The sequence below is a fragment of the Cygnus olor genome, chromosome 1, assembly GCF_009769625.2.
Source record: "Cygnus olor isolate bCygOlo1 chromosome 1, bCygOlo1.pri.v2, whole genome shotgun sequence".
In the NCBI taxonomy this organism is placed as follows: domain Eukaryota; kingdom Metazoa; phylum Chordata; class Aves; order Anseriformes; family Anatidae; genus Cygnus; species Cygnus olor.
This window is the reverse complement of record NC_049169.1, coordinates 146,049,937-146,626,652: the sequence shown is the minus strand read 5'-3', so window position 1 is coordinate 146,626,652 and position 576,716 is coordinate 146,049,937. Positions and strand designations below refer to the sequence as shown.

The following is a 576,716-nucleotide window of genomic DNA, read 5'->3' as shown; positions in this document are numbered from 1 at the left end:
AACACACTTCAGTCAAAGACTTCTGTCTTTAACATCCCCCTGTGTGTACAGTCAGCACGTAAGTTCATTTATCAGTTGGAGGTCATGCACAACTCCAGCAGGGCCTGGGGCATCGTGTCCCAATTTAGACCTTGTGAATTGTCTATAAAAAAGTTCAAATGCTTCCAACGCATGCTACTGTACACCAGGTACAAAGGGCCTAATGTCCCGGGTAAATTATTAATCCTCATCTTTCATAAACAAAAATGTTCCGTATTTTTAGTGAACAGATCTGTAAAACTCAGGGGTAGTACAGTCAAAGGCTTATGAACCCTCCAAACTTTGTCATCCTTGGTGTGGTATTTCCTCTCTCTGTCCAATGTCCTCATGTGCAAACTGGAGGTAATAATACTTAACATAATTAGTTAATGCTTCCACACTGTTCTGAGCATGGTAATCTCTGTGTAAGTGCTTATCTGTTACTGATACATTGCAATTAAATAGCCCTTACAATGCAAAAGGTTTTTCTGTTTACTATGCATTTGATATCTGAAGAACAAAACCTGGCCCCCGAACATATCAGGCTACAGTTCCAGGGAGCAATCTTGGAAGCAGCGCAAAAAACTTTGAATTATTTGAACCAAATAGATCTGAAGGTGGACTTACAGTTAAGAAAATTCCTTGAAACTCGTCTTGAAACTCGCTGCTTCTTCTTCTTCTTTCCTTTCCTTTCCTTTCCTTTCCTTTCCTTTCCTTTCCTTTCCTTTCCTTTCCTTTCCTTTCCTTTCCTTTCCTTTCCTTTCCTTTTCTTTTCTTTTCTTTTCTTTTCTTTTCTTTTCTTTTCTTTTCTTTTCTTTTCTTTTCTTTTCTTTTCTTTTCTTTTCTTTTCTTTTCTTTTCTTTTCTTTTCTTTTCTTTTCTTTTCTTTTTTCTTTTTTTAACCTTTCAGAGTTTTAATTTCTTAAATAAAAACAGTCTCACCCCCGGCTCCCTTCTGTTCTTACACGGCCTGCTCATCTCCATATTCTGTTACCTTTCCACTTTTCTCGATTGCACATTTTACCACCCTTCCTTTTTTCCTTTATTTCTCTATCCTGTCTGGTCCCTTCAAGGAGGAGCTGCTGCTATTGTTCCTCAAGTACTGAGCATCATAGAATCATAGAATCATCGAATATCCCGAGTTGGAAGGGATCCATAAGGATCATCGAGTCCAACATCAGCGGATCATCAGCAGGTCACTTTTGGCAGCACTCGTGTGGCCTGTCTTTGTCTCTAGTCATCTTCTGACTCTCAATGTTGTCTCTTCCTGCTACTACAAGTACTCTAGGCCTGGACATCCCCCTGACATGTAATGTGGTATTCACAACAAATTCAGTGAAAGGTATTCTGCAGCTCAGCTGTGTGTTTGCTCTTTTGATTGATGATAAAGAGGTTTTCAGTGAACTGTTCATAGACATATCTAGGTCTCTTCCTAAAGTATTTCTGATTAATTTAGATTCAGGTGCAAATATGTGAAGTTTGGGATTTTTCACATTCAGAATTTCCATTTGTTTCTCTCCTGAGAAGCAATTCATAGACAAAGTCATGAAGTTAGTTTCTGCTGAATTATAACTTCACAGCAGTATTTTCTTTAACCTATTTGCTTTTCGTTCCATTTGCGAAGGTCTTGCAAAACTAGGCCAAACAAATCATTAATTAAGAGATTACTGGAAGAGAGAAAAAGCATGGAAAAGAATAAAAGCAGAGATCATTAAAACTGTCTCCTTGAAATTGTATAAAATATGATGGAGTTCAAAATCTTGTTTTTTCTTAAAAATGTGTCAAAAAAATTAAATCTAGTGCCAATGAAAACTGTTGCTTTGGCAATACAGTATGTCATTCAGTGACTAACAAGCCCAGCTAGGTATAAACCAGTAACCCAGCTGTCAAAGGATACATCTACCTCCCCCTTGCAATCATCTCTTCCAAACCTGTTTGTTGATTCTGGCGTAGGGTGTTTGCCTGGGAACTACTGAATAGATATTCCTTGCCAGGATAATATCTGCAAAGAGAGAGGTTTCAGTTTCATAATTAAATGAGAAAGCTGAAAAGACTCTACTGAAAGATAAATTACTTCACTTTTTGTGAAAAGAGGTTTCTAGAATGGATTAATCAATACTAACAATGTAGACTTTGAAAACAGAGCAATTTCCACAAAAGTCATACCTACCTGTACCTATCTCTACACATATGCACACACTGAAATACACTCTACATACCGATGCACGCACACATGTATATCTTTTGTACAGATATCTCACATATTATGTATTTTTTTCTCTCTACAAAATGAAGCAGTCATTTTCAAATGTATAACAAAAGGGAAAATCTCCAAAATACTCAGAGAAATTCTGTGTAATCTTTACACGGTTTAGTGTTTTCCTAAGTGTCCTAGGTTTTATAATTTGTAAGGATCAGTATGCAGGTAAACAGTAAATCTAAATGAATCTGCTTTGGCATTAAATATATAAATAAACTTGCATGAAAATGTTGTAAGGGCAAAATGATCTCCGATGGTTCTAAAGCAAAATGACATCGTATGCAAAGTCATGCTGCAGAGAAAGATATTATCAGTTTTAATTAAAAATGGGTCAAGATGGCCAAGTTTTTTCTTTTGGCTGACTTCACTTGCTCTTTCCCTGGCAAAATCAAAGAAACCCCAGTTTTTCCTAGGACACAGCATGGTCTGCTTTGTATTTCCCAACTTCCTCTTATGCATTCTAAACAGTATAAAACAAAATTAGCAATCCCTTGCCCCTTCTTTCCTCAGATAATCTGACCCTATTTGTAGGATTACAAGTGAAAAGAGATGCCAACAAGCAGGCAGACAAATGAGCAGAAAGACCGCAGGGACCCTCAGGTCATCAGTGTGTGCCCGTGCATTGTCAGGTGCTTGCAGAGGCAGCAGCAAGAGTGTGAGGTGTCTCTGCGGTGCTTCATGAAGGGAAAAAAGTGAAAGTTTTTCCCCGTGGAGAAGGGTGAGAGGAGGAACTTGATGCCTTTGAAGTCAGTTAAGCATGGCTTAAAGGAGATGGGTGACAGAGAAAGAGTTTCTTGGGGAAGGGAAAAGGTAGGTGACAGCCATTTTGAATATGGGAGTGAAAAACAGGGAGGGGGGTCAAAGGAGACCCGAGGAAAGAAGTAAAGGACAATGATGGTGGGTAGGACCTGGGGTGATAACCACTACAGGGATAGAATGAACAAATAGCGAGGTATTCGATGCTATTTCCTTACATTAATTCCTCAGTAAATTCTCACAACATCTTGCTATAAAATCAGCACAAGACATAAAGCTGAGCTGTATTGTTCTCTGTAATCTGGACTCAAACATTCCCTAATGTGAGGGCAAGAATCGCTCTCAAATTTGGAGATTTAATCTGATCCACAGCTTGTACTTCCCCTACTGCTTTAACTTTCCTACTTGCATTTAGCTGGGTAATTGAGAAAGGGCTTATGAAGCAGTTTGTCTGTTACATTACCAATTTGTCTGGCATCAGGTACTTCTTCTAGATTCAGATCCTGACTTACCTTCAGGATGTGGGCAAATGACTTATCCTTTTATGTTCTGGCTTCCACATCTTTTGAAATTATTAATTATGCTTGCCTACCTCATAGGAATGTTGCAAGGATTAGCTTGTACAGAGCTTTGAGAATGCTAAGTATGGTAGTTATATTCTTTTCATGGAATAAAAACAAAGCAAAAACAAAGAACTTTACTCGCTACAATCCCACACTCAAAACCACCACCCATCAACAAAAAGTGACTCACAAGCACAATGAGCCAAGGATACGGTGTTTACTCCTGCACGTTTGTTTGCACAGAAAGAACGAACTCTGCTTCCGAGTACGCCTTAACCACCTTCCCAGTACAGTTGAGTGAGAAATGGCAGAGTCCAGAGGTGTGGCCTACGGCTGATAGGCAACCCATATTGCACTGAGTCCTTTCACTAGGGAGCAGAGCTGAGCAGGAAACAGAATTGTGGCAAATCAAAGTAGGCAGCTGCAGCAGTGCTGTTTGGGAATCAACTTCAGTGACCTGTTCAAGAATATCATTATCTAGGTCTTGAAAGTAAAATAATTATTGCTGAGAGATGTATATAGAGTTGTATACACACCTATTGGTGGACTACAGAGGACATCAGAGATACCAGATTAATAAACATGAAGGGAAGTTTCCAAACATAGTAAAATGAAGTCCTGGTAACCATGGTCAGGGCAAGCCTCATGACTGGGGTGCCAGCAGGGTCAGACACCACCATGAGCAGTGGCAGTGGGGGCAGGTGCTGTTGTTAGGATGTCTGCTGGAGAACATGCTGCTGCCAGGGGTAGTGGCTCGGGGAAGGTGTCTGGTCACTGCAGCAGCCTTGTGTCTTTATATGGGCTGTGTGCACACCTAGTCTCCCACCAAGTCTCTCATCATGATCCCTCTTTTGTAGACTCTCATCCACAATCAGAACTTTGGCCTTGGGTCATCTGCCCTTCTGTACTTTCCTGCTCCTATCACTGAGACCTCAGCCTCCTAGTACTCTGCTCCATACTACTCATAACATCCAGCACCTCAACACAGCTTATTCACCCACCCAACACCTTTCTTTACCTCTCAGTGCTCCATTCCTCTCCTTCTTTTGCTCAATTTCTGAATCCTGAGCCAGTGTCAAAGTCTAGTGTGGTCTTGGCTCCAGCACGCACTGGGGAGCAAACACAGGACCTCACAAGATGACAGTTGTATGCAGCAAGAAGACATTGCTGTTCCATCTTCTCTGAACTCATACCGCTCAGATACAGTGGTGCTCACCTTGACTCAGGTCATCCTGCACACAGGCAATAACACAGCATATCTGGTACCCAAATTTTCCAGGCAGACTGAGGCCTCCCAGCAGCTGCCCACACAAGCAGAAGTGACAGCTGTCACTGCTTACTTCAGTGGTATACATACAGCCAGGTGTGTTTGAACTAGAGGTTTGCTCTAATGTCCTTGGTCAAATTATTCCTCCTATATTCACAATCACATTAGTTAAAGCTTAAAGAGGTCAGCAAAATCACCTATTATGGCTTCCTGCTTAATGCCAGTCACAGACATAGACTGTTGTTTGCTGATCCCTCAAAGAAGTGATATCTGCACGAGTCCTTCTTGTTTCAGTAGGTATATTCAAGACGCTCAAGACTGTTCATGTACCCATGAGGAGTACAATGATCTTGAGATTTAGCACCTTGAGAGTGTGCTAAAGGTACAACACTTCACAAGAATGACACCTCTCTTGTCTATATTACAACTCAGACATACCAATACCACAACAAATATTTGCTGCCAACAAGGCATAGGGGCTAAGCAAATTATTATTCTTTCTTTGCCAGCATATTGCTACCCACCATAGTAACAGTGATATTATTCCATTGGTATTTTACACATATGAGTGTATCTTTTAGTAACCTTGCATGTTAAAATAACTAAACAAATATAAATGATCAATAGTTATTTTTAATGAATGCTGTCTGTTCTTGCATATTTTTCAGTCAAGGCACCAGAGCCAGGAGTCAGTGCCCTCACCTTGCTCTGCTACTAACACAGTCCTTCAACACATTGCTTATTTTTTCTGATCCTATTACTTCTTAGTTGCCCCAGGCTCACAGACAGTAATACTTTACAAAGGTTCCCATTCATTTTTTGAACACATTAAGTCATGATGACAACCTCATCGTGCCTGTCCAAGTAAAGGTGGTCATGTAGTTTACATTATCTACATATGGTAACAGTAACATTTTGCTTTTTTGTAGTTCTTAATTTATAACAGAACAGAGTTTTATATTCCAGCTGGAGAATTATCCCATTATCTACATATATCTTTCCTTTTTCTCATTCAAAAACACTTTTTCACACTCTTTTTAGTTTTCCAGCAAAATATGGTTAAGTTATAAAATGGTCACTCTTGGGCTGGTCTTCATTAGGTCTAAAACAATCTGATTGCCTTGAAAAGCAAGGCTGTAATTACTGGCTGGAGCCTTTATACAGAGCTTGAACACCAGAATGTTTCCTTCAGTCTTGCTGTGTGCACATTTGCAGCATATGCATGTGTGAATAGAAAACTCAGCATGCAGATGTTTGAACTTAATACATATGTTTTGGTCCAAACCGCCTCTCCTTTTAAATGAAAAACTGGTAAGAATGACACATTCAGGTTTAATTGTCCAAAGGGGAAATAGTTTCTCAGCCAAAACAGAGTATTCTCAAGTCTTATTTAATTTGTATTATGCTAATTTCTAACAAACAACTCTTTATTATCTTGGTGTTTTTGTCTTTTTTTTTTTTTTTAGTTTAACTGCAGTGGTAATATCAGTCTATAATACTTTTACATTATTGAGAAACATAACATAAAAAATTTAAAAGCTGCAGTTTACAGTACAGTTCTCTTAATCAACAGACCAACAAAAAAAACTCTTTTAATGTAGACCAGAAAATGCAGCGCATCATAACAGAAAGCCACATTATTTTGCTAGGAAAGCCAAGGTGGGATAAGTGCTGGAATGGGTAGGGTTTGCAGCCTAAAATCCTACAGGAAGTCTATTTGGATGTTCTGTTTACATGCAAACATGGAAATATGCTCTCAAGGCCTCTGGTAACCTCGTCATAACATTATACTAGTTAATGTGACTCCTGTGTGAGTTCAACATCAGCATTGTCCTATACAAGCTGTATATTTATAAATAGGATTTAACTTCCAAATTAATCACAAGAATAGCTAATTATAGTTATTAAGAATCTGGGCCCTATAACCCCTAATACATTTATTCCTGAGAGAAACAAGTAGCCCTAGGGAAACTGGCAAATCTTGGAGTTCTAGGAAAAGCAATTGCTCTTCTGAGTACTCTTTCCTTGCTCCCTTCTGGGAACAAGAAGCAAAATGGGAGAACATTTTCATGCCGCTTAATGGACCATGCAGTGTCACTAGATAAACACTGGCTGATCTAAAAAGGGACGAGCTAGCGCACTGAAAATGGATTATCTTTCCCCCCTGCTATTTAAAAAAACAACGGTGCTTTCTAATTAAAGTTCGCACCATGAAACACATACAAACACACAAAGTTATAAATGAGTACTGAAAAGAAAGTCAAAGCAGTGCACTGCTTTGCAGTCCATGTGGAAAGCAAGGAAGAAGACAATCCAGGCAATCAATGCGATAGAAATTGTAAAGACAATGGCAAAAGTAGAAATAATAAGAGTGTTTCCCAAGCCTAAGGAAGAGGAAAGGGGCAAATAATAACAGGATCTTTATTATGCATGAGGATTTTGTGTAGGCTGCACAGCCTAAGGACATTTGGTCATGATTAGCTGTTGCTCACCATCAGCAGATGACTGTAGGTTTCATAAGACAGGATTTCAGCTTAACCTTTATTTTTTTATTTTTAATTTTTTCCATCAGTGTTGATCCCTGAAGTCTGCAAAAGCTAGTTGTCCTGAATTATATACTATAGGTCTCGAACTGGAGAAGAGGACCTTCATCGGGAATTGTCAAACCCTTTGTCATTCAGACCAACCTCACTTTCATTTTCAGCAATATTTTGATCATTTTCTCTCTTGTCACTATAACTGATGAGAAATATCCCATGGGGCAAGGGTAATTTGTGTTAATCCATTTACAAGAAGGACACTTTATCTTAGTATGTGAGGTAAAAAAAAAAAAAAGGCCCACTGAGAAGAAAAAATATAGAACCAGCCAACCCCCAAAAACTATACTGGTTATGCAGAGAACTTTAACTGAAGGACATCCTATGAGTTTTAATTCTACTAATACCATGCATGAGGATAAGGGTATTCATTAGTTAAATAAGGTGCTTTCCAATTTAAAAGCACATTCTCATTCAACGGGTGACCATCAATCTTCAACAAAGCAGAAAAAGTGACATCTCTGGTCTTCCAAAGAATAGTTGTTATCCATAAAGAATATATCATTTGCCAGGTGGTATTTTTTAGTGTTCTCTGTCTGGATACAGCTGTTCTATGTCGAGTTGGTGATGTGTAACACATTTTTTAAAAAGCCTATTAACACAGTTGTCAGTTGGGTGTAGATGGCTGTGTACTATTGTCTGCCAAGTCTCCCCCTCCTGCCCAATTAACTTTCTTATTGAGAAGACAGAAAGCAAAATGCAGAATCATTATGCAAAACATGCTTTACTATTTACCTGGAAATTTAGGGGCAGGTTATTCTCCAACATGGATGCAGTCCTAGAAACGAAACAAAATAGTTAAATTAGGCATTGTCTCTCTAACAGACATGACACAGAGGAAGACTAGTTTTACAGAGGAATTGTGTGCCCTGAAATTAAAGAAGTCTTTTGGAAAACAGGAGGAAGTAGGGTGTTATTTAGAGGTATTCTTCACAAGTTCTTGGGAACCAAATGTAAACAATATTAGCAACCTTCATTTGGAATAGCGTCAAACATGACAGGAAGCAGGAAGACGAAAAGGCTTTACATATTTAATGCTTATTGACTTTTTCATTGGGTTTAAGATGAATCACTTCAGGATGAACCTACAGATTTGAAAGGATTACCTGAGAACCTCACTTATGCCACTTCAGTCCCCCGCTTTTATCCATTAAATAGTGTATCCCCCTAATTTTAAACATGCAAATGCCTGAAGAGCAACTTCATCTGAAACCAAAATACTGTAATACAGCTAATGCAGTAATGAACAGATTTTTCATAAACAAACCTGTTTATCCACAAGTTACTCTGGAAGAGATCTGAGGATCCAAGTGAATATAAAAACAAACAGCTTAGCTGTTGCTTTCTTTGGGCAAGTCTTTGTTTTTATTTAACATGAAAATACAAGGAACTACATTTTATTGATTTGAAACGGCAACTGCCTCCTTTAGTTCAACATTATTATTTTTTCACAGAATTTGCTGTCTGATTATTTATTTGTTACTGGAAAATGACTGCAGATTTAGCAAATGTAATCACTGACAGCTTCTTGGAAAAGCATAATTTTTCCATGTACATTTAACACCTTCTTACATAACCGGGTTAGCTTTTGTCTGAACAGGAAGTTTCTGACAGACACCGGTTTTTAAATCTCACAGAGCCTTCTTGTAACACGAGCAGAACATGTTCTGAACACTAGGGTCCAGGCTGCCTATGCCAGCCTTTTGAGTGATGTTTAAGTGTATCCCCTTGACCCATTCTCCTAACCTGAAATGCACCTTAGTGCTAAAATGGTCCAAAATGGAAAGTGATTTCTCTATTATCACGCAGGAGCCTGTGGGACAGTCAGGCCTGGTGGATTTAAAAGGGGGCAGTGAGCCTTTTCAAGGCTCACAGGTGTGAGAGGAGACTGGACTTGCCAGCTTATCTCTCAGGAAGAGGAGCCAGGTCTGTTGTACAAAGGGATGTAGGCTGAAGATCACTCTTGATAGTGTTCAGAGAAACACCCAGACATTTGAATACATATCTAAATTGAATGCAAAGGCCAGAGAGAAGATAGTTTTGTGGTTAAATTTCAGAGTATGACTTAACAGATTTGCATACTGTCCCTGTTTTTTTTGCTGTAGAATTTCTATATGGTCACGTGTAAGTTACTTTCTGTTTGTATAGCTCAGTTTCCCATCTATCAAAGGGCAGTAATGAAGCCTTTGATTCATATCCTTTATCGCTCCTAGTGTATTTACTGTATCAAGCAATTACAGAAGTAAAAACAAGTCTTTTAGATTACCTCTTTGGAGGAGCAAATATCCAAACACTCACTGACAGATGTTTGTCTAATTGGTAGTTAAAATCTTGTAGTGGATAAGATTCAAAAACTTGTTTACTGATCCTTCAGAGTTGCAAACAATTTAATTTACACCATTTTTTTTACAGTAATTTAAGCTGATTTCTTCTTGTCTTGCCATCCTACGTATGGATTCATAGAGAGAACAATTGAGTGTCAGGGTCATTATTACTTTTTCATTATTTCTTGATCCCACTTGACATACCTGGGCAGAAAAAGTCAGCTCCTAGTATCACAGGAAAACGAGACAGCAAGTCACCTACTCCACTTCCTTCATTATCTCCTCTTCCTCTCTTTCAATAAAGTATATGCAGAGCCTCTTTTCCTTTAGCATTATGTTTTCCCTGCTGGACAACAACATTTGTACCCATTTTCCTTAAAGTATGGGGACAATGAGAATTATTCTAACCTAAATAGAGTAGATTTTTTAGAACCTAAATGATTCTATGATTCTAAAAGGTGTTGGACACAGACCTACATTAGCACAGTTTTCCCTCCTATTCACCATACATATTCGCATGTCCCAGGATAAGTGCTATCTTTTCTGCAAGTCAGATAACAGATTTATAAATCACTCCCCCCCCCCCCCCCCCTTTTTTTTGCATCATGGCAACTAAACAGGCTTCTTATTTTGTGTTGCAAAATGGAGTTATGTTTCCTCTGAGTATTCTGTACACTTGCATTTATTGAATTCCAGCTTGTGATTTGAAGTAATTTTTGTAAATAATTTAGATCATTCAACTTCTATTCCCCCAACTGCTTTGTAATTCTCACTTTTTGAGATATCTAAGAAAACTAGAAGCATACTTGATTTCATTATCGATGGATTGAATCCAGCTTTCTTCATTTAAACCTCCAGTTTATAAGCTTAGTAAATTGTCCTTCTAAAATAAGTGTCTGTATTTCTACTAGGCAATGAAGAAAAATAGCTACCTTTGAGAATATATGGAAGAAGATCCTCTCTGCCTAACTGCTCAAGGTCTTGTTCATGAGACAACAGGCAACTTACCTCTTTCTTTTTGGTGAGAGAGTTTACTTTAGAAGAACTACTTTACTAGACAATAAAAATGATGACACAAAAAACTTGGTCACCTGCCCCAAAAAGTAAATTAAAATACTGAATGTAACTAGGATCAGGAGAGCCCTATTTCAATGTCTTCCAGACAATTGTTTGTCTAGGAAGCAATTTGTAACTACCTGTAAGTCTTTTTTTTTTTTTTTTTTTTTTTTTTTTTTTTTCCCAAGCACTGTGCACTAGAACGGTGACATGGGTTTAATCAAAGACATACTTTACAGTTTTCTTCTGAGGATGCCATGTAGGGTAGTTTGAATTTAAAGACAAGATAAATAGCATAAAATGATAAAATGTCTTTTGTAATTAATTCTGAATTAATTCTTTATCCAATAGGCCAGCTGTCCTGGTAAAGGAGTAAAGTAGACTAATGTGTTACAATTTGTACTGACAAATTGATATTGGTTTATCACCTGATTGTTTTTCAATCTCTACAAATAAATTGACTTCTGGTATTTCAGAAGTAGGAAAGCAAATCGACTGGCCTGTTTTCTTTCTCTTTTCCTCAGAAGTTCATTCTCTGCTTGCCTTTCTTTAGTCCTTTGGTGCATCTCCTGCTGTTATTCTTGTTCTATCTACTCCTATCTCTTCATTAAAATTAAGTATTTTTAAAACTTGATAGCTCTTTTTTTTTTTTTTTTTTTGATAAGGAATGAAATAGAGACATTCTCTGTATCATTTTGCTCCATTAATGGAGTTACGTGTTCACTTGTCTAATGGAGACTGTAGACAATTGAACTTTTTGACAGTTGAACTGTATGACTGAACTGTGGAAAACTGAGCTTTTTTCTTTGCCTTTTATGTTTCCTACTACTTGCTGTGCCCTGAACTTTAGGACCTCTGTAAAAACTGTGTATTTATAACTCTACTATTCATTTAGACTGACCCTCAGTCATATCTTCTTCTTTCACATATATATTTGTATTTTATTTCTGTAAAAGTCCTTGAAGAGCTCTTAATGCATCTCTAACAGCATGCTGTGACTGTCTTTCATCTCAGATTATTGGTCTTTTAGGATGGGGAAAAAATATTTCTGTGAGTTGGAATTTCTGGATGTTACCATAATATAAATAACAAGAACCTTGTGAAGTTTACCCATCTGTACTTGAGCACATGCCAAGAGATATCAGTTGTTTTTTTTTCCTATCAGAATCCCTTTGACTTTACTGTAAGTATGATAAAAAAATTGCCGTTTGTCAGGGTTCGACCTCTCTGATTTCGAAATCTGTATTTCAGTCTTCTGTACATCTTCACTCACCTTTACCTGTACTCAGTCTCTTTGAGAGAGTGGATATTGCTCATTATATGGCAGTGAAGAGAATACAGACCCAAAGACATGGCAGAGGGAGAAGGAATATAATGAAAGACTAATCTGAACTAAAGAAGGGTATACAGATTAACAGGATACCTTGATGTGAACCTGAGACTTTATTTATTTATTTTTTTACACAGTAGGTAGGAAATGGGAGATAAACAGATATTAAAATTTCTTTTGAAACTTTGGTAAGCTCGACAGTCTCCTTAAACTAGAAACCATGAGGAAAAATAGTCTTAAATTCCTGGCTCTTCTTATTCTTTTCCTTAAACTAACTCAAAGCTGTAGTCATGATTTCAGTTCAGATTAGGCTTCAGGATTTAAAAATAAAAACAAATCTGAAAAACAAAAACAAAAAAAACACAACACTTCCCCTCTGTTACATAGCTTAATATTAAACTCAAATACTAAACTTTCATTTGTAGTAGACTGTGCTTCTTTACTGTAGAAGACGACTAACTTGAAAAGCCTCACTGAAAGTTTGCCTGACCCTTCCCTTACATATTTATGTGCGCATTTATTATATAGTTAAAAGGCATAAACAAGGACATGCTGTGTGTGCAAGTTTCTGGAATCTCTTGTTTTCCCTTCCATGGTGCACAAACAAGTCATTTAGGTGAACAAAGTCTGAAAGTGAATCATAAACTTATGTTGTTGTTGTTGTTTTTCTAAAAGAACTTTCTCTGGTGGCTTTGAGAACAGAGGTACCCTGTGTCAGGGCAAAGCACTGGATTAGCACCTAGAATTCAATGGTAGTGCAGACCTAATTTTTGTGGACAGGCTGACAACATTTTCTAGTAGTTCTGTGCCAAGGATAATGACATTATGGCTTGGAGTCTAGCAGAAAGCAACATTAGACTCTGTTTTGAGGGGGCACAAGTAAACAGCTCTGTTTATCACTATGTTAAGAAATTTGATATAAGCAAATACCTAGCTCTACGTAAAAGCCATACCAACGAAATCTTGGGTAAGATGGTGGTTTGACTTAACAGAAATGTACTATTATGTTTCAAAAAAGCATTTCTTCTTTAAAAAATGTTTTGGTCATATTTTGATGATTAGATTGACACAAATTCCTTGAGAACTTTGTACATTTCCACATCTTGATCTTTGATACTCACCCCTATGTGACTGCATCTATATTACACCCCTCAGCTCATGGGCCTGGATGTGTGCCTCTGCCATGTTGTAAGCAAGACCCAAGGAAAGAAAAGTCAGGCGTATGAGTCAGACAGGCACTGTGGCATGCTCCACCTAGGAAGTCTAGGCATGGCCCATGTGCCTAACAGTGCAAAGATGAAACTAGCAGATAAATACAGCCCTGTAACTGGAGCTGCTTTCATTGGACTCCAACTTTAAATCAATGTTTAAAATACATTCTTCAAATTAGACTTCTTTTATGGGTCTGTTGAGTCACAGAGACATGAAATTGATTTTACCTTTCTGCCACCAATATTCTGTGTGGCCTTGGGCAAATCACTTAATATCCCATCCTTATCTATAAATACTAAATGTTAAGCCGCCTTCTTGCTCAGCATTTTTAATGAAAATAAATAAGGAATGAAAGACCAGGTACAGAAGAAAGGAAGATGAAGCAGGGAAGCAAATGGAAGAGACAGAGGCATGTGTGGGAAATAAGAAGTGGACAAGGATGAAAACATAAAATAGGAAAAAGTGTACAGGCAGAGAGCTTTCAGAGGTGGCTAGTACATACTGAGAAGATGTGGACCTGCAAGTCATTTGATAAGGAAAGTGGCAGATGCAGTAGTTAACATCTGCTTGGAATAAACTGCATGTATGTGCAGGGGACTGTTGGTGGGGGAGGATAGCCAGTGCTGCCTGGAAAAAAAAAAAAAAAGAGAGAAAAAACAAGAAAAAAAACAGCTCTCAAGTGATCAAAGAGTGTTGACTTTCTCAGAGCACAATGACCCTTTGATCTGTGACTCTTTCTGTAGATAACTTCTGGAATAGAGAACTGAGGACTTAAAAGTGAATAAAGTGACAGAACAGCACAGAAGTGTCCTATGGCTTCAGATTAGTCCCAAGGATCTAGATACAAATCTCCTATGTAAATTAATAGCAAAAGGAGGAATTTTGCCAAGGTTACTCAGAGCCAAAAATCCAGTTGAGACCGTATGTGTAGAAATGTAGTGCCTAAGTTATTCTGATATTCAAAACTCTGGTTCTGAAAATAAGTGTTACTAATTGTGCAAGTTAAAAATCATGAGTCACTCTTGCAACAATAATAGGGAGGATTAAATACCTTAAGATTTAAACAAATGTATGCCTTATTCTTTGTATTTCTTTCTGATTCTGTAAATCCTGAGAAGTAGCATGGTTCCAGTTTCACCATTTTTCTGTAATCATGATTTCTAGGAAAAAGATTTCTTTTTATTTAAAATAAAAGGTGAGATTTTCATGCATTCGTATAATTCTCAATTCTAGCAGCTAAAGCTTTGGGGAAAAAAAAAAAAAAAAAAAAGAAAAAAAAAGTCACTTACTGTGAACCATGCAATAAAATGTCCTGGTAGTTAGTTAGCCTCGCTGGAAAATTCTACCCCAAATTTGTTGCTCTTTTCTGAGTGGCCCAGTCTAGATTCCTTACATAGTGTGAAAACTGTGGTGAAACTATGTCTTTAAAAAAGCAAGGAAAGGCTCTTTCCATGTAGATTCCTAAGCTGAATTGTTTATGGTCATAAAAATCCCATAATAGTCAGTAGAAGAGTTGAAAGTACACTAGACTATTTGATCACGTAAGAATTTTATTAAACTGATTCATGCATGGATTCTCACCCATATTTAGGTACAAGAATCACTTCTGCCTTGCAAATGGCCCGGAAACTGAAATACCAAACATTTTAATAAGATTTCCAGGACTTAGCTACATCTCCAGAGCACCATCAATTGGACCCTAAGTGCATTGTGCAAATTAAATGGTGACAGCAATAAAACCTGGAACTTTTTAGAAGAAACCAGTCTCTGTTGGCTCATAGAAGCTTCAATTCCGATAACTGAAATCAACAAACATTTAAACAAAAGTCACTATCATAAGATGTTGTCAAATAAACCTTTGCTGGAATGTCCTGTTCACTCTTCTGAGGATGGTGATGACAATCCAGAAGTCAGCTTCCATTTTCAAACAAGCAGTTCCTTGCCTCCAACCTCATCATTTTCCATAGCCATTATGTAAACTTTATAGTTCTTCAAAGAATTACACTTGTGCCTGGCTTCCTGGAATTGTCTCTTGCCCTTCCGAATTCCTCTTAGAATCCTTTGTTCTTTTTCTTAGAAGACATTTTACAAGTCTTCTGGTGTTTGTAAGTCCTCTAAATTCCTCATGTGGTAAAAAGGAGCATTTGTGTTAGAACTCGGGAGAATGGCATTGACTAGTATGCAAAATCCCACAGACATGGATTCTCTAGACTTCCATAAATCAAGTGCTGTTCCTCTTTCTCTATGGCCATGAAGTCCCCATTGAATTCAATAACGGCATCCCTTTTGAGGTAATATACAGAAAAGGTTAATAAAACTGAAACAAAAAGGCTCAGAAAAAGAGTTAATCAATCACATTCAAACTTATGTGGATTCAGGAAACATTCAGTTATTTTACTGGTAGAATTTACAAACTTGACAGCTCTATGGAATTTAATTTCTTACTTATCTGAACACAAGCTAATACTCTGGAGGAGTAAGTCAAATTTTCAGTGCTTCTATCTTATCAAGCTTGACTTGCAAATATCATCACCAGATGATGGGAGAGAGGATGTGAGTTACCGTATTCAAGACGTTCTTCATCTAAAAAGTCTAGACATTGCCACCAACAAACAGATTAAAGCACTGCTTGTTTTATTGCTTATTTCTTGTTGTGTACTCCAGGGATGCCTACAACAGTACAAAAACAACTGATGCCATTTGTTCTGAAAGTCAATGAGAGGATAATGGTAGACAAAGTTGTGGTCCCAAGGCAATCTGAAACTGTTCAAGAGAGAAACCTGACTAGCAAAGAAATCAAGTGATTTTACAACATGTGCACAACATGAGACAGTGTTCATGGAGGACCACAGGCCCCTTAATTCCCTTCTCCTGGTAAATGCACGTTTCGGATAATACACATAAAGTTGTTCGAGATGGCTGGGAACTACTTAATAGTTGCAATCTACTGGATGGTCCAACAATGTTCCAATCCACGGTATACAGAAATTAATGAACACCTTTAATATGGTCAAAATTATAAAGGTATTCCTTGTTCAGTTTCAAAACGTTGATCATATGGTAATTGTAAATGATAAAATAGAAATGCTATTAACTGCATGAATGTTCTGTTATCAGCTTTTCAAAAGTTTAGTTCATATTCTGTCTGAAAGATTTTGGTAACATCAGAGAAATATGTGATGCTTTTGAGTACTTGTAGAGAATGGGCCACTCTTTACATTTCATAGCTGAAATATTAACTTTGTGAAGTCATTTTACTTGTTTAGTGTGTGTGTCCTGGATTCAAATCATAGAATCATAGAATCATTTAGGCTGGAAAAGACCTCTAAGATCATCATGTCCAACCATTATCCTAGCACTGCCAAGTCTACCACTAAACCGTGTCCCTAAGAACCACATCTACATATCTTTTAAATACCTCCAGGGATGGTGATCAAACCTCTTCCCTGGGCAGCCTGTTCCAATGCCACACATTGAATTTTTTTGTCAGTGAATTTTTTTCCCTAATATCTATCCTGAACCTTCACTTGCACAACTTGAGACTGTTTCCTATTGCTTGTTGCTTCAGAGAAGAGAATGACCACCTCACTACAGCCTCTTTGAGGTAGTTGTAGAGCGTGATAAGGTCTTCCCTGAAACTCCTTTCTAGGAAAAATAACCCCAGTTCTCTCAGCTGCTCCTCATAAGACTTGTTCTCTAGACTCCTCACTAGCTTCGTTGCCCTTCTTTGGACATGGTCCAGCACCTCAATGTCTTTCTTGGAGTGAGGGGCCCCAAACTGAACACAGTATTCAAGGCATTGCCTCACCAGAGCTGAGTACAGAGGGAGGATCACTTCCCTAGTGCTGCTGGCCATTCTATTTCTGATACAAGCCAGGATGTTGTTGGCCTTCTTGGCCACCTGAGAACACTGCTGGCTCACATTCAACCAGCTGTCAACGAATACCCCCAGGTCCCTTTCTGCCAGGCAGCTTTCCAGCCACCCTTCCTCAAGCCTGTAGCGTTGCATGGGTTTGTTGTGCCCCAAGTGCAGGACCCAGCACTTAGCCTTGTTGAACCCCATACAGTTGGCTTTGGCCCATCTTTTGCTATACAAGCTGAGAGTAGGAAATAGGACATCAGTGGATTGGTGCATATGTCAAGTTGTCATGTTTGGGCTGGAGGGATGGAGCAATGACACCCACCAATATTTGAAAAAATTCATTCAGCAGCATAACAAATATTTTTAAAGTGTATATATTTTCTCATTTGTTTGTTTAAATGAGTTCTGGCAAGCATCCAGGTAACTTCTAGGGGGCTCACCTGGGAAAAGGCTTGATTCCATGAGGAAACTAACCAGAGATCTGCATGCCAAAAAGGGTCTGTAGGTGATACAGGAAGGTTTCCTCAGTAACTGTTTAAGAGAAGGAGGGAGAGACAAATAAAACTGCTTCCAGGGAGAATGAAAAACTTTTTGTTTGATCACAGATTTATTTCCAATGCCTGGAAGAGCAGTTATGTTCAGAAATGCCAGGAAAATGGAAACATTCTGGATCTTCCTTCAAATTCAGAGAAATGCAAACAGGTGTTTCCTAATTTACTTTAACATTCAATTCAAAATAAATGATCCTGGAGCTATCTAAAATCTGGGTAACTGTCTGCTTCTTGTTGCATTAGATCCAAGCAATAACTATTTAAAAGTTGAAGCTGTGAGAGAGAGACAAACCCATACAACACATCATGTTCAGAATGTCTATGTCCAAGAAGAGCAGTAGAGACTAGTCACAGAAATATTCACTTCACCCTACTGAAATACAGGGAAGCCTCCATTGGATTGATTCTATCGGTATCCAAATTTAAGAATGAGATATAGGAGTTCTACCATAGCTTTGTGACAGCATTAAAGATATTGTCATTTTGGAGGGAAGGTACAACAAATCAAATTTCCATGGTAGGATCCTCACCTTTCACATAAACTTGGCAAGTCATGCTCTGACCAATAACAGTACTGTCCTTTACCAGTTTTGAATTTATTTGGACTGGTTTGTCTAAGTCTCAGGTAAGCTTACAAAATGAACACATGTTCTGTATTTGCCTACGGCCTTAAATAACCAGTTTTGGTGATCTTTAAATAAACTTTTCCAGGTTCTAGAAGTGCTATAGAAATAACTAGATTCAGACCCTTTCTAGCAGACTATAATTTAATCATCTAAATAAGTGGTATGAACAAATAAAAATAAGGGATGGAGAGAAGAGAGAAAAAAAGACAAAAATGACAGTGGGTTACCCAGCTGGACTCAGCTGGAGGCATGCACTCCTCTAGAGACCAGTACTAATTTTACATCCATCCATCCTGTCCACACATCTTTTCTTGGTGATAAACCGTAAGTGATATTTGACAGCAGGTCTAAAAGAGGCAAGTGCAATTGATTACCAGCTCAGAAAAGCATTCTAAGTATAACAAGTAATGTGCAAGAAAGCACAGATTGTGTGGGAGGGTGGCACTGCTAACAGAGTGGAGCCTGGGTAGCAGGAGGAGAGAAGATCAAGGACGTACATAAAGTGATGCAGTGCCTTAGATACAAGAATCTTAAAGCCTGTATGCTCAGGCGATTAAATGATTTGTGTCATGTCTTGAGCATTGAGAGATCTGCTTAGCAAAACTCAGGGTTAAAACTCATCTTTACACATGTTCAGTATTTGGCATTATGACTATGCATTTTAGATATCCTTTTTATTTATAAAGAAAAGGTTGTTCCTGAAAGACAAAATACCAACTGCAAGTCAAAACCTATTTCTTCCAGACAGGGGCAATAAGTTCCAAACTTATCTAGAGAATGTGCCAAAACTAGAAAAATTTGTATGTTAATTTTCAAAGGTAAACTAGAAAAATTTGTATATTAATTTTCAAAGGTAACTCCTCAGGATCTTTTTATAAAAATTTTAAGGTTTTTTTGTTTGTTTGTTCTTGAAATTTTCTATCTGAATTAAAAAAAGAGTGCTCTGGGAAGAAGTACTTACGGTTTCTATGTATATGAAGGGAGCTCAACAAGAGTTTATAAGCCCACTCAAGCCATAAATGGATCATCACACTAAGCATTCTCCTCCCTCTAGGATATGGCTGTAGGACATTAGACAGGTGGTGTTTTCATGATACACTTACCAAATTAAACTTTATTCAAAGATAGAGGCTGGAAACAGCACCTTCATTGGATTCCCCATCCTGCAAGTTCCTTAGACCACTAGTTTAATGCTCCATACAGGGAGATGACTTTAAAATCTTCAGTGATACTGTCACAAGGTAAGTGTTGCGCCCAGGTAATCAGCTGTGAGAACCAGATGCATAGTTCATATATGAACTTAGTGTTGCTCTTAAAGTGTTTTCAGCACATGTGCTCCCATCACTCAGCTCTTGACAGAAATTCATGCTGTAAAGATATTGGCCATAGAAATACTGCCATATGTTCTTATCACCCCTGATTTTGTTTGCTTGCCTGTGAATTCTTTGTGGACTAGTTTATCCCCTCTGACCTTAAGTGGTACTTCAGTTATAGCAAGTCATTTATGTTAGAAAGATCCACCCTTTACTTTTTGTTTCCCATCCAGTTTTGAACTTTGCTTTAGCTTTCGTCTAGATCAGTGGATCTCTTAAATATCCTCATTTCAACATCTTGAGGCAAGAGCTTCCTTTTCCAAAGTTATTTCTCTCTCACTAGACCACCATTAAAGATTTAACATCCATCTGTCACTTCCAGCCTGTAGTGTATGTGCTGAGTCTCTGTCAACAAAGTGGAAAGCATGTTAAAAGAGGCATTCAGAACTGCAGCTCCACAACCCGTATTATCAGAGCCAATTCTGAAGTCACACTCACAGTTCCATCATTTGCCATATTTGATTCTTTTGCACTCCCTGCAAAAGCAACGCCCCTGCCATGATGTCTTGAAATACTAAGCCTAAGTCCTTTTTGTGGATTCAATGTTTGATGACTTTGTAAACCATGTATTTGTTATCAGAAATAATCAATTTATTTTATTTTTTTTAAGAAAAAAGTACTATAGAAAACTTGCAAAAATACAACAAACAGTATAAACAGATCTGGAAATAGGGAATCAATCTAAACTGACTTGTGTACAAACTGAAAATAAATTTGTCCTATAAAAGAGTACATTGATTTAAAATACTGAATTTCTTTCCCTAACATTTGTGTACACTCACATAATAAATTCCTGAACTGGTCTAAACTTCAGAAAGGTATATTTACAGAGTACTTTAGGAAAATAAATTACTCTGCAAAAACTGTTTAACTGAAGCACCACACATACAATGGTATGTAATATTTGGTATTCAGGCATAAGATTCAGTATTTCTGTTTTCTGTGTTCAAAGACAAGTTAATGAGGATTTCTCTTTATGAATGAGTGATTTCTTGAAGTTTAAATCTCCAGTAAAGCTAATGATAGAATCAAAGAATGGCTTGGGTTGGAAGGGACCTTAAATATTATCCAGTTGCAACCCCCTGCCATGGGCATGGACGCCTCCCACCAGACCAGGTTGCTCAAAGCCCCATCCAGCCTGGCCTTGAACACCTCCAGGGATGGGGCATCCACAGCTTCTCTGGGAAACCTGTTCTAGTGCCTCACCATCCTCACAGTAAAGAATTCCTTCCTTATATCTGATCTAAACCCACCCTCTTTTAGTTTGGTAGGACTCGTTCTAATACATCCATGTTCTTCTTGTGCTGGGGGCCCTAGAGCTGAACATGATGCTCCACATAGGGTCTCACAAGAGCAGGTCAGAGGGGGAGAATCACCTCCCTCGACCTACTGGGCACGTTTCTTTTGATGCAGCCCAGGATGCACATTGACAGCTCATGTTGAACTTCTTATCAACCAACACCCCTGGGTCCTTCTTGTCAGGGCTGCTCTCAATCCATTCTCCGCCCAGCCTGTATTTGTGCTTGGGATTGTCCCCACCCAGATGCAGGACCTTGCACTTGGCCTTGTTGGGAGCACTTCATGAGGTTTGCACAGGCCCACCTCTCAAACCTGTCCAGGTCCCTCTGCGTGGCATCCCTTCCCTCCAGTGCGTTGACTACACCAAACACCTTGGTGTCATCGGCAGACTTGCTGGGAGTGCAATCAATCCCACTGTCCATGTCACCGACAAAGATGTTAAAGAGCAATGTAGGGCCTGTCATCTCTGAATAACAGCAGTGCATTGCAATGGGAATAATTCTACTGAAGTAAATGGGCTTTGTCTCATCATCCATTCTTTTCATTCAGTTTATTTCTAGCATCATTAGAAACAGTCAGACTGGGATCTCCACCCAAACAAGGGTGAAGAACTTTTCAATTTGTTACTCAAAAGGGAATGAAAATTCAAGGAGTGGCGGGAGTTAAAGTGGAAAATTAAAAGATAACAGCCTAGCTGGGTGGGAGTATTATTACAGAAAAAACTTACTTTGAGACCTAGTGCAGGTGGTGATGAAGTGGATGGACCTTGACCTTACCTTGAGTAAGGGCGAAGAAGCACATTTAAGACTATATTCTTCCTTTATTGGCAATTTACTGCACACATGAATTTGTGTACACATGAATAGCATGGTGTACTGGGTCTGTCTGGGATGGAGTTGGTCTGGATGCAAACTATTGCTGAGAGATTGGCTGGGCATTGAACTACTTCTGAAGGCAGTGAGTGATTGCTTTTGCATCACTTGTCTTTTGCCTTCTCTTTCCTTCACTCATTAAATGGTCTTTATCTTGAACCAAGCTTTCTTGGTTTTGCTCTTCCCATTCTCCCCCCTGTCTCACTGAGGAAGAAGGGGAATTAAGGAGTGGCTGTATGGGGCTTCTTTGCCAGCTGGAGTCAACACACCACACAGACTTCAAGAATAATCTGGATCCTGTACAGAGAGAAATCTGCTGATTTCTGTAACAGTTTTGCATATGCAAACACTGAGGGTGCTGTTTGCATTGTATGGTGCATGCATAAATGAGGAGTGATTCTCCATCACAAGAAATTGTCATGTGTAGTCTGATCATACCATGTGTGTGTTGCATCTTCAGTTGCAGTGAGTGAGCTTGGGTGTTAGCTGAGTCCTTAAGTTGACTCTGTGAAGATGGCCAGACTAGGAATTGTGCTATAGCAATGATACAAGCTGAGTTGACTTGCCATCCTTTCCCTTGTTGAAGCAGTAGTCTTTTATGACATGGTGAATCTATTCATTTACAAAACACAGAGCTGTGAAGGAAATAGTATGGCATTCTCAAAAGCTGCTGGCTTTGACGTGTGCACCAGACCAGATGAAATCATTGTGCCTAAGGGAAACTTGTGTGGACTGTGCTCACAGTTGACAGATGATCCTTCCACAACTAATATTAGTGTGAACTTTGGTCCTGCACTTCTGCCACTGTCCATTTAATACAGACTTGTGACTAAGCTGAGTCACAGCCTCAGTGACAAACTAGTACATAATCCATAGGAGACCCTGGTTAGAAAATGACTCTGTCTTTGTGTCTTCAGGCTGACAGGGACTGTGATTTTTATGTAAATGTTGCTGTTGCTATCCAGAGAGAGGTCAAAGCCTTTTTCTGCTGTTAAGGCTTCTTTAGGTGCTGTGGAAACCATGTGGGACGTAACAGAAAAATAAGAGAAGAACACAGATGTCATGGGTAGACACAGTGGAAGTTAGGTGTAGAAGGAGTTTTAGAAGAAGAATTAAAAAAAAAAAAAAAAAAAAAAAAAAAAAACAAGTTCCTAAACTTTATTTCCCTGGGTCTGTTTCTCAGCTATTCATGTGTGATATTCTCCTGTGCACAGTAGGAGAGCACACTGCCAGTGCTTGTTGTTTAAATATAGAGTAGAGAAACATGAAAATTCAGAATGCCTTTTTACTGCTCCTTACACCACATCTACTGGCAACAAAGACACCCATCCCATTTCTGAACTCAAGAGAGAAAGCAATATATCACATCAATCAATAAAAACAAATCCACTGTAATCTTCGATAGATGGCAAATAACAGTAATCCTTGCTCTCTAGACCTGTTGTGAAATATCATCCATTAGTCTTCATAAAGTACATCGAGATACTCAAATTTAAAGGTACTATATGCAGTACAGGCAAAACATGATCAGTTTGAGTACAGCAGAAAAATGACCAATACAACTGACATCCCACATGTCTACAAGCACTGATCATGTATTGGTCTGATTTTCATTTAGCTTATATTGGTGTTAATAAAAAATGACCTGCATGGAGTCACAGAAGTTACAGTACTGTGATGTATGTGAAATAACAATTAAATGTGATACATTTCTTCATGTTTTAAATTTATAATACCTATTTCAAGATATTATAAATCTATAGCTAGTTTTTCTGTAGGACGTTTACAAATCTAATACAGACAGGTCTGGTCCTTCAACAGTATTATACCAACTGGTATAAGCTGAGGATCTGGCACGAAAGGAAATTGGGCATAGAGTATAATGAGATTATTCATTGTGATATAAATAGAGACTGTGATGAGATAAAATGACTGTAGTTTATTTTGTTGAGAAAAAAAAATTCTTATAGAAAAAAAATTATATTAGAAAATTACCGGAGTAATCGCAATCTGCTTACCTAAACCCCCTCCCTGACCCAAGCACTTTAAACCTGATTAAGAAAAAAAAAAAGAAAAAAAAAAGGAGGAAATACAACTAGGGCATGTCAGAAACCATTTCCAAAATGTTTTAAATATATTAGAAAGAAATATATATGTTCTGCCAATTGACAGCAATTTGAATGTACAATTAGCCAAATGAAAATCGCACATACTACTTTAAAATTACACGATTTTATTCTCTGTTTCTTTATTACTCCTCCGTATTATTTTGTCTTCCTCCATTCTCTTCTGATACCCCTTCTCCTTCATTCACAGCTTTCTCTCTTGCCCATTTTTTACCACTTCTCAACATCCGTAGTAAGAGCAAGAGAACATCCTAGGAAGCATAAGCGGGTTAGGGATTTTCTGAGTAAAGTGATCCTGAGCTTGAACCTGCAAAATGTTTCCACTGACTTGGAAAGAAGAAGCATCAGTCCTTGGAAAGATAGGCAGAACCTCTACTCCCATAACACTATTTATTAATCTTTTTCTGTTTTGAAAAAAAATAATGAATGCTGACGTGGCAAATCTAATGCGTCAAAGAGGACAGAAAATTTATCCTGTAGCTCTGAATGTCAAAGAATGCCCTGGCTTGAGAGGGTCCTGCAGGTGATGCTCGCTTACAGAGTTAAGCATCATTTACCATGGTCAAACTAAGCATTTTAATTTCAAAGTTGACTATCAAGCACTTGGCCAAATACATGTGTTTCATCAACTAGATGTTATTCTCTAAAACAATTTGTACAGACCTGTGAAACATTGTCGTTTTTTCTGCAAGTACAAATAATGAACAGATAGTAAGAAAACCCAGAAATGAACATGTGACAGCAATTTAATTAACAGACATATCTAAATCCTTGTGCTTTGAAAGACAAAAGAGGTGTTGGTAACGTTTTATTTTCTTTCCATATTTTTCTTCAGATATGACTGTCAATGTTAAATGATTTTTTTTCCTCAGTATGTAACTGAGAGGAGTCCAATCTGAACTTTTGGATTTCAGTGACTTTATAAGTAACCAAGCAATATAATTGTTTGAATCATGCTTCGTGCTTAACCTTTATTTACTATGTAGGTGTTGGTGCTCAAAATAGAAAGCTTTCTCCACATAGGAAAGAAAGAATACATTCCACTTAATTTGGTTTCTGTTTCACAGGCCAAAACACTTGAGTTCTTTCCTGTCTTATGGTCTTACTAATCAAAAGAAGACAGTGATTCCATGAGTAAATCTCTAATAGACCTGGGAAAATATGACTGTATTGATATTTAGTGATCTTTTGGGGTAATCTTGCATAAAACACTAGGAAAATATATTGAATTTTTACTTTGAAAACACATCAAAACTTTGATTGTTAAGGGAGAAAGAAAATGTGTATAAATTCTGGCCTTACATGCTCATCTTTACATACTGTTTTGTTTTGCAATGGAATTAGTTGACATAGTTTACATATCACACTAAATATCTAATTACATCCACGTATGTATAATAACTAATTACCTCCCCTTTAATTTCTTTTCCCTTGAGCAACTGAGATAATAATAGCAATTTTTTTGGTATATTTTTTCAAGCTTTGTTAAAAATTTAAAGGCCCTTGGGCTATGCAAAAATTAGAGAATTACATTCATTTATTTCTGTCGAATTAAGAGCATTTGAAAGGATGACACTTAAGATCACCCTCACTGTATCTTCATTTTAATAAATGAAGTCTTAGTTTTTTCTCCCTCATGAAATACATAAAAAGTTTACACTAGTGTCGTATATCTCCTGGGATACAACTGTGAAAGCCCATGCTTCTCAATTGAATTTTTGGCTGTAATATGGACAAGGTCTTCCTTACCAGTAGGTGAAGACAGGACCACAATAACATTCAACTTCTTTATGGAAGTAAGTGCGGTTGGCTCACTGCCCCATTTTTCCAGAAGCAAAAGAGAAATTGCTGGTTTGGAAAAACCTTTGGAGGAAAAGCCAGTGCCAAAAACCAGGGTGTGACTGTGTGACTGTGCTTCTGCTGTCTTTCTCTGATCTCTGTAATTTCTTATACAAATACACTGATTGGCCTGTACAGAGGTGAGAAAATAAAAATAAAATAAAATAAAATAAAATAAAATAAAATAAAATAAAATAATTAAAAAACATACAAACAAACAAAAAACACAACAAACTGTGCTCATATTTCTTCTTCTCTGCAGTCTGATTCACCTTATTACACACAAGATGCAAGATGAAGATGAACCAAGCAGGTCATTCACTAACACCTCAGCACTTTATCTGAAATTACAATTCTAAGTATCTTGTTCAAACCACACACTTCCAACGTGTCTTCCCATGTGGGAAAATGAGGTCCTCTCTGATGTCCTAAGTTAATCTTTATTCCTCAGAAGCTGATGAATTGTACCTCAAAATGGAGTTTTCCAGATGAAAATTAACATGACAGATTCATTTCGCTTGTAACTTTTGTCCTGCTTTCTGAGCATCTGTACCTGCCATTGTTATCACAGAATCATAGAATGTCCTGAGTTAGAAGGAATTCACAAGGATCACCAAGTCCAGCTGTTGGCTAGACACTACACCTTCAGAGCTTTGTCCAAAGGCTCCTTGAACTCTGGCAGGCTCAGTGCTGTGACCCCTGCCCTGGGGAGCCTGTCCCAGTGCCCGACCAACCTCTGGGTGCAGAACCTTTCCCTAACACCCAGCCTGACCCTCCCCTGTCCCAGCTCCATGCCCTTCCCTCGGGTCCTGTCGCTGTCCCCAGAGAGCAGAGCTCAGCGCCTGCCCCTCCGCTCCCCTCGTGAGGGAGCTGCAGGCCGCCATGAGGCCTCCCCTCAGCCTGCTCTGCTCTGGTCTGAACAAACTAAGGCCACACAGAGCAGAGCAGGACCATCCCTTCCCTTGACTGGCTAGTAGTGCTATGACTGATGCACCCCAGTATATAGTTGGCTCTTTTGGCTGCCAGGGTACATTTTTGAGTCATAGTCAACTTGTCGTCAACCAGAACCCCCAGTGTTTTGGGGCCAGGGAAAAAGAGCATGCCTGTGGCAAAGTGATCCTGACTGTGTGAGCCATACATGAAGAATAGTTTATTGTGTTAGTAGCTTATTTTCTAGGAGTACTAGGGAGTCCTGTACCACTTAGGGTGCTGATGGTGAGAAATATGTGTTACATTGCACAGACACATTCATACACATTCATATTTGTATGTAAGTCTTATAAAGTCAGGATCAGGTCTGTTTCCAAGGAAGCAGGTAGCAAAACACACAATGATTTCCATGAGCATGTGTTCATGTTCCATGTGATTTTTTACAAATCAGTTCGGCATGTTCAAACACATCTCACAATAATCTAATTGCACTGTAATTCCTTACAACCAAGTGTTACCTTAAGTGCATAACTCGTATTAACAGTATGTTACAGGGCCTTAATTTCCTTTAGATCTGTGACTTTCAGAGTGACAAGGTACACCTTGTTTTGGTACACTGGTACATCTGCCATGAGAGAAATGGCCCCTTGCATTTCTGGCAAAATGGCAATTTTTTACCAGACCAGCTATTCAGAAGAAAAATTGCAAGATGGCAGAAGAACTACTGGCATATATACTCATTGAAAGAAAATTAATTTTCCTTGTCTAATTTGGGAGATGTTTTAACAAACAGCTTTAAATAGCAAAAGTCCATTCACTGCTGATCCTAGCAGATGAAACAATAAAAATACTTAAAACAAACCAAGTATTCACTCTCTTGAAATAACCTTTTGCATTCAAAGATAAAAGAATAAGGAACTGGCTATTTGCCAAAGGGGAAAAAAAAAAAAAAAAGAAACAGAACCGCAGCTGAAAATGTATATACTCCTTTCAAGCTCTGTAGTCAGGGTCATACCATTAATTATAGATGACAGCATGAGGTTTAAAAACAAATGGTTTCAACCTCACCTTTAGGTTGAAGTGAAGCAAATGTTTCATTATCAGAGAGCACTACTCCAGCATGTTCTAGAAGGATTAAAACAATCAAAAACTGAAAGCTCTTTCAGGGAAAAAGTGGTTCTTGACACTCATTTTAGTAGTGACAGGAACAGTCTTCAGGCTTAAGGATACCCTACTGACAGCATTATTTATGTTGTTAACTGCTCTGTATTTAGTGGTAAGCAAGACTGATAGCAGCACTTTTTTTCTGAAATATTAAATATGACACAGATTCTGAATCTTCCTCCTCTACTCTGTTTCTTTATGTAGCCATTTACATTTACATTACAAATAGTGGACTAAATAAGCAGAGATTTTTTTTGTTTGTTTGTTTGTTTTTGTGTTACATACCTTCTTTTTCTAAACCTAGGATTCTGACTCAATTACCAAAACACAGGGCATAATAATGCCCTTTGAGATGCTCTGTGATCTATCTGCATTGGGCTGGAGGATACAGGTCCCATCCAATTCTGGTCTGGTAGACCATGCAGGAAGGTCTACCATGCAGGCAGGCTACCTTGGGTGTCTCAAGTGCCACTAGATACTTGTGTTTGGATCACTGAATCAAGGTCTAGAAGTCTACACAAGACACAAAGGAGTGGAAAATCACTCACCATGTTCCACTGTGGGTATACTCTAACAGCTATATGAATTTATTTGCAGTTGTAATCCAGATTCTATTCTCAAAATTGATGGCATAAAGAGATTTATGTCCTAAAAAGGTTAAAAGTAACAATTTTGAATAAATTGTCATGAAACAGTTATTTTACAGAAATACTTGCCTCTCATTCACTATAGTCCATTGCTTCCTCATGGTATGAATTCTTCCAAATTATGAATTCATCATTAGGAGTGGATATATTCTATATGTCTTGCCCTCTACCACATGGAATTATTCCTGAAGTACACAGTGTAATAACTTAGGGAAAACAGTCCAAAGGAGGAGAGCAAAACTGTCTAAAAGTCCCATAATTCTTCTCTCAGGCTCTCATGATTCACTTCTTTTTGGAACTCTTTATTACTATTTTTTATTATTATAATTTATTTTTATATCCCTAAACAGTCAACATTTGTGAGGAAACTGCGTTCTCAAACTTGTCGTCAGGTATACTAACTGCAGAATAGCTGTTCATTATTAAGAGATTTATGAATTCTCCATGTGGAAACTTGCAGCCTTAGATGCTAATCAAGGGCCTGTTCAGATGAGCATGTGCACCATTATTAAAGAGGATATGAAGTTTACCAGTCCTCAGGGAATTTTTGATGACTTTGCATGACTAGTCTTCCCTACTGTGTGGAAAGAAGAGAAAGGACCTAGCTTTTGCTTTCCATAGAGACTAGAAAAAAAGAATTTCTTCCCTGTTTTTGTGCAAGACCATATATCATTGTAGATTTATCAACATGAAGACAGGATGCACAAGAAAACTTCCTAATAGTAGGATAGTAGAATTTCTAGGACTCCAATGAAAATATGGTTATTTGACTTATGTGGTTAAAGATGTAAACATAATTGGCATCACAATTCTTTTCTTCCTTTATCTGGGAAACCTTCTTTACCATCTACCACTGTAGGTGAAGAACTTAATGAGGATGGTTTTCTTAGAAAATAATTATTTCCATCTACAATCTAGGCAGAGGTAGCATGAAAGTGTAGTGTACCTTTGAGAAATTAAGAAGTAGATGGCAGACATTAAGCCTTGATATAGCTGAATAGCACCAGCTTCAAATGATTACATTTTGTTTTCTACACAACAGCTGTGAGAATAAGGGAAGGAAGGGCTGCCAAAGATTTGTGAATAGGGAAATAGAAGCTATCAAGACATTTTGAGCAGTTTTTTGGTTGCCAGGACACATCATGAGGAACACCTTCTTCACCTGCTTCAAGGAAGGGTGGGAGTTTCAGTTTTTGCTGTGCTCAAGGGATATTTTTGGCTGTAGAAGAGGGTATCAGACTACAGGAGGCATTGTACATGGTCTGTGTGCTCTCATGAATTCTAAATGTTGTGGATCTTTGGACAGAAAGGCACAGACAATTTCAGCACCTGGGACTGCAGGAGCGAATGGTTTGTCTACTAGTGAGTAGGTATTTGCTATGCAGGGTTTGTTGATGCCACAGCAGGGCTATTGCTGACAGGCAAAAATTAAAGTGCTCTGTAATTTCACAAATCATGACTTTATTGTCCTTAAAGCGCAATCAGTACAAACAGTGCCAAAACTTCAAACACTGAGTACATCTAGAACACTGAGAACTGCAAACAATAGGAGTTTAAATTAAAGGATGAAGGAGATCTGACACAATAGCTTGTAGCCAAAAAATGGTTCAGAGCTGAAGTGAACAAACATATTTCCTCCTGGTAGGCCACTTGAGAAGCAGGATGGTAAAGCATAGTTTTGGCACTAAGGTGTGGGGGGTCCTTATCGGTGTGCCAAGGGTCTTACTGGGTAACATTTTGCCCTAGACAGGCAGTTTCTCCACTGTGTATAAAATGGAACCGGAGAAAATTGTGTTTGCCAAATCAGATTTAAAACATTTAGAAAAGGAGTGACAAATACAAGACAGCAATGTCTTATTTATTTATTTATTTATTTATTTTTGTCTTTATGTGCGGCAGCTCATTTTCATATCTCTTCTTATTTGCCCTCTTTCATTGAAAACATCTGTTAATCCCCTAACAGGAAGATTTTTGCCACTGAGCTACCCAGTCAAGTTTTGCAGAAAACTTTAGTCATTCCACAAACATTTCCTCTCTGTTCTTGTTTTTTATGTCTCATATTCACAGGTGCTAGACAAAGGCTGACACTGGTGTTTTGAATGGGCAGAACGTTTTACATACAGATCCTGCAAGACAGGAAAATCAATAGAAATTTACTCTTCTTTGAATGGTTTCCATGCCAGAAAATATAATATCTTCATTTGATAGTTCAGGAGTGTCTTTGGAGTCTCTTAGTCTAAGACCCTGAAGAAGATACCGTTTTATCCACCACTCATTCACCTTATATTCCTTATGTCTTCACATTGCATTCAGAGCTTGCTATTAGAGTATCAGAGTTACTAGCAGGTTGCTGCTGCATCCTGTTTCTTCCAGCGGGGTCTGAGGCCTGTAACTGCATGTCTATAAATAATGCCTTCCTTAAAGAGGTGAAGCTGTAGAGGGAGTTCTGATGAAACCAGGTGAAAGACTTCCCCAGGGAGTCCTGATATTTGAGAGTAACCTCTGTGATAATATAGAGAGATAATGGCTAGGGAAAATCCAGCAAGATATGCACCACTGCTATTCATTAAAGTAATCTGGAAGAATTTAACCACCTTTTTGGGAATCAAAAATATAGCAGTACCTCTATTTGCAGTAATGGAGTTCTACCAAGGTACTTTCTATGCGTCATTCTCTTCTGTGTCAACTGGTCTAAGTGCAGAGTTCATGGAGTCAATAATGCTACTTTGTAATTACTTTTAGCATCGTGCCCCTGTGTATGTGTGTGCATCCTTATGTGTGTGTGTAATTACATTTGTGCCTTGCAAATTGTGCTGGGCAATATGTTGCATAACTTCTGCTTAGCAAATTCCTACAAAACTTTTCTTTTTTTTTGAGAATGTGCAAATCATATTGACGTAGGTTTTACTGATAATAAAAAAGAACGTATCTAAGATTTATGTTAAGCATGCAAAGATCGACCGAATTTTACTGAAACACATATTAATGAGATTTGTACTGAAAACAAAATTCCAATCTAAAATCCATCCTGTTAGCAAGCTCATGCTGACTTTCTGAATTAATCCCCTTGGTGAGCAAACCACAGTGTGTATTTTGTACATAGTACAGAGTAAACCATTCTCAGATCACAAATGCTCTGTTCTGATAAGAGTGTTGAAACTTGTGCAATGTAGAGGTGAAAAAAATGGGATGGCTCCAGAGGGAGCAGGATACTCAGAGCTAGAGAAAAGGAGGCAAGGAACTGAATGGCAGGAACGAGCAGTCAGTAACATACAACTTGCACATTTTGCAATCATAGTGAAAAACTCCAAATCAACATGTATGGTCATTATGCCAAGAGTGTGATTTCCTCATGGAAAAACAGAGCAAACCTCAGAGGAATCCACATGAAAGAACAGCTATTAGGCTTACCCACACAGAAGAAAGAAACCATCGATGTCACCTCTTGTATGGCAACGTGTAGTCAAGTCTGAACTGTTGAACAAATAAAGTATTAGAGCAGATTATCACAACGGATGATGACTATGCCAAAAACAATCTGGGGAAATGCCTCAATGAAACAGCAAGGTATGTGAGGAGATGAGGAAAATAAGGTGAAACCAAAGAATCTAAGTTAGTGCTAACAGGGACTGTGCCTGTACTGAGGGACCAGGGAATGAGTCCCGGCTCCAAGGTCACTTTGGCTGCATCCCAAATTCCTGTCAGGATAAGATTTGAGTGCGTGTCATTTGCCCTACAGTGCTCTGGCTTCCCTGTGAAGGAAACACTGGTATGCAGGCAGCTAGGGAGACACAAAGCACAGTCAGAAGGAAAAGGAGAACTGGTGTGTGAGGACTACCTGACCTGCAGCTTTGGTCTGATCCAGTGGCATCTGAGATAAATGCTGCTAACTTTATGCAAATGGATTCACTTTATGGAAACCTCAATCTCTCTTTCAGCGGGAGTTATGAACAGAGTTATTAATAGCAAGTTATCAATAAAGGAATGATCTACTGCTGGCTGGCTTGATTACAATATTTCCATTGTATACTAATTATATTTATTACAGATATGTGATTTTTATGTGTTTATTGGGCTTGGAAGTTTAACCCATTGACAACAGTCTTGACAAATAAGATGAAGTAAATATGGACACCTAATAGTTTTGGGATAATCCTTAAATTATGACTGTCCAGGATAATATACTTACAAAATGGCCACTATGATGTCAACATGTGATATATCATCCCACAGAAGTGCGTATGTTTAATGCGCAAAATGGGTTGTTATATCTCACATTCACCCTCTATACCTTTTTGGCTCCAAACAGTATCTTTGTCTTTCTGAAGACTTCAAAATAATTGTGCAAAATTGGTCCATCCAGAAATATTGGGCCTGGTTCTTATTACATTGTAGTTTTGGTGTTGGATGATAGCTATCAAATTACTGGTGACATGTTCCTATTCTAAGTAACATTTTACATATTGAAGTCAACAAGAGTACATCTGAGCCCTGTACAAAGAAAGGCATCTAACTTCCTTCCTGATGCCAGCTGGGACTGTAGCATTACATTAGTTTTGCTAAAGATCAGAGTAATGAGCTATAAATAAGTAATTTAAGAATAATGGTTACATACTTCAGTAAAGTTACTTGATATGGAGACATGGCTACCTCTATTTGCTGGCAAAAATATAAATAAAAAATATTTATTGCACATATTGCAATAAATACAATTCCTTTAGAGATGTTTATTATTTAAGATCTGATTTTGAATAGAGAATTGAGAGTAGTGAAAACTGTAGGAAACTTTCAGTCAGTGATTCAAAGATCTTTTGTGCTGCAGTGATCTTTTACAGCAAAAAGAACACCATGAAGCAAAATCCACTGCAGTCACTGGCAACTAAGATTAACAGCTCAGGTGTCAATTGCACTGCAGACACATTTTCGCTTGGAGCTTGGCTGAATGCCCCAACTCATTTCACAAAACCTCTTGAACAGTAACATTCAGCTTGTAACAGCTTTCACCTTCTGTCCATCTGGACTGGATGATGAATAAGACCCCAGGAAGGAAAAAAAAAAAAAGTTTTAAAAACACTTCTGATCCTCTAAGCTGTTTGGCCCGCAAAGGGCCTCTTGCTGGATAAGTGAGGACATAACTGGTATGCACAGCCCATCTATTTTAAAAAAAGAGATTCATTTTTTCACGTGATGACTTTTGCCATCCAACCCCTGCACCTCTGTTGTAAGCAAGCCTGCTTACAGGTGCGTCAGATGGAAATAATGCTGGAGAGCACTCAAAAGAAGCCATGCATTAAATAAAATGAGGAAATGCTTCTAGAGGCATGCTCTAGACAACCTTATGTGATTCAGATATTGGTTGTTGAAACTCATGACAAAAGCCAAAATCCTTAGGCTGAGGCACAGCACACACTATCTGGCAAACCTTAAACGCTTGTAGTTTAGTCATTCAGCTTCTTTCTTCCACCTCCTCCCTGTGAATATTCATGTCTAGTCTTAGGCTTGCTTGCTGCCTTTTCACGTTCTTTCTGGTGGGTGCTGTGACTCACATTGCCTGCCTCAGACTCCTTTCTCCTTGTTCCCCCACAACTCCTCATGTAACCTCCCACATGTCAAACACACCTCCCTCCATTCATTTCCTATAGACTTCTGTGAGGAGTTGCTCCTGTTTTTTTTTTTTTTTTTTTTCTTTTGCAGAAGATACAACACCCCACAGAAACGTCAAAACTTGCTGTCCTCATTCTCTGCTGAGCCATCTGTGATGTAGTGCTCCTCCCCTACTCACTTTACTCATCCTCTGCTATGACACAGCTCTCTCTGACCTCACTCCTCTCTCTGTAACAGCACCTACGTACTGATGCTGACGCAGTGCTTCTGACTCTCCTTCCTGTGACACAATCAGTGACACAATCATCCAATGCTTAATCCCTTCTGAGTTAATTTTGTCATTCAGTGGTGCTGGCTCTGCTTAGCTGGAGAAGAAAGCACTCTTTTTTTCTCAGACAGTGATCTTGCTCCTTGCTTGCTCTTCATATCATCCAAACTGTGGGTGTCCCATCCCTGGAAGTGTTCAAGGCCAGGTTGGACAGGGCTTTGGGAAACCTGGTCTAATGGGAGGTGTCCCTGTCCATGGCAGGGGGCTTGGAACTGGGTCAACTTTTGGGGTCCCTTCCATCCCAAACCGCTCTATGACTTTGTGATATTGGAGGGTTTGCTAGGGACGTGAGTGGGACAGGTGTGCAGAGTGATTCTGAGCTTCTGACTGTGACCAGAATTCAGAAACAGTGTTGGAGCATCTGCTACCATATCCTTTGCAGACACTGTCGACATATGTCAGCAGCAATCTGGTCACTGATCAGAGGATTACATTATGACCCTAAACACATAATTTGTGCTGAAGTTCAGGATAGGAGATAGTTCAGGGGCAATCTTAAAAAAAAAAAAATGTAGTTACGAAAACATTCAGTTAGTGCAGTGTTGTGAGTACTTTCTACAATATATAAGAGGCTGAGCTCAAAGCTCCGTGAATCAAAAGTAACTTGCTGGAGAAAACTGAGCTATTCCAATGTCACTGAGGTCAAAAATAACCACCGGTCACTGTCTTAAGAGAAACAATCCAAGCTCATACAAAAAGAGACAAGCAGTTAAAAGATGACACTGGGAGAAAGCACAAAAAAAAAAAAAAAAGGTGTCTGATTGCATGGATTTAGAACAAATTATTGTTGCTATTACATTTTTGATTTATTTTTTTTAATAATCTATACTGATTTCAAGAACTTTGATTTGGTTAATAGTTTGTGTGTGGGACGTTCTTGATAGCTCAGTCCCATTCAGGAACTGAAATAAATAGTAAAAATAGTCATATTTCTGTGAGATTTACTTTATTACATCAGTGCAAAGGACACCATTTGGTAAAATTGTCAGCCCGCACCCTTGGTTTTCATGCTACATGTACATGTACCTGTAGCTAATTGTATTTATAACTAGTCAAGGCACAAACATTTTTTAAAGCATGACTTCTTGAAGCAATTTAATTCTGGTTAATTCCAAGCTGTATTGTAGAGTGCTTGTTCCTGGGAACAGGCTACTAAAAACATACATATTCCATAACTCCTACACTTCATGCTATAAAAAGCTGCAGAGCAGCATCCATGTGATTTTATCCATTGGGATACTACAAGTGCTTGCCGAAATCTTGTATTCTATTTTTATTTAGAAATCTCCATCAGGAAAGATTTGTATATTTTTTTTCTACAATGTGGTACAACTTCTGTTGACCTTACACTAACAAAAAATGCACCTCTTGTCCATGAGAAAGGAAACAGGAAGAGACAGTTGCATAATGAGACCATATTTCTTCTGATTAAGTCAGTAGACTTTTATAGTCTTTCTCATCTGAGACAGGTGACTCCAGCTGCTGCGTGATTAGAGAGCTATGCTCTGAATCCAGGGGTTCTGATAGATGCCTAAGGTTAGGCATGGAGGGTCGTGAGAAATTAAAACAACTAGTGCTTTGAACAGGTAACTGCTCTAAGTGAACACTACACTTCCATCAAAAGTTAAAAAGCATGTTAATATGAAAAGGCATGGAAAGTACTTAAATGCTTTAGCTGTCAGGACAACCATGAACATAGTTTAGAATTAGATAAAGTGAGACTCAAAAAAATCTATCAGATGAACAAGATTTAAATTGCTGAAGCAATCTAATCATTGAAGAAATGTTTGCAAAGCTACTAACTCCTGTAAGAGTTGCAAAAGAAGCTATTCCAGTCCTCTGAGTCCGTTTACAGTCAAAAACAATTACTTGACAATGTGTTCCCTTAAAAGGTTGGCTACCTTCCATGTTTCAGGTAAATTTGTGCTTTATTATAGCTGCTTGGCAAAGTTTGCCAGCACCAAGTCAGTTTATATGAAAGTTCTCAAACAGTAACATTTTCTAACCCCCTACAACTTTATTTTTAAATGCTTGGTGGAAAATTTATGTGTGAAAAAGGACTATACTTAAGCAATCCCTATCCCATGGATTGTATAAACCCAGTCAAGTCAAAATGTTCTTGTATTACTGCATTGTGTAGTTTTTCATTATAAGCTTGACAGGCAAGGGTGTGTCTGATGATTGTTTGGGCTGTCTATTAAGTTTATCCAATGTTCATCTGTTTAGGGGTGGTTGGTGCTCTTGGCTTGCCAATAGGCTATTATATGCATATATCTGAATGCCATTTATGGGAAGATGAACAGTGCAAAATATGAATAGTGTTTTTACAAAGAAAATATTTAATTTATTCCTATTCAGATATAGTTGTTCCCCTGAACAAAAATCCTTCACCTAACTTCTGTCATTATCATCCTACAGACTCAGCTAATGCAATCAAGGGGGTCAATGGAAACCACCTGTACCAGTTAGTTTGTGCTTTAAAAGCAGTATGATTCACTCCAATTTATCACCCAAATAGATGCACCAAGGCTTCAAGAAGATGCTTGTAAATTCAATAACTTTTCAGCCTGGAAGAAAAAATTTTAGGGAAAGAATCCATAAATGTTTAAAGTCTTCAATTTGGGGCAACAAAAAAAAGAAAAAAAAAAAAGTATTGTCTAAGAGAATGTTTCAGGGAGAGTTTGTGGAGTAATGAGGAGGTAAGGGCAGCTAACACTTAGAAAGCCCAGTAAGCACCACCCAGTAGGTCAGAAATGAGTTATAAATCCAATACTCTCCATCTCTGCACCTGAGATATGAGCTTCTCTTAGGACACACCTGACAAGGCAGTGAAGTGGCAGGAAAAATGGGTATCAATAACTGTTGGGACAGACAGAAAGTGCAGTAGAAAGTAGTGGCCACAGCCATCTATGGTGAAGGTCTGATGTACCTGGGGCTGTAGCAGACATGCTCCAAGACCTCTGCTGAGTCTATGCCCTCAAAGGAAGTGGGTAAACATGTAGCACGGAGTGGGCCAAGCCCTCAGATGCAGGATAGGATTGGACACTGTAGAGGTCAGCCAGGAATAGCAAATTAAAAACATATCCTTCAAGTGTTTCTTCCAGTTCCTCCAGACTGCCTCCAAAGGTCTCAACGCAGAGCAGGTATGTTTTGGGGTGTCACTTTAAATTAGAGTTAATAAGAAGTTACCTGAGTAAACAAGGTGTGTCTGTGTATGTGTGTGTAAGAGGGTGTTTAAACAAGATACCCTGTACTATAAGATACATTTGTACCAGGGGAAATGGTGAAGTTTTCACAGACAAGCTGTTTTTCTTGTTTTCTTAATTTTTTGAGTCTTGGCCATGCAACTGAAATGTTTCTTTAATTCAGCTTTTTATGGATTAGCAGGTGGTTTGTTATCCTACTGGCATATGCTTAGGTCAGCACTAGTAAGCAACATTTAAGAATATTGATCTAGCTTTATCTATTCTTCAGAGTCCATTTATATTACTTCTGGTCTTTAAAAATAAAGTATATCTGTATGAATCAATTACAGGAAAAGCTGAGGCTCTGTGCTTCTATCTGGACATCATGTGACCACATGAAAGAAATGATAATATTCCCTACTCACAGAATTAACTAGAAATGGCTCTGAGTCACACAGTCCTGGCACTTGCACAAATGTTCCCCAAATTAGGAAATATTCATACTCTGAATTTTTGTTCAGCCTGTTAGAAAGCTGTGAACTGGCTGTGAATCTCAGCTCTGGATCCAAATTTTACCAAGTTCCAGGAATGTTCAACCACGAGATATGGGGGTTGTGTTCAGGTTCACATCTAGCATTATTAAATGTCTAATCTGGTTTCCTAATGAAGCAGAATTTATGTGATCACACTACCTGTCAGTCCATACCTAACAAATTCTGAATGAATTGGCCTATTGGCAATCAATCTCGAAAGAGCAGTAGTTATCTCAGAAATAAGCATATATGTACCAGTGTTATGAGTGCTGGATGCTTCATAGAACATTTCCTACACTGCTTGGAAGTTAAGATGAAATAGGTACTTTATTCTCCTGGTTGAAACAAGAGACCTAGATGCTTAATTACAGACGTTAAGCAATCTGGGGAATTCAGCTGCCTAGACAAATTCTGTACTAAAAACCCTCCATGATTAGAGGTATGGGCGCATTCAGAGTAAGGTAGCAGCATAGGAAGAGCTAAAAGTATCTAAGTTTTGAATTCAGGTTGTTCTCAGGTGGGAATCTAATGTACTTTCAGTGGACATAGTCTGAAGTTTTGGAGCTAAGGTTTGAAAGAAACCCAGGAAATATTCTAAACAACTGGTTCTTACAGAAGAGGGAACAATTCCTATCTCACTATTGGTTGGTTTGTGCAGTTTCATATGTTACAAGTTGAATATAGGTGTTTTAAGAGATACAGGTATGAGTTTATGACATAGAAAAGAAGTCATTCCTCATAGAAAGCTGTGAAGAAGAACTCAAGAATTCAATGAGATCATCATTTCTGCCTCTGAACAGTCTGTACTCTCAACACATAAGTATTACAACTTACATGTTCCATGTACAGACAGACTTTCTTCAGTTACACAATTACCATTATCATTATTGCGCTTGAGAGCACAACAGCTTGTTCCAGGGGAATAAAACCCTGAAAAAATATATTAATCTCGGAGAAATGTAGAACTGGGAAAGGGAAAAGTCCTGTCAGTAGTAATATTTACAGAAGGAGCTTCATGAAGGCAAGAGTAAATATGGGGTGTTGACAGATGAAGATCTACTTATCAAAATAATACTGTTTGAAACAATAGCCAGTATGGGAACATTTTAGCATACCAGTGAATTTACTAAAGCTCCATCTTCACTTTCCTGGTTTATAGAACAGGTGACTAATCTATTGCCTGCAGACTGGTTTCTGCCTGCCCAAACAACTAATCCAGCCTTTAAGTAGTCATGCAGTTTACTGGGATGGATAGGTTAAGAACTGGCGTAGTAGACTATTTCTAGCCATTCTTTTTCTCAGGAGTCACTTAGCCTTATAGCTGTTCTGTGTCTAGATATGTTCACATGAAAGAACAAATTAGCTTGATATGTAACAGTATTTTTAGCCTGTATTTTTATATTAGGTAATACAGGCTCTGGGAGAATGTAGTGGGAGAAACTGTCTACCTAGAAAGAATTACCTCCTCGTATACTGAAGACTTTTGCATCAGGCTCATCAGTTCTCTGAAGGATTTCTGTATTAATCTTTTCAAATAGATCTGATTTTGGACACAGCACCAGCATCAATATTGGGTTTCTATAATTGTCTTCTCTGGAGCACTCAGTAATATCAGTGTTACAGCAGATTGTTGAAGTAGGTAGTTGAATAATTGTCTCTGAGGTGCCTCTACTACCAGAAATAAACAGAAGTACAAGGGGTTTCCAAAACATGTCAAAACCATTCTCATTCATGATTTATTCAAACCTTTGGCCCAGTCTTTCCAAAGCCCAGTAAAACATGAACATTGGTTTCTTTTCACTTTCTAGGGAGGCATAGTAGTGGCATAAAAAGTTGTTACCTCACACAGATGTGTTTCTAATAAGTTGTACTTGCTGACTGACAGAAAAGCCTTCAGGCAGGCAAACATTGTGAGCTGACTAACGCATCTGAGATTTGCTTGCCAAAACACAGGTATGTTGTGCCATTTGTGACATCTGAGGATATCCAAGGCAGCTGCATGGAATTAGAAGATATGATACAGGATATGAGGAAGACTAACACCCTTCAGAAGTGGATGGTTCCTATTAGACATCTGGACTGCATATAGGTAACCATGTATAGGTACCTGGGTGTAGACAAACACAGGAGTCTGAATATGGTGCTGAATCTCCATTGTGTAGGCCTATTGTAGATACCTTCACTGTAGCTATCCAGACACTCTTCATTTTAGCCTAAACATCTGCTTTCTGGAATCCTGTCTGGGCTCCAGTTGCCTGTTCATGAAGGCACAAGACTCCTTTGGGTCTTTTGTCATGCTTGCAGTCCCATATAGGTGTTTTGCATACTGCAGAGCATTTCAGGTGACATTGAACTTCAGTATTCATTTGACTGAACCAAATTCCTAAAACTAGGTAAGAAGAATCCCAACTATGATTTCATATTTGAAATTCATGGTTTTACAGAAAGGAAGTATAATTTCCTCTGAGACAGATTATATGTATAAATAAATAAATGTACTGCTAGTTATGTTTGTATTGAATGTCCTTCTGCCTTTGTGACAGCTTTTTCTTTTTCTTTTTTTCTTTTTCTTTTTTTCTTTTTCTTTTTCTTTTTCTTTTTCTTTTTCTTTTTCTTTTTCTTTTTCTTTTTCTTTTTCTTTTTCTTTTTCTTTTTCTTTTTCTTTTTCTTTTTCTTTTTCTTTTTCTTTTTCTTTTTCTTTTTCTTTTTCTTTTTCTTTTTCTTTTTCTTTTTCTTTTTCTTTTTCTTTTTCTTTTTCTTTTTCTTTTTCTTTTTTCCCAGTGGTAGCTTATGAAATAAAAACTCCAACAATGAACAATAGACTCAATTTTGCAATGATGGTCTCTTAACCACCAGAATTTCTGCCACACCATCCAACTTTACAGTGTACTGAGCATTGCCAAGAGAAGTCTTCTGATGATGGCATGAGAAGCCATCAACAGGTTCTCCAGAGCCATTCAGTGAAAGTCCATATAGCTTTTTAATGGAGAATGTTGTCAACGATTAGATTATCTTGCAAATACAAACCTGCAGAAGTTTCAACACCTTGTTTGTCTAAATGACAGATCGTTGTTGGTTTCGAGTTCAACAGTGGCACTTGACTAGTAGATGCCATAGAGGGCTGGGCCACAGAATCTTACTGAATGTACTTTTGAAACTGAAAGAGTCTAATTATACTTTCCAAATGGTTAGTGTTTTATGAGGATTTATCAAGATTAATTATTGTGATTGTAAACAATTTGTCTTTGAATAATGTGAATATAAAGTGACTTCTTGAAATTCACACACTCTAATAAATAGAGGGGGGTCAGTGCCAGTTTCTGTTTGTATATTTGGAGCATTCATCAGTCACGTTACTGACATATAGTCAGTCCTCTGAAACACAACACAGCAAGTTCAGTTAAATTCAGATTGACAGCGTGAAAAGAAAGTTGGCAGAACACAGGGTCCCGTTGCTAAGCGATGCTTGGCAATACAACACACGCACATTATGGTGCTTGTGATGACACCATGAGGAGAGGAGATGTTTTCAATATAATGAAAATCCATCATTTCAGAGGAGTTAGGGAGGAGCAGTAGCCAACAGGGTGAATGGATGGGAGACATGTCCATAGGGAACAACATTTTGCTGTTAGTTTCATTAGCATGAATACATTAACTTCGTGAAAGATACTCTGGATTAACTGAGGAATCACTGTAAAATGTTCCAGACGCTATGCTGAAACTGCCTGTAATGTTTTGTGAAAAAAAATAATCCACGTTTTTCACAATGCTTCCAGCTTGCTTCTATGTCACCCCGGGTCAGTGTGAAAATTACAGATAACTCCAACCGGTTGTGGATTTCACAGTTGCCATTGTGTGCCTTCAGGTGACTGCAGCCCTCAGCATGCCCTATTCTTGAGCTGGACTCAGAACAGCAACTCTGGGCTTTCCCTTCTCCATCATATTCACAAGCACGTATTGTGCTTTGGGCCCAAGAGGGGGACAGCTCACAAAGGATATCCTGAGGCTGAGGAGATGGGGCAGGAAGTAGAGGAGACCCTTCTACCTCGTGGTCCCCCCTGCAGTCTGAGTCTGTCATATGACTTCTGTCTGTTGTGTCCTTTATCCTCATCTTATGCTTGAATCTTGGTCAGTTATCTTCCAGGGGCTTCCAAAGCCAGTCAGTCTCACCTCTGTGCCTGGCAAGTTCACAGAGCAGATCCTCCTAGAACCTATGCTAAGGCACATGGAAAATAAGGAGGTGACTGGTGACAGCCAACGTAGCTTTACTAAGGGCAGATCGTGCCTGTCCTGCTTCCCCTCTCCTCTCTATCTTACTATTTCAGTGGGAGGTTTTCATTCAGTTTTTTTTTTTTTTTTTTTTGTAGGGCATCATTACTACTCTGAATCTGCTATTTCATATTTCATAACAAGGAATACAAATTTACTTCAGCTCTGCAACTTTCAGAGTTATCTGTAACCAGTCCCTGCTTAGTCAAACAGAAAAGAAACGGAGATAAATCTTGACTTTTATTAAATCAGTGACAAAAACTACATTGACTTTATGTCTATTGCTAAACAATATTAACCAGGAGTCCTTTCTACTTTTGGAGTCTTGCACATCTTATGGCTTTATCCTGACAAAAATACCTATTATATTATACTATATTCAGCCTTTCTTTGCTCTTGTTTTTACTGGGAGCAAAGTCAGATGTAAGAACAAGAAAGGGTCAGCAGTCTGGATGGTACAGGACTGCTCTACTGTTAAGCTATGACAATGAATGCCAGGTTTTCACCTATATTTCCCATATTATAGGATCACAAAAAGGGCAGGGAGGACAACCAGGAGGGAAAGGTCTGTCGGTCATCAAATCTGTGTCTCCAAATGTTAGAGTGCATGTCTATTGTGAAAACTTTTCTTGAAATATAGTAAAATCGGTATTTCAAAATCAGCTATTGTTCTGCATTTTGAATGGCTTTAGGAGGAGCCATTTTAAGTTCACTCAAGGTTTACTCTTCTAGGTGCTGAAACTTCTGACACCAATCAAACAAGTGTTGAAGAGTGTAACATAAGAATAAAAGAAAACCCAGTGAGTCCCAGGAATGAATGTGAGTGTTTTGATGGGTCAGACCAGCATGTCTGGAGTGTCACAAGACAGCCAGATGTCTCTGTGTCTGTATGAGAGGTGTCACTAAATGCAGAAATTAATTGGTATTAGAGAGAAAGGATTTTAGTCAGTGATTTTTGTCATCCTTACTTCACACTAATTTAATTTAAAGATACCTTCCAATCAAGCTATTACCTCTCTCCTTGGTATTCCTACCAAGATAGGATGTCCTTTCTGATATGGTATTCAACAAAATTTTAATATGCACCTAATTTAATGAGAAAACACAGACTTTCAGGCTGTGAGCTGGTTGTGTACATTGTGAAATTGCTTGCAGAGTGAGAGTGTTCTCTTACAGGGTTGAAGACAGGTGTGCATAGATGCATGTGTGCACACATACACACAAAATTCACTCCCTTTCAACTCATGGCTCTTCCCTACCTGCAGCAGGATAATCAAAGGAACTTGAGAGTCTATAAGCCTTTCTGTTGCATTTTTTAGTGAGCTAATAAAAGTCAGATCAGATCAAGGGGTAAGTATTCTTCCTATGGAACAAATATTTTTAAAAAGTGAGCGTGGCATGTGGCTTTTAGCTAAATAATTTGAAAAGCAACAAAGTTTGAAGTCCTTCTTTTAATACCAGATGTTTTATTATACTGTATTATCAAGAGTAATGGCAGTGATTTTTCACAACAAACTAAGAAAGTACTTACCTCAGACTTCATTTGAACTAGTTACGTAACAAAACTATTTTTGTCTGCATTTTTGTGGAGGAAGAACATACATCAAAAAATACAAATTCTATTCAAAGTTATCTTCAAAGAAATGAACAGGGAAATTTTCCCGTTATTTTGACAGCTAAATAAAGAATACAGGAAAATTAACCTGTTTTTCTTCCACTTTTTATGCCTATTTGTCTTGGTATAAAACAGAGGAAAGATGTTTGACCTGTTTATTTTATAATTAATTTTCTTGTTACTACCATCTTTCAAAAGCATCTGATGAGAATAATAGAAAACTTTTGTGTTTATACATTGTGCAATAAGATCTCATTTATTTTATCCAGCAAGTCATGTTTCAAAGATAGTAAGTTCCAACCTGAATAGTCAAATACTATTGTAGAGTTCTGTTTTCTTTTTCTTTCAGAGACAAACGTGCTATTTCTTCACTTCCCTTATCACTTTCAGTCTACTAACACACCATTCTGTTTCTTTTCTCTTATTAGAATCCTTTTGTGCCTTCTACCATAGTTTTCTTTTTTCCTTTTTTTTTCCTTTTTTTTTTTCTTTTTTTTCTCCTGAAATATTTCCCTTGACATACTGTACTGGTATCTTCTATTCATTCTTTTAAAATTTGGTACAGCTTGTACTCCATATCAGTGTTAAAATGAGACAGGAAAAAAAGAAGAGAAGAACAAGAGATTCATTCCTGAATAAAAACTGGAACAACTTTGGTAGTTATTTGCTAGCCTGTCCTAGTAGTAAACAAACTGAAGTTTCTTTTGTATCCTGGACAGTACTTCCCACATTGTAAGGGATGATCAAATGAATAGCTGCTATGTTGTCACAGAAATTAATGTTTTTTATTTGCTTGGGAAGCCTATCCACAAAACTTAAACTAAATGTAAAGTAATCCCCTGGTTTCATGGGAGCCCTTTGTTGGGGGGTGGGACAACCTGAGCCGAATCTACTTAGCTTAGTTGTCTGGTGAAACTGTGCCTAAAGGAATTGCCAAAGTTCACAGTACTGCTAGTAGGGATAGAAAGGTGCCCTTAACTGCTCGATTAAAATCAAAAATCAAAGGTGGGAGCTAGAGAGAGAGAGAGAGATCTACGTAAGATTAGACAAATATATTAGCTGAATAGGATATCCCTCAGGATGCATTTGAAGGTACTTCAATTGAAGTAAGCTGACACTTGTTGAGGAAAGTAATATGAATATTTTTAAAGGGAGGTGAGAGTGAAGAAGCATCTCAGTTAGGGGAGTTCGGTGTCCTTCTTTTTGCAGGACACAGATAAGTGCCATTTCATAAAGAAGTAGTACTAGAATTATGATGATTTTTCATGTGCATGTTGTTTGCTCCAGACTTATGGGAGACAGACAGAAATGGTCAAAAAAAAAAAAAAAAAAAGAATGATCTTTGATCTTCACTCACAGTCTGAGCTTCCTTATCACTGGAAAAGGCTTGTTTTCACTAGAGACGTGTTATATCCTTCTCTTCTGCTGCAAACTGCATCTGCATTGTCAGTATATAAAAACTGCATGACTGAAGCAGTAAATAGATATTGAGCAAGTTACAGCATTGCCTGAAAGAAAAAAAAATAAAAAGAAAGAAAAAGAAAAAAGACACTTTATAGCTATATTAAATCAAAATATTCCTCAAAAAAGACACTGACATTTGACAACAGTAGCAAGAAGACTTGCTAGATTTAGGCCTACTTCCATTTAAAGCAAGCAAATCCCTTAAACAAGCAACTAACTAACTAGAAAAAAAATCACAGAAAAGAAGTGAAATAGTTCAGGATCATGGTAACTCGTTCCACTGTCCTACATCAAATCAACATTTTGAGCCAAAGAACATCATCGCTAAACCATGAAGGACAAAATCAAAGATATTGTGAAAATGAAGGAACAGTCAGTCTCATAAACCAATTTATCAGCTTTGCACATAATTTCTGCAATTCTAAATCAGCTTTAGGTTGAATCTGACTTTTAGAACAAAGTGAAAAAATAAGGCCTCAAGCTTCTCTAAGACTGCCATCTCAAGAAAACCTTATATCACCTATTGAGTAATAAGGATACAGGTTCTCTAGTCAATTGATTTTGGTGGTTAATGAGTTTGACTTGAGGCATATAGATGGTGAACCAGGACATTGTCTGAATAAAACCAGTGAGTATTTCAGGCTTATTGCAACAGAAATTAAGCTTAGTAAAACACAAGCAAAACAACCTCCTGCTTCCCATATTCTGAAAATCTAGGCAGGATTACCAAAAGGTTATGTAAATGCCATAGCTTTTGTAATGCTTCCTTCAACTCTGAAGTAAAAGTGAAAAGAACAAGAAAGTGATCTGATAAACAGTTTTATTCTCTTACTATAAAGACAAGCTCTATTTGTCCTTTATCACATCCTATTCCAAATCAAGGCAAAGCTAAATTAATTTTCTGTATTTTGTTCCATTTAGTGAATGAAAATGCTAGTATTGTTATCTAGGCCCACTGTCTAGCAGACTAAGGATATTATGGACAATCCCAAACTTTAAGACAGGTGAGTTTTTCCTTACTATATTGAAGTTTTCAGGAGTACAAGTTGTGTCAATTGATGAAAAATAGAATCTCCTGTTATAAAAGGCAGACACTTCCACCCCACGCTTCCTCTGTGAGTGAAAGTGGCAGGAATCATGGTCATTGAACATTTCTTATGCTGAAGAATGACACTTCCTGGAATACATTAGAAGGGCCAGGATCAGTGGTGAGAAAGTGTCTACACACCTCGTTAGATCAATAACACACAAATAAGTAGGCATAAATCTATTTGAGAGATAAAAGTTAAGACCAGTAACAATGAAGAGAGATATTCAATAAATCACTAAATAGAAAGATCATAGTCAAGTATGACCATCATCCTAGTTAAATCAGCAAATCAAAAACCTATGTGGGACAAAACGTAACAACTATATCACTTCTGCACCTTTCTGGATGCTGATAGGAAGTTTCCTTGCTCCCACTTAGATTAGAAGATGAGAGGGACTGCCAAACAACCATAGTGAAGTTTAATAAATATATGCGTGTTATGTGATGAAGAACCTAAACTTAGCAATAGGATCAGATTTTTCATCTGATAAATTCACTGTCTTATGCTTTTACCATTATTTGGAGGGGTAAAGGGTGGGGGAGAGGGGGGAGGAGCAGGAGGTGCATGATATGTCTGTCTGGTAATGGTGTCTGGTGTCTAGTAATAATGCAGTGAAGCATCTGAGTAACAGATGTTTCATCATCAAACAGGGTACATGCAAGAGAGTTGCCAGGTAAGTCCAGGTGAAGAATCAAATCCCAATGTAATTGGGTTTTATGGGAGATGAAGTGGAAAGCCACATGAAAGCAGTAACTAGTTCAGCCTGCAGCAACTTGCCTCCTAAAAGTATTTAGATGGTAGACAGAACATCACACCAGACCTCTGCTCCTTTCCTTGGCTCCTGCTGGTAGCTCAAAATTACTTCAAGATGTTGGTTCTTCAGCTTTAACTAATGCTTTCCTGTGCACCTCAAGGCAGCTGAGATTAATGGGGATGCTGCAGCCTAGGAAGCCCCCAGCAGAAGATCTCTACCACACATGGCACAGCACCCTCTGCTGTGGCACTGCTTAATCCCAGAGTTCAGGGCACGTTTGTAGCTTGCCACCTTTCACATAAAATGTCACATTCCCTTCTTTGTGCAAGTGCCTTGTAATAGCTGTATTTGCTTACAGAAGGGCTTGGCACTATTTTGCCTAGAGGTAATCCAAGGCATAAACTGGCATAAACAAGTGAGGGAGTGGAAGGCACACTCACAGGCAGAAGTCACTGCCTGACTACTTATATACTGTTAACCCATCATGGAGAAACTTGTATGAAAGCCAAAGTGAAGTAGGTTAGCTAAACAAACAACTCCTGATTGCAAAAATGTAGAAACATCCTAGTCATACATGCATGTCAACTACAACAACAACAACAGCAACAGCAACAACAAAGGAAAAAAGTCACTACAAAGCTTGACTTTAGAGCTGATCTATGTCAAGGGAGGATGGACACCTACACTCTTTCACTCTCTCTAGGCTTGAGCTTCAAGAGAGGCAAGGCTATGTTTCTCTTGGTCAGCATGGAATGAATTGCAAAGGCTGTCTTCTCAGACTACTGGCACAGGCCAAGTGTTTGGAGGGTGAAATGAAAAAACAGTTTCTTTAGTATATTTCTCCAATATTGTAACAAAAACCCATACCGCCAGCAGGAAAGGATTAAAATTCTGTGTTAGTGCGGGTGGAATGGAATTTGGAAGGAATAAACAAAAATAATCCTGGGCATGTTTCCAAGGGAGTTCATAAGAAGAATGCCACAGGAATAGTGTCTGTCAAAAGACAAGAGTCTAAAAACAAATTGATTCAGCTTTCAGTGCCAAAAAGATTTGAATACAGGGAAGAGTCTCCATCTTCTTGAGTGAAGTTACGCACAAAGATTGTAAGCAGTGAACAGGACTTTCAAAGAGCCTTTCTGGTAATGAGAGAAGCGAGAGTATCTCTGAAGATAGCAGTCTATTTTAGGCTACATGAAAAGAATAAAAGGACTGAATTCCCTTCCCTATGACATTTTGAAGCCCCCAAAAGCAAAACCCTCAGCATTTGGAAGCTAAGCCTACTAGGCAAACATACTACAAAAATTAAAGATAAAAAAAAAAAAAAGAAGGAGACAGTATAACACCAAGGCAAGGGAAGCTGACACTGTCAAGCTGGCCAAAAGCTGGAGGAGGTCATTATGAATTAAGATTTCAAGGTTTAACATGCGTAAGTGGCTGTGAGGATTCAAACTCAGTGCTGGGATGATTTTTCATGTGGTCTTCCAGAAAGATGAGTTTCCTATAGAAATAAATAAATAAATAAAACAAAACAACCAAAATTCCCCAAAGAAAACAACAAAAAAAGTCAACATGTAAGTCATTACAGCTGAATAATAATAATAAAAAAGAAACAAATACAGTATGTGCTTCATTTTATTGGGGACTCAACAACTGTTACAATAAATTTTACAAACAGACAGATGTGGCAGCAATTAACAGATAAAAGCTTTCTATGAGAATTCACAAAAGTGTGGAATGGGTTGTGATCCAGTGAGCATGGATGAGGCCCCATATATCTGTAGGGACAAACATGAGAATTTTCCTCCTGCCCTGAAGGGCATCAAATGTTCTAAAGAGATTCCAGCAAAATGGGGGATAATGATAATATTAGTGAATTAATATTGAATGAAAGGAGTCTCAGCTCTTCAGAAAACACTTTCTGTAATCAATGTAAGACACCTAGGACATCTGATGTGGTCTACAGCCCTAGCTGTCACACTCTGGAGAAATAATAAGCAAGAGATGGAAAAGCAGCTCAGATCACTGCTAAATTTTGCATATGATGTTTTTTGTTGAAGTCTTCTTGAATGGCCAAGTAAACCAGTTATGTGCCTTGAAGTTAAAGCAGGATTAAAAAAATTGCTTGTTTCAATATGTCTGTGTTATGAAATGGAGAATTCTAGAGAATTGTGTCATTGGAGGGATGACCCAGGGTACCAGCTGGAGTTGGATTTAACAGTCATCTTTCTATATGATAATAAATGATATATAATCTTGTATATCTTCATTACTTACACATGTAAATCAGGGTTTTTTATACCACTGTAATGGAGAATTTTGGGGGGATAAAAATCGGGAATGATTATGAACTACTTCAGTACTGCCTTAGTGAAGAATATACAAGCATCAAAAGATCTTGGCAAAAATAGGTCAGGCCAAAAAATAGGTTGCTAGCTGATACCTGAAATTCAAAAGACAAAAATATTAAGAGTTTAGAGTCATCAGTGGGACAGTTCTAAACAGCAGAAGTGATGAGAGTTGTGGATAAAACAGCGCAGTCACAAGCAGCCCTTCTGTCACCTAGAAAATAACATTGTATTAAAAAAATAACAGATTTATTCCTTTATAGGCTGATTCTTAGGAGAGAACAAAGTGATAAAATGCAGAATGCAAGCAATTGTACAACATCAGAGACGCAGAAAACACAGATTACGTTTTAAATGAAACCTTGGGACATGTCAAAATCTTGGCCATCAGTCCAAACCTTAATGCAAGGGTTGAAGGCCCTCTGATTGCAGCATAGTGTTTCCTTCAGCTTATCCTTTTATCTTACTTCACTAGAGAATAAACATTCATAGATTAAAAGCCAAAGATCCTATTATGGCTCTTCAGTTTCTGTACCTCAAGCTGAGATGCTGATGTTTTTTAAGTACATATTTCATGGCAAATGACTGTAGAATTGCAGAGTGCTTCTGCATCATCCACAGCATATAAAACAAAGATGAAGAGTATCATGTGATTAGATCTCCAAAACAAGTTTGCAATCACTCATCTTATATTGTCTGGTTAAATTCATAGAAATTCTTTCTGGCAGTAGCACATTAATCCACAGAACCTCTTTTCATGGGATGCTTTCAGCATTAAAGATATGTTAAATGCAGCCTGTTCTTTTCACCTGCCCCCCAAATCATCTCAGTTTAGGCCACTTCTTGCCAGTGTGCAGAGGAGCCTGGGGAAGATCTCTCATCCTCAGTATTCACAGCCACCCCCACTCACAGCACCCACATTTCTGCTTTGCCACCGGTGCTGTGTGGGCAGGCAATTAGTATGTGGCTTGCAATCCCCATCTATGGAGTGGGTTTCTAAAGCTTCATGTGTCTCATCTACTTCATTCTGGAATCCACCCCAAACCTCCCACCAGCCAAAAATCAAACAGCTTTACTTAATTCTTTCCACACATACCTCCTTCAGGCAGACTAATGATCTGGGGCTGCTTGTTTCTTTATATTAGGAGGGTGCAGCTCCTCCAACACAGTAACCATCTGATGATATTCAGAGTAGTGTCTTTCAGATCCCAAACTTTTCACTATCCTGTCAGCAACTCCTTGTGAATTCCTCTCCATCGCTGGTAAGCAAGCCTAAAAAAAAAATAATAAAAAAATCCACAGAGCCTTCATTTTCTCTGGGCCTGATAATGTTAGATATCCTTTCCTTTCAGTGAGAAGACTATTTTGTTTTACAAAGGGTCTTTGGGTCAAGAGTGTTTTGGGTGTAAGCAGATAAGATATATTAAAATTGCCTCTCTGAGATTATAGGTGCCTTGTATATCAAGTTTAACCAAACTATGTTTTGAAATGTCCAGGACATTGCGTTCTGTAAAAAGTGATTGTGAGTGGAAACTTTGAGCAACTTGCAATAATAGTACTGCTGCTGAGCAGCAATATGTACTGGTATATTTTCAAAAACAATCCTTTATGTGTCTATTATTTTTATCACTTTGTTTCTTTGTTTTCCATTTCTTCAAGATCTTACAGTTTCTGAAATGATAGTATGAAACCAACGCAAACATTATTTTATAGGGAGTTGTTTCCAAGGACAACCATAAACAGTTTTAGCCACTCTGGGATTACTCCCTGGCTAAAACTGGAATGTTACCAAACCCAGTACATCTGTGTGGGCAAAGGCCACTCCTTTGCAGAGGTCTAGCATGGATCCTGACCACCATCTTGGTTGCCCTCATGCTGTTGGGGTGTGCAGCTCCAAGTCCCTGTTTCACACATGCACATGCACATATGGCCATAACAATGCTCAGCTGGAATCATGCACGACTGTGGGAAGGGGCACGGTATCAAACTAACAGGAAGCAGTGGAGGAGTAGCTGAAACCAGCCCAGCATAGGGGACACCCTTATTGAGAATGGAGGAGGAAAATATCTGAGCTGAACATGTTGGGAACAGTCCAGTAGACACAGCCCTAACACAAAAACATCTCCCTACAGCTCTGCATGTAAAAACACAAACAAATGCACATCTAAAACAGACTTGTATAGGCAGAAAGTTTCATAAACAAAAGAACAGTTGTAATATTTATAGATGTAAGCATTTTCAGGTACAGATTATGATGATGCACTGCAAACCATACCAGACCCACTCCCCTCTGCATCCTTTGTCATTACTCTATGAAAAGAAACTTCTTCCCAGCAACATACCTATTGGAAATACATGCAGGTCTAAACAGGATCAGTGTATTTTGTTGCTGGCTGTTCAAATATATATTCACTGGTATATTCTGTCCATGAGGATCCTGACAATCATCCAGAATTCTAAAAATGTAAATGGTAGGAAATACTGTGGTTTTCTACTGTGCTGTAACATTTTAAACTAAATATCGGTGTCTTACGATCCGTAAGACAGATAATTGTGTAAAGTAAATGATGACTGTACTTTAATGGCAGTTAAGATTAACTAATGGGCTTTGCATGTCTGGGCACTGTTGTGTGTGTGGGCTGCTTAACTGGGAAGATTCCTTCTCCATACAAAAAAATATAGATGTCAAAGGACCAGAGCGTGAAAATCCCACTCACACTCATGAACAATTTTTCACCTAAGCCCACCACTGCTGTTGTCCGATTGTGGGTGGACTAAGTGATTATTTAGTAATAGGATTACTAGGGTGAACAATTGCTCAATGATTACAGTAAAGAGTTCACTAATTGCCTAAAGGGATTGATGGGCCCACTCCTCTGGCTAAACAAAAGCTGAAGTCTTCTTTTGGAGGCAAATTTGAATACAATCATTTATTTAATTTGTTGCCTGATGTGTTGCTATTCTTTGGAAATGAATGTGTCTGTCTTTATTAAAAAGAAAATATTTGCTTATATTAACAAGTTTATTATTTTTATTTTTTAATTTTTTTTCAGCTAAAGAAATCTAGTCTGATGACTGATTTATTGAAGATTCAGAAGAGAGGGGTGGGGGGTTTGTATGAGTAGAATCCAAATGCAATAAAAAGTGCAATTAACAATATTTGATATTTGCTGTAAAGCTGAGAGCTTGGCTGTGTGGTCCACTCATGCTTTTGCAGAAGCAGGACTCATGGCCAAATTACAGGTAGGAGCTATTCAAATGGATTATAATATATTGCTATTTCAAATGTCCTCTGCAGTTTTAACTTATATATATATATATATACTTCCTGGATGGAACTGTTGGAGTGAGTTGCTGCGTACTGCTCTGCAGCTACTAGCTTTCATCTCTGCAAGAGATGAATTTGGGTCTCAGCCAAAAATTGTATGTATGAACATATGGCTAAATTCCAAGACTGTTATGCAGCCTTTTATAGTCCTTCCTTCTCAGACCTATAGATGGGCCTTATAGTGCCATCTTGTCCTGTATGGGTCAATGAAAATGCCCTCCTTTCTCCAACAGCTCACATAAAGCTCTAGCTGATGCAAAGCATCATCACAGCACGAAGAGAAAGCCTGAAGGAAGAGAGAGAGAGTCAGTTCCTGAAGACCCTTGTAGAATCAGAACAAGAAAGGAATAATGTTCAGAGCCCTAGAGAGTAGCATGTCCTGGAAAGGCAGCTGAAGGGTGGCACCTACATGAGCCCAGCCCAAGGGTAAGAGTTCTTGTAAAGCTGGTGCAGTCTTATTGGTGTGGTAGTCCCCTGGGGCAGCGGAGGCCACCTTCTGGTGGTTCTAGATAATTCCTGGTAGTCTGAGTGCAGGATTAGAAACAAAGGATGCTCAAATTCTATTTTTATTTTTTTTCGGTCACCTCTTGTATCTACAAAATGCCTAACTGCATCTTGGTTTTGCTGCCAGGTGAGGAGTGTGGGAAAAGGTAAGTAAAGGTAAGGCATTAATTAGTTACATTACATAGGTGCTTTGCAATTGGACAGCTTGTTGTAGTTGCTATACGTAACATTTGTATTTTTACAAGCAGGCAGTTTAACCCACATGACCTGGGACTCCCAAGCAAAAGTGACTTTCTCTTTCCAGAGGTTCAGAGAACTCTCCTCTTCTGACCAGCAGAAGATTTGGTTGTTGAACACAACTGAAAATCAGTCAAACATATAGGATATAGCTTAAAATTAATAATGGAAATATAGAAATCTAATTGCAATTTGAGAAAACATGGTCATCTAGTTTACACTGGATTAAGATGGTGTGTACTTTTTTGCTCTCCTTAGTTTGAAAGCAGTCGAATACCAATAGGACAACATTCATGACTGAGTTAAAAGGATAGACGATTCTTCAACAGCCAGCCTAAAAGATTTCTATGCCTGCATTCTTCCTGGTGTATGAACAGGAACCTTAGTTTGATTACACACATCACTGTCATGTCCCTATTGTATATTTTACCCCAGGCACAAACTGAGTTAATATTTTATTAGGCACTCATCAGTTTGAAGAAAAGTAATGGTGGAAGCAAAGTGATGGAACAGTTATTTGCATTCCTATGAGAATCTTACAAGTAAATAAAGTTGCTTTAAAAGAAAAAAAAAAAAAAAAAAAAAAAAAAGGAAAAAAAGAAAAAAGAAAAAAGAAGAAAGAAGAAAGAAGAAGAAGAAAGAAAAGGAAAGGAAAGAAGAAGAAGAAAGAAGAAAGAAGAAAGAAGAAAGAAGAAAGAAGAAAAAAGGTGAGAGTGAAACTACATTCCTGCAGTTATTCCCAGGACACACTATCTACCAAACCACATGTTATTAGTTAAATTTAATAGACATGTAGCTCATGGCCAGCAACTCAGTGCTCATTTCACAGAACAGAAAAATATACCTTTCATCTGGTCAAAAAAAGGGGTGGAGGGGTGGAGGCGAGGGGGGGGGGGTGGAGGGGGAATTTAGTGGAAGTTAAAATCATAGCCTTCAAATACACACAAAAAGAGATTAATACAATTAGCAAAATAAAGTGCATGTTTTCACTGAGGAAAATGTAAAATCTTTAAGACAGAGCTATTTGCCTAGCATGAATATTTTTTTTTGTTTTCAGATATTGAGTCTCATGTCATAGACTTCTACTTAGTTGTACTTTCAGGTGAATTTCTTTGGCAAATAAAGCTAGACAGCCAGCTACCTGGCTATAAACTTTAAGAGTTGGAAATTATTATTATTTATTATTAAATCTAGGAATTAGATCCCTTCTGATCCAATTTTGCATAGCATTTGCTTGAGCTGAAATTAGGGATGAAATACAATATTAACTTTCATTGTACCCATCTTAATTTCTCACACATCACATGCATTCCTTTACCTTCAGTATGCACAGCCTCATCTGTGATTTGTGTGAATTGGATGGCAGATCTGTTTGTGGGAAACTAAAGAAATCCATGTTGTCACAGCCATTGTATGGCCTTTTCAATGTCTGCAGCTTTATGACACAAATTTTAGCCCAAGTGGCTTTTTAGTCACAAGGCCTTAACAACCATAATCATTTTAAAATCAAATGCAGCAACAAAATGTCAGACTGCTCTGACAAAAATACAGGTAAATAATAGCAAAGAAACTTGTAGAAGGAATATGAGATTAAACCCAGGTGTAAGAGCCTAACTGCAAAAGGTAACATGCATTCCACTGTAACATTCAGTGTGAAAATTGTACAGGATTTATAGGCTTTTTAAAGCACTTTGAAGATCGTGGTCAACTTAACAGAGGAGTGATAATTTTTACTCTAGGGCATCCATTATATAATCACTGTGTTTGTCTAGCTTGGGATGTAAAAGGTAGCAGAAAAAGGGAAATAATTTTCTCTGTGATTTTTAGTGATCAGCTCAGTTTTTATGTTTCAGAGACAGGCAACCTTAGCTTTCCAGCTCAAACAGTCCCCAGCTGGGATTTGACTGGGTGGAAGTAACTGGTCAACCTGCTTATATCTCTTGGCCTCTTTATTATTTATATAAGAACAAGCCTTCTTCACATCTTGCAGTTGGGTTTTGGCACCTAACATGACAAAAGAAGCTCTTTGATGACCTGGTTTCTACTTATTTTCCTCTGTATCGTGTGATGACACCAGCATCAATTATCTTGACACCTTTCTTGGCCTCGACACAGATTTCACAGAGAAGTGGAGCTGCTGAACGACTGTGTTGACACTTGTGATTCATTCACAACCTCAACTGCCACAATTTTACCCTTTTCTCACAGTCCCTGTGTGCTTTAGTGGATGGCAGGAGACCTTTGATGCCATTTTTTTACAATTAAATGGCTTCCCACCTACAAAATTCCAGTAAGTGTTCCTGCACGTTCAAAGGCAGAGGCCATGACTGGTTCATGCACCATACACACAAATACAAACCTCAAATATATGACAAATTCTCATGCTCACTTTACATATGATTTGTTATAGGGTGAGAAGAAGAAAGAATAAAGTAAAACACCTTCTCACCTATTTGGATCTGCATTGATCTCAGATCTGAACCAAGCTCTCCAAGCCTGTCTTCCTTCTCATTTATATGTCTGATTCAGCTTCCACTGAAGTCAATGGAGGGACTCCCATTGAACTTGATGGAATGTAGATAAGCTCTTATGCTACCATAAATCAAAAGTGCAAGGCTTATTTATTGCTGTTGTGAGCATCATAGCAAAAGGCTGTGTCAGCAGACCTGCTAAAACCTAACATATTACATAGCTTATAAATTTGCCGTAAAGCTTGATTAGAGACTAAAGCTTGGCAACAAAGCATATGGCTTTGTTATGCATTCAAGTTTCCTTTATTTTTACAAAATACAAAATATTTTGGTGTGAGTACTAAAATAAAGAGTGGGTTTTGTTGAGTTCTTTTATTTTCCCATTTTCTCCTTTCTATGTCTATGAATCTGAATCAGGATGTTCTCTTAGATTTTAGCCCTGCAGACCTGTAGCAGTTTTTATCCTTCAAATGTCTAAAGAGAAATTAGATGACTGCAAGAAAATTTGCCTGCTAGAAGGATCCATGTTGTTGCCTCATGAAGAGGTTAGTGAGACTAGTTGACATGTAGTTATGTAAAAAAAAAATAAAAATCTTCCTGTATTATCAGCACTACTCCTATATTTGTGTGTGTGAATACATCCACACCATCTACACTCAGGTTTGCCTTGTTGTCCACAAAAATGTGATCATAACCTAACAGACTATGCCTAAGATGTTTCAACTATGGATGGGACTGTATAATTATGCCATGAGCACGTGCTCTGATCAGACATTTGGGAACACTAATAGCAATCTGTCAGTGCATTGGTTTGATATTCCCTTTCATTTTTAGAGAATACACTTAATTCCTTTCTTTCATAACATTTGCTTATATCTCAGTCTGAACTAACATTTTGACAGAACTTGGTTATTTTTCCTTTTGAGGTCCTCTGTGGAAGTTTTTGCCATTTTTGGTTTGTTTCTTGAACAGAAATTTGTGTCTCTTATAGTAAATGATTTGACAACATGCACAAAGAAAGGCAAAACAAGTCTTCTACCTAAGCTTATATAAAATTAGCTTGATTTTATATATTGTTTCATGTACTATTTTATGTATTCAGCACTTCACAACATACTCAGCTGCCTTTCAGACAGATGCCACCTGATTAGGAGGTGCTGAATGGGCCCTGTCCTTGAGGGATCACAGGGAGATGTTGCTGATGAGGGAAACTTCAGAAAAAAGGCCCCTTCAGATTTCTCGTATGTGCTGGTTGTTTCTTTTGTAAAGTCTCCCAATGAATGTGGCACACTCTCTTCTTCTCAGTAAACCAGGCACAGTGCCTGCCGAATGGCAGGCAGAAAAGAGCAATTGCTTTTCCTACTGCTCTCCCTCCCCACACCATTTTTCTAGTGAGGCACTCCACAGGGGAAACAATCTTTCCTCTCTTCAAGGTAAGGATTGTTCTCATTATCCCATTTTATGCTGACCATGTAATAGGGTGAAGAAGGGACTGTTTAGTTCTTCCTTCCCTGCATGTCCAGGGTGCTGGCCCTCAACCTACTTCTGCATAAAGTTATTTTCACTTAAATTGAAATGTGGTTGATCATCCATCTAAACACAAGCCAGACTTGCTGAAGGCCGTAAGAGGTCAGTTTTTTCCTGGCAGCTAAAACCAAAACAATAGTAAAAGCTCAGCTAGCACTGATTCTCTCCTCTGGTCACTATAAATACTATGGGAAAGAACACGAGCACCAGCAAAAATGAATGCTAAGAAATGTGGTATGCAACATAAAGGCAACATGCTTTCAATTTTCACTCTGCAACCACCTGAAAATCTAGTCATACAAGGTGGATATAACAGAGGTCCTTCATGATTGCAAAACTTGCAATATATTTTAGAGGATGTCAGACTTTCCCTCTGAATGCCCCTAAGAATGCTTTTCATGGTAATACATTCCTATTCTCTGACTTGTCTGTTTCCAAAGGTCTTTGTCCCCTTCCCTTTCCTTTTTCCCCATTCACTTTTTAAAAGCCTCAAATGAGTCAATTTCTTTTACTTTTACTTTTTTTTTTTTCTTTCCTGAAGATTGTTGCATGAACTTGTTTCATTCTGACATTTAAAATCAAATGATGAATGCTGACATTATTGTTACCAAGAATAACTGAGTGAGGAACTCTCCACTAGCTACCTAGTCTTTGTGTTCCTGGGCCTTTTTGTGCTATTCGATTAAAATATACCATTATGAATATGAATGCCATTATTCCTTTCTGAAAAGATTATTGTTGTGTCTATTTTTCATCTGGATTGACCTTGTCCTTTCTATGTGACAGTGACTTCATTCTTATAAAATCATACTAAGATACCAAAGTGGCCCATGAAATTAGGTCCAGAAAAAAAAGGAAAAAGAACGGTGACCCAGATGTTTATAAAAAGCAGTTTAGTTTGAAGGTTTTCTTGGGGTTCCATTTGTTTGTTTTTAATTACTGTAGCATAATGAACAGGCTGACAAAATTATCAGTCCATCCTGAAAATCTGGAAAAAAAAACACGGTGGGAAAGTTATTTGTAGCAATGGTTCAGACTTCCTCACTGTTCACATTTGCTTCTGATCTGCAAACAGTAAGGATCTATTTACCATATTTCAGAGTGCATTTTGTGCTAATTTGGTCTTCATCTCAACAGAAAACTCACCTGTAAAAACAGAGACTTTTATTTTCTCAGTGGACTCTGTACATACATCTTTTACAGTTTCTCCAGTGAGCTGTTTTTCTTTTCTCTCCTGAATCTCTGACTTGTTACAAACAATGCAAGGAGGCAATAGAATAGAAGTGATATAAAGGCAGAATTCTATTTGCTAAAACTTTTTAATAGCTTGATGACCAGAATAACCAAGGGAACTGCTGCTTGGGCTTTGAATTTCTACATTCATTCATAAATTTACAGTGACAGATTTTCTCAGCTGTTCTCATTACCATTGAACTGTGCATACACACGTCCTCCTACTAATTCATAACCTAGGTTTGCGAGCTAGTCAAAGCATGAACCAAGCTTATTGCAATTTTAGCAAGCCTGAAAACAGGGCAAAATTTTCTCCAAGCTGTTTTTATTCTGGGACAGACTTGCCTCACTGGATGTAGGATATTTTAAATAATAATCCAATATCAACTCTTCTTTCAAAACAGTTGAGAAAAGAGCTTTTGTTAGTGGAGATAGTAATTAACATAGTAATCCACGTAAAATGTTTCTAGTTTTATTTTATGTTTGTATAGGCTTACATGGCTAGACTAGAAGCTGTTTCTGGAAGAAAATCAAATATGGGTTTTCTATACTCGTGACTTATCAAGCCTCTGCTATCAGTTATTTTAAAAGTTATCTTTACATGCTTCAAGTGAAAAGGAAGGAAAGGAAGGAAAGGAAGGAAAGGAAGGAAAGAAGGAAGGAAGGAAGGAAGGAAGGAAGGAAGGAAGGCAGGCAGGCAGGCAGGCAGGCTACAAATGCCTAGAGGGACAATTAGTCTTTTTTTGCTTGGATGTTTTTCATTTCACTAGCCACCAGTAGGGTTTTGTACAAGAACTGACACAAATTCTTCTGTTCCACTCTGGAATGGATCATGTATTGAACTACTCCCATTCACCAAATTATGTAGTTATATGTCAGGAATATATCTTCTGTGCTGAATATATGAATATATGTCTGTATTCATAGTGGAGCACACAATTAACACACTGTAGATACTATGCAACCTATTAGACCTTCCTGGAATCTCAAGAAGGCTCTGTTATGTGGATGGGAGGACTACACTTTTGTATAGTTGAAAGTCAGGAAATGCCATAGAAAAGGCTTCTGGTACAATTATAGCTGAGTGAGAAAACGTGTAAAGCCTACTGTGCATGCCAGGTATGTTATTTTCAGAATATATTTGATCAATTTTTTATAACATCCAAAAAAACTATTCATTAAATGTCTTCAATATGAAAAAACTGAGCTCACAATGCTCCACAGCATTTTATTATATAGATCTGCTTGATTTTGTTTTTTCACTTTTCTTTCTCTTTCTTTTTCTTTTTTCTTTCTTTCTTTCTTTCTTTCTTTCTTTCTTTCTTTCTTTCTTTCTCTTTCTTTCTTCTTTCTTTCTTTTATTTTTCTTTTTCTGCCTTTCTGCCTTTTTTCCCTTTCTCTTTCTTTTTTCTTTTTTCTTCTTTCTTTTTTCTTTTCTTTTTTCTTTTTTTCCTTCCTTCTTTTTTCTTTTTCCTTCCTTCCTTCCTTCCTTCCTTCCTTCCTTCCTTCCTTCAGTCTATCTGCCTTTTTTGTCTTTCTGTCTTTCTTTCTCTCTGTCTCTCTGTCTTTCTATTAGGATAACCCAGATTTCTTTCTTACTTGTACAGTATGCAAGCTCTTTTTCTTTCTTGCAAAATAAACAAAAGTGAAATGATCTTCAAAGAGACAACAGGCCTGGAAGATACACCTTTCAAAAGACATAACTTCTGGAATGATATACATAGTTTATAATGGGGGGTTAGAATGGAAATAATTATGTAAACCTAAATACAACAAGCATAGATGTTTCTTTTATGTTACAGAAGATAGGTAGGTAGTTTGAAACTTCTTTTTATTTATTATACACATGAACTAATGGGTTGCTAATAGGCACTGTATATGATTAGTTGTTCAGATTCCACAGATAAATTGCATTGTTCATCCACTGTGTGTGGCATGGATGCATAGTTGAGTGTTCATATGCATCTTTTAGTTAATATAGAAACTCTATGAGCTTCAAAATCCTTTTTTTTTTTTTTTTTTACACCTGTAATTCTAATTCATGTTTTTAACATGCAAATGTAATACAACTTCATCTCACTCATCCAGTTTCACCACAACTGCATCTACACAAAGAAATTAAACAGTATCAGTGAATTTTGCTGGGCACTGAAATTCAATACTCTATACTGTGCAATTGCTTCAACAGCCCTTGGCATCATGTTTGTGTGAGCCAAGTAATATTCTTCCAAAAAATTTGTGGGAACAACTGAGTGTTATTATGGGCCTGGAACAATTACCAGGAGGCAGTCTGGTCATTGTTAGGTGTGCTAAATGTACTAGTAGAAATGTAAGCCATGGGGATGCTCTGTAGTGCAGTATTAAGAACTCAGAACTGGGATCTCAGAAAACACTCCTTCTCTAAAAGCAAAAGCAAAAATAGTCACTGCAACAGGCAGAAACAAAATTCAGCTATTGGTTACACTTGAGTATCCAAAAATTCCTTAAGAGCAATAGAGGTTATCCATCTAATACAGTACAGTAGAAAGGAATTTTATTTTATTTTGGTTATGGAAAGGATGATAATTTGACAAATATTACTTTTAAAATAACACAAATATTAAAGTAACTCTGATAACTGAGCCTTCTAAGTCTTAAACTCTTTTCATGAATTTAAATCAAGAGTTATAAAAATCAACCTAATGAGGTTACTCAGCTGTGAAAACAGCATGTGAGGATTTAGGTTGTTTGGGTGCATTTATATTGATAAATAGAAGTGGGTCTAAAAGTGAACACAGGTATTGGACCAGTGATTTTCTGCACAATATACTTGTTGTCTCTTTCCTCAGCTTTGATGTGCCCCCAAAGGCTCCCAGCCGCTGTTCACAACAGTGCCTGGCCATGGTCTTCAGTGACATTGATTTCTAATACTGTTCCTGGAAACAAATATGGACAAAACTGCCACAGGTTTATCCCCCTTGCCTAATGTCACCTACCAGTACTGTTGGGTCTTGTATCTTCCCATGTGCTCTCATGCATCCCAAAGCTGGAGCACATACCCTTGGTTTCATCCTATAAAAACACTGTTCCAGTGGTCTATAGTATAACCCTCAAATTATTTTACTGAATTTGAACAGAACCTCCTCATCCTTAACAATGAAGAATAATTGTATCCTGGGGGCAAGATAGGGTCAAGAGAAAAACGAGGGATAAGCCATGCATTGAAGATGTGACCATTCTCTCTGGACAGGATAACCCTAAGCATTAGGACAGTGAGACTGTCCATTTCAGTTAGCCATGGGTCTACGGACTAGAGCTCTGTAAATTAGTGACATGGGCAGTTCAGTCAGAAGAACAAACATTGAAGACACTAGCACTGGGACATATGAAATATGTCTGTGGTAGACTGAGAGCAAGAGAGATCAGGGATAAATAAGTGAAGAAAAGATTAATAAAAATAGAAGGGGTATGTTTATAGCAGAGGGATACTTTTTACATCAGATAAGGAGGAAGGAAACATTGCAAAGTGGAGGCAGATAGACACCATAATTAAAGAAAGGAGTCACAAAAAGGAAGAGGGATTATAAATTTCTGACTGAGAGCAGAATTTGCTTAAATTATTTTTAAGAATTCTGATGAAACTGGAATAAGGCTACATGCACATATTTTCTGCATTGTTAAATCAACATATTTCTTGTAATATCTTGATTAAAGACTTTGCTAAGTTAGATTTTGGGATCTCTGCATGTCTAGCAACTGTCTGAATCTGCTGCCACATTATCCTTGACCTTACAGGTATGGGGATGGGTGGACTTAAGCTACTTGTAAACCAGCCGCTCAAAACTATTGTGATGATGTAGGGCAACTGCGCTGTGGCATCCCATTTATGTGAAAGGCTAAAAAAAAAAAATTAAAAAAAAAAAAAGAGTACCAGAACATGTGCCAAAGAGACCAATGGGTCATAGAAATCTGCAGCCAAAGGAGTCTTCAGAGCACATAATTCAAAAGCAATAGAGGCAGAGAATTAGCATGAATGTACCTAATGAATGGTACTCTTATCAGGATTTTTAAAAAGAAAAGCTGTTTGTTATGAAGTTCTATTATTCATTATAATAACCTTGAAAGACTGGAAATATTTATTATTATAACCTACAGATAAAACAATGTGCAAATAAAGTATTAATATTCTTTTTCATTTCACAAGGAAATGAAGCTATAAGGAAGAACAATTTTAGATTAAGAGCTTTGTATACAGTCAAGTTCTTGAGATCCATATAGAAAGAGATAATCTTCAGTTTCTGTGTAGATCAAATACCAGATTCAATAGAAAAAAAAGTGTCCTGGAAATCTTGTAATGCAAATCTCTACATCCTTAGGAATATAAATAACTTGAAAATTTGATGCCTAGTAATCATAAATATGACAAAGAAGCCCAGTAGCAACAAAAGTATCTAAAACTCACTGTCTTTCATCTTTATCAGAAGGGTGCCAATAAATTAAGACTGGATTCTTAGTCTTGCAAGCAATGCAAAGGGCTTTTTTGTGTCTGCACAATTTCCTCTGAGTAAAAACACAGACACTTCTCAATGCCAACACAGCCTTACAAAAGTTGCCTTTACCTTGATACAATCAGAATTTACCAGAAGACACCAGAATATTCCCCATGGATTATTGTCAGCTATATTAATGCAATTAAAATGGCTTGAACACTTTGGTACTTTCCAAGGACCTATTTATACAGCAGTCTATTACTAAACTCTGACAACAGCAGCCCAAATTATGATGCACTTACTCACTCTGGAGAGTACTTTGTACCATGAACAGTCTCACTTTGAATAAGGCATTCACGATCTGGCCCATCACCCTTTAATTATAGATGTTTCAGAGAAGAGTGAACACCAGGGTTTACTGCACTATTTATAAAACAAGCTAACAGACAAACATTGCAGGGCTTCTACTGCTTCAAAAAACAACTTTCCTTCCGTTTATGAGCTCTTCCACTGTGTACTTTAAGCTAATTTGAATGTATCAATAACATCATTGTAGTAAAAGAGGCATCCACAGATGAGAAAAATCTCACTCTTGGAAAAATATAGCAGTTTACTTAAACAGCTGATTTACAGTGTCTGTTTTGGAAATTAAATGCAATGTATTTATTAATATTAACAACTACTCACACTGCAATCGTGGCATGTCACCCTACTGTAAAGCATTTCAGGTTACACTAAAATAGGTGTCCTTGAGTGAGCTGAATACCCTCTGAAACACAAAGAAATCTGTCTGCATTGTCCCTTATTCCAATATGACCATACCAAAACACTCATCTGCATAAACCAGCCTCTATCTGACAAAGCTTAAGAGGAAGCACTTTATCCCTGTCTTTCCATTAATGGAGTGTAAGGGCTTTCCTTTGTAGTCTCTGCTACTAAATATCGTTTGAAATAGGATACCAGCCTGAAAGAACTAGTGTATGGATTCAGTAGCATGGGTGGAATTTTCTTGGTGCATTAGGGAAAACGCACAGGGCATTCCCAAGCATCACTGGGAGGACACGGGAGGAGTTTTCATACCCATATTCAGGTGAAAGCAATGGAAAGGTGGTAGAGAAGGTCTCCGGCTTTCACTCAGGGGAGATTTGAACCCTATGTCTTTCTTTTCCTATACCACTCGTATGACCTTACTTAGCAGCCCTTGATTTTCTGCCACTATACCATAATATAAACGTTGCTAGTTTCCTCAGCTATGCATAATTACAGAGTTCACAGGGGATATGAATTCTCTGTCAAGCTCATTCTTTGTGTTTCAGAACTTATGTTGCTTTTGCTGGACTGTCAGTGCTTTTGTGCACTATACAGAGGTTGCAGATTATATATTTATCGAAGTATATACATTATATACTTCATGCCCAATGAAGTTTTGTCTCCAACAAAACTATTTTTGACTTTTATCCACCATTCTTTACCATGATAGTTCTTGCTCTCTCCAGATACTTACACAGCCCTTTACACTGTGGTTTGTGAGTGTTTCATTATCTAAAATGTACCCCTTATCTTTACCCAGCCTTACAATAGCCTATCAGGCTGAAAATGATTACCTCCCATCTAGCAGGGAAGACACCAGTGGACTTGCCAGTACTTCCTAAGGTTTGCGTGACATACCTCTCCTAACAATAACCTTCTTCCCCAACTCTCAGAGGAGGCTGTTCACAGAGGCAAAAGCTACCTATTCTGTGGAGGTAGCTTTAGCAGTTGTCTCCAAACGGAATAACCTGTCTTTGCTAAATGTATTTTTGCTGGTACATTTTTATTTTTATTATTATTATTTTTAATATAAGAGGATTTGACACTGTGGCCACATCAGTAAAGGACATTTTTTTTTGTTTTCCATGCTTCTAACCAATAGAATTAAGCTGTCAAAATTTCTACGTATACAAACAACAGTCAGAGAGATTTTTCTGTGGATGTAAAGAAAGGGCATGACTAAACAGAGGACTGTTCCTTTGCGTACAAAAAATGTTTGCTTTGTGTTCCAAAGCAAAGCACTGGATCAGCTCAGTAGTTGCTGGCAGCCTTTATCAGATGCTGCTGACAGGTTCTTGAGAGATGTGAGGATTTCTTGCAGAAACTGCAGGAGAACTCCATTGAAAAGGGCAAGGGGAGAATCACACTTGAATAGAATATGTTCCCGCTACCTATAAAGACAGGTGCATGAAAAAACTCTTCTCACTTGTGCCAAGGTTTCACCTTAAACAGAAACAGTCCTTTTGCTCCAGGTACTCATTGCAATGCGGCACAGACTTCTCTACAAGGTCAGAATAAAGGAATCAGAGATCCTGCAATAAATGATAAATATCCATTTACGTCAAAGACAAGTGTCCCAGACTTAGTGCAATGCTTTCTGGCCTCTGTACAGGAGGATACATTGCACCGTAGTATGAAGTGGAGTTCACAAAGCCTAAGTAAGGTACTGAATGAGTATCAGCCTAGTGTCATCTAACACAAAATATTAGGCACAGGGGCTTAGAGGAATTCAGGTCATCTGACTCAGACAGTCAGTTCACTGAGTCCGTCATAAATGCTGCCTTTTAAACACCCTGTTTTGGAGAACAGCTTAAAGTGTGTAATAGAAATGACTTGATTTCTAATAATAGTCAATTAGAAGTTCTCCTCTGTAATTGTATTTGGAAATGCAATGTAAGTGCTTCTGCTGGAAAAAGTTAATTTGTCTTCATTTTCCTATGATTTCTAAAAATAGGTTAGAATTAAATGTCATGTACCTTTGGAATGTGTATGTTTGGTAACTAACAAACTCACTTTGTCACTGTTTATGATCTCAGAATTCTTTCCATGGAAACTATTATAAGGTCACTATTATCATCAAGCAGCAATGAATGCTGTTCATATTTTAGAGAGTCATTAGGGAAAGGACAATCCTAAGGCCTTAAAACCCATTTGTTCATGAGGAAAGAAACATATAATACTTCTTTTGTGAATATATAGTTTTATGTGTGTATGGATAGGCATTTTTGATTTGAAGATTTAAAATCATACATACTGCCACTTGCAGGAAGTTCTCTGTCAGTCAGGTGATGCTTTTTTTTGGTTCTTATACTATATCTTCATAGATGGCACACATTCAAATGAAGACAAAATCTATCAGGTACTATACGGTCTCAGTTTCCATTAGCACCTTTTAAGGGCATCTATCACCTTGCAGAACTGAGGTGTTGGTTCATTCAAAACCAGATGCTGAACTCTTCCCTCTCAGAGTACATAGAGGTCTTAAAGTGAATATAGCTGCACTTTACTCCCACTGGATGATTTCATTCTAATTCCAGACTGGCGTAACAGAATCCTCAAACAAAAATGCAATTTAGGATTCATTTATTAATGTAAGCTGTGGGGAAAAACAAAACAAAAACAAAACAAACAAAAAATCTCTGATATTTACTAAAAAGCAAAATGAAGAAAATGTACAGTTTTTTTCAATATTTCAACATGTAAGGGACTCTGTTTATTATTTCAACATCTCTCATAGCCTTCATAGTACCACAACAGGTGACTGCACAGCATAAGACTGCACCAGTGTACTGGAAATGATTGAGTTTATGAGAATGATTTAAAAATTCCTATTGCATATGCATGATTATATGTATAATTCAGCTAATGAGTCTTACTTAGAGTCTCTCGGAAGAATTGCCATTGATTGATAGGAGTAGCTTTGGAAGTAAGTGAAGGAGAGAACATTATCTATAGAGAACCCTACTCACACATATGCACGCATATATATCTCATAGTCAGCAGAAGATGATTTCATCGACAAAGGCATTTGTTCACACTTTTCTACCATTAATCTGCTATCAGTTTTTCACATTAGTTCAAACTCTTCCTTAGCATTTGAGGAGGTTTAATTAGAATCAGGAAGCAAACTGTGAATTTCAAGATCTGGATTAAAACATAAAAATATAAACACAGGGACTGATTTGTGATGACAAGTTTAACATGGAGGTTTAAAATTGTTTTATTTGGAGAAGAAACAGAAAAATAATGGATCAACAAAGGTGCCTAAAACCTTGATTTGTTAATCTACTAGATAAAGATACAGATGTAAATACTTGCAGCTGTTTGCTAATACAGACTCTAGGTAATATTAGTTGGCAAAGATAATGGTTTATAAATAGGTATGAAATAATATTCACTCTAATGTGCCAGATTACCTCAGCTAGTCAGAGCAAGGAGCGCGCATAATCTCTCTCTTTTTTTTTTTCCCCCTTCTGCCTTTCCTTTTTTATTTTCCCAAGCATATTTCTCTAGTCTTAACAAACTTGTCTAATGACAATGAATTTTCTAATGGCTTATTTCTAAATAAAACTATCCTTTGACTATTTTCTTCTGCTATTAAGCTTCAGGGGCATACTGATTTTCAGTATGTAGCAGTTCATATTACAAATCTGGGTGTCTCTGGGGGATGGCTGGTTTACTGAAGACTAACTTATCTCAGAAATTTATCCCATTTAATGTTTCTTATGTACACCATCTTTTGATTAATTTGTATATCTTTATGCAAAAAAAAAAAAATCCCATTTTTTAGGTATGTGGCAATGAAAAATTTTACTTATGTGTCTCCAATTTCTGCAGACGTGTATATACAAGAAAGCTTTAGGGGAACATTATGATGTATTTTAAATGCTAGCCAAGAAGTTTAATCCACTCTGGTGCAGAAGTGAGCGGTGCTGTTTGTGAATAAAAGTGACTACCTGGACTACTTTCTGTACTAATTAGGAAATCTTCTGTCAGACAAAAATAGGAGGAGCTCCTTGTTTACCTGCAGCAATATTTCAGTATTTCTAGGGCTCTAATAACCGCTTCATTGTCAGTGTCTTGTCAGGCTCACGAAAATATTTCTTCCTTTTTTCGGTGTTGACTATGAACATACAGGCTGTTTATTATTAATATTATTTAGCCTGTTATTTACCTTTTCCAGGCTTGCAGACATCTTTGTGGCCATAGTAGTTGTGTCCTTGAGAAATTAATTGTTACCTGTATATTACTCAGGTAGAGATGGTCACCAGTTACATCTTTTTCCAGACATTTTGAGCATAGTCAGAAAGGGACAAGACATCTTGGATTTTGTAGAATGATTAAAAACTAGGTGATAATTCTCTGTGTGCTCTCTGTTGGGAGTTACTGTAAAACCTAGGAAATGCCCTATCCTGTCTATATTAATTTTAAGACCCATTGGCTGATTTCTATCAGATTTGGCACAGGGGTGAAGATCTCAAAGATAAATGTGTTTCTAGAAGTCTCAGAAAACAAGAAGAGACAGTTTGAAGAGAGATGTCCTAAACATGAATTCAGTTTCATTTCAGACACCTGCATTTAGGAGTTCGCAACATATGTTGTGTGCTGGTCCATCAGCCTCTGTCTCACGCTACAGTCAATGACAATCTGAAGTGGTAGTCACCTGTCTAAATATAGTCATCTAGTGCCACATGAGATGCCCTAATGTATTTTGCCTAGCCCCCAGCTGCCACTTCAGAAGACCATGCAGTTGGTCCTTATCATACCACACAGATGGCTCAAATACCTTACGAATTACAAAGGGCAACTAAATCAAGCTCTGAATCTCCACGGACTATAGAGGGCACTCAGATAGCCTGGATGTCTGAATCTGTATTAAATCCCAGCCCAGGGCAGGGAAGTAGTTGCCACATATCAGTGCCATTGTATACAGTCTCCTCCCTGGTGCTCCAGAAGGGTGTGGGTCCTATAAATCCTGTCTGCTGGTCCTGTTCCCTTTCATTCAGCTTCCTGACTGAATGAAAGCCACACCATAATTTCACAAGCATTGAAATTCATGAGTGAAGGAGGAATTGCAAATGTCCTAACCCTGACGAAAGTGCCCATAAAAGTTTTCAACCAACAGCAGGACCCCAATACTGGTGCTGGTATACCCCAATCCCAGAGCTCACCAAGCAGCTTCTCTCATGAAAGCCAAGACTCTGGAGCAGGAGCAAAGCCACAGCAGAAAGACACAACATCCCCCAAGTGACCCCTTTTTATATAAAACATGAGGAAAATAAGAAGGCAAAGAGTACCTTGGGAGTTAGCCAGCAAGAACAGACTCTTCTTTATAGTCTTGGCCATCAGCCTGTCTTCAGTCTTTATTTTTTTGGGTGTTAGTTTTGGATTTTCCTCCAATTTCCCTGGATAAACTAGACATTCAGACCATTCAGTCAGGATCATCAACATGTGAGGAATAATGACATTTTTCTGGACTAGGACTTTCCATTTAAATTTACCCCTCAGAGACTTGCCACTCCTCACAAACATGATTTCTCTTAAAAAGTCACTTCAGGAAGCGCCAGAGCTGTGCAGGAAGCTGCCTGCCCTAGTTAAGTTGAACTGGCCACTAGCAAGTACCATCCTCTGCCCTTCCTGAGAAGTTTATGAAGACTTGCCTCTAACAAGTACCAGCCCACTCCTGCCTGCCTTCACTTTGTCCTTCTCCTCCTCCTCCTCTCCAGGCCTGAGTCTCATTCAGGCCTTGAGCTGAAAGCCCTGCTTCAGATCTGCCTCCTCACAACCATTCCCTCAGACCTGGATGCTCTTTCTTGGTAGCACACCCATGGCAAGGGGGGTGGGTGATGGTGGGTATAATTTGCCTAACTGGCAAACAGATGAACTGTGTTACTGGCAATTACATTCATTTTCATTTCATAGTAACGGGCAACATGGATCTCATTGAAACCTCTCTGGTGTGCTTCTCCAGCTCTGCCAGAGCTGTTGATTGAACTTTGTATGACTCTGGCATTTCCCTTCAAGCCAATTTTCATCTGTAGCTCAAAAAAAAAAAAAATTGTCTCAACTGTTTTGTGGGGAAAGTAAGTACTGGTATATGACCTTTCTGCTTCCAGCCTGATTTCCCTTTGTTAGTGTCTCCTAAGTGACAGGCAGTGATAATTAAGTGGGTGTTTATGCTTCTGAGACAGACTGTAATTCCAAGGTGTGTACTCTGCTATGACCAGAGTAGTCTGCATATACAGGACTTGTCTACATATGGGTTAAATAAGGAACATCTAATTTGCGAGTCTTGCCAAATAGGACACAAAGTTAGGTTGCTTGTCTGTTTGACACTCCTGCTTTTTCACTTACCCCCATGACCTTGCCAAAGTACTTGTAGCCTTGAAAGTATACTAGACAGTGCTCCCATATATACATCTATGGCTACGAGAAGTCAGCTCAGACTTCTCCGAAAGTCAGTAGAGCTAGTGGGTGTTTTGAGGATGTGACTGACCTGACTTATTTTAGATGTCATTCTTAAAAACAACGAAATACCTATTTTTGTCTTTTAACTATAAAGGGTGTTGACTAGCTCAGATGTTAATGGCTCCACCATAGATGTCTCTGGCTAAATGAGTGACCTCTCCATTGGTTTTAAGGATGAGCTGAATTTGTTTTGTTTTGTTTTGAACGAGTCCTGGTGAGCACTGGAGTACGGGATAAGACAAGAGACAATGGGGACAAACTTAAATATGGGAGGTTCCCTCTGAACAGGAGGTTCCCTAGGAAGCACTTCGTTATTGTGTGGGTGACTGAGTGCAGACACAGGTTGCCCAGAGAGGCTGTGGGATCTCCTCCTTGGAGATCTTCAAAAGCCGCCTGGATATGGTCCTGGGCAGCCTGCTCTGAGTGGACCTGCTGGGGGAGGGGTTGGAGCAGGTGACCTCCAGGGGTGCCTTCTGAACTCAGCCATTCTGTGATGCCGTGATCCTGTGAAATATCCATTTGGGCATTTCAGTTCCCTTTATACATCTGGTATCAATTGTTGTCAGTTTTACTTGTGAGAAATTGCCCAAGACAAACTAGCACAAAATACCATTTTGCACCAATATAATTTCAAATAAGTGAGTAGCAAAAATTTGTGTTATTGTGTGGCCAATTTTTCATTATTTCTCCTCCAAAAAAACACAGAGCAGCTGAAAAGGTCAAGTCTTCTGATTTTACCATATTTCAGTGAATTAGTACCCCTGAGTGACCTTGATTGGCTCTTTATGAACATTAACAGCCTTGATAGTCTTAACTAATTGCCATGCTTCTCAACTCTGGGAATACTGGAAACCCATTTCTGCCTTTATTAATTTATATATTTATTATAGTGTTGTTTCCTACGCTATAATGTAGAACATTCATGAAACTGTCCTGTGGGATCATCTTCTGACAATAGTTTTTCTCACTGAGGAAAGACTATTCCCTACCACACATTGGATTTTCTGGCTTCACTGAGAAAATGCTGCAGGGGAAGTGGGGGTGGTGAGAGAAGGGGTACCTTGCATTCATGTAAGAGAAAGAAAACCCCAAACCAACAACCTTTGAAGATGTTTTGTTTTAATTTTTTATGTGAGTAAGGTTAGTTCAGTATGTAATAACAGGCTGTCTTGACAACAAAGGCTGAATCAACACAGAACATGATTGGAATTATGCATGTCAATTATAATGAATCTCATTATGCAACACGAAAGTCTAATTCTATTGTAAAGGCCTGTAGTCTGTAGTCTTAAGGCTGATGTCAATGCTGAACAATAACTGCCCTCTTCCTCACATCATAGACATAAAGAATAAATATAAACCTTATTTCGGCAGCTTTTTCATATGCAAATTTCATTGGGGTAGGGAAAAAGAGAGACTTATTTTTCTTAATTAAAAACAGACAACTGTCCTGGTCTTAAAGCAGTCATCGTGTCCATTGCTTCTTTAAATTTAACTTTTAACTTTCTACAGACAAAAAAAAATAAGTAGGATTTATTAAGTTCTTTCTTTGTATCAGAATAAAAGCCAAGAATGATAATTTCCCATACTGAACTGGCCAAATATTTTGTTTATCAAAACAAAATATAAAGTGCACACAGTTGTAGAGATTAGGTCATAATTTCTAACAAGAAAGTTACAGTAATAAATGTGATAGCAACACCTTTATGGAATTACAGGATAGTAGGAATGTTGCATGTGTTTTGTTAAAATTTGCTGTTTTTCCTTATTATTTATTGCAAGTTTTTTGACATTTGCAATTGAAATGTCTAGCTTCTGGAGTTTATTTCACAGCAATAAATAGATTTTTTTTTTTTTTTTGTGAGCATGGGATATGAATGCTGTTTGAACTCTTAAATTGTATTCCATAATTTGTTGTTAAATAGTTGATAATTGCAGCTGGAAGTAGGCATGTAGCAGGCATTTTTATTTGATGAAAGAAAACACTGTTGTGGCACTATGTGACTCTGGTAGATTCTTCAGACTGCCATGTAGCAGGATTAGGTGAGCACGTTACAGGGGTGAAGCAACATCTGCAGATGTTGCACTGAAACTGGCCCATGGCCATCAGACAATACTTTGCAGAATGTGGTAAGACTAGTCAGTAACCTCTTGTGTTACTGGTTATTTTCAATTGATGTTAGGAAGAGGTACTGCAGCTGACAGCAAAAAGCTTACAGGTGTGAATATGTCTTCTCCAGAAGACAGGACTTCAGAATGCAAAAGAGTTACAGGGTCTTCATTGTAGTTGTATATGAGAATTCATGTCTCTGGGCTAGTTTTCAAACAAACTTGTACTAAAATATCCGCTGCTGTAAACTGAGTTTTTAAAACCATAACTTAAAGCAAAATTGAAACAAGATATGTTGATTTTAAAACAATTGACCCAGAATTACTTTGAACTCCCACAGATCACAGTTATTTATTTTTCCAATCAAAAGACAAATGAAAAACAAATTTGCAGGATCCTGAAAGGAACTTGTAGTTATTAGACCTAGGACTGTTATTTAATATTCAATTAGAATAGCACTCTGAATTTTCCTTGTTTAGAATGTCTAGGAGCTTTCATGGGAAAACTCTTGACTTTGGCTGTTTAGAGAGAAAGAAGTTCATAAAGTTGGCCATGAAATTTGTTGTCCTTTCTGGCTATTTCTGAAAACCAACTTTACATTTGTACCATCAGAACATTACTATAACCATGAACAGCACAAGAAATAGTAAGATCAACTGGAGAAAGAATTAAAGATAGTAATTTGAGAATATGCAAATATTCTCTTTCAGGTAAAAGGAAGGTTATTCTAGTTCTTGTTATGCTATTATTGTTACCATCTTCCTCATTGGTGCATTTTTCCTGAGGTAAAAGTCAAAAAAGAAGAGAATAAACCAGCATCCAGGCCATTTCCTCAAAGACTGCAATTTCCTTTTAACTACTTGCAAAGATTTATGGGATCTTTGCCTACCACCAAGCTTTTTGAATTAGCTTTGTGCTGTTTTCTTCCAGGAAGAAGAGGATAGGGTCAGAAATGGCAGGAAAAGGACTAGATGCTTTGCAGGGTCAGGTGAAAGACCTTCCTATTACAGAAAGAAAAGGAAGGGGGAGGTTTTACAGTGCCAGAGGCACAAAAGGAAAGCAGACAGCTGGAATTCACTCCAGCCAACTCCAATATAAAATGAGGGTGCCTGGGATTGTTGTGGAGAGGGAAATAAGGGAATGGGAAGAAGGATTTGGAGTGTAGTATGCTTTAGGCCCACGTTACGCTGCATCCTCACAACTGTTTATACACTGCTATGGTGTGCAAAGAGTACATCAAAACTCAAGTAGACTCTGTTCACATAGGAATGTGCATAACTGTTGCACAATATATTGGTCAGGAGTCAAGAGTGCAATCACAACAGTAATATTTGGAAGCCAGTAATGAGAGGAGAACTCCAGGGGTCAATAGTGGGTCTAGTCCTGTTTAACATCTTCATTAATGGTCTTGACGGTGGGGCAGTGAACCTTCAGAAAATTCCCCGATAACACAAAGCTGGGGGGAGTGGTTGATTCACCAGAGGATTACGCAGCCATCCAGAGGAACCTCAACAGGCTGGAGAAATGGGCTGACAGGAACATCATGGAGTTCAAGAAGAAGTGCAAAGTCCTGCACCTGGGGAGAAACAACTCCAGGCACCAGGACATGGTGGGGGCCACCCAGGTGGAAAGCAGCTTTCCAGAAAAAGACCTGGGTGTTCATCCTTGCAGACACCAAGGTGAACATGAGCCAACAATGTGCCCTTGCTGTACAGAAGGTCAACAACCTCCAGGGCTACATTAGGAGGACTGTTGCCAGTAGGTCAAAGAAGGTGATCTTTCCCCTCTACTCAGCACTGGTGAAGCCACACCTGGAATACTGGGTCAGTTGGAAGGGAGCTTCAAATAGCATATGCAACTGCCTGACTACGTCAGGGCTAACCAAAAATTAAAGCATATAATTAAGGGCATTTTCCAAGTGCCTCTTGAATATTGACAGGCATGGGGCATCAACCACCTCTCTAGGAAGCCTGTTCTAGTGTTTGACTACCCTCACAGTAAAGAAATTTCTCCTAATATCTGGTCTGAACCACCCCTGGCACAACTTTATGCCATTCCTGTACATCCTGTCATCAGTTACCAGGGAGAAGAGAGTGGCACCTCCCTTTCCTCCTCAGGAAATTGGAGAGAGCAATGAGGTTGCCCCTTACCCTCCTTTTCTATACACTAGGCAAACAAAGAGTGTGGAGCTACTGGAGAGAGTCCAACAAGGGGCCATGAAGATGATGAAGGGATGGGAGCAACTCTCCTATAAGGAAAGGCTGAGACAGCTGGGACTGTTTAGCCTGGAGGAGAAGACTCAGGGAGAATCTCATCAGTGTCTATAAATACCTGAAGGGAGAGTGCAAAGAGGATGGAGCCAGGTTTATTTCAGTGGTGTCCAGTGACAGGATAAGAGGTAATGGGCACAAGATGAAACACAAGAAATGCCATTTGAATATCAGGAAACACTTTGTTACTGTGGAGGGTGACTGAGCACACAAACAGGTTGCCCAGAGAGGTTATGAGTATTGTCCAGAGAGGCTGTGGGGTCTCCCTCCATGGAGGTCTTCAAATGCCACCTGGACATAGTCCTGGGCAACCTGCTCTGGGTGGCCCTGCTTCAGCAGGGTTTGGACCAGATGGCCTCCAGAGGTACCTTCCAGCCTCAACCATTCTGTGGCTCTGTGATGTAAGTCAGCCAAAGAACTCTTCCTAACTCAGCTGATTCAGTTGTTTTCCTTTGTGACTATGGGGATCATGGTCGGCATCCCCCATGAAACCTAGAAGTTACAAGAATCACTAACAGATTTACTAGGGAAAGAGGGGACAGAGGTGGGTAACAGTACACTTTATCTGATGATATTACGAACTTTATTTCTGAAGAATCATTTGTGTATGTAGTAGTGCACATGCTTGATTTTCTAAACTCTATTTTACTTTTCCACTCTCTTCCCATGGGGAACTGCTGGACTACATGCTGCCTGTCTGTCCTGCATTTTACTCTCTGCACAACAAATCACTCTCATTGAACATGGAAAAAAAAAAAAAAAAAAAAAAAAAGAGCCACTCAGTTTACTGGTAATCTCATTAATAGATTTGTGGCACGGTGTGGGTGAGGACTTCACCTCACAGCTGGCAATGGTGCGTGATGCAGTTTATTGCAGACCATACCTGAGTGTGCATGGAGCCAGCAGTCAGTGCAACGAGGCAGTCAAGGACAGCAACAATCAATTTCCTGCACACAAGTTGTTAAAACAAGTCAAAGGCAGAACAGCATCTACAGTGACAAAGAGTGAAGAAAGGACAGGCTGCAACGAGGCACCACTGCAGACTATTATTCTTGGTGCTAAATCTTTAGGGTAAAATAAACTCATTGTCCCTGTGGAAAAGAGGGCTCCCCCATAATTAAGGTGTAGATCTTCACCTCTGAAGATCTATATGTCCCTAGTTATTCTGTCACAGACTGTCTCTGTGACTTCTGGCATGTCATTTAAGGCCAAGATCCTCACGGATTTTATACACTGCCTTCACTGAACTCCAGTGCTGGCTGGACCATCAGGTAAACAGTTGGTATTTTTGCAGCTTCCATGTGAAGTCTTAGCTCTAATAAAATGTGTTGGCCAGTCAGTAGGGAAGCAGAGGGTGTCTGAAAAGGCAGCACTTAAACAGAGAGCTGGGTGCAGCCTTGGATAGGAGGGACAGGTGGGATTGGACTGCAGGGCAGCTCCACTGCTTCCCTCCCCTAGGAGAGGGAAGAAGGGCCATGGGATACAGGACAACCACCTCCTGCTCCAAAAATGCCTAGCCCACTTTAATTAATAAAATACTGTCTGCATGAGGATGAAAAATATGTTTGCCTTCCTGACTATGCTTCTATAGTGAGCTAACTATGTTTATCAGCCACAGTTTTCTCTCAGATGTGTGGTGCATTGCATTGCTATTCAGAGAAACCTGTTACTTCTTTTATCATATATATATGTATATATATACACATACCAGTGGACTCTTCAATGTACAGCGATCTTTTTCAGTTTAATAAGTAGCAACACAAGAATTATCTGCTTTTTGGATTTTAGTCTTTGAAATGTGGTTGGCAGAAATGCTTAGCACAGGATTTATTTTTAGTTTTATGGATATTTGATTATAGGCAAATGAAGACCATGCAGTACGTCAAGGATATATGTATGATAATTATGGAGATTAAATGTTTTAATTCAAGAAATTAACCCTCCTTGGTTACAAAAAACTGCAACTTCAACATTTTGATTAAGCAAAATATCCATGTGATAAAGCTCTTAGAGTCCATTTTATATAGACAGAACAAGGTATAGGTGCTTAAGAAATAATAATAATTAAGACGCTGAGCTAGGACATCTGGATCCAGCCTTGCAAAAAAGCAGAGATTTTAAGGCAAGTTCTGTGTTAACCTCTTCTTCAGCAAACCACAAATTTCTAACCCACCTCTGGGTCTTGCTTTCCAGAAATTAGGGTACATACTTTGACAATTAGTTTTAACAAACAAGCTTCCTATAAAACAAAACTATTCTAGTGGAAATGGTCATAAAATAGCTGTAAAACTGCTGATGGGAATGTTCCTGGAGAAAAAGAACAGTGGATGAATAAAATGTACTTCTATATAGGTAAAACACACAGGCATTAATTCAATATATGAATAATTATTATTAACAACAGCTGTGCTGTTCATAATTCCTCAAAGCTGTTTCTCAAATCAATTTTGAGCAATTATTTTTAAGCAAAGTATTTTATTCTGATCTCTCCTCACAACCGTGGTGTTAGATTATTATTTGCAAGCAAATAGTACAGTGCAATATATGGAAGAAAAAAAAAAAACCTGTACAGAACTCATGTGTGAACATGAAGCTATTGAATGATGATTTACGTCTGGAATAATCGCTGCCACAAGCCCCTTTGGAGCATGCAGCTGGAATTAGAATTCCTGAGCAGGAATCCTAAGTGAAGGGCTGTATTAATTTTTTTTTTACTCTTTTTTTTTTCTTTTTTTTTTTCCTTTTTTTTTTTCTTTTTCTTTTTTTCTAGAGAACAAAAACCCCTGTCTCTCCCTGTCTGGACAGAATGGTACTGTCCCAGACAGAAAGGTCCCCATAGGCCAAGCTATTCATGTAGCACCAGGCTGCTGGGAGTACCAAGCTATGGCAGGGACAGGGAGGAAAAACAGGGAAGCGACTGCAGTGCCCGCATGACAATTAACACACTACAGATTGGGCTTGCTTGTCAGTTCTGGAGAAAGAGAGAATAGGAGAAAGAGAGAAAGGAAGACAGACAGAAAGACAGAGACAGAGATGGAGACAGTAAAAGACAGAAAAAGAAAGAAAGAAGTGGAGGAAGACAAAGAGAGACAAAAAAGCACGAAAGGGACAAAAAGAGAATGTAGAAAGAGGGAAAGAGAGGAAGAGAGAAAGAAAGAGAGAGAGAAAGAGAGATAAAGAGAGAAAGATAGAGAGAGAGAAAAAAAGGAAGGAAGGAAGGAAGAGAAAGAAAGAAAGAGAAAAAAAAGAGAAAGAAAGGAAGGAAGGAAGGAAGGAAGGATAGAGCTATGAGACTAGCACTGCAGGAGGCAATATTTCAAGAGTCCAAAATGGATAATGAGTGAAAAGGACAAGACAACAAATTAACCTCTTTCACTTTATTTTTTTTTTTGGTAAAATGATAAAAATGTTGTTTATTATTTTGCTTTAGAGAATATTCAAAACCATTTGTTAAATAAATGTATAAATAAATTCACTGAGCATATGCAAGGTTCCCAGACTGATTGTGTCTTTGAGTGCCTTTCTCTTTTTTCAGGCCTGTTTTTGCTGTTTGTCCAGACTGTTTATGAAGACCACAATTGCACTTGTTCTTTGACCAAAGGATTCATATTAACAGATTTTAAAATCCTTAAAATGATGGCAACACTGAAGAGAGCAGGTGTAAGCGAATTCACTGAATATTCTCCAGTGTGCCAGTAATAAAAACATTTTTCAGGGTAGCATATCTGGGTGGTGTATGGGGTTTTATGCACATCACTGCTAGTAAAACTAGCAGGAATAATCAATGTATATAACTGCATGCTGAAGGGGAACTGGAATGCTTACTAACCACCCTCATATTATTTTCCCTGAAAAAGCACATCATTTTCTCAACAAAAGAAAGAGGTTTTTTATCATCATGAGAAGTAGCTCCTAGATTCTAATTTGGATTATTTTACGGGTATTTAAGTAAGGAAAACAGACATCATTCCTCTGTTTCTCCCCACCCCCTCGCACTCTGCTATTCATGATTTTCCTGTCATGCAGACATCCCAACTGTGTTCTCTCCTTTATTATTTTCTTCCACATTTTATAGAGCACTGTATTTTCACTTTTGGTTAATGTAAATAAAGAGATCAGCTTAAATTTCCTGTGATCAACAATAATTTAAAGCATCCTTATGATGGGTTTCTTATCCCTTAAAAGCTTTCTCCTTTAATAATCTTTAAGACTCACTAACCATTATTATCCTGTGTATACTATCACAATAAAAGCTTTACAGAAAGAATACCAAAATACAAGGGAAACCAAACCAACCTAAGAAAATAGACCTACTAAATAATATATATGATAAATACATGCATACATATTTATATACATTCATATAGAGATGCATCTATACATGCATATATAGAAGTTTATAAACACATTTATGTGTAAAGGCTTTTCATTTCTTGTGATTGATACTTTAAACTACTGTCAGCTTCCCTGGATACTTGGCAGCTCTGACTGGATAGAAGCATGTATCAGTCCCACTTTCTCCTGTCTCTTGTAAATCTCAAAACTGTAGTAATCCTCTGCCTCCAAGGGAACCCAAATACTTTACACTGTGGCTCCTTATTTGAGATAAGGCACAGAGAGTCTGGGCTTCCCTGGGAAAGACTGGGTTTCCATACCCTGTTTCAAGGGATACTGAAGGTATTGTCTGAGCCAAAAGCAGAGGGAATCTCTACCCATTTTGGGGATAAACATCTCTATGTGGCTCCTTTATGTGAGATGGATCTGCTAAGGGAGAAGGGAAGGGTATAGGAAAATGTCTGTGTGTCTTTTCAAAGGGATGACCCCCTGAATGCAAAGAGGGATGACAAGGTGGAGCACAGAGCTGCGAACATGTATCTTGAATGCAGAAAAGCACACCTGTAACTATAACACTGTGATGCATATATGCAAATTTGTAAACAGGAAGATCATGAAAGACAGGTACACTTTTCCTAGGAAGACTCCATTACATCTGCCAAGTATCACCTAACATACAGTTCTTCCTATTGTAGGACTAAGAATAATGACTGAATCCTGGATTCCTTTCTAACTTTATAAGGGCAAAGAAGATGAAGATCTTAGCCCATTTGTCGTTCTATAGTCTTTGAAGAGTATTGAAGCCCTCACTGCTTTTCTGTGTCCACCTCATAAGCAATCCAGGTTGTTCTGTACCTGTATAACCTGTTGTAAGGTAGATTTAATCAGCCATTATTCCACCTTCTTTTTTCTTTTTTTTTTTTTCTTTTTTTTTTTCCTGCAGTTTGCCATTTAATTTTTTGATTCCAAGTCATTCATAAAATTTTTAACAGAGAATCTATGCTGAAAATTGACCAGCAAGAGATAAGCAATTCTCCTCATTAATGTTTTCTCCCAATGTCCTGTGATCCCAGCTGTTTCGTTCACTCATTTCATATATACATATTTTGCAAAGTGCTAATTTTTAATCAGAATATTGTGCATTACTAAATTGAACTCCCAAGAAACGAGATATATTATGACAATTCAGTTGTCTGTACCAGCTGGACTAGAAATTCTATCACAGAATATCATCTTGTCAATATCAGGCATATCATGTGTTAATGAGTATCACATACACTAATTCTTTTATTTTTAGGCTATACCTTTTCCCCCAAACTTCTGTGGACACAAAGAACAGATTTTTTCCTTCTTCACAACATCTACTCTGCATATTTGAATTCCTGTCCCTCTCTGAAAGGGTGAGGGATGGTTAACTCAACTGAGGACCTAATTGGAGGTTTTTGATCTATAAGACTGCCACAACAGCCTACTGACACTTCCACTACCAGTAAGTATTTCTTCACAAAAGCGTTTTCTTATATCTTAACATCTTTTAAGAAATTAAGTCAATTAGAGTAGCACAAAGAAATGGGTTATATGTTAAGCTTGTGGAGGAAATATTTTGATATGGTTCTTCTCTTCCAAATTACCTCTCATCTTCCTCTTTTCTTTTCATCCTCCTCCAAGCAATATGATACACAATAGATGAAATAGATGAGTAGGTTCTTTGTGACTCAGAACCTGCCTAAAAGAAAAATGAAAATGTCTGCTTTGATTTGCTCTGGGAATATACTGACTCAGCACAAACTCATACCTGTTCTCCTGACTGGCGTGACCGAGCATTGGCTCCTCACAAAGCCAATGCTACTATCCTACCTCCCAGACTGAGTTAGAAGTTGTTAGCACTGCACTGCATTTTCTAATTACAGGCTTTGTAACACAGCCTACAGTGACAGAAATTGGCTAATATTTAGTCATGCTGTATGTAACATGTCTGCAAAAGAACCTGAGGTACAATTTGTCATAGCCAGACTGATTAAACACGGGCACTTTCAGGGCAGCCTCATCCATCTTCTGTGGAGACTTGATGGTCATAAAACACATTGACAAGTGTGGGATACGATATATGTGAAGAAAGCTTTTCATTGCAACCAAATCACATACCTTTGGCTGAAAACAGAAATTCTGATATTTACAGTCAAAAGTCCATATGCACGTCTTCCATGTAACATCTGGAAATATCTGCATTGGAAAATGGCAAAGTGTAGGTTAGATTCAGTATCTGATATGATATTCTCACTGATGGTGAAGTTAAGGGTAAATAAAAATCTCTTTTTAAAATCGTTGAACTTTTCACTGCCCAGCTTGGAACAACAGGGATAGGATCACCCAGTAGTTTATTTACCACCATACCCCTAATCACCAGAGGCACCAATTAGTAGTAAGACAACTTTGGAAAACTAATTATGGGTGATGTGACAAGACTAACCTCTAGTGAGTTGTATGCATCCCCTAGGACATAATAATTTAGTACTATAGCAGACTATTCTGTACTAATTATCTTGAATCTAAGTACTATTAGGAGCAGCATGATGTCTGTCATCCCTGAAAAGAATATTCTCTACCTTCTTTCAGATTCTGCAGCAGGTTGGTCTGAGACTGCTGCCCCATGGCTGTGCAATGAAATCACTTGCTATTGTGGTATCAGTCCATCCATTAAAAACTTCTGCAGAATTTGCACTCCAGATGTTTTTAGATTCATGCAGCACCAACCACTTGAAAAATTCTCCTCTGAAGACTGCTATCAGCACAGAAACAACTGTAGCTTAATCACGGTTTTATTTGAAAAAGAAGAACACGTATTTACTTTGATAATATTTTTGAGTTCCTGAAGGCCAGATCCTGTTCCCGCTGGTATCTGTGGCAAAACTCCCATTAACTTCAATGGCAACAAAAGCAGCCACCTAGTTTGCATAATCTGCAGAAAGTAAATATTTTAACAATTGTTATCTGTGTTATTTAAGTAGCTAATAAAAATGTGCATTTAAAACTGTTTCATATTTATTTAAGCTGGTAAAAAAAAGTGACTTTCAAATAGGACAAAATATAGGACAAAAGCATTCTGTAAATGAAGACTCAATAAAGAAGGCTGATTTTTTTCTGGTTCTCCTTCCTCATAGTAAAGCACACACTTTTTATAATATCAGAGAAATATAGCTGTGAATACTGAAAGCAAATAAGATATTCTTATTATGGACATAAAAATGTACATAATAACTTCAAGCCCTAAAATCTTCCCCTACAACACATGCATATATGTTTATATACGGAAAAGGTAAATTGACAAACTATTCTACTTGAGCTTAGTTCTGCAAAAGCCATCTTAACCCAGTTGCAAATATGCTATTTATCCATTAAAGAATGTTGCTATAGTTACAATATCTATTGCAAAAATAGTCTGGTAATATGAGAGAGTAGATGAAGAATGCAGAACAAACAAGCTTTCATATTTCTAGTGCTTGTATTTTTATACTTGTACATGAAAGTTAAAAACATATAGTTAGAACCCCCTTTAATGCTGCCTCTGTTTTGAATTAAAGCCTTAGAACAGTACCTTTGTACTCAGTGGACCTATTTTCTTGTACCTCTAGTGTTACAGGACCTAACATCCATGGCTCAAATAGAGACTCTAGTATAAGAGTTTAACCAAAATTTTCACTGTAGGAATTTTATAAGTGATTACATAGATGAAATATAGAAACATCAAGATTTGACTTAAGTCATCGCAGTTCTCATTTGAAAAATCAAAATATTTGATGTACAAATGTACCAACATTTTTTTACTGATAAACAGCAAAATAGGTGATTCCACAATGTCATTTTTACAAGGCCAATTTTCAGCCCAGAACTACACTAAGCTTTGTTTTGCATGGAGACATACTAGAACTATTTGATCTCCCCACCTTAAATTAACTTTGAAGAAATCTTTTAACTATACAGAAGAGTACCTACACCACAACCCAACTGATTCGTCTTATGGTAGTTTTGCACTGGAAGTAAAATGCCTACTGTGGTTACATCTAAGCAATGTGTAGGTAGGTGCAGTGATTTGCCAAAATCCTGTCAACCTTTAAGACCTCTTGCATAAAGAGAAAATGCTGTGTTATTTTTGTTTTGCTTTTTTTTTTTTTAAGAAAGTAATCCAGAAGTAATAATTCCTATCTAAAAAATTGCATAATTGGACTCAGTTCCTTTTACAGCTTCTGGCATAGAATCTGCAGAGTCAACACCATTTAAAATAAAGCTATAACTTGGTTCTTCTTCCAAATAAAACACTCATGATATGAGAGTTATTGGGCTTAACTTAGAAGGTGCTTGGGCTAGCATTAAACTCTGGACTAACTCCAGAGAAGTCAGTGTTGTTAGATCAGTCTTAAAACCAGTTCAATATCAAAGGCATTTTTCTCTACATAGAGTTTTTTACAGTCATTCTGTTTATCAGCCAAAAAAAGTGATTAAGACCATGTTGCTCTCAAAGTTATCTTGAGTACTTAGCCCCTTACCAGCTGAAGAGAGAAAATAGAAGGCAGGAAGGTAACATTTCTCTTTTGGAGAAAAAAAAAACACTAAAATTTAATCCAGAAAAGGCTATGACACTCTCTACTGGAATGTCACCTGCATAAATAAGCATTGAGGGTATCTGATTTTCAAATACCATAGCTCTGAAATAAAAAAAGGAAAAAAGAAAAAAAACCCTAAAGTGAGGTTGTGTCCATATTATCAGATAATTTAGCACCTCAGTTCATCCCATGGTCCCTGACCATCACACTGCATAAATGTCAGTCCCTTTGTGGCCCCTGTCTTGGAGAGATCCAACTTAGTTCCCTCACACATAAAGTCCAGGCCGGGTTCTTGTTTTCCTCAAACTCTACTTCTGGTAGGTATTAGGGACAAGAGTGCACAGGAGGTGACACTTGGCAAATGCTAGGTAGTGAGAATGCAGCAGTCGGCTGTAGAAAAGGACAAGTTTGCAATACTGGGAATACATGCCTCTTTGCAGCCCTTGTTTTGGAGGTATGGCCATTTGCAGGAGCAAATGCAATTAACAGTACAAATGTAGGCTGCTGCTTAGACAGAATTTACTTTCTCAAGGCTGAGACTTATGCAGACTGCTACCTTAACCCCAGACGGCTCACATGCACCACCATTTTGCTAGCAGTTTTGTTTGAGTTCAGATGTTGTGACTATCCAAATTTGCTCAGATTCTGCCAAAGCCTGGCTGAAATTCACAGAAGTATGGTAAGATCTCAAGACATTCACTTGACTCACCCCAACATAATGTTATGCATTGTAGCCGTGGGTCGCATAATGAAAAATGCATAATCAGTCTTGAGGTCAAGGTCAAGAGGAAGAGTAAACCACTTTGGAGGCATTTTGTGTAGGAAATAACTTGTCTGCAGAATGGGACAGACGGATCTCACTAGTAAAGACATTGAAAGAAGAGTATTGTGTAGGATGGTGAGCCATTAGCCAAAGATGTTCAGTTCTTAAGTAAGTCTAAGTTTGGATTTGATTCTAGGGATTGGAAAAGTTTGTTAATATTTTATTTGAGGAAGACAGCATAGTCTATAAAGTCCTTGTCAACCAGTTAGCTTGATCTTACATTACCCTATCGCATTCACAGTTGGATCACATTATGGAGCGCTGTATGGAGATCCACCAACCAGCAGCAGTGGAACTAGGGGTGAGTTTGCTTAGCTCGAACATTCTATTCTGCCGATGTATCTCCAAAGCTTTTGGGAGCAACGCAGATGTCTCTCTTCATGGGCCTCCTCCAATGGCCATTTTCTCCATTATGTGTCCTCTTTGGTGTTCTGAAGTTGCTGGATAGAAGGAAAAAAATGTGAGATAAAGTGAAACTAGCTGTGAATGCTCTTAAATATTTGCTGCTGTTCCTGCTGTTGGACAGGCAGTGTGCTAGGTAAATTTGTCCTCACATAAGACAATCTTTTAGTTCTCTCCTTAAAGTCTGAATTCACCAAAGTCAAATCACCAACAAACCTGAATGATGGCACACGTTGTCAAGCTGTGCAGGATAAACTTCAAGGCTCCCGTCAGGCTTTGTCCCCAGTGTGATATAAACTAAATATGTATGAATATTCCCACACCACACACCTGTTGAGCGCTTCACCTCCTACTAATCCAGAAACTAGCCAAAGGACGCTTTATTTCATCTTGATGTATTCGTCATTTAGTATTGTTTTAACCTGCACTTACAACATTTCAACATATCCAGAATCCATATGCTAGAATTTTAAATTTCAATTTTATTTCAAATTTGAAATTCAATCATTTCAAATATTTTTTTAAAATAAAAGCTAATGTTAGACAATGTACTAATAATTCTGTCAACTTCATATACCATGTGTTCCTGCATTTAATGGTTGTTTATTTTGAATAAAGAGATAAATGTCAATAAAGTAGTCCTTCTCTAAACGGAACAGAAGAACAACTAACAGTGGTGCTCCTGTGCAAGCTAATTCATATTCCCTGCTCCTAGGAGGAAGACTGGCAGCAGTAGCAGCTAGCACTGACATTGGTGGGCTACTGTGTGGCCCAGCTTACCTCCAGTCCCCCTCCTTCAGCCTTCATCCTGGGATGTGACAACGGGATGGCTGGGGAGCTGGTGCTCTCTCTTACTTTCAACTATTTCCAGAACCCCTGTGTTTGGACATGTGTTTTTTGGCTTTTAGCCCTATGATGACTCTGGGATACTGCTAATAGTGTCAGAAAGTAGACTCACATGCTTCCCTTCTCTTCAGCTCAAGCAGCATTAAATCATTCCATTTGACAAGCTTGAACAAAAGTATTTAATAGCAGTCAAAAAAATTAAGCTTATATTGTAGAAAACAGGGGAAAATAAAAATGAATAGCTAACAGGTGAACCTTCAACTGGATGCTTGGAAGCTTCCTAAAAAAATAATAATAAATAATAATAATTTTTAAAAAGCTTCATAAAGTTTAGTTATCTATGATGTACTTTATTTCCATTTCTCTAAAGGAGATTAAAAGAAAAAGTTTTCCAATCCATGAAAAAGTAGTTTTCCATTCAAATGTTGTCATTAGTTTCCCACAGAATATCAATAAAGCCCTTACTTGGTTTACAGGAGCTAAGTAAAAATTAAAGCTATTTGAACACTGGCATATAAAAAGACTAACTATCTCTTCAGACAAGTGATCATGGTAACACCCTCTCTGCTAACCATTTACTACCAAAAATCTTTTCAAAGAAATCTGTTATTTAAACATACAGCAATTCCTCCTTTGGTGGTCAGATCCTTAAGGAACCTGCCTAGTGATTTTCATTAGATGGTCTCTTCTCTTTCCTTTATAAGCAAGCAGCCTTACTGGCATTCATTTTGGATTAGCTCCCTGATGCTAACTGTCCCTTCCAAGAGCCAGAGACTGCTGCAGAGGTATAAAGGTTTACCCCTATGCAGCAATGGTCAGTAACAGCATTGTTTTTGTTCCCTTCAGAAACTGGAACCAACACACACGGGCACCCGTTTCTACCTCAACCTCACTTTTATTTTTTTTCACGAATATTTTTCGTGAATTATTTTTCAGTTGTATCTAAAACACTTCACTATATAGCATTATTGCTAAGCTCTACTGGGTTAATCAGGCTTCTACGCCGCACTGCAGTTCTCTTTATATGGATACCGAAGGATGGAGAAAGCGGGTGATACTGGGCTTCTGCTTCTGAGTCAGACGAAAGGAGATTTTACTATCCATCCCCTCTTGGCTCTGTGGGCTCTTCACAGGGACCTATTGTCATACTAGTCTCTCTGATTATTCTAGCAAATGTTTTTCATGAGCTCAGAACGGCCATTGGTTTTCGAGTCATTGTGTTAGGACAGCACTGCAGTTTAGCAGGACTTTGTTATTGCCATGAAAGTGTGGGAACATCAGGAAGATCAGAACAAAGGCGGATTTAGAACAGACTGCGGATATAAAAATCTATTAAAGACTTTCTCTCTCTTTTTTCTTCAGAGTGAAAAATCAATAAAGTGGTATAAGCCAGATAGCATGAAATGTACAACTTCTAGACCACCGATTTATGCACAAAGTGACCTTGACCTGTATACATCTATTCTGCAATTTCCTATCATTAATTTATTATGTACCACTCCTAACCACACAGAAAACAAAACAAAACAAAAGCAAAACACACAAAACTTCAGGGCTGGACGTGTTTTCTTTTCCTTTCTTCTCCTTTCTTTTAAAGAAGCAGACTTAGCACCAAGTAAAAGAATGTAAGTTATTATTTACAACAAAGGGGGAAATAATTTTTTTCACAATTCAGACTCTGACTAAATAACAACAGTAATGATTTACTATCTAGGAGCTAGCTGCAGAATACATTTAGGAATCATATGAGTCTGTACTTTCTGAAAATGTTATTACTGTCTGTACTTTTCTACCTTTAGACTCACACTGTTTTCTCTAATATTTTCATGTGCATATGATCATAATGAGAACAGGAAAAAGGAAATGTGAAAATAGTTTCCCAACCACATTTAGTTATTTTGAAAGAACTAAACACATCACAGTCTCAATCATAGGTCAGTTTATCATATAAACTGCAATTGGAGGAAGATAATAACTTCATTCTACATGGTCCAGGTAAGAGAGAGAAACTAACTGTGTAATTCAGGTCATAATGGAGATGCAGCTGAGTCTGAGGTAGACCTTGATAAGCATTTCAGTGCCGGCAATAATGAGCAGACTTTTAATGAACTTATGGAAAGAAAAACTGGAAAATTCTCTTTCCCTTACTTCTGGTCAAGTCCTTTCTATGGCTCTAATGACATAGACAAGATCCAGTTTGTACAAATGCTGTCTAAAACTTATCTGATGCCCAGGCAGTATTCCAGTCCATTTCTTTCCAGGGTGGATCTAGCCCTGTGAGCACCTCATTTCATTAGGATCTACCTTATTTCGCCTGTTTTGGGCAGGTGAGTCCTGTCCTCTCAGTGATATGTCTGTTGTGGGACAGTTTTAGTCAGCCATTAGACTGTTTTTTCCCTGAAGAGACCTCCAGATGACTGAAATCATCTAATCTAAATCTTCCTAGGCGCAACTTGTGGTCATTTCCTCAAGTCCTATCGTTAGTTATCTGGCAGAAGAGGCCGACCCCATCCTCATCACAACCTCCCTTCAGGAAGGTGTAGAGTGGATATAGGTGATATTGATATGGATAGATGTTGAAGGTGAGGGCAGGATATCATGGCTTTCTGCAGCCAGCAGAGGTACCAGGACATGCTATACTGCATCCTGGGCAGCTCTTCATTAACCAAAGAGGTAGATGCCTAACAGTGGACTGAATCACCCTCTTGAGCTCTCCAAGTTCCTTGCACAAGTGGTATCAGAGAAATGTCCTGTCGAGGGACAAATTTGCACTTCTCCTTTTTGAGACACCAGAGGATACAAGCAATTCAGTTCTTCCATATCAGATGCTTCCTTGCCCTCCCCTCCACCATCCACCCTCTCCCAGGGACACCTGCCTGAGATAAGGCAATGCCTAAATGAGGTTGCCTGGATTATCACCCTGATCAGGTTATTCCGCTAAATACACTGCCATGATCTTACAAGAGCTCCAGTTCAATTTGAATATCAAAAAGTCTTGACATCATTAGGGTGACAGAAGCTGGTAATTATCAAAATCAAGTTTCTATTTCAAGCATGACAATTAAAAGTAACTGCTTTTTTTTTTTTTTTTTAACAGCATTTTAAGTTTTTCACCAAAGTGATCGAGCAGGTAGTATAAAACACAAGGAAAGACACTCTTATGTTACGACCAATTACTTCTCAGAACTAGTTTTCAAAGAGCACCTCCAAAAATAGTTGCCTGTTATTGATCCTCTGCTCTGCAGATGGGAGACTGACTGGGAAAATTTCCCCCTGCACAGGTGCTGCAGCACCTCAGATACTTGGGTGCAGAGTGTTGTGAACTACAGCCAGCCTCAAGTATATGTCAATTCTTAAAATCCCCAAATCTGCTTGGAGGTTTGCCCTCCACTTCCAGAGGAGCAGGATCATGCTCTCTGAGGGCAGCTGAGAGCTGCTCTGCACCTCGTGTACAAAGTGAGCACATTCACACAGAGCCCAGTCACTCCTATTCAGTGCCTAGCACCAAACCCCAGGGAAGTCGTTTCTAGGTCAGTTTCTTGTACCGTTGTTCCAAAGTCCTGGCCAGGAATACGGAGGGGACAAGACTCGAGATTTTCATATGTTTTCAGATTCTCCTCCACTCTTGCATGCAGGTTAAAATCTACAGGGTTTTACCCCATGAACCAGCCTTCTGCTGCAATTTTGATTGGTGCTCCCTTCGCTTTAGAAATATAAAATCGTGCACACTTTCTGCTTTTTTGATTCAAATGTAAGCAGCATGTAAAAAAGATGGTGCTTCTTTCTGCCTGACCCAAATGCAACTTTGCAGGAAGAGCAGCAGCATGCCCACACTGCTTATACTGTCATGCCAGAAGAATTAATGTCACAAACTAGTTTTCTTCAAAGCTAACCACATGCAAAAGCTGGGCTGCTTTGGCTGACTGAAGACAACAGGTATAAATAACCTCCTGTGCCCTAGAAAGCAAGAGCTGGGAAAGGATTCTTGAGTTGTTTTCTGCACATCAGCCTATGAGCTCGGGGTGTTTTAATGCTCTGTTGATGCCACAGGAGCCGACAGAAGCAGGGACAGATTACACTGAGAAGGAGGTAAACAAGTTGTTTACAACTCAGCGGGGCTGCAGTGTATCCTCCTTACATCGGCTGAAAGGCAATGAGAGCATTGGACACTGGGCGGCTGATGGGAAAGGATCCCCGGAGCTGCCAAGCTCTGGCTCCAGAAATGTCTGTGGGGCTTCAATAACAGGAAATCACGTGTGCTGTCATTATCAGCTGCTGAGCGAGACAGATGCACCCAGATCAATATCAGTGTCCGATATCAAAGAGCTATTGTGGCGGTACTGAGCGGTTTGAAATAAGGAGAACAACAAAACTATTTTAAATGATTAGGGCTGGCAAAAATCCCCAGACTTTCTCCTTTCTGTTTTGTTTTTGTTTATGTTTTCAGAGGCAGTGGATTCATCACCGTTAAAGGAACGGAAAGTCCTCTCTGCCCAAAGTAGTTTTGATCATTATTGATTTAATTAAACTCTGTTTGCTTAAGATTGCACTGGGAAAGGGCTGCAAATCAGCACTCTTCCTGATCTCTCCTAATACGAAAGAGTATCTGTTCACTCAGCTTGGGAATCGGCATGTCCTTTAGCACAGCTGAAAAGGACTAAGCTTCTCTTATTATGCTGTCTAAAAATACAATGTAGGAACAAAGCAAAACATCTTCAGGGCTTTTCTTCAAAGCTGGACCTGGTGAGCAGAGAAATCCTGCACATGGACATGTGTGCTCCCTGTGCTGACATCCCTGCGCTCCCCCCAAGCTGAGGGGGTCTTGGTTGCACTGGCATTATGTGACACGGCTGACTTCTGCAGTGGGCTTTCCGTTTCTCGTCATTTGTGTTGTCAAATGAAATATGTCTGTAAAGAAGCATGCTATCTTAGCTTTGTACAAATTATATACCAAGGGATGAATTCTGTCTTATGCAAAGATATCTCTCTGGATATTTCAACCTTTTTTAAATTATTATTATTTTTCACTTTTTTATTATTTTTAACAGCTGGTAGGTTAGGGTATATCTGAAGGATCATTTTCTCACGTGCCCTTAAAAACACTGCAAGCTGTTGCAGAGAATTCAGTAGTTTTCAGGCCAGGAACAGAAATCCACAGGTAGAAGTAGGGAGCTTATTTCGTAGCCCATACATAGATACTTTTGTTATGCAAGGACAGCCCTGGCAGAAGGATTCCTAGGAAGTTCTGGCCCCTCGTATTTCAGATAGGGAAGAATCTGTGACGTATGAGAAATGCACCAAGGTGAATCACATGTTTCTTTCCATTGCTTCAGCTGGGTGACTGCTGTGCTACTGGTACCTCAGAAAAGAGCCAGCAGTTAAAACAGGTATTTGTCTTCTGCCAGTTCTGCGGGTGGCTCATCTGTTTGCATTATGCACTCTAGCTTGTAATTGCATTGCTGTGTATTTGCATGCGTGTGTAAACCGCTCACATAATCCCGCATATCCCGATAAAAGCACTGTGTAAAGATGAGGTGGCACAGTCTGCACGCTACCCCACACATACATTTCTCTTAAGTGCAAGTCAGGTACTTGATAAGCAGATTTGCATCAGGAAAAGGTCCAGCTCTGGCATCATTCCGGGCTGGGGAGCGGCACTGAGGGCAGCGTGCAGGTTTCTTTCCCTTCGCCTTTGCGAAGGGGCAGGGGCAGGGGCAGGGGCTCACCTGCCTGCCGTCGCCCCTGTTCACCCCTCTTTAAAGCATCCCTGCCGGGTGTCCAAACACCGCACCGGAGCAGTGTTCAGCGGCCGCCGAGCAGCCCTCCGCAAGGAAATGGTTAAGGCGAGCTGTTTTCCTGCTGCCTGCGCTGCTCCTGCTCCGGGGGCCGGGCGGAGGCAGCCGCGGAGAACCGCTCGTGCCTCCCACGATAAGACAGCCGAGCCCTCACCGCGACCCCCCCGGATCCCCGGGGGGGACGGGCACAAGAGAGCAAACACCGCCAAGAACGAATGGGGGCAGAGGCGGCGGCTCGGGCAGCGCCTGGGCCCGTAGTAAACAAGGCGCCGCGCCGCCTCCCGCAGCCCCGCCGCCGGACCGCGGCCCGCCGGGCCCGAGGGGTGCCTGCCCACGGGCCGCGATGCGCCGGGCTATTTTTGCAACCGTCTGACAGACCTGCTTTCCTCCGGAAGATCCGCCCGTAATGCTATTAAGGCGACAGAGGGGAGAGAAACGAAGCTGCTGAAATAACGGCGCGGGGCAGAAGTAGGCGGAGGAGGTGGTTTAGCTCGTGCAGGCCGTGGCCCTGCCAGCAAAAGTTGCTCCCAGCAGGATGAACCTGAGTGCAGCGTGGATCAGCTTTGTATCCATGTCTTGGGCTCCCTGTTGGGGATAGTCCTTTTTCGGTGCAAGTTTGGCACTGCTTTTTGGTCACAGGAAACCTTGACCCAAAGTCGTTACAGTATAAACTGGCACAGCTTCCCTGCACTGTAGTAGCCATCTACCCCAGACAAAATGTAGTCCCCTCTCCTTTTCTGATTTCTTCTTAGGACATGAAGTCTTACGCTCTGCAATACAGAAATGTTCTACAAGGTCACTCACAAAATGTAATAAAGCAAGCTTCCTGTTTCCCAGAAGAAGATTATGTCGGAGTTTCTCTTTTTCCCTCTTTTTACTCAAATTGCTATGTGCAATGTGTTCACTTTGGCAGGGTTCAACTGTGAAAGTCACACCTGGGTCCTGGCTCCCTCTCATGATATCGGTTTTCAGACTATTACAGCATGTGTTTCTGTCTGTGAAGCTGATATTCCAGGGCTTCTGTGACCTTCCTAAATATTGTAATAGTTGCTGGCCACCAAGTGACCCTGTCATTCCCTGGGTGCTTAGATAGGTATATCCAGGCTGACCTTCAGCCTGCATCCTGTCTTGCTGACTACTCTCTTATGTCTTCATCTAGGAGGTCAGAGATCAGAAGGGAGGCAGCCAAACCGGCCAAGGGGCAACCCTCACCACGGTGCAGCATAGCTGGAATGCCCTGAGTGGGCCAAAGAAAGTTGGAGGGAGAGGTGGAAAGTAACAGCTGAAATCCTGGGGTTGCTGAGAGTCCCTGCACCTCAGCTGAGGCAATTTTTCATGGCTGTAGTTACACCTGCATTACCAGACCTCAGAGCGCTTCTGCATTGGTGAGCCAGCCTGTGTGCTTTGGCCATATCCTAACTCTGCATCAAAGCCAGGTCTGCACACCAGCCTTCTCCAGCCCACTCCTGCATGTCTGTGGAAATGAAACCTTTTGGGTGAGGGCTGGCCAGGAATGGCGGCAGTTTCCTGATGGCACTCATCCACCAGCACAGACCAAGTATTTGAATGAGTCTTTACTTTTGTCCCTTCTGATGCAGTGGAAAGGCAAATAGATTAGCATAGGTCATCGGCTGTTTAGGGCTGTTAGACTTCAAAGTGAAACAGAGAAAGAGTGCTTACAGACTCAGGAGCAGGTAGGAGGTAGTTTTAAGAATCTGCGTCTTAACAGCTTTCAGCTATTGGTTTCTGCCTTCCAGCTGAGATAGTGTCTGACTGTGTCCTAATTAATGTGGTAAGACTGGGCCAAACATGCAATCCAAACGTGCAAAAGCCATTGAGAGAGAATTATGCAAAACTTTTTTTTTTTTTTTTTTTTGTAGAAGGATTTAAAACCTGCATCTTCAGCAGAGGAGGGAGTTTTGAGGAGAAAGCAGGAATAGATTATAAAGAACATGCCTCTGTCATGTAAGATAAGATCAATACCTTTGCTGTTTGTACATTAACATTATAGTACCTATGGTAGTCAGCAGAACATTTATGATTTAATCCAAGTACAACAGTAAACATACTCTATAGGTAGTATGTTAGAGTATTCTACCTGTGTGATAAGTTTTGCACTTCTGGAACTAAATATAAGCTAAATATATGTTTTAATCTAATGTTTGCAAATGAGATAACCATATTGGGGATATTTTGCCATGGAGATTGAATATGAATTAAACAGTTAGGTAAGGAACAGTAGCCAACAGACTAACTGTAAATGATAGTTCATAGTATGAGATCTTTGGAGTACAAAGAGAAGGTGGGAGAGAAGCAAGAATATTTACAACGAGTAAAGCAAAGAACCAGGAGGAGATAGCACAGGAGTCCAGATTGCAAGAAGGCTATGATGAAGCAACTGCTCATAGCAGCAAGGTGTTTGAATATGCAGGCAATTTCTTCAACAAGAGACTTCTTGAGAAGAACAACTGGAAAGCAGGTAGAAGGCAGGAGCCAGGATGGTCTGAACCCTGTTAGAAGATGAAAAACAGAAAATTGAGGTAAGAACAGCAAACAGCAAGGGGAAGTCAGCACAGCAGAATATGCAAAGCAACACTAGAGTTAGAAGAGGAGCTGAAGGGCAGCTGAAGAGGAGGAAAGCTGTGAGAGCAGGTCTATGCTGAACTTCTCAGTGAGAAGTTACCAAGGTCCAACCAGAGAGAACAAGCTAAGAATGAGAAGGCTGAAGGCAAGGAAACAGAGAGGCTGGAACAAGGCAATGGGGATTAGATACTGTGGTTGTAGGTGAAGTGATAGTATAGATAAGATATATCTATAGTATAGATAGATAAGCAGAAGAGGAAGTGCAAAGGCATTTCTAGTGGAGGAAATTATCTCGTGTTGAACTTTACGATATTCTTCCAGTGGCTCAGCGTCTGGCAGAAGAGAAAATGGGTGTGCTGATATTTCCTATAAGTTTTGTTCTGGATGTCAATTTAACTTAAATAAAAGAAAGACTGGGACAGATAAATGTATTTGTGTCTTTTACAGCCATTTTGTCTATTAAAAGATTGACTTTAGCCCTTTAAATACCTGTTTGTAACAGCACTAATGAATCCCAGTGTCCTTCTAAGTAGCTGCTACTATGTAATGGCTCTTGCAGGCATCTGCTCAAACTGTATCCAATTAAAAAAACAAATCTAGGAACAAACTGCTCCCAGTTTCAGCTGGCTGAGAGGTATGAATTCTACTTTCATAAATGGCTTATTGCCCTTCTCAGTTCTGTTTAGGGCTATTGGGCCAGGAAAACTGCATCGCATAACTTTCAACTCATATAACCTTTAAATTTATCTAACCTTGTTATCTGCAAATAGAATTAGAACAACATCAAGACAGTAAAGAAAACAAGACAAAGCAGCTCAAAACCCTAAAATGTGGTAACAGACCTTATTTTGAAATACTACCAGTAGTTTTGGGGAGTTAAGTGTGTCAAATTTCATCTTTTTGGGGGATAAACCTTATTGACTTCTGCTAAGGTTAATAGATATCTTGTTTTCAGTAAGCGCAAAACAAATACTAAATCTCTGCTCGCAGTGATTTCTTCCACCTTGTGAGATCTGCAAAAAGAACTTACAAACTTCTCTCGCTTACAAGCCATTCAGTATGAGCGCTGTTAGCAGTAGTACAGGACGGTGTGAGGTGTGGAGCTCTAGTAGTGGCATTATGGTAGCATTTTTGGCACCAGGCGGAGTATCACTCAGAAACATGCTATGTCTCCTTTTTACCCTCCAACCTCCCTGTGCTTTACAGAAGTAAACACTGCTGTACAAGCGGCAGTGAGTGCTGGGTTTGCACTGGTGAATTTTGGGGGACCAGCTGGCTGTGCAGGTGTGCCACCCAGCAGGAGCCTGCACCCAGCCGCTGGATCCCAGCTGGAGCCCACTCTGGGGCGGCTGCGAGGGGCCTGGGCAGAGAGGGAGCGCTCCTGGCTCCTGCTGCAAAACACAGCCTTATACGGCAGCGAGCCTGGCTCTCAGGGATGTGGGTATCTCTAAACACTGCGCTTTCTTAAAAAGGTTAGCCGGGAAAAATGTTCCCGCTTGGAAAATGCGGGCATTTGAAATAGGGGCCCAATACTAGGGCTTTTGATAATGTGAATTGCAATGTAGAGTCAGACACTTTTATTGTGGTTGTCAGCCATAATCTCCAGCTCCATTTCTACTACCCGTCTGGTCAAGAGGTTGTAGCTGCTGCCAGATTCACAGGGGTAGAGGAACAGGGAGCAGCAGGAGCAGGAGCGGTGCTGTACGGAGATCGGAGTGGCCCCCATCACTCTACACCCCTTCCACTATTCGGGTCACAGGTGCACTGGAGTTTGGCTTCCCCTTTGAAAACCACAAGGCAAAACTTTAAAAATGAGATAGTGTGGTCCCTTATTATCTATCCTTCTCCTTTTAATATTCTCAGGCGCACAGGTGAGTAAATGAATGTATACGATAATCGATGCATTTCCATTTTTAATGCTGACTGCTGTTAAGCATGATGCAAACTGATAATTGATGTAACAGTATTCAAACATAGTGCTTTGTCAGAGTTTATCTGCTGGTGGCATTGTTTCTATGTTTGATATGCTTTCTTAGTAATTTTTATCCGTCCTAGGATGGATAAAGCACTTACTGATTCCCCCTTTCAAAGGGAATTAGTGAGCCTCGTTTCCTGTTAATAAATATATAGTTATAAAATACTTTATCAGTTGATTCTTAGAGCTGACCACATAAATTTCTTATTGTGTCCATCAATATCAAATAAACTACATGGCAATAATAGTCTTTAGGTATCAGAATTAAAGAATTTTGGTTGGCTGCATTTAATTTGATGGGCTATACCGTACTGTTTCTGATAAGCCATGGATCAGAAGTCAAACAGAGTAAGAATGAAGAAGGAAGAAGAGCAATTATTTTAGATAGTTTTTTTTTTGTGTGTGTGGGACTGAACACCTGAGAACACCAGCTATAACATTAATTCTAGCAGTTTTGCTTGAGAAAGGGCTACTTTAAGATCAGTTGGAACCAAGCCTCCACGTGGGTTATAGCCATGAATACACATCCACGACATACAAAACTTCCTGTGAGGAATTCTTTGTCACTTGAACCACCACATGCTATGGATCCCCTATGAAAGTAAAGGGGAGATATGAGTCTATTTATATTCTAGATAAGTATCGGGCCACTGGAAAGCAGGGCATAGTAACTCCTATAATCGGGCAAACCATTTTGTGGGGAAAGCCGTCCCGCTCTCTGCCTGCTCCAGCCGCCTGTCTCCCTGTGGATGGTGGCGGGGAGGCAGAGAGTGCACCACTGAGCCCTGGCTCCCCCGCACTGCCAGCCCTCCCTCCGTGTAAACATTACGGGGCCGGAATGCCGCTGGAATTCGGGGTCGGGAGCCAGCCGGCGAGGGGAGCAGGAGGAGCAGCTGCTTTGCGTGACGGGCTGTCACCCGCGGCTCACCCAGCTCCCTGGGAGCCAGAGAACCTTCTAAGGCCACGAGAGGCTCCCCTGGGCGCAGCAGCGGGTGCCACCTGCCCACAAGCAATGTGATGCCAGCACGTCTTGCCCTTGCTGCAGCACAGGGAACAGGAGGTTCGAAAGAAGTATGCCCTCTGTTCCTCTTCCTGACATAGCAATATGAATGCAGAAGCATCGTGTGCTGATAAGCTCATGTTTTTAAATTAATCCTAAACCCACTGTAAGCGTATGGTGGATGAAGTCCTGCTCCTTGCATTCGCACTGGACGTGAGACTGAGATCCAGGCTTTCATTCATACATTCAAGGCCAAGTCAGCCAGCTTCTAGTGCCCACATTGTGTTCAGGGGGTGTTCACACAACAGCAGCTCCCAGCTGAGTCCTGTGGACATCTTTATGCTGATATTCACTAAGAGGTAAGAACTGAAAATAACTTTCTAGCTGGGTGCCCATGAGGACAAGGTAGAAAGCTGGTCCATAAATCAAGTTAATACTTTCACCCTCTTTGCAGATTTATCTCATTTTAAGATATCCTGTACTGCACAGAGACTTCCTTAAATTGATCAGCAGGAACATCGTATTCCTCTGGGATAGGAGCAAGTGTCTAGTTGTTCCTTCGCTATTGGTCTGTGTCATTTTGTGAAAATGCAGTCTTGATTCTGAGCTTCTTGAAGCTCTATCACATACTGCTTGTCACATGTTCAAACTGTGCGCCCTGCAAATTCAGCGTAAAAGCAACAGAGTTTTCTTTGCTAGGGAAAGCACAAGGAAGCCTGTGTGACACGCAGGTTAACCTGGGAGGAAGAAATTTGGCTAAATTGCAGCAAACAGCCATACTTTTGTTACCAAATATATTTTGTGCCTGAAAACAGACCTAATTGTCAGGACTCCCTGAGCACACCAAGTAACTCTTTAAATAGCCACTGATCTTCATATCATTAGTTTCCCGTTCTGAAAACTGAAATGCCCTTTAATTATCCAGCTGTAGGAGCATATAAGATGGCACTAAATTTTGCTTAAGCACCGACCATTGCCAAAAAGGAAGCCAAAATACATAATTAAGCTGGCATTAGCATTCTATAGCTGTGCGGTATCAAACCGCGCAGTGGCTGGGACATTCTGTGAAGGGCAACGCTGTCTGGGTAATGTAGCAGAAACACTTATCTAATAGCGTGCCCTCCTGTGCCCTCTGTCAGGGCGCCAGCACATTAGTCCTATTATCAGCCAGCAAATACTGTCGGCTTCCACATTGTGGCTGCTGCCAAAAGAAACAGTCTTCCCTGTTACAGGAGCAAACGTCTGTGCACATAAATGAAACTGAAGAGTAATTAGATTACAGCATTTCCGACTGACCCCTCTGCAACAAAATATTTGGGCTTGCTAATTTACATTAATAAAGATCCCGCAATTTTTGCAGAATGCTTGGTTTAGTTCACAGGTCAGGCATTTTCCATAATATACTCTAAACAGACTACTTCAGTCAAGTAAAGTAGAAATGTCGAGATGACCTCTTCTAAAATTGTTTAAAAGCCCTGTTTGTCTTTTCCTTCTCCTATAATATGTATTTTTTTTTTCACATGGGATTATTATTTAGTAGATTATGGGGGTATTTTTCTTTCATTTTTGTTTTACTCAACTATTTGAACTGATTAAGTAAAAAAAAAAATAAGAAAAAAGAAAAAAATAACAAATACCTGTTCAAGCAATGAAAAAATAAAATCTGTCAGGAAGTTATTTAATGTATTTAGTTCCTTCATTACAAACATATTGCAATAGTCTGTCGTCATGTGACACATCTGAGACAATTTCATTTAATTCAAGACAAAGGGAACTAGACTTCCGTAAGGAATCTAATAATAATAATAATAATAATAATAATAATAATAATATTCTCACTTTATTTTTTTTAATAAAACAAATGCCAGAATGCACTTTTCAGGAATAAATCTATCCATTTATTGATGAGCATTCTCATCAACATTGCAGATTTAAAACATCTGTTCATTGGAGCCCACGTAGCAGAATTTATATTAGCTAGTGTAAACAACCTATATACTATTAAGCCCATCATGGTAAAAATAAATCAATCACCGATCAAAGCAGATAAGAGCTAAGGGGCTGAGTTTTATACGTAGCTTAGATTTTGGATTTATAAAGATCAGAAATGTTTTTTTCAAAACCTAAAATGATATTGATCCTTTCATTCTTTTACCTCAGGTTTAATGTCTCTTTATAACTCGTAGAGTTTACAGTTGAGGAAAAATGAAACAAAATCTTGATGTTTTACTCCTTTGAATTAAACACTGTTCATTTGTATAAGGTTTTTCTGTCCTGTGAACTCTTTCTGGAACTGCTCTCTGGAACTGCTTCTGGGAAAAGAGGATTGTCCTGTGAATAAAAGTTGTCTGGTATCAGTCTGTAAATTCCTGTCACTTGTCAGAGATGCTAAAGAGCACTCAGTTTGCGGTAAGAAGACTTCTTGGTGCATTTGATGGGTTTATTATAAATGAACCAGAGTTTCAATGATAAATTTATTTACATTTGTGAATTATGTTTCTGCAATTTTATGGAAAAAAATGAGTTCAAAAACAGCATAATATGTTATTGCTACATTTTACACACATAGTTATGTTGTGACTTTAATGACATTTCTTTTGTATGGTTCTGAGTGTGTCATTAATGACATTTCAGGTCACCACTGATGCCTTGCATACATGCAGCTTCAAACCTGCTATCACTTAAATAACTGAGAAACATATTTCTGATTTTTTGCCCTTATTTCCTTCTCTAGTGTGAGCAAGCTGTGGATATTGGAGAAAATTATCTCCTTCTTTTAAAATAAGTTTCATTGTTTTAGTCATATAGAAGACTAGTAAAATTTCAGAAGATAAAAAAAAAGTTAGTGGTAGCTATCAAACTTGCTATAATCCAGTGTTCTGGGAAAAAAAAAAAAAAAAAAAAAAAAAAAGTATGATGCAGTGAATTAGAGGTTCAGGGCAAAATAACCTACTGAATTGAAATCTCAGGACATCTTGCTTCCCTTTCAATACATACAACATCTTCCAATATTTTCTATGCACACTGCACTATCTGCATTTTCCCACTTGTTCCTTGTATTGCCTGGTACAATAACTCTGGCTTGCTGCCTCTGAAAAAAGACTGCTCAGCAGAAATCTGTAGAGATTGATAACTTTAGCTTTGTTAGTATAGCAGGCTGAAAACACACTTTATTTATTTTCCCTTGGCAGAACAAAGTGGCAGAGAAAAATCTGAGGTCTTGTTAAAGAAGATCCCAGACTCAATAAGAAATCAGTGGAGTTGACACTGGCAGGGGCAGTGGGAGATCTGAGTTAACTCCTTATTCTGCTCCAAACATTCAGAACATCCTTGGACAGGCCATTTAATGTCAGTTTCCTGTATGAAACATGATCATAAGAACAATTTTAGGCATGCCATACTGCCACTATAGCATGGAATAATGCACTGATGACCATGGTGATAGGGGACATGTCAGTGGAAATATATAGAGGGAATGTGAGATAAGCGGATTTATACTATAGGAGAGAGGAAAAGTGAGAGTGGTGATTTTATCGTCTCAAGAGAATCTGGGTTAATACTTAAGAAAATCTATTTGCAAACAAGAATGTGCAATCCTGTTATGTACAGACTAATGTTTTTTCCTTGCCTATGAATATTCATGCAATCAATTTTAATTCACCTGGAGAAGTGCTTTTATCGGAGCAGAGATGGAAATTCACGTGTGACAGTACTTCTAGGCAAAAAAACAAAAGCCACACTCAGGCTGTTCCCACCTGGCCACCTGGACACTTTGTACCAGCTGGGTGCATGATTCAAGGATGGGGATGTTCTGAGTTCAGGACAGAAAAAGAGCAAGTGTGAATGCCTGTGGCTTTCAAAGCACCTCAGATACATCACCCAGCACAGGCAGCTGGTGCAAGGAGAGGTCATGTAACATAAGGACAAAGCTGATCCAGTGGCAAAGTCCCTGTCCTAGTGACACATTTAGTGTGTTTCTGTCACAAAAGGCAGCACAGTCTGCCTGTGGAGTGGGACAAAACCTCAAGAGAGGGATCAGCCTCCGAGCACAGCTGAGGGGGAGGTTGTGTGCTGAGGTCTTGGCTGATCTTTGCGCTTCTGCGCCTCTCTGCCTGCAGGGTGAGATTGCGGCTACTGCTGCATTATTAAAAGGCACAAGGTCCTGAATTCATCTTGTGTAATTATGGGATTATCGAGGATGCCTAAATTAGGAATGTAGCCACTTCACACTCCCTCTATGGGCCTCTCTAACTATGAGATATAGGCACTGTCAGTAGGCAAGCTGTATACATAGCTTTCTTTGCTGTATATTGTGTAGTGCTTTTTATGGACAGGCTCTTTTCATCTTACCCTTGTAAAGTCCGCACTGAAGATGTGAGCTTTCATACAGTCTCTTTGTAGCTGTTTTGAAAATTATTTATATGTTTTCTTCCACACTCCCCAAATCACAGTGTCTTCTTTATGCTAATCTAAAACCTCTATTTTGAGTCTTACAAAACCTCCCTATCAGTAACTGAAACAGCCTCAGGTTCTCTATATCCCCTTTAATCTACCTACAGAAACAATCCATCACGCTGTGTCCTGTATTTGCTGGTCTTTCCTCTGGTCTATTGCTTTGTCATGCCCCACAGTTACATTCCTGTCAGAGACTTATTCATAAGCTCTTTGAGGCAGCAATTGCAGCTTTTATGCATGTCACATCTTTGTTAAAATAGCTAATAATGTCACCAATCACACTCAAAACATGGAGATGTTGCAACTGAATGGTGAAGTGAGGAAAAATTCTCTGAAGCCAGCATTTGCACAATAACATCCAGCTCAAATATGTCCAGGATTCTCATTCGTTAAGCAATTACTACAAATCCATAAAAATCAGGATCAATTCTCAAATATAAACAGTGAAAAGAGTCATATCTGATGACTGTTCAGAATGAATTGTCTGGCCAGCTGCAATCTCAAGTGTCTAGACTGGAAATCAAAGGTAATGTTGTGACCATGTATAATGTCTTCAGTTTAGTATTTAGAAGCTGAAATTATGCAAATTCAAGTTAATATACAGGTTATGGCAGCGTGGATAATCAGTCATGAGCACAACTTGACAATGGATACAGTTGCTTCTCCATCACTTGTTTTCAAATTGGCCACAGATCTCTTTTTTGAGCAATATATACTATAGTTTGATCAGAATTTATGATTAAGATAATTATGGATCATCCAATCTGTTTTATGCAGATGGTCAGCCTAAATTATCATAATGGATCTTTATAGTCTAAAAATCCATTTGGGGATTTTATTCTTGTCTTTTTTTTTTCCTTTTTTTTTTTTTTCTTTCCAAAAGACGGTGGTTTCTTGTCAAGTAGGTGAGCCTACTAGAAATGAGAACATGCGAAGGGGAGCCTCACATTCTCACTACTGAGTGGTGCTCCATGATAAAGATATATCCTCTGTGCTCTTCATGAATAAAAAGGTATTTTCAGCAAATGGTTATTATGGCCAAATACTTAAAAGAGGCTAATTAAAAAGTTTGCAAGGTTTTTTTTTTTTTCTTTGTCTGTTTGGTTGGTTGGTGGCTTCTCAAATATTTACAGTTTATGACTAAAGGTAATTCTCATTGCTTTGTTGCTGAATGAGTCTTATAAAGGCTCAATATTCCCTTCCAAGTCTTTTTCCAGGTTAACTGTGTTTGAGTCATAATGTGATAATGCTTTGATTTATACTGAAAATAGAGATTAACAGTACCACATACAAAAAGGACAGGGAAGGGAATGAAGAAAGTATCTCTAAAATATCCATCATTAACTTCCACTGTATAATTTTTTTTAAAAATTAAATTCATAATGTTTGGGCTAGTCGATCCTTGCACTTGGCAATAAGCAATAACAGAAATAACTAATTTTTTTTCAGGGATTTAAAATATTTCAACAAAACAAAGAAAAGAAAAAAACAGCAACAGAGGGAGGCATTTCAGTGCCTCCAGCCCTAGAACAGGAAGCTTTTAAAGGTTTAAATCAGGGGTGTTGTGTTTTTTTGTTATTATTGTTTTGTTTTGTTTTGCCTAATAACTAACATTATAATGTCTACCAATCACAGTTTCTAACAAGTTTTAATCAACCCTAAATTTGTACTGCTCCCTCTGTAAACATGGCACATGGAAGACAGATTCAAGTATATGTAGATTTTCAATGCAGTATACAAGATTACATTTTTTTTTTTTTTAATCAGAAGGACCACAATGGGTTCTTATCTGGAGCTGGTATTTGACATTTAAAGTAATTCCTAGTCTAAAATAATTCACATGGAAAAAAGATAGAGTTTCTAAATGTTTAAAGTTGATAAATGTTTAAAGTTTCTAAAGTACACCAATACCCAAAATGATCCAACGTGTTGTTGGCTGATCAAGGAGAGTTAATGGTGCTCAAACTGGCAGTGAAAAGTACAACAGCTTCACTTTTCATTCATTTCATTAGACTCTAAAAGCTGGCAAAATAGCTTGGGGTTCAAGCTAAGAGCAATTACCACTATATTCTGTTAAAACTATTCTATTCTCATTATCATCTAACCTAAAATGACAAACTACAGACAAATAAATAACATTTGAAATATCTATCTGTGTTCATCGTAGGGTTTCTCTTTCTAAGAAAATTACGGTAGAAACCCATGACTTCATTAGCCACATACCTGGAAGAACTTGCCAAAAGAGCATTTTTTTTAAAATTTCCTTTCTTTTATTTCATATGAAGAAGTTGAGAGGTGTATATAACCTATATAACCTACAGTTAAAGCCAAATTAATCTTCATTTCAACATAGGTACATTTTTAAAAGTTTTATTTTTACTGAATTTGTCCATTGAAAATCCATCACAAGAAAGAATACATCTTTCTTTGTTTAATGCAGAGAAATATTGCAGAAGTATCAAAACTTCTTACATAGCAATTAGACCTTTCTAATAAGACAGTTTTCCTCAGAGGTTGTTCCCCTTTTATGTTGCAAGACATTTCAAGCCTTTTGACACAATAGCCACTTTTCTTCTGAAAAGAAGACAGAAAAATATGTGCCTTCCTTAACATTTTTTTTAATGTGACTGGTTTTAAGATGAAAAACACAGCATTTGTATTAAAGTAATGTGAGTCTATTTTAAAGAAGTGGATTAATTATGTCACTTGCTCAAAGCTGTAAACTGTAGTGATAAAGTGTAGTGTAGGTCTAGTAAGAAATACCTGTAGAAGCATGTCCTAATGTCATGTACTTCCTTCCTGTATAAAGGTAAATAGTTCATCTTAGTTCAGCTGGACTGAAAATAGTGAACTGAACCCTGAAGCTTTTACTCTGTGTTTAATCAGTTGTCAGTCAGGCAAACCTCCTGGGAAGTCAGTGGGAGTTTGCCCAGGAAATGACAGGGCAGGAATTTATTAAAGCCCTTGGAACCGAAATGTATTCATAAGGTTTGCAGGATCAGGCCTATAAGTTAGCATGAACTAAAAACATGGATGGAAAGTTGGCCATTCAGAAAACTGTAGAAAGGCTGGGCAGGGGCAGGCACAACTCTAGGCAGTGTGCACCATGTCTTGGAGCAGCATAACAAGAGGTTACTGGTGCAGCTTGACAGAACACTTCAAAATGATGCATGGAGCTGGATTCAGTGAAAGGATAATGGACAGATGGCTTTCATTTTCAGAAATTTAGTGGTGACTTGGCATCTTTTGTCATTAGTTATCTTCTTTAAAACTTTATTGAATAGTGATATTTTGTTTCCCGTGTTTTAACAGAACAATCATCCTGCTGCGCTACAGCCAGCAAAGTATACCTATAAAACCACGTGCTCTTCAGCAGAATGACTGAAAGAATGAATAATTTCATTCAAAATGCTTATACTTATTTTTAACAAAGAAGTTGCATGAGGGGAGGGGAGGATTGTTCTTTTTTTTTTTTTTTAATTATTATTATTTTATTAACTATAAAAACAGGGAACGTACATCTCGAAACCCACATTTGATATGTCTACTCACCATTCTACAATAGTAAATTTGAATAGTTCTTCAAAGTGCTACTATAAAATTATTTTTAAAAGTGACAAGTAAATAAACATATTCTATTTTCTCCTGAAGCCTACTATTAAAATATTTAGCATATAAAAGTAACTCTGTTTTCAAATAGACCTCTGGAAATCATATGAAATGTTATGAAATGCATCCCATTTTTTCTAAAATGACACCTCCACTCAATACTAATCTAGTCATTCTTTTAATCAAAGATTCACAGCCAAATGTATCCAGCTTTCTGTCTGAAATTTTGACTTTACCACAAGGTTCAGGCCATTAGGTAGGAAAAATATTAATATTTACACATTTGTTATTATTTATTTTTATTTCAGCTGCTAAATAATCAGATAATGGCATACTCCCAAAGTACTTCTTATTTATATTTTTGGTCTTTGTATTTCATCTGCAGATTTCTGCTGCCCTTTGTGAGTGTCAGAATATCTTTGCACTCAGAACCATCAGATTCAGAAGACAGTGAATGAAGTGTCGTTCTTTCACGAAGACACAAAACCCCACTGCTTCTTTCATAAATCACATTCAGAAGGACATACGTACATGCCTTGAAGTCTGAAATTACAGTTTTAGTGAGCAACCTGAAGTCCTTTTTCAAATCATGAAAAGAAATATAGTTGTGTGGTTTATAATGACCTAGCAAAAATCCGGATATTAATTTTGTTTTTATATCACTCTCTGATTTATGCCTTATTTATTATTCCTCAGGAAAGCTCATGACTGCAGAAATACTAATATTGAATTTTCTTTTTTTCCTCACAAAACCAATGTTGCTTTATTTGCTACAGAAAGATAAGGTTTCTTCAAACACGTAAGTTAATATTTTGAGACCTACACACACTTACAAATGGGTAAGAATAAAGTTCATATTTGTGGCCTATTGACTGTGGCAGTGTCCTTTTAAAGCATTATTTTTTAACCAATGGATCCATGCTATCAGGCACATTCCACCTTCATTACTTATAAATGGTACAAGGCTTATTCCATGACTTATTTATTAAGAGCCCACGCTGTTTCCTAAATTAGTGAGTATTCAGGTAACTTCTGGAGCATCATGCAAAAGGGCAGATTATCAGCTCTACTTAGCTCCCCGACTTTCACTGAAATACATCAAAGCCTCCCTTGGTGATGGGGTTGCAGTCTGCTAGCAGGCAGGAAACCCTTGATGCTACAAAGCTTATTTCTGCCCCCCTGCACTGAATACCCACAAGTTAGGCAAGCAGAGGGGGAATACGCCTTCCAGGCAGTGCAGCAGATCCAGCATATTTGCACAGCTTCAGACTGGGAGGTGACAGCTGCACAAAACCTCTGTCCTTACCCACAGTACATTTTCCAGGAAGGAAACCCTTCCTCCCGACCGAGGCATTCCTTTTGCACCCAGGATGCTCGCAGCCAGCTCCCCAGGATCTCACTTGGGCAGAGGGCAGCGTGTGAGCCAGGTGCAGGAACTGGCCCCGGCTCAGCAAAGGCTTAGCATAGTGCAGGGAGGGCACCAGCGTGCCTGAGGGACGGGGTGGGTGGCCAGTGCCTGCTGTCCCCTTGTGCTGCCTGACATTGATGTCACCTTGGTGAAGAGGCTTGCACCACTCTGTTCCCACTACAAGGTGTACTCTGCACGCATAAGCCAGAAGTTAAAATATGCACTGGCAACACACATGTTAAAAAATATATTCAGGTCTCCAGGTCTAATCTGAGGTGTGAATCTGACAAAAAAAAAAAAAAAAAAAAAAGGCTTCCTGCTGCCTAGTGCTGTCAAGGCTAAAATGTATAAAGCTTGTCAGCATCTACTAACCCCATCACCTTCTTGATAGAAGTATAGAAGTTAGAGCCTGCTTAATGCTATGTGTGTTGGAACCAAAGGATCAGTGTAGAACAAAAATTTCATAAAGCAGGGAAGAAAACTTTAAAAGAGAGAAGGCCATTGCTAACTTAGAGGTCTTTAAGTGCTTTGTTTTAATTTCCAGTAGTTCTTATTTTCCTTAATGATTTGTTACAGCTGCAAAGTCACCATCTTTATTTACAAAATTTAACTTTAAAATGTATCTGTAAGCAAATACAAATTTAGAGTCATAATTGGTATGTAGCTTAGCTCTTTCACTTTTGGAGTGAAAGGTATGCTCTTCCCCGCCCCGCCCCCCCCCCCCCCCCCAGTAGTGTTTTCATGAAGGCATCGCCGTTCTCAGCCCTGACTTGCAGAAATCATTCTGTACACCTCTTCTGTAATGTCTCCAGTGAGACTGGTAGGAAAGATGCCAAAGGAACTGCTATTGTTTCCACGTAGCATGACAACCTCTTCAACAGGAATAATTGGCTCGGGCCAAGAACTCGTTTCATGTCTATGACAGAATCACTGACCCAAGCTGGATGGGAACCAGCAGACATATGATTTAAATAGGAGATGAACATTGATCTCAAAATAACTCCAGCAACCTAAGCCAAGGAAGCTACAAAAAGTTGAATGCTTAGCACTGCAGAAAAATAAATACCCCATTTTAGAAAACAGACTTTGCCACAAGAACCAAGCACTTGTGTATTACCTAGTGTCTTAAGCTGAAGAATATTCCTCTACTGGTAAATTCAAGGAAAACAATAAAATAAACCCTTTAATGAATCTTTGCTATAATAGTATGACCAGAACTACTTGAGTGAGAGCGTATCCCTTTTGTAGTTAGACTGATGAATACAGATTATGACAATGTCAAGGATATCAAGTGACTTATCATGTTACAGAGAAAGGCCAACTGAAAAGGAGTACCAGACTAACAGAGGTCCTTAGCACAGAGTCCTCTCTAGCTTATGTGTGCGTATATATATATATACATGTATGTATATATACATGTATACATACATACATACATAAAACACACATACATATATATGTATATATTGGAGATCTACATAAATATTTACATGAATATATACTTGGGAGGTGTGGCACACTGCCTGTATATATTTCCAATATCATATATGATGTATTACAGACCACATATCAGATGTATAATGTGTCACAACTCCCAAGATTTGCAGTCATTGTAATCTTTACTGAAGCCATAGTTTCCTGAAATCCTGAATTGTACTCTTTGTGGAAAGTTAGGGTCTTGAGCAAAATTTACTTAGCAGAGGGATTAAATTCAGTCTGAGGAATGGTTCCACTTTCCAGTTAGCAAGTAGACACAATGGGGGAAAACCATGTCAGCTTGTGACCTGCTTGTTTCCTTGCACTATATGGAGTGTGCTGCTGGACAAGGTGCACCAGCACCAGGTGTTCTAATAATCTGTTGCCAAAAATTCAGGGGAAAAGGGATTTTTCTCGGGTTCAAAAAGGCCTTTGAGAACAGGAGTGGTTTTTTGTTTTGTTTTGTTTTGTTTTTCAGAATATCTGTCCATGTGAGATTCTTTTTCTCTGTAGAAAAGGATATGTTCTGCTCCTCCAATCCAGTATATAAACTGCAAAGAAAATAATAACTTCAGCTAAATGTGAGTCCAAAGCACCATCCACTAATCTACTTGTTTATATCACAGGTAATGCGTAAGTGCTTTTCAGAGCTAATCCTGTCAGCCATACTACAAATATGAAGGCCAATAAGATTACTTGGAGATGAAGCATTTTAATAGCATCACTCAGTCAGGAAGTAACCAGATTATGAAAAGCAGCAACTGGCATTGATTTTATTTTGCAGCTTGGCCCAAATGTCCCAAACTTGATGCATCTTGTAATCAATCTTGTTTGAATTTCGCATAAGATTTGATCTCATCCAGAGGATAAGCAAGCGTGCAATTTCAAAAATCAGGACATTCAGAACACAAATGATGAGACGGAATGAAGCCACAGTGTAAAACTCAATAGCAAAATCACCTTTGCCAGTCCTCAGAGGTACTTGGCAGGGTTCAAAGAAAGAATCTGTGGAACAATTGTGCAGCAGACGACTGCAGCAGCGCCCACCTGGAAACAAACCCTCCAGAGAGGTTAGACTTGGCGGGTGTTTCGCTAGACACTCCCAGCTTCTCCATCGGTGGCTTGGTTTTCTCCCTGTCATTCTGGAACATTCCCAGTGTGGACTGCATTTTTCTGTCTCATTTGTAATATGAGCATCTAGAATAGAGATTCAAACTTTACATCTTCGGAAAGGAATCTCCCTCACGTGCAACAAAACCGCTTTGCAAATCAGGCTGATACGAGGAGGCAATTGAGGAAATAGTCCTTCAATATGTCACTATTGCTTCAAACCAAAACACTCATGTAGAAGGCAGGGATTAGGCCTAAATTACCAATTCAGTGAAATGAACACTCTGATTGCAGATCTATGAGACCTTTCTGACAACCATCACACTGTAAGAGCTGTATTTCCTTGCTATAATACTACTCTGAAAGCTCTCGACAACCTACGTAGAAACAGAGAAGTATTTATCTGCAAGCACGACTTGTTGGAGGGTGTGAGGGAAGTCTCGATCAACACACTGCATACCAGCTCTGATTTTCTGACACATACATCTTGAATACAGTGGAAGAAAGCACTGTGTTTGATGAAGCTGGCTAGTGGGGCTAAATTAACAAGAAAATCATATATGCTCTTTTCATTGAGCAGAAGCAGTTGATACATCTTTTGCCATGAGATTTTTCTCCACAGAATGTTCAATCATGTTCAACATTTTGTCAAAAAACATATAAAGTCTGTATCTGAGGTAATCCTGTGCCTTTCTTCTGGTATAGGTACAGCCTCAAATTTCCACTTGTATTTGCATATCCAGTGGATTTTAATACATTTTGAGTCTGTTCAATTTGAAATTCAACACTTCCACTCTGTCCCTGCAGCTAGATAATTTGTTTCAGTGGTAATCAGCTTTTACCTAGAATTCATGCCAAATCCACCACTGCACTCATTTTGTGTGGTTACACTTCCATTTCATACTTCCAGGCTGAATGAGAGGGCAATTACATTCCCCTTAGGTTAATAATAGCTGAAACAAAAGAAGCTACTGCGTAAGAGTGGGCAGGGACTAGGTAATACAATTGAACAAATACCCTTTGGAGCTGTGAAGTAGGAGGGATTGGTTGGATGTGAATGTGAAAGATAAACAGCAGAAACATGTTGAGTGCAGACAGAGAAATAGCAGCATGAGGAAAGCAAGAAGGACTGGATGTCAGTGAGACAGTCAGCACAGGCACCAGGAATGCAATTCTGAACAAAATAAGAGTCTTGTGGGAGAAGTGGAGAAAGACTTGCAACTGGCAACAAAGAAAATGCATCCTGCTGACCTTGCAATGAGGTTTAGGGGGATCTGTCCACATGATTTTTTTCTGACTACAAACAGAATTGCATAAAATGAGTATCTGACTCCACCATCAGCTTCTCCTAACATAGAGAGCCCTCAAACACCAGCCAATTGCTGGGGACAGACAGACATTACACACTCTGCCTCTTGGGCCACTCTCATGCAAGGGGGTGGCTCAGATTTGGCATCATCCAGATTTGTAAAAAATTTCGAAGCATAACTTCCACTTAAGCCCTAGCTCTTAATTTCATAAATGCCTTTGGGCTTTCAGCTTTCTCAGGTTTTTGAGTCAGAACATCGGTATTTTTTGTACTGTGCTACTTACCTTGAAAATTCTCCCAGAACTGGTGTATAAGTTATCATGCGCATCTCCCACAAATTATTCTCATTCTTTAATTTTCCAATAAATCTGTAAGAAGAAAATGAATTATATGTTAATTTTGTGGGGAAGAAGGGTGGAGCTTTACCACTACAAGGTAGAGCTTTGAGGAAAGGAGCGGAAACCCAGAGCTACATGAACAATTTTTGTTTATTATTTCCCCCCCCACCATGGATTTGAAGTAGGTATGTGCCACCTGAGAGTCTGAATTTGTGGAAAAGGAAAGAGTAAAGAAAAAAAGTATTCTCTATCTCTAGATTTTTGGAGAAGTGTTTCTCTTTTAAGGCTGCAGTGGAAAACAATTTCATGTCTGGCATGCAGTTTGGTTCCTAAAGATCATCTCATTCCTCCTGAGAATCCTCAGGCAGGGCACATATGGCATACAGTATAAAAATACATGAGAAAAAAATACTTTGACTATTGATTATTTAATAAAATGTTGCTTTCAACTGATCTTCCACTGCCTGTTACTTCTACTGGCTGTTGTATGATTTAGCCATGAGATTTTCTGGTTCTCTTTGTTGTTTTTGCCATCCCTGCATAGTCACCTCTCGCACAAATTTTCTGCCAAGTGTGTTGGTTTTTAGATTCATCCTTGTGACAATTTATCTGAGTCACTGACCAAGAATTGCTTTTCATGCAAAGAACAGCTGAGCATTCAAGGGTAAGACAGGGGTTTTCTTTCCTACTTCATCAGCTGCTCTGCAGACCAGTGGCCACGCCTGAGTGAACCAGTGCCTCTGTTGTAAACATCAGGGGGGGAAATATGGGACAGATTTGGCTTCTGGCTGCTCTAACTGTGATTGCCACCTTGACTGTGATGTTTTACCATTGCTCTGCAAGAGTTATGAGTTTCTCCCGTGGGAAAGGTCAATGCTGTAATTTTAGCTCCATAATATTATGGAAGCATTCCAGCATTGCTATTTGATTTTCAAAACTTGTTTTGAAAATGAAATAGAAAAAGAAAAATAGCCCAGAAAAATCAACCTTAAAATCCACTTTTTGTTTCTCTCCCCTTCCAATTCTGAAGAATCATTTCACCACCCGTTACACTCATTTAGGGAAGGAATCCTCCTTTAGAACCTTTTAGAGATTCTTCTCTCTGAATTTCCTCTTACTTCCTCCCAGCAGCTTGTCTCACCTACCATCTCTCTTCACCTTCTTGGAAACATTGTGGAAAAGCCTTTCCATCTGATGCTGACTTGTACACATCTGCATAGTCTAACAGGGCACCCAGCACTGTTCCTTCCCAAGACCGCATCATGGTATCTTGCCTGGGCTGGTGTCTTGACACCCAAAAAAGTGTTAGAGATTTTATGCATGTGCTGACCTGCTTAGCAATGTCACAGAAGCTCTCAGTGCTACCCCAGAAAACTCCTCCTGCTGTTTTCTGGTCCATAGTGGAAAGTGAGGTTAAGGTGGGAAACCTCAACCATAGCCTTCTGTTGCTGGCCAGTGGTGTGTTACCAGACTGGGCATCCAGTGTTATCCAGTGGCATCCACTGCCTGCTTTATTACAATTTATTCTGTTAAACCCCAATATGGGTCTGTCTACTCACCTGTTTTTCACTCAGTGATGAAGATAAATTTACCTCTTATCGTCTCCTCAAAACCTTCTTGCTTGTACAGCCCAGAGAGAGTCATTTAAGAGTTATGCATAGGAGGGACTGCATAGGGTAGCAAAGAAAAATATTTTTTTTCTGTATAGATCTCTCTCCTGAACAAATGCTCTTACTCTAAGCATAATAAGAGTAATATCTTCCTCCTGCTCCACCTAATTCTTGATCTAGCTGCAAGGACAAATCAGTGCAAATCCGGGAGGCCAGTTGCAAGACTGTAAATTCATCTTACAAAGCAAATAAAAACTGAAAACAAACATCTGCAAAAGAAATTCAAAGTTTTGATTTTGAGATATTTCAAATGGGTTGATTTTAGACTTTTTCATTTGCAAAATCAACATAAAAAACTCAGAAGCACTTCATGAATGTATACATTCTGGAGAAACATCATTGTTTTTAACAATTTTAGGTCAGTTGTGATCACTGTTCCTTTGCAAGTCCTCTTTTCTTTCTCCAGAGGTATAAAACTCCCTCCTAAAATATCATTATCACAGAATCAAAAAATGTCTGAGGTTGGAAGGCACCTCTGGAAGTCACCTACTCCAATCCCTCTGCTCAGAGCAGGGTCAGATAGAACAGTTTGCCCAGGCCTGGACCCAGTTAGGCTTTGGTTATCTCTAAGGTGTATCTCTCCAACTTTTCTGGGCAACATCTACCAGTGATTGGTCACCCACACAGTAAAGAAGTGTTTCAAGATGTTCAGAAGGAACTTCCTGTGTTTCAGTTTCTGTCCATTGTCTCTTGTCCTATCACTGGGCACCACTGAGAAGAGTCTGTCTCCCTCATCTTTATTACCTCTTTTAGATATCTATACGCATTGGTAAGAAGCCCCTGAGATCTCTCTTCTCCAGGTTGAACAATTTCATCTCTCTCAGCCTCTCCTTGACTGATGCTTCAGTCCTTTCACCATCTTTGTGGCCCTGTGGGCACACGGTCTTCTAGCCTGCAGGAGGTATACAATTGTCAAGAAGCTGTGTTGTAAGGTAAAAGAGCTGAAGGAGGAGGTCTTTTACCTCTCCTCATGGCTTACAGTTACAGGATAGGTTCACTGTCCTTGTAGCAAATGGAGCATCTCTGGTGGTTGAGCCTGTGTGACTTGTGACCATTAGGATACCGTGAGGAATGATAGTGAGTAGAAGACTCACTACAGTGAGGGACTAAGGCCCCATCTGCTGTTAAGACATGTTATCTAGGGAGGTTTACAGCTTGCCAGGGGTTCATATTTGGGATGTTGCAGAGAGGCTGCCAAGGCTTGTCTGGCCCTCTGACAACTACTACTCCCTGTTACTCTTCTGTGTGGGCCAGAGTTGACCTGGAAAATATCAAACATGGGTACAGGGGCAATAGTCAAGGGCATGAAGACCAAGGTGGTCTTCTCCTTGATCCTGCTGATGAGGGAGAAGGGTCTGAGGAGGACTCAATGGATCCTGTGGGTTAATACCTGCTCAGTGGGTGGTGGCAGCAGACTTTTGTTTTTTTATGACCATGGGACATTCTTTAAAGGTCCAAAGCTGCTTGGAAGGATGGGATCCATTTGACTAAATGGGAAAAAAAAATCTTCACCAGTAGGTTGGCCATCTGGTATGGAGAGTTTTAAATTAGAAACATGGGCAGGAAATAACTTGTTAACAAACAAGCAAGAACAAGGAAGGACTTCTCAGAGATAGGAAAGCTGAAGGCAGCTGTGGCCATGAGATGGTGGAGTTCAGGATCCTAAGAGAAGGGAGCAGAGCAAAAAGTAAGACCACAGCCCTGGACCTCAGGATGGCAGACTTCAACAGCTTCAGAAATCCATTTGGAAAAATTCCATGGCATACAGCCACAGAGAGAAGATGAGTCCGGGAAAGCTGACTGACATTCAAGGATAAACTCCTCCAAACTCAAGAAAGGGCCATTTCTACAGGTAGAAAATTCTGCAAAAGTGTCAGAAAGCCTGTATGGATGAGCAGGGAGCTCCTAACTGAACTCGGATATAAAAAGGGAGTATAGAAGAGCTAGAAGTAGGAGTAGGTGACACAAGAGGAGTATATAGTTGTTGTCAGACTTTGCAGGGATGGGGTTAGGAAAACTAACCTGGAGTTGAATCTGGCAAGGGACATGAAGGGTAACAAGACAGGATTCTAGTACATAGACAGCAAAAGGAAGAATAGGGAAAGCATGAGCTGAATACTGAATGGGGCAAGGGACCTGGTGACAATGGACATGGTACTAAATGCCATCTTTGCTTTATTGTTTACTATTAAAGCTGATCTTTAGGAATCAGCCCCCCAGACCAAAAGGACAGTCAGGAACAAGGAAGACTTGTTTGGTGGAGGAAGACCAGGTTAGGGAGCACTTAAAGAAATTGTACACAACTAAATTCATGGTGTGTGATAGACTGGACTAATTTCTCCTCTCACTTTATAGTACTCTATGCATCTGGACTATTGGTTTACTTTTGGACTACCAGGTGATTGGAGGGAATCAAGATCTCTTTCATCTAATGACTATTTGGTTACTAGTGTAAGATGGATTTTGAGACTTGCATTTCCTCCTGTAATGCATCTCTAATAATTACAATGAAAAAAAAAATCCAAAAGATTTTTTTGCAGCTGTGTATGTGATTTAATTACATTAGTCATACAAAAGAGATTCATATTGTCATAGTAACTAAACCAAGATTCTTTTCTCCCTTTTATACTGCTACAGTATATTGTATAAATATAATATTTCATCTTGGAGAGGCATGTCTGAACTCTTCTCAAGACATTTTTATCAGAACATATATTCTACGATTTGACATTCAGATCTAGCTCGTTTTCTCACAGATGCTGCTTCTTGAGTTTATCTTTAAGCAAATGAATATGCTGTGGGTGTATAAAACCCTACTCATCTGTGCAGCGTTAAGCATGAGCATAAAGATTCAGATCACTAGAGCACTTTACATTGGAAGTCAGGAATATGCTGGCATTAACTACATGATGGACTTCTTCACCTGAGTGAGGGCCTAAGTCTTTGCAAAGCTGGAGCCTTAATACTGGAGTTACAAACAAATCAACAGACCACCAGAAGATTTAAACTTACCATCAGTTTTCTGGGGAAACACCTTTGCTACAGAACAATACATTGATATTGCAGTGTGCTGCAATGTGCCTTTTATTTGAATACTTGATTTTTGTTCATCCTAAAGCTTATAAGGAATCACTCAGAAGTAACTCATTTTGCCAAGTGTTCCTTTATATTTACATTGTACCTGGTTCAGGAAAAAAAAAAAAAAAAAGTAAAAAAAAAGTTATAAAAGCTGATTACAAACTTAGCAGACCATGTCTTGGATTTTGATTAGGTAGAAAATCAGTCATTAACCCAGGAAAATCAGTCATTTTCCTGCACAGCTGCTCAAACATGCTGGGGCATATACTATGGAAAAAAAAAAAGGGTGTGTGTGTGGGGGAGGAACATTATCGCCATTGTAAAGCATTGATTAGAGTTTATTACAGAAATAATTACATTTAATCAATTCACAGTTAACAAGTGATTTCTTGGGGATTATTATTATCTAATTGTTATTAAAGATCTGACTACAGATGGCATATGCAATTCATTGCTTATTATTACTCTTACAAGCACAGATGGTAGAGTACAACCAGTAAGATGAGCAGACAGTGATCTTTTTTTTTTTTTTTAATATAATAACAGATGAATGTGCTGAGTGATTTTTGTAGTTTTGCTAAAGTAGTACAAAACAGCTAATGGACTCACCTCTTCAGATCATCTTGTCTCAATAGCAATTCCTACTGATTGCATGTAGAAGCATGCTGAAGACATTCCCCAGTTACAGACTCAAAATGTTACAGACTCAAAATATTTGCGTTATGATGTTCTTTCCAACTTGCCTGAAACTACCCTTTGCATAAGAATCAGTTTAGCTTGAACTCTGTGAACTCTACTGGCAAAACTTCTAAGGCATCAAACTATCAATAACATTCACACAAAGAAAGAAGTTAGTGGAAGAACATTTTATGGCTTTTTATTAAAAATAGAGTGGTAGCTCTTCAAAAACCAGAAGAAATAAAAAACATACGTATGCAAAAGCCAACAAAACAAAATCCTTTTAAATTAGCAAGAAACGATTGTTTCAGTGAAAGATCAAAAGTTTTTTTGGAAAGAGAAACACAGCATGCATTTGATACTTCAATACCTTCCTTTTTTGGGTCCTAAATGAGTGGGTGGGAGGATACATGTGTAATTTTACTGACTGTTTAGTTAGATTAAATTGATCCTAAAAACAAGACAAGTGCTGTGATAAGTACAACTTAATTCTTTTGGCCAAGTCTATCCAGCAATTATCTTTTGGAATTATAATCCCTCTCCAAATCTCCATCTCTAGTAAGTAAGCCAAACATGTCATTCATGGTTGAATGGAATTATCAAAATATCTAAAAAGTTACACTCCTAAAACATAATTATAGTACTCCTGTATGAGAGCTTTCACAGTCAGCAGTTGTACAAAGCTGGAACATGTTTTCACTATTCAGCATGGGTCATATTAAAAATGCATTGTTTGCTCTCCTTAAAAATATCCTGATCGCATCTCAGAAAACACAAACAAATTGCTAAGTGTTACTATTAAAGGATTGTTATTGGAATGCTTCAGTTTTGAAATAGAATGAAAAATATATCTCATGAGAAGGACAGCAAACGTTACATCATGGCAAGTATGGATAATACAAAAACAGAAAAAGAAAAAGCAGAAATTATTAAAAAAATATCAGCTGATAAATAGGTCAAACATGGGAATATGTAACTTTTTTTTTCTTTTTTTTTTTTTCCAGAGACATGTCACAACAGCTATATGCCTAAATATGTAGCAAATAAAAGGAGTGAAGGTAACTCTATTTATTATTAAAATACATGTATGTATGTCTTGATCTAAATCTGTAGAGTGTCTAACAGTTAAGCTGGTTATTAAAACCTCCAAGATAACATTCTCTACTTTCAGGCACTTCTAAGTCTGATTCAGCATACCAAGGCAACAACAATAAAAATTCGATCTGATCTTCTTAATAAAGTTTTTAATAATGAGGTAAAATTCTGTCCTTATATATGGTATTCTTACAAGGTCAAATATGATTTAATTACCTTGTGTTATTGAATTACTCCTCAACAGCTGAACTGTGGTAACTGGCAAAGTGCACACCTTAGTAGAATCCATTTGGTAAGTAAAAGCCATTAGCTTAAACCACTATGAAACAGTGCATAAGAAAATCACCATCAAGGAGTTGTGGTTGAACTAGTGGTTTGATCTAATGTGTTTCACTATGCAATTGCAGCAGGCTAAAAGCATATACACAGGTCTTATCACAGCGTGGCAGAGAAGTAGTAGCTTGTTTAGCCACAATAACGATTGCTTCCATTCTACCTCCATTTCCTTACACATTTTCCATTAACTTCAACAAAGGTCTGGTTCTGCCTGCCTTATGTTAAAAGGGTACTAAATGGAGTAGGCATGGCAGAAAAGCACCCACAAGTAATTTATTTCCCCGTCAACTTACTTTAATTGAGTAAAATAATCTTGCCTTTAAGTCTCTGAAGAATACAGAAAATAGTATGGACTCTTCGGTGAGTTGAAAATGGCAGATATATCAGGTTCAAAGTGTAATAGATGATGATTTGATGTCTGGTTGGTGGTCAGCAACTAGCAGAATACCTTAGAGTTGATAGTGGGGCCCTCACTGTTTAGCACAATGACCTGGATGACTTTGGAGTGTACACTCAGCAAATTTAAATCAGAGTATTACTACTGGAACAAAGAGCAGGCCCTTATAAGCTGGAGCACTGGACCACTGAAAACCTTATGAAATTCAATAAGGAGAAGCATCAAGTTTTGCATACGAGGTGCAGTGCTGTGGAACTGTCTGGCAACCAAGTGATTGAGAAGTAGTCCTGCTGAAAAGGACAATGAACAGAGTGTGAACCGATAGTTTACTTTCATCATGAATAAAGCAAATTACATGCTGATCATTGCCATGACTGATTTGACCCAGTGGCAATCCAGTTTGACTGTGAGTTTGGAGTCTGTTGGTCCCTCCAACCCATCATTTCTGCTGTGCTATAATTCTATGGCTTTTTGATAAGTCTAGCTGTAGGAACTGTGTACAATTCAGACAAATACTTTGGACTTAAATAGCCATTCAGTATTGGTAACACAACCTTTTTCAGTGCACAAAGCCCATGACAGCCAAACATGTCCAACACCAGGTGGTGGAACTAGAAGCGACTAGAGTAAACAATACATTCCATGGTCATGATTCAAATACAAGAATAACATTGTGTGTGTATATTTTTAAGAACTAAATATCAAAATTTAAAAAATAATTAAAAAAATCCTCAAAGTCTTGTGAAGTCTTTATTTATTTTATTTTATTTTATTTTATTTATTTTTATTTTATCTTACTCAACATTAAGCTCATTTTGTGATGACAAAACAAAGAAAGCAGGAAAGCAACCCTTCATGAGATTTTATGTTTTATGGGGTGTAAAGATATTCACTCCCTTTTCAGTATGGATTTCTTTGGATAGTAAAAATTCATCCCTGGAATTTCCAAGAAAAAGATGATAAATAATTGAACATGAAACACTTAAAAATCTCTCGCTTCCAAATAGGATGCAACTTTAGAAGAATTTTTAAATGCCATTTTGTTTTGTGCTGTATTTGCCTCAGTACAATATGCTTTTCTTGCCCAGTTCCTATTCTTTAGATTTAACTAAACTGTGCAGTGTGGGGGAAACAATTCTGAGTTGGTATCATGTCTCTTTTAATAAGTTTTGTAAAGTGCTTTATTTTTAACTTTTTCTAGTCTTTGTCATTTAATCGCTTCCCCGCTTGGGGAACTGCCTACTCTTCTCTGCACCTCGTTCAGAGAAATGTTGCATTCATGTAAGAGCCAAAACCTGGCAATAATCACTGAGAATGATCATGGGTATTATACCAACCTGTGGGAAGCAATGACAGAGAAGGGAGAAAGTGGATCTTCATGCTTTTCTTCAACATACTCCCTGTGGTGTGTCATGTTACATTATTCTCCACTGCTGATGTGAGGAAGATTTATTGCTCAGATGCCATGGATCCCCGTGGCACGGATCAATTTCCTGTCTCTCATTTTCACTAATCGGTTCAATGTCAAGTACCACCACCTACCCCCTAGCCTCTCTGTGTCCTTCCACCAACCTATTTGAAGCCTGCATACAAACATGTCCTCCCAAAACACAGAACAGGCAGAGGACATTGCATGTAATGACCATGGCTTTCAGTGACTGTGAATCAGAAGTGGTGCAACATCCCCACCTTTTCCTGAAACCATCAACCATCTGGATGATAGAATGAAACCAGTAAGTTTCTATAAATTTTTGGATAATGCTGCCCTTAGTCAAAACATCTGCCACAGAAAGCAATTGCTGAGCTAAACTTACAGGCAAAACTTCATTGCCATAATCTGGCAGTGAAAACTTCACTGGTGCCTCTGAGGAAAGTATTTTCATCTTCGGTGAGATCCTGCAAAGTATCTTTTTATTGTTACAGATGTCGTGGCTCAGGGACAAAACTAACCTTCATAAAAGTAATAAAGAAAATGTCGGCTTTTCAGAAAAACGTTTGTAAATTGTGAAGGACTAGAGACAAGCCAGTGTTTACTGGAAAGCAAGCACTCCTTATCAGAGCTAAGATGTAAACGTTTCAGTATTCAGATATGATTAGAAAGTAAGCCCATCTTTTTCTGTGGTTCAAGTATTTCTGGAATAAATGCAATACAAGTGCAATACAAGATTTCAGCACTTCAGGGAGAAGTGACCAGAATCCTGTTGTAAGTTTTTGGGTCTCCAAACCTGGTATAGATTTATAATCATTAAAGGAAAAAAAAAAAAAAAAAAAAAAAAGCAAACACAAAAGATCCCTTTGAAATACTTTCTCAAGAGTAGAAGTAATGACCTGGATGCCTAGCACATGTACATGTGTAACAAGAAACAGAAGAAAGCACATGTGTGTAGCTCCACAGGCAGGCATGGCAAGCAGTTTTATATGACTGCTCAGGATTTGTTTTCTTTTAATGAATTTGCTTCAGCTGTGCTTTTTCTCCCTTTGTATTCATTTTCAAAAAAAAAAAAAAAAAAAAAGTAGGGGTTGTTGTCATGCATCTTGGGCTTTAAGCTGCCAGAGTAAGTATTAGTGAAACTACTTGACACATGAGAATTTGTGCACTCCTTTAATCTGAGAACAGAAACAACACCATATGACTTGTCTGACCAGTCACAACTAATCAACACAACTAGAAAAACAAATATCAGACATTGCATAAATACAGAAAACTGTTCACAAGCAGTCTCAGCATTACTGTTGCATAACAAATACTTATGATCTGTTTGTACATTGATTATAAACATTAGGAAGAAGGAGGTTTAGGCTTGTGAGAAACATTGCTAGTTTCTTCCTGTTTTCTTTCATTTTCAGTATTTACACTTGGAGGAAAACTGACCCCTTCTTCAGATCTTCCCTATCTGCAAAATAATAATTCTAAAATACTAAGCTTTCCATTTCATTTTGCTTATTTCCAATACTCCTTGCATTGAAGATCACCTAGCCCTAATCCTAGTCCAAATTTTCCTCAAGTTCTGTTTTTATCTACATAACTGTGTGTACGCAGTGCATGTGAGTCAATGTACTAGTCTTGGTGTGATGTCCAGAATTATAACAGAGCTGCAGCTTTGCTACAGTCTACTTCAGGAATTCCCATTTGGAAAAAGTGGATGCTCCTAAGTATTCCAAAATCTGCATGCTTATTTGAGTCTTTCCCCTGAAAGGGGAAAGGTGGGAATAGAAAAATAAGGAAGAGAACATCTGAAAAAGAACAACAACATAGGGGAACTTTTTTTTTTTAATGCCTTGCAGATTTTCTTCTTTTTTCTTTGTTGTGCTTTCATTTGATTTTCTGTGTGGAAATTATGCTACTATACTGATTGTTCCTAAAATGGTCTCATTTGTTGAGTATTTACCTCATGCTTGGCATTAGTTGCTCCACTGAGGAAATCTACTAGAAAATTGTCTTCAGACATGTATTTTTTTCTACTAAAGGAAGTCTAAAACTAACCCTTACAAACTATATGCACACATAAATAAATAAAACTGGCCTTTTCTTGAGGTCTCCTTCCCTTTGAACCAGATACATCACCTATGGCTTGGGAACTGAGGACCTGCATGGTTGAAAGCAACAGGGAGAGACAGTCAGAAGGTCTAGGGACAGTCTCCCTCTGAGGGCTTTGCAGCATTAGAGATCACTGTTCAACAAAGAGAGACATTTGATATCTCCACCTTTCCTCAAGGTCTGTGTGAAGTATTTTTATAACACTCCTGATCTCTTCCAAGACAGGGTGAAAATACTAAGACAAAAAGTCAAGTGGCTGTTGCTTTCTACACATGTAAGAGAGGTGCAATTGCTGATTCAGAGATGTTTGCAGTCCAGGGAGCTGTCAGTACCCCATTATCATTAAACGCATTTCATATGACTTGTCGGTAACAGCATGCTGAATTTCCCCTTCAGAGGTACTTCTCTCAGATTCTGCTTCTTTATACGCTCAAAGCAAGTCAGACAACTTGCGATTTCTTGTTTTTCTGGAGCAAGTAGTTACAGCTTCTCAGTATCTCCAGCAGATGAAGGAAACTGACAACCAGCTCACGAGGACCAAAAAGTCAGGAGATGGGAACCAGAATGAAAAAGCTGGCCTTTTAGTACTTTTGTCCATCACCTTATTTCTGTGAGGACATATACCTAGACGCCTAAGATTTCAGCAAGGAGCTCACTTAAGTATTTGGCTTTTACAAGGCTACTATAGATGTCACCATCTAGACTAACTTTTCTTATCTGGTCACTTGGGATTCAAGGGATTCAAAATCTAGATGTTCCTGTGGGTGGGTTTCTTCATGTGCTTAATTCAGTAGACAAGCTCAGATTGTGCCTAATGACTAAAACAACTAATGAAAAACAGGTGCTTTGATTTGAAAGCAAGAATATTAATTGCCCACATTTTAAATAACACACTGATTAAAGCACACATAAATAGAAAACTCTCTGGACCGAGAAAACTAAAACCCGTGTTTCCTATTTACAATAATCAGCAACCTATGGAGCAGATGAGAAAACAAAATCTACGATAAGCAGCCAAACCCATGAAGGTAATAAGGTGATCTGGTAGAAACCTTCAGTGAGGCATGAAGCTAAAGGTCTGATGCTATATTCACACTTGCATATCTGGATCTGCTAACTGATTTAACTTAAAAAAAATAATACATGAAGACAAATTTATCTTGAATATTGCTATACTATCTGTTTTCTTCTAAAAATATTTTCATAGACCTTGAGACTTACCTAAAATATTTAAACTCTGGCAATTTTAATTTAGTAAGTACAAAATATATTGGATTTAGCTTGAGTGATTTGTGTAAAAAATTACTTTTAGTCATACATATGATATTGAATGCTGAAAAAAAAAGGTATCAAAACTGCATTTCGAATAAAGTAAAATATTTGATTTTGAGATAACTAGTAAAGCTTTCTTAAATTTAAATATAAGTTTGTTTCTAGTGTAAATCAACATACAAACAGTAATTTATCTTTTTCTAACTTTACTATATTGATTAGCATTTCCCTTGCCAGACCTGGTTCAAGATCTTTGCAGTTTCACATGTTTTATGGTTTTCAATGTAATAAAATATTTTGTTGGTAAATTCTATGTTGAAGATCTAAAAGAGTAAATCGAAATCATCTTAATCTCCCTGCCTGACCTGGGTCTACAATCTTAAAAGAGTAGAAAGCAGAAAAAGCATGGTCAATATTAATATTGTACTCCCAGTGACCTAGGGTAAACACAGTTAAAAGATCAGACATACAAGAAGGTGCTATTTTTGCATACTCACTGTTCAGAGCAAAACCACACTTCAGCAGCTTTAAAGAAAGCATTCACAACATCTTTGAAATGCAAGCTTGGATCACGGAACACACTGTACGTTGAAAGACATCCATCTAAAGAACAATGAGTAGGCATTCTATTTCTGAAAAATATGGCCAAATAAATGACACCATAATACGTTTATTTGTAACATGTAACAACTAGTTCTAGGGATAATTGCTAAGTGCTTGTTTGCAAAAATGAATTTGCTGAATATATTTTGAAACTGGCTATTAATGTCACTACATATGTGTCACCTATATAAAGCTGGTAATTGTGACTATGTTCGCTTATCATTGGAAAAAAAAAAGAAAGGCAAGTAAAAAAATAGAGCTATCTTTTATTCATTTGAATTTAAATGTTAAAAAATAAAAAAATAAAAAAAAATATGCTGACTATTCCTGTGATGAATTTAGTCCATTATTTTGGAGAACTTGGTTGCGCACTCAAAAACGTCTTGGATAAAACAAACAAACAAACAACAACAACAAAAAAAAACGTGTTACACAAAGTACTAGGAAGGAGCAGTTTCCAATGTCTACCCACTTCTTCATTGCTAATACACATTACTGCAGTTGTAATTGATGTCCCTTCAAACACCAGGCAGTTTTGCACTTCATTATGAAAGAAGGCATTGTTATCACTGAAAGCCAACATGCATTTTTTTAAACACACCCAAACCTACCAAAAACACAAGGGATAGCTTTCTAACATTAGTAAGCCTCTCCCATGCATTATAATGCAGACAGTACTATACAGCAAAGAATGGGATCTCTAATAGCCAGAGACCAGTGAAAACACGCAAATCCACCCTCCCAGGAGTACCTAGGACCAATTTCCCCAAGAACACTAGGGAGTGTGTATTTAGGCTTCAGAAGAGAGGGGGAAAAATACATTCACATTTTGAACTCCATTTTAAATAAATAACAGCAAGAGATGTTATTCATGTCTTCGTCAAATAGACATTTGATAAAGTACAGTGTTAACAAATTTGAGAAAGCAAGGAAGAAAGAGAATTCCCTTTTCCTCTCAGTCTCTTTTTCCACTCTCATTTCCATTGCTCCCTTCTGTCTTTCTGCATGACTGCTCTCTTCAGTTCTTGTCATTCCCTCCATACCTTTCTGGTTCAGTCATCCGCATTCCTAACCACCTAGATAGCACTGACATTTATGTGGGCGTAACCACCATTGCCTGCAAGATAATGCCTAGAAAACTTATAGCAGCCCTCTGATGTTGCAACCTAATTAGGTCCAAACAGAAAGATTTTGAGAACACCTGACAAGCTGCCATCTTTTATATTTACAGATGTGTCTAACTTAGTAGGTACCCACCTGCAGGCCTCACAACTCCCTACGGATTAACAGTGTTGCATTCTCCCACAGCCAGAAATGTTTAGTTCATATCTGTTAGGTATACTGCTTCATTTGCAGGTGCTGATCTGAGCCCTCTTTCAACTGTCATAAAGTCTTGGCAGTGAGCAGGATATGACCCCCTCCATCAGCCAGAAAGGAACTTCTCTCTATGGATGGCTCATAGGGTGCAGGAGCTGCCTACACATTTTTTTTTTTTCAGCTCCAGAATAAGGACCTTGTCCACTAAATATAAATATAGTAAAACTGGCTTACTGTATGTATACAAGTTGCTATACTGTTATCTCTTGATCTTTCTTTTCCTCCTGAGAATAGTTATACACCTTTATCTTGATATTTTCACTAGTGCCAGTAGCCCAATATATATTTAATTTAATTTGTTGGTTTGAACTGTAGCAAGCCTAGGGCAGTATTAATATGCTGCATGTATTAACATATGCAACATGATTCTGTGAAAAAAAAAAAAAAATGCCACCTTTGATGAGGTTAGGTATTAGCAGTGATACCACCACTCTGTGAAAAAGAAGAATATCCTTTCACTTTGAATAGTTTTTAATGCCTATTTTCTTTTACATTCTAAAATAGAATAACAAAAATGAAAACTGTTATGGAATCATTCACTGAAAATAGCTAGTGTAATAACATGGAGATGAATTCAAGCTCCATAGCAGAATAAACAAACAAAATCCCCAGGAAGCTAGACTTGACAAACACTAGTAACTTTATCATATTTATTATTAATATTAAAGCTTTCTTAATGTGTTATTACCTGAGCCATGGAATTCACAGTTTCATTAGAGAGGAAAACCGTGCAGCATAGCAAATTGTTTCTGACTCCCATGAAATCTTTGAAATTTCAAAATATTTTCCATTCCACGCCAGGATAAAAGCTATGACCTTTTGACAATTCTCATTTAGGAAACAACATACCACCTTCGAGAGCACTCTCACTCAGATGAAGGCACAAATCACTTCCTTTATTTGGGATGAATTATCAGCTTTCAGCTTAAAGACTGACAAAACTGCTCTGAGCACCAGGCTGTGCAACGTTTGGGTGTGGGAAGCCAGTAGATGTGATCTCTCCTTTTCACTGCCACCCCCAGTTTGGGCTTTCTCATTAAAATATTTATGTACATGTAAACACATATTTATGCATTTAAATGTTGACCAGCTGTAAGAAGAAATATTGTAAAATGTTTCTTTGGGCCATGTGATCTGTTCTTTCACTAGACTGTGTAAGGCAATGTTTGTTTGGGGGGATTTTTGCCACTGACTGTTGTAGAAGGCATTCTTCTTGCAGCAGTATGATTGTTATTGTTGCATTCATCTTTCTTACACTGTTATCCTGAAAGTTTTCTAGCTAAGGCTCTTGTGCATAAACATTTAGACTCAATAAGCCAAAAGAAGAAATTATTTGCAAGGGGTAATGATAAGGAGTAGCAGTTCCCTGCTGAAGAGTGGATTCATTTAGAGGAGAATAAATCTATTCCATTATGGAGGATTCTGAAAGTGATTATATTAGGTCACTGCACTCATGTTGTTCATCTGAACTGTTGTGTAATTACTATTTTCCAAAGTCTTTATTCAAGTCTTAATGCAAGCATTATAAGCAACAACAGAAATAAGCCTCACTCTTATCTAATACAAACCTATTTAGGATTCATGGCAATGAAGAAAAGGTATTGAAGACCTATTTTACTTTTGTACTTGTTTCTTTCCCACTTTTTTTACTACACTGAAATGAATGTTAACAGTGCAAGTGTGCACGCAGCTTGCAACAACTAAGGTTATTAAATGCGGGGGCTAATCCAGGGAGCCCATGCAGAATCAGTGGGTGTTATGCTGGATGCTTCCACATATTTTAGGCTCAGAACAGGTAAAGGTAAAATCTTACAGAAGCAAACAGTTTCTGATTTAAACATTAATAAACAAATAAACACTAATAAACTCTATGTCACTTCTCAACCTGGTGCAATACCATTCTACCTAGACCTCATTTTTTTTTTCTCCTGTGAAAACACTTCGCTCCCCCATCTCCCTGCTCTTCTGTTTCTCAGTACCATATTTATAATATTTTTATATTCTGTGATGTTTGGGGATAGGTTTTTTACTAAAGCAAATGTCCAAACATAGCTGTGTGATATGTTTAAAAATTCAGCGTGACATCTATTAATGGAACAGTAGTTAGGCAAATAAATCTTCCATGAACTGAGATTAGAAAATTATACCTCAAAGTATTCACCCACCAAAACAGGCCATGAGGAAAAGAGAGTTATAGATTATTGTCTTGCTTTTATTTAATATTTTAATCAAGCTGGCTGGAATCCCATAATTAAACAAACAACTCACTCCCAAGCGATTTCTCAGAGTGAACAAGCCGCTAATATTACAGTGATATCTCATACCATCAGATTTTAGGGTAATGACATGGTCACAGATTTTGCTTTCAGAAGAAGGGAGGGGAAAGGATGGGAAGGGAAGGAGAGGGAAAGGAAGGGAAGGCCATGGAAAAGGGTCTTGGTTTCACAGTACAAATACCTTTCCATCTTTGGATGTAAGCTGATAACAATAAGAATTCAAGTCAATAAAGAAATATCATTTCGAAAAAATGTTTTAAAATGGTTTCAGTTCCTCTTACTTCCCACATACATGAGTAACTGTGGGGTCATATGAATTCTTAATATCCTTCAAAATTCTTTTTTATATATAATTTTTTTCTTCCTTTTTTTTTTTTTTTTTTTTTTTTAAATTAAGAACTGACACATAGCTGTTTGTTTTTCAGTTAACAGCTAGCATCTGAGGTGAGCTAGATCCTAACGGTGTGTTGGATGGAAGATGTCACGCCACTGAGAATGACATGTTATATTGGACAACACTACAGCTACCTTATCTTCAGTGGAAATATAGAATATAAGAAGGGAAGCATTTTTTTAGTTATAAGCCACATCTTCAGGTGGAATGGTGGTTCCTGTACACCTAACATGCAATATGTCCTAAGATATCTGGAACACTACAGGGTTGATTTGGTCCAATCCATTCAACTGAAAACCTTTATCAGAATGGCAGGAGTTCTACAGATGTATCCCCTTATTTCAAGATGGATTCTGGATAATTTTTCTTTCCTAATTCATAAATCTTCATATTTTTTTCCACTTGGGAATATAGTTTAGCAAGTTTATTGATTGATTGATTGATTTTTGATTTTCTGGTGGTATGGCCTACATTTATATTACTTTGAGATTAACTACACAGTATTCTGGAAAATACCTTGTTTATTTACACAGTAAAAATACTTACTTTTTCAATTCCACCTATATTTGATGTTTCTCTCAATATGAACGTTAAGAAGTGCAGAAGAGTGATTTAGACAGGCATCTTAAGGAGAACAGATTAATGTTTCTGAAAGGGAACTCTTGAGTTTGGAAATTTTTCTGTTTAGCAGCTCTGCTGGCCCTGTGCCTTATTAAGACCCACACCACAAGAACTACACGCAAAGGGAATTAAATTACAGATCTATATCTACGAACAAAAAAAAAAAAAAATCACCTGCAGATACCTTGGATTCTCCATTTGCTACACAGAGGCAATAAAACAGGTGAGTATGGCTTCTTCTTGTATGCCTCACTTATCACAGAATTAATTTGTACTAATTGCAGGCAGTGGACAAGTCTCTCCCTATGTTTCCTATTTTTGTTCTTTGGTGCCATTTTCCAAGAAGGGAAGAAACATTTGTAGAGATTTGGGGAAGGGGAAACTTGAGGAATTTTTGTTTCATTAGCAATCACAAGAACTCAGGAAAAAATATGACAATAATTCCTGTTACATTGGTAAAGTACAATGTCTACCAGACCCATTTTACCAAAATAATCACTTTGCTTTATATGATTCAAAAAGTTGCTCACAAAGTCCAGTTTAGTAATCAGGATAGAACTGAATGACAGGTTTCTGTAAATATCAATGATATTAATGGCAGTATAATAATAAAAAGCAATTAATTAAAATATTCAAAACTGTGGTGAAATTAATCACATGGGTATGTTCAGAAGAACTCCTAAGCATGAAGAGTACAGACATGCTGAAAATGCACGAGGGCCCATCATTTGTTTACCATTACAGGTAGAATATCAATTCCATACTAAATGGAAAATTGTAAAAATTCACAATTTATTTTATTAATTTCATTCATTCCTGTTGCATAAAAAGGAGAAGGGAAGGGGACTGTTTTGAAGTCCTATCTGCTTTATTAAAACCTGTATTTTCATAGCTCTTTGGGCCTGAAAGATAGTCCTCAGGAGAATGTAGGTGTTACTGAGCCATCATTTATTTATTTACTTATTGGTTATCAAATATATATTTTTGAGCTAAAGAGTTTTTAAATATTTGAATTTATGAATCCAAGTCAGGCAAGTTAATTTTATCATTTAAAATAATAAATTAATAAAATTAGATCATTAAATTTATTTAACATTATAAATATTAATATTAGCATAACAATAGGATGAAATTAATAATTAATAAGCATTAGGTTTTCTTGAAAATTAGATTATTATTTACACAATTAGTTCTCCATGAAGTCCATAAGAAATTTACTTTGCATCTTTACAACAGTTCAGAGCATATTGTTCTGACACAAACATTGCCTATATAGAAAACTGTACATACATGTGCATAGAAAATATATGTATATGCAATATTACACACACAGATATACATGCATATCTGTATACTTATTCATACACAGACATGATCTATTTTTGTGAATGGTTTTCATCAAATTCTACTTTGTGGACTGGTAATATATGAAGAGACATTAGAATTCTGAAGAAAACATACTGACTGACTGCTAATTAGTAATTTTTCAAAAGATACAGATTTTCACACTTACACAAGAATTTTCATAAAGTAACACTAAAAAAAAAAAAGCCAAAAACATAATAATACTCAGTTTTCATCAAATACTACCTCGTGAAGTGGTAATATATGAAGACATTAGAATTATGAAGAAAAAGCACTGACTGCCTTCTAATTAGTACTTTTTCAGAAGATACAGATTTTCACACTTATACAAGAGTTTTCATGAAAGTTACACTTAAAAAAATGATAATACTCTGGGTTTCTGCATTTAGTGGGATATCTTTCAGGTACTTTACCACCCCTGTTCTGGAGTAGTCTGAGACACTTATCTAAGGGCCAGATTAATTTGGGATGAACTTTATTTAAATGAATACTGCAAATGCCATGAATTACTTCTTAAACCAAGCAATTCTCCCTTTATTTTATAGTTGTTTGTTTTCTCTCTCTCTGTAGTAGCATTATGGTCTCTTTCTTTCTGCATTTCCCATCCACATAAATAAATTCTCATGTTCTTCTACACAAAATCTATCCTCCACAATATCTTGATGCAGTCTTTAAACATTTTTTTTTTTCCCCCTAACTAATTCCCGTCATCTACATTCATTTTATCTCTGAATAAACAGAGTATAGTGCTACCAGCATTAACAGTTGTACTAGGTCTGGCTGGGATGGAGTTAGCTTTCTTCCTAGAAGCCCATATGCTGCTGTGCTTTGACTTTGAGGCTAAAACAGTGTTGGTAACACCAAAGTTTTGGCCATAGCTGAACAGTGCTTGCACAGCAGCAAGGCTTTTTCTCTTCCCCCACCTCTCTAAAAGTGAGTAGGCTAGGGCTAGGCAACAGGATGGGAGAGGATACACCTGGATGGTGGACTTAAACTGGCCACAGGGATGTTCCATACCATGTGGCAATGTGCTCAGCAAGAAAAGCTCAGGGAAAGGAGGAGGAAGGGGAGACGTTTGTGGTGATGGTATTTGTCTTCCCAAGCCTCTTTGACGTGTGCCAAGGCCTTGCTTTCCAGGGAGAGGCTTCTGATGGGCAGGAGTGAATGAATTCCTTCTTGTGCTTGGCTTGTGGGCACAGCTTTTGCTTTCCCTATCAAATTGTCACTGTCTCGATACACAAGTCTTCTTGTCATCCTTCTATTTTCTCCCTGTCATGTGGGAGAAGGGAGTGAGCAAGCGGCTGGGTGGGTGTGTGGCTGTTGGCTGGGGTCAACCCACCGCAAAACTATTTCCAGCTCTTTATATGGATTCGGAGGAAGTAGAAGTAAAGAACACAAGCATTTGAATCACCCTGTTCTTTAGCTGCAAGACAAACTTCAAGACATATTTTGATCTGAGGGAAATAAAAAGTATGTATTTTCTTAAGTCGTATTTTATGATACAAAAAGACCACAAGCTTAGTTTGATATCTCTCTTCTGAAACACCTTACAATAAAAAATGTGTATAGTTTCATTGGTCTTATTTTTTGCAGCTGATCCATGACTGAAACAGGGTTTATGACAACTGTGACTGTGGCACATCAAAGCTGGTTTTAAAGTTGGCAGTATGCCTACACAGTTGCAGTCCAAATCAGGAGTAGGCTGAGGGCAGGTTAACCTCCTGTCTCTTTCACTGACACCCCTGGGCCCATGGGCAGAGTTGGCATCCTGCCCTGAAGTTCTCACCAGCACAGTTTGTCTCTCCCTGTACCTAAACTACTCAGTTTAAAACTGGTTGTGGAATATTTATGCATAGGCATTCCCTATTCAGCACCAAATATACCATTGCTAAAATAAGAATTAAAAAATAGCAATGCTGACTCAAAGTAGACATGCTTAAAATGCTTCTCACATGAACAAAATGGTGTATTTAGATTCCACAAAAGATAATGGAATTTTCCTTTTGTTCTAAAAGGTAATGGCACACTGACTGACTTAGTGTTAATAATACGTATCCTCATAGTTAATAACTGACCACTGAGATGCAACAGAGAAAGTGGAAGCTGTCACATAAACAAGACTAGATTTTGCCATACATAGATGCCCAGTCACAAGACTCTCCTTTTCAAAAGTTAAAAGGATTTGGGGAGGCCCTCAACTTGAACTCAGTCAGAGCTCATCACCCGTTTGTTCTTTCATCACCAGCCCTTTCTTTCAGTTTTGCTGAAGAATTTTAGTGCTTATTGTCTGTGCATGCTGTACCTGTTTTCTTTGTGTGAATGAATTATACTCTCAGGAGGGGGGAATTAGGGATGTGCATTAAACTTTTCACATGTTGGTGTGGGGATTCTTTTGCTCAAGTCCCCAATCTCATAACTAATCCTTGTTTCTTGAGTAAAAAGCACGTGTGATTCCCTCTTCAAACCTTTTCATTAGGCTCTTTGGCTCTGAGAATGAAATCTAGACTTGACTAACCTGACAGTTTGCTTAGGATCCCTCAGTCTGCCAAAAAATAGTCAAATAAAGTTGATTGGTGAGGGGCTCTGAGATATATCATCTTGTTCCTTCTTTTAGCATTGCTCTGAACCTGATGGCACTGCTGAGAGAATCAACTCTTCCATTTGTTGTTATTTACTATGTTTTGGGATCCATGGCATTGTGAAAAATAAATGTTGAGTGTTTTTATAGATTATTATGCAGATCGAGAACTCTGAGGTCATTTAGAAAGCACAGATTTTTCTTTACCTTCCAGCGAACGTATCCAAACTGGATTTCATGTGTATGTTTATTTGACTTGTATTTCATTTGGCACAGTAATCATTATTCATCTGGAGGTTCTCTTCATCTTTTGTGAAACAAATGGACATTTAGTACCAGTATCAAAGATAAGATCAAATACACAGCTGGCATAAATCACCCTAACTCTACTGAGTTGCTCAATTACTACTGTCAAAGTTCAGAACTTAAACTCGTTGCCCGCTTCCTTCTGTACAATGTGAATAAAAACATAAAATAGCATATTTCCTTGTTGCTATTCCATGGAAGATGATATAGCTAACAACAATCCACTCTGAAGCAACAAACTATGATCACTTTTTGACTGTGTCATGGAGTCTTCCATTATTGGTGTCTAGATAGTACCATGGAAGAAAGATTGTTGGCCAATGGTCTCTGCTGTATGAATCATCAGTTATCAGTGAAGATTAGATTAGATAACCCTATTAACTTTGATATGTTTAACTAGAAGTTGCTGTTAACCTGCCCACAAGCTACAGAAAGTAGAGTTAGAGTCACTGCAAACCATATCAATTTCTTGTTGTTAAAGATAAGCTTGGGGTCAATTTCTTTTAGCTATTTTGAACCAAAATACATCCTTCCCTCCTTCCCTTCCCCTCCCCCCCCCATGTTTAAATGATCAACACTTGTAATATTTATATTCATACCTTATTTGCACATGCACACTGTAGTAATATCTTTAGGATCTTCAAAAGTTGGCAGTGACATGTATATAGAGAGTGTGTTTAAACCAGAAAAAAAAAATCAGAAATACTTGATAGCTGTAAGTGTTATTAAGGATATTATTAACTTCATAATTGCAACAGTCAGTGCTCATTGTGGGTTAACTGCCTGAACATTTACCCTACTTTTTGGCAGCTCCTGATGAACCTTGCATTGCTCTGACTGGAACATTTCTACCATGAGTAGCTAGTTTAAATGTAACTCCAGCACCTCTATGCTATGTTTCAATGACAGCACTGGCTGTACTACAGATGTGCATTAAACTTTATTCAATGGGTCCTCAGTGGCCCATTCATAACACTGAGGAGACAAATGAGCAGCTCATCACAACTTCTCTTCTGAAGAGGTTGTTTCTGTAGACAGAAAGTCACTTCTAGCAGAGTGAAAATACATAGTAGAAATAGATTATCTTCATTCCAGGTCCTATCTGTCGTGATCCTAACAGCTTTATATTCAAAGCCTTCTTAACAAAACCTCTAGGACACTGTAAAAACTACTACTCATGTTGTTTTCTCTTTCCATCAATAATTTCAGCCATTTGGAGTCACAGTACTGGAAGAGGCTCATCTTAGGTCCATGTATGCTCTACTTGATAGAGTGCTTTTCCTTGCCTATGTCTATCTGCATTCATGCTGGCTGGGGTTCTGGCTTACTGCATTTCCATATTTTTGGTCCAGCTTGCTGTGCTAACTGTGTACAGAGCCCTAGCAACTGCAACCAACATAAATGCTTCTTATCTTCTTGCCTGATAAATTCAAAACTGGGTTAGCAGAATGACAGATCTATGTTCTTTACTAACAACTGTTGACTTGCTTTGAGCATGCATTGTAACCTTATGGGCAAAAAATGCTGTCTACAGGCTTTCAACAGCAACAACAAGTGGTCCTAAGGGCACTAGCCACTTGAGGATGTTTGTAACAGACACTTTAATGTTGAATAAGGCACTAGTATTTGCTGCTTTCATTTAATTTTTCATGTCCCTTTATCCACCTCCAAAACAAGGCAGTGTGTCAAAACAGGCACAAGTTCTTAGGTTTTTGTGTGAAGAGTGCTGTGCTGCTTGAATGTGTCTTTTGTTTGGTTTTGTCCCCCCTGTCCCTCCCTCCAGGCAGGCCAGCCTGGGAGAGAACACCATTTCAGCTTCTTCTCTTCTTTAGCTGGGGTATTCAACATTCTCTTTTGCTCTTGGTAGAGGGGTGGCTTTTGAAGTGGAGTAATATTTAAGAATTAAACTATGTTTTCCTCCCTCCAATTATGTTTGTGCCCATGATGTAAGCATGCTTCCTGTGAATCTCAAACATGTTTATTAAATGGAAGTAGATGTTTTGATACCTCAAATCAAGCTTTTGGGGTTCAGTTATGTGTATTTATTTGATACATCTGTTACTGCTAGCACTGGGAGTCTACATAATTCTTTTACAGACTGTCACCTCTATGTAATTTGCGTAAGCCCTGTCAGGAATGCTGACCTTGTGCTGCCCTCGTGCATTTGTGCCTGGCCAGGTCCATGGTGACCTTTTACCTCAACATGAAGAGAAATGGAGTGGTAAGAGAATCTACAACATTTTCATCCTACTTACAAGTGGCCACAAATAAGAAGATGAATTTATTTAAGTAGGACAATTTTTTTTCCTAAGATGGAGCAAGGCATTTTTTGGTACTCATGCCAGGAAACTGCATGGAGAGTTTCATGGCCAAATTCTTTGAGCTGCACTGCTTTCAGATTCCTTCCTAATTATTGTGATGTCAGGAATGGCAAATCCAAAAGGTCACTTACATAGTCCTGGAAGCAATGCTTTCTCCCTGTCTGTCTTTCCCTGAGAAATTACAGTGAGATGATCGTGGTTCTATTCATATCTTTGCATCTCGTTTGAATACACTGAATACTTGATCCTCATTTACTGAGTGGTCCAATCACCGTAAATTAAAATAGACCAGAAACAAATGAACTAACACACTAATTATGAAAACAAAACCAAAAGTCAGAATGAACATCCCAAATAGTATCCTTGACAACTGGCAGAATATTCAGAAGTTTAATTCAGCGTCCTGCTATCTGCCCGTGGTAGGCCCCAGGAATGCAGAACCCTCTATTTTCTGTGCTCCCTTCCAGCACCAAATATGCTTCTCTGCTTCAGACAAAGCTATCTTGGAGCATCTTGCAAACCTATTAACACTTGAGGAGGTCTGCACAGGACTGTAACACAAGGTTTCTGAAAACCGTCTGAAAATGATTTTACGAAAAATTTAGCCAAGAGTGTCAAAATGGTTACTGCCTTTGTAGCTAGAGATGTCAAAGAAAATTAATATCTGAACATGAATGTTGTTTTTGTGTTTTCAGGTATTCTGGTATTCTGATATAACAAGAATAAGGGGGGGGGGGGGGAGGAGGAGAGGGAAGAAATGCCGTTTTTAGTGTATCTTTTTCATGCATTTCCTCATTTTGTGAAAAAAGACACTGTACCCTCGGGCTCCTTGGCTTGAACGGAGTCTGCTCTGAATGTATGTCTACAGTGCTGTAGAAATACCTAAGGAAGCTACAAGATAGCTTGCTCAGGTAGTGTCACTGGTCTAGCATAAGCACACAGGAACTTTATCTCCTGGGATGCGTTCAGATTCACCAACACAATGGTTTGGCACTGTTTTCCCTTCATTGCACCTCCCTGTGCTCCAAGGCCCTGGAGAAGAGCCTGGAGACGGCGCCACATGGCATGACTCAATGGTCCCATAGCAGGGCTGTATGGCTATGGGCACAGGACACTGCACTGCCTCTCCCTGCACAGCCTCGTCAGGGATAGCGACCTCAGATCCTGCCCTTATGAACAGCTATGCTGCTTCAGGACCCAGAGCAGAGCCTGTGTGAAGCTGTGCCTGAGATAACCAGCCCTGCTGGGGCAGAAGTGGCCCCATCTGTGACAGAGATGGCGAGAGTGAGCTTCTCATGGGCAGCTGAGAGAGGATAGACCACATGTGTGGGTGCTCTGGGATGCCAGGCAAGCCTCACAAGCTGCTGACTGTTGGTCGTGCTTGGCTCCAGGGTGTTGTACAGGAACGTAAGAGATGTGGGTCTGAGTCATTTCAAGCAGAGGAGAGGATGGAGAAAGTGTCTCCCATATGCTGGACCACTCTTAGATTTATAAGCTGTTGTGTGGGAAAGAGAGAGCACAACAACTTCTTATGGCTTTAAAAGAAAAGTGGTCTGACTCATACACCTTAGAGAAAGAGTGGTGCATTACTGATGCTTGCAGAGCAAGGATTTAGGGCTTCCTTCTAGCCTCAGTAATTCTCTGTTTCTCCTTGGCAGCCACACACAGGGAAAGCTGGCAGCTCTGGATCGTAGCTGTGAAGGGTGCTTGCCACTTCAGGTGATGCACAACATGTCCAGGTACCCAGACAGTGGCCTGGATGCCAGCTGGGCATTCATTGAATGTGGCATTTTGTCCCTGGCTTCCTCCTACTTATTCCATCAGATTTCAGGGGAAGAAGAAAATTTCAAGCAGTATGGCTCATGCAGTGCTTCCTAACAATTGCCTGTGCTTGAAAGTTGCTGCTCACCTGTACTGTGAAGAAGTGAGCCTTTCTCCTCATCCTTCTAGGCTCAGGTGCACCTAAGGATGGGCAATGCAGCCTGATGCAAAGGTCTCTGACTGGCCATTAAGGCCTTCACCACTCTGGCTGCACTGGGAAATTTCACCATACAAAAACTTCTGTACATAAAAATTTCACAAACAACAAAAAAATTATTTTGTACATGCATATTCTGCTTAATATTGTGGATAATTGTTTTCACTCTGTCCTAGTTTGCTTTTCTGTTTTTCTTTTACTTTCCATTCCCTCCTTCCCCCTCTTCCCCCCTTTTTTTTAAAGTGCACTAAAATAGCTAAAATAGCTCACACATTGTTTTGGAACTTGTAGTACTTCTGTTATGCTGTAACATGACTTTAAAAAAGGAAGCTTGATTGGTCCAGGCCTTCATGGAGCTGGAAAATAAGGACCTGTGCAGTGCAGCATACAAAAGAGATCCAGGCTTAGTCTCGTAAAGAAAAACATCTAAACATTTATGTGATTACTAGGAACAGCATATTCTCCTGCACCCATGTGCCTCTGGATGCATTCCAAGATATTAATAGCTGTAGTGGCAGGGCTGTACATTATATTGTTATTTCCTCCTTGGAGAGAACAGAATGTTAGACTGTGAGAATATGACATGGAAACTATGCGAGTTGGCTGCCCTGTTCTACTTTATTTACTCCTTCCTAGATCTTTCTGACTTTGGGGCTTTTGCAATCACTTTAAAAGGGATTCACTTTTTGCCCAGGAAGAGGAACACTGTAATTTCCACTCTGGATCAGTTTGTGGACATTAGTTCAGGCTTCTGTCTCATTCTGTCAGAAACACAACAGACCCGAGGAGTCAATAATGTGTTAGACAAAGGCTAAATCTTAAATTTACTTTTGTTTGAGTTACAATGCTGATCAGTATATGTCAGTAGGTATAGATATTGATAAGATTCATTATTTTTCATCTTACTCTTACAGAAATAGACGTTATACATTCAGATAAATGTTGTCCTTTCATTTCACTGTCTATACCATTGAACTAGTCAGCAACACCATGCCTTCCATTGGTTTGATCTAGGATTCAGCTACAAGCAGGTCAAATACTACCAACAGACAGGCCTAAGAAGCTAAGTGGAAAGCAATGATTCAGTTTTTTATTCCTCCTAGAGCAAGGGCTGGTTGCTTTCTGAAAAGCTCTTGTTCCACAGTTAAATGAGAACCCAGGTGCCTCTTAAACTGCCCTAGTCTGCACTGTGCCTAGTCGCATTTTCCAAGATTGAGGTTTTCAAAGATGTGGGCTTCTCATTGCTGTGATGAGAAGCAAGCTAGTAGGGCTGCTGAAACTGGCAGCTCCCTCTTTTCTGCATCTCCTTCCCTCCCTCTCCCACCCGCTCCTGCCCTTTGCACCACATTAGCTCCTGGGCTGAAACAACTATTCAAGAGGTGGCATGGAAAGTCAGACCAGGGAATTGATCCAGACTGAAACTGTGTTTTAAGCACTCAAGCCCGTTTCCCACTGCTGTTCACCATAGAATTGTAAACTCACAAAATATCCTGAGTTGGAAGGTACACACAAGAATCATCAAGTCCAACTCGTGGATCTGCAGAGGACCACTGAGAAATAAGACCGGGTGTCTGAAAATGTTGTTCTTGAACCCTGGCAGGCTCAGTGCCATGACCACTTCCTCCACACAGTGTGGAGGTGAGGAGGCAGAAAAAAGGCAGAATCTGCAGATCAAGACAGTGATGCCTGTTAAATGTTGAAATAATACTGCATTTCAGGGGACATGTAGTCATTAATCTAGATGGTACCTTTCCCTTCTACATGCAGTGTTATCTGTGTTAGTTGCCACATACGGCTTCTCACACCATCTGGCAGAAGCTCTCTCCCACAGAGGAATCTTGCTACAGATAAATTCAAATTGTGTATCTCACCCAGCAGAAACTCTAAGGCACCAAACCTGACGCAGTTGCGCTCACACTGCTTGTTGGATGTGGTGCTTTGCATAACCTAACCCCAGAGCTGTGGCTGCTTTTCTTTTTCAGAGCGAATGAGATGACTTGCTCCAGAAGAATGAACAGTATTTACTCAGTGTGGGTAATAAGGTTTGTGATCTGGGCAAGTTGAGTTACTTGGTAGTACAGATGTTGGCTACAGGCACTTCCGTGTTTGGTGTGTTTAAAGAGAACGTCCATGACGTGGGCTTCTCTGTTTGAAAACTGGTTATTTCCCAGATTTTTGAAAGTGATATCTACATGTACACAAATTGCCCAACCTTCTTTGCTGGGTCAGTCAATGTAAAGAAGTAAACATATAACTTGGGCATTGATCACTGAAGATTTCCTTTGCAGAGCTGCTGAGGTCCTTACCTGCCTACGGTGCCTGTACAGGGACTGCAGGTGCTTATTCTTGTGCTCACCTCCTACAGGCTCACCTCCTATCCTTTTTCCATCTGACCTCTCCTAATTCTACACCTAAAAGGCTAGTACCAATTGCTTAAGATAGTCTCAGTAAATCTGGAGGTAAGATACTTTTGTCTTAGATATAAAAGATACTAATTTTCTGTGCATAGCAGAAAGTACTACAAATACTAAGCTTCCACGTTCCAAAAGCAATCGAGTTTTTTATTATTATTTCATTTACTCACAGTGTGAAATCATCCTGAGAGTCCTACTCATGATTTATTTGATAAAACAGTGCTTCTGTTTCCTTGTAATTTTGTTCCACTATAAACACTGTATTTTTCTGCTTGAATGAGAGTTGGGCCCAGCTACGCAATTGGATCTGAATTCTCTGATAAAGTTTCTCTTCGGGATCCTGCTTCAAATTTCTTTGCAGAGATGTGTCAGAGCTGAGAAGCTGAGTTTTCCATTGTTGCTGGAAAGAAAGATTCAGAAGCCTGGTACCACAGGGTAGTTTTGAAAATAGCAACAGATGTGCAGGTTTAACACCATATTAGGTCTGTCTCGGGGTGTCAGGGGCTACAGAGCTGACGTGCACACCCTTGCCAGGGCAGCACAGAGCAGAGCAGCAGGGGCCTCCCTGGTGCTGAAGCTTTCCAAAACATGCTGACAAAGGTGCCCATTGAGAAGATTAACCTCCGAAGGCCACACTTTCATCGTAGCTATGAAAGGAACTTCATTTCCTCCTACATCTAGTATGTAGGCATCAAGATTTGTGAAATGCCGCTACAAGATTTAAAGTTTTGCATGGCATTGTGCAATAAAGTTCGTTGCCCTTTTTGCTTTCTTCCACCTTACTCATTGAACACAGCTATGAAAAGAAGGATGCATGTATATAGGACAGAAAAAATGACAAAATGACATGTTCAGATTTTTTGTTTGTTTGTTTTGAAGTCTTTTTGGATTTTTTTTTTTATTATTTTGAGTGTTGAACTCCAAATACGTCAATATTTTTTGATGCTATTGTTATTATATAACATCTGATTACTCTGTGAGTTTGCCATGGTACCTTCCAGAAGATAAATAAAGACACAATGTCTCAGCCTTATACAGTGAGCTCATCAGGAAGTTACTTGTGGAACAGCAGCTGCAGCAAGTATTAATCTAGAGAATTGATAAGGAAATAGGATGGACTAACTCACTTTCCTGGAGGGCTTATCTGTCATTTGGGCTTATGCAAAATATTCTAATAATGTGCAGACCCTGGTAGCCTGAAGCTGTCACTGGTGTATCGGAGGAACCAGGGTTTGCATAACAACGGGGGGGGGGGCGGGGGGGGGGGGGGGGGGGCGGTATCCTTGCTATGTTTCCTCCTCTTCTCTTGTTCCCAGCCCTCCCTGTGTCTGGAATGTAAACTCTAAACCACTGGACAAGGAAGCAAGTGAACTCGCATGAGGCAGCCAGCAGGTGGGCAGCAAGTGGTCAGGGCAGTAGCATGTCTTAACTCCATACTTCAGAGCATGCACAAGGTGTACTGGAAGACCACGGTGCAGACGTTTGGCTAGATGAAGACTGAACATGTAATCTAGTACCTGAGCATCACTCAAGTTTCCTGGAGAGGATCTGGTCCTGGGTACTTAAAAAAGTTACTGTTTAGTCAAGATAGACCTCAGCTGACAAGGTGTTTCTTTTTCATATAACCTGAGTGCTCATTAAAGGCTCTTTGATGATGGTGTTGATGGCTGAAGTGGCCTTCATCTGTACAATTCATGCATACAAATTCACCACATAGCCCTGTTTGACCCTGGAGGGTCTTTTTAAGGGGAGTAGGATAATACAAATCCAGTGACCATTCTGCTTGTTTGCAGAAGTAAGTGTGTTTATAAAATTAGATGAAATGTCTTGTCTGTAATTACTTTTTTATTAAAAAGAATTCAGAAGCAGCTAAATGGGAAGAAGCCAAAAAAACATATGGAGAAAATAATATCCAAAAAGCCTGGGATGTGCTAGAAAACCAGCAGTCAAATAGGAACAATAACAAAAAAAATCAATAGAAAAAAAAAAGGTTTATACTGAATCCAATTAAGTTTGCATTGATTATAGAGAGGAAAATAAAACCAATTTTGACTCATCTCTCTAATACTTAACCCTGAGAATGGTGTCCTTATTTAAAACATTCTTGATATGAGTTTCCATGATTTGCAGCTTTCTCCTCTGAGAATGTGCCATGCAGCACATCTATCATTTATGTCAGAATTAAATAAAAACAAGCAGAGAAGCCACTTAAAAAAAATTTAGTTCTGAGAGGTAAAACTATCAAAAGAACAATCAAATAACTGAAAGAATAATTAGCAATAATGAATATAAAAATCACTTTTTCAGGCCTGTTTCAAGTCTCTTTCACGTTTGGCCATATGTCAGAGTGGGGCTATGGAAGCATGAAAAAAGAGAAACACGTTTCTTCACAGCAGAGTGGAACTTAAATTCAGACCACACCTAGGGTCTACCCAAAAGCCCAGTTAAAATTCCTTAGGGTAGACACTAACACTTGGTGAGCAAATGCATTTTTATTTATTCACCTAACTCCTACTTTGATACCTAATATCTCCAGGTGATCAAATTGTTCTAACTGCTGTAACCCATTTTACATCAAGAACGTCTGTGTGCAAACCTGGATCAGACAAGTGAAAAAAAGTAGAAAATGAGGTAGTGTTCAGATATTTTTAGGAACTGGAGCTCCAAATTTCATAAGCAACATAATTAAAAACAATTTATAAGATAAAAACGACCCACTGGCATAATGAAAACATCTCTTCTTTCTTTGATATTATTTTATAGATTTTGAAGTTTCATTTACTTTATTGTCAAAGTCAGGATGATTTTAGAATTAGAAGTAAAAAATCAGAAATAATGAGTAAATTTAGAAGATATGATGGTACATCTCTCTACAATCTGGGGGGAGAGAGCACCGAGAATGCTGCCCTTTTGTTTCCCAATAACTGAGAAGTATCTATTCACAAAATATTTTGACTAACTTGCTTGGGCTGGGATTAGCCTCTCCTCACATCTAATATCTAAAAATTCAGTATCTAATCTAATCCAATTGACCAATCTCATTTTGATGTGGCCAGAAAACATTGGATGTCTAAGGCAGGTATCTAAGGAGGTAAAATTAATTTATTTCCAACTGTGCTTACCTCCCAGCCAATGCATCTAAGTGTTAGGCAGTTAAGTGAGAGGAATCATACTTGACATCAAGATCCACGAAGGTATCTGTTGATTTCAGTGGGAATATATTGAAAGGTGGCTTTAAAATGCTATAGTTTGTACATACAGTAGTTTTGGTCACTGTGATGAAACATGCAAATCATGAAAATTTCTTGCAAGATGCACCTGTGAAATATTCTTTCTTTCTGGTTTCTCTCTCTCTCTCCCTCTCTCTCTAATCCTATCACCACAGTAAGATCTCAACATGATAACATGATATATAAAACGCATTATGAAGTGGAAAATAAGCAGCCAACCTCTGCAACAACAAGGAAAGACAGTAGGAAATCAACTTCATTTTCAATACAAAATAATTATTTGGGCATCAGGAAAACACCCTTTTTAGAAGGGTGGAACAGTGGAAAGGGAAATTGGAGTTGTAGCAGAATTTCTTTTACTGGCAGTATGTGACAGCAGGTCACCTCATCTGTCAGTGATCATCTACAGATAGCAAATCCTACTGGTCTTGACTCGGTACAGGAAAGGAAGATCAGTCTTGCTGACCTCCAACCTCATACTTTACAACACTGTGAAAAGCCTTATCGCCTTTTCCCTTGCATTTGGGACATCGCTGAGTTTGCATTGGACATGTATACCAAGGTCCAGCTGTGTTTTGTAATTGCTGATGGAGAATATTGTTCCCCTCTGCCAAGACTTGAGCAGGGCTGTGCATGAACTGAGGTGTTACTCAATGTATTTGGGAAAGTTTAAGCTGAAATATTGAAGTGGAATTTAGCAAAATTCAAGCAGCTGAGCAGGATCACAGCTTTGGACTTGGTGCCCGTGTGTTCCGTGTAAATCCCATTTTTGTTAAATCCTTTTGCCCCTGCCCGTATTGTGGGATGTGAAAGTGCCTGCCAGCTTCTGCATCCGTGAAACTGAATCTGGGCACATACCATCTGCTTTTCCTGCCTAGGCTATGGTCTTCAGCCAAAGAATATTCAGGCACAGAAGACAGTGACAGAAAATTTCAACAATTTCCCTAAATGAATGAGGGTTAGGACTGGATGAAGGAGGGTGCCACTGAGGGGACACAGCACAGCATAAGTGACCCCTCAGGCCATACCCATAGAGCCAATATATTAATTTAGTGTGGTACTCTATTTCCTGCACAAGCCAGAAGAGGATGTCAAGGGAGGGGTATTCTGCCCTTCAATGTAGATATGGCCTCTCTGAATCTGGCCCAAAGTTAAACACGCAGATAAGTATAGCTTCTGAGGAGAAGAAATGTTTTAATCCATTTCCATTAGATAAAAAGGTGTTATGGGTAAGTAGCTGGTAAGCTTTGCTGCCAGTGAATTCATACATCTACTTTATGACCATCAATTGTCAGAAATATGTGCTGGTCTGGAAGCCCTTTTTACAAATTGACAGTGACTGGCCAGGCTGAAAGCAGGTGTATCCATTTAAATCTGTTCTGACCTTTGGTTCATGGCATATGCTCATGTCATGTCACATTACCTCATCATATCACAAAAGCTAAATGTCACACAGTGTCACAACTTGACCTAAGATGGCTCATCAGCCTCACTGTTTTCAGATTAGGTATTGCATGACAAGTGCACAAAAAATACATCTCATGAGTTATTTTAGCAGATAGCATTCATGTAAGAATTTGACGGTAATATTCATGCAAGTGAGCAGATATAGCACAATTTATTTGGAACCTCTCTGGGGCTTGTTTACTGATCACTGTTTTCCTAAATTCTACTTCTTAAGACTCTCTGAATTATCATCATGCTTGAGGTGAAAGAGCATGGCTCCTGAGGGCAGCTGGCTGATAAAATTGTCTTTGCCTTCTGTATGGCTGCGGAATTTCTCTGCCCATGCTCCTAGCTTTCTATCAGCGTATGAGTCAAAGCCTGTCAATGTAATCAAGCATGTGTCTGTTTGTAAAGCTTATGTCTTCTGAGTGGGAAACTGAAGCAATCCCTCATGACTTAGGGGACCAGACACAGAAGGCTAAGAATGACTGACCATGGAGCTTGACTGCCCCAGGATATAATTTGTTTAGATAAATCGCTAGCAAACAACTGCAAGTGATATACAGGTTTGGAGAAATTATCAACAATTCACAGAAAGATCACAGACTGGAAAAGAAGTCAAGCAAAGGGACCATTCATCATGTAAACTGATTAAGTGATCTCTCCAGGCCTATTCAGCCCACATCTTGCTGTCCTTTGGTAAGAACTACAGACAATCATAAGAGTAAAGGTTTAAATTGTAAGGGAAGGTAAGTTGCATGTAGCTGCAAAAATGACACCTGGTGGCCCTTTGGGAGAGTGGCTATCATGCTTTCTTGGGGAGGGGGGAATAAAGCTGTTTTCAGAAGATCTTTATGGTCAGGCAGACACAATCAACATGGGTTTATGAAAGGCAGGTCCTGACTGAATCTCCTTCTAAGAGAAGATGCCCTTCTTAGTGGACAAGGGAAAGACTATGGGTGTTTTTAACTTGGACTTTAGCAAGCCATTTGATACTGCTTCCCATGGCCTTCTCCTGGAGAAACTGGCTGCTCATTGCTTGGACAGATGTACTGCTTCCTGGGCAAAAAAAAAACCTGTCTGAATGGCTGAGCCCAAAGGGTTGTTGTGAATGTAGTTCAATCTGGTTGGCAGCCAGTCACAAGCGGTGTTCCCCAGGGCTCAGTACCAGGGCCAGTTCTGTTTAATATCTTTATCAGTGATACCGATGAGGGGAATGAGTGCACCCTCAGTAAGTCTGCAGATGACACCATGTCTGATGAGATCTGCTTGAGGGTAGGAGGGCCCTGTAGAGGGATCTGGATAGGCTGGATTGATGGGCCGTGTCCTATCACATGATATTCAATAAGGATAAATGCCGGGTGCTACATCTGGGTTGCAACAACCCAATGCAGTGATAAAAAGCACAGGGAAGAGTGGCTGGAAAGCTGCCCAACAGAAAAGGATCTGGGGGTACTGGTTGGCAGCCAGCTGAATGTGTGCCAGCAGTGTGCCCAGGTGGCTAAGAAGGCCAATGGCATCCTGGCCTGCATTACAAACGGTGTGGCCAGTAGGACTGGGGAACTTATTGTCCCCCTGTACTCAGCACTTGTGAGACTGCAACTCAAGTACTGTGTTCAGATTTGGGCCCATCTCTACAAGGACGACATTGAGTTGCTGGAATGTATTCAGAGAAGAGCAACAAAGCTGGTGAATGGACTGGAAAACAATACGAGAAGCAACTGAGGGAAATGAGGTTGTTTAGTCTTGAAAAGAGGGGACTGAGGGAGACCTCATCACTCCCTACAAATGCCTGAAAGGAGGCTGTAGCAAGGAGGGTGTTACTCTCTTTCTTCAGGTGGCAAGCAATAGGATGTGAGGCAATGGCCTCAAGTTGCTCCAGGGGAGGTTTAGATTGGATGTCAGGAAGAATTTCTTCATAGAAAAGGTAGTTAGGCATTGGAATAGGCAGCCCAGCAAGGTGGTGGAATTGCCATCCCTGGAAGTATTTGAGATGTGTGGATGTGGCACTGAGGGACATGGTTTAGCAGTGGACTTGTAGTGTTAGGTGAATGGTTAGGCTTGATGATCTTAAAGGTTTTTTCCAAACCAAATGACCCTGTGATTCTAAGTTGGGTAGATCTGCAAGTAAAAGGTTTCAAAGAAAATGCTTCTCATTGTTCTTCTGGATACATTTTTTTCCTTCTTCCTAATATAGGCAGATGCAATTCCAAGGAGTGTGGTTTTATCAGGCCACATGGCAGAAGCATCTTAACCTACTTCCTTTCTCCTCCTTCCGCTCCTCAGTGGTCATGTAGGTAGGGAAAGAAGGAACTTGCAGAGCTCTGCCATGCCATGCTGCATGCTGGGACACTCTTTTCTGATCCCTGCTACACATACCCCTTGCATACTTTTTCATGCATGTGATGGGGAACTAGGGACTTATGACATAGTGGGGAGTCTTAAGCTGCTTGCATGCAGCTTGCATGTTTTTAGTCTGAGTGCCATGTGGCATTTGGCAGCAAGGTGCCAAAGAGAAGTAGGAATACAGTGGGAGATGGGATTTAACAAGGCAATGAGGCTCCTGAGGTAACAGCCATAAGGACCAGCTCCACAGCATGCCAGAGCCTTGCATGTGAAATGCTGAGCACCCCCAAGCTCCTCTGTGATTAATAAAACCAAAAGGTTTTGAAAGTTTCCAAAGACTTCTTGAAGACATTTGGCTTCTTTCGAGACCAGATTCCCCTCATCACTCCCTCCTTCTGCCTCCTTCAAGTTGAAATACTTACTAGCTAAATCATTTACAGATTTAAGCATTTTAATAGGCTAAGTAATTATAGCCCATGGTCATAATAAATGATATACAGAGAGATTTTTTTTGATTAAGAAATGTTTTCCCACACCTGTATAGAAAATGACCTTCAATGTATAGGCCATATTTCTTGCTCACTCTGCCACCCTGAGGGCACCACTTCCCTTTATATATATATATATATATATATATATATATATAAAATGTTAATGATGTACTTATGATCACATGGCTACATCTAAACGAACCTCATTGCAGACTTTCCCCAAAGGGTTTAATTACACAGGTTTGTGCAGAATTACACCCAGTTGTAATCCTGGGGTCCGCTACTGTGGCTGGTGGTTAGTTTGAGCGTCTAGACTCCTGCCCAAGTGTGCACAAATAAATGTGATGCAAATTTCAAAAGAAAAGCTTCATTAATGTGACTGCAGATTGAACCTCTCAAACAGCAATGACCAGAACAAAGGATGTGCACCTTTCTACAGAATAGCTGAACGTAGTTCTGAGCTATCCCTTCCATGTGGGAAGAAAAGATGGTCTCAGTTAGATCTTTTCATTACGTATATTTAAATGTAAATGTATGTATTTTTTTTTCAATCACAGACATTTTAAAAAATAGCCAATTCAAAAGGGAGTCCTTCCCTGATATACTCATATTAAAGGTCTGGGTCAAAGTCTGACATCTGCTACCCTGGTATAAATCTAGAGATGATACCTGGATTCCAGTGGAGTAGCTCTGGATTTATACTGATGCCAATGAGAGCTCATTTGGCCTTCTAAATATGTAATTGTTCTTAGAGCAAAAAAATCTATTAATCCTTCACAGCAGTCACCAATTGTGGCATTTTAACAATAACAGCCAGCATGATTGAGTGTTTTCAGTGCTTACTGACAGATGGTCATTGTGTTACAAAACAGCCTCCAGTAAATAATGACCAAATCCACATGAGAGATGGAAAATAGTTCTCTATTGTACAATCCTTTCTTTCTTTTTTTTTCTTTTTTTCTGCACGTAATGAAGTAGAAATATGTCTTCAACTCCATTTTATACTGATACTAAAAGGCCAAAACTTCCATTTGAATGGGAAGTGATAAGAAAATGAAAGCAGAAAGGTTCCAAGATGCTTTTATTTGTTTGCTTGCCTATTTGTTTGCATCTAACAAACCATCGGGACTTTGTGGTTAATATTCTTCTATCCTTATTTCATAGTATACCGCTCCCTTAGGGCACTAATGGAGCTTCTTTTTAAAGATTGCAAGTAATCTAGAGGTGAAGATACATCTTAATAGTTAGAACTTGATTGGGCTAAAACTCTGCATCTTCTTAACATGATGAGTGTGAGAGTGCACAGAGGTCTGCATGGCTAGAAAAGAGATTTCATTCTAACCACACGGCTTAGGATCATGACGTGTTGCATTAACATTCACAGAGTTGTGAAATTACTAATGTTTGCTGCAGGAACTGTGTCTGTTATATTGAAAAAGAATCTGTGCCAAGCGTGTTCAATAGATGCCTCAAAAATGTTTGCAGTGGATGCTTTATTGTTACACTAGGAAATAGCATAGTCGAAGTAGGAGTGCTTCTACCTGAAAAGGAGATTGGATACAAAAGAGAGACAGAAGCTGTCTTGCATCAGATTATTGCTAAATAAAAGGAGTGTTTTACCCAAGCACAGAGCCTACCTTCATAAGCCTACCTTACTAAATGTATGTGGATTTAAGTTTTTGAAGAACAAATTGCTGTTCAGTAGCTGTCTTAATTTTCACTGCAGAAAGTCTCAATGATCCAACTGAGCTGAAGTGAAACAACAGTGAAGCACAACTAGAAAAATGAATACACAGCTTTTTTTTTTTTTTTTGTGTGTGTGTTGACTGTTTAGTAGTACAAAAAGTAGCTAAACTCTTTTTCGTCATTAAAAAGAGCAGGTATAATTAAATACATGGAATGAACAGATCTATCAAACAAGAATGTGCCTGTCACAGCCAAACTATCCTTCAGAGGTAATTTTTAGCCCTGCCTTACACATTCTACAGCAAAAAGACTTTCACTGAACCTTTATCTGTGCTGAAACTGATTGCTCAACGTTTCACATTTGCACTTCACTACCTTTTAATGTTTGATGTCTTAAACTGGATTATTTCATTGACTTTTACCTTTTAATCAGGGGAAAATGCAAAACATCCAAAACCACAAGCATCTTGTCTACAGAAGTTTTCAGGGCACATTTTGCACAAAGTTTGCTAATATTGAGGTCAATGATCAAACTGAAATCAGAAACTTCCATGTGTCTGAGTGACCCCTTCCTGTTGCAAGTGCTCCGGGGTCATAACTTGTGGGTTTTATATTCCTCTACGTGTTTACATGTGTTTAAATTAGGAATTGTTCTTTGGTTCTGTGATTAGAAACAAGAGCAGTTCTTTTATTAGAGTCCATAATGAGTTCTCAGAGCTAGTCACTTGACCCTGACAAGCTGTGGGAAAGATTTTCTGTGGTGGTTCCCACTTCTGTCTGATAGTGAAGTAGTCTCTTCAAGAAAAACTTATCTCAGTAAAGGTGAGAGGCATTCTCATATCTATTAAGTAACCATTTATCATTCAGATGAACATTTGTGAAAGCAGTAGCATGTCTTTTAACTTCTATATATGGGACAACATTAAATTCTTCATCTGTGAGCACTTTTGCTACAACTTGTTGGCCGTTTGAAATACTGTGCGGAAATGAGTGCATGGCTTCATCACCTGCTAGAGAGCTACCGAGGCTCACCCTTAGCTAGCAATCTCACAGACCTTAAAAGGTGAATTATTACAGAGGCTTACCTTATCATATTTTAAATGTGGTATCTTCATGTCAGAGTTGCACAACACAAAACAGATCTTTTAAAAGCAGTATCTGGAGTAAAAACATGACTCCTGGATCTGGGCAATTTCAAGACCTTTTTCCTTGTCATAATGTAATTTAAGTATCTCACTATTTGTAATTGAACTATATTAAAAGAAAGTTTTATTCCTCTAATCAAAGCAACACTGAAAGGTAGAGACAAAAATCACTCATTGCCTCATTTTCAGCTGACATGGTCTTGTGAAACTACTTGTACAATGGTACATTAAATACGTTCTCTGTACCAAAATGGAGCTAAATCTTGCTTTACCTCCTAACAGAACTTCCAACCATTTTTTATTTTCTTGTATGAAAAGCTGTGGGAGGTATTATTTCTCCAAGTAAAATCCATGCATGGAATTCCTCAAGTACATTCCATTCATGGGTTGTAGTGGGAAGGGAGGACATTTCTAACTTCATGAAGCCATATGGTGGAATAGCATTTGCAGACGCTTTGTCAAGGTTGAATGTCAGGTGATCCTGTACGAGATTTATTTATAGGCATATCTATTAAGGAGCACATGTTAAAGATGCAAACACAGATACTGAGAAAGACACATGCATGTGTACACAGATACATGTTCACAAATTACATACATGTGTGACGCCACAATTATGACAATGCAATAGCTTTCATGTTGTGTGCTCCGTAACACAGCTTATACCAGCTCAGCACCTTACATACGGATTGTCACAGTTGTTTAAGCATGGTTGTCTTGAAATGAAGTTTATCCTTCCTTTTTTAAGTGCTGTGAGTCTTTAAGCCTTACTGTCTCAGAGACTGTGGCCATGCTTCTTCTCCACCAAGGGAGAAGAGCACCACTTATTTTCTTGCACTGTGGAAGTCACTGCAAAGACAGTTGTTCTCTCTTTTGCAGTTGTGCACGTCTCCTTCCACAACTGATATATTTTTTTCATGGCTTTTAGCTCTTTTTAATGATTTCAGAACCTTTTGCAGTTTTTATATGATTACTTTGGATTCTGCTCCAGCATTCTTGCAAGTTTATTCAAGTCTAGTGCCATCCTTAATTTAATACAAGTCTTTTCTGCTCAGTCATCCATACTGGTAAGAAATATTTGGAGCAGAAGAGGGTCTCAGGTGCTTGCTAAGATGTGATCCTACATAGAATCTTTCTTTCCTTTCAGTCTTCCAGTGATTACTTTTTGAGAGCTAGTTTTCAACCATCTATTTGTCTACCACAGCGACCTATAGCCAAACTGATGAGATACAATTTGGATAGGTGAACTACAAAGCAGGTAAATAATTGGCTGGACTGTTGGTCTTAAAGCATGTGACAACAGCACACACACACACACACACACAAATAGTTGGCAGTCAAATAGCAGCATTCTTCCAAGATTAATACTGGAGCAAATACTGTCTTAATTAATGACAAGAAGAATAATGAAATTTGTGAATGACAGCAAATTCTACATACGTGCTGGGATGAGGGGGAGTCAGTACTCTGGAGTGAAGTGCTGGAGCATGGGGTTGCTGTTCAGTGGATGCTGACAGACCGGAGGAATGGGATGGCAGAAATTTAACGTAGTTCAAAAACAAACTTAAGTTCTGCATCTTTCATGGACAACCTCCATGCAGCAGTATGGACTGGAAGCAGACTGGAAAGGCAGTAGACTTGCAGAAAGGATGTGATGATGGTCCTTTGGGACAAGAAGTTGAACATGGTTCAGTAGCATGCCTTTGTGGCAAAGAAAGCCAACCCCACACTGGCTTCTACTAACAGAAGTGCAGCTGTCAGGCTTAGAGAACTGATCCTCCAGATGTCTTTTCCAAGCTAGATTACTGTATGACAGCCCTCATTTCCTCAGTTTGTTTAAAGGATGTGATTGGACAATAAATAAAGCAACCCAGTAGTCAAGCTCTCTTCTAATGTTAATAAGGCTTTTAATGTTATCTGCCGGGTTGGTTACCTTATTAAACAAGAAAATGTGCTGGACTGACACATAATGTATTTGGGAACCTCATATGAACTTTTCTTGTAGGTGCTTGTTATACATTTTTATATAGACTAGTATTAGAATAGATAAAAATAAAATATTAAAAAAAAAAGATATAAAATTGGCCTGACAAATCTGGTGGCCACCTACCACGGGGTTACAGCATTGGTAGATAGAGGAAGAGCAACTGACATCATCTACCAGGACTTGTGCAAAGCATTTGACACTGTCCTTCACGACATCCTTGTCTCTAAATTGGAGAGACATGGATTTGATGAATGGGCCGCTCAGTGGATAAGGAATTGGCTGGATGATTGCACTCAAAGAATTGCAGCCAACAGTTTAATGTCCAAGTGGAGATCAGTAACAAGTGGTGTTCCCCAGGAGTCAGTGTAGGGACTGGCACTGTTTAATATCTTTGTTGGTGACATGGACAGTGGGATGAAGTGCACCCTCAGCAAGTTTGCCAATGACACCAAGCTGTGTGGTGTGGTTGGCATGCTGGAGGGAAGGGATCCCATCCAGATGGACCTGGACAGGCGTGAGAGGTGGGCCTGCGCGAACCTCATGAGTTTCAACAAGGCCAAGTGCAAGGTCCTGCACCTGAGTTAAAGCAATCCCAAGCACAAATACAAGCTGGGCGGAGAATGGATTGACAGCAGTCCCGAGAACCTGGTGTTGGTTGATGAGAAGCTCAACATGAGCCAGCAATGTGCACTTGCAACCCAGAAAGCCAACCTCATCCTGGGTTGCATCCAAAGCAGTGTGGCCAGCAGGTCAAGGGAGGTGATTCTCCCCCTCTGCTCTGCCCTTGTGAAAACCCATCTGGAGCCCTGCATTCAACTCTGGGGCCCCCAGCACAAGAAGGACATGGACGTATAAGAATGAGTCCAGAGGAGAGCCACAAAGATGATCAGGGGCTGGAGCACCTCTCCTATGAAGACAGGCTGAGGGAGTTGGGGTTTTTCAGCCTGGAGAAGAGAAGGCTCCAGGGAGACCTTACAGCGGCCTTTCAGTAACTAACTGGGGCCTACAGGAAAGCTGGGGAGGGACTCCTTGTCAGGGAGTGCTGTGATAGGACAAGGGGGAATGGCTTTAAACTAAAAGAGGATAGGTTTAGATTAGATATAGGGAAGAAAGTCTTCACTCAGAGGGTGGTGAGGCACTGGCACAGGCTGCCCAGAGAAGCTGTGGATGCCTGGTCCCTGGAAGTGTTCAAGATCAGGCTGGATGGGACTTTGAGCAACCTGATCTGGTAGGAGGTGTCCCTGCTCATGGGGGGGGGGGGGGGGGTTGGAACTAGATGATCTTTAAGGTCCCTTCCAGCACAAACCATTCTTTGATACTACTATTCTATAAATAAAAACTTACTAGCTTTGTAGAAATCTGGCTTCTTTCTTCCCCCCTTTTCTAATATTTTCATCTTTTTCATCTTTATAATCTTTCACATCCTCCACAAGTTCTAGATGGTAATTGCTAACCTCAAGAAGTTATTTGTTCACCCCAAGGATTTATTTGTCCCTGCCTAGGACTTTACTTTTACTTCGGACTATTTTCAAGAATACTGGCCCTGAAACCTGTCTGTACTCTCAAAGGTTAGCTATTGCTTCTCTTAAACACAGTGTCCCAGTGATTTAGTAGATGAGGAGCATGGAGGTTTGGTAAACTCTGCAAAAATGTAGTGAAGTCTCAGAAATTTTCATACATCATGGGAAGATGAAGTCTCTCTTCCCTCCAGCTCCTCCTGTATGCAGTGATATGCCCATTATAATGCACAGGGATTCCACGATGCTGAGGTCCTCTGCTTTCCAGCCCAAACTACACTCCTTCTTCCTCCCTGAGAAATTTTAGATGGAGTCAGAAATGGAAGCCCAGAACAGGCATTACAGAAACCCAGCTCAGTCCTATACACCTTTACAGGGACAAGGCACTTAAAAGGGAGTACTTATCCTTTCAGGATCCAAATTCTCACCAGGATGTAGCCTTTTGATCCTATACAGGGATTAAATAAAGAACTAGATGTGAATATTTGCCATCTATTGTTGATTTTTTTAAAATTATTATTATTTTGTCTTGCCAAGTCTTATCTGGATATTCACTCATGACTTGTATATATAGATACACAGAAATAAGTAAATAATCTGTAGGCATTAAAAATCATCTGAGGACTAATCCTGAATTTAACTGAATATTTCCAGAAGTATGAATCTTAACATTTAGCCCCAGGTTCCCCAAGTACAAATCAGTGTCTCAAACAAATAAGCCTGCTGCAGAATATTTAAGGGAATTATAGCTGGTATAGAAAAGTAGGAACTTTTGTAGGAACTGATGTAAAACATCGATCACTGTGCTTTCTGGCAACTAAATAGAACCCCCTTCCAACCTCAGAGAAGCTGAGGTCTAGCTGTTATAAACTCAGGAGACAAGAGATGCATGTTTTTCAAGCTGCATGATGGCTGAACTTGGGAATTGCTCATGCTTAATAAGGACTCAGTAGTTATATAGAAGAGAGCTACTTTTGGGTGACTGCTTTAATCTTTAATGCTGTGATATCTAGCCATTTATTTATGGTAACTCTAAGGCTCCGGGAACCCAGATCCTAGCATGGACTTAGAAGACATTTCAAATGCATTTATTTTAATATTAACCTTTTTTTTTTTTTAAATTTTTTTTCTCCCCCTTTTAAAAATGTTATTTGAGTTTTTGTTCAGTGTCATTTTTTAACTATAAGTTCATATTACAGACTTGTGTGCTGTATCAGCAAACACTAGACTTCAGTAAATACAGACTTCCGGTTACTAAAATGTAATAAATGAAGATTATTAGAGAAGTAATTTTTATTCAAGGTAACTCTTCACTGCACAAACTGATGGGGGATTAGACTCATTAGATGGTCGAGAGAGTCCAGAGAAGGGTGACAAGGCTGGTGAGGGGTCTGGAGAACAAGTCTTATGAGAAGTGGCTGAGGGAGCTAGGATTGTTCAGCCTGGAGAAGAGGAGGCTCAGGGGCGACCTTATCGCTCTCTATAGGTACCTTAAAGGAGGCTGTAGTGAGGTGGGGGTTGGTCTATTCTCCCACGTGCCTGGTGACAGGACAAGGGGGAATGGGCTAAAGTTGTGCCAGGGGAGGTTTAGGTTGGATATTAGGAAGAACTTCTTTACTGAAAGGGTTGTTAGGCATTGGAATAGGCTGCCCAGGGAAGCAGTTGAGTCACCATCCCTGGAGGTCTTTAAGAGACGTTTAGAGGTTGAGCTTAGTGATATGGTTTAGTGGACGACTTGTTAGTGTTAGGTCAGAGGTTGGACTGGGTGATCTTGGAGGTCTCTTCCAACCTAGACGATTCTGTGATTCACAAAAGAGATATCAAGTCTTGTTGAAATCCAGCACTGTAATTTATAGCTTCAGGCTGCTGCTCAGAACCATGAGGAAGGTCACAATGCCTAGAGATTTCCAAGCATCTCAGACTGTCTTCCACAGAGCACAGATCTCCTACGCTATCCACATTTAAACACTAGACATCCCCTTGCCTGTCTGATTTGTGAGGCTCAAACCAATCTATTGGGGAGGGTCTGCACTAAAACCAGCTAAAAGTGGTTTTCATTCAGAAGATCTATGTGGAGGTGTCTTTCTGAAAGGATGCAAAAGAAGCTCCCCTACTTTTTGCAGTATTTTCCTGATCATGTTTTACTATGTTGTGAGACAGGAGCTATACATCCATAACCATTAATTTCAGATATTTCATTTTGCATGGACATTTATTTCAACCGCTTTCTAACTTATTGGTTTGTTCATATCTGTACAGTGAGCAAATTGCATTCTAATTCCTATTTTCAGAAACATTAAAGTAATTTATGTTACTTAATAATTAGAATGAGCCTGGAGAGCACTTCTCCCCCCTCTTTGGAAGAGGATGACAGACAGATTCAGCCCTCTTCTTTCTGGAGTCTAATGCATATCAGGAGACAGGTGAGTGCACATCCATGTAGATGGAGAAGGGCTTAAAGCCCTGATTAAAACAGTGGGGGCAAAGGATTTGTCTAATAGCTGTCACATTAACATTGCTATGATGGCAATATAGCTGTGCTTGTCAAGTTTTCCCCATTTACGCTCCTAAGCACCTCAGTTCTCTTGCATCTCAAAACAAATATACATTAGCGTGGTCTTTTCAGAGAGGAGTGGATTTATGAAGAACGATGTCTGGGAAAAATTACATGTAAAATCGGATTGCATTCAGCAAACAGTTTGAGCTGGAAGAGAAAAGGTGAAAAACATTTTGAAAATATTAAAATATTCTATTTTAGAATTTTAAAAATAATTTTTCATTAAAAAATAACCTTTTTTTTGCTGTAATTTCCTTTAACACCCTTTTTAAAACTTTTTTCTTTCCTTTTTTTTTTTATTATAAAATTCTATTTTAAAATTCATGTAAGAAGTTGACAGGAAAGGAAAGAAGAAAGGGCTAAGAGGGGTTTTTATATACATATATAAGAACCAAAACAAGCTATTTCAGATTGAATTAAATACTTCTAGCTAATTCAAAATGATGATTTTGTTTATCATAATGAATAAATAAATCCTCAAAAATCCTTTTTGACTTGACAAAATTTCACAGCAATGTCTATGATTCAGCATATATTCTTGCCATCAGAGAAAGGGTCAAACCACAGGTGAAAAGACAGACAGCCTTTGCTAATGATCTAGTTCTCACTGGCACAATATATATCAGCACAGGGATTTATATATTTCTTCTGAAAATGAAAATCCTGAGCACACAGAGAACAGCAAAAACTGGAAGAAAAGCACTTCTTTATATGCTCCTGTGTTCTGTTCAGATGTTGTGAAATAGTTATGCTCAGGTTATGCTTTCTTTTAAAAATATATATATTTAGAACACAAAGCCATGAAATGTTTAATACCATTCTGGAAAAATGACTTGTACAGAGTTTAATTACATTTATTATTTAACAAGCGAATGGCAAAACTTATTTTAGGTTCCTCAGAGCATTTCAGATATTAGCAGTCTTTATAGCAATAAGAATAATGTGATTACGAGGGATCTCAGTACTACAGAGCAGAATTAAAAACTACAATGAATATGGCTAATACTATCACTTTAGAACTATGCTACAATCTATTATGCTTTCTTAGCAAGTTAATGAAATTCTTTGTCCCACATACAAAGGACCTGCAATGTAATAAAGTTATTAATGAAAATAAATCAACCTTTTAGAAGGAATAAAAAGGATCACTGGCAAAAAAGGAGATTTAATTCACTTATTCAACAACCATACTATTGTTTTGTAAACAATATAAAGTTTTAAAAGGTTTATCACTTCATGCTGTACACAGGTCTTTCATAAAATATTGGTGCGTGTACTTCTCTGAATGTCTAAATCAAGTTTTAAAAAGTAAGGATCTGCTTATAATCTGCAATAGGAATGCAAGAACAACTAAAAAACACGAAGTGCTATTTCAGGAGTAACATGTAAGATTTATAAGCTTTAAAAAATTCCCATGCCAACAGCTGTTGTTTTTTGTTTTGTTTTGTTTTTCATTTTTATTTTATTGTGTCTTAATATGGTTTGAGAATTCCATTGGATTTTATAACGTAAAACATATCTGATTCTTCTTACCTTATACTGAGAGGCTGATTTGTTTTAAGTTTTGTTTGTTTCACATATTAAAAATTAAGCAATAAGGCACAATGTGGAGGAGTGATTATCTGATGATAACCCCAGCTTCCTGAAATTGCTTTATTGCAAATATAAATACATTTTAGATTGCTCATTGGATATTAAGGGCATTAGCATGTTCATAGAGTTTAATCTTTCCCTTTAGAATATTAATTCATAAGGCTTTTTTTTTTTTTCCTAAGCTATTTTTTAATGTGCAAGAGAGGACTTCGTATACTCAAGAAATACTGTAATTGGCTGGCACATACTCTACTGAGGAGATTAATTTACAAGCACTGTACAGTTTGCTAAAACTACTTCTCAACATTTCAAAATGTCAATAGTATATTTTCCCAGCCCTGTAAACACATTTTGATACACAATATAAACTTTAATGGTAGTTTTAAGACACCTCTGGGGGTACAGTTATTTAAGCAATAAGACACAGTAGGGTGTGAATTATGGTGTAATAATTCCCTACCAACTGCATTGTTAGGCGTGAGGCCAAAGGCCAAGGGACCAATGAACACACGAGGTGTGAGTTATGACATCATAAGTCACACTCTGGAGTGTCTTGCTGCCATTACAGAAATATTTTAAACATGTTTTAAACACAAATACTTTTCCTAAAGTACTATATTTTAATTGAATATCCTGAAAAATCCTCCCATGTAAAAAGTTGGCTATTACATATCCTGAAATTAATAACAAAACTGGAAAAAAAAAAGTCTCTCATCTTCTGCTGTTGAGTTTGTCATATTGCACTGTGATTATGTGCTGTAAGGAAAAGCCCCAGGAAAATGCATTCCTTACCCAAGTCTGCAAGAGAACAAAGGCCTTCTGCACATGGAGTCATGATGTGCTTTGCCCTTTGGAGAATCAAGGCTGCCTACATCAGGTTTGTAGCAGCTTCTCCTGTGTAACGGTACTGATGAAACCGCTAGCAAATCTAGCTACCTTTTTCCACACTTGGTTCACGCTGCTGTAACGAGATACAATGCAGACTTTGAAAGAGTAGCAGAGAGATTCCTTAAACCCCACCTGTGGTCCTGCAGCTGAAGCTGGTCCCCGTTGTAAGACAGCTTTTAGTAAGGATTGCAAGTAGCATGATGTGCACCATCCCATTTTAAACTCCATTTGACAAATGTATTCTCTGCCCCCTGGATACTCCCATGTTACAAATGCAGTAATGACAATAGCATAGTCTGGAGATACAAAAGCTTACCTTGCAAATAGCTGGCTCGGTGACTGGTGGCAAGCTCTTTGCAGCAGTAGGTATCTTGCCATGATCTAAACCGGCTTCTCGGTCAGTTTCTACCGTTTGTCCTAAACCTCCATGCTGCTCTGATTGATTGCCAGCAGTCACCAAGCCATCCAGTGGGGACATTAGAGTTAGCAGTGTGGTAGTAGAGCTTATGAAAGGGCTATTTGCCAGACCTGTCTGAGAAGCAATAATCCTGCGGGCACGTCTGCTTGTCCTAGTGCAGTGAGGTCAGGATTTCTGAGCTAGGTGGGTAGATGATGCTGTTTTGGCTACATATGGTGACGCTAGGCCACACAGAGATAGCAACTTGCATGCTGGAAGCCAATGTCAGGTTAATTAGCTTACTTGCATCCAATGCAAGCCTTCTCATTTTGCTTTTACACAGGGATTTCTGCATGTCCCTGGTTATCTGAGAAAAAAGGCAAAACCACAACTCTTCCAGGCTAAGGCCCATCGTGACATAATTTTTCAGCAGGTGAGAGCTGTTCCCTGCATCACCTCACAGCGGCCATTTGATCTGACCATTGATATCAGCTGAAGGCAGAATCCCTGCTTCTCCCTCCACCCGTAGTGGGTAGCCTTACAGAGAGGACTTCTGCCAACAGAGGAGTGGTAAAAAGGTAAAATTCTGTGCTGAGTGATAGCTGAGTGATATTTACCCCTAAGTATCAGAGACCAATCAGCACATCATTAATTTAAGAGTTAACCTGTTGTCTCCCTTCGTTGTCCACTCAAAATGTCTGTTTTAATCTCCACCAAGAGAAGGTGTTTAATTTTGCCTACATTACTCATGGGAATAATTTGAGTTTTGCTGCTTCCCCTGTAAAAACTAACAAACAAACAAGAACAGGATTGCTTTTTGCAGGTTGTTTTCCCTTCCCAACAACTTCTAACTAAGGGTGAGCTCACTTCTATAAACCTTGCTTACATTTTAAAATATTAGTTTTACATCCACTTGCAAAATTACAAGCACTTTTTCCTGAATCCAAATAGGAATGGGGCAAACAGCCAAGAAGAGTGTTTCACACTGGTTCTACATACTCCAAGAATTTAAGTGGCCTCTGACAAAATACCTGTGTATATATATATATAAATTACTCCTTTTAGTGGCAAAGCAGTATTTCAAAGACTGCTGAGCAGTAGCTAACAAGTTTCCAGCAGCATGTTTTTCATAAATTAACATTCCTGCTCAGAACTCATGTTCTCCAAGTAGAATGCTTCAATTTCTGAAACCATTTCATTACATGAAATTTGAGTTATAAATGCATCACTGTACCACTATAAGGACACAATCTTTTGATATACCCATCTCCATGAAGCATTCTGGCTTTTAAAAGTAAATCACAGTGCTATTTCCATACCTCATTACCATTATGTATCTTTCCACTGACACCTGACCTTATGCATAATCAGGTGTGAATTTCAAACCATACTTATAATTTAAATGAGTGCCTCATTATTTTACATAACCCAGAATGAAATAGGATTTGAGATGTAACTACAGAATTCACAGTCCACCCATTCAGAAACACAAGTCCACAGAAAGAAATTCATGCTCTCTAATTCTTGAGTGTGAAAACCTTTAAACAACACTTGCAAATACGGGCTTTGCAAGAATTTCAGACTGGACTTCAGAAAGGACTTTGCCAGTTCTGAACAAACAACACAGTGTTGAAACTGTCTGGGATGTTGTTAAAGATAAACTATGAAATAAAAATGTGAGTATTGAATTTATTACCTGTATTTTGAAGAAAGAACGACAGCACCAATTGCATAAAGTTATAAAACACCGGTAATAAACATGTAAATAAACTTCGGGTTTGCAACTCCAACAGAACACAGACATCTACAAAGAAATATATATATGTATACATGTAATATAATAAAACCATTCATTAGGGAACAAGGAACATCGTATTTTATACTATATAAAACAGCTGTACAGTGTGCACACAGACTTTCCTGATCTCTCTAAAATGCCTGTCAGTCACTTCTCCCTGTCATCATTTGCTTGACATAGTTTCTTCATTGTCCATGGGAGAGCTCTAAGTGGCTGTCTTGTACTTTTAAAGTAAGTACTTATAGTGCAGTTTGTCTCCATATATATATACACACACACATACATATATATACTCACAGATGCACACATATATATGTGTGTGTGTTTATATATCAAAAAGACAAACACACACATGTACACACACACATGACAGATCTAAATAGCTCCTCTATCCTGTGCTCTTGAATGAGTGCTTGTAAAAAATCCCTGCACACTCTGTGGAGGGAAGGAAACTTGCTGATTTTGCAGATTGAAGTCATTAGATGGTTTCACTCCTTGCTGTCTGCAAATACACACATCCAAATCACATGGTGGTGTCCCATATTCCTGAAGACAGTCTGTTGCAGGAGGTATCCTCCACCTTCTTCAGCAGCGTTGGTTTTTTACAAGGGGGTGGAGGTGGGGCTGTGATTCTTTGCTCGGTGTTGTGCAGGATTTGTGGCCAGTCTTCTCTCTCTTCACACAGCTTTCTCCTCCAATCCAGAAGCTCTTGCAGAGCCACACTCTCATTCTCTGAAAGTCTAAGCTGATGAATAACCTGTTAGTGAGAAGGAAATAACAAGGGTAGATAAAGTTAATTTTCTTGGCAGTGTAAAACTGCAACGTCCCTGTTGAATGATCCTCCACACAGGATCTTGTGCATGTTCTGTCATTGATGTAAAACTGCGATCGGGACAGATTCAGGTCCCATTTTCTTATCATCCTCTGTAAATAGCTCAGTGACATGTATAATGCTGTATAAACAATAATGACCTTCTGCAAAATAACCTTGCCTTGAACTCATGAGAGGTATTTTATATTGTGAAGCCCCATGCTAGGTGTGAACCACCTTCCACTCCACAGACTACATCTATTATTTGCAGAAGGACCCCATGGAGCAAGATAAGCTTATTCATTCTAGTAGGATGATGAACCAAAATCTTACGACTGCTAGAGTGTGCCCTGGCTTAGCCATGTTGGATGCTGAGTGCTCCCATTTTGACAGTCACAATTAAAGAAATAAAAAGATACATGTGGATAAACATTCAAGTTCTACACTTTTGCTGATGGAAAGCTACTATCATTTGTGCTACAACTGAATGAAAAGAGATCAAACAACTCTGTAAATAATCTGAAGCAGTCTTCTCCTCCAGAAGGATTTAAAACTTTGTGCTTAACATGCTGTACCCACACCCTCCATTATCACTGTTTACACACACAAAAAAAAATAAAAATTAATGAATTAGAATTGCCTTCCTTCACACTCATGTCTGGAAGTCACAGAACTGAAGTTGTATGAAGTAGATTCCAAAAATTAAATGGAAAAAACAGCCTTGTGTCAGCGAAGACTACATGAACACAGTCCTTTGAAACACACAAAACAGACTACCTACTGTGATGAGTAGTTTCTATTTCTAACAACCTGGTCTTAAAACTGTTGTCATATAATACCATTATATTCAGAAAATACTCTTACACAGAGCAAATAGCAGGTGCAGGAGCAGTAAGGATTTTCCCCTAAATGTAAATACCCGAATGACCACCACCAAGAAAGTATAACGTTTTTTTTGCTGTTTGGAATTAATAACGTTCTTGTTACAGATGTGTATTGTCCTTAGAATTGGGGGCTGGCATTTGTCTTCCTCCAGAGAATACATGATTGATTTAAAATATAGTTTCAGTCAGCCTGAAACTATTTATAAACTCAGTGAAGTAGCCAAACAGTTCTGAACCAAATTCATAATCCACCTAAAAGACAACTGTTCCCTTCCATTTAACTTTTCTGTTCCAATGATTATTTATTTTGTACAAGTCAGTTTGAAGCCCTCACATCAGCACAAGTCCAGTAAGCTACGAAGTCCATCTCGTTGTCCCTTAGGACTCAATATAGCAGCACCTAGACCAGGTACTGAGAGCTATTTGCTGGAGGATATTCTGTAGCAGATGGGGAATCTAGGGAATATGAACCAAACCCATCAAAACAGCTAATGGCCCACAGCCCTTACCCTGCTGCCTTCCTTCTTAAGAATCCCACAGGGACATCCAGGAGAGGCACCTGTACATGACTAAAATGTGCATAGCTTTCTTCACACAGCCACATCAATTGAGAAGTACGGCTATTCCTGGCAAGACAACAGCATGGCAAGGGGTGCCTGGCAAGGCATTCCAGACCACTATATACCACTACGAAATCAAAAACATTTTTTGTTTTTATGTTTATACAAAATGCACCAATGCATCCCAGCAAATCAAAGGTAAACAAAACATTCCACAGATACTGTTAGAGAGGTTTCAGAGACTTCTTGTGTAACAAAACATATTACTTTTCAGTGGGAGTAGGAAAGATTAGAAGACAAAAGACACTTTTTAACTTGGAAACAATTTATCAAGAAAGAGAGGCAAGGTAGTTTTATCCTGAGGAACAGGTTTGAGAAGCACCATAGCTTACTGTTGCTGATTTGTATAGATTTTTGTGGGTTTAGATTGTGGGCATAACGCAGTTCAGAAAACAGGTAGATTGTAATTCAGTCTTCCCTATTTAAACACCTTATTTGCATCTAAACATTAGGCATTTCATGAGCCTGTATTAGGCATGATTCTCGAGGTGCTGGAACATACAAAAAGAAAACTGTTAGACTGTTAAACAAGAGTTTCATATGAAGGAGTTTCAGAGATAATTAAACAAAGATGTGCTTAAACATTGGTAGATAAGCATACTTAAAACAGTTTGAAACTCTGTAAGGGTAATTGGTTGCATTCAGGTGACTAAAGCTTGATAGCACAATTCTAATGAACTACAGAGGCATTTTCAGTTCTGAAAGATGTATAAAGTATATGAATAGAGACAGCTCCACTACTATTCCAAGATCCATAAAAGCACACAGGTGCAGGGTGAAAAGCAAGTACAATTTGCCTGGACAAGGCATCCTATTTATAGCTTACAGGCACTTTACTTTCCTGACCCTGCTTATGCAAGCTGTAAATTAATGTTGTGCCAGCAGTTTCTCTATACAGCTCATTTTCCAGTGTATAGTGGACAAATCTTAGTCCAGTCTACAAATAAGTGTACATCTTTATTATATTTTTTAAACACGGATGGAAAAATATCTCAAATCATAATTCATTATGAAATTGATCTGGGAAATAGGCTGGAAAAAGTTTATATTTCAATTTGGATGAAGAATGTGCAATGGAAATGCTGTGGCAATGAAATGCGAGGAAATGCACAAGAAATGACAGAACTTTAAATGAATCAATTAATTTAGTTAGATTTATTGAACAAGATGATATCTTTTCTCTTTTCCATTCATGACTAGACCTGTGACAAGTTAAAGGTTTATTATACATATTCATTATAGAAAAAAAGATTTACTGAATTATTTTACATGAAGCACAATGTAAATCAGCAAGCCATGTTTCTTCATTATTATTCTCTACCCTGAACAGGTACTTTGTGAAGGGTGAATAAGGTGTGTAGGAAGTAAGTAATTTAAGAGTGCTAATCTTTTCAATGAACACTGAACAAACAACTTCAACCATTAAGGGGTAGAGATGGTACCAACTGTAGACCAGGATTTTCCTACTTAAAGTCAACAGTCAATCACACATGAGCAACACAGCATTTGGGCTAGACCCACAAAAACATATATCGTTTGAATAGCTAGCGTTTAACAGCCTGGCCATCTGGTGGAAACACCTACCCTGTGTTTGGTATCCAGAGTCCTACCTGAGAAGACAATAAAAGCAAAAGTGTCAAAGACAGTGATGCACAAGAGAAGAGCATGCAGAGTTGCCAATTCAATGGATTGCAGTGGAGTGAAGCAGTTAAACAAGGTCCCCCTTTTCAACTGTGAAGACAGACAGACGAACAAAATCAATTTCTAATGAGCAGCCCAGGGAAGAGAGCCCAGGAGCATTCCTCCCAGCTCATAGCCCAAATCTACACTGTGAAAGAAAGTGCTCTCCTCCTGGCACTATGGCTATTGGTTTGTGCTGGAGCACCAATGGCTTAGTTCCAACAGAACAAACATGGAGGGACTTTTCACCATTATCTAGTGGTTAAAGTACGTCTGGAAATCAGAAGATGTGGATTTGACTTATTTCAAGTTAAGGAGGGGACTGAGTTCCCACATCCTGAGGGTGAGCTTAGGACACTGCAACTGCAATAACTGGACTCTGAGCACTAGGAAAAGGACTTTGGTTCCTGTGCTATGTGCTAAGGTGTGCCATCCATGTGTGGTAAGTGTGCTAAAGCAAATCCTTCAGAGTGAACCCCTTGTGGTTTCAGAGCACAAGAGATAGGAAATTGGAGACAGATCACTTTGGGTGTATGCTGCAACTGTGAAAATTTTAGAGCATGATTGTGCCTACCAAGTAATATGCACTTAACTTTTACCCAGTCATTGGAGAATGAGTTCCTGAATAGTATTCCTGGATTCGAGCTTGTAAATTCTGCCTAAGTTCCTTTATAAGGGTCTAAAGCAGACACAGTGGCTTTAAAATCTGTCTTAGAATCAAGACGAGTAGCTATAAGTCCATAAATTATTTTAATTAGACTTAGTTCTTAGGCTGGTTAAAAAATAGAGCATTTTAATTATGAAAAGTTGAAAGTTTCACATTTTAAAATAATTTGTGACAAAAAGGTGTTCCAGATAAAAAGATTAACATGCCCATTTAAAATTAACTTCAGAATTATTTACGGATTTGGCTGTAGAAACTCTGGAAATTCATTCTGCATTAAAAGATCAAATTTTATAACATTACAGAGGATGTTTTATAAGAGTAAGAAGTAACAAAGAGCTTATATTCTCTGTGTGGCAAATGCAACACAATCTTACTCATTAAGCTAGGGCAAAAGGACTTATCTTAACATGTCTGTCAGAGATTTATAAATTTGCACTAGCATGTTCTTTTATTTATAAAATGTTTTCTTAATTTTTCTCTTTCTATGGCAAAATGCAGGGTTTATTTTTTTAAAAATATGCGTATTGCACTCGAGTCATTTTTTTGGTCACTTGCAACTGCAGTGATTTTTCTATCAGAAATTCACTAGACAATGAAAAGGAGCATTTAATTACATTCTTAGACGTTAAAACTTACAAATAAATATCTCTGCACAAAGCATAGCTCTGTGTGCTTTATTATAGTTTAGTTTTTAGTTGCTTCTGTAAGCTTTAGTAAAATTCCTTAATATAGACATCGAAGTAAAACAGAAAACAGATTTTTAATCACAATACAGTTTAAGGACAAGTACAGCATATAAACCTGTACTCCTGAGACATATGCAGGAGATAGCTAGTCCATATTTTCCCTTCAGAGACATATTACTAATTACGTTCTTTAATAGATTTTTCAATGCTGGTGCTTTAAAGTAACTGTCAGTAGATTCTCACAATTAATTATTGCAGTTTTATTATGTTTCTCTTCCATTAGTGTTTTAAACTGTTAGTAGAGTTGAAGTCCCACCATGAAATCCATGGGGAGACTGAGTATATAAGGGCAGTGATTTTACCTTTCTAACATCAGTTCAGGATCAATAGTAAATCATGCCATAAAGGTAAAATCTTGATGATAAATTATCATAATTATCTTAGAAATGTAACTACCTTAATAAATTCCACATTTTTAATCTTTTCCAGTTTGCAGACTGCCTAAAAATGTAAGCAGATCAAATTTGAGCCTGCAATCAATAGGTGACTCACAGTTATCTCTGTTATAACCCTTAAAAGTAGTTCACAAGTCCCAGTGGGTCTCCTGCAGATCATCAGTTTTAAAGACAGAAGTGATCAGGATGTTCTCACCTCTCATTTCACAATTAAAGACACAGTTTCATTCAGTAACTCTGGAAATAATTCTTAATCTACGTAATTATTATGGAGAGCAGCACATTTTGATTCAACCTGTGACAGGCATGCATCTCTCTCACACAAAATGTTTCTAACTCATTTTAATGGTTTCATCTTTTTTTTTGTTTTCCTTTTTTATCTTAGAAGCCCCTACACTGACTGCTTCCAAACATATAAGTCACATCTTTTTTCCTACCTATAGGACAAACACACCGCAACACCTCAAAAATCTTTTCGGTACCAAAACAGATATGTTTTGTTTTTATTTCTCTGTTACAAAAAGTCACAGATCAGGAAGGGATTGCATTTCCACCAACTCTTGAATCAAGAAAAAAAAATCTTGTCAGCCTACATGTTATTTAATAATAAAATATTCATTTGAAGATACAAGGGGAAAACACACAGTTAAACAAGAGTGCGTTAAGAAGCCTAGGCAAGCACTCAACAAAAATCAAATCAATATGTAAATCTGTGTTTGATTGGGAAACCTGCATTGGCCATGTAAGACCCCAGCAGGGATTAGAGAACGGCTGTGATAAATGAGTTTACATGCTTCTAAATTCCAATTAAAAACCTTCAAATACAAATGTACCACTGGGATCCAAGCTGATTCATCCAATTGTCTTGTGAATGCTGGGACATGCATTTTTTTTGTAAATGCAGACCCACTGGACATAATAACTTGATATATAATACGCAACTGTAAAGTGATTTTAGTTAATTGCTCTCTCAAACTGCTGATAATTTTCCTTTGTATTGGAGTAACCTTACAATCTCCAAAAATAATACTCTCCAAATGGATGGCAAATGGATTTATTGGAAAGGACAAAACGGCAAAGCAGATCAGTACTGTCTGGTACAAACTTGGAATTGGTCTGAAGAAGTTATGCCAATTTGAACAGCTAAATATGAGATCCATAACTGATATATATTGCATTTGCTTTGTTCTGAACAAGAAAATGTCTCATTTAATTCATGTGCTTCTTACATCAAAAGAATAAACTAGTTTTAGGTCAAGTGATACATAAATGACATACCAATGGAAGTCAGAACCTTGCTGATACTTAAAATCTGGGGGTAATCTTAAAACTAACAGAGTTGGTATTTAAAATAAAACAAATTACCACAGAAATCAGGAAGAAATCTTTTCCTTCCTGAGAAGCATTTTTCAGCTATCTTGATTTTTGGAGACAGATTTCATTTTCTTCCAAGCATAGTGTGATGCTGGAAGCAGGATATTCTGGGGGCAGAGATCACTTGGGTATAGGCATCTTTGATTCTATCCCTCTGCTATCACATGGCATTTGGAGAAGTATCAAACTTCATCCCCCCAGAAAATCAATTCTATGGTTTGCCGTGGGTTGGCTTGGCTTGGCTTTCTGAAAGGATTTTCCACAAAAGTTCATGGAAGAAAAGTCCACCAAGTATTGCTATGTATAAAATGAACTCTGCCTCCAGAAGGCTCTTTCTCACAGGCTGCTGGAAACTGGGAAGATGTACCCTGAGCCTCTGAAAGAGGCACCCTGAAATCCCTGTTTCCTGAGGCAGCAGTGTCTTGTTTTGCTCAGGAGAATCCTGGGCTACATGCATCTTTGGTGTGACTCAGATTTCATATTTTTAATCTGACCACAATTCTATTTCTGGTACAAATTGTCTGATTTTCTCTCAGGCTCTTGGATACTCTTGGTGGGTTTTCTCATTTGTTGATATTGTTGTTGTTTTGTTGTTTTGTTTTTGTTTGTTTGCTTGCTTCCCCAGGAACAAAATTTAGTTGCAAAAGCAATGGTTGATCTTCAGTTCTTTTTCACCTTTCCCTCAGTGAAGTAGTACCATGCCTGGGACCACAACATTCTAGATTAATTAGGCTTCTCACCTTCCAGGAGGTCTTTCAGCAATCAAACAATGGTACTATATCTTTGCAAAATAAAGTCACTGTACAAATCCTGAGCATAGCTCTAACACGTAATCTGGCAAAAAATATTGGAGGAAGGTAGGGAACGTTCAATAATGTATGACAGCACACATTTCAGGCTCTCTGATTACTTGAGCTGGGAATACAGTTGGACAAGTCCACACATTCAAAACAGGGCTGCACTTTATTTATTTATTTGGATTTTGTGGGCTTTTATTATTTATTTATTATTGTTTGGTTTGGCTGAGTTTATCTATACTCTACATTTCTGTTGTCAGCTACAAAATGACACCTTACCAGAGTGACTAAAACTTCACCTTGGTACTGAAATATATTGTTTGTTTATTATTTTTTTTTCTCTGAGGCAATATTTCTCTCTCCAGACATACTGACTACAAACTACTCCTTAAAAATTTCAGGAGCATCCACATAATTCACATCTGATGTGTCAGAAAAAAGATTATGTTCAGGATAGCAACTGTGCCTTTCTCAAGATGAGTTCTGAAAACAAATCATCCATTGTAGATGTCTCAGAACAGCTGACCCAACAATACTCATACCTCTTTGTACATAAACTAGAAAAACAAACAAACAAAAAAAAAAACAACAAACACAAATAAATACAAAAAAAACCACAAAAACAGAAAGCATGCTACTACTTAATTGAATGCTAGTACTCTGTGGTATTAATGGTGATATTTTACTTGATCAAATATCAATTAATTTGCCAATCATTTTTCCGTGAAGTTCTCAAAAATCTCCCTTGGCAATTGGAAGCTATGTTTGCCACTATGCTTTTGAGGCAATTACAGAAACCATCATCAACTCCTATTTTCTAATATTGTATCTATCACCCTTGTACAGAAGGCTACACTTATGGTCAAACAACACTAGAGGCAAACACCACTTAATTTATGGGCTGTTAGCCATCCAAATCCCAGCTGATCCACATGGATATGGCAGTATGTGAATGCAAAAGAGTGACAGGCACAGAGACCAATTTATTCTTTCTCATACCAGGCACTTACAACTGTGAACTCAGAAGTGAAGTCATGCTCCGCAGGTACTGTCCATGAGGTACGGGACAACCGTCCCATTGAACTAAAATTTAAAGCAGCCTTTTATGGTGACCCATTGGCCATTGTGGCAGCCCAAGGAGAATAACTACATACCTTAGCCAAGCTCCTGAGCTTAGAGAGGGCAGAGGGATGCTTGGGAGGTTTTGTTTCCTTCTCCTCAACAGTCACAGCAGGGAAAAATGCAATGAGGATGAAGAAGTGGAAAGACGGAAAAGGGACCTCAAACATACAGGGAGCTGATCATGGCATCTACTGGTTCAAAGGAGGAGATTCTGCACTTTCCCTTTTGGAGTTCACAATGTAGTTCCAGAAGTCAGAATTAGGACATACTTGCTGAGGAGGGAAGCATTTGGCCACCAAACACCGCTAACACAGCAATACAAGATATGTGTACCTACTATAGTACACATTACCTCATAGTATTTAATACATAAGGTACATATTTTTGGCTGTAAGTCTTCTAAAAATAAAGCCGCACTGTGTTATAAGTCCTGATTTTTGTCTGTATGTGACATTAAAAGAAGAATTCTTTGATATTACTGTCAAAACAATAAAACAAAACACAATTTAGGGGGAAGTACTGATTCAGGTCGACGATAAATATGAAACACTCTGTGTCCTCTCTTGGATGTTATGTGTTTACAACGGCATTGGTGATTTTATTGTTATACCAGACTTGGTTGATTGCTACATTTTTCTTCAAACTGTTCCAAGATTACTTCCAGCTAATAGCCAAACCGGACAGACATTAATAACGAATGCTAGAGCCCAGTGTTTAGAAGCGTGACAATAGGCTGGGGGGTAGCAACGCATCACATTCTTGAGTATTCTTTTTTTTAAACTTCTGAACAGTCAACAAAAGAAGTGATTGGCAACAAATATTAAATCAAGTAGGAACAAAGGCAGCCCTTGAAACTATAATGAATATGCAGCTTTTTCTGAAGGAAGAGACTGCTGAAAGCAATGAGATTTCATGAAATAAGAGCTATGGCTTAAGCTATAATGAAACAATAAATACATTCTTCATGAATATGAAAAGACATTTCCAATTCTTCATTGTCAGGTGTTGGCTCCTATATTACTGCAATCTGCCAACCAGCACTATGGGGTTTAAACAAAACAGAAGAGATAAGACTGCAGATTTTTTAATATAACAATATGTGAAAAAAACACATCACTTTTTTTATCTTCTCTCTTACCTTTTGAGCACGTGACAGATAAAACATGTTTCACAGAAGTAGGTAACCACTACTATTAGGATAGCAAGCTGCTTGCTTATTTAAGTCTTGTTCTGGGAGCATTTCCATAGGATGTTGAATGCATATGACTGATTTCAAATAAGCCGACATTCAGTCATGAGAAAACTAAACTGCACAGAGAGGCTTTGCATCTGTTAATCAGAAATTTTCGACCTTTTTCCTCTGATAGGTATGGACACTGTGGCTGTGAACTAACTTGCATAGTAACCACCCTATAGGTGAAGGTTTATTAAAATTATTTGTATTTGGCGGAATATAAATATCACACTGATACATGTATGAAGATGAATGTCTCATCTGGAACATCACTTATGACTTTCTACTTTTTTAACTCCTTAGTGCTGCTCTCTTTTCTCCCCACTATGCTGTAATCTGACATTGGTTCTTTCTCTCCTCTTTTTTCCATCTTTCTTTTAGTTGTTTTTTTCTTTCTGTGTGGCTCTTCCTTCTTTCCTCTTTCTAAATCCCCTATTCCTATTACAGTCACTTTATACTTCTTCCAGTCTGTCTTCTCTGAATCATCCCTTAACTGGTGCCTGTTTTTCTCCCCACTCCCACCCCACACACAAGCTTATTAACACTCCAGTCTTTAATCTGCCCCTCATTCCCATCTGTTCTTTATCTCCAGGTTGTCCATTTTATCCCTTTACAGACAGACCATGTTGCTTCTTGCTGCCCACATAAGAAACAAGGAGTCTTTTAGCTGGTCTGCTTTTCTTTATTACACAGTGTCTTTCTCACACCACATCCCACTTCATAGCGAATGTTAATAACAACTTTAAAATATTTTTATCAAAAATAAAAAATACGGTCCTAAATCTGTGGAAAAGAAGACAGGGCTGCTTAGCTTTTGTGCAAGGTGCCAAAGACACAGTCCTGCTTTTGTTGTCAGTATTTTGTCTTGCTGATGTTTCTAATATGCCAAAGAACTTACACATCTCAACAGTCTTTATGCTCACATCTTTCAAACATATATGCTCACAGGAGCCACTGAGAACAGAGGAAGCAATAAATACTGTCCAGAGAAGAGAGTCCATTGGACTGGCTAAGGAACTGAGAAATTTTTGGTGTAAAAGGAACAGAGCACAGAGGCAATATTTTCTAAAGCTTTTTTTTAGTTTAGATGAGGTTTTGGTTTTTAGATCTTGTTAATTGATTTCAACATTTGTGGAGCCTCCAATATGCTTTGGATCACTTCCTGGGGTATGACTAAACACAAATAACTCTTGGTCATAACAAAATCTTCTACCTAGGCAAGATTATGGCACAAATGACCAGAAGCAGCATATTCCCCATTTTGGTGTTTTCTTTGACTCTGGAAGAAAATTATGGGGTAAGAATTCAAGACCACAGGTCCAAGCACATTGGAAAGTCCCAAACTGTTTAAAAAAATCACTGAAGAAATTGACAAGAGTCAGCATTTCAGTAATTTAAAATCAGTTATTTTAAATCAAGTTTGGACGTGTCAGTTTCCCAGTTTTCTAATGTTCAGGGAGCAAGCAGGTGAGCTGAAAAAAGGCTTTCTGCAGTAGCTGAGTCTGACGGACTGCTTGCAGCTGATGTATTTGGGTTTAGATGCTAAGAGCAAAGTAGGCTTTCCTGTAAGGGTGGATCTGGATATTGTTTCTTGCAGTGTTGTTTTGCTGTATAATTCTAGTTTATGTTTGAAGATTTTCTTGACTAAAATGTTTTGTTTTACAAAGAAAACATAAAATACATGGAGCCTAGCATCCTGGGTTGCTGAGAAGAATACGTGTGTTTCTTTGCTAGTAAATAGTTTCTTAAGGACCTATTATCTGAACAAAATAAAATACATGAAACTTTTGGATAACTGGTTCTGAGAGCTTTGATCCCCAAATCCAAGGTTCAGTTTTTGATATTACAGATTTATATCTGATGTTAAGTTCTTTATGTTTTATGTTGTGCTTACTTGCAATTTATAGATATAATCACTTGGAAATCTACAACTATACAGCCACAATACAATATGAAGGAAAAGGCATTAGTTAAAAAAATCATACTTTGCTGTTCACACTTTTTCTGATGAGACAAAAATCAAACTTTATTTTTAATTCTTTTCTTTTTTTTTTTTGGTAGCAGAATAAAGTAGAATTTTATTGTGTACATTTCAAATAAGAAATATTTTGGTAATATTTTAACATTTTTTTTTCAATTGTCTTTTTTCATCCTGTTAAAATAGACCTTTAAGGAATAATAGCCCTAGAAAATCATCATTTGTGGTCAAGACTGAACTTATTTTGTTTTCAATAGATTTCACTTTAGAGATGATAAGTAAAGTTGCTGAGTTCAAATCTGCATGATATTTTATACTGGTAATTGCTTCCAGAAGTATTTGTTAAGATTGATCATTATGATGCATGTTGACAGATACTGAGCTAAAGAATTTGCTCTCTGAAATGTGTAGGTTTGCAGTGTGTGGAAAGTTTCAGGCAGTGGCACAGGTAATTATCACCTGATGTGACAATATGATGGTACTGCAAGCTACAATACCTAAACTTTAGTTGGTTGTATACGAGCCTTGAGATCCTGTGACAAAAATGAAATTAACTCCTGTCACTTCAGGAAGGAACTAGCAGGGAGATATTAAAAAATACATAAATATTAGAAGTCCCTGAAGGCTAATGAACCATTTTCCTTTAGCTGAAATGACAGTGTCAGCCAAGAAACACGAGGACCCAGTCTATGTTTCTCTCTCTAAAGCAATTAGTCAATCAGTACCTTCAAAGATCTGTGAAACAATCTGTCCTATTTCATATGTCTGTACAAGAATTACTTTAAAGTGATAAGGTTATTGTATCAAAGCCTGGAAAAGAGTTTTACAATAGGGTTGTATGCTGTTAAGACTCACCCGCAGCCTGCTAAGAAATGTCAACTGTAATTAAAACCAATCATTTTCAGATATACGGCAGGCTTTTGAAATAGTGAAGAATTATTTTTACAGTAAGAATTTTCAGCCCTGTGAGCACAGACTATTTTTTTTTGTGGGAGGAAGATTTTTCTTTTTCTTTCTGCAGTACCATTTTGGAAGATGTTTATTCATTAAGGGAATTGTATCAAAAATCACTGAACTGCATGTTCCTTCTCTAAACTTGTCACAGTTCTTATTAAGGCTGCATTTAGGGATCGTCCCTGCATGTAATTCTGAGTACATGGCATGGAATATATTTTAAAGATTTGTGAGACATTTTGCCAACCATCTATTTACTGAAAAGTGACATTTCAAAGTACTGAACTGAAATTGTGTTAAGCTTTTGGCAAGTAGTGTTGGAAGAATCAAATATAGAAGTTTGCAAATGGTTAAAGACTTTCTTCTAAAATAAAGCATTTAAATGTTGCAGACTAATTTCACATAAGGATACAGTTTCCACTTGTAAAGATAAGAAGAGGAAAATTACTTCTCTAGGTCCAGTTCATTTAGCTCTCCATGTACTGTACTGAGGTAGTAACTTAAACGTGAGCCCCCTTGATCCCAGGCAAGCCCTTTTGCAACAGAGGTGTAAGGTTCTCCACAATGACTGTGTCTCACTGTGTGAGGTTTATCACTGCAGCAATGTCTGAGATTTGGGATTTTCATTCACTGGAGAGTGCTCCTTGGCCACTCTCATGCCGGATAAGGATTTGGTTGTTTATCAGAAATGTATAAATATACCATCTCCAGTTGTCCTTATAATCCCATACCCTCTTACCCTCTTATGGTGACCTGGAGATAGTAGGCCTGTCAGAGGGGTGTAGTGATGGCAAAGATTTGTTCATTTGCACAAGGAAGGTATGTGCCTGTGTGTGCCAGTGCAGTTCTGGCAGGGCTGTCATATATCTGATGAGATCAGCAAAGTGTTGAGTACTGCCTTGGCACAATTCTTCAGTTCAGAGTTAAGTGATGCAGTTTTGTCTGTGCTTTGGGAAGTGGGGCATAGAAACAAAATGTGAAGACTTCTGTACTAGTTTGCTCACATATTTAATCAGTTGCAACATACTGTTTTTCAAAGTTATGTTAACACCTAATATGATGCTGAAGGTTGAATCCCTTTCCTGTTGGAGCCAATGGACAAGGATTCATTCACTTTGTTATGGCCAGATTTTCGTAATGAAATCTCATCCGTCCCCCACAGAGAAAAACAAATAAACAAACAACAAACAAACAAACAGAAAAAAACAGCTTTTAAGTGTGATAAAGCACTTCCCTTACCTTCTGGTAGAATATTTTGGAAACTGTAGCATTGGTTACTGAGAGGTTTCTGTTGAGGAAATTCCTCTCAGCTCCAAAATATTTTCTTTTTGGACAATATTTAGCTTTATGGTAAAATTCTTACAATCTCACATAAAAAAAAAAAAGAGTCAGAAACACCGTTTTAGGAAAAGAAGGCATTAAGATAACAAGAAAATACACTAATGCTATTTAAGTGAAATAAAATTAAATTGCTTCAATGCCTTAATGCCTCAATTGGGTACTTAGAAAGTAAAGTGTTTCTCTTTATATACAGAATGCTAAAGTAAAGAAATAAGAAAATGTATTATGAAAAATTTTGTTCATTTTTGTTCATTTTATGCACATCAAAAAATTCTGTGTTGTTACTATTAAGTGGCATTAGCTAAACAGAAATTTTAATATACACAAAGTTTAAGCTTCACACTATGTCAGGACCTATTGTTGCTTAAATTGACACCGATATTTTGATTTTAATCATGCAGTATGGTTATCTTCACAATGGAAAAAAAAAAAGAGTATATTAATCATTGTCCTTAGCTCAGTACAAGCCTGTAAGAGAAGTCTGCATTTTTTAACACCCAACACATAGATTTGAATCAATAAAGCTTTCACCGTGCAGGCAGTACAAATTTTTACTCTCTTATGGAGTAAAAATTACTCTCTTTCACTGGTTCCATTAGACCATCGATGACATTTTTACCTGAGTAGTGTGGCTCTCTCTATGTCTTTGAATCGATGAGCCTGCTGTACTGCTGGCTGACAGTCTTGAATATTCATTTTCCTCTGGTAAACCTAAAGCAGAACAATAATAATTTATAATCTGACATTTATGCACTGGCTGATTTCAACACAAGATTCAAAATACCTTGATGTGTTTTACTGCAAAAGAATGAAATACATCTCACATTTGCCTGGGTATTTATTATTTCCATGCTTACTGAAGCTGGACATATTATTGTTTATCAAGCATAAATAGTATCATAGGTATGCATGCTGGTTTACAGAAGGAGCAATTGTACTGAAAGAGCCTACAAATAGCACTTTACCTATACACCGGCCAGGGGTTCCTCCTGCAATGCAGAAACCCCTGGCTCCTCTTCCCCTGGCTCCTTTTCGTCACAGAAGCAAGGCAAAGGGAATGGAAAACAGGTCCGTGGTCTGCTCTCGAATTAATGTCTCTAGTTGCAAGGGAAGTCGAGAGTAGCTCCAGGATTTACAACTTCATCTCATCAGTATAGTGGGTTTTTTGTTTGTTTGTTTGTTTTGTGTAATTTTTTACTTATTGTGCACTCTCCGTATGGGAATTAGATGCTCAAAATTTAGCCGTGTAAAAAGCAGTCATCCAGTGTAAAAGAGCCAGGCAGTCTCCCTCTGGAGACAAGAGAAACAAGCATCTCTGCATAGTGACCTCAGAGCAGGGCTCATGGCCAGCACCTCCCCATCGCTTCTGCTGGAGTGGGAAGACTATTCCCATAGCTATTACATTAGACTAGGTACCCACCTACCTTTTGGGTGTCTAAAACTAGAGAAGCTGAATCTGGGAATAGATATGTAACCATGAGATAAACAAAAATGAAGCAAATCCTACTGTTTGTATATTATACACAACATATTCAGAATTGTGATGGAAACAATTCAAAGTTAAATGCAATGAATCCTAAACTAATTATGAGATTATGTACTGTACTACCCATAGTTCAGTTTCATGTTCCTGTTCAGTTTCTTGTCCAATCATGAAACTACCATAAAAACACTCTATTGAAATATGCTTGTCCTACAAACCTCTATTTTCTGTATTAAAAATACTTACTTTTTTATTTTGATAAATGAACATTAACTCTTATATGGTTAGCAATATATGATTTAACTCACGTAAATATAAGTTGCATGAAAAGTCTCATAAAATAACCTGTTTCTGTGAGAGAAATAAAAGTTTTAAAGAGACTGAATGATCCTTATTCTCTTTTGGCCTCTTTCTCATTTTTAGTTTTCCCCTAACACTGGTGCATCTCCCCAGCTCTGTAGATAAGGACAGCAGCTTTATTTATATTGTTCTTCTGAATGAAGTTTGTGTAAACTATTTGGATCTTTTTCTACAGATTCACATCATCTGGACTTCTTTTGGACACACAAAGGCAGTGAAATGGTGGAAGCCCTGCTTGCAGCTCTGGAGACAGGACCAATCTTGGGAGAATCCAGCACTTCAGTCCTGTTCTGCCTGATGCAGAGAGGACATCTGACCCTGTTCTCTCATTGCTTTGAACTACCCATTATTTTGAGTTACAGTTCTTTCTTTTTTAAGGTATATATTGGAGCAAGGTCTGATACTTGTGGTCTCCAGCATTCTAGGTTTGTAAAACATATGTTACCCCTATTCCTTTCTTACATTTATTAAAGTCAGCAAGCAATCCCTATATTACAACTTTAAATTTCTCCTCAGCAAAATCACATATTTTTTGACAAATGAGATACTTGAAATAAATGTTTTTATTTATTTGGAATTTCCCCCCCAAAATCCATTTTTGTCAACACAAACCGAATCCTTTTTTTTTTTTTTTTAATTAGTTCCTGAACTAATAATGTATTCACATGGATTCATTTCGTATATATCTCAAACACAATAAAAAGTTGTCTATTATTTAATTCAAAATGCCTTTTAAAGTATGTGTTATTAATCTAACTCAAATACAATATATATTGTAAAATATTTTCATGATTCTAGACACCATAAATGAATGAAAAACTTTCCTAGGCCAGCAATATCCTTTTGGAAAAGATACTGCTTTTGCACTGTATTCATACACTTTAGAATCTATGGTGCATGACAGCCTTGAGCTAATAATAAGGTTATCAATGATTTTCTGTTTATTCCTATGAAAAGCACTTTGATAAGCAGCCTTATCAAGTAAGTAAAGTTTCCATGTACAGCAACAGCACGTCAGCACAGACATGGAAAGCAGAGGCTTGGTGGAGTTTGGAAAGATAAATGGAGTAGTTGATCGAACTCTAAAAGTTTTCCTTTACGTACACCTAAGTAAATATTAGGATACCACAGCTGTGCACTGAATAAGACCTTGCTTAATTCAGCACAAGGTTGGAAGCATCAGTTTAGCAGGGGCAGGCATAGAACTACAAGAACATAATCTAATGAGAGGTTCAGGCTGGAGCATAAATTATGACATAAGGACTGGGATTTCTTGAAACTCGAAGTAAGTCTAATTGTGATTTTTTTGGAAAAATTCTGCTTTGTAAGGTTACTGAAATTATACACGTTGGTGACAATGACAGCAGGGAATATGATTCAATCAATAATCTGCGACTGGGGAAGTTAAACAAAAGAAATGTATTCCAATATTTTCTTGTAATAAGAATACAGCCTTGTCCCAATCAACATGTATCTTCAAACTAGAAATACAATCTTTTACTCACTTGCCCCCATAATGCATTTTCCATACTGCTTCAAAGGAAGGTCCCACACTCAAACCCTGATCTTCTTACTACACTCCCTTCTTCCCATGCCTGCCCTGCTCTCATATGCTGCTCTTACGATCCTTCAGATAAATGGCTTGCATCTCAAAATTATTGAGATCTAGACCACTGGACATCTAGAGGTGCTTCTGTGGTTCCAGAGAACCTCTAGTCTCAAAGGCTCCACTTCCCCAGAACTAGGGGGCCTGCACCTCCTGACCTCCAGCATATTTTGCAATTCAACAGCAACATCAAAGATGCTCTGGATCTTTACAACTGTGACCACAAATCATAACCCAAACCTTCTACCTTTCTCCATGATTCCGTATCCACACACAGGTTCGATCTACTGATAAGCTCCACTCGACACATTGGCTGCTACAGTGTAAAAGAGGTATCACCAGGAAAGGCAAGGAGGTGATGTAAGACACTGCACTCAACAGCATGTAGCCTGTGTCATGGGGACATGCCCCTTTTCTGTCAGGTTGTCTGCTGTGACGCTTCTCCCATTCTATGTGCAGATGAGAACCTGTGGCCTAAATCTAAGACTTGGGTTAAGTTTCAAAAAAATGTACAGCAAACTGTAGTCCACAGGTGACCCGCTTAGACAGAATGGCTACCTTCTTGACAGATGAACTTAGATGAGACTAATCCCCTCACCAGAATAATGCGTAGGACTCTTGGGGAAACAGACAGGTTCTTGACAGTTACTCCTATGCTGATCAGCATAAACTAGACAGTGACTCCTCTCATGTGTATCTCCTCACCACGAACAGGGGACCTCGGTTATAACTGAAGGGAAGAGGAATAACCAGAGAGGCTTCCTTTGAGGGACAGCAAGGTGCCAATGGAGCTGGATGCATGCATGGCACAGTGTGAAGTGTGTGCCTGCACGACCACTGGGCAGGATGCAGCACAATGCTGCCAGAGTGGTCTCCTTTGGTCCAACAGGACTGTGTCATCTGTACAGTAGCTACTTCAGTTTTCAGTTGGATCACACTGGGTTAAGTACCTCTACAACACACTCCACTGGGGGTAAAAAAGTGTCATGTATAACATAAAAGATTACTATAAGCTTTATAATTACTCTTCGTGCTTGGACAAGAAAATAGAAGAAAAAAAAAAAGCTTTCTTTTAGAACAAAACTGTAAATATGGAAGGTTTGTGGAAGAAAACTAAAAAAGTACTCTGGAAGAAAACTAAAAAAGTACTCTGTACTACGTTCATAGCACAGAGGTGTAGAAAACTGTTACTACTAATATTAAAGATAAACTAAAGAAGAAGAGGATTACTTTACATAAAATGAAGAAGAAACTTCTATTAAAATTCCAAGCAAACAGCAGTGCCAGATATTAAACTCAGCTTGTGAAAGCAACACAGCATTAATCTATTTGGAAGCTGAGCCAGCTAGCTTTTTAGCTGCTTACTAATGATTTTCTAAAGAATTCATCAGGTTAGAAGATTAACATCTTGGTCAAGTTGATTATCCTTATGACCATAGTGACTTTAAGTTTCATGATGCTTCAGAGAAGTGGTGCTGACACTTTGCTTCATTCATGACAGCAAACAACTAGTCATATTTAAAAAATTGCCTCTGTATTAACTCACTTGAGTAACACATGAATCTGGATTTTAGTTCTAACAATAAAAAGTAGAGTATATAGTTCCACTGTGTAACAGTGGGAAGCAAATTATTGTATGCTCAAGAGTTTTGTAATCTCAGCATCAACTAATTAATAATACATTTCAAGTTTTATTTTCCTGAAAGCTAGCTTGTATACACTAACAGTAATGAAAAAGTATTTAACATGGAAATATCTTATGACACATTAAAAAATACTAGTGTTAACCTAGAGATATCCAAAAAGACAGATTTTGAAATCATGATGAATCCTGGAAGGAATACTTTTTCTTTTAAGCAAACTGGCAAGCTGTTTTTCAGGTCATGTAATCTAAGTAGTTAGGAAGTATGAAGTTTTCCATATTGTTAATTTTTTCAATTATTATTAATGCTATCTAAAAAACTAGAATTCTGTACCACAAAATTTATTTTTTGATTTTGGTCTGTATCAGGGTAAAACTAAAGCTTTTCTAGAACAGTCTAATAGACAAAATGTAGATTTGAACCTTATAATATCACAAATGATGTTAATTCTTTACCCAGTGGGATACTGCAAGACCTAAAGGGACGTTTTTTCTGCTCATAGTATACAGTAAATACCAAAACCATTCCTTATGAAAGCTGCATCGAAATTGGCAATCTTCCATTGAAACTTTGAGTTTGATGAATCAGTGTTTTTAATGGAAAAAATATCTTACTGGAAAATTCCACTGCACAACATTACACCTTTATGATTAAACTTTCCGTTTACAAATAGTTTAAAAATAATTAGTTTATGCATAATAGATACTGTGTATTATCAATAATAGCCCTGGCTACTAGCAGTTGCAAATACACTAATAAAAAACTTCACACAAATAATTATAAGCACACATCTCGCCTACTAGTTGGCCTTTTATTTAAGCAATGACCATTTATTTCAGTAACTGCGATCATTTACTAACTCAACTATAATCATCACAAATTATAAACATAAATCATCACTTCATTTCTAAGCTGAAAGAAACACAGCTCTTGTGATTAAACTCCCAGTTAAGGGATCTGGGGATAAAATGGTTGCTCTTATAAAAAGCTGGTCTCCCACAGGTCCCATTAGGACATCAGAATATATGATTAAAATCCTACATAGAAAAGAATCAAAGCCTTGCTCTACCCACAGATTTTGTGTTGCTATAACAGTCTGACTGTTATACATATCAAAAATATGTTCCCTCCTCCCTAAATTGTTATATTGATACAAATGGGGAAAAGTTAGAATGGACAAAGATGCCTTTTTCTTCTATTACAGTGCGTTCCCAGTTCCACACAGGAATGAATGCACCTTTACACTCCTGTAACTCAGACTGGAAGACGTTTTTACTTTGATTATCAGAGAGAACAGGAAGAATTATTTTGGCAGAATAAATTTTCTTGGGAAAAAAAAAAGAATTATTTAATTTTGAAATGCTTCATTTCAAATAATAAAGCTTGATTTTTTCATTTCAAAGCTTTTCCATTTTTTGAAAATTTTGACAAAACACTTGTTCCTCCACATCCCATTGAAATAAATACTTTCTATTTGTCTTATTTATATTCATACCATACTTTTGTATTTGTATGATATGGTTTTATGCAACAGAGGTGTTATATCCTTAGGATTATGTTTATAGGACCTTGAAAGATTTCATTTGGTCATTGTTCTTGCCCCATTTTGATCATCTTATTGCAATTATAAACAATTTGCCATTCACTAGCAAGGCACTTGCACCAGTGGGAGATTCTGATTTTCCATTTTCTGTTCAATTTTTATTGATTATAGGGTCAAAAGTCTCAAATCTCTGTTCTCCATGCCTTGGGTTACTTACAGACTTGGAGCTGAGGTAATTACAAATTCCTCATCAGAAGTTGTTTTATTTTCTTCACATTCAGCTTTTATTGGAGAGGGGCTTATCAGTTCATACATATGAAGTTAAGCCAGTTCCAGAAACACAGATATTTCACAACTGAAGAGATCCAGCTTGACTATATCTTAAAGAGCTCATTGAAAGATGCACTTCAGCAATTTTATGTTAGAAGAGCTTTGGGATTAAAAAATGCTTACCATTTGATACTGAATTTCCATTTTCAGCAGTCACAGAACTGGACAGTGGATTAGATGACTGAGTTCCATGGTTATTTGCATTTTTATCCTGGGTTTCTGATCCAATATCTGATGCATTTGGATCTTCCCTGCTCCTCAAGTTCAGATTAGTTTCAGCACCTGTCACAGAGAAAAAGCTTGTCAGCTTCCTATTTCCTACTGGCTTTTGCACATAAGTAGACAAAACTAATACAAAGAAACCAAATTTATCAAATTACTTTAGTTAAGTACTACATTCACTAGACCGGTCACAAATGTGGAAGATTTAAGTCAGTGATTTTTGCAGGGTTCTTCTTTGTTCCACCAATAGCTAAAATTTATGAAATTGAAAGGCATTAACAAAATTTCATTTGTACTGTTCCTTTACATCAGCTGATAAAACTCAACACGTTTGTGTTGACCCTATTTCAGGTTCTATGTCTATGTCACAGGAGTTCATATACTGCTGTCATCACTGCAATGTCTTTCACCATTGTATTAGGTGATATGAGCACCAGCTATAACACGGCTTTATTTTGTTTCTCTTATTTCTAAGAAATGAAATCGCCTTTAATACAAAACCATACGTAGCAAGATTCCTGCCAGCAGGGCCTCCATGTGGGCACTATTTACCATGTGTCAAGGCTCTCCAGCCATCAACTGTCACCTTCTATAACGTTCCAGGTTTTCATGTTAAATTTATTTTGCCTTCTAGTTAAATTTCTTCAAGATACCAAGAGGAGCCCTGATCCTGTAGGACATCACAGGCTGCATACAATGCACAAGTATTTCTCCAAAGAGAAGGGCAAAACTCTTCTCTTCTTCCCCCCTTGACTGATGGCACATCTCCACAAAGCAGAAGAGCTCACCACAAAGTGCCCTGAACTGGCCCCAAGCTTACTGGGCTTTGTCAGCCATCAGGCATGCCACACGATGGTTCCCACTGCAGTTCAGAGGCTTGAGGGGACTCAGAGCTGGGAGACAAGACCGTGAATGGATGGGGATGGCAGGAGGGAGCCGCACTGCATGTCTGGCATCCCAGGCTATCCTTACTCTGCCCTCTGTGGAAGGGCTGATGAGACTGCATTAAATGCTGCACTGGCAAGGCTATTCAGTTCTTGGTGGATTTCTGTCTCTTTTCTGTCTTTCCGTAAGTTTGGTGGTGAACACCCTGTTTCCTTGCCATAATGAGGTTTCTTTCAGAGAAGACAAAGATGAATTCTGTTTCCTCTCTGCCTAGCTCCATTTCAGCTTCCCTAACTCCCTCCACCCCCTCTGAGAGCTGGCGTTAGCTGCGGGTCTGACGCACAGTCGCTGACACGGGTGCAGAGGCCCTCATTTAGCACTCTAAAATGGAAACATTTCCTCTGTGACAGCTATCAAAGAGCTATTCTTTGCTTTCGGTTGGGTCTTCTTAAGCCTTGTCATAATAACAGCAACAACCAACGAAGGTCAAAAGACTAGCTATTAAAACCAACATTACAGCATTTATCCATAATTCCAGTGACATCCTCAGCTCTCCCAAAGATGCAATACATCTTTGTAAGTCCTAAGCACATGAGCATTTTTCAAGGGAAAAGGAAAAACACTTTTTCATCAGGTAACAGATACTTTGCCTTCAGATTTTCATACCTAATGCTGAGTGCATGCTCAATTTTTCATTTTCATGCCTTAACTGAAAAAAATCCAAGGTTACAAAGCACTAACATTTTTAAAATGAATTAACAACATGAAAACGATACTTCCAGTATGGTTGACTTGAAATGTTTCCTTTCATTGAAATGGCCTTTCTTAGCTGTGTTTAGCTTTCAGTTACCTAACTCTGAATCTTTCTTAACATTTCCTTTTCTAACAAAAAAGCTGTCTTGAAAAGTCAAAAAGTTCATTTCCAAGCTGTCAGAATAAAACATTTCAATGTTTTTTTATTCCCTTCCTTGCCCTCATTCCCTGATCCTTATTTGTTGCCAGATCTGATTGGAGTGTTTCAGTGGTGCTGTTTCATAAACTGCATATTTAGGCAAATGTGCTATGCACTGAAAAAATTAGGCCAGCTCTACCCACAGTAACTGATTTGGGGCAGGCGATAGAAAGGGAGTCTGAGCTAGAAAATGCATGCAATACAATTATAAGAGCATGCCTGACTTAGCTTTTGTACAAGCAAGTTGACTGAAAAATGCATCTTTGCAGCTTGTATTAAATTTGTCTGAAAAGGAAATGTCACTTTTAGATGTTAATAGTCAGTGCACTTGCCTATAGATCATAATCCACCTACATAATTATTGTGCCACGTTTTACATAAAGAGTCTCAGGGGAAGTGGCTAGGATCCTTATTTTTCTTGATATCCAAAAGATTTATTGATTTGCCTGACATCTGCAATTCATTTGATTGTTGAAGTGGAAAGACATTTTCTTGCATTCCTACTTTGTAGAAGTCTTTTGTTTCATAGGTACATTGGTATCTTTTCACAGCATTCATGAAACGGTCTTGGAAAAAGAAAAGAAAAGATTATCTTTTCTCCATTGTACGTGTAAGATGAAATACTACAAAACATTGTGGATAGCTGCTATTGATCTAAAACATCATCATAAATTGGCAGAAACAAGTAGTGGACAAATATGCAACATATCTGTTGGGACAGCTATCTAAATAGAGATCTGTTATCCCATTTGCTCTATTCAATCATTGTAAGAAATGCACATCTTCATTTGCTAAATAAAAGAATCTTACAGAGAAAATACACTCCACAGTGCCTTATTTTCTTTCTCTCAGAGGTGAGAAAGAAGTCCATATTTTGTTTCAAAATAATCTGGATTATACAAAGGTACTTGCGCTAATTTTCAGTATAATGGGCATCTTCATCTCCTTCTTGGAGCAGTCATGTGAGTCTTTGGAAAAAGTGTAAACACATATGTTGGCTAACTTCTAAAAGACTCCTGGAGAAGCTGGAGTTTATCCCTAGCAAAAAAAAAAAAAACCCTCTTTATTTATTTTGGGCTTTGTGTAAGTTGGGTGAGTTTTTTAAGAAAATCTTTTCTATACATAAGATAATAAGAGAATGTTTTAGTCAGGTGTAACCAGGGTACTGTCCCTGTGCTGCAAAACTTATATCGGGCAATCCAGGCTGGAAGGAACCTCAGGAGGTCCCTAGTGAATCCCCTGGGACTTTATCTTCTGCTCTGGGGTATCCCTCTCTTCTGCCTCCCCACTGCCTAAAATATCTCTGAGTATAACAAACATGTCTCCTGACTTTCTGTCAAAACAGCTCTGTTCCACATTGTGTGCCATTGCACAGGGGCAACTATAAAAGATATAGGAAGCACTCTGGTAACACTGAAGACTTACAGGAAGGTTCCCCAATTCTAATTTTATCCATCAAATATTGGTCTGAAATTCACTTCACCCTCACGTTATCTCAGTCATCTGATATAAAAATTTGAACATTTCTCAACATTAAAGTCAGCTTCCCCCTGCCGCCATGAATCCCTGCAGAAACAAGTATGCACTGCTCTCTCATCCCTTATCAACTTTCTGGAACTATAATAAACACATCAGGAGAGAGTAAAAGAAAAAACAGTGGTTCTTACAGTTGTACATCTTCAGCAACCCAAGCTTTTTGTGCAGACTTGTACTCTGCTGTTCTCACCAAATGGATGGATTATCTACCAGAAGTTTCCACTATTTTTTTAATATATATATACACATATATATAGATTTTAGTAACAGAATCTGAGCAGTTGCCAGCCATTTGAATGTTCCTTGAAGAGTCATCTGTGCCTACTTGTGAGAGACTAGCTACAGAGAGCTGTAAGAGCATGGTGGGAGTTCATGATTATAAAAGGAATGCAAGCTTCAAGTGAAAACCTACAGACTGTTTGCAACAGCGAATAGCATTTGGATTATTGTTCTGGCAAACTCAACTTGCCAAAAAGGTATCTCTGACTCAGTCAAATTCTGCTCTGACTAATTTTGCAGTTAATGAGGATGTATGGACTATGAGGATGCATGGACTGGGGACATAATTTGTCCCACAACTGCAGCATAGTTAATAACTGGAAGCAATGTCATGTACAGTGCTTTTAATCACAGTACAACAAATCAAAGTGTAACAATTATTTCCTTTCAAGCAAGCTCCATATTCCAATAAACCCATAATTAATTATATCAACAGTACTTGAAAAGTGTAAAAGGAAATGAATACAAAAGAGGCAGCTTGTGAAATCTGCATTTGCATGCTAGTCTCAATATTCCTGGAAGAGACAAAGTTTAAAACTCATAAGGTACTGAATGAATAGTAGTTTCACTTTAGAAAAAAAGTCAGAGTATAGCAATCATGGACATGATTTAACATAACTGCTTTTTACTTTCTTTTTTGAATCATTACCTGTCATTTAAAAGAAATCCAACACACTGAAAGTCTACGTGGAATAACTTCTTGTCAAGAGAACAACTTGAATTCTTTTAATTGAGCTATGCTTTCCAAATATTATACTATAAATCTCTTTTTTTTTTCTCAAACATAAAATGTAGGATGCCAAACACTGCAGTTATTTCATAAGTAGGATTTAGGTTGAATTAATGCTGTTATCACGAAATTAGAAAATGAACTAGTATAGGCTCTATTCAGATGACAGATTAAAGTGCAATACTGAAACATTTTGAGGACCTATGATTTTTTATAAAGAAATTATATCTTTAGCCTATTTAATAAAGCCTAAAGCAAAGTATAAATCGATGATTGATATCAGCATTTAGGTGGAATCAACATAGACTCTTTTTGCAGCAAGGCATGAAAAAACAGTATGTTATTAAAAGCCCAGCAGTAACTAACCTGGTTGGATTGTAATTGACTTTTCTGCCAATGCCCTTTTTTTGCTCTCCTTTCTTTAAAAGCAGGCATATCCTTAGCTTATAGCTGTCCCCTTATGTTCTTTTTTCAAACACTTCTTTTAACATTTAGTGCTCATTTACAGTCTGACTGAAAACTCATTAATAACAACAGAAGGCCTCCACTGCTTCCAGTGGGTTTTGGATCAGATTCATGCTTACCTTGGATGCTTTGTGTAGCACTGCCAAAGCATGAAGGGATTCATGATATAGGGCAAATACAGACAGCCCCTTGCTTTGTCTGCCCTGGTAATTTTAATGTGCTCACAACTGTTCTCTGGCCCTGAGGCAAATGGTAAGAGACCCATGTCTAAGCTATTAAACTTTCTTGCCCTCCACAGCAGAGAAGCTGCATCCAAGCAGTCTAGTGGGAATAGACCCTGGCCTGTGCCATTTCCTGAACCATGCTCCGATCTGTCTGGAAGGGAACCAGCCTGCCAGGTCCAAAACCTTGCCAGGGACTGCTCTAACACTGAGAGCCCAGATGACTGAGCTGCCATACCCAGGACATTCCCTGGCATTGGCTCATCTACTGAAATAGACATAGTCCTTTGCCTTGACTAGTTACTGCAATCAGAAATGAGTGGTCAATATTGAGTCCACCTCAGAAAAGAAAAGACAAAAAATGAACCTCAGACAGGTCAGGGCTAGTGGGGGCACTAAACAACTGCTTGGTCTCTACTATGTAAAAGTTTCATCTTCACTTGTATTAGGCCAGTCTCTAATGATACCGGGGGAGCAAGTCTCCCAAGTTTTGCATTAGTGTAAATGGAAGTCATATTGTCTATGAGGGGTTTATACCCCTCTTGATATGATCCATCTGATTTGACTTTTATCTGGATCAGTTTTTCAAGGTACATTTTCCGTTTCATTAATTAAACAGTGAGCTTAGACTGAGTTCTCAACTGAGGAATTCCACTGTCACAAGCTAAGCTGGATGTATCAGTCCTAAACTAGAAACAACCTCTGCCCTGGTCCACAAAGATCAGCTCCATAAATCAGAAACCACCAATACTGTAGATAAAGCTTAATAGCTTTTCCACAAAAGAACTAATCCTACAAAAGTATATGAGACAATTATGGAAATAAGTATACAAAAAAGGAGGAAATAGTCCCCCTTCCTGTTTATTGTCTGAAAAAAAAAAAAAAGCCAGGATAATGTCCAACATTATTTCTTAATTCTTGAAAAACATGACTTTCTGTAACCAATAATCAATGTATGGCTTTAGTTATCAAGATGCACAGTCATCCACCCTGTATTAGCAACTGTGAAAGATAGAAAACGTATTCTGGTAGATAAATTAATTTAATACTGGAGGAGAAGCTTTTTGTTCCTGGGCTTCCATGGAATCCAAAAGCTAAATAGCTTGATTTTCTTGAAAACTGTGGCTGGCGTCCAGCAAAATGAAAATTTCAAGTGAAGCAGCTTGTCACTGTACACATGAATAAGTAAGAACCGATGGATCTTATTAACCAGCATACGAAAGACAAGGCACTGCAGACAGAAGGGATTCTTGATCTGTGCCCTCATTCTTTCCTGGGAGAGTCTGGAGTATACAAAATCCTAGCAGCCAACCATGAATATTTGTTACATTTCTTGTGGTAACTGGACACTGTGAAGTGTGGGAAATAAAGAATGATGACTGCACAAATTACACAGATATTTTCTGATGAAGGAAAGGGAGAGGTGGGTTACATAAAAGGAGGTCATTTTATTTTGGTGCCAGTGTTTATCACTGTGTTTTGTTGCACCTTGGCAATTTCACTTGGCATTTCCTGTTTTGCTCTGAACTTACTGCTGAGACACTCCTTGCCAGTAGAGTTTGCTAGCTACCCTCAGCACATGTTGTCTGGGGTGTCCTTTTGCTGGATGAATGCATATTGCTTCAGATTAGCTCAGTTTACTCACATGAAGTCACACTGTGACCTGCTGTAGCATGACTGTTTACTTTGTCTGCTGAGAGCTGGAGGCAAACAGATGCATCTTATTTGCTGAAAGAAATGGAGCAGGATGAAAACTGTCAAGACAGGATTCCCCCAGCCTATTAGCGTGTACTGCCTGTCTCACCCTCATAGCTGTGCTGCTGGCTGCCGCTGCAATAATTATTCATTGATTTATTTCATCTCACAAAGCCTGTCCTTGTAGCACCAATTGTCTGGGATTTCCCCCCAGTGATGATGCTCCTAGGACAGGCAGCAATGCATTTGTACTGTCGCTTCCAGCACCCTTCTCTCTGAGCTGTGTAAGTGGAGGCATTACAAGCCACTCCAGAAGCCTCGTTCTTAAACAAAGCAGGTAAATACAGCATGAGGAAAACAGACAACTCCTGCTTTGCTCTGGGAAGACACACTTGTGAAAGCTCTGTATAAGCACCAGAAAGCAAAGAGAGGAGACATAGGCCATGAAGATCTTCAACTGACTCACTCTGCTTGAGGTGAATTGCTCCTCTGAAGAACACTGTTGGTGTAATACTGGTCAGAGCTCAGAAGACAAGGCTGGTAGCGAGAAAGAAGTTGCTGAAGCAACTGTAGGAACTCCTAGATCTCAGTGAGCGCTTAGGAATCATTAGCTCAAATGCTTTTTTTGTATATCACTTTAGATCAACGGTACACCTAGAATTGAAAATGTTTGGAAGGTTTCTCTTGCTTTCTTGTCTGGTGGATTCATGTTGGTGGGAACATAGTGCTCTAATTTTACACTGATTTCAGCAATCACTACAAGCTACAAACTTTTCACTCCTTTGTAGAAATAATGCTTGAGACAGCACTGGGTCAGGCAAACCTTCAGAGTTGGTGAGGGAGGCTGTAAAAGCACCCTCTTTCTCAATCTGGAGGACTCTGAATCATCTGAGATCAGTTCCCATCACGAGACAAAGAATATTGCTGCTGAAGGGGAGAAAACTACCTTCTTAAATACTCATCACTGATGAAGAGTATCTGGGCAGACTGCCATATCTCCTGCTTGATAGCATCTGAGCAAGAACTTGGAATGTCTTTTAATGCAGCAAGTATGCTAGACTCAAGGCAGAACATGCTTTTCAGAGAAGGGGGATTTCATTCACCCTGTCATCTCTAGGAACTGATCTCTGTGGGCCTTTCTGAGGCTCCAACACCAACCACAGAGGGCAAGAAGGAAGGCAGCATTGCTTGGGACAATTTCCTGCCTCAGGAAAAGCATCTCTTCCCCTCATGTTCCCCACCTTTTCAAGACTAATATGGAAAAGAGTAGCTGATTTTACTCTGTAATAGTTTTGTTTACTGTTAGGTGTGTTGATTGGCTCACCAAAGAGGCTATTTCTTGTGTTTGTGTGGTTAATCAACTGCTGCTGTGCTGGAAAAGGAGGAGGCAATTTGGTAAGAAACACAGCTTCCCTTCTTTAAACTGTTTTCTTCTAACTAATGTGGATGCAGCAGTTCTTTTTGAAGACAGGCATTTAAGTTTGTTTACTTTTGTGTGTGGTATCTCAGTAACAGAACAGCATTTACTGCTGGGCTTTAGCTGCTGTTGGAAGGAATTATGTGATGAGACACTGTCTCAACCTTCCTCCCCCTCAAACACTGTTGCAAATATTGTGAAAATAAACAAACAAAAAACCCCAAACAAATAGACACGGATTTGCCACTGCCAACAGCATCACATCAGTTCTGTTTACTTTTCCCAGAGAATACTTCTACAGATTTTTCAGAATCTCTCTCATAAGAGCTCTGGCACCAACTGCAACACAGAAGTCCTAGCCTAAGTGACTGCATTGGGCAGATGAATTGTTTGAGCAGGTCCTGAGGGAGAATCCAAGAAATATTTTTGGATCACCTGTATTGTCAACCTTCCCACCATATAGACAAAACCTCTTGGACAACTTTTGCAATTTGTTTCGGAAGTGAATTTCCCAAATAAGAATTGAATTTGGAGATACTTCTTTAGCTTGTTTTTAAGTTCATGTTGAGGGATACGGAGATGGTCAACATCCATGACCTTAAAGCAGGAACATATATCATAACATATATCACAAACGCAGTGTGGTAAGTAGCCATCCTGTGTACAAATACAGCCAACCTGTGGCTAAAAACTATCACCACATTCTACTGATATGTCAGCATCATTATAAGGGACCAGCCCTTAAGGAAAGAGCTAGAAGAAATAACGAAACATTAAATTTCAGTGCTGAGATTTTTTTCATATGTTGTTTCTTTTAAAACTTGCACATCACAGAGGATAAAATTCACTTTCACTTTTTTTCATTTTAAAATAAAGTGAAAACTCTACCCAAGAGAGCCTTGAACCTGAAGGCCTCTTTATATTCACATCCACTAGTGGGCTTGGGGAGAAGGCAGATGCCCCAAATTTCCAATGCTAATTCAGTTCTCCATTTTCAAACACTCTCCTACTCTCCTGACAGCACATTTCAGTTGTGAGGAGAGGGCATGAGGGTCAGGGCACCCCCATGTTTATGACCACATCTTTTCCCATTCTTTTTCTGGCTGCCTTCTCTTTCTTTTCCATCCAGCCCCACAATGCCGATGGTGCAACTGGAACACAATCCACGTGTGGGATTGTTCCACAAGTCCTGTCAAGAACTTTGGGTCATCACTGAGGTGCTGGAGTTTGTGCCATCACAATGGCATTGATCCAGGATACCTGAGCCAAAAAGTTTAGACGCAGCTTGGTTTGTCTGTAACAGGCATAAACATATCTTTGGTTTTTGTGCAGACATACCCCTAAGTGACATCCTGACCACTGCTGAAATGACCACTCTTGAACTTAGCCAGGACCAAAACAAGTCAAAATGCCTCACTGTTAACATTTTCAGTAAGAAAAAAATCAGCATCTGTGATGCAAACCATTTCAATACTTTCCAAACATTTTTGAAAGAGTTGACATGAAAGAATGTTTATTTCTGCACAGGATTTCAGAATGCTTGATTTTCATTCCAGGGCAAAACAAAAATAAATGTCACAATCTTGACATTTTCTGTGAAATGGAATTACTGCTCTTTACTTAGGCTTTATGCAAAATATGATTTAATGCTGAGATGTAAATAATTAAAAGCATCTGAACAGATTTCTCACTCAAATTGAGAATTAGAGACTTTCATTAAAATGAGTGTTCAAATTTCATTCTCCGCTATGTTCCAAATACCCGTAGCCCTGTAAAATCAAGTGATATATGATATTTACTGCCAAATAATATTCTTGGTTGGTATCAGGAATGAAAGTGTGCTAGAATTCAGTTTGCTTGTTCTCTCAGATATGATTAATGTCTCACATTAATGTACTTTTGTTTTACAACTAGTGATACAGTTGTTCCTAATCAAAGTCCTTCATGGTTCTCCATCTTGGTTCACAAATAAAAGACACAGAAGACTGTTTATCATCTAAAGAAGCCCACAACACTGTCACTAATGAGACAACTTTCCAAACCAGTGCTGAATTTGGAACAATGATGTTGCATCAGATGGTGAAGAATCTACATTTTTATGAAAATGAGAATCCTGTAAATCTCCTCCTGAAGGACTGAAGTCACTATTACATGTGAAATATTATTAAAATCCATGGGCTTGAAACACACTAAGTTGAACCAGTATGGTATGGTTATTGTTCTCCAGTATCAGACAGGATGAAGGGGACATGCAGTAAATTGAACCCAAAAGGAAAAATAGACTTTAAGAATTAATTATATACAAGGAATGCCTGCAGTTCTCAGAAATGGACCATTTAAAAGGAACATAAAAGTGTGCTGCTACTTCTCTTCAGTTTCCTTCCTGTTAAGCACTGACTAGGTGTGAACACAAGAGTCCCCACTGGGTCAAACCAAGGGTCTGTCAACTCCAGAATCCTTTTCTGACAGATGTAGATAATTACATTATAAGATTGGGTCAAAAAATGAAGTGATATTTCCTATGTGATATTGGGGCTGTACAGCCTCCTCCAATGTCTATATGACTGGATATCAGCTTTGGAAGTGTGTGTAGGAGTGCTAAGGATTTGGATTTATTTTCATTATAAGCACTTCAAATGCAAAATAAATATAATAAAGGTTTATGACAATAACCATTCAATTTTCAGCTGAAATATAAATTAGTTTTGATTTGTTCTTTTCTAATAATCTTCAGGTAAAAATTGTCTATCATGACCTCACACATAGCTTAATTTTCAAGTCACAACAGAAAACCAAAACAAATCATACACTGTAAGATTTTAGGCAGTAAGAGCAAACACTGAAATCAACCAGGAAGAGAAAAAAAAATAAAATTGTCATAATTGAATAACAAATGTCTCTACACTGAAAATATTTTAGTTTTCAGATTCTGAAATGGAGAATTATTCTTGGTATACTGTATTTTTCCTAAAACAGATCTTTTTTTGTGACACATTATCCAGATAATGGCAGCCTTACAGATGGGGAGAAAACTGCAGATTAAGGGGATATCTTCCAGGCTGTAAAATGTTCATAAACATTCTGCAAACAGAAGTGAAGGGTGCTTTCTCTAGACTCTTCTAATGCCTTTCCCTGCTGCAGTAACGCAAACCACAATTGTTTCTTCAGAAAAATCACCCAGTATGTGCTGGACAGCAATGGTATTGCAAGCAGTTCAGTCTCCTCCTTTGTTATTTTTTGCACAGGGCATCTACAACTAGCCAAGTGTGGGACTTTTTCATGACTCACATTAAACTGTTAGTAGCAATGTTTTGGCTTTTTCCCACTTCTCTGTAACTACTGCAAAAGATTCAGACTGAAAGCTGCAAGTAGTCCGTAGTGAATCAGAGATGATGACTCTCCTGTGTTTAGATACCTAATCTGAAAATTAGTCATAGAAAGTCACCCTCATTCCCTGGTAATTAAGGCAATTATATAAACAGATATTAATCTCTCTCGGAGAAGTATTGTGAAGATAAATTCATTAAAGTTTTAATGCTTTGAGAATTTTACTTCAAAGATGTTATACAAGTCCAATGTCTCATGTAATCATTCCTCCAGAATTCACAGGTGAAAGAAGACAAAAGGTGACAACACAGCTTTTTGTGTTAGTCATGTTTTTTAAGTTGTTAGCTTTTGCCACAAAGAAAGTAAAACTATTACATTGTATCAATATAATGTAGGAATAATGAGATGCAGATACGAACATTATTAAGTTGCTTAAGAGGAAAAGCTGACTGGCTTAGAGGATAAGGGACTGGGATTTCATCTCAGAAACCCCAGTGGGAATTTAATTTGCAATCCACTGTCGAGATGTTAGCTCCACAATAGTAGCTTACTCTAATCTGCTGATAGAAGCAAATTGTTTACTAGCTGTCAAAGGGATACCTGCCTTTGGCAGGTCAGTATTCCCCATATATACACATTAAATCCTGTTATTTTCCAAGTTTGAGCCAATTTCAGCAACGAATATTTGTCAAACTTTAATCCCAACTAGGTACATCTAAATATTTGCACTATTTTCCATTGGTAACTATCTTACTATGACTTCCAGTGCCCAAACTGGAGAATGTGAAAAAATTAACTGATACGTGGAGCTACCTGCACTGGAAACATTTTGCCTAAGACATGGGTAAAAAGGGATTTATATGGATGCCAAAGACATTGGGCAAACATCTGAACAGTGTTGATATTTTGTCAACAATTTAATGTTTGTATGTCTTTTCTCTTTTTGTTATGTAAGTTACTAAACTTTTTTTGGGGGAAGGAACAGGCTACTGAAGCATAGACTTGCATATACAGACCTATTTTAAATGAAATTCTAACAAAAATCTTGAAGCTTATACAAAATTATTATTATTATTCTCACAAAACTTGAAGCTTATACATTGATGGGCTAAATAAAGGAAAGGTTTCCTAATTTTGAAGGCAAGCATCCATATCAACCTTTTCTCAATCAGCAAGAAGGAGAGAAGGCTTAAATCTTTATCTCAATAGCCTGATGGTAAGCAAATTCATTCAGGTTAAATGAAAGTCATGTTTTATTTGCTCTTTTCCTTTTGGAATCCACATGAGTACTCACTCTGCCAATCTGAGCACAGATGATGGGCTGGGAATTATTCCTTCTTTTGTTCTGAAGCTGAAACAATTCCACTTTGCATGGAATAACTTAATATTAACTGTATCAAATTATGAGAAACAATGGTACAAAGGAGCAATCTGAGTATTATTCATCCGTATTGAGGAAAAAAGAGTTCTGTCCTTGCTCCACAGATAATTAATATGAAGCACTTCAACATGTAACTGCCTCCTCCTTCCCAGGAATGCCTTAGATGTTGAATAGTGTCAAAAATTTGTACATTCTTCTAGAAAGAGTGTGTTCAGATTAAGGCACTGAATTGGGTTTCAGGAAATCTAGTTTCAAGTCCAATGTTTTCATCTAGAAATACCTGGGTAGGAACTCCATACATGATCATTCAGCTTCTATTTGACTTGCTAACTAAAGTTACTATTTGTACAAATTAGAAGAATAGAAGAAAGGTGTGTGTGCATTACTGCTAATTTTCACTCAAGTCTCATTTGATATGGAGTAAAAGGGATTTCCTGTCTAACAATACATCTGTAGCTTCAATGGCAACTCCTCTCAAGCTTGGAGAAATCACTTCAGTTCAGTTCACAATTATTACAGTTTTGCTTATTTAAACTATAAGTTCTGTAGAGCTGAAAACTTTTCTCATTACATGTATTTTGCAAGAAATTGCACACTATATGACATACTGAAACTACTGTTTCAGTATACTGAAACAATTGCACAGTATATGACTATACTGAAACTACAAGTTTCAGAGTTCAACAGGACAATATCCTGACAAAAATGCTTCTGTGCGTTGACAAATTTCTGCCTGGGAAAACAGATTGATGCCCTAAACATCAGTAAGACAGCATGCGTGCAGCCAGCCAATGACTTGGTCATTAAATCTCATTCTGTGATAAGGTCACCCACTTAGTGGATGAAGAGAAGGTGGCAGATGTATTCTTTCAGGATTTTAACAAGGTCTCTGATACTCTATCTCACGGCATCTTTCTGGACAAATTGTCCAACTCCGAGATGAACAGGTACATGATCTGCAGGGTGATGTACAGGCTTGATGATAGAGATCAGAGGGTTGTAGCAAATGGGGCTACCTCTGGCTGATGGACAGTTACTAGCGGTATTCCCTGGTGCTCAGTACTATGATGTCCTCTTCAACATTTTTATCAGTGATGTGGATGCAGGAGTAGAATGCATCCTCAGGAAGTTTGCTGATGATAGTAAACAGGGAGGTACATCCTTTGAGGAGAGGCTGAGGACACCTGGGTTGTCTAGTCTGGAGAAAGGTGCCTGAGGGGTGACCTCATTGTTCTCCACAACTTCGCGAGGAGGGGAAGCACAGAGGGAGGTGCCAGTCTCTGCCCGCTGTGAGCTAATGGCAGGGTGTGCGAGAATGTCACAAAGCTGTGCAGGGGGAGGTTCAGACTGGATGTCAGGAAAAGTTTTTTTACTGAGAGGGTGGTCAAACACTGGAACAGGCTTCCTAGAGAAGTGGTTGTTACCCCATACCTGTCAGTGTTCAACAGGTATTTGGACAATGTCCTCAATGCTTTAACTTTTGGCTAGCCCTGAAGTGGTCAGGCAGTTAGACTTGATGATCTCTGAAGGTCCCTTCATACTGAACTATTCTATTCTAGACTCTGATCATTACTTGAACCTGTAGATTATTTTGTTATTTTAGAAGAAGATCGGATATGCCCAGTCTATAACACCAGGTAATGAAAGTTGTTGCCATCTGATTATTTTTTTTGTTGTTGTTGCCTGTGTGAAAGAAAGGTGATCTCAGTTCAGTTCACAATAAGCCAGCAGTCCATCAGAAAACCACAAATCCATTCTAGTGAAATTCTGGATGATCATTTCCCACAGTGAGGTCAGGAGCCAAAAGGATATCAGTGCCAAGGATTCAGGCCTTGAAATTACTCCTCTAGGTAAGAGGGAGGCATGTTGGGAGATCTGTCTGTATTCCACTTTTATTGGCAAAGAGGCTTTTATCTCCAAGGCTGATGATCCTGTACAGAGACATATTGATTCCCATAGCTAACTTTCCTTGACTCTGAAATGGCCCACATTTGTATTTTCAGTTTTGAGTTAAAGTTGTTAAGTTATAATACAATATTTCTATAATATTCTATATAATATACAGAAATAAAGTAAATTGCACATTACAGAGTGCTGGTCTAGGTTGTGTCAATTTTCATGAATTTCCATTTAAAATTATTTAATTTTTTTACCACATCATCTCATATAAGTACAATAATACAAATAATGACACGAATTGAAAAAAGAAGGCAGTCTTCCAGGAACTTCATATGCATAAAGTAATAGGTGATAAAAAATCAGAACATAAGACAACTCGTAGTTTTAGAGCCTATTCTGCCGATTGTCATTTAATTAATTGTATCAGAGGTTTAATAAAAGACTATTTATTCCAGCTGTTACCCTAGAAATGAACAAAACCTGTGAAGTACACAAAAAAAGTCAAAAACATTGCACATACCTTCACCTGTATTTCTTTGTTACTTTCCATCCATCTGCTCATTGCTGAACTATTCATATGTAACTGCACTTAGTATTATACAGTAGCTTCCTAGATCATAAAATATTGATTCAGGTTTTTTATTCTATATCTTTTTTGAACTTTGATCTTTCATAGTTAGTGCTGCCTTGATGAAATATTTAGAAGTACAACATTTTCCATGCGAAAGGTAAATTTAGAGGTTTTATATGGTAGCCTGTGTTAATGCACCAGCTTCAACCCACAGGAGACCCAGGCTGAACTCTGTCTTGGTCACATTTAGTTGAAAATTGAGTTTGTAGAAATCCTCAAATCCAAAGCAAAAAATTTTTAAGGTAAAAGTAAATTTTCTGACTTAAATGGAGTAGGCTTACCACACTTCCTCACTAGATACTTTTAGAGAGCCTTGAGACAATACATCCAAAGAGCTGACTTTAAAATCTGATCGTTTCTTCCTAGCAGATAAAAATGTATTATCTATACAATAAAAGCAGAGCCCCAACTTAAAAAAAAAAAAAACTGCATGTATTAATAGGTTTTGAATGTTATCAACTAACTGCCAAAGCAAACAAAACTACTGCACTATCTTTACAAATTTAATCAATTCCTATACTTAGAATAATAAACAAAGCATTCTCTTGAGGTTGAAAACTGATGAAGTCTCAATTTGTATCCATGGCTGATTGAATTAAACATCTAGGAATATGCACGGTCCAGATAGAACTTTTTCTAGGTCTGGAGGACTTACAAGAGGACTTATATCCACCAGGGTTTCTCTGATGGCTGGTAGAGGCCTTCTTCCCAAGTATAAGTCTCTTCTCTCCATCTAGTCACTGACTTTCATGAAACTTGTAGAAATCCAATTATTTTGAAATCTTCATAATAGAATCACAGAGTCATAGAATCATTCAGGTTGGAAAACACCTTCAGGATCATCAAGTCCAACTGTCAATCTGACCTACTCAGTTTCATCACTAAACCTTTCATCACTAAACCCCTAGTGCCACATCCACATCTCTTATGTATCTTCAGGGATGGGGACTCCACCACTTCCCTGGGCAGCACAATCCAATGCTTGACCACTCTGTCTGTGAAGAAATGTTTTATCCAATCTAACATCCCCTATCCCCCACCCATCCCATCCCCAGTGCAATTTGAGACCATTTCTTTGCATCCTACCACTTGCCACCTAAGAAAAGAGACTGACACCCTCCTTGCTACAGCCTCCTTTCACGTAGCTGTAGAGAGTGATAAGGCCTCAGCCTGTTTTTCTCCAGGCTAAACAACCCCAGTTCCCTCAGCCACTCTTAGTAAGTCTTGTTTTCTAGTTCCTTCATCAACTTCATTGCTTTTCTCCGAACATGACTGAGCAACTCAATAACCTTCTTGCAGTGAGAAGTCCAAAACAGAATGAAACATTTGAGGTGAGGTCTCACTAGTGCCACATACAAAAGGACAATCACTTTCCCACTCCTGTTGGCCATACCATTTATGATGCAGGCCAGGGTGCCACTGGCCTTCTTGGACATCTGTGCACATTGCTGGCTCATGTTCAGCTGGCTGTCAACCAGCACACCCAGGTCTTTTTCTGCCGGGCAACTTTCCAGACACTGTACCCCATGCCTAAACTGCTGTATGTTATGGCCCAAGTTCAGGACCCAGCACTTAGCCTTGCTGAATGTAACGAGATTGGACTCGGCTGATTGATCTAGTCTATCCTGATCTCTCTGCAAAGCCTTCCTGTCCTTGAGCAGATCAACAGTCCCTCCCAACTTGGTATCATCTATGAACATACTGAGGCTGCACTCAGCTGCCTCATCCAGATCATTGATAAAAATGTTTTACAACACTGTCCTCAATATTGACCCCTGGGGAACACCTCTGGGGACCAGCCACAAACTGGACTGAACTCCATTCACTACGACAGTTTAAGCCCAGCCATCATCCAGCTGGTTCTTCACCCAGACAACTGTGCACCTGTCCAAGCCACGAGCAGCCAGTCTCTACAGCACTGTGGAGGAGACGATGTCAAACACTTTACTAAAATCCAGGTTGACAACATCCACATCCCTTCCCTTATCTACTAAGCGTGTCATCTTTGTCATAGAAGGAGACCAGGTTAGTCAGGCAGGACCTGCCTTTCATAAACCCACGCTGTCTGGGTCTGATCACTTGATCGTCTGGCATGTGCCATATGATGACATTCAAGATGATCTGTTCTGTGACCTTCCCTAGCTACGAGGTCAGACTGATGGGCCTGTAATTCTCTGGATCCTCCTTTCCTGTAGATTGGAATCATATTCAAAAACCTCCAGTCAACTGGAATCTCCCCAGTTAGCCAGGACTGCTGGTAAATTATTGAAAGTGGCTTGGCGAGCACTTCGGCCAGCTCCTACAGTACCCTTGGATGAATCCCATCCAGTCTCATAGATTTGTGAACATTCAAATGATGTAGTAGCTCACTTACAGTTTCCCATCGGATTATAGGAGAGTCATCTCCCTCCCTGTCACCATCTTCCAACTCAGGGGCCTGGGTACCCTGAGAACAATTGGCCGTACTAATAAAGACTGTGGCCTGTCCTGGTTTCAGTTAGGACAGAGTTAATTTTCCTCCTAGTAGCTGGCAGGGTGCTATGTTTTGGATTAGAATGAGAAGAGCGCTGATAACATGCTGATGTTTTAATTGTTGTAGAGCAGTGCTTACACCAAGCCAAGGACTTTTCAGCCTCTCTCTGTCCTGCTAGCGAGCAGGCTAGGGATGCAGCAGGAGCTGGGAGGGGACAGACCCAGGACAGCTGACCCAAACAGGCCAAAGGGGTATTCCATACCATCTGACGTCATGCTGAACAATATATAGGGGTGGCTAGCCGGGGTGGAGGGGGGGGCCGGCTGCTCGGGGATAGGCTGGGCATCGGTCAATGGGTGGTGAGCAATTGCATTGTGCATCACTTATTTCGTACACATTATTACTATTAATACTATTATTATTATTATCATTGTTGTTATTCTTTTCCCTGTCTTAATAAACTGTCTTTATCTCAACTCACAGACTTCGCTTTCCCATTTTTCTCCCCCATCCCGGAGAGGGAGGGGGGAGGGTGAGCGAACGGCTGTGTGGTATTTGACTGCCAGCCGGGCTAAACCACAACAGGCCAAAAAGGCATTAAGTACCTCGGCCTTATCCTCATCTTTCATCACTACATTTCCCCTCACGTCCTGCAAAGGATGGAGATTCTTCTTACTCCTTCTGTTGCTGTTGATATATGTTTATAAAAGCAATTTTTTTTCTTCTTTTTTGGTCTCTTACTGCTCTAGCCAAATGGAGTTCCAGATGGGTTTTTGCCCTTCTAATTTCCTTTCCTGCACAACATCACAACAGCTCTATGGTCCTCCTGATTTCCTTGCCCCTTCTTCCAGAGTTCATAAATTCTCTGTTTTTTTTTTTTTTTTTTTTTTTTTTTCCTGAGTTCCTGAAGAAGCTCTCTGTTCATCCAACCTGGTCTTCTCCCCTAACAGCTTGACTATTGGCACATTGGGACAGCCTGCTCCTGCTCCTATAAGATTTCTTTCTTGAAGAAGGTCCAGCCTTCCTGAACTCCTTTGCTTTTCAGATCTGCCTCCCAAGGGACTCTTGTCAAACAGGTCTCTAAACAGGCCAAAGTCTGCCCTCTGGAAATCTAAGGTATAGATTCAGCTAACCTCCTTCCTTATTTTTCCAAAAATCCACAACAGTATTATTTCATGATCGCTGTGCCCAAAACAGCCTCCAAACATCACATTACCCACAAGTTCTTCACAACTTGTAAACAACAGGTCAAGTGGGGCAACAGGTATCTCCTTGTATTTGGTTAAAAGAGGTTTTGGTTGAAGGCTGCCAAGATCTTAGGGAGAGAGAAACAGGGTGACACACAGACAGACATACACATGTCCAGAGTAAGCACAAACACCTGCTTCTGTCCTATTATAGCTACATAAATCAGGATATGATACTGAGATCAATGAAGCAGTATATAAATAAGAAAATAGACATTTAATAAGAAGATAATCTCTTTTGTGTAAACTAGAGGTTGCACACAAGTCAGGTCATTCAGGATATGCTGCTAGGGAGATGAGTTCATGTATACAGTGCACTGACTATTTTCAATAGGAGATTTTATTTTAAATCAGAAAAGTAACATAAAGTTACAATACTGGAGACAGTGTTATAATCGATACACAGGATGGGATTTACTTCACCTAACTTTAATCATTTAGAAGTTACAACTCTACTTGTTTAATCATCTAGGCTTTCCTCATACCCGGTGTAGAATGGGAGGAATGTAGGAGGAATTAAACTCTCAAAATTACTGTATCTTCATAGCCTAAGGATGTGATAACTACATTTTGAGCTTTTAGATGGACAAAGCTAGGTCTGAAGCATCTCATCCTTAAAAAGTAATGAAGCGAATTTGTTAATATCAGGATGAATTTTCAGTATTTGTAAGATCCATAGATTTGATCCAGTAACACAATAAACACTTTCTACCCGCACAAGGCAAATAATTAAATGATATTGTCTCAGGACCATAGTCTCAAAAACCTTAGTAAAATGGCAAGTTTTGCTTCTTTTTATAGTTGACTTTTGCACTAGATACAAACTACATACTTCAGGTGCCAGAAAATCAAGTCATTTGTGGGTATGTACATAAAAGTATATAAGTTAGAGAAAAGGTTAGAATAAAAAGAAAAGGGAAATAAACAGAGTTTACTGCAATACTCTTTGTCTGAAATTCATTTGAGATTTGTATGACCAAATCCAGAGTTTCATGGAAATGGAACCTACCAGACAGCTAGCCAACTGAAATATAAAAAATACATTTCATTCAAAGTATTTCTATGGATTGATATTCTAAACTCATTTCACATGATATAACATCTGTGCTTATTTTACTGAGACTATGGGAATGTGGAAAATAATCCATTTGATTTTGTGTCATACAAATGTTTTGGTAAAAGACATTTAAGAGAAAACCTGAAGGCCTATATTTTTCATACGCAACAAATTTCCCATGTGTTTCTTATGACTACAATGGATCTTTGTTAAAAAAAAAAAAAAAAAAGAACAAGTTTCTTTTGTTTTTTATGTACCCTGTCACCTTTTAATGTAAGACTGTTTTGGTGCAGAAGAAATACATAGAGATCATTCTTACCTTCTGGCTCCCTGATCTTACGTCCTGCTGCAGATTTCCGCAGCACGCTCCGTCCTGAGTTGAACAAGCTAGTTAACTCATCAAGGGGACTGGTCAGTGACCTTGAGTTTGTAGGGCTGTACGGAAATGAAGATGATGAATTAGAGTTCAATTTTCTGTGATCTGCTCTTGCCACCTTTGGAGAGTAAGGCAGTTTGGAGAATGGAGAAGATGAACATCCAAGCGGAGCAGGGTTTGGTCTCTGAGGTACTTTTGATAGATCTGAGTTTGTACCTGTTTTCCCTGTATTAATAAGAAAACTAGCACAAGGGTCTGGAGGAAATGCAAAATGTGTGGAAGACCGGTAGGAAACGGGAGGTGGTACAGGAGGAGGGGGTGGTGGAAGAGGAGGGGGTGGTGTTGAAGGAGGAGTCACTTTGCTGGAAACATTGAACACAACCAAGCCTGGAGATGCTGGTCTTTCATTTTCTCCTTTCTGGCTTTTGGAGTACTGTGGTGATAACGGACTTGAGCCTTCTGACTGCACAGGATATTTTAGATTGGTTTCCAAGACTGGAAGCTTTTTAACTTCTAGTGGTGTTAGCGGTGATTCATCAGAAGCAGGTGAACATGTGACAGGAGTTGGAGGAAATACGAGAAGTGGGGGCCTGTGAGGGAGCAAGTTTGGGAAAGGGGCTGGAATGTCACATGAGTCTTTATAGTTTACAGGTGCTTGACTGTTTTCATCCAATGTTCCAGCTTCAACATGAACATTTTTTTTGCTTTCAAACATCAGAGGAGGAGATCCAGTCGCTACTGAAATTATTCCATTACCATTGCTTCCTTCTTCTGGCAGAAAATACTTCATTTCCTCATATACAGACTCTCCTTGCTCTGGGCTTTCTGCTTCAGCAGAACTGCTTTTCATTGCATTCCCTACCATTTCAATATAGACAGGCTCATTTTCTTCCTCTTCTTGTGACATGTAGAGACTCAACACACCATGCTGTGGTCCATCAGCAGATACTGCTCTCTGTACTGTCACAGTGTCATAGCCACCTGGTTTGGTGACTACGTTTGCCTGTTTCACATCCCTAGGCTTTTGGCCAGGTATTTCTTCATAAGAGCCACTAAGTTTTGTATTGGGACTCCGTTTTGGTTTTCTGGGAGGTATTTTTTTCATGGTACTATAGTCATCACTGTGTGGCCTTGGACGGGTCAGTACTAGGAAAGTGAAAAAGGTGTGTGTTACTAACAGATCAAAGTAATTTTTTTCTTACACAGGGCCAGTATTTAAGCTTTCAAATCTTGCTCGTATAGTTTTACAATAAGAGTCGCACACACGGGGATTCAGTCAAAAGTATACATATTTCAAGGAATAAAATGCAGAACTTTCAGCTTCAGAACCACAAGCTTTTGCTGCCTGGGCATACAATCTGCTTTGGTAGCCTCTACTGCCACTAAAACTAACACCCAAGGAGATATTTTTTGAATCCAAATGTTCACTGCATGGTCTGTAACACATGGAAATATGTGTTTGTTACTTATTTTGCCCCAAGGGAGATGATACAGGGGCATGCTTTTAACTAGGAATTTCAACATGGTGCTACACTGACATGCATGTTATCAACAGTAATTGAAGTATCTGCCTTTTATGTGAGCTGCTTCGAGAACAACTTTTTACATGGCCAGATAGTGATAGAAAAGGGGGAACAGTTTTCAACTAAAAGAGGGCAGATTTAGATTAAATGTTAGGAGGGAATTCTTTACATAGAGGATGGTAAGGCACTTGAACAGGTTTCCCAGAGAAGCTGTGGATGCCCCATCCCTGGAGGTGTTCAAGGCCAGGCTGGACGGGGCTTTGGGCAGCCTGGGCTGGTGGGAGGTGTCCCTGCCCATGGCAGGGGGTTTGGAACTGGGTGATCTTTAAGGTTCATTCAATTCCAAGCCATTCTGAGATTCTATGATTCTATTTAGTATATAAAACTCTAATTCTAGGCCGATATTATCCCTATCTCTGCTTCTTTTGTATTGTTGGTGTGGAAATAATTTACTAAGTTATGGAATCACATACCCTAGGGGTAATTCTTCCACTGAGTGAGTATACAGTTAACAAAACTAGATATCTTTTCACAGCCTCCAGGTACAGATGGACTGGAGATAATAGACACCAATCATCAATATGTGACTGGTCTTTTAAGATCAAAATTAAATGGTATAAACTGAGCTGGTTTTGGACAAAGACTCAGTGAATATATAATTCTTGAAAAATGAGCACAGCAGGGAAACCAGTCTGACTGTTTTGCGAGTGCATAAGCATTAGTGTTAAGACCACACAAACATATATAAATTGTCATTCTTTCAAAAACTCTGCTACAGCTTTTTGGTTAAATCAATCATTTCTTTCAGTGCTGGGCACAGAAAACCTAAACCACTACTCCTTAACTGACACTGAAGTTTATAGTTTAAAAGTACTATATTGGACACAGTTCATCTCACTTTACAAGGACATTGAATGAGAAAAGAAGTCAGGAAAATGGACTTGCATCTAATAAACTGGGCATGAGTAATTATTTTGCAAGAGGGAGCTGCAAAAATCTACAGCCATTGTATGCAGGCGTAGAGAATAGTTACATGTAGCTTTAAACCCAACCTGAAAAATCTTCCCTGATAAGCTTAGAGGGGGCTCTTTACACAAAACATGACAAGTCAGGCTTAACAAGGAAAAGCAGAATGCATCCCTCATCTTCATCAAGAGTGTAGGAGGAGAGAAGAACAGAACTCAAAACTGGACCTAATGCACAATAATGCATTGCAACACTTTGGGACTTTCATAGCAGTTTCATTCCAAACAAAAAATTCACCATAAGCAAGTTATGGCACAAACATCAACCACTGAATGCACAAGTTATTCATGTTAACACAGAGCAAAAGCGGGAGAAAGTTTAATATTTAACTTGGTGAAATTCAAGATTTGAGCATTCTGTCTGAGCAATGCAAGATATTCTAATAGACAGTTAAAAAGGTGAAATAAAACAGTCAGTGGGGTAGAAAAACTGAAGCTGACAAAGATCATTTGCCTCTAGAGGGAATTCTGAAAACAGGCTTTGGCTGTTGACAAACCAGGCAATTAGAACACACAAGTAGCTATTTGCCGATTTGGGAGCAAATGACAAATTGACTAACTTTATTTACTGCCACTGAAATATTTTACGGAAGCGGGGCTTTTCAAAGGCGCTTGCCTGTGCTTAGAGGGATCAAAGTGGAAAGAACAAATCAATAACCTAGAGCAACATTTGTGACGGCTTCCCCCTTTGTGCCTAACCTTCGCTGGCGGTTTCCTTAGAAGCTGCCGACAAGCAAGCGCTAACAGCCTCGTAGGAAGCGCTCAGCCGTGTGTTGGGGTCCCTCTTTGGTTTGGGAGGAGGCTGTTTCCTTGGTGACGGCAGGCTATTGCTGTCCTCCATACTGAACACAGAGTGCAGGGAGGGGGACCTGATGGATGACCCAGCTGCAGAATGTACCAAGCCATCCACCGCCATGGGGACGGGGACGGAGCTGGAGTGAAAGTGCTTAGGCGTTCGACAGCCGGCAAAGCTGTCCTCAGAGACCTTCCCACCCTTGTCTTCAGCTCTGAAAACACAGAAGAGAGGCCCAGATGCATTATTCAAGTGATAACAATGAACCTGTTCATGCAAACATAACAACAGCTTTTTGGTAAACAACCTCACAACTCCCCTGCTGCGCGGGGGGGATGTGTGGAGTAATCTTCTGACAAACAAATCCTGATCAAGCTGCTAGCTTTCTTCCATTTCCTGTTTCATGATAAATCAGGACACTGGCCCCTTTTCGCACAAATGCAGCTTTCCTTAAGCAGTTGCATATTGTTGATCAGACGTTCACCAAATGAATCGTTCACACTTTGATTGTTGCACACAATCAAAAGCTGCATTTCCAATCTGAATGATAATTTCTGGGAAAGCCATTTTAATGGAAAGTTACTGAGGCAGCAAATGCTGAGCCTTTATCACTATTTTCTAAAAAGACAACAATAAATTCTATTTAGATAATGCAAATCTTTAAAATATTAATGACCTTTTTAACCACCGACATTGGCTGCCTGAACTATTCCACCTAGATATCTATATATCCTCCTGTTTAAGCTTACTTATTAGTTATCCTTTTAAAGATAACAAATATCACAGTTTTGGACTTTTACTCATTCCATTTTTTATTTTTATTTTTTGCTATTTCAATGTGTCCTGAGAAGTGACATTTATCAGCTGCTTCCAACAAACTGATTTTTAACAAAAATTCTTCCAACATTTTACTCCTCTGAAAATCAAAACGCTGAAAACCTTTTAACTTACAGTGGCAGTGTATTAGATAGATGTCTATACCATCATTTTACAAACAAATCCCTATTTTTTTTTTAAATTGTATTTCTGCATGGCAGATCACCAGCAGAGCTGGAATTCATACACAGGATATAGCCAGCTGCCCATGTAGTAAATGAAACAGCTAAAGATGAAAGTGTGGTGCTCAGTGGATAATTTGTTTTCACTGTAATGTTTAATTACAGTCTTTCCTACAAAGGCATTTCCTCCAATATGTAATCACTGGGATATTTGAAGCTAATTAAGCAGATGCACTGCCATTTTCACTTTAATAAAAGTCACTGACAAAAGCAATGAAACCAAAGGCAGTTGTTCCGGATGAGAATTAAGTTCCTATGGAAAAATAAATATTTGTATGTCCAGCAAGTTATAGACACTTTCCTGCAACTGATACATACTTGCTAGTAACTGCAAATGCTACCTTTGCCCATTCAGGCGTCTGAGGGAAAAAAAGATCTCGGACACCACAGCTAAGGAAAGAAAGGCTCTCCAACACCTGCTGGATTTGCACAATAGGTACTCTTGAAAATTCTGATGGGAGCTAAACAAAACAAACTTTCATCTATTTTTAAATAAGAGCAAAGAATCCTCTTCAAAATCTATCTAGTTCAATACACGTTCAGGATTTCTTAGTCTGCATCTTGTTGCATTTTAATGCCTTCCTAGCTGTTTTTCATTATCCTGGCATTTCCCAATGTTGGAATTTTAAGTTAGATGAGTTTTTCTTTTGTTTCTTTGGTTTGATGAAAGTTCAACTATAATCTATTTATCTTCAAATTAAAAAGTATTTACGTAAAAAATAAAGTCCTCAGAGGCTTGAATATGTTCCTATGAAGCTCAGTCTCCCTTGAATAGTACATTACCAGTGTCCTTTAGTTTCTAGACTTAATTACCTGCTACACAAACAAAATAGTGTCTACTACTGATTGAGGCTGAGCATATACCTGAAAATCTTCCAGAATTACTGTGACTTTCTAAGCAGGGAAGAAAAGCTGAGGAAATGCTCTAATTCTTCACTATCCAGCACAGAAGATATTTTCTCATCTTACCTTTTGTGGACTTCCTCTGGTCTGTTTCTAGCCTCTAGCTTTTCCCTGTGGTAAGCTGCATTCATCTCATTGCGGATCCGGTCATTTTCCCGAGCAATGTCAGAAGCATTTTGAATGACCAAGGCATCATATGTTTTCAGCCCCATATCCTCGGCATTCTGCAAGAAGCTTTTGATTGAGGTGACCTCTTGCTGTTTGATGCTCATCTTCTGTAGCATGTGCTGGCGAGCTAGAAATCCTCTTACAACTACCATAACAAAAGAAAAAATTATGGACTAATGAAAGACAACTAACAAATTAGCAAATAAATTAATATTACTGTGTGTTCTGCTGTAAACATAAATAAATCAAATTCAGTCAACATCTTATACAAAGAATGAAAGAAATGTGACTGCATATATACATACAAAAAATGGAACCGTTTTCTAGTGCCAGTGCTTAAAACAAAGTATGACAGCAAATTCATTCGCAAATTTAAGCTATCATAACTCAAAATGTTTACTTTCACTGAAAGTTATTTTTGTTTGCATTACAACTGGAAACTTGGATGTATGATGCAGAATGCAGAAGCATACACTTACAAAGCAAAGATCAAAAGATCATTTGTTTCAAAATAACCCCCTGAGTAAATGATTGTTGCATTGAATGCCATAGAAATTATAAGATCGTTTGGATCTGATCAACTTAAAACAATATTTTAGATATTTCTGTGTACCTATAAACAGAAAAAATAAATAAATCAAAAATCAAAACCAACACAAGAACTTTGACTGAGACTTTGCTCATTTTCTTTCAGTAAAAACAATTAATGCAAATTTCTGAAATGTTTCTGTCATATCATCTGCATTTTTCAGTTTAAAATTGTCATCTACATTGCATCAGCTTTATGTGTCTATCAGGTCTAGTTTTCACACTCCTTGTCAGCCTTATGTTTTGGTGTATCTCCTGTAATAGCTGTGTTACTTTTCTAAGTATGTACATGCATTTCAACCACTTCTACCCAACCTAAATACCACCTAGTCTCCTGAATTTTCAGAAGCACCCAGCTGATCAGAAACACAAGGCACAGGGACTTCTGTGGCCATGATGACTTCAGCACCAAATTGATTACTCTGTCTGTAACCAGTGGTGTTAGTATTCTTGGAGCATACCTCCTGGTTTAGGAGGAAGAGCTGTACCAGCCAAAGGTGCTTTTCTTGTTAGTTTGTTTGTTTGCTTGTTTTCAGTTTCCCCAAGGTGCTGTTTCTTTCCAGGTCTAGAGTAAATTCTGTGTACCTCACAGGGAAGCACTTCTTATAGTATTATTTGCCTAGTGCCTGAAATACTGCTGACTTTCAACTTACATGTAACAAAAATGGGTCAAATTTCATCATTCCTTATAATGTTTGCCATCATTTTGGTCAAATGAAAGTTTTTCACAAGTAAAGTAAACAGGAAATAGTCTGTATAAGATGTTTTGTGTTTGGGAGATGCTAATGAAAATAATGAGGTTGTAAGATTAAAAAATATATATATATATGCTACCACGTATAGGTCTTTTTAACAATGTAATTAGTTGTAGGAGCACTGCAAAGTAACATCAAATGACAGTCAAGCTGAATTAATCTAAAGGAAAAATGTAGAGAGAGAAAGATACAATTAGTCTTCTATGAATGTAAGATGATACTGAATAAAACAAATAGATAAAGCAGAGGGCAATGTAAGATAGTTTCACCTTTTATGTCCTTGTTTGGATATTTAAAACAAGATTTTTTTGTTTTTAGAGATGCTCTAAGCCTGACTGATGAAATACAAGACAGGGTAATGTTAATGTCCTAATGGTGCTGCTATCCAAAATTCACTGGTTTTGGAAACATTCAAGTTCATATACTTTGATATTATTTATAATGGACAACTTTGAAGGTTTACAATTTTTATAATCATAGCCAGCCATGCCATTTTCAATCCCTTGGAGTTACATTCTATAATAAAATCTGACTTCTTAAAAACCTGAAACATTAATGCACTTACCCAATTTAGTTGAAAAGGAAATTAATAGCACAGTTTTTTTTGTTGACAATTTTATGAGAATTCACAGTGGATATACACATTACTGAGTATGAATTCATAATGTTGCTGTTGAGAAGGTAATGAGTACATGTACAGAACATTATCAGAGTTCACGGCTCGCAAGTATGAAAAATTTCAAAGAGCTTAAAAATCAAAAATTGCTCCTTCACTTCCAGTATTTTCTTTAAAATTACCTGCTGCAGAGCAGATTGGGCATTTGACAAACGTTTAAGTATCAAATCCTGGATGACTTTGAAAAGAAGGTTGTATATTAAAGTACAGCTGCATTTTTACAAGTGTGCTTATACATTTGTATTTCGATATTAGCTAAAAAATGAGAGGGGGTCAGTAACAACACTAAGGTGGGTTATGAAAGGGAAATACAAGGCCAGACCTCCAGTAGGATTGGTAGCAGGCATGAACGATGCAGAATAGTCTGCTAGGATGGCCCAGTAAAATGATGCCCATTATAACTAGCTGTAGCACCTAGAGACTACTCTGAAATAAGCACATTCATCAAAGCAGAGATGTTTTGAAGAAATGCTCAAGAAAGTTTAGCCAGGAAGGTTTGGAAGAGATTTTTTTTTTTTCCACACATTCTCATGAACTGAGTATCTCAGGTTTTCATTAAAAAATGGACATTTCACCATGTTTCCTTTTCTATGAAGATATTTGAAAGATTTTGTCTTCAGACACAGAAAAAAACAGCAACAAAAAAAATCAATTTCAGAAGGTCAAAAACAGATGTGAAATGAAACTGTCATTTCCTAGATCTTTACTGCTCTGTGTCATATAGTACTGTATGAGTACTTAAATTGTGTTATAAACTCATTCCTTATTTATGTAGATCTACAATAATTCTCACTTACGCAAATTAGAATAATAGAGGTTAGCACGCTCAGGGCATTAAAATACCTAATTCTTTATAGTTCATCTAAAGTCAAAGATCAGAATAATGAAAATTCAAGTAGACCATGGATCTGGTTTCTGTGAGAAATGTTTTAACTACTGTCTATACAATGTATTAATGTTAATTCCTAATCTGGACAAATTTTAATGGAAGAATCTAAAGATGATGGATTTTCCTACGCAATCAATTTTCTCAATGATTCAATATGATCAAAACTTCCCATATGTAGTTCTCAAACTGTCAGAAAAAAAGAAAAAAAAAAAAAAAAGAGCCTGTAAAATCACCCTTTTCTTTGTTTGTGTAAATTAACTTTCAGGATAACAGAAAAAACTTACCTAGCTTGGTTTAATTAAGTTTAATTTAATTTAGTTTTTTTTTCTTCTTCTTTCCTTTTTTTTTTCTTTTTCTTTTTTCCAAAATGTATGGAAATGCTGAAGGGATTGCTTGTAAGACTGGGGTAAAACCATTCTCTTCAGCTAACAATTTTGGACAAGGCCATTTAAGTCCTTGTACAGTTATAGTTTCCCATTTAAGTCCTTGTATGGTTATATGATACTACATTTTAAGATTGCTACAGAAAATATTGAGTAATTTTGCTATTAGTCAATATACTATCAAGAGAGATTTATCTTTCTTTGGATGCAAGGGATGAGGGTAGAAATACATGGATATGCAGCAGGAGTGATATTATTAATTGCTAAGCATCATCATCCAAGTGTAAAAGTTTATGCATCTCAGTTCTAGGACTACATAAGAACAAGGCACAGGTACCTATCCTGCTCCCAACCTGCTGGTGCTCTTTGGCATGCTAATTCTGCAAATTTCAATTGTACCCATTTGTGAAGGGCAGCATATTTCATGAACTAATGTAGTAAAATGGATGTGTAGCTATTTCTTACTCATACAAGTTCCTTAGTTTCTCAGGTTTCCCAGATTCTAGAAAACATACAGATGAGCCATAGTTACATAGTAAAACCACATAATTTTGGTGAAAAAGACTTTTCAAGTTAGCCTAATTAAGGATAACTAGAAGACAAAAAAAAAAAAAAAAAAGACAAGAAAACCTATCATCTTCATTCTTCAGGCAGGGTTTGGCAGGTGCCTATTCCCTTAGCTCTGTAAAGCATGAATGTATCTGAGGTGTAGCACTCCGTAAACTGGACTCTGAAAGGCAAATATTCCCTTTCTTTGATAGGTCGGCATGAGAAGGGAGACAGGATAAGTCACTGTTGCTTTTCTAAATGTATGAATACAACAGGGTTATTCGGATACAAAATCAGGCACAAGTTTCAGCACCCAGCTGACCTGTGGCCTGTGTTAGCTGTTACCCTCCACATTCATTCCTGAACTGCTACAATTTTGATTCCACTTCCAAATTCAACTTTTCTCTTGGTTTCCTCTATTTTTCACTGTAGTCTCACAGGGAAGAACAGTTAGTTAAAATGGAACTGGGTTATATATTCTTAAGTCTGTAATATTGTCTATCTGACCAATAAAACCAACAAAGTAAGTCTTTGTCTTTCTGATTTCCTTAAAAAAGGTGCTAATGGGAAATGTTGCAGACATCAGCTAATTAGATCAATAATGCACTGTGTTAAGGAAGCAGTTATTTGAGATTTTGATAGGAAACGGAATAGAAGTAACAGGAAATCAGGAGACAGTGAATACTAACTCCTTTAAAAAATGAGCCAAAAATGTCAGAGTGATCTTAGTAAAAACAAAAACATAGAAGAAAAAAAAAAAGCTTAAAAATAAAAAAGTATTTTCTAATAAAAAAGCTGCAACAAAAGGAGAAAATGAAGACAACCAAACATTAAATTATTAGCTCTGTATTCACAAACATTTGAACATGCAGGTATTTTCTATCTTTGTTATTGTATTTGATTTGCAACAAGAAATTTAAGGTGATATTAATGCCTTGAAAAATCAATGAACATACTTTAAAAAGGAAATATTCAAGCTCTCCTTATTTTTAATTGTAGTCAATAGTTTTCCATAAAATTATGTTTCACAGACAGAAAGTGCAAGCATTACCAATGCTTGCATCATCTCCAAGAATCTGTATAAGCAGTTAGTTGGAAATATGTCTATATGGAAATATATAAAATACAGCACTATTCAAGGAGGAGAAATTTGTTGTTGTTGTTGTTATGCAATATGTTTCTTCTGAGTGCACAAGGCGACAACTCAGGAATACTTGCTCTGTAATCGTTACCTTTTTGGCAGGTTATAATTTTCTTCCGAAGCTGAAGGCACAAATCGTTGAGATGGTCAGCTTGCCAGTACTTAAGAAACACTTTTCGGACTCCTATCTAGAATACAAACAACAGGGAAACCTTCACCATCACTAAAAAATGCCAAAATGATGACAAGTAAATAACAACAGTATGTATGCAATCCATCTAAGGACTGAGATCAGATCTGCCATTTAAGAATAGAGTACAATGCCAATAGTTGTACAGAGAGGCAATATCACTTGGTTGAATAAAAAATGTATTTAGAAAGGACAAACAAGATGTCATACACAAATTCCCCCTTCATGTCCAAAAACATCCAGGACAAACAGTCTTCACATTAAATATGGGTTGGAAAAGAAAGCATTCTGGATGTAATTACACTAATGATGTGGTACTTAGAGACATGGTTTAATGGGTAATAGTGCAGGGGGACGGTTGGACCAGATGATCTTGGAGGTCTTTTCCAACCTCTATGATTCTATGATTCTATGATAATGTGTTAGACAATTTAATAGAAAACAAGGTTTAGCGTTCATAAAACAGAGGACTGTGAGCAAGGAGAAAGGTGAGAAACCTTAAACCTATGTGGAGCAGAAAACAGTAGCACACAAATGACATCAGTAGAAGAGAAAAGATTCAGCCCAAATTGTAGGATGGGAGAAACTCAATGCCATTGGTAAGAATGATTCCTAGTGTCCTATAAAATCATGAACCCTGGTTCCTGGAGTTGCCAGCTGAAGCTGTTCTGCAGGTCTCCTCTCAGAATCAAGAAGTCAGAGCTGCATTTGTGAAAACTGCTTTCCTAAGTATTGACAGAGCGTATGAGCTTGTGCTGGCACTGAGCATTTGCTTTGCTTGATTTATCTAGCTCTTTGAGGGTCTTAATAAAAACAGCATACATGGATGCTCCTCTCCCTTAACAGAAAAAGTTAATTAGTTACACCAAAAAGAAACACCTTCCTTTTGATACTTTCAGAACATGCTGAAACAATCCTTAAAATTATTCTCTGTATAATCTTCAAAAGCATTCCTTTCTAATAGCCTTAAAAATAAATAATAATTAAAAAAAATTTAAGAAAGCTACTCCACAAATACTAAGTCACTAAAAAGCTTGGAGAAATGATGCTTTTGTTTATATCACTTTCTTCTCAGAAATTCTGGAGAAGAAACTTCACTTCTAAGAAATAACAAGACAGTACCAGGTAGCTGTGCTATCCAGTGAAGATTATAGCTTTTGTCTAGCTAATAATTTTGTATGGTTTATAAGCATGCTGATTAATTAATACCAGTCTGGCTGAAATTGCAGACATTCATTCCAATTCTTGTTTGTACGCAGTGCACAAGCTCATTTTCTTCTAATTGCACCATCCTGCTCCACTGTTTTTTTAGTATAGATGTAGGAGCCAGGTAGTTGGCAGGGAGATTTGCACACCTTTTCAACTAACTGCTTTTAATCCAAACACTGTTGTCAGGTATACTTCACTGGTGGTGATAAACCAGAGATAGCCAGGACACATATACCATGTCTAAACTCCATTAACAAAATTCAGAAATGGCAGGAGCACTTTTTAGTCCCTCGGCTTCCCTTCTCTCTACTCTAGAGAAAAACTACTTTGAAACAAATGTTAGGAGTCTCTAATTCTAAAGTTTGAGCTGACAGACAATGATTGTCAACTGTTAGTCTTTTAGTTAAAATCAGATGCACTCAAATGGCAAAATTAGAATTATTTCTAATTTTTTATTTGTTAGTAACTCTTTTCCCAATAAAATAAGCCTTTTTGTGTTACTGCAAAGTGTGAAGGCAAGGTGCTAAAAAAACATATTACTTGTCTTGCCACTGTAGAAACTCATAAATAAGGAATAGGCTTTCTTTACATGCTGAAAATGCCTGGAACAGCTATTTTAGAAAACCGTGCGGCTACAGAAATACTAGCATAGCTTAGCTATTCCAGAATAGCTCCTCTATTCAGACCATCTATTCTGGAATAATCCTTCTGCTTACAAATTGAAGTTATTATTCCAGAACAAAATTGCTTTTGTCCAAGAGCCCTGTTTCTACAATTGTAGCTACCTTGGTAAAATGGTGCCATTATGGTTACTTAATAGATTATCTTAAGTGATGCCTCATAATTTTATAACGTCATATTCATCTGAAGCAATCTCACTGAGTTCTCATTAGGCTCTCACACTTTGCTCTCAGGGACATATTCTCATCCTCATTTTCCTGACTGCTGACTTCAAATAGAAGTTTTCGCTTTTCTTCCTGTACTTTCACACTTGTCTCCTTGTCTGGTTCTTAGCACTCCAAATTCCTTCTTCATCCATCATCTGCAGTCTGCTTCATTAACAGAACTTGCTAAATTTCCTTAGGAATCTTTCTTTTTGTTCCCAATTTTTTTCCTCCTCTCTTCAGAAAAAAAAAAAAAAAATCACAGAAAAATAAGTCAACCACTTTCTTCTTCAGTTTAAGTTTGCTTCTCTTTCAGGCAACTAATTCCATGTTATGAACAAGCAAATTTTTCATGTTTTCACAGCAAACCATGTCAATTTGCTCTTCTCTTCCCTTCAAGCATTCTTTCTATTTTTGAACCTTCAGTTTTCTTCCACGATACCAGAACTTCATCTCGACTCCTCCCACCACATCCATTCTGTCACTAAAGGCTGCAAATTCTATGATAAATGCTCATAAAAAACAGTTTTCTATTCATCTTGTTAAATCACATATTGAACTTTTCTTGTTACTAGCTTTGGCTACTAAAATCTTCATCTACTTGCTCACATCACCTTAAATCCAGAATTGTTCTATAAGAATAACTGAATTATTACTCATATGGTTAACTGCAATGAAATTATCATGTAGTTTTTAAAACTAGCATTTTTTTTTCTGAGTAGTTCTCAGAAAACCAGTGTGCAGATACAGATACTTCTTAAAATTATATTCTTCTCCTCTGGTGACATTTTCTGTTTACACCCCACTTCTTCTTTCCATAAGCCCTCTACATCACTTTGAAGATGTTTTTTTTTTTTTTTTTTAACCCCTCTGTCTAAGGCCTATACCCAATTGTACACTTTTTCTCATTTCATCTCTTTCCCTCCTTTTCCTAAAATGCTTGTTTCTGTCCTTCCTTCCTCACTGGAAGTCTAAAGCATGCCTCCCTATTAGGGCAAGATTATGGTACTTTGACAGTAGAAAAATCAGAAAAATCAGTTGAAGGAGATGAAGAGTTACATTTTGAAACCTTAGAAGAAGCCCTTATAACCAGAAATGCTTACAGCAAAATTAACAACCCCATTCTCAATTAGTCTCGTAATTAACACACTGATCACATCTATGATGTACTTCAAGTGTGTAACTTAACTAAACATGGAGTTGTGATTTATTTTGCAGCATTCAGTCACAAAATCACAGTCAAGACAACTGCTCAAGCTTATGGTCAGTGTAGCTACAAGTGTTCGCCATCTGGCTCTGTAGACTCACAAAGCCAGCTAGGGGACATGCAAATCATCAGCGCTCTTTTCTCCCATCCCATACCCAAGGAACAACATAAATGGAGTTATCATGGTATCACTTATACTAAGAACTTCATTAGTAGAAGTCTGCTACGATTTTTAAGTGAATGAAGAACGGACAGAATACAAATTCATTTTTTACATTCAGATAAAAGCTATCTGCAGATGTTACATCATATGCCAGGTCTATTGAGAATAGACATCTAGACAGAGGCATGTATAGAATAAACTACTGTAAGACATCAGGTTACGTTCACATTGCTGGAGATCTCTGTTGCTCCATCTTTGAACTAAATCTGATACCCTCTGAAGCTGATAGAGAACAAGTTAGTCTCCCTGCCTCCTCTGCGCAGTTCTGGCGTTCAGTGAAAGCAGGAACACTGAAAAAGGTTGGCATTTCATATGCTGGATATCACTACAGTTTGTGAGCCTGCCACTTGTCTTCACTGTGGTCTTTTCTCTAACCACAAAGTGTTTCCTGCTTACCTAGGGGGAAAAAGGTTAAAATGTTCTTCCCCTAAAGAAGTCGGTTTTCCGTACTTTCTGGGCTACAAAGTGCTTTCATCTGAGTCTGAAATTTTAATGTCATTCAGACTCCTGTAAAAGTAAACCATCTGTGAATTACAGTCATAGTTATTTTAATTAGAAAAGCATTAGGGCTTTAAATGTTATTTTTCAAAATGACACATTTTTTAAAGATTAAGTAAAATTGTCATTGATGACTACCAAAGCTTCAATTACTGCTACAGGGCTTTTTTTTTTTTTTTTTCCTGGGAGGAGGAAGAAAGGATGGGAGGAAGCTGTTCTTATTCTCTCTCTTTCTTTCCTTCCTTCCTTCCTTCTTTCTTTCTCTTTCTTTCTTTTTCTTTCTTTCTTTCTTTCATTCTTTCTTTCTTTCTTTTCTTTCTTTCTTTCTTTCTTTCTTTCAAGAAAAGGTGTAGGATGTAGAAGTACAGACATTCAAAACTATGGAATGGATGCTGAGATGGTGTGTAGGTGGCATGGAGGCAGTATTAGCTCATATTTAATAGGTGTCAAGGGAATCTGTAAAGCTGTTCTTTAGTTTAAAAAAGGCAATTTGTGGGAGTGCTGTGTGTTTCTGGCAGTACTTTCAAAATAGCTACCTACAAAAGACAGAGAACTATAATGTAATGATATTTTACACAATGACACACATTTTCACAGTGCATTAATGAAATGTAGAAAAAAAGCCTTAAAACTATTGTAAAACGTGTCTTTCTGCAGCGTACGTCTGCAAAAATATTATAACGACAAACACATTTACAGGGCACTGATCTTTTACAAGGACTGAAATGTTATTTTTAAAGGCTTACTCTCTCTGCTTTATTTGCTAGCTTTTCTTTACACATTTTAAGAGCCCTCCTTTGTCTCTGGCAAACTACTGACCTTGTACAGTGGCACATACTGAATACATCCACAGTTGGGCACAGCTTATGTATGGTCTTAACAAAAGTATGTGAGTAGTCCAGTATTCATGCAAGTGACATAAGGCATTTATGCAAGAACTTGTCAGGATCTGGACTTTTGGGAGAAAAAGCTCTCTGGGAAATGGCAGAACAATGGTCAGCCCTGTTCCAAAAACTGTGCAACCCTCACAGCTCTTCGCTGGTGAGGCAACAAAGAAATGACTGCATCGCAGGAAAGGAAATGAACAGGAAGAGTAAGATGTATGTAAGGAACACAGCCCTACCCTGGTTTAATCTCAAGGGATCCCTGTATTATAGACCTACAACTCTATTCTTTCTAAATTCTAGAAATAGACATAGCACTGAAAGAAACAAGATGGAAGTGTCTGTGAGTGTGAACTGAGACATACAAGCACCAGGCAACAGGGACAACAGTGGCACAGAAGGTAGCCCCTGAAGTGGGAATCTGGAAAACTAAACCCAGACACGTAAGAGATGAGCACCAGGACCAAATATGAAGTGACCTATCTAAAAACAAAAGAAAGAGAAGAAAACAATAGAAAAGGGTCAAGAGAGAGGCAAATAGAGAAAATCAACTTTGAATTAGAAAGAGAGACTCAGAGTCCAAATGTGAGAGAGCTGCATGAAAGAGAACTCAGAAGGAAAATGAAGAGTTTGCCAGACTAGTGATCATAAGCACCCTGAAAGGTAGATAGAGGTAGGGAGGGAGAAATATATTCTAGAAGGAAAAAAAAATAGGAACCATAAGAAAAGCTCAGTGTGAATAGATAGAGCTGGTCAGAAGTCAAAGTGAATGATCCAATGGTCAAAGGAGATGCTGTGGACTTGTACTGTGTAGCATAAAAGAGCTGCTAGGAAAGCTTGCAGGTGGATGCTGGCTTGGGCCAGCTTTTTGGCAGTACTGGTGAGGTGTAGCCTCACTCTGGCAATTTGTGCTACCAGCAAATTATTTCTAAGAATATAATGGGATGATATACTACTTGGACAATGTAATTCTGCTGACAAAATTCAAAGTATAAGGCAAATACAAACACTGGTGTTTTAATCATTTGCCATTAGTTTGGAAACCCCTCCTGGGATTTTTTTTCAAATGTGAATATGAAATTACTCAATTTTAAAATTGTTTCAAAGACAATTGACTTCTAAAATAGGAGATTCAAAACTAAATGGAAAATGACTTTCAGCACAGCTAAGATTAGTAAATGACAAATAAATAAACTGGCATACAATTTATGAGGCTCCTGAAATGACTTCAGTAATGTCTGTAGCTGTAAGAACGTGGATTGGAACTAAATCAACATCTGTCTCATGCAGCTACCTGCTGGTGATTTGGAGCTTCAGAAAAAAAATAAAAAATAAAATCAGACTGACCTTCCTGTACTGCTTATTTCATATCTGATCAGTCTTTGGATCATTCCATTCAAACTTAACACCTTGTCTAACTCTCTCCAAAATGAGTGATCTCTTGTTTTCAGAATCCAAGGCTACTGATAAGAAGGAATCATTGTGGATTAGAACTACCAGGCTAAAAATTGAGAAGATAAGCTAAGACAAAGATTTTATTAGACACGTTTAAGAAGTCCTGTCTTTTAAACAGACAAGTATTCATAGCAGTTAAAGGCTCAGAGATCCACCTTTAGTGAAGTCTGTCCTTCGGAGCGCTAGTATTTAACAGCGGCACTGTACAGTGAGAGCAAATTAAACTGACGTTTTACCTTTGGTAAAATACAAGTTGTTTGCATTTTGGCAAGCTCCATATGAAGTAACTGAAGAGTTAACTGCAGATCACAGACCTTAGCTAAACAAAATGTAAAGCTCCAAGTTTTGATGAGAAATCTCAGTAAGCTATGAGCTAACTCCCCTTTATTGAATTCATATTTGCAAGCTTAACAGTGTGAGGAATGATAATCCAAATGAATGAAAGTTTCCTTCTGTCAGTAAAAGCAGCCAAGGACTGTTTGTGCCCCAGATTTCTCTCAAAGCATGCTAATGTTTGCCGGCTAGTCACGCTATTGGGATGGTAGGCTTTCCCTGGCTAATACATCATCGCATGACAATAAATGAACAATGAACGTGGATTTGTAAAGGCCTTCAGATGTTCTGGAGGGTGGGAGATTCTCCTGCTCGACATGAAGCAGCCAGTACTCCCACTCAATTTGACTCTGAAGTTACCATATATCAGCTTGCTCCCTCTTATATTAGTAGCAAAACTCTCAATGACTTCTCCAGGGGTTAAACAAGTCTGTTATTTTCACTCCGTCTGGAGCAGGAATGGTTTGTTTTGATTTAGAAATCTGATTTTCTCTTACATAGGGTGTGCTTAAAAGTCACAGCAAGTAGCTAAGCTTGTCATGATCGAGTATATATTTAAACTGAAAGAACACTTTATCTAGGCTGCACACAGAGTCAGGATGCAAAAACAGCCTTTCATTAGTAGCTCTGCACTTTCATAATTTCAGTAGTTAAGCTAAGTGCACGACTGAAACAGCATTGTATGCCAGCTTCAATTAAACAGCTATTTTATTGTCCTAGTTTAGTTATCTCCAGCTCAGCTTACCCAAGTAACAGCAACATTTCATAAACCTATCAACACTTCTCTAATAAATACTTCCCCCTAACACAGAAGCTGCTGAATCAAGCACAAGACCTTGGCTAGCTGATAGTGTTTGCTCTTACACTCCACTAAATAGTAGAAAATAAACCAAAATTGGATTCTGGTATTAGGTCTTCTTCATTTGCCCTCGATTTTTAAACAGGCTGCAATGTTTACAAGAGGAGGAAGAACACGTTTTGTGAGTAGGCTTTGAGTTTTGTTGTTTTGTTGGTTGATAAAACACTCTCCAAACACAAGTTATGTGAGGAAAGAAAGATATATTGTCAAGTAGAAAAGAAATACGAAGAAACCACTTTCTTCACCCATTTTTGGGAACTCATTTCAGAACACTGATTTGCTTTCCCCTCCGATCAGTTTAAGATCACCTTTCACAAAATGAGATAGTCAAGTATGTTATCCCAAGGAGGTTAAATAGCGTATCATCTAAATTCACCCAGCTGCTACAGAGTTCAGATTTTTCCTTCCTCCCCCCACCCCTCACCTCCCTTCTGTGGAGTTCATTGCCAACCTTGTCCTCTGATGACATGTAAGCAGGAGGTTGATTTCAGATGTGTGTTGCTTTTTCCTAAACTTCACCATCCTTGATGTGGATACTTTAGCTGTCTATTTTTTGGCCAATTTATCCATCCAAATCTGCAACAGTTCTTCAGGGAAGTGCAGGTAACAGAATTGGGGAAGACATTCTTTGACTTATTCATGAACCCCTGCACCAAACAGATTTTCAGTTCCAGCAGTGACTCATTTGAAGTAGTTACTGCTGGCAACAATGGCTGAATAAACTGGTTATATGTGTAACCCCCTAACTCTTGGATGATTTTTGGTGATGCACTATAAGATGACTCCTTTTCTCTGACTTGGGTAGCTGACATCATCCTGGGTTCCTAATTTTTGTTTGCCGTCCCTTTCTTTCCCCTCTTTCTCCTTTTCTCATTTTTTTCTTTTTTTTTTTCAATTTTCTTACTTTTTTTTTTTTTGGAGTCCTCTGCTGTGAAAGCATAGAGGAGGTCACCCATGACAACTACAGATTGCATAAGCTTCCACATTTAAATTGTTATTTAAAGTTCAACTTTCATGATTAGTCAAATAAATCAAAAAAGATAATTGAGAGAGAGAGATTAGGTGACACAGACATTAGTCACTACTGGTATACAGTTTTGTATCAGCAATACAAAATGTGGTGGTGTCAAATTGGTGTTCACTGGGCATTGCTGTAAGAAGTTCTCTGGACTTAGAATTAATTTTCTCCTAGATTTTTCTTCCAGGATAACTATATTTCCATCTGTTTGTCATAACTCTTTGTGGCTTGAAGTGGTAAGGAGCAGGTCACTCACTCTTTCAGACAGACCTTGTTCCTTTCAACTTAGTCTGTTGCCAGTGTGCTTCTTAGTCACCCACTGAGAATGGTACAACTCTCACCTACAACCCCCCCCCCCATTCCATTTAACTTACCAACATCGCCTAAGATTACCAACATCGCCTAAACTTACCGACGTCCTTTCTGGTTTGAAGGAAAATGCATCATGTGCAGCTGTAGTTTTGCACACCTGACTTCTCATGATGTTAATGATATTCTGGAGTCAGAATCTCTAAAACCTGTTTGAGATCACAAGCTTCATTCCCTGCACAATGGAAGGATCATGTTTCGCAATTTCCTTCTTACATTTTTGTCTTTCAAGGTTTCAGGCTTGTTTTCAAACACCAGTCACTACACAATCACTAGTCTTGAGCTACAGAATTGCACTGATGGCCAATTGCTTTTTGAGGGGCTGTAATGCTGTTACTGGCTCCTGGGGAAATAAACTTGACAGGCATCCTGCTCTGTGTTTTGTGACTGGAGCACAATATGTAATTACTGTTACATAGCTTTTGTCCAATATCAAACTTGTAGCCTCAAACAAGTTCTGAAGGTTAGTGGTACTCTCAGCTCCAGGTACTCGTAAGGTAAAATACATCTTCTAGATATTAATGGCGTGTTTTTTTTACAGGGAACCTTGTGGCAAGCATGCAGAATATACTCCAGAACTGACCTAAGAAAACTGGCCTAGGGAAAGCAAGTCTATTTTATGATTTTTATCTTCTTCAGGGCCTTTCTTTTTGCTCTTTACTATCGAGGGAATTTGGGTTACACAATGATACGTGTCCATTACTTACTTAAGTGACTAAAAGGGAACTTAAACAGCATTTTGACCAAAGAAAAACCTTCTTATGTGTCCAAGTACAGGTAATCATGCATATATGGGTAGGTACAATTTTTTTCCTGTTATAAGTAAAGAATCTAGGACACTGAGAAAAATTCACAGCACTAAGTCTAACACAGTCCTTGTCCTTCATCAACCTTTTCTTTTTCTTTTTTTTGCAGAAACCTTTTCCGGTCATCTTAATGCTTGGACATTGTTACATGAATTGGAAGAAATGTTAACCCCTTCCTTTAAACTAATATTCCAAAAGCCTATATGAGCGTTCTAACCACTCGTCTGTCCCTAAACTTCAGACCTGCCTCTGAAAATGGTCCAGATGCTGTCTTGTGGTATAAATTTCAGTCCTCCTAGTCTCGGAAAAGACTTGAGTGTGAAGCTCACACTGTCCAGACGAATACTCCATACATTAAGTCACAGAATGCTTCCTTTCCATACATTAGCTTACATAATGTGAAAGGGAACAAAGTTTTCTTTAGAAATTGCATATGGCGAGGAAATCAGTGCTGCTAAATTACAAAGTTACACTAAGAGTACTTTCGACAAATGGAGACGTATGCATTGCAATCCTTATTCTGGTGAGGATTAACTATGGTATAAACAGGATAAGGAGAAGGGATGGGAAGCTGAGACCTTCCTGTTCATTGGCATTTTCTGGTGGTGGTGGTGTTTGTACTTGATGTACAGTGATCCTAGTTACCTAGCTCTATCTCTGAGTCAGCATACTGCTACCTACACAGGCACTGACTAGATGGGAAGTCCTAAGCAAAAGTTTTGAGTCTGTCCTATTATGACAGTAAAGCATTTAGCATAGACTTTTACATGAAGAAAATATGCATTTTTTTGTTGTTGTTTTGTTTTCTTTCCTAATTCAGAAACAATTCAACCACTAAAATGCATACACCAGATACCTTTAAAAACCTAGATACAAATTTATAAAGTGTACACGCTTAATTGAATTCCTTTTCTTCCCACAAGAAGACACTGATTTTTGACACAATGATCACAGCTACTCATATGGTAGAAAACTCAGAAAATCAGCTTGATTCTACTCCAAAGCATATATTAAATGTCAAAAGAATATACTGCTGCAAAGGATCTGGTGGCTTGCCACAATGGAAGTGACTCAGCTAGCTTGTTTAAAGAATGATATTTTAATTGCTTTGTAGATCACAAACCTGCCAGCCTTGTAATTTACACTGCTGAAGAACAAGACGACATCTCTCCTTGGCAGACAACTTCTTCTCTCCTGCTGCTGTATCAGCCAAATCTTTATACCTAGAAAAATTAGCAGAAGTAGAGTTACTCTAATGTGGGACTGGTTGACATTTTTTGCAAATACTGTGAGTTTTCCTTTGACTTTCAAATCTCTGATATACAAACTGGAAGCTTAGGATTCTGCTGCAGGTGAAGAAAGCAAGGAAACCAACTGCTTTAAATCTTTCATGTTATTAGACATGACCTTGGTTAATAACAGTGTGGGATAAGTGAGGCCTAAACTCAGATTTGCTTCTTGTCAGTTCTTCTGATACCTCACTCAAAATCAATGCAGAAAGAATGCAAAGCCTCATCAACTGATTGAACTGGTACTGAATCAGGTCACTGAAAGGAGGAAAATATTTTTTCAGTATGTGTTATATAACATATGGCTACTACGAAGTAATTCATAAGAAAGTGGCATTGCTTAAAATGTTTTCCATCAACCTGAAAATATTTTTCTTCATTTTGAAGCATTTGAATGAAATGTCTTGTAGTGAAAAAGACTTTAAGGAACTTGATCAGTTTACACTATTGGGAAGAAGATCAAGAGGAGAGTTCATTACAGCATTGGAGTACTTTCAAAGATAAAAAATGCTAGATATTAAAATGCTCTTTGATGTACAGAAGAAAAGAATCAATGTAGGAAACAAGTTATACAAAGTCAAATAACAGAAAATTTCAATTTTAACTGAGAACTTATTACAACATACTACTACCAAAGAAACTCATGAATTTATCACATCTTGATGCCACATATTATTACTATAATTTCTTGAAGGCATTTCTCAGTCTAGATATGACAAGATGTAACGAGCTAGAATGCTTTTTCATTATAAGAAGCCAGTTTTTGAAAGGGGAAGATTTCACAAATGTGCCACTTTTGAGTAATCTTCCAATGAAACAGAGGTAAGTTTTGAAGTTTGTGTGCCAACTACATTTCCTGAGGTTTTATTTGTTTGGTTCTCTGGCGCAACACAGAAGTGCTGTCCCAGGCCCACTCACACAGACCATGGCAGGCAGAGCTGCCAGGCTCCGGGGATATCAATGGTCTCAGAAGCCATAGCAACTCTGGAGCAATTTCCTCAGGCAAACCACTCTAAGGCCAAATTGAACCTATACTTCTAGTGTCCTGGAGCTACGCTGAGCTTCTGCAGTCTGGGAATGTCAATTGGTCTGGTAGCAGTCCTGCTGAAGACTCTACAGCTAAGGTTCTATGGCTAGTAAGTGAAATTTGAGAGGAATTATTTCTGCCATAGAAAATATATCTGGAAAAACAAACAAACAAACAAAACACAACCCAACAAAAATCACCATCAGCACCGACAAAGCAAACAACAACAAACAGCCTGTGCCCATTTATTAAGTATTCTACTATGTTCTGTTAAAATACTGTCACCTTCCAATGGAGTGTAGCCATATTTGAACATCCTTCTGGGATTACTGGTCATTAGTCTGTCTCAATTCCCAAATTATGCCCAAGAATGGTTTGGAGGAATTCTGGTTGGAAGGGGCCAAAACTTCACCGGAAACCCTTCTGATTAGGCTAACACCCTAGACTATCAGTAGGAAACTGGGGACCCTATTTTCTTAATAGCTCAACTATGGTCACAAAGACATTTGCTTTGTGGATCGCCATTAAGGCTGGGGCCACCTTGTTTCCATACTTGTATCAACCAGCTTTTCTTAGAAATCATGGAGAATCAGAGGTATTAGAGAGAAAACAGCTGGAAAGCTTAGCAACTGCTGACTAAAATGAAGATGATTCAGCATTGACTCACAATGCATGAAGATGCAACTGTGAAAGTGGCCAGCCTGAAACTCACTCACAGTAGAAACCCAGAGAAACATATTTCATTCCTAAAGCAGTGCCAAAGCAAAGTTTAAAAGGCTGAAATTCTAACTTTGGTTCAGATTTACTTTAGAACTATTCAAATCACAGGACTCAAAACAAGGATAAACAAATGTTCTTTACAATCTATATTATACAAGAAGCCAGACAAAAATGATCCTTTGATTTCCCCCAATCTTAAAAATCTTTCAAATTTCATCACATCATCCTGGAAGTCTAATCAGAGTTCCAAATTCACGTCCACCCCTTAAAACAAGCCCTATCTTAGAGAAAGAGGACAGGTTAGTGGTTGTGGTAGCAGAGAAAGAACTAACTATGGAAATTTAAATTAATTTCCCAATTCTGCCACAAACTTCCATTTTGAATATAGAAAGTTATTTTGAAAATAACCTACTTCTCCCTAAGTTAGCTACTGAAAAGCTATGTTCCTAGTCTGAGTTAGCCACCTAATTCTCACAACAGACTGTGAAGACAGCTTTTTCCATCAGGTGATTTGTTCTATGCATCCTAGACATTTTTCTTAAAATGAGAAGAGATTGCCCTCTGGAGGTGCTCTTCTCTACTGACCACAGAGGGACTCAGTAGTCCAGACTGGAGGCCTGCATTTTGGGTGGCTGAGAGGGCTCTCACTCTATAACTGCTTGTCTGACTGACTGACTGACTTATCTGCTGAGTGGGCCTAAGAGAACTTCCTTATTTCTCCTCTCTGTCTTTTTCAAATTTGTTGGCTACCTAAGCACCTAGAATGAAAAGCAAACAAACAAACAAAAAAATACTTTTAGACTTGGTATCATCATCTGCCACCTCAGATCAATCACTTTAATCTTGTATATGACTGTTTAAACAAAAACAACACAAAATTTGTAGCTATTTTTTTCCGCCAGAATGTTTCCCTGGTTGGTTTGATTTTCAGCACAGTTCTTCAAATATCAGTATTGACACCAGGGTAGTAATGGGAATGGAGAAGCAGGGATGAGCAGACTACACCTGTTGGTGGCAGCCCAAATTTGTCCTGGACAAAAGTGGCGTTGTAATCATAAGATTATTTGACTTTTTTCATAGCTGATTTTAAATGTGTTAAAGCATTTAAACTTTCTTCATTTTGTTTTTCCTTTTGGAGGTATAACCAAACATGTAATCTATGGCTTTGTGATTTTTTGTATTTTAAGCTTGCTATTACCTTCAGGAAGCATTTTGTTAAAAAGAAAGCAAAATAAAATTGATAATAAACTGAGATATAAAACAAAACATATAAAAACTTGTAATAAACAATACTATTATCAAAACACAAAATTATTCATATTTAGTATATCGGATACTTTCTACTGTGAATGGACGCTTGTGTTGCCATATAGACACAATAATTTAATGTCCTGTTTAACTTAACACTTTCATGGTCTCAAGAATAACAAAATAACTTACTATTCATCATATTTACTGTATCATAGAAAATCATAATAAAAATACTGAATTTATGGTGCAGGCTTGTACAGATAAACTTGAGTTATGTGCAAACACTGGGGTTTGCTTCTGGGGAAATGTAATCTGTAGAGTCTTTGAAGCCTTCCCTTACCAGAGAATTCTGCTAGCAATGTAACCTTAGTTCACTCTTAGGTAAACGAACAACCCAATTAAATACCAGGCTTCTTCTCACTGACAGGTCATATATTTTCCCCACATAAATAACACAGAATATATTTGTAAAGCTTTAGAGGCGATCCCGAGGAACCTAGCGAGCTACCTTGCTAAAGAAGACTTCAGTGAGGTGAAATACATTTCAGCTAAACTTCCATTGACGAATTAGTTGTGTAGACTTTCTTTAGAGTCAATAGAAGATGCTATTTGGGTGTCATATACTCTGTTGTAACACTGATCCTTAAAATAGTTCAGATGAGTTTTGCACTGTATGACCCCATTTCTTTCCACTGAGTATAAAAATAAAGTATGTATGCTCCCGATTCCAGCATAGACATGTACCGTTAGACAAAGTGAGTCCCTTTCCTAGGGAAGTAGAGAGGCTGATAAAAAGCAAGATCTCATGGCCTAGCCAGAGCAATTTATTCACTAATGGATCCAAAACAAAATAAAAACCAGGCAGATTTAAAGGATTAAATTGACTCTATACTCCTCCGCTGCCATGTAAACACTAATGTAGTGTACATTAGGAAATGCAAGACCTCTTCACTTGCACCGTCCTTACAGTCACAAGTTATCATCAGGGAGCTCTCCCAGTCTTCATTCTCTCTACAGGAAATCAGTGTGTGTTTACCTCACCTTCATCCTTAGCACTGTCCTCTTCCCAACCTGTTTAACACAACAGAAGAAAGCTTTTGGCTAGACAGGTTGGCACTGTGAGCATGGTCTGGCTGGAACCCTCTGGTGTCGTAGAACTTGTGCTCTGACCTCTTCTCTTTCACTTCTCGATGCTCTTGATCATGAAGACTTTTTGATTGTTTGGACTAGACACTACTGCCAATAGCTTCAGGTAGGTTGTGAATACCGAAAACTCAGTTCTCTTGGGTCTTCAAAGATAAGAGTGTTATCTGATCCTTTTCTCCCTCACTTCCCTAAGTACACAGTTGACGAGATCCAGCAGGCTGCTTTTTTTTTTTCTTTGTTAGAATATTCCTGAGTTCAGGTTATGGCACAGTAACCCACAGTAATACTCTTGGGCTCAGCACACCATTTGATTTACATGGAGTGTGCACAAATAGGCTGTAGGGCTGTACTCCCAGTTCTGTATACACAGCAAATCTTTAAGCATCGGAATAAACACCACACACTCAATTTCAATAGCACATCAACATGATAGAAGACACTAATGGAAAGAACATTGAAAGTACAAAGGGCAGAAAAACAAGCAGCTCCAAATCAACAGCTTACCAGCTTACACAAACCACATCGATGTCCTTGAACTGATGCCTCAAAAATACCTTTTTTTTTTTTTTTTTTTCTTTTCTCCTGTTTGTTTGATTTTTGCTATTCTATTTCTCAGGTCTTTCTCCTGCCTAGCCGAGAAAGAACAAAGTTAGAGATATCTACTGACTGCAGTCCAATGTCCTCAGTAAGAGGATAGCTTTGAATACCATAACTCAAATCTTTCCTGAAAGCAACTCCTTCTCTCCATGTCTTTGTCTTGTTATTTCAGAAATTAAAATCACATATGGCTGGCATGCAGCTACCTTATAGCAGTGCTAAGTAATGTAGTTTTAAGTGGTAAATATCCAAACACAGCTTATGCAAAGAAAAATAGTAAGTCCTGCCAGTGTAATTCATTATGTTGCCATTTCGTTTTCTCTTTCTTTTGTTTACTACGCTTTATTCTGTTTGCCAAGTTAAAATGGCATGATTCAGTAAGATCTATTCAAAAGGTAGTGAATAAAAGAAAGCAATCCAAATTAACCTGTATAATGTATTTCTGCTAAAAGAAATGTAAAAATTGTCATCACAAAGGAGTAAAAACAGGTTGCGCTGTCTTACTAAATTCTCTTTTCTTCCTTTCTAAACTTCTTTTCTTCCTTTGACAACCAGTAACAGATTGATGTATTATTATGTCTGTGAAATATGTGAAAGAGATGGACTTTGTTTGCAAAACTTGTCACTATGTGCTCATAACTCAAGATCTTTAGTTTTGTTTGTTTGGATTTGGGGAGGATGGGGAGAGTGGGTTAGGCATGGCTTGTATTTGAAAAAGCTATCAAGTGAGAGCTGAAATATCTAGAGGATCTATCTACTGCAGAGAGAAACATATCCTTTTCAAGGGAAGATAAGATGTCTGGAAATGTTTCAAGTGATAGAAACCTTGTAAAAACAGTCACCAGAGAAGAATAGGATGGAATTTTGATTAATGTTATGTGTATATAAAGGATACATAGTCATTCCAGTTCCCTGTGTTACATATTTTTTTTTCTTTTTAATTAAAGGAATAACCTAATTATATTTGAAATATGAGGAACAAGGGAAATTCCAGATAATTAGAAAAGGTGAAATAGAGTATTATAGTTTCCAAGAAAAGAAAAGTGATTCTGCCAATCTCTGTGCAATATATAAAACATAAATATATTGTTACACAGCATGAATATTAACACCCAAATCAGGTATTCAAAATTTGGGATAGAATAAACCCTTGACAGGCATGAAGAAAAAGATGCCTTTATAAAAACAGATTATAGCAGACAAAAAAGATTGCATTTGGGGCTTATTTGATAGAAGTATGAAAATACAATATAAGAGGACTGTAAGTTTCACCTTTATGTAAAACAACAGTTTTGGAGTGAGTCTGCTTCATACAGACTTACAGAGATAATCCGTATAGGTGTGGACATGAACATACATGCATGAAGTGCAATTTGCCTAATAGGTTTGAAATGATGAATAAGTATATATGGCAATGAACCAAAACTTTACAGTACCTGCATACCATGGTATTAGGTTTTACAATATCTTAATTGATATCAAGCAATGCAGGATTAAATGGCTAGACCTACAGACCAATTAGAATTAAGAGAGAAAATAAAATTAAAGTCATTTTGGAAAAACCACAAGCAGTTTTGCTGGGTTAACCTGACAGATATTTGTTGAGAGAAAGAAACTTGAAAAGCAATCATGCTGAAAGCAATCTTACACCAAACCACCAGGTATGATAGCTTCATGACAGTGCTTTTATACATGCCACTAGAACCCAGAAACTTTTCAACTGATGAAATATTCTGATTTTTTTACTCCAACATTTTAAATTTAATTTCTTACATAAAGGCACAGGGGCATGAATAGCATGCTTTATCATGTCTATGGAAAAAAAAGGAAAATAGAGTGACATAAATGGTATGTAACTGAGATAAAACAGCAAAATTAAGGATCAAGAAACACAAGCAGAAAGACTCAGAAAATCCCCGGGGCATAATTTTACACTGACCTGCATCAGCCCTACATGGAGCTCAGTACAGACTTTTGAGGGAGGGTCTGGGCTATGAAATCCACTGAATCAGAATAAACTTGCACAGGAAGTGGTTATTTAGGATATTTTAATTTAGACTGAATAAAATATAAAATAAATCTCTCATATAAAGAAACCAGTTTGTGATGGGTGACAGACAAGTGACTTGCAAGGATTTTTTTCTTTCCTAAATTTTATGGGTTTTGCATTAGGTTTTGTCATCCTCAATCTTTTCTAGATGTGTGAACTGCAATTTCTGGAGAGAAGAAATAACGAAGACCCACGTATCTTAATCCTGGAATATTTATTCATATACTTCATGTAATTAAGCAGGGGCTTCCTCATCTCAGACAATGTGGCAGCAGAATAATAAATAGAATATAAATTATAGTTCCACTCTTGGGATTAGTGGATTCAGCTATGCAAATAAAAAAAAAAAGAATTCACAACATCTGCTAAAGATTTGCATTACAATACTTCTGCATTATCTTACTTAAAGCTGACACTCCCATTCCACCTACATAAAGCAATGTAAAAACGTATTTATTTAAGAAATTTGCAAAAATTAAATCAAAAATACACTTGCATCAAACAGATAATCATCTATATTACACAAACACATGCCTCTAACTCTGTAAATGTTTACATTTCCCTCTAGGCCTTCTCCATAGCTAATTTCCTCTTCATGTTTGGGCACTCCACAAGCACACAAACAGAGCAGTAAAATGCTTCCCTGTACATGAAATATAAGGACTGAAGAACAAATTCAACTTTATCAAACTGATAACTTGATTCTGTATTATACATAGTGGTTATAGGACTGCTGTGTAATGAAACTAGTTTACCTTCACAGACATAGCCATGTGAAAACAGGGCATCAAAAACAGATGTCCTGAAAAACTTAAAGGTACAAAATCACAGAATATCAAAAGGTACACTTTTTTTTTTTTTTTTTTTTTTTTTTTTTTAAACACAGACCAGAATATAGGAATGCTAGGAGTGGGAGTCTAAAGGTGACTGAACAGATGGGTAAATTTCTGTCCTTTCCTACCGCAGGGGAAAAATTTGTCCTGTGAATCTGAGTCACATCTCACTAGTCAGGATATAAACAATTAGAAGATGACTTAATGCATCCCTTTCTTTAAGATCACAACCCTATGAGACAAAGATTTTGGTGATATCATAATATTGTGCACCTGGTCTCCTGGAAATTTGCAGAACTGGGCATCACCAGCAGGCCAGCTTTGAGTAAGCCAAGATAGAAAGTCTCCTGTCTCAGGTTTTGGAAGCTTAGAAGCAGATGCCTGAAAAACTGCAAACAGGTTGTGTAAAGCAAAGTGAATTGTGGCATAGACTTTTTCTGAAAAATGCACAAGGCCTTTTCAGAAAGGCAATGTGATTCTGAGTTGAAACACTGCAGACAAAATGGGCTTAACCCTTTCCCACCTGGTCTCCTGTTACTAGAGGGGCTGCTACGACGGCTCTTTGACTGCCAGGAAAGCACTTCCCAGCTTATTGCAAAGTATATTGAGATAGAAGCAGAAAGCAAAGCCAGAGTGAAATGGAAAACCCTGATACTAAAGGGAAAGAGGATTTAAATTGACGTTCCATATAGATGATTCTTTATTTCTTCTTTGCTTTTCCTTTTTACTCTGCTGTTCAACAAAAGAACTCACCCAAGGAACGGAAACACACAGAATCCTTCCCAGATGTCTCTCTTACTGGTAACTCACAGAAGGTGCACTGGGATTATGAGGAAGGTTTTCAGGACCTTATTAAACCATACAAGCAAAATAGCTGCTCTGGAAGATCATCCCTACCTCTACTCTCTTCAGTGGGAGTTTCCATTGTACCCTCTGAACCCCACGAGTAGTATCACTCTGAGTAACAGTGATTCTTCAGTCTCTCAAGTGTGTAATTGTTAGACAAACTGTACTGTTGAAAAATCAACATTTTTTCAAGATATGCAAAGGCTGCCCCCTTGGGCTGCTGTATCAATACCGGAGCAGATTCTGATCTCATTTACTGTGGAGTACAGCAGGGCTAATTCTGCAATCAATGATATTAAATTAATGCAACACCAGTGTAAGAAAAGTGGAAAAAAAAAAGGCAAAAAAAAAAAAAAAGCACGAAGTAAGATCCAGTGATTAAGCCATGTAAAAGGTTTTTACATGCATGCTTGCATGGGATTTTGTGTTTGCTCTCAGATGTCTCCAGTATAAGCTGCCTACTATTATTCAGTCTGACTAGGAAATGTAGCTTCAGGACGTCTCATTACAGGTTCTTCTGCTGAAGATTAAATGGTTGTAAAGAATATCAGGATGCGGATAAGGACAAAAAGGGTGCCATGAATGTCTGAGTTGAGTGGAAAGAATTTAACAGCTGCAGAACCAAAGAAAGAAAAAACAGCAGGAGGGTCACAGTGGCTTTTGAGTGTGGGGAAGCTGGACTGCATTTATACAAGCCTTATGAGCAGACAAAGAAGCAGTCAAAAACAACTGATTATATTTTTCTAGGCACCGAAAGCACACAGTTATATTTAATTAATCAATGAATACACAGAAATTATTTTAAAGCTATAAAATTAATCTATCCATGTGACAATTTGCACTGTAATTAGATAACTCAAACTTCCTGCATAGTGGCATTAGCATAAACTAATGTGTTGCATACTTACTTGTTTAAAATGTTTATTTTAAAGATAGCCTGTTTGTATTAATTTAATAGATTTATTATTTTAATAGGCATTTCCTTAAAAGGGTTTCAATGTATAAGGATTAGTGAAGGGATTAGTGGTTGATAATATTTTCTTTTAACAGGTTTATTTCTATGGCAGGCATTTAACTGAAGTTCTTACTACCATATATAAATCTCTGTCCATTATCTTTGTCATTAGGTGCTGTCAGCAAATTGTGAAGTACTCAAGAGCTATTTTGGTTGAAACATCAAGGTTCTGAAATCAGTTAATGTTATTAGCTGTTTGTTATGGGCACGCAGACATCAAGCAGCCTGTTGGGGTATATATTAAGAACTTTCAATATTCATATTTATACACAACTATAATTTTACCTATTTTTATAATTCAGACTTTTAGATGGAACCAGTACTGTGGTATTTTAGTATTCTGTGGGAACATTTTCCCATGCTTAGAAACAGCATGAGCCTTTAAATTCACAGATGTAAATATAATACGGATATCATAGAGTAACAGGGCTATTTGGTGATTTAATAAATGTTTAGTTAACCCTGAGGGAAGAGAAATGTCAAATTCAGATAGTGGAAGCTGAGCGTCAGTCCAGAGGTACCAAGGGTGGCATGTAATTCTGGAAATGAAGTAAACATTTTAAAGTTTCACAGATATTTCCTTATGTCAAAATAAAGAAAATGACTGAAGCTGCTGAAAAAGTTCAATCAGAAATACATTTGTGGGTGTCCCATATATTAATTGCTGCATAAGAAAATTAACCTAACTAGGAAAAAAAAAAAAAAGATGGAAAAGAGAAAGGTGGAAAAACCCTTCACATAGTCATTGTAGTGGAGGAAGAACACCTTGAGGTTCTCTTTGAAACAACCTGAAAACCAGGACATGCTCTATTGCACAAAACAATAAACTCCATGTAGGAAGTTCCACTAAGATTTATACATTCAATACTAAATTTAATACAAACAAGAGTGGAAGCTCATTCAGATTGGACACTTTCAGAAGCTAGGAACTGCCAACCATAAAACTGACCATGCCACCTTTATTTCCTCATATCTGTGTGTTTTATTACTGAGTTACATCCCACTACTCAAGGGACCCCTTTTCATGATGATCCTACAGAACTCTAAGTACATGACAAACATGAATAATTCAACTGACTTCAGTGGAATGACACAACTGTTTACATCCACTTATGATTGCTTTAGAAAAATGAGGGCTGCATTATAAAGCTTAGAAGATACCCAGCAAACAATGCTGATATTTATTTTTACCTTCTAAATACAGGAGAAAGCTAGATGTCCAATTTACCACTGAAAATTCCAGTCAACGTTTTCTCTTATACTCATTTGTACACTGTTAATGAGCCCCCAAAACACTAGCAGCTTTATCATTCTCACAGTCCAACTCTGTGACATGCAGCATAAGCACTGATTCTTGGCATGTACAATACTGCTTATTCTGTGGCCTGGAGAACTGATGGTACTATGGTGTAACTTCAAAAGCTACTTCTACTTCAAATCCACAATGTTCTCAGTTTTTTGTTGGAGCCTGTTAAAATTTGAAACCTGTAAAATTTTTTGTTGGAGCCATAGACAAGACCACAACTGACCATATGAAATACCTGAAAAAAATGGATAAATCTAAAATAAGTCAGTTGAATCATATCCTCGAAGTGTACATTTTTCTCTATACACTATAAATTAAGTACAGGCTAACTGGTTGTGTGCCTATAGGCATCTGAAGATATCTGATGTTATATAATTTATTTCTTGTCTTCTGAGTATTACAAGGGAACAACAGAGAAAACAACGCTAAACAGCTGCAAAGAAACACCCCTAAATGAGGTAAACCAGAATATTCTATTAACCATTAGTATATTTTTAACATATGGAGATTTTTAGTTTATTCATAATGTGATAGATACTATCCATGCACTACCACATTGTATTAGTAAAATTCAAACGGTCTATAGCGTTTAAGACTATATATAGTCCTAGATAGACAGTCTTGTAGATAAACTATAGAAACACCTACTTACATCTATCTAGGCAACTCCCTAGGTGATATACACCAATTCTAATATATGTGGATTGCCAGGGAGATCATCAGTGAACTCTGGGTTCTGGTCAAAGTTTACAGCATAATCAATCCCCTATATTAGCAGGCTTTAACATGGGATTAGTAATTTAAAGTAATTCTGAGACTGCCATAAATTATTCCAAACTGGACCCCATTATCAGAAAGGTGGGCAAAAAACACAAAGATTATACACTCCATTGCCCCCAGTCAAGTGCAGTTAGAAGCACAGTTCATCTGAAGTTAGGTTTGAGGACAAGGAGTGCTAATACTGTGAGCAAAATAAAAATAATTAACAAATAAATAAATAAATAAATAAATACCCTTACTTTGGAATGCCATTGGTGTTAAGGTTCCAATGTTATCCATTTCTTTGTGGATATATGCTTTTGAAAGCCCAAGGCCAAAGTTTGTTTCTGACATTTAGGAAACCAAACTTTTTTTTTTTTTAAAAAAAAAAAACAACCCTAAGCATTAATAAAATGAGTCTCCTTCAAAAGACCTCCATATTTTTTAACACTTTTGCACAATTATTAAGGCAACTTCCTTATAGAATTTCATGATTACTGACACTGCTAACAAGATAGTATTTTTAAAAATCATAGTTTTAAACTTTGTTTATGAATTTGCATTAAAAGTGTTCTCAAAATGATGACTTCAAAATACTTCATTTACTCACCTTTTGTTGCATTTTAGAAGAAAGATAAACAAAAATGATTGTCCTATTTATTATACTGGTCAAAAATATCACTTCCAGCTTTACGTCTGAAGCAACAAACAATGCAATGGTGAGATTGCCATTTGGAATAAATTGGTAGCATTGCATCTACTTTAATTCATTATTGCTTTTTAACAGCAATAAGACTATATCTTGTACTCATTGCAAGAATTTAAGGTCTTATAGTGCATATCAATGCACTACTCTATGAGAAAACTGATGATATTATTGTATAGCAGACAATAAAGCTAAAAGGGCCAGTCAGTGTGATGACCTACCACTTTGCAATCTACTCAGTACATCATTCACGCTAAAGCTCTGCCTAACTTGCTCATGAGACTCTGAAATGCTTTGATGCAGTTTTGTAATTCACTACTGATATATCATAAAATATTATAACTTCCCTGCTCTCAAGGGGACAAAAAGAAAGAGAGGAAATACAGAGAAAGAACTGAACACCAAAAAGCTTCTGAACAAAGGGAGTTCAGATATGCAATGATGAGTCCTACAATAAATACACAGTCACAAACAACAAATCTGTGCAATACAGCATCAGCTAATAGTACAAATTTGATTAAAAACTTAAAATAGCGTAATGGCTTTGTGCCAGCTTCAGAAGGACAGACTTTACTAGATAAAGCAATGATATTACTATGAACATAAACTTTCCAAGGAAAAATGTACTTCTTCAGAATGATCTCCCAGCAAAGCCAACTGTCTGGATGACTTAGTAACCCTTAAGTGCTCTGCAGCCATTTTTGATCTTCTACTGAAGTCCACTATTAGAGCATTTTGGTATCAATGAATGCCGCCCTGAGTAGAACTGCAGATTTCATGATCTGCAGTTAAGTGTAACTTCTAAGAACTTCATACTAAAATCAGAGGAAAACCCGTAAATAGAACAGGCTTCAAAAATACTATTTTTTTTACCCTCACTGCTATTATTACCGTAAGAATCTATTATCATTGTGTTCTGTATGTTCATTCCTAATATTTCCTACTGAGAAAATAGGAAATCTTTAAAAAGGTGGTCCTTTTTAAAAGTTACTTTAAAACAAAACAAAACAAAAATTAGAATGCTAACTCTTTTTAATGTTCTATTTTCAAGACATTAAAATCTTTAAGATTTTTTATTATTTTAACTGACTCCATGTGTCTTACATATTATAATTTAGATATTTAACATATTCTGTACATAGAGAATAAGATTAGCCAATGAAAAGAAGAAGGAGGAGAAATAAGATAAGAGGAAGATGAGGAAAAGGAAGTAGGAGGAGGAAGAGGAAGGTCTAATATTGTGCCTTCAAATCTTCACATGATTCTGTCTTATCAACACAAACAACTGTTTATAATCTAAGCTACTTGACTGCATGACTATAGGTACAACTGAAGAATAGATTAATTCAATTTAAGCCATTTTAATGAGAGAACTGGAAATGGTGAATCATACCATTCTAGAGATTTATCTCTTCTTGCAATAATACTCTTACAGATGTCTTTACATATACCCTATACACTCTCTTTGACATGAAATTTTCTGCTTTTCCTTGAGCATTAGTTGAGGGCAGAATGGGAGTTCCATGATGGAAAAGACAAGACTGAATTGAAAGTGTTAAATCCAGAAAAGACAGTCTGGAAACTAGAGAGACAGTTATGAAATTTCAAGAAACACTCAAAAAGTGCTGAAATAAGGACAAGGGACATCATACTAGTAGACAATTATTTGGTCTTTCTGAACAACAAGTTTTGTTTTTTTTTTGTCATAGAAATCCTGCAGTACTCATCAGTTATTAAGTGAAAGGCTGGAAGTAATACCTGTTCACATAATCCACAGAGATTATCCTGGGGTCCAACAGCCCTGAAGCTGTGTTGCAAACAGGCAGGGAAGGCTAACACAGATGTCTCATTTCAGGACCTGTGCAAGGACCTTGCAGTCTCCACTGCTAAGCAGGGTTCCAGACGCAAGACCTATGTGTGACACATGTACCTCAATCTCTAAGGCAGAAGATAGTTCATAAACTTTCCATCAATCCAGGATACAAAAGCACAGGCAGGGCAAAGCACTGGGTACAGTTCAGAAACTTACTGAACCACATTAAAGAAGAAGAAAAGAGGAAAAAATAATTTTAATTTCTAATCCAATTTACATTAATGGTAGACAAAGTCATTTGAAGAGGATGGTACCAAAATAAAATTGTTCAGAATGAATAAAACTGAGCACCTTACTGCCTCTTTTTTACCTGACCATGCCTGAACAGCTGTATTATACTTCACTGAGCAAGAAATATAAGCTCAGCTCGTTACTCAGGATGGGTCCTTGATCACTATCATTATTTTTAAAAATTTATATTCCTAATGGCTTTTACATGTCTTCTTTGAGCACCAAGTGAGGTGAATGACACGAAAGTCAGCCAGGATCCATTTTATTAATTGATGCAAAGAGATAAGTCCTAGATATTAAACGTGTACAACCAGGCTCTGTCTGTGCCCCACGGAGTTTCTGAGCCTTACTGTTCTACACTGATAGTAGAACACATAATAGGTAACTCTTTTTTTTTGCCATTGAACAAAATATTAAAAACAAAAAATTACTGTGTTCCTACTAAAGTCCCTACTGGCTATCTTGGGTAGAATTAACCTCACTTTAAATCAGATATCAAAATGCTAAATGCTGGAAAGAAACAGCCATCTGCAGACAGTCATTCCTTTGACTTGGATGCTTGTGCCAGGTGGTGCTGTACTGCTCTTTGGCAGTACTTATTTCTCCTTGTTAACTACATAAGGGGTGGCATACACCTTAGACCTACCTGTTTAATTTTGACACAGAGGACAGAAGAGGACAGAAGAATGCCTTCCATCTCTGAATTATGATCCCTTTTGATAGTTGTGCGGGAATTTGAAAAAAAAAAACATTAGAGCACTGAGGAAGCTGTGTGAACAGTTCCCACTTCTATCATTATTATATTCTTTCTTCCAGGAAAAGGATATTTGAGAATATTTTACCTATGCACATAATTTGGCTGCTAATTGGAAATTCTGAACTCTTTACAACACTGCATCTTTAAAAGTAATTTCAAAATCCAGAGTATTAAGAATAGAATCTTAAGATATTAATGCAAAAGATAAGGGCAAAGTTTTCCAACAGTTCAAAATGCATGTTATCCAAGGCTTTTTATTTTAAAGATAAGGTAAAGACTGATTTCTGACTCTCTACTCAAAGAGCTCTAGAAAACTGAGCCAACACTGCAGGCAAATTCAGCAGAAACACTGCAGCTGGATTGGCAAATCCTCTAAAATAACATATATCATTTTATGATTATATTGGTGCTGCCAGTTTTTACAGTATTTAATAGCATCTGACCTTATTAATTCCCATTTTTATTATGTATTCATTGACAGTAACTGTCACAGCTCCCACTTAAGAACCAGAATTTCCACAAGATTTCCTTCTGATCAACGCACCTTGGTGATTGAGGGGTTCACCTAGCAGCTGTCAACTTTTACTTTGATAATACATAAGGAGAACTGGTAAAACCAAAAAGAAGAGCAATAGAAATAATGATCAAGCGTTGTAGCCCAGGAAGAAGTGCTCTTGCAGAATATGACCTTTCCTTAGCTACTGTCTTTCTTTAGCCATCGCAGAGTTCAAGTGTGACTCTTAAATATATGCTAGAGACCAGTCATATTAATCCCTAATGAGACATTAATAGAAATTTATTCAAATTCATCAGATTAAGAAAGCAATGGTACTGTCTGTATTACTGATGGACTATCCAGTTTTTCTGATATTCTACCCCTTCACCACAAAGACTGCTAGTTCAAACATTGTCTTTTTATTAGCAAAAAAAAATAAATAAATAAATAGATTTTTAAATTTGTCATTGATTACTTTTTTTAAACTCTGACCACACTATTGATAATGATAAGGAAGACCCTAAAAGTAAATGGATAAAAACTGCAAGGAAGGTGGGGAAGGGTAGCAATTCATTATCATCTGGGAATTCAGGCTGGGATCCGGGCCACAAATCCTCTTTGATTTTATACAGTGCCTTCAAACCTACCATTAATATCCTTTACTTCTCAGGCCAGGTAAGCCCAGGAGAACTGCGTAGTACATTCAGCTCTAGAAAAACAAGATTTCCTCACATCACTAACATAAAACACTTTGCAGCTGAGCTAAGCCATGCTGTTGAACCACAGAGACACATTCACTGAAACTCAGCCCATCAAAAGGATGTCAAGACAGAAACTTGAATGTGAAACTCTTATAGTTACAGGTAAACCTCTCACAGGCACCAATCTGGGGACACATTTTCGTACTTGTTTTTCTTTGGTTAAAATCATTCTTGGATTGGTAGTTCCTAGGGTTATATTTATTAACTGTATTAGGACAATGGGCCCTCTTGTGTTTTACATTTGTAGGCCCAGTTTCCACCCACTTGAGGCCACACAATCAAATTGCTAGTTAACATGACTCAAATGGGGAGGAAGCCCTCTCCTTCAAAAGATAAAATCTTCAATGAAAATCAAGAGTCCTTACTACTGTTCAGTATTTACAAACAAGGACACAGAACAGAATGACAGAATAAAGCAAAAATGATTTAAATTTCCATTTCTTATAAAGCATTCAAGGAAAAATTAAGGTATAGGCCAATTTCACCATGCGCAGGTGCATCCATCACTGAATTAAGAGAAGCATCCCTATTTCGTCTTTCTCCCTCTGTGTTATTCTGTTTCCTTCTGTGTTTCTGTCCCCAGAGTAATGGGAAGTAATTCCTTTGCCTCTTTGGGCAAGCCATGGAGAGACTAAACCGTTTCAGATAGGATCAATATGTCTTGAAACATGTGACAGTAGCCTTGAGGAGGAGTTGGGGATGTTGCTTGATGAAAAACTCAATGTGAGCCAGCAATGTGTGCCTGCAACTCAGAAAGCCAACCGTGTCCCGGGCTGCATCAAAAGAATTGTGACCAGCAGGTGGAACGAGGTGATTCACCTCCTCTACTCTGCTCTTGTGAGACTCCACCTGTAATGTTGCATTCAGCTCTGGTGCCCCCAGAATAAGGACATGGACCTGTTGGAGTGAGTCCAGAGCTGGGCCACAAGAATGATCAAAGGGCTGGAGCACCTCTCCTATGGAGAGGAGCTGAGAGAGTTGGGGTTGTTCAGCCTGGAGAAGAGAAGGCTCCAGGGAGACCTTACACTGGCCTTCCAGGTGGCCTACAAGAAGGCAAGAGAGGGACTTTTTATGAAGGATTATAGTGATAGGACAAAGGGTAATGGTTTTAAACTAAAAGGTCTCTTTATATTAGGAAGGAATTCTTTACTCTGAGGGTGGTGAAGCACTGGAGCAGGTTGCCCAGAGGAACTGGCTGCCCCATCCCTGGAAGTGTTCAAGATCAGGTTGGATGGGGCTTTGAGTAACCTGGTCTAGTGGGAGGTGAGTAACCACAGCAAGGAGGGGTGGAACTAGGTGATCTTCCAGGTTCCTTCCAACCCAAGCCATTCTGTGATTCTGTGTGCAGAAGGTTTCTTACCTCATATTGGACAAGATGGTGCTCTTTTTTTGCTGAAGCATTTGAAAATGTAAGAGAGGCAAAATCAAATAACTGAAATATGGACAGGGGAAAAGAGTTTTTCTTCACCCAGAAACAGTGGTATAAACCTTTCATTCATTTCAAATTAATTTAAAATTTCACTAATTTCTAACAACAATAATAAAAATCGAGTTGTGGTATGAGCATTAATAACTCATCAACATGTAGATGCAAATCCTAGCATACGAAATACAAATTCTGAATCCATGACACCTACAATGATAAACTGATAAAAATGAGACTATTTCTACTTCTCTTTTTTAACTACCTAGGGACGATATGCAATATTTTGTATTTTATAGATCATATAAATAGTATAAATTATAAAAAAAAAAAACTATTTAATGAAGTTCTCTTTTTTACATTGAACACATTTTCCTGATGATATTTATAAAAATATTTCCACAAAGTTCATGACTCCTTCCATTAAAAGTAACAACCCTACACACATTGCTAGAAGACATGATTTTTCTGTGAAGTCTGAAAGGCTCATAAACAAAACAACACTGCAAGTACTACTAGAGCATGACAGAAGGCTTTGTACTGTAGGTGAGAAAAAGATTTTATGAAACTTAAAAGAATTTACCTTGACAAGAAGTCTGTGAAAGAGAGACGTATGGGATATCCGTGTCGTATGATTTTGACCATGTCTAGGACACCAATATACTGCAGTTGAGCAGACACATAAAAATTGTCAAAAGTATCTGGCAACTTGGAGTTATTAGGCTTTATACAATGAACTGAATGTGGTGTGCAATTCTGCAGCTTCCCAATAATATCTGTGAGTGATTTCTGTGGAAAAAAAAAGAAAACAAACAAAAACCAGTTATCAGCCATTATTGTGCTGGAAAGGCAATTGCACAACACATACACTATTCCTAACATCATTTAACATCATTTTCTCAAAAGATACAACCTGGCCGTGCAAGTGGCTTACACAAGAACGTGATTTTTCTGCAATTGCAATCCGTAGAGACTAATTCTGCCTTTAAAACTTTTTTTTTAATTATTATTTTTAATATACATCTGTGCAGAAAATGTTCACTAACCCTGAGTTGTATTGCCACAGTCGTTGGGCCCCCTCTCTCCAGTCTCTGAAGAAATGAGGATGTCCCTTTCTTTTTCAACAGCTGTGGGGGAGAAAAGCACACACATGGTATCATTATTTCAAGATGGGCAGGAACCATTCATTTTCATTGTTACACAATTTGATAACAAAGGCAAACATTTACACAAATAATATGTCACAGACAATGATTTGATTTTCAGAAAGAATTGGGAAAGTGGATAAATACCCTCAAGTGTCTGTGGAGGTATGATTGGCAAGAAACTTTTGATTTGAAAAGCAGTTGTTTTTCATTGTAATGATAAAATCCCTTTTCTAAATAACTGGGCAAGGCAATATGATTTGTAATTTTACTGTAGAAGCAGGACTTGTACAGTTAATATGCCATACAGTCTGTGTATTAGTAGCACAATTCTCTAACTCCCTGAAAAGCTTCCTCATGTCTTTGGCAGATGCTTAAGTGACTAAACATAAAACAGTTCATTAAAAAATGTTGAAGTCAAAACAACAATATTAATATTTTAAAACCTTCTATTTTCTTCCTACACAAGTGAAGGCAGTTCATTTTTTTTCAAACAGTTTTCACCCACTTTAGCCATAAATTATCAATAGATTTATATTATGTTAGAACCAACATTATCCTTCCCACACATCAGAGCTGGGAGCAGGGAACAAATTTCTTTTTTACTTTTCTAATTCCTATCTTGCAGACTAAAATGTCAATAAGCATCCCAAAAGTGGTACCAGTATCTTTTTTGTTAAAGATGCTACAGAAATGATGGCAAAACTATCGTGTTCTAGGATGTTGCCAAGCTCTTAGATTCAAACCTCTGTATCAATGACAGCCTTTTCACCTTTCACTTTTTTTCATTGCCTTTCTTGAGTCCACTTACCCCATAAAACTCCCTTTCTATCAGCTCAGCATGTTCTGGCCTACTCCTGTCTTTTTCCAGTTGCATTTAAAAACTGTACATTTCCTCAGTTTGGCCTTTCCAGGCCAATCTCCATTAAAAATATTGCAGTGTTAGCAATTCTCTACTCACTATGCTAGATTTTGGAGCTCTTTTTTATTTCAAATCTCACTTACTAGGATGTAATAAAATTTTAAAGGCAAATTCATCCCAAACTACAAAACAGAAAAGTAAAAGAGAGCTGCTTGCTCCATGTCTTCTCATAAAAAGAACCACTATGATATTTCTCAGTTAAAGTTTACAAAATGCTTTAGGAATATAACTAAAATAGAGTTACCTCTGCTTGACAGATGATTTGTTAGGAGGAATGGGTGATTGCATTAAGTCACTAGTTCTAGACCATTTGCTGAGTTAGGGGAAGAGCCAGGAACAAAGCCTTGGACGTTAAATTTCCTGCCTGGTGTACTGTGTTGCACGCGCTTTCCATGGGAAAGAGGTATGAGAAGCCAAAGCCTCCTAAAAAGTATCTTTACCAGCACAATATATTAAAGCTTTAACCCAAAGACATACCAGAAGTTTTGCAACAGGTGAGCTCTTAAAATAACAGTCAATGAAGCAAAGTGATCACAAAGAGAAACAATGCAAAGCCAATGAAGAGTAGAGCCTTTTGTTTGTGACCTGCATTTGTGTGACGCAAGTTCTGCTATATGAACTGCAAAGCCCACTGATTCTTCCAAAGGAAGGGGGTGGGGAGGGGAAGGCAACAGTATAGATTTGGAATAAATTACAGAAAAACAAGGGTGCAAGAGCTGATGTGAGCAAAAGAGAGTTGTGAGATTATCAATGAAAATATTTTCTCTTTTACTTGAAAAGGACGCACAGCCTTCACAAGTCACAGAGACCTGAGCTGGCAGCTTCTCACTCCTATGACGCCTTATGTGCTCCAGATTTCTGACCTGTTCATGTCTATTTTGGGATGGATGAACTGTTCTCTTGGACCCTACTACAAGTAGAGTGGTGAGTTCAAAGAGGTAGACCGTCCTTACCTGTGACAACTTGCTCTGAATCAATGAAAAAGTCACCTATGAAGAGGTCTAACAATAGGTAAAAATATGGTGATCTACAGAGAAATCTATAATTATATAGGCTAGCAAATAGCTAGGACTGCAGATGAGAAGCTAAAAGGGGAGGGGAATCATAACAAACTCTTGTGTGACCTCTGAAAGCATCTACTTCTCTTCCCTTGATACGGTGCAGTCTAGATAAACCATACACAGTAACCCAAAAACCTCTGAATTGTAACATACATCATATGATGTACCATATGCATCAGCCTCAGATTTCAGCTATAATAGAAAATACATTCTCTCTGGTTGATAATTCTTGCCTTAATGTCCCTCTTCCTTTTTCTTCCCCTCATTTCATTTTTTCCCTTTGTTGCCTTTACCTTCAGGATAAACTCCAATAAAAATGCAGTGGTTATGATTTTCCAAAATGTAGTCATTTCAATTCTCAGCTGATAAAAAATGCCTCTTACATTGCATTTGCAATTACAATAACAATAAGAACAACAAAACTACATTGTTCTAGCTTACCACGGTGGATTTTCAAGGCTATACTGGAAAAGGGAAGAAATTATGAGATACAGCACACTTATAGATGCGGACTTGATCCACAAAAGAATATAAGCACTTACCTACTTCCAGTTCCTGCATCAGTTGCCTATTCCAAAATAACAATGGGCTTTTGGGTTGTTTTTTTTTTTTTTTTTGGTCACTGGAACAGATTAGATACCTAAATACCTTAGATACTGCTTCAGTCCTGCAGGACAGCACAATAGCTTTCTCAAATTAGGCCAACTTAGTATCTACAAATTGAGCAGTGTTCTGTCTCACCTGCACAGCTTTTCTTAAAGCTTACCTTTGAGAAACTAAGCAATCTTTGGATTTTGCATTTGTGGGCAGATGAAGGATGGAGTTCTTCCCACCTTCCATCTAATACCTAACAGTTTAGATCTTTCTCACTGAACCTGGAAGATCTGACTTAATTTATCATGCTTCCCAAAGGAAATTGAGTATGTTTTCTCTCTCTCTCAAGAGAGTAATTCCAGGTTAAAAGCTATTCTGGACTGGTGAAAAGCCTCATAGTTTCAGAGATCCCAGCTGTGTGGTGTTTCCCCCTGGCTGGATTAGGCTTCTAACTTAGACATGCCTTTCATGCTTCCTTCCATGTATGGGACTAGGATCTTTTTCACGTGCTTAGGAAGCTTCCTTTAGGAAGCTGTTACTATAGTAGAAAGGCACCTACAGGCACCTTGTGGTGCCTCAGCTGTTTGCTAAATATATCCTTAAACCAACACCATTGACTTCAACTTAAGTTTTTTCCACTGAGATTACTGACAAGAACAGTAGACAGGAATTATGCTACTATCAGCAGCAGGGCTAAAAGGAAGCTCCCATTGCTCTTCTGTGGATGTACTTGCATAAAGCCCTCCACAAAGACACATGAGAGCAGGCTCCTTAATCCCATGGCAGAATCAATTCTGTGCAGCTGTAAGCCAAAAATAAAGTTGTAAGATTCAAGAAGCCTGGCAAGGCAGCTGATACATTGAGAGAACTGCTTGCTGCTTTTCTAGAAGGGGGAATTCCAAAACTGTACCAAGAATGAACACAGCAAATGATGTGATTTCTCCTAAAAACAGAAATGTTCCATGTGACATTAACAATTACTTTTCGATAGACTCCCAAAGTTTCTGTTTGGTTTTGTTTTTTAAACTTTTTAAACTTTTAGGGCTGACAGCTAGCAAAAAAAAAAAAAAAAAAAAAAAAAAAAAGAGGCAAGTTCCAACATGCAAAAGTTTGATTTGATCTGAAACCGACTAGGAAAATTTATGTGCAAGTGACCATATGAAATAGCAATATTTTAATAAATTTACAGCATTGATCTTCATACAAAACCATATAAACTGTCTTTTGCAAACCAAAAATGTCTGTTTAATACAATAAAAACATTGAGGTTTAATTTTTAGCTTCCCCTTTCTTAATTGACTTAACTAATCATACTCAAGGAGGCAAAACAACAAAATATTTTTATAGCCATAAAATAAATAATACTACATCTACTGCTAAGCCCTGGAACCACAGAATCATGGAATGATTCAGGCTTGAAGGGACCTCATCATCTTGTACAACCTCCTGCTCAGAAAGTCCAAGAAAGAGCCCATATTACTAATGGGCTACCTGTTAATTCTCATTATTGCTCTAGTGTTGATATTTGGAACTAGATTATTTTAATTGTTTAATGACTACAGAGAACCAAGAACACAGAGCTTTCAGAAATGAGAAAGTAACAGAAAAATCTACAAGAAAGAAAGAACAGAAGGATTTCTAAATTCTTACCTTGCTGAGCTCAATATATTTCTTTGCTTCTCCACTTGCAGAGGCTACGGATGTATTTTTACTCAGCAAAGCTGCTTTACACCCTTTGATTTTAAGGGAATGATATGGAGGAACAAGTGATCCAGTTTGTGTCAGCTTGGACTGGAACAATTGATTGATGACTACATTTTCACTGGCTGGGAAAAAAAAGAGGAAATTAATGCATGAAAATAAAATACAGTTTAAAAGGTAAGTACATGGTATTTGGAATGAAAAACACACATACAGTAGGAGACAATTAAATAAGTAAATTCAAAATAAATGGGCAACCCAATAAGCTATTATTTTATGCACTGATCATAATCGAAGAGCTTTCACTGCTTAAGGATGTCAGCCATCACTAACATTATTTTTAAACCTATTCAGATCCTGTGCTGAACAGAACAGGGCAGAAAACAAAAACTCTTAGGCTGTGATCTGTCTAAACTTAATTACTTCTGATAATCATGCTTGAATTTTGTCCCATTACTTAATGTTAATTTATCTATCTATTAAAACAATATAAGAGATGCATGCTGCACAACATTTACTTAACCTGTGGCATTTAGAAATGAACAAGGCACAACTATATAAAACATAATATAGGAAGGGATAAAAGAAAAAAATAAACAAACAAACAAAAAAACTAGGTGAAGGACAGATCTGTACCAAGCTGGGTTCATATTTCTCCACATCAAGATCACACTTACAAACATTGATGGAAAAACGCATAATGACATATATATTTTTGATGCAGTGCTAATAAACAGTACAAAACAAATCACTTCCAAGAGATGTTTTTGTAAATGGAAATCTGTGAACTTGAAGACAGATAGGATATTTTATAATAATTCCAGCTAGATTATCCTTTGTAAGGTTATGGTCACAGGCTTTTTAAGATGAACATGGTAATTCAATGCTGCTTGCACTGCCACAGCACCAATAAGCATTGAAAACCTGCTGTGTGATACATCTTTAACCATCCTTAATTTTTATTTTTTTTAACAAACTGGCATTATGATCACACCCATCATGTGAATAAAACAAAAAACAAATTAAAAAAAACAAACCACCCACAACAGAGAAAGATTAATGGGATTAAGGTCATAAGTAATGTCATTAAGTTTAGCATAGCAAGTAGAAAATTTGCTCATTATTAGCTGTGTGAAGATACATTTACTAGATGTTTGAATGTAATAGATTTGTTTATCTTTTTCTGTAGCAACTATTATTGCTGACTTAACTGGAATAATAAAGTTATGAGAAAGATACTAAAACAGATACCTTAATAAATTTCAGCACAAGCAGTGGACGTGGTAAACCTCCATATTTTAAAAATATGGATAAATGTAATAACTAGCATTAGGAAAGACATTAAAATTATGCCCTCCAAATTAAAACAGATAAAACCTATGTTAATAGTATCTCCTGATATTACTACAGGACAGGTATGTTCCACATTCTAACACATATATGCAAATGATGTTATGATGTTACGCAAATGACTTCTATGATGTTAATGTATTTAAAGGTTTTGAACTGAGTAAGGAAACTTAAGTCAATGAAAATCAAGAGGCAAGCACTTAAGTTATACATACACAAAACATACAAAATTGACACTAAAGGAAATACATCACTGACAATCAATAGATTTTAAGTTTCAAAAGCCTAAGTCACTTAGATCCTTTTAAAAATTCTGCCTTCAGAATGTTTCCATTAATTATATTTATTATTATTTGACTTGTTAATTATATATACTCACTCTCAGCAAATCAAACATTTTATATCCAATCCAATCCGCCATTCTTCCCTTTTAAGAGCTGCATAGATGATTACACAAAATAGCAATGAAAATGCAAACGGAAACTATTTAAGAGAACAGCAGAATGTTCTCTCTTGTAGAACATACTGGAAGTTGAGAATACACCTTCTTGTATTATTTGGCATTAAGTTACAACAGTTAGAACTGCAATTTCTCTAAAACTATAATCAATAAGATTATATTTAAGATCAACTCTTTCATTTCTTTTCTCATCCTCAATGTATGCTATTTGCCTTTAAATTGCATCAATTATTTTTACTAGGAGGTTTAGCTAATTTCACAGAAAAATTGCTAAAAAACAATATATTGTAAGAGCAGGGCTGATTTGGAAGACAAATATTACCTCCAAAAGAACTCTATTTCTATTGAAAGAAATATAAATACATAACATATTAAGCAAAAGACTCTGCACTGGTTGAAGCAAAGACAAAGAACAGCTCAGGATATAATGACATTTCCCCATGGAAGATGTTTTGTTTTTCTTCACAGAAAGAATAAATGAATGAGGTTTTTAATTATCCAATTATGAATCATTAATTAATAAATGGAGATGCATTATTATTGGACATAATTATACAATATGCACATGGAAGGGTATTTAATTTTGTATTTCAAAGGACATTAGTATCTATTCATTGGAAAACAAGAACACCCACAAGATGCTGCTTTTAGAAAGCACACTCAAGCAGTGAAGTACATCCCACTGCAGTCTCTATGATTTTGGGAGCCTTTTTTCCTTTCCCTATTTTCATTTTTTGTTGTTGTTTGTTTTGTTTTGATTTTCTTTTTAAAAGGTTTTAAGTCATACTTTATGATTTTTTTAAAAAAATTTATACTAATCAATAACACTGTATCTTTTATTTCTTTACGTCACATCACATAATAAAGATGCTTCATGTTCATGGATTCTAAAAGCTTTCAAAATTAGAGTAATTTTCAGACAATAGGAACATACTTCAAAGAGATGAGGGTGACTTCTTTTTAAACTAGAAAGAAAATATACATAAACTCTCCTAAAAATGAATGAAAATTGAAGTGAAGTCATAATAGGTTGATTTCTAACAACAACAGCAACCACAAAACCATTTACTTACTTTTCATTACAAATACGAGATTTTGTGAAAGGGAATCTTTATTTTTTTCTACTGCACCAGCAATTTCGTAAGTAACCTATAATAAAATATTGTGACATCATTAGTAATGATCCCAGCACCTATTAAAAAACTTACAGCAATAGAAATTAAGTTGTGTTTTCTTCCACTTGACAGTTAAAGTCTGGCACCACGTAGTGTCTTACAATTTTTTCTTAAGAACACCAACAATACTAACCAGAAGAACTGGTTGCTGAACATTGTGTGTCTCTGCAAGTATATAAAAATTTCATCAGACTGATTCTAAAACACTTCCACAATGCAAGACTCAATCAAAAGTGTAGCATATAGAAGACAGTGATGTAAACATTACTTTCCCTGTACTAATCATCAGTCCCAGACCACTGTGGTCTATTCACAGTGACCGTAACAGACCACTCATAGATCAATCTGAGGTCCCAGCTCACACTCAAGACAAGCTCTAGCCATTTATATTGCCTTTCGAGGCAAATTCAGTCTACAGGTTATGTAAAAATTCCATTTACCCATCTAACAACTATGCACATAAGAGTTTTGGATCACCTTAGCTGACTGATGTCATCGTTTCAAGTGCTACGCCATCTATCATCTGAATGCAGATGAACTCTAACACATGTGGTGGGCACACCAAAGTGAGGAAAACCCAATGCTACAGCAAGAGTTCCTGAAGATACATACAAAATGATGAAATGATGAAATGACCAAGTGTCTGTTTTAACTTTGAGCCTATCCAGGTGTCACTGTATAGAAAAGAAGCACTGAGACCAAAATGCAGTCACTGAGCCTGAAACACCAGTTAAAATCCTTGCATCACCATTATCAGATTGCTTTGTCCTCATGTTTCTAAATTTATGTTTATTTTGCATAGAATATCAATATTTTACAAAATAGAATGATTAAAATAAAACAGCAAAACAGAATTTTCTTATCAACAATTTGTGATTATGGTTCACATCTTGGCTAGTATGGCAATCAATATTAAAGACAGACCTGGGGCACAACTTTAAAAAAGGAACTGTGCTACTTATGTCCTGTTTTGAAAACAAGTCTGTGTACAGATTATGGGATTTATCTCACCTTATGTAAGTGTGGGTGCCTACATCTCAGTCAGTCACACATGGCTTCTGTATACATGCAGGAAAAATATATTCCTGACTCATCTGCCCTATTTTTCAATGGGATGCATTCCACCCTAGCAAGTGCTTATTTGCCATCCACCAACTATGCGTGTAGATTAGATGGCCAGCTCTGATATGCAAGTCTCCAGCTGCAGCAAAGGACATTTCGTTAGATGAATCTTGACACAGAGACACTAATGGCTACAAACCTTTAATGGACCTAAACTTTAACACCTAACCATGATGATACCCAACCTTTATCTGACTGTTTTGTGGAATGGAAGCAAGGATTCTCTAGGCTTCAGGCTCAGCATCAAGTGAGAGTTATGTGACTGAATTCACCAGTTCCTTGAACAGGAAATGCCCTAGAACTAGTGTACAGAAAATATATATCTAATTCCACCTGGAACTTTAGTCATCTAAATTGGCATTGCAGAAAGATGTCTAGTTCCACCCAGAAGTGCAGCCCACAAATCTTTCTTACAACCACTCTCTCAAGTAAATCAACTTTCTGGCTTTTTTTTTTTTTAATAATTATTATTTATTTAATGTGGTTGACAATAGCAGGTGTGTTTACTAACATTATAGATGCTACTCTGCAGAAAACAAGATAGAAACATTCTATTTACATGATTCAAGACAATCTAGCCACAAAAGCTTAGATCTTCTTCAAAGCCTGCTACCTTTCTGAGGAGAAAAATCAGCCCAAGTTGCAGACACATGCACACTTTGCCATATATAGTAGATTTCCCTACCTCTCCACTGCATCTCCCTCCTCTGACTGGGGTGGGAATTTATCTTTCTTACCTCTCAAGGCAGTTTTGCTAGCCTGAGAGGACGGGTTGCTCAGGATTGAAAAAAACTGTTTCTCCTCTTTATGTTGAAGCATGGAACAACAATAATTACATCTCTAAGATTTTTATGGATATTCTGTTAACCTAGAACTCATGCTGTATGCACCCATAGCTTTAACTTAGGGAAGGAAGCGGTTTTCCCTCTTCTCCTCCAAACTCTAATATCATCCCTATCCTCCACCTTGGTCTACATATTTGCATCCTCCCTTCAGGTTAAGCCAGAAGCTAAACCAGTGCTTCCTGTTTCTCAAATGAAAGCTCTCACAACTAGACCACTACATGAAGGGTAAGAGCTACACAGTAACTTTCCGAATGAAAGGATATTTTGCAGAAAGCTCATTTCTACAAAATGGATAGCCATTTGGCATTTTTTTTTCTTTTCTTTTCTTTGTGGGGACAACAGACAAACAGCTAATTAATTTGCAAGCTTTAGATATAAACAGCTCTAGCTTGCATCATAGTAGAATCCAAAGGGAATTTAAAAATTAACAAGAAAAAAAAATAGACTGTAGTACTACCTCCAGGATTAGGCAGAAACTTAATGGGAACTTCTTAGAACACAGTTTTTGTTTGTTTGTTTGTTTGTTTTTACCTTGGGACCACATTTTTATCTAAAACTGTTTTAAGTTTCTTATTGAATCTATATCCTAAGCTCCTTAGGTATTTGGGGAAATTTTATCCTTGTATATTTAATAAAGCTGTAAATATATAATAAAGATTAGTAATACTAATCAGTTCATTAATTTTCTTTTCCATTGGGTCATTTGACAATTATGTGATGCTATCTTACTCATGAAAAATATTATATGTCTTGGATGTGTATAATCTGTTGTACTTAGTAATTGTCAAATGACGTAATTAGTATGGCATCAGCCATAGAAAAGGTGTAACAATAGAATTATGTTTGTTTCCATGATGGATGCACTATTATATAATTTTTATCTGTGTCTCTTAAGAGTATACAATATAGCTAGTAAACTATTAGAATAATTTAAGCATACTATTATGTTTAACTTAAGCATAAGTTTTCAGTGTACTTAAAGTACATGTTCTAACATACTGGTCCATAAAAGATAATTAACAGGCCTTACTTAACAAATTCATAATACCAGTTCCTAATTGAATGTCTTAGGCTTTGACTAAATTAGAAGAAGAGAGTTACTATTGATGGGACGAGTAGGTAAGTATAGCAGTGGGAGATTATACATTATGGTAAGTGCACCCTCAGTAAGTTTGCAGATGACACCAAGTTAGGAGGAAGTATCGACCTGCTGGAGGGTAGGAAGGCCCTGAAGAGGGCCTTGGACAGGATGGGTCGATGGGTAGAGGCCAGTGGGATGAGCTTCAGTATGGCTAAGTGCCAGGTCCTGCACTTCGGCCACAACAACCCCATAGAATGCTACAGGCTTGGGGCAGACTGGCTCAAAAGCTGTGCAGAGGAAAAGGATCTGGGGGTGTTGGTCGATGCTCTCCTGAACATGAGCTGGAAGTGTGCTCAGGTGGCCAAGAAGGCCAACGGCATCCTGGCTTGTATCAGGAATAGTGTAGCCAGCAGGACCAGGGAGGTGATTGTCCCCATGTACTCTGCTCTGGTGAGGCCGCACCTCGAGTACTGTGTTAGCTTTGGGCCCCTCACTACAAGAAGGATATCGAGGCCCTGGAGCATGTCCAGAGAAGGGCAACGAAGCTGGTGAAGGGCCAGGAACACAAGTCCTGTGAGGAGCGGCTGAGGGAACTGGGGTTGTTTAGAGGAGGCTCAGGGGAGACCTTATTGCTCTCTACAACTACCTGAAAGGAAATTGTAGAGTTGGCCTCTTCTCACAGGTAACTAGTGATAGGACTAGAGGGAATGGCCTCAAGTTGCACCAGAAGAGGTTTAGGTTAGAAATGAGGAGACACTTCTTCTCAGAAAGAGCAGTCAGGCATTGCAATGGGTTGCCCAGGGAAGTGGTGGAGTCACCATCCCTGGGGGTGTTCAAGGAAAGGCTGGACGTGGTGCTTAGGGACATGGTTTAGTGGGTGATATTGGTAGTAGGGTGATGGTTGGACCAGATGATCTTTAAGGTCTCTTCCAACATTAATGATTCTATGATTCTATGAAAATGCCTACATTGAAACAGGGAGAAGTTTCAGTACTGGTACTGGTATAATACATTATCAACTTCTAGAATTATATTCATAAGACATCTCTCATCACATAAAATACATAAAAGTTAACAGGACTCCCTTTATTGCTAACTCTCTAACACTTTTCCCATAGTAAATTGGTAAATTAATTCACTGCCTAAAGACATGAAAAGTGGCTCAATGAAATGGCACTCTAGGGTCCCATATTTATTGTCAGTTCCACAAAAGAGAAAAAGAAAGAAATCCTCTCCAAATTGTCTATTTTGTTAATTTAATCATGTCCCCATCAGAGATGCCAACCTATGGTGGCACTTTGCCTAAAGCACATGCAGTTCCCCCACTTTTTTTCCACTGGGTTTCTAAAGTAAACTGGCCAGAACTCTGCACTGATTGGCACTCGAGCACCGTGTATAGTTATTCTGAGGAGAAAAGTCCCATACAAATTTTATGTGGTTCAGACAGGAAATGTACACTAGCTTAGCTCATGGTTCTGGTATTATAAAACATACCCCTTATTCTCACTTCCATTTATTGTAGCTGTTTGTTCTGTCTTGTTCTGCACCATGAACATTTAGGGGTAGACAGTATGTAAACCTATGTGTCTGTGTTAACCAAGGGTAACACAGTAGTAGTAGTATCTTTAGATACTACCTGTACCAGTTGTTTTTATTAAAAAATAGTGCAGAGTTCCACAATGCATTTGAACTCAGTAAAACATTTAAACAAGAAAGGGATTGAATTTACTTCCCTTAAGTTCAGAAGGGAGGAGAGCTTAACCTAAACATACTAGTAGTGGGGCAGGCCAAATGTGCATTTAGCCCTGGGCATTTAGGGGAAAATATTGAGTAATGCTTCCACTTTGCCTCCCACCAGTTCCCCTCTCATCTTCCAGGGCTCTGCCCATTAGGGAGCTCTGGATCTGCAGGCTGTATCTCATCTTTGTGGTTAATATCTCTTGACAGATGTTTCCTCTATGAGTCTCTGTTTCCAGAGCTCATTAACATTTTCGGCATCCATAATACTCTGTGGAAAGGAGTTTCACTAGTTACTTGCTATGCGAAAAAAATATTTCATTCTGTTTGTGTCAGATCTGTTCTCTGGTCATTTAAATTGGTGCACCTGGTTTTAATGTCATGAAAACAAGTAGATAAGAATAAGAGGAAAAAAAACAACACCCAGAAGACAGAAGGCTTGCACACCAAAGGTGCACAGAGAACTGCATGGCCCTCTTATCTTCTTACACACTCTCGTTTCTTCAATTCATTAATCATCCTCATGACATTCAATTTTACATCTTCTCTCAGAAATCTGACTTCTGACCTGAAGTATCCCCCTTCGTACCATCTGATTTTAGCAAGGGACTTTATCTAAGTTTACTCGATTTCCCCAAATACTTTATCAACCGGACCACCTTTACACATACTTTTAATCAATTCCTTCAAATAATTTTTGTTTTCATATCCTGTGGTATGACAAAAGTACTCATGGTTAATTGGAAGATTAAAAAAGCCAAGAAAATGCCACCTGGAATGTTATGTTCATTTGGTTACATTTATAGTTCAAACCAAAACTGTTACCATTTTCATAACGTAGTAATAATATTAATAATTCAAAATGTAACTCAGAAACTCATTTTGTACGTCTTGCCAAATTCAGTTAATATGAAAATAATCAGTTTATATAATTGAAAGAAAATTTTTTGAGAACATGTTCAAGGACAATTTCAATGCACAGAAAGTCACTTGTAGTTCCTACCTTTCCACCAGTACATAAATGTGAGTGATAGCATTTAAAAGTCTGAGTATGCCATTTTTTTCAGTATCTCTGGGCTTCTGACACGCTCCAAACAAGTTTTGTTAAGCAATGAGCTAATTAAATACCTTTAAAACAGTCTGTATTCTAACACTCTAACTCAGTCTTATTCTAACACTCAGAAATAGTGGAATATTAAAGCCAGAAGATGTTTAGAAACAAAATGAGAGAGGTGGTAGTTATGTTCTATTATTTTTTCCTTCAGGAGAACCTTTAAGTGAATGTCCAAAATCAAGTTTACTTTGGGGGGGGGGGGGGGGGGAGAGAGAGAATGAGAGAGAAAGAGACACAGGCCAAGTAGGGGGGAGAGAGAAAGAAAGAAAGAAGGAAAGCAAAGAAGGAAAAGGAAGGAAGGAAGGAAGGAAGGAAGGAAGGAAGGAAGGAGGGGAGGGAGGCAGGGAGAAAAAGTACAACTACCTTGTCTGTGTGAAAAAAGAGAATCTTTGTCAAATAACCTTTATAGGCTTTGGTATAACTTAGACTAGACTGATTTGATTGTTATGTCTGGGGATTCAGCCTGGGGAAAAAATAGAGAAAATGAAAGCATCCTTATTGATTAATCCATCTCCTTTTGTCTTTTGATTTAGAGGTTCAGTTTCACAGTCTGCTTGGGATACATAAGGCATTTCAGAGATGACTGCATTGGTGAAGGTGAGCTGACAGCTGAGAGGTATTCTTGAAATGTGCATAGCTGAGAAATGGCACAGACATTGATCTGCACTTAAAGGACATTATGTGCACTGGTTTATAGAGCAAAGCAGTTGGTCTTTTGGTCTGAACAGTTTATTATAGTACTATAAGTCAGAAACAGTGGCAAAGCAAACATTGACAAGGGACTTACCAGATTTGTTAATTCAAGTATAAATTTAAACTGCACAAAGCTTAAAATATGACATGTTGTTCAGGCTACTAGAATAAATGGGCATATAGCTCATTATCTCATACAAGGATATGTTAAATTCTGCTACAAGGTAAATCTGTGTCTCTTGGCATTATGTTAAGCTAATATATTAGCTTAGATATTTCTGGTTTACTTACTGGCATGTACATTCTTCTGTAAAATTAGGAAAAAATAAAACAACTTTGAAACCTAAAGAAAATTCCATGATGGAATGTTATGCTTCAAAAATCATGACTATCAGTAAGGCTGACAGTTCAGAGATGTAATTCATGTGAAGTCCTTACATTACATGAGAGCCTACAATGTAAATATTAATGTTATCGACAAAAGTATATAGAGATTCGGTATTACACATTCTTAGTACAGTTTCAGCTGATGGTTAGATGCATTGATCAACTGCACCCACAAAACACCTTATTTCCTCCAGACAAGCTGGCAGTGTGCACCGTGGGCTCACCGTGCCTCTCCTCTCATAGTGCTGCCAGGCAGATGGTCTCTGCAAGAATCAGCTAAGTATACCCACACCAGGCATCAGAAACAAAGCAATACCCTACACGAGCAGAATTTTTCCAGAAGAGATCAGACTGCCAATGTTCAAGGCAATGTGTAAAACAACTTTCAGATAAAGCCTTCCACTAGATTTTTTTTTAGTCTTACAAAACCTGAATCATTCTTTTCTACCTTCTGCCTGAACTGAACAGATAAGCTTTTTGTCTTACAGCAGTCAGATACCAAGACATCAAATGGCTCTTAGAAGAGACTCATAATATATCAAGGCATTTTAGGAGTCTGCTCAGCTGCAAAATTAAAACTGGGAGATAAAGTAAAATACTGGATATGATCAAGTACTAATATTCACAGTGGCCTTTGCTAAACATGTGATCATGGAGTTAACTGTATCATACTACTGCTGAAGAAGGCAGATCTAGTGTTGTGCAGGCATAATAGTGAAATTCAAGAGAAATAAAGAAAAAAAAAAGTTTCCTTTCTTCCACAGGATGGTTCTGTCACATCTGTGTAATATGGAATTCGTTCTCATCTTCCATTGAAAAATTTCACTCACACATTGATTTCTATGTGCAGCAGCTTACTTGTGCACAGTTTCCTCTTTTAGCCCACTTTCTCCATTCCAAAGGAGTCAAGAGTATAATAAAAAATAATTAAAAAAAAGGGTCTCTGAGAATGGTATCATACACAGACATTTTGTTAAAGTATTGTTTCTCCAGAAAGTCAAGCAGGAATTCCAAATTCTTTTTTTTCTTTTTTTTTTTTTCTTCTGAATCTCTTCCCCCTGTATGCCTTCCTAGGTTCATTTTGACCTTGTGCATTCTTTTTTTTTTTTTTTTTTTTTCATTTCTTGCCCCTTTTCTCTTTTTCTCTTAGTACTGCCTGTTCTGGAATAATCTGAATCTAATTAGGCTTGGAACAGCAATATGGCATATGTAGTCCTAGAGAAGGCTACTGAGCATAAAACATAAGGGAATGAGTGATACTTGACAATGTATGATTATAATCAGTCAAAAAGACTTAATAGTGGGAAAAAGACTATTGTCCTATGACAATAGTTACATAACATTAAGATAGGAACATGTTAGAGGTCCTTAAAACTGCATGGACACATTTGTGTCAGTTGTAATTCCCTCATAATATAAAGCTAGTAACACACTTTCATTCACAAAAGGCTGTCTGGCGTCTCAATTAAAGATAAAATAGTAGGTCTCTTCAGCAAGGCAGAATTTTCAATAGCTGCTTTTTGCAGTATAACTGCACTTAGAGTTGCTAAAATGGCAACTCTAAGTGTAGCTACCTGAGTAAACGTATCTGAACCCAGTTCTTTCTGGACTTAGAGCTACATACATAACCTATTGAAAAAAGGAGCCCACACCAGGTCCAACGTGAAACTTTTTTTTTGCAGTAGATGACATGGACTACCAGCTGTCTCACACTGACACTGACTGTGCAACTACATTGCAGTTACAGTTTTTGTTACCTATGGAAATCAGGCTGTGTGCCCTCAACTTCTGTTTAACATAAAGCCTGCATTCAGTGTTACTTTTTTCTGTGAACACCAGCCTAGACACATTACCTGAATATAAATGATTAAGCCTAGAAGTGAAAATTTCATGTTCAATTACCTGTCACATTTTACTGGTAATTCTTCTTCTACCCTCTGGGTCTGATTCATCTTTCAGCTATACTCATGTAAATAATGAGAAGCTTTACCAAGTAAAAGGAGTTACAATCAGTGAAAAATTGTGATAAGTGAGAATAAAATCAGTCCATCCATCCCACCCCCCCCCCCCATTTTAAATTTTGAGATCTCTGAAGGTAATGATGCAGAGAAAGACTGCTTTCTACTTCTCCTGCTTTAGACTCATTTAATTGATATCAGACTATAAAAATAGCTATCAAAAACTGCCAAACTATACTGTCACTTCATATACGAAATTCTTATTTTTGAGTGCCAATGAAAGCTGATGTATTTAAAAGTCCGATCTATTAACAATTTTCATTATATATAAATCACAAATGACTTCTATAAAACAGATACTAAAAGTAGTAATAGCACAATCTCAAGAACAGCATCACCAGTTTTTTAAAAAAATAATAATTTAATATCCCTTTTTTTTTCAACCTATGAAGATAGCTAGTCTGGGAAAAAAAAATCCATTTGTGTAATAATTTAGTACAACAATGCTATCATCAGATTTTATGTAAATTCCTATAATAAATCCCTGGACATTTCAACTTATGATAGCTTGGTAACAGTTCCATGAATTACCAAAAATGCAAGTGTCTTTAAAGATCTTGCTCAGTCACTATTAAAGTAAGGGGAGTTAAGCACTTGCACAGGAATTTTTCTGTTTTGGCATGGACACGAGCATTTTACTGCTATGCGGATGCAAAGAACAACCTTACAGTCTGGAATAATTCCTTGGCCAATGTAAACCAAAGGATCTCCATTGACTTCAAAAGAATGTGTGAATTTACATTACTTGGAGAGCCATCTATTTGTTCATACTTTTAGATCAAATGTCATTACTATTATTAGGAAAAGGTCAAACCAAGAGTCTATATAATAAAAAAAAATCTAAACAACTATGCAAGGATAAAACACACATTAATTAAAAGTGTACCCCTTACCACTCATGTTTTAAATTTCAGAACTGGGCACCCGAATCTTTGATCTGAACAAATGGTCCTACTGAGTCCTTCAGAGAATAAAGCAAAATGTTTTCAACCTCAAGAAATTTGCTTATTGTTGTGATCGTGATTTTAATACAGCTTCCTTGCTGTTTCCATATCAGTCTTCTAGTGTGTGGAAGCTTTTTAGAGGTATTCTGATAAATTTGGATAATCACAACAGAATTCCATTTAAAAAACAAAACAAAACAAAACAAAACAAAAAACACCTTACCTAAGAACAACAGATTTATATAAGAATTTAGACATCTGGAGCCCACTGTCAGCAATTAACTCAATCACTTTAAGTGCTAATAAATTTCAGAAAATCTTCACTGTGCTGTTATCTAACCCCTACGTGCCCACATTTCTACAAAAAAAAAAAAAAAAAAAAAAAAAAGTTCCAGTAGTAGAGGTATTCAAACCACTTACATTTGGCAATTAATTTGGGCGTAAGTAGATGGCTTCATGATGAAAGAAGAGCCTCCAGGGAGTTATTCAGAGTATTTAGGTTAAGAATTTAAGCACTGTCCAAACACTCTTAATCCTTTTCATAATGACCACATTTCTATCATTGGGCAGGAACAAATTTGCCTGCGTCAGAATGCTGCCCAACACTTTCATCTACTTCATTTCTGATGCCAAATAAGAGCCACAAAATAGACCTTTCCCCATATATATTGCTGCAAAGGACCCTAATCTGGTCAAAGAAGCCTAAGCATGCAGAGCCTGTCTTCTCATTTGCTCTGGACAGTTCAGGAAACATAATGTTACCTTGAGATATGACAGAGACAGCAAGTCTTTTTTTGGTGACTTGGAGGCAAGTCTTGAACTTGACTTCTAGGTGTACCCACTGCCAATGGCTGACTGAGTATTCAATAGCATAAATCTGTTGCACCTAAAATATTCATCATAGCAGAAACTGTGTCATCCAGTGGAGTACCTTTAGCAACAAGGATTAGAGCTCTATTTCTTTTGTTCTTACCCTAACAAGCACAAAGAGCTCCCTCCCTTCTGAATCTATACTGATATTTTAGCAGCACACCAGATAAACTGCATTTGCTGCAAGGACAACCATGTGAAGAGAAGGTTGCTCTAGCTACCTTTCACAGTAAGGAGCAGTGAAGCTCTTACATTTGTGTTAGCATTGTAATACGCATTCTAATCAAAAGACTTTATCAGAGCTGCCCAGTTTCTTGCTCAATGACCTCACCTCTTCCATCTCTTGCTCAGGTAAAGAGAGGAGCATCTATGTGTCACTTGTCTGGTTAAGCTGAAGCACCTGCAGTTTCTACATGGCTTCCACGGAAGATTCTGATGTGATGAGGTACAAGTCACGAACCACCACTAAATCATGAAAAACCCAGGCTTTGCCTGATACCAGGCTTCCTGAGACCTCGGGTTTAAAGTCCCCTATTATGTAAAGTCATCAAACAATAACAAGTACATTTATATTTATAAACAACACAGTGCATATGATCACAGTGCTGTGGTTCCTTGGCAAAGTAGCTAAACGCAGCTGCCAGGCACAAAGCTTTTACGGGATTTCATCAGTGGAGAGATAGCACATGGGATCACTGCTTAAGACTTGGAAAGTGTGAAAAGACACAGAACAATTTGTTCAGATGCAAGGACTGATTCCTGCAACTTTCAGTCTACATTTTCACTTGATTTCGGTGGAAATTTTTGAAAAGAGAGAACCGAGAACCCCAGTTTATGTCCATATTTTCTATACTCATTAGCTCATTCCAAATACCGTACTTTGAACAGAGAAAAGTGGCAACATGTCACATTAATTACAGAGGGGACAATCTGTCAGATTATAAAACAAACATATTTTTATCCATTTAAACACATAACTATTCTGCTTGCTTTTAGCCGTGGTTCATTGTGGTAAGAATATGAAAATGAGGGAGTATTGGAAGAAAAGGGTAACAGGCCTATTTAACAAAATTGATCATGCTTTTCCTGTGAACATTGCAGGAGGGGAAATGCAAAACATTCATCCTGTTTTACCGCAAGATTTAAAGACACAGCATGTTCTGAGATTTAAAAAAAAAAAAAAAAAGGTACAAACATATTTTAGGTATGATTGCCAACTTGCCAGCAAAAATGTGGGTTTTTTTTTGGCCAGATTCACGCTGGTATCCGTGGTATCTATATATATGGCACAGGACCTACAAGGAACCTATCCTGTTCTGGAACAACTTCTGAAAGCAAAGTGACAGCCAACTAAAATGACATTAAACATTTATGCTGAGATATCTGAATCACCCCTCTTCTTCATAAACAGCTTACAGTGAAAATACAATTTAGGATATAGAATTATGTAGGACTGAATCCTGCTACAAAAGTCCTGATTAACATTTACCTATTCCATAACATTACCAAAAAAACACCATAGGATACACACCAGCAATTCTATACATGTATTGCATTGAGATACTAAGCTGATTTCTGAAAATTCATCATTACAATGTGAATTGTTATTTGTAACCAGAATTTGGACAGGCCACACAGAATTTACATTAACTATGTGTAACCCATCATTCAAACAACTTACCCTCCCAGCATAATGCATAATGGTGAAGGTGGAGCCCTGATCCTTTGGCGCAAGGTTGCCATTCCCATCTTTTGTGGAAGAATAAACTGTATTTGTGTCTGATGTATCCAAGTAGGACTGAATGCGTTTAGAAAGACTCTGTTCCACTGACCAATTAGATTGGCTTTCTTCATCTAGCATTGACAAAAAGCCTGATGGTTTCTGAAATGAAAAATAGATGTTTGGTTTTATGTAATTTCAGTTGTTCCTTGTGAAGTAACAAAGCTGGTAATTTACTATAGATAAACATATCACCTATTATAGAAAGAAAAGAAAAAAAAAACAGTATAAATGTTCTGGTAAGTCTCAACGTCTATGCATATCAGATAATTCAAAACTGATAATTATTGCTGATCTTTTAGGAAACTGTGCTATGTCCTTCTTAAAAGTTTTGCTCCAGAAACTAGTTCCAGGCATAAAAGAAACTGCCAAGTTTACAACAGAGATTGGTCAGTACTACAGCTGCATTCAGGACATGACATGACACACAAATGCTACACGTGAATCAATACGGGCAGAGTTTCTGCTACATCTTCTTCAACCCTAGCTCATTACAAATCTGTTAGCCCTCAAGCTGCAAGAGCAGACAACCCTCTCCATGGTTTCCTTGGTCCCATAACCTTCTCTTCAGATTCAAAAAACAGGAAATGCAAACAAAACTTCATATTAATCTAATACGCAGAGTATGCGTATAAATACACATGATGTAAAGTGGATCAGAAAACTACCTGAAAGAAAAAATCCAAGGCTGCAGTATGGTTTCCAGGAGCATATACTGTTTCCATGGTAACTCCCTCTTGTACACATTCTGCTTGCTCTTGTAGGAAAAGCACTTCATTGATATACTGGTGTATCTTCTCATTGGTCATATTGACACACAGCTATTGCAAAATGAAGAAAAAATAGTATTAGAAGTTTACTGGATAATTCATCCATTAGTATAGGGTTTACTGCATATCTAATACTGAATTTGATGAAATGTCAATCCACAACATGTTCTCTCTCTCTAGACCACATATTAGGAAGACCCTAGGGAAATTTACATTTTAATAGCTATTAATATTAAATTGGGAATAAACAGCTTTCTGTCTGCATAATTGTGAATTCTACATAAGACTTATCAAATACCAGCATTATGAAACAGTGCAAATTTACTCTAATTCCATTGACTGAAGTGGTGTAACTCTAAATATATGTTGTTACACTCAATATTCTTCTGCAGTTTATATTCAGGAAGACTACATAGATGCAACACGGTTTTAGAAAAAAATAACTGCATATTTGGTTAAGATCCTGATTTTGTAGTTAGTTTAGTATTAACAAATATGTTCAAATTCTGCTTCCACTTATACAATCACTGAAGTCTAAAACAGTTTCTGAAGAACTCATTGTGTTTTGCCCAAGTATATCATATAAAACAACTAGGAATATTTTACTAAATGCCTCTCTCCATTTTATTGATATTCTAATGGAAAGTTGGCAAGAAATGGTGTTCCATAGAAAAGTTCAAAGTCTGCAGAGATAAATAATATAAAAACCTCTCAAATATTTTCTTTGATTGCCTTTTACGACTTGTAGTGCCACTTTTGTAAAATAAATAGTTTAATAGGAATCTGGTTTTCAATTAAAAACAGGTGAGGGTTGTATCAGCTTATTCCTGGACCTTTTGTATTTTATTCAAAGTTCACAACCTTCAAAGAAAGTAAACATTTAATAACTTTGCTGAATAAATCTTGAACTGTTTTATTTACATTAAAATGGCAATTTTAGTGAGAAATTCTAAAATCTCTTCCAATGCTATACTATCACTAAGTAACTAAGAAAACAGAAACTCTTAGAGGGTTGGAAGAACCCTTTATATGAGGAATCATGCAAGGAATAACTGCACAAAGTATCTTTTCACATTAAACTAGTCACATATTTGTTTTGGCGATAAACTATGTCTTCCATGAATAAAGTGTATAAAAGCAATTCCACCAGCAAGTCATATTAAAAAATATGAGATATTTAGATCAACCATAAAAGTACATGGTTTAACATTCAGGTAAGGGAAAAGAACCCAAGTAATGTGTAATAGCTGCCTGAATTTTCCATTAACACCTCACGCTAGTATAGTCAACTTGCACTTGCTCTACAATGAAGTAGGCTAGTGTGAATAACAGCAAGAAATAAAACTAAAACCAGATTTTATAACCAAATGTCTGTTACTAATTGTCCTTACCAACGTATGAAAGTGCAGACAAAATGGAGCCTCAAATAATACCAGTATTTTTTAAAAGAAGGATTTATAAAAATTCAGATTGTTATCTCATTTTGTTAACACTGAAAGTATAAAATTCACTTATACTATTTAATTTTTTTATTGAAAGAGCTTTTTTAACTTTGAGGCAGGCAAATTTAACTTTGAGGCATGCTTTGCTGAACATTTTCCAAATTCAAATTCTAATTCCAAAATCTTTTCAGAAGCTCCTTAACATTATTTTAAAAGGCAGACATAACATTGCAAGCTTATACTTCACAGGATATGTAAAGCCTCAACATGACACATGCTGTGTATACCTATATTTGGAAATGAGTTCTTTAGAGAGCTGTGTCATTTAACTGTACACTTTCTCTTATTTTACCATAAGAGAAGTTGACAAAATCACTATAAACTCGATTTTACTTTTTATCATTTGCAATTATCCTAAAACACATAAAAACAATTGATGTGCTGACTGTGCAGCAAAATTATTAAACTAAACAAATTCAGCTGGAGAGTAAGAATGACTTAGTCAAATTTTAAAAAGATCTGATAAATAATATTGGTTTCAACTGCCAGTAGTGAAAGGCATATTATTTTGTTAAAACATTCACACATAACGTGTTGGGCTGGTAAAAGAAAAAATAATAATTATAAGTTTTACAGATCAGTATATTATAGCGTACATTGGTGTGCTTTTTGGTAACAGAAGCAACACTGTCATTCATATAAGCAGGCTGGCCATAATGACAATAAGGTGCTGCAAACCACACTAGAAAGCAAGCTCAAGTTATTATATAAACTGCAAGCAGCTCCGAAGCTGCTCTGTCTAGCACTGGTTGTGAGCAGCAGCTCTGCAGAATGAGCACTGGAAGACCAGCCAGGGGCTGCTGAAAAGCAAGACTCTCTGATTGCCTCTTTCTCCATTTCAATGTTTTATACAACGTGCTGAGAAAAGGTGATAAACAGAATGTTTGAAATTAAATGCTTGACACAGGTTGCTGCAATAATTAAAACAACTGAAATGTAGAAATCTGATGAAAATGAACTAAACTAGTTTGGCTAACCCATCTTCTTTTGCTCTGTCATATGAAGTTTATATAAACAATGATGTTTTCTGTCCAAAGATATGAAAAGTTCAGAAAAACACATGAATTTAATTTCACCCATGCAAATGAGATGGAAGTGTAGTAGTAATAAAAGAAAACACAATTTTTAACATAAAATAAATGTTGCGGGAATACCTCTTAGCACTGTATATTTGCTTTTCTTTGCAGAGTTACTCAACATAACCCATAGCGCTTCTTGTCATTAAACATGGTTAAACTATTTGTCACAAGCCTTTTATTGGCTCCACTGTATGTCTCTTCTGTAAGAAATCTTCCTTTCCACCTATCTTCCTTTCTAATCCTAACTCACTATCATGTCTAGGTGAAAATAAAAATACAATTTACGTGTCATAGTCTTCATTAAAAAGTACTCCTAGAATATCACTACAATACAATTAAAAAGGCTAAGTTAAAGTATTTAAACAAACTGAACTTGAAGTAGCATCCAAACTGTAGTATTCAGAAAAAATATGTATAGTGCCATTTAGTAAAACAAATAGGTATTCATCACATTAGACAGTATTAGTTTGACCTCTTTTTCTTTACTGCATTTGACCAGTTAGTAATATTATTCAAAATTCAAATTTAGGTAGGAGACCAAAACTGTACTGTACCCCAAAGACAGAAAACCACCCTATCATTAATGAAAATTTCCTGTTTCCCTGCTCCTCAGTGTATAGAAAACACTATTTGAAAAAGCATATCAAAAAAAGGGGGAGATTTGTGAAAAGAAAACTTGGTGACTATTAGACAGTGAGGTTGAGATGGATGTGATCACCCTCTGCAAAACTCATTTACATCCTTAGGTCATGGAGAAGAATTAGCTCTCCCAAGGGATGTGTATTCAGAGCATTGAGTAAAGCTTACACCTTTCATATCAATCTATCTATCAGGGCAAATGTTATAGGCCAAGATGAAGGAGCTACAATGCCAAGTTTAATTTGTAAGGATGTGCTCTATCTTTTCTCAAAAACACAATTCTGAGATAATGGAAGGCAGAATAATCTTCTATTTACTGAGTCTGGATTCCAAAAATGTTTTTAAACCTAAGGTAGGTAATCACTCATTTCTCAGAAGTATCTTGATGACTGTTCCCCCTTGTATCTGCTACCCTGGTGAAAAAAAAAAAAAAAAAAAAAAGATACATCTCTTTTCCCTTTTAGTACTGTGAGTGACAGTTACTAGGCTTCCACATCTTCTATGCAGAGTACCAATTAGAATATTTTTAATGCATAAATAACAACACCATAAACCATTACATTTCTTCCTTTGCCTTTTAGGGGCAATGGGATTTAATACAGACTTCTTGTTTTCTGTGTAGCTTCAACGCAAATTCAAACGTAGTCCTTCTGTGTCTCTTTTAGAAGAATTTTATTTCACTGGGAATTCATGTTGTCTTGGGGTCTGTTGCCATTGTATGTTCCCCAAACAGAGTAAAACAGAACAGTGTTATATTGAAATTTTATTGTGGATATCTGTCACCCGAAAATCCTTCTACAAGGGAGGGTCTACAAAACCTTTTCATAAAGGATAGTATTTCAATGCAACATGAAATACCCATCCACTTGACTCTGAACACATCAGAATGATAAACAAACAAGGAAACAAACATGGTAGCAGGTTTAAGGAATTTGGAATTAGAGATATTGAAATAGTTCCAAGTGACTTTTTCACTCATACTGCTGGCCAGCAATACTGTAGGATATAAAGAGTTGGGTGCTGCTGTGAAAAAGAAGATACCAGTTAATAAAAGTCTTTGCGCAGCATCTCACCAATCACAAAATGAATCTGGCTGGGAATCTAAATTTTAGATTTTATTTTCATCCACAAAGCATTTACTGTAAAGGAATAAAGAAAAAAAAATATTTTAATGTCAGGTACATGGTGAGAATTTTGACGTAGCCAGCTTAAAAACTGAGTAACACTGGCTTTTGAGTGGCTTGCTTGAATCTGCTGCACAGATAACAGCATCCCGCACAAACGAAAAAATATGTGCAGAATGAAAAAAAAAAAAAACACAAAAAAACAATGAGACTGACAGGGAACAAGGGTACACCATGACAAAAGCTATACAGAGTGAAAGGCTCTCAGGAACTGGGTCAAGGAACAGATTATAGCACAGGTTTGTCAGACCCCTTGGGAGCACTGATTTTCAGGACCCTACTCAGCCTCCCCTGGGACCTCTACCCATACTTTGTCCATGGGCCCAGTTCCTGCCTCAGAGACACCACGGCAGTGTCAGTTTCCAGACCCATCTCCCACTGCTCCTTATGGTACCCCAGTCCCGGCTCGCTGCTTGTTGCATCAGGGCTGGCGACAGGTCCCGTTACCAGCCCTGACTCTGCCCACCATGTTCAGACCCCAACTGATGGTGCCCATCAGGGCGGGCATGGCCGGCTCCCTGGTACCAAGGGGACAGCTGTCTCCTTTTGCTCCCTGACAGGGATATTAAAATCTTGTGCATGGAGGCTAACTGGACCACAGTCCCATTTGTCTATGCTCAGGACAAGCAAAACCAAAGACTGATTTTTCTGCATAAAATTAAACATTGGAATGCCCTTTGGACTGCCTGAATGCAGACACTTGTGTATGGGACCTCCCATCTGCTATCACTGAGACCGTAATGACTGTAGAAAAGTTAATTTATGTAACTTTTATCTATTCATGCCCATCTATCTACATAACAGGCAACATGACCTTACATTTAGATAGCTAGAAACAGGCTCATGGCTGAGGGAAAATAATCAATTAACAAAAAATGTTATGGCTCTTTTAGCTGGGGAAGGTGACATGACAAAATCAAAGGAGGTCTCAGCAGAGTTAACTAAAGAAATAACCCACTGAGAAGTTAAGATTTACAGCACCTAATAATAAATGTAAGCTAAAATTCCTGTGAACACAGCTGGGTTGTACAAGCTCTTTCGCTTCACTGTAGTGACTTGGAACTGAAGCACTGAGTGGAGCAGGCAATGCTGTGTGCTCTAGGAGCCAGCTGATTCCTATGGCAAGAGAAGTGCAGCACCATGCTGCTACAGGAGCCATGCTTCTCCCAGCACTCTGCTGCATCACACAGATAATGCTACACATACTTTAATGGGTATAGAGTAGAATGGGAGTCAACAGACATTTGACTATTTCAGTAACTTTCAGTCCTAACTCAGATAAATTGCTTATATTTCCTATTAAAAAAAAAAAAAAGAAAAAAAAAAAGGTTGATATATACTTTCTTTGCAAAGCTTAAGAGGACTACAGAGGCAAAATATCATGCAAGAGCTAAATACATTATTCACCACGAGTTAAATATTTTTTCATTTTACCCCTTGACAGATATCAGAGAGGAAAGTCTCTACTAGAGTCCATTTTGGTGAGCTGGGGGTTGGCCTCTTCTCACATATAACTAGTGATAGGACTAGAGGGAATGGCCTCAAGTTGCACCAGGGGAGGTACAGGTTGGAAATGAGGAGAAATTTATTCTCAGAAAGAGTAGCTAGGAATTGGAGTGGGTTGCCCAGGGAGGTGGCAGAGTCACCGTAATATTGGTGGTAGGCGGATGGTTGGACCAGATGATCTCGGAGTTCTTTTGTTCTTCTCCAACCTTAATGATTCAATGATTCTATGATCAGGCTTGTCATTTTCATTGTGAAAATTCATCAGGCTGGTCAAGCATGAACTCCCTTTGGTAATCCATGCTGACTTCTGCTGATAATTTTCTTCTCCTTCATGTACCTGGAAATGGTTTCCAGGATTAGCTGCTCCATCACGTTCCCTGGGATCAAGGTGAAGCTGACCAGCCTGTAGCTCCCTGGGTCCTCCTTCTTGCCCTTGTTGAAGATAGGAGTGACATTTGCTTTCCTCCAGTCTTTAGGCACTTCTCCCTGTCGCCATGACTGATCACAGACTATCAAATGTGGCCTCACAAGGACTTCTGCCAGTTCCAGCACTTCTTCGTGCATCCCATCATGGTACATGGACTTATGTATGTCCAGTTTGCTTCCAATCACCATATGCTTCCTTTTTGTGTTTGAGTTTGACCAAGAGATACTGGCCAAACCACATTCCAGTGTGGTTGTATAAAAAGCTGTTCTGGAACAGCAGTTACACAGCTGCTCTAGGAAAATGCTGTTCCCAAGCTAATGATCATTGCTAAGAAGTGACTGTAAATTGTAATTGGGGTGAGCTAAAAGTGTAGTCATTTACCATAGCTCAGCTGATGACCAGTAACTCACCGAGTCCTGGTAATTCAAAAGCTTTCATTTTTTATTGAGCAACGACTCCCTCAGAATACAGCTTCTAAAAATATTATCCTCTGTTTTTAAATCTGTCTTCTAAGAGTTTCATACCAGAAACTCTCAACTCCACTCACTATCATTTATTTTATACACTCATTCACTAACATTGTTTCAAAAGTAATCACATACTATTTTTGCTATCATATTTTAAATATAATATATTACAGATACATGTTTCTACACAATGAAGGCTTACCAATGCATGCCAAGTGCAAGCAAAACTGAACACAAATAATACTGCTTTTTACTTCTAATACCTTCTTTTTTATAATCATCTATAAAACTTCTTGTAAACCATCAGCTACACCTTTTTGCCTGCAGAAGTTACCAGGTTCTTGATGTAGACATAGTTAACATTACTCTTCTAGCTCTTTCACACCTCGTCCTGTGCATTGTTCATAAACTGTTACCAGTCCAATTCTTTGTTTATCGTTCCAACACAATCACTGGAGTGATCTTGTTGTTCTACTTGGTTTATTCATCTCTCTCTTCCTGAAATGTCTTCAAACAGTCTATTTAAACATATTGCTTAAATTGACATATGACTTAGTACCATATTGTTCTCTTAAATGTTACATTAAAATGTCTACCAATTAACCCAATTAACCCAATTTGAAGCCCCAGCAAGATTCACACATCTGCTTGGAATGTCCCAAGATTTCATCAGTCAGGGGATTTTAATCGTTCATGAAAATAATTGTGGTGGCTGGTTTTTTTTTTTTTTTTTCTTTTTTTTCTTTTCTAAAAGCAGGCAAACAGATATCACGAAGAATTCCTTCTCTTACACTACTTTGAAACCAAAGGTTAATTTCCACCAAATCACTTTTGCTATGCCATTTTAAAATATATTAATCTAAATCTAATAAAAATGTATTTTCTATGTCTCCTCCACTGTTCAGCTGCTAGGCCCATTTAATGTTAACGTTCTGCAATCACGGGCCTTGACACTGGGCATGTTTGCAGACATGATGCAATACGTTGCATGAGGACTCTATCTGGGCTAACACGCCTGTTTATCAACGGGGTTAACGAGCCCAGGCAGGATGCTGAGCTAGGCTAGACTGATACACAGCTCAAGCTCCTGAGTGCAGGCTGTTTGGGGTATGTCTACACAATTGCATCGTGTGGAGATACAAACTGCTTCTGTTTGCTCACACTGCAACCTATTGCTTCAGGAATCTGATGTGTTAACCACATGACAGAGTCCTCATAAAAATGAACTCTGTAATTCCCTCACCACCGTTCTGTCTTTTAAGGAATGCAATTCACTAGTTTCTGATGTAATGACTCACAGTGTTACTCAATATTACTCAACAAAACCCACTCAGTCCAAGGAGAAGGACAGTCTATGTCTCCTGAAATGTATTTATAAAAAATAAAAATTCAAACTTGACCTTGAAAGTACCTTGTTTGCTATGCAGAAATCATAAAATAAACTACTTTTACACGTTTTTATGTTTGTATCTCCTCAAGCATCTTATGCAGTCACTTAGCAGAAAATGGCTTACTTTAGAAAGTGGAATTCATGGTATTTTATCAGATGTCAGTTACAGATCTTACATGTTTCATAAGAAAAAAAAATGCAGAACAGAGCTAAAGGAAAAAAAAAGTCCCAAGGCACACTCCTCTCTTTTGAGATTCTTTTAAAATGCACAGAATACTATATCCTTGTTAATCATTAGGTTTTATGGGATTTTTTTTTTTTTGCATGTTTTTGGTCCATCAAAATGTTTCCTATTTTTCACTTGATATTTTCACCTAAAGAAGATATTCACACAGAGTAAATGACTCTGAATGTTGGCATGCATCTGTAGGACTTAATCCAACAAAGCTTTCAAGCTAGGCAAAACTGTAACAGCAAAAACAGTTTTGTAAGAGCGGAACTGGAAATACATGTTATTGTATTCTTACATGCTATTTTGAAGGCAGAGGCCCTGTTTGTGCTTTTGGACTTTTGGAAATTGTGTGGGCAAGTAAACATTCTACACATACTGAACTAAAGCAGCACTATGACTTCTAGTTCACTAGAAAAAGAAAGCTGAGCCATAAAACAATGGATTAACTGAGATGAATGGGCAAATTCTGATTTCAAACAATAGTAGGTCCTTTGTTGCCTTTGTTGTCCTCTTCCTACTGCTTTAATTTTCTTCTGCTACATAAGAGAATGAATGAACAACTGAACAATAACTTACACATCTCCTTCAGCGTGTTGTGTAGAGTTGCTACTGCTTTTGGAATATGCACTTCTCAAGAGCTTTGGTGTTATGAGACTAGTGTTAAAGGTGGGCAAATAGTTCTACCACCTTCAAAAAATGTTTGATATTTAAATGGATTTTTAAGCATTCATTGAGCTAACATTTAATTTATTTTCCATGGATGTAATTCAACTTTAAAAAAGTCTCATGTTGAAGAGTCACACAGAGGTGAATCTGCCAGTAATAGCACTTAGCATAACGGACCATTTTCATTCTTTTTTTTTTTTTTTTTTTTTTAATTCTCTCTAAGGCATCTGAAGAACTTTTGATCTTTCTCCCAATCTTGTCTATTGTCATCCTATTCACTGACCTAGCTGAAGTATCAGTTCCACAAGCATGAAAACAGACAACACTAAATACTTTCCTCAGGTTTTCTTTCAAGGCTGATACTACTCCTCTTCCAAATCATTATGATACATGTTTACCAGATTCTTTTAAAATGATTAATAGCACTACAAAGCCTGGATTTTAATTCAGATCCATATAGGAAGACTGGGAAAAATATCTTAAAAGCAAGTTTTCTCCTCCTTGATATTTTTATTCTGATCAAAACACTCGTTTTGGCTAAAAAACAAAACAAAACATATTTAAAGATGAATGACAGTTATAATAAATTCAGCAAAACAAAGCTACTTACCTGTTCAAAAGTATTTTTTTGAAATTCTTCAAATCCAAAAATATCCAGTATTCCAATTTCAAATATCTGGTCACTGGAAAAACAAACAAACAAACAAACACCACACAGATAATAAGAATTCAAGAAAGATGATAATATATCTGTTGTTTCTGACAAAAGTACTTCTGCTCTAGGATGAAAACAGCTTTCATTTCAAAAACATGGTATGAAACACTCATGCAGGCTATATATACAACATAACAACCAAAATTCTACCTACCAATCTACAAGCATAAATAATAAAAAAAAAAAAAGTTTTGAGATTGTTTCAGGACAATTAAAAAAAAAAAAGAAAAAAAAAGAAAAAAAAAAAGAAAAAGCTTATCTTTTTTAAAATCCAGTTTCTAAAAGTGTAGGTATCTACTCATTCAGATGAGGAATAGCCACAGAGGGGAAGTTTCAAAATTTACTGGTTGCACTCAGTCACCCCTTTGAGCTTCTATTTCCCCAACAGGCAGAACTGCTCCTACTAAATGTATATCAAGGGAAACCCTTTAAGCCAAAGTCCTCAGTGCCAGCCTCAAGCAGAGGTTGTGAGCTCAGGCTGCATAAGAGGCTACATCTCCCAGGAGAAAGAACAGTCAGGATTTTGGCATGAAGAAGACAGATGTTTCTCTTTTGTACATATAAAAAAAATACTTGTTGGCTATGCATCTGATTTGTCATACACCACTGCATGTATTCAGGGAAGGGCTTTTACTTAGGTCCTGTGGAAAGATTAGGATATGGTAGTCACCTAGGATTTGAACAGGTAAAATTGGAAAAGGACAGAGGTGTTATTACTCTGTACTTACTTGGGACTAAGTCACTGTCATCCAGATCTGGAGAAGAACCTAAGGTCATTAACAGAGAGCAAAATTTATGTTTTGGGATAGCCTATTGCTTGCTTTGGAAGGATTTGAGAACATTATATGAAAGGGCTGGGCTGGTTGAAGCTGAGCTTTTTCTTCGTGTTCTTCACATTACCATTAGAGAGAGAAAGTGAAAAGAGGCCAGTGAAAAGTGAAAAGAAAACCTTGCAGTTTGCCTATATGAATGCAGTGCGACTTTCTTCAGAGTGAAATGATCTGCTAGCAGGATGAAAGACTTTCCACTATAGCCAACAGATCTCTTGGAGCAGGAAAAAATAGCAAAGGAAAAATCTTTCAGTTTCACGAGAAAGGAGATGGACACTTTCTAAAGCATATGAGTTTTCCTTTCTCTTTTCCAACACAATTTGTAAATGTATGAGGTTGCATGCATACAAGTAATATTGCAGCCTCCTGTTTCTGAGATCTACTTTTCCTTCCACATTTCTCCTTCCTGTTTCACATTTCTTCTCTGCCTAAATCTATGTGCATACCAAGATATAAAGGTAAAGGGAAGAAAAAGGTGATTCACTGTCAAAGTACTTCAGTACAGTTCTATTATAGTCAATGTAAACATTACCATTCAATTATGCAAAGATCCAGCCTTGAAAACAAATCCTATATAACAAACAAAACAGTAAAATAATAATAATAAAAAATGACTACTATAAAACAGACCAGAAAAAAACAGTCCTCAGAGACTAATAGAGCCTTCTTCAGAAATGATATCCACGAAGTTTGTCTTCATTTCTAAGGCATACTAGTTCAATGCACTACAGATTGTCACAAGACTGGCTATATGCATAAATGTCAGACATTGGACATTGCATAATAAATCTTGTCTAGAATGACTTTGTTGGGCAGAAGAGGTTATCGTGAGGTTGATTAGCCTCCAAGGGAATTTCTACAACACGAAGCATAAAAATATATCACTGCCTCTTCTCTGACTGGGATTTAAATTGTGTTTAAAAACGTAAGCCTCATTTTCAAGTGTTACTGATTAGGGATGGATGTACATTCCTTGTCATAATGTGTTTTCAATGAGACTGATCCATTTTTATAAAGAATTAAACATTTTAAAAATAAACTACCTCTGAATAATATTCACAAGCCAGAATTATTATGTTGTTTGAATAAGTTCTAAAATTAAAAAAAAAAAAGAGTTTGGAATTTAAAAATACTTGATAGGTTTTTGTTTTTACATTATTAGTTATTTAGCTACAGCCTTCCTTATAGGAAAGTGTAACAGGAACTGCTAGGCAATACAACACTGAAATATTGCATTAAATTTCACAGTTATTAAGATCTACATAATGCTGATGGAGCAGCTTACCCCTTCTCTGTCTAATTCAATGAATGGATTTGAGGCTGGATTGCTTACATCCCAGCTGAGTGCCATGATTGTTATTTCGTCAAATTAGTCTCTCTTATTCTTTCTCAAGAAATATGTAAACATTTGCAAAAGGAAAAGTGTAAAACAAACTGACCTATGGAAATATTATAAATCAGGCAAAACAAGAACCTAGCTCTATTTCTAGAACTCCCAGGAAAATCCTTAGCAGCCAGCCTACTGACTACTTCATGTAATATTCTTTATCAAAATGGTGTGATTTCCAAGAAATATCTTGATTTTCATGGAGATGCACTTTTTTTTTTTTTTTTACAGGAAAACATGTCACTCCAGTATTTTGATGAACTTCACCTGATAATCTTCGCCTTGTATTATTAGAAGATGCACACACTACATGAAAAGAGCTGAAGGTTTTACATATTTAATATCTTGCCTACAGGACAAATATAACGAACAAGGCTCTGTATTGCTAGAATAGTGATAATTTATTACTATATTGTGGCTTTATATGCAAAATTTTACCGAGAATGACAGTAATTTTCTGTACTAAATATTGCCCAGTTTTGCAAATTAAATAGCAACAGACAGGGCAACATCAAAATTAAATGTTTTATTTGTAATTACATATAAAGTTTTGCTTTATTTTTTCTGTCTTTTTGTCTTCCTCTGTTCTATACTACATTTATCCTTAGAGGGAGGGTCCATATATGGTTTCTTGGGTAGCTGTCAATCATATTAATTCCAGCAAAATTACTTTTCTTAAATTAATCATAGCAGAGATCCCCAAGGCAGAATAAAGCATGAATGATCCCATGTTTACAAATGAAAGGGCATGTCACCCGTGTCCAAAAGAACAAATATTAGAAAATAGTACTTTTTGTTCTAGATCATTCCTTTATTTTACTGTACTTTTTTATGGTTAATAAACATCATTTACACTTTTCCTCATTATGTCTCAGACAGTCAATATTTAAAATGTATAAATAAAACAGCTATCATAAGATACAGGGGACTGAGATTTCAATTACATTATGTAATATTATGTGTTTATTTAGCAAGTAAGAGAAGGGTGCGCATTTGTATTCTGTATGGAAATGAGATTCAATTATAAAGTAGTACTTTCTTTTCGTGTAGTACTTAGGAATGTATTGGTAATATGACCAATTTTTTTTCAGGTTTCACAGTACTTTTTAGCATAAAAATTAGGAAAACAGTAGTTTGCCAATATTTAAAGAAAGTTTCCGTCTCTGATACCAGTACATAGCTGTGAATAGTTAAATCACACAGTGGATGTTAACTACATCTGATTTGATTTTTGTGATTTACAAAACAGCCTTTCAACCAATAATATTTTACAACGTCTCTGGTTTTTCCTTTTTCTTCAGAATGATTCCCTCCGTATATATGTTCCTCATAGACTAGAAACACCTTTTGATCTTGTATGCTTAGAAGTCGCATTGTAAAGAAACTGCATAAAAATTCTTGGCAACTCTTAAAAACAAAACACATATACCAGACATCCCGTCTGATGATCTACTGTCTTGGCAGATATCTTGCAATTCATCAAGAGATATTTTTGACCCGTTTGCCATTTCTGGTAGAAGTGAACAGAATTCCCTTTACAATACTTCTGACCCATCATTTCAGACAAGCCTACAGGATGTTATTTGATCACTCTTTTTTCATCCCAGATGGTTTTCAGCTCTGAAATCCATAAGGTTCATTCCCATTTTCATTTTTCATAATGTGCCTACACAAAGCAGTGAAGTGAATCTGTTGAGGCAGTCTGATCTAACGTCTTTTCATCTGCCCCAGATATAATGTTTCTTGCTCTTCCTCCAACTTATGCAAGTAACGAGGAATGAAACTAGTTCGCTTATGTCTGATCTGGATAAACCAGATGCAATACTGATTAATGACTAAGTATTTCTAGGATGAGATATATAACCAAGCTTTCAAGTGAGAGCTGCCACACTCAGAATCCTACTTAGACCCTCTCAGTGTTCCCAGGGGGACAGATTGCACCTGCTGTCATAAATACAGCACCTGAAGGATGCTCATGAGACATGGGCTGATGTACAGTTGTAAATGTTCTTCATCTCAAACAGTTACTCAAACAAACCAATTTCTGAGACTTTTGCGAGCAACTTTTCTGAGATTTTTGTTTAAATTCTGATCGTTTTTTTCAGAGACTTGGTGGCGTTTCCACATCTCCCAGTTATTTTGCTCAACACCTGCCATTTTTCTTTTAATATTACCATAACCAAGTGTGAGAGGTACAGATAGGCAGTGGTTGGACACAGTAGAAGGAAACACGGACTCTGCATCTAACAGACATTTCCTTGAGTAATTCAACAAGTATGGTAGGAAAGAATAAATGCTTTTGCTAATAGACTCAAGATCTATAGCCTTCTCATCACTAGCACATACACTTCTCTACATACACTTTTACCTTTAAAGCAAAATCTGTTGTAAGACATGGTGTTGTCTTGCTTAACAAAACTCTGGAAATGATCCAGACTGAAGCAGATCTTAAAATATGATATTACACAGAATATTGTATGATCTCAAAGTAATATTACACACATTATTGCATTGGATGCTTTGTATTGTTTGTATGTTTTAAAGTTTCCCCTATGTCCACATATAGACAGTTCTCATTATGTTGTGGTCTCATGTTCTGAATAGGAACTGCCCCTCTTCCTCCTGCATTCTCAGCATCCTTCTATGGGGTTCAATAATAGATGAATAAAAGTTTTAGTGTATGCTCAGATTATTTTTTTTAAGTTGGGCAGACTTCTGTTTCAGAAATATCTCACCTATAATCATAGTATAAATCAAATGAAGTGTATTAAGAATTCAGTGAATGAGACTTGGGAGATCTTTCCTTTGCCCACATAAATGTTGCACTGCTACTCTCTGGCAATACTCAAACTGCACTGGGAATAAGATTACATGGCCAGAACACACAAGCTTTCAGAAAATACAGATAAAGGAATATTCTATATGCTGTATTTGAAAAAGAAAAGTCCTATGGCTGACCTACAGACCGAGAGCCTAGCTGAATGCTAGCTTCATTTACTTACCTATAACACAGCATGTATATTGGCATTAGCCCCATCTTTAGGGCACATAACAGAGACTCTTTGCTAACTAGGTAAAACACAGTGCCTTCTTCTTAATAGCAGATGGGAAAGACAATATCTAGATTTTCTAAAGCAAAGATATCTAATTAGCTTGGTTTTCATAAGAAAATAGAAAATATATATATATCAGAAGACTTCAAAGACATCCTTAAAATTCCATGAATGTAAAGTCCTGTTAAAGAATGAGTCAAGCATTCTTAACACACCATCTCATGATATTGATTTACTAATATTTGGACCATCAGATCCAAATTCCCTAAAGTGCAATTAAGTGAAATGCCACATTTAGGCAATCCTGACAGCTCTAGTCCCTTTTAGCTAACAACAGAAAATCGGCATATACATTTGAATGGAAGAAAAACAGAAGTAAACTTTTAAGAGTTAACAGTCTTGGGAAAAAGATCACATAGACAACTTTTAAAATGATAAAATAAGTGGAATACAAAGTCACTGTATGAATGAGTGAATGTAAGTACTAATCATTAAAAAAAAAATGATAAACACCTGTGAGAAATTTTCGTAGCTTTCCTCTAATCCCATTCTAACTTCCAATTACAAAAACCAGTTTCTACCCAGTGGATTTCTTTGAAAAAATATCAAGTAAGACGAATAAAGTAATCAACTTCAAAGTACTTTGCAACCAGTACAAACTAGCATCAATGGCTATAAGTTAGTTCCAACTTGACAAAATCATAAGTAACTTCTTAGGAAGGCAAACAATATTTCTGAAGGTGTATTATTTCACTTTACATTGTCATTAAAAACCCTTAGTACGTATTTATTGAATGGTATTATAAAGTAGTGCATTTGTTGGATCAGGGCAACAATTTTATCCTCTGTACTTTATATCTCTAGGGCATGGTCTTTGCAGCTTTTCATAAAATCATCTCCCCTTCCCTTAGATCTAATGGCAATCATCACATTTACTTTGCCTGAAACCAGCCACAAGCTGTTTCATGGTAAATATAAATCAATATTAATGAAAAAATTCTAGTAGCTTCACCTTAAAGTTAAAAACAAGTAACTAATTTCCTCCAAAATGTCAAGGTCAGATGTTTCTTAGAGTTTAATAAATCTAATTTTATTGTTTCATAAATTCTCATGGAAGTAGAGTTAAGCTACCTCACAACAAAACAAGAGAACTGAGCTAGAAACCTTGTTCCCAATTTGTGATGAGGGTTTCATCCTGTCCAGGAAGTAGTAATTGTGCAACTCTCTAGCCAGGAAATAAAGTGTGGCCTGAAATCTGTCAGCCTTATTTAGCCGTGACAGTTGATATCTTTGGTGGATTTTTAAGTACAGGTTTATTAAAAGGGCACCAAACTGGAGATAAAAACTGTTAATTGCTGGATTTGCTCAGATGTATATGAAATAAATCCGAACCACAAATCACAGATCCAGGCAATGACTTGCATTAATCCAAATTGCGTCTTAACCTGTGCTATGCCTTGATTTACTATGACAGGTAAATCAATATGATTAGTCTGGACAAAAAGAAGGCTGAAGATGGAGGGAGGTGTTTTCCTATCTTAAGCTGGCAAATGCAACTGAGGTTGAAATATCAATGAAGGACAATTAACTTCATTTTTACTTAAAATAAGCTATTTGTCTTCAAGTTTGGAAAGGGACCTCAGGCTGAATTTGGCCTAAAATGTAATGTCTTGTCAGCATTGCCAATATATCTTGAGCTTGTTAGTTCCCATTAGCCAACCTCAACAGAAAAATCCACTTTTTCAAGCATACGTATAAGAAAAAACTATTGCAAATTCTTCATTCCTGACAACATCAAACAGCTGTTGCATTTTAGCTAGGACTTACAACATCACATAGCCTTCAAGTTACCAGATGGGTGGAAATAACTTCACAGAGAAATACTTCCACAAGTCACCTCAGGCACATATGATTGCAATAAGAGGAGAATACAAGGTAAACAATAGACAAACTGCCTTGAATTTCAATATTTTAAGGTCCTATGGTATCTAGAAGTCACAGGTATACATTACTGAACAACAGAGATATACAACACCCTATTTTGAAAAAGTGTGAGATGTGGAGTGTCAAAATAGCACAATTCAACATTTATAAAAAAATCAAATATTTTTCATAGATTTTTAATATGCTTATTCTAGTTTTTTGTTTGTTTGTTTGTTTGTTTGTTTGTTTTTCCTCAACAATCACTACAAATGAGCTCACTGTACTTAGGAGTACCTGAGTTATATTGTTGTCTGAGACAGACAAGTGCTGAGCTAAGCCTATGTTCCATAAGGTACAGGAATGAATGGGGAAGAATTGAACATGACCAATGCCACTGTCCTTGTTATAAACACAGTATTTCAAATTAACACATGAATTGGAAAGTAGATTTAGCTTGATTGTCCAGGTGCCTGCAATTGTAAGGGGCTGTATAGTCAGAAACAGAGCAAATAAAAACATTCAGTATTACTGGAAAACCTTTCCTTTGCCTCCAGTGGGAAGGTAGGCATTCTGGTGTTTTATATAGCCAGGGAAAGATTTTTTTGTGCAGAACACTCTTAAGTTCTCAGGTTTGGTAGCCTTTTCTTTTAGTCAAGCTTAAAGAAGAGAAATGTGATTTAGTACTAATTGGTCTACAAATATGTCAAGAAAAAAAAAATGCAAAGTCTTTGAACTTAACAACTCTAGAGGAGTACACCTGATAAATATTTATCCTCTGAAGCCAAGCCAGATATGATTTAAGGGAAAAATTACTTCTTTTGGAAGTCTCACATCTGTCTTCTATAGATTTCCATTTATCAATAATGCCAAGACATCTTGTACCTGGTGTTCATAAGAAAGTCCATCTGCACATGTGAGATGCTAAATCTTGGTTAAGTCACATACATGCATATACTCATCTAATTAGGTCTCCTGTCTTAGTTTGCTACTTTGATTCTACTGAGATTTCTTTTTTTTTTCTTTTTCTTTCCTGTTTCTTGACTGTGATGCATGCTTGACAATGATGCATGCTAATTAGAATTATTTTTTTCCTACAAAACCACATTGGACAGCAACTTGTATTCAATGGTAAGTGAAGTTTAAACATTCATTTGAAGGCCTTTGAACAAAATTCTGTTTTTAATAACCAGTGCTAAAGTCAAAGTCTGGGGGGCAAAGAACTAGTATATTCTGCATAAACATCAAGCAGATTTTTTTCAGATTTTTTTTTTGAAAGGCTTAGTTCATTCTGTATTGTCAACTCTTAAAAGACTACTAATTCTAACCACCAATACAGATAACTGCATAAAGTATCATATTCAGCCATGTAAACAAGTAAACAAACAAACTTATAATTGAGGAAGCAATTTGAAACATTCCAGGAATGACCAGTGAGCAATAAGGACTCAAGTGTCAGTTTCATGCAATCACAAAATGCATTAAATGATGGCATTATGGTTCTATTATGGATTTGAATTTGAACAGATAATGACACAGCTATTAGTTTATAATGGTAATCATACCTGCCAGTCTCATCTTGATTTTGGAGGTAGCAGTTGATTGTGTTGACTAGAAAGCTAAATAAACGACCATATAGGGATTTTGCCAACAGATCCCGGTAAAATTCTGCAATCTCTATAGTGTGCCTCCGTACTATCATGTCTCCTAAGAGAGAAATCAGAAAATGGAAATAAAACAATTTGTAAAGCTTGCTTTAAGTAATTTTAGTTACAATAAGTCCTCCCATCCATTTTACTTCTCCTTTGCCACAGCTATACAAGGTGCTAGTTTCTTTCCGAAGCCTCCAGTGAAAGATGAAAGACTATTAACACTCACAAGATCTTCAGCTTGGAAACATGAACTTCTTTTCAATAGAAAAGGGTATGCTTATCACACACAACTAGCATTTTACTGAAAAAAACTTCTTCAAAACTTGTGTTTTTAGGGACACTCCTGTTGACTTTAGTTCTTAGTATTAGCAACTAATCTGTCATCTTGACATACTTGTAAGATTAATAAAGCTAGGAGTCCACCAGTGTCAGACTGCAAAGCTCCTTTGCACCATGTTATAAAGACAGTTCTAATTCAGTGGTCTGATCTGACATATTGCATGGTGGATAATCCTACATATTCCTCAGAGAGAGGAATTTATTTTTCATGAGACCATGAAAAATAAAGAACAAAAATTATCTGCTTTTAAAACTCTCAAATCAAAAGGATCAAAATGACATCAGGTCTGATCTATGAGAATGTAAGCTTGGAAAAGATTACCTTTAAAATACTGAACATCAGTTGTTAAGGCTGAAGCGAGCTCATCTGGTGAAACCTGCAGCATCCCTGCCACTGAAACGAAAAGAGAATTTAAAGAAAGCTTTAAAGAATTTAAAGAGTTTGTGCTGGACTGCATATTTCATTTTTATAACAGATTTTCTTATGTAGATGTTATTTTTTGAACAGTGAAAGAACCTACACATTAAAGAAAAGAGCGCTGTCACAGGAGTAATCAGAATTAATGAACATATAAAAATGGATTACTATAATCAGCACTTTGTGAAGTTGGACTGTATCTGTATATTACATTACAGCTTTCTTTCCTCTTTAAAAGATTACTCAGGACTTTCCACAGCGCTTGGCAGACTTTCTCTCCTATTACAGTTAAGGTATGCTATTTATTGACAATCTGTATCCATAAGCCACTTTGAGGAGATTTATTAGTGACCAACAGGGCAAACTTCAAAGCATGAAAGCATGAGACCTTCTTAAGACACAGATTTTGAAAGGAATTTGATTCAATGCAAATTGTTCAGCTGTTGACGAGCAGCACAAGAGTGTTTTAAAAGAGGGCTGCACAAAGTGCACTGAACAACTTCTTTTGGCAAATGACACCATTAAATCTGACATTGAATTGGATAATTCGCAATCCTAGCATTTTATTTAGTCTCATAAAAATCTGGAGTTTATAAAACATCCAAGTTGATTGGGTGCTTGTCTTCCCTCAGCTCCAGAAGCTGGCTGTCTCCCTGGAGCTGGGTTTCCATCTGTCGGTGGCTTGGCGCAACCTCCCCGTTGCGGGGCCAAGCAGGCAGTGCCGGCAGGTCATGTCCCACTGACCTTGCTCCAGCAGCTGCAGGTCCGACACAAGTGCTGTCTCGGCGTCTGTCAGAGCCGTAAAACTAATGTCTCCAAGATGCAGAATTGCTGAGAGAATCACAAACAGGTTCTCCACCTCCTGCACGTAGTTCATGCACAATTAAAGACAAAGAAGAGATTTGTTGGGCACACCGGTGAAAGGCAATGCTCTATCGAAATGCACATTCCAGTAGTTTTTATCCTTGGCATTTGTTAAATTAAAAAGTATTCATGAAATAACTATTAATAGTAACATTTGGATTTACAAATCAAACTGGAACCCATTTAGGACCTAAAACAACAAGATTACCTTTTTAACTTTTGTTTTAATGCAAATCACATTAGCTACTGAGTTTAGAAACGTTTTTACAGTGTGTGAAAAAACACTGAGATATCTTTAGTGGATGAACTATTTCTGCAAAAAATAAACATATCTTCTCCACAGAGAATTTCCGTTAAGACAAATTCTGTATCTGGGTCTGTTTTTTCCTGCAAGGTCTGTTTTTTCCTTAGCCAAGTGCATTCATAAGCAAAGTGCCTAGCTTTAAATTACATCAGGTTCCTGGTAGTAAAAGCTGTACTTAAGATTGGAAAGAAACAAAAGCAACCCCCTTGCTCACACGCTTACCCCCCATGATTGCATGCTATCTTCAGATGTCTCTAATGTTCTGAAGCAGTTATCGTTAAGGGCTATTTTTTTCCTGCCCTCATTATTACCACACCAAGAAGAAAGTGAATGTTTTTGTTTCTTTGCTTGTTTTAATGTTTTTAAATTCAAGGGGAAAAAAAAAAAAAAAAGAGCTAAGACATTAAAAACATGTGTTCTTAATTAAAAAACAAAATCAGTTATATAACAATGGTGCTCCTTTAAAAATATAAAACAGGAAATCTGATATCCACCATATCATTGCATGACATTATGTATAGCAAAGCTACTTGATAACTCTTACTTGAAATATTTTTTAAAAATAATATTTAGAGCCTGATTCTACTGAAACAGTAGAACTGACAGCAAGAAGTCCCACTTACTGCAATTTGCAGGGTAAGATTAAAAAATACACTGCAAATGAAACATTTAGCCAATATATCCCCTCTACTCTCTAGTGACTGCAATGAATTCTGAACACATTAAAACCAAGCTTGGACAATTTTTCATTTGTTTGCAGAAGCTACAGGTAAAAAAAAAAATTAAAAAAAATGCTTAAGTATTTCTGTGAAACAGACTACAGGGCGTTTGATAGTTTGATTCCTGAAATTATACTTTAAGACAAGAACTTCAGTCTCACACTATGTGAGATAGATGTACGTAGGGCAACAGTATATTTTTCTGTTACACAATCCCAAAGTTGGAGATTAAAAAAGATATCAAAACAAGATATCAAAACAACCCAATACGTTGTTGCCCTTTTTTACAGGCAAACTCTGAATAAGATAGCTCTTACCACAGATGAGTTGCCACACTAATCTGGCATTCACACCCTGCTTCTTGCTCTTAGGCAAGATCGAATGCCATATTAGTAAAGCATAGTTCTTGCTTCTTAACTTGTTCAGAACTGGTTTGGGGATGACTGTACTGCACTGACTTGCAGGAGGGAGAAAATAGCTGTTTATTTTGGTGGTTTTGGTACGGCCTCAGGTTTAGTTCAGGTTCCAGAGTCTCAAACACTTTTGCATTGTGTTCTAAGATGCATGTTTCCTCGACTTTAAGACAAGGTTTTTTTATAGACATTAAGGTACTTTGTGGGATTCCATCAAAGACTGTTTAAGAATGTTTATGTTGTTCTTCAAAAAGATAATCTACTCTATTATTGAATGTGACTAGACAGTAAAGGAATAATACACACAGACCTCTCCATGTATCTCAGAAGTAATGGGTAGTAATTTCAGGAGACACGTTTTATCTACATTATTTCTTCCTAATATCCAGCACAGGAAATCAGCCTGCAGTACTCTGGTACTCCACAGATATCTAGTTCACTAAATGATTATTCTGATGCTACTTGGATATAGAGGAGTCTTGAAGCTGATTTACGCTTCACTGAGATGCAACATACCTTCCTTTCAAGAACTCTAGAGGGTGGTGAGGCACTGGCACAGGTTGCCCAGAGAAGCTGTGGATGCCCCATCCCTGGAGGTGTTCAAGGCCAGGTTAGATGGGGCTTGGAGCAACCTGGTCTGGTGGGAGGTGTCCCTGCCCATGGCAGGGGGGTTGGAACTTGGTGGTCTTTAAGGTCCCTTCCAACCCAAGCCATTCTATGATTCTATGAACTCTAAGCAAAGTGAAGTGCTGGATCCCAAATACTCCATTGTTTTTGTACAGTGTTCTCAGACAGTTTCTGCAGGCTTCCAAATGTGATTTGTTCTGCATTCTATTATTTAGTTATGAGCTGAAGCCTTTCATTAATGGAACAGGAAGATTAATCAAAGAGCTAGAGATGAGCTATCATCTGTGAACACCGGGCTAAATGCTGGATTATTGGAAAAGCATGGAACTTCTGCTACTCAATACTACAGGTGCAGAGCTTGAGACTTAGAAGTAAAGAATAATTCTGTTAAATATAGCCATATGTGTTCCACTTCATACATAGCCACATGAATATTCATGGAGGAAAAAGAAAAAAAACAAAACACCATTGTTTCTTTATATTAAAAGGTGGCATAGGTTATCAAAGAACATTTGTTACTACCTTAACTAGGGAATACCAAATAACTACATGATGCACAATCACTGCAGAAGTTACTCTACCTCACACCTCAACAACAGCTTCAACACAGGGTCACAATTTTTTTGCTGACGATCCTTTTTTATTACAAGCTTTGCCCATCTGTCATCTCTTATGATAATCCAGCATACTGTCACATAGACTTTTCCCCAGCTTTTTTCTTATGCTGCTAAATATCATGTAGAGGTGAAGAAAAGAAGTTTTTACTTTTTTCTGAAATTACTGTTGCTTACATATTTGTTTTGCAGAAGTGTCCCAGCTACAGAGTGCTAGATAGCATATATATAGAGAGAGATAGATATATAGATATATAAAATATGGAGAGTCTGTTAAATATTCTAGTATCCTGAAGGGAATTACACAGTTTATATGAGCTCTTATACTCAGCCCTCCATTTCTTCTGATTCCCCTCACACCTCTGTCCTCCAGAAGCTTTTCTTGATGAACTTTCCAAATTATCTTCTTCATGAGCATTTTAGGATTAAAGACAAACATCAGACCTATCTTCTTGTTGCTTTCTGGGGGTTAAGTCAACTCTTTCAAGTTACCCTGCTCTAATTTTATTTGATAAATATATATTTACTTCTTTTCAGGTGTTGCTAGCAAAGGCATTTGGAATGTGTGTTTCACAAAATTAAAAGGGACAGGAAGATAATCAGGAAGGGGAAAAATTCCTGTGGGTTTTATGAGTTTTCTGTCATATGGGATTTGATTGTTTCTTTTTATCTATATAATTTAATTGTTCAGGGCATTATACCTTGAAGCTGTTTTGTGAATCTTTAAGAATGAAAAAGATTTACATTGTTGGTGTTGTGTATAATTAAAAGTGATTACAGTAATCTCCCTGGAGTGAACTAGTACTGTAAATTGTTTCAAGGCCTTACCGACAGGGAAAAAAAAAAAAAAAAAAAAAAAAAGGAAGACAGAAAGGTGCTTCAAAAGGTTATCAGTGACAGTTCCTTACAACCTGCTTTCAACTAAGTAACACTGATTTTAGCTGCAAATAACATAAATTTGTGTAACTTACCATGCTATTGAATCCCATAGCACTTAGAGCTTGTCTTAGCCCAGCTAATTTCTCCCTGTTTTGAGGGTTGGCTGTTAACATCGTCTCTTCTAGCACATTCTGGTTTAGATACCTGCATAGAAGAAAACTAGCATATTTAGTATTTCAATGCTGGTGCAAAATCAAGCTGTTGAGGTTAAAAGACAACTTTTCTCCTCTAATCAGAGATTTATCACATATATATCAGACTTCAGAGGGAACAGTACTTGTGACAGAATATTCCTCGTTTCTTTCCTTAATTTCTTGCTTAACTTCACATTCCTTGAATTCAGATATTAACTCACAGACTACACTTGTGAAACTTCCATGTATATAGACAAAATTCACTGAGTATACGTAAATGGACAAAAATTCACATTTCTTAGCCAAGTGAGATTGCTTCACTTTTGTGTTCAGATATTGTCTTCCCTTTTTTATCTCAGAAAAAAAGTCTTACAAAGGAAATCATTGTGCCTCCCCCAGCTCTCAACTTTAGTCCTATTTGTAAACTAAAACTTCAGATTTAATTTATACCGCTGAGATTTTTGCCATTCTTGCACTACCAGAGATTCCCCTTCAGAAGAAAAATTTGAGGAGATCCCTGATAACTCTGGCTGCTTCAAAACGCCCTCCTGCTGGCTAGGGGAGAGATCAGTTCTTATCTGCCTGATCGCATGATGATCATTCACTCCCCTAGCAGCTGAATGGGGTGACAGGTATACTCGGCCTCTTAGAATAAAGTAGTACCTGAGTACATAGAGTAGTATGTGTACAACTGTTATGCTGCACACTGTGAAGCAAAAGTTAATTCTAAATCCTTCCCAAAAATAATGATTTGAAGAGACAAAGAAGGACATGTAGTGCAGCAGCTAACTCGTGGGGAGGAGGGTGGAAACGGATGGATGAACAGAGGAACAAACAAACAATTTTAACAAAACAAAATTTAAACAAAACAGAATAATCAAATAGTATGGTACAAAAGACTAGGGAAAAGAACAGCAGTCTAACCTTTGCAACAATACATTGACTCTCTTGAAATATGTCTATGGGTCAGATTTTTAAAAGTATTCAGGTAACTTCAGATATTCAAAATCTACAAGAATGCAGTGACTGAATATAAGATCTGATTTTTAATTATATCATGCTGACATAAAAAATGTCATAAAATTGGCAAAAAAAATGTTTTCTTTATCTTCACTTGGTCTCTCACACAAAGATTGGAAAGTATGGTTTTAATTTCTGACAATTCATGTTCACAATCCTATTCTAATTGAACTGTGGAGGACACCACTCCAAAATAAAAATGTTATCATTGCAAGTTTGGCAAAGTTTTTGTAAAGGTGGTAGCTCTTATGAAGGTCATATTTTTTTGTGATGTAGCTTTTGGAAACAGGTGAAGGAATAATTTAATATTTTCACTTTTCTAGCCAATAGTGAGATTTACAAGATATACAGGATGAAATGTACTGGGCGTTTTTAGTAGATTGATACTGGATTTACCAGCATGGAGTTAGTTTGGATTGATATTGTTATAAGTTATCTCAGCAGGTGGTCAGAGAAAGAATGATGGAAAAAATGTGTGCCTGGGTGCATAAGCAGTTTTTGCACCCACAGGAGAACTCAGCTAGCAGATATTTCAAGTACAAACAAGCCTCACATCACAGTGGCTAAAGCCTGTGAATTAACACAACCTTTGAGAACATGGTTCTGTGAACATCACTGCCAGAGCTCTGTACCATTTCCTTGACGTTACTAAAAACATGACTTTTTTTTTCCAAAAATGGTAAATACAAATGATAGCACATCTGTCAAACTAGCTGGAGCAGATGATAGAGAGTGTATGCCAGATTTGTGTGTTTTTTTTCTTTCTTTTTTTTTCTTCTCACATTGCCTGTATGTTTCAAAAGGAGGCTAGAATAAACCTGATACTGAACCTGGCACAGAACCTACTGGTATAAAGGTTAATCCAGCAGAAAATTTTCCATAGTTTTGAACTGCTGTGTGAGCTTATACCAGTTCAGTGCTGTACATCATCTGTCTGTGTCATTTTCGATCCATAATTAAGAGATTTACAGCAGCATCTATTCTGCTGTCAAAACATCCTATTGTTGAATGGCTGGAGGACTTGGAAGCTTATGGTCATTCTTTCAAAAAAGGCTCTTCACTGGTGTTCTCACTGAAGAACCCTTTGTCTCTTTCTGTGTACTGAGCAGGAAATACATTTCCCTGTCCTGTCAAGAGAATATTGTACACCTTTCTTATTTAAGCAACCCCATTTAATTAGCTCTTTTTAGCTTAGCTAAAGTGCTGGTGGATATCATTGCAGCAAAAAAGCATGTGAACACTACCAACTCAACACAGGCTGCAGCATAGCAAACTGACCCAGAATGTTACTCTCTTGGAGGAACGAGCTGAGTTGTGATACGAACCAACATGTGGCAGTTTTTGCCTTCAGCATGAGCGTTTCTTGCTGATACAGCAGGGGGGCAAACTGGGTACCCGCCAAACCAGACGCCTGTGGCTCCAACAACCCAGCAATAAACTGCAGCATCTGCCAGAACATGCCTGTTGGAAGACAATCTGACTTTCCCAGCATAAATCTCCCGAAGTTTTAATCAGCAGATGTGCTGGTGCACTCAGAAAGGGACGTGGCTGGACTTTTTGTAAGGTGCACTTGAATTTAGAAACAATTTCCCCAGTCTAAAAGCAATGAAGTTCCTTCCTAGCATGTCATGAGGCCCACTTGTTTTCCAAACTATTTAAGGACTAATAAAAGATGATACATTGCTTTAAAGATATGAACATTGAATTGTCATATGCTTATAGTATAAAGTATATGCTTATTAAGTGTGGATTAATTGTGTAGAGTACTTAGAACTGTTGACAAGTATCATACAACTCCCCAAAAATGCATAAAATGTACAGTGTAGCAGAGCTACACCTCTTCTCACCTTCAAGCCCCAAAGGCAAAATAATTAAAAAGGCTTGAGACAACTTTAGTACTACTAATATTACTACCATCTATTAATATGTAAGAACGAGAGTTCAAAAACAATTTTAAATTGTTGCCTCTCCTCCAAAACAAGGAAAGGGAAAAGAGATGTCTCATGGTGTTAAGTCCTAATACTAATGAAATAGTCTTTCATTGCAGACACATCATTATTCCATAAATTGTAAATATTTTCTTAAATCTGTATAGCTTTTCTCTCATTTATAGAGAATTTTTGTCTTTTGACATTCAAGTGGTCTGGATAGAATTCCATTGCTACTGATGAACAGGGATTAAACTGCTTAAAATTTCCATTGTGAACCTGCCATGTAACTTTTGGTTATTACTTTTACTTACGTATTCGTTATTGTAAGCTATGGTGCTATAGCCATCATATTGATGAAATCCTATGCTGTTACTAGATTGTGTGCAATGTTCCTGTAAGTTTCCACCCAGGTAGTCTGTGATCAGATGCAAACCAGAGCTGGTGAATCCTAAATTCTTTGTTACTGAAAAATTGAAGAACAGAGGTGCTACCACTATACAAGCCAGAGGTGATACGTTCCATAATGCCCAATGCATGTAGGCTGCACACAGATTGTGGTCTTACTGATTGTTTTATTAGCCTTGCTACAAAACTGCTTACCTCTGAGTGTGAATTCATTCTGCAAATGCACATTCACATCTTTACAGTAGCCTTAGAAAAAGTTTCCCAGATTTTGGCTAAAGTTGAGCCTTGTAGCGGAAGGCAGCTGCTCAGGCAAGTGATGTTTATATCTCTGGTAGAAGTAATGAACCAACCTGCCTCTGCAGTTCTAATAATTAACTCCTTTCCACTGACTGTCTAACCATCTGTTTAAATACTACCATGTCAACATTTGCACTGGACTAGTACTCTTGACAGACAGCTTATCAGCAGGCAAAAAAGTTTTATGCACATGTGATCAGCGACTGTTTATTTCAAATAAGAAGAAATTCACTGATCCACGAAATGGGGCTATTTTAAGAAGATAAACTAATCAATAATTGTAGAGCACAGTCACTATGAATAAAACAATGCTGCAAAAGACATAATTACTCAAAAATAATAAAGGAGGCTATCTACACAGTTTTTCTTTCTGATTTTTTTCTAACAGTTCTAATTTGCAGCATTGTAACATTCTCATCCATTCCAGCCTCCCAAAGGAGGAAAAAAAAAAAACATTTAGAAGAAAAAAAAAATCAATGATAGCATTTTTTCTGTATACAGATTATCATAGTTTATAATTTTTCAAACATCATTGGAATTAGATAGATCAAATTTTCACGTAGGGGTGCCAAAGAATGTAAAGTGCTTAGTGTGACATTAAATTCTTTTTGTATTAACTTCCCCTGAAAGTTAACAATTATTGTTTCCCTTATCATTCTCATTAGAATTGTTACAAGCCATCATCAATGGTACTAACTTTGCACATTATACTTCTCTGCCAAAAACTCAGCAAAGCAATATTTGATTTGGATTGAACTTAAATTGATTTATTTTCTTTTGAACTGCAACCCAATAGCATTTAGTATCGAATGAAGTAATCTGCCTCATTCAACACAAACAAAACGTCATTTCATTTCCTTACATGAAAAGCAAAGGCAATCAAAAGTAGGACTCACAAAATTATTACAAAAGGTGACAGCATATTTTTATTCTCAGTCTTTCCTATCAGAATGTTATGCTTTTATAACATCTGTGAAGAGATTTAAAAAATAATAATAAAATTTGCTAATTAGAGAATTTATTTCAGAAGAGGCTACTCCTTTTTTTGTTACTGTCACAACCAGCAGGAAAGTCAGCACAACCCACAGCAAAGATAAGGAGCTTGCTTCCCCACTCGGTGTGTCAGACAGTCCATTTCAAAGTGAGTTCAAAGCATTTAGAGCATGTGGGGATACTGAACCTTCATGTCTCAAATCCCAGGTAAGTTCTGCAACTTTCTGCTTCCCTTGTGCTGAGCCAGAATAGCTTAGCACAGTCAAGAACACCACAGCCTTTCAAAAATAAGCTTTTCTTGACTTTTGTAAATTTAGTCAAAGCAAAGGCAGAAAACAACCACTTTTTGGCCATGGATTTACTGTCCAATGTTGAAAAGCTGGTCACTTTTTAATCAAAATTTGATGCATCTTTCAGCTACAGTCATCGTATCTACAGACCATGGTTATCAGAGTCCCAAGGGAGATCTGAACTGTTAATGTATGTCACACAAGGAACTTTTCTGATCTCCAGCAAAAAAAGGTTGACGACTGATATTTTGCACTAACCAACTTTTTAGACAACTACCGTCATAAAGCACTTCAGACTGTATTGTTTATTCTTGTTAGCTGAGAAGAAAAAACTTGGTCCCCGTGACTGATCACAAAGTGAGATGTCATCATAGGGACCCTATGGTAGCAAACCTTCCTGAGGTTTGTTACAAACTTTGATATTTCACTAACAGAACAAGTAACGCATTAGCAAAACGCTATCCCAACACCTAACCACTCTGCATTTGTAGGCCAACACTTGAAATATTTTTCCCTAAGAACAGACACTTACGTCATGTGTATAAATATACATTATTGCTGTTTATCATACAAAAATATAGTTTTTTATAGTGGTTCAACTCATATCTGACAGTGAAGCTGTCTGAAAGAGATTAGCAGGCTGCCTCTGCTTGATCAGAAATTCCCTTTTGTCAGGACAGTTAAAGTTGGGTTCCAATTAGGGGAGAAGAGGAAGCCTGTTTTGCCAGATGGACATTTCTTTTCAGAAGGCTTTTCTGAAGTAAATACATTCTGTCATGAATAATTAAGAGAATTCTTGGTGGGATTATATCATTAAGTGGTTCTAAATCACTATAAAATTTTTGGTTAAAGCACTATGATGAAAGAAAAGGATTTATTTATTTTTTTAAGTTAACATCTAGCTGCTTGCTACTTGATTCCTTTCCTGACAGAGGCTGAGTACTGTCACATCTGAATTTTGTTGTAGAGCTTGCAGGCTTGATACAAGGGAAACATAACACAAAGATTAGTTGTTAGTCTTGAAACTTTACTATATTTGAATTTCAGTCAGTTACTGACTATAAGTCAGCCCAATAAATGTTTGTGGTAATAAGGATTTCACATATCACAGTTAAGTCTTTAGTAAAAAAGCTCAGGGACCTCCTGAAGCCCCTGACAAAATCAGTTATCTTATGAAACACATTGAACTGACTTCTCAGTTATGTATTTTTGAACCTGACAGAAACAGTCATTTTGGCCCCAGAAGAGCGAGAGACCAAGAACAGGTAGGGTCTTGAACAGTTGGAGACATTATCTTGACCTTTGAACAGCTCCTCAAACACAAAAATCAAACTACCTGGCTCTTACAGTTTTCTTGTCACAACTAAAATCTGATGACAAATCAGTTTTATTTAGAAATTTACATTGTTTAAAAACCAATGATACTGTTCTAAACTCAGGACAATCTTAAGTGTCAGAACCTTACCCAAGTACGTATTTGTGTACTGCAATTCCCCTGCTTAGGTCAGCAACTCTTTGCTAGTTTATCTGTCAACCCCAGAAAACGTCTGATATAACATTGCCTCAAAAAGTAGTTGTTAAAATAGCACAGCCTTATTATTTTATGAAAAGGAAAATGTCTTCTCACCTTGGAAATAAATATTTGTACAATTTCTAAATAGTCCTTTCTAAAGCGAGATAATAAAGTTTAAGAAAAACTAATGTTCACAATTTACCAACAGGAAAAAAATAATAATAATCCAGACATTTTCATCACTTTCTTTGGACTGAAACTGACAGGAGACCTCTTCTGGATTTTTTTTTATTTTTTTTTTTAATCTTCAAAATAGCTGGGGGTGGGGGGGTGGCAGAGGACAAAATTCTGGAATTTAGAAATACATATCCCATTTGAGCTGTGTCAATAATTGTCAGGATTTGTGCTGCGACTGGCAACAAGATCTCCATGCTAATTCAACTAAGTTTGATTTTGTATCTAGATAATAAAAGGCTTGTACCTTCTGCACAAAGTTATTTATTCGTAATTCTAGCAGGATGACTAAAAATAATATTTTCTCACATAAAAACAGTAAGCGAAGATAAGATTTTTATTTTGGAAAATTTTACTGGGCTTCCAGTAAACATGTATACTAAATGAACTCAATCTATTTAGATATTAGTTTTTACATTGTGTGAACTGGGAAAACGATAGGGCTGAAACAGTCACCACAGAAACTTTTCTTATTCCAAACATCACCCTGAGGTAGAAGAGGCAAGTTTCAAGATTCAGGAATAATAAAATCATCTTCCTGGTAAGAACCAGGAACATGAATGAGAATGCAGCTGAACTGTCCTGGCATTAGTGTACGAATCAGTAAGTCTTCTCTTCCTTTTGTGTAGCTGTTGCAATAGATTTTCAAAGAACCTGTCTGTTTGCACAGCAGATCCTGTCTAGATACAAAGAGTTGGATCTGATCTCTGGAGGCCGCTTTCAAACCAAGGGTAAAGGAAAACATTATTTTTCTCTGTTTAGCTGGTGAAAGGAAAAAAATGAAAGAATGAAAGAAAAAAGGCCTGAGAAGAGTGGAATGTCATAATCTGTTCTTTTGTGAGATATCAGGGTATCTGGTTCCTGTGAGCAATTACGACATTTGTAGTGTGCTTTCTTCTTCCAACCCATTTGACTATGTGTCAGTTTTCTGCTACTGGTATTTCTCTACTTCTCTTAGCTAACCCCAGAGAAAAAGAATAGTATCAACTCTTATCCTAGCACAACTGACCACACTCTGTAGTATATTTACTTTGGTAAAAGGAGTCCAAGATCAGTGGGTAAATAATTTTCACCTGCAAGCAGCTAAGAATAAATATTTAACATAAACAAATAGTTAACTAAATATGGGACTCTGTATCAATACTTACTTGTGCAATACGGGCCACTGCGGATGATGTCATGAATCAGAAATGAATCCTGGATTTTGTCTAAAAATCCCTCATTTCTTTCATAAAAATGACTTACAAATAAAACTAATGTTTACTCACTAATTCAAAATAGCTATTAAAACTGAGATTCTGTTACTTTGTATATATTTATTTATACAAGCCAGCTCATCCCCACTTTCCTGTTCAATGTCATGCTGTAACCATGTGGAAACCGGTCATGCAGCAGTTCCCCAAACCCTTTTGTGCTGTCCAGTTAAAGAAATTCAGAACACAGAAGTGAAGTAAGGCTGTATCAAAATATTGTCCTCATCCTCGATGTGATTTCCTGCATACCTCTATCATCATACAGAGCTATCCAAATTCTTTGTAATTGTGCTGACAGGCAGGAAAAAGAATTGGCTTGCCACTTGCTTTGCATGAGCTGGTTGACAAGTCTCAGCTTTATAGGTAACTGGTAGGCAGGCAACACTTTATAGGCAACACTGTGTTTATATCCTGGAGGAGAACACATCACTTAGACCAAATGGATTCAAATATGCCTATTTGAAGTATTCATATGCTTCTGGTGTTGTAAAGGCTTTTATTACAGTTTGACCTTAATTCAAATGTGTCATTTAAAAATGCACAAGTATCCTTTCTGTGCTAGCTTCTATAAAATATTGCATCAGTTGTTCTAAAAACAGATGATGCACATCATGAAATCTCATTTAGTGGTTACAGGCCACTGGAATAACAAGAAGGAAGTAAAGGTTTTTTTGTTGTTTTTTTTTTTCTTGCCAGTTTTACATGTACTATGAAGAAGGAAAATTTATAGCACTACTGCTTATTGTCCCAATTCGGTAAACATTTATATGCAGCTAGCTTCAAACCTGTGCTTCATCCCACTGATTCCACTTGAATCTTAGTAGCATAATAAATGTTAATATGAAGTAGAATCAGGAGTTATAGCTTGGTACCCTACTTTGCACTCTGATTCATTATAAAGGGGGGAAAAAAACAGATGAAGTGTTTAAGATACAAAGCAGGTGATAAGTAGTACTGCAGACCTAGTCCTCAAGCTGCCCTAAGCATTGCCTATATAATTTCCAGGCATATCCCCACATCATAGATGTATTTCTACACAGTGCAATGCAGTATCACACAAGTATTCGTGAACTATACCTATATGACCTAGGTATAGTACAGAAAGCACAGTAAGTGAGACTAATTACCTCAAAGGGACCACTGGCCCTATAGTAACTATAGCATGTTTTGCTCAGCATTATTTGAGGTGTCTCTGCTACACTCCACAATGAGCCACAAAGACTTATCTTTTAACTTTACCTATCTTTAGATAATATGCCTAAAAGAAAGCCAGCATTAATTGGACTCTTCTTATTACAAAGTCTTAAATCTTCATTAATTGATGCTTTGTCGCTAGAAAATTCTCAAGAGGGTCAACGTCATAGGAGGGTAAAGCAGTATTTCATAATCAGGTTCCAGCTCTAACGCAATCAATATGCATGTTGTGGGTGTCATTTAATGTGACATTGTATTAAGAAGCATGGATTAACAAACTAAATCCCTTCCTTCCCCTTATTAGTGCTGCCCAATGAACCATGTACCTGCACAATCATGTGAAAAGCGTGTGGCTTTTGCCTGTGCAGTCTGCATCCCCCCCTCCCACCCAGCTCAGGGTAGCAACCCTGATTAAGCACAGTGATCATCAGTAAAAATTCAACATTGCCAGCTCAGTTAATTTTTACTTTAACCTAAGTGGAAAGTGCAGTTGCTCAGATATATCTTAGTTCCAGATGAAATGTTACCCCTTATACTATCAGTTTTCTAAAAACTAGGTCAGTTTACTGTCCTCACTTTAAACATTTGTGAAGTCTTTCTCTGAAATGCGCCATATTTTCCTACAAAGTTAGCTGTCCCCTGCTACATCCCAAGTTTTAATTTAGGTATAACTAAACACTGAATTTAAGGACTGTTTTACCAGACTGAGAGTGAATGAGTTCATAGCTTTACATATTTTCAGATTTTTTTTTTTTTTTTCAAAAGTGCTGGGACAAAGAGTATTGAGTGTATAAACATTACCTTTCAAAAATAAATGCCAATAAACTGGAATACACTTTCAAAGTCACAGAATAAGAAATACAACATTTTTACTTCTTTAGATCTGTCATGTGAATGAGAGAGGACAATGTACACTGTTTAGTGAGGAAAAGCTGCCTTGCACTTAGTACTGTTTGATATGTAAACAGAGATGAGATAAAGACAAAACAAAACAGTTGACATCAATGAAGTAATCGACATTTACAGAACATGATAATGAATAGCTTCTAGTTGTGTTGTGTGTGGTGTTTTTTTTTTTTTTAAGGGAAAAGGGGCATATTTTTATTGCCTTTTTTCTTTTGTCTTCAGCTTTTAAACCAATTCCAAGATGAACAAATTTTACATCGTTTGAAACTTGTTGTGCAGTAGCACTGAGCTGTAATTACTGCTATATAAGCGTACAGATTTCTGATCATGGCTGGTGCAATAAGGCACCAAAAACTGCATTTTAAAAATAACTGTGTTAATATCAGTAGGTAAAGTATCAGTACAACATTAATAAATTAAACACTGCAGATAGCTTTGGTGATAGCCAGAACACAGCTCTTATTTGTATTTTTCTGAAGTAAGAAAACCAGATGTTAAGATACATCTTTTGTAAACTGGGATCAGTACAGAAACCTTACAATAGTCTTATACAATTATTCAGTAAATATTTTTGACTTGACATTTTCATAAGAAAACCTCAAAACATTCTGTAAGAAGTGTCCTTGTACTATTAAGTACATAGTTTTTTTTACAGACAGTGGATATACTCAAATGGAAAGCAAAAAGATACAGCTTGGACTTTATTCTCAAAATGCCGCATGTCTCTAGGCTAAACTCAAGCACACTATCTTTTAACTGTATTGATATTCCTGTGGAGTAGACTTAAACCAGAAACTCCAGCCCATGTTCCTAAAACTGCATGAAAGTGTAATTCCATGATAATTCCATTCAAGAAAAAAAAATATGAATGCACACAGTAGTGAATCAAAATAGGATTTTTCACAGCCCCAATGAAATTTAAAGAAATAATAAAGGAGTATACATTGTAGTGCCTGTTTCTCTTGTTCATATCACTCAGTATTATAGGACAGAATCATTCAAAAGATCTCAAATCTGTGAATTTAACAGTACAATTTTGAAGTTGAATATACACTAAATACAAACATGATGATGATGATGGTGGTGGTGATGATGACAAAGATAAAAACTAGCAAATACTGAGCAGTGATGAACACAAAGTAAATAAGTCAAACTGTATGCAAGTGCAAACTGGTCTAATCCATGTCCTGAAATGCTTCAGAAATCGTGTGTGAACTTTGTTCCTACAACCAAGAGTTATTTTGTAGTCCTGTGTTCAGACTTACTTTGGCACTAGTTGCCAGGTAGTTTATGAGCCTCAAGGGATTTCTCCATCAGCATTTGCTACTTCTTTAATGCTGATTCATTAAATAAAGCTTACTGGGTTAAGAGCCACAGTATCAGATCTACAATTCAAAAATGTGCTTTTGGTATCTGCTTGTAACTTGCACCAGTATCTAGTTAAAACATTGCTAATACACTTCAAACTGATTTCATATAACTGCTGACTGTAGTCCCTGGATCAGTGTCAGATCAGCTTGTTTACAAGAAGCCCTCTTCTTCCTGTATATGCAGGTATGGCTGTGTGTATTCAGGTATGTAACCTAAACAAGTAATTCTGAACAGTAAGATCCCTAACTTGGACAGAAAAAGTGAAGGTCACCCAAGTCACCAGTTGCTTTTGAAATACTGAGATACATACATTATTTACACAAGAACGAGACATTTTTAAGAAGCATTAATAGTGTAATATAAATAATCAATAACAATTTCCCTCTCACGGGTTAAGAAAGTCTCACACAACGCATGAATACAAGTTGGTGAAGTACCTAACTTTACCCACTTATTTTACAAAGCAAGAGTAGTCATTTTTCTACTTTAAATGGAGTATGTATGTGTTCATATATGTTATCTATTTAGCAACCAGCCATCCTCAGTCTTTAGTGGCCAGCAGAGGCTCCTGCTTCTCCCACAGCCATAAAATTACATGACCCTGAGCACAGGGTTCAATTATGGTGAAGGCACGGCTGCTCTCCCCTGCTCAGCAAGGGCTGCTTGCCTCCCTGCCCTGGCACCCAAGTGCAGGACTGCCAAAGATGGGAACAGGGTGCATGCATGTGGGTGTTCCTCTGCCACCTTCTCAGCCCTGCCAGTACAATCATGCCTGACAAAAGCTCATGAACGAACTGCTTCTGACATTGAAATTCCCAGGTTGCCTCCCATTGCCTCTCGTAAGGCAGAAAGTGCTAGAGACCAGTAAGCTGTATGCTCAGTGAACCTAAAGCAAATTTTACAGGCAGCACATTGAGGATTTGATTGAAGGGCTGCACCTAGGCAGGTTCTTTATGTTACACTGAATTTACAATGTATAAAAGAAAATGACCTTCCCAAATCCAAAAATTGCAGATTTACCTCCGTAATTCTGTGGTTTGTGCATCCAAATAGGACAAAGAGTCTCCCCTGCTGAGTCTTACTGCTAAAATTACACTGTGTTTACACATAGGGATTTGCACTTTTTGCAATTTAGTGCTGTAGAGAAGCTAGGTTTGTATCCAAATACACTTGAAAATGAAACAAAATGGGATAAAAATAAAATAAAGTAAAACAAAATAAATTTTAAAAGAAACACAGAAGATGATAGCAGAATGAATTATGCCTCAGAGTAGCCCTTTGTTTTTTTCTAAGATATGCAGGAATCTAGAAAGGGAAGATATTGGCGAGGATAAGAATTACATGTTGGAAAAACAGGTTCCACAATAAACCATGGAACTACATATTTTGATAATATGTTCTTTGTTCCAGTTTTGACTTAATGATCAACCTTACACTGTAAGATATCTTAAGTTCACCATAGGATGTATTTTATTGGATGGTGCTCCACTCCTTTCCTCTTAATTGTTCTGTCACTGAGGAGGCCTGTTTAGCAGGGAACTTAGCCTTGGAAATACGTCAAGTTTACGTAAAGGGGATTAAAATATAGTGGGAAAGTAATCACTGAGAACATGATGGAAATGGGGGAAAGGATTGCAGGTACAAGAAAGTACAAATGCATCTCTTAACAGTGAATCTAATTTTTCCAGCTGCAGCTGGTAACAAAGACAGATGACTTACACAGAAGCAAACACAAATCCTCAGAATCATTAGGAAAAAAAGGTGAAATCTCTTGAACTAACAGTTTTAACCTACCTGTATTTTGGACAGGAAGGTGACAGAAAATAAAGCCCAACATAGCAGTGATTTCAATAGAAAAACATATCAAAGGAGGATTATACAGACATTTTCTGAGTTCTATTAATTACTGCAAAAATATAATAACATGGGACAATCCCCAATTGTTTTCCAGTAATTATTCTGCTAAATTAATAATTTTCCCATTTAATGTCATCATTTTCATCATTCATTTATTACTGTGAAAAGCCTCAGATGTTTTCCTTCAAGAGATTGGCACTGTAATCCTCATCTTGGATAGTAACAAAACAGATCATGAAACTGGTGTCAGTGTACCAGTGTCAAAATAAATATTGCAATTGCTTTGTAAGTTTAATATTAAGCTGCAATACCAGCTCAGTAAAGTGATTTTTACCCGTTTAATGACTTGGTCATGCTAAAAGTTCATAAAGGTTAAAGTACAAATTAGAAGGTACCAGCATACATCATAAACCAGAAATTTTGCTTCTCTGTAATGACTATTGCAAATGCAGTTTGTTTCTCAAAAAGTATTTGTACATTATTTCAGTGCCCATTTCCACCATCTTAGTCAGCAGAAATTTTCTACCAAGTTCTTTATTTTAGAGGACTTTCTTGATTTGCAACATTCTTTGCTCAAACTGGACTTTCTCACCCATATTACCACTGTTCAAGAAATGTTGAAACTTTAGATCAGATAAGCAGAGGCCTTATTAGCACAGACGGGTCACAGACCAAAATGATGTGTCAAGAAGCACAGAGCCTCCATGTTTCTTCCTTGAAGCCCTCTGAACTATTCCCAGCTCTCCTCAGTATGTCTCCTTGTCTGATCCCAGGTGCTGTTTGCACAGGTATGTAAAAATGTAGCTCCCCATGGTTAGACAGGCTAGCATATATGTGAAAATCATTAAGCATCCCTCCCAAACAGTACTATTTTAAATCTGTTGACTGCCAATCAAAGGTGACTCAAAAATATTGACACTATACTTGAAACAATATTGTTTACCTTTGATATCAATCACTGAGCACATCAAGTTTCACATGATTTTTGTTGCACTGTAGTGAGCCGCAGCAGCAGCACTTTGTACTGTGATTCAAAGAGATGTGTCATAAATGAGAGAGAGAGAGAGAAGATCCTCATCCAGAACAAAGTAGTTCCACAGACCGCCTGCATGGTGGCGATGCAGTACAAGACATTCCTGGACTCTTCTGTCCAGCACTACACTGCATAAAATCATTTTAGAAGCTAGGACTGGTGGAGCTGCCATTTTTAGGAGCTGTTTAAAACCGAGATCCTAACAACCTCTGGTTGTTAGCACTCAATTAACATATTCTCAAGACTTAGCGACATCTAGGATTACAAAACTCAAATTGAGTAATTATAACTCCAAAAAAATATATATTAAAAATCTAGATGCAATTTCAGCAGGAATCAAAAGAAACTCTGAATAGCAGCAACCTGACACAATCGGGTTTAACCTCCGTGTAGAGGTGATTTTGAACTATGCTTAATGAAAGAACTAAGGAAAGAAAACCAGGCTACACTTTGGGACAACCCTTCCTGACCTTCCCAGAGGGAGCAGCCTAACAGTAACAGTGAAGTTATTCCAGTGAAGTCAAAAAAATCAGGCTAGTTCAGGGAGCCCAGCACATGCAGCCAGTTCAAACAACAGTGAGATGTATCATCTCTCTCCGATTTAACATTAAGTTGAGATGAGCCACGTTCAATGACTGAGGCTGCCATATGCCAATAACAATTCCTTAAATGACCCATTTCTGACTGGAAATTCATCTACAGTAATTGTATCAGGATGATTTTAAGAGTGACTTTTGAAATATAAATTGCAGAACTATATTATCGCTGTAGATTTATGCTAAGTGGTTTCAGGAGCTGAATCCACTGAATCTCCCCCCACATAGGAGACGATTAGCATCCTAGTAAAGTGCAGAGACATATTTTGTACTTAAACTAAAAGCCAAATGAGCTTCTCTACCATTTTTATAAGTGAGTAATCACATCTACTTTTAAACTAGGATTTCTGCAGCAATTTCATCTTTTGGAGCTACATCCATTGTCAGTCTGAAGTGGGCTGCCTAAACAGTCAGCATTTAATTTCTTCAACAGGGGACCAAATTTAGCCTCAAGATATATGTATATAACTTCCACAGATCTCTGGAGATTTTTCTTTTCTAACAAAAGGTTGAACGTGGCCCAGAAACTTTAAGGTGTAAGGTATTCATCAACAGAATTCACAACAAGTTGGAAAGTCATCTGGTTTATATTATATTTAATTTTGCATTTTTCTTTCTCCATTTCAAGCCATTTATTCCAAACAATGTTTTATTGTGCATTTAGTTTTCTGCTAAAACTAAGACAGATGTATGTTCTGTCTTCAGTAAATTTGCATGTACCCTATAGTTCTCAGTACTCTTAATTACCAAGTTTGTTTCTTTCTCTCGGATTGAACAGATTTCATTTTTTCCTGCCTCCCACTCTTTATCTTTCATGCCACAGACAGATTATTCTCGTCTTATTTTCTGCACATGTTTCCATATCATGCTAACCCCAACGGAGACAAGAAAGACAGAGCCTTTCTCAATCAAAGAAATAGCAAATGATACCATGCCAAGTCAAATGAAGGAATGCAAGTTTGTAGATTATAACTAAACATGCAGAAGTAAACTGGCTACAGCTTTAAAAAGGCAAAAGTCAAAGTGGTTTTATATCGTCTGATGTTATTTTTTCTGTTCCAAACAGCTTACTGGCACCAAAGGAATGTAAAATATCAAAGATTACCAGATATCTGAGTTCCTTTAGGATAATAGAGAAACACAGGGAGGAGGTGCCTTGGCTTTACTGTACCGCTTTATAAATACAATTTATTCCTGAAAACACATCTCATTTCTTCATTTACACCTTGTTAGTTCTACATGTTCAGCTTGTTAGAATTATGAGTGAGAGAAAAAAACATTATTGAAAAGAGAGGTAATCATAATGAATGATTTCTTTACCTCTGAGAGTCTGCCAGTGGAGTGCTATACACCCTCTGCCACTATTCAATCAATATGTATGAAGAATAATACAATGAAGAGGGGTTTGTTAACATCAGATGAAGGAAAATACCCAGAGGAATATGAGTTTCAGATTTACACTCTTGAACAAAGCAGAATTTCTATAGCATTTATTCTGAAAGCCAGACAAATAACAAGCCCGCTTGGGACCTAAGACAAAGACACTGAGCTAAGTCTCAGACTTATTTTACTACCTTTGTTTTGTTAAATAAAAATTATTCTTGTATTTCATGTAAATTAATGATTACCAGCCATCATTGGAGCTATATTTTCCTAAAGGATCCTTTGAGAATAAAGCAGTAATGCTATAATATACAGCGCATGTCAGAATTGGAATAAATAAATTAATCATCAAAATCCAAGGCTAAGATACCTCTGCTTTCAAGTTCAAAAATAATATTTTGGATATCTTGACATGTAATTAGAGTGCAAGTGTGCTCGTATGTATGCAACTAACCAGAATTCAAGATGAACCACCCAAAACAACTGCACAGCCAGATACTCAAAACAAATATTGTGAAATAAAGTTAATAACACAGATGTATACTATGCATGAGGGTTACATATCTGCAAACAGAGCAAAAAACAGCTGCTTAATTTGCAAAATAAAGCAGATGACACAAATTAATATTTCAGTTTTGTTTTGAAAACCTGAGCTATGATCCCGATTACATCTTCTGTAATTGCAATGATACCTCCTAGAAATGTATCGGATGTAACAACCCATAAATATCTCTTATAAAGAGGGGGTTTAAGATAGAGGAAACTGAATCAATTTTCGGAAAGATATAATTTTTGATTTAACACCAAGTACCAGACACTATTTTCTGAATATTGAAGTATAAAGAGGTAATTTTAGGGAAGAAGTTTTAGTCTATACAGTCCAGGTATCATATCTGCCCTGCTAAAACACACTGAGAAATTTGTTCTGTACACTAATAGGCTGCTTAGCGTTCCACTTAATTTCCAGTAAAATCTGAGAGTTTATTGGCCTGAAAGCTTACCTCAACAGAATTGAAGTACAAGAATAAGAAAAATTAGATAAATTAGACCACAGAGTAAATCTTTAAAAAAAAACAACAGGGGGGAGAGGGGAATGTAAAAATCCCCCAGACTTTGTTAAACTTTGTTGTATTTTTCAATCTCAGGTATACCTGAGAAAACGTGCACTATGAAAAGCTCAGATTTCATTGGATTCAGATAAAATTAGTTCCGATTAATAAATAACACTTTACAACATGAAGACATATTTTAAGACAACATTCAGTAAATTTTCTGCTGTCCATCCTCAACAAAACCAAGTGAGTTAGTCATGATTATTACTATGCTGCATAACAAATCACACACGTCAGCCATTTACCGACATTGCCTCTCAACCCTTCCTTCTTTGAAGTGAAAAGAACACTGATGCTTGAAAATCATGCTCCAAGAGATTAATGGAGCCTGAATTTCAAAGAAGGAATAGGACAAGAAAAAGAGAGCTGGGGGATAAAATGTTCGTTTTGGTTCAATTCCTGTTCATTTCTGGGAAAGAAAAAGAATAAAACAAGTTCAATAATCCCATGAACACTGTTTACTCAGAAAATATGCATTAATGATGAAGACATGGGAAAACTGAAAAAGGTAAGAATACTGAGGTAAACGATAATACCAGTGTAAATAAAGGGGAAGTGGAGAGTGAAGTTAAAAGGGGGCAGGGAAAAACAGAGAGTGCAACGTGAAAGCACATTTTGCTGGGATATGCATATGTTACATATCCAGTTGAGAAGGTTCAACCTCAAAAAAAAAAATCATTGAACAAATACAAGGTGAAGAGGGAAAGAATAGATGGTATGCAACAAACAAAAACAAAGCAAAGCAAATAACCAAAACAACAGAAAAGATTTAGACAACTCTTCTGATGTTGAAACGATTCCAGATACAAAACTCACTGAAGCAAGTTTAAACCTGCTTCCTCTCTCCATTAGCTTTCTAATAACCAGCTGGTGTAGTTTAGCTGTCAGACCTCACTGCAATGTAAGTAAATGGAATTGCCTCATTTTGGTCAGATACTATAGAACTTGTCCTTAAAATAGTACCACTGATTGTGAATCAAATTTCCACAGTAATATTGTATGACAATAGTTAAAAAACAAACATTCACAGTTACAGCTTTTCTCTGGACAGCTGAAATGCAAGTAAATCACATAGTGAAGATGTAAACTGATTGAAGTGTATAATTTTTGTTACTTGCTGATGTATTAAAAAAAAAAAAGCAGTTTTCAATTTTACTTAGGGCTTCACCTCTCCATATCCACTTTTTGTACTAAAATAAACTCCAGCAGAATTCCAACTGAAGTTAGGAGGATAATTAGAGTAAGGGGAATACAGTGATGCCAAATTTTCCAACTCTGGCTTAAGCCTCCCTACTGAGTTAATAATCTTGCCTCAGCATAAGCAGAACCCAACACTTCACTTTTCAAGAATGACTATTTTGTCTTTTCAGCATGAGACACCAAAGAGGCCCAGCTTTTTAGGGAAAAGCATTTTCTGAATATTAGAATTTACTTGATTTCTCCCATCTGGGATCATAAAAAAAAATGAAGAAAAACAAAAATGGCACATTTGTTGTGAAAATTTTTCATCTGAGTACAGCAGAGGCTTAGAATTGAGATTTAAGCAGTTCTTAGTCCTGTGTAGGAAGACAAAGGACATAAAAAGAATAAAAATAACTAAGACCGCAAACACTTTAAAAGTGTTATTTCTTAATGAAGTTGACTACACAACATGAACTAAGAGTGGTCAACAAAATCACTGTAAAAAATAGTTGTTTTTTTTTCTATAGTTTTCTGAAATACAGAAATCTTAAAATGTAGCTTATCTCATTAATTTGTTCAAGTTCCTGCAATTATCAGATTAATGAAGCCAAGCCAAGCTTGCAGGCAGCTGGAAAGTATTGCAAACTTTTTATTTCATTATTATTGAGATAGTCAATAGTGTATACTCCAGGCTGCATATTTTGGAAGTCTAATTTAAGAACCTTGTAAAGAATCCATCTTTTGGAAGAAGAATACACAGTGCTTTCTGTGAAGGTCTCTTCCACTTCATAACAGAAAAAAAAAATCCTTAGGTATTTTCAGAAAAAAAAAGAAAAAGCTTAAAAAAATTGTCTCCAGTTTTTATACTTTTCTTATGAAAACATGCAAACTATATTCTATTAGTGGTTTAATATTTACTGATACTGAACCCTATCTGAGATCCTGCCTTTTTGACAGTCAGTGAAAACTGAAATACTATTAGTATGGTTACTTTTTTTTTCAGAGAGAAAACACAACTTCATTTATTTAGCTTGGATACATATTAACTTACACAAAATAATGTGCCAAGTATTGCAGATGTTAAAAATAACGTGAATAATAGGAAAAAAAAGTTAAATCAAATAAGTGAATTTTGCTAGTCTTTACAAATTAATTATATCTTATTCTTGATTGTCTTTAACTTCCCTGTAAATTTGTGTAGCTGCTACAGCCCTCGATCTCCCATCGAAATACATATACCAAAGTTATTTTTCTCTCCAGCTGCTCTATGTATATATGTTCTAAACTTATATGCCCCCTTATCATAGACGCTGCTGCATTGATTTCAACTCTGAAGCAGTTTTTAATTCATCATCTGGGACCATATGAAAACTTCAAGGACATCAGAATTTGGTAAAAATTATCTTCATTGATGGAACAATAAAATTCCTGATTAACTCCCTCAGGTTTTGAAATCTGGGTTCAAAACCGAATTTTCACACCGTGGCTTCTCCCATTACCACATTTGTTAGAATGTTTATCAAGCACGCTTGAAAAATCTTTAAACCTCAATGGTCCTTTGCAGTCTAGGCATGCTAATATACACAACTTGTGCTGTATCACTGCATTGTCTTGTAAGTACTCATGTACTTAAAATGCAAGCTTTTTTGAGAACAGAAAAGTGCTATGTGCAATATAGTTAGGACAGAAGAACTTGCACAGTAACAAAAAATATGGATTTTTTCAGTCAGAACATGATTTCTTTCTTTATTTATTTATTGCAATTTAAGAGACCTTCACAAAAGAGAGAATCTGTAAAATAAAATAAACAAACAAACAAACAACAACAACAAAAAAACACAGAAATGGGATAAAAACCTAGAGTTTTCACTAAGTATTTTTTTTTTCCAAGAAATGCCTATATACGTGCATGCACACACAAATTCAGGGCATATTACTTTAAGACGTGAAATATAAGAAAAACCATGTATTTGAACCTTTATGCATTAAAAATAATTCTAATGACTGCAGAAAATATCTCATAAAATCTTTTTTCTCATTAATCTGAGTTTCACCTCTAAACCCTTCAGCTGTTACGCAAAGTGATTACAAGCAGAAAAAAAAAATAAGATTTGTATTAGACACGATATTCAATTTAGCTTGGATACCTACTGATGGATAACTTTTTCCTCAGTGCTCCAGAATTACTCTACGCAAGGTAAAACTTTTCCTAGAACAATTCCAGGGAGTAGGATGATGGCAAGATGATGAATTTTAGATACTGCCTTTGAGAATCACCCATGTATAGTCACTCAGTCTTTAAAATTACTTATTCTCTGTAAAACATCAGATGCACTTCTAAATTTCAAGTTCCTTGGCTCATGTTTTAGTAGGGTGGTCAATGTTAAGTACAGAAAGATGAACATAAAGACAGTAGAATCCATTGATAACTTATCTGTATGACTTAACGCAAGATTGAAAAGTAGGTTGGGAAAGGAAAAAGAAGTGGGAGACTGATTCAGGTTTTTCCCTTTCTTCATACACTTTCTTACTAGGAACTTAAGTGCCAGAAGATCCATGGCAAGAAAATCTTAGGGGTGACAGACGAACTTCAAATCTTTAGCTGAATAGTTGCCAAAACAGCTGCCACATATTGAAAGTGTTAATGAAGTACAAGTTTATAAGATTACCTTAATTTACAAAAGAAAATACCTACATTGAAGAAAATATACATATGCAAAAATGAGCAATTAATAGTGATTTCTGAAGATTTAGCTGGTTTTTGATAATGTGGGGGAGCAGATTAGATATTCATTAACACTAACTGAAAATTGATGAAGGACCTTTTACATTTCTGTCAGGGCACTGAGTGCCCCCTGCCTCCTCAAAGGTTTCTATCTGCCTGGGCTGTGCAGGAAGCCTTGCTGGGACCCCTTCTGGCTCTGGAGCATCTTTCGAGTTTGGTCGTGGCCTGGGCTGCAGTCAGCCATGCCTGTGCCCAGCCACGGACCTCCCCAACCCCACTTGTGTGCTGACGTCCCAGCCCAGCCTTCGCCTGTCCCCATCCCCACGGCCCTACCTGGCCATTCTGGTCACCAGCATCTGACCCCAGTGGCCCATCCTTGAACTTGCTGGGTACTGAAGGTCAGTATTGGGTGGGTGAGGGTCCTGCCCCACTGCCACCCCCAGATCCCTTGCCCACACAGGACAGCACCTGCTCCAGCTTCTCTCTGGCCATTACATAGAATTGACTAAATCCTGAAAATGCCACTAGAAACAGACAACTCAAAGAAGGCTGAGAAAAACTGTTGCTAGCATTTGGGAATGATTTTAAGGTTCAAAAGTCTCCCCTGCATGTTTTCCCTGGATGTGCTTGAGAAGAAATGACATTTAAAGAAAAGTAGAAGTGATAGGTTGCTATTATTTGCACTGAAGAATTAGAAAGGGGCTACGGCCAGAGAAAAAATGACCCTTATGGCCATGCAGCTACACGGATGATAAGCTTAACATCTCCTGTCACAGCTTTTCTTCCCTTCTGTGCCCATACGTTTGCAATGGAAAAGTGAAAGACAGACAAGGAACCTCTGAGTCTGATCTTTACATTCTTCCTTCATTTAAATACAATGAATGCCACTTTTCTGATTGCCTGGAGCTTTATTCCATCCAAAAAAAAACAAAAAAACATCGATCCTCACCAGTGAAGCTCATAGATCCTCAATGCCAGACTTTATTGGGGCGAGAGTGAGGATTTGGGTACAAGTAACTTATGTTGAATGCTATCTCCATCACACAAACTCTAACAGCACTTTGGTAAGGTGATGTAACTTGGCACTTCATATGGAAGTTATTAATCAAGCAGGACTGCCACATGTGGGAAAATCTGATGCAACTCTCCAAGATTTAGTAATGTCATTCACAGTATTTAGATCCAAACAATCTTGTAAGGCAGGTCTAACACTTGTTCAGATTTCCCTCTAGTCATCAGGCACAGGTAACAGCAACTGGTAACTTATGAAGCAAAGGGATCAAAATGGCATTGCATAACTATATTTGTGAATTTTTAAGGATGCAGCTGGACTTTGTGGGGGTACTGAGTGTTTCAATCAAAGTAAATATCTGTGAGGAAAAAAGTGACCTATCAGGCTTGAATACGAGGAAAAAACATGGCACATCAGAGGACTGAAAGAACCCTAAAATATCTATTTTTCCAGTTATGTGGAACTAATTATAAAAAAAAAAAACTTTCTCTATGAATTTGCCTTATATTATTAAACTGCCACAGCTACATTTGTAGACAAACAACATTCATACATGAAACAGTTAAGGTATATTCTCTCTTTTGCATTTTAAACAAGAAAACAAACAAACAGTTCGAAACAAAACAAACAAACAAAAAGGTAAAGGTATCCAATGGAAAAAAAAAAGGAGAAGAAATAGAGAAAGTAGAGAAGACATGGAAACATGCAATGTCATCCTGTCTTTATATCTATAGCAGTTAGAAAACAAAGGCTGCCTCCCACGTATGCTGAACTGGGGAAAGTTGGATTATGCAGCCACTCACTATCTTGAAAACTCTCATCTTGAGCTCTTGTGTGTGAGGGAAAGGCAGAGTGGGGATCCACATGAATGGTAATAAATAATCACCACTTTGTACACGTTGTATAAGTGCTTGTTAGAAAAGGTGATGCCTGGAAACACATACACACAAAAATCAAATTTAAGGCTTTGCACATAATGTCTCTGAAAAAATGTATACTGGGATCTTTTCTATACCATTCACTTTACCTTACTGTTTTCTCCAACTCCTTTGTGAAAACCAAACTTTACTACTTAGAATGGGAGGTGATTTCCTCAGTGGTCAAGCAAAAATATCCTGATCAACTTAGATTCAGAATTCAATCACTTCACTAAAATTACTACTTTATACAGTAAATTAATGGAAAGGTTTCTTTTTGAGAGTGGACAGGGACCAGCACTGAAAAACCACAAAAGAAAATCAGTTCTGTGAACTATCTACAGCTATTGTGGCATACGAATTTCATTGCTTTTAATGGGTGAGGACAATATCACAGACAGGCAGAGCACACACCGCAGTGTACATTCTTCTGTGAGCATAAGGAAAGTTTTACACACCTGGGAATAGCAGCCTGAGCTACAAACGCAAAATGTAGTCCCTGACCACAGTCCAGCTTCTGCATGAATGTGTGCATTTACATTTTCCCCAGCCTGAAGCTATTTATTTTTACACATACAGTTTACTTGCAAACAGCATATTTCAACCTATAAATGTCAGATCTTTGTCACCCTACATTACAAGGGAGGACTAAAAAATGTCCTTTTGTCCGTATCAACCTGCAGTGCTGAGAGCATTGTATGAGTTTGCCTACCAGAAGCCACAACAGTACAATCAGTTAGGATAACTAGCAACCTTCTTTAAACCAAAAATGGTGATATCAGGTTGAACTATCTTTTCTGAAACAATTTTCTATAACTAAGTAGCCTTAAGTTGTCTCTAATATGCATATACAAATGTAATGACATGATTTTTAATGACAGCATATTTGAGTATATTACTTATACCTGCTACACAAAGACATTATTTTTATATATACACACTATAGCTTTGGGATATCAATGCTAATATGAAACAATTGCCCCCCCAAAATAAAACCAGATCTCTCAACATTTTTCCGTAAGATTTTTCCCACATTTTTTTTTCTTTTCTGTCTTTGTGATCTCTGTTTAGCTCCATTTCTTCATCATAAAGACAATTTATAAACTGGTCTGTCACCATTGTCACTTCTCTTCTTTGCTCTCTCTATTTCACTTTGATTGCAAGATTTATCAGTAAGGTAGCACATACTGTAACTATGAGGCTAAACTTCATGTGCCAGAAAAGCAATGCTTACTGTAATGGGACCGTATCTGCACCCAGACAAAAGAAAAAAAAAGAAAAAAAAGAAAAAAAAAAGAAGAGCAAATCAAGAATATAACTTTAAATCTCTAGTCTCTCGTCTCTCTTGTATTACATATCATCAGCAAAATAAAAATCTGAAGTTCTTTTGAAACACACAAAGTTAGGAGAAATTTTGGAAATTTCAATCAAGGATCTACTGATAAAATCAGCTTCTGAATGAAATGAATGCAGGGAAGTAATTGCTGTGGAGCAAAAAGCCTTGACTTGCCCTTTTGAGACTCTCTCTCTCTATCTGATGTGCTCCCCCTGCTCAATCTTGAAAAATGATCTTACCTTTCAGAAATTTTTTCTGTCCTTATTCACCATGATCCACATGCAGATACAGTGGGAGACGTATTCATTCTGGTCCCTCCCTACGAAGGTTTATGTGGCTTGCTACTCCAAGACCCCAGCTATATATAGCCTCAAAAAAGAAGTGGCCCACAATTTTCACAAGCTGCCCTAACAGTTGTTATGTTTGCAAGCACATGCCTTGAAGTTTCTAAACTCAAGATCCCCTCCCTGGAAGGCATCAAGCACTGCAGAATTACAACCTAATAACTGCCCTACAGATTGGGGTGAAACTACAGCCTTACTGAAACTCTCAGTGACTACAAAGGGGAGGGGTTTCCCCTTTTTATTATTTACAATGACTCTTAGTCCAGGACTATAAACTGTTTAGCACATGAACTACCTCTCACCTTTTACGGCATCAAGCATAAAAATAACCACTATCAACAATACTGCTATGACTCTTTCAGGTACTTTCATTTAAAAAGAGAATAAAAAATCAATGCTACATCTCATTTCTCATATTATAATGGCTTAAGCAAACAGTGAAGAAACAGGGGTATCTTGCGATCTTAATAGACATTATTTATTAAGACTGTTTAATCTTCTACTTAAAGGTGCAACTTTAAACAATATAAAAAGGAACAGAAAAATTATCAGAAACGAGTTGGTTATGAACCACCTATAGTTTCAAAGGGGCTGTTATCTAATTAAATTTGATACTAGAGTCAAGATTACACTTGTTTAAAGAAAACATAACAAATTCACTTATTGATGTTACCAGAATGATACGATCTCATAAAAATTTGACTAAACCAGAAATCTAGAATTACTAACAAAAGCCAAATTCTGCCTTCCTGATTCATGTATGAATTTGATGCCATACAAACTTACCTCTAGTTTAACTCCATCAACCAAGAAAAATCTGTGCCACTGAACTCCTATACTCAGGAGTTTAAGGAAAGAAATACTTGGCCCAAACTCTCAGTCATGAAAGATACAATCTACTCTATGTAGCCAAAGCAAAGCTTTATTGATAAAAGCAGCTTTATGCAAATACTCAGCCATAAATTACTTATAAAGCTTTGGCACTCTAATATACAGACATCTATTTAGAAATGCTATTTTGTTCTTTTTGGATGCTTATCAGTTATCAGATAACTCTTTGTTCATGTGAATATAATTATTCAGGCTTTTGCTAAGTTCTTTCCTGTTGGAGCTTCTTGCAAAATGACTTCAAACTGTTTCATTTTCTGAATAAACTGAGATTCCAAACAACATTTGATAAAAGAGCAATAAATTAATGATCAGGAGTTGAGAATCCTTGTGGTCTTCAAAGGATTTAAAACAGAATTTAACTCTTCTCCCACACACACTCCTTTTGAAAGTTTTTGGTAAAGCAATTCAGCCTCAGGTTACTTCAAAGTTAGTGCTTTGTACTATTCTGTATAATATGAAATGTATTAACAGGTTAAAACATTACCAAACAATGGTAGCCTAAAGATTTCTGTTTAAGACAATTGCAATCAAGTAACTTTATTCCTGCACAAAAATGAATGCTGTATCTTTCTCTTTACAGGCCCAAACTTGAGAAGTACTGCTTTATGCAGGTATTAGTCAGACAGAAGGTTGAGAGAGAAATTCATGGGAAAAACATGCAGATACAAAAAACTGAAAACACTCAGTTTAAATCATTTTAATTACTATTGGTCATTTTATAGTTACTCATTGCACTCATTATAAACTTAACCAATTTAAGAGAAGACCATTAATGCCAACTAGGCTTCTCTCATTTTAGTGATATTGCTTAGGAATAACCTAGGAAAGACTGAAGAAAGAAAGGCAAATAATCTAACTCGGGAATATGCTTTCATTCCAAAAGAATCTGAATTGATAAATGTTGAGATATCCCAAAATTTCCTGGAAAAAATAAAAAATAAAAAAAATCTTCTTATATAAACATTTGTAGCATATGTAGCCTTAGACACACTACATTTAGGTGTTTATACACAGCTCTTTATATTTAAGCTCTTACAGTTAAAGGGGATGTAGTCAGCACAGTTTATGAATCCACAGATGTGGTTCAGCTCACCCTGAAGCACACACCTACATGCAAATCTACATGCAGCTGAGAGGGACTCAATGGCCTTTGATTGTAAATGGGAGCCAAGACATGGGAGCTCACGTGGAGATACAAAGACCTAATTTTAGGTGCTGGGTGTTGAATCCTATCCCTAGTTTCAAAGCAGTCAAACCTTTGTTTCTGTTTTTCTTAGAAATATGAAGTAATTTTAAAATAAGAACTTAAATTTCAGTTACATATGGTGAAATATAATCAAAATTAACATATTTGAAAAGAAAATTCTGATTTTAATGAAAGTCTTTGCTAAAGACAAAATATTTCATCAGAAAAAGAAAGACATAAAAAGAGCTCTAGTTCACAGAAGATGGAAAAATAAAACAGAAAACTAAAAAGTTTTTTTCCTCTTTCTCCTTTAAGGCAATAATCCTAGTAGACATATGACTGACTTTTTAAGAGAATAATTTCAGAATGAAATCCTTGTTAGCACAGACTCAATACTAAATAACTTTAGTTAAAGAAACTACTTCTAACTTTTTAGTTTTTTTAGTTAAAATAGCTACTTTTAACTTTTCACTTTTTTAATTAAAATAACTATTTTTTAGTTTAAATAACTTACTAAATAACATTGAAGAGTTAGGACACAAAAGTTAACTACTTGAGGAAGGACCTCAGCAGCTCACAGGCATTAAAATAAGAAAAATATTAATACTAAATATAAAGTTGTTTTCCTACCTGTGTGCAGACAAATTACTGAGGTACAGCGTGTATTTTTCTTCAGCAGACAGACCATCCATCATCAAGTAAAAAACATGAAAATTACTCTGGTTGAGAGGTTGCATAATGACACGAGACTTCTCCAACATGTATGTATAAATCCTAGCTGATTAAGAAACAAACAAATAAATTCATCATTATATTGATTGCTTTAAACTCATATATTTTAAACCATTCAACACTGCGACACTGACGAATAGAAAATCTTTCTATAAAGCAGTCTGACGTAAGCATAATATCAAAAATATTACCATTCATACAACTATGGTTTTCTCTATAAATCACATATAAAACCCTAATTCAACTAAAATTTGTGGAAAAAATGTCTTTCTTTTATTTTTAAAGATAATGCTGTTGATTTATAGTCTGTTTTGTTTGCTTAAGGAACCAGTTGTCATATTTGGCAAGGCTTTCTAAGAGACAAACTATTAGTCATCTACCAAAGGGTAGCCATCTGAGAATTGGCATCTATTCTAAGCTCCCTCTTCATGGAGAGAGAAAGATGCAAGATGTCGTAGAAAAAACTGCCCGTGCAACTATATCCTCCTTCTCTGTGGGCACTCAAAAATGCTTGGATTAGTAGTTTAGATTGACTACCTAACTTCTAGATGGTTACTACTAGATCACTACGAGATAAATCATATGGTTATCAACAACCTCACTAACCAGTACCTGGGGAGACAGAGACATCTCAGAAGGGCTATGAGAGCTTGCCACATGAAAAGCCACATGAATCAGCATGTCTGTGAAGAAGGGGAAGGAGGAAGAACCTGACCATGATTTGCCTATGGAAATGCTGATTAAAGGATCATACATAACTTCAAACTTCATGTCCACTAAGGTTCGCGAAAGAGGCACAGCACAAAAGCAGAAGTAATATTGGCCACCTAGACCTATTTGCCTACTTTACCAGGTAACAGGCATTTTAGAGGTATATGTGGAGGAGACAGAGAGAGATTCACTTTTTTGGGCTCTTCAGCCCTCCACTGAGTGTACGATACCATGCAGTTCCCAGATGCAGCAGGCTAAAGAAAACAAGGGAAGGCTTAAATGTACCTAGTGGTCAGAGCCCTCTGAGCACCGACCTGACTCCAGTTCCCACTTACATACTGTTTGTAAACTGTATCTCATCACTCTTTAATGTAAAACACTAGCTATGGTGCAAAGACCAGACACAGGTCCCTTCATATACAGCTGAGACCTCCTCAACTCAGATACAGAACATTATGTTGCAGCTTTATGTTTTTCAATCTCCACAACGTGGCAGAGCTTTCACAGGGTCTTAGCATCCTTAAGCGAGCATCCTTATCCTGGAAAAGGTTGTGGAGTTTAGAGGTTAAACTGTACTTCTCAGCAATGGAGGAACTATATTTTTGAAACCCTTTGAGCAGAGAAGGATATTAAACCATAGCTTCCCACAGTCTGGATGATGACCAACTCAACTCATAGTTGTTGCAGATTCAATGACATAAATACAGGTATATGCATCCAGTAGCACAATAGATATGTTCTCTAAATACATACCATTTTTGAGCCACTAACTTTTTTCAATTCTTTTTTGTTTTTCCTTTTTTGAAGCAAACTGGGATTAAGCATAAAATAGCACTGAATTATTCAGTGCAGTCAAAACTGTTGCATTTCTAGGCATATCAAGAAGCACAACTTAAAATGGCTGAGACACTTGAAGTTTGAAGGCGGAGTGGGAGTTTAAAGATTTCTAAAGATGGGGACCATTGAAACTGTATTTTCAAAAACAGTTTTGGACTCAGGCATTAAAGTTTAATGGCATTCCTCAGTGCAACACTGAGCAAAGTTATACAGGTTAGATCTCTGTGTGTCTATCAGAAGCATGGTAGCTGCATTAGCCTAAAGGCTAAGATCAAAGCCAGAATGTCACACTCCTGTCACCAGCTGCTAGTATCCACAGCTAGCTTGGTTATTGCTATACCATCTGTATTTGTCTGGTAATTAGATTTTACTTTTCACTTTCCATTTTTCACCTTCTTATCTTCTGGAGAGCTCTACATCTCTGTCTATACTGTTTAATGAAAAACTGTAAACTTGAAGTTATGTGTATGAGGGAATGTGGACTATGAGAATAGTGTTGAAAACTGCGTAATGTGGAGGGAAATAAAACCAATGAATCCTGAACATATTGTTTTGAGAATGGTCTCACAGGTAAGGGCTGTCCCTGAAATACATATAATCATGCATTGTCTCATGAAGCACTACTTCACACAAGTCAAACCATCCCAGACAGACACCAGTAAAGTAGAGCAGAAGATCAGTTGTAAGCCACCCAGGCTCACTTTTTACCCTTTCTTTTATTTAACAGTACAAGCATGGCCTAACATGTGCTGAGAGACACATTATTCTAGCAACAGAAAAGACAGTAGCACTGACAAAGCTGAGACGTACAGCTGACTTGCTGAACCAAGGAGACCTGAGCTGCCCCATTTAATCATCTTACCAAAAAAAAAAAAAAAAAAAGTAAATTACTGTTATTATGGAGCTTATATTATGAGAAAATATGTATCAGCCAACTAGCCCTCAGTTACTGTACTATGAAAAAAAAGAACCATGCTAGAAGTAAAAGGACATGCTTGGGAAATCATTAAGTTGGTAGCAAGATATGTTTCTGCCTCCAGTAAATTTGCAGCACATTGCAAATTGAAGCAATGCAATCTTAACCTAGGCCCAGGCTGGCCCAGACACACACTTTGATCAGAATCAATCATTACCTGGCTGCCATTTCAACAGGGTAAAACAGGATAGATGAACTTGAAGGATGTCTTCCATCTTTATTCTGCTTGTAACTTACTTCTCTGTAAAACTAACCCTACCATCAATTAACTTGAAAAGAGGCCATTACTAATCTTTAATCACTTTCTTCTGTGCAGAGATGTCCACTAAGGCTTTCATAACTATCACACTCAGGTATTTTTAACCTTCACCAATTAATAAAAACAAGAAAAATTATACTGGAGATCATCTATCCGATTAATTAATACATTTAACTTTAATGATGGGCAACACCACTTATTTAGATGACACAAATTAATTCAGCCCTTTTCAGCTACTTCAAGTCACCCACTTTAATAAGGCTAAATACTGTTCATCTCAGTTAGCATCTCCAGCAATAGGAAGATCTGTTAAGAACTGTCAAGTCTCTGATCAGCGAAAATCAAGCACAGCAACATTTTATTTGAGTTAAAGCAATTCATGAAGAAAACTATCATGGTAATATGGCTTTTCTACAAAGAGAAACATGTTCTTTAATTTATATGTGAAACAAAAGGGAAAAATAATACAGTTCCAGAGCAAATTTTGTCATGTTTGTTCAATGTTAACCGAGCTTACAGGCACAAGGACATTTGTACTTCCTCTAACAGACAAATTGACCTACAGAGCAGTTAGAGTCAGCAAGCAGACCCTGTACGGAAAGTGTGGCCAGTGAAATCTTCCAGCTATGCATTCTCTGAAACTCTCAAAAACCCTTCAGTCCTAAACACAGCAAAAGGTAAAGACAAGACAACATTTCAATGCTGCAGTCTTTCTTAAATAAAAAAAAAAAAAGGAAATTCAAGTCTGAATTTTTTTTTAATTGGTTGAAAATGTTTGTAACAGACACAGCTCAATATGCATTCTGCTTCTTTTTGCAAATCAAGTTAGATCCTTCCATTTTAGTGTAACTTAAAAAACAACAACAACAAAAACCACACCACTTTGCTTTTCAAAATGTGAGGATTAAGAAAAGCAAGGCTGGAAAATTTGGAGAACAAGTATCTCAGGCTTGATTTTCTTTTCCTAACCTTATTTAGACGCTTGAGAAAACTGACAGAAGCCTTGCCTTTCATCTCAGAATTTATATCAACTTACATGAAATACCATTTATCTTCCTTCTTTCTAAATAAAAACAAAATGCATTAATTTTAATTCTAGAAATAGTTATATAATCAGAATGTCACTACTATGCTCTTGATATGAAGTATCAACTACAAAGGATTATGATTTTTTTGGCAGGTCAGTCTTTGAGTTCTGCTAGGTATCAGTTTATTTTAAAAACTTAATTAAACCACTGGTCTGTAGGTTATTCTGAATTTATTCTGATATTTTTCTGAACTTTTTACTAGTTCCCACTGCCTTACCTTATGCAGTCACAACGAACAATGACTTAATCTGGGTTATACTTTCTCTGCTTGTTTGGACTAAAGCAATGAAAAGTACCTGACCACTTATCACCTGAAAACTCTCATTTCAACTCAATACTGAGAAAAAAACTGTCATTAGAAAAAAGTCAGAGGAGACACATAAAACCTCTACAGATGTTTGTACTGGCTTATAGTAGAACCACACTCAAGAGCTCCGCCCCTGTATTCAAATCTTGTGGCAATGAACCAGTTCATAATAAAGACCAAATCAAGCATGTAGATGAAAACTATGGCCAACATTTCTGTTCTGGGGCTATGTTGGACTTCCTGCTACAGGAATAAACCTTATGTGACAAAAGTCAGGCAGAGCATTTCCAGGGCCTAGGCATGAAAGAACTTCAGCACAAACAAAACACTGTCAATAACTTCATCCAGTTCCACTTAAAATGCAAGAAATGCTACTTTCAACTTGTCCTCTATAATAAAAATGTACATATATACTCTGCATGTCTCTTCCTAAGTACATTGTTTTGGATCTCTCCCCTTAAACTCTGTCTGCTAAAGAGTTTAAACAGCCTAAACCCTTCGTTGGAGGCAGCCTAGTGTGACTTGAAGTTTTGTTTACAAATCAGACATATTTAGCCCGGTTTGCCTAAATGAGTTATAAAGTCATATCTCAGCAGAATCAGGTGCTCTACATATTTACACTCTTCATTCATGCTTAAACAGTGCAATACAGTAAACACCACTTCAAATGATCTTTTAAAAAAATACACAGAATCGTTGGGTAGGATTTAAACCAGCCAAAGACAATGTGCCAGATTCTTTTCTCATTTATGGTGGTGTAAATCAGGGACAATTTCATTCAAAAGTTATACTTGGCAGTAGCCTAGAAAAAGTAACATCTACAATGCAAATCAAACAGCACAAACAACTGTAACATACGCATACTTCGAAAAATATACAAAATTTTTTCAGCTGTATCGGAACTTCTCACTCTTGACTTTAAATTTTGGAATTTTGGCTACCTAAATTTTGTTAAAAGTAAATGACTCATTTCCTAAATATTTGGAGGATGGCTGGGCAGATAAGTCATTTGTTTATATTTGTTAATGGACTTTACTCAACCTAGGTTTTCTGCTTTTATACCTATAGTTTCAAAGTGATAAAAGCACAGCATCAGTGTATCAGAAAACTGACATCAGAGCCGGGTTAGCTGCTTCCACATTTACATCCTTCACAGACAAAGGTTGTGAATTAAACTGGCAAGTATAGGTAAATCTGCTTGAAAAATCAGGTCCCTGCAATTTCAAGCAAGGCACCCAAAAATTTTGGGAATACATAACCTTAAGGCTTCTATGCTATCCTCATCTGAGGAACTGAATGACACAGTCTTAGGTCAGTAGTGCTGTGAAAACTAAGCAAGTTATTATTCTGAAATGCTCATACACTGAAATATGTTAACGCAGAACATAGAAAATCCATAGAAAAACTATCATTCTGGTTTTAGAGCAGAATAAAATAGCACAAGTCACTTATGGATCAATGAAAGGAAAACAAACTGTTTAGTAGCAGATCACTCAAGATATATAGTCCAAAGTGGTAACTCCGTTGACTCTATTAAAATATGTACAATAAATAGGATTTTTAAAATGTTAGTTTTAGGGATTGAACATTATTTTTACAGGCTCAATTCCGATGCTATTTAGTCCATTCTGATGTTTACATCCTTTGTTTTACTCAGCCAATAGCTGATTAATGAAAAGAAATCCCACTTTTTAATTCTACATTTTCTTTCTAAATAACCTATCTTTATTGTAAAGCAAAACAGAAAAAAAAAAGTGGTATTGATTTTTCACACAGCAATATTTTCACTGTTATTTGCTAAGGCACAGTGAACTCCCTTGAGAAAATAAATTCTAATTGCCATTATGAAATATTCCCAAATAATTTTTTCAGAAGATCTTCTGAAAGTATAAACATATTAATAATATTTTTTTTTAATAAACAGTTTTGGAAATGTTTATCTAATGGAATCTAAGTTACTTGAAACAAAATTTGTCACCACGCAGCTTCGCCATTCAGAAGGATCAGTGCAAGTAGGAAACTGTGCACAGTTATTTTTGAACTTACTTCTCACTTCAGCACAGAGTAACTTTTTGATGACCTACACGAACCAGAAATGAAAGTGCTCCCAGACTGGCTCTGATGATCAGAATTTTCAGAATCCACTGAAGTTTTGCCCAATATTCATTTTCATCAGTAATGAATTCTTGCTGGGAATTAGCAGACTCCCACTTACAGTAAAAGCAGGCACCAACTCCGCACTATTTTACCTCTAATCAGAATAAACATGGGCATGACTCCTAGTTCCTTCAGAGGTAGCTCAAAGCCATAATTAATAACTTCTCATTTTGGTATTACAGAGTATACCTGTTTTTTTGTTTGCCATAAACTGCTAAGAGTATCACTTGTTTAAGCAATACTTAAAATACCCAAAACCAATACTAGTTATAAATGCAAAAAGTAATCTCTTTGTTTCTTTTATCTGGCAATAAAGAGATACACAGCTGTCACAGTTTGTTAATCTCAGCAATAAGGAGAAATATGATTTCCTGGGCAATGAAAGGGTAATCAGTGGTGGTCAAGGTTTTTTTCTGGTGTTTCTCTGCCACCTGGTGGTTGCACAGAGCAATTCTCTCCCTCCTAACCTAACCACACTACTCTGAGCGAGCTGTGAATTTACATGCTATGAATCTCGTTGCTCTGACGCTCCATAAAGCCCCCTTGCCTCTTTCACACACTTTAAGTCCATTGCTGCCTGCGTGTACGGCACACTGGGACCCCTTGACCTTGCTGTTTACGGGTAATATCTAAATAAAATCAGCAGATGTTTTAAATAATACTTACCTGCAATTAAGGTTTTTTTCTTCTCACAAAACTGTAGCTCAAAATATTTTATAAAACAGCTAGAAAAATCATTCAGGGGTGTCTTAGCATGTCCAAAGGCTTCCAAGACACAGTTTACCTGCAAGAAAATGGTAAAGCAGTAGTAAGAGAGGAAATTTATTTTAACAGGAAGATATTTCAAAAAACATCAGTGAGATTGATTTGAGACCAGTAACTGGAGAGAAAAAAAAAAAAAAGACTACTTTTTTAGCTTGGGATTTAACAAATTCCCTAAAATTTTATTTTCTGTACAGAACTTAAAATAAAATAGCTTGGGGAAAAAAAAAAAAAAAAAAAAAAAAGCACTGTCGGAATAGTGGGAGTTGTAAATGCAACAGGGAAGACAAGGGCTTAGGCATAAGCTGTGCCCTTACAGGTAGTTTAGATACAAGTGATGGAATCACATGCCCACAGCTGGCAAGGTTAACAAAAAGATTAGGATCTCCAAAGGCAGTTATGCTTGAAAGGTTACAGTCAGTTCGCACTGAAAGCAACGAAACAAACTCACAAGGTTTTTATTACGCCAGAAATGACATAAATTATAGGTTTCAAATAGAATTGCTTCAGCATTAAACTCATGAAAAAGTAAGGAAGAAAACAGATTCAGATTTTGTTTGCATCTCTCACTAATGTACTTCCATGTGACATCTTCATTTGTTTTGCAGTTATTTTAAAAAAGCATATTCAAAACTTTAAATGTAATTAAAAAAATATTAAATATGCCCTCTTTCTTCCATGTTCTCTCCGTATTTATCTTTTTTGTGTATAATTAGTTTCTTACACTAAATGAATTCCCTTCAGCACTTTCCTCTCTTGTATCCTGAGAAATTGATTGCAATGTGGCCGCAACACACTGTTGTTCTGCTACAACAGTGGTTTGCTGGAGCTGGACGAACGTAGCTGGGAAGAGACAGGAGGGAAGAGGGCTGTGGAGAGGCACAGCTAACGTGTGGTTCCAACCACAAAAATAGAAGCTCCGAAAATCAGACCCTTCAGAACTATTAATTAAACCAGCTATTTGTGCAGTAGGTGGCAGCAGAAAACCAGTGAGCCTAGTTTTGGTTCCACTCCAGCAGCATTGCGGTTTAAGATGTAATTGCTGAAATTTGGCTAATTCAGCACTCGGTTTGACCAGTGCTGTTTTAGAAACTTCCAATGATGCTATGTATAACTGCAGCAGGCACAAATCCAGGCCATCGTGTTCATTCGAGCACCTTAACAGGCAACTAAATCAGAATCATCACTTGATTCCCCTTGGGTGGGATCTGCTACACCTCCATTCTCTGCCTGAGGTCAGGTGTCCCATCCAAGCTAGTTACAAGGGATCTTTCTATAACAAACATGCAACTCATTTTTCTTAATATGTGATGTTTCTCTTCTACCTGTATTGACTAACAGTCATTGACACGTGTGACTAATTCTATACTATAAAACTAAACAGTTTATTAAACTAAACTCTAACCTCTATGGCAAGTGGCATGAAAAGGTTCACATTCATATATTTTTTGTTTGCAGAATAGGGTGGACATACTGGCACATGCTGTCCTCTAAACTGTTGCCAGAGGACCTGGTGGGGATTTAAACTGTACCAGGAAGCAGGAGACAAGTCGCAGCAGAAACATGAATACCTCTCACACCTCCTAATTCCCACTGCTGCCACATTTGTATCCAAAAACATACCGTTTTCAGTTTCTTATTCAGAAAGTTAATTATTAACTGATTTCTTCTACTCATTATTTAATCTGAACTTTCTGAAAACAAACGGATTTGAAGGATCTGACCTGAATTTTGCAGTTCTAATTCAATAACATCTATGGTCAGATCAGTTCAAAACTACAAGAAAACCAGTGTAGGTAGTAAACTAAAAAACAACACAACAACAAAAAACAGTAGAAATATATATAAACTGAAGGTCTGGCTCATGGGTTCAAAATAAATTAAAAGTGTACAGTCCCTATCACTGCAACATTAATCTTCATAATTTATATTATAAAGAGAAAATAAGCAACAGTATTGTTAACATTGTCAAGTGAAACACAGGTTAAATGTGTCAGTTGAGGAACATACATGAAGCAGGATCACACTGAAAAACACTTTAACATGGAAATTGTATGATTGCATGAAGGAAAGCAAAACTAGTGTTGTTTTTTTTCAGTTGTGTTTTCAGTGTGATCAGGTTTTTTTAATGTCTTCATAATGTCTTCACTGTTTTCTAAAATCCAGCCCAAATCCATAGGACTTTTATTAACTTACTGGCTAGAATGTACTAAATAGGAACTAGTGTATCTATAGTCTTTTCCATATCCCAATAATCCTGATTTGTAGGTTGTATGTTAACATCAGCTATGCTTTGACACTATTTTGTCACCCTTCTGGACTTAATCATGCATAATTCAGGAAGAAAGCAGTGTGTTTTGAATGATGCATGTTACATCATTAAAAAACAAACACAATGAACGAGTCCAGAGTTTTTTAAGGTATCATGCATATGGCAAGTTAAACCTAAAAAAAATTATCTTGGGTTGAACGTAAGTGCTGTAAAGGTGGAAGGATGAGTGAAAGATTTGAAAAAAATATATTTTTTAAAGTATGAAACAATTCAGTAACAACAATGTAGATTGTGTTAAAACATTACATGTAAATCTGCCTCTGAGCTGGGATCTCAGATGAGAAATTTCATCAGCAAAGGCAGTTTTTTGAAAGAATTTGAATTTGCAACCTAGAGTTCAGCATAACTTAGAATGTGAGTCTGAAGCTTTATAGCAGTGTTACCGCTATAACAATAAAACACCAATGAGTTGCAATGTTCAGTCAAATGAAAACTTTACATTTGCAATGTACTAGCATGGAGCCAAATGTATCTGATATGTGAAGCAGGTTCTCATGACTTCACGATATGCACTGAACAAAATTTGGTTCTGCTATGGGAATGAAATATGCAAATATTTCAGAACACTTGCCTATACCGTATTTAGTGTACAAACATTGAGTCACATAATTTCAATCAGCCCTTTCAGTTCTACTGCAACTTTCCAATTCTGTTTCACATAATATTACTCCAGATGACTGAGTGCTTCTTACACTGGCCAAAGAAGCATCATCACAATGAGAAAAATTTATTTATTTACTGAAGACAGTTAGTACACATTTAGGACACAGTACCTTATCACACAAATGGTTCCTATTCACCAAAATTGCACTCCACTTTTTGGTTTCCTCTCAGCACATCAATGTGAGCTTAATCTTGCTCCCATTCAGATCAGTACAGGAAAAAAAACAAACAAACAAACAAAAAAAACTTTACCTTGAATGGAGGTGATAAACCCTTTATGAACTTCAGCATAGCAGATGACTTTTCCCTTCAGCTTTGAATTACTTTGCCTGTCAAAGAAGCCAGATTTTTGTCTTGTTCAACTCAAGTGTTCAGAATGCTACTTACATGTTTTATCTTTGTATCAAAGGTACTTCTGCTGGAGCTGGCTCTACAAGTGAGGTGCTTCACTATCTGTTTGCAGGCTTCGGTCTTCCCAGACCCACTCTCTCCACTGCAAGATAACAGGCAAGGAAGAGATGCAAGAATCATCATTATTTTTACATTTGAGATATTACTTATACTCCCTGCTAGCTCTGTTGGAATGTATTTAAGTTATCTTTTGTCCAGCAAAGGAGTCTGCTTATACTGCCTGGTTCTTTATCCAGACAGGAAAATACTACTGTGGTAATGACAGGAGTCAGAAGAAAAGAAAAAGGTAGAAAGCAGTAGGAAGAACAGAGAGGAAATAAAAGGAAAGAAAAGAAAAGGATGTTTGAAGAGTCAGCTGGCACAGAGCACTTGTGTTAGTAGGGCACGATTTCTTTTTGCTGCCACACAGTCAAGAAGCTGAGGAGATTTCACAAGCTGCCCAGTCTCTGCAGTGCATACTCTGATTTCAGTGATTCTGATTCATTCAATTTCTTGTCAATGATGTGGAATATATATTTCTAACAATGAGAATTTCTGAGGGGGAATATGAACAAAGAAAATGAGTTAATAGACAATTTGATTAAGACAGATGGGAAGAAACAACATAAAAGTGGAGGAATGGGGGAGGGAAGCAAACTCAGTGGTGCATTTTAAGCATGAAGATGGAAAGGATAAAGTAGTGAAGCCTGATTAAGAAATTCATGTAGGAACTTCTTATATGAATTACAATTGTTTTCTTTATAGGCAACTGAACCAAACAAAATTTAATTGATGTTTCTCCTTCATTTATCTGCTTGATCAAATTTAAAAGGCTTTTTCTACAACAGCCAGATTAGATTTTCACCAGTACAATGGCCATGCTGGTTGGTCAGTCTGTTACCTAGTTTATGAAAACGAGAGGGCAGCAAAATATAATATGTCTGGCCACTGCCACACGTATTCACATCTCACTTCAAAGGAGAAAATTAAATAAAGAAAAAAACAAAAGAGGGAAGAAAAAAAAAGGTCTTCATACTCAGGCAGAGCTGGGAACTCTGTGCCACTTATTCTCATTCAGTTCTTATAAGACATAAATGCAGCTCTGGGGGATATCATATTTGTTTGCCTGGTGAGATGTGTTCCTAGGCGTCAAGATGGATTTCTCATTACTGTATATAATGTGTCAAACTGCTTTTAACTATGTCCTGAATGCTTCTGGAACAAGCTGGAGTCTGACCCTGGACTTCAAACTCCTGCTGGCATCAGTAGGAGGTTTGTGGTCCAAGACTGCAAAGGTTTGCAACCCGCATGTAAGTTATGAAAAGACCTCATTTAATAGGCCACAAAGCCATATTTAAACCAGGCCAACAAACTGAAGGTAAACAAATCAGATGAAATCAAGGTCACTGTCCTAGCTAATGTGAAACCAGTATTTCCACAGAATTGACTGGATGCTTCGTAAGTGCACTATACCTTGCACAGATCTTCAGCTTCTGACTTTCTGAAACAATTTGTTTCAAAAGTCAGTGACATTTGATATCACCCTCAAAAATCTGCATGCTTCTCTGCCCTCTGAATCAATGACTTCGCTCTCCAAATGCTAATTGCAACATGCTGCCTCTTTTCCTAAGAAGTAGCATTAGTTTTCTGCCTTAATAATGTCTGTGTCCAAATCGTATGATCTTTTTGCTGTTATCACTAACAGGAAAAGAAAAAAAAGTGAAACAAGGGCATTAGTCCTGCAATACTCATCCCCTAGAGACACTTCATACTCTTGCAAATTACAGACCTTATGCCTGTATTATGCAATGAGCTTTCAGACATATATCAACTGTGTATAAGGGGAGAAAGAATTATGATATTTGATGTGCCTTTGATTGTTTCAAGTATTACAAAGGAGGCATGCAATTTGTAACTAAAAAGAGAAAAATGCCTTCCTAAATGAAGGAACCCAAGTCGTCCCCATAAGTTGCACTCTTAAAGAATTTGTTTCACTTGTATAAAAGAAAAAAAGGTATGTTTTGTTTTCCACTGCAAGCAAACTCCAGCCCAGATAACACAGGACCTGCACAGCAAGGGGAACTTCTGTCTCTTCTTGAATATTTCCTTCCAAGATTGCTATTTTCTAAACTTTGCAGTGAAACAGCTTAAAGATTTGATAACTTTGGATCAACTGTTAATTTTACAGAATAGAAAATTTGTCTAGCAGTGTCACAGGAGCTTATTGTCTAGACTGGTTGCTAGAATACAGTTCAGAGGTGAGAATTCACTAGAAGTTGTCTGCTGAAAGACAGACAGTGTCATGCAGTTGTTCTGCACATTTCAGGGATCTGTCTGTAGTTCTAGTGAAATACAGACTGAAGCACTAAGAAATAAATGCCATGTTAGATAAGATAATTTTTGTTGATATCATTGCAACATTTGAGGCAAGAAATACTTTAACAACAAAAAAGTCATTCAGCAACTTCAAACTTCTCCTTTACTCCACTACCTTTGAGGTGGAGTAAAAAAGTTTGTAATATCCCTTTTGTCTACAATATCTGTGCTTTAACAATTTAATTCTGCTTCTAGAAAAATTCTTCTTCTCTGTTCTAAATAGTTGCACCACTGTGTTGTTCAAAATGTAATTTACAATATGAAGGGTGGTTTGTTTTTTGACTTTTGGTTGGACTGCCTGATTAAGGTAGAAGATAAATTAGCACTGGAGCAGGAAGGCACTTTTCTGCAGTAAAACTTCCATAAAAGTCATTATGAAACAGGCAAAGCAAAGGCAGCTTATTACACAGATAAACAAGGTTAAATCAGGAAATCAGTACAGAGACTGTATTCCAAGGGAAAGGAAACAGAGAATTTGAAATCCTATGCTCACAAAGCTTTGTCACGATTTCTCCTTTGGCTTTCTAGTTTTCCTATATACTACCTGATGGAAGGCCTGCTTCCTATTATTTCTTAAATAACTTTTTTTTTTTTAATAGTACCTTAATTACAACTCTAGTCTCTATATCTTAAAATTAAATGAATAATAAGAAAAAATAAACTCTTTTGAAATAAAACATCTGAAATTGTTATAAAAAAGACCAATTCAAAGTAATAAAATACAAAGGCATGTGAAGCAAGGAACACAAGACGTTCAACAATCAGGGGAACTTGGATTATCATCCAGCTCTTCTGCTACTTCATGCAAGTCTGGCTGGGCCACTGGCACCACTCACACCAGTAAGCTGGAATGTTGGAATGTTTTGTGATGGACATTCATGCATAATGTTTTATGTAACAGGTGATTCATTTTACAAGACTGAGAATTATTTTATTTTTTACATTGTCTCCTTTGTTGCTTGGGGAAAGCCAGTCAACCTTTGGGAGCAGACAAAGCAGAGATCTGACATGTCAGAGGTCCAACAAAAGTGCAGCCTTCTGCTTCCATAAGTTTAATTTCTATCATTATCTCAAGTCAGTCAAGAGACTGCAGCCAAACCTGGCTAAGGATACAATACAGAAATGGTCTGGCCCTGAAGAGCTTCTAGTCTAAACATATCACTACAGACAAGCAGCTGCAGAAAGAAAAACTTTAAAAACAGAAACCAGAAAAACCTGATGGTTGTTGTATGAGTGAGAGAGAACAGGACAGTAACTATGAGCAGCACTGCATACAGTGAGCATAACTGCTTATGTACGAATGACTAGTTCATTGACTGATGTGGATTAGCAGTGCTTTAAGAAAGTTCGTTGGAAAGGACTTCAGTAAGAAATGTCAAATTCCTGGTTCCCAGTTAGTCTTAAACTTGAAATAAATAGTGCTGTAAGACTCCGTCCAGAAACTATGAACCTATTCCGAACACACACATGGGCTGAAAATTTAAGTAGCACTTGAAGGTAAGAAAAGAGAGCCTGGAAGTTTAGCAAGGGTTACAAGACCATAACTTTGTACTTAGGCAGCCAAGTTCCAGCTCAGACAGATTCAGGTACCTTTACCTCTTTTCATTATAATATTTTGCAAAAATGTGGAAGGCAAAAATGACAAGACACAGAAGAACAGTGTCGTTAAGGGTTACACTGCATGCAGAATTCATTAGCAACAATAAAAGAGTACAATAAAAGAGTAATTCATAAATCATTAGTAATGGCCACTAAACTCATGGGAAGTATCTTTCTGTAATTAAACTTTGGCAGAAAACAAAAACAAAACCAGCACTGAACTGAAAAACATTGCTAATAGAAAATAAACTTTACCTCCACAAAATAAAAAAGATACTAAGCTTGATGAAGATGATAGGACTAGCACACATAAGGGGATATTTTCTGAAACTCTTTGCAGTGTCTTTGAAAAGATATTGGGTAACTTGATATATTGAAAATACAGTAATAGTCTTCTATAAATTACTGTGTTGGCTTTTTTTTTTTTAAATAACAAATTCCAAATTTTCCAGAAGAGTTCAGATGAGTTAGACACTGCTATCATTTGGCTCTTCTGTGGCAGCTTATAGTTAAACTAGACATATTTTGAGAATTGCACATGAGAAGTAAAATATTCATACTGGTATGGTATTAATTCTCACTGCTCTTTATCACATCATAACATGGACATTAAAACAACCTCTTCTCATAGTAAAATGTATTACAATAAAACTAAAGAATAATGATGTTTACAAATTCTACTAACAAATTACTTATACTATGAAGTATTGTTATAAGTAAAGTAGAACTAAAATAAATATAGATTATGAGATTTTATTGTATAATCGCATCATGTTTCTCTTGCTAATGACAGCAATAAAAGACAGAAGTGTACCCTCTGTGTACTCTTCCCAGAGTGCTTGTATGCCAAAATGGCATCTCTTGTAGTTATCAAGGAAATTTCATCTTGAGATTTCTGCATATCCACTGTAATCATCTATTTTCACTGGATTTACTACTAATAAAAACAAACAAAACTAGCACCCTTATGACTTGGAGTGGCTATTTTCCTATGTGGCATTCTGATATTCCTCCTTGTGAGACCTCTAACTTGGACAGTCTCAGGCCAACCACTTCAATACCACAGCAGCAGCAAACATCATAGTGGGATTCTAGGAATTATTTAGTCTAAACCAATACCACTACCAAAACCAGCAGGCCCTGCCTTTCCTGCTCTGGCAACTCCTTTCACCTCTATGGGAATTTGGCTTCGGAATGGACTCAGGTTAAAATAGCTCCTCAACCTCACCACCATCCTCCCAAAATTATTTTTCACCAGAGGGCATTTCTCCAGCTCAGTTCACCATGCCACCACCTGAATGTTTGTGTTGACACAAAGGTTGGCATGGAAATGAAGAAATGAGCAGCCAAAGGTATGAGGTGGGCAAAAGCACTCCTAGGCAGCTTATTCCAGTGTAACGTTCTCATGGATCTATGAGACCTTCTCACTTGTTCATCCACTGGCTCCTACCTTCTGACTACTTCCATGAAGTGGCCCTTTTAGCTATGGAGAGCTCTTCTGAGCTTCTCATCATCATTCAGTACATGATTCCACATTAGAGGGAAGTATGTTTTTTTACTTTTAAAATTTGTTTCTAGGCACACTTATTTCAATATATATATAAGCATGGAAATGCATGGAAAAGTATTCACAACTCAGCTTTATAAGTGGGGGTATTTTAAAATTCCAGGCCATATGCCAAGTTTACAGATTTTTTTACTTGGGAATGAGAAGTATACCTGATAAGAAAGGTTGGAGAAAAAGTAAAACACAAAAGCTTGGAGTATTTCAGAACTGCAGAACTACACTTATTTGGCTCTGATATGAAATGAAATAAATCTCAAAAAAAAACCAAAACACACTGTTACTCAAGTGAAGAAATCAAGAAAAAACCTTGGTCACTATAGCACATGCCGTAACAGTCAGATAGTAAGCCCTGCTCCTTGTTGTTTATTAGCACAGGTGTAACCAATGAACTATCTATCTATCCCTCCCAGTGGTAGAAGAACCTTCTCTTGCTGATAGATAACACTGTTTTACAGCTAAAATAGTAAGAGAGTCAAAGTCCATTTAGACCATACACGTGCTCATGCACACATATATATACATGCACATGGGTGACATCAAGGGGGTAGATGAATAAATTGAGAATTACATCACGGATATTTTTCCAATTATTATTTTGTCCGAAAAGCAAAGGAAAATTCTTGTATCACTTTTCCTTTCCAGACATTCATTATTTAGATTCTTCCAATGGAGTAATAATGAGAATGTCCCTCAGTTAAATACAATGAAACCCTGACTAATATTACACATAGAATGATTTTTAATACTCCTCTATGAAATTCTGAAAGATCCCAATTCCTCTCTGTTTTCTCATTTAGAGTTAGCAGAAGAAAAGTAGTTACAAATAACTGTTTCTAGCTACTTCTGTTAAGTTGCAGTTATACTCTTATGCTAAATTAGCAGATACATTCCCTTCATTTTCATAGTGGCCTTCAGATCTAATTGATTACTTTAGGACTGCATAACTATGGATTGCCTTGATGTGATACACAAATATCCTGCCAATTGCTTATGCCATCAGCAAAACACCCTCATGTCACATTCTCCATCAGGTCACTGATTTATATATAATAACCTACAGTGGGCCACGCAGGGATCAAAACAGTGGAGCTTATCAAATTTCTTGACACCCTGATATAAAATCATCAGAAGAAACTATCTGCTACCAAAGCCATTTATTATTAAGTATATTATCCTTTGTATACTACTACACAATACTGAAATTGGCAATTAGCCTTTTTCCTTAAGTCAGTAAATATTGTTTTCTGCTTTCTCTCTGTTTGTACTTATGGGCAACTTCAGAAAGTTATTAATCAATCACCATTGTCCCAAGTGAATACAAAGAGAAAGTTCCTACTTTGAAGAAAATGCTGAAAACAGTGCCTTAGAATATTTCTTGTTTGTATCAAAATGTATTTTACCTAAATAATAGAGTATTTATGAGAGGAGAATATGAACATACAGTAATGATCTTCTGTCTGTATCTCTGCTTAAGTGTCTTTGCTCACTGGATAAATAAGTAACACTTCCATTCTGAGTAGGTTATAAAAAGGTTACCATTTGTTTCAAAAAATCAAGTCAATTCTGCACATAATTGATTTATATTTGTTAGTTTATAAATTTATATACTATGCTTTTATATAAATGAACTACATATACACTATGCTTTTTACAAACAGTGCTTTTAAAAGAAAGAAGACTTAGTATACAGAACTTCAAATACTTGCAGAAGCCTGTATCCACATAAACAGAATGCAGTAAAAATGTCTACATATGAATTTAAGATTGTAGTTATGTGTTCATTTTAACTGTTGTAACTGTGCAACATTATGATTAGCAGCTCTTATTAACTACCTCTAGAATTAGAGGTAGGTCAAGAGCAGTTATAAGTTTTCTCAAATGGATCAGCCTTTATTCCTGGTCAAAATCAACCTTTTCTTTTTTTTCTTCCCATCTCTAAGAAGTTTCACAAACCCTTGTCAGTATTTCAGCCAACATCAACAATCAAACTGATATAATTGAACAAGAAATTACATTGAACAATTACAACAAATTCATCAGACCCTTTGCTTTCAGGTAGGGTGAAGGAAGAAAAGGGAGGGCAGAAGATTAATGGATTTGGGAAGCAAAATTTCCCAAGAGAATTCAAACTTTCACAATAATAAAGCTGGAATATTTGGATGACCCTCTGTTTCACTGGAAATTTTTAATGCATTTATTCCCAATCTTGAATGGATTTATTATTGCAACAACACTGTGAATTAAAGAAATGGTTAAAGTGCTTTTTGAAGATGGAAGGCTAAATAACAAGCTCATGATCATATACAACCTGAGGCTGAGAAGAAGCTCTAATAGAGGTGCACGAATTCAGAGGTTTATAATTTAGAAAAGGACTTCCCATTTTTCTTTTCATTAGATTCTATTTCTAATTCTTTTCCATGCAATATTAGCAAACACACACAGTGTTTTGAATTTTTATCATTAACTTTTTGTAATTATATCCAGTTAGATGGAGTGGCAATTTGCCAAGAAAATTTAGGAACTTGAAATGTAATTAAGCCTTTTTCAGTTCTATTTAGCTCTAATGTATGACACAGAGATCTGTACACAGAAATAAATCAGTTGGACAAAAAAAAAGTACAATGGAAATCTTAAGTGCTAAGTCCTGGGGGAAACGTCTGAAAGGCAGGAGTTGTAAATTAGTTAATAGAAAGATAAATTTTCACCTGAGGATAAAGCACTGGGGACGCTGTTCCTGGAATAGCATGTGGTAAGCTCTTTCAGCACAGGAAAATATATGTGGGGGAAGTGAGGAACACAGTTTTCCAGAGTTGCTTAAATAAAGCTGAGTAACCTGAAAAAAAATGTGAAAATTTATATGAATACACTTCAAATCAATTGTTTCACCCCTCCCCTGCCCCCCACTATACTCCTAATTCTGTCTTTCATAGAGCTTTCTGAGCATTATGACCAGAATCTGTACATATACATATGGTACCCTTGAAGTATCTGTGAAGAGTTTAATTAAAGAAAACAGAGCTGTAAGTATAAAAGTTATAATTAAGATACACGAGAAAGAAACAACTATGGCACTCAGCAGTGCTGGGTTTTCCACTGAGTAAAACAAAATGCAATGAAAAACCTTCACACATTTATTGTCACTGCATAATGTTGCAAGTACTTTGTAAATTTAGACATTTTACTAATGGATTTAAAGAATATATATATTTGCCCTAATCTGACAGAATTAAATTCTGCACAAATATAACAAAATAGGTTACCATAGTACAAACTGTTTCAACAGTTACTATGTCATCTCCGAAGTGGTGTCTCTATGTTCGTAGTGCTACTACAGTAGTCAGTGTATTTCAGTGTAAAAATGCATTAATATTATCATCTAACAATTGTATCAAATGAAGCAGCATATATCAATGCTCATTAATTCATGGCTCTTTATGTCATCTCAGAGAGAAAAACTGCTCACAAAATTATTTGTTTTAGTAAAAGTCTGTTGGAACTAAGAGTGGGAGGATAGCATAGCATGAAAAGTTCCCAAGAAGTTATGAAAAATGATTACAAATCTAAGAAATTTTGAAATGCTGTTGTTATTGAACAATATACGTGATCATACTTTCATTCCTTCATCGTGGATCTTTCATTTTTTTCCACATATACTCTGTCTCTAATATGACTGCGCATGAATATGAAGCAAATACAGAATCATCTGAATGTACATTATTCGCACCAATCTACAAAGCCTAGTAAATTTAGTACTAGTGTCTAGGTACTGAAATGATAAGCCCCTTAGCAGCCCTAACTAGTCTGCCTCATAAGTGAAAGATTATAGAGATAAGGGTACTATTAAAAAAAAAAACACCTGAACCACTTCTTAAGCTGCCTTGTGGATAATGACGGAATGCTCATGTACTCCAGTTTGCTCATATGCTGCTTGTACCCAACACAGGCCAGCTCTGTGCAACTGCCCCAGTGCAGTGCTAAGCTCATGTCAAGCACTTTGCACTCCTTGCCTGTGGTGTCTGAACTGAATGGCCCGGTGTGGAGCACAGAGAGCAAGTTTGAGCCTTTCAGCACCTCTCGAGGTTGTTATCTTCATAATTGCATTTTCAGCAAGCTGTGAACCCAAACAACCACTGCATAAAGCATGTTTGTCTCTTCTTCCAAGTTTGGCAGTGGCAGAAGTCACCTAAGTGATGTTATACACCTGGAACTACTTTTAAACAATTGAAACTGTTACTCCTCATACAACACTTAGCAAGGTGACTATTTTAAATAGGAAACAGATAGCAAAAATAGTGGTATCATGGAAGAAATTAATAAGTTTTTGCCTTTTTTTTTTCATTAAGATGTTCCCAACACAAGAAAGGGCATTTACGTTAATTAATTACAGTAGTCTGACCTGCCAAATTAATTATATGAATCCTCTGAAAAAGAACCACGCTGTAATATTTTAAAGACGGAATGCTTACCATGGTGGAATAAATAGGAAGTTCCTTAAATGGGTTAACAAGCAACAATATATCACCAATGTAGGTCTGGGAGAAAAAAGAAAGAGAGAGAGACAGAGACACATATAATTTATATAATTGCTTTAGTAAGAAATATATTAAGTCTTTAAAGATGCTAGTGGTTTTCTTCCAGAAAAGACTTTTGGCAAAGCATCTTAAATCTATCTATCAACACATTAAATATATTAAATATAATTCAAGAATTCAGAGCCTTTAACTTCATAACTTTAAATTGAGACCTAAATTTACAATTCAGATCGCATTAATTATTCCTTTTGTAATAAAATAGTTCTTTATAATGGAAAATTATGCACAGAAGAATTGCACTGCATATATTATTGTTATATTATTTGAAAGTTACTTTGTAACTCACCATTTGTTAAACTACAGAAATGTAACATGCCTAACACATAAACAAGTTCCTTAAGCAATTTTTATGGGTTACATGACAGAATTTAGAAAAGGTTTATTCATTACACAGAACTGATACATTAAAATATGTTTCTTGTCAGATAAGACCAAGCAACTAATACATATATAACTATTTATATGTGTGTATGTATGCACATATGTACATACATATATATATATATATATATTTAAAAAAAGACATCCTGGCTATATTAAAAAAATAGCAAAGCATCCACTGATTGCTACTATTTCATTTTTAAACACTCATTTTGAAAGAAATATTTAAGTATATGGTTGTAGGTCACCCTTGCTGCTATAATTCTCACTCCACATAAGTAGCTGCTACTGTATCACACTCTTAGAATGTGAAAATTCCAGACCTCTGTCTGACAGCAAATTATCATGTGAACAGTCTCAATCATGCTGCCTTTTTCAAAATGAGATATTTTGATCTGGGGAGGGGAGAAATATTCTCTTTTGTAGCAAATGTACTTTTTTTTTTTTCCTTCTGAAATGCAATAGTTTTTTTCCTCTCTCCCTAGACTTGACTTCACTGCAGGCTTTTATTGCAGAATGGAACATTATTACCATTACTACACATCAGGAAACAAGAAAGAAGAAGTCTTCCATACTAAGGAGGATTTTGATTTGGAATTGAGTCCAAGGACTTTTCCTTCTAAGGCTGAGAACAAAATCACTCAAAGATCCAAGTCAGCATTGATGCTGACAATCTACCTAAGTACAATGTCTGCCTTTGAGCAGAATATTAGTCATCACTGTCTATAAATTTCCATTAAGCTAAGGAGAATGCCAGAGTAGATTACGAGATCCTCTTAGGTAATATCTTCAGTATTTTAAAATAAAAGAAGACTTCTCTTCCCTTTTATAAATATTAAGTATCTGTGGATCTTCCTGAATTCAACTAAAGTTACCTGTATTTCACATCCTTGAAAGTGAGATAAAGAAAAATAAATATTCATAATAAAATGGGATTTGATCCATGCTTCTAAAAACCAGATTTTTTATTATCATGGAATACTGTAACACTTAGGATTGAAGTGCCCTTAATTTCAAAGGTGTTGGCTGCAACTTGTTACATGTGACATTCCAGTTCCCTGTTATTGTCTAAAAAGTGCAATCAATCTATATGTTTCAAACCAATTGCCATGTTTCACATTGAAATGCCACTCAACCGTTCAATACATTAGAAGTAACTTATGAGTAACATATGAACAGGGATAGCATAATTTTCAAGTGCAAATTTTTTTCCACAGAAATACACCTAACGAGATGCCTCCAACATTTAATATGGCAAAAACAAGAAAACCTGCTTTACAGAAATCTTCTTATAATTTTTTTGCTTGATATCTAGATGATAGAGAACATAGAGATTGATTTCTGTAATACAAGAAAAGATCATGAGTAATTAAATCTCCCATGATCATTTGTAAGCTTTTTAAATCTAAATTTCTTTTGAATTTCCAGTAATCATATGTTCTATTAAATTTAAATGAACATAACGTTAAAGGTGGAAGGATCTTGTGCTTGGCAGGGGGGTTGGACTAGATGATCTTCAGAAGTCCCTTCCAACCTTGGCCATTCTGGGACTCTGGGATCTTTCAGTAGTTTAAGAGGGGAAGATTACACATGACCATCAATTTTTATCAACACACTTACTCTGTGAAATAAACATACATAGGTTTTATCCAAGCCTATTTGAAGTGTTAGTCCATTTTTTATTTATGATTTTATTCTCCTATATAAACTGAGAACTTGCAGGGCTTACACACATGTATGTCCTCATCCATCTAAATATTAGTCATGAGTACTGGTCAGGTTACTGTCTAGTAGTTACAAAAGTAATCCTATTCTTTTACTCTTGTTTGCTCTTTTTTGAAGGCTTACTGTTGATAGGTGAATAGTAACTCACATATATCTGATTATTACTGAAACGCTTCTGAATCTCATAAAGTAGGCTGCTGTCTGTCAGCTCACTCAGAGAAGCCAGGTCATCATTTGGAGCTGGAGGCATTAGCTTGATCTAGAAAACACAAGTTACACAAAGAAATAAAGTAACTTCACAACCAATCATTCTGTACTGTAATGTTTTAACCTAAAATACAGACTTAGATCACCAGAATTTATGTAAAATGCATTAGGAAACTGGAGGGTTGTCACTCCTCCCATACAACTGCACAATCTTAAGCAAGAGAAGCGCATCAAAAACAATTAGCAATGTTAAGGTGTGTAACTGTGTGAGTTTGATGGGCTCTTAAGAACATAGCCCCATACTAGAGAGCCATTTGCTATTCCTGAACCCATAAAGATTCCCAGCTCAAGTGCAATTCTCAAGCTCACTTCATTAAATGTTTATGGCAGAAGAAATCAAGACTATAAAAGTTAGCGTACTTGTAAACTATTTATCGCCTAATATTTAACAAAGCTTTCACATTACTCTTCATCATAGAGGATTGAAAATTCTATTAGAATTTTTCCTGCAGAATAGAAGGAAGTTAATAAGAAGTGGGAATTGTGTTGTCAAGGAGACCAGAAGAGATTCAGAAACTGCTACTGTAGCGAAAACTGGTGATTTAAATGAGCCTAGTGTTTCTCAGACTTAGGAGGAACAATACAAGCCCTGCAAGGCAAAGTAAAAAATAAGGAAACAAACAAACAAAAAAAAAAATCAAACAACAGAACTGGAAAAAGAAGGAAAAAAAGAGCCAATGACACAGGAAAATGTGATTAAAGGCAAAATAACTTTGACGCATCAAGCACAGTGCTTATAAATTATCTACACTTAAAATGTAGGTTAATTCCTTTTTTATGCCAGCAGTAAGAAAAGTATTTTTCCATAACAACAGATTACCTACAAGCAGAAAATACTCATGTGAATGATAGTAGAATGATTTTATTTGTTTGCTCTGAGTTTACTAAAATACCCTGCGGTGTCTATTTTGAGTATGGGCAATGAAGATGAAACAACTTTGTTCAGAAGCAGAAAGAAGACTGGGAGGTTTTGGAGGGAACATGGAGCAAGTTTCTGGCAAGGAGAAGACCCCAATGACCATGGATGCTGGTGTTTAATAGCAGGGGTCTGATCCAAAACTACTGAGTTTCCATTGTTTTCATAGGTTCAAGGTCTAGTTGAGAAACCATGATGATCTGGGCTTTCTTCCTGTATTTGTCTGGGCTGCACAGTTTGATATTGCAGAAGAATTTAATTTTAATGAAATAAGACTAACGATCTCACTTTGTCTTCACATTCTAAGATTCCTGAAACACACATACAAACACTCCTTCACACACCATTTTTAGGTGACCATAAGCAAACATCAGGGAGTTTGTAGTCATAAACAAGAAGGATGAATCAGATGTAATTTTGCATCTTCTCTAAATCATAGATCTTTGGCCCAATCAAAATTCTTCTCCTAACAATAGCAATATTGAATATCAGTATCAAAATATTCACCAAACAGGGATAAAATTGCTTACTCTTCTGTTTTATCAAGAAGAAGCAAATGATGCACACCAGACATCACAACCACAGAACTACTAGCCTTTATGATACAAAACAAAATCCTGTTGTTTTTTCCCTTCACATATTTCAGCTTTACTCACATCCATATGCTGGTATGGTATAAATTAAGTTACAAAACCTTGAAGGTTCCTCTAGTCTATAGAGAAATACAAGTACAATTTGTAGAATATCAACTTCACACTTCATTTAGCACTACACAATGACTACTCATATCAGCACAAGGAAAAACAAGACACTTCTTTTTATCAGTAATTTTTACATACCTGACTCATGGCATGCTGCTCTTTTCTTAGAATCCTAGCTTTAAGGCCTTACTAATCCTAAGTAAATTTGGTGAATTATGCAGTTGCTTCCAGCCCAAATCATCTCTCAATGCTGTACTTGGTTTTCAGTTACTTGCCCTACTCAGTTCACTCTTTTCTTCATTTAACTCCAGAACTGAATAATGAGGCACCAGCTTAATCATACAATCTAAAGAAACTGCAAAATATAGCTAAAGTAACTCTAAGAAATCACGCATAGTATATGTGAAGCCATGGTTCATCACAGATGAAACATATCTGCAGCAGGGGTTGTAAGCTCCCAGCTTCTGTTGCCCCATAATTTATGGAGAACCTTTTATTTGTGGAGAGCACACTGTTACTCTTTTCTCGACCTTAAGTGCTATGGCTACCATTGCATTTGTGTTTCTTGTATCAGCTCTATGCTGAAGATATTCAAAATAATACCTGGGGCTCTGGCATGCTTCCATTTCGGGACAGATACGGTGCCTGGAAAAATGTGGGAACCTCTGCTCTCATCTTTAAGTATTTCCTTACTATTCCTCTAAAGACAAATACGCTCAGTAGAAAATACTGCCTAAAGCAAGTATATGAGGTAACAGGCAAACTCCTCACAGAAAGCTGTCTCCTGTCTTTATCAGCTCTACAAACAGGCAATAAATGATGACGACTAAACCTCATATGCATGTAGCAGCATGAATATTAACAAAAGCTTTTTCACTGTTTTTCCATTCATACACTAAAACATGGAAGTCAGACATCTAATCTGCATTCTATCTACAACAGATGTTGAACTAGACAAAGTACCAACCCATAAAAAATGTAAGGAAAATGTACCTTACAACAGTAGCTCTATGAAAGGTACAGCCTGAATAGATCAAGTGAAGACTTCCCCCCACCCCCCCAACTTTTAATCAATTTTAACTTTATTTCTTATATCCATGGATTTTCAATAAAAGATTAAACAGCCGGGAAACCAGCACCTCAGGGGGAAAGCCCTTAGAAAAAAAAAAAATCATCTCGCTTTTGTATTCTTTTGAAAATGATCCAAACAAGTTCAAGACAAAGATTATTTAGGAGCAGAAAGATAAAAATTGTTCACCTTTTGAACCCTAACAAATATCTTGGGGCTTCTTTCTTTTCTTTTGTTTGCAACAATGCTAAGTTCTTAGTTCATATTTTCATATGTTGGAAAACAGATACCAAAATACAAAATTTATATGCTTCACAGGCTTCTATGCCTTTATCATAGTTGTTAGAGTCAGTATGAGACCAGCTGCAAATACACAGAAGAACAAGAAGGCAGAAGTGCCCAATTACACTTTTATGATGCTTTCTATTTCCTGCTTTCCCCATAAAATTGTGGAGAAAAAAAAAAAAAACACACACACCACTCATTTCATTAATCCAGAAAGCAATAAATCTACAAATGTACAAATGAGTGAGTATTTCAAGGACTTAATTTCCTAGATTTAGCTGATGTAATGACTATTGTTAGATATCCATGTAAGATTTATTTACCGCAACATGTAAACTGTGGAGATATGTACATATGCCAATTGAATATTTCACAATGTACCTTTCCACAGCCCGCATTTTCCTAATTCAGTCCTTTTCAGAAAAGATGTACTCTGAAATGATGGAGTGCTGAGAACTATCAAAATCTTATTATGGATATTCCCAAATAGACAGGAAAAAAGGAGAAATGCTGACTTGTTTCTCGAAATATTTGTACTTTTGGGTTCAGAAAGGAGAATATGAGTTTGAACAAGCCAGAAACAGTTGGGGTCCGCAGGTTGCCTGCTACATTTGTCTGTGTCTTTCTGACTGCTTATTCTGTAGGTATATTCCTCATCCCACTAAAGTGAATGTAGACTTTTCTGTCACATAAAAGATAGCATTTCTTCCCTTTTTTAAAAATTTTTTTACTTTTATTTTCATGGGAGTTGGATGGCAGGCTAGCCAGACGGCAGATGAAAGACAGAAGCCTGCAGCCTCCTTCCCTTACCAGGGTGTTCACCTGGCTTGCAGCATCAAAATGGGCACAGGTCTTTACTATGTTCCCTTGTGCCCTATCAAGACTGTGCCATGAAATAAGTTTCTCTTAATTTACTTTCCGAAGCTCTCATTCCATATGAAGATGAAATCTGCACTAGGCTATAAATAAATGCCTTTATTTCTAAATAAAAAGTCAGTTGGATTAGAGTATTGGTCTGTGGTTGTCCATATTTTCTGCAAAGTTAATAAACTTCTTTGTATGTTCTGGGCCCAGCTAGAACTCATGCATATGAGTACCATTCGTGGACCTGGGCACCATTCAGGTATGCCATCAATGGTCATTTCCAATAGGCAATTTGGACACAGACCCGTCTTTTGAGGTAGAAAATAGTTTTGTCTTAAGGATGATGGGTGTTCACTGGGCCATCTCACATAGCCCTAGGCTAGAGAACAGGCTCTTGCTTGTTTTATTTCATAATATATGTATAGCCAAAGATGCTGATTCCATAGATTGACGTTTAGAAATGTAAAGTGCTCAGTTAAACTCCTGGATGCACAAGTAAGGGAACCCAAGTCTTTCACCATCAACATATTTTTCTAAAATGTACAAATAAAAAGTTTAGGGTTTGGTGGTTCAATATTTTGTAACAGAGCCTTCGCACTAAAATTCACAGCTCAATGAGCAAGAAAATCACATAGAAACTGTAAACTGGGGTACTAGAATGAGAAGAAATTCTAAACACATTAAATTCACAAATGATTGGACCTGGCCATAAACAGTATTTACATTATTAATAACCTATTTGTGGATGTATACAAATTCTATTCTTATCATCTACTTTTTTAGCATACAGATGAGTTTTCTCTGTTTATTCACCTTGATGTATTTATCATACTTATTCCACAACGCGTATTTTCCAAGACAAGAATAAAAGAAAATCAGTTATAAATACAGCATAAGTTCTAAGACAACTATGCCTTATGAAGTTATTAGTTTTGAGATTACTGTAACGTTAACAACGAAGATCCCTATTCATTCCTTTAACTTACGTTCACTTAACAATATTCACTGTCTGCTCAGATAATGGTCTCTAATGATTTTTATTTTTTTAATTCCTTGTGTCACTAAATTAAGTATGCATTATAGGTTTTATGTGTAATAATATGATACACACAATTGTCCCTTGTGTAGTATGTGGTAAGTGTTACTAGAACAATAAGAAGGGCATCTGAGGATACTCTGTCACATGTTTCATATGGCCTAAAATATGTAAACAAGAATTATAAGCCAAAGATAAAACATTAAAAAAGACCTAATTTAAAAAAAAAAAAAAGGATTTAATCTGTATTTCTTTGTAGAACGAAAATGAAGCACATAATTTAATTCCAGACCAATCAGAAAAGTATCCTTCCAGCTGAGAAGAAAAAAAATTGCCAGCTATGCTAAAATTCTGGAAATTATTCATATTGCTTTCTTTGTTTGGCAGCACAGACCTTGAAATTACTTATGATCAAAGAACAGCTTTTACCTAGAAAAATGCAAAAGCTAACACAAGCCAAGAGAGACCCAAAATGCTTTATCAGTGTAGTCATTTGATAGCCATCTCCTATACTTCATACAACAAAAATATTGCTTTATGAGAAACAATATTTTGTTAAGGTTATTTTCCTTTTTTTTTCAGTTAAAAAATGGAGGATACATATAAATCTGAGCTCTTAGTTTTCTCAAAAACAAAAAATTACAAGCTTCTCTATTAAAAATGCATGTTTCAGATGTAATAAGATGATTTTTTTTTTCCCTGATCCTCCAGTAAAGGCCTGATCTGCATGCCACATTGACTAAGAATGTATGATACTTCTGACACACAGCATAGGAAATATCATGCTGATCTATTTCAATAATATATGAACATAAAATCCAGGCAATGACTCCACATACCCTACTGAAAAATTAAACAGAACATGATTACTTTGAATGTAGTTGAGAATGCAACTGGTAAGAATAAAAGATAGCAAAACTCATTAAAATACCTAGGAGGCAGGGGTAGGGAGAAGGGGTTATTCAAAGCTTTCCTTTGGTATCAGCACTAAATAAAAATTGTAATTTCCAGGTTGAGCAAAAAAGAATAAAAATTAAATGGGTTACTTGGAAACACCAACTCTAAAAATTCAGATCTATATATTATATACACCAATAAGGTTATGATATGTATCTACCTACAGTTCATAAAGCATGCCAAGTAGTACAGAATAAAATCCCCCTCATCACAGGCTTACAAAATAGCTGCTGCTACACTAAAAAAATAAATAAAATGTTCAAAGTACACAGAAATTTTGGTCTTGATGGCTTTTTTTCAACTATGGCAGTTTTTGCTGCTTCCATTTTTATGGCCAGAAGTCAGCTTGTGATAAATAGCTCCTTGGAAGAACGAAAGAAACAAAGAAACAAAGCACTGCTCATAGTAAGCAATATGATTAAATAACTGCAAGCCAAATGTACTGAAAAAAAAACAACAACAAAAAAAAAACAGACTTCCAATAAATAACAATAATACTAAAGAAATATATATATCAAGAACATGCTGAAACAAGAAATATCTGTGATGGAAAGTCCAGTTTCCAGGCTGACAAACATGTCTCTTCAAAAAAAGAAAAAAAAAAAAAAGAAAAAAGCTCATATCCTTGTTTTGACAAAACATGCGAGTAATGTTTAGAAGATCTGCCCTAGGACCCTGAAGTGACTTTGGAACATCATGGTGGAGGGGTAAACTACCAGAGTGAAGACCTCTGGTTGGTCTTTCTCTCCCGGAAGATCAGCTGCTCTTCTTCTGATCAGCTTCTGCATATATTTTACTGCACAGACTATAAAGCAAAAGTCTAGCCTAGAGATAAAGAAAACTCAAATAACTTTGGAGAGATGTGCACCAAAATAGAATCAAGCAGAAGGAAGTATGTATGTTCTTGTCCACACTTCAAAACATACAGAATCAAGTGATATTTTCAGCAAGACCGAGTTAAACAATTTCCCCTTTCCTTACAAAGATAGGAGGGGTTCCTCCTAATGCAGTTGCAAGCATTTAATTTTCCTACTGGCATTGCTCTTCTTTTGGATTGACTGTGTTTTCGTCACATAAGTGCACAATCAGCAAGGCCAGAATTTGGATGAAATGAAAACAAGATGTAAGCCAAGTGCAAAACATTTCGTGGTATCTTCTGATGGAAGTGGCTGAATAGGGAACTGCATGCTCTATGGGATTCCAAAGCTGAGCACTTTTGGAGGCAGATTAATATGACTGACATATGAACTCACTGATTGATCTCATATAATTAACACAACATTCCTCTGAAACATATTCAACAAGCATTGGAGTATGCGTGCTTCTGCCAAGGCAGGCATGCAGTTTTTTTGAACTGAACATGGTTTAAATGAAATCAGCATTTTGCTCCTTTGTTATGTTTCAAACTCACAATAAGTGATTTTAAAAGAGAATTCTCCCTCCCAATTCTAAGTAGATTTCTTTCTCAAATGGCTAAATACTTCTGGAATATGTTTCCCAAATACATGTAACAAAAAATAAAGCCCCTTGTACCCTCACCCTCCGACCCTCCCCCCCCCCCCAAAAAAAAAAAAAACAACACAAAACAATACTTACATTGTAAACATTCAAAGTTAGGACATGCCAGATTTATAAGCAACAGGTAATTGCCTCCTTTTGCACCCACCCTATGCGCTGAATGAGACTGTGATCCTTTGGAGAAAACTGTAAAAGGTACCTAAATAATCAGTGCCTGTATCCTAATGCATTAGCACATGAAAGGGATTTAAAACTGCAGCTGTAAATCTGGCAATTCCTATCTTTGAATTAGAGTCACTTATTTTGCAACTTAATAATCCCTAGACATTCCTTTTTGTTTTTGCAGTCTCCCAGGTTGTGTTTCTTTCCTTTGTAAACCCAACCTGGAGCCTAGAGCACACTTTGGACAGAGCTAAGAGTTGTCCCTTCCCCACTGTGAACCATCAATAAATAGAGCCTGAGCAGCTCGGAGCCCTCTGATGGCCACAGCCCCAAACCTGTCTCCAAGAGCTGGTCCCTTTGCAGAGAGGGAACTCTTTGCACGGCCAGATCGTGATCGCAGGGAGCGATTGAGGAGACAAGGCTCCACAGTGCATATCACGTTGCTGTGTGATGAAGTGAAAAAAAATCTACCACCTTCTTTGGCTTCATTAAGTTTGCAATTTCCAGGCCTAAGCACTAAAAACATTTCAGGAATTTGCATGCTATTACCTGTTCAAGTTTGGCTGTACTGTTCACCGTGACGTTTTCAGATGCACTGTCTTGAGATTGCTGCTTACATAAACCTTTAGCTGCATCTTTAAACATGGTGTCTTTCTCCAGCAAACTGTCTTGCTTGGCAATCGGTAAAGCCAGGGGATTGCTACAAAGAGAATCAATAAAGCAATTAGACTCCTGCTGAAGATGTCAGACAAAAGATTGCCCAATGTGGATGGCACAAACACAGAGCTAAGGTATAATTCAGGGCTGAGGCACTGGTTCTGGTCCGAGTACAGAAAATGGTATAATATAAAAATAAACTGTTCACCTGGGTTGGTCTGTTCCCAAAGATGTAAAGCAAAACACTTTGATTTAAAATTCACCTTTATGCATATCCCTTCTGAATCAGAACGAAGCAAGCCAAACAGAATATGCATGAGCCTGTACTTGACAGTGCTAGGCTGGCAAATCAATAGGCAATTTGAAAACTGAATTTTAAATGCACAATTAACGTACACAATACCGTTTTGAAAAGTAATATATTATAAAATAATCCAATACAGATATTACCATTACAGTTAATAAAATTAAAATCCAACAATTAGCTTGCCTTTTTTTTTTTTTTTTTTTTTTTGAATCAGACAATACCCTGGCTTTTATGACTAAAAGCTGCTTTGAATTTGTGGTATCCAAAAAAAAAAAAAAAAAAAAAAACGAACAGCTGACTCTCAAAATCACTGCCACTATATACAATACTTTTTATTCACACAGAAGAGTAAACATATTTTTACATGCATGGAGATATTTTCCTTACTGACACATCAGACTTCTGAAAAACAACAATGCCAAAATTTTGGATGATTTTGGCTGTGTTGTATATCCAGAAGAATTAACGAGGAATCAGCCCCAGGAGCTGAGAACACAAACATCTTAAAAAATAATTGTCTGGCCTCTGACAGTGCAAATGAGACAATGTCATGGAGTATACGGCAACTCTTTGCCAAAATATGTGCATAATTTCTTTGAAAGGAAAAGTGGACTCAGTGTGGGAATAAATAGTGCATTCCGCTATGGGATAAAGCCCAGATGTCAAACTTCGTTCAGAAAAAATCTAATTTTCTTCTCAGTTATTTGAGTTTGACCACTTGTTATAATAAAGCCAGGATTATATATATAGTTTACTTAAACAAACAGAAGCAAGAACCATAGCTAACATTGATTTCTATTCAGGTTAAGAACTACTGTTGAAAACAGAACTGAAACACAAACACTGTTTTATAAAGGTGCAGTCCAAATCAGAAGCAGCAAAAAGCCCCTACTAAGAAGAATTCATTGGAATATTGGTGTCAAAGTAGATTCCCATTGGAAAAAGGAACATGAATAAAACTCTTTATTTTGTTGAAACCCTCAGTCTGCAAAAATTAAAAGAATTAGTTTCAACATTTTGCAATGGAATATACAAATACCTGAGGTGTGGGAGACAGAGGGATTTAGCCAACCTCTTTTCAGTGGTTTATGGGGACAGGACAAGGGGCAATGGCCACAAAATGGAGCACAGGAAGTTCCGCACCAACATGGGAAAGAACTTCTTCACGGTGAGGGTGACAGAGCACTGGAACAGGCTGCCCAGGGAGGTTGTGAATCTTCTCTGGAGATATTCAGGGCCCATCTGGACGCCTACCTGTGCAACCTGCTCTAGGGAACCTGCTTTGGCAGGGGGGTTGGACCCGATGATCTCTTGAGGTCCCTTCCATCCCCTACAATTCTGTGATTCTCTGATTCTGTGATACACAATTTCTTTTCTAATTATATTCTGTTTCATATATTTTGATGTAAAATGTCTGGAGGAACGCCAGTGAAAATAAAATTTTCTGTTTACTGCTACGATTGACCTAAGACTTTGTCATAAATTTATTTACCAAATGTGACATGGACAAAAGATTGAAGAGCCAAATGTATATATTTTTTATTTGCCTTTTGCCTTGACTTGAACTGTAGAACAGAAAAACCGTTATCCAACTCTGTTCATGAATGTTGACAATATTTACATGTCAGAGAATAAGAGACATCAGTGATTGGACAGTAAAATAAATGAAATAGCTGTGACATCCACAAGCAGAAATGACTAATCCACATTTTACCCAGACTCAGAATTTAAGAAAACACAAGTTTTCTTTTTGAGTGTATTTTTGCTATTGTCCCAAACTTCTCAAATTCCTTTGGACACAATTATCTTAAAATTCAGTCATAAAGAGAAGAAGAAATTAAAGCATAAGCCAAATGAATTAAAATATTACGAAAACTAGACGCTGTCACTTAAAGCTTTTTATTACTCATGTGATATTTCTTTTAAATTGTGAAGATCCAGGATTTTTTTTTCTTGTGAAATTTAAGCTTTTCCATTTAATCTCACCACTTTCATGCTAACTATACCACGCATACTAGAAACACTGTTTTTAAAATTTATCTCTAAGCTCCTCAATTAATTTTTCGGGTGTTGCAAAAGAGACTTATGTTGCAAATAACATAATGCATTTCCTCAGATACCTTTTTGAACTAAAAAGGACAGTAGTGTTATGACTAAACCAGAAGTGTTCCACGTTTTGATGTAAAGAGTATCCTATAAGTTATGTGCATTTGTACACAGCACTTTAAGTGATGGAATGCAGCATATAACTCATATTACATCAAAAATTAGAACGATTACAAAAGAGAAAAAGCAGATTAAAAATCACTATAAACAGTTCACCATGACTCAGGGTCAAGAAGACACTGTGAAGAATAAAACAAATTGAAATAGAATGTTTCCAGCAGTGACTTTTTAGAAAAAAAAAATAATCTGTTAATATTCAAATGTACTTATATTAGTCAAAAGATGAAGTCAAACACTGCAATTGGAAATTCAACTACAGGACAATGCAAGAAATTTTATGTTAATGTAGGCAAGTGGGTTAGCATGAACAGCCTTCTTCTATGATAATTAATAGATAATTAATCAATAATTAACCACAAAGGGAGACTTAAGCCAAAATGATGTCGCATAATAGACAACAAGCAGTTATCTAGGATAATTGTATTAGAACAAGGTAGGACTGTTGCCACTGGAATATACAATGGGGAAAAGATCTTGCACATTATATGGAGGATAGTCACTTTAATTTTTAGGTGTATAAACCATGTTATACATAGTGAATTTGGTTGGTTGGTTTTTAGATAATCTTTAAGTTCTAGATAATCTTATAAATTTTCTATAAATTGCCATCATCTAGCATTTCCTTGTTTGTTCAAGAAGGAAAGAAGGAAAGAAGGAAATAAAGCATACAAAAAAAAATGTGAGAGTTTTATGACATGGTTTTATCATCAATATTGGAATCAATATGGAGCTTCTAACTAGGTAGAAAAATGTTATAAAAAGAATTATATCAAGACATAGTCTTCAATGACATTTTCATGTGCTCTTTGAACTTACAGCTTTTGTTCAAGAGAACTTCTCAGTTCTGTTACTGTAATCCTTTCACTGACAATTGAGATTTTCCAAACAATCTCTAAGCCAGCTAACATCTGTAAATTCCATAATCTCTGAAACTTCAGTCTAAAAACTTTTCAAAGTTCTGTAACAGAACCTTCTGAATGGATTAAACACATTAAAAGACTTTGAAAACACTAGAATAAATGAAATGCAAGTTGCTGCATAAATGGCTATAAACTGAAGTGCTCTGTAAGAAAATGAAAAATGTAATCTCTTTTCTGCTTTGTCGTCTCAAACTCAATTTCTACAAGTACATGTACTAAACTAGAAGCACGGTGGGGATCATCACAGCTCTATCATAAGCCTGAAGTCCCCTTAAACAGATACAGCCAATTTGATATCCTGAACCATAAGCTATATCAACTGATGTATTCGGGTGCAGTTGGTTTTGCCAGTGGACTAACAGAGCATGTTCTGACTGTATTATTAGGATTACAACTGTTTCTTTTATTGGTTTTGTTTCCTGATACTCAACTTTGTACTCAATTTTTTTCTTCAATTGGCAATAAATTAAGTTAAATTACCCATGCTGAGTCTGCTTTGCCTGTAATGGTAGATAGTAAGTAAACTTCCTGTCTTTACGTCAGCCCACACGCTTCTCCTTCCTAATCTTCCTATTTTCTCCCTTGTCCAACGGAGGAGGATGAGAGGGAGCAAGGTGGCTTGGGTGAGTGCCAGATGGGGCAACTCACCACAATTACCTTCCTAGTCTACCTCTCCTTGGTCACATAGACGAAAGTACTCAGTAACTCAGTAGAAGAACTAGGAAAAAAAGTATTCCAATACTGAAATTAGTGCTTCACAATAACAGGTTCAGGTGGATAAACTCAATGCCTGACTAAAGGAACCCAGGTTTGCTTGATAACCTTGCATACCGCAAACATACTGACAGCTAAATTTTAATTTTTTTAACCAAGTAGAGACACTAATCTTCAATTAATCTATTCATAGATTTATTTCAGAAATTGATACTATAATTTAATCTAGAACCAGCAAAATCAGGTTTCTTGACAGAGCACATGCCATTTGTAATTGTTTGTTTATCATTTTGGAGTGTCCTTTTGAACACTGTTGTCTTCTGAGAGATGGCCACAAAGAAATATGACTGAACTACAGCATTATATTAACTCTTGTTAAACTATCTCCTCAGTCTAAACATACTTCCCTATGTCAGGAGAGTTGACAGAGACTGGAAATAATATAGACCAAAGCAATTGTGCAGGTTATTATTGTGCATTCATCTTTGCAGCACTAAAAATTCTGTTTGATACACAAGAATAATACAGACATTCATCTTCATCCTAGCATATTACATGTCTGTCTGTGGGCTCTAATAGAGCTAAAAGGATGAAACTCTTCAATTTCAGCATCAGCCATTGAAAAGGTAAGAATTTGGTTGAACACAGTCATCTAAGCCACCTCTTTCATGAACTAAGACAAATAGGCCTTCTGGAGGATAATTCAGTATATCTTGAGAAGATGGCTACTATAATTTGGAAGAATAAGCCTCTGTAATGCTTTGTTTTTCACTGTTGAACAAGCATGCTACTACAGAACTAAGATGACTAGCTTTGAAATGACACCTGATTTTCAGGTGACTATAAAGTAAGATTAATAAATACTGTTTCTAAGCAAAATGGAACTCTGCATGTGGTGTGGATCACTCACATTTTTCCACATTTCCAGCAGTGATACCTGGGTCACACACATGCCAAACACACCAGTTCTTTTGCCTCTCAGGAGCTCACCCGTCTCAGAATTGCTGGCTAGCCAGCAAGTTCACCGATAGCAGGCCTGATAGTCAGTCAGTGAAAAGTTCTGGTTCAGGAAGTCCCTAAACCTAACACTGCTGAAAGTCTGGAGAATGTGCCAAAGAAGCATTACTTCAAGCTTAACATACCCTTACATTTTCTCCCCAGCTATTTGCAATGGACCACTGTCGAAGTCTGTGTGCAGGGCTACAGAGATCTTTGGTTTGACCTAGCATGTGTTCTTAGGCAGGCTGTTTAAGTACCACCAAACTAGCTGCAGTCACACTGGGACTAATCAGCCCATTTCCACACATAAATCCAACTTGTTTTTCCAGTCAATGTGCATTGCTTTTCCAAAACTTCTAGTGAAGTTCATCACCCATGGCAGTTTTGTACTAACCAGTTAGAAAGTTCTCAAAAAAGTATCTCTTCATCTATGTATTAGAGGAAAGAGAGTGTGGAGAAAAGATTTTCAGACCACTTCTACTCTACGCAAGTCACGTATTCTAAAGGTTAATCTGTTTTAACATCAAAGAACAGTATCCAGTACAACATATGCACCACAGCACAAACTTCTAGAATATAAAACACTGGAAATTAAAAAAGGATGATGCATCATCCAGACACAGGAACAATGAAAAAGTTATCAGTCTCTAAAACCTGGAACAATAACTCTTTTGCTAGGCATCATTACAATGTTACAGGAGTAACCTACCTTCTACTTCTGGTATTATAAGTTTTACCAACAAATAAAAATAAGGTTTTTCTTTATGGTTGAATCTAAATCCTTTCTTTTGTATCTCAAAATTCAAACTTCTTACTTAAATGACAGTTAAGGAGCATGATTCAGGTCATTGGAACAGTGGATTAGACTAGAGCACTGCTTATTTCATAAGGAATTAACAAACATGATAAATTAGTAATTCCATAAGCATTAATATACTAAACCCAGCTATGTATCTTAGTGAATACCAATCATTAAGCAGAATCAATATTCCGGGTTTACCATACATGAAATATGCAGTCTTTAGTATATGTAAGTATAGCCCATGGAATTCTAAATTTAGCAGATTAAACATTTCATAACAATTGCTTACTACATCCAGATTTTAATGTGTTGCAAATATACTCTGCAGACTATAAATTACAATTGTTACAAAATGCAAGCCAATATATCCTCTCTGTCTCTCTACATATATGATTTGAGAGGTTTTAATTATTTTTCCCCACATACTCTCCAGTACCAAAAAAATCAATGTCAATATTTCAAAACCTTGTACAACAAACATGCTTCAACCATACAGCAACTATATGGCAACTGCATAATATATAAAGGAATTATCTATACCTTTTAAAATTCTGATCAATCAGAGTATATGGAAATTAGAATTTGAGAAATCAACATCTTGCACTACCACAAAACTACCCTTGATACTTCTAACCCATTTTATACCTTTTTTTCACATATGTATGACAGTCTTCTCTTAAGATTCACAAGAAAATATTAAAAGATCAAAAATTACAATTTAAGACACAAATTGACTCTTTAGTTCAATACACTGCAAAATTCTACTAAAATTCCTCTTGAATTTTAAACAGTACGAACCTAACTATAAATCTGTGACTACCTGGAGCCATATCATTTTATCTGTAACTGTATGTATTGTTTCTACTTTCAGGACTTGTCCATACTTCTTTCATAGGCATTGGTAGTTTTACTACACTATTCCCATCTACCTTAATAAAAGGATGTTTGGATCTACAGTATTAACCCCTAATAATTCTGCTAAAGGAATGCCAGATCATTTTACTGGCAAATGCCAGTGTATTTTATTACTCATACAATTAAGGTTGAATTAAAGTTTATAGAATTAAGGTTGAGAAAAAGAGATGAGAGATACAAACAAACAAAATGATTCAGTAAAGTTCCAAAATTAAACAGTTACTTGATCTATCAAATCACACAGAATCACGGAACAGTTGAGGTTGGAAGGGACCTGCAGAGGTGATTTTGTCCAACCTCTCTACTCAAGCAGAGACACCTACAACAGGATGACCAGGATCGTGTCTAGATGGGTTTGTCTCCACGGACTCACAGACAGGATTGAAAGATTGATAAATACAGTTCAAATGATAATCTGAGTGCATGCCTCAGTTCATCACTCTTAACAGAAACACTTACAGTTTATTGGAAAGTGCGGGCAGATCATGGATGATCTCTTCATAAGGCTCTTCTTGAGATAAAGTAGAAACAGATAAAGGGTCTTTCATTTTTTCCTCCCAAACAATTTCAGCCTTCAAAAGCATTTCCTCAATAAACTCAGAAGCTGCAATATCTAAGACATTGGAACACCAAGATATCAGACAAAGAAACCAGTACAGAAAAGCTCCTTTCAATTCAGCTTTCCAGATCAGATTAAGATTAAGCAGTTGGCTAGATAAGTATTTCGTTAAAAAGGAAAGAAATGTTCAGATATTGATCATAAAATAATACTTGAAATTACTGGAAAAAGCAAAGGTGAATAAATTCAGTATGAAATTAAGTTGTCATCTGCAAAACCTCAAAACTAGTCTGTGTAGTGAAATGAAGTATTTATTCAATAATTCATAGGACATCAGTAAAAACAACAAAACTATTTTCACCTCTGTACTTCAATGAAAATACACTGAAATAGCTTTTGAATCTTTTACATTTCTACAAACTAGATTTATGTCTTGCACATACAAAAGCACTGACATTGGATGTGTTTGCAGACCAGAAATACAGTTAATTTAACTGTATTAATATTAATTAACACATACTAAAAATGTTTAGCTAGCTGTATTGTTAGGTGATCTCGGTTTAGACCATAGCCTTTTATACCAGTCAGCGTGTCCTGGTTTCAGTTAGGACAGAGTTAATTTTCCTCCTAGTAGCTGGCAGGGTGCTATGTTTTGGATTAGGATGAGAAGAGCGCTGATAACATGCTGATGTTTTAATTGTTGTAGAGCAGTGCTTACACCAAGCCAAGGACTTTTCAGCTTCTCGCTCTGTCCTGCTAGCGAGCAGGCTAGGGATGCAGCAGGAGCTGGGAGGGGACAGACCCAGGACAGCTGACCCAAACTGGCCAAAGGGGTATTCCATACCATCTGACGTCATGCTGAACAATATATAGGGGTGGCTAGCCGGGGTGGAGGGGGGGCCGGCTGCTCAGGGATAGGCTGGGCATCGGTCAACGGGTGGGGAGCAATTGCATTGTGCATCACTTATTTCGTACACATTATTACTATTAATACTATTATTATTATTATTATTATTATTGTTATTATTTTCCCTGTCTTAATAAACTGTCTTTATCTCAACTCACAGACTTCACTTTCCCGTTTCTCTCCCCCATCCCGGAGAGGGAGGGGGGAGGGTGAGCGAACGGCTGTGTGGTGTTTGGCTGCCAGCCGGGCTAAACCACAACAAAGTGTTGTGAAGTTCCCTAGGAGTATACTTGTAGCTACTTCGTTATTTGAAGCATAACTTAACCTCCTTTATTATGCAAAGGAAGTTTCTCCTCCTAAAAAGAAATAATTCAATTTTCTACATTCTTGGGTTCCATTTTCATTTTACCCTAGGCCTGGAAGGTTGAACAACTACATGTTTCTTCTCTCCAACACTGCTATCTAGCATTACTGACATTAGCTCTGCCTTGATCCCTGGGTTAGATCTGAAGATATGAAGTCCCTTCCAACCTAATTCAGTCTATAATTCTACTTCCTTTAGAGTCAGTGCTTCAGCTCCTGTTGCTATCTGATCAAAGAAGGTGCCTTCTTCTATGGGAAACTACAGGTATTACATTTGAAATCTGGATGGTGAATTTGTGTTCATTTAGCAGCTACAGGAATTCCAGTCTATGTGCTATCATCAATTGAGAAACAGAAGGGAACTCAGTAAGAAGTCACCAAGGAAGCACAAATGCAGCTATCACCAAGCACTGACAAACTTACACGGAAGAAACATAACTAAAAATAACCAGAGAATGCAACATGTGGAAGAAAATGCTATCATATGATATGACATCTTTCATGACTGTGACTAGCAGTTCTCAGCAATATACAAAAAACTATAAATATGTGTACATATATGTATATAACTACACACACTATATAAACTATATGCATATGTATACTTAAATATGTGTATGTGTTCATAACTAAGTTAGTAAAAAGGAAAAAAGTGTCACAGTAACTAGCACACATAATACACATAGATTTTCACCTACCTGAAGGTTTTTCATTATTGCAGTTAAGAAGATTGGGATTTGCCCAGTGCATCAAAAGCAGCTTCACAAGGTGGGTCTGAAACAGGCAAAACAGAGGTGTTTGAAATGGCAGAAGCAGGGCAGGAACAGTACAGCTGTCATTCAGTGTATTTGGTCCTTCCTGCACTAGGTGAAGTCATACAATAACCAAAGGCAACACTTGCAGCTCCTTCTGGAGCTACTACACATTCATATAGATCACCAGAGACAAAGTAAAATACCGTTCTATTACAGTTTCAGTGTATCCTCAGCACAAGTCCAACCCTGAACTCTCCCTCCATCCTTAAATGTGCAAACAAATCCAAATCAGCAAGGAAAAAAACCTAACCCTCCATCACCACCTGTCACGACTGGGATCACAAATATTTCTTTATGCCTAACTAATTCACCAGCTGTGTACCATCACTGCCAAAGGGGTATGACTCACAGCCACCATGGAAGTAAATCTTTTCTTTGTCAGCAGCAGAAATTGGCACATTTATCTTATGTTTACCAAGTCAATTTAACCTACTAGTAATTGGAGCGATTATAGTACAGTAGAGTAGGGTATAGTATCGTATAATGAAAAAGTCTAAAACATATTTTTCAATTCCTGCATAAATGTTGCAAGCAACTGTTTTTAGCAAGCTTTCCTATCACTCCACTGAAGTCTCAAAGGATATTTCTCCATCAAAGACTGTAGTAATGTCTACCCTGATAAATTGGTTGCTAAGAAAATAGTAAGAAACTACACAAGAAACAAAAATACATTTAGAAGCAAAGTCAGAGATCAACTAAAAGAGAGAACTGTTTGCAATTTAATTTTTTGCTAAGAAAAATAAAATTTATAATGTAAATGTAACCAACAGAGGAGGGAGAGCACAGGGGAAAGTAGGGTGCACAGGAAAGAGGATTCTTTAGAGCAGAAGAGAGCTAAAGAAAAATGAGACCTAGATCAGACAGCAGGTAAGGCAAAAGATAGCAATTTGGCACAAAACCAAACAAATGATAGATTAATAACATAGGGGCTGAAAAGGAAGGAAAGTATTGCAATTTAAATATTAAATTCCATGTGGATTCAATATTTTTTAGACAATTTACCAGGAAAAAACATGATAAAGAAGAATCAGCTAAATGCAGGAGGGGAAAAATCAAACCTCTAATTGCAGAAAGCCAGGAAAATATTGTTATAAATTTCTATAAAAATAAAATGATCTTGCACTCCATGGCTTTCTAATGTGGGCTTTACATTCTGTCTGTAACAGCAGAAAATTCAGCAAACTGTGGAAGCAGGGAGGAAGCCATAACAGCTTTATTTCCAAATCCAATTAGCCCAGCTTTCAACCAAGAACCCTCAACACATATATCTCTGTGTTTTTTCATTATGAAAAAAAAATGGAACGTGGTTAGTCATTAAACTGACTAAATCAGCGGCAGTTCCGTAATCTCATTAACAGCCATTGTGAAAAGTGGTAGAGGTTGTATCAAAGGAGGTTTTTTTATGCACTTTTGATTTGGTAACAACAAACAGCGTTTTGGGTTACCCAAGTTTTGGATTTATGCCACACAAAGACCCTTACATGGTGTGATGCCAATGCTTCCTGCTGTCAAAGAAATAACTCCAGCTGGAAATCCTTGATGCACATCACCACAACTAAGGCATTCAGGTCACTGCTAATTTCAGTTACCTGCTCTTGGATAACCAGAACTGTCTGTGTTAATTTTAACGTCATTCCCTTATCTTTTAGAAGCAGTATTTTAAAATCCAGTTGCTCTATCTTCAGAACTGTGCCCAACAATAGAAATATATATATTATCACAGCAAATTACCACTGTCCAAAAGTATTTTAGTTGCAGAGTTACAAATAAAGTAGATATGATAAAAGAAACTGCAATATCTATTGAAATATCTAAAGCAAATATCAATATATATTTTGATTCTTATTTCCAGTGTTGTCTTTGCCATTTTATGTAGAGGAAAAAAAATGATTAAGGGATGATTCACTGTGCAGAGAAGTACTAGTAACAGCTATTCTTTAAAACATCTGCTTAAAAAATGTCACTTGCCTTGATTTTCCTCTTACGCCTCTAAATATTTATTCAGTGTCTTTTGACAGGACACCAGGAAACCTCTTCCACCCTACTTTTCTCTTTTCAGAACTTAGCTCTGAGTACTCTCCTTCACAAATCAAACACTTAGTTACTTCTCTTTACAACTAAAGTACAACTCCCTCTATATATGTAGATACTCTCAGCATTCTGACCAAATTTTAATTTTTCTACCTCTCTTTGACATCCCTTGCTGGGTATCTTGCCATCTGATTGTTGAGAATACTGTCACAAGGAATATTTTCTTCCTTACCTCTTTAATATGGAAGTCATACCTTTCAGATTCCCTATGGGTTCCTTCTTTTCTCACAAGCCATAAGCTGCTTGCCCTCATTTTCAAAGGCCTTCATACACCCTCTGTGCCTTACCTTTTCAGCTCTCAGACTTCACATGTGTTCCAGCTTCACATCAGTCAGTGACTTTGCCCATCACTAATATATTTTCAAATGCATATTGCCATGATTTTTCCAGGCTGCACCTAGAAAGGATGTCTTCAAAACATCCCCAAGACTACACTGTAAATCTCAGTTCCCAGGCCATTCTGATGTTATGTTTGCCAAACAGAGTAACATGTAAGGCACTGACATTCCACCATTCAAGTGGATTGAAAACTGGCTCAGTGGATGGGCTCAGAGGCTGGTGATCACTGGCAAGAAGTCTAAGTGAAGGCCAGTAACTAATGGTGTACCCCAGGGGTAAATACTGGATCCAGTCCTGTTTAACATCTTCATTAGTGAGCTGGGTGATGAGGTGAAGTGAAACCTCAGTAAGTTTGCTGATGACACAGAACTGGGAGGGGTGGCTGATAGACCAGAAGGTCATGTGGCCATCCAGAAGAACCTTGACAGGCTGCAGAAATGGGATCACAGAACCTCATGTAATTCAACAAACAGAAATGCCAAGTCCTGCCACTGCGGAAGAACAACCCCAAGCACCAGCACATGCTGGGGGCAACCCAGCTGGAAAGCAGCTCTGCAGAAAAGGACCTTTGGTTCCTAGTAGAGACCAAGCTGAACGTGAGCCAGCAATGTGCCCTCACCACCAAGAAGGCCAACAGCTTACTGGGCTGCTTTAGGAGGAGTGTGGCCAGCAGGTCAAGGTGATCCCCTCTACTCAGTACTGCCAAAGCCACATCTGGAGTAATGGATCCAGTTCTGGGCTCCTCAGTACATGAGAGACATGGAGCTACCGGAGAGAGTCCAATGAAGGGCCACAAGGATGATTTGGGACTGGAGCCTCTCTTTTGTGAGGAAAGGCTGAGCAAGCTGCGCCTGTTCAGCCTGTAGAAAAGAAGGCTCACAGGGGGTATCTCATCAATGTATATCAGTAACTGAAGGGAGGGTGCAGAGAGGACAGAGCCAGGCTCTTTCCAGTGGTACCCAGTGCCAGGACAAGAGACAATGGGCAGAAACTGGAACACTGGAGGCTCCCTCTGAACATCAGGAAATACTTTCTCATTGTGCGAGTGACAGAGCATTGGCACAGGCTGCCCAAAGAGGCTGTGGGGTCTCCTCCTTGGAGATCTTCAAAAGCCACCTGGACATGGTCCAGGCACCCTGCTGTAGGTGGCCCTGCTTGATCAGGGGATGGGACCAGATGACCTTCAGAGGTCCCTTTCCACCTCAACTATTCTGTGACTGTGTAATGTAACAGTTCACCTACAGCTTTTCCAAAGAAGACCATTTCATCTCCATGAACGAGTTAGTGAACTTTTAACAGTTTGAATATCTGTGGACATAGGAAATTTTTAATGAAAATATATTAAGAAAGGTTATATTAATTACAGCTTTACAAAGTCATATATAAATAAAAAGTTTTTTTGTCCATTTGAAAAATCTGAGCTTAATAAACAAGACAGATTGCACGATCAGATGTGCAGACAGACTACTACAGTTACACCAACAGAACTGTTTTTTCTAAAGTAGAAAGTGAAGAAAAATGCAGCCTGCCTACTGCAGTGAACTTTAGTACTCAAAGGAAATATTACAAGAAAATGAAGTGTGATTCACATTAATGGGAGCAACACTTATGATCAAAGGAGCTAGAAAAATATGTACAGATGAACATTGCTGGACAGGGGACCACTGGAGTTGAACAGCTCTTTAAATGTAATGAAACATGGAGTAGAATAAAAGTTACAAGGGAAAAAAAGCATAAATAGATTAACTGCAGTAGGCATATTACAAAGTTTTCAAAAATTACAAAATTTCCCTCTGCAGAAGAAAAAGGGGCTAAGTTTTACCACACACAAAAGATTAGCAAAGACAGCCAAATGCTCAGTTTCATAAACCATAAGCTTATATGCACAAATTTTGTCCAGCTGATAACTGTGGGGCCTGTTGCCACAGATAAGTGACTGCAGTGACAGGGTAGGAAATAGGGCATGAAGTAGTGATAGAGGTTCCTCAGGACTCTTCCTATACACCAAAGGCTGAAAAGGCAGCTCTGATCTGCTGTCACGCCATGTTAGTTTTAAGGCTAGTGAATTAGCTGGAGAGCAGAATCAGTGCTCCTGAAAAGTACCTCTCTTCCTTTCCTGTCCAGTCAGATATTTTCTTCTGAATTAATGCACAGGACACTAAACTTGTGCCAGCACCCACAGAGGTTGAGCTGCTCGCTCTGGCTGAACTTTGACCTCTGAATTATTAATTTTTTATTTATAATTATAATTATAATTATATATGTACATATTGTAATTATAAGTATAAATATTATATTATATTATATATTATAATTAATATATAATGTATATAATATATTATATATTATATATAATTTTATATATATATATAATTATAATTATTATTAAGCCCCAGTACAACTATCTGAGATATTATTTATTTCCTTTTATTTACCATTGGAGAAATACCTGCTCAAGTTATAAATTTAGAAAACTGGAGGGTTTTTTGCAAATATGCTCATGTGTTACTTTGCACAGCAATAAATATGCATCACCTAATTTGCATGCACCCCCAGCAGCAAATTCCTTCAGTCCCTCACTTTTCTTCTATCAAAACCAACATTTCTCTCCACTCCTCTTTTTCTTTTACAAAGGTGGAGATTTCCTACCACCCTTAGTGACCTGCTTCATGATCAACCTTTCGTTCACCCACCCACCATTTTTGCTTCCCCAAGCTCTTTCTCTCTGTTCCCTCTGAGACTCCTAACTCCCTACATGTCTCAGCAACTTGTTTTCTTCCATCCTTTTATTTGTGCTCTTACACTTCCTTGGGGACAACTTTACTTTTCTTTCTTGACATCTATCCTTCAGTTCTCTTTGACTAAGACTTCCCCACCTTCCTCTTGCAATTGCCTTCTACCTACTGTCACTTCGTAGATTCCCACTCCATTTTCTGTGGATGTGGTCCCTGGCATGCTCTCATCCACAGCTGGACAAAGCCACATAATAGGAAACCAGTGGACCAACAACCTTAGGTCAAAAATAGTATTATTTAGGACCATAAATCTCACAATGTTGTGTGGGGAAAAAGTGAAATCCTCAAGAATTATTTTAATATCTACAGTCCTTATTCACTAAACACAACAAAACCCTAGGCAAAACTACTGGTTAGACCATTATTAACAACAGTCTTCACCACTGAGTAACATGGACTTCAACTGCACTCATAAGAACCAGGTTTCAATTGCTTATAAGGCTAAACTGTACTGAACTGGAAAAGTGAATATTCACCTCACTGTGATTTTTACTAGGCACTTTGCTAGGACTTCTGCCTGTGAATTTTTATGATTCCTTAAAAAAAAATAAATATATATATATAAGTCAGAAAGATAAATCAGCCAAAAATGAAGCACTTCTGGAAGCAGGGTGTGGGAAAATACATTGTTCAACCCTTGTGAGCTCCCATGTTTGTATGGTGTGAAGACTTCGTATTAGGCAGAAGATGAATTCTGTGGGCTGACAATATCCTTTTCGTTGTCTCTTTGTTCTCAAGTTGCAAATCTTTGAGAGAATCATAGGCAGCAGATGCTTACAAGACAGTTTTTTAGATTATAATGGATAAATCAAAGAGCCCACCTTTGCTCTTAAGTCCACTGTAGGCCTAAATGTTAGTCTAACCAGTATCAGTGGCTCTGTTAGCCAGAAAAAATTTGGATGTTCAAAAGATCTGCAATAAAAAATATAAATCAGGTAAGTACTTTCAGTTTTTGTTATTACAATTATTATTATTATTACTAAGCTTCTGTTATGGAATTGCTGTAACTTCAGGCTAGCCATATATTGAGCAGATGGAATAAATAAGATCAAGTAAGTGATCATGTAAGAAACTACAGTGAAAAGCACTGGAGATGTATTTAATTAATAAAATGAAGTAAGAATAGGCACTTAACAAAGCACCAAGGATATTAAGAAAAGTGCAGGTTAGGGAACTATATTTACTCAAACTACTGGGGAGGGAAAAAAAAAAAAAAAAAAGTAGAGCCTATGACTGAGACACCCAACATTTTTAAGTAAGGCAATTATTAAACTATTAGAGTTTCTGTGATTTCAGTTTTGAAGATCATATTGTATATTCGTTGTTCCTTACAAAATAGTACACCTTAAAAAGACTGAGTCTTCCTTGAAGCCAAAGTTCCATATGTAAACAAATAAGAGCAGTATCATTCAGGGGCTAAGTAGCATTTTCTCTGCAATTGCCAATCTCATCCATAGTACTGTTCTAGAAACAGGAAATGATGTCTGAAACTCATTACAGATCTCTCTTCTTAATACAATATAGACAAGGAAGATATTTTTCCTGTTTCAGCACAGAGAAAAGGGGACCATAGCCACCTGCGGTCAGCAAAGTGGAACAGATTAGAAAAAGTAGGTTGCAGGAATGAGATGAACAGCAGGGTAATAAGAGTGGAGGGGAAAAAATAGAACAGAGCATGAATAAAACACTGGACTTTGGAACAAACAGCATCAAATAAATTAAGTGAAAGGGAAGAAGAGAGATGTGGCAAGGAGCCAGGATGTAGGCAGAGACAAACTAAGCTGAAAAAGAAAATGAAAGAGGAAAGTGACATTGTGAGGAAAAAACACTGAGATTGAACAAGGGAGATTGGGACTGTGAGCAAGTGGGAGAAAGGGATAAGTACAACAGAAGGGCAGGAAGGTTGGCATGAAGCCAAAGTAGAGAAAATAAAGCTTGGATGAGAACCAGGGAGAGGAGGAGGGACAGAAACTGGGTGTGCAAGGAAAGGACTGGGATAAGAAGCCTAAGATGAGACACGAAGCCAGGCAAATACATGGGACACCGAGGCAATGGAATAAAGACAAGAATGGAACAGATTGGAGGGAATGGAACAAATAAGGTTACACGTGGGAGGAATGAACTGTAAAGATTGGGCCTGTTTATAGACAGAGTTTGGAATGGAACCCAGATTCCCCAAGTGTCACCACTACCTTTCTGTAGTCAGTGTGTTTAACCTTTACTGCTTAAATGCACTTTTAAAGCCTCTGGAATAGTTTGACTAAAGAAGGACAACATAATACTGTTTTCAGCTACTTAAGAAAGTGACAAAGGTCAGTAAAAAGATTTCTTTTCAGCTGACGTGAAGGCTTAAGCAGTCCTTACTTCAAGACTATAACCTACATTTCTATTTTTCAGTCCTCCAGGAAATTAGATAGAGAAAAAAAAATAGATTACATTGGGAAAATATTGCATGATCTTGTGATGAAAGATGTTTTAAGTTATGTTCATACAAGTTCTATATTAATGCCACAGAGGATCATAAATCTGGTACTTCTCAAAGTTTTTGCCTGAACAGTCTTTTCAGCCTTGTTTATGATATATGCCTCTCCTATTTTCATATATACATACCTATGTATATTAGAGAAAGTTACTATTGCTGGTACTTCAAGGAAATTAATTTTAATTTTGATCACTATGATCCTGAAGTAGTGAAATAAACATCATGTAGCCAATGCACATCTCAGCTTTAACTACATACTTGTAACCACTGAGAATTTTATAGTATTTTTGGAAATCGAGGCTGCCCCGAGTCTGTGTATGAAGCTTAAACTTGTACTTCTATTTTGTTATCATTTGGTATTGTGTGAATCTAGCTTCTCTTGCCTTAGTATTCTGTACCCGAAATTAGCATTTGAAAGATTCACAGAAAACTTCTGAGTATATTGAGAGTGAAAGAATGATATCACAGGCAGAAATCCCAAAGAGGTCTCTCTGCTTGAGGAAAATGAGTGTAATTGGATCTGAAGGGAAATGCTGCTGTTCTACCTGAGTATCATCATGAATGCCAAAGATGAACGAAAAGACTAAAGAAAAGAGGGTGAGATATGACTGGATAAAGCATTCTCGAGAGGATTTTCTGACCATAAATGAAAGATTCCAGCTGCTTGACAGGGAAAATATGTATTCCCAGAGTGACTATACTCTATTCTCTTTGAAATACCAAACAAGCACCTGCTTCTTTAGGTTCTTCTCATTGAAAATATTTGTGGAACGTGTTTGCAGAAGTCCAGAAACTGCAATCAAAGGAACTACTATAGAAATGGCCAAAGTGGAATGAGATTTAATATCATTTCCTACAAAGAGTTCAGGTATCCTCTCTACACTGTAGCATATTGTAATGATCTCTGTGGATTCTCTCCTATTTTGGGGTCAACATGCGCATAAGAAAATAGTTCATAGTTGGGTTGAATTACTAATGTGTTCTGGTAACGATGAGCAAATTAGACAACTAGTAACAAGATGTGTTCTCTCAAACTTCAGCTGTGAAATGCTGTGTTTGGATGAACTAACTAGACAGAAGGGTATGATTCAGCCCAACCAAATGTGTATTAAGGGAGAATATACTTACAGATTGCCAATTTCACACACAAATTTTAAAAACGACACAGGATGTATATAATATAATAAGAAACATAAGCTAAGCATCTGAGCTCACTAAACAATTTTTGTTTACTTATGCTTAATGGCAAATCCTTTCTATTGCAAGAGTTACTTTTGGAGAGGCAGCCAGTGGTTCAACAATTATCTTTTTTTTTTTTTTTTTGATATCGTGAAACTGTTAAAGCCTCAAAGCCACATGCTAAATCCATCTTGTTAAATAAGAGAGTGCAATGGAGCAAGCTAAAGTATCCCTTGTAATCCACACTGCTTAACTGTTAGCTCTGTCCCTGACTCTGCTTTGGACCACTCCAACCAGCTCTCTAGAAACAAGACTAATCTCCTATAGAGGAAGCTAGCTCTAAACAATGTGAATGTGAGCCAGCCTGTTCCCTGGCTTAATCCCTAGCCTTCTTTGATTTAGCAATTTAACAGTTTATACACAGGCAGGCAGCATCCCCCAAGGATGAAATTTTGGGAGAGGTAGTATTTAAGCTACTGGGGAGTCAGCTCTGACCTGCACGTCTCTGATAGCTGGTTTGAAAGGTGACATTTCTGTGATAAACAACAAAGAAACAGCTTGTGCCTGGGAAATGTGCCAAAGTACCCAAGGCAAGCGTCAGAGCTGCAGCCTATTCCCACCACAGGGAGGGCGAGTGCGTGCTCTCCTGATCACAGCAGCCCGGAAGGTGTCCAGCAGGGACAGCACTTCCAGTGCCAGACTACTAGCTGCTCACAGAGAGATCGCTATGCTAAATACAAACGAGGGCATCAGCCTGAGAAACACAAGTTGCCCTTCCTCAGTTGGTATCAGCGAGGGAATGAGAGGTGTGGTATCCCAGTGACTGTATGTCCCACTCTGGTGTGCACAGGCAATAGCCACCAATAGATCAGTACTTCCCATGCTGTATGTGAATGAGAGAAGAAGCTGAAATTGCCATCAATTAGATCAAATAGAATGTATATGCTCAAAAGACCCTGTTAAACTTACTTAAGCAATCCTGGCACATTCTAATTTCTTGAGGCTTGCTTTGTTGCCTTCATAATCTTATTTTGAATAGGATTTTGTGTGTCATTGATGCAGATTTGCATGTGTTTTGAAGAGGTTATTATATTCCATCATTTTATTAAGTTATTGAGCAACTCAGACCTTAATACCACAATAGTATCTCTTTTTAGGTATTATGTGAGACTCTCAACTTGCATTAAAAATAATAAATTGGTTTTAGTCCTTATATTTACAGGGTGGAAAATGATAACAGTCCTAGAAACTCAGAAGTACCATGCTTAAAAATATTCCTATTTTTCAATGCTATTACCATTATTTTTTAATGTTTGCAGCTGGCAGTATTTCGGTTTCCAGTCTACCAATGCACTGATCTGTAACATAATCAGTTTCCGCAAAGCAAAGCATCATTTTACAAAAAGAGAGACTGACCTTCAGGCAGTAGCCTCAGTTACCTTATCCTATACTCAATAGCCACATCCTGTAAATACTCCTCAAATTCAGCAGTATTATCCTGTACTTCTATGCAATAAAGGAAGAAATTCTACACTAGATCTACACACTCGGGCACTAATAGCATGATTCATTTATCATTCACTTGTGTTCTTTTTCAATATTGAGACTATAACCATTTGAGCAAATTGTAGATAGCAAATTTATCAGTGACTAGAATGTTTGAAACTGCTTTTCTCTCCAAATATATATAAACGTAGCTACATATTTTTTTAAAATATTAGGTAAGATATACTGCCACTGAAAACTCCTAGTTATTCTCTCTTTACAAGGAATCCATTATGTTTTGCATTTGATAAGATAGGTATTGTTGTAAGTCTTTAACTGTACTGCCTATGTAGGATTTACTCTGTGCAGCTTTATGTCATTTAAGAGTGAGACATCTGCTCCATGTCCCCTTTACAATGACTAGGGAGAAGTAGAATATCCAATGCGCAATTCACCTATCCTTTGGCCTGTTTGCCCATCCTTTTTGGACTGGATTTCTCTCATATTTTGTTAAAGTGTTCAAGTTAGACATCTAGCATCTGTTAGTTGCTTATACCCCCTGTAGTCTGAGGGAGAGGCTGACCTCCAAGTAATGATTCATCCCACCTACTTTAAATGCACCTCTTAGACTTGCCTGAATTGCACCCTAGAGGTTAGTCTTCATTCTGGTAAGGAAAAGCTTTGAATTTGTATTCAAGTTGTAGTTAGCTAAATTTAGTTGAGAAGAATCCCATCCTAAATAAAGCTGCTTTTGCCATTATCAAGGTGCTTGTACAAGCCAGAGTTTGATTAATAGGGGTGAGTGTGATGTTTTTCACATGCTTTGCTCACTCAGGATAACGTATCATTGCTCCAATAATTTATCATATCGTTTACTGTGGAAGCTGGAGAAATAAGCTTTTTGTGATCCACTTACATTGTGTATTAATTTACAACTTGAGTTTTGTAACATTATGCTTCCAGTGCCTATATTCTTCATAAATTTCCTCCTTTACTGCTCCAAATTAAATTTTCTCACTATAAATTTTAAACTTCGGTGGGTTCAATTTATTTTTTTCCATGTAAAGTGAATTAGTACCAACTCTACTCTTGTTATGACCATAGAAATAGCCATATCAAGGTGTGGGGGGGTCATTCTTCTTTAGTATTTTGTGTATTTACAAACATAAAGTTTTATATGTACAGAGCGCTCTTCCTTCAGCCGAGTGTTTATGTCACTCTAAAACTACATAACAATTTCTTCATAAGAATATTACTACTCACTTTTTTCATAAGGTGATGTGTGTATGTACGGTCTATAACATAAAGCACTCCAAGAACATAATGTGCAACTCGTACAACTCGTTCAATTGCATTTTAGTAAGTTAAGCAGGTTCACCAGACAAAAAATATATCTGAATGATAAGAATTTTACTGTTATTTCATAGACAGAAAGAATTATCAGTTCACATGACTCATAAAATATAATGATAATAATAATATATTGGATGGAGGCTGGAAGGAAAGAAATCAGCTCAATGAAAAGAACATTCAAAGTAGTATGCGTCTGTAGTATAGTTGAGGTGGAAGAATGCATTACAAATGAACTTTTTAAAAATGTGAATTAAAATACATAAAACTCCTGACAGAAAAGACAGTAAAAGATTCAGGGGATACTTCATGTCTATACTTTCACATTTTAAAAGACATTTGCATCTTTATTAGAATCTAAATGGCTCTGATTCATTCATTTAAATATGAAATTGTAAGGAAGCCAGTCTATCACACTTTAAAATGGCTGCCTTTCCCACTGGAAGCACAAATGATAGTGCATCAAACTAAAACCAAAAAGATTTTTTACTGTCTTCTGATAAAGCATACAGTTTATCACTGCAGTGAGGTTTTCAAGTGAAACTTTTAAACAAAGCCTACCACAAATATGTGTTACAAGAGGGAGAAACCGTTAAGGGCCAGAGTCAAGAATTTATATTAGTGACTTCCTCAGGAAACAAGAATATTTTTGGCTAAAAAAACAACTAATTTCTCATAAATATATTTTTATTTAAAACAGATTATTGCAAATCACATCTTGACTAAGGTAATTCTCACCTTGCCATACTATATTCTCCCAAAAAAGTAACAATGCTTGTATTTGTCTATAATTAACTACTCAAAATGGAATTGTAAGTATGATATGCACACGAATTCACATTAAGGCTAAATGTTTTTCAAAATTATCATAAGAAAGGAAATTTTAAAAACACTGGTGGCTTAGCTATTGTATGAAATATTTTCCTGACATCTAATAAATCCCTCTTGATAAAGCAATTTAAATGATTTAATTGTTTTTTTTATAAAGAGAATCCACATTCAAACCATGTTTAATCTTCTAAATAAGGATGGCAAATTATCTACAATGAAAAGAAGGTATCTCCAAGTTTTATTATTAACACTACATAGGGAAGATATTTCCTCTCTATTTTGTTATTTTTAGCGATGAAGAGTGCAATGTTACTTCATTTGTCTTCATCCACGTGTACCCAAAGTGTTTGTACAGTGACTAGCAGAACTGATGCTTGGCCCCTCACCGACAACTCTGGGAATAGCATGAATCACTGCCACCATCACCTCAGACATAATGATAGAATTACAGAATTATAGAATGGGTTAGGTTGGAAGGGACTTTAAAAGTCATCTAATTCCAACCTCTCTGACATTGGCAGGGATACCTTCCACCAGACCAGATTGCTCAAAGCCTCATCCACCCTGGCCTTGAACCCTTCCAGGGACAGGACATCCACAGCTTCTCTACGAAACCTCTTCTAGCGCAGTGCTGAATGCAGCACACCAGGTGGGATCATAAAAGAGCAGAGCAGGGGAGGGGAGATTCATCTGCTTCGACCTGCTGGCTGCGCTCCTTTGGATGCAGCCCAGGATATGGTTGGCTTTCTGGGCTGCAAGCGCACATTACCGGCTCATGTCGAGCTTCTCATCAACCAACACTCCCAGGTCCTTCTCCTCAGGGTTGCTCTCAACCTATTCTCTGCCCAGCCTGTATTTGTGCTTGGGATTGCCTGGGCTCAGGTGCAGGACCTTGCACTTGACCTTGTTGAACTTCAAGAGGTTCACACAGGCCCACCTCTAAAGCCTGTCCAGGTCCCACTGGATGGCATCCCTTCCCTCCAGCATTTCGACACACCACCCAGCTTGGTGTCATCAGTAAACTTGCTGAGGGTGCACTCCATCTCACTGTCCATGTCACCAACAAAGATATTAAACGGTGCCAGTCCCTATACTGACCCCCTGGGGGAACGCCACCTGTTACTGATCTCCACTTGGACATTAAACTGCTGACTGCAACTCTATGAGTGTTACAATCCAGCCAATTCCTTACCCCCTGAATGGTCCATATGTCAAATCCGTATCTCCCCAATTTAGAGACAAGAGTATTACAGGGGACAGTGTCAAACGCTTTGCACAATCCAGCTAGCTGATGTCAGTTGCTCTTCCCCTATCTACCAAAGCTGCAACCTCATTGCAGAAGGCCACCAGATTTGTCAGGCGTGATCTGCCATTAGTGAAGCCATGTTGGCTGTCACTAATCACCTCCTTATTTTTCATGTGCCTTAGCATAGTTTCCAGGAGGATCTGCTCCATGATTTTAACTGGCACAGAGGTGAGACTGACGGGCCTGTAGTTTCCTTGATCTCCCTTTTTTCTCTTTTTAAAAACAAGGGTTATGTTTCCCCTCTTCCAGTCAGTGAGAAATCTACTGGACTGCCACAACTTCTCAAATACAGTGGACAGTGACTTAGCAACTTCATCCACCAGTTCCCTCAGGACCTGTGGATGCATCTCATCAGGTCCCACGGACTTGTGCACCTTTAGGTTCCTCAGATGGTCTTGAACCTGATCTTCTCCAACACTGAGAGGTTCTTAATTTCCCCAGTCCCCTTCTTTGCCTTCTGGGACTTCAGCTATGTGGCTAGAGCTCTTGCTTGTGAAGACTGAGGCAAAATAGTCACTAAGTACCTCAGCCTTTTCCATATCCCAGGTGACTGAGTCTGCCATTTCCTTCCAGAGGGTGCCCACAATTTCCCTAGTTTTCCTAAAGACTAGGTATAAATAGTGATAAATCACTGACATACCTATAGAAGCCTGTCTTGTTACTCTTGATGTCCCTGGCCACGGTTAATTCTAATAGGGCTTTAGCTTTCCTAACTTGATCCCTGGCTGCTCAGATGATTTCTCTATATTCCTCCCAGGCTATCTGTCCTTGCTTCCACCCTCTGTTGGCCTCCTTCTTCTGACTGAGTTTGGCCAGGAGCTCCTTGTTCATCCATGCAGGACTCCTGGTGTTTTTGCCTCTGAACTTGGAGGAGGTGATCCTTGAATATTAACCAGTTTTCTTAGGCCTTGCTTTCGTCCAGGGCTTTGTCTCATGGTACTCTACCAAGAAGATCCCTGAAAAGGGCAGAGTCTGCTCTCCTGAAGTCTAGGGCAGAAAGCTTTCTGTGCTCCCTCCTAGCTGCCCTCTGAATGAAAAACTGCACCATTTCATGGTCACTGCAGTCAAGGCTGCCCCTGAACTTCACATTTCCCACCAGCACCTCTTTGTTGGTGGGAAGGAGGTCCAGCATAGCACCTCTCCTCACTGGCTTCTCTATCACTTGGAGAAGGAAATTATCATCAAGCATTCCAGGAACCTCCTGGATTGCCTATGCCCTGCCATGCTGTCTCTCCAGCAGATATCGGGGTGGTTGAAGTCCCCAGTGAGGACCAGAGGTTGTCAACGCAAGGCTGCTTCTATCTGTCTATAGAAGGCCTCACCTGCTTGGTCTTTCTGATCAGGTGGCCTGTAGCAGAATCCCACTAAAATGTCCCCTGTCCCTGCCCTCCCTTTAATCCTGACCCCTAAGCTCTCAGATCCATCCCAGGCAGAACTCCAGCTGCTCACTGACATAGAGAGTGACATTCCCTCCTCGCCACCTCTGCCTGTCCTTCCTAGAGAGCCTGTATCCTTTCATTCCAGCACTCCAGTCATGGGAGCCATCCCATTACGTTTCTGTAATGCCAATGAAGTCATAGGCCTGCAGGCATGTGTACATCCCTAACTCCTCTGGTTTATTGCCCATGCTACATGTGTCAATGCAGAGACATTTAAGCTGGGCCCCTGATGAAGCTGACTTACTGGCTGGAGTGTCCAGAAGAGAGACACAGTCCAACAAAGAGCCATCAAAAAGGATCATCTCACAAAATAGCAAGCTGAGCTCTTAGAACACTTCAAAAATAATGATATTTTCCCCACTAGCCATTTTCAGTTACAAACTTTACATGTAGCGGTCTGTTTCAAACAGAAAAAATACCTGACTTTATGACAAAAAAAGCTATTTCAGGTCATCCAGAGTTAGTGTTGCAAACAAATATGTGTGTTATACACACATGCCAAATGAAAGGTTTTTTCTCACTCCATTCGAATAAGTCCTTTCAAGTCTTTTTCAATGAAACCAGGGATTAGGCTTCACACTAGGTAAGACTTGTAGCCATTATATGACTACATTAGTGCAGTACAAAGCTTGAACTTTCAAGCCATCCTGAAATGTAAGAAATAGTAGCTCAAGTTCAAGATTACACTCCTGCAACTGTATTACTTCTGAAAAAAGTTTTCTTGCCCTTCTGAAATCAGAACATGGGTAGAGCGAGTATGTGTCTACCTGCAGTATAACATCAGGATCCAGAGGGATCAGTAAGGATATTAGAACTATAGCACAGCACAGTACAAGATGGGATGAGAAAAATAAAACTATAATATATGCAAAATGTCACTGATGCCTCCCTGGCTAACAAAATGTTTGCTCAGCATATTTTTGCAGACAATTTTCTCCATAAACTTAACCTTCCAGAAATTTCAGCATGTATACACTAACCCATACATATATATAAACCAACGATTCAATCTACTGTGAAAATATGTTGAGCCTATTATATTAATTAATATTAATATATATAATTGTATATATTAATATATTATATTATATATATTAATAATATTATATATTATATATTATAGATTATATATTATATAATATAATAATATAATCTATCTATATATAATATAATATAATAATATAATCTATATGTTAATACCCTTTAAGAGAGTAGATATAGAGTATCTCAATAGGAGAAATCTACATCCCTACACAGTTAACTGGTCTCAAATACACTTAAGTTTACTATTGCTTTACTACATCTTCTTGCTATAAAGTAGTATTTAATTTCTGAAGTCCAAAAAGCATTTGGAAGGCATTTATACTATTAGAATAGTATAAAAATAAAATAATGCACATACAAAAATGAAATAAAGTAATACATATACAGTAAGAAGATTCATGTATAGCATGCTAATAACCAATAAGAAATTAATCAATGTATAATGTAAGTACTGAATTGTACCCTTAAATACATATGCAAACCTAAAAATATATAACAAGGAGTTCTCTAAAGAAGGCAGTCTCAGAGCTGAATTTTTATATATATGCATAAAGTATTTGAATTATCTATGAATACCTATAGACACATCTCCTACTTTTCATTAGATATTTTTGCATGATTAGATCCTATTCCTTAAATATGGTCCTTAACTTGTGGTTCACTTGCAGTGAAAGACACAAAAAGGAAAAAAAAAAAAAAAAAAAACAGCAAACAAATAAACCAAACCCATAAAAAAGTCATCTTGGCTTCCTATGCAGACCATCAAGGATGATACGAAATCAGCAGCATCCCACCCCTTGTATCTCAGCACTTGCCTCGTAATTCACAGGTTTGTTCTCCTGAGTACCAAAAAGCAACTAAAATACCAGAAACAGACACAAACAAAAATCCTACATCTCATCAATTATTGGAGAGAGATTCAGCTAAATAAATGGCATTGTCTTCAGTGAGATCAGAAACAGATTTATCTGAAGTTTTTGTGAAGATTATTAGGAAGTTGATATTATGAAGATATTCCAGCAGAAGTCTATACAGAATTTTATTTATATTTACTTAATTATTTAATTTACTTTAATTAAAAAAAAAAGGGGGGGGGGAACCAAACAGAGTCCTGTTTAGGAGCAACAACTTTTTGCCATTCTGAGTTACTTTTAAAAGCACGGTTGATAGTCAAAGTGACAGAAATAGACATTAGAAGATGGCAAAATACCAAAGAAATACAGTAACAACTACAATTTAAAACATCTTCTGACGAACCCCGTACACCTACATCCACAGTGTCAGGAAGGATAGCTCTGCCATCAGAAGGAATCTGAAGAGAAAAAAGCAATTTGTATTCAGAGATACACCATGAAGCTTAGTGTTTTGTCCACAGCAGAGTATATCTCAGTCCCTCCTTGTGGAGGACAAAGACGGGATGGGGTGAATTTTCCAGGAGCTGCAACAGAAACCTGAAAGGAGAAAGGGCATGAGGGTGGGATGCTGAGCTAGGATGCATCAGAGAGGTTTCTGGAAGGTGTCTGTCGGTAAGTGGTGATTTGTGAATGTCAGGTGTGTCAGCGGTAGCTGTGGGGAGCAATTGTGAAGTGCTCAGACATAAGAAAGGAGCACTGACCATGTTCTGGGAGAGTAAGGGTGAAGGAAATGTGAAATGGTGGGATGTTGACAGGCACAAGTCATATTTAGACACAGCCTCCAAATCCCACTCCCAGAGCACCGTTCCACAGCTCAGTGTCTGGAAAACTTTGAATGCAACTACTGTGTTAAGTGGATCCTGTACATTCACAGAAACATATACAGCAAATAAGCTAGCTAAAAATAAGAGTTTGACATCAGAATGTAAGAAAACAACAGACAAAAGTGCTTATTTTGGCTCCTTTTCAAATTTCAGTGCAAATTTAATTTTTTGCCGGAGACAAACTGCTGTTGATTTTAATGAGCCGTATTGGGTTGATAGCTTTACAATGTTTATTATCAAATGATCTCTGTCATTTTCCATATGCCACTTATAGTACAGAAACGAGTATGTTTTTCACATTAAAAACAGAACAGTCTCCCTGTCTTGAACATATTTGCTATTGCTACACAAGACTACCATAAAGAAAAGAAAAGGAGGTGAAGAAATCATGCTTTACCTGTCCATACTTTGCAGCTAAATGTAGGGGTGTCCAGTACTGATTATCCACTACATTGAGATCAGCCCCGTGATCCAGTATCAGAGATGCAACATTCTTGTATCCATTTGCACAGGCCACGTGAAGCTGCAATATGAAAATATCTTGAGATGTTTAGAGTTCTCAGAAGAAAAACATAATGCACTATTGCATATGTTGATTGCCTTACAGACATAGCTGGATAAGTCACAGTAACAACAAATTCAAAACACACATGAAAGCAACATTCTAGAAAACCACCACTTAATCTTTCTTATCAGTTATAAACAAAACACAACAAAAAATAAGAATGTCAGTTTACTGATATCTATATAAACAATTCAGTCTCACTAGACCTTTTTCATACAATTTCAAGCAAATATCCAATATCCATTTAAAGCTTATTCACTGACTTCAAGAGCCCAGGTATATTCACACATTTCAGCAGAGCTTGGCCTAGACCTAACTTTCTTGTGCGACAGTTCAAATATCCCAGATGTGAGCTGACATTACTTTATTCTAAAAGGAATTCATTAACACATAATCAATCTAAGCATGTTGACTTTGCAGCACAAAATTAGTCATAAAAAAACACCTTCTTAAAAAATACCACGGAGATTTTGTTTCCTGTGTTGCTTCACAAGATAATTTAATCATTTAGAGTGGAATTGCTTTAATACTTTAAATTGATTTTCTATACCACTATACTTCATTTCAGAGGTACCATGGGACAGAAGAAGAGGGAAATAAAGTAAAAGAATGAGAGAAACTCAGGTAAGAAGGAACCTCTGGTGGTCCCATAGTGCAACTTCCCATTAAAGCAGGGACAACTTCAAAGCTATCTGTACTTTCTCATGGCTTGTTGATAGGAGTAGCAAAGACAGAATGAGAGACAAGTTACTAAGAACTTCAATGTCAAGAAAGCGAAAGAGGAAGCTCAAAAATTATCTTTGTTAATGGGTGATTTGAGAAATTGGATTCATAGAGAAAGAAATGGGCAGCATAATTTACTTAGTAATTTACTAGTAATAATCAAGTGAAAGAAGAAACGCAATAAGGAATCCTACGTGAGGGAAAATTTGTCATTTGCAAATTTTAGTGGAAATTGTTTCTTATGTATGGTGAATAACTCTGTTGAGGCAGATACTTCACATGACCAGAATGGTTCATTTCACAGGGTAGTGGTGTTTATTTTCTCATGGCTCTCTGCTATGATTTCAAACACTCTCTCCACTTCTGGGAGCAAAGGAGACAAAATTTGCATTTGGAAGTTGGCAGAATGTAATTCCCCACCCACAGTCAGAAGCAATCAATCCTTGTAAACGTCAATAAGAACAGGGTTCAGTAAGACTGCAGAACAGGGGTAACCTGTACACCAAAATAATGTAGCCCAACCACATGTTTTTTGTGTTTTGTTTTTTTTTTTCCCCTCGAAGCATTGTTAGCCTAAGAGACAATTTTTCTGAGAATTGGAATGGTTGGCTAATGGCAAGAAACCTCTTGCAATAAACCTCTTACTAGAACTGTGGGTTGCAAAATCACTATAAGCATAGGAGACACCAAAAACTGAGTCCAGCATATTATTTGCCACTATTTTTTTACTTCTGGTTCAGCTGTACCTGCAGAGAGTAAGCATAAAGTTTTCTTTATGAACATTCTTGATGCAGAGGGGTGAAACACATTACAGCACATCAAAAATCTTCCCCTAGAATGGGGGCAGAACACCAATTATGTTCACCATAAATGTTCTAATTCAAATGTACAAAAACCTCAACATTTTCCCATAATTTGATATAGCTTCAGCTTTTTGTTTTTAACAAAAGAAATTACATTTTCTATTCAAACATCAATTTGACAAGTACTATTTTAAAGAAGTTTAAAAGCTGAGAGGACAAAGGAAATATTTTATGACTAAAATCTTTTGAAGAAAAAATTATTACAGGAGAATTTATCAGAAAAAATAGTTTTACCACATATCATTCTGTGTCTGTACTGCATATACACATATGTATGTGCTATGAATCCAAGAGAGCGCATACATATGTCATCAATTTTTTCTTACTGATCCTAATTTACTCGTGGTCTTAGATAATGTATGAAGAAAAGATTGTTTGTGACCTACAGAGAATAAATTCCTGAGGTGGAAAAATCAGGGCTCAGTGCCACTCTTCTCCACCTTTGAAGCCACAAAGAAAGTGGTTTATGTTTGTACCAATGGGTGTATATAGGTTTTCCAGAGATATACCAAAATACAGTAGAACATCGAGCTGAGAAGTGAGCTGGACTAAACATTTTTTCCCAATCTACTGCTCTCTGTTCAGGACTTATAGCACCTACTCCATCCATAAGGTACTTAATCTGCTGCTTAGCAATCTGCACTGAAGATGTAGTTAGCTCTTAGGACAGTCCTGTGCAACAGTGCTCTTCCAAACTGGCAGTGAGTCTGATGCAGCTTGTCACTGTGTTGACAAGTTTATCTTCTTGGTATGCCCAACAACAAATAAAGAATGTACTTCTGGCTATGGCTTACAATACACCTTCAGAAACGGAGAACATTCAGTGAACATAATATATATTCAACTGATTACACAGTAAAGAGTGAAAGCAAATGATAAAAAAAAAAAAAAAACATTATTACTTGGGAAAAAAAAGACTTGGTGACTGTCAATCGACAGGATTAAAGCAACAGACCTGTTTTTTGGTACGCTCACTTTCAAATATAATTATGTTCCTGCTGCAAACTGTATCATCTTAGATTCTATCAAAAGAAAATACATCTCATTTTCTCTTTACAACTGGCATATTTGTTGTTTTCTCTGTGCTGATATATTTAGAGCAACAAAAAACTGTTCCCAGAGCCCTTTGATACACACACAGCTATCACAGACTGGCTGACTCCATACCCATGAATAGAGACAGAGCAGTCTAACAAATTCTGTATTTCCCACCAATTTGTAAGACAAAATTTTCACATAATACAAATCTCAAACAAAAGCAAAATGATTCACTCTGTAGCTACTTGTGGCAAGACTATGAAAGAAGTCCAGAAATCAAAGTTCAACATAAAAACTGTGCCCAAAAATATCCCCTTTGTTCATATCCCACCAAACAAGAAGAAACAAACTATCAAAAATGCTTTTCTTCTGGTATATGCAGTACTGTTAAACACATTTCATACATGCATTTCAGCTATTCCTGCTAACTACAGAAAAGGTTTTATGAAGTGATAATCAGGCAAGCTCTTGACTTGGTTCAATGAAGCCAGTTCAGACCAAAGTGGCAATAAGAGTACAAACAACTCACAATGTACTGAGTTAGCAGCTTAGCTTAAAGGTATCAGGAAAGTGGAAGTTAAATTAATGCTTTTATGAATGAAAGTAAACAAAACTTGCCTCATTCCTTCCCACCCACAACCCTTCCCTCCTGTTTTTAACTACAGTTAACTGCCTTGAGGCATCCACCCCAAAAGTCAATAGACACAGCCAATGCTAGGATTCAATAATACCAAATATGAAGCTAATAGTTGAATATGAATACTAATAATTTAAACTCTCCACAGATGTTAAAACATGGAATACAAATGATCTGGTATTAATTCATTATCATAGAATGCAATTCAGCATAAATGGAATGGTTCAGTAACACATACAATTCTGATTTAGTATAGTACTTGGAAAAAAAAAAACAATTTTTTTTAAAACTGATTCAACATCTTAATGATGAGAATGATCATTTCCTGATTGATAACGATGCTGAAGGTTTTATATGCAAAGAGAACATTTCACAGACATGCTATTTAGGGAAAAATACGTTAATTTTAAAATAATTTGGTAGCTGGTGTAGTAGTAATATCTATTAGAAAAAAAATGAAAAAAAAATGAGAATGCAATTACAAATAACAAGCAAATTTAGAAGCGGGAATATTTATCCAATGATAAGGTGCAGGCTTCCTTACACTGAATCAAGACAGGATAGCTTCACGACATAGTGTTTTAGACTAGCTCAGCCAGAAGATATGAGCCTAACACAGTAATCACTCGGTGAAGCTTTAGGCCTTCTCTTACATACAATGTCAAAGATCATAAGTATCTGCTCGAGTTCTAAACTACAGAACACAATATTTATTTTTTCGTTATTGATTTTTTGTGTTGCATATTCAGTGGCCAAGAGTAAGAAAGCTGACATTAAGACACAGATATTGCACTAGCCTATTTCAAAATCTGTACTGCGCAGGGCATTGACATATATTTATTTTCAAAAGGACAAATAAGAACCAAAATCCTACACTCCTTCATGTCTTTTTGTACAGAACAGCCTAGCCTTGTATCTGCACTTCCAGTCACCATTACAGTTGAAATACATGCGTATTCACAGGGCTGAAACTCTATTACATACTGCTACTCACCAGGGTAACTCCGTCATCATTCTTTTGATTCACGCTTCCTCCACTTGCTATGAGCTGTCGGACATCTGTAAGCATTGTCATAGGTCTCTGTATCTTCATTTGACGCAATGAATTCAGCTCGACACCTGGAAAAATGAAAGGGCTAAAACCTTCTGCTATTCCATTCATCAGTCAAGAACACATATGATTTTGTTTCCTGGTTTTGTAAAAGGCTAGTCATCATTTAATTAGACTTCAGTGTATATTTACAGAACATGTTTACTTGCTCATATTTACCAACAAACTGATTCATATCTTTATTTATCAGTCACTACATGGATGATTTAATGTCATTCAGCAATAACAGATAAATGGTCGTGATCCCCTGTTAACTGGCAAGAGCACTTGTAGGCAAAGCAGTTGGAATATCATTAAATCCACTGAACCTGTGAGAAGTAAAACAGCTGTGAATGGGAAAAAATCACTTGAGGGAAGCCACTCCAAGTCTTTAGGACTTACTGAATGAATATTATTTTTGACTGCATTCTTTCACCCCTCTGTATTCATTACAGTGCCCCAGACCAACCTCTCATATCTGTCAGCTCAACTGCTTGAGAGATTGTGAAGTGAAGCAAGTGACATTAAAACTCAACACTTTTTTATTTGCCTAGGTTATTTTTAGCCAGGATTAGTTTTCCAGCTGGGCCTGGACCATTGCAAGGCCCATAAACCTAGTGAAAATGTGGTCTGGAGGCAGGAACAAATGGGAGGGGATGAAAGGAATGAAGAGCCTGGGACTGCTTGAGTCAGCATTGCTATTGAAAGAAACACTTGTCAAAGTACAGCTTTAAAAGGAAGATACGCAAGGAAGTCTATATCCAAAAGAAAGCATGGCCTCCAGTCTGAAGAGACTTAAAATTAGAAACAGAGGGTACAACAAAATTGCTGAGTGGTTAAATTTGCAACTGGCTTTGGCTTGATTGGAATATCTAACCAAAATTCAGGGCTTGATTCTTCTGCTCATAACTTCCAGTGGTCATTTACATCCATATATAGAAAATGTAATATGAATATAAAAATCTTTCCTCTCTGCCATGGTCATGACATAACAAAAACCATACGAATAAATGATTTCTTGGTTCTCTTCCACATTTGTCAGTGAGCTGAAAAGTGACAAATAATAAATTAAATTAAATAATATGTGTGTAGCTTAAATATTTTTACTTGAATGATTCATTTCACCTTTACTTTTCAACAATTCCTGCAGGATTTCCTTCCTTCGTTACTAAAAGGACTGAAGCATGTTTCAGGGTAAAAGCATATTTAAAGTCTCATAGTTTAAAGCTATGCTGGAGCTCACACAAATGGGTATACCACATGTAGTCCAACAAAGAATCCCATTAATTTTCTTTTTCTAACATGCTATTCTACACATTGCTCTATGTTCTGAATTTTATTTGCATGCAGCACCTCAAAGAGTTTCAGCTCTAAGGTGAAGTGTTCAGTGTGAACACTGTCTCGCTGATCACATTTACTTATCTCTTACTTTCATACTTGCCACCCAAATGATACTAAATGATACCAAATGTAAAACACAAATGTGAACCTAAACTAGAGAAAATGAGACATGTTCTGCACCTGGACTAAAACCTGTGCTCTTTCACATAAATTCAATTCAGACAAACATAAATTTGTATTGACAGCTTAAATTAGATAACCACCCAAAAGCAGAATGTGCAAACATATTATATTGACTGACAGTCGCTAGACTGGGACACAATGTAGATTTTATATATGACATTCTGAGTACCTCCTAAGAATCAATGTATGTATTCATTTTGTCAGAACAGAATTTTTTATGCCTTCATCGCATTTCACAGTAATAACTTAAACCTACCTCACGACAGTTACAAATTACTGATGTCATGTTATCTTACCTTCCGGTTTCTTCCTAGCTCCTGCTTTTTGCAACAGTAAATTGATAGCTTAACATACTTGCCCTAGTAGCCGAACTCTCTCAAATGCAGAAGTTTAAATTTCCAAAACGCTAAATAGTGAAGGACTACATACACCCCAAATTAGTCATCATTTCTAACACTGACTCTACTTGTTAAGCACATTATATAGAACAAAAAGCTGAAACAAAACTTGCCTGGCCATGATTAAGCTCTATCTAATGCTGTCATGTAAGAAAGATTAAAATATGTGTAATATATAAAATATATGTATAGTTTTATACCTGATGAAAAAGGCCATTTTAAATTACTACTGACAGAATTTATGTCAATTTTTGTCTTCCTTTTGATGTCTCCACTAAGCAACTACAGTAAGTTTTGATTTTCAAGGAGAGAGGTGATAGGTAGAAATTAATGTACCTTTTGACCGTGCATAATACCATAATACCTATAACACTCAAACATGGAAACTATGTTCACAGTTTACAAATTAGAAATACCAGTATCTGACTTTCTTCAGAAAAAAAAAGACTGATTGATTGAAATATTGATCCTTGCCTTGCAAAGCACATTTGATAGCACCTTTGTGTACTCCCTACGGGTCCCCAAAATACCTGACTTGAAAATTTAACTTCACTCATGCTGAAAGAGGAATCAAGAAGAGTTCAGTTGCATCATTTGCTTTAAACATTCTAACATACATGTAATTATATGCCCATCAGCTCAGAGAAGATGCATAAACAATGCTACACAAAAGGCACAAGTGAGCTACCTCAGTGACGTGTTCCACAGGCTACATTTTGGCAATATCCAAATGAGTTTTGAAAATGCTACAAGAACAATAGAGATTCCCTTCTGCTGCCTTTATAGAAAATAGAATGAAAACATGGAAAAAAAAAAATCTAAATTGCAATCACAGAATTGCAGTGTTTTGAATCCCGAGAGCTCAGGAAATGTTGGATTTGAGAGGGAAGGCTTCTCCAGTGAGGAACTGAGAATCAGCTTTACCAAGCATGTGCATGTGTCGTTCCCTGAGACTCAAACAAAGAGACTTGGTCAGTAATTGCCTTCCCTTAATCAAGTTTGTAATTCTGCAGCGTCCTCTCTCCCTCCCCGGGGAGTGATAGTTTTTGTGAGTTTAGATGGAATAAAAAAATGTTACCCATGCAGTAACTCTCGCAGTCTGAATCAAAGAATGACCTTCATGTCGCTTTTCAAAGGGAAAATATGGTTTAGATATTCAGCTGAAATGGGATGACAGCCAGCATGAATAGAGGAAGAAAACCAAATTGGCATGTAGTATGGGAACAGATTCACATTAAAAAAAAAAAAAAAAAAAAAAAAAAGAAAAGAAAGGAAAGTCAAAAAAGAAAGGCATAGGATAGAAAATACACTCCAAATACCCTGTAAAAGAAGAGCTACATGCTTTCAAACTCTGCAGGAGACGAGATGGAGAAGGAATAGTTAAAATGGTAGTGACCCTGCAGAGCACAGCATTGGGTGATGAGTGTCAGTGCTGATGACAAGCAACAGCATAACCTAAAAGCTACAAAATGTATCACTTCTCCACATTTACGAGAAACACCTGAAAAGGCCATTTCATTTACTTTGGCTCTCTCCCCCTTTCTGGGATATGGCTATAGAACTGACAACCCAAAGGAATGTAAAAACCTCAGATAAAAAAGGGGTAAGTAACTTTCATTTAAAGTAGTAAAGCAATACATGGCAAACAGAACTGAGAATTGCTATAAAAATATTTTCCTCAGAAACATCCATTACTAAGAAGTGTCTCTGTCCGGCAGACACCTGTTTCTGTGACCAAACAAAAGCTCTATACTTGAGGACACCCAGCAGCAACTCTTTCTCTAACTAATTTACATGTCTCATCTCTAATGGGCATGTAGGAGTCTTTAAGAGAGGTCAATATCATCATGTCTTGCAAGCACAAATGTATGGTATAAACCTGAATCAGCTATGAGAAGCCAATTGCTCCTCTTAATTCTTCTCTCAGTTCTCTCACCCTGCCTACATCTGCCCTTCCTGCACCAAGCTGTAATCGCAGCAAGGCTCTTCTCAGCCAAAGTGTTGATCTATATTCCATAATTCTGGGGATACCATACCTCAGAAGATGTTTTTCTCCTGTGCAGCACAGTACAGGATAGACATGTAGACATGACAATCAGTGAGAAAAAAATAATCATGGTACCATTCTTGATATATTCATTTTCATTCATGATACTATTCATGTGTGGCTGTTACATCCAGCTTTATTTGCATAAAGTTTCAGATTTACTGGCCACTTATTAGATAGCTTTACAAAGAGCATCAATTTACAAAGAGCATCAATTTTGTAAAATTACACAGTTCAGTAGCTCTTGTGAACATCACTTAGCAGCATTATGTGCATCTGATTTTCAAAGTTCAGGATGTGAACAGATATTTTTCAGCAACGACTATTATGTGAGAAGAGAAGCCAATATTTTCAGTATGTGCAAAAGAATGCATACCCACAAAATTACTGAGGGTATAGCTCTAATTCATTACAGAAGTACTGACTGATGGCTGTCACTGGGTTTTACATGTTTGTCTTTAAAGCTATTATTATATATGCTGTCAAAGCAAATCAATGATGTTTAGGTTATTTCTTTTTACTCTGAAAATCTATCAGAAATTAAATTCCTGTTTTCCCCTTATGTAGACATCAGAGTGATAATTCTCCCACTCTAGTGAAAAACACCCTCTCTCTTCTATAATATGGACGTTGATGACCCATCTAACTAAAATTAGTTACGTGAATTCAGTCTCTTCTTAATTTGTATGATAACAAAAATAACTCTCATTTATTTTAACAGACTGGCACAATCTCAAGGCTTAATCCTAAAGCATTCATCTGTGGAGATATCTTGCATGTTTATTTTATTTGTAATGTTAATACTAGAATGCAGAAGCAAAAGAAGTGTGTCATCACCTGGTTACTTGAGATAAGCATCGTGTCTTAAACTAGCTAATCATGTACAATACTTCTGTACTCAATATTTCTCTGCAAGTTCTGAATGTTATGGTTGGATGTTTTTGTGAGAGAGCTGTAAGATCAGGCTACTCAACAAGTGCCAGGGAACATGGGGCAGTGTCCTCGCTGCCCAGGGCACAGCCTCTGCATACCCAACAAGAAAATCAGCCAGGTCTGGCGATCTGGGAATCTGGGCCAACCAACAGTCCTGTGACACCAGGAAGCCAAGACAGTGGGTCAGTATCCAAGACATGGCTCAGGCGAGGACCAAGGGCAAAGGTCTGAGCCTAAACATGGCTCTTGAGCCAGGGGATGGGGAAAGATCATGACAAGGCATCTCCCAACTCCATCCCACTACTGAGCTATCCTCTCAGCTAACTGTTCCCCAAGCTACACAGCTCTACCACATCAGAGGTGGCCTCGAGCACAGGCAGCCAAACCCCTAGGAGTGTGGTGAACAGGTTGCAGGACCTGTGGGTACATGCAGGATACTGGCAACTTTTTTTCTAACTTGCTGAAGGTTATAATTGGCCCTGGGAAACCTGATCTACTGTGTGGCATCCCTGCCCATAGCAGAGGGGTTGGAATTAGATGGTCTTTAAGGTACTTTCCAGCCCAAGCCATTCTGTGATTCTATGATAATTTTAGGAATTCTATAAATGTTGGTCTTTTATTTCTGATGGTAACAGAATTAGATTGTTCATCAGTAAGCACTTCAAAAGGATACTAAAAGGCCATCCCTCATTTCTGATGTTCTTCACAATTTTTTTCAAATTTCTGTAAAAGCTATTAGTCAAGGAGATGCCTGTTTTCCTTCTAGAGTCACTTACAAAGTAGATCATAACCTACTGACAATAACTTAAAATGTTAATTCAAGTGCCAAAAGTCTGCACAGTGAGTTTAAAGGCTCTTCCTTTGATAAAAACATATGGGTAACAAAATGTTTCCATACGATGGATTTTTTTTTCTTTAATTGACCACACATTTGCATGCTGGAAGCACACAAATAGTAAGAGGAGTCTGAGATCTGAAAGTCAGTTCCTCAAAAGTTATAAAATATAAAAGCTAAGGTAGTCTATTGAAGATCATAATAAAAAATACAAAGGCCAAAGGAAGACAGATGAACACTCTCAAATACGACATTTTGGATGTGTCACATTTTCTGTGTGGTTCATTTTTAGGACTTGAAGGGATCTAGTGAAACATGAAGTTTAGTCCCCTGGTTCTCACAGGCAACACTGTCACCTATCCCTTTATCAGCATTTAATCTAGCTCTACATAGAAAATTGATTATTTGTGTGTTATAGTCCTACAGGTAGGTGATTCCCAACCAAGAAACAGAGTGAAAAGCTTTAAATTACCCTGAGGCTGTTTGGTGTTGGTTGCCTGATTTTCTGTCAACCTACTGCATCAACATTAGTAGCAGAAAACTTACAAGCAGACATTTACATCACTTTGCACATGGTTCAAAAAAAAAAATAATAACAACTTGTATATGTTGACACTGTAGTCCATTCTGATTATAGTATGTTAGCAATAATTCCTTAAGGCCTATGAAAAGCCTTTCATAGCTTTAAACATGAAAGTCCAGAAAAGTTCTTTTATGAAATGATATTGATCTGTAGTAATGGCTTTTCTTGAGTGCACTAAGGAAACAGTACGTATTTTTTCCCCGTGTTGGATTACTAGATCTTTTTAAGGGTTTCTATAACACAACCTGAATGTTAAGAATATTTTGGCATCCTTTCTTTTTTTTTTTTTTTTTTAATTACTAGCAATTAAAACTGGTGAAATATATACATACCTGAGATTTTCATATTGTTCTTATTTTCATAAAAAGTACCAGTGTTGAGAAACACATGACCAGATGTATTTGGTATAGGTGTCAAGGCTTTGGTAGCACAAGGGTTTGCAGGGCTGGCTGGTGTAAGAAGAGGCAAGGGTCTGCCCCGTGCTGGAGACAGCCTGTTCCAGACGGCTCCAGTGGACCCACTGCAGGGCACAGCTGAGCCCATCACTAAGATTTGTAGTGCAGTTGCACAGATCCAAGTTAACATTAGACTAGATAGGTTGGATGCTATAAGTCAGGTAGGCGTGGAAGGGAATTATTCAAGAAAGCTGTCTGGGAAGCTGAAAAAATATTTAACCAGCTGGCTATGCCAAACTTAAGGTCTGCAGGGCTACCAATTTAAAGGTGGCTTGCTTAGGCCTATATGAAGTAAGACTAAAGTGCCTTTATACTTCCAGAAATAAGAAGGGAGGAGCTCGTTAACCTATGACCTCTCAATATGTACCTAAGACACTAAACAACAAGAATGCTTATCAAATGATCATACATAGAAACACAAAATTGGAACCATCACTTACACAGAAATGACACATTTGCTATCTTCCCTGAGATGCTTTACTGACATTTTAATGTTTCCACAAAACAGACAAATAGTAAGAAAGATAACTTAAATTCTACCTTGCTAATAAAGAAGGAAGATAAAAGAGGTTTCAATGTTTCCTCTAAAATAACCTTCAAAAAAAGAGGAAGGAAATAATGGTTTATAAGTATAATCAGCAACTGGAAGCAGTAAAACTACCCCAGTGATAAAATCTGTAAGAAATTACAAACATACAAGACTTCTAAGAACTTTAATGTCCCCAATTAACAAAGTTTTCTGTAGCATCAAAACTGATTGTTCCAATCCTACTTTGTTTCATAAAAGTAAATTGATAGCTTCCTGTTTTCCTGTTAGCTGAGCCATATGGCACGTGATTTTATTTTTCTTTGTGAACTCCACAATAAAAAGCAATGACAGATGATTACAAATGTACAGAGTACAGATGATTTTACACAGCAATCTTAATGCTGTAAATCAGGCTGCACTACGGAATGGAAAATATTAAGGAAACCTTTTAGGAATGCAGGGGAAGTACAGAGAATAGGGAAACATGCCCTATACATTGTATTTACAGGGTGAGACTATACAAGGGTGTTTCACAACACTACAGGCTGGGGATGCTATTTACTACAGGATCAGATAATGCTCTTGTGCAACAAGATCTTTGGCCGTAACATTGCTCCATACGCATGCAGGTGTGCATGGGGATTATTGCTATGATGAGGGCTTCATGAAAACAACCCTCAGAGAACCCTTTATTTTAGGCAATTCAAAGTAATTCATACTTATCCACAAAGCTTTATTTCCTCCAGTGATTCCCTTATTAACTATAATGTTTTTAACTACAGTAGAATATTTAAATACTTCAGAAGATACTAATTAAATTCTAACAAGTAAGTGCAAAACAAGGTTTCTTTGTGATGCATATAGTTAGGGAAGAAGAGTAGCAGACCATTGAAGGTGATGAACCAAACTTATGATGCATCTGTTTAATACACCAATGTTCTTTGGACCAAGAGTATAGGACGTGACACTAAGAGTGATTTCCTTGCCAAGTTTAAGTTAACTTTTCTTTTACGTATTCATTAACACAATATAATTTAACTTAGTTTATGTTAAAGCATATTTCTTATATGGAGACAATGTGAAATTACAGATTTTTCTACCACTGTTCTTTGTTTTTTCTGCTTAATACATTTTCCTCAGTTTTATGATGAGCCCCTTAAAATGTTAATTACAGTCAAAAGCAATACTAGAAAAATCACTTCAGAACCTGTACCTAAATTTGGAAAAACAAATGTTTTTTTCCAATACAGATGCTGTCATCTACAACATATTAAGCATATTTTATAATACAAATCTAGCTACATTTTCTCAGTACAAAACCAAACAAACAATAATATTTTGAAATAAGTAATAAAGTTGCATATACAATTCCATTCAGAAGATTCGCAGAGATTTATATTTAACATAAAAGCATACTCTGATGGTATACATAACTCACATGGGAAATGAAATAAAATGTAAAAATTACTTCTGACATCATTCAATTAGTTGGTTTAAAAGCTTCTGCATTACTGCCATTTTTCTGCTTCTAATTAACATTCTAGCATCTCCATATGAATGGGCAAAGGAAGATCTGACAACAGCCACTGTCACTAACCGGTGTTAGTTGTTCCAATCTGAACACACTGAAAACTTTTGTGATTCCAGATCATATTCCTCTCCTCCATCTCCAGACTAACAGAGTTGCTAACATATGTCAAATCAATATCTGTACTTTTCAACTTGATGTCACGTTCAAAAAAAAACATTCCAGAATCTGAAGAGTTGACTTACCATTTTCTTCCAAGTACATCAGAAGGATGCTGCTGGATTCAGTTCCTTCTACGGCATAATCAAGTGCAATGTTTCCATTAACATCTTGCAGCAGTACATTCGCTCCAGCCTACGTACAAGAACGAAAAACATTTTAAGAGTTTGCAATGAAACCTGAAAACACTGTTGGGGTTCTTATATACCAGGACCAGCTAACGTTCCTATTCAAAAATATTTCAAAGCTGGAGTTCTTAGACAGCAGGCTGATTGTAACTCGAAACATTACAAACAAAGCAAAATAAAACAAAAAACACATAAAATAAAGAACTTCTGAACATCAGAAAGGACTGGCTTTGCCAGGGACAGCTGATGCTGTTGCCACTCTAGCTGTCCAGCCGGCCTTTACTGCACAGATGTCTGAGCTGCTCATCAGTGAGTTTTGGAACCACCACAGTTTGCAGCACAGCGTTTTGAAGTAAACTAAGCTGTCACCAATTACAGTCTGCCTTAAAACACTACACAGTGAAAACAGCAATGGTTCAAAAAGCTGACTGACAAGCAGCACAGACACCCAGGCAGCAGGGATGGGCAGACAGCTGGTAGGGGTAACCTTGTCAGCCGGCCCAACCTCTTATGGCCTCATCCATCAATCCAGCCTCACAAAGAACCATCCCTTGCTAAATAAAATTGCCATTTGTCACCAATTGGAGACAATGAAAGTGAGCTTGATGATTTCAATTGTAGTCCCTAAAGGAGTCAGGCTGACATTTCTGTAAGTTTCATTCAAAATTCAATATAAAGACACACAACTAAAAGGAGCCATTAGGAGGGGGAGAGGAGGGGATGGGAATAGACACACCAGAAGACTGAAAAGAATATACCATAATGATAAGAAACCTTGTATTTTCTATATTAAGTACAGTTACTGTTACAATTTGCACTATGAAGGGCTTTAAAAAAAAAAAATGAAAGCTCTCTTCATATCCCTGAAAATATTATAAATGTCTTGTGGACATAAAAGTTTACACTACAGTAAAATGTCATGTATCTTCTTTAAGAGGTTATAACTTTAATTCATTTCAAATGTTCTCTCTATGACTTTTAACTGAAAGGAATTATGAAATAAGAGTGACCCCTGGTAAATCTAATTACTTTTCTTACCAGCTTGTATGATAAAAGTTTAGCAAATAAAAATGAGGAGCACTAAGGACAGCCTTTCTTAAAACCACTGTGGCACAGGTGAACTGTAATAAGGAATTATTAATAGAAGGTATGACTGCTTCTTTCAGGAGCTTACACTTTAAGTACCATATCAAAGAAAAACTTAATGGGGTCAGCTCCTGGATCAGAGTGAAATACAGCATCACAAACTAGCAAATTCATGTGACTTTCATGTCATCAAATGTAAGGTGTTGGAACTGGACTGCTACTGCTAATCTGAGCTAATCTCCTGGGTTCCCTTTGTAGTGACAAGGGGACAGACAGGCATCAAAGAATGACTCACTGCAGCTGTCTCAAATACCTGAGATATCCCACAACGTGACAGACTATCCAGCAAAATAACCTATCCTGCTATGAAGATGGCTAAATGAGATTAGATGAGAGTAGTTGACTCTCATGCTTAGTGAAAAGGAACAGAAAACTTACATGGAAGGAGACTTACCAGGTATAAAATGTTACATTCATTATAGTGCTATAAAAATAAATTTCTAGTTGCCTATCCTGCTAGACAAAATTAAAGAGATGACCAAAAAGCACATGAAGTATGGATTTGAAGATCATAACCTCTTTATAGAATAGCTTAATAACTATTTACTACACTTGTTCCACTATTGAGTAGCATGATTTTTTGTTTTGCTTCTAAGAGTTTGCTGATAATAGTAGAGTCAACAAAGTAACATACTTCTGTATCCAGTTGACTTGCATGCAATAAAAAAACACAAACTTTTGAAGGTACATATACTTCCTTGCATGTAAATAATCTCTAAGCAATGCCAGAACTAGTTCAGGAGAATAATAATAAATCTACAGAATTTTCTTCCTTCTTGAGCTAAGAAGACAAAAGACCTTTGACACTAAACTCAGGAAAATTAGAAAATGAACCAGCAGCACACTTTTCATTCCTTCTCTAAGATGTAATGTAATGTCATTGAAAGGAGAATGTAACATCGAATTACTCAGCTTCAAGTAATTTTTTGGTAGTTCTACATTAACTTATTTCTTCAGAAATGTGCACAATGAACTGCACTCAAGCAGAAGGTCAAGGCTGGTACAAGCTGGGACAGCAGAGATAGGAGAGGCTCTCAGAACTCAAGTGAAGAGGCAATTCTGGACAGTGATATGGTTTTAAAAGTAGCATCTTTCTTTAAAAATAAATTCTTTGTGGCTTTTAATAATAAGCACTTTTAATATGGTGTATCTGCCACTCCTCCCAGTTTTGTATCACCAGCTAACTCTCTGAGGTTGCATTCTAGCCCATCGTCCCAGTGATTAATGAAGATGTTGAATGGGACTGGACCCAGTACCAGCACCTGGGGTACACCACTGGTCAGCTGCCTCCAGCTGGACTGTGGGCTGCTGATCACAACCCTCTGGGCCTGCCCAACTATGCAGCCAGGCTTCAGTCCACCTCACTGTCTGTTTCCCTAACCTCAGCTACCACTTAATCTATGAGGATGCCATGGGAGACTGTGTCAAAAGCCTCACTACAGTAAACAACAGCTACTGCTCACCCACCAAGCTAGTCACCTCATGGGAGAAGGCTGTATGACCCATCTGACCACACCAAATCTAGTTTTAAGGGCTCTATCAAATGTTTTGAGAATAGCCACGAATACTACTATTTATAAAGTCTGTCACTGGCCAGAAAACAAGTGTTCAGTCAGGAAATTTTACTTCAGTTAACTTATTGCCCTCCACTTCTTTGGCCTTTCCCTCCCACCCCTGTTGCCTCATTGTCCTTCCTGCTCCTCCCTTGCCACTCTTTGGGTGTCTTCCCTGCCAACATCTCCCATGTCCCCTGCATTTCTTCCAGCCATTACCAGCCTTTCTTAAATATATTTTTCAGAGGTGACATAAACTCCCCCTGATGCTCAATTCAATTTCGGCACACTGTGGGCTGGTTTTGCTCACAGCAGAGCTGGCTGGAACTGGCTGTGCCCTGCACGGGGCAGCCATGGCTCCTTCCACACAGGCCATCTGCAGCCCCGCTGGCAGCCTGCCCACTATAAAACTCCAGCATGCTTCGCAAAGCAAAGCAGTTCTGGGTACAACTTATGAAAAAAGATAATCTTTTTGTCTCGTGAGAGGAGCTGTCTGATTCAGGAGCATGTAATTCAAAGATCTCAGTACACACAAAGGCAGGTACTGGAAATTTTTAAGCTCAGCTTCTTTGGTGCATTCCCAAAAATAGTTCTTAATTCTATTTCTGTGCTTAGCTATGCTTTCAAAGAGGTCCTGAACTGAAATAATCCACCTTTGTGAAAGACATCTGAAAAAAAGAAAGTGAGAAACAAAAATCCCTAGGCTATCCAATCATTTTTTCTGTCTATATGGAAACAAAGCTGAGAAAAGGTACATAGATAAAAATTGCTTCCCTTCTCACACGGTTTTATTTTTCCCTCATTTTCCTCTCTTTCACATGAGGCTGTGAAAGGCAGACTTCCCACTGTAACTATTTCAAATTAACTTGCTTATGGGCATTTTTTTTCAAGGGATTCTCATTATTGAACCAGATTTTGGTATGCATATGGATGGAAAACTTATAGTTATTTATCATTAGAACCCACAAACCAAACAAATGAAGAACAAATTAATTAATCCAGGTACATCTGAAGTGTTGCCAATGTATAAATAACCCTTTACAATTAGTTAAAATATGAATTTAATTTAAATTTGGTGATAAAGCCACTGTAGCACATGAGAAGCCTAGGATTTCCCAGATGATTTTACCAGCTCATCAGACACTTTTTTGCCAATAATTGATATTCAGTTGCGTAAAAAAAAAAAAAAATAGTCAATTACAACATACTCTTCATGTTAATTCAGGAAACATGGGGAACCCCTACTAAATTTGGATTTTGCATTTTGCCACACAGGAACATGCACATGCACTGTACACGGCACACATGCTACTGAAACCTGTGGAAGCATGATGACCTTAGTTCAGAGAAAGGGGAGACATTCAGAGACATGCAAAGCAGCTGATGGCGAGTAAGGAGCTCATTTCCTTTAGTGGTACAGCAGCAGTTTTCACAGCCACTAAGACAGACAGACCAGAACTCTTCTGTTTCTGTTGCAATAACAAAATTTCCCATGAACTGGAAACTTTGAGTTTTAAACAACTGCGGTTAAAATCCATAAATACATTGTGCTACCATCCAAAGGTGGAAAATTTTACTGTATTTCCCTTTCTAAGTGAATGGCACAATATCCCATTTAAAAAAAAAAAAAAAAAAAAGGTTAACAGGTTGTCAGTATGATGCAAATTGTACACTCCAATATTTCCAAGTGTATATAGTATGGAGCATATCTGCTTGTTCACGGATTACATATTTGCCTGCAATGCACTGGAAATTCCTCACTGTTAAATGTGACACAGACTTTTCAGGTCCTCAGCAGTCTTTTTATTCCCAGGCATCTCTCAGCTAGCTATGGTAGGTCCTATAAGAGGATTTGAAATCTTATTTTCTAATTAAAATGCAAACGTTCCATTTAGCTTCTTGTATGAGTGAAGAAAAGATGGCAATACTAAAGGTGGCAAAAAAGATGACAGACGCTCATACAGGTAACTAACTGATAGTGGTCGGGGCAGAATAAATGAAAGAATAATAAATAAAATCAAATAAATAAAATAAAATAAAATAAAAACGAGAAAAATAAATAAATGAAAGAGAAGCAAACTAAGCAGCACAAAAGCAGCAGTCTCAAGCAGAAGTACAGACAGAGCATGACAAAGATGCAGAACATGTTGCAGGTAACAGATGCCACAAATATTGTACATTTAGTCCAAACTCAGATGGTCAAGATCGTGCTAAAGTATGAGTGTTACTGTTACATATATGGTCTTGTAAGACAGACAGTAAGAAACCTAGATATATCCAGCAATGCAGACTATCTGCATATAGTCCTAATTTGTTCCTAGGTTTCTGTTTGTAGCTCTTGAAGGAACTAAGACGAATAGTTTCCCCAGGCCAGGCTATTAGAGTTTCCGAAGTTCTATGCACACTTACAGTTTAAATACAAAATGCAGTACCTTATTTATTCCATTTCAGTTCAAATATTTTATCCACCCACTGGAATTCTGCATGCAGTGCTCAGCATAGCATGTACAAGAAGTTACTGGCTTACCCATTCTCAACACATCTTCATACTCCAGTCATTTCTCATAAAGAAGATGAATGTCTTGAAAAACTTTATCCAATATATCCCATAAGTTATAAAAAATATTTCTGAGAAAAATATTTGTCTTAAATGATAAATTGCTTCATTTTAGGAAGACTTTGAAGGGAATAGGTTATAAAAAATGCTCCCGCAGAAACCTGATTCAATATACAGAATGCAAAATGCAACTGAAGTGCATGCCCTGCTATGTGGAACAACATCCATACGCAGAAAGACCATGTGAGAGTGAACGCTGGTAATCAATAACAACTGAGTGGACAGCGCCATATTTGCACAGTGTCCCTGTGTGACCAGATATCAAAGCTTGCTGCCAGAGAGAAAATACTTTTGGCTACTGAAAGGAGAAAAGATTTCACTTCTGGTTCCAGAAACAATGATTCAAAATACTTCAATTTGCGATAGCACTAATTTACTGCACATTTTTTAATCCTGTTTTAATTTCTGCTTTCCTTTTTTGTAGAACATATCATATGTTTTCATTTCCATCAGACTTGATAAAATAGCTTAATTCCACATATACAGAAAAACTGATTACCAGGTACTGATCACAGAGTGAGGCAGGTTAGATGTGAATGGCTTCACGGTACCAATCTACACACACACACATTTTTGCCAACATAAAGTAGTTTGAGATGACTTCCCATTCAGTGAAAGAGAAATGAACAACTTCAAATTCACTGGCTACAACTGCAGAATAATCATACTGTGTACATTCCCACTCTAACCTATCACAAGGTCATATCTTTGTATAGCTGAACTTCTGGCTAATTTAGAATAGTACAGGGAAGAAAAACACTTTGTGTACAAGGATGTAGGAGGAGTTGGACTCTTCCTTGCCAAACACTGTTCTGGAAGGTGTGGAAAAACAAAACAAAACAAAACAAAACAAAACAACCGTTTTTGAAGTCCAAGCTTTATCAGACTTTTTGATTTGCAAGAATTTACAATGATGAATTTACCTTCATCACATAATCACTTGTGAACTGACTGTAAGCATAGCCAGAGTCCTCTTCAGGGTACCCTCCCTGTACCTGTACACTTTGCCACTTGGCTCAAGGGCAAAGGTATAAATACAGTCACAAACTCTTAAGAATATTTTGCTGTAGCTATATCCCAGTGGATCAATGTCCCAATTCTCATTAGTAATATAAGGGTTGAGTTTAGTCCACATTCTACATTTGGGAATCCTAATTAGTGATACTGTTAACTCATAAGCATAGTATTTATTCTGTATTTTCTTCATCAATCTCTCTTTTTTCTTCCTTTTTTTTTTTTAAGAATAATTGAAATCTACAAATCAAACTAACATGCATACTGGCAAGCCTTTAATTAAATGTTTGATTTAGTGTCAGTCTTAGAACTTTCAGCCGTATCAGTGCTATTTACCAGCTGGCTAGTAATCCATGATACTTTTTCTTATTCCCCGTGTTTCTTTTACATCTTACCATGATTCCCTAATGAGATATATATCTACCTACCACTACTTGAAATAGAACAGGAACACAGGAATCTTCATTCTAAGGAATGCATCCTTCTTAACAGATTTTAAAGGATTTCTTCTGTCACTCTGAATTCCACATTATTTTGTTTATCAGCAGCCTAATGTCATCAGGAGAGGTAAAAAACATATTTTCCCAACACTGTAAGTTTATAATTAAAGTCTCTTTTTTTTTTTTTTTTGGGGGGGGGGGTAGGTCGGAAACAAGAGCTGTGGGTTTAGATCCTCTCCAGCCATCTCCAACCATCTCCTATATCCTGGCTCAGAGTTCTAGCCACTAGGTTTTACGTCCAGACACATGAAATCATCACAACTCTTTGGATCATAATGTAATCTGATTTAGGCATTCTTAGGGGATTCTTAACTTACTGAGGTTTCTGAAGGATTTGGGAAGTATTGGAACATTACTTCATCTAGCTACAGAACTTTAAGGTACTTCCTCTTGATTATCTCCCCAGCTGTGATGCTAGAGCTAAGGCATCCTCGTGCTGACAGGGGTTAGCTGGCTGAGAGAGGATGTTTGAACTGCTTTCTGAACCAGAGTCAGCATCCATTTTAGCTAGATATCACGTAGTATCCAGACAGTCTAACTACGATCTACTTTAATTCAAGCAGAAAGTCTGGTATTCTGTTGGAGGCTTAAAATTGTTCTTTCAAAGTTGTGTTCTAAGCAGGTTATTTGAGTATTAGAAAAAAATAGGTAATTTATGTTTAATTGTATAATAAAAAGTCCTGGGTTTGTTATAAATTAAGAAAAATTTCTTTACCATGAGGGTGGTCAAAGACTGGAACAGGATGCCTAGTGAAGTTGATACCCCATGCCTGTCAGTGTTTAAGAGACATTTGGACAATGCCCTCAATAACATGCTTTACCTTTCAGTTAGCCCTGAAGTGGTCAGGCAGTTGGACTAGATGACCATTGAAGGTCTCTTCCAACTGTTCTGCTCTGTTTTATTCTGAAATATTACATGAGATTTTCAGCCATGACCCAGCCACTGCCTCTTTTACCTAGGATTACAACCATGGGGCTGTATGAAGGTAATGAGATACAACATACAGCCTGAGGAATATGTGCGGATATAAAACAGAAAAAGAAAAAAAAAAGTATGAATGAGACAGAGGCAGAAACAAACTTTGTTTTTAGGTCAGTAGCCACTGATCTCACTTTCCACAGATTCACAATTCTAAGCAGAACAGGAACAGTTCTCAAGGCAGGGATCAAAAAAATTAAAAGACTTCACATTAGCAAACCACAGACAATGAAATAAAAGAGTAAATGAGATTGAGCAGCTGTTCTCAGTTCAAAAGCATGTTTTCTTTCCAACTCATTTCAAGAACAGACTTTCTGTAGGCAGGAAATTATTTCACAGAAATAACAATTTAGTTACAAGAAGAACTGGGGAAAAAAAAAAAAAAAGATGAGGTTTCGATGATTATAATTAGAGATCCTCTGTTGACAGTTACCCTACTCGTTTCCTGTTGTAATCCAGGTTTACCTATTTAATAAGATGAAAATGGACAGACACAAGCTGAGTTACCACTTTTCTCTTTTAGGGTATATAGAACAGTATAGAAACTACGTAGTATAGAATCTAGATATTGTCTCTCAGAATGATGATTGCCATCTTACCACTTTCATTTTAACTTTTTCCACATAAATCTTTTCTAAAGTTCCTTCCCCATAACACTGCAGATTGTTAAGATGTCAGCTATATAGCTAATCAATTTCTATCAATTCCAGAGTAAAACAAGGATTCTTGTTCCAGAACAAAAGGTAAAAAGAAGCCCACGAAAAGCCAGCTATCATTTTCCCCTGAGCAGATTCAGGAGTAGGAGTCTACCATAGGTAGACATACCTATGGTAGACTCTTACTCCTATTACCTATTTCTACTCATTACCTATTTCTACTTTTTTTACTTTTTTTTCTCCTCCCCCTGGACTTGAAAGAGAATGGAAGAAGGATCACGAATCTTTGTAAGACATCTATAAAGATCTTTAAGTTCCAGTACAGTCCACGGCACGCAGTACAATTGTCTCAACCCTGCTCTAGCTTCTACTTCGGCTTTAATGATCCCTCCCAAATAAAAGAAAAGGCATAGTCCCTTTATGGAAGACAGGATTGGGACTGATAGAAAATCATTCCTGGAACAGTGGTATCTACTATGCAGCTAATCCTAGCAGGCTCTTTTCTTTTACATATCTCAGTGAAAAAACAAAGGAATTAAAATTTCAGCTGTACAGAAGAAACATTTCACAAGCCTATTCTTCATCCTTTTAGGGCAATTTCCACCACTGCAGCCTGAGGGGACCTAACTGATGTGTGATTAAATGGGAATTTCAGTAAGCTAAGACTGATGACTGGACCTTCAAAGTATCACAAATAATAAACTATAGCTTCTCTCAGGCAGTTAAGGTACTTGCAGGTAGTTAACTTCCACATCCAAACACCACCATACCCTGACTGTAATGGATACCAGACATAGGCCTAAGTTTTCCAAAATAATAGGCTTTTTTCCTCAGTGAAATCTGATTTATTGAAACCCAAATTTTTAAAAGTATTGAAGAAATACAAGTGGTGCATAGGAATTTCCAAATTGAAGATATTTTCTTCCTTTCTTTCCAGAGTGTCTCTTTTCAAAATAATCTGAACAAGAACTTACACTCCTTTCAGCATTTCAGAAGTAAAATCTGTGGATCACAAATCAAAATAACAACTGGAAAGACCTAACAGCATCCACCATGCTTGTCATTTGATACCCTAACAAATGGTCCCTGCATGCCCTACATGCGCTTGTGTAGCTACAGAATAAATGAAAGGAATGAATCCTCCTGCTCAGCTGATTTCCTCCCTAGTAGTGCCACATGTTAAGGCATATTCATGATGACAAGCAAATTCTCCCTTCACACAAATGGAAAAACCTCTCAGTTTCCTTTGTATGGATCTGCAGAGAGCAAAGCTCTGTAAACTGGGCTGGCCCAGTTGACCTTCAGTCAATGGCTACCTGCAGATCATGTGAAGAGGCTGACTCTATTTCAGGGCTTTAAACTCTGTACAAGTAGCTACTGTCTATAACCCCATGCTTGGCACATTACCAAAATTATTCTTTCACAAGAAGCAGGAATTGTCTGACACCTGGATAAGGTTAACTTGCAATACAAGTTACATCACAGAAACATAACACTCAATCCCTTATGTCTGTGACAACACAGCCTACATAACCAAAGCTGAATTCTGTGTCTCTTAAGTACTCTCCTGGCACATAAAATAAACCAAAGACAAGAGACTGACTATCTCCACTAAGGCACACTAAAGTAAAGCAGGGGAGTACTAAGTGCTGTTTTGTTTTGTTTTGCCAAAACACTTAAATAATTTCTAAAGCATAAGCATTTATATTAATAAAAAGCTATGCTATACCTTTACTACTGTGTCTGTTTTTTTCCCTCATAGCTACAAGATAGACTAGACAAGAAACCTTCATGCAAATACAGTTGGGAATTCAATCATGTTTGTGCAGCAAGCATCCTTGTGTAAGATCCATGTAAAAGAATTTCAGCTGACAAGTGAAACCTGAAGTAAAGTTCTTTAATTCGCAGCAATCCTGTGTTTCCACATTGCAGAAAGGAGCACCAAAATCTGAATATGTAACTTAACTCCTGGTCAAAACAGACCTTTTGTTTGTTTGTTTGTTTAATCTAGAAATTAGGATTTATGGATGCACGCCAATGTGCATAAAGAACATTACAGTGTTCTGAAAATCCCAGGCATAACCTCCGTGAAAGACTAGCTAAGACAGAATAAAGAAGTGTGCCAATGTAGTGGCTGTTTATAAAAAGCATCATATAGATGTACACATATAAGATCAGTGACATCTAAAGAAATAGTCAGCTATATTTAAAAACAGATTTGCTGTTGAAGCACTTTAATAAAAATAGTACTTTAAAATCATCAAAGTTCCACAACCATTTTGATAATCAATTTATGAATAATACATTTTTCCTTAAGCTAATAAAATGTAGACAATGTCATTTCACAGAAAGGATTTTCAGTAGAGTTTAAAAAACAAACGAACAAAAAAAAAACTGTCATGGCACATATTACAGATTGCTTGACAGGCATAGTCTGTTGCACTAATGCATTCAGAAGATAAAAGAATTAGCACTGATGACTGAAAACTAAAGACCAACATTTTCCCATCTGTTTGTGCACCACGGGGACTTAAATTCTGCCCATCAGCTGGAAGGCTTGTAAAAGGCAAATGAAACCTCAGTTCCAGTTCTGAACTCTTCTGATAACACTGAGGAAGTGCGTTATGTTTTCAGTAACATTTTTCAAAGTAAAATACAACTAAGCATAGAGTAAGAAGATGAAAAGTTAAAATCTACTAACCCAGAAGCTATCAAATAAAAAATAAGGTACATTTCTGAAGTACTTACTATTTCCATTCCCCAGCAGTACAACTTTTATGAGGTTTGGGAACATCCTATTAATTCTAAGGGCATACAGATAGTTACTTGCATTTTAATTAGCTGACAACTTGACTTTCGTGGTTGTTCATCATATTCTGGCTCCTAACATACATCACGAAGATTTCTTGGAATTTAAGGCTTCCATTTCTGAGCTACGTAAGGTCTGATTTCCTTAACTTAGCTGTCCTCGAGAAATCTTTGTGACACTGATTTCCATCAATGAGTTTGGGCCATGGGTAGAACATTTTCAAGTCCAGGACTAAGGCTGCCACATAGCTGTGAGTTTAAACATCCAGTTCTGCAGTGTCTACACATACATTTTATTCAAACGGAAATGACTGGAAACAATCTTGCTCTTGAGATATGCACTTACTGTAAGATAAGGCAATATTCCAGCTGCCAAAAAATTGCTTTGCACTTAAAAAACAAGTATGATGATAAAGAGCAGTTAGTGAAGACTTCTATCCATGATTCTCACCTCCAAAGCCAAGCATAATACAAATAAAGCAATATCTTGTATTATTTAATAATTTACGAGAGCACCCACAGATAAATTGGGTCCAAACACCTATTGAATAGTTTTAGTGAGGGTTTCTCAGAAAAGAGACAAAATGATGAGGCATTAGGGTACCTGTAGGGCACAAAAAGCATGAAGAAGCTGCTTCTCTTGGCTTAGTAGACAAATAATAATAATAATAATAATAAAGTTCAGTTGGGATAAACAAATGAGTTAGATGGACCAGTTTGAATGTCACAAAAATAAGCTAAGACATACTTTTAACTCTTTTAATTAAATCAAAATTGAGAACACATCTCAGAATTTTTTTTCTCATTGTGATTTAGCATTTTTACTGGAATTCAAGGTAGACTAAAGAAGTGACAATAAAAGACGATAGCAATTTTTTTGTGTGTTATTACAGTACAAAGAAAAGTTCTCTTCATCTAGAACAGCATTCAGTTCTATTTTTAAGACAAAGGATCAGAATGAGGTCAACAACAAAGGTGGCTGAAGTACAGAAGGATAGGTATTTGACTTGATATTGTCATCCCTCATATTATTTGGCCAGAAAAGAGAATTATAAGGGAACCTTCAAAGAGCATTGATGACTAAAGACTAAAATTTCCCCATCTGCTTGTGCACATGGGACTTGCACACTACCCATCAGTTGCAGAGCTTACAGAAAAAAATGAAATGAATCAAGCACTGAATGTCTCTGATAACAGTATAGCAGCACAATTTATTTTTGACTTTAATTTAATTGTAATAATTAAAAATTATGACAGGCATACTGGAAAATGATCAGTCCCTGTCTCATAACACTGGAACAAAAGGTCACTTTATGAAATTATTGCCTTTTATTTTTAGAACAAATGGAAGATAATTCTCCTTCACACGGCAAGGCGTGAGCCTTTTGAATTCCCTATCAAAAAGTCGTGAAGTCAGACAGTATAGCTACAGTTAAGAATTACTTTATAACCACTAATAAAGCTTGCAATCGTACAAGGTCAACCAATCTCATATTCAGGAAATAAAAAGAACCTGCAGTTAGTGAGAGCTGTCACTTGTGTACAACACTGGACAGTTGGTAAGGTATAATTTTTTTGTAGGCAGAATAGGGAGAGGAAGCATCCTCTGACGATCAACCACAATACTGTGAAGGACAGGGCACAAACTAAGCTGGAATGAAACAGAATATTCTGAGACAAGACAGGAAGCATCATCTTATACTAATATGTTTCCTATTAAGTTCTGTGTGTGTGTGTGAGAGAGTATGTATAAATACATATATATATATATATATGGGGAAGTATACATAGATATACTCCAAACAAAACAGCAGGGGAACGTGCTGTCTAGTAGCTTCACTCAGAGTTACAAAGGGTTCCCTACCCTGACCTACCACTGTTGAAGTAGGAACAAACAAGCCACATGGAGCAGCAAAGAAAGGAAGCTGGTTTTGATGGTTCACTAAAGATTGGAAGCTGGTTCCGAGGAGCTGGTAGCTTCCAGGCTCAATCTAAATGACATAAACAGTGGAAAATCTAACTAGGGGTAAAACTGAAGTCCCTCTCTAAAAAAATGGTCTTCTCCTTACTCCCTCTGTGTGGGAAACTAGCCTCTTCTACCCATCTATGCCATCTGTCATATCCATAGTTACACAACTTGGAAGATACGGATGCTGAAATGTTTTGATTTTTGTTCTCCAGTCCATGCTGACATTACATACATGCACATAAATGTGTGCATATATATATATATGGAAATTAAATATGCTTCACCTGGCACATGAAAATAAATAGTACTACTTCAGGCATGACATTGGATATTACCATTTTACTTATGTCAGAAAACGACAAAGTCTATATTATCATATATACACATAAAGTAAAAATAAACGTCTGTGCTATGTGTCTGGTATAAAAAGCAAGAGATTAAACAGTACATAAGAAATGATAGCTGTGTACAGTGCATAGTTTCTGCAAAGATAAATGCATTCATTTCACGCCAGGAACTAAGAGTACAAAAACGCTAATTTAACCCAGTTAATTTGCATTTCTGTTATGAGATGTTCATTGTGTTGACTGACAACATCAACATATTCCAAGTGTACAGGGTAGGGACTCTATAGCAGCTTAATCTGCACTCAGGGTGACACTGTCCTGCTGGTTAGTAATTAAATCTATACACTCTACAAACAAGTCATTGTGTGAAACACCAACTGTATTTAGGGAGTTTAGTATGCCAGTCATCTTCATACAGAAGAACTGGCTTCTGAGAATACCAGAGCGTGATTAGAGAACTTGCCAGACAAGCAGGCTACCCTATAACTTTTCCTGTGCCTTTGCAGTGAATGAAGTATAGCAGTATAGCATGTATCAAAAACTTCCAGACCTAAAAAGTAATAACTTGCTGGGTGGGACTGCAGTATTCTGAACCAGTCATGGGGGAAATACACATCCCATGCCAAATTTTCGCATTGATTATATGAAAAGGAAAAGATATACCTGTCATTTCTACCAACACAAGCATAACCACAGCTGTCATTTATTTATTAAGCAGCCATAGAATTCCAGGTTTATTTGCATAAAGTACAGTCAATCAGTTAATTCACATATTGGAAAAATGTCAGAATTTTATACAAATTTGAAACAAATACTTTTAAAGACATAAATTTATGTAGCCCATCTGTGTTTTAACAGAATTTTTAACCATGATCATATAGCATAATCTTGACAGTAAATAATGAATTTAAAGGCACCTAGCATCTTATCATCTTGCCCAGCAATATTCGTCCATAATAATTCCCTAAGGATTCTCTGGTCTTCTTCATCCCCTAAAATACATGTTATCAATTTCCAATCTCTCCTAATTTTTGTGAACATCCTTCTTCCCAAGAAATGCAGTAATCTTGCGATATTTAATTCAACAAGTACTTTCCATTTTTTAAGATTCTGGGAAAATGTTATTTACAATGTTTAATTAGTTTTCAGTGTATCATAGTTTCCAATGAGATTCGTTTGGGAAAAAAAAAAAAAAGCAACTGATTTGTTAGATTTTTGCATAGCTGAAGCTGCAGCTGTTATTCAGAAATTTTCTAAAGCCATTTTTTTCCTGTAGTTTCATATTCCAGCTTTTACGTATTTTCCAACATCCTTTTAGCCTTTCGACCTTGCAAACAGCAACCACATCTTTTGCAAGCTCATTAGCAAAACCAAAAAAAAAAACAAAACTGCAACTTTTCACTGCTTTTCACTTCATATCTTTAACTCCACACTTCATTATGTGTATCATTCTCATTAACTTACTGTTCTCCACTGAACTGAATTACCTACTTTTTCACATAGTCTACACCAATTATTCTAAATTTGAAAAGTCAGTATTTTTTGTTATAGTATCTTATAGTATCTTTCCTATTCTATGACAAGTCTTCACAAACGTGCAAACATGAGGCTTTTACTGACCCTCATGTTACCTTATTTATTACCTCTGCTAACCCTGCACTGTTGTAATTTACCTAAACCATCTGCTTTCAATACATAAGCCAGTTTTTCCTGCAGCAGTTTTCTTTCCAATGACTTCACACATCAGTCTTTAGAGTGGCATATCAAGACAAGTGGCCCTTGATTTTTTGATAAATTGCACTAGTTCTGCATTTTCCCCTTCCAGTTCACTCACCAATTCAAGAATTTATAAGACGACTAATTTGAGGGCTCTTTTTTTCATAGGTTCATGCTCCCAAACCCTTCTAAGTTATGAATTTCAAAATATGCTATATTGATGTTTCATTCCAGTTTCCCAAAGGAAAACACACGAAAAGCCATGCAAGATTTTAAGGAAGGACAGATTGTGAGTATGGGTTGCTTGGGATTTTTATTTTGGAACACTGCAGGACTGCTCTGCCTAAATAAGTAACACGGTATCAACTTACCTGAAGGAATATCCCTCTCTCCATTTTTTTTTTTTCAGAGAACAGTATCTGATCAGATTCCTCTGGTCTGGGAATCACATCTGACATCCTTCTTATAGTTCCATTTTATTGGAATTTTGGAGATGCTGCAAGGTTCATTCATTTTCTGTGAGCTAGTCTCTTTCTGAGCTTCAGGAGAAGGGTGATGGTGAGAGATTTCAAAGATGAGAAATAGGTTTCTGGCTCATTAGGGTGAATAACCTGATTAATTATTGAAGGAAGGTAGGAGAAAGAAGGAACTGAAGGAGTCTTATCTGTCATATAAATATTTCATATTTTGCAGGCGTGCCTAAACGGAAGAACAAATGCAACCTTTTCTTACTCCTGCAGGGATGGAGGAGGCATAGATTTACAGATGGCTGACCTTCACACTAGGTTGATAGTAGTGTCCTAGATAGTAAAGACATACAACACACTATACTATTCTAGGTCTTTCACATCCCAGGCTACTGCTGTAATCACTAGACCAGTGGTTTCCAAACTATTTGACTGTGTGCCACTCCTATCAGTGAAAAAATTCTGCATATGTAGCCCCAATATATGTATATTTATTTGTTTATAAATTATATACATGTACCACTATACTAATGAAACATATACAACAATAGAAAATGAAAAAGGATGAGATAAATATGATTTTAAAATATCTCAAAATATTTTATTTGATTTATTAATGGTACGTTTGTTTTATTAATAATAATATTTTTAATGAGACCAATGCGACTGAGTATGCCTCGTTATTGTTGGTATTTTTGGTTTAACACTTTGTGATACAGTAGGTCTGGTTCTAAGTTCATTTTACTTCAATGCTTGTTTTTAATGGCTGTCATAGCTGGAAAAGATACCTCACAAAGATAAGTAGGTCCAAATGAAGAACTGCATCATTGGTGGCACTTGATATCATGATACTTCTTGAATCATGATACTCCTTTTTCAATCCCACCCACCAATTACCCCAAGAGTTTTATTGAAATTTGGCTAGTAAATATCCATCTTCCCTGATGTTAATCACTTGTTCTTGCAAACTCAGAAGGGTGTTGCATTTTTATTGTTAACAAATGGGTTCAAAGCCCACTGCAACTCATAGACTGGAAGATTTATAAACAGATTAAACTGTTTCCAAGTATTTTCAGTGTACAGATATAAGAGTTTGTATAGGTGTTGCAGTTTAACACTGATGGGCAACTAAGCTCCACCATACCACTCTCTCACTCCCCCTCCTTAAGAGAACAGGAGGAGAAAATATGATGAAAAGAAAGCTCCCGGGTTTCTAGGACAGGGACAGGGACAGGATAAGGACAGGTAGATCACTCATCAATTACCATCACAGGCAAAACAGATGCAGCATTGGGAAACGTAATTACTGATAACAGATTAGAACAGTGAGAAACTAAAAGCAAACTACAACCACCTTGTCCCCCCATCCATCCTCTTCTACCTCTTCCCCCCGAGCAGCGCAGGCGAATGGGGCCTGCCATCAGTCCCTAACACTTTGTCTCCACCACTCCTTCACGGTCACTCCTTCCTGAACTGATCCTGCGGGGGCTGCCCACAGGCAGCAGCTCTTCAAGAACTGCTCCCACATGGCTCCGTACCACAGGGTCCATCCGTCAGGAGCAAACTGCTCCACCAGGGGCCTCTCCACAGGCCGCAGGGAACTTCAGCTCTGGCACCTGGAGCACCTCCTGCCCTCCTTCTGCACTGACCATGGGGTCTGCAGGGCTGGTTCTCACTCCTCTCTCCCAGCTGCTGTTGCCCAGCAGATTTTTTTCTCCTTTCTTAAATCTGCTCTCCCAGAGGCCCAACCAGCATCGCCCATATCTTGGCTCTGGCCAGCAGCAGGTCCCTTTTGGAGCCATCTGGAGCTGGCTCTGGTCTGACATGGGGCAGCTGCTGGGCTCTGCTCACAGAGGCCACCCCTGCAGCCTCCCCACTACTAAAACATTGCCATGTAAACCCAACAGAAGGTAGGTTGTTTTGTTCTTCTTCTTTTACAAGCAAGGAGAACAATTTTTATTAAAGTTATTTACTGCTGAGAATATATCTCCTTTGGCACATCTTTCTTTTATTGGGCCAAAAGAAAATAGCTCTTTGTGTATTTCATTAATGAACAGAGTCTGGCAAATACCATAAGCTGAAGCATGTCAAAAGACATGTACTTTCAGGAAATTTTATAGCAAACCACCTACATAATTTGTTTTAATACTTGTTTCTTCAAATCTTCAGCATGTTTTCTACATATCTTCCAACAATATCTGCTGACTAAGGAATGCATTTTAAAATTTGTCTCCATGTTGTTTTCTCTGTACCATTCCAGACATTTTTACTGCAGCAGGAAGAACAAGTGTTTCCCCAGTGGTACGTGGCTTTTTGTCTTTCACTACTAAGTAAGAAACCTCACTGGAGGCTTTTAAAGATTTTTCATTAAATTCAGTGAAATTTTGTAGATCGCTCTGAGTATCACATTACTTTAAACATCATCGATCAGATCTGATTAGATCAGCTTTGTTTCTACGTCGTAGTGTGTCTGATGAAGTTCATGCATACTAGGAGTAAAGTGTTTGCTCTGCCATTTTTGTGTTCATTTGCTCAGAATTAGCTTCAACCCCTGGTTTCTTTGCAGGAATCTTTTTAAGCCCTTGACCATTTTGTGAGCATTAGTTTAGTTAAAAATAGATAATATAATCTCTAAATCCACTTAACTGGGCACACACAAACTGCAATAAAGCACAACATGCTGCAAGTCAATGAACGAGTGATGGTACCATCATCACTCATCATGTCAACACCTCTGCACTGAGGAGCACCCACTCTTCCCCCAGAACACCCCACCTACTGTACGGGACATGGGACCCTCTGAGATACAGACAGAATGAGGGTGCCAGCATCAATAAATATTAAATATTATTAAAGCTTAATTTTCTCTCTTTTTTTTTTTTTTTTTTTTTAGATAGAATGTAAATATAAGTGGCATTTCTAATATTTTCTTCCTACACATCAATGTGTAGGCCAATAACAATATGTCCACCCCACTTTGAAGACCACTGGACTAGACCTTACAAATTTAATTTTTTTTTCATTTCCAAATACTATATAGCTTCTGGCAAAACCTGGAAATCAGTAGGAATGAGGAACACAACAGGAACTGTTAAATAATTTCAAGCAAATGTCACAAAAGATTGTCCTAATACACTTTTCTCTTTGTGACTCTTGCTTTAATCATTTCTCTGATTAATCAAGTGCCTTCACTGGCATATTTCTCATATGTCTGCTTTTTCATACCCCCACTGGGACAATATTTGGGTTTATGAACCAGTCTGCACTGCAGTTTCTCTTACAGATACTGCTGAGGCAAACAATTAATTACAGATATAAATATCATTCTCAGCTTACTATCAGTAACAATGCATCTGACCTTTTGTGACCTTCAGGTTTCTTTTCTTCTTTTTTTTTCCTATTATGCATTTTCTCTCCAAGTATTTGAAAACAGTTTCTGAGTTTTTTCCATGAACTCTTCTCCTGCCTGTTCTCATGCCCTAGAAATTCAGCCGCAATCTAAGTCATCAAATATCCACCACAAAACTTTATTTGCAGTCGTTTGCACAAGTATAGTTTTTAATATCCTCCACATGTTACATTATTATTTTAAGCACACAACCAGGATAATTATATCTACACAGCCCTCTGAACAGATGTCATGTGGGAATGTAATACTAGAATGGATCTCCTGAGGCACTACTTTCCTAATGCAGGTAAAAACATAACATATAATCTCATTCACAACTTTAAGGTTGTTTTTAGAGCAATTAGGTTTGTTTGTTTGTTTCTTCCTTATTATTCCTGCATGTAATGTTGTTTTCCCACTTAAGTTTCTTAACATTCAAAACAGTTAATTTTTGTCTTAAAGTCATTTGTGGACATTTTATAATCATTTGCTTTCATGCCAGCAGTAACCTCAGGCTTCAATAGCTCTTTTTACCTCCTCCTCTATCCTGATATATTTACAGCAAATTTTCACAACCTCTCTGTCTCAGTCTTTGTCACTTTTGTTTGTTTGTTTGTTAAACAAATCAGTTATTTTTAGCCTCTTCCCATAAAATAGCCTATTTCCCTATTCATCTTTGCAGTTTTCCTTAGTACAATTTACCATTCTTGAATATGGCTGTACATAGTTAACTGTGGGCTGCCATTCTTTGTGCAATGCAATAATGCATTCCCCTCTCTACTGGAAACATCTTCATTTTGACAGATCCAGGAATCTCTTTTCCCTATTGGCAGCTCCATATTTGTAATTTATAATCATCTTGCAATTGACTAAAGCTCTGAGGTCTTTCTCTTTCCTTACTGTTTCCAGTTGATGATTCCCAAGTGTATCACAGAAGTGCCTGTTACTCAGAACATGACCTTGTATTTTGTACGCTTACATTTCACCCTTTTATTACTGAAGCGTTCAAAGATATCCTATTCTTTCAGCATGACATTCTAATCCTCATCTCCTCTGACAAGGCATTGCATCTTTGTCATGTAGATTTCATTATCATACTTGTATTTTTCCTTCCAAAGTTATCACCAAAAAACTTAAATAAAATAACATTGTACAACCAATCCTAAAGAAATCTCAGGAACTCCCAGCCCCATAGTTTCTCTCTCAAAAGCTAGGCTGTTGTCTTGTTGCTACCAAGTTCTCAACTACCAGGCAGCTTTTCCATTCTCTAATTTAAATAACAGTTTTCCTCATATTCCCTAGCTATTTCATAAGAACTACTAACAGGGTAATTGTGTCACTGATTCAAGCAGAGGCCACCTGGCATAAGCAATAAATCTCACCTCCCACAAATATCTCCCAGTGATTGAACGTTCCCAGATCATCTTTTCCATAGCACAGGTCTATGTTCACTGAAGATCAAAAGCCAGATGTTGATTTTCATTATCTTGTCATTCCTTCATACCCTTTGTTTGGGGACCAAGAGAATTTCAGTGAAGCTGATCCAAAATTCCCCATCTTTGTGTGTGTAGTCCACATCTTGGCGTACTTGTCCTGATGTACTCCAACCCAAAATGAGGGTGTTATTTTTCCTGATATGAGGAGCAATTTGTGCATACTGTTGTGTTTTCCTCAAGATCATCTTCAGTCTCAAGGCTAACTCTCTTTTACCTCCAAGATTTTTTATTTTCTGGAAACACTCTGATGCTAAGAACTGCAAATTACACATATCTGCTTGGTACTAGCACTGTTTTAAGTCCACTCTCCCCTCCACTCCCAACATTTTCCAAAATCAGAATCCAGGTACTTTCTGCCAACACCTGGAGGTGGGGGGAGGTTTTTTCTGTTTTTGTTTAAAAACATGTCTCCTGTTAGACTGATTCCTTATTCCCACCCATGAAATGCATTAAAGAATAGCCAGACCCCAAAGTCACAATCTAGGCCAACAACTTCTAATTTTAACTTGTAAATTTTTACTGGCAAATAAATCCTTGCTTATTGTTCATGCTTTTTCCCTCTTTTAAAAGATAAATAAGTTCTGTTTATCTAGGTAAGATAAGAAGTTCTGTAATCTTCTTTTAACTGTGCTATGTTCTGTATCATCAGTAATCAGTACTAAGAAGTGTTACTGTCAGCCAGTTCCTACCATTCGTGATGTTTCTGCTAGCAAGCAATACTTTTAACTGTGACATCTCAGCCAGAAACATTCAATTGTCTAACTGTTGTCCACAGTTTTCGTGGTGATTTCTAACCATCCAATAAATATTTACAGACTCTTCAGACATAAAAACCTGTCTAATCTCTGAGCACAGGTTTTCATTTCTGACTCCTTCTTGTGGAATAAGACTTTAACTCACGACTTGCTTTAGCATTCTTTGTACTATAAACTGCAGGTTCTGTTTTCACTGGTTATTTCTTCTGTCAATGGAACATTCCATCTGATTCCATTCCAAAGCATTGGAATGACGCTTTTCTTCTTCTCATGACATTATCCTTATTATTTTACTAGACCACTGCCCTTGGGCTATCTCCATTACTTATTCCTCTCTTCTGATGAGATGCTTTTATTCTTTCTTGACATCACATCTTTTAAGTAGTTCTAAGAAAATCTTTTCCTAAGATCTACATCTTCAGCAGCAGCTGGTCACTTCTTTCATCCTTTGCTTATGACCATGTTACAATATGTATACTCATATCCCTTGTTTAGCACCTTTCTTGGTCAGTCTCCATGTTTTCATGTTGACAGACCTATGAAAGTATTTTCTTTATCTGTTTGTTTTTTTCACTTCTCTTCTATGATATCTTCATATCTCTCTGTGATAAGCCTTGGATTCCCTCTTTGATGAATTCACTCCACCAAGCAGTCTTTCTTACATAAATACCTCCCATGATAACACTCAAGGACAAAATGCTTTCCAAAGCCTCCGTATCCAGTTAGTTTCCTGTTCTTTTCTCTCCTTGGACCACCTTTAGTGCTGCATTACTAGCTACCTTCATCCCTTTCTCTTAGTCTTAAAGGAGAAGCTACAGCTTCCCCTGAGTGTTGCCATCTGGTGTTCAGCAGCTCATTAATAGCCTTTGCCTAGATTAGTTCTATCCTAGCTCAATCAGCTTTTATTTTTTCAGCAACGATTAAAGGCAGTAAGCCTGTAGTACACACTCTCTAGAAGGTCCCTCCCACACTCATCGCACATTTGCTAGCCTCTGCAGACTGCAAGCGAGGGAATATTTAGATAGATACTCACAGCTTTTATATAAAAAAACTTCCATTTAAAGCTTTTTACAACTGCCAGATATTGATAACTGTCTCTAGAAACCGAGAAGAATCATTTTCTTTTAGGCCATGTTATACTTTAAACTGGTATCCACAGTTCCACCCCCAACTCTACTGCTCATTGTGCCTTCATTATGGTTCCCTCTTCTATTGCCACAAAGGAGAAATAATATTGAGCACGACTGAGTGGGAGGGCAGAATTACTTTCTTTTGAGGAAGCAATTGTTTATTCTGCTTTAATTGTTTCTGAAGCTATGAAAGATAAAAATCTTTCATTAAGTTCTAAAGCTAACGACATTGTCATCATTCGTCTCTGCTTGCTAAAACAGTCTGATGCAGCTGCAAAGAACAAGGGCAAAATAACTATGCAACTGCTCTCTGATTACATGCCTTGAGATACATGCCATACCAACTGCACGGGAATGAGGAAAAGAGAGTTGCAGTCCATAGACTTCCTTCCTACTCCCACCAGTAACTTTTTTCCTGTATTTTTTTTTTCCAGTAGACCCATATCTGATTTGGCAAGAGCTACATATAAAAGGGCTTTTAAATTAAAAGCAAAAGAAAGCATCCTACAGAACATATTAAAAAGTCTATCAAGAAAGTCAGGGTTAAAAAAGGAAAGGATGAAATAACCAATAAATTGCATACATTAAGAGGCAATCAAATTTAAAACATTCATCTAGGACTACTAGTATGGGAGTCGGATTTGAGTAATTGAATATACTCATTTTTTATTCTGTCAGCCAAAGTGTGGCAGCAGTGGTGGAAGACATTTAAACAAGTTTCCAAAAGCCCCTTACAAAAACAGAATCCTATCAGAATCCTATCTAACCTGACACGATGAACAGTGTCAGGGCAGTTCACAGCACTTTGATAGATGTCATTCAAGTATATCCATAAAAATATTCAGAGGATGATGTCCTGCCATCTTCAATAGCCCACTGCACTTAGCGTGCTGGGCTTTGGGATGAGAGCTGTGAAATTTTACATAGTACTTACTTTACTGTATGTTTTGTAAGAACTGAATTGTTCAAGTGGCCGAGTTTGAACTTGTATAATCACATTCTGTTTAATGGCACATCCTCTGTAGCTTCTTCTGTATTCTTTCCTTTATGCACGATATAATGATCCTTTTGTAGAATCATTAAGTTTCAATATAGAGAAAGCTAAATTTCCATAATAGGTTTATTCTACTGATTGCCTAAATTGCACTGAAAATCCAAATAGCTCTTCAGAACTCTGACAAGTGAGAAGATTAAGAAATAAAATCAACAATTTACAAGTTACACATTTAAATTCCTTCTTATCACATTAAGATGAGGACAAACAAGCGAGTGTGGAGAATCTTATCTTTCCCAGATAACTTCATATTCCTTTGCAGGCCACAAGAATACAGACACAGCTCTGCTGTTCCCACAGATAGAGATTTTTGCTTAGCACCACTTTGAAGGACAATAAAAACACCTTCCATCCACCTCTAATAAACAACATCATTAGATGTTTCCATGCATGGCCTGTACGGCATAGCACACCTCAAGCACAAGCCGAGGAAGCAGAAACCACTATCTTCCCTTGCAGGGCCTTAAATACTGCCTTTCTAGTACGTTGGCTCCTTATGATGAGATGGAAACTGTGAAATCCACCTTCCATCCCACCTCTTCCCTAATAAGCTCCACACTCCACATACTCTATTGTTTGTTTTGTTTTCTGGTGGCCTAGAAGACCCAGCACCACCTGGGAACACCATCTGTGCACCAAAATACTTCTCAGAATCTCTGGCAGCAATCTGAGAGCCCATGGAAATGAGGACAAAGGAAAACAACTTACTAGATAACACAGAGATGCTAAAAAACACAATGAAGAACTTGAAGGAGTATGTCACAGACCTACAGTTTGAGCAATAGGCTAGGCTAGAAAAAGCCAAAGCAGGAACAGACACAGCTAAAAAGTATAACAGAGAGCTACGTAGCTTATTAAAAATAAATTAATTAATTCAAGTCTCTAGTTGAAATCACAGTACAGAGTCTAGTCACACTTTTCACATTTTACCAGTTTTACCAGCATTAATATTTTGGCTAAAATGTGTTACACCGTATGGTTTACTCTCATGGCATAAAGAATTTTGAAGAGGTGGATCAGCAAATTCAGATGACATCATAACTACTGAGTAATGCTTTCAAATGACTGCATAAACTGGATAGCATTATACAGTTCAAATACCCCAACACTGTTCATCAACTGTTAGTGACTGTAAACTTAATAAACGATTCAAGTATAACTCCCTTTTTCATGCTGCTGAGCATAGATTTTCCTAAGTTCTTGAGAAAGAGAGACAGACAAAAATATTCAGCCTCGATTTTTTTTTTATAAGCTGCACTTGCAGCCTTCTGTGCCTGAATTGAATTTTGTGTTTCAGCTCTAGGTTCCAAAAAGTACGTGAAGAAAGACATTTAATTGGTTGGTGGACAGCACTTGGATTTGCTTTTCCTAGCAATGTCTGTAAAAAGAATATATTAAGAATGTATTTCTACTCCCCGATTTTCCTTTATCTATATGTAAAAATTCCGCAGGATGTAGTATTGCTTTCTGCCATTCTAGTTAATTAACTGCCATGTTTATTACAGTAATGCCTTCAGGTCAAAGAAAGAATAAATCTCCACTGTGCAAAGCACTGTACAAACACTAGAATACTGTCTTCACCTTCCTAGTGTCATTTGACAAGATCTGCATTACAGAGGGTGAAAAATATTACATTCATGTTGCCCACTAAAAGGTGACTCCCAAAGATAGCAAAATAAATTACACTATAAAAATGAATTCTCACCTGCTCTGTTTTTTGTTTGTTTGTTTGTTTTGTTTTGTTTTTGGTTTGGTTTGTTTGTTTGTTTGTTTTCTGCTGCTCTTAACTTTAGGTCAGTCAATGTAAAACAATTCCATGACTATTTAGGAGTGGGGAAGAGAGAAAGGAAAAGACGCTCTCCACAAATAGAAATAATACCAAAGATGTACTGAAAAAAAAAAGTCATAACTACCATTGTTCTGTGTGAGTCCAACAGTACAGCTAAATGATGAATTATCTGTGACATGCTCTGAAATTAAAATGTAGCAGTAAGTCATAAAGATACTTACAGTTCATAACACAGTCATACTTTGTCTCAAGAAAAGGAACTAAACATACTGTGAACCTTTTAATAAGGACCTAAACACCATGTTTCAAAAGCAGAGAGAAAAGAGTGGGTCAGGATCCAAATAAATAAATCATGGAATTGCACAGGCATAAATCAGAATTTGATCCATTATATTTTTTCATTTAATTTTCAAATGCTTTCTGGCAGGGAATACAGTGGAGGAAGTGGGGCAGCTGAACAGCTTGACCTCCTTTGCCTTTTTAATGATCCAGGGCTGATTCTTAGAGCATTCATTCTTAGAGCATTCTTAAATTCATAATAATTAAAAACACTGTCAAGGCTGAAGAAAAATGAAGAGGAAAAGAAAAAAAAACAGTTTTACAAAGTGATATTTTTATTTTTATACCCTACTGTTTGAGTACCTAAGGTTAATGTACTGAATTGCAGCAGTATTAATGCTACTATAGAAGGTGGAAATTTGAATAGTACACAAATGAAGTTTTAACTGCTTTTAAGTGTCAAAGAAATATGTGGAGCTAGAAAGTATGTAATGTGGAGGAATAATTACACTGCAAGCAAGGGGTATCAGTGTAAATTAAAGAGAGTTTATAATCTTTGGAAAAGAGGGGGGGCCACTCAGGAGGACTATAAGGATGTTGCGAGGCTGTGCAGGGACAAAATTAGAAAGGCCAAAGCTCATCTGGAGCTCAATCTGGCTACTGCTGTTAAAGGTAACAAAAAATGTTTTTATAAATACATCAACACAAAAAGGAGGACTAAGGAGAATCTCCATCCTTTACTGGATGCGGGGGGAAACTTAGTTACAAGGGATGAGGAAAAGGCTGAGGTGCTTAATGCCTTCTTTGCCTCAGTCTTTAGCAGCAAAACCACTTGTTCTCTGGATACCCAGTACCCTGAGCTGGTGGAAGGGGATGGGGAGCAGGATGTGGCCCTCACTATCCACGAGGAAATGGTTGGTGACCTGCTGCAGCACTTGGATGTACGCAAGTCGATGGGGCCGGATGGGATCCACCCGAGGGTACTGAGAGAACTGGTGGAGGAGCTGGCCAAGCTGCTTTCCATCATTTATCGGCAGTCCTGGCTATCAGGGGAGGTCCCAGTCGACTGGCGGCTAGCAAACATGACGCCCATCTACAGGAAGGGCCAGAGGGTAGACCCGGGGAACTATAGGCCTGTTAGTTTGACCTCAGTGCCAGGGAAGCTCATGGAGCAGATTATCTTGAGTGTCACCACGCGGCACTTACAGGGCAACCAGGCGATCAGGCCCACTCAGCATGGGTTTATGAAGGGCAGGTCCTGCTTGACGAACCAGATCTCCTTCTATGACAAAGTAACACGCTTAGTGGATGAGGGAAAGGCTGTGGATGTGGTCTACCTTGATTTCAGTAAGGCTTTTGACACCGTTTCCCACAACATTCTCCTCAAGAAACTGGCTGCTCATGGCTTGGACTGGCGTACGCTTCGTTGGGTTAAAAACTGGCTGGATAGCCGGGCCCAAAGAGTTGTGGTGAATGGAGTCAAATCCAGTTGGAGGCCGCTCACTAGTGGAGTCCCCCAGGGCTCAGTACTAGGGCCAGTCCTCTTTAATATCTTTATTGATGATCTGGATGAGGGGATTGAGTGCACCCTCAGTAAGTTTGCAGACGACACCAAGTTAGGTGCGTGTGTCCATCTGCTCGAGGGTAGGAAGGCTCTGCAGAAGGATCTGGATAGGCTGGACCGATGGGCTGAGGCCAACTGTATGAAGTTCAACAAGGCCAAGTGCTGGGTCCTGCACCTGGGGCGTAACAACCCCGAGCAGCGCTACAGGCTGGGAGATGAGTGGTTGGAAAGCTGCCTGGCAGAGAAGGACCTGAGAGTACTGGTTGATAGTTGGCTGAATATGAGCCAGCAGTGTGCTCAGGTGGCCAAGAAGGCCAACAGCATCCTGGCTTGCATAAGAAGCAGCGTGGCCAGCAGGTCTAGGGAGGTGATTGTCCCCCTGCACTCGGCTCTGGTGAGGCCGCACCTCGAGTACTGTGTTCAGTTTTGAGCCCCTTGCTACAAGAAGGACATGGAGGTGCTCGAGAGAGTCCAGAGAAGGGCGACGAAGCTGGTGAGGGGTCTGGAGAACAAGTCTTATGAGGAGCGGCTGAGGGAGCTGGGATTGTTCAGCCTGGAGAAGAGGAGGCTCAGGGGTGACCTTATCACACTCCACAGGTACCTTAAAGGAGGCTGTAGAGAGGTAGGGGTTGGTCTATTCTCCCACGTGCCTGGTGACAGGACAAGGGGGAATGGGCTAAAGTTGCGCCAGGGGAGGTTTAGGTTGGATATTAGGAAGAACTTCTTTACTGAAAGGGTTGTTAGGCATTGGAATGGGCTGCCCAGGGAAGTGGTTGAGTCACCATCCCTGGAGGTCTTTAAGAGACGTTTAGAGGTTGAGCTTAGTGATATGGTTTAGTGGAGGACTTGTTAGTGTTAGGTCAGAGGTTGGACTCGGTGATCTTGGAGGTCTCTTCAAACCTAGACGATTCTGTGATTCTGTGAAATTTAGAGCCATTTACAGAGTGGACTAAATACTTTCCTCCATCTAGCAATGCATGCACACTATCAAAGTACCAGTGTCTAGACATTCTGTAACTCAGGTAGCATTTTCAATGGGACGAAGCTCTTTGAATATTAAATTGCAAATCTTAGCTAGTATTTCAATTCAATACAAAAACTGGTACCAAAAATTAATGCAAAACAGAACGTTGCAATGCATCCAGAGATGATGGAAAAGGAACGCACCCCAACCGGACAGAACTGCTGTCAGCATGTCCCAACCTGAGCATTCAAAAGGCAGCATGGCAAGACAGAGCAGACGCTTCTAATACCGTCTGGTTGCTTTTCATGCTCTTTTGGAGACTTCATTTGAGCACAAATGTACATAAACCTATGCATCTTTGTTCTTAAATGGAAGTCCCTTCAGCACTTTCCTCAACCTGCTAGAGAAGCCTCCTGCATTACAACATCCACAGAAACAGTCCCCTACCCCAAGGGAAACCCCCAACACTGATGCTGCCAGGCGAGGATCGATGAATCTGACCTTTATCACCTCATTTGCATGTATGGCAACCAGACCTCTGCGGATTACCTTTGATCCTTGTGTGCTAGCAGCTGCCCCGGGGCAAGTTCTTCAGTGGCTGACTATTTAGCAGACTGGGATATATTTCCTGGCTGAACTGCCCAGTGTCCTCCCTTGCTGACAGCTACAAAATGGAGAAGACATAAATACGTTCCCCAGAAAGCTAAACCACCTTGGGTAAAAAGTTGGAAAGGAAGAAAATCACTTCAAGCATTTCATCTGTATGTATTCCCCAAACTGCCCACAATCCCAGTAGGCATCCAGTAGGAAGTGACAGCAGATGAACACATTACAAACACCTACAACCCCTCCTAGCTTTCAGGGAAAGACATTTCAGCTAAGGAGCTTTGTCTTTGGACAGAAACAGTGAGTTACCACAGCTAAACTGATGAATGATAGGTCACTATCTTGGCTGAGCCAGGGAACATGAAGACCACCAAAAGTGGGATATAATCATTAAATGGGTATGCTTAATTAAGTCTTCCCCCATGGCCTTCTGGGATCTATATATATACCCTATGTTCCTTTTTTTTTTTTCTATTTTCCCTTCAGGGGACATTTTGAAACCCTCAGTGAGGAAACCTCCACTGGTCACTATGACAGTTTGGCAGGAATCAGAATTTGCAGAGGTCTCCGTTTAAGGACCATGCTGTTATATTTTAGTTCACATCTTTAAAACAGATAATATAGCATTGTCCAGGTTATAAAGTCAATCCAGAAGAAATATTTATCTGAAAGTAATTCATGAGGGCACATGAAGTGTTATTTATTCTTCCAGCTAAAATTTGTGGCATAATAGAAGCTGCCTGTGGCTCATATTAGCATTATCCAGGCTCATGCTACACATTAGACATGGCCCATGAAACACTGCAACCTCAAGGCAAAGTAATTTCTAATATCAAATGCTCACACAAAGACAGTTCAGGGTTGTGAAAAATACTTCCCTCCAACCTCAATTTCCATTTTCACTTTGTCAAATATTATTAAAGACAGCATTAATGTCACGGTTCAAAAACTACTGCTTACCTAAGAATAATTCTCTTTCTCTGCCATAGTACTCCATTTATTATTCCCACCCCTGAACAAAGAGTATAAAGTTATTATTTACATGGTCAAGGAAATTTTGCCTTAGAAAGTGCTGTCCACCTAGAATGTGGGCAAATTCATTAGCAGTTATTGCAAATAATACAGACAATTCCAACCATAAATGTAAAAATCCATATGGATGTAACCCGGCTTATTGAAACCTTAAGATATAAGATGTCCTATTTATTCCAAGTTATCAGAAGATATTTTGAACCTTCAGAAGACAGCTTGTAATAAACAGGGACTAAATCAAACAACATTCAAATGATGGAGGCTGAAAAATAATTTGGATATAACCCTCTATAGAAATACTTAATTGTTTTTTATTAGATTAGGCTTGCAAAAAACAGGCAGGGGAAGTTTTTAGATGCATCCAGCATAACTCTAACTGATCCCGTTAATGTCAACAACAGCATAGCATTCGGTATTTCTGAAAATTCCCCATATAGCAATACATAAGTTGTTATGGACAAGCTTCTCCATTCTAATCTGCTTATACGTTTAGGAGTACACACAGAATTTAAGGTTATACAGGCTTCAAAAGTATGTACATAGAACAGATCAACGCAATACAAGAGATAAAATATCAACTTGTGGAAATTGCATTTCTCATTTGCCAAGAGCAGTTACAATGTTTAGAATGGGCTATTTCTACCAAGCCTATTTGACAGCTGTAGTTAGGTAAGCAATACAATTTTAAGCATTAAGAGCAGAAAAACAGATTTATACTTGATACTTTGTACATTTACTGCACCTAATTACAGTTGTATTAGAAAAGCTGAGAAAGTGGACATTCCAAAGAGACCCAGCTATGACAAAAGCTGTATCTCTACTACTGAATGACATGCACCTGAGAAAACTCCAGGCATTGAAGCCAACTGGAAGGGGACAGACTATGTTTAGACCAATAAAGTCTCTCAGCCTGTCTGCATCATGACTGCTGGATACAAACTGGACCCTGGGACTTTCCAGCTTCAAAACTGTGCTGGGGAGTTGTTTGGAAGGAAGCTAAATGGGCACATGCCAAATTCATACCAGAGGCCATTCTAACATTTTACTAGTACAGATGATCATGGTCCAGGAATGCTCCTGGATACCTCTCAGTTTTCTAGAGCAGGTGCAGCCTCAGAGGCCATCAGAATCCTAAGAGACTACCAGAGAAGATCTGGTGCAGATCAATGCTAAAACCAAATTTACAGATTGGAAAAAGCAAGCACAGAACAGTGTAAAAGTAATTCCAGGTTCAAAGCAAAGGTTTTGGTGAAGCCCAGGTGATTTTGGTGAAGCCAAAAGGTCAGGTAGTAGCTACAATACTTTTTTTTCAGATATATGGCATTACATTAAAGTTAGCAGTCATTAACTCAAAATCATATTAATATAATTCACTATGCTGAAGTAAGTCAGAAGATTATCCTCTCTACTACTGAAGACTACTTAAGACTGTTTACTTGTTATGGTACTCTAATTGAATAGTACACTCATATATTCCACTAAGTCTAACTACACATGATGGCTTTGACTTATGAGATTCTGAATCCAAGAGTCTTATGTTATTAAAAAACACACCAAACAAACAAACAAACCAAAAAAAACCACAGTTTTTCATGGAAGTTGTCAGAGCACTTTAAAAACACAACACATGTTCATGTGGGACACAACATTTTTTTTTGCGGAAGAATCTTTCCATTCAGAAATTCTTTCCAATTTGGTGTGATTGAACAAGAGTCTGTAAAGGAAAACCTTCAAGGGTTACCTGTTCTGATTTCAAATAAAGGTCGAAACTTGGGAATTCTGAACTGAGATGAAAGGAGGGAAGGCATTACTAATTCTGAACTGAATACAAGATATTGTTTTTCATTTATTTGCTAATTTTGTACAGGATATGACTTACCGTGCTCTTTAAAATGAAGCATAAGTGCTAGAAGGAAGAAAATCTGTATTTCAGAAAGAAATCAAATGTAGCCAAGACAGCCTGAAACAATAGCTCTAAGGTGTAAATTACCAGATTAATCTCAGTGATTGCTACTTCACATACTGATTATAGAATAACAGAATCATTTAGGCTGGAAAAGTTCTTTAAGATCATCAAGTCTAACCATCCACCTAACACTACAAGTCCACTGCTAAACCATGTCCCTAAGCACCACATCCATGTGTCTCTTAAATACTTCCAGGGATGGAGGGATGGAGACTCCACCACCTCCCTGGGATGCCTGTTCCAATGCCTAACCACCCTTTCAATGCAGAAATTCTTCCCAACATCCAATCTAAACCTCCCTGGGAGCAACTTGAGGCCACTGCCTCAAGTCCTATCACTTGCCATCTAAGAAAGACCAAGACCCTCCTCGCTGCAGCTTCCTTTCAGGTAGTTGTAGAGAGCAATGAGGTCTCTCCTCAACCTCCTCTTCTCTAGACTAAACAACTCTAGTTCCCTCAGTTATTCCTCATATGTCTTGTTTTCTAGTCCTTTCACCAGTTTTGTTGCTCTTCTCTGAATGTATTCCAGCACCTCGATTTCCTTCTTTGTGGCAAAGAGGACCAAAAATTTCCTGAACTGCACTGCCAGCAGGCCAAGGCACCGGTGAATGCTCAGAACTGGTGAGGTACTGATTGCAGACTTCCCAGTACATGAAAGTCGTGGACATACTGGAGTTAGTCCTGCAAAAGGTCACAAAGATGATGAAGGGACTGGAGCATCTGTCACACAAGGAGAGGCTGAGGGAACTGGGACTCTCCAGCCTTGAGAAGAGAAGACTCGGGGATATTATCAATATGTATAAACACTTGAGGGAGGGGTAGAGAAGACGGAGCCAGTGGATTCTCAGTGGTGCTCAGCAAAAGGACAGGAGGTAATAGGCATGAACCAAAATACAGGAAATTCTGTTTAAACCTAAGAAAAAAATGCATTTTTTTGTTTTGTTTTGTTTTTTTTCTGTGCAGGTGGTCAAACACAGGAGTGAGTTGCCTAGATTGGTGTCTTACTGGACATGGTCCTGGGCAAGCTGCTGTAGCTGGCCTTCCTTTGAGCAGGAGGGTTGGACTAGACAATCGCCCAAAGTGATTCCATGAAAGCTATTACCAAGTATACAGTCTTTCAAAAACATTTCTCATTTAACTGTACCTGTAACATTGAAATACCATTATGAGTATACTAAGAAATGCTGATCTAATTGCAGTGACCTATTAAGAACTTACAAATTTTAAAATGATGCAGATAGGTTAGAAAACTCTAAGTCAGACTGTGAATTGTTTCTGCATTGCTGTTTTAAAAGACAATATAAAATGAACCAGGACAAACAGCTGCATTAATATCCTGAAGTCAAACTAAAGGCTGCAATCCTAGGAATAGAAGCACAACAAGAACAAAGCTGTTTTTTACAAAGGCTGAATGTCATATCTATTACTACATTGGGTATACTCTGCTTCAAAAAGTCAAAGTTGTTTAGATAAATACGAAATTGGCCTCTTTTTGACCATGTCCACAAACACTTCTTTATGAATACTGAGTGTAATTGAGTGAATATTTGCTTTTAAGAAGGAGTTTTTGATAAGATTGTCTGCCAACTCAACCCTTAACAGAAAGTGACAAGGAGAAGAGAAAAGAAATCATCTGAATATCCCATTTGGGACTGAGTGCTTATCAGAGATATAAGCTCCTGACTAGAGGGAGGAGATAGGGGAGACTTGACATGACATTCATAATGAATTTTTGTTAAAGACCTGAAAATATAGGCCTTGCTATACACCACCTAAAAACCCTGAGCACCAAAATAATGTCAAGAACACAACACATACAATATATGCTTTCACTGATATGATTAGTAACATACTGCATTCACACAGCAGTTTCAGACTGCATGGTGTTATATTCTGTTTCCTCTTCAAGCACACAATGCATTAGATTGCTTTACTTACTAGCAGCAGCAGCAGGACAATATCTGGATTATCACATGCACAGGCTACATGCATTGATGTCCAAAAATCCTCATCTTGATGATTTACATTTACTCCTCTGTCAATTAGAATTTCTGCAGCAAAGGCATTATCGTAGCGAGCACACTAGAAGAAAGAAGAACAGATTAGAGATGGTGTTTCACGGAGCATACAACTGAATTTATTACATACTTTTTTTTTCTCCATTTGACATTTAAATTTAGCGGGCGACACACAGTTAAACTGCTGTGCTTGTAGGGGACAACAGCTGATGAATCTATAGAAATAGTTCTGTGGAGACAACAAGTTCCATGTGTATGATTCAAAGAATCCCTTATTCCCTGTGAAAAAGCGTTAAATAAAATCTGCTGAAAGCTACAGAGAAGATGAGATTCCCTTTCAGTTCAGTACTGTCATTCCAAATCAGTGCACAGGCACTGAACGAACACATTGTGAGTGGTAGCGTGTAAGTATATGCACACCCACACACGCATATGTCCACAGATACACGAACTCCTGCCTTTTATGCAGTTTGTAGCAGCAACACATGCCTCTCTGTACCCACTCCTATCTCCAATCCACTAACTATAGCAATTCCTGTTCAAGTCTCTCTGACAGACACATACGCTGAACACTATGAGTGTGTTTGGGGGCTGTGTGAGTATGTCTATGTGTGCAGGCGTGTGTGTTTGTACACTTTGTTTCATTTTGAGGATGGAGATCACCATTTTTAGCAGAGAAGAATAAATTGGCATAGCCACTGTTTTGAGCTTACTGCTCTCGTCACACCTCTGACCCCACGTGCTTGTGGATAATACTTTAAAGGACAACCAGAGCACCTAAGTTAACGTCCTCAGTCTGGCTTGCATATAATCTCAGTAACTCTTTAAGTAGGGATTCTCTCTCCTTCACCACTGGAAAGAGGCTACAGAGAGCCTAAGTTTCTATATTAGGTACTTAGACGTTTTGAATACCAACTTTAATAACTATGCGTCATCCAATATTTAAGGCTGTGTAATATTTTCCTGTTCTGGAAACCACACATATGATAAGAGCACAAATATAGTGAAATTTGCAGATCATATGCAAGGGAGGGTGAAATAATCATGCTGTTATGTCTGTAACTCATGGGGAACCACACCAAGGCATCCCGTTTGCTCATCTGTATTAATCTGGCATGAAAGCCAGGACACTGGAGGAAAAGGGGAAGATGGAAATGTGCCCAGCTGGATTCCATTGTGAAGTCAAGACATAGCTGAGATACTCAGATGAACATGGGAATTGCATATACTACTGGGTTCATAAATATAAACATAATGTAGATACTTTGGAAGATGAAAATTAAACTCTAGGAGGCTAACAACCAGTCCTGCATTAATTGATTTTCACACATATTGACAAATTATAAGCAGAAATTAAATTCTGAAGTAATATATTTCCTTTGGCTTGTAACTTAACTCTACAAACAGATAGTTTTGTTTCATTGCATCAAGATCATTCATTGTATCAGCATTATAACTTAAATTGAGTTGTTCAATGTTCAACTTTTAACAAGTCAGTGATAAGACATTTTTATAATACAGATCAACATAATCTCATACCAATCACATTTTCAAGGCACTGTTAAGCAAAAAAAAAAAAAAAAAGAGAGCTTTTGTACAAAGCAAATCTCAGACATCTCTGAGCCATTTTGTGTATTATTAATAGATATAGAGCCTTTTGTACAGAGCCTTATGTTGCCAGTTTTAAAACAGCCTTAGATTTGTAGCAGCAATATAATTACTGCTGCTCCTCAATTCTTGTTTAATGGCAGTTGTGAAGCAATTGGGCAATCTCCATCAAAGTTCCAGAAGAAAACTGGCACTCATATACTTTGTTTCTGGCGTGGGTTGGGCAATTGCCTGTGTGAACTGATATACCATTACTGGGCTTCCCACTGAATGCAACTCAAGCAAGTACTAACTTTTTTGGTACTTCTCCTCTCACGGATTCTAATGAAAGTTCACTGAAGACCTTTGAAGATCCCATGGCCTACCTGAGATTCAAGCATATTGGAATACTGCCTACAGAGATAGCAACAGAATCCTTAGGAATCAGAATCCAATTTTTTTTTAGAAACATATCACATTCTGGAAGATAAGACAAGTGGAAGGAAAAAAAGGAATTATATCATGAATCAGTTTTTAAGTGAAACATGCAGATAAATATATTTTCCATTCACTCTGGAGTAAAAGCTTTTGTCCTATGACTTGAAAGATCAGGCTCCCCTTTAGAGAAGGTAATTTACACAGAAATATAGTGATAAAACTGGTACATATAATGGATCTGAGTGAGGTTCAAAAATATAATAAAGATGTACGCCCAATTACTATTTTGAGTTCTCATGGAAAAGTAAAATTAACTTATCTATTTTCCTGTATCATAACTCTCCCCTCCTACCTGTACTGTTCCCAAATCAGGGTCAAAACCAGGTTTCACTGACATCAGGTTTGCACGTGTCTCTAATAGTACTGTCATTTTCCTGTAAATGAATTCTGAGCACTTATAAGTAACACTGACTAAACTGGGGCAGCAGGTTACACACAGATCTCTATTGCACTTTTCTTGCTGCAGGAAGCTTTCCGTCCTTTTGAAGCATGTGTGCCTGTGAAGCAGCAGGCACCAGTGGAGAGATACTGAGTGTGCCAGTGTTACAGGGTGTGATGCAGATGATCAAGAAACCTGACAAGTCACAGTTCACTAAAATCTGCAGTTAAAAAGTGCGTAGCAGTTGAACTAGACAAAGCAACCTAAAATCCCTAAAGGATGGATCTTTCCTTCATTCTAAAATGTCAACAGGACACGTCACATCAGCTACACTGAAGATATGGGTTGTCTCCTGGGGCTTTCAAAACAAGATAAGATTTAGGATGTCTCAGTTTTGGGAATCCTAAAGATAACATCCCACATGAGCTGCATTTTTAGAGTGCGATTGAGAACCTTTTGCAGAAGGCAAATAGCTGAAAGACAGAAAAGAGAACTTCAGTTGTCTCTGTTCCACCTCATTATTGCACCATCCCCTAATCTATGCCTCTGTTTCCCAAAATCTCTGTAAGCAGCACAGCCACAGAAGATGAAGAGCACAGATTCATTACACAAGGAAAATGCTACATCTTGCAAGAGTATGGCTGCAGGTGTGCTGTACTCCAGTAACATTACAGGATCTGCTTTCATCAAGAAAATGTTCTATTTTGTGTACATACTATGAGAAACTTAATCCAATGGATCTAAAATGAAACACTCTGCCAGCAGGCTTTTAACTAGACTCCTTTTTATGCCCTTGTATTTCTGAAGTCAAATTTATTTCAGCAGCATTGTGGAACAAAGTTGGATTCAAATATCTTAAAATAGTTTCACATTGAGAAGAAAGCACATCTGCAATTGAAGCACCATAGACCAAAGTAAAGCGTAATCAGACTTAGGATCCTACTTATGATAAGTTTTGACATTGGCTTCAGCAAATTTTACCCCTGCAGTCTTGTCTGTCTGGCAGTCTTTCTCCCACATGCCCTTACATCTTGCTTCTCTTTGGTTATTGTACACAGTTTTCCTTCTATCATCTTCTATTTGCTACATAATCCAAATGGCTAGGCAAAAAATGATAAACTAAATGCTGACAATCTGTTCAATATCTATGTGTAGAAAATTAGAGCAAGAAAATATGCACAGAAACAAAAGGAAAATGTCACATCACAGTGTTTTTCGTATAGGATCTGTGAATCTTTGAACCATATAATTCTATATTCAGAATCAAGCAGCATTTCTTTTGTTCTTATTTACTGTGCAGATAATTTATAAATAAAACGTTTAATTCTACATTGTTAGTTACCATTCCTATGACATGATCCATCCTTTCATAAGCAATTTGAAAATGACCACTTATTTCACAGGCATAGCTGGATGCCATCATAATGACTGTGGGGGACAGTGTAGATAAAACATTGCTAAGCCTTTCTTGTTAATATGCCCAATCTGCTACTCAGTATCCCACCATATTTATCCACAGTTACTAACACTAATCTTCCATCACTCTTACCAGATGGAGCAGGGAGCCTCCCGAGGAAACAAGCATGTGAGGGTCAGCACCATCCTTCAATAGTCGTAACACTGAAATACCAAAGAAAAGAGGAACAAGAATTAATGCAGAAATAGAGCCAATTCTGAGCTGTTAATAGCCTGATTCTTCATCATCTTCATTAACAGATTTAATAATATATGCAAACCTCTGAGATAACATTTGCAAAACTATCATGTCAGCATTTCCCATCTCATATATTTTAACGACTAGGCCTGGAAGCAAAGGACCTTTGATAACAATGTTAAATATGAACAGTATCAAGGACTTCTCAAGAGGACAGAGGAGCATGTTAGTTCTATACATAGGAGAGGGGAGGGGCAAGACCCTCTCTCAAGGTCAAAATCACCTTGGGAGCAAAATCAGTCAACTGGTTTTATTTGACTTTGCAGAGTTCCCATGAGACCTGCTGGCTTTTTCAGTAAATAATTGAAAATAGCGTTCATAACTTATATCACTCAAAATTAATCATCATACCGTAGCTAAATGATCTGCACTCAATTTAACCTTTACAGTGCATTGTCAGATCACCGACACAGCATAATTCTTAAAATGATATTCAGAGCCTAACTTCTCTCCCATTTACATGTATCAGTCTCCCTTTTGAAATGAAAACAGGCTTATAAATGCAAGCAAAAAAAAAACAAAAAAACAACCCTGCATGTTGATGCTCACTCAAGTGTGAAAATTCCGCACTTTTTCCTAATAGTCTTTACTGCCTGTATAACCTTTTCACTTGGAATTAAAGCATTGACTAACTCATGCTATTAGTGCTCATTCCTGGAGCAGGATGGTGCTGTGACACTGCCAGACATTATCAGAGGAACTCACCCCCGCACTGCAACACTTCCTTCACTAAACTCGTATGAAAAGCCCTTTTAAAAGGCCTCCATCTAGGAGAGTAACTGCCAATAATGTTCGCTGTAGAGAAACACAGTTCATTCTGCCCCATCATCTGGAAATCCTGTTTTAAATTCCTTTTTAAAAATCCTGGATGGAGTTGTGCCAAGGCTTGCAAAGCACTCTGAAGTTCTGAGTACCCCAGAACTCTGAGCTACTGAAACCTCTGACCATCACCTGGTCTCAAGGTTGTCCTAACTTCTGTCAAGAGAATAATGTGCACCACCTCTTCCTTATCCATGCATTTTTGTGTGTGTGTTTTCTTTCTCTGGAGAATGCCTTCTAACTCCATTTTCGCTGTACATTTAAATTTCTTACTGCATTCAAACATTCACCTGACCTATTTGAAAGGGGTCATTTGTCTTTTCAGATATTGTCAATTTTCATAAGCAATGTCTTCTGAAACGGATGAATTATTTTTGATCAGGTGTCCTAGAAATATTCTGGACAAGAAAGAAAAATTGTCTAAATGGTTGTAAGCCTGTAAAATTGAAGTGAAAACAGACGAGGGAAGACTTGGCTTCATCATTACTAACTGCTTCACACATAGTAAACACAGTGGTATATTGGGCAAATATTTATACTAGCTATACAAATCCATTTAATCATCTGCTCATGTTTAAACTTTGAAAATCAAACATCAATCCAAACCACTGTACAAATTCACACTTTATGAATACCTCCGTGGTATCTATATCACCTCACCCAAGTTTTCATTTCAGTTAATTTATATGACTCTGAAAGACTTTATGTTCTGGCAAATGCCACTTTGAAAGCTAACTACAATTAGAAGCCACCGTTGTCTCCAGCTTGCCCATTAAAAGTAGAAGTGGAACAGTAAGTAACCTAGAATAAATGAACTGTACAACAACTGCCAAGAGAGATGAAAAGCACCAAAGCAGAGAGGGAGGGTGGAGAAATACTTACAAATTTTCACAACCTCGAGAAAAATGGATGAATGACAAAAAGCAATGGATTTTTCTGCTCTCAGACACAGAAATTCAATACTAAAGTACACAATTGTCCTCATCCAGACAGAGTCCATTAAAAATAATCTTCAAAACTAAGTTCCTTCCTTCTTTTACTTAAATTGCTGACCACATAAGGAGATGCTTCTTCTACCTCAGGATGAGTGAAGACCTTCTCTGGAATCCTCCCTCCTTAAATAGGTGTGCAACTATATCATCTTCAGGAGTCAATATTTTCAGTGTTTGTGTGTTATTAACATTTCTTTAGCAAGCCAGAAAACACAAATTCCATATCAAAAAGCATTTCTTAAGGCTCCAAAAGTAATTTCATTCTGCCAATCTGATCAGGATTTCATCTGAACAAATTAATACTCAAAGTCATTCTCCTTCCTCCGTCCCTCCTTTTCAGCAGGGAAAAGATAAATTCCACCCATTTCAGTTTCTTAGCCACTTAATAGCAGTGATTTTGTGTAGCATTCTTTCTTATGGACTCTGTGTGTAGGTTAGAAATGTGAACTATGGCTTGGTTCCACCCACAGAGACATGGAAATTAAGGCAGATAGTCCTCAAAGGTGTGATTTGCAGAAATTATTAAAATATTAATTATTAAACTACTAAAGTATTAAACTACTACTGAGTCTCAAGGAGACTTCAACTGATGACTTCAGTGGGAGTGCATCATTCACTGAAAATAGCATTTATAAGGTGTAGTCTCATGGAGGGAAGGTGTGGTCTCAACTGCATTGACAGCTCTTCCCACCTATGGAGCTACATACTCATCTGCACCAGAAAGTCTTTTAAGTCTTTTTTTTTTTTTTTTTTTTTTTGAGCACATCAGCACACGTACAGAGCATACAAATGCATAAATCAGGTGGAGGCAGAGAAAGCACACTGCATTTTGGTGGCAGCACACTCTTCTATTGGCTAAGGGTGATAACAAAACTATATTTTTTGTCTGTGTTTTCACAAGATGTGATGAGCTGAATAAAGAGACAACCAAGAGGCCTTGTTCCTTTCCCCCATTCACAAAAAGACGTACACATCATTTACCTCTGCCTACGTCTGCCTCTGGGAACTGGCTCAAAAGGCAGAAAATGATTCCAGCAAAAATAAAGTTCAAAATTTCTTGTTGGGTCATTGAGATTAAATCACTCATTAAAAGTTTTAGGAGCACCAAAAATGTTTTTTGGGTAGGTCTCTCTGAGCAAATACAGAGGATGAAGACCTTTCCTGTTTGGCAGGAGCAGGGCACACAAGAAGGTCAGAGGATTGGGAAATTGCATCTCTAAAAATATTCCACAAGAATTTCATCCATCTGGAGCCTAAAATGGTAACCAAGTTACACAAAAACAATTCAGCTACCTGTGTATAAAAAAATATGGACAATTTATTGATTCTCTTCCCTCCATAAACCCACCAAAGACTTGGTTCTTGTAGAACATCTTCTTCCGTGCAAAAGGAAATAAAACCTTTCCAGACCTACTCAGCAATACCTTGCTGTTGAAACCAAGAAATGACAGATGATTTCTAGATCTGAAATTGAAATTCATAACAATTAATGTCTTTGTTTTGCTTTCCCTCCCAGAACAATAAATAAAAAGATTATATCACAAAGAATCGATACATAAACTGCAAGCGTGAAGTAGAATATTACATAATTATGACCACAAACAAATGATCAAGTCATATAAAAAAAATCAGTGTAAGTGGATAAAAGCTCTGTTCTCAGTTTTCTTTGTCTGACTTATTTTCCCGCAATATTAAATGTAGTTTAATCAGTGCTTTAGGAAATTCACATCACAAAGACTACAAGGGCAGGATATGCAAACTCTTCTTTCAACTGGGCAAGAGTTTTTGTTCTGAATCAGGATTATGTGCTACATTCCTCTGCATATAATGCAAGTAAAAAACATTCCTCTTTCCTTGAATACACCCCCCCACCCTGCAAAACACCATAAAAAAGCAAATAAAGAAAAGATCACAAACAAAATTCCCCTCCCCATCATGTAATTCACTTAGGTCATTCACTGAAGACTTTACTAGCCAACAGGAAAATCTTCACTTTATGTTCAATTTTTCCTTTTGATAGAACTACTCTACTTACTACTAGTAAGTTTTGATAAATTGCTCTAATGAGGTCAAAAAGACACAGAGACATGCACACAACTAAGTTCCAGAAATGCTGTATCTCTCTTAATTAGTGCAGTTTTAAGGTAGCTTCCACAGGATTTCTTTTAAAACTTGTTCAATATATAATCTTTCATGGAAGAGAAGTCCCCAGAAAAGACGAGGAGACTGAAAATGGGCATTAACGCAGAAAGCTGACATTTACTTGAAAAAAAATAAAATGAGAGTAAAATTTTCAGTAAACTCTCAAGTACTTCCTTTGTATGTCTAAGGAGGTCCATCCATTCCTCCAACATTTTTCGTATTTGATATGCAGAATTAGCAGCTAGTTGGAGTAGAACTAATACAATCTTTCACAAACCATACTATCTCATAAAGCACTTTAGAAAGCATTGAAGTGATAAAGTCAGTCTCTCGGTGGTAAAAAAAAAAAAAAAAAAAAAAAAAGATTACAGTTAGGGTAGCTTTTTACATATGCTTTATGCTACCACTGTAACTGGATGGCTCCAATGAACTGAACAGCTTTCCGCAATTCATTGACTGAATTACAACTTACTGTGTAGCCCTATAGTCCAGTAAAGACAGCATTACCATGCCTGTTACCAGCCACAGGCCTTTTAACTAGCTTTGCATATGGGACTTGTGCTGTAAGGCTTACTTTGTCTGGGCTTGGCTTGGCTTGTTTGGAGAGTTCTAGCTTTTTGAGCTGTTACAGCAATTGGCTAATGACCAGTGACAACTACTCGATGTTTTAGTTTTGTTTAACTTTGAAGAACTGTGCCATGCAGGGTGTAGTGTTAATAATTTTGATATATATGAGCATAATTAGTACTTATGGGTGTGCTGTGTCTAATAGCACCTAGCTGTTCTACCATGTAGAACCATCTGTGACCTTACGTGCTAGAGACTAAGGAATACAGGTCTGAAGTGACAGCAGAGCCTTGCAGATGATTTCAGAGACCCCAAGGCTATCAACAGCTCACCAGTGGTCACCTACTGATGGTAATGCAAACTTCAGAGTGAGGCAAACCCAGTTTTAGTTGTAACAGAAAAGACAAAAAAGAAATGTCCAACATATGTAAAACTTATAATTGGCTTTTTGCTGTGTATTGCTATATATTCAATAGAGTACCAGTAGATATTTCTAACAGTTGTTCCTCTGGGAGTAGCAGCTAGCTATTGTGACCTTTGTTAACATTTATTTCTGTTCTCTTCAGTTTAGCAGGGATTACTCTAGCTGGAAGGCTTTACTTGTTCATTATGTGAGGAATTGTGGCTTAGTTTAGAAGTCTAAGACCATGCTGTTGCTCAAATGGATTATTCTACTCTCCTCCTGCCGTAGGCTGCATGTTTCTGCCACTTCCCTTGTGCTGGCACAAGATAAAGATTAGTTTTCAACTAGACCAACTATCTGGGGATGTGGCACTGGGCAATGGCTACGAACAGGCAGAATGGCACAGCCATCACTTTCAGCTGAAAGCAGTTCTGGCATATGCTGACCATGAACCTGTGTAACTGGACAACAGAAGTGATGCTGAACCAAGAAGAATAGAATACTTCTATTGTCAGTTACGGAAGGGCCATATATTGCCCTTTACTCACTCCATAATCAGACTGCTCGTCCAATACTTGCATCTTAAACTCTGTACGCCACATTCACGCCTCTGTAGCACACCTCTCTCATTCCAGTCACACTGTATTTTCAGCTTGTACCAAAGGTAGCTTTGAGAAACCTGTTGGATGACTCAGCTGCATAAGAGATTAACTGATGAACACCAATCTCTGGTATGTTATTCTTAATCAGAACAACAAATGAAATCAAGCAAGATGTCATCATTTTTAAATGATTGTAGTCTTGCATTCAACAACACTTCCTTTTCCTATCATAAGGTTAAAATAAAATTTTAAAATTTAAGAACAATTATTTGTAGATTTAATCATTCTTGTAATTTGGCTAGTTTGCCAGACAAACACATTTATAGTAGCAATACTTTTACTACGTAACTAGTGAGACAGCTAATGCTTTCAAAGCAAGCCCTACCCATTGGGATACAGCACTTACTCAGAGAAGTCATGCCCTTAATGTCCTTTTCAAACCACTGATTCATAAGCTTACTGCTTTTTCACCCTTAAAATATTTCCAGCAATCCCCAGCAACATCTGTCAAAATTGTTCAAACCTCATCTTACTTCTCATTTCCTAAAGAACCCTTGGAACTCAATTCCCACCTTTGCTACGTGAAAACAGATCATAAAGGAAACATGCACACCATTTGGACAACTAAGCGTTACACCATTCACAGAATGCAGAAATGAAGGGAGGAAAAAGACATTTTCCACAGTGGCTGAATTTGAGAACCTTAGGCTTATCCAAACTATATCTTCCTCTGTTTAAACACAACATTGATGTGGGACTGAGGCTTCCATCCTCCCTGGCAGGCTCTTTGTAATTTATAATTTTTTTCAGGCAGATGGGAATCTGATTACCATGGCCCCAAAACAATGGGACCATTGATTCTTTGTTGAACTTAAAAGCATGATGTGAATTGTCAGGCTGATCCAAGAGCTCCATTCAACAGACCATTATCTTTAAAAGAAAGAAACCAAAACACCAATGAAAGACTGACAAAAGTAGTCCTACATCCTCAGATGACCTCTCTCCCAGCTTTAATGTTAGGCCCATATCAAAACACGTCAGTTTTTTCCCATGCTCTGTTACTGGAGAAATCAATCAGCCCCCAAGCTTGGGTGCAGTTCAGCACCTCAGTCAGTACACTGCGGGATTGAACTGTAAGCAGCAGAGGTAAGCACGTGACAAGACAGCTCCCTTCCTTTCTGCACCATTATTCCACCAGGACTTGTACCCTCAACTACTATATGTCCATGCCTAGGCGTCCAGCAATGCTAACAGCTTCCTACTAACACAAGTCACTCTGGAGGTCAAGGACACATCCCTCCTGTTATCTGAGGTACCTTGAACTGGAAAACCACATAAAAATAATAGTTTTGTTTCTGGGCCCCCCAGACACCAAGTCAAATTCAAATGAGATCCACGAGGAGTTCCCTCAGTGGGACAGATATTTCTGTTGCGATAGACATAGCCAGAATAATTCATCTTTACCATTATTTAATAACTGCTAACTTGAAAACTTCAGACAAACTCCCCCTCTTTCATTTCATTTTATATATGCGAAATTTAATGCAGTTTGTGCCTCCACTGGAAAATATTAAGGACAGAAATCAAATAGCATAAAAAATGCTAGTGGGTGCTCAAGCACAGTAATACAAATTAATCTCCTAGGGCAGCAGTCAAATATGACATGCCGTGAGTTAAGTGGTGGAATGGCAGGCGAAGCATCTCTTCTGAAAAGACAGATATTCACGTGGAAAAGCAGTGTGGACTCTAAGATCATTTCAGAGGAACAAGATTTAAAAACAAGTGGGTCGCATTACCTAACATCTACATCTGATTTCTTGTCTCTCTCATTTCCCTTTTTTTGTAAGATATTTACTCTTAAAGTCCTGTTTTCTTTCTTCTTTTCTTTTTTCTTCACAATATTCAACTCCTTCCTACTTCATAGTTACACTTTCAAATTCAAAAATTCAAATACATCATTTACTTGCAAGAACTTGTGCAGACAATATCTATGTTTATGCCCACAATGAGAAGGAAAAACAGTGACCGAAGTAATTTAGAGAAGATTGGAAATAACCATTCAGTTGCATAGCCCAAAGATCCTTTTCAAGGGGCACACGCTGAAGCTCTATGCAATGGAGGTCATCCCTTGTTTTGCCTCTATTTTTGAATTAACTCTTCCAGAGCTAGAGCTCTGAAAAGGTCACAAGGGGAAAACTGCTGTGGTAAGGTCTCACTTGTTTATAAAGCTGTGATTTTACCTCAGTGTAACTAAAACTTCGGTATACATTACAGAGCTGTTGCTAAAATGATTCACATCACCTCACAAAATAACACATGCTTAGCTAAAAATATTGCTTCTGTCATCATAGCTGATAGCACAGCAGGGGTTTTGCCAGCATAGCTATTTCCCAGGTCAAAACAGCTGTGTCATCAAAAGCTGGTAGCGCAGACCCGAACAAGTTCTGAATCTCTGTTAGTGAGTTAAAATTACAATAAAAACAAAGCTTTTTTTTTCTTTTTTTTTTTAATAATTCATAAGGTGAAATTAACCTTAGGGGAAAGTAGTTGATCACATAGTAAACTTAAATAAGACTCTTTACAAAGATTTCACCTCAGACTAGCTATTGTGAGTTAGGTATTTCAATGTAAAATAAATAAAGAATTTAATATGTTAGCACTTCCTATCTCCTGCATTCTATATACATATTTTATCTATGTCCCACATATGGGTTTTCCTCCTGAGAAAGGTGACTAAAAAAAACAGCAAGAACACTGTCAACATGCTAAAGTCAGTTATTACAAACGCTTCCACCCTACTGGATGTACCCGAGAAATACCTGTCAATTTGAAAGCTTATAAAAGTACTGGTGTAATTTTTAGACTAACTCTTCTCCTACAGAGACACCCAACTGTACACTCGAATGTTTGTAGACTTGAATAAAAGTTTCAGATCCTTACAGTATTTTACTAAATATGTTAAATTTATTTCAGACTTTTCAAGTTTCCAATTATATGTTCATTAAAAGGAAAATGTTAAAACACACATCAGCAAAATAACTTTTTCTGTGGGAAGTAGCTTTGAAAACCATTGTCATTGTATGCTTTTCCCTAATGTAACAGTGAAAGTTGAAGAATTTGCATACAACACAAATTTTCTGCTGAATAAACTGTATGCTGCTGCTGTTTCACCCATCATTTATGTTGATCCTACACCAGCATTATTTAATTGGCATAAATCAAATTACCCCTGACCTGCATTCCATATGAAGTGAGACTCAGTCCCTCTTTTAACTCTCATAGCATGCAGAGCAAGTTCGTGCCAGCTGGTTTAGAAGCAGTGTAAGCAAGTCATTACGATTCCTATTAGAGATCTTCAAGGATAACAGTCTATTATCCTGCTTAGCAGCTGCTAAATGGTGCTAATTACCAGCTGTGGACCACTGGCTGTTAGATTCTGTATGTGTATAGTGGAATTACCAGGGTGTGCACAAGGAAGCAAAGTTAAACCAGAACAAACTTTGGACATTAGCAAGCTATACATTAATCAAAAATAGTCACATGTGTGGCATGTGAACAACCAACTATGATGGAAATGCTGGGTTCCAGGAATATCTCGCCACTTGACATACTTTTCTTAGGCACCCCTTGTCCCAGGATAGAGCCTGTGACAGCATACGTCATCGAAATGAGAGTTGCTTCACTTTTGTTGGTCTTTCCATTAATGTCCTCCTGCCTCTGACCCTGTGTAGCAGTGGGGCATGTCCCTCTGCCATGAGCTGGAAGGAGGGCTTAAGCTAGCTGAAGGCTAACCTTAGGAAAGGTGGTTTCCAGCTGGTTTAGCTCCCTGAACTGGCTTACATCAAGATGAGTGTAAAGGAAGGAACACAAAAGGACAGGACAGAACCAGAGGACAGAAAGGAGAGAAACCTGTGATAACCTCAATTTTAGCTTAATTTTATTCAGTTAGAAACATACTTTGCAAGTGTCACTTAGTATCACCTGTGAAGCCAGTAAATAGCTAACTCTGTTTTGTGTGAAAGAGATAAAAATATGCACTTTGAGGAAAGGGCAAGATGACCCAGGTCTTGTAGCTGTCTCCAAGTTAATCATGAAAAATTATTAACTGAGGAACTGCTAATCAGGAAGACCATTGTGTTGACATTCTCAAGGGAAAGATGCTCGTGAATATGTCAGTAATCAATGCAATGTGAATAGTTTCCTGAAGAACAAAGATTAGAAGTATTATAATGCTATCCTCATGATAATAGTAAAAAATCATGCCCCTAGGTTGGGAGATCCTGGCCCAACAAGGGACCCTTCCTCTCTGATGATGAGCAGAGTGATTGTGTCATGTCAGCAGTGTGCTAACTAGGTAATCAATTGGAGGTGAAGGGATTATGTGAACATGTAAATGTATTGATAAGGGATTGTATAAAGAGTAGTGTGGAAGGTCCTAAAGGTACCAGTTTTATGGGAAACCACCTGGTACCCAGACTTGCGCAATTCTGAAATAAACAATATCTCGACCTAGCAGGTGGATTGTCTTATTGCACACCGGGTAATGAATCCAAACTCTTTATCGGACTACATATATATCCGTAGGCTACTCTCAAAGCTATGTCACAGTGCCTTCAAGATGCCTGCATATTCCATTTCCTTTCTTTGCATCTGCACATCAGCTGTGACAACAGGGAGGTCAATCAGTTCAGACACTTGACACCGAACATTACTGTTGATTTGGGGGGATGGTTCATTCTCTCTTGGATCAATTTGCTGAACTGGCTTCCTCTGCAGCCACACAATTGCTAGCTGATACAGAGAGCATGCAGCTAGAACTCTTGTAAGAATGGGATCAAAAAATATGAATGAAAATTTCTGAATCAGAAATATAAACACATAGCATTGGCATAACATAGAGGTATACCAGCATAAGCAAACATTTTATTTATATAATTTAATTCACTACTGAGAAATGCACTGAACTCAGAGAACAATTCCCTATTGATCTAACTACACCCCTGTGGGAGTGAGCAGCACAATTCAGTTCAAACAGTGTGACTGCAGTAATACAATTCTTTTTTCTTTTTTTTTTTTTTTTTTTACACAAATAATGGCACACAGAAAGCCACTACAGGGTGTAGTCAATATAATATTTCCGTGAACTTTCATTATACAGACAACTATAACTGAGGATGTTTACGTAAACAAAAAATACACAACAGATGAATTTTAAAAGGCATCATTTGAAGTGTTCCAAATAAGGAATATTGTGTGCATCATTTGGCAGATATCACATAATTTTTGGCAAAATGCTTTTCTCCATCATCTAAATCCAATCTATATTTTTCTTTGATTTTATTTATACCTATCTTGTTGTATCTACCAACTCTAACCTAATTCCTTCCCAAATTTGGTATTTATATCTTGCAGATACCTTGTAGATAAATATGGCTATAAGCTGATTCCCTTGAAGATCATCTGCGTTCTAACTTGATCATTAAGTAGGTGTTGGAAAAAGCCCACCACTAGATCATTGTGTATTGTCATTAACAATGCTTGCAGTCATCATTTGAGCTAGCTCACAAATTTCTACTCACGAATTCCATCCATCAGCCTAGTTTTCCTTGTTTTGTTTTTTTCCTCTTCAAACTTCCCACTCTCTTTCAAATCATTTTCAGTGATAGAATGCCAATTCATGAAGATGTTCTATGAGAGTAAGCCTGAAGTCAATTCCTGCACCCCAAGATCAATACCACACTTCTTACTGCTACTTTTCACTTAAAGAATTGATATCCACTTTGAATAACAACATTGAATGCTGTATGCTGTGCCCCACCTGCCCAGGCCCAGGCCCCCAACATCGGACCTGGGGCCGTCAGCACCTGGCCCAGGAAGGCCCCACCAAGGCTGGGCTCCAGCTCCACAGAGCCCTGCCCTGCCCGGCCACAGGCCCCAAGAGCTGGGTCCAGCCCCAAGCCCAATTCCCAGCCTCAGCCTGTCTCCATCCCCAGTGAGGTGCCTGGTGCCCCCAGCTGTGCTACTCCTGCCTGGGGTGGTGGGACAGGCCTTTGTGCCAGGCCCTGCCCTGCCACCCCAGGTAGTCCTTCATGTTCCCACTGCCCCAGACCACATGGAACTGGTGGGCCTCACAGTGCCCTTACAGCATTTACATATATTTCATTAAATTCAAACAAACTGCCACCTCCAGAAAGATTTCCAATCCCACCCAAACTTGATAACAAACTTCCATAGGTTTCATGGAAGCAGAATCATGCCCCTACTCCTTTACCCTTGCACTTTCAATGTCCACATAATCCAGTTTTTCTGATCTTTTATTTTTTTTATCCTTTTCTTCTGTGTCCTTATTACCTATATACATCATTTTTAGCATATTACAATTTGTGTGCTATGAAATATTGTCTGGTTGAGGTACAGTTTCCTGTAGGGCAAATTTCAATCTATCTTTTTCTATCTAAATCTCTCTCTTTCAAATTTCAATCTATCATTTTCAGTTTATTGATACCAGTATCCTTTTTTAGACATCTCAGAGAGAGTCTAGAGATGTGAAGTGCCTTGAATAATACTGTTCTACAGATATAGTCACTCTCCTCATAACATTTACAGAGTTTTAAAATGGAGAGAAGTTGAATGTTGGCATATATATGCCACACCATTTTTATTTTTCAATAATATCAGCAATCACAGTCCTATACAATTTACCAAAACAACTGAGAACATCATACAACTTTTTAATAGTTCTTTTCTGCTTTACCCTCACCTCTCAATTTTGTTTCTTTCATAATGCATGAGATGTGCAAAGCCTAAGGACTCCTTGCACATAGGGACAGCATGAGACACAACCTCCTGTAGGCAATGGAAATGATGTAACATCTGATGTAACAACTTGTATCATTCTGAATAAATGTACTTATAGGATTCTTAGGGAGAGGTTTAAAAACAAAAATCCAACATTCATTCCATATAGGAACTGAGTGAAGTTCATATGGCAGTTACTAAAAGGCATACCATGACAGCTGGTGCCCTCTTATATTATATATGTCTCCTTAGTAGACTACAAAACAAAGCAGCAGTTCAAATTTCACACAGATGCTTCCAGCTTTAAAACTGCAAGTCATATTTTCCGTACTCTCAATGGGTAAATGTGGAAGTCTAGAAAAAACTACCACTATGTGCCAACAACAGTAGTGATTTCTAAAATCTGGAGCAGAGACCGAGCTCGATGATTCAGTGCTGCAGCTGTCATGTTTGACTTTTGAATCTGAACATAATCAAACCCCTAACAGTGCATGGTGTGAGAAATTACTTCCCAAAACCATCTCGTTGTTCCCCATGTAAAATCACAATATATACTGGCTCGAGATCACGTACAGTCTACAATGTAATATAGAATCATTGGTAAGGAACAAGGTAAGAAGGCAGCATGTAGCCTTAGGTTGACTGTGAATTCTAACTTGAACTGTTTGCATATGCTTAAAATCATTGTTTAAAGCAGGGCATTTAGAAATATTGCCAATTTCACCTTAACTACTTACCTTCCCACCTCCATTCTTGGATGCAATTCACATAGAAACAGAAGCTAAATTACTCATTCCCTTAGATGCATTGATTGTACTCTTACAAGCTTCAGTTCCTCCACTGTAATGACCTGTTACTGTGATGGCTACAAATAACAATAATCAAGAAAAATCAGTTGTCTTTTCATTATGCCTTATAACCTTTTTATTCTTTTGTCTCTCATAGTTACAGAGCTTGTTCGCTGTCAACTTGAAGTGCAAAAGGTTTTAACAGCTAAAGCCCTGTACACCAAGTTAAGATGATACCTCAGTGTATTGAGAAAAAAGAATCCTCCGATTTATGTCAGAGAATAGAAAGATGACTGAAATAATAAGTAGTATATATACTTTGTGTTTAGAATTTTTATTGGGTAAGGAAACCACTACGTGCTGTACAGGTAAACCTAGCACTACCTATGATGTGTTTGTATTTGACCACAAAAGGTACTACAACTCAAACAGAAGTAAAGAGCTGAGTAACAGAAAAAGCTCAAAGAGACAGGGCTTAGCAATTTAATTTTTTAACTATCATTACCATGATTACTCTTTTGCATCATGTGATTCTGGCTATATTCATTTTGTTATACCTTCAGAGCTTCTCAGGGAAGCAACTCCACTTAGTTATTCTATTTCCCAAATCTCCAAAGAAATTGCACTTGTGCTGTTTTTCACTACACTTATTTAGCTGGTTGACTTTTCTCATCCTCAGAAAACGTATGAGAGGTAAATTGGGGGTTCTCATTTAAATGCTGAGAAAGCATTTGGTCAACACTCTTAGGTGCATGGTTTGATTCTTAGGTTGCCCTGTGTGGAATTAAGAGTTCAACTCAATGATCCTCATGGATTTCTACCAACTCAGGATATTCTATGATTCTAAAACCTCCAAACAAATATTCTTCTCAATCTGACAGTTCATATGATAAACTGAAGTCTGTATGTTGTAGGACCCGAAAATAAGGTCTCTTCCCACACTTATGCTTAAGTATTCCATCAAATCAATACTCCTCCAGTGGAACAATTTCAGTCTATACCCTATTGGAAAAGCCTTCTTAAATTAAATTTAAAAACTGAAAAGGTTTTAAACAGTTCATTTTAAGAATTGTATTATCACTGTAAAGGTCTGTTCTTTAGGAAAAAAAAAAAAAAAAAAAGGAAAAGGTTTCTCTCTACTGATTTCTGTAGTTTTCCAGCTTAACTTCTACGATAAGAAAACACCTTAAGGTAAGTATTATAGAAAGATGAATATAGAAAAGTTTCCCCTTCGGACCAAAATATTATTGGAAATCAATCTGAAGCACAATAAATACATTGAAGTAGAAATCAACAGCAAATTGTATAGAAAAGCTTTTCTTCTTGCTACGATTTTATTTCACAAGTATAGACAAGGGTCTTCTGCCTAATCACAGCAATCTTTCTTTTTAATCAGTGTGACTTCTAACAATACATGGAATGGGAATGTTGCCTATTTGTAGCCTTACATCCCATTGCATAATGCTGGAAAATCAACTCTAGATCCCCTTTGAAATAATTAGGAAAAATGCCAGATGCCAAATTGTTGTTTGTTAATGGCTTAACAATCATTTATTGGCATCAAAGTGAATTTGTCAGTGATTAACCTTGGTGTTTCTTGCTTGTTTTGGGTGCCAAAGCATGTTCAAGTGGAAAACTTTCTATTATTACATTGAAAGAAAGATGTTAAGGAGAAAAACACCAGCATGGGAATATAAATGAGCTTGATAGGTTTAAACTGAAAAAAGTACAGACAGATGTCTCTAAAGGTTATCAGTTCAGACCACATTATATTCTTAAAAATCTGGACGCTTCTGTAGAGGTAATAGTCTTGTGAATAGTTTTTCTTAACATTTAATTCATTAAGCCTTCTGAATTAGATCCTCATTATGCAAAGTCATGATTCATTTACATGCTGACTTGTCCCACTGGAGAAAAGCTTTGCACCAGTCTACCAAAAAAAGTATTTGAAAATTTTGGAGAAGTATTTAAAAGTAAATAAATAATATTCTTAGTTGAATTTGTGCATTTTTTGACAAATGTTTCATCATAAATACTATGCTTTACAGTTGTAATTGAGGCAATTAATAAATCCATGATTTCTTTTAATCAAATGTGTTCTTGTTTGGATTTAGTGTTCTAGAACAGACCTATCTGCCTGAAAAGTAGTCATTTCAATGCTTACATTCTAGATATCCATTGTTCAAGGAAAAAAAAAAGTTTCTAGAAACTATGTATAATAATAAAAAAAAGTTACCCTCTTCAAAGAGGTGGTCCACAAATCCTTCAGGGTGAACTTAGAAACATCCAAAACTGTCATATGGGAATTGCTAAGTTCAAATGTGTGTCTGGATCTTGACTTGTTCAGAGCTTAAAGATGTGGAACAGGGCTGCAAATAGTCTAGTAAATACTCATATTTTCAAAAGAAATAAGGAGATCTCATTCTTTTCAGAACACAGGTAGTGGCAGAGATGATGACAACATCAAGGTTTTTGTACAAGAGCTTACTATGCAGTGAACTTTCTACAGTTTCTTATACAGTAAGCAAGACCACCCAGGTTCAATTTGTCTCTCAGTCAGGAGGTCTCAAAGCCCTGTCCCCATGAGAAAGCCTGGTCGGGTTGGACACTGCTCAAGAGACTTGAGGTGTGGGTCATGGGAAAGCAGAGGAGAGGAAAGGTGGAAGAAAGAAGTGCACAACCCTAAACAGCACTCAAAGCAACCCAGAGGCACAACCTGCAGGCTAGAATAAAAGCGTGGGTGACAGCTCCAACCTCATTCTCATGGAGACAAGGAGGATACTGCAACTCCATCTGATGATAAGATGGATAAATTACATTTGGCATGAATGCCCCTAACATATCAGCTCAAGAGGGCCCAATATGGAGGGATGCTTTGTGTCTAGTTCCCTACTAGCTATGAGGCAGAGGACAGCTGTTCAGCTCAGAGTAGTTTGGGGCATGTGTGAAAAACAAAAACTGTAGCTGAAACAGCCTAGGGAGCTTTCAGGATTGAAAGAAAAGATAGTAAACGAAGGCATTCCTGAGATTAGGCAGTCCACAGGGAGAATGAAAAGTCTAGATAAAATCTACCCCATCAAGCCATTTGTTTTATGATACATTATACTTTTTTCTATAAGCTTTACTTATTATAATTAAATATATGCTGCATATCAGGAATCTTACATATCTTTATCAAACAAAAAGTAGCTTAACATTCAGTTCTCATCTCAGCTTTACCAAATTACTTAAAATGTAAACACGCAGGCCAAAAAAACAAAAAGCACATATGGAATCCTGCAGGAATTCAAATGTATTCAAATTTCATCTCACTGTGATTTTATGATTGCTTTTGAAATGGGCTGCTTTAATTACTTAACATCTGTTACCCAAAAACTAAAGGCATTGTTTCCCTGCGTCATAACAAAAAGCTGCCCTGTGTTGCTGAATTCAGCACACATGGAGCTAAACAAGGATAAAAACTATGCTGAACCTACAGGACTGAAAATTCACTCCAGTTTGAAATGTGCCTTTACCTTCTGGGCCTTTGAAACATCTTTTTCATCAATGGCTAGATTGAGACGTTGATTGATGCTTCATTTTTCTGTATACCAAACCGATTAAATCATTGGCAACATGACCAAAAGTCAGCTGTGTTAGTCTCTTCTGAAGTTACAGAACTATGAGTTCCCTATATGGAATGCAGATATTTGTCTGACTTGTCGATGTATTCATTTACAGTATACCATTTTCTTTCTTTACAAGACCTCCAACTGGGCAAAAATTTATGCACTTCATTAATTTCATATGCACTGAATAGTCCCTCAACTTTACTATTCAGTATCTAGTGTTCAAGTCTCTTCAGGATTAGGCAATAAATATTAAATTGCATAAATTATCATAGATATGTATTGTGATGTTTTCTAAAATAGTTACTAGCAAATCAACATTTGTCGATAGTCACTTCTAGATTATCATCTAATTGACAAATTTATCCTCTGATTCAACGGAAACTAACTGTAAAATAAAAAATAACCCTGTGTGGGCAGAACCCCTTGTTATGACTTATTACATATATATAGTGGACTCCACTTGCTATTCCAGTGGGGGGGTGGGGGGGGGAGAGTTTGGATGAAGTTTAGAATGAGAGTAATTGGTTGGAATGATGTAGCCAGAGTGAAAGGGAGAGGGTTTCCCAAAAGTGAGTGTAAAACTCATGAGTGCAGGCAGAGAGCTATGAAAAGCCACCCTGATTACACAACCTAATCCTGATTCATCGACTGCATTTACAAGTCTGATCTTTATGCTCTTGGTGTAATATATGTAGAACACAGCTATATATGTAGTAAAACACTCCATGCATTTAATATTTCTCATAATATCACTTATACAATTTTACCCTGTCTCTTCTGAAGGCTGTAGCTGAGACAAATAGTATACAAAAGAAATGCTAATGTAAGCACCTTTGGGAGAAGAAGGGAATGAAAGAAGTTGATATTAAATATTAATCATAAGAAGAGCACGTTATTTTAATTTGCGATGGCATAGAAGACTGATATAAACTTTCACACAGAGGTCCTCTTCTCATCAAGAGTCATCTTTTTAACTTATGATGGAGTTAAATTAAGCCAAATTTAAGGAAACTCTGGCTTAATGATACTCAATTTGGTAGATTTAACACACCTATTTTTCACTTCTTTCCTAAAGCTTAAGAACAACCAATATAATATGTTTTATTAAAGTCTTTCAGTAAATTTGTTATCACAAAATCACAGAATGGTTTGGATTGGAAGAAGCATTACTGGACCTCATGCTCACCGATGCAGATGACCTCATGAAAGAGATCAAAATGGGAGGCAGTCTGGGCTGCAGCAACCAGGTTGAGTTCGTGATTGTTGTGGTTTAGCCCGGCTGGCAGCCAAACACCACACAGCCGTTCGCTCACCCTCCCCCCTCCCTCTCCGGGATGGGGGAGAGAAACGGGAAAGTGAAGTCTGTGAGTTGAGATAAAGACAGTTTATTAAGACAGGGAAAAGAATAACAACAATAATAATAATAATAATAGTATTAATAGTAATAATGTGTACGAAATAAGTGATGCACAATGCAATTGCTCCCCACCCGTTGACCGATGCCCAGCCTATCCCTGAGCAGCCGGCCCCCCCTCCACCCCGGCTAGCCACCCCTATATATTGTTCAGCATGACATCAGATGGTATGGAATACCCCTTTGGCCAGTTTGGGTCAGCTGTCCTGGGTCTGTCCCCTCCCAGCTCCTGCTGCATCCCTAGCCTGCTCGCTAGCAGGACAGAGCGAGAAGCTGAAAAGTCCTTGGCTTGGTGTAAGCACTGCTCTGCAACAATTAAAACATCAGCATGTTATCAGCGCTCTTCTCATTCTAATCCAAAACATAGCACCCTGCCAGCTACTAGGAGGAAAATTAACTCTGTCCTAACTGAAACCAGGACAGTGATCTCGAGGAATATGGGCCTGGCAAAGAGCAAAGTTGGGGCCTTAAACTTTAGAAGAGTGAATTCACAGTTCTTTAAAGAACTAATGGATGAGATCTTCTGGGACACTGTCCTTAGGGACGGAGGAACTGATCAGAGCTGACAACTCAACGCTTTTCTTAGAGGGCAAGAGTTCTCCATCCCCATGTGTAAGAAATCAAGCAGGGAAGGAAGGAAACTGGCAGGGCTGAGCAAGGACCCACTGGTAACAATGAGGCACAAGAAGGAAATGCACAGGCAGTAGAAGCAGGGACATGTGGCCTGGGAAGAGTACAGGGATGCTGTCCGGATGCGCAGGGATGGGATCAGGAAAGCCAAGGCACAAACGGAACTTGGCAAGGGATGCAAAGAATAACAAGTAGGGATTCTATAGGTACATTGGCCAGAAAAGAAAGGCCAAGGAGACTGTTGCCCCTCTGATAAACGAGAAGGAAGAACAGGTAACAACAGACATGGCGAAGGTTGAGGTACTCGACAACTTCTTTGCCTCAGACATCACTGCCAGTCAGGCTTCCCATGTCTCTCCAGTCCCTAAACCTCTAGGGGGGATTGCAGGAGTACAGTCCCTCCCACTGTAAGCGAAGAGCAGGTTTGAGACCACGTGATGAAACTGAACAGGTACAAGTCTATGGGGCCTGATGCCATGCATCCCAGGGGCCAGAGGGAATTGGCTGATGTAGTTGCCAAGCCTTTCTCCATCATATTTGAAAAGTCATGGCAGTCAGGCAAAGTCCTCAGCAACTAGAAAAAAAGGAAACATCACTCCCATTTTTAGAAAGGGTAGAAAGGAAGATCCAGGGAGCTACAGACCAGTCAGCCTCACCTCTGTGTCTGGGAAGATCATGGAACAGATTCTCCTGGAAGCAATGTCAAGGCACATGCAAGACAAGGAGGTGATCCATGACAGCCAGCATGGCTTCACCAAGGGCAAATCATGCCTGACCAATCCGATTCCCTTCTATGATGATGGGGTGACTGCATCAGTCCACAAGGGCAAGACTGACCAAAGTCATCTACCTGGACTTCTGTAAGGCCTTCAACAAGGTCCCACATGAAATCCTGATCTCCAAATTGGAGAGAGATGGAGTTGATGGGTGGACTATTCAGCAGATAAGGAATTGGGTGAAAGGCTACATCCAGAGAGTTGTGGTCAATGGCTCTTCGTCCAGGTGGAGGTCAGTGACAAGTGGTGTCCCTCAGGGGTCTGTCTTGGGACCGGTACTGTTTAATATCTTTATGAATGACATAGACAGCGGGATCGAGTGCACCCTCAGAAAGTCTACAGATGACACCAAGCTGAGTGGTGCAGTTGAAACAACAGAAGGAAGGGATGTCATCCAAAGGGACTTGGATAACCTTGAGAAGTGGGCATACTTGAACCTAATGAGGTTCAACAAGTCCAAGTGCAAGGTGCTACACGTGGGTTGGGGCAATCCCAGACATAAATAGAAACTGGGAGAAGAACTCATTGAGAACAGACCTGCAGAAAAGGACTTGGGGGCTCTGGTAAATGAAAAGCTCAAGAGTGAGCAGTGCATACTTGCAGCCCAGAAGGACAACTGCATCCCAGGCTGCATTAACAGAGGCGTGGCCAGTAGGTCAAGGGAGGTGATTGCCCCCCTCTACTCTGCCTTCATGAGGCCTTACTTGGAGTACTGTGTCCAGGTTTGGAGCCCCCAGCACAAGAAAGATGTGAACCTGTTAAAGCAGGTCCAGAGGAAGGTCAAAAGGATGATCAGAGGGCTAGAGCACCTCTGCTATGAAGAAAGGCTGAGAGACCTGGGTATGTTCAGCCTGGAGAAGAGAAAGCTCTGGGGAACCTGTGGAAATTTGCAATCAATTTCTAAATAGGTCTAAAAAATGAAGATAACAGTCCCAACTGCAATATTTTGTGGGTGATTCTATTCTTTTTAATAAATCTTTATGTATCTTTTACCCTTTTCCAAGGGTAAAACTGGAAGAAAACGTATCTATCTCACAATTTGCACTTTGAGATTTTCAATGTCATCTGACAAAAACCCACAACACACAACCATGAAACTTGAGAACATATAAACACTTTGAAGCAAAAGATCATAAAAATAGTACAAAAACATTAACATCCTCATCTCCAAAGTGATTCCGAATGTGTATACATCCATCAATTTTATTTAAAGTACCCAGGTTGCACAGTCCTCTCAGACTCTACAGCTTGCCCATCCATTCTACACAGCTGGATTAGGCTCATATACAGCCAGGTGAATTATATTATACCTTGAGTGGAATTCATCTCTTCAAAACCATTGTACTTCAAGCTTACAAAATTAATTATTGACAAGGAAATGCATAACCTGACAATTTAGTTGACTAAAACTACTTGAGTATTGAATATGTAACATACCTTTGTACTTTATAATGATATCTCATTATAAGATATTAAAGATATATAAGATTATAAGATATCTCATTATAAACAAAATGACTAGTTTGAAAACTATCTCTAAAAATTAAATACATTCAAACAACATTAAAATATCCTGCTGGCAATTATTAATGTTTAGAAAACAAACCAAATTAATGACGACATACTGAGTTCTCATCTTAATTACTTTCAATATTTATTCTGATATAGACAATATTCAGATTAGTTTGAATCCCAGTTTTTCACAGGATAGCAACTTATCTTCATCTAGTAGAAGGTGGTTTATACTAAGCCATGAAATTATTATTACCAATTCATATTAGGATACTTCTCTGCTACTTAATTACATTCAGCTATACTTTAAAAAATGCTTGTTCAATGCCCAGCTTTTGCAAAGAGAAGCATTTGGCTCCCTATATTCAAAGTGAGAGTGTTTGGGAATGCTGTTGACTGTTAAGCAGACTGTGGTGTAAGAGCCTGATCCTTCAAACCAGACATGGATTTACAGAAGAAAGGAAAGCTGAAGCCTGTTAGCACCTGTCTGCTATCTTTACTTCCTTAATGCAGTATGATGACCTCTTTCACACTCCCCCAGGCCATTGCACTACTAGCAGGGAGCTGAGGAGGTGGTGTGACATTTAAAAAGCCAGGAAGTGTGTGCTCATTCTTATCAGCAGCCTTATACTGCAGTCATTTGTGCCTTACAAACCAGTGAATGTGCCTTACAATCCAGTTCAGATCCCCTTTTTCATACCAGAGCTGTGTGTACCCCAGCTGCACAGATACAGCTGATGTGAAACTGCAGTGAGGTGCAAGACACTCCATGCAATTATCAGGATCCATCACAATTAGCTTACTGGCAACATATACCGATTAGTAAAGTGATGTGCAAGATGAATGATGAATGTTGAGTGAATGGCTGAAATATAAATAAATACACCAAGAGAAACAAATAGAGCCCAAACCTCAACTTCCCCAGCTATACATGTTTCAGTGGGATCACTTAAATTTAAGTCTAGCCTGACCTTATGGATTGAAAATCCATTACTGTTTGTAGGCATTAGATACGCTCCCAGAGTATGTCTTCCAGTTCAGTTTTGTCTGAAAAGAATCTAGTTTCCATGCTCCATAAAGCAAGAAAAAATACAGTACATGGATATGATATTTAGTACAAAAGCATACGTCTAATTTGAACTGAAATCCTGATGTAGATGTATTCACCAAAGAGTCATGGATGAATGTTCCACTCAGCAACTGCAGTAGTAGAGCAGCTTTTATGTCTATAAAATTAATTTTAATTATTATTTTTACTCACATTATAATATTTCTTAGTATAGCATTATTCACTTATAGGTGGACAGGCAATGGGAACATTTGCCTAAAATCACAACAGACAGGCACTTGCAGGTTCCCAAGGTGCTTAAAGAAAACAATAACACTTTCTCAAAGTCCTGTGGAAGGACCACAGGCATCTAAATCAGGATAGTGTTGTTATTCCTACTGGGGTTATCTTTGGGCTATTTGAGCTGCTTGCTTCTGGGGAGCTATCATCTGTTTCAAGTGCAGGGTACCATCCCTGTTTTTCCCCCACCTTACTTTCTTCTGCCTGAGGTATCTCCTCTTTCTGCTCATGCTATTCAGTTTCTGAATTTGCTATTCTGATTCAGGTGCAGCTCAAGGCCAAGTATGCGCAACACAAAAGACTGTTGATCCCCCATCGCTACTCCAATGAGCAATCTACGTTTCTTCAGCATATCAAACATAGCCTGAAGTATGTGACTTTTACAGAATGCTAAAAGTAATGTCTAGTATGCCGCTTTTTCTTTTTTTAACAGAAAGTTGGAAGCTGTGGGAACACAGAGAGAGAAGTTCTTCACCTATAAAGCCTATATTTTTACACATTGTAAAAGTGGAATGAAAGGTTTTGAATTTTATTTGTAACAGTTATAAATGTTTCCCTGGGCATTCACTTTAAGAGAAGAGCTCTTTGATCCATTTACTGTATAGATCTAAATATGCAGGACTATATCTCAATGATAAGCAATGGTTGTTAGAACAAATGCCTACTAAAACTAAGGTTCAAGAGTGAGTAAAAACCCTGTATCTAACCAAACTGGTAAAAACTAGAAGAAGGCTGGCAATTCAGCTCTGTGATGGGACTCTTGTTCAGAGCCTCCTGTATTAGGGTAGTTTTGCGTTAATGTGATTAGAAAAAGCAGACATAAAATCCACTTGTAAAGAGTTGCTAAAAACATTGCATCAGCTCTTTTCTTATATCCCTCCCACACAACAGTATGGGGATTCCTGGGAACTTCTAAAACTTGAGATATCCTTAAAGCAAGGTTTGGTTCCCTTTTGAGGAGTAAATTATAAAATTCATGAGTTGAGATGATTACAACTGCACCAGGGATTCAGACAGTACCAGGAAACTAGAAACTGCGGCTACATGTTTCAAAAGGCCATGAATGTCATACCAGACCCAGAGAGCTGACCTGCTGTCAGTGAACACCATCTCGTTGCTTTAGCCAGGCCAGTGCTATTAATACCACATTTCATTACTCCAGATTTTTGTTATAAATGGAAAACTAATTTTCAAAATAACTTGAGTGAAATTCTGTGGCCCACAGATACCTAACAGACAACACACAATGATGATAATAGTCCTAACCAGTTTTGAAATATATTAGTTTATACGCATATTAACCTCAGAGTCAATGTTAGGCCTGCTAAGGTTTATTTTTTATGCCTTAATGAATTCATTACAGTGACAAGCTATAATATACTGTATGTAATACACATCTGTATATTCCATCATTTTATGGTAAGCATAAAGTGAAACTGTATTTTTCTGAAGATGGGTAAATAGAACATGGAAGCTCCTTCACTGAAACTTTTAGCTATACAAAAAGAAAAAGTAAAAAATGACATACTAAGTACCTTCTTTATCGTCATGATGTATGATTGCATCCTGTATCATATCAGCAAGATTGAAACGAACTCGATGATTCTTTCCATGTTTCAGTTTTTTGACGTAACCCTCCCGTTTCTGGAAAGCTTTTTCTCGTTCATAATAAGCCTTTATTTGATCACAGCGCATCCGCTTCACCAGCCGCTGCCGCTGGCCGAGAGGGAGGGACTCCAGCAAGCACTGGTCAATTTCCATCTCATGAGACCGAAAAACATTACATAGCTGGAAACAGCCTGGAAGATATGGAAGACAAACGCATTTAGATAAGGCACCAGTGTGAGTTCACTTCTGATTCTAGTGTTCTACATTATATACACACTTAAATTGCCTTCAAATAGTAGATAGGTGCCCAAATTTCGCATTTCTTAGAACTATCAGCAGGCCAGATGAGTGAACTTCTCTCTCCTTGGTTTGATGGAAGAGCTTTTGAAGAGAGTGTAGGCTCAAGAAACTTTGGGCAGTTAAGAAATACCATAATGAAGCATTGGTGTGCAACTTAGGCCTGCTTTTTTTTGCCCATTTTGCTAGATCTTTAATTACATCACCAAAGGGCTCCTACCTCACACAGGGCACTACCTGGGTAGTGTTGACTAAAGGACCACTTTGTTTTCTCCTTGCTGCTTGACATGTCTCATCTACTGAATACCATTCTAACCCTGTTCTGAAGACAATAATTTCCTGACAGGCTTTTGTAAAGCTCACATCATGCTAGCACACAAATGCTTCACAAATATGTACTTATTTTCTTTAAAAAAAAATAAGGATAAAGGAGCATTATTACCTACCTTCTGTATTGAAAATCTGAAAACACAAGCATTTTTAAATCACTGATTTTGGATATCCAGTTCAAGACATCTATGCTCTTTTCTTGAAGTTTTTTGTTTTATTTTGTTTTGCTTTACAGACATAGTGTTCTATACACTATTAGGTAACACCATAATAAAATATTACCAAAGTGATAGTCCTACACCTGCATGCCAAGCAGCCCTACAAATGAGAACCCAGAATCTCACATCGGATTTTCTAAAACCAAGGAGCATACATTTATACAAAACATGCCCAGAACGTCTTGTTGAGAAACTCTAATACACAAGCAGACACAGAAAACAGTTCTACAGGTCAAGTTCAGTCAACTTATTTTAACATAACCTACCCTTTCTCTCCCTATATTTCTTCTCCTTTCTTAGCATGCCCTTCTAGTTACAAGAAAATTGTCAAACTAAAACTTTGGAAACAAGTATTGGCTTGCATTAAGCCAAAACACACATGCTTTTTGCATGTCAGAAGCCAACAACTCCTGTATAAAACAAAATTTTCTGGTTGACCTTTAACGATATGTTCCATTGCTGAGCATGTCAGAAAGGGCAAGGAAAGGAAAGGTAACTCCGTAAAGTGGCAGAAGATGGAACCTCATTCCCAGCTTCACTCCAAGGGATCAGAGCATTCAATCAAGTAGAAGATCTGCATTCAGATAATCCTCAGCCTGAGGCAGTTTGTGACTGCATCTCCTTTCTGTCACAATATCAGGACAATCGAATAAGCAAACTCCAGATATTCCCCATTAGAACTGTTATGTTTTGTATAAAATATTTCAGTACCCATGCCATAAGCCCCCACAGTATTTCTGACCTGTAAAACTCTTAAGCTTATACTTTAATACACCTGAGTCTGGGTATAGTGCCTGCCAGCCAGGCTCACAGCCTCAAAGAGAAAACCAGCTTGCTGTCTTAAACCATGTTGACAATGCAAACTGAAAGTTTGGGAACAGTTAAGAGATTGTTCTTCTAAATGCCATTCAATTTGTCATTGCTACTTCATGACTGTAACAGAAGACCAATTGCAGGAATTTTCTCCTATAGCAGCACCTAAGAGCACAGACAGACAGCATTAGCTAAGATGCAGCAGACCACCATTCTCATGCCCAACCTTTGCACCTGGGTTTGGTGACCACACATGTGGCCTCAGGCCTTAAATGGAAGAATACAGCATAGCAAAGATGAGCTCATACAGCCAGACTACAGTTTCAGGAAGGATGTGGCTGTCTTAGTGTCCTCTGCATCTCCACTGAGATGACCTTCAGCCTGTATGAGTGGCAGTCTATTTGCTCCATGAAGAGCTGGGTTGAGCTGCTTGACTGCCAGCACTAGCCTCACATAGTAATTTCCAGTGTGTGGCCAGAGTCAAACAGTTCAGGCAGATTAGGAGGAGATTCTTCATCAACTTGGGTGCTGGTCTGAGCTGAGAAGTGATGAGTTGCAGTTGGGATTCCTTCTCTCAGCACATCTGGAACCTGATGAATACCAGATCAGATCAGATCAATAAGTGACTATGGATATAATAGCTGCAGATCAGCAGTCTTGGTTGGTAAAGCCTGGATTAAACAATATCATACAGATGCAGACAAGGCAAACTTTTTGAATTCATCATTCAAATGTCTACCCAGTCATGAAATGTCCAATCCCAGTTTTAGAACCAGGCATATCCCTACCCTGACTGTGGTGTCCTAATGAGCATGGGGAACTACTGACAGCGCGACAGGGATTCCTGGATATTACCCTCAAAGGGCTGAACTCAAACCCAGGAAGGTTGTAGACATGCTTCTGGTGGAAAATCTGGGGATAACATAGTGCCACTTTGAGCAAGGGGTTAATAAGAAACATCGGATCATGTGACCATGTCTTTGCTGACCTAATCTTGAAAACCTCCATCAGTGGATTCTGCAGGTTCCCTGGACAACCTGTTCCAGTGTTGCACTGCTTTCTATCAAAAATGCCTTTTTTTACTGTCGCCATTGCACCTTGCTAATAATGTTGCTACCTAGCAGAGTTCAGCTTTGCCATTTCTGCTATTATCTTGGTAGCCCTCTGCTGCCCTCACTCCAGTTCCTCAACATCCACCTTATACTAGGGAGACCAAGACTGCAGATATACTTGCAAGTGCAACATCACTAGCCCCAAGAAGAAGGGCACAATGATTTCCCTCAGCCTGCTAGCCACAGTCTTCCTGATGTACCCCAGTATTGTGGTTTGCCTTCTTTGCAACCAGAGTACAGGGTTGGCTATCATTCAACTTTGTGTCCGCTGTGACCTCTGCATCCTCTTCAAAAGGGCTGCAACTCAAACCAGTCACTTCCCAGCCAGTACCAATTCACAGAGTTGTTCTGTCTCAGGCATGAAAATACGTACTTGTTGAACTGCTCAGTCTGATGGCCCAATACTCAGGATTAAGCTCTACCACTCAAAGTATGCCAACCAACCACTCTGCCCTAATTTAGCATTGCCAATAGCAGCAACAGCTTCAGCTGTAAAGAAAACCTCCAGGAAAAAGCTGCTAAAATCTACAACTTTGTTAGGCAGATGTAAACTGTTATTGTTTATAGACTGACAACTTGGCTACAGCCAGGCTCTAAGAGAAGCTATTGGAGCCTCCTAAAGGCAACATGTGTGGTCTGTCCATCCTCTTTTCTTCCATGTATGAGAAAAACCATACAAACTAGCAGAGTGGACTCATACAAGAACCTCATAACAGACTCATTCAAGTAGAAGATTTTTGGAAAGGAAGATCTCAACCAGAGCTCTTTCTGAATTTTCGTCAGGAGGCAGTGTGATAACGTGAGGAAAGGTTTGCAGATATGTAGAAAGCCTGCCTTCCGAATCAATTTGCCTACAAGTTTATAACTCATTATATAAAATACCACATTTGAAGATTAGCTCGCGTTTCTTCCTGCCTCGGTGTATGACAAATTACAGTTGTGTACAGTGATTTGATGATTTGATAAGGTCACTGTGACTGTCATGGCAGATTGCACTGGATAACTCATTAGCACTGTCTTCATCAAAACACTGAAAAGGCTTCCTAGGATATAATTTATTTAATGAGATGCCCCGGACCAAAACGACTAAAATAAACATGATTGTTGGTGTATATCTGGTTTTAAAGTATGCATCTTTCATACAATCATACGACATAAAAGCCTCTATGAAAAACTGAAGTATCAAAACCAGAGATCCTTTATGGTATCACAATGGTTGTTAGCTAGCATAGGACAAAGGAAGTCTGTAAATATAGAAGGAAAAAAAAATGTTTAAAGGATGCTTGCTAGTGTAGAGCTGCTTCACTGACTCCACCTTGAACTATTAGAAAGAAAAGAATCATTGCTACAAAAAAAAAAAGTTGATGAAATTGTAGCAATTTACTCACAATTGGCCAGAATGCCAATTACATTACACCACAAATTACAAGCTTGATCCTGCCTGTTCGAACAAGGGATTTCTGAGTAAAGAGGAACTGCTTGCTTTGAATTGTTACCGGTTCTCACTGTGAAGGTGAGAGAAGGAACATTTTGTGGCATTACAAGCACCAGCCCATGAGCATCATGAAGAGCCTGGGGAAGATGATGGGATATAAACGTAGAAGAAGAATGCAATTGCTACAGGCATTTTCCTCCATCCCCTAGAGGTGACTTGTGCCCAAGTAACTGTATGTCACATAGGAACAGTTGCAATACCTTTTTCCAGAAACCATAATGACACAGCTTTCCTTTATATTTCCCGTTCTTATGGCTTTATCTCACTTTACTTTAGTCACTTGCTCTGGCATCTAAATTAGGGGTCCAGTCAGGACTAAAAACGCACCTTAGATGCTAATTCACATTGCCATTGGGTAAATATGTTCCTATCTGGATTGCATGTCAAGAGGCATTTCCAGAACGTGAAGCTGAGCACAGAACTGCCTGTACACATTCACACAGAACAGTTTACCACTCTTCTCATGCATACTGCATTTTCATTTTTCATGTGATATAAATATTTGTTATCGTGATTCACAGAAAGAAGTACTAATGGACCCCGGGAATAATGTGCTTTGTAAAGTATGGCAAGTTAAAAACCTTCTCTCTTCATTAAAAGCACACTCATAACCAAAATGCTGACATTCCTTATTGCAGCAAGTATCTCAGATAAGGTGATACAGAATTATGGTGCACAATACTTTAAACTATGAATAAGAATGCTAATAAATACTAGGACATATTTATCCTTATTTAAGCAAACATTTGTCTTGATTTTTATGATATTTTAATGGAGGAATAATTAATCTTCTGAGTGTTTGAAGGACTGTGGTCTTTATAGCACAGAAACACAGTGCAGATGGGTTAAAATTACTTGGAAAAATAGCAACCTGAGATTCTAAGAATGTATCTACTTGAGACTGCTACCCAAACAATGTTCTTTAAGCACGCTGTTCTCATCGAAGAAAAAAGGGTAAAAAAAGAACATACACTGTGTTCTGCCTGGGTTCTCTGACACTTCAGCTCCAGAGTTTTGGTCTGTTCCTGTCACAACTACAATTAAACACCTAAATTCTCATTTAGATGCCCAAAGTTGTCCTGATCTTCAAAAAGATTAAATACTTGAGAATTTCATCCACTTCAGTATACTGTTAAAATAGATAAGTATTTATTAAATAAAAATTAGCGATAAATACTGAATTACTGCATGACACTTCTAAAGCCAGCTAGCTAAACATATTCCCAGTACTAACAAAGACATGTGGCAAAAGAATGCAGTGAGCAGCAAGTACTTTGATACTTAAAGAACCGGATACATATACAGTGTAAATCAGTGCAGCTGCTTCAAAAAGCTGCATTACTTTACATTTCAGGTTTGATAATAGAAATATGACCAGAAACTACAGGACTGACCCTTTCAGTAATAAACTTTGTTTTTATACACGATGAATTTACTATGCGTTGTTGGTAGCATGCAAATCGTAGAATCATAGAATCATTTAGGTTGGAAAAGATCCTTAAGATCATGAAGTCCAAACACCACCTAACACTATCAAGTCCACCACTAAACTGTGTCCCTAAGTGCTACATCCACACATCTCTGAAATACATCTGACGATCACGTATAATTAGAAATATTAATTTATGGTTATTTATGCAGCTGAACTGAATTCCACGTGATATCAGTGATAAAAATGCAAAAGCCTAACTGATATAGTGGCGTCTGGACCACAGATCAATGCGTTCGATTACAGGTGCACTCTTCAGAAATCAAACATTATTATGCATCATCTACGGATCTGCCAGTTTCAAAAAGAAATATTTCTTATCCACAGAAGGGGCTACATTAGTTCAAACCCATCTCAAATTGCAATGTTAAGGTCGGTATCAAAATACTTGGGTTTGAAAATCCTTTGTTCAGTGCAGGGAAAATTACTTACCATGTGAACAGCCTCTCTGTTACATTTATTAAGCTCTAACTGAAACACAATGCTCTTAACCACTCAGCCCGATCTTAAGAGCTAAAGTATTTTCATCAGGTCAGCAGCACCGTGTTCAATGCAGCTGTGGGCTTATTTTTTTGTTTGTTTGTTTCCCTTCCCAACCACAAGCAGATAATTATAATTTTAATAGAGCAGTATAAATATAAACTATTTCTCTTGTAATGAATCTAAAGAATTCAATTAATGCCAAATCTGAGAATAAACTGCATAGCAGCAAAGGAGCTGATCTGGATCTCCTGTTCTTGGCTCTATGGAGCTTCTTTAGGATATACTTGCAAAGTTAGGCTTCTTAAATGATATAAAGCTTTCCCATTTTCTGCTGAACACCCTACTCTCTCTCTGCTGAAGAGCAATACTGATCATATTCAAGCAACCATCCTCTTGTAAAACGCTACTCTTGTACGCTGCTCTTCAAGAGCCTTTCGATGTGACTAGACTGGTAAGCAGGAACTGCAATCAATCCAGCTGATACCAAGGAAAAGTTACTTATCAGACACTATTAATCAACTCTATAGGGTTTCTAATAGAGTCTATTATCTATCAGCAATTCAGTGAAGTTACAGCAGCATTCTCTACAAGTTTATTATATTTAAATTGGAGAATCAACCAGTTTGGGATTTTGCCTTTGCAGTAACAGAAGAGCACCTGAATAATAAGGAATTAAATAAAACAGAGAGCTCTGCAGTGTCATTTGTGATTTACATCATGTAGTAGTCTGTAACATACGGATATTGTATGTGCTAGGTAAAAGTCATTAACAGCACGTCAGCCTATTCAGTAAACATAACCAAACTGCCTGCCCATGCATCAGCCTTCAGCGTAATAAAACACAGGTTTCCAATACACACACAAGGGGTTCTTCCCGATTCTAGGAATAAAAAATATTATTTTGTTTTGCCTGTCTTCAGCTCACAGGTTTGAATGGTCTCAGAGGAAATGTGTTTATCTGAGAGCACCAGTCCTCATTGGTGGATCACATCCAGAAACAGAAGGAATGTAAACAAAATGAATAGGCACAATCTGGTTGTACTCAAACTATTAGTTTTGGTAACGCTGCTGTCTCCATATCCCCTCTACTGCCGTCATCCTTGTATGTTCCCTTGGAGGATGAGATGAAGGAGGACTCTGGATTCCCACAAACAGCATGCCTCAAATACTTCAGGACACTGGTAGGGAGGGTCACTCGGGAGTCAATCCTGAAGGGCAGAAGGGTCCAGGAAGGCCAGATGCTCCTCAAGAAGGAAGTCATAAAGGTGCAGGAGCAGGCTGTCCCTGTGTGCTGTAAGATGGGCTGTCAGGGAAGAAGATCGGCATGGCTGAGCAGGGAGCTTTTGCTGAGTGTCCAGGAGAAAAAGAGAGTTTATGTTCGGTGGAAGAAGGGGAGGCAGCTCGGGGAGAGTACAAGGAAGCTGCCAGCATATGCAGAGAAAAAAAATCAGGAAGGCCAAAGCTCATCATGAGCTCAACCTAGCCACTATGGTTAAGGGTAACAAAAAATGTTTTTATAAATATATTAACGGCAAGAGTAGGGCCCTGTAGAATCTCCATTCTTTACTGGACGCAGAGGAGAACATGACTACTGAGGATAAGGAAAAGGCTGAGGTTCTCAATGTCTTCTTTACATCTGTCTTTACTAGCCAGACCACTTATCCTTGGGATACTCAGCCTCCCAACCTGTAGATCTGGGACAGAAAGAAGAAGAATGCCCCCACAGTTCAGGTAGAAACAATTAAAGACCTGCTGCTCCACCTGGACTGTCACAAGTCCATGGGGCCAGATGGGATCCACCCAAGGGTGCTGAGGGAGTTGGCAGATATGATTGCTGGGCTGCTTTCTATCATCTATCAGCAGTCATGGTCATCTGGGGAAGTCTGAGAATACTGGAGACTTGCTACTGTGATGCCCATCTATAAGAAGGGTCGTAAGAAGGACCTGGGGAACTACAAGCCTGTCAGCCTGACCTCGGTGCTAGGAAAGGTGATGGAACAGGTCATCTTGAATGCAATCACGCAATGTATGCAGGACAACCAGAGGATCAGGCCAGTTAACAGCTTAACTGGGTTAAGTTCAGAGCCCCTCACTACAAGAAGGATATCGAGGCCCTGGAGCATGTCCAGAGAAGGGCAACGAAGCTGGTGAAGGGCCAGGAACACAAGTCCTGTGAGGAGCGGCTGAGGGAACTGGGGTTGTTGTGTCTGGAGAAGAGGAGACTCAGGGGAGACCTTATTGCTCTCTACAACTACCTGAAAGGAAGGTGTGGGGAGCTGGGGGTCAGCCTCTTCTCAACAGGTAACTAGTGATAGGACTAGAGGGAATGGCCTCAAGTTGCGCCTGGGAGGTTTAGATTGGAAATGAGGAGCCATTTCTTCTCAGAAAGAGCAGTCAGGCATTGGAACGGGTTGCCCAGGGAGGTGGTGGAGTCACCATCCCTGGGGGTGTTCAAGGAAAGGTTGGACGTGGTGCTTAGGGACATGGTTTAGCGGGTGACATTGGTGGTAGGGGGATGGTTGGACCAGATGATCTTGAAGGTCTTTTCCAGCCTTAATGATTCTATGATTCTACTGCAAACGGCAGAACAGATCCTTTGAAGTTTTTCTACAAATGCTGCCTAACCACCTTATCTTTATTTCTGCTTACAGCAATGTAAGTGGTGCAAAGGGCAATTCTGCATGGCAGTATATTTCACCGGAGGAAAAACAAATTTCCTTGCAGTAGGATTTAATTTCCTAACAACATACTCAAGACTACTTTGTATCTTCTGTGACAAGAGATTTAATGGTTATTAAGCAACTCAGATATTCACACAGTAGAAAAGCTGCACCATCAATTCTAACTATAATGGAAGAGTGTAGTATCAAACACTGCTCACTCATTTGGATAAATTATGTCATGATTAACATATTTTTGAAGACCTTTTCTTGAAACAGGGCAACAGGTTGGGAAGTTACGATGGGAACAAAAATTAAAAGATACACAGAGGTAGCATAATCACATAGACTTTGTTTCCTTTGGAAAAATCAAATAAAAATATGTCTATATGACTCCTGAAGATACATAGTATTATTCCTAAAGCAGCTAACTTTAATATTTTAATAGAAATAGCGTAAGTCCCCACGTTAGGGTAAGAAGAGAGAGCTCAAAGTAATCTGAAAGCAATAGTCATCCAATTCAATAATTGTATTGAGAGATTTTTTTTTAATATATAACTCTATATATACAACTTAGAAGAAAAGCTAAATTGGCTGTCTGAGCTAATCCTTATAATCTCCTGTTCACTTTTGGATCTATGAATTTATGTCACTCATTATTTGGAATTTCCAGAAGCAAACAATGTATATTTTTAAGATGAATACAAAGCACTTAACAAGGCTTGTCACTTGCAAAGCCTTTGAGAAAATAGAACCATAGACTGATAGAATCTCCTGAGTTGGAAGGGACCCACAAGGATTACCAAGTCCCGCTGTTGGCTCCACACAAGTCCACCCAAAAATCAGACCCTGTGTCTGAGAGCATTGTCCAAATGCTGCTTGAACTCCGTCAGGCTCGGTGCCATGACCACTGCCCTTGGGAGCCTGTCCCAGTGCCCGACCACCCTCTGGGTGCAGAACCTTTCCCTCACACCCAGCCTGACCCTCCCCTGTCCCAGCTCCATGCCATTCCCTCGGGTCCTGTCGCTGTCCCCAGAGAGCAGAGCTCAGCGCCTGCCCCTCCGCTCCCCTCGTGAGGGAGCTGCAGGCCGCCATGAGGCCTCCCCTCAGCCTGCTCTGCTCTGGGCTGAACAAAACAAAGGACCTCAGACGCTCCTCATACCTCTTCCCATCTAGACCCTTCACTATCTTCATAGCCCTCCTTTGGACACTATCTACAGCTTTCTTTCTTTTACTGTGGTGCCCCAAAACTGCACGTAGTACTCAAGGTGCAGCCACACCATCGCAGAGTAGAGTTGGACAATCACTTCCCTTGACTGGCTAGCAATGCTGTGCTTGATGCACCCCACTTTAAATCCCCACTATAAACCCCACTATAAATCACACCACTAACAAGAATAACTCTAGAAGCTCCAGATCAGAAGGCATAAGGAGAGCAAAAGAGATCTGGGCTTACCAAATGACAATTAAAAAAAAAAAAAAAAAAAAGGAAGAGAGAGGAAAAGATAGGAAATCCCCTAGGAAAAATAAATAAATGTATATATATCTCATTTTAGTCTTTGCAGAGACCTGGCTGTCTTTATTTGGATACAACATAAAACTTTTGAAGTTGTAACTAAGCTGTGAAGATGAGTTATTTCCTTACAGTGCAGTAAATGGAAATATAATAATACATTCATCTCTAGTCTACTCCTTCAGATATGGGACAGAGAGGAAGGGAAGATGTGCATCTGGGAACTGATGCACTGGAATATTCTTGCTGCCATCACAGTAAATATAAAGGGCTTGTTACGCAGACCAAGGACACTCAGATCACAGTAAGTGATGAAAAACGCTAACACTTTTGTTGCTACTTGTAAATCTGGAGCTTTGAAGGGTGAATTAACACACAGGTACGCAGTGAGAGAAAGCCAAAAATTACAGCTGCTACAAAGGTTTCATGATACACTTTTAACTAAAAGAACTAAGAAAGTGGCATGGCAGCAGAAATAACCAACAGTTTTACAATAAATAAATATCTGAATAAAGAAACAAAAATTGTTTCAAATCCTGGGGCAGTCCTTTCACAGACATCCTCAGTTATACCTATTTAAGTACAAATATGCCAGGGATCAAGCAGCACATAGTATATGAAAATTACAGAAAACATAGGCAAGAAATACATAAATCAAAAGTTTGTAAAGCCTGCAGAAGATTTTTTTATTTTTTAAGAAGGGATGTGTGGATCAAGACAAAGAGGATATTCAGTATCATACATGACAGATAGTCAAAAGCCAAAAAGGAAACAGTGGTTGATAGACCCCAAGTGTAAGGACTGGCAAGCACACAGGAAAGGAAATCCTGTGCCAAGTGGACTGTGGTTCAACATGCCATCTAATCATTTACAGAGATTACTGTAAAGTAAAAGCAGATGGAAAACTAGTTTACAGTGGGGCTAACAAAAACTCTGCTTCAGAGCTAATATGCAAGCCTTTGGTCACTGCCCAGTGTACATCAAGGGACTGCCATCTCAGTTTTCAAATAGCGAAAGGATTGGAAACAGACCCTCCTCCTTTCTGCGGAAAGGCAACTTATCTGGAATATTGCATTCAATTCTAGACAGTCAAATTGGAGCAGTTCAAAAGAAACCACCACAAATGGTTCTGGGGCCTGAGGGACTGATTTATGAGGAAAGATGAAAAGAATTAAATATGCATAGCTTAGCTAAGCAGTGACTAAGGAGAGAAATTAACAGAAATTTGAAGGGTGAAATGGAAAAAGAAAGGTTATATGTCATAAAAAGGAAGGGAACTTGGAACAACAGAACAAGTTTAATATAGTGTAAATTTAGACAGAGTACCAAGATACAAATAGCACACCTGGATGAGATTACCAGGTAAAACTGCAAAATCCCTTGTTTTGGTATACTTACTGTGTGGACAGACACACAAAAGCACCAACAAAGGCACAGCAGTTTTGGGCACTCAGGGCAGCCCAGCCAGCTCTGGCATCTCTGCATGACCCTGCATGCTTTTGTAAAGACAAGGCTCCAAGAAAGTAGGGAAGCAACCACCAGGGCAATTTTGGGTATGTAGAGTCATACCATTTGCCTCTGAAAGACCTCTCTCCCTCGCGCTGTGGGGATAGCTATTGGACCTGTCCACGGTTAGCCTGGGCTATGGTTAGAATACCAAGAATTCATGCTAGGCTCAGCTGGATCTTCAGGGATGAGTGAAAACAAAAACAGGCAGAGCAGGTGTCCTGAAAACATAGTTTATCCGAGTATGTCAAGGTCACCTTCCACATCTACCATCTAAACATTATACTCTTGGTCACCTAATACTATAGTCATATGGAGGCATATAACATAGGAGAAAAGAAGTGCAGAGAACAACCCCTTACCAAACTTGAGTGTGAACATACAACAACAGCAATATCACTTTTAGGTTATGTTAAAATGGAAAAACCCTGTTGACTATTTCTCTTCTGAGGAAAAGCAGGAAAAAATTGAACAACTTCATCTCATATGAGAACCAAAAAAAGACAGTGTCAACGTATGGACCCCTAGTCTACATGAAACTTCAAGTTTTTGCACTGAGGAAGTAACTAGACAAACATACAAAAAATACTTCAAAGCTATTGAAGAATCTGAAGTAGAAATCCAATTATTGTTGCAGCTCCAACATTATTTCTCACAAGACAGAAAAAGCGTCTCAGAGACACAATAAATCTATATATTCATTGGTGATTAGAAGGAAGTACATCATTTAGATTGCTTTGAGCTTTATTTTTCACAATCTATGATTTACACATACCACTACTATAACTAACACCAGTAATGCAACTCACTAAATGAAATAATTGTGTGCAGAGCAAAACACCTGAAGTACAAGTTATTCATTTCATCCACAATCTGAATATAAATTTTTTTCCTGTTTCACAATAAACTGAGTACTGGGTAAGGGATACATAGATTTCACATACTGCCTTACAGCCTCCTACAGTAACATACTTAACTACTATCCCCTCCACAAAGACTGAGGGAAAAAAGGGAAAAATTCTGCATGCCTGCCACCATCCTTCCTTATCTTCAGCTTAGATGCCAATGTTTATAAAACTTTTACAGGAAGAAGCTTTGATTCCTTGTATAGTAAAAGGATCACATTTGAAAGCCATTGATTAGCTTTCAAAAAATGACCTTAATAGACCATTCTATTTTCAGTAGAAGTCTTTACAAGGTCTCATATATATTTCATATGTCATGCTTCGTAACAGGATTTGCCTCAAATTTACCACAGCAGGGCTCCGTCAGCCTGGGGTGGAATGGCCTAAATCTATCGTCTGCTCTGAATATGACTTCGATTTCTTCTGAAAAGTCAAACTGCATAGAAAGGCATTCAGAACAGGATTTCCAGCCCAAGGTATCAAACCCCAGGTTTTCCTTCTTCCCAAGAATAATACTTTCTGTACTAAAGTCAAATATGAAGTATAGGTGAGTAATGCACACTTCCACGTGAAAACCTGACAGGAATGCCTCCATTCTAGCTGGGCAAAAGCCTCCTCATAAATGACTGGGGGGCCATCTGCTCATGTGCCATGCCTTCCCAGTTCATACTACTTACCAGTTCCTTTCTTCACAGAATCATCTAGGTTCTTGCTGACCATAGATTAAAACACACTATATGCCAGCTCTCTGCATCACCTTACAGATAGGGAAACTTGTCACAGATGGTTGTCTTTCAATGTACAACAATGAAACTGGTAAGGAAAACAGATCTAGCAGTATTATTTGCAATTGCATTTCTTCAGATTACAAAAGACTGATCAATGTCATCTGTTGTCTGAGGGAGAGTCCAGCAGTCAAAACACCAGAACTTGTACATTTCTTTTAGTAGGTCTTATTATGCTGTTGTTTGCACTGAAGGCAGTTGCTTGAAAGCAAACAAATGAAAAATACACATTTCAAGATACAATCAAATATTAATTCTTTTTTTTTTTTTTTAATGTTGGCGGTACTTTTTCATGATATATCACAAAATTTGCATAAGGACAACTCTTCGTTGTTCCCAAACCAAACTTTCATTGACTTAATTGATTTTCATTTGTTTAAGTACAAATTAGAATTACTTTAATTTAGAATTTTACTTGCTTTGAAATAACTATTTTTATACTGTGGCAGTTCTGATGCAAGTATTTATTTCATTATCTACAGATGTTTTCTCTTAGGCTTTACAACTTATCAGCTGTGCAAAATTTACCATGATATAGTCTATTATTTTGTCTGAAATAAGAAAGAAAAAAAAAACTGTGATTATTTGGAGCAAGAACTTATTTCAGGAATGAAAATAAGTTCCTGATTCTCAAAATTTTCACCAACTTTGTAATGAAAAATGGCTACATCACTACAACTTCACATGTGGAAATAGAGAGGTTTGGTTCTTTTTTGCTGTTCTCTATTCCTGCAGTAATCTTCTCAAAAAAATGTAATATCAGAATTCTAAGGCTTCATGCATGCTGTGCAATATGGTGAGAAAATATGGTACTTTGACCTTTACAATCTTTTTGCATTTTCTTTTCAGGATGGTTATATTTCTTCGCTGTCTGCAGAGTCACTATATTAGAAGAAAAAAAGGAGTACAAGGACCAAAAATATGAGAGATTTCTTTATAATTTCTTCACAAGTTCACAGTTAAGTTTTTCCATAGAAAATGCTGATATGCCTCTCCTTCATGGCAGATTTTTTTTCACAGTATGAAACAAAATGTTCAAATAGAAATTTGGGGATGACTGTAATTTTCTTGGAAAATATTATAAATACAACCTATGCTTAGTTTAGTACAAAGTTAGAATCCTGTAGCCTTCAACTGTCCATGTTGATACTGCTCCTCTTGCTGTTATTTCAAATTGTATTTTTCCAAAAAGAATTTTCTATTCAATCTTCTATTTAGAAACTCCAAATGAGTTGTTACAGTTAGGAATGTTTTATTCACTTGAAGGCATACTTGACAAAATATTAAATTACCAGTATTACAAAAGTGCAAAGATAACTGGGCTACTACAGGGCCAAAGTACATTTTTCTAAATATCACTTCCCATGTTTATATATAGATATTAAAGGTTTTTTTTACTTCTTTCCTGGCATCCACTGTCATGATTCCTAAGTTTTTCATATCTAGATAGCAAATTAGCTCAAATTTTTAAAAAAGGAAAAAAAACAACCTTGACTTTCTGTCATTGTCACATGAAACCAGGAACAGGAGAGTATAAATAAATCAGTAAATCTAGTATCAAGAGCTGGTACAGAAGTACTATGTTCATAAGTTGTGCATTTTCTTTTTTTTCCTGTTGACTTGCACCTACCCTGTGATTGGCATAAGAGAGTCAGAGAGGTTAACAGAAGTAAAAATGGTCTAGTTGTGGTTCTACTTGTATCGAGACTTGTAAGACAAAAAACACGTTTCTTGATTGTAGAATTAAAAACCACTGTTTTACCTAATTCTTCAGATATCCTTCATGACATCTCAATTATCATACTTTTTTTTTTTTTAAATCTACTTTGTATATCACTGGAACACTAGACTCAGTCTGTCAAAATTGAGGAAGAAATAACGAGTACTGCGTTAGCATTATCTTTGTGTACTTTAAATTGTAAGTTTATGACACAAATGTCTTTCAGTAAAATCCCTTTAATCCTTCAGAATTGCTTAATACACCTTCACAGGATCTGAATACTCTCAAGCAGTGGCCACTCACACACAACTGATCCTCCCCTCTTTCTGGGCTCCCAGGGAAGAGGACCTCCCGCTCTTTTTAAGCGGCTGTCCTAGATATCTCATTCCAGTAATAACCGTAGCCTCATGCCAAAGGTTACTGGGTCAGAAGCATACACAAGGAAAAGGAACATTTGACATGAGAGTTTGCTGACACCACCATGAAACACCAACCTCAACTAAAGAGATGGCTGTTGAATAGGGACCAGTACAGACACCCTGTTTGTACTTGTAGCTCTACAGCTTACTGCCATAAATTTTACTTTTTTGTGCCTTGAGCTCCTCATCATAGGTAGATTCTCTATGTAACTAAGGATGTGAGAATTCTCAGGGACATCATAAAATGCACTGCATAAATGAACACCGCATTCCACTCAACCCTGGAGCAGAAGAAATCTAATTTACAAGAAGAAAACACTTTGAAGACTTTATTAGTTTTCTCACCTCACTAACGGTCCAGCATGACAGAGCTATGTGTCTCCTCCACTTGGGGTAATCACGCATCCTACACACATGCTTCCATAGGAGCAAAGGGCTCCCTTATCATAGACCACTTATCATAGACCAACTTGGGGACTCCAGTTCTTCTTTTCAGGCTCCTCTTCTTTTCTTATTCAGTCTAAGATACAGCAATTCACTCCACTGAACACATGAAATCTTCACAGACTGCCTCACTGTAATAAAGCTGACATGAACATATCACATGTTTCACCCACTGTATTATTACCTCTTCCCCCTCAGGGGAATCAATTTCAAGTCCCCATCCTCTGTAAACTAAAACTAATGTATCACATCACATCTTCCCCCACCCCTTTCCAAGCTGCATACACTTCAGGTAGATCTACTGCTGTGGCACAAGTCTGGAACCAAAGACGACTCTGGGTGACTCAAGAAGGGCTGAATTACTTGGCAACAGCACCCAGACTGAATTCAAAGTGCTAAATGAGAGCTTGGGACAATATGACTCTCTCTTTGAAAACATCCTGTAACATGCTAATGCAGTCCATCCTATAACCCTGGTGAAAAGGAAGCAGACAACACCACGGGTGAAATGCTCATCCAGCTGTGCTGGGTATCCTAGTGGTTAATAATTTTATTGAAACAGAAAATTTATTAGAATGAAAAAGTGGGGTGAAATTAAATAAAATGGAAATCATAAGAATAATCCAAAGAATTTACTCTTCTTTTATTCATAAATATGATAACTTTATTACTAAACATTCTGTGAATTAGTGTGAGAAATACTCAAGATGACACCTATAAGATCATTACTGCTAGCTTTGGCCTTTCAAGACAAAGTATATGATTAAGGTCTCTGGTACTGCAGACTGAAGTCAAGACAATTTTATTTTTTTTTAATGTAATAAAAGATCACTGGAGTATATAGGTTTTTTAAATATTATGATTAGGAGACAGTGAAAAGAAGGAATAAATCAGTATAGGTTACAAGATATCTTACGAGGATATAGCAACATTTAAAGGCCAACTCTTTCAGAGCATCTTCTACTCTAAATAATTTTCTCCACAGACAATCCTTGCCATATGTTTAGACGGTGGAATTAACAAGGGCTAGGTGTTAGAGAAATTTGTAATAATTGCTTTTTTGTCTTGTTTCAAGTCCTGAATTAAATTCACCAATAAGCATCTAGTTAATATCTCCATTCCAGATCTCTGTAGGTATTGGTCTCTAACAAAACAAATTTCAATGTTTCATAATTCCTACAAAGGAGATTAAAGGAATCAGAAAAAGAGATACTCCCAAACCAGAGAACATAGATTCTGATGCTCAGATTTGATATTTCTAGTATTTGGATAAATTCACTTGGCTCAGATTTTCAGCTGCTCTGAGTATCACTCCTTACCAAAATCTTCATTCTGTTTTTAGATTCATGCATCTCTACAACATTTATAGTGGAAATCAGACTCCTGGGTAATGAATTTAAGCTTCCTGAAAAAAAAGTACTGCTCTTCTTGCTACCTTCGGAGGTCCCTTAGAGGAAGTCCAGAGTACAGGTGGAAAACCAGAGCCATAATACATAAATGATGATATTTATGTCATAACTAGATATACAGGGGATAGAAGCTAGCAGCAAGATGCTGCCTAATTTGCAAAAATTACATTCATTTGTACAGTCTGTCACACAAATCACTGAGATAAAATGGTACCCACTAGCTGGCAGATAACATGTGGCAGCATCCTACAAACCACTGCGCTCTCTGCTAAATAGCTTGCACCAACTGATTGCCAAGGAGAAGCTACTCACACAGGCAGGGACAGCTCTCAGAGGCAAAAATGCTTGGCCACAAAAGAAGATGGGCACCAGTAGCAGCAATGTGAGCTGCTCAAACAGGCAGACATACACACTGCCTGTGTTTCAAATGCTGCAGGTGCCAGCTGAAGATGGTACGAGGGCAGCAGCAGGTCTTTTTCCAGGGTTTTACTGGGATGAAAGACCATGCTGGGCATTGCCCCAGACAGCCTGGTGTGACTACACAGCTGCCTTGCTTAGAGGAGCGGGAGGGTGGACTAGAGACCTGGTTACTTCCAGCCTGAAAGGTCCTGTGACAAGATGACGACAGTACAGCTCATTTTCACAGTGTCCTAGTGGGAGCAGCACATTGAAAAAAAATGATGGAATATTAGTGAAATTGTACTAAAGCACTAGAAGAAGAATAGGTATAGACCTTCTCAGCTCAGATCTCCACACTCCAGTCTGCAGAGATTAAAGCACAAAGTGCAGACACACGCAACATCCAGGGAGATACCACTACAGTCCATAAAATACTAGCTTTAAAGTGACGTTAGTCACCTTTTAGATACTTCCCTCTCTCTAAAGTAGACCCAGAGACAGTACTCTCTGCAAATATGTTTCTTCTGGTTCAATGTCTTTTCCTTCTGATACAGAAATCATCGATTAAATGGATTAAACACAAAGCGTGGTGTGAAGACTCGTGTGCTATCCCTTGCGAGGTTCAGCTGCTCTCAGCAGATCTCAGAGCATCACTGGTGCTGCCACTGGCACTCAGCCCTGGCCCATATTCAATCCCAGCTTTCTGCCAAACACAGACATGAGTAACACTATTGGCATGTTAAGTCAAATGGTAAGGCTCAGAGGAGGAACACTGAGGAGGGTTTCTCCTTCACTAATTACAGGTGGAGGTGGAAGCAAATTCACTAATTCTGTGTGGGGAAGCACAGGCAGTAAAATGCCTTCCTGGAAGGTTCAGCCAGCACCCATTGCCTTCTAAAGCACACTATTTGGAAGAAGTGCTATGGGGTAAAAGACATTGATTTAGTAAAAAACCTCTTATTACAAAATTCCTAATTTGGAAAAGAGGAAATAATATTGTCAAAACTGTAATGTACATTCACCTTTCCCTCTGATGTGTTTTAGTCCTTCATCCCTGCCCTCTAACCAATGCAGTGAACATCCCAAGTAGTTGTCAGTCAATTCCTTTTAATGAGAACCTTATAGTAATCCTTCTCTCTTGTCAATTAAGGAACCTATGGTATCATCATAGTCACATATACAGTATGTCATTGAACACACACATGCCCACATACACTTTCACTTTAAGAAAGTAATTCCAAAGCGAATAAAGACGGAACAAGACTATTCTGACATCTTCAAGATGATACGCTGCGAATTCCCCATCTGCATTTCTCAAGTCTCGTGACAGGCTCCAAGACTTATTCTTAGAATATACCTTTAGAACTACCCAGTAAAACCAATCTGTGCTTTTCAGCATATACAGGGAATTTAGGCTAGGAGCTCCCATCAGTACTCGGAAAGCAGTTCCATGCACAAGTCCCACTGAATCCAGACAGGAGGAAACCCTCATAATTAATTTCCCTTTGAATTCCAGAAATAATTCCATGGCACCTTAATTTCATAATAAAACATCAAAGAACCACATTATTGGTTTCTTAATGCAGTATTTTAAAAATAGTTCCAGAATGGCCTTGGTACACTTACATTATATCAAAGACCACAGTCTGGGAAGAAAACCTCTTACAGCAATCTGCCATTTGTCATGTAAAAAAAGTGACATAACCACTAGAAATCTGAAGTTTTCCAAGTCCTGTAGTAAAAAAAAAAAAATGCCCATGGCTAACAAACTCCTCCTGGCTGCCAAAAACAAATATCTAAATAATAATTCATTACTATGATGTAAAGACAGCAATTTCCATTCAAACACTGGATGCTTTAAAAAGCAAAATGCAAAAGCTAGAAAAACACCCATGCTAGGAAGACAAGCACAATCTTGACAGGCAGATAAAAAAAAAATGCTGCTAGCAATTTGCTCTGCATTGAATCAATGCATTTAGCACAGATCCTAATTTCATGCTCTAAGGAGGTAGCTTGCATGATTCAAGGTTAAAAGTTCATTTCATTTTTTAAGTTTGTCCCACCAAATAGCCAAATATTCTGATAAAGAGAGGACACAAAGGTTTGATCTACATAGATAATGAGATGTGCTCTTAATTATGAGCTATTCTCATTTATAGTACCCTTGCAAAGTGTAAGAGCAGTGTCCAAGGTTGTCCTTATAGGCATCTTTACCATTATGCTATATATGACACGTTTCTTCTTTTGGGAAATTATTTTCTTCAGTGAATAATTAGAATTAAAAAAAAGTTTAAAGAGCTAATCAGTATGAACTTCAGAATGAGAGCTTTATCACACACACAATGAAGTTGCCTCTGAACAGAGGAGAAAAAGAAACCCTGCTCTGCCTGCATATTCACATGCAAAGTAACAACTCCCCTTCCCGACTACCACGTTGACATCATGCAGCATCTGCCTCCGACTTTTTGCATACGCATTGAAAAGACACACCTCGCAAATAGAAAGACAGCTTTATGATCAAAATAACCATTTTGTTACTCACAGCATTTGATAAAATGGTAATGAGACATTCTTTCATCTCAGGCTGTAGTCTTGCTACAGGTTTCAGCATTCTCTTCTGCTACAACTGTGATGCCCTGGAAATGCATTATTTAGAGCCCTTCCTCAGGTATCCGGTGTACATCAGAATACATTATTTAACGCAGGTTCTGTTCCAGGATCTTGCAGAGGCTTCCAAGTCATCCTCGCCCGGCTGCTGGAGTTACAATAAACCTCTGTGTGTCTTGAGCCACGACTACTGCACGTGCTATTGTAGCACGATTGAGTGACACTGCTCCTAATCCCACATCCCCAGGAATAGAAAGATTTAATTGGTGTGCACTTGCAGCCACATTCTTCCAGCACTGAGGTGTGCTGCTGCACTGCGGCTCTCGCAGTCCTGCCAGTTAATGGCTTTTCAATAGCTTTCAAATGGCAGCAAACTAAGCTTGATGAGTGGGCTCGAATGAAATCGCAGAACAAGGGATCTTAAATTTTACTCGTGCGTGGCGTTTGTGCGCCAAATGCAACCAGATTCTTAGCTGGTACTAAAACATGATTATTTTTAGTTGCCACCAGTTGCTGTGTGAATAGGAAATTGATATAGGTTCCCAAAAATAACCACCTTTTAGCATCACAGATCATTATGTCAGTTTGCTGTAAGGTAAAAATCAGGACAGAGCTCACAGCCATCTTCAGACTCTCCTGGTTTATGCATGGGTTAGTTTAAATTGAGCTGAGAAACATGCTTGGGTGTACATTCCTCGATATGCTCTTGTTTTGGCATTTCTTTGTATTACACTGCATCTTTTTCACAGATGGAGTATTTCTGTCAGAAGAAGGAAACTGCAGGCTCTGCATGGTTTATGTCATGAATATGTGCGTTATCTAATGATATTGTAATCACCGATTCTAAGAAAAAACGCCTAAGAAGATGCATCACATTTAAATATGAAATAGGCTCCACTGAGAACAAGTCCATACAATTATTTAGCAGACCCCGGAACAACAAGTCAGTGTATCCTGACGCATTACCCGGCTTCAGATTAAGGGCACACAAAAGGCAAACCTGCATTGTATTTTAAACACCCAAACCGCATCATCCTCTGAGCACAATCCCTGCATTACTTTCCCAAGAACAGCCACCTAAGTATTTGGTTACTACTTCTTCAAGAAGAACTAGAGCAAGACATTTAAATAAATCAAATAATAATTTAAGAAAATGGTGCTCAGAGGGGATTTACCTTTGCTTACCATTTGTCATGCTTACCACAGTCATCATTTCACTGAGTGAGAGCTCTTGTAAAGGGAAACTGATAGCCCAGCCATATTTAAATCTTTTATTCATCTGAAAGGTTCTCACTTACTGTTTTGTATACATAACATTTTTAACAGCTATGGAGCATTAAAGGGACTACAAAGGGAAAAGGGTCTGTCTCATTAGTAAGGATTACTAATTCAGATTCTATTAACTATTCTGCAAAGTTCCCACAAGAGCAGAAAGATGTATATTCACAGGCTTCCCATGATCCATTAGCAAAACCCTCAGGTGAAATCTCTCAGCTCCTAACAGCCACATATTTCAAACCTACTTTTAGGTATAGTACGCACAACAACAGTTTTGCCAGAGTAATTATTTAGGTGTTTTTGTTGTTGTTGCTGCTTTTTACTGAAAACATATTTTTTCAAAAGAAAAGGAAAACAATGCAGAAAAATAACCTCAGGAAAGAGGGATAGATTATATAAAGCACAATACAGTAATTATATTACTATGGAAACTTTTTATTGTAAAGTAATTAAAAAGTAAATTTTTCCAGACTTCCTTTCACATATATCTAACACTAGGCCACCTTGGGCCATATGGCTTATAAAAAATGCATACATAGTGCTTTAAGAGGCAATGTAAGTCATAGTCCATGAGCAAGTGTCAAGTAACGTGACAAGAAGCCCTTTGAGCACCACTTTTGGGCTGTGCCGTGCCTAAGGGCACCGGGCTGCCACCCACCCACAACAGCCTGCTGAGAGCAGGAGGGCTCTGGGCAAGCACTGGTGAATGGGAGCAACAGGCAAAAGGTGTTTTTTCTCAAGACAGCATGAAGAGGAAGAAGAAGCATTTGGACTTTGGCGTGAACCTAATGTGGGAGAAAAAAAAAGGTATTAGGATTTGCCTTCCATATAGAGAGGACCAAGGTACAGGGCAGGCTCCTGAGCACCTCAGAACGTTAACTTCACGTTTAATCACAGAATTAATATCCCAAGTTGGAAGGGACCTATAAGGATCATTGAGTCTAACTCCTGGCACCACACAGGTCTACCCAAAAATTCAGACCATGCAACTAAGAGCACACTCTAAATGCTTCTTAAACTCCGACAGGCTTGGTGCCGTGACTACGTCCCTGGGGAGCCTGTTCCACTGTGTGACCACCCTCTCAGTGAAGAGCCTCTTCCTGATGTCTAGCCTGCGACAGGGGAGATTCAGCTTGACACCATTCCCGCAGGTCCTATCGCTGGTGACTAAAGAGAATAGATCAGCGCCTGCCCCTCCACTCCCCCTCGCGAGGAAGCTGTAGACTGCAATGAGGTCTCCCCTCAGCCTCCTCTTTTCCTGGTTGAACAGGCCAAGTGGCCTCAACCGCTCCATGTACGTCTTCCCCTCCAGGCCCTTCACCATCTTTGTAGCCCTCCTCTGGACACTCTCCAACAGTTTCATGTCCTTTTTGTACTGTGGTGCCCAGAACTGCACACAGTACTCATGTTTACATCAGACTGTTCATATTTACATCAGACTAACTGGGAGCAGTCATACTGTCTATGACCAGGATATGCCCCCACTTTCTTTTCTCTCTTACCATGCACCGGGCCACGTAAGCAGGGCAGTGCAAGGGGCCACTTGACACAAGAAGAGCCACAGCATTATGCCGTGGCTGGGGACTGTGCCTTGCCACTGGACCTTTGGGTCCATCAAGCAGCACATAACCCCACCTGCAGCAGGGCCTGTGGCCTCTCCTCTCCTCTCTGTGAGCCCATGTGCCAAAAATATGAGGTCAGTTGCTCAAGTGTGATTGATAGCCTGCAGGTGAATGAAAGACAGGTGCCAAGTGTGTCTCACTCCCAGGATGTGGCATTCGCAGACAGCTAACCTCAAAAGACCTTTCGTTTTACAATATCACATGCTTGGGTTTTTGACTTTTTTTTTTTTAATTTAGATTTATTACATAGCTAATTATCATTAGTGGACTTTGCAAAAGATGTGAAAATTCAGAAAATGACATTGTATATTGCTGTCACCAAGAAGTTCTGACTCAAGTTGAAGGGCGGCATTGAAGCAGTGCAAAAATGAGGAAGAAGGAAAGATCCCAAAGAAATGGGATGAAAACACTAGGCAGGGTAAAGAGAATGAAGTGGAGAATGAAAAGAAATAAAGCCATCAGATAAATATTAGTATAGATGGGATGGACCTTCAGGAGAAGTGGCAACTAAACCAGAGGCAAAAGGAAGCCAGCACAGGAGTACTGAAAGAGGACAAAATCTGATCCACGTGTTGGAAAGACATGTGATTTCCACTGCAGCCTTCTTCTACGCTGGAAAGTAGAGAAAGAACAGAAAGAGAAGAAACTGTAGTGCTCATGGTGGTGGATGTCCATGTCATAAACAGATTTCAGGTATGCGAACAACAAATAAAAGATCTTGGATTCTAGGATGACTCCAAAGGAGGAAATATTTTGTTGTCAGTGATTATACAAAGCAAATGATACAATTTGTTTATTCACAAGAAGAGGGACATTAATTGTGCTAGACATTTTCTCCTGACTGAAGTCCAGGAATGAGAAAGGAATCCTAAAGTAAAAAAAAAGGACAGAAATGACATTTAAAGTCCAGCCATTTAAGCAATGCAGATGTAACTGTACAAGCTCTTCAGAGTGTTGCAAAAGTGCCTTCTTTAAATATTAGGGAACACAGACACGTTTTCAATCCAGTGCTTAAGTCTACAGAGACACCCAAGTGTACTTGGACTGGAGAACAAAGACTGACCTGGTACCAAACCTGACGTTAAAACACCGAATACTAATATATTTGATTTTGTCTAGCTTACCAAAAATAGCGATAAAAGAGAATCAAGGTCAGAAAACAAGATATATATGGCCGTTTCAGAAAAATTCCTTGTCACCTTTTCCTATAGGAAGGAAATAGTCACTTTTATGCTAAGTGCAATTCCAGCATTCAATGGAATTACAGATTAAAAAAATAAAATAGAATCTTCAAACTGGTTAGCCAACACTAGGATAGTTATTTGTCTTAACATAAAAGTGCATTTACAGGCTGCCAACTCAGAGTGTACACTGCTTCCATATCTCAATTTCCAAGGCTCAAAACTTGTCTTAGACAAAGTACCTATGAAATGTTTTCTAAACCCAGCACACAAAAACATTGCTTAAAATAAGGTCTTGCTGCCAAAAACTGACATGCTGTATTGTATTCATGTCATGTAAATATTTTATTATTCTTAGTGTCTCCTGGTGTCACAAGCAACCAAACATCTAATATTTTTAACACCTTAGTGTTTTATACTTCTCATATAACAGCAAGATTTGCTGTAAAAATGCAGACCTATCTGAAAGCAATTTAAATCATGAGAAAAACACCATAACTGCTGGTTTTAAAAACGTGACAGATGCTCCCCATTTATGACATTTTCATGCATTGCAACAAAGTTTGCTATATTCCTTCAGATGTTACAATTTCAATGCATTACTTATGGGTTTAAGACTGCAATGCTTCACCAGACAAAAACCATGGAATGCAGAATAACATTAACATTCCTCATATATTTTGACAAATCATACTACTTAGCAATCACTCCTTGGCCATGCCATCCAGCTGCCAACAAGCCACTCTTCAGGAAACATCTGGTAGTTGTATGCTCTTCAGGAAGCTAGGGATGAGCCACAACAGATGCAGATACTTAGCAAGAAACACCCTATATAGCAATTTTCTCCACATGAATCACAGCAGAACAGAACACAGCAATATTTCCACATAAACTTTCAGATGAATTGGCCCGTAAGATATATGCAAGGTTTGTTCCATAGATAGCATCAACAAACCACATCTAATCACTCAATCACTCAGAGTGTGTCTGACCCCTAGAGAACTAGATGAGTTCTTTTCTCTTCCTCCAACCTTTGCACACTTTCTTCCATTACCACTTCATCAGAAATACCTTTTTTTTTTTTAAAGGATGTATGGGATCTTCCTCCCATTCTTCTGTCACTGGATCAAATCCTTACAGAATAAGAAAAATTAAAAAAAAAACTTTTTCTGTCTTCTCCATTTACTGTTACAACTTAATGTTATAAACTCTACATTACAGTTATAAACAGTACATTAATAATGTCACTTACAGGACATTATTATCCAGTACTAATGAACTCTGGAGAATTACCAGTAGAAGTTGCACGCCACTTGAGAGAACTACTTACTTCCACGCCCAAAATGAACATTTTTATGCTGTGTGTAGACCTCCCTAGCAGCTCCTTCACTGGTTAAGATAAAGAAAGTATCATATGCGGTGACAGAATAGAATAATAACAAGACTAAATACAACAAAGAAATCTCAGTGGTCTCATATGCTGGTAGTCCTATCTGTGGCACTGCTAGTGACGCAATAATAATTTCTTTGTTACAATCGGTGTATAAATTTTTTAAAACTACATTTCTTACTACATTTGATGCAAGGATGTTAGAGAGGAGCTGCAGATTTATTTTTTTAAACATGAAAACCCTCTTACGAATCTGAAAAGAAACTATCCAGACGTTAAAATAATAAGCAGAAAAATGAAAAACATGACAGCCATCACTACCACCAGACAAGTGAAAAATGAAAAAAATCACCATGAATTGCCACGTAAAGAGTTATTATATGATCAGATAGATTTTTTTTTTCCAGTTTATAATATTCAGGAAAGAAATAGACAAAGATAAAAATTCGGTTCAACATATAAAGTGTATTATCATCCTCCTGATAATTAGCAAGTGCTATGACCCATTGCACTGTATCCCTAATATTTCTTTTCTAATTAGTATGATAGTTTTAAAACTATGAGACTAATGACCACACTACAAGATGGATAAAAAGCCTGGAACAGAACAGAAGAATGTGTGTAGCTTTACTGGGGCAAATGTTACTTCAACTGTGTAAATCTTTAACAATAAAGAAAGAAAACTTGGAAGAATTGCAGAAGAAGCACTTAAGATAAAATGCAATCATAATTTAGAAAAAAATACCTTAGCTGAAGAAGGAAGCGGAAGAATCAGACTCCTCTGGGACTACAGGACAGCGCAGAGGATGGTGTGGCAATTGGTAATCCCAGAGATAACTCCAATACTAAGTGTTCAAAAAAAAATAATACATGGACTGCTGTTGAAGATATGAAAAGGGTTGGTGACTTCACAGAATTTAATTTCACCCAATGATGATATCCTACCTGGATTTGGTAGGTTTAATTTTCAAAAAGCTAAACAAACAAAGATTTCTAGCTCTCAATTCAGGATTCTGAGGTTTATTACCAAGTCTTACATTGAATAAGAAAAAGGGAAGAAGATTACCTGCAATATTTTACAGATACTTTCACAATAAAAAGAAAGAAGAAATTATGTTGAAGCAAAATTAAATGAAGACGATAAAAATAAAAATCCTAAGTGACTCCTTGTATCATTCTTATGAACTAAGAATATAATTAATAAAATAGCCAGTGAGGACACAGCAGTGTTGTTACTAAACAGGTGATTATTAGTTTTTTGCTGGTATTTCTGAAACATAGACAGATAAAGTAACTGGAATGTGAGCACAGAAGTCACAAAGGGAAGGAAGAACAGGAAAGAAAATGGAAGAATGCTGTTAAATATTAAATATTTTTAAAAACAGTAGTCTATATATGCAGAGCAAAAAAAAACCCACTGAATAAAACACATTTATATATGGAAAACGACATGCAACTGTTATAGACCAAGAACAGAATAAATATTAGATGAAAGTTTTAATTGAAATCACAAGATACTGAGGATAGTTTTGTAGATATAAGATGTATATTGGCCAGCTATCGTTGTACTGAAAATGATGATGCATATAATGCTTTGATATATAAACACTGAAATATAAACACTATAATCAAAATAGAGTATTATTAAGTTGCAGAAAAGAATCTAAAAAACAAAGACTAAAATTAGGCAGAAAGCTACCCAAGATCTATTTTATTTTCTGATCTTTCTATTATTCTACTTTCCAACTCATTCTACATACAACCGTTTCTTTTTCAAAGCCTTTCTGCTCTCCATTCTTCATGTAACTTAGCTTAACTTGTTAATGCATATTTGGTTCCAAATTCGTTCTTATGAATAAAGCACTGATCAGAGATAGGACTTTGGGAAAGAACAGGTGCAAAGACTGGAAAAATAAATCTCAATCACTCTGATTCTACACCTTCTCCAGTCACTGATGGTCGTACTTATTTATTTCCACTTTTTCTTTATCTGCATCAATGCTTAAGAAATTCATCATTCTGACCTCAGAGACCAGGTAAGAGCCTGAACTGATAAGAATGATAATCGAGCCAAACGGTCTGATAATAGGAACTTATGAAGTGACTTAAGATAACATGATATGTCTTGAGAATAACGTGGAACAGTAGATAAAGTTAGTGAATAAGAGAGAGACAGAATTTACTTCAGTCAGCATTAACATAATAGAGTTAACTTCTCATTCTCAAATAAGCAGAAATTAAACTAGGAGCTGGTAAAAAACGGACAGCTGCTAGTGGAAGGAGAGGAGGAATGAGAGGAGTATGCTAAGAAGCTAGGAAACAGAGGCATGGTAAGAAGAAGACCATTAAAGACATCAACTTGTAGAGATGTCCAAATAATGCTGAGGAAACGGTAAAACAATATGACTTTAATAAAATAATTTAGGGTCAAATTACGGGCAATCAACGAGGTTATGAATAAAGGCAGTCAGAAAGGTGGTGGAAAAGAACTTTACAGTTGTGATGCCAGTAAGAACAACAACAAAAAAAAGGATTCCCCAAACATAGATCAAGAATTGTGTGGAGAACTCTGATGACTGGTTTAATCAATAAATACAAGTTGCCTTGATAATCAACTCCCCTAAACAGAAATAACTAAAATATTCAGATCAGATTTCTGTCTTTTGTATACAAGTAAAAAATAAAGAAAAAATCCCTCAACTCAGCCAGTAGACGATTTACACGTGAACAAGTGAAGAGTAGGGCAGCTTTTTACAGTTACTACACATACCACTAGAGCAGCAATAAAAATGAACACAATATCTAAATTCAGATAGCTGAAACCCAATTTTCCTATTTTATAATAATGTTATATTGAATGCACCAATGATTAGAAAACCTGTGGAATCTTACAGAATGATGCATTTCCTTTCCTACTGGAATGGCCAGCTGTTCATAACCAACAGAAGGTTTGTTTCTTTGCTCTCAAATGAACACTTACCTCTTACAGTCAAATGCTGTATTAGAAAAGTAGTTACTATTCTAACACCCTTTTCTTGGACATGCAACAGTATTTACCTTTTATTTCAAATAGTGAGGGACACCTGAGAAAGTAACAACAGAGAAAGGCACAATAATGAGGAGATAAAACATATCTGAAAAGAATTATCCAGCGGGCTAAATTATGTCATCTCAATCAATTTAAAAGGCTTTAATTCATAGTGGAGTTTTTCTTGAGAAAGAAAAGAAAGTTTAAGAAGAATTAACGTGATACCGCACCTTGCCATCCTGGGAGAGTGCAAGCTGCACGACAAGTTATTCCCCTTACCTTTTGGCCCAAATACATTATGCTGAAATCTCCAAGGATCAACACTGTAAATTCTTAGAATAAGAGAAAACCATGCAAGTTGATACTGACTAGAAATAATTCTTTCAGAATTCTTAGATTTTAATGTCAAAATCAGTAGGGGCTCTGTCATTGTCTTCAAAGGGAGCAGAGCTAAACCCTTTAAAGTGAATGACCTAAGATTACCGGAAAATGACACAAATGAGCTATCTTGGAGGAAAGAATAGGCAATTATACGCAGCACACCAAGACTAATTTGCATAACGTCTTTCAAATGATCATGTTGAACTTAGTGTTAACTGAAAACTATGCATTTACCCATTTCTCAATATCTTTCTCATTTCAGAAATACTTTTCCCTATTATTAACATATTTGTGTCAAATTCAAGGACAACATAGCAGTAGGTAAGGCTATTTCGAGTAATTAGGAGGAGTTTTTTCATCATTGACTCTAAGTCTAATCTTACAGCCATGGCTGAAAGTCAAGAGTAGAGAGGGCTTAGCACCTTTTACTGTTAGTCTTCCTGGAACTTCATCTATGTAAACCTAATGTTGTGTTAATGTAGGTTTACAGAATTCAGTACCTTATGTTTTAAAGAGAAAAATAATCATATCTGCCAAAAAAAATCAGCATTTACTAAACCTAATTATAGTGTCTGAAGTTAACACGTATTTGGAGTTTTTGCTAAAGACAGTTTCATATTAGGATGCAATTAATCAGCAGAAACAAATGTCAAAAATAGACTTTTAAACATGAAAAAAAATATAAAGGCTTAACAAAGAGACATACCAATAATAATATGAATAAGCCCAAAGCTTTGGGATATTAAGAAAAAAAATGGCATGCCTCTAACTTTTTTTTCTCCTTTTGACTAGGGTACCAGAAATAATAAAGAAGACAAGTTGTAGCTGGTTTTCTGTGGTTTGATTTAAAGTGCATAACCACAGTTAGAATAGCTCAAAGTTGGCACATCAAGTCAAAGAGTGGATAAACAGGGTCCTTCAAACACTAACTTGGGAGATGAGCTAACCTTATATGAATCCTCATCTCAGAGTAGTTAAATAGCCTTGTATCTGGTCTCAGACAACATCTGGTAAGGAGTTGTGTGCAAAAATTCCATTTAAATGTCGGCATGAAATATGTTCATCAGTTTAAAAGGTGATAGAAAAATATGACTCAGTAGATACAGATATTTCACAGTGAGACTGGGAGTAACAAGGCTTGCAAAAGGATTTTGCTCACTGAGTTAAGCTGCTGATAATTGACCTATGGAGTAAAGTGGTCAGCTCCTGACCCACCAAAGAGATGCTGTATATCAGCAGGGTTCAGGACCCACATCCTGGATAAATGACAAATTAATGCTTTCTGAGATGTTGCAAACAACGACAATAAGTGGAAAAGGACAAAATAGTTTAAAATGCTCTCCTTGAAACAGAAATATGAAGGCAGCATGCTGCACTCAGATTATTTCATCTACTAAAAGCAGAGTTACTAGCTACACTTCTACAACAAATAATCCATAACCCACTGCCAGAGATACAGGGTTGGAAGCTACCACCCTCTCCAAAGACATTTTTTCCCCCTTGATTCTTCCCCATATTCACAGAAGTACATAGTGGACAAAGAAAAGCCTTCCTCACCAAAAGTGGCTTTTCAAAGTACAAAATTTGAACAACAGATGTTGAAAAACAAATTTTGAGGCAATTCATACTGCAGGCTTCTAGCTTTTTTCCATAAGACCACATCCTAGAGACTTGACAGTACTTTTGCTTTTCTTATTTTATCAGTAGGATTCCAGGACATGGGACTTAAGATGACGACTCATGGTCCTACTCTCTGTAGTGCAGTCCCTGAAGATGACAAATGATTGGAATTGTGCTGTAATAAGCAAGAACAATCTCCTCCTTGTTGCCAAACACCACCTAGGGACATGCCCTAGAAGGTCATTGGAATGCAGGAGAAGACAAGACTGAATGACCATGAAGAGCCTCAGCAGGTAAGGAGGAGGGCCAGAGCCTTTCCTAACTGAAATGAGATCAGAAGGGGACAGCAGTGCTACAGCTATCCTGGCTGAAAAACGTATTTTTTTCCCCCATGTAAAATTTTAAGGGGGAAGAGAGCAGAGATTCAAGAGCAGTCTGATGAAAGTAATGCTGCTTTGACATGCATTAGCCTAAGACTAACTCTCCGCTTTGATTATTTGCATGATATTCCCTTATACATGGTAGTGGATGCTTTCTTGTCCTCCAAGCTTCATTTTCAAAAATGTCTCTTGGAAATCTTCCAGAGTCCCTGCCCATGATGGCCTCGCTCTTATTCTTTATTGATTAGGTGCCTTTGAGTTGTATTTTCATTCACATCTTACCATACCTCTTAGCGAAAAGGCAACAGCTGCTCCACCCTGGTGAGGAACATAGCCCTTGCACTCAGTTGTTTCGGCTGCTCACTGTAGTTGTGTACCAAGAAGGGCACTTGTGGAACATTCCTGTTGATTAGTGCATTAAGTTAGTAACATGCTCCTCTTCTAACAATGAGCATCTCTACGGTTGATTTCCTGTATCTCTCTGGGCCTTTTAATAAATATTCACACAAATAAATTAATCTCCTCAAGGAGACTTTTAAACAAAATTTGAGGACAAAATCTCTTGTGTAACTTGCTAAAACAGTAGGTTTGTTGTGCACAGAGAGGATTTGCTGGCAAACACACACAAGCTACTGTTTGAATAGGTAATGTCATGGTCCATCTACTGCTCTTGGATGACCCAATTGTACTTATCCCCTTGTAGGGATGCCACAAAGAACAGCAGTGTTCGTTTTTATGGAGTATGAAGTATTCAAGAAGAAAATCAGTGTGAGAGAAAGACTATACTCCTTCCAGTTTCTGTTAAGACCTACATCTGAAAGGAAAAATAAACCATTAAGGAAGACAATTCTACAATGTTAATATCAAAGTTTCGAAAAGCAGCACAAAGACAGTCTATGGCATAGCAGCTCTTTGTTGATGAACTAGGTAAGAAAAAGTTATTTCAGATGATCTTCACTGTTTAGCTGCAGCTGAGAGATGAAGGACATAAATTTCACAAATAAGATTTACGTACCTAGGGTCAGCAGTAAACTAGACAAATATCCAATACCAAAGTTTCACATGAAAATAGTATGAAGCATGTGTTCACGTAGAGATGTCAAGAAGAGTACTAACAACTATCACATTATAGAGACCATATATTTCCAACAAGACATTATTTTCAAGAAGCTGAAAGCAAAAAATATATGGGGAGTTATTTTTAGCATGCCTGTAGGATCCATAATGTACAATCACATTAACGGATATATAAATCATGATCTATAGAAAGTTGTATAAAGATTGTGACACTGCTGATCTACTGAAAACCTCCCTCCCAAACCAGCCACTTGACAGAGGGGGAAAGAAAGTATTGATTTATTCAGAATTAAAGTAGAATTTTAAATTCTCATTTGCCTCCCTTTACCATGATGTGCATTTTCCCTTTCATGGATATGATCTGATTCACAGGAAAAGCATACAGGGCTTGAAACACTTGATTGTACCATTTCTTTGGTCCCTGCTCTGAAACATATACCTCTCTATGTGGGTGCACAGCTTCCATGAAATTTATGAAGCAATTTGTGTTTTTCTATCCGTTCTTCCCTGAAGGATCACAGTGCAAAATGGCTAAGGGAACTTTACTGAGCTCCTGTGGGGTAATTATACTTAGAAAGAAAAGTGTTGCACCACTACAATCCTTTTACCTTGCCCTGTTACCAACACTGTTATCTGTGTGCTATCAAGTACCCACAGCCTCTAAAGAGCAAGGAAGTACAAACTAAGCTGTCACACTGCCAAAGCCTCAGCAGAGCTCTCAAGCTGATGTTTTTTGAAGCATGACATAGTGCTGCAACCTGTCCCATCCTGGGACCCCAAGAGCCTGCTGAATTCAGAGTCCCACCAGACAGCACCTCTCTGCTACACGTCTCCTGAAAAACATACAGGCTGTTTAAAAACATGCAGGTGTTCTGCAGCAAACATCTTTGTATGTAAAATGAAACACCTGTGAAATGTGCAAAATGAGCTTAATGTTTATTTTTTTTCAAAATAAGAAAAATCATTACCCATTTCCAAAGTCATTCTGAGTTTAACATATGTTCTGTTCCTACCAAAGATATGAACAGCAATAAAGGCAGATTACTACAGTCGCCTATTTGCTACCCATCTCAAATACTTGCTACGTTACTGGAAAAAATAAGCTATTTTTATACGCAGACCATAGATTAGTTGGCTGACCCTATTTTATAAAGTAAGCACCTGGTACGACTCCTGTTGACAACGGAAGCAATCTGCTTTCAGCACATTTGACAATTTCAGCTCTGCCCTCCAAGTGTCCTCAGCCTGCTTCAGATGCTGTTAACCCTAAGAGCCGCAACCACCTATCTCAAGCAACAACACTCCTTCGTTCAGCACTCGCTGCTCCCTTCCCACATGCTTACCTCCCTTCGATTCACAAAGACTGCCGGAAGAATATAAACCACCACCTAAACCCATACATTTCTATTTCGTTTCTTTTCACCCCATGGCTGACACTGCTGTTATCTTTAAACCTGCATAATTTTACTGGAATTTATGAATTACTGTTGTCAACAGCGGTAAGGAATAACGCTTTATCTGATGAGATAGAAGTCACTACCACATGAACAAAGACGTCAGAGAAAGCATTTTCTACCTGACTAGAAAATTATCAACAGCCTTTGATAAGAATCACGAATGATGCTCAGATCACATTAGGAGAGATCTAAGAAGGAAAGAGATGAAAAACGCTGAGAGTAAAGGAGAAAAAAGCACATGAGCCAGAACTAGTTAGTCTTCAACATGCTGCATCAGAACTGCAGGATCAGATTATTAAAGGGAAACAGAGGTGCCTGTAAGGAAATACTAGAAAGAGACCTTCAGGAAAGAAAAGGCTTTTGAGTAATCTTGTCTACTGTGGGTATGAGTGCTGGGAAAAGATTTCCTGCCTCAGATCATTAAACTCAGGCATTGGAGGATGCCATTTTTTAAAAATCAAACTAGTTATTTTTAGTTTAGTGTGTAAGATTATCTTGTTATTAGATCATGTAATTATAAGAAAAATATTTTTAAAGAAAGGAAAATCTCACATACTGAGCATGGACAATGATTTCATGACAGTGTATTATCCTGGAAAGCATGTCTGGACATATTATGTACAGTAGACTGAAGTTAGTATTATCCTAAATCCAATAAGTCATAGCAGCAAACGTAAGGTAAGAATGCTAGCATGTACTGCAGAGGGGATTAGGCAGAATTTGTATTACATTTACGATATTGTGCATTTTCTTCACAGATGAATTGAAGCCTCAGTGTTTGCTCTTACAAAATCACGTTTTTATTTGATTGATTTGAAAATCAAAGACTTTTTATAACAAAGTATTACAGTGGAATGTATATTCAAGAATGCCCTTATTTCATGAGGTCTCTTGTGTGAAAACCCCACTGATTTAGTGGGAGATCTGAGCGCATGATGACAGTAAGGTCAGGCTGTAGAGTCAAAGTGGCAGAGATTGCTAGGACACCAGCTGTGCTCAATACAAATTATATTAGATACTTAGCCTTAAAGTGAAGAAGTTATTTAGCTTTCTGGGTGTTTTGTTTTGTGTTTTGGGGGAAAGGATTGTTGTTTTTGATGAAATAAACAAAAAAACACAATGGAACTAGGTGGCTTTGTGAATTTTCAAATAAGTATTTAATTTTGATATATAATTCCTAAGAGCCTGCTCCTGTGCCAACTGAGGTGCTATGAAAATGTTTCTATTGACTGTAGTGGGTTTTAGTTGAGGTACACTGGGCAGACTGTTCTAAGGTATCTCTGCTGGAGCAGGGGGGTTTTGGACCAGATAACCCCCAGCTATCCCTTCCACCCCGCATTCTGTGAATCTGTGATAACTCCATTCACAATGTGCTATTCAAACCTAGTAAGCACAGACAACGTTATTAAAAATATGTAAAAATCAAGAGTTACAGTAAGGTCAATGTTCTGAAAGCTAACAGCATAGGAGGACTAGGGGTTATCGGGAAAGACATCCCTCAGATTGGGAAACTGTGATCAAAGCAGGCTGATAAATGGTTCTAAGATGGAGGGGCAACTAAGCTTGGTATGAGAATATAGAATCCGATGGGGCTAGAGGCCAGGCTTAGCCTCCAGCTTTGTACAGGGCACAACCTTGACACTGCATGGCATCGGCTATGCGTACCCATAGCAGTGACAATGTTCCACTTAGCATGCTCGGTACAGGGGACAGCAGCCTGGATCACTCTCTGAAATTACCTTTCCAGACCATGTGAGTTTCCGCAAAAGACAGCTACAGTATGTTTCACACCCAGGATACAAAACAGATTATGAAGGGATGATTTGTTTATCTTGCCTTCTGGTTGCATTCAGTACTTTTTTTCCCCTCAAGTCCCTTACCATTGCCTACCTTGACCAGTTGTACTGGGTCGGCCTGGGATGTTAACTTTCCCTGCAGCAGCCCATACAGTGCTGTGCTCTGCACTTGTAGCTAAAACAGCAATGGTATCACACCAGTGTTGTGTCTGCTGCTGAGCAGTGCTGGCACAGCATCAGGACTCTCTCTAACCCCCCTAGGGGTGGGCAAAGATGTGAGAAAAGAAATATCACCAGGGCAGCTGACCTAAACCAACCAAAGGGATATTCCATACCATATGATGTCACACACAGCAATAAAAGGTGGAAAAAGGAGGAAGAGGGGAGGGGTGGGTTCTCATTGTGAAAACGTCTGTCCTCCTCCCGAACACCGGCTACATGCGTTGAGGCCGTTTCAAGGACGTGGTCAAGCATCGCTCATTTGTGGGAAGTAGAGAGTAATTTCTTTCCTCTGCACTTCCACATAGCCTTTACTTGGTTTGTTTAGTTTTCCCTTTCCCCCTCCCTTTTCCCCTTTCCCTTTTTTTTTCCCTTTAGTTAAATTAATTGTTTAGTTAAATTATTATTAATTAAACAATTTAACTAAACAATCTTTCCTTAATAATTATTTCTTCTTTCCTTTAATTAAATCATCCTTATCTCAACCCGCAAGTTGTTCTTTCCTTTACTTCTTCCCCTCCTCATCTAAGGAGGGGGAGTGAGAGAGCGGTTGTGGTGTTCAGCTGCCTAGTCCGGTAAAACCACCACACCAGTCACACTGGTTCACTGAGGGAGGCAGAAATGGACATGCTAAATGTCAGAAAATGTGTACTAAAGGTGGCGTGACCTAGCAGGGAAGGCCAAACTCTTCAGCTTTCCAAGCAAATGGGAATGTGCGCCCTAGGACCCCATGCAGTTCAGCAATGGAAGGGCTAAGGTAGCAGTGACACAATGTGTTTTACCTTGTGGCACCTGCCCTAAATCATCGCCTCCCCTCGATTCTGGGATCCAGTGCATTAGTCAAACCTGGTAAATGTAACAGCACCAGCAAAGTCTGATAGGGGAAGTCCAGTCCTAGGACAGAAGGGAGACTGTGACACTGCCAAAATCTGAAATATCAGCACCACAGGAAGGAACATGTAGCAGGGACTACAAGTACAAGTCTTCTGTTCGAAGGAGGAGACTTGCCAGATCAGTAAACAGCTCCTATGCCAGGCCTAAGTAGCTCTCAGCATGTCCCAGGGCACTCTGAAGATTACTTCAGCATTCCTGAGGCAGCCCAAAACGGTCTTAGCTGACTGAAGCTGCTGTCAGGTGGGTTCATGCAGCGATGATCCTCCGAGTCCAGGGGCACAAACGATACGAATAAAAACAGTGTGAGGGGGAGCATACAGCATTCGGTCATTTTTTCCAAGGATCACATCAGATGTCTTAAGGTTTGACAAGTGAAGCTGCAGCACAAGCTTTTTTCTTTAACCTACTGCACCACTCAGAAAACATACAATTAAAGAGAAAATTTCGAGAGGAACACATTGTTAGAGTTAAAGTAGCTCTGCAGAGATTTCAGAATGCAGCTAAATATAGCACTGAAAAAATAGTGAAAAAATATAAGTGTAGATCAATTAGGTTCATCTGCCATATTTAATGGATTTCAAAATACCTTGTAAACCTCCAAAGGTAAAGAGCATATAAAATGAAATTGCACATGCAACATTTTGTTGGCCATGTTGGCAAGAAAGCGATTCTTGATCTCCTAAGATCTGCACGTTCTTTAAAGGACAACAAGCAATGACTTCAAGGGAATACAGAAGTGAAGACAGAAACACCACCTGTGTTTACATCCTCAACATATCGCTCCATATTCTCTAAATACAGTGACCAGAAAAAGCACCCAGAATTCTGATGCCTTGCTACAAAGTATACATAAGGTAAAAGATTAAAAAGCAAGTAAGAACTGATTTTAAATACAGCTGCCACAACAAATTATAATTATAGCATCTTAACATTAATCTCTCTGGTGTAGCAAAGACTAAAGAAGCACGTACTTGCTCACTGACACAATCATTTTCTCTGTCAAACATTCATCACTAATATCATCATTCTGAAGTTTGTTTGAAACACATTGCCAATCACCCTTTTTTTTTGCAGCACAAGTTTTAATTGTATGTCAGTTGGGTATTTTGCCCCCTTGTCAATCAACAAAATCCATTTCCAACATCCATTTTGGCAAACCATCCCAGCGCCATTAAGCATCGAAAATTGTTGGCTTCTGGGCTAGAAGCCGCCTCTATAAAGATAATCTCACAAAAGGAAACTACAGGTCTCTGGCACCCTCATATTTCTTTGGTCAAAAAGCAAAGTTGCTAGACTTTGCCACCTTTAAAACTTCATTTCCATTTGTGAAAACAAGCAAATAAACCTTAGAGTCTCCATACATACGTGTCTTCTATCCTGTTTATACACTGAGAGGTCTGACCTCTACCTTCAAATGGAAGTAGTTTAATTTCTTAAAAAGAAAAAAGCAGAGAGACAGAAAAATGAAGGGGGGGGTGTAGATATTAAGTTAAATGAGGAAAAATGAGGGTTAGCTTTCATTTGAAAGATTACAGAATAGTAACAAGGAAGCCAGCCTTACTAGGAAGAGACAGAAGTATTCTGGTGTCTGACAGAGATAAGTCCATACAGAGGGCATAAGACCCAGTCTTTATCTTCCACTTCATTTCCAAATAGATCAAAAAGGATTTTTTGGAACTGGCAGTTCCCTGCAGAGAAGTACAACTGATGAGCGTACAGCAGCTCATGCTAGGAACAGGATAAAAAGGAGTAGGATAGGGATTTGGGCACAACGCTGATTCATTAAAAGCAGAATCTTCTGTGGAAAATTCCATCTTTAAGTGAATTTCTGCTTGGAAAGGTTTTTAGGTCCCGAAACCAGAATTTGTGGTGAAAATAAAACAAAGCACCAGAACAGACAACAGCATGGTGATCAATATATGAGTTGGCCGCAGGAGTAGCAGGTTCTATCAGAAGCCTGCCAGCTTCCCTGCCAGCTTGGCTGGTGACCTGAAAGGAAACAAAGCTTGCAGTGTCTCTAGGCAGTCCTGCCATCTGGACTGCATCCACATCGTGAATCCTGAGGTCTCTAGGGACTGCAGCCCCAGGAAAGCCCTGCCACAGAGGCGTCTTGCAGGTCGCTGTCTCAAGAAGCTCCCTGCGCTGGAGGTCCCAGCTCCCAGGACCACGTGGCTCCTGATAGAAATGAAAGAGAACAAGTAATCTGGGAAAATCAGGAGACAAGGGCTGAGCCAAGAACCTCAGTCATGTGTTGCAGCTTCCTATAGCAATTGAACAAATGATCTTACTCCTAAACAATTTTACCCCTTCTGTGGAGCTTTTGTTACTGAAAGGTGTAGGGTTTTTTAGAAGACTTTCCAGCAAAACAGAGATTCTAATGCATTTTAATTAAATACAGTGCAAGTTAATAATTGCTTTAGATATCCATTTTGTATCCCTTCCAGTATCATTCACATGAATAATACTTCTGCTCCATATGCAATACAACAATAGGTAATTATGCCGAGATCAATGCACCAATACAATTTAGAAAACTGCCAATCAAATATTTATTCTTCACTACAGCTGGCTACACCCTACAATTACTACCATCCTTCCCATTTCAGGCACAAGCAACACAGCCAAAGGCTCTTTTTCCTGGGAACAGTGCCTGCAGGGTGGCTGCTGACTGGACAGGTTTCCACATCAGCTTGACATGGGCTGCTTTACTTTTGGAAAACTAGCCATAGGTTTCCCTAAAGCATCCCGAGCCCGTCTTTTTAGCTTTAGTGTTTATTAAGGAAATTAATGGCTGCAGTAGTCACTTTCTGCTCATAAAGATTCTCTGCAGACTGCTGATTTTTCCTACTCTTCCTCACTTCCTGAAAAGGATTATCGGGGTGTGAAAGCCTACAGCACTCCCTTGCAGAATATAAAGGCTGCTCAAATTGGAAGATGACACACTTATTTTCTGACATATCACTTCCAGACTCAAGTAAAATCACACATTCAAATGAAAATCACTGCAACGGTGGAGATAGGGTTTAACTGAAACTTGGGAGCGAGCACATGTCCATTTTGCAAGCTGCCTGAAGCCTTTTTTCCCCCCCAACTGTCTCCCATCAGACTGCTTGGCTTGCAGTCTGCTTGCACATCCATTAAAGTTTTATTTTTGCCTGGTGGTAACTTCCCCATGCCCGTGAGCCTACAGAACGATGTTCTAGGTTATAAAAAGATCCTATCGCTTTCAGTGAAAGAATATTCCTAAAGGACAAAGGGGCACAAGAACAAGAACGTACAGAAGTTTATTATTATTATATGTTCTTAATTATATTGGTCTTAAATGGGGCCTCAGGAGGAGATCAAAGCCTCAGTCTAGCAGGGACTGTGACTGCCAAGGCCAGAGCAGACTTTGTCCCGAGATGCAGCCAGTCTGAGTGTCCAAAGACAGACAGGGGGATGGAAATCATAGTGGAGAAGGAAAAAGAACAAAACATCAGTAAAACTAAACTAACCATAATTAGCTTAAACCACAGCAGACCAGCCATCGACAATTGTCACATGTCCAAACCCAACCAGCTCGGGGTCTCTGCCTGCTTTTAAAATTTAAACCCACATTTCCCACATTTTTCAGCTCACAAACAACGCAGCATCATGCACAAACCACTGTGCAGGCCGGAGGGCTTAGCGCATGGGATCTTCTGAGCCGACGTGGCCGTTCCCATTTGTTCGCTCCTGGCAGTTGCCAGGACCTGCTGCCAGCCTGCCAGAAGTCTGCAGCTTCGTCCCTGCCACAAAGCCAGCTTCCAAACAGCTGTCACGGGGAACAGCCTTCGAAACTCCGCTGCCAGCAAGTTAACTATTTGAGTATTTTTTTAAAAAACGCAGGAGGGGTGATTTAAAACTGCATAATGCACGCTCGGGTTTGCACTGGAATTATCACACTTCTCGCAAGCTCGAAGGAACAGCAGGTCAGGAGCTATAGCAAGTCATGTCATTTGCTTTGCTGATCTTAATTCTTATTCAGTGACAGATCTTCCTTGTCAGATGGCTCGCTAGCTATTTTCCATCTTGTGTTTTGGTAAATTGCAAGGTAATTCTCAATCCCCATTAATTCCATACCACAGCTAGTGACAAATGTGTTAATCATGATGAAATCTTTACAGAGGTTCCTTTGGGTTACCTACTTAAGCTGCTGCCAGTATTACACAGTCATTACACTCAAATTAAAGGATCATTATGGCATATATTGAATATTTGGCTTCACAGCAGGTAAATTCTGTTCAACACATTTCAGATGATGAGAAACAGTCTCCTTCGGTCTCCCTCTCCTAAATACTGCCATCAGGAGAAAACCTGATGGGATTACCCTTTGAAAATGTTCCTAGCATGACCTGCTTCTTATTTACTTTTAGAGGACTCGTGAGACTGCTCCACATTTCACAGCAGTGCCCAGTATTATGACCAGTTAGTACCCATTGATCATATTAGTCTTACTATGATACCCCTAGAAGTCCTTAATTCCCTGGTGCAAAAGACATTAGAGCCTGTACAGCAATATCCCTAAAATAATACACTGCTAGTTGTTCATTTTTATTATTGTCATCACCACCTCTACCCTGAGGCACCAGAAATTTGGATGCTGTGAAAACACTAAGGATGTTCATTTTTCTGCTAAGTGCCCTCTGCAAGGTGCAATATAATGGAGGTGCACTGACAATTTTCCCTCAGATGTGCCAAATAAGCTCCTTAAACCTATTCATAGGAGGCAGGTTATGTATACAGATAGCCACCCCGCCCTCAAGGACACCTGGGCAACCAAGGACAACTTTACATTGCAGCACTACAGTAAACACTAAAATTCTCTGTTCAGGGGAAAACAGTCCACCAATTATCTCACCCACCAAGAGATTACTGTATAACTGCAAGCTTTGATTCACTTCACTATGTACTTCTAACTTCACTCACTCTAGATTTGTACAAATAAAAAGACAGGGTTAACAGGTGTCCCAGAGAAGCTGTGGCTGCCCCATCCCTGGAGGTGTTCAAGGCCAGGCTGGATGGGGCTTGGAGCAACCTGGTCTGGTGGGAGGTGTGCCTGCCCATGGCATGGGGGTTGGGACTGAGTGGGCATTAAGGTCTCTTCCAACCCAAGCTATTCTGTGATTCTATAAAATTGCTCCACTGTTTTTATTCCTTAACAGCGTAAATACCAGATTTGGATTCCTGTTCAGGTGGACCAAGCAGAGAACGTGTCAGCAGCACAAGTTAATGGGGAGAAGAATTGAATCCATATCTGTGTATAAACTGTTCTGAATTTGATGGCAGAAATACCCAGATGGATGTAAATAACTTCAGACATGTCAGGGCTCATATTGTTCATGAGACTCATCCAAATGTCTTCTGCTTGACTACGAACAGATGCGTGAAGAGGACCATTGGGGCTTTTGCTCCCCACGATACCCTCAGCCAGCACGGTGACTGCTCCGGCATCACTGCTGCCCAGCCAGAGACTAACCTCACACAATTCAAGAAGCCAAAGGCCCAAAAGCCAGACCCAGTTACCTGTCCCTTGCCCTGAGCCTCATCCCCTCCAACACCAGGAAAGCAGACCCTGGGGCCTGGATGCCATTTCTAAGGGTCTCGAATGGCTATTCTGGAAACTAAAAAATAAAACGGTGCTTTGAAGTCCAGGAATATCTTTAAAACCTTACTAATTTTTTCTACATCACACAGAGCAAATAGTAACAGTAAAGGAGCAATAAGTAGAAAAGATGAGAATAAAAACCAGTGCTTTGCTTTCTTCTCACTGTGGGATACTTCTCCAATTAGTAAAATTACCTCCTGACAGGAACAAATATGAAAGATTAAGGCCACACCACCGTAACAGCTTATAACTCAGGTGTTGCAGAAGTACATGACAGGAAGGACACGCATCAGCTAAGCGGCCAAGCAAAGTGATTTCTTCTCAAATACATTTTCAGCAGCAAGTTAAGACTCTAATCAAAATCAATCTGTTTGAGTATGGCAAGCTTCAGTAGTCTTCCCCTCTCCAACAGGTGTCCATGCATTTAAAAACACATTATGGGTTTGTGGATTTTTTGCTTTTGTTTTTAAAGGCAATAAGATGCTGGTAAGAGCCCTCTACAAACTTCTCAGCACCATGAAAGAAATACTGGACTAGAAGTGACCTGCTTCCCGTGTTCTGGGTGAGTAGGTTTAAACAGAACACAAATATTCCCATTGCGAACCACTTTCCTGGCTTGGCTTGAAAGAGCCTAGTGCCTCGAACTTGTTTAAAACACAAGACAAAACAAAACAAGGAAAAACATGATGGGCCAAAGTCAGAGGGTACTCAAAAGAAAAGAGAATTTAAAGAAGAAAAAAATCACCACACACAAAAACCCAAAGAAACACAGCATGACCCAAGGACTGCCCCAGTGACAGTCTCACAGTGTTCTACAATCATGCTGTGGCACATTTCTAACACCGCCACTTCATTAACAAAAATGATCCTATTTTCTGTGCAATCGTGCCAAAAGAAGAAGAGAAAGCAGGTTGGGCTTTGAAAACATTAATGCAATTTCTAAACCAAGCTGCAGTGCAAAGAACACTGCTGACACAATTGTATCTGCATTATAAGTGTATTACGAAAAAATAAATCACAAGGAAACAGGAGTCAAGCTGACTCTTTAAGATAACTGACAAGCATACAAACTCACGTTTTCTTTGAGAATTGACATCACAGAAAGGCAAAGTGATACAACAGGGTAAGAGTTCTGATTCAGAAAAAAATCCTTTCCCACCTTAAAATATTCTTCCAGAAACTATCTTACTCCAAAGCTTTTCTGATTATGTAACTATTAAAAGTAAATGTACTGCAACACTAATGTCAAGTGCTGTATAAATACTGAGAATATTCTTTTATGAGTTTGAGTTATATATAAAAATAATAATCTAGATGCAATTTTATTAAATTACAATGACTCAGTGAATATCATATGCCAAAGTAACAAAACGAGTTTTTAGCTATCTAGAACAAAGAAAAGGGTTTGTCAAAGATACACCAAATAGCTTTTTTCTTTCCTATTTTTCTAGAAGTGCTACTGACACATAAAAGACACAAAGCAGACAATATACCAAACCACATCCACGTATGATAACTTTGGGTAGCTCTTTTAAGACAAAATTCCAGCATAAGGCTGTCAAAATAATATCTCTCCAAAGAGCCTATTTACATTTTCCTAGCAGCTAATGAATTGCCATGGAAAATGGCAGCAGGCAAGCTTATGAAAAGCATCTTTAAATCTGTTTTTCCTCTTTCTGAAGTATGAGCCTACATGCTACACTTAACAATGAAACACTCCCTGATGGCCCCAAAGCCTGAAAGAATCCTAGTGTATCTTTGCGAAAGCTCGATGAAAGTGATATTCATTTGTCATATACAAAAGGAAAACAAAAGAAGAATTTAACTACTGCTCAGCTTAAAAAAAATCAAATGGCAGGAAGATACAATGGATAGCTTTAACTTGTATTTTATAATATCTATTATAGGTGCTTAAAAGAAAACTCCATGGGCCAGAATAGAGTATTTACTGTCATTTTTATGTGCCAATAGTTACTCTGAGACAGCAAGCCTGACAGAAGCTAACTTCACGCAGTGCCTGGATTAGAGCTGACTTGCACTCAAGAGCCTTCATACAATACCTACTCCAATTAGCCCCCATAAAAGCCTGTTTAAAAGCACAGCTCTTCAGGGCCTTCTTTTGACCTTTAGGCCAGCAAAAGAGAATATGAACACCTGAAAAAAATGAATTAAGACACACAAAGTGCTCAGTTACTATCCAAACACTGTGACACAGTTTTGCGTTAACTGGAAAGCAGAGGTTGCACTTGAAAAATTGGAAAATTAGGTACAAATATCGACTTTTTTGTATGGTGACACGTGGTCAGTCTCAAGATTTCTCAGTCCTGGATGCTTTGATGAAAGCACTGCAAACGGTTATAGCGAAGCCAAGGTGTTGCTGAATTGATGAAGCATGACTGATGTTTAGCCAGCCAAAAGAACATTAGCCACATCAACATCGGTGTCAAAGAAAAACTTATGTAGAGTTGATGACCTGGGATATAACCTAGCCTGATTAGCAAGGAAACAGCCTAGCACTCTGTCACTAAAAAAAAGAAAGCTAAAGAAAACGATTTACAAAAACCCTACTACTTCAGTTTTCACATTGCTTTAAGAGTACAGAACATAACTTGCCCCTCAGTTAGTTTCTATTTGTCCCAAACTCCCATGAAAAACCTTCTCATGGCTGGTCAGGAGAAAGAACTCAAGTAAGGAACAGGCATCTTGCTGTTCATGCCCTTCTGTCACAGTTAACATTGCTCATTCCTTTCTTAATCACATGCAGCAGACAAGATTCACATGATAAGGAATGATTAAATTATCAAGGAAAATTTATAGACTATGCAAAATACTAGTATAGAATACAGGAGCATGGCCTGCCACTTGGGTCTGGGTAAGCACCTCTGCTACATCCCCACTACACAACGGGACAAAATTTGAGTGTATAACACTCCCTTCCCCAGAGAAATAAACTTAGCTGTATCATTTGCAAGGGAATGACAGCATATTCTGGCCACGTCCCTAACCTCAACAAGTAGGACAGCAGGACTGTGGGAATACTGCAAGGCAAGATTATTCAGTCAGGCATAATATCAACAGCTTGACAAACCATGCTTCATCCAACTTCTGTTCCCTTCTTCCCAGGCTTTCCTCCGTGCCAAAGTGTCTGTGCAGACAGCTACATCAAAAGGTATGTAGGGGCACCCGGCTGAGACAGAGGTAGAGGTACTGAGACAAAGAGATAACTTCATGGCATCTCATTGCTGTTTCAATCCCGGTTTTGTGATTATGCGTAGAATCATTTTGATTATCCGGTGCCAACTTTTGGATCCCAAGCCACAGTCAGCTTTTATTTTTCCCTTGTCTGCTTTCACAAAAAACTTCAATTTTCTAAGGGCTCCAGCATCAATTTCTAATGGCACAGGCATCCTTCCCTTCAGCTGTCAAAAAAGATGTAATCAGCTGAAAATTTGTGCTTCACTGCTTCCATTCTATTATTTAACAGTGATAAATATGGATCTACGTTTGACTCCACAGTCTGAGTGAGACCCTTATCACTGTCATGCCGTTTTCCAGCAAACAGTTCTACTGGAAAGAATGGGAATCTGAAGTGACACAAGAACACCTGAGCCTCCAACCTGCTTAACATCTGATCTTGAGCCACATTTCAGTGGGCAGAAATTTAAAAAGTTTATGTACCATACATTACATATTTTCCCCTTCCCCTAACAATTTGATAGAAAGCTGCTTTGCTTCTAGACTGAAATTTGTCTTACACCCCATGGGTCTGCATCTCTGAAGGAAGGACCATACACTTAAATCTTTCACTGAAAGAGTTCTCTTGGAGCTAGCATTAAAAAAAAAAAAGACATTTTTGCACTCCATTATGTTTAAATTCATCTTTTAAGATAAGTTGTTCTGGACAGTATCTTAGGAATTGCTATCTTGATGCTTTTAAGTGAAGTTCTATTTGTTTGATAGTTTCTCTTTAAACTGAAAATCAGGATCAGAGATATATTTTATACGCTCCTTGATTTTCCAGGAAAGGTCATCTAAAGGTCTAACTAACTCCATTAATTGCAAATCCTGCTTTGACTGAGACTAAGTTGGGCATCTTAGCTTTATTTATCAAGATTCATTTCCAGAAGCCTGTTTTAGGCAGCATCCGAATGACAGATTATTAACAATTTGCACCGTAAGCATATGCATAACATGTTGAGTTCCAACCAGGGAATTTATGGGTATATAAACTAACTCCTTCATTCTTATATAAACTTCCTGCATGACTTTAGAAAAGTCATTTTGCTGTAGCTCAGTTGTCTCCCACAAAATTGACATAATTATGCAAGCCTTTTATATATGAGTTACACATGCAGGGGAAGTTCAGAGTGAAGTGCTCAGAGGTAGACAGGATTGCAAAGATCATTTCAATAATGTTTCTGAGCAGGTTCTAATGAAGAACAACTTCAGTGGATAATTTTCATCCCAAAATTGCATTTTAAACAACCCACGCAAGACAAAGTGGTGTGCCCTAGGGAATGAGAAGAATCACCATCTTCCCTACACTCTCATAACTGTTCTTGCTTCTTTTTGGGACAGGTGTGTCATTATTGCTGTACTGAGCCTCCTACCTATCTCCAAATGGGGCTGTCAGCCAAAGAAAAAGTAAAAGCGGGGCAAACATTCATGATACTGTTCCCCATTACTCACCTGTTCCTAAGCTGCTTTCAGAGCATTTCCTCAGCCTTACATGATTTAGTAACACCTCATGGATTCCTCTTCAGAGCACTCAGTAGTCTCCTTCCAAACTCATGTAAGGTAAAGCCACAAGTGTCCAGTGCTGGTCCCCAAACACAAGAACCTCCTGAATAAAATCTCTCACTTATTACAACACTACTACAGTTAAAACTATAGTAAGTCATTAGAAACACCCACTATTACTAAGAAAGAAAACTTGGCATAATACTGAAGTAGAACAGAACAAAAAAGCAGAAAATACTGGGAACAAAAACATGTAGACAAGTGATAGATTGTTTGTGAAGTAGATTTCATTATTATTTATGATTACTGCCTTCCACCATTCTTTAAATGTTCTTCTTAACATCGCCTACTGTTTGCCTGTGCATTTATAACAAACTTTCTTAAAAGTCGAGTTGTACCAGAAAGCTCCGTCCGTATGAATGGCAGTTTGTGTATGTGTTAAAAGCTTCACATAAGCCTCTTTGCACCAGAAGGAAGGTGCTGATAAAGAGGAACCCACCATGTGAGTTTCTACAGACAACTCTGATTTTACGAGACCTATTTTAAGTCAGTTTAACCTAAGGCTGGATCCACAGAGCCAAGGCATGTTTGTATGGTTAACTTTTCAACTTTTGTTTAAAATCTTTGGATGGAATAGTGCACATTTATCAAAAATGATCAAGCTTCGGTTTCTTATTAAAGTTCTTATTGAAATTCAGAAAGTCTTAGGAAGGCATTTCCATGTAATATTGCCTTCCATATAGTGTCAGTTTGATACATGAGCTCTCTTTCTCATTTGAGAATAGTTTATAAACAAGTGCTCTGAGTCACCATATTGAACCTTGAGCTCTTCCTTGGATCTGAGACTGAAGAAGAATATTTAAACCTGATTTATATTTCATGTAAAGACTGGTTTTATGGAAATACGAGGAAAAATAAGCCATTTTATTCAGTCAACTCAAGAAGCAAAACCTACGAAGACAAAAAAAATTCACAGGAAGCATAATAATGCATAATGAAATAACCTATTAAAGCTGCCCAGTTAAGAGCTTTTTAACATGTCAGCTAAGGTGAAAAATCTTTGAGATCTGAAAAGAGGTTAGAACTCCTTCTAGATTTGTAATGCAATGTGATACAGCTACAGCTGATGAGCTCATGACTGAAAGGAAGGGAAAAAGTTCTTTTGATTACAAAAATGTAGTTTTGTAGTTCTAGAAAAGCCTCTAGATCACGAGTTGGAGATCTCTAAACATTAAGTTAATAACAGCAGAATATATAGGAATAAAATGAAGAAATAAAAATACACCAGGTATACAGCATAAGATTTCAGATAATGATAAAAGGAAGAAATGAACAAAAATGGCTGGAGTTGGGTTTTATTTCCTATTTACAGTACACTGCAAATTTAAAAGAAGTACCCTGAATGTTTTTCCTGATATATCCTTAATGTAGCATCATATTTGAGTTGCTAATGAGTTGTTTTATCTGTCTGGCCATAGCAAGACAACTCTCTATTCTCATGGTATCATCTGATGAGAGTCCATTGCAGTGGTGCAACAGGAACCTGAGAGAAATACATCACACAGGGAAATATACAATACATATATCACCCGTCTGATTTCTTTTGGATAATGGCTTTTATAATCTTTCCAGATTACATCTTCAAACTATTTTTTGCCCCCACCCTCCCAACTTGACAGCCACTTTGGAGTGGCTTTACAAATACTCACTTTCATGGTTAGAAACAGTCACTCAGAAATTCTCTGGCAAAACAAGAGTCCCAGCTGGCAGCTGATTCCAAACTGTTTTAATAACTTACCTTGAATTTAGCTTCAAAAGTACTGAAGTGAAATCTCACTTGACTTCCCTGTAGGTGACTGGAAGCCTGGAGTGCCAACTTCCCCAAAGTTCAGTAGTGAGCTATGAGAAGAGACCTCAGGCATACCCACCTTGTCACCAACATCGGTACCAGAAACCCTAAAGCTTTTAGTTACCCTGACCACAAGCAGCTGGAGGCCTGACAGCTCTGGAAGCCCAGCGCATAACCAGGAGCCTCTTCTGGCCACACAGCCCAAACCACCTGTGGCTCCATTAACCAGGCTGACAGTTTTCATGCATGCTGGTACCATTCTCAGGATAAAGTTACATGCTGAAACACAACAGGTCTACCAAACCTATTAATGCTGAAAGGGAATATCCTGATTTGCCTCGTTTGCTTTTCACACACCCCTGTTCCCTCTCCCATTAGTGTAACATCACCTCTCCTGCACCAGCTCAGGTGCTTACTGATCTTTCACTGAAGTGATTTGACTCATTAACACAATACAATAGAAAACTTGTGTTTTGTGTCTTGGGGGTAGGGGCAAGGACAAGTTAGCCACCACTTTGGTGAGTTGATTGTGACTCGATAAGTAATATCCTACATCCAGTCAAGCTGAGGAACAGAGAAAAAAGTCTGGCCAACAGCAACAAAAGACCTCTGACCTCCTTCACAGGCAGCGCTCCTCTTCTGCCCTGCTTTCTCCAGTCCAGGATCTGCTTGTCTTTTAAAGGACTTTCTCCTCCCTGCTTCCAAGGCCCAACTTCATTCAGCCTTTTTCAAATTAATAGTTAAAACCAGCAATTCCCACTTCATTTTCCCATAGAACCATTCTCCTAAAGGATTTGCATGCTTCCTGATGCACTTTCTGATTTCCGAGTACAGAGTCCCTGCTCAGGGCCCCCCCAGGCTCCTTGGCTCAGAAGCAGGGCACGGAGCAGAGCCTCTCCAGAGATGCTTTTATGCGGAGCAGTGGCACTGGGAAAAGGATTGCAACCACATGAAACCTCAAGAGGTTATGGTGCTTTCAGAACAAAACAAACCTTTGCACATCAATATTTTGAAACTGAATCTGGGGTGACAGAAATGAATACATATTTTGCATGACCCATCTAGAATACAAACATTTTTGTTTGTATTCTAGTTAGCTTTTTCACTAACTGACAATGACAACTTTCGACCAATCCGCACTAGAAATAATCCAGTCCTGCAATAGGCACACCACAGGACACAACTGACCCCATTAGCCAGGCTAAAGGCACCTGTGTGAAACATATTCGGGTAAGGGCAAGACACTGCACAAACAAGAGTGAGGAAAAAAAAAAAAACAAGAAACATCCTGCAAACAGCAAGGTAAGAAAATGAGGGGGAGGAGATGCTCCAGGCACTGGGAGCAGAGATTTCCCTGCAGCCTGTGGAGGAGACCATGGTGTAAGACGAGGATTTGCCCTGAAGGAAACTGCAGCCCATGGAAGACCCCCACTGGAGCAGGTTTATGCTGAGGAAGGACCCACTGCAGACCCACTTCCCTGCGGAAGGACCCACTCTGAAGCAAGAGAACAGCATGCAGAGGAAGGAGCGACAGAGAGGAGTTGCTATGGACCGACCACAGCCCCAGTCCTCTGCACTGCCCAGGGCAGGGTTGGGGGAAGAATCTGGAATGAACGAGTTACGCTGGGCCTGTAAAACAGGGGAAGGCATTTTAGTTCTTGTCCTTGCTTCTCATCATTCAACTCTATTTTAATTGGCAATAAATTACATTCATTTTCCCCAATTCAAGCCTGTTTGTGATCTGTCTGTCTCCACATTGACCTAAAAGTTTTTCATCTTATTTTCTCCCTGTCCTGCTGAGGACGAGGAGTGAAAGCACGGCTGGGTGGGTGTCTGGCTGCCAGCTAAGTTCAGCCCACCCTACCTTCATCACCTCTTTCCCCACAAGTGTATTTTTAAGGAGTGAAGAAAATAAAGTGCATTTCCAATAAATGCCATTAGTATTAAAATTTACTCATACCTGAGTAGGATCTTGTATTTAAGTCATTATTTTCTACTAATATTTGGAATTTGGAATTAATATTCTGTACTTTAATTCTTCTGTACATTTAAATAATTCCATTAATATTGTTTCTAGTTAGTACATACTCCATAAATTCAGAATACATTCACATCTGGAATACTCCATGCAGTACATATCACTTCAAGTGAAGAAAGTAAAGGGACAGACAGTCCAAGCACATTACAGCTTTTAATTTGAGAAAGACATTGAATATGGAAAGACTAGTGAATAGGGAAATATATTTCATTGCTTATCAAAACACTAAAAACAAACAATGCCCTTAAGTATCAGGCAGAAAGTTTAGAATAAAAACTGTACTTTTTTCATAGCACATCATTAAGTTTTAGAACATTTTGACATTCTTATTCATGTTAAAATCAAATGGGATTAAAGAAATATTTTTATGAATAGTTTTAGGCATCCAGATATTATGACCTAGATGGAGCCCTAGACGGATCACTGTATATGTACTTTTTTTTTATATGCCCTTCTTATGCATCAGCTTCAGCGGTATTCTACTCAGCAGTTAGAAACTGAAGTATCTTTAAAATTGGTGCTTTTTCTCACAAAACATTCATGGTTTTGTAAAATGAGTAAACACAGGCCTATAAAAAGCTGGGAAACGCACAGTGTACCTGTAAAATCCAACAACATGAAGCTATCCAGTTATTCTCCCTAATCTAATAACCTTTTCAATTCCAGAATAACTTGATGAGATTACATTTATATCAAAGTTATTTAATGAATTATCAGAACAGTTGCCAACTGAAATTCTCACCTCAATAAAGATGCCAACCTCAAGGAATATATGATTTAAAATTTAAGTGCCATACTGAGTACCTACTTTAAAAGAATGTGTATATTACACCTGTCAGAACAGAAAGACCTTTCTTCAGATCAAGATGCTCTGGATTCTTTGAGGCAAGGTGATCGCTTTCTCATAAATGTCTGTAAATGTGTTACATTTAACCATGTCTGCCTCCAAATATCAGTTATTTCAGTTACCAGCAAATCAGATTAACAACATAAAAGAAAAAAAAAGGAATGAGATAAATCTCATTTAAGAAACTCCCATGTTGATGCAGCTGTAGCAAGAACTTCTTCAGATGCTTAAGACAGTTGCCTGTAATTAGCATCTATAAAATAGTGTTGACTCTTTAAGACTTTACATTTTACAGAAAATTGAATTGATAAAAAGATATAAAAAACATTTCTAACACTAAGTATTTTCCCAAAGTTTATATGAAACCACACTAGAGCTAGTGGCTCTAAGACAAGGTAGTTAGGACTGCCACTGTTCATCTAGCACCAGCTAAGCACAGAGCTGTCTAAAAGGAATGAGCCATTCTTTATTACCTCTAAAGCATCAGCACAAAGATGATAAATTGAGAGATGGCTGGAAAACAACATGGATACTATCTGTGCACGGGAAATCTGGGATTTGTTCTGCCAGTACCTTTACCAGACTGTGTGAGCAATCCTTCCCCAGCTTCCACTGGTTTTAGGATCTGCTACTTTCCTTCATTGCCAGCGTAACTGCAGGGGAGCTACCCTCCCATCCAAGCCTGGCGAAGTAAGGCTGTTTTCAAAAGCCTTTGAGAAAAAGCCACAAAACTGGTCTAGACCATCTTGACAGCCCTCAGCTAACAGCTGGCCGGGTGCCTTTCGGCCAGCATTTTGGCAGCGACCGCCACTCGGTGCAGCTGTGAAAGCACCGCCTCAAGTCGCACACACCGCAGGACCACACGTAGTCCTTTTCCCATCCTGTATGATGAAACCCAGCTCCAACAAAGAGTTTTTATGCAGGTGAAAGGTAGGAAGAGGAATGATGGTGCCAGGCTCCAGTGAGGCACATGAACAGTGGGTACGCCAGGCTGCAGGCAGATACCGAGACTAGAGCTCAGGGCTGCCAAGCTTCCAGTCTTCCTTTGGCCACCAGCTTGACCTCAAGGCTGGAAAACCTGGTTTGTGGTAAGGCTCATTCAGCATGGCAGGGCTAAGTCAGGATTGAGAAAGACAGCCGTAAACCAGCTCATCCAACTCTTTTTTCCATGCGCCCTCAGAAGCGCTGGCCTGCCCTTTCAAGTTTCCACACGGGACACGGTAAGATCTCCTCTTCTCTGGGGGAAATACATCCATGGATATGATACCTGAATATAACCGGAAGCAGACTTCAGTGAAAAACACTCATGCTAATCCTTATATAAGCCTTATTTTTCCCCTCAGTCATATTTATTCAGTCTTTACTGAAAACAGCAGCTTACTGGTTTTAAGCATCTGTTGCCAGTTTCCTGTGAGAACTGCAGTCCCAGGCCACTGTAACTTACTACGCCCTGTTGTTTGGCATGGCAACTTTCACATTCAAAAATAGCCTTCTGTTAAATGACGATTTTGTTTAAGTTTCAGCTCTTCCTTCAAATGAGCATTACACGCTTTCAGTTTTGTTCTCACTTAATTCCTGCCTTTCCTCTTCTTATACTTTCAAAAATGACAGAGAGACAGAAAGAAACATGATTTTTTTAAATCTCCCTTTTCAAATCAAGAATGAGGGCTCCAGTTTTCTACAACAACCAGATAATGACTTATTGGTGAATAAAAATAAACATATTATACAAATCTCCATCAAAACAAGCAAAAAGACTTGCACGCCATCAGTCTTTCAGTAATGAGATAACACTGGATTGGATAGACAGTGCAATAAGTGAATAGTATCAGCATCAAAATTAGCCACTTGCACATGGTTTAAAGCGGGTAAAGTTATAGGGGAGAGAATAATGAACAGTGAGATTATATACTGGATACTGGATTTTATTTATTTTATTACTGGATTCACTACATATGCAACCCAGGTGGATGGTTAATATCTTGAAATGGGTCCCAAAAGAGCAAACAACACAAAAATTGTTAGGGATAGAATTACAATTGTGTCCCACAAGCAAAATTGGTGTTTATTTAGGTTTTTTAAAATATATTTATTGTCTTTCATAAAAACTCGAAAGTAAAAAACATATCTCAATAGACCCACAATGACCACTTTGGGAAAATATGCAGATATTGCGTACAACTATAATGTCATAACCGAACCTATGCTGTGCGTGCAAGAGGAATATAGAAGGGAAGCAGTAAGAAGCAAAAATGCCTTAGTGATAAAAAGAAAAAACACTAGTCTCAATCTGCTTCCTTACCTACCTACCTAACTGTATGTCCAAGGTTTTAGCCTTTTGCACTGACTTCTGCTGCATTTTACTTTGCCTTTGGAAAGCCTACATACTATTTTTTTTTAATGTCATGGTGTCTTTTTCTACTGTAGCAATTCAACCGCTTCAGACTATATGCTGACTTAACATCTATGAGATAAATGCATTTTTCTTTGTCTAACTTGCTCCACATGAACATGTTCGGGAATGGAAGGTCTAATATTGTGTGGTAGCTATATGGGCTACAACTTGTGAATCTAAGGTGAACTACTTCAGTGTTTGGAATGTATATTGCTAAAAGAAGAGACAATGCTTCCTTACAAAAAACACGGCTGGTTTGGAAAAGAGTAACATCAGTTGCTCATGATTTGTTTGCAAGTCAGCAAAGACTGAGTCAAACTGAAAGGTTTTAAGTTGAGATTCCCTTAGGAATCCAAAACATCAAATGCTGATGATGTTCAGGAAGCTTTGCAAGTGTCTGTAACAAATGTTAGCCCTCCACAGCACCTGGGAAGTTCTGAATTCACACAGCCTCTCTCATCTACTGCTGAAGCAGGTTAGCACCATAGGAAGCAGCTAGAATTAGACTTACCATCTTAGGCAGTCAAAAGGAAGAAGTACTTTGCCACATTATAGTCTCTCATTAAACATCATCAGGACTTTTAGGATACAACCAGAAGCATTCGTTTCAAGACTTTACTTTTCACCCAAACAAGTTCAGAAAACCAGTGATCATGGTGAAAAAACATGGAAACAATCAAAATGGTTCAGACAACTAAAAACACCTAACATAACATTTTTTCTGGTACTGACAACTGGAGAAGCTGCTTGGTAGAGAGCATGGACCAGGCTTCCCCCTCTTTCAGTGTATTTCCTCTGTAATTCCCTACCTTGACAATCACAGAATTGGGGATGTTAGAGTGTACTTTTGACAATTCCCTTTAGTATCTGTCTATGGGCCAACTACCCATGAATTTGTGTATTTTTTTTAATCTGATATCTGCATTCACAACACCTTATGGCAAAAAAAAAATCCAAATCTGTTAGTTTATTACAAAATACTTCCATCTGTTTTAAGCCAATCTCCTCTTAATTTCAAATGTCATCTGGTTCCAGTACTACAGGATTTGGTAAATAACAGCTCTGCCCTTATGGTTTTGAAACTGTTTTCATGCTTCCCATGAAACTTCTTCCAAAATGAGCGATCCCTGCCACATTAGTCCTCAAAAGCAGCTGCTTCACCCCCTTTTACACCTTCAGCAGTCCCTTTCTGTTCCTCTGGTGTGTAAACCAGATCTGCGCAGAACTACCAAGATTTAGGCACAATGAATTTGTACACAGCTGCAAAACACAGAGCAGCTATTATCTGTCTTGTTCTCAATATCCTTCCTGATGACCAACATTTTCACAGCTTTTTTGGCTGGTGCTGCTGCACACTAAGCTGATGATATCAGGGGATTTTTGGTGATGACTCCAAGACCTTTACTACTGAAGACCTGTCAAAATTCATGTTGAACCCTCCCAGGGTGACATGCATGAGACAGCTCGTTTGTAGTAGTCTGTAAGTGAAACTGCAGCCTGTGTTCTCCCTGGCTCTGGTTCCTCCCCCCATCAGATGAGCTAATTCCAATGAAAATGTGAGACCTGAAGCACTAATATTGTCAAGAAAGGCAGATGCAGTGCCACCCACCCTCAAGCCCATCTTGAACTAAGATGCACCATGCAAGTACCATGAAAATACAAAAGGACCTACTTCATGACTGGTGGCATCAATCAGGCAGGTCTGGGGGATACAAACTTAAAGAGTTTACGATAGGCTTTTTTGCTAGCTGCCATCAGCTTTCCACCCATTTTCCTCTTCGAATTAACGAGCACAGCTTATATATCTTGTATTCATACATTACATAGTATATTTTACTAGTTTTAAATTTACCATCTGTAGAGATTCAAATGTCAGGATCGTAAAATCTTTCAGTGTTTCCTTTTTAAAATGAAACAAAACTAAAGGAGTTACGTTTAAAAGCTGTCTCTTCTGCTTGTCAGGTTGGCTGAGTACTCAACTTCGGATCACTCTAAAATGCCAGCCTCAATAGTATCATGATCTCCCTTCTTCCCATACTATTTAGTGTCACCCCCTTGCTTGCTGTTAATCCTTTTTCTTCATTAGCAACTAGAATTCCAGGAAAGCTTCATTCCTTTAACTAGCATAAAGGAACAACACATTTTTGAAGGTCATGCTGTTTATAGCCTGATGAGAAGTGATTGACAATCCAACCACTTAATGGCAAACTGAACCCTTCTAAAGAGTCTGATTCAAGGTGTTTCTATAGCATGCATTACCAAAGCCTCCAACCATTTAACTCTACAGAATATCCCTATAAGGCGAGTCAGACCCTTGTTCCAGCAATCACCAGAGGATTAGCTACCCCCCACCTGAGGCTCAACAAATAGTACCATGAGGTTGGAAAAGCCATCCAACAGCTGAGCTGAATTAAGGACGCCGGTCAGTGTAAGAAGGTTAGGATGCTAAGATGCACTGGCTACAGGAAGAAAGCTACCAAAAGGAGGAGCAGGAGTGAATTCTAGGTTGAAAAGAACAGACCAGAAACCTCTAGGTAGCACAGATGGGTCTTCAGCAGGAGAACCAAGGTTAGGAGAACATACTGACTGCTTTTGCACAGCCTTGTGAAAGAAAGTTGAAGCCCTGAGAAAAGAGTCTGGGCATGGTGCCATGCCTTCTTGAGCTCAGAGGGCAGGCTGCCAGCCTATACTTGTAAGCCTCAACAGATTTCTCCTGACAGCATCCCTGTGAAAGAAGACTATTAATTTTCTCATTTTAAGATGGCACAATCTTACCGTCCTCAGGGTTAGAGGAAAGGCTGTAGGGAAATATGATTTCGGTCTTATATTTTATTCAGTTCTGGTTTAAGTTTCTTGTTTAAACTTACATCCTGGGAGACTTAGAGCTGAGGGTTTCATGGGGAGGTTTTTGTTTTTTTTTCCTGTTGGAGGGAGAGGGAAAATGGAGGAAAGAAGTCTCCCAAGTGTTTTGCCATTCAATTCTCAGAGTGAAAAAGGGGCATTGCTTTTGCTTTCTCTACTTGGAAGAAAAAATAAAAATGTGTTCTACTACATTGTTGCAGCTTCAGAACTAGATTGCACACCATCTATAAATACCTATCCCTTTGATTTTTCACAATATTTACAGATAGCTTGTGCAGAAGAAAAACTCAAAATAAACCCTAAGAAAACAAAAGGACAAGGAGGAGTGAAAGAATGCAAATACATAAAGCATTCTTTACAGAATAAAAATATTATTCTTCACCATCAACAACAAAACAAGAAAATATCTTACAAAGTAACTTTAACCCTCTTACACGTTCAGATCAATATAAAGCACTCATGAACGAGCTCAATGGGTACTTGATCTCTGCAGCCGCCCTGCTGTGGCACTGCTGCTTCCTCAGAAAGGCATTCACCCCCTAGATCCACTCATCAACTTACACAGTAGGTGATTCAGCTGTCTCAATTTCTGAACTGCATTTTGACCATCTTTCACAACAGTTAGCAGTAACTTCTGTCCTTCATCCACAGTTTAATATAAACTGATCCAGGGGTCAAAGTGGTTGGAAGAATTCAAAGGATTTGGAAAAGTTTCCGCAGTTTTAAAAATGAGAGCAACAATAATTTCCATAAATAGTCTTCTATGACACGACTGTGGGCTTCAAAATCCTAGTTAGGTGCACATGGAATAGACCATATTACCCAGAAAGAATTACAACATACTTAATAATGCGTTTATATGCTCAAAGTAGCCATAACTTTGCATCCCAGCAGTCAAGTGCATATGGCAATGAACATCTATGGACATCCAAGCTAACCTAATGTTTAACTGCAATACCAGATGCTACAGCGAAACACTCTCAGGCATTTACTGCGAAGTTTAATCTTCAAGAGATTTACAGCTCACTTAAAACATCCTTATGTGGATAAGACTTCATGCATAAATTGTTAAGTTCAGAAGTTACAGCAGACAGAAAGGAGCCAGAAGTTCCTCTGTTAGATGGAAATAACACTAGCAATTTTGCTCAATACCACAAATAAAATTACCTAATCCAGTTGAAAACAAATACCAATTTCCTCATCACTACATGCCTGTAGGAACTATACACACATTCTGTGGGGACAACAAGGTCTCACCAATGGCCTGCTCTACAAGCAACGTACTGTTCTATTGAATAAAAACTCTTCAGCTGGCACAGCTATATTCACAGCCTGTGGTATAGATACAGGCTTCGTAAATATTAGAACCTATACATGGCACCCTGAATCTCCTAAGAAAAACTTAGTTCAAATACAAATGCTTAGTTTGCATGGAAGTCTTCAAGTCCTGGATGATTTTTAAGAGAGGGAGATTCAACTAACCAATTGTGTGGAACACGGGAGGGGTTTAAGAGCAAGGCCAATACCTCATAGCACTTAAAAAAAGCTAGTAAAATCTGGTACAGTTCATAGAAATGGTAAAGGAAAGGTATCATCAGCATGTAGCTAAAAGGAGTTGAAAATCACATAGGATAAGAGTCAAGAGTCCCAATTTGTCAAAGCAGGAACTGCAGTTCTTCTAACACCTTCTTCCCACCACTCACCAAGAACACAATCCCCTAACGCTCAGTTCAGTGAAGAGTCAGGAAGGCTGGAAAGCCACCGAGAGGGAGGTCAAGCAGTAGTTCCTCCCCTGCTAAAGCACTCTTACACCTTTCCACCTAGATCTTGGTGCACTTTGGAACAGGTATTGTAGCATCTTTCTCACCAGTCTTGAAAGGAAGCCATGACTTTCCCACAGATACCAGGCTCTAAATGTGCATGTAAAAGTGGAAGATAGTTAAATCTTCAGCTACACTGCTAATTATAGACATTACAAAAGCGTAGGAATATACCACCAAATTTAACAGAACTTTGGTGTTTTTGTTTGTTTTTCTAAAAAAGAAAGCTTGTTTCTAAAACAAAACAGGTTAATGTAACACTGAACATAGGGATCAATTTATTTATTTTCTGCTTTATGGTCCTTTAGAGTCCATGCCTTCATGTTAGTAACACAACACATTCCCTGCCAGTGGAAAAAAGAAAATGCGGTGCTTTTAACGTTAATCAGTAAATACGACAAATATTGGTACTGAGAGGTCAGAAATTCAGCTCTCCGTTGGGAGCTTATATACTCAAGTCATTGCTAATGCAATTCAATGCATAAACTATCAGCAGATGAGCTGATAGTCTTCAGGTCACTCAATTGTTACAGACAATGCCAGAAAGTAGGAGCCAAAAAACTGGGGGTTATCTGGTCCCAACACATAGGGAACCACGACTGAAGGATGCATGATGGAATACGATGGACTGTAGGAAGAAACACAGTGTCACAAGCGTGACTCAGTCACAAGACTAATAACACACTGTATTTTAGCTTTTTTAAACTGCCAGGGAGATGGACAGCTTTGTTACTCTATCTGATTTGACCTCATCAATGTGTATAAATATCTGAGGGGAAGTTGTTGAGAGGATGGAGCTGGTCTCTTTTCAGTTGTGCCCAGCAAGAGAACAAGAGGCAAAGGGCACAAACTGAAGCACAGGAGGTTCCAGCTCAATATGAGGGGGCACTTCTTTACCATGCAGGTGACAGAGCACTGGGACAGGTTGCCCACAGAGGTTGTGGAGTCTCCTTGTCTGGAGATATTCAAAACCCGCCTGGATGTCATCCTGCGCAACATGCTCTAGGTGATCCTGCTCGGCAGGGGGTTGGACTGGATGATCTTCAGAGGTCCCTTCCAGCCCTGACCATTTTGTGTGATACCGTCATTTCCACCACCTAACCTACCACATGTCTGCTTTATTCATTTTATCATTCTGCTTTATTCATTTTAAAGTAGCACAATACAAAAAGATAACAGTTTTAGCAGCAACAACCAACTAATAGATTTAAGTGGCAGATACTGGCACAAAATCATTCAGAATACAGTTAAATCAATTAATTAAATCTACTGCTAATGCGGCCCTTCAAGAAACAGACATAAACTGCAGGCGACGCAGCTTGTCTGAAAAGCTTATGAAAATACAGCATTAACCAAACAGATGCACAGAAGAATGACAGAGAAAGCCAGCTGTCTCAAAAATAACTGAAGCTAGACCAAGAAACCACTGGCAATTTTACAGGAAAGACTGGTGGCTGGCACCTAGGGCTGCAATAAGGGATTTACCAAATGAACGGCTACACGATCCTGAAACATACACAGAGGATGAGCCATGGCAACGTTTATTCTCAAAGAAGGAGGAGCCAGATGTCCCAAAAGTGCTGGGAAGAGACTCTCACCAACCCCAAAGAAGAGATGAAGGGTGTTAGAGACCAAAGACCTTCCCAGGAGAGCTCAGTAGCTTCCAAAAACACATTCTCCAGGTAAAGCCAAAGAAGCTCCTCAGCCTTCCCCCAGCTCCCTTTGGCTTCTGCCTCGTGCCCCTTGTACACACCAGACAGCTCTGACCAAATGGCTCTGAGAAGAAGAATGATGGAGACAGAGGCACAGGTACAGTTCCCATCTGTGGTCCCAGCTGGGTGTCCCATTGTGCACCCACAGGTAAATCGAAGATTGCCTTCACCTGAATATCATCTTAATTCCAAAAAGCTGCTCTTGAAACATCCTAACAGAAAAATCTTAGTTGAGAATCTAAAAGATAATTTGTATTAAAATAATCGTTAAGAGATGAATTCATGTTTCTAAGAAAGGACAAAGTGAAACCAAAGAATAAAGATAGTTTGCTTCAGAAGCTTCAGTAGTAAGTCACTGTCTCACTGGACACTAACCTAAAGGCACACGTGAGCGCTGGTGGTTATTGTAGGAGACTATCAAATGCATAGAAGCAGTCTACCAGATTATATTAAAATAAAAAAAAAAAAACATAGGAAGAGCATTTAACCCCAAACTGAAGAAATATGTAAAAAGCCCAATGAAGACAGAAGCGGGTAACAAAAGGTAAATACAAAGTGACAGCAAACTAATGTAATTCTAGAAGCCAACAGACTCCAATCAAGGGCTGAGATGGTATTCTATGAAAAAAACTCACAGTCAAAGTCTATTTTCAACCTCCCTTCTCCATACACCAAAAAACAAAACCACTGAAATTACATAGTATGAATGTGTAAGAAACAATGACTTATACATGAGTAAGGACTTTTGGCATATGCGAAGTTACTGTATTACACAGCTATGTGTTTGGTTTTGTTAATACAAAAAGCTACATATCTGGTGAAATTAAAACCCTGTGAAAAAAAAATCAGTTCATAAAGCTGTAATATTCAGAGGAATTGGTACCCAGTGATGCTCTGCTTGCACTCATCACCCTCCTCCATGGTCCGAGGCATGCCATGGGTGCCGCAGAATAGGGGTGGAAAGGGAGCTGGACTCTCCCGCTAACCCCAGTGTCCCCTACAAGTATTTCAAACAAGTGAGCCACTGTCAGTAGTGGTATAATGAGGGGCAGAAGCTCTAATGGTGACAATTTTGCGTCTGCAAGCTCCATGGTGGATACCAGTGTGCAGCTGGCATCCAGCTAAAACCACCAGTGACGAATGAAGGAACGCAGTCCGTGCATTACAGCATACAACGCAAACTCACTTCTGGCCTATGTTACTTATTTTTGCATCTGTTTAACCTTGATTTATCTAGGTTTGCCCAATTAAGTTGGGGATTCTGTTCACATTTAAAACACAAATGAACAATCTCTTGAGATGCAGCTGTTCACCATCACATGAACATAGTAGTATAGGAATATTATTTAGCTTAACACTTGGCAAGGAAACACAAGAAAACGGGTAACTGAAGAGCTAAAAGATGTTACTGCGCCACACAAGAGCTTTACTCCCATCTTCAAAACTCCAAATCACAAAGAGCTTCTGTGAGCACAATGTGCAGCCAACACTTGCCCTGTGTTTTCCTTTGCCTTATCGTCGCATACCAATGTAAAAAGACATCGGTCAGCAACTTCTCTGCCAATGACCTGGCAAACGTTGTTCTCTAAAATCTAAGCCAAAGGGGTAAGCGCAAACAAATATTGGTTTCTGTTCTGTAAATAAATTGAGCTATTCAGTTCTGATTTGAACTAAAGAAACCAAAGCAGTAGCACAGTGGCTTTTACATGACACAGTGGTACTTCAGACAAAATACATTGTATTGACTGTATTTGACAAGACCATTCTGACCTCTTAAAAAAATAAAATTTAACTGAATTCTGCTTAGTGTTATCATATATATTTTTCTTAATAAAATAAAAATAGCTTGGACATAATATATACAGGAATAATGGGGGTAAAACAGAAAAGCACATGGAAAACGACAGATTTTTAAGCTATAAATGACCAGTAAGTTTAGATTGAATTAACAGCTTCAGCACTACATGCACTGAACCTGACAGAAGCACACTTCCTGCCCCAAAATACCAGACAGCCTGAAAAGTGTTTAAAAAAAAGACTTAATGAAATCTTACACAAACAAGTATCAATTTGCAACACTTATAACTCTCATACAATAAACCACCCTTCTAGTCCTCTTAACAGGACATTTCCCAAGACAAGGATCTTTATCATTATTTGATAGTCCAACTGCACTAAGATGCATTAGTAAAACAAGTAAAACAGAAATACTAACTAAAAATATGCCTGATGTGTATTTTTATTTTCCCTAGGTAACAGAAACACATTGCTGATACACATATTATTATCATTCCTTTCCCAGGATGTTTAAAAATAACTGGGAAAAAAAGAAAAACATTTTTCTCCCTAAGACATTGCACATACTGTTGGTCACAAAAATCACAAAACAGTGCAATGAAACATGATCAATATTTGTACAATCCATTTATAAGCACAGATATCTGTCTTTTGTTACATCAGCGTGCTATTCAAAATGCTTACTGCCTCTAGGACATTTGTTATATCACTGTACTTCAGATTTAGAAAAAAGGAACAAGTTTAAGCCTGATGTATTTGAAATCATGCTTTCAAAATCAACTTCTACTATATTAGCTTCCAGTTCATAACAAAACTCACACAAGTTAATTTATCTTTCTTACATTACTACCAATTATTTTCATTTCTTTTTTAAAAAATGTATTTTATGTTTAACTAGATTCATTACATATAAATACATTTCTCAAATGCCTTATATATGTTGAAACATACACAGCATCACATGAAGAATACATAAGAGTTTATAGTACAGAAAAAAAATATACCTCTAAGACCTTTTTTTTCCTTAAAAAAGGTCACTGATAAAATATTGAAAACATGAAAAGAAATAGATTTTCCTACCAGAATTTCTATCTTGACCAATTTGGCTCCCACATATTTCCGTGTTCAACTGAATCAATTTCACACTTACTCACCTCCCTGTCTCTGTGATGTGGTTTATTCATTGGTTTGATATTGCCATAGCAACTCCGCAGCATGGAAACATGTTCGCCAAGCAATGCTGCTCACCTCCCAGCGCACGGTGAATAACTGTCTGCTACATACAGCGTAATATTTTAATGTATATTGATTTCTGCTTCCTGCTATTAGCAAACTGTTTGAACATTACCGTTTCTAAGTTTGTATCTGACAATCTTTCATCGTGACCTTCGCAGTAGTGAATTTGCATTGGTCTAAGCTTAATTATAAAAATCAACTCCTACCTCAGAGTTAAATGCAGGATGTATTTTTACTATAAATTCCAGCTAACACATTTGGACATTTTCAAACAACTGGAAAAGCAAACAGCACTACGCCCGCCCTAAAAAAATCAGGCCTTCTCCATTGTTTTGGCATTTTCACCCCTCATGCAAACAAACCCATGCTAATGAAAGACCAGCCTGAAGCAGTTTCTCCATCTGAGCACGTTGCCTGGAGGGACTAGACACCTGTCCAGGCCCATATCTCCCCAGAAATACCAGCAAACTGGCTGGCATGGGACAGGGATGGTGCTTTGTCCCCAAAAGGGACGCAGCAAGCCTCCTCGGCACGCTCCGACCGACCAGCTGGAGGCAGCTGGCTTCTTCCATTTGGAGAAAATGGGACCCCAAAGGAAGCAACACGTCCACACAAAAGTGGGATCTCGGCTGCAGCAAGTGGTTTTTCCGCTCCCAAGTCAACCATATTGATACTACGCAAGGCAGGGTATCCCCAAACACAGATTTGGATCACAGCAAGGAGACTAGGCAATCATCCAGGGCAATAGTACGAGTGGGAGTCAAAACTGTCTCATTGACTGAGTCTTTATCTTCACAGGCTGGCAACCGTTTCACAACTGCGCTTACTCACGGCGGAAACATCCTTATGTTTGAGCAGGGTTGTGCCACAGCTTGACCCAACGGGGCTTTATAAAAGCAGTTTACTTGCCCTCAGACACTGCTGGACAAGTCCCATAAAACACAGAGGCTCTGCCCACACAAAAGCAGAATGGAGACCAGCAATAGCACAGCACCAAACATGTCTCTGAATGCGGTAACAGGCCAGGACACCTCCTGCCTACCTAACAACATCACAACTGTTTCAGACTACGCTGTGCTTAAGCTCAAAGGTTAAATGCTGTTGTTTGCCTTAAGCTAAGTGCAAAACACATCTGTGAGACAGTATGAGCTTCACAGCAGAAATTCAAGTCACTGCCAGGTTGCTATAACACAGGAAGGTTTGTGATCTGTGATGTACCACAAAAACATCTCTGCATGGACTAGCAACAAAGGGATCTAATTTCTTTCCCCAGCAAAGCTGAAACCAGCATTTTTGTCCAGGGTTTCTTTAGATTGTATCAAGGAAAGGATGTAGAGCAGAGGGAAGATAGAATATTAACTCTCCTAAAATATATTTTGTTGTCTCTTTGACAAATAAGAAGCTCTAAAGAGGAGTTAAAAGAAAAATTACATTCTACCTCATCTTAGAGCCTATTTCATCTGAGTACACACTCAATTTACTGACCTTTGCTGGAACTCTTACAGCAAGTTCGCTGGCAAAGGCATTTAAGCAATATTAAACATTAGCAACTGGTCTGGTGGCTGCTATGCCCTTCATCCTCTTGGTAAAGAATTTGATTCTTCACACCCCAACGCAGTTATCTGCTTTCATTTAACGGACTTCAAGAAGGGGTCAGATGGGAGCTATCTGTGCACACAGGTCGTGACCACACAGCCAAGAATGGGGCACGCACATGGCAAGATACTCCACACCATTCCCATAGGTACATTATGTACACCCTTCAGAAGAAGAAAACAAGAAATAGTGCAGAAACAGTAGTTTCCATACAAACACAGTCTTTAAATAATCCCCAAACTATGAATCTGCACCAAAGCAAAACCCATCTCAACAATAACTAGATCTAGATCTCACAAGCAGCCTAACCTAGATGCACATGGAGGTTCAGAGGTGACATTGAAATACCACCCTAGCTTCCCTTTTATTCTCCCCAGGCCTCAACAGCTGTGCGAACGGACCTGAGTAAAACAAACATCAGAATTATTTTGCTCCTAAGTATTATCATGAAAGTTGAACGAGGAAAGTGCAACTGCATTTGATGTTGTAATTTCCTTATAGGTCTGAAACAGTCCACAATTTCAGCAGTATGGAAACATGGGCAAAATTTTCTTGGTAAACATCAGAGTTGCGGTCCCACGAACTGAGGTCCAACTTCAGCTTTCTTACAGCCCCAATAACTCTGGTTGTTTCTCTAGCTCCTTCATCCTTAGATTTGCAGCCTTCATATTTTGTGAACTTGCTCCTCATTCCTTCTCTGCTCCCATCCTGATTTCTTATGCAGGTCCTAAAAACACAACTGTAAGACTGCTTGAATAAAAGCCGCATTTTAGTTTCTAACAAGCCTGTACCGCATATTTCAGTCACAGAGCCAAAGCACACAGTAAGTCAATCGTAACAGCAGAACCTTGCTCTTGCTGAGGGTCAGACGTCACACCTCTGGGGAGCTGTTGTGGGCTCCTCTCCAGACTCGGCATTTCCCAGGGCCAGAAACCCACGGATGCAGTGGGTGCTTCGCAGAGCTTAGTGTCAAGGCCTACACAGTTACACGAGGATGGTTTGACAGCTCTGGGCTTCACACAGTGCCAGGAATCATTTTTCTTTACCTCCATCCTCCGAGCAAGGCCATGACTCAAAAAGCATTTTATATCCAGTCATAACTGCCACAAGGGCTGCCAATCAGACTACTCTGGATTAAAACAAAAGGTCATACAACTTGACTTTGGCTTTAATTGCACTTATTATTTAGACTAAACAAGAGGACTGACAACTTGGATTTCACATAGAGATTCCAGTCCCAATATATAACTTCTTTAAAAATGCACCTCTGAGTACCTTTATATTCTTCCAGCAGAGGTGCATACAAATGGGATTTTTTCTTGCTGAGATTCTCATAAGCTTAATCTACAAAACCAGCAAAACCTTGAAAACCAATCAAGGTTTCAAATCTACAAAACCAAGCAAAACCTTGAAACTTGTAAAACACACTGGATGAAAAGCCCTCACATTTTGAGCATACACCATTTTTTTTTTTCTTTCCCCCAAATCAGAAGGCATCATTGCAACAACAGAAAATTAGCTTGATAGGTGATTCAAACAGACAAAATGGGTTGTCAGCAAATAAGCTGATGCCAATATAAGCAATCATCAGTCACATCAGGGAAGCTGTGCAAGCAGAAAACGAAGGGACTGCAAGTCAGGTCCTACCCAGTAAAAACAACTGGTGATTTCTTTATTAGTATTTAGATATTTTTAATAAAGATGCAATTTTAAGCTTGAAATGTGTTGCTAAGACATGGTGTTATTTTGATTGATTGCACCCTTCTCTCGTCATCAAGATGAACGAGCACAGACATACAAGCGTCTCCAATGGCAAACCAGTACTTAACGGTATTATCAGAGATTACTGCCACGGCATAACGTCATCTTTTTAACATCTAGTAATTCTGTGCTGTTGCTGCTGTTGGTTGTTGCATTGTTGTTTTTGTTTGTTAATGCAATCTGTTAGCATAAACTTAAATCAGAGGAGAAAAAAAGACTTCATTTACAGAAGATGCATTCTGATTTCTGTTTCATCATAAGCATTAGATAAAGGCTCAGATCAGCAAAATGCTAACAACTTTTGCAAGGTACTTAGCACCTTTAGTTCCCTAAGATTAGGGAGGTCCTATACCCATCCCATCGTTAGTTTTAATGCTTACATTAGACAGACATCTATTTTCATTTAGCCAGTTATGTATTAAAGAACACCTGGTACAGTACAGTCAAAATAGTAAAGTATCTGTATAACTTTATGAGCATCCTTCCTTGCCAGATTAGGTACTTTAAAAGTTTACTTTCCCTTACCTGACAGTAGATTGGTGGCAGAAGAAAAGGGAGTGCTGTGCCATTTCACTGCAGTATTCTTTCAGAGGGAATGTTTGTTTGGCAATTTTCAATGTTAAAAATGACATTAGAAGAAAAGAATATTTTTTCCTAAAAGAAATTAACACTGTAAAATTTGTTTATAAGCCAGATTAATGTAAAGGTAGTGTGGAAAAAAATACACTTCCTCATATATTTGAATTTGACACGAATCATTAGATAAGTATATTTGGCATCTAGTGCTGAGTAAACAGAATTATCATTGCTGCTACAATTACCAAAATGTCCATGAAAACCAAGAGCCATCACAACCAATTTTCTTCACAAATTTTAATGGATAGCATTAAACCATATAATGAAACAGATAATGTAACAGGATCTTGATTTTGCATTGCTACTTGCTTTCCCTACAGCTTTGTTCCTTGTATTTCTGTCAATGGCTCTGTTTAGTAGTGTTATTAATCAAATAAATACTTCTTTTGTGCTTTGATGTAACAAAGTTGTCGCCTTGATTCCCATACATTGATATGAACACATCAATCTTCGCTATGGTAAAGTTAATATGATTTTATTCACCATGCTAAGCTAAAGCTGCAGGACTTTGATTGCCCCTTGTAACAGGCTGAGCACTATCACTATCTATAGACGGAATATACTAAAAGTATTATTTGTATCAATTTACAAATAATTAGTACATCTTACACCTCCTGTTTCAAGTCAGGGATCTACTCTGAACACTACCATCAAAAACAATTTACTTTCAAAGTAAATATAGAGAAGAGTAGTATTCAACTTCACTCCACAAACAAATTTAGCCCATAAAGGAGATCCTACTAACACATACTCATTGTTTGGGAACAGCTACATCAGCACTGAAAACAGGTATTCTTTGCTGCTACTGTAGGGAGATGAACAAATTATTATTTGTATTTGCTAACAGACCTATTCAACCTTTGCAGTGACAGACAGCTGAAAAGCGAAGCAGCCAAAGCCTGGCAGAAAAACCCCATGGCCTAGGAAGCAATTGACAAATGCACAGCCACAGCTGAGCGATTGGAGGGCCTGATAAGAGTCCAGAGCAAATTATATCAGATTAATTCCTGACTCAAAGTTATTATCCTCTCTGCAGAAGGGAAGCTACAGATCCATTAATGAAAAGAAAGGCTCTGTAACACATGAGCAATTGTACTAACTCTCTGTTCTGCTAGTTGTTTGAGCAAGATGTCAATAAATACAAGATCATAATAATTGACTCCTACTACTGTCTGCTATGAATTCTTTTCTAACAGAAAAAAAAAGAACAAAAGCAACGGGACACTTGTGCATGTGCTGCTTTCATTACGCGAAACCCTTCTGGTTTTGGCAGATGATTTTTTGGACACCAGGCTTTTGTGACTGCATTGCAACAAACATGAGCGCTGTTTAACTTACACCCAGCATAGTTCATTATTTAAAATACGCAATTTTCTGGTTTCTAGACAGTACAGAGATCCCAACACTAAAATGAGAAAAACTTATTGGGCCTGATCCTTTGCACTTACACAGCTTTTAGCATCTCACTGATACCAACCTTCTTTAACTGGTACCTGCAAATACCTGGATTTTGATTAGACTCATTCCAGATCTTCCTGAAGAACAGCAAAAGATTCAAGACTGTTTTGACTGCAATTTCAGGCACTGCAAGGTAACTCTAAACACTACATCAAATTCACTGCGCTCTGAATTGGTTAAGAGTTGTGCAGTCACTGAGTTATGGCTGTTAACTGGTATGCCATATTTCAGTGACATTAAATAAGGAATACCTTTTCCTCCATTGTCTTGCCTCTGTTTTCAATTTAAAGTGAAGACTTTTTTTTCTCCATTGTTTCCTCATCTTTAACACTAAGAAGGGAATGCTGAGAAAAGAAGCACAATTTACGCTCCTGCAAATATACAACTCTAATTTAAAGCACAAAGCTGGATTTAATTACATTTCTTCATTCTTATGTATCGTTTCATTTATTCAGAAACCCAAGCCTTCTGTTAGCTCCAGCCTATCCGTGATATTATAATCTCATACCAACAGGAAAAACCTTTTTAAAAATTTTAAGGCCACACGCCACAACCTAACACAATGATCGTTCATACATTATTATTTACAGGAAAGGGAGTCGAGAAATCACTGTTTTGAAGTCTGTCTCCTAACCATTTCAATTGCTACACTTCTCTAGAAGGCAGAGGAAGCTCCACAAAAGCCTTGTGTTTTTGTCTGTCTTCCTAACAACTCATCTCCAATTGAAAAAAAACTTTTTGGGGAGCCATGCACACAAGCTCTCCCACAGAAAGTGCCCTTGAAATGCTGCTAAATCAGAAGTTAGAGCGGGTCATCAAAAACTAAGAGATTAATGTTCTACAAAAAATGGCAATTTTTGCCATCGATAAAGCATGAGGTCTTATGCTGTAAACATATGGTGCTGCTCATAAAAGATGGAGCAGAACTAGCGATACTCCATTTTGCATCTCATCTACAGAAAAAAATATTAGACCTTAATTTTTGACCTGGCCTTTATACGGTACCCAAAAGACATTACATTTTCGCTGTATTGTTTGTTTTAATTTCATTTTTCTGAAAGAAAGGAAAAGATGCCTCATTTCACATGAGCTGGATGCAGCATCACCACAGCTTTTACTGTTCACTTTAGTGAAAAAGATTTCTCCTGGAATTTGATGAGAGAAAAGAATCTCTGCAAATTCTGTCCCTTTTACAAACAGACATTTCTCTGTATATTGATTATTTAACCCCTTCTTCAGGTTGTTTTTTTTTCTCTTCAAGTTTTCAATCTATGCATAAGACTTTGAGGCAGTAGGTTACCAAGGGAACTCATGCAGCTCATTTTTATCTATATCTATTTAACTAAAAGTTCAATTTGGGATGAATAAACTACCCTGCTCTGTCAAGGAGTCTTGTCATCTTCAAGGGATGTTGAGAAACTGCCTTAAGTTTTTAAAGACCAGGGTAGTTGAAGCAGATGACTATTATGGGTCAAACAAGTTGAAGAAACTGCTCCATAAACATCTTCCTGGTTTCCCTTGCCCCCAGTTTACCCATACGTAGGCATCTGTTTCCCAGGTCCTGCCTTCCTCATGACAGTGAATCAACTTCATTAATTCAGAAGAAAAAGGGGAAAAATCAAGAGCTTCTAGATAGTGTCAACAGACACACACAGGATATAGCCAAAGTTGAACTCAGGTCTCTGAAGACTATGGCAAAGTATCTCCTGGTTTTACAGTCCAAATACTGGATCAAGAGCATAACTATTATGTAACACAAATCACGGGGCTGATATAATCATATCCTGACAGATCACATTTGGTTTACTTACACAACCACTAAGTTTACAAAGACTCAAGATGGACCTGTCCCCATTAGACTCTTACCAGACCTTCCACCGCTGGTTCCCAAGCTTCTCTACCAGCTCCTTCCTACATTGTTCCTATTCCTTCTGTCTGGTCCTGCTCGCTGTCTTTCATCAGCTTACCCAAAGAGGCGGCTTTAAGCCCAGTGCTCGTACCTTTTCTAAGCACAACACAGCCGAACCCTTCTCTTGCCAAAGCATCTAATCCTGGAAAGACAGCCTGGCCAAGCCAGAGACAGAAAGTCCTCAGGCCACATAGGAACCTCTGAAGGTTGCTTAGTCTGGTCTTACGTATTATAACACAAGATTCAGGCAGGGATCCTTTAGGCAGGCACTGCACCCTGTCTGCAACATGTATAATGCTGTAGTGATGCATAGTCACATTGATTCTTCATGCTAAAAGACCTGAAGCACCAGTTCAACATCTGTAAAAGGTCTGAAAAGAGAAAGAAGAGGCCAGGGTCTAGCATCAGCCTACTAGAAGTAGGTTGAGCAAAGTGCTCTGCAAGGTGCTTGACTTGAAGGTACAACTAGTGGAAGAGCTGTGCACACACACAAACCAGTAGCAAGGATTGCTTGCTTGAAAGAAAATGCGCAGAAGAAAAAATCGAAACCACCAAAGGAAATGGTGCCCTCAAAAGAAGAATAACTGTGAAGCTTGTAGACCCTTCTATTTCCCTGGTGAACACTGAGTGGCTCCAGAATCAAGGTAGGAAACACGCCACTACCAGCCCAGAGTTATTCTAGAATAGAATAAAACCAAGATTCTGCAAGAGATCAGATATTTAAGAGCAGAGCTCAAGTTTTGATTGCTAGAGCAATCATTAAGCGATGAAGAATGGGGGAACTGGTCATTTTCAGGGGGTGGAAGGGGAAAATGGGAAGGGGGAAAGGGTTTCCCCATGTGGTAAATATGGCAGTAGGTAGATTAGAGGTTCATTACATGAGAAAATGAGCTACCCCACCCTGTTGTCTCCACACTACATAAAAAGTGTTCTAAGGAGTCATGCTGAAAGATGTTGAACATCATCACCACACTCTAGAAGGGCCACCTAGCACTGAAGACAGTTCATCACCCCCATAGGGCTTAAAAAGCAATGAGACAAAAGCTTCCTTACACAGACACTGCAGTTTATTGAAACAGGAGCATATATTGCATTTCTTGTGAAATCCCCACTCCTGCCCCCAGTTCTGGTTTTGTTCAGCCTTGTGCATTGGTGGAGTGAACAAAAAAAAAAATGCGAGAGTTCTTCCATAAAGAAAATCTGAAAAGCAGAGAGGTGAGAAGACCTACTTGAAACTCACTTCCCCGCTCCTCCTCCTCATCTGAAGACTTTAAAGAGCATCACAATACAAGTCCAGGAAGCATGTTTCTGAATGTTAAAAAAAAGGCTTCTTAGAACAGGGAAAAAAATTATATGACCATAATACAAGTGGCACCCACATCAGTATTATTACTTGCAAGTTTTATTATGCAAATATATTCTGGAAACAAAAAAAAAAGGATTAGGTATTCAAACAAGAACTATAAAAGTTTTTGGTAATCAACAACAACACATTGAAATATGCAAATGGCACAGGATTTCGTAGTAAAATACCATAAGACATTGGAAAAGCCAAACAAATTCCCAAATTAATATCAAGCTTCACATTCTAAGACACAGCATTTGCAGAACTGGCAGTAAATGAATTTATTTTAAAACAGCATGCAGCTGCAGTAACTCTTCAGTCTGCATGTGGAGATGCCTAACTAACAACAGGAGAGGCTCCCTCTGCAACTGCTACTGCCGAGCTGATGTACTTATTTTGCCTAAACTCACAGGTTCCGATTTTCCAAGTTTATTCCACTGGCAGTACCTGAACCCAGCCCCAGTACGTGAACCCAGCCCCAGCAAAACCCCCATTTCTGGGGCTACATATCCCATTGGAGAGTTTTCCCTGGGGGAAGACAAAGTCGGAGCTGCACCCACGGTCTGACATGGAGCTGACAGCAACTGCTGTCGATGCTAACTCCAGTGCATTGCTGGTGACACCTGCACAACTTGACACAGGAACCTCCTTTACAGCAAAGGCTAACACTGAGCCAGAGTGTCAATGAGAACTAATCCACAGCATAATCTCTTGCATTTCTACACTAGCCTCGGTGCTGTCTTTACATCCTCCTTGCTGCTAAGCTAACAGGTGTTAACAAGAAGTTAACAGCTTCAGACCTACGTCCTCTGTAGCTTTTTCACGTCAGCTTGCTGGCATATCTATTACACAGCAGACTTCGTTGTCCTGCTTTTTTTTTCTTTAACTACAATCAGAAAGGTTCACGTTAGCTATGAGAAGACCACTAACATAAGTAGGTGAAGTATTCATCATAGGATGACTTTAAAAACACACTGATGTCTGGTTAAAGCTTCAGCCAGCACAAATCCTTCCTTTCAGCTGGATCTGCATCTCAGGTAGCCCCTACCCACACTGACAGTGAGCAATGCAAGGACCAAAGTTCAGTCCCTGAGCTCCCCTTGGGGATCTCTTAGTGGCCCCATTGGTTTCCCTCAGCCCATTTTTCCAAAGCAGAACATGCATTCGTATCCATCCGGATTTGCAGTTTGGTTCAGGGAGCTTCTGCTCTTGGAAGTCCTGCTTCTGAGGTTCACAGCATCCACACCATTAGTCAAACTCTGCCTAAGAAACAGGAAGAGCTGACATTTTCCTTGGAGCAGGGAGATAGAAATTCTCCAGCTTTTCCTGCCCTATTATTCTGCATTTGAGAGCTTGGAAAAGGAAAGCTAGGACTCAGCTCCCTCACCCTTCTCCCCAGTACTCCATCCTGGAACGAAGCAAACAGCCAGCCAGCAAAACAGAACTTTTCACAGTGCACATCCTTACTGTCACCAGCAGATATACCAACCGTGGAGCTGGTAGCCTCCCTCCTGAAGCCACACGGACACATCACACCATGTGTGCTCAAGCAGAGCCGTGCAGATGTTACTGCACTAACACAGCCATGAGATAAGGCAAGTCAAACCTGAGAAATAGACTGGTACTTAGAACTGAGGTTAGCTATTTAGCACACGTTTAACTCGTGCAAACTGACTTTTAAATCATGCTTTAAAAAAGAAGTTAAATCACTTTCCAGCACAGAGTTGCCATGCTTTGAGCAAACTAAAACATACACACTGCACTACCATATGTGGCACCTTGTTCTGGGACAGCTTAATTTGGGGTTGAATCCACATCAGAGCACATCGTGGCTGAAAGAAAACACACTGCTGCAGCTGCACCCATTCCTTTCTGCCTGCCAGTTGGCCAGGAGGCGCAAACAAGGCAACATGCCGTGCTTTAAACATTTCTTACCTCTTACCAGCCTAGGCACCGTAAAATATTTATAGACCATTTTAGGTGGCGTTTCATTGCCAGTTCCATATGCTTAGCTGAACTATTCAATGCTCAGAATGACAATAAAGAGAAGATTACATCTGAATGCACAGTGTAGCAAGTATTTTCCCCTTTAGCTACTCTAGGCCATTACCTCCCTAAATAAACAACGCACAGCCTGCTTGCTCCATCAGCCGGGTTCTGCAGCATTAGCCACTTCTCTGCAGCATGAGGATGGAGGTGGCTCAGATATCTATTCCAGGGTCTCATCTCCATTCATGGATATTCACACACTTTCCTGGCCACCAGGAGGAGAGCAGAGCCTGAAGGGTGCGAGTGTACGTGGTGTACAGCAGAAGAATGAGAGAAGCAAGGCAGCTACAGATCCCTTCCCAAGCACTACATGGTTTTGCTCCTCCCTGTAGGCATAAACATATGATGCAGCACTCAAAAACAGAAAATTCCTTGCAACATACAAAGGAAGAAAACGAGAATTACGTCTGATCTCCAGAATAATTTAATACATACTGAAGGGAGACAACCACTACTATAGGAAAAAAATTGTACTCATAGGCCACTGCAAATTAGTGAGGAGACAGGAAAAAGATGCATAACTTCAGGATGTGCCACAACTTGTCTCTGCTGCACCATCATGCATTTGTTCTCGTATATGTGATAGCAATGTCATATATGAGATGCTTTGCAGGGAGAGACAGTGCAGACTGAAATGCAGGACAGAAGAAGAAACTTCCAGCTAACTGAATGGATTTGAAGTCTCTGTTACCTTCCTTGGAGAAGAAACTGCCTACCATATTGAGCTACTCCTGCAGGTAGCCAGTCTAGTGAAAAGGATGATCTTTTAGGTGCTACTACAATATTTAGGATCCTAAAGCAGCTCATTGGATCAGCTCCCCAGTGGTAAACCAGTTAGGGTAATCCCAGCTATATCCAACAGTGAACTCTGGACAAACGGTAGAGCTTTTAGTTCGCTTTGACAAAAGCTGGCTAGGCACCAGCCTTGTACTACAGCTCCAGCACAAACAGGACTGCATGTGCCGTCCTCCAAACCTTTCTCCTTATTTTTTCTTTGTGTCACTTGCCTAGAAGTTTTGCAATCTATTCAAGTTTAATGGTTGGTTTTGTTTGGGGGAGGAGAGAGGTGGTATTTTTATTTCTTTTTTTTTTGTTGTTTTATTTAGGCTTTAAATATAAAATGGAACCCAAGACATCTTTCTAATATCTCTTCATGCATGTTTTTTTTTGTCCACTACACTCACACCTTTAAGTTTAGAGAAGTTCACTTTAAATACAGAAGACCTGTGTATTTTCCTCTCATTTCCCTTCCCACTTGCTGCCTGTTCAGAGCTGGAAGACAGTACCTTTTGCATTAAATCCTGACCAGGCCCATTAACATCAGGAAACCATCCCCATTAAAACAGCAATATATTGATATGCGAACGCTCCACTCCCCAAAGCTTTTTTTTCCACCACTTCATTACCATTTTTCACCGCTGAACCATTATATCCTCCCAAAGTGGGTCTTTATTGTTCAATTTCCTCAGCCTACCATTAATGACACAACAAAAGGAGAGGCAATTGCAGATAAATCAGCCAAACTTCCCATTGGGCTCCCCTTCTGCACTGCTGCCATCTGTGCCGGCTGCCGCGCGTGCTCGGGGACAATACTGCACAGGTCACGCCGCTCTCCAGCCGCTCGTGTCGGGTCTTTGTGGCTGTCACAGTCCGGTACCTCTGCTGTCTGCCTTCAGATGCACGTCTGCAAGGGAGAGAGTCCTTTCACCTAAGCTGGAGGCAGACAGCTGAGCTCCCGGCGCGGCAGATGCCCTTCTCCTCCAAGACAACTTGCTGCTTGTCACCTGCTCCTTAACACATGGATTCACAAATCAGAGATTTCAAGACTTGAGAGGCAACACGTCACATTTTCTATGCCCGACTTACTCCCCAAAAATTCTCCCTGACACAAGATGGTCAGACCGAACTGTCTCTTTGGCAAAGAACAGTATTTCCAAAGCAATAAATACACAGGAAGCTTAAATCACAAACAAGGTTAGGAATATGGGAACATTTCTTTCGACTAAATTAACACTAGCAAAAGACAGAATGAAATATTGATCTATGTTTCTGAAATAGCTTTCTGAGGTTTGCAACCACCTTTTCATACTTGTGAACACAGTGCGGCAAAAAAAAATTGATCATCACTCACTTCGCAAGCTGAACTGCATGGATCGTTAATGGTTGACTTGTTAATTAAATACGGTAGCAGAATCCCAGATTAGTCCCGTCTTTATAAGAAGACCATTAATAAACCTGTTTTTCAATTTAAGAAACATCATCTCTGCATACAGTAGCCATTGTAATATTCCTGCCTAAGTACAGTATTTCATTCATTACTCTGACAGGCCGCATCACTTAGGCCATCCACAAGAATATATTTCAGCAGCTCGCACACGCTATCTCTGTTTCCATGCAGAAACCCCACAAGCACAATGTCTCCTTTAAATCTTACGTCACCATTTTCATAAACCAGCAGGCACAAAAAACCAAACCCATGAACAACAGACTCACAATAGGCTTCTCAATTTATTATTTGATGCCACAGAAAATGATTGTTTAACTGAAGAATTCTCATCTTCCTATTTTCTATTTTTTTTCAGTCTCTTGCAGTGCATGTAAAATAAAAAAAAAACTTGTCTACAAATGCCCAACAAGGAAACCAAACAGGTCCAGTACAGCTGTGTCCTTAATCTTTCTATATTGCATATTATGATATGAACATGAGCATGTACAACAGCTGTTGTGCTATCTTACTTTTGATTTACAATGTGATGGATCAGTAACGTTGACATGATCTGGCCCTAATTCTCTCAAGTATGGTATCCAAGGTGAATACCAAGCAATACTTGTTCTTTCAAAACAGACAGCAAGTGCCACTGGGAAGAATATTCCCCTCAGAGAAGCCTTAGAAAAATGGTACCTAAGAAGGGATTCTTTTTGAAAGTTTCTATGACACATCTCATGTAATCAATGTGATTAACACTCATATACCATATAAACATATACACACACAGCATCCTTCAATATTGAAAACATTATTTCAGGACTGAAACAATGAACGTACAATGATTAAATGACTAGCACAGTGAAATGCTGAGGTAGCAATACTGCTAAAATATATGCTGCGATTCAGTCCTGCCTTCACTAGATAGAGCCATCACTGTGGAAGATCGTCTTTTTGGCTAACACTTAATCAGGCTTCAACTATGTATTGCTAATAACTGTGAATAATAAATTAATTCCAAGACTGCGGCATAAAAGGATATAGAAGAGTGATGGATGGTTGTTAAGAGGTCTGTTCCAGAGACAGGAAATAACCTTAAACGCCTTTTTTTTTTTTAATTACTATCTATCCATTATTGCAAATCCCTAATGAAAACTCCACTATTTCCTATTTTACGTATACAGAAAAGGAAGTTTTAGGAAATAGTGACTTAGAGTGGAGGCCAAACGAAGAACAGGCATGATTCTTCTTTCATACAGTCTGTTTTTAAGAAGGTGCAATTGATCTCCTTTCAGTGGAGTTTTTCTGATGTATGTTTCTCATGTAAACGAGCCACCTATTTTACAGAAAGCCCTTGGTATTTTAAGATCTTTACTTTGCCTCTATTTCTGAGAGCAAAATTTCTCACTCCCCAAAAATATGTATGACCAAAATTCTGTCTTTAAGAACTTCCAGTATAACAGTTCATCCTATTTTTAATGGATTTTGCTTCCTACTTTCTACCATACAGTAGGTTTTGAAGCAGTACATACAGTCCTTTTGCAAAAATTAACAGCATTTATTATGTTCCAGAGCTTGCAATTAAAAAGGGAATATTTCCACACCACTACAATATATGGTATTGAACGATACACTGAAGTCTTCTCTGTGCTTAGAAAAGAGAATAACCGGGATACTGCAGATACCTTATTTAATAAGGGGAAGTCTGCTTCTTTTGAATTACTTGAAATAAATACAATTTTCTTTGTTAAGGAGATATTGAATAAATTATACTAGTTAATGTGTTTTTTAGATGGACTCAATTAATATCAGATATTCACAGACAACATAATAGAGTAAATCAAGATCAGTATGATGCCCCTCAAAGGATGAATAATTAAGCCTTAGCTGCAATATGTACAAAACCAGCAGATTGCAGAAATTTTCTGGCTGCATAGCTGATGTTCCATTTGCTTTGAAATCTTTAGAGAAAATGCCTCAAAACGTAGACTATATCAAGAAAAACATTTTTTTTTTCCAAAAGAATGTTTTAATGCAGTACATCAATTTCTCACACAATTTATATACGTAGTACCACACTTCAAGGGAAACAGGCACGTTAAATACACACATCCATGGAGATACAGGAGTATTGCAACTTTACTAGCTTTGGTGCCAGAGAAGACGCATACTACTTGGCCTACACAAGTTGCATAGTAAAAGGAAAAACCTGTATTCATTTCAGTTTAGTATTTTCTTAAATATTGTAGATCAGGAACCATAACATTTAATAGATAATCTGAAAGTTCCTTTATAGATTATGAGATTTGGTATTTACGATTTAGTAGTCAAATCTATACATTATTATATAGATTATCATGATAGCCTGACCTTGGCTGGCTGGCAGATGCCCATACAGCTGTTCTGTCACTCCCCCTCAACAGAACAGGGTGAGAAAATAAGGTGGAAAAAGTCATGGGTCCAGACAAAGACAGAGAGATCACCTACCTATTACCACAGAATCCTAGAATCACTTAGGCTGGAAAAGACCTCTAAGATCATCACGTCCAACTGTTAACCTAGCGCTGCCACATCTACCACTAAACCATGTCACTGAGCACCACATCTACACGTCTTTTAAATACCTTCAGGGATGCTGACTCAACAATTTCCCTGGGCAGCCTGTTCCAGTGCCACACAACCCTTTCAGGGGAGAAATTTTTCCTAATATCCAACATGAACCTCCCCAGCACAACTTGTGGCCGTTTCCTCTTGTCTTGTCACTTGTTGCTTTTGGAGAAAAGCCCGACCCCAATCTCTATATAGCCTCCTTTGAGGCAGTTGTAGAGAGAGTAAGGTCTCCCCTGAGCCTGCTCTTCTCCAAGCTAAACAACCCCAGTTCCCTCAGCCGCTCCTTATAAGACTTGTTCTCTAGACCCTTTGCCAGCTTCATAGCCCTTTCATTGCTCCAGCACCTTGATGTCCTTCTTGTAGCAAGGGGCCCAAAACCAAACACTATTCAAGGTGCGGCCTCACCAGGTGCAGGGGAACAATCAATTCCCCAGTCCTGCTGGCCATACTACTTCTGATACAAGCCAGGATGCTGTTGGCCTTCTTGGCCACCTGACCACACTGCTGGCCAGCTATCAACCAACACCCCTAGGTCCTTTTCTGCCAGGCAGTTTTCAAGACACGCTTTCCCCATCACTGGGGAAACAGACTTGTCTTCGGGAAACGTTATTTAATTCATTGCCAATTTAAATGGAGCAGGACTGTGAGAAAAAGACAATAGCGAAACACCTTCTCCTCACCTCCCCATTCTTCCCAGGCTCAACGTCGCTCCTTCAGTCCCAGCTCTTCCATTTCTCCCACGCCCCTTCAAGAGGCACAGGGGGTATGGTGAACTGGGGCTGTGCTCAGTCCATAACAGTTCGCCTCAGCTCCTCCTTCCTACTCTCATTTTTCACCTGCTCCAGTGTGGGTCTTTCCATGTCCTGCAGTCTTTCGTGAACTGTTCCATCGTGGGTCCTTCCCACAGACTGCAGTACTTCGTTCATCAATCTCCCACAGTAAGAGCTTAACTCCAAACAGCTACAGTTTTCTAGAAAAAAAGTTCTTCCATGGAAAATCTCCAAGGAAATCCCCAGTGTAACTGTGGACAGGTTTCCCCAGGTACAAGAGACTTCCCAAACCTTTAAAAAACGGGTTTACAGGCTTTGTTGTTGGCAGAGTGCATTCTAAGGCAAACTAATTCTATACCGTGCTTAAAGATGGCATGAAATAAAATAGTTCAGTTGGAAGGGACCTACAAAGATCACTGAGTCCAACTGCCCAACCACTTCAGAACTAACCAAAAGGTAAAGCATATTAATGAGGGCATTGTCCAAACGTCTCTTGAACACTGACAGGCATGGAGCATCAACCACCTCTCTAGGAAACCTGCTCAAGGCTTTGACCACTCTCACAGTAGAAAATTTTCCCTAATGCTCAGTCTGAACCTCCCCTGGCAGAGCTTTGAGCCATTCCCACACGTCCTGCCATCAGTGCCCAGGGAGCAGAGATCGGCACCTCCCTCTGCGCTTCCTCTCCTCAGGATGTTGCAGAGAGCAATGGGGTCACGCCTCAGCCTCCTTTTCTCCAGACCAGACAACAAAGTGTCCTCAGCCTCTACTCACCAGATATGCCCTTCAGCCCTTTTACACTTACAGTCAATGCACAGATTGTAATAAAGACCTTCAATAAACATTTTTATTTATATAGCAACTGAAATGCATAAGAAATATAGAAACAGATTAACATACTCATTGAGTAACTCTAAATTTGATACATAAATTCATTAGGGAAGCAATAAACATACTGTATAAATTAATTACTTTGTGGTTATCTTCATTAAATGCTACTTAATGAGTTAATAAGCTTGAAAAGCAATGACAAATTGCTAACGTACATGTACAGGATTTTTCTTTTTTCCTTTTTTTTTTTAAAAAAGCAGCACATCTAACAGAATGCTGCAGCTCTAGATACAAGCTAGCAAAATTGCCAGCTGGTCACTTTACCTTGTAAAATGCATTAAAAAGTACCTTTCCCTACAGGATTTGAATGTGACAGAAAAAAGTGCAGACTTTACAAAATTCATCTGCAGAAGACAGTCTTGCTACGGTTTAAGAACCACCTACTACTAAAACAAAAACTTCTTATTTGTCTTACAGGATGACTTCCAGCTTCTTTGGAAACATTAGATTCTGCCAAATCAAAAACATACACATGCACATACATATGCATACACACATTTGTGTACACAGACACACAAAAATATATCGCTGCTTTTGACGATTATGATCAGGCTTTTGTGGCTTTAGCATCTTAGGATGACAAACACACAACCACATTGTGAGTGGGGAATTGGGAAGTTACCTTTCAGAGGCTGAGCAGCACTGGGGAAAGCTATATCCAGAGCTGATAAATACTTTAGCTTCTGTGATGGTGCCTGAGTATTCCAGCATTGACTGAGCTCTGTTATCAGCATGCTGTGGAAGACTGGAACAGTGGCCCCATTTGTCATGTCACAGGTATGGGCTGCTTATGCTTTCATTTGGTGGAGCGCAAATGCTGAAACTAGCGTTGGTCTATGTTACAATTAAACACAACAAAAAAAAGCCACATAAACATGGTTTTCACTTGCTCTCTTTCCATGCCATAATATATATATACACATCTAAACATATATGAGTGAAGATGGCAAGCTGCATTCCAGAGTACGTTAGTCATATTGATACTGTAAATAGTCATATTGATATTATAAGTACCTTTATTCTGAAATAAAACATAGCCTGAATGAAAAGATACAAGACACGGACTCCTGATGGCTCGTGAACAGGAGAACCTTTATTGCCATTTTTCACCACTACATATACTCTCCCCGTAGCCCCACGCGCTGTCCACGTGCCCGAATCTGTCTTACAATTGGTTAGAGACCCTCAGACACGCGCCTTGAGCCAGCCAGCAATTGGCCACTGCCCAAAGCTCATCTTTAACACTGTAGCCAATTTACTTTATCTCCACCTTGCTCAAGTTTTTGGTTCTACCGCTTGTTTCCTCATTATCTCTAATTCAGGGACGTGTGAAACAGCACAAAGCCACCTGCAAATTCCTTTCCCACACCTGAACATATCTCCAATGCCACATCAGTGCATTAACTAAGCATGGTTCAGTGAATGCATCAATATGCAGGTCTCTCACCTTTCCAGGACATGTATAATTTGCAGTGAAACTACCAGCATAACCTTGAATAAAATATTTAAGGCAATCTTTGACAATTACATGCTCAAACGATTCCTTAGAAAAGCTCAGGATATTAATCCAAAGTTCCATCCCTTAACCTGATTTTGTTAACTTCTTCAAACTAACTTACACCAACAGAATCTAACTTCCCTTTGCAGGAACAACAAACAGATAAAGAGAGCAGTATTTTGAACAAAGCATTTCTTTCCTTTAAAGAGATTGTCATTCCTTACTTTCCTTTTTCCTCAAGAACACCTAGACCAAGGAAATTAGGATACGCAATTCCTGATTGAGAACCATGAGAAATATCCATGAGCAAACTTCAAGGCCTACATGACTACACACACACACACAAAGCAGTTTTTAGCATCCTCCAGAATGACCAGTATGATCTCCATATGAGTTCACAGCACAGGAACCCTATTTAAACAAAATCCAGAAGAAATCAGCTACCAAATCGACACCAGGGAACACTACAGTATTAATCACGTAAGTTGCTCTGCATTGCTATGACAGCAGCATCAACTCCACAAATTGAGGGGGGACACAAAAGTACACTTCACAAGAAGGTACATGCTGATAGAACAGCTCCCAACAATTCTTTCTTCAAGGTAAATAACCCTGTAGCCTATTGTTGAGTGAAACCTCAAATTCTTTTAAAACCTAACCATTCAGTAAACATAACTGCGTCCATCAATCACATGAAGTCTTTAGACATTTTCTGTTGATTTTGCGTGCTTAAGACTAAGTCACAAAGGATTTGAAAGCCAGAACACAGTTAAATGTCATCTCTACATTGGGTCAAAACGTGTATTAAACAAATGAAGACATACTCATGTTACAAGCAAGCCCTCACCAGTTCTGTGCTGAGACTTTGGTAATAAGACAGCTAATGAGAACAGCTCTACTCTACTCAGCACTGTTTAGGACACTAACAAATTGTCTTTAGATGTCTTGTCATCATGTTTCAACAGGAAGAAGCCACATTGCTGAAGGGGTATATGGAGGGGAAGAGAAAGACAGGTCACAACGTACTCCCATAAGGAAATCTTCAATCCCAGGCTAATTACTGGCATAACAGCAATAAACGATACTAGAAAAAAATTACATGGAACAAGACTAACCATTTATCTAGGTTACTATTATATTTTGAACTACTGATAGGCACTTTAACCTTCATGTCTTAATTTTCAGTAGTCATTACAGTACTTTGAAAGAACTGTTTTGAAAAGGAATTTTAACACAGTTTGAAACAGAAGGACCACAATCGGTCACCGCCTGCATTTTCACAAAAACAGACTGGAGAATCGCAAAATGAAGGATGGGTGGTGCAGGTTGAGATTGGTTTTCTTTCTGTTTTCCTTTAGTGTATCTTATTATCTCACTCCTGAACCATTGTGCCTGTGGAAGAGATGAGGAAAGGTCATCAGTAGCCAGTGGCAGCACCAGCTGGGAGCTCAAAATGGCACTTGCAGTTTTCAGCTGTCAGATGCTGCCTGAAATTTAACAAGTGCCAATATGAAACGATCTGCAAATCTGTAGCTTTTTTAAGCTAGCAAGGATAAATGAAGGGTTTCAAGAGCAATTTGAAGTCTATTATATTATTATGCTTATACATAAAGTATTTCAGATTGTTCGGTTTCACTGGTTCCCAGGTTAGCTAAATTCCCACCCATATCCCATGCTTAAATACCAAGGCTGAAGTGTGTTGTGTTACATTTGATCCACTCCCTGCTAAAATACCCCAGTCTTTTTTGTCTCTGGTTCATTTTTTATGAGTACACATCACAGATAAAGTGATACCAAAAGAAATCGGTCACTTATTTATGAGTGGTACACATGACCTGCTCGTATCTGCTAACGATGATTAAGCCAAGAATGCTGAAACAATACAACAAAAATGTAGACAGCAATGCAACTATACAGGTGTCTTCTATCCGCATCCACACAATGCTTTTGGTCCAAACCCATGCTTTATGTCTATCATCTTTTGTGATCTTGACCTGCCTTTCCCAAGCAGCAGGCTCCGCTGGCATCTGAACCCAGCTGGAATTCACACACATGCTCCCAGCCCAGCAGCAGGATGAAAAAGCCACAGCTGTGGCTTCCTCCACAACTGTGTGTTCAGCAAACCCACTGCAACAGCAGCCGCGACACCGCTGCCCTTACTTCCGGAGACAATCAGCTAGTATTTTAGCATGGGCATAGAAAGACACTGGGGCCAACCCTTAGCCATTTCCAAATACCAATCTGTTTATGAACACAAATAACCCTTTCAGAATACACCCAGCCAGCCTCCCGACACCACAGGACCCTCCACCTCACACAAGCCTCTCAAATATCCCTGGCTCCAATGCAGAAGAGGACGGTGCATGACATCAAGAGCCAAGGGAGGTTTAGCATGGAGGTGAATGCCCTGCAGCGCTCCTTTCTTTGATTTCTAGACCTGCCAAGCTGGTGCAAGTAGCTACAGCACACTGCCATGGCCTGCCACCCTTACAAAACAGGGAGACCAAATTTACCTGTTGTGCAGGTCACTGCGTTTCAGGAAAGGCTGTGTCCATGCCTATGGTCAGATGCACGACGTGGCAGATCTACAGACAACCTCAAGAGAAAAATCAGCTTTGTCCCTTAGAAGTAGGCCAGCTTACCCTTCCCTCCTCCACTCCCAGTGCGCAGGATGTTCTACAGCCCTTGCTCTTCGATGGCAGAGTAAGCTTCATCTGTAAGCTTCATCCCACTCATCAGCACTGAATGGACTTCTCTAAAATCCTAGGTATTTTATTTAAACTATGGTCTTTAAAACATTAAGATTAGCTAGTCTAATGACTGCCTACTACATATAGCAGAAAACCAGAAACAGAACTGTTCTTAGCTAACAAAACTCCCCTGACTTAAATTATATTTGCTATCTCATTTGTCCCTGTGGACATTACCTAGTTTTCCCTTGCTCTTCTTACATCTGATCGACAGAAAGCTTTTGTGGGGCAGGGACTGTCATTTACTGGATGTCTAAATGGGACCTAGGCCACAAAAGCCTGAAAGCTTTGAAATGTTACTACAATAGCAAATAATGAGCATATTTGACCGCTCTTTCTAGCGGATGAGACTTGCAGAAGCTATATTTAAAACTAATAAGGAGGAGAAAATTTGAAAGTGATATTCTCCGTTCTTAGAAAACTATATAATGAAAATAGTAAAAACCACCTCACTTTGCCTTTCTGCACTGTTGGTAACGAGATTAATTATTGATCAGGTTTTCAGCTCTACTGGAACACAATGACTTCCACCAGGCACAGAAACGCAGGCGTGACTACAGCCCACAGACTGCTCCAGCAGCCAACACAACGCTGTGTGCTCTCCTTCTGTTCCCAAGACTCTTCTTTCTGCAACCACCGTGTAGTTATCCTGATTCAGCATCTCTTGTTAGAGCTTTGTAAAGGAAGTTTAATATTCTTGAGCATCCTCTGTTCAACTAAAAGTTGAGGGAATATGACAGGAGGAAGGCAGAGAGCAACCACCAACCCAAAAGCTACCAGACCCATAAAATTTCACTTTTTTGGAGAAAAACAAAATAAACCCCTCAGCATTCTGAAAGTAAATGGATGCAATGAAGAGCTATTAACACAAGCATAAATTCAGAAAGCCTGGATAGCAGTTGCACCAGCAAATAAGCACACAAATAAGAACTGTTCCAACCTGTTAACCTATAAAAATGAAGTCTCTATGGGTGAAAGTTGCCATAAGCCAGCTTGGCTTCCTCAGCCTTTACTCACTGGGATGAAACTCCCCACCCTGATGAACAGCCTGGTGTCTATCAGAGCACTCTGCAGCTCCCATGTGCTGTTTGTGCCCATATTTTCTCTCACAGGAGGCCAAAAGTTAAATCTGTAAGCATAGAAAAGATCATTAAATACCAAAGTCTCACTTGATATAGAATTGGAGCCACTGATGTCGTCTCCACACACTGTCCCCTCTGCATAGTGAGCGACAGCCACCAGCAGGCCGGGGTCTCCTCACCGGAAGAAGCGCTCGCACCGAAATCCAGCGGGGCCTGACACCCAGGAGCGCTTCCAAGTTCTTTCTATCGCAGGCACGAGAGGGCAGCTAAGGGCAGAAGACCTCCTGGGAGAGTGTTAGAGAAATGTCCCAGGCAGAGGAAGCCAGACTTGGCAGGGTCTGTATCCATACTCTTCGCCCAGAGCAGACCTTAAAGCAAATCAGGCAGCCAGCAATGCCTTCCCCCCTCCCTGGCCCCTCTTCAGAAGGAACTACTTCACTATCTCTGTAAGGATATGGAATTAATTAGCTTGTATGTGGTGTGAGCAATCAGGAGACTTGAACCTGGGACTAAACGAGAGCCAAATTATTTGACACTAAAACATTCAGCGAGGAGGAGTGAAAAGGGTCGAGGAAGTACTGGGCCACTTGACATCAAAAAGCAGTATCGGTGGTAGGAAGGGGAAGCAGAAAAGAGTAGCTTGCAGTGTTTTTGTATCCCTTCCTTTATACGGCTGTGTTGGCACACTGGGATGTAGACTAGCATGTCCTGCTGGGAAAGGAAGGGATGTGACAGGACTAAGGAATCACCAGTCCAGGGCTGGATCTCACACTGTTTTTGCACTAAATACACATATCCACACTCAGTGCGCCCCAAGCATGCAGCAGGTCTGCTCAAAAGTGAGCCCTTTTGTTGTACAAAGACAAACAAGCAAAAGATTAGTTTAAAAGCCTGCTACAACCATTGTGCAATAAAAACAAGTGACAAGCTTTTAGGCTTAATTGCTTCATCAGTCCAATAAGGGAATAAGGTATTCTGAACCTAAGAGCTTGTTTGTTTCTTTTCCAGCTACATCAATTAAACTAATAAACAGATCTCTCTCTCTCCAGACTTTATACTATATTACTCCAGACTGGTTACAAAGCTCCCCATCTCTAAAACCATGAAAACCTAGCATTTGAAGAGACCAAATTATTAGGTTTTAATTCAGCAAAGTATTAGCCGCCTTCCCGAACTAAGAATTTGTCAGTTTTGTGAATCTCTGAAACAAGCAAGCCTGCTTATCAAAATTAAGAGAACACCTGAGACATCTATGAGAAGAAAACTTCTACAGCCACCTGTTCAATGGCCAAAATACTCCCTGCCAGGTTCTCTATTCAGCTGAACCATATTTCGTAGATTAACTGGAATCAAGCTACAAGGACAGCTTTATCTTTTTAAAGCCATACTGCACTTTGGAGCAGGCTCACGTCTGCTTCAAGTTGCACCTTCCTACCTATGCATATAAAAATCTGCATTGCCTGCTATAAACTACAAGAGCCCACAGCCACTACACCCCGACTGCACCCTGAGTTCTCCTTCTCACACTTTGAAGGCCAGAGATAACTGTGGTATAAAACAATTTGAGAATGCCTTCTCCACTAGGTGTATCTGCGCGGAATCTGATCCTACAAATGCGTGTTCAAGAGCCGGAGTCATTTGGGTTGCGATGACTGACTACAATCAGTCTCTGGAAACACTTGGCTCATATCTATCTTTGCCATTATGCAAAAATAGAACAAATATTACTATTTCCTTACAGGCATTTTCTACAGAACATTGCCACAGAAATAAAGCTCTCTATAAACACTGGAAATGAGTGGTTCTGGTTTCCTTAAGGGTGTATTTTCCATAAAAAGTCTTGCTCCAGTGCTAATTACAAAATTAGCAAGAAGCTTATGAGTAATTAGATTGGGGTGTTAAATCACTAATAATCCTTAAATAAAACTCCTAATTAGGACACACTGCACATTTATCTGCAAGCTAGATCTGACAGACTGCCCCAACTTTCCTTTTAGCTGATATTCAGGGCACCGCAAGAAAAGGAAAGTCCCCCGGGGCACCCTGCTCAGGAAGGAGCCCTCACATCACCTGTGCAGATATGGGCAAGGACCTCTACGCCCACCCATCCTGACCCCAGAACAGACGGCCTGGCCATACATTCAGATACCATAGGGTCATCCATCTCCATCCTGTAATTACACAGGAAGCATGAGCACTTGCTCTTGTTAAGTTTCCATGAAGGCATTTAGCTGCTGATACCATAAAAGTTACAGAACTATCAACACTACTTGGTCCTCCCTCCACCTGCATGGTATTTCTCAGACTCCAAGATAAATTAAGTTAGGTAGAAGCTTTGCTTTTATTACACCTAATAAAGCAGCACCTGATACAAAGGCATCTTGCTTGAGAATTGATCCACAGTGAACTAAAACAATGCAAACAGCAAGGGTTGTAACTCCTTTACAGCCCACTTATCTGAGACATATTTAACTGCTTCCAAAAAAAAACACGAAAAAACAACTATATTGACATGCCACGCATCCCAAAGACAATCTTTCCAAGCATTCTGTACCTAACTCTAGCCTCAAAGTGAAATAATCTGTGATCCCAACTGCTTTTGGACAAATCCTCTCTCTGCCAGACACATCCACACGACGAAGCCAGCTGTGCCACAGGTACCTAGCCATTTTCAGTGAAGGGGGAAAAGAAATCTTTAAGTGACATGCAGAGCAACTTCAAAACTAAATGCCTATCAGCTGCTCAAAAAACAACAACAAAGCTGTATTTTGGAAGAACGTGTGTTTTCTCTCTGGAATTTAGTCTTTCTCCCACCAGCTCCACTGAGAGTGGTTTGTGCCCAAAAGCACCAGAAAAATCAGCTTGGTTACCACAGCGTCTGCACCTGAGTCAGGATGCTCCTGCTCTTCCCTCTTTTGGAGGCCACTGAAGTTCAGATTTGACACCTTCCCCACCCACATTCAATTCCAGAAAGGAACAAGCCAGTGTTAACCTGTCTGGAAACAGCAATTTCTCTACACATGACCCAAAAATCCCAGTTATTTCAGCCACCCTGAAGGTATTTACCCGTGAGGCCCCATCGTTGGATTTCTTATTTTACTTTACATCTACCATTTAACACTCCTCTTTGCTTAATACCACAGCAATTAACCCAGCAAAAACAAAGTATTTGCCGCATCCATTAGAAATGAAAACCTATCATACACTTCCTACAGCCACAGGAGTTCATACAGCACAACAGAATGAATGACTTTCTCAAACATTGTTTTTCTCCTGCTGCAATTTACAGTAACCTCAATTTTCCAATGGATACACCCAGCCCTCTGTATTCAAACACTCGTTAACACCAGAGATGGCCAGAGATATTGTGACTAAAGCAGGGTGCTTGGTCAGAAAGTGCAAGTTCTGCTAAGGCAAAAGCCTTTCTCAGAATTGTGTTGCAAACCCAGGATGTCATTTTTGGGAAGAAAACAAACACAGTAACACGCTGACCACATCTCAGCTACACTGCCCAGCAGCTGACACCTAGGTTTGCCACAATCAAGATTTGAATCCCGGTCCTGCACAGCTTCCTAAAGCTGCACTTTTTTTTTTTTACTTTCCTGTTTTCCAGCCCCAAGGGGAACTAAGATCTCTGAAGTTGCATCACAGAGCTTTCAAGATCTCAAATATTTTAGGGAAGAAAACAATCACTCCGTGACCAAAGACATGTAATGGCCACATTAATGGTTCTAGAAATTCAGGAAAGTGATATTTTACAGTGAAGCATTTACGATCAAAATCTGTAATCCAACCCTCCTCTGTTTGTATAATAAGACTGGCCATGAATCAGAGAGCAACTTATTAACAATTACTCCACAAAAAGGATGTGTGAATAGCAATATAAATATATATATATATATGTTGCTGTTTATTTGATTGCTGTGGCACATCTCTAAGAAGCTAAATGAATTAACAGCTAGGCTTGGCAGCACATGAAACACACACACCTTAGGGAAAATTAACAAATCTAAGTGCAAAGGTTAGTTAGCTGTTTGTCAACAATGTTCTTTTATTTCATTGATTCAAAAAAAATCTTTGCCTTTTTTTTTTTCCTTCACAAAGATGCAACAAATTGCACTTCACATGAAGCTGGCAGAGTCTTAAGCCAGCAGGCCTGGCCCACAAAATGGCAAGTGTCTCCAGCAGCTGTTATTGTTGACAACATGTGACAACATGGTATTTCCAGACATCATCAACAACATCCCCAATTACTGCTAATTTTGTGCAGGATTACAACATTTTCCTATGTTCATTAGCTACAATTATCTTAATAACAGTAGCAGAAAGAAGATGAAGTGGAAAAAAAAACACAGAATGTGCAAGTGAGGTTTGCTAGGTGACAATCTGGAAGACAGTAACAAGCCAAGATACAGGCTTAACCTGAGATACAGGGCATTAGAGTGCTTTTGGACCGTGCTGCCTTTTTCATTTATTTTAAAGCAAACGGGAAGTTTTCTAGTTTGTCATTTATCACAGAATTGTACAAACAAAAAAAGCGTTCACGCAAACCTGGATAAAAGGATCATTTGGGTATGAAGACTATTTTCTGTTCTCTCTCACAAGTGAACAAAGCACTGTGGTGCTCATACGTTTAAGCTGGATATTTAAGCACGTTTTCTGTGAAACAAGCAAACAAATCTCACTCTGAAATAGCTTGCTGGTTAGGACAATCAGGTGAGACGGAAGAGGCCCATGTCCAAACCTGTAATCCCTCTCGTTAGTGTCCCATTTATTATGGGCCCTTATCTCACGATCATTTTGTCAGAGTTTCCACGTCTAAGCTAAGAAATCATTCCCCTCCAAACGAGTAAAATTGTGGTTGAAACTGTCATTCTGACAAAAATGTTTTAAGACAGCTTTAACCTAGATGGCTATTTTTCTTGGTACGACACCCTACATAAGCATGGTGTTTTATGGATACCTTCAAGCAAAGATCTTAATTTAGCACTCAAAATGTTGTTTTACAGGAGCGCATGCCAAGTGCTTTTCATCTCATTATGCTGGTTTGAAATAATAGTACTACTTAAAGTAACATCATGCTAGCATAAAATGCAAGAGTGATTTCAAAGCAGCACAATAAACCACTGTTTCACGATGGTCAGTTGCCTCAGCCAGCGTTACAAATTCCAAACCGCTCAAGCTCCATTTAATTCCTCCTGTACAATTTTAAAATATACTATACCCTAGGCAGATTTATCGAAATCATTCTGTATACTCTACCCACATGGAATTATTTTGATCTTCCAATTAGAAGATTTTGGTCATTTACCCATTCTCCACATGTTCTGCATACTGTACTCCTAACATTATTGCTACTGCTTGCAAAATTATTCCATAATTAAGGCTCAGTTCGCAATGAAAAAAAAAATATTATAACAATATACAAAGACAGTTTCAGTCTGGAAACTTTCCAGTTCTGGTCTAACCTATGAAACATCAGACAAATCGCTTCCTCTCTGTTCCTTCCCCTTACAAAGTGCTTGCTGTACCTATGTCATCCCTTGAGGCCAAGGGCTGGCTTTCCCTCTGTATAATGTGATTTACAGCTGGGATTTCTCGAACGCTACTGTAACACAAAATCATTGCAACGGTTCAGAGCCCTGCTCCACCAACCACCCTAATCCCAGCCCTTGCTGGTACTTCTAATGGCATCCCTGCTGCTCCTCGACAATGCTCCAGCCAGGAGAACTTGTCCCATCACCGTGAGCCTGCTGTGTGCACACAGCTCCTCATTGCCAGCCTGTGAGATGTGCTCTGAAGTCTGAACTTACTCTACACCCAGCAAGAGGCCACGGTTTTACACCCCCAAAAAATCATTCGCAGCGTAAAACATTGCCTGAAAAGCCACTGCTTCAACACTGCCTGCTGGGTTTGGGTACAAAAAAGCCCTAATAACGAGCCTAACCAGCCTCGCCTTGCTCCTTTTCCACCTGGGGCACAGAACTCAAGTTCAAAAGCGTCCCTCGGGGGGTGAGCCGGCTTGTCCCCCTCCCCAAACACCCTACACCCACCCCTCGGAGGGAAGGAAAAGCCCCCCAGCCCCTGCCCCTCCAGGAGGGGGCTCCCAGCCGCCAGACGTGGGGCTGGGGGGGCGCCCGGCCAGGAGCCACCTGAGGAGGCTGGAGGGGGCGAGCCCAGCCGACACCTCCAATAATAACCAAAAAAAAACCAAACACATCTTTTATCAGAAAAACCCCGGCAGCTCAGTGCCAGGCCGATCACGGCGAAGGGGGGCCCCGGCCGCGGCTGTCCCCCTCCCCACCACCCGCAGCAGCTCCCACCTTCCCCCGGGCAGGGCACGCACACAAAATAAAGACCTCTACAAATAAACGCGCTTATTCAAAATAAAACCACGAAGCCCCACAAAACGCACCTCCCTCCCCCGGGGGCCCCGCGGAGCAGCCCCCCGACCCCCGGCACTCACCTCAGGGGGACGCGGCCTCGGCGGCGGCCGGGGACAAAACCGCCTCTCCTCCGGCTGCTCGGGCACTTCCACTTTCTGTCGTGGTTTTTCTCCCCGGCACAGTGCTCCCTGCCCCTCGCCCAGCCGTGCCGTGCCGAGCCGAGCCGAGCCGTGCCGTGCCGTGCCCGCTCCCCCGGCTCTGCTCGCAGACGCCTCCCTGCGGTGCCCGGGCAGGGGAGCGGCCCCCTCCGTGCCGCCCCGCCCCGGTACCTGCCCGCTTTCTTTCCCTCCCCCCGCACCGCTTTTCTGAGTTTTTTTTGTTGTTTTATTCCCCCTAACTTCATTGCCCGCCCGCCTCCTTTGGGGAAAGAGCCTGAGGGAAGGGGGCCGTTGAGGTTGGAGGGGTCTGGATGGAGTTGAGCACAACAAAGACCCCCTTGGTTCCCCGCCAGCACGTAATGCCCAACAAAAGGGAAACACTGAGAATGTCATCGTTATCACCCCGTGAGATACAGGCTAAAAAACAACACTTCTTACGAGGTTTGTAGTTTAAAAACAAATGGCAGCTTGGATGCGTCTATTTCTGTCCCGGTACTATAAGCAGCTTGCTCACACCCTTCTGCTTTAGTGCTGTGTGTGCTGGCACTATAGGCAGAAAGCATAAAGGCAGCAAAGCCACAAGTCTCTGGTGACAAAGAAGTCTTTTGGCAGCTTATCGAGTGGGGAGACTGGCTGTTAAGACATATTGCTCACAGATGAGAAGCTGCTTAACTAGTGGCTGAGGTAAGTACCCCTTAATACACATCCCTGCATCCATTTTACTCCTCACACGTCCTGTATGGTGCTCACCTGACGATAGCACCTGCACCCACTGGAGGTGGGCAGTGTAGGCACACAGGCACCTGTCCCCATTAAAACTCAGCTGTGATCCAAACACAAGCATCCCACCTCTGAACCTCACTCAAGCTTTCCAGAGAAAAGGTGCTTTTCCAAGGTGCCAGCCATGTATCTGACCGCAACTAGCTTCGCACAAAGTTTTAGGAGACCACTACCTGGCGCTGGAATATTTAGTATCACTGCAGATGGATTATTCAAACTATAATGCAGATGAGTGCTCTCTTATTGGCAGGGGGATTTGGGAACAGAGCCCTCTCTGCCCTGCATCTGGAAGCTGAAGCCACTGCACAAAAGGAGTGAAGGAGCTACAAGGGCAGAAGGACTGAGATGAGGAGAAGCCAGCCTCTAGCTTTGTGACTGAGGGGCTCAGTTAGGAAATGTGCTCCCACGGTAGTTTTTATCCTGGTGATGCTCATAGTGGCAGCAGTGCAGACCTACGTTTGGCCTCATGTAGGTTAAATGCCTGAATGATGTCTTCTGGCTCCTTGACAGCAGTCTGGCTGCCCTCTGGCCTAACAGGGATGGAACATCCTATTTGCTTTTTCCCAAAGCCTCATCATGCCTTGGGACCTCAATGAAGCACTATTTCAGAAAGTGAATTGAAACTCTTGGGGGGGGGGGGGGGGGGGGGAAAGCTGAGGAAGGCCTATAATGGCCCTCTCGCTTGCTTGCCAAGCACTCTAAATAATCAGCTGTTATGCAGAAGACAGGTAACTTCCTTCCTGCACTTGATAAGCAACTTTCATGCATAAGATCTGTCATTTTCTATTGATTTCAACTCAGCCCAGAAAGACTGATGTCTCAGGTGGTAAGGATCTCCTAGCAGCCTTTTGTGGTGCCTATTTCTTTCGCTGCTTGAGTAATGCAGACTTTTACTCTAAAGTCACCTTCCCTGCTTCAAGGACTAGAGGCTAGGCATCTAAAATGGAAATGAAGCAACAGCTGTGCTCAGTGCCTCAGTTAAGGCACACCAGGTCCATACCTTTGCAGTTCATTTTGTTTTCCAAAGGCATGATGTACACTAACTGTATCCTATCTGACACATTAGACTTTACTTAAAAGCAGTCATTTCAAGCCAAAAAGAAATGTTACCAGTGCTCCTGAGGTGACCACATTCTAGCAAACACTGACATTCAAAAGTTTATTTACAAAGCTGGTTGTGTTGAAACTCGTTGAGGTGGTGCGTGTGTAGAGGAAAGTCCCTGCAAGCTGAAAGAGTTTCTCAAAAGTGAGAAAGCCAAAAAAGTTCAGAAGAACCAAGGCTACGTACTAAGAAATGAATAGTTAATTCATTTTTGGTTCTAGGAAGAAGAGAAACAGGAGCACAGGTATGCAGAAAAGACCCCGTATCTTGACACTTGCTGATGCCACCATCACTTTAACACAGCACGGAAAAGTTTAGATCACACAGGACTCTCCAGCAGTGACCTGGGTTGCTGTTTTCACTAAGGCGTGGCTTTACAATGCAGCTAAGCTGGTTTTGGAGCTATCTGCTGCTCTAAAGGTGGCAGTCCTGCTCCTGACTCTTCCTCTGTTGGAGCAAAACCAGTAGAAAGCTAGCTTATTTCCATAGCTAGTTTAGCTTCTTGAACAGACTCTGAGAGTGAGTGCTGCATAGCTGAGAAAGAAGCAGAGAGCAGCTGTAGTGCTGGGGAGAGGAGACAGGGACTGGGATTTGGGGCAGCAGGCAGCCACCAGTTTGATTTAACCACCCTGTGAAACTCACCTTCATAGGAAGAGCTCGGAAGAGAGGGTGTCTTAAACCTCGCTCCTCCTATGTACAGTATTTAATTTGCATGGCTAAACCTCGCTCCTCCTATGTACAGTATTTAATTTGCATGGCACAAATGGACTGTCAGACAAAGAAGGATTTTGTTACTTTATAGACAGGATGCACCAGCAGGCGGAGGGAAGACCTGACTCCTTGTGCGTGCCTGGAGAACTGATGACAGCCACAGGAGCAAGGCACTGAACCAAGGCCTCCCTATTCCCCCAGTACCCCCAGTCATTTTCCCCACACCTGCTTCTCTAGCACCAAAGTTCAGTGCCAGGGAGAAGCACCTGGCTGGCTCTTAACGTGACAGCACTGACAGCACATGCAGTGCCGCTGCACTGCTGCCACGACCCATCAGCATCGTCTTGGCAGGAGCACAGGCTGCACCAGCGTGGCTCTGCTGGCCCCTGCACACAATCTATCCCCAGCATCTTTGCAGGGCACAGCACTTTGCAGCAGGCATACCAGCTCCCAGCACGCAGTCCGCATCAAAATATCATTGCAACAGTGAATAAACTATGGAATCATTCCACTAAACTGACAATATTTCATTAAAATAGAAATATTGTTTCTGGTTTTAAAGCAGATTTTTTCTCTATTAGCAGACTTAAATGGTCAGTTTTCCTTCACATCCAGTGTATACACACCCAATTTCTTGGTGTTCATCTGTTTGCTGACCTAGTAACATGTGAAACTCAGCTTTTGCAAAGCCACAAATTAGAAGGCAACAACAATAAAAAAAATATGATGTATAAATTAGTTAATAATTTTTACTGTAGAAATAATTTATATGACTTTTGAACAAAAATATTAATTTGGGGTAAAACCTTTGTAATAGTGAGTTAAGATCACCCACTGGTGTTAACTGCATCTTTTCAATCTCCAGTATGAAAAGAATGAGCTATGTGCAGCCTATCAAGAATGCTGTTGCAAATATGTATGCATTCTTTTATTGATAGTTATGAATCTAAATTACTATCATATGTGACACTAACCTGCAAAGAAATGATTGCTCCTTGCTCCTCCCTCAGAGCATGTCATTATATATCCATTCAGGGGATGAAATCCTGAATCAGGAGGAATTTGAAATCATTTTGAACTGCCAATCAGCTCCTTTCTGTAACCTACTACTGGTGGGAAATTCCTGTGTGGGTACAACAAGTATCTTTGCACATAAAAGTGTAGAGACCATCTATAAGAAGACATGCAAATTCCCATGGCATGAGCTTTACCAAAATGCCAAGCATGCCATGGCATACTGTGAATGTGAACAGCACTCCTCCTTGCAGTGAAGTTTCAGTCTGATGGGAAGAGGAACTGAACCTCTGTGGTTGTTTTGAGGCTGCCCTCCTATGTTCAAGGGGATCGGCTTTCACTTTTTCACCCTTTTTTACTCCAAATCAAGTCAAAGTAAAGTTCATGTTAACCCCACACTATTCTTAGGATATATTCAACTTGTATATTTCTTTTAGACGTCACATTTTCAATGGAAATATAATTTCAGCTGTGCATGTTGGAGAGGTGTATAACGTTGTCTCTTCTTGTCCCCAACAGCTATGGCACATACTATGTAGATGTGTTGGCTGCTTTTTAACAGAACAGTCATTGGAAAGAAAAACTTCTGTAGTTTGACAGCTTAAAGTTTAGGTAGGAGGTGTGAATCACTGCCTGAAAGCTGGGAGACACTGGTTTTGTGTGAATTGCATGGGGTGAAGTGAGGACAGCAACAGGTTTCTAGACAGAACCGTAGAAATTTCAGGAAAGAAAAGTGGAGAAGCAGGGTCAGAGAAGATTGGAGACAAGGAAAGGGAGAGGGCATATTTTTAATGATGCCAAAAATACATGTTTTTCTAACTTTGAAGGCATTTCAGTTCAGCTGCAATGAAACATATAGGCAGGTTATGTCAAACAAATTAACCTGACAGGTAAGGAAGTAATCTACCATGGCTACAGACATGTTAGTTGATGCAAAAATATGAAGAGATGAAAGTGACCTAAAATAGACACATCAAAGGATTGCCCTCTATTGCTTGATATCGACTGACCACAGTAAAGACCACTATTTTTAAAGAAGAAGTCACATAGCATGATAAAAACATCGGGAATAGAGAACGGGGAACAGAGAAAAGGAAAAGGGGAAGGAGAAGGAGTTGTCCTTTCAGAACAGAAAACATTTTTATATGTAACCAACATACAACAGCCTGACTTCCATGGCTCTAGTGAATAAATGTCTCTGCTGAAGTTCTCCACCAAAGTTAATGAAACATTATGAAAGGTAGTCAAGGAGAAAAAAAATGTATCCATTCAAGTGTATATGAATTTCACAGGATTTTTGTGTCTGTCACTTCTTATTATATTCATCAGTGTTTATTTATTTTTCAGATTAGACAATGGTCTGCTCAGATTGCTTTCTTTCCACAATTCTATTAGCTAAATTCGTCAATAAGGACTTGTTTTCTAGATAAAAATTCTATATCCTAACCTGGAGAGTCATATATCATTTTCTATTCTGGCAGTGAACAAATTACAGGATTGGGTAGATCATTTTGATACTGGTACAAGCAAGGCAAGTTAAAAAGAAAGTATCAAAATTTATCTCATGAGCCATATTCAAAGGTTTCCTTTTCCATTGCTATGGATTTTCTGTTTCTCTAGATCCATTCCGTACAGAGGATCAAATGCTAAGCTTGGGCAAATTGACAAAGCCATAGATTTCTATTCATGGGTTTGCATTAATTGAGGTCCATAGTATTTTAATACACCACATATCTTCATGACAATAGTTTTGGGAAGTACAAGAATGGAAATACTGGAGCAGCTACTAACCTCTGAATAACACTGCTGCTGATGTGAATTTATGACTCCATAAGGGCCTATCACAACAATAAAACTACTGATTGTTGATGTGTTAATTGAGGATTGGATTACCAAGAGCTTCAGCTGCTTGGTGATGACTGCATTTTAAATAATGAATTAGATGGCCTTGACTTCTACAGAGGGAAATATGTTATGTAGGTAGCAGTAAATGCTCTGAAAACTTACATTTAGGCATTCTAGAGACTTGTGAAATGAGTATTTCAGGCAACTGTGCCACAGATTCTTGTCATGTACATCTCTATGTGAGTGATTTACGTACTGGGGTCAGGTGCAGAAAATTATTTTTAAGGTTGAAAACCACTAGCTTCATGACTGGTGTAACAATGTAAGGCAGGGGATATCTGTATTTAGCTGTATGTTGTGTAACTTTATTTTGTTCAGTTACATCTGGTTACAGTGTGGCTTTGTTTATTCTAAATTCTTAATGAATCATTTTTATAAACTTGTATTTTGAGAGGAACTTTTTATTCACTGGAATTACATACAGTCCCTTAATACTGCCAGTTCAAAAGCTACTTTTGTCAGGAAAAAGTTTTCTCAAGGGAAGGGTGTGCAAAAAAGCAATCAGATTGCCAGAGTTTACACTTACTCTGTATTCAGTGAACTATAGTAAATAATAACGTGCATGCCCTTATCCTACCAGAATTTCTAAATGGACAGTGTAGCTGCTGAAAATGAGAGGATCTATTCTGCATTATTCCAATGAGGATTAATCCCTAGCCTGAATAAGGCAGAGTCCCAAAATGAATATGTGTTTCTGATATGCCAAGCAAATGCCCTATACACTTCTTGTTCTCCATGGGTCAGCCAGATGATCCTTTACTTCAAGCCCCCCACCCTTTCCAATGGTTTTACTTACATTCTACTGAGAAAAGGGAGTGTTTCTGCTGTCTTAAGAAGTCTGCAGGATGAAATTGTGATTTCATGGGCCTCTCAGAAATGCTGAATCTTTAAAAATGGTATTCATTTTCTTATATCCTTTTATCAGTTTAATACCGTCTGTAAATGCATTCAGACAAAAAATGTCATGATCTTGATGTATAGAAATTTAACTCTCATCTCACTTGCCACAGAAGCTTTCATTTTATTACTGATAAGCATATTATTTTGTAATGAAAATATCATACGGTGCTGCAAACATGAGCTCTAATGAAGCAGCTTACTCAGCAAAAGACACTATCTCAAATCATTGGCTGTATCTGTGCTCTCCTGCTACATGGCATGTGGCAGCACTCTGCAGGTCACATTCCTCAGATGTTTACATTGCTTAGTCAGAGGCTTTTTCTGGGCCACTCTCTTGGAAAAACATGGGGGAAATGCCAAAAATACATAACCCTTACAATGTTCTTACATAGTTCAGGCAAACCGCATCACTGCTGTGCTCCAAGTACTTCAGCACAGATACCCTAAAGCCATTTTCAGTGACTATTCTAAGGCAGAGATAGCAACGAAACTAAAGAGATGGGGGAGTAAAGCATGGCTCTCTTGGCAAGAGATGCATGAAGGTGTAAGTGTGAGGTACTTCAGAGGAACTTGACACCTTGCACACAATCACAAGTGAAGGAAAAGAGAGGGAAGCAGGAGAAAGAAGGGTAAAAGGTGGAGGACAAACACATCTCCAGAAAAAAATGATGATGATTAAACATCCTGTATCTCCGTATGACTTTATGCCATCCCCCACCATCATTGATAAACAGATAAAGACCTCATTATTCAGGGCCACAGCATCAACTTTGCCAGGCGCCCCTTTTTCCACATCCTAGGCAGTCACATCTGAGCAATCATCACCGATATTCTTCCACTCCACAGGAAAATCAGCCTGGTTATCTACAACTGGTGGTTGAACACTGTCTGTAAGTAGCTTGCTTACACTTTAGTCTAGCTTAGGCAATAGCTTAACAGCTGCTAGGTCTTCACAGTTTGGTAGCAGACTGAAACCACCTTTACAACAGTTTCATGGAGCTGTTCATAAAACTGGGATTACTACATCCAGCAAAAAAAGGTTTGATCTTCTGGATGCAGTGTCTTCTGGTGTGGGCCAAAGGACTAGGGATGGGCATGTGTCTTGTAGAAACTTTTTACACTAACATACCCATGCCACAGCCTTAGAGGCTCTTTAGGCACATTTCGTCTGCATAGATTGAGTGATTCTCAAAAGTGCCTATAATCATTTAGTTAAATGAATCTCAGCACATTTTGTTTAGTAAAGTAAAACTATTTTTTAATAGAGAACTAGCCAAGTTTTTGTCCAATTGTCTTAAATTCCAATAATTTTTTTTTTATAACATTAATTGAAAACTTATTCTGAAAATAAATGGTTTGCTAACCACTTTTACATTCTTTAGGAAAACATGAATCACAGGTGAATTGCAGGTTTGGTTCCTGAAATTCTCTGGAGATCATTAACAAAACCGGTATTTTACTTGTAATCTTATACAGGGAATTGACAAATTCCTCAGATGACTTAACCAACCAGTTAGGCATAATAAAACATGACCTTTCCATTAGTTTTGGTAGATTTCTGACTTTGCAAACAACAAAGTAATCCTTATTCAAGTGTCTTACTAGTTGAATCAAAGCAACAGTTGTAAGTCTGTGAAGTTTGTACATTGATTTAGTTATACTTTTATATGTGTACAAAATTCAGTACTTGTGTTGAGCTTTAAATTAGCAAATTAATATTGACTTGAATTGTATGATTCAAATTAAATTAGATGAATTTACACATTCAGAAGAAGATTTTGGAATCAGCAAAGAAACGAATAATGAAAAAAATGACTTCTTGTCACTATAGCTCAGCAGACTAATAACTGTACATATATAGAAACCAGACACGCATTGATTTTGACAGTAATACTCATTCCAGATTCCAACACCTCAACAACTCAGGTGTTCATGAACCCTTTATCTAACCCCCTGCTATCTATACCAGCAGCTAACAAAGCTAGGGTTTAGACTGAGCCAGTTTGTCTTGTGCACCATGGCCTCAATTTCTTTCAAATAAAAAGCCAAAGCTCTTGCCACTGTATTTCCAATCCCCTTCTTACCATGACAGCCTTGACAAAATCACCTAGGAGCAGAGATGTCTTGCATTATCCTTTGCACGAGCAGAGTAGAGGGAGTCTGTCTGAGACTAGACAGCACACGTACAATAATAGTAATGAGACTTCTAATTCATTTCAGAGAGATACTATTTCAAATACACGGTGTCATCATTATTATTTCAATGAAAGAGTGCTAAGAAATGAATTAATTTATAGAGACATATGCAACATATGTGGTGTGTCACTCTTGTTGTCCATGGATTTTGTGTAAGTATGACTGAATAATTTTTTCCTCAACCTAAGAAGAACCAGGCTTTAAGCAACCAATGATGCATGTGAGTCTCAGCGGAGAAAAAACTGACTGTAGGGAGCTCAGGAGATGTGTTCAAACTCTGTGAGACAGAAGCTAGCCCAAACAGTATGGTGACATATTGAAAGTCTTCAACTTCAATATCCTGTCCCCTAAAAGGAGGATATATCATATAGAGAATTTTGTTTGTGGGGGAAGCTTGGCAAAATGCTGCTTCCTTCCAAGCTAGTTTCTGAAGCAAACTTTGTATGTTAATGTGCTCTTGAGGACTTTCTTTGGGAATAATTTCAGTACAGTTTTTTAAATTCTACAGCAAGACATTCTTAGCATACTCGACCCCAGCCAAAGAATCTGAGCTGGCAGGTTCTCTGCTTCACATGCAGGATGGAGTCTCAGAACAGAAATACAGAAAACAAAACAGGTGAAAGAATAGTTTGCCAGCAAGTAACATATGTACATTTCAAATGGCAATCTATGCCTTCCAGAAATTCCACTTTTATTTCAGGAAGACTTCTTGCAGGTAGAATTTCTTTGATCTCCAGAAATTCGTTAGACCTAGTGCCCGATGTTCCAGGACTGTCAGATTTCATAAAGAGAGATCAGACTGTGAAACAAGGGACATAGAATATAGAAGTCACTTAGCTAATTTGAAAAAATTGCTCCTGAATCTGCTACTCCTTCCAATTGAGCATAATATTCTACTCTTCTTAATACCAGCTTGCAAAAATGGCAATAGGATTGAAATGAACTGTAATAAAATATAAAGACTAATACATTAGCTTAATAAAAGCGTGTGGAAAATGGAAAGCTCAGGTCTCTACATTTAGGCAAATCTGTAAATTAGAAAATAAGTCTGTGTTTAGGTGGGAATTTTAAAAGGCTCTCTTAAAAGTATGGGAGAAGTATGTCGTAGAATAAGGTCTACAGCCTTAATCCCTTTATCATTGTGATGTATTGGAAATGAGTGGTGGAATATCCAATCCCACAGTTTAGATGCCATCATCAAGTACAAAGAGAAAACAAGGCTCGCAGCTTTCAATAAGAATAAGCTGTCTATCACTGAGTTTACACAAAGGCTTAATTAAGACACCCTGGTTTGTAGGCTATGTCCATTAACGACACCATGTTGTGCTGTTTGGATAGATTACAGTATGGACTAAAATGCATAATGTCAGCTTCTTTTAAGTCTGATTAAGGGTTAATACCTGCAGATTTCACCTCTGTAGTGAAGAAACAGCAAATGTTACACAGACCTAACAAGAAAATTACATTAATATTTATAGAGCCTCCTTCAACAAATCCAGTAGAACCAACCTCCTGCAAGTTCATTTCCATGCCACTCCTTTCTCCCTTTATATTAATCACAGATCTGTGCCACATGTGGCAAGAGTAATTTTCTTTCTCTTCTCTGTCCCTCCAGGCTTGGACACAGATATTCTTCCTCTCCCTACATGTGTGTACATATGTATAAAAAAGGGATGGAAAAAGTTTCAGGATGAAGCCCTACTGCCTCCCCATTCTTGGCCTGGAACTAATGAAGAGCCCTTTGTCATCACACACACGCCTCCCGCTACTGTACATGAGAAAATAAGCTCATAGACAACGGAACTATAGAAGGTATTAAGACCTCTAGGTTATACGTTACTTCAGGTAAGGTATGCCTTCCTCTACAGTTTGATCCTGTTCCCACTCCAATCAAAAAAAAAACACTTATTTAATATGAATTGTGAAAGAGGAAAATGCCCAACTTTGTGCTATTTCTTTAATAACAGAATATCCGTACAACATGTACAATGAAAATCCTATTCAAACTTTAGACTTATGTAATAGTAGTTGTAAAGATACTTAGAGAACAAATGGCTTATATTGTACAATACTATCAGCAATGACGAAGAATGAAGTAACTTCAGGTGAATAGATAAACATTAAAAGAGCTAAATTATTTTTCTTTAAGTAAGGAAGGTTTTCCTCTAATACTGAGGTCTCAGAGAAAAAAAAGAAAAAAAAAAAAAACAACCTCAACAGAATGATGGAGGAGCCTTGCCTTTACTCTTTAAGTCAGAATTATGCTAGATAAACATGATATTCTAGCTTCTCCCTTAGCAATATTGGAGAAATTGAATACATATATGTGTATATCTGAGATATGTTTACCTATATATCTCCAGGGACCTGGTGAGGTGAAAGGGTTAAATCATGTTTAACCAGAATGTATACTTAGTCTTCTTTATCTCCCTGGAACTTGTTAGCACTTTGAGGACCAATTCACTAGGAATGAATAATGCCATGAATGACATCAGCTTCCGCCAACATGCAAGAGGTTACTATGGTAATGGAGAAAGTTTTTCACAGTACAAAACAAGTACCATACTTGATATATTAGCCAGCCAAAGAAAGCAGTCACATATAAACTACAGCATCTTTCTAATGAATAGCCATTTATGCAGCATGCATGTTAGCAATTCTGCTGAGTTCCTCTGAACATCAAACTGTTGGCAGTTACATTGAAAAAACTTGGCAGATTTACAAAAGTGTTAACATTTTGTTTTCAGCAGCTTGTTTTTTTTTCTCTTGGAGCCCATATCTTCAGCATATTCACAGAGTCTTTAGCCAATGCCAACCAGGAAGGTCTCTGATGTGAGCTTAAATGTACTGTATATGCACACTGAGAAGGCAGGATGTCCAAACCATGCAAGTGACTCAGAATAGACTTTTTTTTTTTTTTTTCGGATTTGTGGCAGAAGAACAGATGGCTTTTTTGTTAGGTGGCCCTTTCTTTTTTATTTGCCCAGCACCTTTTCCATAAGACTTTAATCCACAAAACAATGCAGCATGTATAGTACAATGGAAAACCCAGAAAATCTTGAAACCTTCAAGTCATATCAGTGCACGCGTGCACACTCACACACACATCCAACATATATATATATATATATATATTTACTGGATCAAAGCCAGCGCCAAAGCAAACCTCAACAATATTTTCTTATGACAAAAATAAATAATTAGTCAAAACAGAAGCAAGATATTATTTCCTTGTTACTTCCACTTCCCAGAAAGAAAAACTTCTTGTTTTGGCTACAGTCATATCAACTCCTTTGTAATCAGCAATATGATTATTGCAGGGGGTGCTGAGGGATGGGGGAAAGAGGAAATCTGTGAGCATTTACAGACCATTGATTCTAAGAGTCTGCTGACAGATATCTCTACTTCAGATGGAGATTTTTGTAAACCTTGTGCCAAAGGACTTGGATAACAACTTAACAGAACTTCTTCACAGCAGTTCTCTGCTCCTTCACTGCTTTTCATTTGCCAAGGATGAAGGAACGAATAAAAAGCAAAGGAATATATTTAGAGTGAATGAACTTTCATGCAATAAAACATTCCCACATTCTAGAAACAAGGGATAACTGATCTTGGACTATGTCTTTTCTGTGTCACTTATGAAGTACATTCTGGCTGTAGATACTGCCAAATATGCATACTTAATATTCTGCCGAAATTAAATTTCACTGCCCAAGACCTTCTTGGGATGATCATCCCATTATTCAGCCTGCCATCATTTTGACAGGCACAAAAGACTGTTCCAACTCCACACTTACATTTTTCATCAATCTTTCAAGAGGGATTTTAAAACTGATTTTAAATATAAAACACCGTGAACCTGATGTGTTTATATATATATATAAATTATTTTCTTCCTAATGTCAGAAACAGAAGAATATTTCCTGTTCTAAAATCTGAAACCTGTCAGCTCTGTATTTTCTGCTACAGAATTTTCTAAGGCATATTCTATTTTGGATATCTGAACAGCATATTTTGAGATAATATTTTTGGTAGTGTTTTCACAATGTAATTTCTTCTCTGTTTTCTCATCTGTTACGATGTTAGTTGATATGTTGATAGCAAGGGGGTTTTGTTTCAAATGTTGGCAAAAGGGTAAACAGGAGGTGGAAGAAAATAGGAAAAACTTTTCCTTTTTGTTTGAAGTCCTATTCCTATTTTTTTTGACAGTTTTGCTTTATCTTTTCTAAGATATTTCATGTTTAACTGCCATTCTGTAAGTGCAAAGATGCAGCAGTTCCAAGAGCAGCTACCCAATTTAGGACACAAACTGGCAACCACAAAGATTCTAAAAAAAAAATAAAAAATCTTATCATTTCACTCTTTGTAGTTTCCTCATGACATTTCAGCTTCTTCAGTTTCTTTCTAATCTTACATCGACCCACTGCACATACCTGGGTCTCTTACAGCTGTTGTATTCTCATTGAAATAACCCAACATTAAAAGGAAAGCATTTAACTTGTAGTCTAGAATGAGCTCCATCCAGGGTTATATCTTCCTCTACACAAATGATTGATACATAAAAAAGAAATATACAATATTGCAGTCTTTGAAAATGGAGGAGACAGCAGCACAAATTATGCATGTTGACCTAAGACAGAACCACCAAATGGCTGAGGTGGGAAGGGATCTCTGGGGTCATCTGGTTCAAAACCCTGCTCAAGGAAGGCCACCGAGAGTAGGCTGCTCAAGACCATGAGACCTGCAACCTGACTGGCCTCACCAGGCTACCATGGCTCTGGCGCAGAACACAGCCCATTTTCCATTATGTTCATAGCATGCTTACAGGCTAGAGCTAGGTATATTTAGGCACCCCACTAAAAAATCACAGATGATCATTTGGAAAGTACTTTTCCATCTGTATTTTGACAAATCCTTTTTTATTTTTTTTTTTTATCAGTCCTCTCGTGTCTCAGGCAGAAGCAAAAACAGGTTTCTTCTTTATAGAAAGCTGTTTAATGCCTCTGATCTAACACCACCTCAAAATCAGCAGTAGCATTCACTGAAAAAAAAAAAAGAAAAAAAGAAAAAAGTGCTCTTTAAAGTACTGCCACCCCATAACATTTCTGAGAGGGCCTGCTGGACTCTTAAGAGATGGAGTTTGTTAGGTCTGAACTCTTAAAGGTGGCTAGATATCCACCTTCTTTCAAGTGTACACTGGCCTTACTATTGATATTCAGCTGCTGACCCACAGGCGTCTAAATAGGAGAACTAAACCTCTTTCAAACTACTCACTTTCAGTCACTTTCAAAGTACTCAAAAAGGAAGGTGTTTCAGATTTTCTACATTCCATTGCTAAGAACTTTTACAAATTAAAAATTGTTTAAAAAATCTTATAAAGATGGCTGGATTTTTTTTTAATATTAAAATGCTGTCTGATATAGACAGTTAAGTGTACTACCAAGAGTTACCATAACATTTTAAAGCATTTACCAAGACAAGTTCAAAACAGCATGACTCCATCTCTACTGTAACAGAATTCAAATGAATGAGCAGAGGAAGTAATAGTACCAAATACCACATCATTTCTACTTGTTCTCTCCTCAGCTTTGCCAACATGAATTATTTATGTTGGCTGAGCAAGTAGAATCAGTCTCATTCACAGCTAAGCACAGGTGACAAAATGTAACAGTGATAATGATGATAATCTCTCATTGCCCTCAGTTATTTTTTCTACCACTTCCAGTTACAAACACAGCATTTTGAGTCCACTCCTTCTTCATTTCCATAGCATAAGACATTTTGAAAGGTGGCTTAATAGATTTTTTGGGTGCTGGGAATCTGGGGCCAGTTTTGAATTCAGCCAGTTGAGGTCACCACAATTTTCTCAGCCTTCAGCTTTCTCTCACCCCTAACAACACAGTCTTTAATGATGTTACATAGCTTGCACACTGCTCTAAGCTAGCTAGGGAAGTGATTGTCCTAGGCCTGGAGTTTTGGAGATGACTTGGAGCCATCATGACTCCTATTACCCTGCGCTACCCATTATTCTTCACCTGCAAGGATATGGTTCACATTTGCCATTCTGATTAAGTCCCTGCCTTTGCATTACAGACCTCACTATCACAACACATTCACACACTATTTCACTCACTCCTGTTACATTACTTCTGTATCTCATTCCTTCTGCCCACGGTCCCATCTTTCCATCCTAACCTGAGAAACGCAACCGTACGTTTGAGCCATACACACAAACACATACAGACCTCTGAGATGACCATCTCATTTCTGAATCCACTTTTCTACTTGAAGCACTTAACAAGTGAGATGACTTGACATCAGATGAACAGACGTTAGATGAGCAAGATGTCAGGTAGATGAATAGCTAGATGGAAGGAGAGACAACGGACACTGGCTGTGAAATCTCACAGTATTGCAGATAGAGGTAGTGCCTCCAGCAGAAGACAAATCTTTGTGTATTAGGGCATCAGAGAAGGAAGGAAAGTTGAATGAGGGAATCATTTTCTGAGTATTATCGAGACCAGTATTTATCTTATTAGAAATGCACAGTAGGCTAGACGGATACACTCTGCAACTGCTAGGCGGAGAGCAGAACTTTGAATGAACTCCAAAGGAAAAAAAAGTAGAAATGAGAGGTGCAGAACCGGTGGTAAGACATAGGCTGGAGAAGAAAGATGGTTGGGAAGGAGAAGGGAACCAATCCTTCTCATGAACAATCAGGAAGCCAGCCCTGGTCTTTCTATTCTGACTTCTGGTCTGGTGTATTATCTTTAAAGTAGCCATTCTTGCACCACTTCAGGATGCCCAGTTGGAGGCTGCCATTTCCGATCAAATTTTCAGGAGAGCTGTATCTTCTTCCTCTTATTTCCACTCCACCTGAGTTTTGATATATTCTTAGCCAGCTTTCTCATTTATTTGTAGAGTTGCCTTGGGCTGCCAAACACATACAAAACAGGAGAGGTGCAGTGCTGAGGTTTTAAACACATGCCTTTTATTAGGCTTGTAGCAAAATGGCAGATTGTTCAGTCAGGATTAGAAAGGAAGTTTAGCAAGAGGACTTGCAAGCCACATTTCACATGCCTGATTGAGTGCCAGACTTTGAAATTATGGCAAAGAAAGTGTTGCCACATCATAGTGCATTTTTGTCGTAGTTTGAGTTTTAAATAGGAATTACCTGCCAACATCCAGATTACAATGAAACAAGTATGAAAGCATATTCATGCTTTAATATTTGGGATTTAATCTCAAGTGATAACAGAAAATCCTAGCTTATTCTTTACAAACACACACACCGCCTGTAGATACCAGAGAGAGAGAGAGAGAAGGAGAATTAACGAAACTGGCAAAAATTGTCCAGAATAGACATAATTCTAGGTATGTCCCTGCTAGCTTATGTCTCTATATAAGTTTCTCTGATTAACTAGCCTGACCTCCTGGATGGGCACTTTGTGAAAAACTGATGTTCCAGCTTGGAAGATAGAGCAAAACATGGGAGCAAAATTCAGTTCATGACATGACTGTTTTTTTTCCACTTGCTTTTCTATTCATAAGGATTTTTGCTTCATTTTCTGCGATTTCTCCTATTCAAGCAAAAGCAAGAGCTCTGTGGCTCTGGGAGAGCCAGCTTCAGTCCATCCTTTGGACAAAGGAATTTGAATTTGAATTTGCAATTGAGGCTCCCAGCTATTTGCCTCCTTCACATTCTTCCTAGGTTGAAATGGCTTTTTTTTTTTTTTTACTTCCTGAAGTAAAAAAGTAGGTGCTTCTTTCTGCAGACTTGCAAAATCCCCTTGTCCTTCTAGTCCTTTTAACCACCCCTGGCTACTGAAGATTACCTCAGGAATGGTGGTTCCTGTTAGAAATGGAAGGGTTAATCCTTCCCTTTCGTAAGGTGATTGCACCTGACAGCATGGCTCACACGATTGCATGATCTAACCATGGAACATAATCAGCCACGTAACTAACTGCTGCCAAATCTATACCCGTTAGGATTGCATACATTCATGTCAGGGTGTCTGTGTGATCCCATCTGGAACAGTTTCTGACACATTTCCACCCAATTCAGAAGAGCCTCAGCAGTGAGACTAGGCTAAAATCAAGGGTAAATTTAGAAAACAGTACTAAGCATTTCTTAGGGGCAATAGGGGGAGTGTGCATACAGTACCCGTAAAGGAAAGAAAAGGAGGAGGCCAAATTGAATATCTCCAGAGAGGGAGCAAAAGTGATAGGACAAAACATTTGGGTGATAGTTAGCAGCTGGTTCTACTTTCAGCATCGCCTGGGCTATAGATTTCAAGAACCTTAACATGATAGCAGAACAGTTTTTGTCCAATAATACATTTCTTAGATTTGTTGGAGGGTCATTCTAAGCTCTAGACCTACACAAACCTATACAGACAAGTACCCATGTCAGTCCATCCATGCTATAAAAAAATCCAACATTGATGTGTATTCTGCATAGGTTTCATGTACTTCCTAATCCATGTGTATTCACATAGGAAGATGACAGGGATTGCAATCACTTTGTGAGGTCTGCATACGAAGAACTAACAACTTGGCCAAATTGTTAATGATGCTATAAAACTCTATGCTCACTAATGCTTCATAGTTGTTCAAAGTAGTTGAAAAATCTGACAAAGTTGGAAAAAAATAATATTTGCATGCCTGGGTTGTACAAGCTGTCTTTGCAAGCAGGGCAGTAGGCTAAATCTCAAAATTTGGCTCGCATTTGAAGCTCTGCTATAGGTTTTGTGAGACACCAGGCAAGTCATTTCATCAATCTGCCTCATGTCTCCATGAGACATGTAAAAGTTAGAAAATGGAATATTCATTACTGAGCTTACTTTACATAGCACTGCTGAGCACTGCTACTATGTGTATAGACACAATTATGTGCACATAAAAAGGGATATATTTGTCCTACTAGAACATTACAGTCTGATTAGACCCTCTGGGGGTACTGCATTCCAAACAATTAATCAGATCCATAGTATCTAAATTGGTCAGGAAGGCTACAGACAGTCAAAATGGGAGGTTTTTGGCCTGCAAGCAAGCAGAGGTCAACATGAACTCAGGAGACCTGTCAGCAGGCCACCCAATAACAAGGATTTCACCATTAATTATTTCCTCTCAATACAAGACTGATGGAAGAAATAAAGAACAGCTAACAGGGTTTAATGAGTTTATTGCATAAATGTAGATAAACTATTTCAATTTGTACTGTATTTGCATGCATTTAGAATCATTAGAAAAGTTAAGTTGAAAGTATCAGATTTGGAAAAGATTAGGGTATATAAAAAAATCATTTAAACATACATAGATGCGATAGAAGAGTAACAGAGATTTAAGACCCTGACATTCCATATTAACATGTCTTCATTGTATTAACAGTGCTAAAATGAATAGCTGTGCTATTTGCAGTGGCTTTAACTAAAAAGAATGATCATGTTAGCTCAGTCCCTGTGAATAATGCATGAGGCTGAATTCAACTTATTCACCTCATCTTGCATTCAGTCTAAGAAACCCACAAAATAAAGGGCTATACTTAGCATTAAGTAACAATTTCTTGTTTTAACTTCCATATCATTACTTCTGAGCAGTTAGAGATTGGTTGGAAAATTGCATATAGAGTGGTTTTCCATTTGTTAGAATTTTCAGATGCAGTCTCAGTGTCAGATAGAGGCCAGTCTGGGAGTTTTTCTATTTTTCCCATTTAAATCTTTTAGGCTCTCAATGCATTTTTAATAGGCCATATAAGAATCAATTAAATTTTGTTATTTGGATGCATTACAGGGTTGTGCTCTTGTGGATATCTATCCAGTGTTAATTAACCACGGAAGAAAGCATTTTGCACTTTAAAATTGTGTAAAATGCTATGTTCACAAATTAAGGATTTCACACGTCTTAGAACTGAAAAGACTTATTAATGATAGCAGCGCATTAGTGAGTTATGACTTCCAGCTGAAGAAAGTTATGTGGAAAAGAAGACTTCATTATCACGTCTATTTAAATCAATCTATTTTCATCATTTTATTCTCTTAAAGAAAACTGTACTTCATAATCACTTTGAACACCTTGACTAACCAGGACAGTAATGACCTTGAAGGAATGAAATCACCCGCTCTCCCATAGCAGGTAGAAGGGTTCCTGAGAAAAATACTGTGAGGCTCTGAGGAATCTTTCTAGCCTTGCTTTTGTTCAGAAAATTAACTACTGCCTCTATCCAAAATGGGCTGAAAAAGCAGCTATCCAGAAGAAAACAGCAAAGACGGACAGTAATGGAATAGGAGACAATTAGGTCATCTCATCCCGCTGCTGTTTATTATTTTCCCAGTCAACAGTGAAGGGAGGCAGCAGCGGAGTCCTGCCATCAGGCAACACCGAGAAGACAGGGCTTACTAGGATGGCTGATGGTCAGCTTTGGCTGCAAAGAGATTGAACAGCGGTAGAAGACCAGAAAGGCATTTTCGTATCAACCAGGGGGCAGAGGAGAGAGCAATAAGCAGGGAGAATGGAGCTGAAAGGTGATGAAACCAGACTTAACGAAGGAGAGTCAGTGGTGATGGGAACAGCTATCAGCCCAGCAGAACTGCAGCAGGACATCCCTACCTCCTCTGCTATCCAGCTGCTGGGGAATGGTAGCTTCTTACTCAGCTGCCCCTCCTGGAGAGGAATAAGAGGTTTCCATATTTTGTATCAATCTCCTAATGAAGGTCTTCCAGGCATGGTGCTTTATATTTCCTGGGTGGAGGTCTCCGCATAGCCAGAGGCTATTTGTAGATCAGAGGTAAGTGCTACACCTTTGTCTGTCCAGAAAATGAAGCTACTGTCCCCCTCTCACAGAGGTTGTGTCAAAGAGCATTTCGGTGCAGCAGCATGGCCACGGGCATCCTGCAGGCCAGTGAATGGCTGAACAGCCAAATGGAGAAGAGAATTAAAGCACTGAGGACAACCCAGGAAATTGTGATCCTTTAAAAGAAGGAAGACACGTGACATATAGTCACTTTTTGTCTGCTGTTGCAATTGTAACATTTTACGCAATTAATTAATTTGCAGGTCACTTTAGACAGGCAGTGTTATATCAAAAATTAGTTCATTCAAGGCAGCATGAAAGGCAGTGAAGGCCTGTTAGCAGTGGAATTTAGTTCAGAAGATATTCAATTTTTATTTATTTATTTATTTATAGCCTTGAAATTTATGTTTGAATTCAGTCTTCAGTCATCCTTGTTTAGCTTTTGGTAAGCTGAGGGAAGGTTCATTTGGGATGAGTACTAAAAGGAAACTGCTTCCCTCCATGCTAATGTGATGAGTTTCTTCTTGTCCTGCTATTACAGAAGAACAACAGTAGCTTCCTGGAACAACTGACGTTCATTAAGGGATCCGATCATTCATCAAGCAGAAACAGTGTGCTAAGCCAAGACGTCTATGGGAACAAGTACATCTTCTGTATGTCTAAGGAGTCAGAGCACACGTTGTCATGTCTCAGTAAGGAGCTGGATAAATATTGTAAAATATTGTTTCAGTGGAGCAGATGTTCAGACCATACTGACACCTAGTAACAAACTCAGACCCGCTGAGGCAAGAAACTTTATTTACAGTGGAATTGAATTATTTCTGAATGTGCGAGCAACATGCTACCTAAGGCAAAGGGTAAGATTTCTTCACATTTGTTAAAAATATTAAACCAAACCCAAGTATAGACCCGTACTTCCCATGTACTTGAACATCATTTTCAGAAAACCAGAAAATGTCTCCTAGTAGTTAACATAATTTCTGTTTCATGAATAACAAGATGATTAAGCATAGAAAAATATAAATTGCAAGCATTTTTTTTTTAAGTTATTGCTCTCATTCTAGATATATCAACCAACTCTGGTATTATTTTGTTTTGATTTAGCATATAGACTTTCATCTGAAAAGAGGCTCCAAAATTGGCCAAAATAAGACATATTTAACTAAATGGTAGGTGTATTTTATTCTGTATTGGGGAACAGCACAAAACAGCTCCAGGATATCTCCCAGGGCTTTCCTAAATCATGATTTCCTAAGAATAGTTACGGTAATGTTATGCTATAATCCTCGTTTCAGCCTGCTATCTTTTAAAAGCACTGTGCATTGGAAAAAGGGTCCTCAACTCTCTTTGAAATATTATTAGCATGTAACTGTTGGGGTAGAGAAGGCGTTAAGAGTAATGTTCATAAATTTATATCAACTCTATGAGCATAGAGCCTTTACTGCTGCTGAGTCAGATTTTTGTGGCTTTATTTTCCTAACACAGAGAAAGCCTATGGATTGCAAAGATGAAAACAGTTATCTATTTTATATAGAGTGGAAGTGATAGAGAATTTGGACATTCTTACACTACAAATACAGGACAATTCTTAGTGAGGTTTATTGATTAGAAATAGAAGCAGACAATGAACATGAAGTCATGATCCTAAAATAATGAGGTAACAAATTATTAATTGTGTAACTTAAACCCCAATCTAGAGAGCCAACAAGACACAAATCCAGCATCAAATCACCTATATGGTTTTTTTATGAAGTTAATAAAGCCTAGAGAAAAATAAAAGACATGGCATTAAACTTTAGAGCAATCCATTCCCCATTAAAATATTAAGGCCAGCTCACGTACTGAACATTAATTTATTTTGCTGGAAACTCTGTCCTTGCTTCCTATACTCTACACACTAATGTGTTCATCCTAACAGTGAACTACCCACCGCTATCACAACAGCTAAGATGTTAATTTTTTTTATGTGTACCAGAAGAAAAAATGCAAATTCACGTCTTCCCAATGAGTAAGTGCACTATTTATACCTCTTTAATCTTAAAGTGAAATTCCTACAAGAGTTCAAATACAAGGCAGAAACAGTCTTCATAGAAAAAACTTGCCAGAAGCTGTATTAATATGCATTTTGGCACATTAGAGTCTACATTAAGAGCATTTATACCATTCAAATAATCTCACTAGCATCAAGCCTTTGGCTGTCAAAGAAAAAGATCCTGCAGAAGGCAGATAAGCCCCATCAAGGCCCTTATTTGTAAACACAGTACAGCTGCCAAGTGCCTCCGAATACTCTTAGGTTACCTGGTCACGTAGCTGGGAGCAGAATGTAGAACAGAATTTGTCAGCTTGCAAACAGAACACACGTCCCCCAATCTGCAACAAATCTTGCCAATATTAAAAATGGATAAAGATACGGTGCTATTCAAATCCTGCAGATGCCACATGACACGTTTACTGGTTTACAGCTTATGAAACCAAATTGTTGTTGAGGGCAGAAACTTCCTCCCTCCCTCCCCCACCCACTTTTATCTTTCTTTTTTGGACTATACATTATTAATCAGGATTTTTTTTTCCCTTTGTATTTTTTTAATGAAATTGATTAAATCAAACTTTCTCATCCTGGGGTATTGGAGAAAGTCATTCTTGCCATTCATATTTTTTGCTGTCCAACTCAAAAATGCAGAATTCAGGCAAACAGAGGAAGAAGCAAAGGTATAAAACATTATGCAACACTTCTGCCCTGTAAAAAGGACAATACTAAAATTAAAAATCCTAAGGAAAAGAGGACCAACAGCCAGGCATTTTCTGGAAGTCAGAGAGGCAACATATTTTGATGACGTGCATCCATGTATTTTTCTCTCTTTTAAAAAGCGTGTATATTAGGATGAGATATATGCTGGTGATCAGGACACTGGAGCTCTAGATTAAGACCCACCCCTAGTAAAAATAGTGACAGAGCTCCCAATAACTTCAGCAGGAAAGAATTTCACCACAGCTTTTCTCTTCATTGCTCTACCACTGACTGGTTGGATAGCTTTTAATATCACTTCATGTATACTCTAGTTTCTCTTCCTGATCAGAAAAGGAGTGCAAATTCTGCTCTGGTAAATGCATTTCCCAAAGGCATCTCATTTTCAGTGACTTCTTTCTCTCAAGTGTGACAGTAAATTTCACATCTTCAGTAAGTGTGACCACGCTTTCACACTAAGCCTTCTCAAACTGCCCTCAGCAGGCATCAGCGTGAGCCATTCTGCTCCACTTCTCTTAAGCTACCTCTCTAGGCACGTTTTTCTTTATCCAACAGTGCAGTATGTCACCTTGAAAGCTGTGCAAAGAGTTTCTGAGTGATGGGCCCAATGAAGAACCATGTGATATAGTGCCAAAATCTGTCAAGATGGTTTTAAGCTCTGGTCCAGAATGGGTAAATGACTAAACAAATGTAGGTATTATTTTCAACAATCGAAATACAGTAAAACATATAGCATGGAAGAATTGCAGTTTGTATCTGTGGTGGGCTTACCCTAGCCAACACCCACCCAGACTCTCACTCCTTCCCCCCTCCTGCAGAATGGGGAGAAGACAGAAGCAATGCAACAAGACTCAAGGATCATGAGAGTGACACTTTAATAGGGAAAGTAAAAGCTGTGTGTGTAAGCCAAAAATAATATGGAATTAATTCACTATTTTCCATTGGCTGGCAGATGTCCAACCACTTCCTAGAAATCAGGGCTTCAGCAGACATAATGCTTCCTTGGGAAGACAAACACCCTCACCAAGAGTTTTCCACCTTCCTCCTGAGCTTTTCCTGCCCACCTGCTTCTAGAAAGTTAACTCCATCCCAGACAGACTCAGTACAATCTTCAACCCTTGTTCCATACCATTAGCATCATATTCGGGTCCCACATTATCTGATATGTATAAGTATTCTCTGACTGTTCCTTTCATCTATTGTTTCATTTTGGTACCAAAACTTTATTGCATTAAAGTTTGATTTAACTTTAACGCTGTATCGCATTAATTGATCCTTCTATACCATACCTTTTTTCCTTTTCATTTTGTTTTTTCATTCCTGATATCCCTTCTTATCAACACTTATATTGCATTCTTAAACCATCTTTAGATCCCACACTCAGGTTTATAAATCCTCATTAACCACCTTCCCCCATCCCTTGACCTATGCACAGATATTGTTCCCCTATTCCATGCCCCCTCAAATGTCCATGAGAACAGCTGATGACTTGGCCCAATCTGTCAAAGAGGTCGCTCAGGAGTGGAGAAGCAGCGTGTTGGATTGTTGGGCGCCAAGACTGGCTTCAGCTGGGACCTTGCCTCAAGTGTCCACCAACATATAGACCCTCTATCCCCTGCTCCTCTGATGGCACTGAACAGATGCTTGATAGGCACAGGCCAAGTCCCAAAACAGTGCTTGGAGATTCTGGGTCTAATTGGGGTAGGCAAGGCACTTATCTGTCAAATGGCACACCAATTAAATGGGAATCCATGCCTCTTCAGGCATGTCCTAGTAGGTGTTACCTCCCACCAGGGGTCCCAGTTCTGTCTCCTCTCGCCTCCCCAAAAGGCCAGTAGGCTGTTGGTGGTCAAGAGGCTGACAGCTGACACTGCCAGGACAGCAGACCTGTACTGACCAAAGGGATATTCTATACCACGTTGCATCCTGCTCAGCAGGAAAAGCTCAGGGAGAGGAAGAGGAAGAGGGGACAGCTGTGGCATGGAAGGAGTGAAAGAAAGTAATTGGCATAACAAAGACAAATCAGTAACACACTGGCACACTAGAGCATATATTTCTCTGTTTGGGCCAGTAGATTTTCTTACTTATCTTTTTGTGTTCTTGACAGCTTTTAGGTCAGTGAAAAGTCCCTTTGATAAATTTCATTATAACATCACCACAGGAATATGAAAGGTTATGTTCTGCTATCAGCATGACAAAAGTCTCTTCTCCCTCTTTAACCTTCGAATCAATCTGTGCAGCACAAAATAAGTGTGTCAGCTTCGTGTCCACAAGCACTTCTCATCTTGCTGCTGTTTTGTAGCTGGTGAAAGTCATAGCAACTACCACATCTAATTTGGAAATCAATTTCAAAAGCTGATTTCTGTCTTCTTTGCAAGAAGATGCCACATTTCCAACAGATTGAACTCATTAAAATGTGTTTCTTAAAGGAAAGATATTTCTGTATAATTCAACAAATTAGTTTTCCAGTCCCTAACACTCTTCCTTAACTTTGATTTTAGACAATTAATACACAAGTAGGAAATTAATGGAAGTAGATACCTATTTTATTATTCACAGGACAACTAAGAACAACTAAAGTGGCATGCGGGTCACTGTGAGGTTTCATCACATAAAACTTGTGATAGCATGCTCTAAGCACTTTTGCAATACCCACTGAATTATTTTCCTTTGGTTTTTGCTTTTTACTTCACACATTTTCTCTCTTTTTCATTTAACTAATATCTGTTATTAATCCTTCTTGCAGGGGGTGGGGACTTATGGCTCTTTTTCTGCAAGAAACCAGATTGAAGAAGTGTTCATGAGCCCTTGGCATCCATCCTGCCTTCCGTTCACTTCTGCGCTACTGTTCTTGGACATGCTGTCTCTTCTGTCCCACCTTGCCCTCCCAGCATCTTTACAGGAAAGGATCTCATCCAGTGAGGTTTTCTATCAATGAAAACTGAGAGCTTGGGTTCGTGTGCTCAAACACAAGAGAGAAGACTAGAAATATTGGTGGACTGCATAGAAAACAAGATCAGGAAACTCCTGTGTATCATCCTAGCTTAGTGACTCGACTCATGTCCCACGGAGCATCACTTTCTGCTGGCTTCTGGCCCCTCCTTGCTGCCCTGTTGCCACGATCTGCGTGCTGGCTGCTGACCTTGCTGGTGTTGTAATCTCCTGCTTTTTGCAGAGATAGAGCATCTCTTGTGCTCAGGAAGAGGCCACATGGCTGTCACCAAGCCTGAAAAAATTTTGGGCTAGGTTCACTGTTGCCCTTGTCCAGTATTTCATACTGGGAAGAAGCCATTAAAATCATTAAATCAGGACTGGTAAAGGTGTAAAGAATATTGTCATGAAACACCTAATTTAATCAAAAATTGATCTGTCAGCTACATACATACACTGAAATTTACATTTCAAAAAGGACAGAAGGCTCATCTGTAAAAATGCTATCATTAAAACACCTTTCAAACATGAAATCACAATATCATGTGGAAATCAATACTGAATCCAACTTCTTTTATTTAACATCAGTAATTAAATTTCCCTGAGATAATTCAGACTGTATAATATTCTATAATCACCAGAAGGAAAGAGCAAACCACAGCCACCAAGTAATGGTCTGAAGGTGTTAGGTGATCTTGCAGAGGAGAGCTGATTTGAGAGATGACAAAAATCTCTTTCCAGACTCCACAATGGAAGCATGTTATGACTGCTATACAAGTCAATACTCATCCAGTGCTGAAATCTTGGGTTTTCATCCTCTCTCAGCCTTTAGCTTTTTATCTGCTCTGAAGCATCTAATTTATCCCTGTAAAAAGTCACCTATTTATTCAAGAATACACCAGACACACGATCTATATTAATGATACAGTTAGTTAAACGGCCGTAACATAAACAGGGAGAAACAATTATTGTAAATACTGTTTCACTTCTCTCTGGCAGGATTCAGTCTGACAGAGAGCAGCTGGTGCTGGAAATGAGTGAAATATGAGTTCCTTGTTACCAAGGGTGAGAGGAAGGTTAATAGACAGCTGCAGATCTAGGACTTTCTTTACACTGAAAGCACTTATAAAATATATTAAAATTTCCTATTTGCTCAAATACCAGCATTTTCTTGGGAGCATCCGTCATCTCAAAAGCAATTTAGGGACTTGCTTTGGTAAAGTTGCCAACGAATTCATCATAACACATAGCTCTGTGTGTCATCTCAACAGTCTCACTGGGATTTCCTCTCTGATTACACCCTAGTTTCTTGCAGGGAAGACGTCCTTTCTGAGCTGTAGCCATAGGGTTATCATAGTTTTGTCATAACTGATTGGTTTTCATACAACATTTAACTACATTAAAATAAAATAAAATATAAAATAAAATAAAATAAAATAATAAAATAAAATAAAATAAAATGTAAAAGTAATACTAAAATATTTCTGCTACAGTTGATAATTTCAAATAGAAAAAATCAGCCTGTGGTGGTCAATCTAGAGAAAAGAGTGCTTAGGCAGTAATATAATGTTCTAGATAAAGTTTTCACGTTGCTAATCTAGCTTGGCTGTGTGTTTTTTACTGAAAGTATGTTGCTGAACATAGCTAGCAATCACTGAAAATTAAAAAAAAAAAGGAAAAGATTCCCCATAAAGGAAATTAAATAATCTTTGCGATGCCTTTGCCTGCAAAAATGACTTTGTTCTTGGATTTAAATAGGAGGACCTATTAAACTGCTTCTTAGAAGTTCAGAAAATTAATCTACCCAGTCTAAATAAGGCAATTGTAAATGAAAGGCTTTCCTGTAGATTTGTCACCCTCCCACATCCCTTCAGCAGGCAGACAGATACTTGCATATAAATAGCAAAATGTGGAGGATGCTAATGTTGCCTGGGACCACAATGCATTTAGAAACCTACCAAAGCTATTTTTCTGTTTTAGTGAAAGCTGTTATTTTTTCTTTAAGTTTCAGACAAATGACAACATGAGCTCTGAGGTAGTCTGAATTCCTTTTGCATGGTGATCCTTTTGCACATTGTTGAATAAACAAAAATATCTGCATCTGACAAGGAAGAAAAAGAAAAAGAAAACAAAGAGAAAAAAAAAAACAGGAAAAGAGAAAGGGGAAGGAAAAGGGAAAGTGTAATATGAAAATCTTGAAAAAAGTTAAATGTTCTGGAAAGAAAAATCAGTAAAGCATAAATGCATGCAAGTCACATTACAAAATACAATTAAAGCACTTACTATAATTATTCTATATGTATATTTCAATTACCTTTATGCGTTTTGACATATAGAGATTTTTCCACACATATTATTCACATAATTCATGCATATAATATTGCTGATCATAGGCAAAAGACAAAGATAATATGCATTTGTTTCAATACAATACACTTTATCTCCTAAGTTTTTAGAAAATTGTAGGAAAACAAAGACTGTCTCATATTTCATTGGTAAAATGAACAAAGTTGAATTTTTCTTTGAAAAAATCTGAAATGATGTACCTTTATCTTTAATCAAAACAAGTCAAATCTGTAAGATGACAGAACATTTTTTACTAATTCTTAGTGATATGATTATCTTAATGATAATCTTGATAATCGTAACAACTACTGTGTTTGTCTTGGGCAAAAATTTAATTAATGGAAAATAACCCCCATATTTAGAATTAACTCCTGTAACTGGCAACAACTTTTTGTATGCTAAATGTATAACCTAGTCCCCGAGGGTTAGTGCCCCATTCGTCATCTAACTATGTGAGTAGCATGACTAGTGTATTCTGATATGATCTGAATTTCACAGAAATGAGCTACTGAGTCAAATCATCAGCAATCCATTACTATACAGATTACTCAGATTGTGCAGCTAGCTCAGTATAGCCTCAAAGTGTATAAAATGGGCAGATCTAAGTTGAATAAAATCCTGAGTACAGTATTTTCCCGGGTAAGTGTCAACTCAGATGGGACGTTCTAGTAACAGGTTAACGGTGGGGAAAAAAAAAAAAAAAAAAGGAAAAAAGAAAAAAAGGAAAAAAAATTACATAGAACGAAAAAACACTTCATCCATCACTGCTGGTTGTCACATTGTGAAGGATTGTCTGTTTTGGGACATTCCCATTTAATAAGTGACAGTGTGAATTTACAGGATCTTATGTCTTAAGAAACACTTTTAATCCCTGTACAGTATGGAAATAGAGACATCAAGGTAGATTTGCTTACTTCTTCATCTGGGCTCTGCCCTACTTGAACACAGCTTTCATGTTTCCTGCTGCAACCCTTCTCTTAAGAAGGCAAGCTTTGGAGCTATGCCCAGGCCAGCAGCTGCCAACCAGGCCATCAGCTGCCAACCAGGCCATCTCCAGGGCAGAAATCTCTGCACCATGCAGGTACCCTCTCAGAGTGTGCAAAGCATGTTTTTGGGGGAGCTGCTCAGCTCCTCCTCAAAACTGAACTCCACGAGTGGCCGTGGAATGGCCCATGGAGCCTGGGAGGCCGCAGCGTGAGGGTGGCCGTGGTGGGATGGCTGCAGGAGAGCAATGCCAAGGGCTGAGAGCTGCCACCGGGAGATGTTGGGCCCCAGATAATGTGGTGGAGCTGTGGCTGCCCTCATGTTGTTCATGCCTGGGGCCTGCAAAGCCTTGGGCACAGCCACTGTGCTGGGCCCCGCTGCCGCTCTCAGCCTCGATGAGGGAAAGAACAGCCCAGCTGGCAGAGAGCAATGTAGCTGACAGAACCCAGCAGCTGCCCCTACGAGGTCACAAGACCAGTCAACCCAAGCCAGCTGTGAAGGTGGCTGCACCTTGAGAAGGCACATTGACAGCTTGATGTGGGCAGCAGCAGCTTTAGCAAGCAGGCGGTGACCGTACCACTCCTACATGCTGCAGCCGTGCTTGTCTTTTCAATAGCTTCTCAAAAGCTGTGTCAAATCTTCACCATATTGTGCAGGGTCTATGCCCTGTGCTGCCAGGATGAGGAAGATTGCCACAGTTGTGGCACAGAGGTGGGAGAGAAGGGGATCAGTGAATCAGATCTTTCACAGCATGCTCCCCCATTCGGCGGCAGCTGAGCAGTCAGCACCCTATGCCTGCTTTCCCTGACAAAGTGTTGCACAGACACAGACAGGTCATTTGTTCAAGCAAGCTATTTATTGACATTTTTGTAGAGGCCAAAGCACCCAGAGGAAATGGACACTTTCTGAGAGGCCAGGTGGTCCCTGCCCACCTTGTGACAGGAGCCAGTTTCAAGCCTCTATGCAGCAGCCTCTTCAGCTGCATGGGGTCCACCTCCCTCAGGTGTGGTTCTGCTGTGGAGAAAATGTGCAGGAACAATTCCCATTGTCTGTTGAAAGGCATCTTCTCCGTGTCCACTGTGCACAGGTCTGTGGCACCTGCTGTCCCAGGAGTGTCTGTGAGGGTCAGATTCTGCAGTGTGGCTCTCAGTGAAGAGACATGTCAGTGGTGCCTCTTGCTTGGTCCCTGCACAGCCACAGGTGTGAAGAGGAATTTCTGGGCTCATGCAAAATTGACACCTGGGCTGTGCCAGTGCAAGATGACAGTCAGATGTTTCTCAGCAGGTGACTCTCTTATCAGAGAAGAAAAGAAAGCAAAAGCTGATAAAATCAGTCTTGGCTTACCAAACACACAGGAAGACATCCCGATCACCTTGCTGCACCTAAACATCTCCTCAAGCATTGTCTCATTTCCTAAGAGGAAGTGGTTGAGGTGTTTCTCCTCCATGCAGCAGTGCAGGTACTGCAAGGTATCATCCATCCTCTTGCACTAGCTTGACAGGGGTATGGTGGTCAGGAGGTACATGACAGTAATCTTGAAAGCATATGTAAAAATGCCTGTGGCACCAGGATATGGGTGCAGAGCTGCAGACATTTCATGTGGAAGCCGACACGTCAGATGTGCCTGACCATGTGCCCGAAAGACTTCATCTCTGCCACAGTCCAGCTCTGCATCCACCTCGTGCAGGGGGGTAAGCTGCCCTTCGAAGTAGCCTTCAAAAAATTAGATAAAAGGTAGGACAACAACTTAATGAGAGTCTTCATGGGCATTGTCATCATCTGAATAAACTCATCAGAAGAGTTGGATCACAGAAAAGAAAAAGTGGCTTTAAATGCTGGAAAGAATTATAGAAAAATAAAAACTTAGATTGCCATGTTGATACTTAACAGTGGCCTCAAATGACTTAAACTTCAGTCTTTTTCTAGCTGATCATGTCTTTTTTTGTCTCCTTCTCTGACTCATACTCTCACCATTTTTGTTTTTGTTTTCAATAGCTTCTGAATTGTAGCACTTGAGATGCTCCCTCCTTTCATAATCTTTCCTGAAAAATTCACTCTGTCTTTAAGATCCTTAACTATAAGCCTTTACTATCAACAACGATACAAAATATCAGTGACTTGAAATCTAACTTCAAAGATCATTCTATCCCCAGCCAAACTAATCAGATTTGATTTCCCACATATTTCTTGCACACAGAATCTTTAGCATCTAACAAAGGATAAGATCATAACCCTGTCACTCAGTGTGGCTAGTAGTAGTCCAGCAGCTTGCTGCCTGTTTTAAACAAACTTTAAAGAGTTGAATGTGCTTGACATTTCCATACTTTTAGTCAAATTTGATCAAAATTGGCCAGCAGGTTAAAAATGAACAAGGTCAAAGAGCACAGCTGTATAAACCTCGCTTCCTTTAGTGAGTATACTTAACAAGCTCCTTTAGAAGAAGATTTTGCATTTGTTCTTGATTTCCAATTGCAATTAAATCTTAACTGCATGGATCAAGTCTTATTTTCTTTCTCATATATACATGAGATTTTCATACTACATACATTGCAATTTTTAAAAAAGAAATTTCCTATAAATCCACACCAATACAGTAGCTCAATACAATAAGACAGATTGATTCCCCCTTCAGGCAAAACAAATGCCTGAAGTTTCAGTCTTCCATAAATGCACACATCAAATCAATCCAGGAAAGTGGATCATTGTAGATAAAATAGCACTATTACAAACTAATTTAGGAACTATGCAATTTCTAGCAAATTATGTTCGGCACTGCAAATCCAATATCGTGTGTGATACAGTACTTCAGACAGAATGTGCATTCAACAGAAGATATCTGGGGCTCATTGTTCCTGGCAGACTTGATAAGTCCTTACCAACTTCATGAAGAGAAACATAAGTGAAAATAATAACATGATGATCTGTTTCAATTTAAAATCTAAATGTTGCTTTTGTTTCCTCTGTGGAGCTCACTTTATATTTATCAACACAAATCGTATCCCATGGAATCATCTGGCAGCATTTGTCCCAGTCTCTCTTCACACATATTTTAAAATGTGGAGGAAGTATCTAGTCAAGAATATACCATAAATAAATTGTAATTCCTACAACATAAATAAGGTTTTCTTTGTGGGTGGCCAAGAAGCTAATTTGTTAAGCTTGCTTGCTCTTGTCATATTAGTGTTAGATCCTAGTTTGATGCTCCTGGAAAGTGTCAAGGACAAAATGGTTGAGAGCTTGTCTTACAACATTAATGCTTCCTCTGCATTCAAAAACAAGAGTCCTGCTTACATTTCATTACCATGCTTCAGACAAAGAGTGACTGATGATTTTACTGTCAAAATCTATCACTGCTGGATTTTTTTTTTTTTTTGATCAAGTGCCACATGGTCTTCTAGTACTATGGTGTGGAGGGCGTATATGACAAGCTCTGTGAGACTGGGGAAGGGCAGCATGCAGTAAAAGGAACCATTTAACATAGTATTCTCTTTCCATCTGGACTGCTTACTTGAGGATGGAAATGCACATCATTGTTATAAGGCAAGCCAAAGCAAGTGCTGTTTGTAGCCATACTTGAACAAAGTTTTAAAGATACGTTATTAATTGCTGCGTAGCTTCCTTCATAGCATGTTGCTATAACTGCTCACTTCAGGAGCTACTTTTTTTTCCCAGACCTCATATAGTAAGCCTTCCTGTATAGTCCAGCATCACAGATGACACTGAAAATTAGGCCTCTGGAAAACTGTTGTAGCTGTGGATTTAGTCTCAGGCTATATTTCTCTCAATATTTCTGCAATGTTTGTGTCAATGTGAACTAGTTGCTTTATATATTGTGAGTGTGTCTTAATATGAATATCTTACACAGGGCAGACAGAAGATGGTGAGGCTCTGGAAACTGGTCTTAACACAAATTGATTGATGATATCTTTCAGTTCACTTGGTCAACTATGAGGCTGAGACCAAGTCTTTGCCTAACCTCAAGTTTGCTTTTTCCCGTTCATCTTCAAAAACAGAACAAATAACAGCTGCAGACCTATTTCATGTGCATTAGCATTTGGGACATTTTTATGTGCTATTACAAAACTTGTTATTATATTCATTGTTTAACAATGTGAGTTGGGTGAAATGTAATTATAACATGCATCTACCTTTCAAGGAGACAAAATGTCAGTGAATTTTGGGATGATGCTTTTCATGGAATTCACTGTCAGCTTCAGAACCTAAATTAAAGATGCAGTATTTGCAGGTATTTTCATCCAAGTAAGGTGTTTAAGTTCCCATTGTAGTCAATGAATATATATCCAGGAAAACTGAGGGAGTTGAGAAAGTTATTCAGATGACCACATGAACTTAGGGTGAACTAAGTAGCTACTAGACTTAACTGCCTATATTGAATACCCACACACCCAACCCCTATGTAGATACCTGCACTG

General features: G+C 38.2%; 1 protein-coding gene and 2 long non-coding RNA genes across 7 annotated transcripts; 2 read left to right on the top strand and 1 right to left on the bottom strand.

Annotated features, from left to right (window-relative positions):
- The first annotated feature begins 75,739 nt into the window (after window positions 1-75,739).
- LOC121063037 lies at window positions 75,740-82,637 on the top strand. Its single transcript, XR_005815803.1, has 3 exons — window positions 75,740-75,833; window positions 80,922-81,113; window positions 82,241-82,637. It is a non-coding gene; the product is annotated as an uncharacterized LOC121063037 (long non-coding RNA).
- Window positions 82,638-156,880: 74,243 nt separating this feature from the next.
- Window positions 156,881-544,473, bottom strand: MYO16 (myosin XVI). Of its 5 annotated transcripts, none has more exons than XM_040536892.1 (36): window positions 544,315-544,473; window positions 532,678-532,836; window positions 450,850-451,113; window positions 426,748-426,818; window positions 422,655-422,798; window positions 388,821-388,929; window positions 379,648-379,772; window positions 375,225-375,350; window positions 356,632-356,707; window positions 354,564-354,717; window positions 347,114-347,264; window positions 338,938-339,048; window positions 336,558-336,623; window positions 334,797-334,924; window positions 326,547-326,652; window positions 323,069-323,186; window positions 315,966-316,113; window positions 288,253-288,364; window positions 284,485-284,602; window positions 283,645-283,716; window positions 282,897-283,038; window positions 274,037-274,109; window positions 264,233-264,385; window positions 263,466-263,666; window positions 250,872-250,947; window positions 247,938-248,113; window positions 243,612-243,692; window positions 243,149-243,354; window positions 224,603-224,702; window positions 213,636-213,732; window positions 208,462-208,708; window positions 206,341-206,648; window positions 203,037-204,239; window positions 182,424-182,582; window positions 175,955-176,046; window positions 156,881-161,489 (listed from the first exon to the last, which is right to left on the bottom strand). In XM_040536892.1, the coding sequence occupies exons 3-36, from the start codon at window positions 451,073-451,075 to the stop codon at window positions 161,256-161,258; spliced, it is 5,709 nt and encodes a 1,902-aa protein (XP_040392826.1). In that variant the 5' UTR covers window positions 451,076-451,113; window positions 532,678-532,836; window positions 544,315-544,473; the 3' UTR covers window positions 156,881-161,255. The 5 variants fall into 5 exon arrangements, with proteins under 5 accessions (XP_040392826.1, XP_040392811.1, XP_040392819.1 ...); XM_040536877.1 differs by lacking the exon at window positions 544,315-544,473 and adding an exon at window positions 543,799-544,035; XM_040536885.1 differs by lacking the exons at window positions 532,678-532,836; window positions 544,315-544,473 and adding an exon at window positions 543,799-544,035.
- Window positions 248,150-257,466, top strand: LOC121059753. Its single transcript, XR_005814614.1, has 3 exons — window positions 248,150-248,165; window positions 253,092-253,165; window positions 257,406-257,466. It is a non-coding gene; the product is annotated as an uncharacterized LOC121059753 (long non-coding RNA).
- Window positions 544,474-576,716: the final 32,243 nt, after the last annotated feature.

Bases quoted from the DNA above. Each gene is read 5' to 3' on its own strand.
- MYO16 (XM_040536868.1), bottom strand. From the start codon at position 471,489: ATGTCTCATTACCATTTTATCAAATGCT. The intron at 316,114-323,068 runs GTAAGTATTATT...TTTCTTAATCAG, and splicing joins GAAAAAAACCTTAATTGCAG to CTAGGATTTATACATACATG. The intron at 264,386-274,036 runs GTAAGTAGCTTT...ATTTTGCAATAG, and splicing joins AAAAAAATACTTTTGAACAG to CTGTGTGTCAATATGACCAA.